The sequence below is a fragment of the Schistocerca cancellata genome, chromosome 4 (assembly GCF_023864275.1).
Source record: "Schistocerca cancellata isolate TAMUIC-IGC-003103 chromosome 4, iqSchCanc2.1, whole genome shotgun sequence".
Lineage (NCBI taxonomy): Eukaryota > Metazoa > Arthropoda > Insecta > Orthoptera > Acrididae > Schistocerca > Schistocerca cancellata.
In genome coordinates, this window is record NC_064629.1 from 142845594 (window position 1) to 143422309 (window position 576716).

Here is a 576716-nt window from a genome sequence, read left to right on the forward strand (position 1 = left end):
ATACCTCATCCAGAAACGCACCCTCTCGAAACCTGGCGAGCAAGCTACACCGCGATGTAGAGCGCCTCTCTTGCAGAGTCTGCCACTTGAGTTTGCTAAACATCTCCGTAACGCTATCACGCTTACCAAATAACCCTGTGACGAAACGCGCCGCTCTTCTTTGGATCTTCTCTATCTCCTCCGTCAACCCGATCTGGTACGGATCCCACACCGATGCGCAATACTCAAGTATAGGTCGAATGAGTGTTTTGTAAGCCATCTCCTTTGTTGATGGACTACATTTTCTAAGGACTTTCCCAATGAATCTCAACCAGGTACCCGCCTTACCAACAATTAATTTTGTATGATCATTCCACTTCAAACCGTTCCGCACGCATACTCCCAGATATTTTACAGAAGTAACTGCTACCAGTGTTTGTTCCGCTATCATATAATCATACAATAAAGGATCCCTCTTTCTATGTTTTCACAGTACATTACATTTGTCTATGTTAAGGGTCAGTTGCCACTCCCTGCACCAAGTGCCTATCCACTGCAGATCTTCCTGCATTTCGCTACAATTTTCTAATGCTGCAACTTCTCTGTATATTACAGCATCATCCGCGAAAAGCCGCATGGAACTTCCGACACTATCTACTAGGTCATTTATATATATTGTGAAAAGCAATGGTCCCATAACACTCCCCTGTGGCACGCCAGAGGTTACTTTAACGTCTGTAGACGTCTCTCCATTGATAACAACTCAGACAGTTTCCATTAGATCCTAAGTGCCCACTCTCATCTCATGTAAAAACGTAAGTTGTGCCGAGTATCCTCTCCGGCAACAGAGCCCTGCAAGGGGAATAACGCAGATGTTGTTGCAAGAGGGCCTTTAATTGTTCACCGGGCGATTCTTGACGTCTAACAGAATCGTTTGTCTTGGTATTTTCTCGCACTAAAAGCAGTTTTGGTGGCCGTGAAACGCAAACAATATTACGATTCTTCTTGCCCACAGAAAGTTGTTGTAACTTCCTTTGCACATTTTGTGGTTCATTAGTGGATACTGGAGCGAGGAACAGACGTGGTTCGTGGACAAAGAATTCAGATATTAATTTATTCTGCATTTGATATCAAATAGTATACGTAATACGTAACTTCGTTTGCTACAGTTGCAGCGTCATTTGCTAACAGGAGATTTGAATGTTGAAATACATGTAGATACGGAGGTTTACAATTCAATCAGTTTTCAACACAATGCCTATTCCGTACATGACGAGCTCTGACCGCTATGTAAGTTTATAAATATTATTAAATGGCAAGCACACAAAATGGGACACTGTGCCTCGATATTTGAACTTAAGCAGACCCGCCGCTGGAGCTCCGGCGAGGAGATGCTTGTATATCATTGGCAGCAACGTGAGCGTTCGTGGCAACGCCCTCGTACCGCGGTGGCGGGTGTAGGAAACGCACGAGCGAATTTTAAAGTGACGACCGGATGGCGGAAAATTCCGCAAAATTCATGGCAATGGGCAGGTATGGACTGAACTGCTAGCTGACGTTGAATCTGTGACTAACTTGCAGAAGAAAAGAATTACGGTATTTATACGAAAACACATAGACAAATGTCAGAATGATTTTTGTTTTGAAAGTCACAATAACTTTTTCCCTGTCACTTTCGAGCTGCGATAATGCTTTATTTCTAATAATCTCTCGGTGACGAACCTGTTGATATAGTATTACCGATATCATTTTGCTATTTGACATAACTATAGCGTAAACTGCATAATATCCTTCGAGTGTGGTTGTCTAATTCTTCTTATTCAAACTGGACGTTAGGGACATGTACTATTACCAACAAGAAGAAACGTAACATGCAAATATATTCACTTTCCAGAATAATAAGAAAAGAGACATCTGTTCTGTCGAAACAACAGAAGTATGAAAGAAAAGAAACATATGAAAACTATATCAAGATGGCTGGATGGGGATTTGAATCTGAGTCCTTTTCCGAAATTGCTTCGCAGTCCCACACCATCAGAGTTTAACGATATAACGATATAAGCAAATACTACATCTTTTGAGGGTAGTAACATGTTAATCTCAGTCCAGTTACTCAGTGATCAAATGTTGTCACATTGCAGGCTCCTTATATTGGACATGGCTTTCCTTTGTCTACCACCTATACAGGGTGAATCACCTAAAACTTGCACCTCAGATATTGCGGAAATGGAAAATGGTATTGCGTTTCTCACAGAATGGACTGGTAGTCAGGGGCTCGTACTGTTAGCCAATCAACAGATTGTAATAATACTTCGAAATTTTTTGGGTGAACTTATACTTTTTAAATGGAACAATGCCTATCGACATTAACAAACTAAAAATGGGGCAAATTAGAATGCCAATTGTGTTTGATACAGGATTCTAGTGCGAGTCGTTTACGAAATATCGTATTTTGAAAAGTTCCCACACCTACACTTGTACAGTACCTGTGGTAACACACACAGAGGCACAACACAATTGCATACACTAGTTATTTGGATTCTGACCAGAAACGAAACAACTGACCATCACAGGTTGTATTCAGAATACATCACCGGCAGTGGCAATACACGCTTCAAGTCTGGTATGGAATGATTGCTGCACACGTGCTATCATTTCAGCGGAAATGTCCGAGCAAGCTGCAGTAGTTCGTCATTTCATATCATCGGATAAAGTTGGTATGTCCTTGTCCTTGTAGACGGCGTCTTTCAGTTTTCCCCACAGAAAAAGTGTACAGGCGTCAAATCCGGAGAATGGGTCGGCCAAGATTCAGGTTCTCTGCGTCCAGTCCAACGATTTGGAAACAATTCGTGACGACATGTTATAGTACCTTCTGCACTTTGGACTGGAGAGCTATCATGTTGGTACCACTTGGTCCTCCTAGTCTGCAGAGGTACGACTTCTAGCATACGCGAAGGTAGTCTGTTAGCAGGCTGCGATACTTGTGCGCGTTCATCGTTCCGTCTACGAAAAACGGGCCTATGAGCTGATGGTTCACTATTTCACACCACACGTTTATACTTCATGGACGCTGACGTTCCACCTGACGAAGCCAAAGGGGATTGTCAACAGACCAACAGCACATGTTTTGGCGGTTTACCTGTTCATGACTGGTAAATGTGGCTTCCATTGCGAAACACGATACATGATAAATCTGGAGTATCCTGTCCTGATGTCCCTGTGCAGAAGTTAACAGCATTCTCATAATTGTTTCCACGCAGCTCTTGATGGACAGAGATGTGATGGGGATGGAACCTATGTGGATGAAAAATGCGTAGGTCACTTGCCTGACTCATGCAACTTCCTCGTGTGATAGTGCAGGAGCTAACGCGCGGGTCAATTGCAACAGCAGCAAGAACATTAATTTCCCGCTCATCTGTTGTCATTTGTTTCTTCTGTTAAGTTGTCTAGGTGTTACACTACCACTTTCACGTAAGTGGTTGAAGAGGTTGGTAAATATTTGGCGAGATGGTTGACATCTACTGGGATATCTTGCCGCATACACCGTTCAAGAACGAACTACATTCTTCCTACACTATCCATACAGCATGAGCATGTCGGCTTTCTCTGCATTGGTAAATCCCATCACACTCACGGCCTACTGCTTGGACTGTCACACACTAGCCGACTAACAAGTCGCAATGCACTCAAGGAAGACACAAGCACACATTAAGCAAACATAACTTTATTGTACCTACCGTCTACATAGGGTGAATGGCACAAAGTGTCGGTGTGGCTACTTTTCAAAATACGATATCTTGTATACGACTCGCACTAGACTCCTGCAACAAACACCACCGACATTCCAATTTGACCTACTTCTCGTTTGATAATGTCAGTAGGCATTGTTCGATTTTAAAAAGTGTATGTTTGCACAAAAAATATACTTCCTAAGTATTATTACAATCTGTGGATTGGTTAACATTACGAGCCCCTGACTACCAATCCATTCCGTAAAAACGCGCTCAATATCACTTTCCATTTTCGCAATACTTGAAATGAAGGTTTTAGACGATTCATCCTATATACAGAATTGTATATAATGCGCCAGAGTTGTAGCAGTATAAAGCAATTACCGTAATGAATACTCGTGGCCTTTGGAATTTAGTTTTTGTGTTGTGGATACTATATCACAACGAAATATGGGGGAGGAGGGGATGGTAATAAACCCTTTATCTCTGCCTTGGTCTTTCTCTCGAACACAGTGGAGATTAAGATAGCTAGAAATACGAGCTAGAAATAGCTAGGTAGCTAGAAATACGAGAGTTTATCCTGGCATATACAGTGTTCAGATAACCTACGGTAATACAGCGGGCTGGCGTCGCCGACAACCACCGTTATTTCGACAGTTGCACACCCTGTCATTTTCAAGGCAAAATTGCAGCGTGTAAGATTTGTGCTAGGAAATTTAAAACCCCGATTTTCAGAGCAATCCCGGAAAGATAACACACACACATACACACACATACACACACACAACACACACACCACACACTCACCACTAGCGCCACCATACAACCAAAGATGAGCGACGACAACAATTATCAATAATTAATATTAATAACGAACGGGTGAGTAGCTTTAACTTTAACACTCTGTTTTTGGACAATGGACAGAGAAAGATTATATTCATAATTTAAACAAAATGCTCCCTCTCTATTATAATGTTATTTGCTAATTTAATTTCAACTGCTTCCTTAGCTGGCCGTGCAATCCCCATCTCCGAATTGCTCTTCAATAGTGGGAAGCAAGAAGGTGCTTAAAACATCAATGCTAGAAGTGCGTGCCAGATATTCAATGTTGTTATATTCCATAGGATGATCGATGGCAGGACAATATTCTACAATAGCAGATCCGCTCCGCTGTTGTAAGCATGTGTGACGCTTTGCTTAATACAACGGTCCTTTCACAATCTGACAGTCTGATGAACATATGACATGCCACAACTGCAACGAATTCGGTAGACACCCGCCTTACACATATCAGGATCATCCTTTACGGAACCTAAAAGAACCTAATCTTAGATAGTGGTCGCAAAACACGTTTCACATCATACACTATGTGATCAAAAGTATCCGGACACATGGCTGAAAATGACTAACAAGTTCGTGGCGCCCTCCATCGGCAATGCTGGAATTCAGTATGGTGCTGGCCCACCCTTAGCCTTGAAGACAGCTTCCACTCTCGAGGCATACGTTCAGTCAGGTGCTGGAAGGTTTCTTCGGGAATGGCAGCCCATTCTTCACGGAGTGCTGCACTGAGAAGAGGTATCGATGTCGGTCGGTAAGGCCTGGCACGAAGTCGGCGTTCCAAATCATCCCAAAGGTGTTCTATAAGATTCAGGTCAGGACACTGTGCAGGCCAGTCCATTACAGGGAGGCGATTGTCGTGTAACCACTCCGCCACAGGCCGTGAATTATGAACAGGTGCTCGATCGTGTTGAAAGATGCAATCGCCATCGCCGAATTGCTCTCCAAAAGTGGGAAGCAAGAAGGTGCTTAAAACATCCATGTAGGCCCATGCTGTGATAGTGCCACGCAAAACAACAAGGGGTGCAAGCCCCCTCCATGAAAAACGTGACCATACCATAACATCACCGCCTCCGAATTTTACTGTTGGCACTACACACGCTGGCAGATGATGTTCACCGGACATTCGCCATACCCACAGCCAGTCATCGGATCGCCACATTGTGTACCTTGATTCGTCACCCCATACAACGTTTTTCCACTGTTCAGTAGCCCAATGTTTACGCTCCTTACGCCAAGCGAGGCGTGGTTTGGCATTTACCGGCGTGATGTGTGGCCTATGAGCAGCCGCTCGATGAAATCCAAGGTTTCTCACCGCCCTCCAAACAGTCGTAATACTTGCAGTGGATCTTGATGTAGTTTGGAATTCTTGTGTGAAGGTCTGGATAGATGCCTGCTTATTACACATTACGACCCTCTTCAACTGTCGGCGGTCTCTGTCAGCTAACAGACGAGGTCGGCCTGTACGCTTTTGTGCTCTACGTGTCCCTTCCCGTTTCCACTTCACTATCACATCGGAAACAATGGACCTACGGATGATTAGGAGTGTGGAAATCTCGCGTACAGACGTATGACAAGTGACACCGAATCACCTGACCACGTTCCAAGTCCGTGAGTTCCAAGGAGCGCCTATTCTGCTCACTCACGATGTCTAATGACTACTGAGGTCGCTAATTTGGAGTGCCATGCAGTAGGTGGCAGCACACTGCACCTAATATGGAAAACGTATTTTTTGTGGGGTGTCCGGATACTTTTGATCACATAGTGTATTTCCACAAAATACGAGCAGTCCTATTGGAAATGCTTCCTATGTATCTCAAAAAGGCCGTAGACTCTGGTGCCACCTACACGGTCTAGTCACATGAATATGACCACCTGTGTTCGATGTCGGCTTGCAGTAACCATTAAAAGATCGTCAGTTGGCAGCACTAGGAGTGGAGGGTACATAACGCGTGTTAGGGAGAGGGGGAGGGGGAACGGAAAGCAGTGCAGTCGTTGTCGTAATACGGAAACGGAGCCTTCTGGCCAAGGGTGGGAGCATTTCCTAAATGCGGTTAATAAATACCGTGCATATACAGGGTGTTACAAAAAGGTACGGCCAAACTTTCAGGAAACATTCCTCAGACACAAATAAAGAAAAGATGTTATGTGGACATGTGTCCGGAAACGCTTAATTTCCATGTTAGAGCTCATTTTAGTTTCGTCAGTTTGTTCTTCCACCTACGCTCAATGGAGCACGTTATCATGATTTCATACGGGATACTCTACCTGAGCTGCTAGAACATGTGGTTCATGCACGATGGAGCTGGCTGGCACTGAGCACTATGGGACTCAACATCTTAGGTCATAAGTCCCCTAGAACTTAGAACTACTTAAACCTAACTAACCTAAGGACATCACACACACCCATGCCCGAGGCAGGATTCGAACCTGCGACCGTAGCAATCCCGCGGTTCCGGACTGCAGCGCCAGAACCGCTAGACCACCGCGGCCGGCACGATGGAGCTCCTGTACATTTCAATCGAAGTGTTCGTACGCTTCTCGACAACAGATTCGGTGACCGATGGATTGGTAGAGGCGGACCAATTCCATGGCCTCCACGCTCCCCTGACCTCAACCCTCTTGACTTTCACTTATGGGGGCATTTGAAAACTCTTGTCTACGCAACCCCGGTACCAAATGTAGAGACTCTTCATGCTCGTATTGTGGACGGCTGTGATACAATACGCCATTCTCGAGGACTGCATCAGCGCATCAGGGATTCCATGCGACGGAGGGTGAATGCATATATCCTCGCTAAATGAGGACATTTTGAACATTTCCTGTAACAAAGTGTTTGAAGTCACGCTGGTACGTTCTGTTGCTTTGTGTTTCCATTCCATGATTAATGTGATTTGAAGAGAAGTAATAGAATGAGCTCCAACATGGAAAGTAAGCGTTTCCGGACACATGTCCACATAACATATTTTCTTTCTTTGTGTGTGAGGAATGTTTCCTGAAAGTTTGGCCGTACCTTTTTGTAACACCCTGTATATATGTGATGGAATAAAACGCAAATTAATTACTCTATTTTTTTGATAGAACCTTTATATTTTGTTAATTTAAGTTTCTGCCTTTGTTAAGTGTGGAAAATGAATCATTAATGTTAAGGTATTGCCATTTTATCATCACTCTGCAATATTTAAAAATTATGGTTTTGATATGCCTTAAATACAGCTTGTAATGCACTCAAACAAACTGAAGTACTAATCGTCTTAGAAATGTTGTGTGTAAATTTCACTCGTATGAAATTTCTGTTTACAGGAGTAATACTAGCTGACTTAGGTATGACACACGTATACCACTACCACGCTTGTTTAACTTCTCCTCCTCCTACTGAACTATATGTTCCGTCACATACTCACCTTCGTTAGGTGTGGAAAAGGAATCATTATTCTTAAAATATTGCCATTTTATCATCACTCTGCAATATTTAAAAGTTATGGTTTTTATGTGCCTTACATACAGCTTGGAATGCACTCAAACAAACTGAAGTACTAATCGTCTTAGAAATTTTGTGCGTAAATTTCACTCGTACGGAATTTCTGTTTATACAGGGTGAAAAGTATTTAAACCGACAAACTCTCGGAGGCTGTAGGGGACATCAAAACAACTGTATACGCCGTGTATCCGGAACCGTCGCCGAGTTAACTGTGGTCACTACGGACCATTGATGAGAGTTGTGAAATACAGCTGTGGAAATGTGCACGGGCGAACAGATGTGCAAATTTTGAGCATCTGACCGCCCCGATGAACCAAGTGGCTATCAACAGTGTCTCCTCAGCGACCGTTGCTGCATATGGGCCTCCCCAGCGCTCGCCTCTCCATATACCCATGATGAGAGCTGTTCATCCGCGACGAGGGCTGGGCTGCAATTAGCACATCAGTACCACAACTGGACGTTTTCTGTGTGGTGGTAGGTGGCCGGTTCAGACGAATCACGTTTTATGCTCCGTTGTACAGATGGCTGTTGACGTGTGTGGCGTGAAACTTCAGAAAGTAAAGGATATATGCCGGAGGAGGGTCATTATGGTCTGGGAAATGTTTTCGTGACATTCCCTGGTTGATGTCGTCATTCACGAAGGCACAGTGGATCAACACAAATGTGCATCAATGCTTGGGGACCATGCCCACCCCTACATGCAGTTTGTTTTTCCTCGGCACGATGGTAACTACCAACAGAACCATGCAACGTGTTACACGGCTGTCAGTGTACGTGCGTGGTTGAGAGAGCACCGGAATGAGTTTATCGTAATCCCTTGGCCACCAGACTCCCTAGATTTAAACCAAGACGAGAATCTGTGGGATCATTTATATCTGGCTGTTCGCTCCATGTACCCTCAGCTGAGGAACGTAGCACAGTTGGCCACAGCACTTGAGTCGGCATGGTACTGAAACAGAGGATGACAGTCTAAAGGCCGAAATACTAAATGTCTTTTTCCAAAGTTGTTTCACAGAGGAAGATTGCACTGTAGTTCCTTCTCTAGATTTTCGCACAGATGACAAAATGGTAGATATCGAAATAGACGACAGAGGGATAGAGAAACAATTAAAATCACTCAAAAGAGGAAAGGCCTCTGGACCTGATGGGATACCAGTTCAATTTTACACAGAGTACGCGAAGGAACTTGCCCCCCTTCTTGCAGCGGTGTACCGTAGGTCTCTAGAAGAGCGTAGCGTTCCAAAGGATTAGAAAAGGGCACAGGTCATCCCCGTTTTCAAGAAGGGACGTCGAACAGATGTGTAGAACTATAGACCTATACCTCTAACGTCGATCAGTTGTAGAATTTTGGAACACGTATTGTGTTCGAGTATAATGACTTTTCTGGAGACTAGAAATCTACTCTGTAGGAATCAGCTTGGGTTTCGAAAAAGACGGTCATGTGAAACCCAGCTCGCGCTATTCGTCCACGAGACTCAGAGGGCCATAGATACGGGTTCACAGGTAGATGCCGTGTTTCTTGACTTCCGCAAGGCGTTCGATACATTTCCCCACAGTCGTTTAATGAACAAAGTAAGAGCATATGGACTATCAGACCAATTGTGTGATTGGATTGAGAAGTTCCTAGATAACAGGACGCAGCATGTCATTCTCAATGGAGAGAAGTCCTCCGAAGTAAGAGTGATTTCAGGTGTGCCGCAGGGGAGTGTCATAGGACCGTTGCTATTCACAATATTCGTAAATGACCTGGTGGATGACATCGGAAGTTCACTGAGGCTTTTTGCAGATGATGCTGTGGTGTATCGAGAGGTTGTAACAATGGAAAATTGTACTGACATGCAGGAGGATCTGCAGCGAATTGACGCATGGTGCAGGGAATGGCAACTGAATCTCAATGTAGACAAGTGTAATGCGCTGCGAATACACAGAAAGATAGATCCTTTATCATTTAGCTACAAAATAGCAGGTCAGCAACTGGAAGCAGTTAATACCATAAATTATCTGGGAGTACGCATTAGGAGTGATTTAAAATGGAATGATCATATAATGTTGATCGTCGGTAAAGCAGATGCCAGACTGAGATTCATTGGAAGAATCCTAAGGAAATGCAATCCGAAAACAAAGGAAGTAGGTTACAGTACGCTTGTTCGCCCACTGCTTGAATACTGCTCAGCAGTGTGGGATCCGTACCAGATAGGGTTGATAGAAGATATAGAGAAGATCCAACGGAGAGCAGCGCGCTTCGTTACAGGATCATTTAGTAATCGCGAAAGCGTTACGGAGATGATAGATAAACTCCAGTGGAAGACTCTGCAGGAGAGACGCTCAGTACGGGCTTTTGTCAAAGTTTCGAGAACATACCTACACCGAAGAGTCAAGCAGTATATTGCTCCCTCCTACGTATATCTCGCGAAGAGACCATGAGGATAAAATCAGAGAGATTAGAGCCCACACAGAGGCATACCGACAATCCTTCTTTCCACAAACAATATGAGACTGGAATAGAAGGAAGAACCGATAGAGGTACTCAAGGTACCCTCCGCCATACACCGTCAGGTGGCTTGCGGAGTATGGATGTAGATGTAGATGTAGAGGTCCACTCTGCAACATGTGGTTATTCAGGTCTTTGACTGATGGTAACATTAATGTGACTAGACAACGTATCGTCACTCACCCGGTGCACGGTTGGTCGTTAGCGCAACGCACATCTTGTCTGTCTTACAGTATAACCATTCTGACAGAAGGTGACCTCAAGATGGGCTAACGCAGTTTACAATCACTCAGGGTTGATACGTCACGGTCCCTGTGAACCAAGGCACAAATTACACCTTCACACAGATGGTGACAACGATCAGTCTGTTGATACAAGTCAGTGTGATTTGCCTCCCTATAAACGACATGTCCCAGGGTACTTTCAACCCTTCTCCTGAAGAGCACATCAGGGAAGGGAAAGCAGCTACTCTTTTCCAAGACCATTATGAAAGAAATATTCTGTTAAATTTAATTCAGGTGTTTTAAGAAGTCGTTCAGATTCTCACTGCCATGAGGCGAAACAACAAAAATATCGTCTACATATCTGAAAAATCACGCAGGTTTCAAAGACTCCAACACCAAGGCAAGTTCCTCGAAGTCTTCCATAAACAAATAATCAATAACAAATGACAACAGACTTCCCATTGTGACTCCATCGATCTGCTCATACTACTGGACATTGAATAAAAAGTAACTGGAAGTTAGCACATTCGAAATTAGGTTTGGTGTTGAATTAACGAAGCTATTACTACATATGTTGCCTTCCGCTTACTTTTTATCCAATGAGCAGCACTATCAGTAGATATATGGAGTAACGACGGGAAATCCGTTGTCACCTACTATTGATAATTTGTTTATGGAAGACTTCGAGGAACATGCCTTGGAGTTGGCGTCCTTGAAACCTGCGTATTTTTTCAGATATGTAGACGACACCTTTGTTGTTTGGCCTCATAGCGGTGAGAATTTGAACCACTGAACTACTTCTTAGAACATCTTAATTCAATCCACCCGGATACTTCTTCCACGCTGTATGTGGGAAAGGATGGCTGCTTTCCCTTCCTTCATATATGCTGGTCAGGATGAAGGTTGATGGTACATTGGGCAAGTTTATAGGGAGCTTACTCTCACCGACTTGTATCAACAGACTGATTGTCGTCACCATCAGAGCGAAAGTATACTTCGCGCCTTGCTTCACAGGGCCGACGACGCCTCGGACAAATGGTTCAAATGGCTCTGAGCACTATGGGTCTTAACATCTGAGGTCATCAGTCCCGTAGAACTTAGAACTACTTAACCCTAACTAACCTAAGGACATCACACACACCCATGCGCGAGGCAGGATTCGAACCTGCGACTGTAGCGGTCGCGCGGTTCCAGACTGAAGCGCCTAGAACCGCTCGGCCACCCCGGCCAGCCGCCTCGGACACTTAGAGTTTATCAACTGAGTTATGCCATCTTGAGGTAACCTTTCGTCAGAATGGTTATGACGAAAGATAGCTCAGACGTGTTTTACGCTATCGACCAACAGTGCGCCGTGTGAGTGATGATAATACCGAGGTAGCACCGAAGTCTACGACCTTTTTGCCTCAGCCAGGGAGCATTTCCTTCAGGACTGGCCGTATTTTTCGGAAATATGATGAAAAATGTGTTTTTCGACCATCATCTGGGGTTAGGATCCTTTTAGATTACGCAAAGGATGACCTTAGTTTGAGTAATGCGGGTGTCTATCGTATTTCTTGCAGTTGTGGCATGTCAGATATCGGTTAGACTATCAGCACTGAGAATAAGCGTTACTCACACTTACAACGGCCGAGCAAATCAACTACTGTAGAATATTGCCTTGCCATCGATCATCCTATGCAATATAACAACACGGAGCTTCTGGTATGCACTTCCAACTATTGGGATTGTGTTATTAAGGAAGCAGTTGAAATCAAATTAGCAAGTAACCTTATAAATAGAGACGCAGAATTTTGTTTAAATTATGCGTGGAATCCTGCTCTCTCCCTTGTCCAAAAACACAGGGACAGAATTAATGCTACTTCACTCTTTCGTTATTAAATTTCACTATCAATAATTTGATAATTTCTAACATCGGCCATGTCTGTTTGTGTGGTGGCGCCGGTGTTCACAGTGTGTGTTGTCTTTCCTGAACTGTTCTGCAAACCGAGATTTTTCAGTAGCGGAGAACTGGCACTCTACTAACAGCTCTAGTGCAAAATTTGATTGTGCTTTCAATCAGATAGCACTTTTTTCGTAATGGACCAGAATACCTTACGAACATCTTGAAACCTGTAACTTAAAACAGCCGATGCAGGAATTAGGTCAAAATTAGAACAAATATGATATAGTGACTGCGCTTACTGGTAGTTGATGGAGAATGTCCTGGAGTTGTTCAAAGCGATTTACATCAAATAACGCGACAATCAAACTGATGTCCAATGTAAGTAGTCGAAGTGTTGCGTTTGTATAAATTCCTTGTGAACGACGAATTAATACAGATTTTCTAAATGCATAGCCATTGTAAGGTAAAATACTTTGTTAGTGATCTTACAATAACATTACCAAATTTAATATTACTATTTGAAATACATATTGAAATTGTTCTTCAAATCACGTGATCATAATCAACTCCTTATGTCAATATTTAACGACTGGCTGAAGTTTTCTGAACAATAAGAGAGAGTTGCAACTCCTCGACACATTTACTGGTTGGAACAGAACAGGAGAGCTGTGAATAATTGCTTCCTGGGGATATATCGGATATCAGATTTTTAGCAGATCTTTAAAGTAATGTTTAGTCATAAAACATACACTCTTATTAAGCTGGTGAAAGTCGCAGCTCGTATGTCTAACCCTTAAAATTACCGTATATTACGTATTCGGTGTTTGTTTTGCGTCACAGACATAAAGAGAGAAGATGCGATAGTGGAAGAATGGTACTTATAGCATTTACGTCACAGCCAGTTGCGAAGCCGGCGACGGACATGCGTCGTCAAGTGGAAAGCAAAGGAGACTGCCACTTGAGGTGAAATTTCCTTGAGAGGCCATCAAGGAAAACTGCTATCACCAGGCGGTCGACCTTCAGCACTCGTCGTGCTCAAACACATGTCGTTTGTGTCAGGGTGCACGGTACGTCTTACAGTGAACATTTTAAGCAGTAGCCCAAAACTATTGGGAGTGGAAATTTGATACGCTCGTTTTATTTGACGATATGTCGAAGAGTTTCGTGGAGCGCACTAAGTGTCCGCTCTGCTAGGATGCTAGTAGTTGGACGGCGAGTCGGCTCGAATGGATCTTATGTGCACTCGTTGAGTATGTAATTACGTAGCACGACTGTTAATATCACGGGAAATAATATCAGGTTCTAAACGACGAGTAATAGTATACACAGAGTGGCAGTTCTCGTTTTAATGAGTGTGGTCGCAAACAGAGATAAACCTGTTTACCCATCACAGCAGCAGACAGAGTCGGACGTTTGGCTAACATAGCGCTCCATCGGCAACGTAAGTGCAATAAAAAATATTCCCAATCATGTCATAGGAAGCCACTGCAGGAATTTAGAGAAACTATACTACTTCGACACCTCCTAAAGAAATGCTACACTATTTCTGTCTGAAATTTGATATACTATTGAAGGGGTGTCGAAGTGTAGCGCGTATTTTAGCAAAAACGGGCCAAATGGTTACTGATTAATATCCTGAACCCGTAACAGAAAGAAATTCGGTTCGGATCTCAGCCTTTCCACTTTGATTTCCTTAAATCATTTAAGGCGAAAATACCAGATCAGTGGTCTAACAAGTGAGGCCCGATTGAATCATCCATGAGTCTAATACCTAGTCTTCAATAACTTCCATATCGGCGAGAACTTTGGCTTTAAACGTCTTACTTATATTATGTCCCACAAAAATATCGTGTTTACTACTATACAGTATTATAGGTCATGTTTGACGTAGAGTAGGCTGTGAAGGTTGTGTCGACTTCCTAAAGGCGCACAAATTACGGGGTGAATAACCTAGCACAAATCGTTTTCATTCTAAATTTTTCTTCTAAAATGTACACTGCTTTTTTCTTATGTTTCGCTTGTAGTGTAGTTACTTAATAAATTCCTAACGGTCACAGAAGATAATAATGTGCAATTTCTCGACATTTTCAACTGTGGTAAGAGTTTTGGGACTTCTTCAACATGCATCAAGAGAAGTATAACTAAATTTGAGTTTATGTTCCCATTTCTCAAGTGTTAAAAATGAAGGTGTAGACTCATTAGAAACCATCATAAACTAAGATTAAAATTTCCGTTCGCAATAAACTACCCAGAAAAATGTATGTTTTGATGGCATGATATTCCAAAAAAAAATGTTTCAAATGGCTCTGAGCACTATGGGACTTAACTTCTAAGGTCATCAGTCCCCTAGAACTTAGAACTACTTAAACCTAACTAACCTAAGGACATCACACACATGCATGCCCGAGGCAGGATTCGAACCTGCGACCGTAGCGGTCACGCGGTTCCAGACTGTAGCGCCTTTAACCGCTTGGCCACACCGGCCGGCCATGATATTCCACTGTATTCATTAGTACAGAACAAAAAAGAGCGCTTACTTCAGAAGCCATACAGTTAAAACTATTCCACGTGTCTTGTTCATATTTAACCTACATTATTGTGCAACACGTATCAATATAAATAATAAAGTTTCACTGTTATTAATCCCATCTTTGTCTGAGGTCGAGAACTTTCCATTTAATCCTCATAAAAGGCGTCAGCGATATATGGTAGGAATAAAATATTTAAGCCACAGAAGGGAACACTGCAGATCGTACAACCGTCATCAGGGCTGATCCTCAGTCAAATTAAAATAGATTTTTGTATTGATCTTGAACGAAAGGCATAGAGATTGGTACTAAGAGTATGAACATATACCTCTAGTTGTGCTGCGTCATATGTGAGATTCAGCTGCTTAAACACAACTCAAGTAGTGGTAACACTGAATGAAAATATAATTAACACATCGTAGATGTTTTTACGTTGACATCGGAGTGTCGTTTCAGCTGACATAGAAATACCGCTCCTCCTCTCGATCACTGCTGGGGATAATCTTCATGCAGTCACAAGCGTGCGACGTCAAACTGGGTATAGTAATAACTTCTTCTTCCACATTTTATACCAAAGATGCAAGGAGTCTTCTAGCTGTATGAAGATCAAGCGGTGCTTGTAAATTGGCATGGGGGCACTTCTCCGACATTTCCATACACCACTAAAGAATATAAGCGCTGGAATCAAGTGCTGCTGTCTCAGTTTACAGTGTTCAAAGGAACCCAGTCGACAGTTGTAGAAGCTGAGGGTTAGAGGGAAATTCATACCGTTATGCTGCTGTTGTTTTTGTCTTCAGTCCGAAGATGGTTTGATGCAGCTCTCCACGCCAGTCTAACCAGTGCAAACCTCTTGATCTCCGCATAACTACTGCCACCTACATCCTGCTTACTGTATTTAAACCTTGAGCTCCCCCTATAATTCTTAACTCTCCCCCTCCCCCCCCCCCAATTCCTTCCATTACCACTGCCAAACTGTCTATGTCATAATGTCTCAGGACGTGTCCTATCAATCGACCCCTGCCTTTAGTCAAGTTAAGCCGTAAGTTTCTTTACAATAAAATGAATACCCCTAGCTGCATACAAGCGTTGATATAAGTCAACGGGTACAGTTGAAAAATGTGTGCCCCGACCGGGACTCGAACCCGGGATCTCCTGCTTACATGGCAGACTCTCTACCCATCCTCTTTTTTTTATTATTGTTCAATGTAGTTCGTTGCGTTTGGTCTGGGCGGCCGTCACAAGACATCCGTTGAAGTTGATCGTTGATTCTTTGACTCAGTTTTTTTTTTTTTTATTATCACAGAGAGCACGCAGCCCTCTGACGGAACACGCTGAGCTACCGTGCCGGCGACGTTCTATCCTTCTGAGCCACCGAGGACACAGAGAATAGTGCGACTGCAGGGACTTATCTCTGGCACTGCTCCCGTGACACCCATATTCGCAACTTATTGTCCCGCACTATATTCACTGTACCCCTGCCCATTATACTCATTACTCGCGGTTTTACTGCCGATTCCCGTAAGAGTTCGGGCACTGTTTATGCATCCGCACAGAAGAAGATGGTCAAATGGCCGGTGAGCCTTAACTATATATGTGTTGTTTCGGGCATGTCTGAAACATCAGACACCATCTTCATAACATTACCGCTGGATATATTTCGTACACCACATCAAATACTGACGAATCGATTCCACAGACCGAACGTGAGGAGAGGGGCTAGTGTAATTGGTTAATACAAACCATAAAAAAATGCACGGAAGTATGTTTTTTAACACAAACCTACGTTTTTTTAAATGGAACCCCGTTAGTTTTGTTAGCACATCTGAACATATAAACAAATACGTAATCAGTGCCGTTTGTTGCATTATAAAATGTTAATTACTTCCGGAGATATTGTAACCTAAAGTTGAAGCTTGAGTACCACTCCTGCGCTGTTCGATCGTGTGTTTCGGAGAGCACCGAATTACGTAGGCATCCAAAGGGAACGGTGATGGACCTTAGGTACAGAAGAGACTGGAACAGCACATTACGTCCACATGCTAACACCGTTTTACTGGCCTTTTTCACTGACGCACATGTACATTACCATGAGGGGTGAGGAAAAGGTACACACGTGGTTTCCGTTTTCAATTACGGAGTGGAATAGAGTGTCCCGACATGTCAAGCCAATAGATGTTAAATGTGGTGGCCATCATTTGCTGCACACAATTGCAATCTCTGGCGTAATGAATGTCGTACACGCCGCAGTACATCTGGTGTAACGTCGCCGCAGGCTGCCACAATACGTTGTTTCATATCCTCTGGGGTTGTAGGCACATCACGGTACACATTCTCCTTTAACGTACCCCACAGAAAGAAGTCCAGAGGTGTAAGATCAGGAGAACGGGCTGGCCAATTTATGCGTCCTCCACGTCCTATGAAACGCCCGTCCTTGACTGAATCACAACGTCAAGTTTTTGAAAATGGAATGAATTAAATGATATGAATGGAGCGATGGAGATTAAATCATTAATAACGCAATTCCACGAAATGATATCAGTGGAAACTGAAACGTAATGAATATATGGGGACTACTGACAATTTGCAGCATTCGGGAGATGAACACAGATTTTCTGCATATTGCGAGAAATCGCCTAAATAATTACTCGTGCCTCAAACAATACTTCGGAAATCATTCGTGGAGACATCAGTAACAATGAAAGTTTGAGTCAGGCCTTCAAGAGTTTTCAGCCAGCCTCATAGCTGAAGCGACTGCTCGTGGTAAGCAGGAAATCGGGGTCTGAGGACGTCTCTTACAAATTTCCAGTTGGTATAACATATTTATCACCTATTACACAATTCTGCTCCCTGTATAAAATCATTTCCGGTATGCATATAGGACCATTCGTCATCCTGCCACGTTGAGCACATGTTCACTCAGTGACAGCCTTGATGACTGAGTTGGAAATGGGCGTTACTGAACATCTTGCAGAGCGCCTTGTGTAACATGAGAAATTATACACGAGCACTGTCTTGCAGGAGGAGCACATCTACCGACGTAAGTGCAGTGTTTCTCCAACAAAACACGGTATTTTTGGATCATAGCTCCTCTCTTCGTGGTACTTGGCGCTGGCGTAGTTTGCGCTTTCCACGTAAACGTTGTTCAAAAATTGGTTCAAATGGCTCTGAGCACTATGGGACTTAACATCTGAGGTCATCAGTCCCCTAGAACTTAGAACTACTTAAACCTAACCAACCTAAGGACATCACACACGTCCATGTCCGAGGCAGGATTCGAACCTGCGACCGTAGCAGTCGCGCGGTTCCGGACTGCAGCGCCTAGAAGCGCGAGGCCACCACGGTCGGCGTCGACGTTGTACTCACATGCTGCCATCACTTGTGTCAGAGCAGAGCCTGCTTTCATTAGTATATACACCTTTCGCCATTCCCTTGCTCAGTTTCATTTTTTACCTCATCTTTAGACGAAGGTTGCGCAGCGATGAGACGTAAGGCTCGATGTGAGTAATAACCGCCCGTGCTCGCAGCGTCACAAACCGTTTTAGTACACACACGGCGATATCACAGTGGTCATCTCGCAACTGTAGCTGTAATACGATAAAGCAGTGATAATGCAGAAATGGCCGAAATAGCTTATTATCTTCCAAGCTGTTACAACTGACAAAAGATTTGTTAATTCGTGTGAAAGGGCTTTCGTCAATCAGCAGAATATTTGCAGGCTAATGGCCACATTCGAGCAAGCACGCCACCACTAGAAAACAAACAAAAAATAGTTCAGCAGTGATACATCCCTATATCATTTCTCTCCAGATCCAGCTTACACACTAAATCCTCACAACACGTTTGATACACTCGAAGCCATGCGGATCTCTTCTTAAACTTATCGTGGTACTACTTGCAATATGTGTCTGATATTTCAGGGTATTTCTTAAACTCTTTAAAAAAAAATTCCACATCCAAACCGACTGCATTCGTGGCAGACTGCCGGCAGCTGTTGCTAGAGTTGCGAAAAGTGCGCACGGCCCTATTCTCCCATAACGACTGCTGCATCGTGGCGATCGGCGAAATCGGTGCTGATCAGCAATGGTTGGCGAACACAGCCCTCTCACCACGTTTTCGCGGCAGGTTCTCAGCTTCGCTGCCGTAATGTGCGTGGCGCCATTATTTCACATGTACTCCCAAAACGCGCGAGGAAATGACGCCGTGAACTCTCGTATATCATTCGAGTGCATCGAGCCCAAGACACAGCCGGACGACCAGTACCTACTGCTCGTCATTCTCCTTCCATCTGCGTACAAAATGGATCATAATTTGTACTTCGGTGGAGGAGGGATCAGTAATGCGGCAGTTCGCGGTTATACCTAAACGACACTGCTGTTCGGAATGAGTCCGTTGCTCGGAGGCCTGCATGCACTCTGATGCACGGCAGGTGCGATGTAGCTGCTGGCAACTTTACAATACGATCTCGGCTAAAATTATTCATGAAATTACAATTAAATTAATACAGCGAAATGAATACACTTGGCTGCATACAGGCGTTGATATACGCCAATGGGGACGGTTGAAAATTTGTGCCCCGATCGGAGACTTGAACCCGGGATCTCTTATTTATATGGCAAGCGCTCTATCCATCTGAGCCACCGAGGACACAGGTGATAGCGTGACTGCAGGGACTTATCTCTGGCACGCCTCCCGTGAGACGCACATTTCCAACTTATTGTTCTGCACTATATCCGTAGTGCCCTTACCCACTACACTCATTATTCGCAGTTTTACCGATTCCCGTAAGACTTCGGGCAATGTTTGTGCATCCGCACAGACGATGGTCAAATGGCCGGTGTGCCTTAACTATATATATAGCTAAGGCTTCGGACATTTCCGAAAGAACAGATACCATCTTCATATATATAGCTAAGGTTCACTGGTCATTTGACCATCTTCCGTGCGGATGAACGAACATTGCCCGAACTCTTACAGAAATCGGTATAGCTGCGAGTAATGTGTGTAATGGGTAGGGACACTTCGAATATAGTGCAGCACAATAAGTTGGGAATGTGGGTCTCACGCGAGGCGTGTCCTCGGTGGCTCAGCTGGATAGCGTGCCTGCCAATTAAATAGGAGATCCCGGGTTCGAGTCCCGATCGCGGCACACATTTTCAACTGTCCGCGTTGGCGTATATCAGCTAAGAGTATTAATTTCATTGTATTAATTTAACTGTAATTTCAGTTAAACGAGCTACACGGTCATCGATGGTATCTGTTCTTTCGGACAGATACCCTCTTCATATATAAAGTTATTAAGTTACACAAACTGAACTCGCCGACGGCATCCTGGTATTTGCTTCTACTTACCAATCTAGTACATTTCTCGGACTAATAGATCACTCTTTCACCACAAGAGGAACAGTTGTTATGGGATAAGTGTTCCCATGTTCAGTTACTGGTTACTATCTTATTCACATCCAGCACAACGCCCTGAATTATTCTTTTAAGTGCCCGATGCTAGAGTAATCCCATCGGAGAAGGATCTGGAGATTTTGCTAGCGACGGGATTACCTCAACATCAGGCAGATACTTCACAGAAGCGCGTGCAACGTGTGGATGTGCATTGTCATGTTGAAAAATGGCTCCACGACACTGTCGCATGGTATTTAACACACGAGGCTGCAGGATGTCCATGGCGTACAGTCATGCCCTCAGAGGCCGCTCAACCACTACCAGCCGCGACTGAAGCCGTACTCGATGGCTCCCGACACAATGACACCAGGAATAACACCGCTGGTTTTCTGGAAGATGGTTCAAATGGCTCTGAACACTATGGGACTTAACTGCTGTGGTCATCAGTCTCCTAGAACTTAGAACTACTTAAACCTAACTAACCTAAGGACATCACACCCAGCCATGCCCGAGGCAGGATTCCAACCTGCGAACGTAGCGGTAGCGCGATTCCAGATTGAAGCGCCTAGAACCGCACGGCCACTTCGGCCGGTCTTCTCGAAGACAATTGAAGAAAGGGGTCTCTCCCCAGGTCGCGCCATATTCGCCGACGATTGTCAGCTGAGGTTGTGCACAACCGTGGTTCATCGCTGAACACAATGCGACGCCATTATCAACATTCCATGCTTCCCGGTTATGGTACCACCCCAAAAGGATCAGTTTATATTGTGGTGTTAAAGACAGCCTACGAAAAGTAGGTAATACCCTAGTCTGGCTGCTACTTGTCTCCGACCAGTGGTGAGGGATGACACAGAATGTTACAGGGAGTTCATTAGATGTTCCCGAATGACAAGCGCGGATGTGAAAGGGTTACCCTGTCGCTGGAGCACAATACAGCGATTCTCCCTTGTTGTGTTGTGACGTGGTCGACTGGAGCCCTGGCGACGAGAATGGCTCCTCTCACGTTCTCATGAAGACCAACTGCAGGCCACTGTCACATCCAAATGCACCACAAATATGGATATGCCCGCATACGATTAGCCAGTCAAATGGAAACGTACAATGAAGCAGCTATCAAAGTCTTCCACGTTCTGATAGCGCTGTCTCACATGAGTATGCAGTATCCCCGAGTCCTTCAGAGTGATCACCCAACAACTGGCACTCTTCACGACATAGTGTAGAGCGCTAACGATATCACATCGCACCAGTCAGTAACCCACGTGACTGCACAGCTAATTTGCGGTGGGGTCCGGGACACATCTCTTCAGCCCGCGCGGCCAGCTACGCCATTGAGTGTAGTCTAGTCTGTCTGTTGGTTCACTTATGTCTGTGTTGTCGAAGCAGTCTCTTTCAGCCTCCGTTATTATTGTGGATATCGAACTGGCCTATTTCAAGGACTGACAGTGGATTTTGCTGTGAACTTGCTGATACTCAATCTAAGTAAAAGAAGTTATTAAACATTACGTGCGTATCTCATTATTTTGCTCTCTGTCTTAGAACCCACCGACTCCTTGGTATCCACCACCGGGACGACCAAACATCTTACACTGATGAGCCAAAACATTATGATTAATAACTTATTTGTCCGTCTTTACTGTGCGGCTGATCCCCGCGGAGGTTCGAGTGCTCCCTCGGGCATGGCATGTTTGATAATTTAGGTTAAGTAGTGTGTTTAGGTTAAGTAGTGTGTAAGCGTAGGGACTGATGACCTTAGCAGTTAAGTTCCATAAGATTTCACACACATTTGAACATTTTTCCGTCTTTGGAAAGAAATAAATCACCAATTCTGCGTATCAGGGATTCGATACATTGTTAGCTGGTTTGTGAAAGTGTGTGGCATCAGATGTCTACGCACAGATAATATAATTCGCGTAAATGACGAACCGCTGATTTGCGTACGCGGTGATGGCACCCGATAGCGACCCAGATGGTGCGTTTAATAAGGTGCGTTTCATTTTAAAATGTTTAAGAGCTTTCTCAGAAAAAACTCTGAGGCGTTACTTTTCATCACGCCCTCGTACTTTACGTTGAAAACACATAGCACTATTTTGCGAAGTAAACCTAAAATCTCTGAAAATCATAGTCAGAATTTTCAATAACTTTTCGCTACTTGACTAAAAGATTCCACTCCCATTAAAACCTAGAAAGAGTGTGTAATTCGTATTTGACAATTAACTGTTCGCATGAATGTGCGTTAGCCTTTCTGATGCTTCACTACTCCCACGTAAAACCTTAAAGCAAAACGTTTGGTGCTCTGTTGTTTCGATTCTTGATTTAGTAGGACATGAGTACTTCGGCATTACAATTTTCGTTTGTTCCTCAGCTTCGGAGAATATCTGCCTAAACGTTGATTTTATTGCCAACAGGAGAAAATGTGGCTCTCCACAGGTCCCATAAAGGAGGGTTTACAGTTGTACCTCGTTTATAAAGACTAGATAATTATGACGAAAGACGACTCCCTGTATCTGCATCACAGTGTTTTAGTAGTGTAATTTGCGTAGTCATCTGTAAATCACTTTCCGAATTCTCTTTTCATAAGTGTGCAGATAGTATGATAAATAGCAGTTGCTGTATTCACCCAAAACGAGACTGATTCCTAACATCCAAGATCACAGAAAGTGGACCCCCTGTTACAGCTGTCGTACAAGGTAGTTGACTCGTACGCTAGCAACAGTTGTGTTCACAGGGCATTATATCTACAACACAGACAATGTGAGAAACACAAAATGAAAAAATTAAAAAACGTTTAAACATTCTATATGCAAAGTGTAAGTAGGCTGTTCAGGTTTTTATATTGGTAACGCCACATAGTGCTCTGTATGAAAATCACTGACTGTGCTGTGTGCAGTCTATGGCTGATTTCCATTGTTGGAATATTTGCTATTGTAGTGTTGGGCAGTTGGATGTGAACAGCGCGTAGCGTTGCGCAGTTGGAGGTGAACCGCCAGCAGTGGTGGATGTGGGAAGAGAGATGGCAGAGTTTTGAGAGCGGACGATCTGGACGTGTGTCAGTCTGAAAAACGAAATTTGTAAGACTGTATGCCATGCACTGATATATATATATATATATATATATATATATATAATGACTTTTGAACACTATTAAGGTAAATACATTGTTTGTTCTCTATCAAAATCTTTCATTTGCTAACTATGCCTATCAGTAGGTAGTGCCTTCAGTAGTTGAATCTTTTATTTAGCTGGCAGTATTGGTGCTCGCTGTATTGCAGTAGTTCGGGAAACGAAGATTTTTGTGAGGTAAGTGATTCTTGAAAGGTATGGGTAATTGTTAGTCACGGCCATTCTTTTGCAGGGATTATTGAAAGTCAGATCGCGTCGCGCTAAAAATATTGTGTATCAGTTTAGTGATGATCAGAATAAGTAAAGAGAGACATGTCTAAGTAAGTTCAGTTTTGCTCAGCTGTTTGAAAATCAAATAACGTACAGGATTTCCAGCACCGTCATTCATAAATTTTTCTAAGGGGATCTTTCAAATGAAGTGCTTAACTTGAAGTGATGATTGATGCGAGTCTCTATAAATGATGTCCTACTTATTAATCTTACTTAACATACTGAAAGAGATCTGTCTAATCCATACAAGCCCACTGCATACAGGTGTATCTAACAGCTGTTTAGTTGAGTCTCGGACTATGAATACCACACAGACACAAGGAAATTACTGTCCGACGATCACTCATTGGTACAGGCTGGCTGTAACGGCGCCAACTGATGATAGGTGCTGGCTGGAAATTTCGACTGGAACTGTCACTGGCGAACTGAGATCTCGTTGGCGAAAACGAGAAGTAATTCATGGTGTCAGCGCACTCTGTGTCTGCTGACGTCACCATAGGCGGATGGAGCGAATTATTTGAAGGTCTTGTCTCGGAAGTGTGTCACCCAAGGTCTCAGACAGCGGCGGTGGCAAGTTCTATCATATGCAGTAGCTACGACTCAAGTGTTTTCACGAGACTTTGTCGGCGGCCCTTTGTTCGCCAGTTTCCGTCCTTCGTCCTTCGTGAGGGCTGATATGAAACTTCCTGGCAGATTAAAACAGTATGCCAGACCGAGACTCTAACTCGGGACCCTTACCTTCCGCTGGCAAGTGCTCTACAGACTCGGCTACCCAAGCGCGACTGACGACCCATTCTCACAGTTTTGCTTCCGCCAGTATCTCATCACCTACCTTCCAGACTTCACACAAGCTCTCCTGCGAGAGTTGGAAGACTAGCACTTCTGGAAGGAAGGATACGGCGGACACATTGCTTAGTTACAGCCTCGGGGATGTTTCCAGAATGAAATTTCCACTCTGGAGCGGAGTGTGAGCTGATATGAAGTGCTAGCCCCAGAAGGTTCGCAGGAGAGCTTCTGTGAAGTTTGGAAGGTAGGAGACGAGATACTGACGGAAGTAAACCTGTGGAGAGGGGTCGTCAGTCGCGCAAACGTCAAAGGCCCCGAGTTCGAATCTCGTTCAGCCACAAAGATTCAATCTACCGCGAAGTTTCATATTTGTGCTAAGCTTGGTAGTCTTTGTCGTACTGAATACAGGTAATGTGACAACTTTGACCAGCAAGAGAGCCAGAGTACGGGCGAGAAATGAATGTTTACGAAACATGGAAAGCTCTCTCTCTGCTCACGTATGTCAAACATAAATGCAACTTGAATTAAAATAGATGCGAATACTGAAATATTACATACGAAGGTAACTTTACAGTGTTACTGTGTCAGCCTCGCATAGCAGGGGTTATTTTAGTGTTGGTCTATATCATCTGTCCTGTAATAATACTGAAAGAATCTCAAAATTTATATCTGTAACGCCCTCGGTTCCACAGTAGGTAAATAAGGCGGCAGGCTGTGATGGGAGAGAAGCTGGACGCAGTCTGGGCTGCGGCTGAGTCGTCTCGCGCCAGCGCCGACCTGGAATGTGCCGGACATTGACGCCGTCTCCTTGGCACCTCCTCTCGCACGTCACTGGGGTCGTCCACCGCGGCTTCCCATCACATCGTCTACTTACCTGGAGGGGAACGCACGATGGGCTGCACTAGCATGGTCCGGTATGCGTGCTAATCCAATTCACTGAATTTTCTCCTCCCCCTTTCTCTGCAACCACCCCTCTCCCAAAAAACACACAACATTCAGTCACTACTTATACGACACAGGTTTGACCTCATATCTGTTGCTAGGGAACTGTCTTGCTGACGACCCTGTAATAATTCGACAATGTAAAAGTTCTCTGTTTTTTTGTTTATGGGGTAGATGTTCATTTTTAAACAAGTAGCCGCGTTATGCAACTGATCTTTGTTTTTTCTAATACGTAGACAAATTTCATCTGGTCAAATTAGGCATTTTCAGTGGATTCCCCACAAGTAACGAAAACGAATTTTTTAATTCTGAATAAATGTTTACACATTTACGTCGTTATTATATTCGTAACTGTCATAAGCAGAAAACAAGTAAGATCTGTTAATTATAGTATTTTCTTATGTACATGAAGAACAAGTTGGCGATTAACGGTTCCCAAGTCTGATTCGATGGTTGACGTGACAGATGAAGAAACATGTATGCCAAGGGAGATGTGATGGTTGACATCACTCGTCTGTGGGTAAGTATTTATTTAGTTACATGCAATGAACAGTTCAGTTTCCTGGTTAAGGATACTTAATATAAAACTTTACAGCTTTTGTCTATTCTTGAAAAACTTCGATATATAGATTTCTAGAAACTGTAATTATGATCGCATACGCTGAACTTGGTAAAAAGAGATTTTTTAGAGGCAGCTGTCTCATGTGGGAACCTGCTCGTATAGAGTAACCTGAACTTCGCACTAGATGAGATTAAAGCTAGTAAAAGAAGAAGTTATCTCATATGAGGGAGAAACGAGGAGCATGCGAGTTTGTTGTTGCAATTAAACAATTAAACTACTACGTGTCTGCTGGAAGCAGGAGTGATGATATCTGTGTATCTTTTTAATAAAAAATTCATTTTCCGTAATTATTCGCATTGAGAGACAGATTATTAACATATGCAGCCCAGCACTCTTCAGCTCTTGAGCTCATCAATGCACAGGTAACGTTTTAGAATTGACAACAAGAATGTACATAAAAATTGTAGCCAATGAACTTCAAGTTCAGTGATTTGATATTTTTGTGGTATCGTGGCTGTTAATACATATAAAAAACTTCAATATCGATTAGTTTAAAAAGTCACTGCGTCTCAGATGATACATTTTCTTCTGTGAAGAAGGGCTCCCCATTCCCAGCTACAAGTGCCCACGCATTGTTCTGCTAAAGTTCGACACAGGGAACTGGCTTGAGATGGGCGGAATAGATAGGGGCGGAGGTCGGCATTACCTCATGCTTTACTTCCTCCATGACTTAGCAGTTGCAGTTCACATTTCCCGAAGTGTAGGAGCTGAGATCGTATGCCGCATCCAAAGATGCCCCACATCATGACACTTGACGTTCTAAGAGCGCAGGGTGCCAGACTGCGGTCACCACACTGTATTACAGATTGAAGCGGATCCGGTTCTAAAAACTACGTCTTGCAACTCCGCACTTCACAGTCGAGGTTAACGTGCCTTCATTTCTGTACAATAAGGGGTCATAAAGTTCTCACCTCCAAAAATTGAAGTTTCGTAATTAATTTTTTGTTTGTTTGTTTGTTGGATCCTGTCTCCAGCCCTTGTACTCGCTGATATCCCCCAAGCCGCAAATCCGTAGGATGTCCCTAGAGGGGCCAGAAACAATAAAAACGAATGACCGAATGACCGCACGACACTCCACTTTATCAGTGGGCTCAGCCATTTTCTTTTTGGGTCCTCTCTGTACGGTGTTGCGGCGCGGAGTTTCGATATGTACAAAGACTGGAGACATTTGCCTACAAATAGACAAAAAATTAATCACGTCACCTTATATTTGTGGATGATAATTAAAACTTAAAAACTGCTGCTCTTCCCATGGAGGCTAATGCATTCGAACAACAATCCCAACAATGCTGGCAGCAATGGCCGGCACTGAATCATCGACGCAGGTACGTGCGCAGTGCGGAAGGAGCTTTCCGGGCAGTCCGTTATGGCCATGCGTCTAGAACGGCGGTCAACACACGTTGTGACAACGTTGCATGGTCAAGTATTTGCCCGTCGTTGCTTATGACCATGTTATCTTCACTTGATCCACTCGCGATTCACCATCGTAAAAGCTAGCCATGTGCAAGATACTTCTACATCTACATCTACATCTATACTCCGCGAGCCACCTTACGGTGTGTGGCGGAGGGTACTTATTGTACCACTATCTGATCCCCGCTTCCCTGTTCCATTCACGAATTGTGCGTGGGAAGAACGACTGCTTGTAAGTCTCCGTATTTGCTCTAATTTCTCGGATCTTTTCGTTGTGATCATTACGCGAGATATATGTGGGCGGTAGTAATATGTTGCCCATCTCTTCCCGGAATGTGCTCTCTCGTAATTTCGATAATAAACCTCTCCGTATTGCGTAACGCCTTTCTTGAAGTGTCCGCCACTGGAGCTTGTTCAGCATCTCCGTAACGCTCTCGCGCTGACTAAATGTCCCCATGACGAATCGCGCTGCTTTTCGCTGGATCATGTCTATCTCTTCTATTAATCCAACCTGGTAAGGGTCCCATACTGATGAGCAATACTCAAGAATCGGACATTCTTGAAGTGTTCACCACTGGAGCTTGTTCAGCATCTCCGTAACGCTCTCGCGCTGACTAAATGTCCCCATGACGAATCGCGCTGCTTTTCGCTGGATCATGTCTATCTCTTCTATTAATCCAACCTGGTAAGGGTCCCATACTGATGAGCAATACTCAAGAATCGGACGAACAAGCGTTTTGTAAGCTACTTCTTTCGTCGATGAGTCACATTTTCTTAGAATTCTTCCTATGAATCTCAACCTGGCGCCTGCTTTTCCCACTATTTGTTTTATGTGATCATTCCACTTCAGATCGCTCCGGATAGTAACTCCTAAGTATTTTACGGTCGTTACCGCTTCCAATGATTTACCACCTATGGCATAATCGTACTGGAATGGATTTCTGCCCCTATGTATGCGCATTATATTACATTTATCTACGTTTAGGGAAAGCTGCCAGCTGTCGCACCATGCATTAATCCTCTGCAGGTCTTCCTGGAGTACGTACGAGTCTTCTGATGTTGCTACTTTCTTGTAGACAACCGTGTCATCTGCAAATAGCCTCACGGAGCTACCGATGTTGTCAACTAAGTCATTTATGTATATTGTAAACAATAAAGGTCCTATCACGCTTCCTTGCGGTACTCCCGAAATTACCTCTACATCTGCAGATTTTGAACCGTTAAGAATGACATGTTGTGTTCTTTCTTCTAGGAAATCCTGAATCCAATCACAAACCTGGTCCGATATTCCGTAAGCTCGTATTTTTTTCACTAAACGTAAGTGCGGAACCGTATCAAATGCCTTCCTGAAGTCCAGGAATACGGCATCAATCTGCTCGCCAGTGTCTACGGCACTGTAGGGCGAGCTGAGTTTCACATGATCTCTGTTTGCGGAATCCATGTTGGTTATGATGAAGGAGATTTGTATTATCTAAGAACGTCATAATACGAGAACACAAAACATGTTCCATTATTCTACAACAGATTGACGTAAGCGAAATAGGCCTATAATTTATGATATTATCAAACTCACATACCAGAGACCGATCATTCCGTTCAATTCGAATTCACTCATATGCAGGTATTGTCTAATGGCGCCTACGAGGCATACTGGGACTATGCTTTCACGATTTCATTTTGTCTGACTGCTCGTCATCGAATAAGCTTCGCATAACACTGAACTTCAATTTATACGTGAGAGAGCGCTGTTTGGACACAAGTGCACGCCATTGGACACAAGTGCACGCCATCTTTCTCCCGTCTTAAACATGTATTCCTGGTATACTGCTTTGCACATATTCCGACTTTCTTTCAGTCAGACCGTTCTCTCAGGGTATGGTCGTTTTAACCGTCGTTAGTTTAGTTTGTTGAAATCGGATCCTGAAGGAAGTGGGCAGTTTTACTTTGAAAAGGTAGCTTTGATGATAATACGATAGTGATGAAGGAGCGCAGTTGGGCCTATAGGTTTCTGCTGGAATTTACCCGGTTTAGATTACAATAAACAAGCAACTACAGTATACATTTTATGGGTGAAAGTAACAGCAGTGAGGTACACACGTGCGGGATACAGTCGTCGCTACCGATAGCTCAGTTACTTTCGTGGTTGCTGTTTCAACCTACGTGATGCTTCTTTGTACAACGAAGGTAGCTGAAGTTTTAATAAGTTAAAATCTCGGAAATAATAGTCAAACGTTCGTTACGTTTAATTTAATTTATAAGGATCAGTCAAATGAAAACGATAGAGAGGGAAAAAAAGCAAGCAAACTATGTCTTATTTCAAAAGTAATCGCTATAACTGTTAATACATTTATTCCACTATGAGGAAAAACAGTCAATGCATTCATGGAGCCGACCGCTGTGGCCGAGCGGTTCTAGGCGCTTTAGTCCGGAACCGCGCTGCTGCTACGGCCGCAGGTTCGAATCCTGCCTCGGGCATTGCTGTGTGTGCTGTCCTTAGGTTAGGTTTAAGTAGTTCTAAGTCTACGGGACTGATGACCTCAGATGTTAAGTCCCATAGTGCTTACAGCCATTTGAACCGTTTTGCATTCATGAAAAAGTGTTTGCGGTCACCCTCGGAACCACGATTTACCCATGCGTGCACCTCTTCGTCCAAAGCAAACCGACGGCCACGAATGTCATTCTAGGCCTCCAAAAATATGGAAATCGCATGGGGGGAAATCGATATCGTACGAAGGATGTGTAAGGGCTTCCCAGTGAAACATCTGCAGCGTACTCGAAACAACCTCCTCTTGAACACTTCGCAAAAACTGAAGAGCACCATCAAGTCCAAACACCCAATAATGTCGACGGACGGTGTCATTCTGCTTCAGGACAATGCCCCCTCTCATGTAGCCAAGGTTGTTTCTTCTACGCTGTAGAACTTCAACTGAGGAGCCCCTACATATCCTCCAGACAGTTACGATCTCTCCCAATACGATTTCCATATATTTAGAGCCGTGAAGACATTCGTGGCCGTCGATTTGCTTCGGATTAAGAGGAGCACGCCTCCGTACAATCATGGTTCAGTACACAAGTGCAAATATTTTTCCACGGTGGTATTGACTGTTTTCTTTCATAGTGGGATAAATTTATTAACAGGTTTTGTGATTCTTCTTGAAATAATGAACGTTTTACTTCCTTTTTCCATCTGTCCCGTTCTCATTTGACTGCCCCTTATATCTAGGGAGAAATTTACGATGAGGAGTGAATTGTGTGTTGATATGAAACTGTATAATGGATGAAAAATGAGTGGCACACTAGGACACAAATGGCGATTTTCGCCATTCATAGGTAAATTGGTTCAATGAAATGTATAATTCCATACTTTATTTAAACCACTGATCACATACATACAGAATTTTACTTTATAAAGACAGAAACAGCCGCCTAATACATAAACTTCTCACGTTTGAGCCGATCTACTACATGAATTGGATATCATAACCTTGCTGAAACACTTTAATTTTTCTAGTAATTATTAACATTACTTTTATTTAAATAATTTGACTGAGGGAAGTATATAATTTGAAATGAACTTGGTGATCCAGCCGCGTTAGAGGAAACTCGAAAAGCTTTCCCAGTAATGCGATAGGACTTCCACAGACATAAATAGAAAACGATACAACATTTTTCTTTATTAAGGGGTAAATGTATGTCTAGAATAATTATTTTTTCATCGATAAATGATCCTTCAGTTGAAGGTACGAAGTTTAAATATTAACATCCCGTGAACTTCGAGGTCATAATAGTAAGAGAATACTCTCGTATCCGACCAAAGTGAGAATTAAATGGGTTGTGGCAATTCCTAAGATACCATCCCGAAATTTACAGAAAATGTTTTAGAGGTACCTCGGAAAGGAACCCCAGGTTGCATAGACCAGGACTTGAGTGCCACTCTTCTCAAATAAGAATCCACAGCTTTAAGCACTGCGCCACTTCGGTCCCTCGCTTCATTGCAGTCGACAAATTGTGTAGTTCAATTCACAGTTGTGTGCGTTCAAGGCAAAATGTTTTTTGTGAGCCTACAGTATGTTTAACAGGTAATACATATAGTTTTCAATTTATATCAGTCACTCAATCACTTTAAATAAGAACAGATACCAGGTCGGGAACCGCTTCATCGCCACATGCCGATAAAACAGTTGAACTATTCGGGAAATAAATTTTCAGTGTTAAATACAATTTCATGTCATTCAGCGCATTTATAAGAAAATTATACCGCTGTACTTGCAACACTTTTCGAATTTTTATTCTTGTCCTATCCTCTTTTAATTACTTCCTGAATAGTTAACAGGCCAAACCTTTCATGAGGTACTTCAGTGACAAATTGCGAACGTTTCTGACCTTGTACCAGAACACGTATTTCCACTTGGCCATCGACATGTGCGTCACGCTCCTATAACTGCCCCTTTCTCCAGTCTCGTGGCTTCTACGGCTTGAAGTATAAAAAGGTGAACGTGTAGTCACGAACTTGCCTGAATTTTACTTGCTGCTAGTAATTTTCTTGCTATTTCGTTATTAAACTTTCCGTCGTTATCAGTACCACGTAAATCAGAGTTCATGCCAGTGGTGTCATTGTCTGAAAACCATTTTATGTTAGCAGTATCCCGTAATAAATCAAATACTCCTTTTCTTTATGTGGTAGCAAGTATTATAAAAAAGCCTTTATTTTATATGTTGTTGATGAACGCGTAGTAGCATTTTGCGCAGTTTAAGAGTGATATTTATGGCTGTTAATATTAAATTCTGCAATACAAATTCCAGAGCTAAGTAACTGGATAATAATCGATTAAGAACTCCGTCTGTACACATGCTACGTTTTCAGATTCTGCATTCACTTTACGGGGTGTTTCAGAAAGATTTATGTTGTTTCACAGGACGGTATCTTCTACATGAAAGGACGGTTACAAGAACCACGTACCTAGATTTTTTGGAGATCTAAATTTTTCAACAATCGAGAGAACGTGCTAGGAATTCCATGTTTCAACAGCACAGGGCACCACCGCACTGACACCTACATGCAAAAGCATTTCTTAACAATAACAGACTCAACGATGGACAGGCAGTAAGGGGCTAAGGTTGCTCGACATTTCGCAAGTTTTGTGTTCATTTTTTGGGGTGGGGGTGATCGTTTGAAAGACTCCGTCTATGTGGCTCCCCTTTTACAACAGCTTTGAATGAATTGTAATGCTGAATAGCGATAGCATGAATGCAGTAACTACAGATATACTCGCAAGATAACGAGACGAGTTTGACTATCATCTGGATGTCAGTCATGCGTTCGGTGAGAGGTACACTGATCGTTTGTGAAATGCGACTGAAGATTTTGCTCCTAAACGTGATCGTAAATAGTATCCAAAATTGCATGTGCATGCATATAACAGATATGACCTTCTAAAACCAAATGGTTACTATAAAAATTATAGCCCGATGCGTAAGTTAAAATTCACCTCTAGTTTCTCCTGCACCTTCATACTAATAGAACAAAATTTTGTGACATCGGATGAATCTTTTTGAAGCAACCTATATATCTCGTTTAGGGGTCATGAGAAACAGATAAATGAACTTAATGCGTATGCGGAAGAACAGTAATTCTTCCTCGTTTCGTGGCTACATGACCGTTGTATTGGAAGCTGGTGGCTGAGAAAAACATCCTATTATCCATATAATCCATATATCTATAAAATCCATATATCCATAAAATATAATATAATATAGTCCATATAATATAGCTTTTGATAAAGACGCAAGGGTGAACGTTTGTGCATGATTGAATAGTCCCGAAGGGGCATGATAATAATAAGAATATCAAGTGGCATTCCTGCTTGTCAGCTGCCACGTAACAATTACTAATATTATGTCAGTTAAATGTTTGCGAGATTATGCCAGTTCTGTTGAATGAACAACAAACAACTATTAATTTTGGTTGTACTTATAAAAAGGGAAGTCTTGGAAAAATTAATATCTATAACACTGATATTGTACCAATATTTTTTCGCGATAATTGTAATTGTTTTATCTCAGAAAGATGCGACATAGACTGTTCCCTTGTTCTTGGTCTGGTATCAGCACAATGCGGATGGAACTGTAGCCGGTGTACCTTTTTACCAATAATAATTGCACCATTACATTCCAAACTTGTTTTCATTTTGAAAAGCTACAAACCTCTCAGTTCTCTTGTTTTAATTATGTAATGCACTTTATTTCTGGCAGTTTAAATTGACAACCGACATCCTTAGTGACACATCGATCGAACGCCATAAGCATTCTATCGTTAGAGATTTTGTTATTAAAAAATCGATCCTGCATCTTAATGTGAAGTTCGACTAACTTCTTACAAAATAATTTCTTTTCTATGAACATTAAGTACATACACAGTCACTTGTCACTAAGAGCACCGTTAACCAATTAGAAAAGTATGCCTTGAAACTCATTTTTTGTCCATTCTATTAAAGTCAATTAATACAATTTCATTTGAGGTAAAAGTAATGAGCATTTACAACAATTTCAGTTACAAATGAGAAGAGCTGCACTTCAGCTCCTTTGGAGTGGATCCTTTTGTTTGAAATTTTACAAATGAGAAGAGCTGCACTTCAGCTCCTTTGGAATGGATCCTTTTGTTTGAAATTTTATGATACTAATATTATGGAAAATTGATCAATTTATACGAAAGGAATCACTTCATCTACCACCACTTCTTTTCCACGTGATATCGCTGTCAGATTCAGTTTGGACTTCGATAGACATAAAGTTTGTGGCTCTTGGTACAAACATAACGTTCCTAGGGAGTTTAACCTCTCTTTGCAATATACGTTCCAAGTGTTAATACATGTTTCCTTGCTTTTTACTAGCCAATCAACCAACTCCCGGTTCGTAGTACTGAGTGTTTTATTTTTCATACTCGATCCGTTTTGATAACTGAATTTAGAGATAGCGAGTTTTCAGCTGAAGAGCTCGCAGTGTGACGCAATTAAAAAAAGAAGTGCACTCTACACTTAGGCCTATGTACCCTTTCCACTCAGCGGGCACTTCTGGTGCATAGCGGGCGTTTGACACATCTAGTATAACTCTACAAGTCTGCACCCGCTACAGTAGGTAGAGCGATCTACAGCTGATCTTGTTACAGAACCATCAAAGCATCAGGATTAGATACCTCCAATGCTCTACAGATGAGACGATGTCTCAAATCCTCAGACTGTTGCTGCATTTCGACTGCTGCGGTGAAAACCCATTCGAGCTAACCCACGGCTACCTATAGGCGGCAGAAACCATTGCTCCCTGACAGTGTCATTCCAGAGACCAGGCGATCTGTTATAGTAGCTGGACTAACTAGACGGATACCCAGTGCGATTAGTCAATAAAAAAACATTCTTCATATGGAGTAACACGTTTAGAACCATAAAAGGTACATTCGCATTTTCAACACTTGATATTAACATTTAATTCTCAGCCTGAAACTTTTTAATCTCTCTCGAACCATACTTCTTGGGTCTCAAAAAATATAGTCATACCTGTTCCATCAAAAAACTTTGATTCACCTGAGAACACTACTTCTATATTGGGCTCTAAATTACAGTTCAAGTGAGGTGACTGTGTAAAATCGATGATTATTTTCTCTTAAACGGACAGATTTTTACGTAGAAAACATTTTCCGTAATCGTCTCGATAATGCATCGAACATCTCAAGAACTGTGCGCCGGAAACCAACAGAGATATCACGTTTCATTAATTTACTTATGTGACGCTGAAATGACGGTTAGTAACAAAGGATTTGACATTTTCGTCTTTATTTACAGATGAGACAGCAGTTGATATACTGATCGATTACCAACAGAAAATTATAAGAAAAGCGAAACAGCAGAGGAATATTCATTTTGACCTCGTCAAGGGTTAGCTTTTTAGGACTTTCCGTGCAATGAATGCCTGAAAGCAATAAAGCGAAATTACTTATTACTTTTGATTGCCTGTTTCCTGAGCCAATGGTTAAACTGTCTGTAGAAGTGCGTCGTCACAACAAGAAAAGCATTCAGAAAGAACTAAGTGACAGGAACGTTCAACAAAATTTCATTCTTAAAACAAATCTCAAAAACAATTGTGTTAGCTGTCGTGATCCCTGGGCAACGTTGTTGCCCGCTAAAGCGGAGGTAACGGTTTCTAGTCCGCTTCCGACATGGTTGATCATTTTACTGTGTGGGTCCTATGCAATGACGAAATTAAAACAGAAACATATGTGTGTTCTCTTCCGGAAGATGAAGAGTACAACTAAATCCCAGCAATTACAACAGAACATCGACTCGTACTATAAAATGTTTTTGGTGCGAGGAAGACACCTAGCCAGCAGAGTCGTTGCTCGAATTAGTTTCATTATACATGAGAAAAACGAGCCGTACGTAGTTTTGGTAACAGTCTCATATCTTCATCGAGAGAAAAAGTATCTTACCTTAAAGCTTTGTTACAGAATAAATCTTGTGGAAAATAGATTATTCCACTGTCAAAAATACACCTCAAACTTTCTCCTAAATCTGTACTTACCGTTGGTACCGCCATAGAGTCGAAGGCTGAGATGTTCAAGGCAGCACTTTCTTAAGCATCTCTCTCCACAGGCTATGATTTACATTTCCTGCGCGTATACCAGTTACTTCCGGCTTAGCGAGGCCTTATTTTCCGAGTTCTTCTTCCTGGTTTTCCCTTGAGACGAACTTGATACTTTCACCATTACGTTTATCGAATGTCCCACAATAATTATAAACCATTCTATCGTGGCACTCCGTATGCACTTCGTTTTACATCCTCTCGCATTCATTACGTAACTGTCTTACTCAGTGCAATCTTTGGAGTTCTTCTCGAACGTATGTCCCTAAATATCTCTGCTATCTTCTTCCACTCTTTTATTTATTGCCTATCACCTCCATGAATATATATTGTTTATTTGACAGTATAAAAAAGAAAAATTAAGTTTGTTGATTGATTCGCGTGAACCTTGGTATGGGACAGTCGACAGTAAAAAAAAATGGCTCTGAGCACTATGGGACTTAACATCTATGGTCATCAGTACCCTAGAACTTAGAACTACTTAAACCTAACTAAACTAAGGACATCACACACATCCATGCCCGAGGCAGGATTCGAACCTGCGACCGTAGCGGTTGCGCGGTTCCAGACTGTAGCGCCTAGAACCGCTCGGCCACTCTGGCCGGCCAAACGGCTTCGTTTGGTTTCGAGCTGTGACCGGGAAACATGGACTACTAATTAACGGCGTTGTATTTTGATCAGCGATGAAACGCGCTTCTGCACTACAATGGATGACCATCATCGGCAACCATGGCGGCAATCTGGGGAGAGGTACCATCTTCCAATGTTTTGGAGAGGCACATAGGTGTTATTCCTGGCGTCATGATGTGGAGAGTCATCGGGCATGACGTACTATCACGGCTCGTAGTGATTGGGTGAACTTTGACGGCTGATCGGCTCGTCACGGTCATCCTGCGTCTTCATGTGTTACCTGTCATGATACGGTATCGTGATGCCGTTTTTCAATAGGACAATGCTCGTTCACACATGGCGAATGTCCCTATGAACTGTCTGCATGATAGCCGCGCGGGATTAGCCGACCGGTCTCGGACGCTGCAGTCATGGACTGTGCGGCTGGTTCCGGCGGAGGTTCGAGTCCTCCCTCGGGCATGGGTGTGTGTGTTCGTCCGTAGGATAATTTAGGTTAAGTAGTGTGTAAGCTTAGGGACTGATGACCTTAGCAGCTAAGTCCCATAAGATTTCATACACATTTGAACATTTGTCTGCATGATATAATTGCATAGACTTCCGCGGCCAGAGTTAGCCAACACAAAAGTTTTCTGGGTTTGGTGCCGCGTCATATTGTATAAAACTAATGCTAGAGAAAACCAACGTTTCGGCCAGAAGAAGGCCGCTGAAACCGTGGCCGAACCGTCGGTTTTTTCCAGCAGTTGTTTTATACAATATGACGCTGTACCATACGCACAAAACGTTTATGTCGACTGTCTGCGTGATGTTCAGCCACTCCTCCACCCTGCTTGATCGCCAGATCTGTCCCTAATTGAACATGTGTGGGACTAACTCGCGCATAAACTCCGTCCCACTGTCAATACGCAGGCTATAGAGGACTAGTTACAACGGTTGTAGGTCAGTTTGCCTCAAGACAGGATATAATTAATTTACGTCACACTTCCAGACCGAATTAGTGCATGCATCCAGGCAACGCCATTCTGGTAAGTGAGCTTATTCTGGTAAGTTATTTGTTTTCTTCTTCCTTTATTGTTATTTCATTTCCCCACAAGGGGGCACGACCCGACAGCGGATAAAAGCCCCTCTTCAGCCAAAGCTTACATGTATTTGAAAGATGGTTAAAATACAAAAAAAAAGATGACAATAACAGATTATTTTCGGAAAGAAACACATTGGTGGATGATATTTAAGATTTTGAAATAAACACAATGACAATAAATGAAGGTTTTTCTTTGTAAAAAAACACATAGATGGAAAATATTGATGGTTTTTACAACCTGTTTGGCAATTTCATACACACATCAAAAAAAAAAGTTTTGCATCACCCCAGTTCCCAGAACTTCTGAAGATAGGCGTTGACTGATGATATCGTATCACAGACACAGTCCCTTTGACTGTTCAGAGATGTCACTAAACCCGCCCAGAGATGTAAACAACCATGCATGAGCAGCGCCTATTAGACAGAGGGGGTCTGACAGCAGATCAATTCCAGTCATTCCACCAGGAAGGAGGTACACGGCTCGTGTTGTACGTAGTTCAACCAGGCCTAGACGGTCAATACCGCTGTTCGATCGCGTCCGCACTGTTACTCTGTGGCAGGAAGGGCTCTCAACAAGGGAAGTGTCCAGGCGTCTCGGAGTGAACTAAAGCGATGTTGTTCTGATATGGAGGAGATACAGAGAGACAGGAACTATCGATGACATGCCTCGCTCAGGCCGCCCAAGGGCTACTACTGTAGTGGATGATAGCTACCTACGGATTATGGCTCGGAGGACCCGTGACAGAAACGCCACCATGTTGAATAATGCTTTTCGTGCAGCCACAGGACGTCGTGTTACGACTCAAACTGTGCGCAGTAGGCAGCATGATGCGCAACTTCACTCCCGACGTCCATGGCGAGGTCCATCTTTGCAACCACGACACCATGCAGTGCGGTACAGATGGGCCCAACAACATGCCTAATGGACCACCCAGGACTGGCATCATGTTCTCTTCACTGATGAGTGTCGCATATGCCTTCCACCAGACAATCGCCGTAGACGTGTTTGGCGACAACCCGGTCAGGCTGAACGTCTCAGATACACTGTCCAGCCGGTGCAGCGAGGTGGAGGTTCCCTGCTGTTTTGGGGTGGCACTATGTGGGGCCGACGTACGCCGCTGGTGCTCATGGAAGGTAACGCCGTAACGGCTGTATGATACATGAATGCGATCATCCGACTGATAGTGCAACCATATGGGCAGCGTATTGGCGAGGCATTCGTCTTCGTGAACGACAATTCGCGCCCCCACCGTGCATATCTTGTGAATAACTTCCTTCAGGATAACGACATCGCTCGACTAGAGTGACCAGCATCTTCTCCAGACATGAACCCTGTCGATCATGCCTGGGATAGATTGAAAAGAGCTGTTTAAGGACGACATGATCCACCAACCAATCTCAGGGATCTACGCCGAATCGGTGTTGATAAGTGGGATAATTTGGACCAACAGTGCCTTGATGAACTTGTGGATAGGCATGTACCCACAGGCATGATACAGGCATGTATCAATGCAAGAGGGCGAGGGCGTGCTACTAGGCATTAGAGGTACTGACGTGTACAGCAATCTGGACCACCACCTCTAAAGGTCTCGTTGTATGGTGGTATAACATGCAATGTGTGATTTTCATGAGCAGTGTAAAGGGCGGAAATTATGTTTATGTTGATCTCTATTCCAATTTTCTGTACGGGTTCCGGAACTCTCGGAACCGAGGTGATGCAAAACTTTTTTTGGTGTTTGTATTACAGTTAAGACGCATCACTGATGGATGTGTACGATATCATTGTGTAGTGATGATGCTGGTGATACATGAAAGCCGGCCGCTGTGGCCGAGCGACTGTAGGCGCTTCAGTCCGGAACCCCGCTGCTGCTATGGTCGCAGGTTCGAACCCTGCCTCGGGCATGGATGTGTGTGATGTCCATAGGTTAGTTAGATTTAAGTAGTTCTAAGTCTAGGGGACTGATGTCCTAAAATGTGAAGTCCCATAGTGCTTAGAGCCATTTGAACTATTTGATACATGGAAATGATAATGGTCATAATGATAGTGGAATGATGGCATGACTCTGGGGAGGTGCAGTACAGCATGTACCGACTAAAGGTCAGCAAGATGAAGGAAGGGTGAAGGAGAAAAAGAAAAGACGATGGAGCGTTGTGGTTAGGTTTGGAAAGGAGGGTATGTCTCGGCACGGATTTCATTGTTAGGGAGTGGGAGTTGGTTGAAATACCGGCGGGAAATTATGAATAAGGCATGAAGGCGCATGGAAGGCGGAATATGGATGTAGTGTCATAGCTGGTTACGTGTATTGGTAGTTAGTGGGTGGGAAACTCAGTGCTTCTACTGGATCTTGCTATTAATGTATCGGATCCGAAGATGCTCAAGGTATGGGAAGTGGGTGAGTTCGTACATGATGCGAGTTGGGGAGGGTAGGTGGATGCTTAATACAAGACGCAGTGGATGTGTTTCAGAGATTTCAAGGGACTTGTGGAATGTAGGGGAGGCAAAGACCTAGGCGATGGAATGGAATGGATGATGGATTTATAGGTGAGGATAATGGAAGAAGGATGTAGACCCCAGCTGCGACTTGTTAGTAGTTTTAGTTATTTTAGTCGTTTTGGAGCCTAATGTTGGATGGTAAGGAGATGCGCATTTACTGTCGAGGGTTAGTTCTAACTGCTAGACTGTCTTAGTCAGAGAGATGGGTTTGCTGTACATGGAGAGATGTAAATCTGAACAATGGAAACGCAGAGCGTTGCGACCAAAGATGGTGGGCTTGACTTTTCTGTGACTTTACTTGAAGCTTCCAGGTATAACACCATTCGACCAGGTGAGAGAGACATGGACTTGAAGAAAGTGGTGAGTGGCAAAGTATGCTGTGTCGTCAGCACATTGCAAGAGATAGATTGGGGGTTGAGGTTTGGGAGCGTCTGCAGTGTAGAGGATGTAAAGGAAAGGGCCTCGAGGAACTCCTGCAGGTAGATGAAATATGCGGGGTAAGTGTGGTGGATTGTGACGTATATAAGAGGGTGATGAAGGGAGGATACTGTGAGGCGGACATTGTTAACTGGGAGGGCATAGGTTTGTGGCTTGAGGAGCAGTCCAGAATGCCATACCTGGTCAAAGGCTTTTTGGATATCAAGGGAGACAAATGTGGCGCACTTCCGTTTATTTAGTTGACAGAAGATTATGTGAGTAAGATAATAAATTAGGTCGTCGATGCAATATTGGAGACGAAAGCTACAGTGGGCGTTGGGAATAGGTAGATTGTTCGTCGAGTGTTGTGTAAGTACTAGAATTTTCGTGTGGGATATGGGATTGTTCAGATGGTGCAAATGGCTCTGAGCACTATGGGACTTAACATCTATGGTCATCAGTCCCCTAGAACTTAGAACTACTTAAACCCAACTAACCTAAGGACATCACACAACACCCAGTCATCACGAGGCAGAGAAAATCCCTGACCCCGCTGGGAATCGAACCCGGGAACCCGGGCGCGGGAAGCGAGAACGATACCGCACGACCACGAACTGCGGACTATGGGATTGTTGTGCTGGCATATTGATACATGTAGGGTTCCATAGAATAATCCAAGTTAAGATCATGTGTGATGGTGAATGTGTCTTCCATGTAGAACGCAAAGTCGTTGGCTTTGGTGAGGTTGTCAGGAAATGGGCTGACAGGCTCACTTTGGATGTCACCAAGATTCTGAAGGTTTTAACGACGGCTTTTTATTAAGTACCGATCTGGGTATGATATTCGTTCCAGTCCCATCCTGAATTTTTGGGGGTAGATGATTAGGGCGGAACAAGTTGGGTTTGGTACATAGTATGAGAGTTGCAGAACAACAGGTAGGTATCACACGCAGCTGGATCTAGGACTTCTACTGTCGTGTGCTTCAGGAGTTTAGGGGAGACAATAATGATATCAGGAGAAGTATCTGTGTCTGGGTAGCTGTGAACAGGGATGTGTGTATTATGGCCATTGGATATGGTGATTAACTTCACTTCGGTTTTCCGGCAAGTGTGCGGGAGTGAAGATTAAGGTCGGCTGTGATTATGTATGTGATAGGGCATCACTGCTGTAAACGTTAAAGGTCGGCATGGGGGATGTATTTGTTTTTGTGAAAGGTTTGCAAGGGTTGTTGTAGATGCGTAACCTCCAAAAGACAAGATAATTCGAAGTAGGGTTGATTGGGAATGTGGAACGTTGGTTTTTATTATGATTGATTATCCTCCGAGAATGTGTTGCAGGATTTGTAACGCTGGTAGGTATCGTTGAATGTGACTGAGGAGTGTCTTGGTAGGGCAAGGAATTTGGGTCACATCTGCTTGTTAAAAAAGAAGAAGAAGAAGACTTTGTGGTTCGAATCCTGCCTCGGGCATGTATGTGTGTGATGTCCTTAGGTTAGCTAGGTTTAAGTAGTTCTAAGTCTAGGGGACTGATGACCTCAGATGTTAAGTCCCATAGTGCTCAGAGCCATTTGAACCATTTTGAACCATCACATTTGGGCGGATGACAGGTACGCTCACCGGCTCCCCAAGCTTGACAACATGTACCTGTGACGCCACTACATCTCCCGCTCAGCCTCCACACACACACTAAAATACTAAACCGAAGGGTTGACTGATACAACTGGCGGTCAGAAATGATCCTAACGCTGACTTGTGCCAGTTGCTGACGTCATCTTCGCTGTCGTCGTCGCCATCACCACCACAGCAGATTCGCTCATCTTGCAGTCCATACTTCAGACAATCCTGATCGATGACTAAGAAACATTTTGTTTACCTTTTAACTGGCCTTTTTCATTACATAATTCATTGGCCATGGTGGATCGTTGGGACGTTCATTTTAATCCGAAGGTAACTTTTGTACAGCCGTACGAACCTCCTAATCTGTCTGAGTTTAGGGGTAATTATCGTGAGTCGTATTTGACACCTGTCAGGAGTGCATTTTGCAATATTTGGGAATTTGTAGACATGCACGAAGGCTCTGCTAACCATATATTTCACTTATCGACGTTGGCGTCGTTCGAATCAGGTTGTAATCAATGTAGATGGCCTATGGCATGCTGCAAGGACTACAGTAACTTCTTACGTATTGTGTACTCTGCAATGTGAACCTGGTGTTTACATCATTTTATATTGCATTTTCCTTTATTGTTTGGGCAGTAGTAGAATACGCAAGATCTCAGTGGAAACATGCACTGCTGATATAGACGATTATTTTGCCACTATGATGGATCAGATCGTTAGATTACAGACAGAACTTGAGCAGAGAACTGGGGAAGCAGAAAATTACAAGGAACAAGCAGAGGTACTATGTGATGAGAAGCATAGGTATTATGGCAACTTGAGGAAGTTCCTGCAGCGGAAAATTTGGTAATGTCTTCTGGCTGGGCAACAGAGGACATAACTGTGTTTCTCAGTGACAGTTAAACTACAGCCACTCTGTACAGTTGGTATAATGAAACGTCCTTTCTTACAGACAATTTGTGGTTGATTGCAGACGCTTACGTACAATGAGACCATATGGGATGTTGAAACATTCGAAAAGTTAGATGAAGGGTTACATTAGCAGTATTTTAAGCGGAATTCTACTTGATTCTTTAGAGAGAAGTTGAATATGTTAGCTGAGAATGATAATATGTCCAACGAATTCTTCTCAGATAGCATCTGGAAGATCAGTGTCCAAATTATGACCTAACATGCAGTGAGGCAGCCAATACGGTGCTGCATGGAAAAGCCAAGAATAGGGCACTTGACATATTTTTGCACGGCATTCTCACTGAAATGCTGCATAGGGAAAGTATGAAGAATCTTTCTGATTTGGCTGCAGCTATTACACTGAAGCCCCAAGGAAACTGAAATAGGCATGCGTATTCAAATACAGGGATATGTAAACAGGCAGAATACGGCGCTGCGGTCGGCAAAGCCTATATAAGACAACGATTGCCTGCCGCAGCTGTTAGATCGGTTACGGCTGCTACAGTGGCAGGTTATCAAGATTTAAGTGAGTTTGAACGTTGTGTTACAGTCGGCGGATGGGTGATGGGACACAGCACCTCCGAGGTAGCGATAAAGTAGGGATTTTCCCGTACAACCATTTCACGAAGGTACCATGAATATCAGGAATCCGGTAAAACATCGTATCTCCGACATCGCTGTGGCCGGAAAAAGATCCTACAAGAACGGGAACAATGACGACTGAACAAAAACGTTCAACGTGACCGAAGTGCAACCCTTCCGAAAATTGCCGCAGATTTCAGTGCTGGACCATCAACAAGTGTCAGTGTGCAAACCATGCAACGAAACATCATCGCTATGGGCTTTCGGAGCCGAAGGCCCACTCGTGTGCCCTTGATGATTGGACGACACAATGCTTTACGCCTTGCCTGGGCCGGTCAACACCGACATTGGACTGTCGATAACTGGAAACATGTTGCCTCTTCCGACGAGTCTCGTTTCAAACTGTATCGACAGGATGGACGTGTACGGGCATGGAGAAAACTTAATGAATCCATGGACCCTGCATGTCAGCAGGGGACTGTTCAAGGTGGTGGAGGCTCTGTAATGGTGTGGGACGTGTACAGTTGGAGGGACATGGGACCCCTGATACGTCTAGATACGACTCTGGCAGGTGACACGTACGTAAGTATCCTGTCTGATCACCTGCATCCAGTCATGTCTATTGTGCATTCCGACGGACTTGGGCAATTCCAGAACGGCAATGCGACACACCACACGTCCAGAATTGCTACAGACTGGCTCCAGGAACATTCTTCTGAGTTTAAAGACTTCCGCTGGCCACCAAACTCTCCAGACGTGAATATTATTGAGCATGTCTGGGATACTTTGCAACGTGCTGTTCAGAAGATATCTCCACTTTCTCGTACTCTTACGGATTAACGGACAGCCCTGCAGGATTCATGGTGTCAGTTCTCTCCAGCTCTACGTCAGACATTAGCCGAGTCCATGCCACGTCGTGTTGCGGCACTTCCACGTGCTCGCGGGGATCCTGCATGATATTAGGCAGTGTACCAGTTTCTTTGGCTCTTCAGTGTAGGATACGATAGCCACACAATGGGATGAAATAGATATAGCAACTAGGGGCTGTAGTGAGCGTCATGTGTTTGCTTCTCTAACAGAATGTCACAGGTGTCCGCTTGAGGACCATCCTCAACAACACTGTTGTCAGCCTGAGTGCTATCAGTGTGGAACGGTAGGTCACAAAGCACATGAGTGCACGAGTAAGAGGCAAATCTGTATTGACAAAGACATTCATTAAACGTCAACAAGAAAGTGTTAGCAATGCATTCCCAATAAAGGTTAGTATTGTAAAATTAGATGCAAAGATGGAATGCTGCTTGTGGAGTTCCGTTGGCCGCAAAGAACATAGGTTTTTAGTAGACACAGTCGCGTACATATTGGTCATCATACTAGATCTCTTGTGTAGGAAGAGACTAGATTGTCCGCGTTACAGGTTATGTGGAGTTGATGATAATGATATAAGTTCATTCGGTCAACACTATTCAAGTTTAACATTGGAGCTAAGACTTTTTTCAAGCATAAGCAGGTGTTGCCACGGGTAGGTGAAGGACATTCTGCAATTCTCCAGTTTGTTTTCCTTACTAAACGTCGTGTTGGTAAGGCGTTACCACAAGAAACGTTATGTGTGGGTTAGCTGCTTGGATGCAATGCACTGTTTCGTATGTAGAAGCGTAACATGAATGGTGAATATATGGTTCCAGTTGGCCTGGATGATTTCGGTATGGATGACGAAAGGCTACCAAAGGGCTTAAAGATTGCCACACTGGATATTTTGGCTGAAGAGAATATAGGGAAGTCATGTACTGACCACAGCCACAACCATACTGGCAGTGAGTCTGCGTTGTGTGACGAAGTGGGTCGTCTGCAGGGCTATGCCTGGCGAGCAGTGGAAGCACTATTATCACATTTCAAAGATTTGTGTAATTCACAGGGTCCAGGCCCGTGACTCCTGTTACCAAATATCACATACCGACAGGAAATAATACTTTGGTTTATAGGAAGCCATATTGCATACCAGAGCATTTGCAATCACTCATGGAAGAGTTCATTGACCAACAGCTGGCAGAAGGCATAACAGAATGCAATGATAGTCCCTGGGACACTCATGGTTCTCGTTCCAAAAAATTGACCGATGACACCAAAAAATGTCGCTTTTGTTGCGACAATATGTACTTGAACACTTGGACCATCACCAATGCCTATCTGAAAACTATTATCATGGAACAACTTCATAAATTAAGCAGATGTAAATACTTCTCCATAATGGATTTGCAGAGCAGTTACAATGAAATAGAGGTAGTACCAGCATACATGTCTAAAACAGGTTTTATAGAACGATGGGTGCAATTTCAATACCACATGATCCCATTCGTGTATAAAAATGCACCAGTCACATTCTAAAGGTTCTTCCGTGGATTAAAGCCTAGAAATTGTATGGTATATCCTGATGATATTATAATTTTTTCGAAAAATATGAAAATGGTTGGACGAAGTATTCAGTAGACTGTCTCTTGCACTAAGTATTGAAAAATGTAATTCTGCACAGACTCAGGCCAAGTACTTATGTCATGTTATTAGTGAAGAGGGTGTGTGAACTGATCTCTGTTTAGTGTTGGCAGTTTCTGCAGCTTCAACCTCTGAAACAAGACAACAGTTACAATCTTTTCTGGGCCTCTGTAACTATTATCAAACAATTTGTAAAAAAACATTTTGCACGTTTCTCAACCATTAAATCATTTGTGGAAGAAATGTGATAAATTTGAAAGGTAAACAGCATGTGAGTGGGCCTTTGAGGTGTTGAAACAAACATTAACTGAAGACCCAGTGCTTGAGTTTCCTGATTTTGTGTGAGGCTAGCAATATTGCACTTGGTTGTATTCTCAGTCAGAAGTGCGCTAGTGAAGAGCATAATGTGGCATGCAGATCTAATAGGTAGCTAAATAGAGCGGAATACAATTATTCTACTACACAGAAGAAAATGTTGACAGTGGTCTATGAGATCACTTTTTCTCAGTGTTACCTGTACCAACTAAAATTCAAAGTTGTAACAGACCACACTTCACTGAAATAGCTATTGGGTGTGAAGGATCCCTCTAGGAGGTTAACAATGCGGACTCTTACATTGAGGGATTTCGACTGCAAAGTCATTGATAAACCTGCTAAGAAGCACATTAACACAAATGTGCAGCTCATAGTTCAGGAGATACGACGTCAAACATTGAGCTGCGTGAGAATGAAACTGCACGGTGAAATTCGCTAAACTCGTAGGTGAAATATGTGTATAACTACGAGTAAAGTATGTTAAATATATTAGACGTGCGTTCGCGGGCAAAGGCATGTGCAAAAAGAGCTCATCCTAAGCCCATGGAACGATTTAAACAAAACTTGATACATTTATTAGTTACGATCTCGAAAGAAATACTGTGGGGGGTAAAACCACCAGTCTCCTTTTGGGGTGAGCGTGATAATGTGGGGAGAGAAGTGGGGAGGAGGAAATGGATCGACAGCGAAGGTGAAGGAGGAAATGAACACAAATAGCTGGGAGTAGGAAATAGGCCAAGAGATGGGGAGGGGGACATGGACAGAGAGAGGGGAGAGGAGAAGATGGACAGAGAAAGGATAGAGGAGGAGATGGACAGAGCCTGGGGAAGGAAGAGATAGGTGGAGAGAGGGGGAGGAGGAGATGGACAGATGTGCAGGAGGAAATGAACAGAGAGTGGGGGGATGAAGGAGACAGACAAAGAGAGGGGAAATGGGAAGTGGACAGAGAGAGGGGCAGGAGGAGATGGATAGTGAGTGGCAGACGAAGAAGGTGAACAAGAGAGGGGGGAAGAGGAAATGAACAGAGGGGGAGGAGAAGATGAACAGAGAGAGGGGGAAGAGGAAATGGACAGAGAAAGAATAGAGGAGGAGATGAATAGGGCCTGGGGAAAGAAGAGATAGATGGAGAGAGGGACAGGAGGAGATGAACCGAGAGTCGAGATGGAGGAGGTGGACAGAGAAAGGGGGTGGAGATGATGGACACAGAGGGGATGATGGACGAGATGAACAGAGAGTGGGGGAAGGAGGAGACAGCTCGTGGTCGTGCGGTAGCGTTCTCGCTTCCCACGCCCGGGTTCCTGGGTTCGATTCCCGGCGGGGTCAGGGATTTTCTCTGCCTCGTGATGACTGAGTGTTGTGTGATGTCCTTAGGTTAGTTAGGTTTAAGTAGTTCTAAGTTCTAGGGGACTGCTGACCATAGATGTTAAGTTCCATAGTGCTCAGAGCCATTTTTTTGAAGAAGGAGACCAACTAATAGAAAAATGCAATCAGTACATACCCAGACAATACTGGGTACCCAAATAGTATTGGAACAAAGTTCTCTTCTGATTTGTACTTGGTCAAGTAAGATTTCTATCGCACCAAGCAAGATGTTGAAGTTATTCCTGAGTGTAACGATTGTCTTTGAACGCTAGCTGGAGATTCTAAGTGACGCATTACTGTATGTGTTAGCAGAAAATATAACGGTGTTGGCTTTTAATTTCCACTGATAGTTATAATTCGTTTGAATCTTGTTTTACTCTACTGGACTGTATTGATGTCCGACATTTTGTTTGGAAAGTGCGCGTAATAAGAGTCAGTCTGGATAGAGAACTGAAATCGTTTCTTTCGCAAATGACCGTTCATTAGGTCTTGTACAAGTGAGTTATTCTTATACGCAGCCAGAGAGGAGGTGTGGTCTGGTCGATGACAGATGGCGACACAGATCGACGGCGGTCGCTGCCTCCACATCCTGGTGGATGTTGGCAGCAGATGATCGGCCTCCGAGGGCAGCTGCTGGCGGAGGGCAGTCAGAGCTAGGCTGCGGGGTCCACGACAGCGGCGTGGGCGAGTCAGAGTCGGTGCCGCGGCGCTGTCTATAGCTGGGTTAGAGCAGCAGTGTTCTCTCGCTAGCTCCGATCGGGCTGCACAGTTCTGTACAGTCTCGTACACAGACCATGGGTGCAAGTGTATCTTACCCCCTAACAGCGCTTGAGAGCTTCGCAGCCGGCGATGGTCAAGAGCTAAGTCGCAGTCTCAAGCGGCTGACGTCGGCGGCGTGCGAGCCACCGTGGCAGTCGGGATGCGCATTTCGACTCTCTGAGGGTCCTCCAGCGGTACGTCACACATCATCAGCTTGCAGAACAAGCAACCACACGTCTCGGCGTGCAGCATAATTTAAGATAAATGAAAAGACCTTAATTTACCATTAACTCGAGCATAGTGGAGAGAGATGACATTGATGAAAGGAACTTCACAAAAACCCATGGTGTAGCTATGTGGTGTTCAGCCAAGTGATGAGACTGTAAGTAATGAAGTAGACATGGATGTATGTGACAATCTACCAACAGAATCCCACGTCGAGGAACGGAGTAAGTATAGTGATGACTCTGAGGTAGAGGGACTACCTGATTGGTTTCGGGATATGACAAAGGTCCTTACAGGACATAGAGATAATATGGAAGCTGATAACCAGTCGCTTAAGAAAAGCCTTGAATCTACATTTGACACTATTGTTAAAGAGTTAAGTATTAGTTTGGTCTCCAGTATTGCAGAGTTGAAGATTGATAACAAAGAGAAGAGAGCTAAGTTAGATTCTAATACGTCAAAATTAGATAACTGATAAACTAGTTATAGTTTCAAAATCTGATATGGAAACCCAGATTCAGGGAAATAGGGGGAAAGTCAAGGGGGTGTGAGCCCTGTGCAACCCCAAATCAGCTGCAAGTATCCAATAATATCAGGACTAGTTTCAATAGCTCAAGGATGAATTGTTAGAGGCCATTTATAATCTGAGTAGTAAGAATAAGGAAAGGAATGATAAGTGGGTCAAGCGCTAAGGTGAAACCATTAATACCAACCAGAATGAAATATTAGCCCTTAATGATTGTTGTGAAATAGTGAGTAAGCAATAATCTGTGTTGATGGGGATATTGACAGATGATCTGAAGAAATTAAATGGAGTCGCGTCGGAAAGAGGGAAGATGGCTGAAGATAATTTTCTGACAGAAACTAAAGGAATTAAAACTAGTTCAGAGACACAAATTCGAGAGATTAGAGAAGAAGGACTGGAATGGAGTTCCAAATGCCAGAACAAATGTAAGAAGCTGTCTCAGTCCAGTGGAGCCTTCAAGAGAGTTTTTAGGTGTCCGAATGAGCTTACTAAAGTGTAAGATGATCGTAAACCTAACAAGAAACAGATTGAGTGCGAGGTCGTAAACTCAATCCGTAGTAAGGCTCATTTGAAAGTGTTGTGTTAACAATTATGACAGGAAAAGTATTAACTGCTGATTCACCAGGAGGGCGACAGAAAATGAGTGTCCGGGAGATGCAGAGATCAACCTTCTACAAGGATACTCCGCAAATCACATTTAAGTGCCTGGCAGAGGGTTTATCGAACCACCTTCACAATTCTCTATTATTCCAATCTCGTAGAGCGTGCAGAAAGAATGAACACCTATATCTTTCCGTCCGAGCTCTGATTTCCCTTATTTTAACGTGGTGATCGTTCCTCCCTATGTAGGTCGGTGTCAACAAAATATTTTCGCATTCGGAGGAGAAAGTTGGTGATTGGAAATTCGTGAGAAGATTCCGTCGCAACGAAAAACGCCTTTCTTTTAATGATTTCCAGTCCAAATCCAGTATCATTTCTGTGACACTCTCTCCCATATTTCGCGATAATACAAAACGTGCTGCCTTTCTTTGAACTTTTTCGATGTACTCCGTCAGTCCTATCTGGTTGTTCAAATGTTCAAATGTGTGTGACATCTTATAGGACTTAACTGCTAAGGTCATAGTCCCTAAGCTTACACACTACTTAACCTAAATTATCCTAAGGACAAACACACACACCCATGCCCGAGGGAGGACTCGAACCTCCGCCGGGACCAGCCGCACAGTCCACGACTGCGGCGCCTTAAACAGCTCGGCTAATCCCGCGCGGCTCCTATCTGGTAAGGATACCACACCGCGCAGCAGTATTCTAAAAGAGGACAGACAAGCGTAGTGTAGGCAGTCTCCTTAGAAGGTCTGTTACATTTTCTAAGTGTCCTGCCAATAAAACGCAGCCTTTGGTTAGCCTTCCCCCAACATTTTGTATGTGTTCTTTCCAATTTAAGTTTTTCGTAATTGTAATACCTAGGTATTTAGTTGAATTTACTGCTTTTAGATTAGACTGATTTATCGTGTAACCGAAGTTTAACGAGTTCCTTTTAGCACTCATGTGGATGACCTCACACTTTTCGTTATTTAGGATCAACTGCCACTTTTCGCATCATTCAGATATTTTTTCTAAATCGTTTTGCAGTTTTTTTTATGTTCTGAAGACTTTATTAGTCGATAAACGACGGAAGACGGCTGCTCAGATTGTCTCCCAAATCGTTTATATTGATAAGGAACAGCAAAGGGCCTATAACACTACCTTGGGGAACGCCTGAAATCACTTCTGGTTTACTCGATGACTTTCCGTCAATTACTACGAACTGTGACCTCTCTGACAGGATATCACGAATCCAGTGACATAACTGCCACGATATTCCATAAGCACTACAACCCGCTTGTGTAGTACAGTGTCAAAAGCCTTCCGGAAATCCAGCAATACCGAATCGATCTGAAATCCCATGTCAATACCACTCAGCACTTCATGTGAATAGAGCGCTAGTTGTGTTTCACAGGAACGATGTTTTCTAAACCCATGTTGACTGTTGTCAATAGACCGTTTCCTTCGAGGTAATTCATAATGTTCGAACACAATGTGTGTTCTATGGGATGTATATATTAAACTTCACAAAAGGACATCGTCGACACTCAAGAAATGTTCAAAACAAACCATTAACTTGCACCATGAACACCGAATGAAAAATAGCGCGCCACAGTGCTCACAGAGCTTTGCGCCGTCAAGATCGAAGGTGAATTACTTGGGAGTTAACAAGCAGTGAAGGATGCTCAGCTACGTATCCACTCTTAGAGAATGCATATAGAAACATATTGATATAACGGGGTGATGAGAACTGATGGCGTGCAACCGAACGGGAAACAGTCTGTCGTGGAGTTTATCGTGAAACTGGCTCTTCTTTAAGGCGTAAATAGTCATAGTGCGATAATGTATTTTATATGAACGGAGAAAACGAACATCCAGAGGCTTAATTTGTCCAGTGGTTCCAGTTGGTATGAACTGCAACGTCACACACTTTTTAGGAGGGATAGTTTGCTCTAAAGGAGTACGATTTTTGCAATTTGCATGCAAATGCTGTGAGACGAAGCGGCCATTTGGAGGCACTTTAACAACTTTTCTTATGGCTTGGTCACACTTTTATTATTTCGAAAAACACCTTCCGCGTTTCAACATTCCCTCATTTTCAAAAGCAGTGTTATGTCAATCATATAAAATTGTTCGTTAGATGCATTGTATCACATCAGCATTCTCAATCACGAGACAAGTGCCAACTAGTCTTGTCTCGTGACTGAGAACATTGACGTGATACAATGTATCTAACGTACAATTTAATATGATTGACGTAACACTGCCTTTGAAAACGACGGAATGTTAAAACGCGTGCGGAGTTTTTGGAAATAATAAAAGTGTGGTCAAGACATAATAAAAGTTATTAAAATATGATTATAATATCCAGACCAGGAATCAAGCAAAAGTAAGTTTTTTTTTTTTGACCAGTTATTGGCCGAAAGCAGTGCTCACACTATAGTTGTAATTCTCTTAAGCCCATTTTCCCACTGTTGCTTCCTGTGATATTTCCTACTGCCACTGCGGAAAAGAATCGTAGGGGGCGGCAGAGCACTTCCACCTTCTCGTAGCACAATAAAAAACTTCCCATAACATTTACCATCCAAATAAACAGTCGGCATAATTGTATACGAATGCGTTAAGGCACTGATCTTAGTTGATCTTGATACAACTCGTATGTTTTCCTCTTCAAATCCCGATTGGCCGGAGCTGAAACAAATTCCTAACTGAACGATGGGATAAGTCTACAAATTTTATGGCTGATTCCGCAGTTTACTGTGCGTCTTTAAGTTGATGCTTTGTTTGAAATTTCGTTATCTTACGTCTTCCAATTCTGTAGCACTCTTAGAAGTTTACAATTGTCCACTGCGTCCCTTGAAATCACTGTAATCTATGTCGCGGGTAATGTGATTGCATAACATAGTAGGTCACTATCATGTACACTATGTTATCAAAAGTATCCGGACACCCCCAAAAACATACTTTTTTATATTAGGTGCACTGTGCTGCCTCCTACTGCCAGGTACTCCATATCAGCGACCTCAGTAGTCATTAGACGTCGTGAGAGAGCAGATTGGGGCGCTCCGCAAAACTCACGGACTTCGAACGTAGTCAGGTGATTGGGTGTCACTTGTGTCATACGTCTGTACGAGAGATTTCCACACTCCTAAACATCCCTAGGTCCACTGTTTCCGATATGACAGTGAAGTGGAAACGTGAAGGGACACGTACAGTACAAAAGCGTACAGGCCGACCTTGTTTGTTGACTGACAGAGACCGTCGACAGTTGAAGACGGTTGTATTGTGTAATAAACAGACGTCTATCCAGACCATCATAGAAATTCCAAACTGCAACAGGATCCACTCCAAGTACTATGATAGTGAGACGGGAGGTGAGAAAACTTAGATTTCATGGTTGAACGGCTGCTGATAAGCCACATATCACGCCGGTAAATGCCAAACGGTGCCTCGCTTCGTGTAAGAAGCGTAAACATTGGACGATTGAATAGTGGAAAAACGTTGTATGGAGTGATGAATCACGGTACACAGTGTGGCTATCCGATGGCAGGGTGTGGGTATGGCGAACGCCCGGTGAACGTCATCTGGCAGCGTGTGTAGTACCAACAGTAGAATTCGGAGGCGGTGTTATGGTGTGGTCGTGTTTTCATGGAGGGTGTTTGCACCCCTTGTTCTTTTGCGTGACACTATCACAGAACAGACGTACACTGATGTTTTAAGCACCTTCTTGCTTCCCACTGTTGGAGAGAAATTCGGGGATGGCGATTGCATCTTTCAACACGATCGAGCACCTGTTCATAACGCACCGCCTCTGGCGGCGTGGTTACACAATAACGTCCCTGTATTGGAGTGGCCTGCCCAGAGTCCTGACCTAAACCCTATAGAACACCTTTGGGATGTTTTGGAATGCGGACTTCGTGCTAGACCTCACCGACCGACATCGATACGTCTCCTGACTGCGACACTTGGTGAAGAATGGGCTGCCATTCCCCAAGAAACCTTCCAACGCCTGATTGAATGAATGTCTGCGAGAGTGGAAGCTGTCATCAAGGCTAAGGGTGGCTAACACCATATTGAATTCCAGCATTACTGATGGAGGGCGCCACGAACTTATAAGTCATTTTCAGCCAGGTGTCCGGATACTTTTGATCACATAGCGTACATTCTGTAAATTGTATCGAGCATCCTTGAAACGCGCAAACGTCAGTTTTTGTAACAACTGCGCCTTGTCCTCCCTCGAATATCCGTAGTTTTTCTTATGTATTACACGGCCATATTGCTGCGGCCTTTTTCGGAATCTTTTCATAAATGTTTTTTACTATGCTGCGGATGTTCTTCCATATACGTAATTATGTTTAGTACCCGCTCCTTGGATAATGATCGTCCTTTACTTAGTTTCATTGGACACGGGATTTGTGGCTCTCTGTCTGACAAAGATGATGAACTACATAGTTCGACACCTGTTTCAAATTAATTTTCACTTATTAAGCACGTATCGTCATCATTCTTCTCCTCATGTACATTGTCCGCACAGACGACCATGTACGACACCACACATTCCATTGACACATCTTGCATAAATGCTAATATTTTATCTGCCACTTCCTTCTCGTTCTGGGAAATTCCTTTTGTTCCTTTCTGACGAAATGTCAACTTCGGTAACTGTTGTTGTAGATATAAAGCAATATTTGCTTTGTTTATCGTTGCCATTGTTCCGCTTTGTATCAACACCACTAGCAGTGTATCACTGTTGTGAGTTGATCGTCGACTAATCAGTTCAAGTACGTTCCGTAGCCTCAAGCTGCAGGCATCACTGAATACCTCCAGTCCCACCCCCTGTTACCATTAGAAGAAAATATTGTGATTGCATGGTAGACAATACGAGGGACGTCGAATGCTGTAAACATCATTGACCTTTTGTGACCTCGTAGTATAAGGGTTCCACGTAAATATGATAAACATTTAAGTTGTAATGAATACACTGATGAAGATTTGAGTTTGTAGTTCACATATAGGCATGGGAGTATGCTTACCAGTAGAGATAGTCATGTACTGGTTTTAAGTTATTTTGTAACAAGAGTGTGAACGTCAATGAGTATTTAAAAGAAGCTTTCAGCAATGGACGCGTATTTATTAAGTTATTATGTGAACTACTATCGGGTGGGAGAATGAAGTTTATTAGTAATAGATGTCTTGTAATGACAAGCATTCTCCGATATGTAGGTGAGACGTGCTGTTTATACATGTAAGAAGTGAATGGTTTAACGGAGAAGCAGGAAGACTTAACGTGTATCTATTCTCCTTACCCTGGAGGAGACGGATGTATATTGTTGCGGAAGGCAACTAAAAATAATTACGGTTGCAACGTGCCTCAAGTTAACTAGTTGTCGAACTGGAGAAAGACCTATGGTTTACATTAAAGCTGTAGGCTGAATTTTCAGGATTTTATTTATTTATATTAATTATCTTAGGCTCTACAGCCTTCTTACGTATTTATATAATGGATGTCTAAAGCTTGAGGATAGGTTTTGAACTACATGGCGAACAAAATGAGGATTTGTCAGGAATTGTTAGGTATCAACTTTTAGACTAAGCTAATTAAAGACAATTGCTGGAGCTGCGACGTTAACGCCTGAAGACCGAACCGCAAACCGCGCACAATAACTCTGGGTTTGGTGTGTCACGGTGGGGGTGGCGGTGGGGTGGGTGGACTGCTGTGGCTTGTTGTGAGGTTGTGAACCACTAAGGGCCACGGCGGGACGAAGCCTCTCCGTCGTTGCTATGTCCCCAGTTCAATACACAATACACACAAAACAGGTAAATGGTAAAGTTGTTGTTTTGTGACATGTAGAATGGCCACCAGACTGCATTGGTGCTGCTCGTGTTTAGTGTTTTTACCAGGCTTGGTAGGGCATGTAAGGGGCGTGACTGTCATTTCTTGGGTGATCTCTGCTAACGACACGGAGATGCCGTGTACTCGTATGACACAGCCTTCTCTCCACCTTACAGAGTTTGAAAAGGGCCTTATTGTGCGTCTCCAGTTGGCTAGCTGGTGAAACCTCGCAAAATCAAGATTTGTGGGGCACTGGGATGTGACAGTGGCCAGACGTTGGACTGCTTGGGAACAGGGAAGGCATACTCGCCAAGGTTGCGGTCTGCCACGTCTGACCACCACAAGGGGAGGATCACCGTATCGTACTCTTCACATCAGCGTCTAACATCATCCAGCACTATTGGTCGGAGACTAGCAGCAGCCGGACTAAAGAATTACTGTCCCATGACTAGGCTGCCGTTAACATAAAAATACGAAATGGACGCGTTTGAAGTGGTGTCGTCACCGGGAAGCATGGATGGTGAATGGCGCCGAATTGTGTTCAGCAACGAATCATAGTTCTGCACTACCCAGATGAGCTTCGTTGGCGAATATGGTGGCCACCCAGTGGAGAGCTCGCTTTCTCCATATGCTTTGGAGCGGCACAGCGGTTTTACTCCTGGTGTCATGCTGTGAGGAGCCACGGGGTATGATTTCAGATCACAGTGAGTAGTGATTGAGGGAATTCTGACACCACAACATTACGTTATCAACATCTTACATCCTCATGTGTTTTCTCTTTCGCGACGGTATCGTTGTGCCATTTTTCAACAGGACAATGCTCAATCACACATGGCACATGAACTGTCTGCGTGATGTTGTGGTACCCTCATGACCAGAAAAATCTCCGGATTTTTCTTGTATAGAATATTGGTGGGACCAGATCGGACGTCAACTCCATTCCAGTGCCAGTATCTACATCTACATCTACATCCATACTCCGCAAGCCACCTGACGGTGTGTGGCGGAGGGTACCTTGAGTACCTCTATCGATTCTCCCTTCTATTCTATTCTATCCACAACAACAAGGACCAGTTACGACGGGTGTGGGCTAGCTTGTCTCAGGCGATGAGACAACGGCCTTATGGCACCCTTCCCAATCGAATGAGTGCATGGAACCAGACCAGCTGGTATACATCCTCATACTGGTAAGTGGACTCATACCACCAAGATCTTTGTATATTTGATGCAATTTTGTAATCACTAAAATAACATCACATACCCTTTCAAACCGCGGAGTTTCAGTTCGGTTCCTCCTTCCCTTCTGGGTGCTTCACTTTTTCTGATAGGGTGTGTACATTCCTATGACATATGTAACCAGGAGTGCGATTGGATCGAAAATTTTCTGAGAAGCAGGATGTAGCAAGTAAACCTCGATGATTGGTCATCCACAGACAAAGAAGTGATATGCAGTTTGCTCCAGAGGAGAGTAATCGGACGTTTGCTTTTTATTGTGTTTCATGGACAGTATTTGGTGCAATTTCAAACTTTTGCCAGATAGTGTTTTTTCTATGAGGAAATACTATTCGTACAGTAATGCACTGTTGGATTGCGACATACATTCACGAAATATAAAAGCGTGGTATCATTCAACCTAAGGATTACTGAGTCAGAACTAGAATCAGTCACGTATTATAAATAATTCAGATGAACACTGTGTCAAGATTTGAAATGGAACAATCATATCGGCTCAGTTGTAGGTACAGCAAATGTCACGTTACATTCATTGGTAGGAGGCTCGGAAACTATACCTGTCGAATACTAAACATTTGTGAGGTGCACGCCTGAATACTACTCAAAATGTGGACTCATATCAGGTTAGGTTAACAGAAAACAAGCAGTTTGTTCCACAAGGTAGAGAGCGAAACATAAGTGTTAGAATATCTTAACTGGCAGCCACCATAGAAAGGTGTCATAAATTTCGTGATAACCCGTTTGAAAACGTCAAGAATCGTTTTCCAAGGCATAAATTAAGGGAACTTTTAAACCTCCTTTTTCTAACCCGTAGAGATTGTGCAGATAAAATTAGGGAAATAACAGATCACACAAAGGCGTATAGGCCGTCATTCTTCCCACGCTCCAACCATGAAAGTGACGGAAAGAAACCCATTTGCGGCTTTCAGTTCGATGGCTGGGGTGATGCATCTCTTCACACTAGTCTATCCAGTGCGAATCTCTTTATCTCTGGATAACTATCGCAACCTGCATCCATTCGAACTTGATGGTTAAAGCCATAGTTCCTCTCTAAGACTTTTACCTCTCACATTTCTCTCTGTTACCAAAATGACTATTTCTGGATAACTTAGGATGCGCCCTGTCAGCCAATTCCTTCTTGTCATCAGGCTAAGCGAGAAATATTTACCCCTCCCTCTCCAGCCGGCCGAAGTGGCCGTGCGGTTAAAGGCGCTGCAGTCTGGAACCGCAAGATCGCTACGGTCGCAGGTTCGAATCCTGCCTCGGGCATGGATGTTTGTGATGTCCTTAGGTTAGTTAGGTTTAACTACTTCTAAGTTCTAGGGGACTAATGACCTCAGCAGTTGAGTCCCATAGTGCTCAGAGCCATTTGAACCATTTGAACCTCCCTCTCCAACTCGATTAACTGCTTCTTCATTCGCCCATGCAACCTACACCATTGTTCTATAATACCATATTTCAAAAACATCTATTCCCTTTTTGTAAGGGGATAGTGAAAAGTACATTCTGCCACACACATGTCAATGATTCGCAAAGTACAGATGTACTCTATATGTCAAAAAGTATCCAGACACCAGTTGGTGAACATTAATGTGACGTGTGTCCATCTCTTGACTTTATTATAACCTTAACTCTGTTACAGACTGTTTCAGTATGGTGTCTGAGAGACTGTCGAGGAATAGCAACCCATCCTTCATCAAGAGCCGAAACAAAAAGGAAGTAATTATGTTGGACACTGGGGTCTGGAGAAAAGTTGGCGTTTAGTAAACCAAACGTGTTCCATTAGGTTCATGTCAGGACTCATGCTGCTTTATGAAAGTGTGTGTGGTTCACGTATCGATACCTCCCACAGGTGTCGCAAAGTTGGCAACATAATTGCAAGTTTCCATTAAATGCCGATAGCAGTCCTGCGGGATCTGGTGGACCCAATGGTGCGCGCCTGCTGAGCCACGCCTCCAGCGACTCTGGATTACGACAGCCATCTGTCGCCATAATATAGGACTGCCGGCGGCAGCCAGTGAGTCCCCTCACACTTTGGTGCCTCTTCACGACGAGACGCAGATGCCGCCTAGTCGCAACTCCACCTCCATCGTGCGTGCTTAGTACAGAAACCCTAACCCTTGTTGACACTGGTAGTTGGACTTATTTCTTGTTCTAATATTTGTAATGAGTCTCCGTTCGCTTGGAGAGAAACAAGTTCAGTAAGTCTTCTGCTTACTGTGATAACTTGTTCGCTAGTCGTTTCTGCTCCTGTCCAGCTTCCTACGACGATTGTTGGCGCACCATTCTGTTCGATGTTGTACACGACAGGGTACATTGCCGAACTGACACAACCGTCATCTCTGACCTGTTCATCTACTGTACACAGTACAAAATGATGCGAAATGTGTTATATAATTCTGTACTTAGCTATTCCTTAAATGCAAGGAGACGACCACATGATAACCGTGTAAAAAAAACTCCGTTCCGTAACACCACTTGCTCACTGCTTCACTGTTGCCACTAAATATAATTGCAGGTGATGTTCTCCAACCATTCGCCAAACACAACTCTTCCATCGGGTTGCCACAGAGTAAAGCGTGATTTATCACTCCAAAGCACTGGTTGCAGGTCATCCACTGCCTCTTTTTATAACAGCTCAAGCAGCGTTTAGTACTGACTTCAGAAATGTGTGGTTTACGAGGAGCTGCTCGACCATTACTCTGGAACACGCGAGTGATTCATTTCGCTTATTTCACACGCTATCTTACAGCCACCCTCCTCAATGCTCGACTGTTCCTATCCAGCAGTACATTAAGCCTGCCTGGTCTTGATTTAGCTGCGTTTGTTCCTTCGCGTTTTCATTTCATACTCACATCAACAAAAGTCGACTTTGACTGTTTTAGAAGGGTTGAAATGTCCCTGATACATTTGCTATTCTGCTGACATCCAATGATTAGTCCACGTTAGAAGTCATTGAGATCTCCTGAAAGAGCCATTCTGCTGTTATCGCTTCTCTACTGACAATAAAATACTTCACACTTATTTTTATACAGAAGGGTCCGTCTCTCGTTGTATCTAGAGGTCAATTCAACGTTACATAGAGCTGCCGGATGCTTTTGATCAGATAGTGTAGACGCAGAAGTTGATGTAACGGTAAATGTATAAGTTGAGCTCGCAGAAGGAGAGGAGGGAAAAAAATGAAGCTTCACAGGTTGAGAGTGTATGTGATGTTGCTTCAGTGATTCGCAGATCTTGGAAGTATGAGCCCAATTGTCGGTATGACTTGTCATCCCTCTGCCCGGATGAGCAAACTGATTCGGTTGGAAAGGGACGCTGTGTCCTCTCTTGTGCCAAGCTTGCCCGCAACAGTAGTTGGATCAAATGGCTCTGAGCACTATGGGACTCAACTGCTGTGGTCATAAGTCCCCTAGTACTTAGAACTACTTAAACCTAACTAACCTAAGGACAGCACACAACACCCAGCCATCACGAGGCAGAGAAAATCCCTGACCCCGCCGGTAATCGATCCCGGGAACCCGGGCGTGGGAAGCGAGAACGCTACCGGCAACAGTAGTAATTGGTCTCTGATATCACGGGCACTGTCACCAAGAGGCAGTTGACGTCCGAGGTAGTCCCACACAGTATCCATCGGCGACAGATACGGTTATCTCGGTGGCCACGGGGCTACTTCAGCATCTCACAGACAGTTGGTACTCACACGCGCCTCGTGTGGAAGAGCTCCTGTTGAAAAAATGGTTACACGATACTGCTGCATGGAAGGTAACACATGAGAACGCAGGATGTCGCGACGTAGCGTCGTACAGTCAGAGTTCCCTCAGTCACTACCAGCTGTGACCGGAAGTCATACCCAATGGCTCAACGCATAATGACGCCAGTAGTATAACCGTATTGCCTGTCCAACACATTGGAAGTATGGTACCTCTCACCAGGTCACCGCCTTACTCGCCGACGGTGGTCATCATAGGCAGTGCAGAACCGCGATTCATCGTTGAGTACAATGCGACGCCATTCATGCATCCCGGCCACGGCACCATTTCAAACGCAGCCATTTTTTGTTGTGATGTCAACGGCAGCCTACGCATGGGGCGGTAATTCCCTGTTCCGGCAGTGGCTAGCCTCCGACCAATGATGCGGGAGAAACAGTATATAGCAGGCGTCCATTAATTGTTGTGGACTCACAGGTGCTGATGTGAAGGGGTTACGATGTACTCGGTGCACGATATGCTGAGCCTCCAACGTACTGGCCAAATGTGGTCGACCTGAACCGCCATAACGAGTGTGCCTGCATTCACGTTCCCTTGCAGTCTAACATCGGGGCGCTGTCACAAATGACTGCACCACAAATCTAGATATTGCAAGATTCGAACACGCCGCCAAATGGAGTACCACAATGAGGCCCCTTTCAGACTCTGTCAGATGCTGATAAAGCTGTTTTACATGATCAGGCGGCATCTCCAGATCCTTCACAGTGATCACTCAACATCTGACTTCGTTGACGCTCCTTGAAAACCCTACCAAGTCTGGTAACAACACTAAAAGTGAACGACACTCATGCACTCTGGTGGGCGTTCTGCCTGCCACAGCGTATTGCATCTCTAATTATTTACGTACCTGCCTTTGGTGTGAACGTGTGCGAAGTTACGTAGACTTCCGACCTTGTCTTACAGATGCTTCAATTTTTTATCAGGCAGTGCAGAGGCAGGAGTACGATACTCCAGATTAAATTTGAGTATTCGTCACATTTATTATAGTAATATCTCTTGAAGGAGAAAAACAGGTCGCAAAACACGTGTTTTTGCCTATATATATCGTGACTTTTACTGTCCTCTACGATATTCAGTCAATCAGTTCACGGGGAGCCTCAGTCGTAGTGTATCCCTTTTGCCAGTACCAAAACAGTTTGTATATTACTATTTACTTGGATATCAAATACTGTATCACATAGCAATGAAAGAAAGGGTCTTCTCTGGGTTGTTAATGTCTTGGCGCCAACTCATAGCACAAGTCAAAATTACTGCGTACTCGTGCCTGTCTTGTTTCTACTTTCTGACTCGAAGACATTCTGCTGCGAAATTTCGCTGAAAATTTGGTAAGGTAAGGTCTTATGGGACCGAACTGCTGAGGTCATCGGTCCCTAAGCGTACACACTACTTAATCTATCTTAAACTAACTTACACTAAGGACAACACACACATCCATGCCTGAGGGAGGACTCGAACCTCCGACGGGGAGAGCCGCGCGGACCGTGACAGACGCCAAAGACCGCTCGGCTACCCCGCGTGGCAATTTCGCTGATTCACTTGAAATATTACGGGAGTACTTTCATAATAATTCATAACGAGGAGAACGCACTTCACTCTGCAGAATGTCTAATGTCCTTTGTCGTTAAATGTCGGTTTTCAGATCAGTTCACGCTCCCACCGTGCGAGGCGGCGCAATGTTCGATTACTACACTCACGTTCGAATGGACAGCGATACAGATCCTTAGGCCGTTTTAATGATTTAGGTTTTCGACCATTTCCGTAAATCGATTCTGGCGAATCCACAATATTTTTCTCGAACAGGTCAAAACGACGTTTTCTTCCGTCATACAAGACCATCTATGCTCTGAGATCCTGCTTCACCGCATATGACCTTGGAGTCCAGGAGGGCTACACCGTAACGTTCCTTCTTCTTAGCAGTACAAACCAGTTACAAGGAAAAATATTCTTATTTCTGCAACTTGTTCTCCAATTCCTATTACATCCTTCTTGACATTGTGGGTGGTACTTAGTATGTAACGTCTTACATAGGAACATAGGTCTGGAAACCGTCCATCCGTATCCTCGCGCTAATACTGACATTTCATATTTAGTTCCGCTGTGAGATAAGGTATCCACATTCATTTCCTATATAATACGATAACTGGAAATTACATGAAACCTTTGTTTAAAAGGTGGGAATCTATCATCGGTAGTGTTTTGATTCATTCGTAAAATCAAACTCCCCGATTATCAGATCAGAGATACTACACTACTGGCCATTAAAATTGCTACACAACGAAGATGACGAGCTACAGACGCGAAATTTAACCGACAGGAAGAAGATGCTGTGATATGCAAGTGACTAGCTTTTCAGAGCATTCACACAAGGTTGACGCCGGTGGCGACACCTACAACGTGCTGACATGAGGGAAGTTTCCAACCGATTCCTCATATACAAACAGCAGTTGACTGGCGCTGCCTGGTGAAACGTTGTTGTGATGCCTGATGTGAGGAGGAGAAATGCGTACCATCACGTTTCGGACTTTGATAAAGGTCGGATTGTAGCCTATCGCGACTGCGGTTTAATGTCTCGCGACATTGCTGCTCCCGTTGGTCGAGATCCAATGACAATTAGTAGAATATGGAATCGGTGGGTTCAGGAGGGTAATACGGAACGCCGTGCTGGATCCCAACGGCCTCGTATCGTTAGCAGTCGAGTTGACAGGCATCTTATCCGCATGGCTGTAACGGATCGTGCAGCCACATCTCGATCCCCGAGTCAACAGATGGGGACGTTTGCAAGACAACAACCATCTGCACGAACAGTTCGACGACGTTTGCAGCAGCATGGACTATCAGCTCGGAGACCATGGCTGCGGTTACCCTTGACGCTGCATCACAGACAGGAGCGCCTGCGATGGTGTACTCAACGACGAACCTGGGTGCACGAGTGGCAAAAGTCGTTTTTTCGGATGAATTCAGGTTCTGTTTACAGCAACATGATGGTCGATTCCGTGTTTGGTGACATCGTGGTGAACTCACATTGGAAGCGTGTATTCGTCATCGCCATACTGGCGTATCACCCGGCGTGATGGTATGGGGTGCCATTGGTTACACGTCTCGGTCACCTCTTGGTCGCGTTGATGGCAGTTTTGCACGATCGCATGTCGCAGGTCCTGTACGGGCCTCTCTGGATACAGAAATTGTTCGACTGCTGCCCTGGCCAGCACATTCTCCAGATCTCTCACCAACTAAAAGCGTCTGGTCAATAGTGGCCGAGCCACTGGCTCGTCACAATACGCCAGTCACTACTCTTGATGAACTGTGGTATCGTGTTGAAGCTGCATGGGCAGCTGTACCTGTATACATCATTCAAACTCTGTTTGATTCAATGCCCAGGCGGATCAAGGCCGTTATTACGGCCAGAGGTGGTTGTTCTGGGTACTGATTTCTCAGGATCTATGCACCCAAATTGCGTGAAAATGTCAGTTCTAGTATAATATATTTGTCCAATGAATAACCGTTTATCATCTGCATTTCTTCTTGGTGCAGCAGTTTTAATGGCCAGTAGTGTACGTCTTACTGCAATGACTACAGGTGGAAGTTTTGGAAAATGAGCATTTCCATGTTTTCACAGTGCAATGACTGATCTATTAAATTTCGGCAGGGTAGCAGCATAAATCCTAATTATTCTCCTAATATTTCAGCCTTGTACGCTTCGACCATCTTCAGAGTGAGCCAACTCCTGTACCACACTGTTGGTGCAGTTCCAGAACGTAGTACTTTGTCTGCAGTCGACGGTCCTCGATAGGTTCTTACATGACTTTTTTGATTGTAATTTGTGCTCTGGGAGTGTAATCCTTCTTCAGAAAGTGTGGAATAGTTGGGTCTGGTGCGGGGTTAGATGACACGTCTCTTAATATTTCACGAGACCTGCTTTGATTGGCCGTAGATTTTAATCACCGCCACAGATCTGGCCGTCGGCTTCCGCGCCGGTAGTGGAGTTGACTTCCTAACGTGTCTCTGTTTTCATTTGTTACAGTCTGGTTTACAGCATAAAAACACGTGCCATGTCCTGAAATCATTCTCGTAGAAGCTGTATTCAGTGAGGATGTACATCTGTTGGCTGGGGTATTCCCACGGTAGATGTAAAGTCATCCGAAGGGCTCTGTTCTGGATCCTCCGCAGCTTTTTCACATGCGTGTTCGCAGCATATCCTCATACAACCGCCACGTGCTCCAGGAGCGGTCGGATGATATTCTTGTAAATGACGAAATGAACAAGTTAGGAAGATTAGGATTTAACGTCACGTCAACAAAAAAAATGGTTCAAATGGCTCTGAGCACTATGGGACTCAACTGCTGAGGTCATTAGTCCCCTAGAACTTAGAACTAGTTAAACCTAACTAACCTAAGGACATCACAAACATCCATGCCCGAGGCAGGATTCGAACCAGCGACCGTAGCGTCACGTCAACATCCAACTCATAAGGGCCGTAGCACAAGCTCGTATTTTTCCTACGATGGGGAGGAAAACCGGCAGTGCCCTTTCAAAGGAACCATCCCGGAGTTTGTCTGAAACATTTACGGAAATCACGTAAACCTAAATCTGGATGATTGTATGTAGATCTGAACCGCAGTCCTCCCGAATGCGAGTCCAATGTGCTATCCACCGCGGCACCGCGCTCGCTATGTAGATGGTTGACAGATCGCTGGTATTAGTGTCCACAACAGACCACCAAAATACAAGCAGTTCAAAACTCGTGCCACGCAACGGAAACAGAGAACGACAACTACGCTACAAGTGGCCTGGCGTGAACTTAGTGTACGAGAAAATACGGCACGAATATCCCTATATTTAATTCGAAATACGCGATTTACACGACAATATTTCTCATTTATTCTTCATGGATGCGCCTCATAGACCAGTGGTAATGCGTGTGCCTGGAAACGCTTTTTCTTTTACCTGCCAGAGCAATATCTTCGAGAAATGGTAGAAGGACAGGTCATATACACAATCAGAAGTGGTCTGGGCGGCGAGCCATAAAATAACGAAGTGGTTTCCTCCGGAGAAACAATATAACGCACAGAATAAAACTTATCATCTGTCATTCCGTTGCTGAAAGCATCAGGAAGTATCACGACGTATGGCATGGAGTGTGCGAACTAATTCAAACGCCAAATGACCGCCTGTTGGCTGTCGAAATAGATTTTTGGAAACGTAGCTGTGGATTTTCCAGGCTTCATCACGTTTTAAATGACATAACCAGAGAGATTATGAACGTCTAAAGCACTGTTCGAGACTGAATAGAAAGGAAGTGCCTATTTCCGTATGGTCACTTACAACATATGCTAGGCTCAAGATGGCCAAAACGAATGCAGAAATGGACTCCACATTAAAGAAGAAAGCGCAGCAGACCTTCAAAATGCTGGAAAGATGACGTGACAGGAGCAATGGTGGCAAGAAACCTTAATGAAGGAGATTGAAACGACCGCAACCTATAATTATTGGTAAGAGAGAGGCGGCGGCAATAATAGAAAACTCGTAGATACGCAGGGCGTCCCAGGAGAAATGCCCAAAATTCATGGATATGACAGGAACGATTATTCGAAGCAAAAGTGTCTCGTAAACATGGGTTCTAAAATGCATACCGTAAGAGTTATGAGAACTACATCATTGATAGTGTGTAACAAATCTCTTCTACTTCAAACACTTTGCTAATTATGTTTTGAGAGATGGTAATATGGAGCAAAATAAGAAACTAAAGTTCAGTCTCGCTACTGTGAAACATTTCTGCAACTGGATAAGTGTTCATAGTTCTTAAGGTTCTTGCTGAGACACCCTGTATATACACTGGAGAGCCAAAGAAACTGGTACACCTGCCTAAGATCGTGTAGGGCCCCGCGAGCACGCAGAAGTGCCGCAGCACGACGTGGCATGGACTCGACTAATGTCTGAAGTTGTGATGGAGGGAACTGACGCCATGAATCCTGCAAGGCTGTTCAAAAATCTATAAAAGAGAACGAGGGGGTGAAGACCTCTTTTGAACAGCACATTGCAAGCCATCACAGATATGCTCAATAATGTTCATGTCTGGGAAGTTTTGTGGCCAGTGGAAGTGTTTAAATTCAGAAGAGTGTTCCTAGAGCCACTCTGTAGCACTTCTGGACGTGTGGGGTTTCGCGTTGTCCTGCCGGAATTACCCAAGTCCGTCGGAATGCACAGTGGACGTGAATGGATGCAGATGATCAGACAGGATGCTTACGTACGTGTCACCTGTCAGAGTCGTATCTAGACGTATCATCGATCCCATATCACTCCACCAGCTTAATAAAACAGTCCTCTGCTGACATGCAGTGTCCATGGATTCATGAGGTTGTCTCCTTACCCGTACCCATCCATCCGCTCGATACAATTTGAAACGAAACTCATCTGACTGGGCAACATGTTTCCAGTTATCAACAGTCCAATGTCGGTGTTGACGGGCCCAAGCGCGGCGTATAGCTTTGTGTCGCGCAGTCATCGAACGTACATGAGTGGGCCTTCGGCTCCGAAAGGCCATATCGATGATATTTCACTGAATGGTTCGCGCGCTGACACTTGTTGATGGCCCAGCATTGAAATCTGCTGCAATTTGCGGAAGGGTTGCACTTCTGTCACGTTGAACGATTCTCTTCAGTTGTCGTTGGTCCCGCTATTGCCGGATCTTTTTCCAGCCGCAGAGATGTCGGAGATTTGATGTTTTACCGGATTCCTGATATTCACGGTACACTCGTGAAATGATCGTACGAGAAAATCCCCACTTCATCGCTACCTCGGAGATACTGTGACCCATCGCTCGTCCGCCGACTATAACACCACGTTCAAACTCACTTACACCTCGATAGCCTGCCATTGTAGCAGCAGTAACCGACCTAACAACTGCACCACACACTTATTTCCTTATATAGGTCTTGCCGACCGCAGCACCATATGATGTCTGTTCAGATATCTCTGTATTTGAATATGAATGCCTATACCAATTTCTTTGGCGCTTCAGTGTATATTTAATAGTACCGCATCTTAACGCACAGGGAGAATGCAACACTTCTGTACTGTCATACAATGATTTCTATCACAAAATATGGCTTGTAATCTGAAATGCTTCTGCTACATAGTAGGCCGAAAAAACCAACATTTATCTATTGCGCTACAGACCTGCATATTATACTACTCACTAGTGTGTGAGTATACTTCCATTGCATTTAGCATTGCTGAAATTGTTCCAGAGCTGATGGGTAATGCAAGTGCATTGAATAGGCCTACTGCTACAGTTGACTTTTTAACACTGCTAATTGTACCATTTAAACACATCTCACTCCATATCATGATAAAGACCAAATCCATCTCTAGAGCATATTATGATAAACAGTAAATGCTTTACATACGTATTACAATGTGCTGAGCATTATAGTGGAAGAAGATTTGTACTGCACTGAATATTCACCATGATTCATCATCATTATCTTGTGCATTTGTCCCACGTGGATACATGGTTGGCATGGTTATTATCTGACATGGCACAGTTGATTGAAGGGGTGGCCGGATGCCCTTCCTGTCGCTCCCCATTTTCACCTGGAAAGGAATATGCGTTCCTTCAACTGCCTGCGTTTAGTATTATCCTTTTGAAAGTGAGCGAAAGTTTTTCAAATGTTTGCGAATCTTATAAATGAGGTGGGACTTGGGTACCAGCCCATTATTCACCTGGTGGGATGTGGAAAACCTCCTAAAGACCACATTCAGGCTTGACGGCTCACCGATACTCGTCGTTAAACTGCCGGGAGGGTAGAATCAGCGGCCGGCGCCTTTCCCCATCGTAGGAGCGGCGCTTTAACCCGCACTGCTATGCAAGTGGTACTGCACTGAATACTGCCACAACAATATCTATGAATGTCATTCCAATTGAAAGACCTCCTTTGTGTGACTTTCAAACAGAGGGTAAGGTGTTGCTGACATCTTACACGAGAATACAACCTTCGTCAGTATACTAGAAACAGACCCTTTTGAACCGGAGAGACTGTTATAGAGGGTGTTACAAAAAGGTACGGCCAAACTTTCAGGAAACATTCCTCACACACAAATGAAGAAAAGATGTTATGTGGACATGAGTCCGGAAACGCTTAATTTCCATGTTAGAGCTCATTTTAGTACTGTACTTCCTCGATTCACCGCCATGATTTGATACGGGATACTCTACCTGTGCTGCTAGAACATGTGCCTTTACAAGTACGACACAACATGTGGTTCATGCGCAATGGAGCTCCTGCACATTTCAGTCGAAGTGTTAGTACGCTTTCTTTGTGTGTCAGGAATGTTTCCTGAAAGTTTGGCCGTAGCTTTTTGTAACACCCTGTATATTGTGCAGAATATTTACTGTTGAGAAATAGAAACACAGAAAAAACACTCAAGACATTACCGTTGTAGGTCAGTTCAGAGATAACATGTAACGATATTCAGTAGAGTCCATTTCATTTCCCATAGTTCAGTGTAATGTCAAATAGAGCATTCTTCCTTGCAGACACTAATATCGCAACACTAGTTACGCTAATGTATTCACATGTTATTAATGGACAGTAGAAACTTTAGCAGAAATCAAGACATAAAAATAATTCTCCCACTCCAATGAAATTTTATGAGTAAATACAACTTCATCATTGAAGGTAATAGTTAATTCTGTATAACCAGCGTTTCCTAAATACAGTAGCATTCAGTACTGTGGAAGTAAGTTCACACTGTACCATACAATACAGTGTATAAATGTGAAATTTTATGTAGAATATTTTTGATACATAATAGTAAATGGCACAATAACTAGTTTTCTCTCACTAATATTACAAAGTATACTCAGTGATAAGAAGCAATATCATTCAAAGCAGAACTTCATATACATTCCGTGACAAGATAAATAAACTTGAAAGCTGCTAACATGGTATTCTCTATTAAGTATGAGAAAATACAAAAACTGTATGTGAACAAAAATTACGTGGAATACAAGTTATATACATGCAGCTTAATTAAGTTGAGCAGTATACACATGTATTCGTAAACAGGGACGAATATACACAAGTCCACAGAATACTGTACGACGATACTAGCTACTTATTTATGTGAAACAAAAGAACAAATAAATATAAAATCATTTACACCACCAATTTATTTAAAGAGCACAATACGTAGACGAAGGAACACAATGATATAAGACCAGCTTCTGTTCTGAACGTAACCAAAACAAATATGAAAGACTTTAAATAGCCCAATAAGAAAATGAAATTATCACTGTTCTAGCTGTCAGAGTGGTCTGGCAGTGAACCAACGTTGTTGCACGGGATATGGGTATGAATCAAGTGTACCATGACGTACTATGCGGTTATTATTTGTGAAGAGATCGTATGCGTCACCATATCAAGCAGTTTTTTGTAACTGACTGTGAAAAAAAAATGAACAACAGTATTAGCGAAGGAGTTTCAAAAAAATGTTTTAACACGGAAATGGTCTGTTTCCATACATACGTTCATGTATAAAGCTTAGTCTCCACTACAAACCCTACAGCAGGAAGCCGGCCGGTATGACCGAGCGGTTCTAGGCGCTACAGTCTGGAACCGCGCGACCGCTACGATCGCAGGTTCGAATCCTGCCTCGGGCACGGGTGTGTCTAATGCCCTTAGGTTATTTAGATTTAAGTAGTTCTAAGTTCTAGGGGACTGATGACCTCAGAAGTTAAGTCCCATAGTGCTCAGAGCCATTTGAACCATTTGAATCCATAGCAGGAGTCATGAAACACGCAGTAAATCGAGTATGTGATACAAGCTATTCCAAAAATTCTTAATGTATTCGACCCCTTGGCATTTGAGGCCTACACAGTTTTCATTCATAAGTCCTCTTTAATAAAAAACGGATACAATTTGCCTACCTTCACGAGGAAGTTTCTTTATAATTCTGCATTTAGCGAACTACAATTACTCGAAGAATTTAGAACGCTTGATAATGACACATGCACAAATGATTTCACCAAACTAAATGACAGTGGTCTCTTAGGTCGTCGTAACGCTAGTCAAATCCCCAACACACCACGTAGATGTACGTCTCTGATGGTCACTCGAAGTTGTTTCATGAGAATACCGTAAAGCTCTCTTGGAATACCCCAAGTCAGATGCTTCCCCATCATTTTTCGTCTGAGTTAGCGCTCTATTTTTAACAATCTCAGAATTAACGGGACGTTAAACTACACTCTTCCTGTAAAGAGTAATTTCTCCGTTTTGTCCATAATCAAGATTGACGTTCGTATAAGCGTGATAAAAACGCAATTATTAGTAGAATACAATTGTTCCCTCTAGCACATGAAAGGAGCAGAAATTGTGTATGCCCTGCTGCGGTACATTGATAGCTGCAGACACTTTCTCTCGTCCGGCCTTAGTACGTGATCTAGTTATTTCCCGCAAGCGCTCAGAAGCACGCACATTCGTATCACAGTCGGTCGCACAACGTGCGCTCAGATGGGGCGAGCGTTTCGGTGAGATGGTCCCAGCAGGAAGCAGTAGGTAGGTTAAGGAACCAGTCGCTGACCAGAGGCCACACGCACGTCTTACTTTCGTTGTGATGAGGAAGGACGGTAGGTCTAGAGAGAGTCGTGACCTTGGGACCACAATCTCTCCGCCTTCGTAATATTTTAACGCACTGGCCAAGTCGCGGCATACAGAAGGTTTCAGGCAGCTATACGTGCACAACCAGACACACACACACACACACACACACACACACACACACACACAGTGCGTGTACAAGGTGTTTAAAATTTCACTGGCCAAGCTGACAGATTTTACAATCGAACCAACAACAACAAATCTATTTCGTTTAACGAACATATGTCGGGAAACGCATACTGAGTGAGCACTAAGCATGCGCAGATACGCCCGTCGTGAAAGACATAAGCAAAAAGTACCTTCATCAAAGATCGCTACAACAAATTTTATTCGACGTACACAGTGTTTTGACGCCCTGACGAACGTATTGAACCAGTAAACTGTATATAGAGCTGCAGTGTCTGCTTGGCGGTTACAGTACATAACATGGAAACGATACACCTGGAGACAACTGCGAGGAATGTACGCATTTTTCCTCTTTCTTTGCAGCTATATGAAAACGGAAGTGTGTTCTACCCCTGTGCACTCAGAGGAGGAGTTAGTTGCAAGAATTCTTGCAGCGGTTGCACACATACGGAATACACCACACATTTTATAACGAACGCGAGACTCCTTGTTACGTCGATACCGACATTGCACAGAAGATGATGGTGTTCATTTTCAACATCTGTTGTAACCCTGATCAGAAAAATAAAGGACTGAAACTCATTTAACATTACTTATGTCTCAGTTACATCCAGCTACCTCCTGGATACTCTGTAGCCACTCAATATACATTTTCAGCACTTGATTACTTAACAAAATATACTCGTATACTCGTATTTGGCGGCTGCTGTGGCCGAACAGTCCTAGGTGCTTCAGTCCGGAACCGCGAGACTGCTACGGTCGCAAGTTCGAATCCTGCCTCGGGCATGGATGTGTGTGTTGTCCTTAGGTTAGTTAAGTTTCAATAGTTCTAAGTCTAGGGGACTGATGTGATGACACACACACACACACACACATACACACACATTCAGCTTCAGATGTTCATAAAGTAACGTGTTCAACAATAATTACATTCTAAAATAGTAATAACCACTTCCTGCTACCAAAAGCTTCACCACTCATTTGGCAAGCGCTGCTGAAAATGTGATACAATACTGATGTTGTATCTAGTTCAAACACAGATTATTTTACATTATTTTGTCATTTACGTTTCACAAATAAGTCAAATTGATCTCCGTTTGTAACACATTCCTACGCAGCGTGGATCTATTGGTTTAGCAAGACCATTTCAAGTTCTAAAGATGTTTTCGAGCTTTCAACGCATTCGTAACAGATGGCATACAGATCCATCATTAGTAAGCAAAACCTTTGATGGGGGGCACTTGCACCACTTTCATACAAATGACACAGTTTCCGAAATTATGATCAGAAGTATTATAATAATTGCCGGCCGGGGTGGCCGAGCGGTTCTAGGCGCTACAGTCTGGAACCGCGCGACCGCTACGGTCGTAGGTTCGGTTCCTGCCTCGGGCATGGATGTGCGTGATGTCCTTAGTTTAGTTAGGTTTAAGTAGTTCTAAGTTCTAGGGGACTGATGGCCTCAGAAGTTAAGTCCCATAGTGCTCAGAGCCATTTGAACAATTAGAATAATCGCGAGGAAGCAAGGAGTTACTACCTTTCGCGCATGTAGCTAACATTTGATTGTAATGCATCTACATAAAGAACTGCGAGACAAGAAACTATATAATCTAAGCTGACAGGCAGTGGAGTAACAAATGTGGTTTACGCACATGGTTACACGATTTCTTAACATCGCCGGCCGCGGTGGCCGTGCGGTTCTAGGCGCTTCAGTCCGGAACCGCGGGACTGCTACGGTCGCAGGTTCGAATCCTGCCTCGGGCATGGATGTATGTGATGTCCTTAGGTTAGTTAGGTTTAAGTAGTTCTAAGTTCTAGGGTACTTATGACCTAAGATGTTGTCCCATAGAGCTTAGAGCCATTTGCACCATCTTAATATCGACGAACTGGCCCGCATCAATCTTTTTGACTATAATTGTGATTTTAATTTCATAACAGAGATACTACTATCTTTGTGTATGAAAGCGTAAACCTTTCTTCATGTGCCCGAAACCGAATATGTGTACAGTATTCAAATGTTCCAATGTATGTGAATTACTAAAGGACCAAACTGCAGAGGTCATCGGCACCGTGGACATACTCACTACTCAAACTAACTTATGCTAAGAACGACACACACACCCATGCCCGAGGGAGGACTCGAACGTCCGGCGGGAGGGGCCGTGCAATCCGTGACATGGCGCCTCAAACCACGCAGCCACTCCGCGGCGCTCTGTACAGTAGTGCTGAGTGATAGTTCCCAGTTGCGCATTTGGAGATGGCTTCGTAACAACTCATTTACAAGCAGAACTCAGGACAGTAAAAGTAGACGTATATCGCACGCTATTGAAGGGCCAGTACACAGTAATATTCACGGAATATATTGCGTATCAACACTGTTGTTGTAGGTGCAGGATTCACATTTTAATTCTGTATGGGAAAGGAGAATATTTCCAGGCCTGACAGTGAAAACCTTTGGTATATAACGCAATAACTAACAGTCTATCGTAGCCCCCATACAGGTCAATGCTCTTCTTGTAACTATTTTCCAGAAATTATATTCCATCCCTGAATCGTGATTCCTAAAGGTCTGTATAACTTCCGTATACGGCTGCTACAATCTTTCATCGGTCTCGAAACCTCTTTATGACATAGGTTTCTTTACACGTGGGAGTAGATAAAAGTAATTCCGTGAAAAACTTGCTGGGCACTTCGTATTTTCAATGGACAAGAATGTTTCTTTGTCCTGATGAATGATGATTCTTTTCTTTTGAATTCAAGGCATTCTCGTGTATATTCACTAGACTTATGTTGTAATCGCCGGGGATTGTTTTGCCCATTGCAAGACAAGTAATAAGAAGAATCTCTGTAGATTATCGGAAAATACCTTCAACCTTATTGTATTGTGAATAAGATATGGTTCAAATGGCTCTGAGCACTATGGGACTTAACTGCTGAGGTCATCAGTCCCCTAGAACTTAGAACTACTTAAACCTAACTAACCTAGGGATATCACACACATCCATGCCCGAGGCAGGATTCGAGCCTGCAACCGTAGCGGTCACGCGGTTCCAGACTGCAGCGCCTAGAACCGCATGGCCACACCGGCCGGCTGTGAATAAGATTTCGCCTTCTATTTGTACAGAATCATCGACTTCTTCCCACCTACCTGACAGCTGTTTCGCTTCAGATGCGAAATGGCCTGCCCACGTGGTACCCTGAAAACAAAGTAGAGCGCAAAATCTGCTCTAAATTAGTCGAAACTTCGCTATGGAATTCCACACCTCATTTGAATTTGGCGAGCGTTCAAAAATTCGTCGACTTATGTTGCACATAGATGTGCCACAATCTTTTATCCAATACACCTAATACGTAAAATATTTGTTGTGCCTTTAATCATCAATCGACCAAGATCAGTTGTTCAATTTTTTCCCTGTTTTTTTCTGTGGTTACAGTTTATGGAGGTCCTTCATGTTGATGATCAAAACTACGGCCAAAGTTAAACTCGAAATCCATTTTTTAAATGGTCAGTATGAAGGGACACTCGTCTTATGAATTTTCACCAACCTTGGACGAAAATGTGTTCTCGATAATCGGTCCATAATAATTAAATGTGTGATGACACAGCATATTAGTGGTGTGTAGTCCAGACATTGTGGCGGGTCATACCACGTCATTATAAAATGTTTCGGGATTGGATTAACAAAAAATATCTACAAGTTAAGTTGATGGTTTCAGTGCTTTATATGCCCTACATGGTCTCCCTTCACTTAAGTACGACGCGTAGAACGCTCATACAAACATGTGAAATTGACAGAAAAGTCCTTCTTTGGAATGTTGTTCAACTCACGCCTCACACTGGTTTCAGTGTCAGTAATGTAGCCAAAGTGTTGACCCTTCATGTGATTTTCTGCACTTCGTCCTTCTGTGGTACGTTAGTATTGATGACACCAAGTTACCTGGTCCGTTATGATATTTTTCAGAAAAGAATTGTCCGTGTTTTGCACTACAATCAAGTCGACGCAGACGTTCACGCGTTGTTGTTTCTGTTTGGGAATCAATGTGTGCAGGACGAACGTTGCACTTTCCTCTTGAGAATGTCTTGAACACTTAATTTGGAGATGTTGCTCCATCGCCACTTGTGACAACAACGTTCACACATCACGGCTGCACATCCACTGTTTAACACGTATGCTCACAACTGACTGTTCGAATGCGCTTCTGTTGATTACAGTTGTTAGTTCAAGCTGCCACTGTAGTTACTGTGCTGACGTCCCGTAGACGCCGGGAATCAAACCAGACTCGGAACTTTTCGGACGGATAATGTCCATTCGATTAATGACGTAACTAACAATCATTGTAACAGTAATAAAATCATTTACAGCTGTAGCATTCTATCACGACTAGCATATATATGTGGTTTAAGAGTGCAATAATGATCTGGAGAACAATGGTTCTATATAAGCTATGCAGTAAATAGAGGCAATATAACGAAAATATAAAAGAGAAGATGGTGTATAGGCACAGGAAAAGTTATGGGTACTGTCCCCAGCGCAACCGTTAGGAGTATTGGCCTTGAATGTATATCGAGTCTACATCTCAGGGCTAGTTATCTACTTTCTGTTACTATACCACTTATATGTGGTCCTGGAGGCGTGACACAGGCTCTGAAATCTAGAGCCTTTGCCCCACTTACAGTGCCACTGCAAGTACTGAGGAACATTACGCTACATGCTAAGGTTACAACTGAATTTTTCTCTGGAGATATCCTGTATTTATTGATACTGTAACTATAAGACTTATCTATACCTATTGAACTGATATATTTTTAACTATGCTAGATATGGGAGCAGAACTTCTTCTTTCTATCGTTTAGATGGCGTTGTAAGTGTAAGTATTGGTGAGGATGTGGACACCTAACGAAGGGGAGTATGTGCTCCACGTACATGATGTCGTCACTAAACACTTCGCTTTCGCAGTCGTAGTAAAAGCAAATGCCAGGCTGAGATTCATAGGAAGAATCTTAAGAAAATGTAATTCATCCACGAAAGGGCTGCCTTACAAAACACTTGTAAGAGCTATTTTTGAGAATTGCTTATTAGTCTGGGACCCTCACTGTGTTGGATTAATAGAAGTGATAGAGAAGATCCAACGAAGGGTGGCTCGTTTCGCGACGAGATCGTTTAGTAAGCGCGAGGGTGCTCACCAAGCTCCAGCGTAGTATCTGCAAGAGAGGCGTTGTGGGTAACGGAGAGGTTCTCTGTTGAAATTCCGAGAGCATACGTTCCAAAAAGAGTTGAGCAAAATGTTGCTTCCTCCTACATATGTCTTGCGAAATGACCACGACGAGAAAATCGTAGAAGTCAAACCTCACGTGGCAGCTATAGACAGTCATTCATCCCACGCGTCTTTAGCGAATGGGACAGAGAAGGGGGAAATGACAGCGGTACCAAAAGTACCCTCTGCCACACACCGTAAGGTGTTTTGTTGAGTATATCTGTAGATGCAGGGAAGTTACAGATTAAGACCCTTCACATACACGGGCGAAATAATGTGGACATCCTAGTACAAAACATATAATATCCGAACCTTCCTTTTTGGTCTACATGTAATGCGTTAACGTTTTCTTTTGATTGTACTTTGCGGTATAATAACAGTGAAAGTGTTCTGACATGCCAGTACGTTCAAAACGGTTCAAATGGCTCTGAGCACTATGGGGCTAAACTTCTGAGGTCTTCAGTCCCCTAGAACATAAAACCACTTAAACCTAACTAACCTAAGGACATCACACACATCCATGCCCGAGGCAGGATTCGAACCTGCGATCGTAGCGTTCGCGTGATTCCAGGCTGTAGCGCCTAGAACCGCTCGGTCACTCCGGCCGGCTATGCCAGTACGTCTGTGAACATTGTGGTATTGTGCTGACGACCGTTATGACAGACATGCAGCGAAGATAAATTGCCCCTGCCCACTTCGTTGGTGCATCCGTGACAGCATTCGAAGACACACTAGAGACATCTATAACTATTGTAAACAGTATCATTACAACAAGCTGAGTTCATGGAAACCTGAACACAACAGTGGAAGGAAAATTACTCTTACTGGCAGCGTCAGGATGGCACTACAGAGGGTAGCTACTTCTAAACAGAAGACCACTACTATTAATGTGATTGCTGAGTTTAATATGCGACGTGAGAACAGAATGTCAACGAAACTGGTGGGGCAGGAACTACATAATCAATTCGTTCAAGGATGAGATTTTGCAGTAAGCCTATCGTAACTATTTGAGTGGAGAAAAGAGGCTTCACGTGTTCAAAGATACAAAATCTGTGTCGTCAGCCAAGAGAAACATGTCATTTATTCGCCAAGCCTAATTTAACATTGCTCCATGCACAAGGAATATTTTATTTATTCATAGCATATAGGGAAGTGTAAAAACCACAAGGTGTTTTTCTAGCATGGGTGAAGTTCTGTGACACTTTAGTCTGTCATACTGAGCGTTTCAAAAATGATCATACTGAAAGAAAATGTGTAGTACCATGTCTACGCCGGCCGAAGTGGCCGTGCGGTTAAAGGCGCTGCAGTCTGGAACCGCTGGACCGCTACGGTCGCAGGTTGGAATCCTGCCTCGGGCATGGATGTTTGTGATGTCCTTAGGTTAGTTAGGTTTAACTAGTTATAAGTTCTAGGGGACTAATGACCTCAGCAGTTGAGTCCCATAGTGCTCAGAGCCATTTGAACCATTTGAACCATGTCTACAAAACTGGTATGGAAACATTTGAAGTTTTCTATTGGAGGAAACCTTTCACTGAATTACTCTGAAACCTTAACCAACGATTTATTTTTTTCCTTCATTGTTATGTCATTTCTCCTTGTCCCAAATGCATAAAATGTTTGTTGTCAACGATACAGTGGTATCTCTGCTTTAATGTAATTAGAAACACATAGTAAAAGTTTGATGAAAATACATGCTTTTGAATTACGATACAGATATCAGATAGTAAATGAATCAACGATATATTTGAATTTCTACTGTATCATGGAGCTGATATAATACCGTACCCCGGCAAAAAAAGTGGCAAGTCAAACAACGGCAATTTTTAGCAGATAACATTGAGAAATACGTGTGAAGTGCCTACACGAAAAATGTCACTACTGTATCTTGCAATTTGTCCACTTCAGGACAGTTGCGTCAGTTTTGTTGTAGGCTAGTTCATGATTCGCCGTGCCAAGAACAGAGTCACTTCAGTGTTGCTACTGCCAAACTTGCATGGGCCATTCAAGTGTAATGGCAAATTATAAGGTAAACAGAATGCAATTTTTAATATCATTGGTTATTACAACGTCGGTGTTTGTACAGTGTCTGTATCTGACATTACAATGTCCTTCAGACGTGCGTGTGTGTCTGAAAGAATTACAACTGTTGTAAACGTGACGAAATTTCGTGGGCTACAGACTAAATAAAAAAAAAAGAAATCTGTGCTATAAAGAAAGTTCATACTGAATTCCTTTTCTCTATTAAAAGTGCTCCTGCACTATATAAGCCGATTTATGATTCTATGTTTTCGTAAACTGTGTTTCTGTTGTTGTTGTTGTTGTGGTCTTCAGTCCTGAGACTGGTTTGATGCAGCTCTCCATGCTACTCTATCCTGTGCAAGCTTCTTCATCTCCCAGTATCTACTGCAACCTACATCCTTCTGAATCTGCTTAGTGTATTCATCTCTTGGTCTCCCTCTACGATTTTTACCCTCCACACTGCCCTCCAATGCTAAATTTGTGATCCCTTGATGCCTCAAAACATGTCCTACCAACCGATCCCTTCTTCTAGTCAAGTTGTGCCACAAACTTCTCTTCTCCCCAATCCTATTCAATACCTCCTCATTAGTTACGTGATCTACCCACCTTATCTTCAGCATTCTTCTGTAGCACCACATTTCGAAAGCTTCTATTCTCTTCTTGTCCAAACTAGTTATCGTCCATGTTTCACTTCCATACATGGCTACACTCCATACAAATACTTTCAGAAACGACTTCCTGACACTTAAATCAATACTCGATGTTAACAAATTCCTCTTCTTGAGAAACGCTTTCCTTGCCATTGCCAGTCTACATTTTATATCCTCTCTACTTCGACCATCATCGGTTATTTTACTGCCTAAATAGCAAAACTCCTTTACAACTTTAAGTGTCTCATTTCCTAATCTAATTCCCTCAGCATCACCCGACTTAATTCGACTACATTCCATTATCCTTGTTTTGCTTTTGTTGATGTTCATCTTATATCCTCCCTTCAAGACACTGTCCATTCCATTCAACTGCTCTTCCAAGTCCTTTGCTGTCTCTGACAGAATTACAATGTCATCAGCGAACCTCAAAGTTTTTACTTCTTCTCCATGAATTTTAATACCTACTCCGAATTTTTCCTTTGTTTCCTTTACTGCTTGCTCAATATACAGATTGAATAACATCGGGGAGAGGCTACAACCCTGTCTTACTCCTTTCCCAACCACTGCTTCCCTTTCGTGTCCCTCGACTCTTATAACTGCCATCTGGTTTCTGTACAAACCGTAAACAGCCTTTCGCTCCCTGTATTTTACCCCTGCCACCTTCAGAATTTGAAAGAGAGTATTCCAGTTAACATTGTCAAAAGCTTTCTCTAAGTCTACAAATGCTAGAAACGTAGGTTTGCCTTTTCTTAATCTTTCTTCTAAGATAAGTCGTAAGGTCAGTATTGCCTCACGTGTTCCAACATTTCTACGGAATCCAAACTGATCTTCCCCGAGGTCGGCTTCTACCAGTTTTTCCATTCGTCTGTAAAGAATTCGCGTTAGTATTTTGCAGCTGTGACTTATTAAACTGATAGTTCGGTAATTTTCACATCTGTCAACACCTGCTTTCTTTGGGATTGGAATTATTATATTCTTCTTGAAGTCTGAGGGTATTTCGCCTGTCTCATACATCGTGCTCACCAGATGGTAGAGTTTTGTCATGACTGGCTCTCCCGAGGCCATCAGTAGTTCTAATGGAATGTTGTCTACTCCCGGGGCCTTGTTTCGACTCAGGTCTTTCAGTGCTCTGTCAAACTCTTCACGCAGTATCTTATCTCCCATTTCGTCTTCATCTACACCCTCTTCCATTTCCATAATATTGTCCTCAAGTACATCGCCCTTGTATAAACCCTCTATATACTCCTTCCACCTTTCTGCCTTCCCTTCTTTGCTTAGAACTGGGTTTCCATCTGAGCTTTTGATATTCATACAAGTAGTTCTCTTCTCTCCAAATGTCTCTTTAATTTTCCTGTAGGCAGTATCTATCTTACTCCTAGTGAGACAAGCCTCTACATCCTTACATTTGTCCTCTAGCCATCCCTGCTTAGCCATTTTGCACTTCCTGTCAATCTCATTTTTGAGACGTCTGTATTCCTTTTTGTCTGCTTCATTTACTGCACTTTTGTATTTTCTCCTTTCATCAATTAAATTCAATATTTCTTCTGTTACCCAAGGATTTCTATTAGCCCTCGTCTTTTTACCTACTTGATCCTCTGCTGCCTTCACCACTTCATCCCTCAGAGCTACCCATTCTTCTTCTACTGTATTTCTTTCCCCCATTCCTGTCAATTGTTCCCTTATGCTCTCCCTGAAACTCTCTACAACCTCTGGTTCTTTCAGTTTATCCAGGTCCCATCTCCTTAAATTCCCACCTTTCTGCAGTTTCTTCAGTTTCAATCTGCAGTTCATAACCAATAGATTGTGGTCAGAATCCACATCTGCCCCTGGAAATGTCTTACAATTTAAAACCTGGTTCCTAAATCTCTGTCTGACCATTATATAATCTATCTGATACCTACTAGTATCTCCAGGATTCTTCCAGGTATACAACCTTCTTTTATGATTCTTGAACCAAGTGTTGGCTATGATTAAGTTATGCTCTGTGCAAAATTCTACAAGGCGGCTTCCTCTTTCATTCCTTCCCCCCAATCCATATTCACCTACTATGTTTCCTTCTCTCCCTTTTCCTACTGACGAATTCCAGTCACCCATGACTATTAAATTTTCGTCTCCTTTCACTACCTGAATAATTTCTTTTATCTCGTCATACATTTCATCTATTTCTTCATCATCTGCAGAGGTAGTTGGCATATAAACTTGTACTACTGTAGTAGGCATGGGCTTTGTGTCTATCTTGGCCACAATAATGCGTTCACTATGCTGTTTGTAGTAGCTAACCCGCACTCCTCTTTTTTTATTCATTATTAAACCTACTCCTGCATTACCCCTATTTGATTTTGTATTTATAACCCTGTAATCACCTGACCAAAAGTCTTGTTCCTCCTGCCACCGAACTTCACTAATTCCCACTATATCTAACTTTAACCTATCCATTTCCCTTTTTAAATTTTCTAACCTACCTGCCCGCCGTACCGTAGGTGCAACCACAACGGAGGGGTATCTGTTGAGAGGCCAGACAAACATGTGGTTCCTGAAGAGGGGCAGCAGCCTTTTCAGTAGTTGCAGGGGCAACAGTCTGGATGATTGACTGATCTGGCCTTGTAACATTAACCAAAACGGCCTTGCTGTGCTGGTACTGCGAACGGCTGAAAGCAAGGGGAAACTACAGCCGTAATTTTTCCCGAGGACATGCAGCTCTACTGTATGATTAAATGATGATGGCGTCCTCTTGGGTAAAATATTCCGGAGGTAAAACAGTCCCCCATTCGGATCTCCGGGCGGGGACTACTCAGGAGGACGTCGTTATCAGGAGAAAGAAAACTGGTGTTCTACGGATCGGAGCGTGGAATGTCAGATCCCTTAATCGGGCAGGTAGGTGTTTCTGTTATTGTACCTAAATGGTGATTGTTACTGAATTGAATTAAATTACAACTTCGCATTTTTTGTTTTCCTAATGCAACGATTTCAACTTGTTTTCCATTTTTTATTTTAATCGAAGTTCTAATGTAGATAGCGTGTATTGAACTGGGGACCTAGAAACGACGGAGATGCTTCGTCCCTGTCGTAGCCCTCAGTGGTACACAACCCCGCAACAGGCTACAGCAGTCCACTCACCCCACTGCCGCCCCACACCGAACCCAAGGTTATTGTGCGGTTCGGCCCCGGTGGACCCCCCAGGAACGTCTCATACCAGACGAGTGTAACCCCAATGTTTGCTTGGTACAGTAATTATGATATACGTGTACGTGGAGACAGTGTATCCGCAGCAATCGCCGACATGGTGTAACTGAGGCGGAATAAGGGGTACCACGGTGATTTTCGTCAAGTATTGCATTTTTGAGTTGTGTCACTGTCCTTTCTGGTGTGCGATATAATCAAATCAACGATAAGGATAATGGTGATTTTATGTTCTAGATAGGCATTGAAAAGTTACTGGAAGAAAATGAGGACGGTGTTCAATGATGAAGAAGATAGCGTGTGGGTCATCAGTGAAATGGGTTTTCTTATACAAAGATATACGTGATACCAATGATTCAGAAGTGAGGGGGCGCAATATTTGAATTACGGAGACAAAAGCCAAAAAGAGACTATCTAGTTAATCTGAAGATGTTCAGAAATGTTCAAATGTGTGTGAAATCTTATAGGACTTAAGTGCTACATTCGTCAGTCCCTAAGCTTACACACTACTTAACCTAAATTATCCTAAGGACGAACACACACACCCATGCCCGAGGGAGGACTCGAACCTCCGCCTGGACCAGCCGCACAGTCCATGAGTGCAGCGCCTCAGACCGCTCGGCTAATCCCGCGCGGCTAATCTGAAGATGTGAGTACCTCTAACATTTTTGGAGTTGTGCAGTATGGGCGAGTACAGAGTAATCAGCTCGTTGAGATGCAGGGGAAGAAGCTGTGACTTTAGCATTTCTATTGTGTAGAGGAAATACAGAAGTGGGGACATCTTATCCATTATAAAATGATAACTGGAAGCCTGTGACTGTAAATTCCATAATTCGCTTCGAAAATCAAATTATTTACTCCTACCAGCTAAAAATTTATTTATTTCGCTTGTCTTACCAACGAAAAGTTTTGGAAAATTGATTCGAATTTCAATTACGTTTCTATTACTATGTTAAGGCATCTAAAATGTGATGACTGCTGAGTTTTAGCTGCTACAATATTCTCGCTACACCATTGTAAAGAAAACATTTGAAAAGTAATCATTAATTAAGTTTCTTGTCCTAAATGTATTGAAAATCTGAAAGCAACTTGCTGAAATTTGACTGCCTTGTTATCCACGAACTCACACATGCTGATCACCACTCAGGCATTGCTCGCCTGTGTATTGCAAAAATAGAAACATCAACAAACTAGACACAAGGTTAAAACGTACACCGCAGAAACAGAAAATTAACAAATGAGTGACAGAGATATTATATATATCGTCAGCAGACAAGACGCGTTACTTTGACAGTACAAGAAACATTTCTGAAAACATGAAAAATGTTATTTGTTAACCTATCAATTACGTGATCTCTTCTTCCTATATACTACAGTTTGAACACACTATCGAAATACATGAAGAAATTTCTTTCTATATGTTATTCTCTTATTTTAATTGGATTTGCTCAATGGCCTACACAAACAAATATAAAATGAAGGAGACGTGTGGCAAGATTCAATTTGAGTTACGTCATATATAAAATTAAGAACTATACACTTTGTTATCAGATACATGAACAAATTTGCATTATATCAGTCGAAGTTAACCATTAAACTATTATGTACTAAAATGACAGAACTGAGCACGTAAAAAGTAAAAATCTAAATGATCACAGTTTCGTTCCACTTGAGACAAGAATTTAAGATCAACGTTAGGTATTTCTTTTTTCTATGACAGTGCATCTCAGTGTCTTCCAAAACATCAATTTCAGTAGGTGTATCTAATTCCTGGAGTTCTTTCAACATTTTTCTTCATGCGGTTGTCATGTGTTGTGTTGTGTGTGTGTGTGTGTGTGTGTGTGTGCGTGTGTGTGTGTGTGTGTGTGTGAGCGCACGCGTATTTATTGCTGGTTATGTGTTTGTTGTGCATCCACAAATGAAATAAAAATAATAAAATCGGTTAGTTGGAAGCGTTAGATACATATATAGACATAGTTAAAAATATGAAGACACGGCAGCAAACGCCAAATATGGAAGTCACTCAGTGGGTCACTTTAGATGTTTCGACAGAAGACTCAAATTCAACAAAACTGCAAAAATGACATAGATAAGTAAGTGAATGCGGTATGATAAATAGCGGTCGTTCTATTGCGAAAAATGTTCCCAGCACTCAAAGGGTACCATCTGTACTCATTGACTGTCTGTAACAGTGTCTGAGACTGGTTTGTTTCTGGTTTGTCAATACCAGGTGGTTATAATGAAAGTGCAGTTACTCATAGAGGTCCAGTGCGGGCTGTAATTATAGTATAACAGCGAATTTATGCGTTAATGTGGGACAGATTTACAATGGAAAAAGTTAAATACCAGATTTAGCCACCATGTGGAAATCTTGCTCTGTGATTGCAAGAAAGAGGTATGGAAATGTTTCCATACGTAATGGCTTAAAACGAGACGTGAGCAGGAAAGGTCAAACAACTGAGAAAGGCTTAATGTTGATTTTCATTGTTAATTGCCGTTTACACAATTTGTTCAATATGAGCACCAGAGACGGCGACCAAAAAAAAAAAAAAAAAAAAAAATGGCTCTGAGCACTATGGGACTTAACATCTCAGATCATCAGTCCCCTAGAACTTAGAACTACTTAAACCTAACTAACCTAAGGACATCACACACATCCATGCCCGAGGCAGGATTCGAACCTGCGACCGTAGCGGTCGCGCGGTTCCAGACTGAAGCGCCTAGAACCGCCCGGCCACCTTCGGCCGGCAGACGTCGACAGACAGCGCCAGATTTGCACCTGGCTACCAAGATTGAAACTATTTTTTCCAGCGTAAATCGGTTCCGATTTAACCCATTAGCATATTTGCCAAGTTTCACTGCATTTTAATTACAGCCAACCGGTGTATCTCGTGTGTTCATTAAACACATGTCTAGGTCTTCTTGTGTACAAATGAACTCTGTATGAGTAATAACATGTATGTGTGAGTTTCTGTGTGAAAGACCACACAAAATTTTATATACAAAAATGCGTTTTGTGGAACCAAAAGTGGATATATGTATATCAACATCTCTGTTCATACTGTACTTCAAAACCATGTATCCACTACTGGTAACACGAAGTTATTTTTCGATTATATTTAGTTTTGTAAACATTTTCAAATGTGCCACTTTGTAATATAACACTGTTGTCTTACCAGGACCAGAATAAACATAAATTTGGAAAACAATGATGTAGCCTGTCAATGCCCCGATGATGCGAAATGCATAGTGCATTGAAATAAGATCACGATTTGTGACTGAAGGTGATTGTTCTTTTTTAAGGAAAAAAATATTTTTACATTCCCAATATCTGTAGGACAATTAACGACCGTGAGAATAAATTGAAACAATTTTTGTCCTGTATTACAATGAATTTACGGGAATGCTGCAGCTGACACTCAAGATGTATCGCATTTGAGATCCCGTATACCAGTAAACAAAAATACACGTATTCGACAACTGGAATTATCTTCTTAACCGTCAGTTGGTAACATCCATCTCTTAGGCGTATATAAAAGTTCTCAATATATTGTTGACAGACGTGCATTGTTACTTGCATCTGATATTTCAGCTATGCTTCATTCGTGAGTTGAACTTGCTACTGTGTGGACGTCATTGTCTCATTTCCACGACAGTATTGTTTTACTCGCACACAAACGTCAGTCACATCGTCTCACAGGTGGATATTACTGTGGAGGTAAGATTTTTACTCCATCTGACACGCGGATATTACTCAAACCGAGTAAGTTTTTTTTGTTATACTCTTTACTTTTCAAATATCTCATTACTTGTAGATGGCTACTAAAGGAGGGATACCATGTGTGTCACAAAGAAGCAAAAGAATGGTGCATATAGCTTTAGAGCAGTTTGAAGAAAGCGATGATGATTATCATTCAGACAATTCTTATGTTCCTGAGGAAGATCAGACTCATACCTGACAGTGATTCTGAAATAGATGTGAATGATATTCTCTGCACGTCCGAGAATGAACAAGATGGTGTTGACTCTCTTCAGAGCAGGGAAAATGATGACACCGAAACTGACACAATTTATCATGGCCATATGAACTATTTCTTTGCATGTATATCAAGATATTTGAGAAAACTCATGTCAAGTTTAGAAACTATTTCATTTGAAACAGAAATATTAAATTTTGTGAATTTTGCAAAAGAATAATATCCTTCATAAAGAATTTTATGTAAAAACTAGTACTTAATTTTATAATTTTTTCGTATTGTACTGCAAAATTTGATTGAAATACAGCAAAAATATTACACTGCTGGCCATTAAAATTGCTACACCTCGAAGATGACGTGCTACAGACGCGAAATTTACCCGATAGGAAGAAGATGCTGTGATATGCAAATGGTTAGTTTTTCAGAGCATTCACACAAGGTTGGCGCCGGTGGTGACACCTACAACGTACTGACATGAGGAAAGTTTCCAACCGATTTCTCATACACAAACAACAGTTGACCGGCGTTGCCTGGTGAAACGTTGTTGTGATGCCTCGTGTAAGGAGGAGAAATGCGTACCATCACGTTTCCGATTTTGATAAAGGTCGGATTGAAGCCTATCGCGACACTGCTGCTCGCGTTGGTCGAGATCCAATGACTGTTAGCAGAATGTGGAATCGGTGGGTTCAGGAGGGTAATACGGAACGCCGTGCTGGATCCCAACGGCCTCGTATCACTAGCAGTCGAGATGACAGGCATCTTTTCCGCATGGCTGTAACGGATCGTGCAGCCACGTCTCGATCCCTGAGTCAACAGATGGGGACGTTTGCAAGAGAACAACCATCTGCACGAACAGTTCGACGACGTTTGCAGCAGCATAGACTATCGGCTCGGAGACAGTGGCTGCAGTTACCCTTGACGCTGCATCACAGACAGGAGCGCCTGCGATGGTGTACTCAACGACGAACCTGGGTGCACGAATGGCAAAACGTCATTTTCTCGGATGAATTCAGGTTCTGTTTGCAGCATCATGACGGTCACATCCGTGTTGGGCGACATCGCGGTGAACACACATTTGAAGCGTGTATTCGTCCTCGCCATACTGGCGTATCACCCGGCGTGATGGTATGGGGTGGCATTGGTTACACGTCTCGGTCACCTCTTGTTCGCACTGGCGGCACTTTGAACAGTAGACGTTACATTTAAGATGTGTTACGACCCGTGGATCTACCCTTAATTCGATGCCTGCGAAACCCTACATTTCAGCAGGATAATGCACGATCGCATGTTGCAGGTCCTGTACGGGCCTTTCTGGATACAGAAAACGTTCTACTGCTGTCCTGGGCAGCACATTCTCCAGATCTCTCACCAATTGAAAAAGTATGATCAATGACGGCGGAGCAACTGGCTCGTCACAATACGCCAGTCACTACTCCTGATAAATTGTGGTATCGTGCTGAAGCTGCATGGGCAGCTGTACCTGTACACGCCATCCAAGCTCTGTTTGACTCAATGCCCAGGCGTATGAAGGCCGTTATTACGGCCAGAGGTGGTATTTCTGGGTACTGATTTCTCAGGATCTGTGCACCCAAAATGCGTGAAAATGTAATCACATATCAGTTCTAGTATAATATATTTGTCAAATGAATACCTGTTTATCATCTGCATTTCTTCTTGGTGTAGCAATTTTAATGGACAGTAGTGTAGTATTAACTTTTCATCAAGGTTTTAAATTGTTATTTATTTTCGGTATTCACTACAGTGGAATTTTTTTGAAAAATTTGGTCATATTAGTTTCCCAGACAGATGTTATCTTAAACGCCATTTTTTCACATGTTACCAAGAGTTAAACACGTCGTATGTAAGTTAAAGAAACAGAAATTAGGACTTGCACCAGCAAGTACTTTGATTTACAAAATGAAAGCAAATCGCGCTTGTTCTGGGGTAAAACAGTGCAAATCGATAACGACAGTAGATTTGGCAACGTTGTAGTGTTTGTTCTAGCGATAATGTCTGTGATTGGTAAGAGTCGTATTGTTGTTGACGTCGAGGGGGCGCGAGAGACGGAGGGAGGGAGAGAGAGAGAGAGAGAGCGAGAGAGAGAGAGAGCAGGCGCTTGACGTGCGTGACCGAGGAGTGGGAGAGGGTGGGTGGGGGTACTGGAGGGGGGGTAGCAGGTGAGCGCAGGACGAGTTTGGTGGCTGCAGGAGGCTCGCGCGCGCCGCAGTGAAATCTGTTAGTCTGTGCTCTGGCCAACTATGCCACGACAGTGCTAGTGCCCTCGCTCCGCTGTCCGCTGCTAGCTGCGCAACCACCGGCGGAACCGAGAGGTAACTTCGCAGCCTGCACTCTCTTTTCTGCCGCCTCCGCTCCTTCTCCTCACTGCACAATCTTTTTATTAACGACTATTAACTTTTTCTTTCGCTAGTTTCGCTATTTCCTTATTCTTGTCGCAGTTAAAAGGCCGCGTTTCTGTTATCTGACATGTCTGTGACAATACAAAACACACAAAGCATTGGAGAGTGAAAGCTACATCGTTTCTGTCAGCCATTACTTCTCTAGAATTTCGTTAATACAAGTTATTGGTAATGTTGTCTTTTCTCTGTCGCCTACTGTTATCTGCAATCGGTCTTATAATTTTCCTGCATAGCTATATACTGGTTTAAAACGATTGCATTAAGACTTTCCAGCGGAAAGGTCTTGCTAAAATCGACATAACGTTGACACTCTTTATGTTTACATATCAATATTAATTATAACGTTACAAGACTAGAGTGTTTAAGGAAGAGGGTGTAGTATTTTCCTGGAGAGGTGCCTGCGCTCTTAGAAGGCGACAGCAGTGTGGAAAATATGTTTGTGCTCGCATCAGGTTGCAAAACGATGTCAAGTAACACTGTCGCCTCCAAACTCTGGTGTTTTTTCGTCTTATTTCATTAAATAGACAGACTACTTCATGGCTCCTATAAACTCTAACAAAAAAACTGATTTTCCTTGTACACTACGTGTCTATTTGTCTTTTTTTCCTTATAAACAGTCGCTCGAGTCTCACTTTATTAATTCCCAAAGAGATCTTCAAGATAAATATAACACTACTAGAATATTTACGTTTAAGTTTTGAAACCAAAACGTCAGATTTATTTCTTACGTCATATTATGACGAGTAACGTTTAAATCTAGTTGTGTTTGCAACAGTTGCATCCGAAGTAAAACGTACATGTGGTATGAAATAGCTTTACTTGACTATTCAGCACAGAGTTTTACTGGCAGACGCGGTGGTAGCTGCGACGTCAGCGCGTTACAGTGCTAACCGAAAGTGCGTGGGTTCTATTCCACTCCGGGCTAGAGATTTTAATCTTCTCGGGACAGGGTGTTGCGTTGTCTTTATGTTTGTATTACTGTAACTGACAAGAAGCTTGTCTCCAATACACTATCGTATCCCCTTTCCATTACTGAGATGGCTTAAAGGTCACGAACCGCAAGTCAATAAATGGAAATAATAATGGAAAGTAGTATGTGTTAGTCCGCTCCGATAGCTGAGTGGTCAGCGCGGCAGTCTGTCACGCCAAGGGGCCCGGGTTCGATTCCCGGCTGGGTTTTAGATCTTCCCGGTCAGGGACTGGGTGTTGTGTTGTCCACATTATCATTTTATCATCCTCAGTGGAAGGCAACGGGAAACCACCACTGGAATCACTTCCCTAGACGCTCATGCGGTGGACCTCTCTGACGAGGATTCCCCCATGACAAGACCTGCCGTAAGGAAGAACGCAAAGTTAAGTATGTGTTACGCACGTACAGGTACAAATTGTTATGCGATGTATAATATAATTTACTTCGAAAAGTTCACAATTTTCCGACCTTCAGCTTATTTGGAAAACTGCTTGTGCTCATTATCGATTTTAACCGTATGTCATTTTACTTTCTAAAGGCCCAATAACGTAAAAAACAATATGAATAAGAACAGAATAAGATCTGTGACTTGTAAGATTCTTGGTCGTGCTTCCTCGGCATTGCTCTGTCGACTGGCTGAACCAGGGCGCTGTTCTTAATAAGCAGCCTTCACTGAGAGGTAAACTAAACTGTCCAGGTACTCTGTTGCGGTACTACATCCATATTCCACTTTCCATGGAACTTCATGCGTTATCCATCCTCTCCCGCCTGAATTTCGACGAACTTCCTCTCCCCAATCCTGAAACCCGAGCCGAGCCTTTCCACACCTAGTCACAATGCTCCACCTCACATCTTCCCTCCATTTTCCTCCTCCCTCTCTCTGCCTTCCTCCACCTCGCTGACTTTTAGTCGCTACCTACGGTTCCACAGGGCCCCACATTCATAGCACCATTAACATTGTCATTATATATATGGAGAGCGGTTTTATCCGCTGCCAGCCCCTCCCTTCGTGGGAACTGAAATGACAATGAAGGGAAAAAGGCGAAACTACGGCTTTGTCTCCATCCTACGAGCAGCGTGCTAAAGGTAGATGAGTTTTAATAGTGTAATTAATGCGAATAAACATATTATTTACTAACTGAAAGTACCAGATCGGTTTTGTCAAGGAAGAGCACGAAGATGGGTTCCTTAAAATCATCTCGAATAACTGGCTTCTTACAATTATGACGGGAGAGAAGTGTTTGCTACTTATTTGTGAAAAAATGAAAATTATTCACCGAATGCGACACTGATGCTAATTCTAAATTACACGAGTTTGAGGTCAGTGCTAATTACAGGTAGGAGGGTCGTGATATATGACTTGTGAGAGGCACAGCGCTCTAGCTGTGAGCAGAAGAAACTGGAGCAATCTCAGTGAGACTGGGCTATCTGTGTCGGCGGCGGTGCTCGTGAGGTATTACTGGACCAAAGGCTCTCACGACTACGGCATAACCTGAATGCACGCCGTTTACCTTGCGCTGACTTTTGCTTTCTAATACCTGCCAGGACGCCTTTTTGTAGCAAGCCTAGCGTATCGAAGTAGGTGTACAGCATGCTGAACGCGGTTCTCTCCAACCAGCAATTGTGATCAACTCCACTGGAAGCCTCGTCATTTAACCATGAAGTCGATTAAATCATAGAGGAGTTAAGTTTATAAGTCTTAAGGAAATAAAGGCATTTCAGTAATATACAAACCTTGTTAAAATGTTTGAGTCCAATATTTACTGCAGGATTTGCACCAAACGAGTCATATCAGCTACTCTTCCTGACTGCTATGCGTTGCTTGTGCCTCGATATTACTCTTGTACTAAACTTCCGTCAAACTCTTGCGGATGTCCACTGTTTACGTGAATTCTTACGTAGTTTCTTTCCTAACCTGCGTCAGACATCTAGTTGAAAGTATATACCTATTAAATGGGATGCCACAATCACGGTGCCTGTACGACATAGATGCCGTAGAGTTCATAAACTTCGATGTTTGGCACGGAACCCGTGATCAGTAGAAACAGTTTCGTATCTGGCTTTAAAATATACTTAAAGCAGAATCTAACATTTAAATTTTACGATCACTCTGCAAATTTGTTTCCTCGCTTTTCTCCGCCAGAAAAAATTACGTTAAAGCACAAGGCTTCATCAAGTTACTCAATTTCTCTTGCGTGGTCAGTTTTTAAGTACAACAGTAGTGGTAGTGAGTAAAAAGAATTTACCATGGTATTGAAAAAAAAAAAAAAAACACACACACAAACAGTGTGTTTAATGGTTTGGCTCGTGGGCTTTAAAGTCGATGCATATAATTTATAAATAAATTAAGCAATTAAAAATAAATATTCAGTTCCACAACGTTTAACATACAATGCTTCGGTGTGATAAACACCTGTACCAAGCAACCCGTCATCATAAAAATTCTCTCCCTCATTTGTCAGGGTTAAAATCCACTGCACGACATTCACTTTCTTCGTGAAGACTCCGACAAGAGAAAACATCGGATTTTCATTAATACAGCCTGAATTATTTTGATAGGAGTGAGTATTCTATTAAATCAGTGCAGAAATTAATACTGCGTAGCATTAAACGTATGAAACTGACATATTGTCTTGTCTGCGGAGGATGACCTTCGTAATCAAGCCAGCTTTTGCGGACTCGGCGGAGTTAACACGTGAATTTAATTATGCAGCATTTCCGCAATACTAGAAATCAAATATATTGCAGTTGAAAGTCATGGCTTGTCGAAGTCTGGTTTCTAGCTCTCGGCGTACACGACTAGCGCACGTAGAGGATATGTCGCAATTACCGATGTCGACGTGACGTTAAAACCTAATCTTACCTTTCTCGCAATTACCAGAAAAATAGTAGAGTGATATCTAAACTACTTTAACTGCTCTATGTAGAGCATAAATACAGACAGGATGCTGCAAAAGGGACACTAGGTGTTTGAGATGGTGTCAATGTGGATTGTTCCTGTAAAAATGTTTCTACAATATTTTGCGTATTCTTCGAGACCTATGGGGGCACAGTTGTTTTCTGTTATGCATGAAATACATCTTACAGAGATTAAAAGTAGACAGCTTATTGCAGAAACTATCGATCCAAAAATAACTTAAATTGTTTGGAAAGTTACAAACATAACTTGGCTGTTTTAAATGTCTTTTTACGTTCTGTTCACCACAGCTTAACGCGTCCGTGTTTCGCGGTTTAGGAATTTTTCCTGTATGTAAGGGTAATCGTAATTCTGGCGACGTAAACTATAATTCTGCAGACTTCGCTTGTCAAGCGTCACTACCTTTAAAGAAACGTGATAGATACTGGAGGAGCTTTTAAGTTTTGTAAGAAAAAAGACGTTCATAGCTAGGCCGGCCTACTGTTCGACATATGGCAGATTTAGCTGGCATATCACCTCACAGCTGAGGTATCTCCGTTATGGAAACAGAAAAGGAAGCTATAACATTAATAAGTAACATTCTCTTCGCAAACAGTCTATATACATCGTCATTTCGAGACAGTGTTGTTAACTCTGTCATTCTTCTCCAGCTAGCGACAGGTTGCAATTTAAGTACAATTCTGATTCGCGTGTGCTTACTCATATTTTCCTAATTTTCCATAAGGTAACGGTACATGCAAAATTCATTCACCTGCAGCTCTATATTTACAGAAAACTTCACACGTACTTATGCAAATTTTTTAATTCGATGTTATGCTTGATACTACTTCCTCAGTATCAACTGTCTGTGCTGAAACCCGTATAAACGAAGAAAAGCATCACCCCGAGGATTGGTTTGGACACCACAATATCTTCTTAGGGATGGCCGTATTAGTGGCTGTATGTCATTGCATTCTAACTACCTAAGCGCTAATTATAGGGCGACCTGAAGTTTAACCTGTTAACGCTGAAGACAGCCAGTGTGGCCTCAGTTATGGTGTCGCCCGCGCGAGTGAGCTCCGGCCTGCACCTAAATAATACACTGAAGAGCCAAAGAAACTAGTACCTGCTTAATATAGTGTAGGACCCCCACGAGCACGCAAAAGTGCCGCAGCACGACGCGGAAAGGACTCGACTAATGTCTGAAGTAGTGCTGAAGGGAACTGACGCCATAAACCGTGCAGGGCTGTCCATAAATCCGTAAGAGTACGAGGGGCTGAGATCTCTTCTGAACAGCACGCTACAAGGCATCCCAGATTGGCTTAATAATGTTCGTGTCTGGGGTGTTTGGTGGCCAGGGAAGTGTTTCAACTCAAAAGAGTGTTGCCGGAGTCACACTGTAACAATTCTGGACGTGTGGGGTGTCCCATTGTCCAGCTGGAATTGCCAAAATCCGTCGGAATGGACAATGGACATGAATGGATGCAGGTGATCAGACAGGATGCTTACGTGTCACCTGTCAGAGGCGGCTCTAGGCGTATCAGGGGTTCCATATCACTCCACCTGCACACACACCACACCCACTGGACTCGCATTCGGGAGGACGACGGTTCAATCCCGCGTCCGGCCATCCTGATTTAGGTTTTCCGTGATTTCCCTAAATCACTCCAGGCAAATGCCGGGATGGTTCCTCTGAAAGGGCACGGCCGACTTCCTTCCCAATCCTTCCCTAATCGGATGGGACCGATGACCAAGCTGTCTGGTCTCCTTCCCCAAACCAACCAACCAACCAACACACCACACCATTATAGAGCTTCCACCAGCCGACATGCAGGGTCACTGGATTCATGAGGTTGTCTCCATACCCGTACACGTCCATTCACTCGATACAATTTGAAACGAGACTCTTCCGACCAGGCAACAGGTTTCCAGACATCAGCAGTCCAATGACGACGTTGACGGGTCCAGGTGAGGCGTAAAGCTTTGTGTCGTGCAGTCATCAACGGTACACGAGTGGGTCTTCGCCTCCGAAAGCCCATATAGATTATGTTTCGTTGAATAATTCGCACTCTGAAACTTGTTGCTGGCCCAGCATTCAAATCTGCAGCAATTTGCGGAAGGGTTGCACTTCTGTCACGATGAACGATTCTCTTCAGTCGTCGTTGGTCCCGTTCTTGCAGGATCTTTTTCCTGCCGCAGTGATGTCTTAGACATAGTGTTTTACCAGATTCCTGATATTCACGCTACACTCTTGAGATGGTCGAACGGGAAAATCCCCACTTCATCGCTGCATCGGAGATACTGTGTCCCATCGCTCGTGCGCCGACTATAACAGCACGTTCAAACTCACTTAAATCTCGATAGCCTGCCATTGTAGCAACAGTAACCGATCTAACAACTACGCCACACACTTGTTGTCTTATAAGGGTGTTGCGTACCGCAGCGCTGTATTCTGCCTGTTTACATATCTCTGTATTTGAAAACGCATTCCTATACCAGTTTCTTTGGCGCTTCAGTGTATTTCTCGTAGTGAGTCCACACTTTCATTGGTCCGCCATATGACGGATCTCGTAGCGAGAGAATGCTGTCATTGGTCTGTCATAGAACAGGATACACGCATAAAAGGGTACAGAAGATTACAGTACTGCAGACTTTTTCTACATCTACATCTACATCCATACTCCGCAAGCCACCTGACGGTGTGTGGCGGAGGGTACTTTGAGTACCTCTATCGGTTCTCCCTTATATTCCAGTCTCGTTTTTTCGTGGAAAGAAAGATTGTCGGTATGCCTCTGTGTGGGCTCTAATCTCTCTGATTTTATCCTCATGGTCTCTTCGCGAGATATACGTAGGAGGGAGCAATATACTGCTTGACTCCTCGGTGAAGGTATGTTCTCGAAACTTCAACAAAAGCCCGTACCGAGCTACTTAGCGTCTCTCCTGCATAGTCTTCCACTGGAGTTTATCTATCATCTCCGTAACGCTTTCGCGATTACTAAATGACCCCGTAAGGAAGCGCGCTGCTCTCCGTTGGATCTTCTCTCTCTCTTCTATCAAACCCTATCTGGTACGGATCCCACAGTGGTGAGCAATATTCAAATGGCTCTGAGCACTATGCGACTCAACTTCTAAGATCATCAGTCGCCTAGAACTCAGAACTAATTAAACCTAACTAACCTAAGGACATCACACACATCCATGCCCGAGGCAGGATTCGAACCTGCGACCGTAGCGGTTGCCCGGTTCCAGACTGTAGCGCCAAGAACCGCACGGCCATTCCGGCCGGCGAGCAATATTCAAGCAGTGGGCGAACAAGTGTACTGTAACCTACTTCCTTTGTTTTCGGACTGTATTTCCCCAGGATTCTTACAAAGAATCTCAGTCTGGCATCTGCTTTACCGACGATTAATTTTATATGGTCATTCCATTTTAAATCACTCCTAATGCCTACTCCCAGATAATTTATGAAATTAACTGCTTCCAGTTGCTGACCTGCTATATTTATTGTATCTAAATGTCAAAGGATCTTTCTTTCTATGTATTCGCAGCACATTACACTTGTGTACATTGAGATTCAATTGCCATTCCCTGCACCATGCGCCAATTCGTTGCAGATCCTCCTGCATTCCAGTACAATTTTCCACTGTTACAACCTCTGGATATACTACAGCATCATCCGCAAAAAGTCTCAGTGAACTTCCGATGTTATCCACAAGGTCATTTATGTATATTGTGAATAGCAACAGTCCTACGACACTCCCCTGCGGCACACCTGAAATCACTTCACTTACTTCGGAAGACTTCTCTCCATTGAGAATGACATGCTGCGTTCTGTTATCTAGGAGCTCTTCAATCCAGTCACACAATTGGTCTGATAGTCCATATGCTCTTACTTTGTTCATTAAACGACTGTGGGGGACTGTATCAAACGCCTTGCGGAAGTCAAGAAACACGGCATCTACCTAGGAACCCGTGTCTGAGTCTCGTGGACGAATAGCGCGAACTGGGTTTCACACGATTGTCTTTTTCGAAACCCATTTTCATATTCACAAAATAAAGCTGAGAGGGAAAATATTTCGTGAACTTTAAGATAGACAACCCTACATACATCATCCGCATCGTGGAAATGCTGTAAGTTGTGCTGCCTATATTGTTGTTGTTGTGGTCTTCAGTCCTGAGACTGGTTTGATGCAGCTCTCCATGCTACTCTATCCTGTGCAAGATTCTTCATCTCCCAGTACCTACTGCAGCCTACACCCTTCTGAATCTGCTTAGTGTATTCATCTCTTGGTCTCCCTCTACGATTTTTACCCTCCACGCTGCCCTCCAATACCAAATTGGTGATCCCTTGATGCCTCAGAACATGTCCTTCCAACCGATCCCTTCTTCTAGTTAAGTTGTGCCACAAACTCCTCTTCCCAATTCTATTCAATACCTCCTCATTAGTTATGTGATATACCCATCTAATCTTCAGCATTCGTCTGTAGCACCACATTTCGAAAGCTTCTATTCTCTTCTTGTCTAAACTATTTATCGTCCATGTTTCACTTCCATACATGGCTACACTACATACAAATACTTTCAGAAACGACTTCCTGACACTTAAATCAATACTCGATGTTAACAAATTTCTCTTCTTCAGAAACGGTTTCCTTGCCATTGCCAGTCTACATTTTATATCCTCTCTACTACGATCATCATCAGTTATTTTGTTCCCCAAATAGCAAAACTCCTTTGCTACTTTAAGTGTCTCATTTCCAAATCTAATTTCCTCAGCATCACCCAATTTAATTCGACTACATTCCATTATCCTCGTTTTGCTTTTGTTGATATTCACCTTATACCCTCCTTTCAAGACACTGTCCATTCCGTTCAACTGCTCTTCTAACTCCTTTTCTGTCTCTGACAGAATTACAATGTCATCGGCAAACCTCAAAGTTTTTATTTCTTCCCCATGGATTTTAGTACCTACTCCGAACTTTTTCTGCCTATATTAAGGTGTAAGAAATATTTAGCGGTTCAGCTTTATTTTGCCTACCTTTTTTTTTTTTTTTTTTTAGCAAAGGCGAGTGTCAGGTCTACAAAATGTCTCGAGCAATTTTCCTTTGCCTTTAGAGGTCGGCTCTGCTATTAAGCAGCAGTGTGCGCTGAGGCTCGCTAGCGGAATGAAGTGGCGGCTGCGCTGCAGACTGTTGGCCGAGGGCGGCAGGCTTAGCCGCAGCCACGCCCGCCACGAAAGGCCAGCCGCCTCAACGCTGGCTGGTCACGTCGGTCTGCGCTCTTACTCGCGCTATGACCACACGCCTGCTGCGCCGCTTGCCGCTTGCCTTCACCGTTGCCACCTGCTTTCGCTGGGGCCCTTCTGAAAGCTGCTGCCACGTTCCTTCCTGGCTACTAACAATGACACTTTGAGTAGGTTCCGATCAGAGTGGCAAAATAACCGTGGGCTGCCGTAGACCATCATAACATATGTAGGTGTAGGAGGATATAAGATGAATATCAACAAAAGCAAAACGAGGATAATGGAATGTAGTCGAATTAAGTCGGGTGATGCTGAGGGAATTAGATTAGGAAATGTGACACTTAAAGTAGTAAAGGAGTTTTGCTATTTGGGGAGCAAAATAACTGACGATGGTCGAAGTAGAGAGGATATAAAATGTAGACTGGCAATGGCAAGGAAAGCGTTTCTGCAGAAGAGAAATTTGTTAACATCGAGTATAGATTTAGGTGTCAGGAAGTCGTTTCTGAAAGTATTTGTATGGAGTGTAGCCATGTATGGAAGTGAAGCATGGACGATAAATAGTTTGGACAAGAAGAGAATAGAAGCTTTCGAAATGTGGTGCTAAAGAAGAATGCTGGAGATTAGATGGTAGATCACATAGCTAATGAGAAGGTATTGAATAGAATTGGGGAGAAGAGGAGTTTGTGGCACAACTTGACAAGAAGAAGGGACCGGTTGGTAGGATATGTTCTGAGGCATCAAGGGATCACAAGTTTAGCATTGGAGGGCAGCGTGGAGGCTAAAAATCGTAGAGGGAGACCAAGAGATGAATACACCAAGCAGATTCAGAAGGATGTAGGTTGCAGTAAGTACTGGGAGATGAAGAAGCTTGCACAGGATAGGGTAGCATGGAGAGCTGCATCAAACCAGTCTCAGGACTGAAGACCACAACAGCAACAGACTACGGTAATTTTCCTGATAACTTTGGTCAGTTTAAGTCGTACCCGCGTTACCTGTACGTTATGGGTGTTGCATATATCTCGGGTTTTACCGTATAACGATCGCTCTCTTTACGTATGCGATCAGTGTCTCACTAGATTCCCCTAAAAACAGGAAGTGGTGAAGCGTCTAGAAACTGAATGAGGCCGGGTAACCTTCGGAACATTCATCCTCTGCGTAATTATCCTTCTGTCTATTACTTAAAAGGAAACAGTATTTATAGCAAAACTGTAATTGTCAATGGTTAATTCAGGTTTTATTCGAAAATTGTTGATTTGTAATGTGAAACAGAAGGATGTTGTAGCAAAAATACGGAAAACAATACAGATTTATTATACAGGTCAATTTCCTCAACAACAAGGTCAAATAAAAAAAAGAACGCAAAACAACAATATATCAAAAATCGCTTCAGTACTTTGCTGAACTAATATAAAACAATTATTGGCGACTCCATGCAGTGTTCTGTGCACCACGACCAGATAATGGATATAATTGGAAGGAGAAACAGCAATGGTCGTATTTTTTTGTTTTATTATCCGCAAAATCGATTTTCGGTCACTTAGTGACCATCCTCAGTGCTGTAATATACAATTAAAATTGGTAAGCACTGGTATCAACAAGCTTAGAGCGATCACATGTGTCGTTTATTAGTTTCGTGCAGGGTCCAGGGCACGATGAATCCGAAACTTTTACATTCACGTTCGTTGTCAGTAGCGAAAGGAAGACACTGATGCTGTGAATGGATCAGTTGTCAGTGGTTAGGTAGCTTAACAGGTAAACGCTGGCCAGGTTCAAATCACGGTTTTAATGCAGTACGAAACATCTTCACACATTGTTATCCAAATAATGAAAAAATTTATACGAAAATTATTGATCACTATGTATTATAACTGAGATACGTCGCAGGAAGGACACGCACAACTCGTTAATTACGTACGTAAGTGCTCTTTTTTCACTATTAGTCATGGTGTACAGACCTTAATCCCATAATGGTTCGTGGAGGGGTAGCCCCAACGGAATCTCTGCTCTACAACCGACCACTGAGGCACACTAATTTCTAGGGTTTCTAACTCAGAGAGCTAGCGAAGTGCTGATGCTGTGTGTTAGTTAAGCTATCTGAACAAAACTAGCAGTGTGAAATCAGGTGTTATTATCCTAGAAGACTGTCCTTCCTATGGAACATTTGTACTGCAGCAAGTACATGGTCAATACAAATGTCCACATTTGCCTTAACCATAATTAGTTATTGGCCAACTGCGTCCCACATCACCATGAACCACGGTCCATGCGTAATAGTAAACAAAAGACTCTTCCACAACGTACTTTCGACTGCTACTATTTAACCTGTTGTTGGAAACAAGGTCAAAGATAAGCCATACTTTAGAATTTCAGTCATCGTTGATAGATGTTGCATGACGATAACAGAATTTTCATTATATTAATACCCTCTTGATGGTAATCAGAGGACTGCTTTCCAGCCACCTGGCAGCGGACATTTAATACTTACCGATATCGTCGGACTGCGATTATAGATACAATATACTGATTAGAATATCGTCTATGCGGTTCTTGGTGATATTTTAATTCAATATTCATCGACTCCATTCATGAAAAAGTAACTACGTAGATTTTCCCTGTGTATTAACTGACGATATTCTTCTCGGGTCTGCAGCCAGATCATACAATTCTCTGAACATATTTCTGTGGATGAATCTCGCCGGAGAGATTAGCATACAGCGTTCTCACCTACAAATGGTGGCCAGGTGGACCACGGAAATATTGTGCTCAGATGACTGCATGAATGGCAACAGACCCGAGAAAATTATCACGGATAAGTAATTTTTGTCAACTACTTCTCTTTTCTGACGAAGTCTTCCCCGAACTGTGAATGCTGTCATCTCCTCGCCTATTGATTGTCTCATTTCAACCACCTAATACACGGGCAGGCTTCGATATCCTTAATGTAATCAACCGTGTGCAGACCATCGAATCTCCATGAAATAAAAACATCTACTCTCTATTACACCAAATTTACCTCATGTCTGTTTCACAGTACAAAACATAGCATATTGTAAATTAAGTTCGTTACGGTATTCACAGCGCACGAATGAATAACATTGTCTCCTCATGAACATTCTGTGTTGTGGAACATAAGAGTTTCCATTGCTTGATTGCTGTCTCTGCATGTTTCACAGAAAAGCAAGGCCAGCCTGCTTCTTAATTCCATAAAGTTTGGTTCGAAACTGATAAAATCTATAGAAATGTTTACTTTCTAGTCTATACGCAAACTAGGTTACACTGATGAAAGAACTCTCTCAGTGTTATCTATCACATTGATTGCAACGGCCACGGATATAATCTTCTGTAATATTAAGTATAACAATGCGTGACGTTTTAGTGTACGTACTAAGGAACAGAGCCTGAAGATGGATGAAGAGTCGCCATGCTAAGAACAGTCGCCATTCTATGCTCCAGTGGTCTATTTTTTAGTAACATTGTAAAGACAAAGTAGCAAATTATTCTTACTAGAAAAGGCAAGAAAATTTTGGTTTGTGTGTTATGGCTTCATATAGACCACACTTTGAAAACCATTTACATTCGATTTTGTGGTAGTTTCCATTTTTAAGTTTTATTATCAACAAATTTAACTATCATTCCACTCAGTTTTGAATTGGAATTTATACTTACAGAGTTCTCTCGGATTTACCTTCAACTATGCATGATTTCAGTGTCGGAAGATGCTGAATTTCCCAAGGATTCATTTTATCAGGGAAACGTCATTATAATGCTTTTAATCTCTGTATCAATTTAGAACGAAAATTCATCATTTCAGACCCTTTTATCGTAGAAATCGATTTAGACATTCCACTATTTTGCTGCATTTCTCAAAATTCTTTCCTTGCCTTTTAGAACAGTTGCTTAGTTTGTCGTAATAACTGTCATTTAAAATGTCATTACGCAACCATATAAGTGGGAAATAATTAAGTACAATGTTTCCTCTGATAATGATTAAAGGACAGAGGCAGACATTGTCATATGTTAGCGATTTTTGTTATGTGGAAGTCTGATAGAAATCTCCCTCTGAAAACCACAGGGAGGCAGAGGAGCACCAGTTAAGAATGATTGTATTTTGAACCGCGTTAATTAATATTCAAATATTTAACTCTAAGAAAACCTACATACATTAAATTCTTAATCGTTTGATTGACTTAGATACAGAGACTTTATGAGCCACTGCAAAAATTGTATTGCCATATGTTTCTATAACTTATGTACCATAGAACTATTGTTTTCGTTAGTCACGAATTTCTCGTTACTAACTCAACACTTGTTTGTAATTTTTTTGTCCTATAATACAGACTAATAGTCTGAAAGCCAAGTCGAACGAAAATAAATGTTCAATGGAACATTTGCTGCAGAAAATTAATCTAGGCCACTGCTAGATGGTTGAATGTATTGTCTCATGATACAGCTTGTTTGTTATCACGATATCTTAACATACGGAAAAAAGATTGATGATTCAGTTTTTTTGGACGATATTGTACAACGTTTTATTCAGTACATGCAGTTATATAAGACATGAGAGGATATACTTCGGCTGAAATGTGACGCACAATTTTAAATCTCCAATTTTATGCTGTTGTTAAATTTTTTCCAGCTTGAATAACTTCATTTTTCTTTTTACTCGACATGCAACTCATACATGATAAACTAGGGCTGTAATAGCTGTAAGAAAGTGCTATAAGTACTCATAGAAGTGCAGTTCCAAGTGCGAGCAACATTGTACGACACGACTGAGTCTTTCAAACTGATCCATATTAAAGTATATGGAATTTAGTGACTGGAGCAGTCCAACCTAAGGCACTTCGAATTTGCGCAATAAAAAGTATCACTTTTTCAAAATCCCTGTAAGTCTCTCACCGTCCGAAGCATAATTTTGAAATATTGCTCAAAGGAGCCAACAGCCTTTCTCGGTAATACTGCAAAACTGGCGCCCTGTGACGTCACCCTCGGGCTCCGCGGCGCTTCAAACAGCAAAGTGTCGACACATGCGAAACGAAGGCTACAATCCAGACGTTCATGTGAGGTGTAAAGTGGGTTAATTGTGTCATGTTGGCGCCAAATTTCAACACAACTTTGGTCAACGGTGTCACCCGATGGGAAGGTCGTCACACTCACACTTACCCCCAACCCATACTTTTGACGCCTCTATGATGGATATAAAAACCAGCGACAACCATCGTTGAAATCACACGGTTTTCTTATGGATGGCCGAGGAAAATTTTTCAGATACACCGCCGCTCAGAGTCGATACGAAAAGCTCTTAGGAAGTGGCATAAAGGGCGTCAATTAAACCACCCCTTCCCTTGGAGGTGTTGATTCCCACACATTTCGCGTCGAAAACGACAGTTCGCTGTGCGTTGAGCAATAGGACGACTTTCTTGACAACGTTCGACACTTCTGGCAGACAACTGAATCCTACTATAAGGACATAGTGAGGCAGCAACCACATTGGACGTGATCTGACCACTTTGGAGTGTAGTGCGACCGCAATTTTTGCTCTTGTATAGAGGGTGGAACGACTAGGGACCGTTTAAAGGAATTCTACGAAATTTGTGGGTGATCTGAGCAGCAAAGAGTGTTTATGCTTTTCAGCCTTCCCATTTCGCGGCTCCTTTTTTTTGTGGTAAGTGCCTTTGGGACCAAATTGCTAAGGTCATCGGTCCGTAGGCTTACACACTACGTAATATAACTTACACTAAGGACAACACACACCCAACACACACACTCATGCCCGAGGGAGGACTCGAACCTCCGATGGGGAAGACGCACGAACCGTGGCAAGGCGTCGGAGACTGCGCTGCTACCGCGCGCGGCTTCGCGTCTTCCTATTGCGTGATCACTGAGGACTGTAACGTTGATACATGCGTGAGTAAATCGGCAAAGGGGCCCTCTAAGGCCTCCCAGTCTAACAACACCCTCCGTGCCACCCACTCACCTTTGTTGCGCACATTAAAAATATACTTGCCACAGACTTCGACGTCCGTTAGCTGAGTGGTGCCTCACAGCTGCTCTAGCGCCTGAGGGCGGGCAACTCCTTCGACATCCCTTAGGTGGAGTTTTGCTGGGAAGCCCTTACAAATTCTCCTTACAGTCCCGATTTCTTCCCATGCGTCTCTTCAGAGTAAGCAGCAATGGCTTAGTTTGGATTGTACCATCCACTACATTCCATGTTCGTTCACATAGGTCAGTTTGAAAAAGTCAGTCGTGATGTATTTTATTACACGAAGTTACACTTGTACTACGAGTGGCTCTATACATAAATGATTTGGCGGACAGACTGGGCAGCGACCTGTGGTTGTTTCCTCATGGTGCTGTGGTATACAGTAAGACGCAGAAGTTGAGTGACTGTAGGACGAAACAAGACGATTTAGGCAAAATTTCTACTTGTTATGATGGATGGCAGCTAGCTCTAAATGCGGATGAGTAGGAATAACAAACTTGTACTGCATTACTAGTGTCCTGCTTGACACAGTCAAGTCGTTTAAATATCTTGGCCTCACGTTCCAACGCGATATGAAATGGAGGGAGAATGTGAGAACTGTGGTAGGAAAGGCGAATGGTCGACTTCGGCTTACTGGAAGAATTTTAGAAGCGGTTCATCTGTAAAGGAAACCGCATATAGGACACTGGTGCGACCTGTTCTTGAGTACTGCTCCAGTGTTTGAGATCCGTACCAGGTCGGATGCACTTAATACATTGCAGCAATTCAGAAGCAGGTTGCTAGATTTGTTACCAGTAGGTTCGAACAACACGTAAGTGTTACGGAGATGCCTCGAGAATTCAAATGGAAATCCCTGAAGGGAAAGCGACGTTCTTTGTGAGAAAGACTATCGAGAAATTTAGGGAACCGGCATTTGAAGGTGACTGCCGAACGATTCTACTGCCGCCAACATGCATTGCACGTAACGGCCACGAAGATAAGATACGAGAAATTAGGGCTCATACGGAGTCATATAGATAGTCGTTTTTCCTTCGCTCTATTCGAGAGTAGAACAGAAATGGAAATGACCAGTAGTGGTACAGGGTACCCTCCGACACGCACCGTACGGTAGCTTGCGGAGTAGAGTAGCTATGTAGATGTAGATCTAAGTTAGGTGTTGTGGTCCAACCTCTTACCACAGCGGCAGTTTGCTCGGTTGCACTTTCCACATTGACCATAGATCATGTAGGATCTAAATGATGTTAAGAAGAAGACCAGTTGAACCTCGATGTTCATCCGCCTGTTTATTGGTAATAGAGGTACACTGTAGAACGTAATCCACGATGTCTTCGGGATTATGCAGTGTTGAAAGGTATGTCTTTCAGTCTTACGACTGCAATACGAAATGGCAGCAGTTATATCAATAGCAGTATAATAACAGGAATCGTAATGAAAGGTAATACTAGTCTGTAACACCCCCTCCCCCCTCTCTTCGCCCACCAGTTTACGTAAAACTGATCCACATCTAAATACATAATACGCAAGCCACCGTATGATGTGTGACGTACGGATCGCCGGACGGAGTGGCCGAGCGGTTCTAGGCGCTACAGTCTGGAACCGCGCGGCCGCTACGGTCGCAGGTTCGAATCCTGCCTCGGGCATGGATGTGTGTGATGTCCTTAGGTTAGTTAGGTTTAAGTAGTTCTAAGTTTTAGGGGACTGATGACCCCAGAAGTTAAGTCCCATAGTGCTCAGAGCCATTTGAACTTTTTTTTTTTTTTTTTTTTTTTTTTTTTTTTTTTTTTTTTTTTTTTTTTTGTGTGTGACGGACGGATCCCTGTAACACTAGTATAGAGCGAGGAGGGAACGACTGTCTATATGCCTCAGGACCAGCCCTAATTTCTCTTATGTGGTCCTTACACAAAATGTACCTTGGCAGAGGTAGAATCGTTCTGCTGTCATCTTCAAATGTCGGCTCTCTAAATTTTATTCAACACTATTCCTTGAAAAGAACGTCGTCTTCCCAGTCTGACCACGAAGGAGCCCTTAATAATCTCGTGTTGATCGAACCTACTGGTAACAAATCTAGCTGCCCGCCTCTGAATTGCTTCCCTGTCTTCCTTTAACCCGACCTGGTGGAAACACTCTGCAGTAGTCAACAATGAGTCGCACTAGTATTCTATGTGAGGCCTCCTTTACAGAGGAACCATACTTTCCTAAAATTCTCCCAATAAACCGAAGTCAACAAATCACCTTTTCTATTATTGTGCTTATATGCTCGTTCCATTTCATATCGCTTTGCGACTTACACCTAAATGTTGTCTAGGGGTACACTAGTGTATTTGAACATTGAAAGCATCGTCAACAAAAAGCCAGTGTTGCCCGTCAGATCGTTTACGTACACAGAGAATCCTATCACACTTCTCTGGGGCACTCCTGGCGATACGCTTGACTTTGATCAACACTCGCCGTCGGGGACGACGTACTGGGTTCTGTTATTTAAGAAGTCTTGGAGTTTCTCACATATATGGACACCTATTCCATATGATCGTACATTCGTTAACATCCTGCAGTGGGCCACCGTGTCAAGCACTAAGGGGCCATTGCCGTAGACTGCTTTCTGTAAAACCGAATTGGGATTCCATCCCTACGTGGCGACGTATTTGTTTTCATCTCTTTCAGTCGCTTCTCTACGCCAGCGATACCTATTACTGCGCTGCCGCGCGGGGTAGCCGCGTGGTTTGAGGCGTCTTGTCACGGTTCGCACGGCTAACCCGTCGGCTGTTCGAGTCCTCCATCGAGCATGTGTGTGTGTGTGTGTGGTGTGTGTGTGTGTGTGTGAGTGTGTGTTGTCCTTAGCGTAAGTTAGTTTAAGTTAGATTAAGTAGTGTGTAAGCTTAGGGACCGATGACCTCAGCAGTTTGGTCCCATTAAGACCTTACCACAAATTTCCAAATTATTACTGCGCTGTCCATACGAGAGTCTGTTCTTTGGTCAAAAGACGGTATGTTTTTACGATTCTCCGGCGGAGAATGATTTCTTAAACGCGAGATTTAAAACTTCGGCTTTCGTTTTGTTGTTTTCTATTGTCACATCAGACTGGTCAACGAGTGATTGGCTGAAAAGCCTTCGACCCACGTACCTTTTTTATATAGGGCCAGATTTTTCTTCAAAACGAGCGTTATTTGAAATAATATAATATTTAAATACACTTTACCTGTGACAAAAATATTGTTCTTTATTTACATGACTATATATATTCGTCATAATTACATTAGGTAACAACAGCACGTTTAATTTGTAATAGCAATTAAACAAATATATATATGTAATTTTAATACTGTTGCATTTGTGGAACTCGATTAGTACACTAAAATGCGCCTTTCTCAATAGTATTATTCGTCAATTCGTGTTTAATACTCTACCTGCAGGGCACTACCCAAGGCGTCCTATGATAGAATCCTCAGTCTTTCCTGCAATTTAATGTATTTACCATAGATATGATTGACTATAGATGTGTACAGGATGTTCCACAATTTCTACAACAGAAATAACGCCTAACCAAGTGAGGTAACGCACTGCTTAAAATAGTACTTGTGAGGAGCAGGTTTCAAGTCACTATGGCGCTACAGTCTGGAACCGCGCGACCGCTACGGTCGCAGGTTCGAATCCTGCTTCGGGCATGTATGTATGTGATGTCCTTAGGTTAGTTAGGTTTAAGTAGTTCTAAGTTCTACGGGACTGATGACCTCAGAAGTTAAGTCCCATAGTGCTCAGAGCCATTTGAACCATTTTCAAATCACTATCTTGAAATGCACGTATAGGTTTTCCATGATTTCCCTAAATTGCTTAGGAAGAAAAGAGAAATGCTTCTTCCGAATAGAGCGCGTTTGGTTTCCATGCCCATCACTGTCCTTCACGTGCTTGAGATCCGTCTCTAGTGACGTCAGAGCGGACGAGATAAAACCTATCTTCCTTCCCCTTTATATTTAGTGGTTGTACAGGGGACTTATTAACTGAAGCTGTGGTCCATCTGTTAAGATGCAGAGAGGCATAATATTTCATGGGCGTTCTGATCTTCATATCTTTCAACCGCATGGAAGTGATCAGGTGGAGGCGCTCTTGGAACGACAGGATATTCGGCGAATGGACTTACCTGCCCATTCTCCCAACTTAAAGCCCATGGAGCACGTGTGGGGTGCGTTGGGGGGACGTACTGCAGCACGTCCACATTCACCCACGAGAATCGAGCAGCTGTCAACTACGCTGGCGGACTCGAATTCGGGTGGACGACGGTTCAATCCCGTCTCCAACCATCCTGATTTAGTTTTCCGTGATTTCCCTAAATCGTTTCAGGCAAATGCCGGGATGGTTCCTTTGAAAGGGCACGGCCGATTTCCTTCCCGATCCTTCCCTAACCCGAGCTTGCGCTCCGTCTCTCATGACCTCGTTGTCGACGGGACGTTAAACACTAACCACCTGGTGGAGGAATCGAACGCCCAATCACGGGAACTCCGTATCATCCTTATTAGAGATGGGCAAACTGAAACACGTAACTGTTTCGAAACAAATGAAACAGTACAATGTAATGTTTCGATACGCTGTTTCGAAACAGTGAAACAGTTTGTGTTTTGTAATCTAATAAACCTACACATTTTATCATCTTGACTGTCTACTGTATAAGTATGTCCACATAAACACAAATGAGTTGCGAGAGCGCTAATCATATCGCATAAAGTATGAAATTATCACTTAGGCGTCTTGGCAGTTTCGTATTTCTGCAGCAAATGCGCTCCTTTCGTGTCGTGTGACTTTCGTACTTGTCAATTGGCTGAGGACAGCCATAGCTGAAGACAGAAAGGCGACCACGAACGGAACTGGAGGTGGGAGCAAACTGCAGAAGCAACGAATATGCTACTGGAATTCCCACATTCCGTTAGTATGGGTAATATACCCATCCTGCTAATTTCTATGCACACAAAGGGAATCATTAAGGATAATAGGCACAGTGACTATGGACTCACAAATAACGCCAAATAATTCGAATAAATAACAAAATATAACAGAAAAAAATTTTGTCTTTCAAGGTATTTCGAACCGTTACTATAAATTCACCATGCTTCCTAGTCCTTCCCGTTCACCATTACACTATCAGTGATATGTCAAACAGATTGCTTGCAATTATACCTACATCAAATTTATGTATACGTCTAATAACTGTCACTCTACGCCTTTTTTTATTCAAAATGTTGTAGGCTTACTTACGTTTCTTAATATGATTACTGTACATGAACAGAGAAGCGTATGTTATCAAAAAGCGTAATTTAACTGAATGATTTTCACATATTTATTATTTTGAATGTGAATAGTATGCGTTGTTTTATTGCTTGGTTAGTGTTTATAAAGCAGATGTTACGCCATTTCGGAATATGACAGTCAGCTAGAAACGAAGCTTTATTTTCGGATATCTTAAGCTTCATGCTATTGCTTGTCAAAAAGATTTTGACACTCTTGAAAGTGTTTCACGAAGTGGTATGTTAAATGTGTTTCAGTACCTGTGCCGAGCCCGAATCTCGTCCGACACAGAGGGGAATGAAACATCACTGTTTCGATACAATTAGTCCGTTGCAAGCACTGGTGCACTGAAACAGCCTTATTTTGAAACAATGATACAGTTTCTGTGTCTGGCTCGAGACCGAATCTGGTCCAGTTATCCAAGACAGGGGTGGAATGAAACACCACTGTTTCGAAACAGTGAACCGTAGCCGTTCCGAAACACTGAAACAGTTCCACGTATCGATACTCTGTATCGAAACATAGAAACAGTGGCCAAGTCTAATCCTTATAGTCAGCGCGGGAACGCATTGCAGAGCATGCATAGCTGTTTCCGATCATTGCACAGCCTGTTAAGAACCGTGTCCTGCCTTTTTTAATGTCCAGGGGATATAATAAATTGCGATGAGTTCAATAGAATTATTGTCTTTGAATGAAAGTGCCTTTTTTGTTGGTTTAATTGCGAATTTTTTTCAGTTACCTTCTGTATTATACTGTAGCACGTCTTTTTGTGTACGGTACAGGTTTCATCGAGCTACCTTACATGGCAATACCACATCATCCAAAGGTTACTTTCGTCCTTAAGTTTTGCACACTAGTGTATTTTGATGAGGACTGGACCCACAGCCTTTATTAGTGAAGATCTTAATCCACACTACACACAGAAATGAATTGCTCGTGCAGCCAACAGCACTAAAATACAACAGCACTAAAATGAGACAAGAGCGTCAATACGAAGTTAGCTACATGAGCGATCGATTTGTCTGTTTTGTGGATGAAGTTTTTGTTTTTCTGGAGGTGGTATGCTATTGTTGTGCTCTGCAAATGGCTCGTGCTAACATGGTGTGCTGATGCGTGGTTGTACTCATACCACCACACGAAGTCGCATTTGCGTTCAGACTGGGTGAAGTTAGTGTCCAGCATGTCGCCAACTAACGTTTTAGAGTGGCCTTTGACATATCACTGTGCTTGAAAATGAAAAAAAATGTCGAAATTGCTATTACAATAAATATTTTCAGCAGCCATTAGCGGAATGACTACTTTCAATCATTAATGTATGTCCATAAAATTTCAGCTGTCTTATCCTTACAGTGGGACAAAATTATTCGGTCAGAAAATGCTGTTCATTTGATCATCCAGATACGGTCTTGGGCTATGGCTCCGAATAGTTTTACGCAATATGTTTGTATAGAATTTTCTTCGCTTCCTGTTCCTTGAAATACTAGTTAGAAGTTTCATACAAACGTTACAGGGTTTTACATAAGAACCCTCAGGGTTTCAGGAGACAACTGTGACAAAAGACAGGCAGAAAAATGACGCATATCTCCTCAAGTTTCGATTCGTAATATTTGTCGTGGTGTGGTTGCACTAAGTGGCAGACATACAGAACATGTGGGCAGATGATCTGTTCAGTACCACCGCATCGAATTATTTCACGCCCGCTGGTAGGCAACCCACTGAACAGAATTCCAAAGCAGGCTGCTGTCACGCATTTCCGTGCAATTCGTGCCCGTGACGTCAATGACGTATTGACCTTTGCCGCGTCACAAACGGTGCCCATATTGAGCGCCTACAACGTGGCTAAAAAATATGGAGAAACTTTATAACCACTGATATGTACCTATTTTCTGTATGTTCTGTAGCTTTTGTGAAGAGGATTATTGAAACCATAGAGGTACTTATGAATGACCTCGTTTAATGGACAACGGCCACCATGTTAAAATTAGAGGGATCAGGGCACAGCAAAATTGCAGTTATTTCTACAGCACAACACCTGTGAATGGAATGGTAAAAAACAAACGATATTTGCGACTTTTTCTCTCCGCTATAAGCTGTACGGCGAATAGCAGTAAATAGCGTGGCTTGCAGAAACCTTCTCTGCAGAGCGTTTAATATCGAAAGCTCCTTTAGGTTACTGAAGGAATACGGTTGAAGTGCGCAGGGCGTGCTGAAGCTTCCAGCTGTTCGCAGCTTCTGTCTGCCATATGTCGCGCTAGCAAGTGGCTGGCAAGCAACAGATGGTCGACCGCTGAAAAGCCTGGCTTCGTTGCGCAGAAACTTTTTCTGCCAATAATGAAATGAATACATCTACATATAACATAGCAGGGTCCTCCGCATATTAAAATTCGGTGTTCTAAAGACAACGATTTTAGCAGGGATACTCGGAAAGTAAATCATCTTCGCTCAGAAAACCTGGGATACTGTTTCGTCTATACGTTCAATAAGGATTTGAAGCTTTCCCAATGAAGTTCGTACAGGATTCCCAGTCACGTGGTGGATATAAGAAAAGGTCTGCTTATGAAAAGCCCAACTGGCACACCCGCTACAACAAGTGAGTAGATGTAGATTTTCCTGATGAAAGCCGCTTCGTAAATTGATGGTGTACTTGGACGTCGACTGGTGCAACCAAACCGTATGACTGTGTTGCGTCTAGTCATCGTGTTCACTTTCCTTTTATCAACCATTTTTTGTACTGTGTGGTCAGCTGCTTCACAATGTGGCGTCTTCTGGTACGTACCATTTGCCGAACTGAGTTCTCCTCACGACTATAAACTTTTTACAGAGTTCCGTAGTTGTACCGTACGTCTGTTGTTTCCTGTGTTGATACTCAAGGTACCTTAAGTTCTTTCGCAGCCATTTAGAAGATCGATATATCGTGTTTCCGGGTCCGCACGATCTCCCGTTTTTGAATCTACTGACTGACTTATCATTTCATCGACCACGACATTATTATAGGTGTAGAAAAAGTTTGGAGAAAAGAATCGTGGGAAAGAAAATCACAGAAAACTTTTCATTTCCAACTTTCCGATATGCCACCAAGTCAATTGAGGGGAAACCAAAGAAAAGCTATAGAGGATGGTACGACAGGAATAATTTAACGTCCAGTAGACACCTGAGTCATTAGATACGGAAAGAAACTTGGTGAGAAAAAGATTGCGGATTGAATGGACTGTGGCTACTCATTTATCTTAAGTGACACAAGCAACGCAGAGATACCAAAACAGAATGCAAATAATTCACCTCGAACGTAATGTCTCTAATCAAATGGATATATATGTGTGACGTAAAAGCCATAATTCAAGTATTAGTCAGTTAACACGGCATTGTGGGAGGAACAGTAAATATATGGACCGTTTCAATTAAAAGATTTCATGTGAGCACGCTTGCATTTTATCAGAAATGTTGAGTAATAGCCGTTTTTTCTTCCACAGATGAAACGTTAAAGATATGACTAATCGAACAAGTGTAACTTAATAATGTGTCTATTCATTCAAAGAGATTCGACTATTTTCAACAGTTAAAATTGAGAATCCCTGACCAGACCATAGATCTCATTGCACCATTTAACTCTTTTCGTAACAACGCGTGTCTTCTAAAGTCATCATGTCGTTGTTTGATAATGTCATTAGTGTTCATAATAACAGCGATTAATTCTTTCCTTATGTTTAGACTTAGTTCGTAGTTGTATATTTTTTTTTGTAGTCTGTTACCTTCCAACTTACTGATGTATTCTTCTGGTTTCTCCTTCCAACTGACGTGTTATTTACATTGTCTTCTTTTGTGAGTGTAGTCCTAACAATAAATAATAACCATAAAAGATCAATAATAAATAAATAGTCAGTAACAAAACTATAAACGTAGGGAGACCCAAAACCAGATGAAGGAATGTAATTTAATACCTGTAAGAAGGCCTGACAGGCAAAGCCTAATACGTGCAGGACATGGTGATGTTTGCTTTTATTATGTGTGTTCACTTCTCATCCATCTCCAGTCACAGTATCAACTGACAACTACCTGTGTACCTTGTCGGCAAAATAACGTGAATATTAGGGCTCATTTGCCGTTAAAGGATTGTGTAGCACTGATAAATTGTATTACTATCAACAGTTATGAGAAATTATGAAATGACCAACGTTATTTGTCCGAAATAAGTATTTAGTGAGATCTTCATGCGTTGCTGTCCGGTCTTTTACCATCCGTGGCACACGCTGTTACAACTTGAGACAGACGATCAGGTCCTTGTAGTAGTCCCTTTTTGCGACATCTGATGAACGTCCCAGAGCTTTCAGAGTCTCTAAGATGAAGAACTCAGTACATCAGGCCCTGATTATCTGGCTGCGATGTAATGCCCTGGCAATGAACAATGTGACCAATATGTGTGGGACGATCTGCGCACACGCCGTGAAAACCACGACGTCATCGCTACGTGCCATTATGTGGGACACCTGCCTGTGTATCATTTAACATTCGTTTTGTGTAACCTGTTTGTTATACCTTCCCTTACTGTAAAAAGCTAAATCTAGAAATCACCAATAACTTGCATTAAGAAACATTGTAAACAGTCAGAAACGTCAAAGGGTGACCGGCAAGTTAAACTGATCGTCATTAAAATAGTTTGCCGAATCTTACAAACCTGAGACTGGGTCATTCACCTAGGTTCTGGATATTTAATGCACTCGGTATGTGGCAGTCGTGTTATAAAGGTTTTCGACTGGACTGGGCTTAAAGAAGACAGACGTATGTGCTGAGAATATAGGCATTACTATCTACTCTTTGCTGTCTGGTTAACAGCGCCTTTATTGATACTTTCTGTTGCTTGTTGTGTTCGTGTGCGTGTGCATATGTGTGAGTGTGTGGGGGGGAGGGGGCGCTTTCCTCCATGTACGAGTGATGAAGTAGTTGCTGACACTTCATAGATTCCTTCGACAATTTCTACCTGGAGATGCAATTTAGCTGCAATTAATATTTTTTTTTTGCCTCACGCTTTCCCACCTTGAAGAGAACGCACCTGATGAATTTTTTCATCGTCTTATATGCAGCACTTCTTCCTGTGATTGAATGTCCTCCACTGTATTACGTCATCTAAAACTAAATGGAGGAACATCGTACAGGCCATCCAGGTCCAAATAATTTGAGCTATATTCTGTGCGTTTTCATGTTTATCTCTTTGTTTCTTTTATTTCATATGCACAGATGAGGAATCCGCAAGAGATTCGGCTAAACAGACCTGAGAAACCGCTTAAAACCTCACCCGTGGAAGCCGAACTGCAGGTGAAACGGTAATTATCTTGGTTCGAGGATTCGACCAAGTTGTGGCTCACCTCCCCGTCTCAGAAGTTAATACTGCGCTTTAAGCCATACCAACAAGTCTTTCATTTTCGATTGTATGAAACATTTAGACGTTCGTTTATTCTGCATGTCCACTTAAACTCGGCATGTTCTCCGTAAGAAGCTTATTTAGCCCTATTTCGCCGGTCTTTGTGGCCGAGCGGTTCTAGGCGCTTCAGTCCGGAACCGCGCTGCTGCTGCGGTCGCAGGTTCGAATCCTGCCTCGGGCATGGACGTGTGTGATGTCCTTAGGTTAGTTAGGTTTAAGCAGTTCTAAGTCTAGGGGACTGATGACCTCAGATGTGAAGTCCCATAGTGCTCAGAGCCATTTGAACCATTTTTTTAGCCCTATTTCCTTTTGCACGATACCCACTCTTCCCATGTCCAGATTTTGCATTTAGTTTCGTACAGTTTTTACGAATTCTTAAAATTCAGCGCAACGATACCACTGTAAATCAGTTTTGATATACGTTGGATGTTGTCTCTGAGAGCCTCCGGCAACACTGAAGTGATACGTTTGCATTACTGTGGCTCAGCAAGAACTTTTAATTTAGTACGATTCGCCTCCTCTTGCACTGCTCCCAAAAGAATAAGGTCACGACTATCAAATTAGTGTTCCGAAAAATGGTTTTCAACCACACACTTACGAAGAATGAGGCAGATTTCCATGTTTCATAAATATTAGGCGGTTGAGATTGGCCTATACCACAAACATTTTAAATAAGAGTTTAGTCTATTTCTTTAGCTCTGGGGTCTTTGGGTCATAGTCGGTAAAAAGCGGAAGTGTATGACCAGTTATGTAAGTACTGAAGGTCTCGACAGCCCTTACGAACGAACAATGCAGAGGTGCAACAGCAACTTAGTGCTGTTGTTGCTGAACGTTGTTACCTGTTTCACTGCAAATTTCAGGAATATTTAAGCATTGGTTTCCACTGCCAACCAATTTTAAGCCAATAGTTGATCTGAAAGAAGAACAAATCACTCTTGGTAGTTCTTAAGATGTAAGCTTTGTGCGACGGCGGTGACGTTTACTTCTCATGTTCCTATCCTCTTTCCACGGTAGTTCGCCGGCCGCGGTGGTCTAGCGGTTCTAGGCGCTCAGTCCGGAACCGTGCGGCTGCTACGGTCGCAGGTTCGAATCCTGCCTCGGGCATGGATGTGTGTGATGTCCTTAGGTTGGTTAGGTTTAAGTAGTTCTAAGTTCTAGGGGACTGATGACCACAGATGTTAAGTCCCATAGTGCTCAGAGCCATTTGAACCAACCATTTTTCCACGGTAGTTCGTAGGCAGGGGACAGCCAAACGTCTCTCGCTCCCCGCACTCGTCTCTGAAGAAAACTCGAACAAATACTCATTGTCAGCCAGTCTGATGTGCGACACAGCTTGCTTTCGACACGTACATCTACATGACTAATCCGCAATTCGGACTTAAGTGCCTGGCAGAGGCTTCATGGAACTATCTTCAGATTATTTTTCTATCGCTCCTCTCTCGAACAGCGCGTGGGAAAAATGAGCACTCAAATCTTTCCTTACGAGCTCTGACTTCTCTTATTTTATTGTGGTGATCGTTTCTTCCTACGTTGCTTAGCGTCTATGAACAATTTTCGCGTTCAGAGGAGGAAGTTGATGACAAAAATTTCGTGAAAAGATCTCGCCGCAATGAAAAACCGCATTGTTTTAATGATGGCCACCCCCACTCGCTTACCATATCTGTGTGACTCCTTTTCCTAACTCGCGACAACACAAAACGAGCTGCTCTTCTTTCGACGTTTTCGATGTTCTCCCGTCAATCCTATCTGGTCAAGATCGCATGCTACACAGCAGTACTTTAGCACAAGGCGGACAAGCGTAGTGTGGGCAGGTTCTTTAGTAGTCTTGTTGCATCTTCTACATATTCTTCCAAAAGAACACAGTCTTTGGTTTGCCTTCCCCACAGCATTGTATTTCCTAAGTATTAATTTGAATGACAGCCATTAGCAATATGTGATTTATCGTGTAACCGAAATTTAACGTCTTCTTTTTAGCACTCCAGTGGACGATCTCACAATTTTCCTTATTTATATTCGAATAATGGTCAAAATAGCTCTGAGCACTATGGGACTCAACTTCTGAGGTCATTAGTCCCCTAGAACTTAGAACTAGTTAAACCTAACTAACCTAAGGACATCACACACATCCATGCCCGAGGCAGGATTCGAACCTGCGACCGTAGTGGTCTCGCGGTTCCAGACTGCAGCGCCTAGAACCGCACGGCCACTTCGGCTGGCATTTATAGTCAATTGCCACTTATCGCACCATACAGATATCGTGTCTAGATCATTTTACACTTGATTTTGATATTATGGTGAGTTTACTAGACGGTACACAATGGTATCATCTGTAAACAATCGAGGAGGCCTGCACAGACTGTCTCCTAAACCGTTTATATAGATTAGGAAGAGCAGAAGGCCTAGACTTCCTTTGGGAACGCCAGATATCACTTCTGTTTTACTGAATTACTTTCTGTCAGTTACTATGTACTGTGATCTTTTTGAGAGGAAGCCACAAATCCAGTCGTGCAACTGAGACGGTACTCCTTAGGCGCGCAATTTGAAGTATCTTGTAAGGAACGGAATCAATTTGAGATCTCCTCTCGATATCACTCATTACTTCGCGCAAATAAATGACTAGTTATGCTTCACAAGAATGAGATTTTCTGAACCCGTGCTATGTGTCGGTGTACCGTTTTCTTCGAGGTAATTCATAATGCTCGAATACAGTATGTGTTCCGAAACACTACTGGAAATTGACTTCATTGATATAGCCCTGTAATTCATCGAATTACTCCTATTTCCTCTCTTGAGTACTGGTGTGACCTGTGCAACTTTCCAGGCTTTAGGTACGGATCTTTCTTCGAGTAAGCAGTTGTATATGATTGCTAAGTATGGAACTATTGTGTTAGAATGTTCTGAAAGAAACGTAATTGGGATACAATCAGGACCGGAATAATTGCCTTTATTAAGTGCTTTAAGTTGTTTCACTACACCAAGAATATCTACTTGTAAGTTATTCATCTAGGCAGCTGTTCTTGATTCGAATTCTGTAATATATACTTGGTTTTCTTTGGTAAAGGAATTTCGGAAAACTGTATTCAGTAACTCTGCATTTGTGAGACTCTTTTCTATACTAGTAATAAAACTGTAAAACCGTTGTGTCCGTCTGTTTGAACAAGCTAAGCTGCAAAACTACTCGACGAATTTTCACTGGGTTTTCGTAGGTAAGTTGAGCGTAGCTTGGGGCAGCATGTAGGTTTCATTTCACCAAAATCGGAACACGAAAAAAAAAAGATACGTAATTTAAAGTTTCCTGTCTGAATTCGGATGCTCTGCTTAGTAGTTTACATGTTTAATCATCACGGTACAGTACATCAAAGAACCAGGAGATGACGCTGTTACTTTCGTAGTGCACCAGAGAACCAGTACATGCCGTTGTTAGTTTTTTTTTAACTAAGTAACAGATGAAATTTTCGGATGTGTACTTTAGCGATAGAATTAGGCACTGTAATCTTAACTTTATGAATACAAATTAACAGTGAGTTTACTTGGCTAGGAGACAAACATTTATTTGTTTTGCATTGTGTATTAATAATTAATGACGTTGCTTTGCTCCTTTTGACAGATTTTATTTATATTCTTCGCCACGAAAAATGAATTTATTAAGTTTGCTTTGTTTGCTTTCATTACATTCTGATTTCGTTTTGTTTACGAATAAAAATGCCTAGAAAACGATCGAGTTTTTCTGAATGCAGCAGAATATCTGAATATCTGAAAGACTGAGGACGATGCAGTGTCAAGAATCCAATCACGATCGTCAGGCGAGATTTTCTCCAGCTTGAGGACATCGGGCTTTAACTCACTCTTTGGAAACTCCTTCCGAAAGCGAGGCGTGACGTAAGTCGGATCGAGAGCGTTATGCATTATCTCGCTTCACTCACAAAGATTTAAAGTTACTTCTCTCCAGTGTAGCATCACACAAGTGGAAATTTTTACAGGGAGTGACGCAGACGAGCGAATTTTTATACCCCAAATCCCACATATTCCTAACAAATTATCATTTCGCTTTAAATGCGTGCAATTCCTGGTAAGATAATGTTATGGGATGACCATAAACAAAGCATAAGGCCAGATGCTGCGTATTGTGGCGATGGACCTTAGCGTCAGTTGCCTTACACATGGCGACCTGTATGTGGCTCTCTCCCATTTTAGCGAAGCAAACAAGCTCGTCCCCAATAATCCTACTTCAAACGTTGTGTACAAAGAAGCTTTATACGTTAAAAACAAATTCGACGCTTGTGAGATCTCAAGAACAGATATAAGTAAATACCTAGGTAACGCTAGGTTTTTCAGCTAGTTGGTAATATTACCATTGGTATCGCACAGTGAAGGTATTGATTGTTGCTTGTTACTGGTATAATTCACATGCGATCAGAATCTCTTTGGATTTTCTGCTAGATTTCGATGTACAGATTCGTTGTGGAAACTATTGAAAGCATACATTTTCTCATTTTGGGAGTACTAATAGCCGATCTGGTTCAAAAATGGCTCAAATGGTTCTGAGCACTATGGGACTTAACTTCTGAGGTCATCAGTCCCCTAGAACGTAGAAGTGCTTAAACATATCTAACCTAAGGACATCACACACATCCATGCCCGAGGCAGGATTCGAACCTGCGACCGCAGCGGTCGCCCGGCTCCACACTGTAGCGCCTAGAACCGCTCGGCTACTCCCGCCGGCTGCGATATTGGTGTTGAATGGTTTTTTTACTATTAAAAGCAAGTCACATGAAGTCCGTGCTAAGTTTCGAGCTTCAGTAAAACATCGTCAAGCTTGGAGATTTTGCGTTCTTCTGAATTTGACATATTTTTCCCGTTGCTTCTGCACCAGTGCACTGATGTGTTTTGTGTTCCATGGGGGATCAGTATCATCTTTAATTAATTCATTTGGTATAAATCTCTCAGTTTCTTTGAATTTAAGCCATATCTAATCTACACTCACACAGTTACTTTGGAAGGAGTGGAGACTGTTTTTCAGGGAAGGGGCAAGCGAATTTTTATCTACTTTCTTAAATGGATGTGACCGGTCGGGATGGCCGAGCGGTTCTAAGCGTTACAGTCTGGAACCACGCGACCGCTACGGTCGCAGGTTCGAATCCTACCTCGAGCATGGATGTGTTGATGTGCTTAGGTTAGTTAGGTTTAAGTAGTTCTAAGTTCTAGGGGACTGATGACCTCAGAAGTTGAGTCCCATAGTGCTCAGAGCCATTTGAACCATTAAATGGATGTGCTTTGTGTTTATTTTGGTGGGTTTGGATGTTATGGTGTTCAGTCTCCCAAAAACGGCCTTGTGGTCACTAATCCTTCTATCTCTATCTCTTCCTCTGGTTCTGAGTCCACCCCTAAGAAAGGTCACAGATACATTTCTCAGTAATTTGATACTTGTGAGAATATTATATGTGATTACAATTTTATTTGCATGCCGTACATGGCTTTCGTTCTGAACTGTGCTGCAGCGAAAAACTGTCTGTCTCGGAGGAGCGGCGCCCCAGCTCGGCGCGGCGCCGTGGCCAGAAAGGCTTTCACGGAGGACACTGCTTTCGTTCTCCGGTTGGCTACACCAAGTGGAGAGAGCGCGCACCAACACCAGCTGCTGCTGGCCCGACTTAACTCTGCATTCCGCGGCATTCATCATCAGCCTATCGCTTACTCACCACATCAATGGTCGAACCTAATCTACGAGATGAAACCCATGAAGGTCCCAAAATTCGAATTTCGCGCGAAAATGATAACGTGCTCTTAGAGATACCGCTGTCTCCCCACACATCGCTCTTGAATCAGCGTGCCAACTGGTTACGAGCTGAGTGGTCGGGCTGGTTGTTGGTGAGCATATTTCCGTTGCAGCGATTCCGTGAGTGTGCGATTTTGCTATAGCTCACCTGGAAAAGTAACATGTCTGTGTAATGTTTTGTTTTGAATTTGGAATAAAAACGCTGTTGAAATGCACCAATTGTTGAAACAAACTTTTAGAGACAGTGCTATAGGGCCAAAGCCAGACTCACGACTTTTATAGGTGTTACACAAACGAGAGAACGTAGACTGACTTTAACCGATGAGATCTGACCAGAAAAAGTTCAGAATGTGACGGCTTAGACTCTGCCAGACCGTAGAAAGACCATCCAAGATCGCAAACGTCTTGAGAATATGTTATGGCTCACGTGAACGTATTGTCAGAAAAAGTAAGACAAGAAGGATTGTGGCGAAAATTGTGCAGCCGCTGCTTCAAGACGATCCAAGCAGGTTGACACTGGAGACGAACGTTGGATTTATGGCTATGACTTAAACTAAGCAGCTGCAGTCCTTTACGTCGTCCTAAAAAAGCTCGGCTAGTTGAGAATAGCATTAAGTCCTTATTGGTATTTTTACAGAAAAAAAGCACCTGACGTGATTATTCATAAGAGTTCGTCCTTCCTAGTGAGACGGTCGATAAAGAGTTTTATCGCGATGTTCTGCGACGTTTGAGGTAGCACATGAGGAGAAAACGCCCACAACAGTGGCGTGCGGGCGAAAACGCACGACTGAATACGGCCTATATTATTTAGAAACGTCCAGAATGAGATTTTCACTCTGCAGCGGAGTGTGCACTGATATGAAACTTCCTGGCACATTAAAACTGTGTGCCCGACCGAGACTCGAACTCGGGACCTTTGCCTTTCGCGGGCAAGTGCTCTACCATCTGAGCTACCGAAGCACGACTCACGCCCGCTACTCACAGCTTTACAGATACTGGTAGAAGTAAAGCTGTGAGTACCGGGCGTGAGTCGTGCTATGATATGCAAATGGCGACACCTACAACGTGCTCATATGAGGAAAGTTTCCAACCGATTTCTCATACACAAACAGCAGTTGACCGGCGTTGCCTGGTGAAACGTTGTTGTGCTGCCTTGTGTACGGAGAAGAAATGAGTACCACCACGTTTCCGACTTTGATAAAGGTCGGATTGTAGCCTATCGCGATTGCGGTGTGTCGTATCGCGACACTGCAGCTCGCGTTGGTCGAGATCCAACGAATGTTAGCAGAATACGGAATCGGTGGGTTCGGGAGGGTAATACGGAACGCCGTGCTGGATCCCAACGGCCTCGTATCACTAGTAGTCGAGATGACAGGCATCTTATCCGCATGGCTGTCACGGATCGTGCAGTCACGTCTCGATCCCTGAGTCAAGAGATGGGGACGTTTGCAAGACAACAACCATCTGCACGAACAGTTCGACGACATTTGCAGCAGCATGGACTATCAGCTCGGAGGCCATGGCTGCGGTTACCCTTGACGCTGCATCACAGACAGGAGCGCCTGCGATGGTGTACTCAACGACGAACCTGGGTGCTCGAATGGCAAAACGTAATTTTTTCGGATGAATCCAGGTTCCGTTTACAGCAGCATGATGGTCGCATCCGTGTTTGGCGACGTCGGGGTGAACGCAGATTGGAAGCGTGTGTTCGTCATCGCCATCCTGGCGTATCACCCGGCGTGATGGTACGGCGTGCCATTGGTTACACGTCTCGGTCACCTCTTGTTCGCATTGACGGCACTTTGGACAGTGGACGTTTTATTTCATATGTGTTACGACCCGTGGCTCTACCCTTCATTCGATGCCTGCGAAACCCTACATTTCAGCAGGATAATGCTCGACCGCATGTTGCAGGTCCTGTACGGGCCTTTCTGGATACAGAAAATGTTCGACTGCTGCCCTGGCCAGTACATTTTCCAGATCCCTCACCAATTGAAAACGTCTGGTCAATGGTGGCCGAGCAACTGGCTCGTCACAATACGCCAGTCACTACTCTAGATGAACTGTGGTATCGTGTTGAAGCTGCATGGGCAGCTGTACCTGTACAAACCATCCAAGCTCTCTTTGACTCAATGCCCAGGAGTATCAAGGCCGATATTACGGCCAGAGGTGGTTGTTCTGGGTACTGATTTCTCAGGATCTATGCACCCAAATTGCGTGAAAATGTCAGTTCTAGTATAATATATTTGTCCAATGAATACCCGTTTATTATCTGCATTTCTTCTTGGTGTAGCGATTTTAATGGCCAGTAGTGTATTTTAAGACAGGCGACCTAACTGAAATCTTGCCTATCTTAAGGTGCTCGAAACATTTTCTTGGCCAGTTTTATTTTGCCCACACGGTATCAAGTTATGTACAAGACGTTGGAGGTTGAGGGGGTCGGAGAGAGGGCGGCGCACCTGTGAGCGCATTCCTCACGCCGTGGGCGACAGCCGCGCTTTGGCCGGCAGGCGGCGACCTTCGCTGGCCACGTTTACTGTTAGCTCCAAAGGTGAGTGGAGGCTGTCCTCGGTGCAGGCGCTACCAGCCGCTAGCGAGGCCAGCCCGCCGTAGCGGTGCACGCGCGCAAACACGCCCGCTGCCGGCTCCTACAGTTGCTGTCATGCAGCACGCAAGTGCAATCATCGGTCGTCGGGCCCCTCCCTGCGGAGAAGCACTTTCGCTTCATGTCCAGTCTCGCATTCCGAGTGCGCCAGCTGCGTCAAGTAACTTCGTAGCATCTTCTTGCTGTCCGTTAAATTTCGCGTCTGTGGCACGTCATCTTCGTGATGTAGCAACTTTAATGGCCAGTAGTGTACATAAAAAATGTTGGGGCTTATTTATTTTGCCCACCCTGTATATTGGACCAGCGATTAAATTAATTCACTCATTCCTTAAGACGAATCAGAAATACTCATATAAAACTTACTGGCAGATTAAAACTGGGTGCCAGACCGAGATTAGAACTCGGGACCTTTGCCTAATGTAAGTAACTGCTGTACTGACAGCTACACACCTGTATCTCCACCAGTAACTCGTCTCCTACCTTTCAAACTTCACAGCAGTTCTGCTGCAAAACTTGCAAGACTAGCTCTACTGGAAGAAGGGATACTGCGGGGACATGGCTTAGCCACAGCCTGGAAGATGTTTCCAGAATGAAATTTTCACTCTGCAATCGTGTGTGCGCTGATATGAAACTTCTCAGGCTGTGGTTAAGCCGTGTCTCCGCGGTATACTTTCTTCCAGAAGTGATGGTCTTGCAAGTTTCGCTGGAGAGCTTCTGTGGAGTTCGGAAGGTAGGAGACGAGGTACTGGCGGAGGTAAAGCTGTGAGGGTCGTGCGTCGTGTTTGGGTAGCTCTGTCGGTAGAGCACTTGACCGCATAAGGCAAAGGTCCTGAGTTCGAATCTCGGTCTGGCAAACAGTTTCAATCTCCCAGCGCACACTACGCTACAGAGAGAAAATATCATTGTGATCAGGTCAAATGGCAAACTGAAGGTCACTGGCAACTTACAGTGTGATAATTACTGAACTATATCAAAGAAACTTAAATTAGTCACAAATTACGGCGTGTACACACTTTATTCAATAATTAAACGTCACTACAGACATTCGGATTTATGTTATGACATGTTCGATATGCCTGCCATCATTGGCGATGATGTAGGGCAGACGAACAGCGGAATTCTGCGTGACCCGCTGATGTGTCGGAAATTCGATGCTGTCGATGACCTCTTGAATGCTGTTTTCAGCTCAGAAATGGTTTTGGGGTTTTTGTTGTACACCTTGGCTTCAATATAGCCCCACAAAAAGGAGTCGTATGTGTTCAGATTCGGAAAATATGGCGGCCAATCGAGACCCATGGTAGCTACCTCTGGATACCCCATAACCGGAATGCGGTCCCCAAAGTGCTCCTCCAGGATATCAAACAGTCTCCTGCTTCGATGGGGTCGAACTCCGTCTTGCAGGAGTCAAATCTTGTCAAAATCAGGGTCACTTTGGATAACGGGCATGCAATCATCTTCCAAAACCCTCACGTACCGTTCGGTAGCCACCATGCCATCAAGGAATATTGCGCCGATAATTCCGTGACTGGACACTGCACACCACACAGTCAACCGTTGAGGGTGAAGAGACTTCTCTATCGCAAAATGCGGATTCTCAGTCCCCAAAATGCGCTAATATTGTTTATTGACGAACTTTGTTGCTAAACCAAACCTTACTGCGCATACTAATTCCAATCATGACCCGCGGCCGACCGTGCACTTTAAACGTCCTAACGCAAAGCGGTCAGAAATTATGACGATTTTATTTCATATAGTTCAATAATTGTCACCCTGTATCAGGAAACTGCAGTCCACCTGCTAAGGATCACTGATAAAACTTCCTTGTCTGTTTCAGTATGTCTATAGAATATATGGCGGATACAATTTTGGGTTAAAGATCGATCATTGTGAACCAGGGAAGTCATGTTGTATTTGTTGCTGTTGTGCTCTTCACGCTAATGTATCCCATGCAAGCCATTTCATTTCTACACAAATACTGCAACTTACATGGCTTGCTACAGTCAGGTTTTGGTCGCTCTCTACATTTATTACCCCCCCCCCCCACCTCCTTCACACACATACATACACAATCATACATCTGTTACCTGACTGACGATTCATCGATGTATCAGGATGTGTCCTATGAACCAATCAGTTCTTCTAGTCAGTTTGTGCCATAAATCTTTTCTCTCCAATTCGATTAGTACCTCTTCACTAGTTTTTGTTGACTACCCACGTTTCACTTCCGTAGAAGGCTACACTTCAGAGAAATACTTTCAGAAAAGGTTTCCTAACACTTACATTTATGTGTAATGGTAATATATTTCTCTTGTTCAGAACTGAGTTTTTGCAGTTGTCAGCTGGCGTTTTATATCCTCTGGCCATCGCTAATGTTCAGTTCAATGAAACTCTTCTGGGTACGAGACCGCGTCATAATGTGGTGAAACTGCTGACATTTTAGCTATTACTGCAGATAGCTTTCATCACGTTAGTCAACGGATCACATACCAAGAAGAATTTTGGTGAAATGCGACGGCTAACTCAAATAGACTTCGTAAGAAGTTCAAAATATTTAAACGAGGTTTTTGGTAAATCGTAATAAGCTAAATGGGTGGTATAGCATATTTGCAGTGTTCACACTGAACATTTTCACCAAAGAGCAGCAAAATATCTTACAGTAAGGGCCACATCTGCCCGAACATTGCAATTCCAGGCCATTCCTTCATAGAAGATAATCTGAATTAGGAATATGGGCGTAGACATTGGCCTTATATTTTCCACGTTTTTCGCTTAAAGTTTCACTACACATTTCATTTCTTTTTTATGAACTATCGAATATTCTAAGTAATTGGCGTGGTGTCACCGCCAGACACCACACTTGCTAGGTGGTAGCCTTTAAATCGGCCGCGGTCCGTTAGTATACGTCGGACCCGCGTGTCGCCACTATCAGTGATTGCAGACCGAGCGCCGCCACACGGCAGGTCTAGTCTAGAGACTCCCTAGTACTCGCCCCAGTTGTACAGCCGACTTTGCTAGCGATGGTTCACTGTCTAGATACGCTCTCATTTGCAGAGACGACAGTTTAGCATAGCCTTCAGCTACGTCATTTGCTACGACCTAGCAAGGCGCCATATTCAGTTACTATAATTGCTATCTTCTAGAATGTATTCTGAACAGATAATATTGTGAATCCTGTACCGTCAAGAGCGACGTTCATCATTAATGGATTAAAGTTAAGTATCAAACTAATTACGTCCGCTTTCTGAATTCTAATTCCTTGTCATGTTCCAGACGTCACGTCAGTATAGTTCTTCCCTTCTCACGCCAGCCTGCGTGAGCTAAAACGCGTGCATTTAGGCCTCCAATCGTAACACGGTGTTGGCTCTTCTGCTAACACAAAAATTGGTACTTCCTTTCCTTTACAAAATGCTTTCTGTACCTCGATGCAGAAAAAAGTTTAAATTTTCAGAGGTAAAAAACCGTAGATGCTTCTAAATATCCAAGGATTGAAATGTTCCAAACAGTAATTATGAAGCAAAATAGTCGTCCGTTTTCTTTGTGCAGCTGGATACGTGGGAATGTGCTGTTCTCGGTCACGTGGTGATGAGCTAAGCTCCTGAGTAGTCATAAATGTTTTTTCTGCGTCTGATGTGGGGAGACAATAAAGTAATGTTACTTACGCTTTTTATGTCAACAGGGAGCGTTATGCTTTGTGGCCGCTTCCGTACTTTTCGAGAAGAGCAGGAAAAAAACCAGCTTCGGATCTCAGTTTGTCCCTTCTAGCAATTTCCATGTTCAGTGGGAAAGTCGGGCCGAAACTAAAATGATTACAAGAGAAATTCCACGACCACTACCGGGATTACTCCAAAATGAACGACGATCAGTGCACGAGTGGTGGTGAAATCAAAGACATAAAAAAGAGGAAAAATAAAAGGGTAAAAGGAAACCACCAAATCTCAGATGAAACAAAGTTAATACTTTTATCCCAGTGTCAGACAAGCCAGTCAATACCTTCACGGAAAAACTTTCGTAGTTCCATACGGAACCATGATTGTACCCAGGTGTGCAACTCTTCGTCAAAAACAAATGAACGACCGCGAAAGTCTTTCTTCATGGCTCCGGAAATACGGAAATCGCGCGGGGAGAGATGGGGACTGCGTGGAGAATGTGTAACGGCTTCCCGCGGAAGTTCTGCAGCGTACTCGAAACAACCTGGGCAACACATGGGCGGCCGTTATCCTGCAACAGAATGATGCCGTGATGAATCACTTCTTTCCCTGGGGCGTTTACTCCATACATTTCGCGGTCAAATACGACAGTTCGCAATGCGATGAGCAACAGGAACACGTTCTTGTCCATCTTCTACACAGTGGTAACAACGGGTTTTTTACTAGTAGGCGCATCGGACTCCTTGACAGGTTCTCTCTATATACGTTGATTTTTAAAGTTGTCAATAAAGGTGGGCGGGCGCCATCCAGGGTTTTGTCTACCTAGGGGGTCTTAGACGGACACTATAACCGAGCGAGGTGGCGCAGTGGTAGCACACTGGACTCGCATTCGGGAGGACGACGGTTCAATCCCGCGTCCGGCCATCCTGATTTCGGTTTTCCGTGATTTCCCTAAATCACTCCAGGCAAATGCTGGCATGGTTTATGTGGTGTCACCGCCAGACACCACACGCGCTAGGTGGTAGCCTTTAAATCGGCCGCGGTCCGTTAGTATACGTCGGACCCGCGTGTCGCCACTATCAGTGATTGCAGACCGAGCGCCGCCACACGGCAGGTCTAGAGAGACTTCCTAGCACTCGCCCCAGTTGTACAGCCGACTTTGCTAGCGATGGTTCACTGACAAAATAAGCTCTCAATTGCCGAGACGATAGTTAGCATAGCCTTCAGCTACGTCATTTGCTACGACCTAGCAAGGCGCCATTACCAGTTACTATTGATGCTGTAAAACATGTACCGTCAAGAGCGATGTTCACCAATTATGGATTAAAGTTAAGTATTCCAACAGCTACGTCCTTTTTTGCTAAAGTCTAACTTCCTTGTCCTGTTCCAGACCTCACGCCAGCCTGCGTGAGCTAAAACGCGTGCCTTTCGGCTTCCTCTCATAGTGGGTTGGCTCTCTTGCCAATCCACAACAGTTTATTTGAAAGGGCACGGCCGACTTCCTTCCCCATCCTTCTCTAATCCGATGAGACCGATGACCTCGATGTTTGGTCTCTTCCCCCAAACAATCCAAAACAATTAGACGGACACTGTCATTTTATTCACGTGTATGTCAACGTTGCTCCTTTCCTTAATTACAACACTGGACGACGTAATACAGGAGAGCTGGAAAAGCAAAAGCACCATTTGCTGCTTCGTATCGCGATCAAATTTCGTCGAATGGGCTGCGGAGGCCCATCGTTAGGAACGTTCGGGGCACTGTGCGTTCAGAAGCTCTTGTATTCTGCCCAGTTAGTCTGATGTTAGTTCCTCCACAGTTCGCTGCCTGTTCTGTTTTACTAGTCTGCCCAGCCTACAACGTCAGACATTTGTAATGAGTGGTGACCAGCCAACCCCACGACGTCCGAACGTGGTTTCACCCTGGTTTCTCCAAGTGTTGAAGACATTCACCAAAAGACTTCTCGAACACTCGGCAATTTGTGCAGTTTCCGAAATGCTCGTGTTGAGCCTCCATCACAATCTGCCCTCAGTTAGACAGATAGATCGCATTCCTTCCCCATTCTACACACGGACAGCACTCTCACTGATACTACATGCACCGGGCGTGTGTGTGACTATCAGTAATTCCTCGCCAGGTGACGCTGCTATCTCCCGGCTGGTTTATATCGATAGTAGGTCGCTGGTCACAGTGTTCTGGCTGATCAGTGAATGTCTCTCGAAATTATCACAACTAAAAAAAAAAAAAAAAAAAAAAAAAAAAAATAGAGCTCATGCCTAGGTTTATCCGTGACCGTTTCTTCCAGGCACCAGTCGTAAGTGCAACAGAGAAGAGAGGAAACGATAGTAATACCAGAGGTACGCCCCTCGTGGTCTCGCGGTAGCGTTCTCGCTTCCCGAGCACGGGGTCCCGGGTTCGATTCCCGGCGGGGTCAGGGATTTTTCCTGCCTCGAGATGACTTGGTGTTGTTGTGTCGTCTTCATCATCATCATTCATCCCTATTACGGTCGCCAGAAGGCAACGGCAAACTACCTCCATTAGGACCTTGCCTAGAAAGGCGGTGCGGGTCTCCCGCATCGTTCCCCTACGCTCTGTAAAGAAGCATGGGACTTCATTTCCATTTTTTTTCACCCTCCGTCAGGGGTCGCTATGTAGATGTATATAGACGTAGGCTGAGTTATGTAGTGGAGCCCGAAAACTATGTGCATGGTAAAAAGTTGTGTCGCTAACACCAGAAGCATACGTTTTCACTAGACATATGTGATTATTATCTTTTCTAAATATTCAGATGGGGAGAACGTGTAGTTGAACAAATGAAGACGTTGCAAACAGAATATGCTGCAGTACATAGCAGGTTCAAATGGCTCTGAGCACTATGGGACTTAACATCTGAGGTCACCAGTCCCCTAGAACTTAGAACTGCTTAAACCTAACTAACCTAAGGACATCACACACATCCATGGCCGAAGCAGGATTCGAACCTACGGCCGTAGCGGTCGCGCGGTTCCAGACTGAAGCGCCTAGAACAGCTAGGCCACAGCGGTCGGCCGCATAGCAGGAAATGCAGACTACATCTACGTACTTTATGTACAAATTCCTCCGGTGGACCAGATCTTGGGTACTTGTTATTGCTCCAGTTTACAAAAAGTGGAATTCAATAATCGCCAGTTAATTGTAAATCAAAACGGAAATCCCCTTCTACTGTCCTTCTAAAAGTCTTGGTGCAGATGATTAGCCGTAGCATTAAACTACGCTGTGCAACATAATGAAAGGATCACTTTTTCGAAACCCCGTATTTGCCTCCCACTGCGGCGCTTAACTTTGAAATTTTACTCAAACGTGCGTACAACCTACCTCTGTAGTGGTGAGACGTCGTCCTTGGGATGGATGGTGTTTCAAACGCAACGAGTCGACACATGCGAAAAATAAGCCTCAGCCAGAAGTTCATGTGATATGTAGGTTGGATCAATAATGTCAATTTGGCATCAAATTTCACTAAAATTTTGTCCAATGCCCCCGTGGACTGTTCATACGATGGGACGGTCGTCACAACCCCTCTTACTCACATTTCATCCCTTCTTTTGACACCTCTGCGATGGAGGTCAGAACCGCGACACGCAGCGTTGAAATCACACGGTTTCCTTGTGATTGACGAGGAAAACATTGCAAACGCACCGCCGACCAGAATCGGCACGAAAAGGCCTCAGAGATTGGCACAAAAGGGCGTTAACGAAATCGCTCCTTCCGTAGGGGCATTGATTCGCATACATTCCGCGGTCCAAAACGACAGGTCCCAGTACGATAGGTAAAAGGAAGACGTTCTTGTCCACCTTTCTTTGGATTCCACGCGACCGCAATTTTTGCTTTTGTGGATGGGTTGGAACCAAGGGGACCGTTGAAAGCCATTCGAAGAAATTTGGACGTGATACCCACGACATCGGCTACTAGGACCGAGACGGGCACTTGACCGTCGGCACTGGCCGCTGGCGCAGTGGCAGAGCTTTGCATGGTCTCATGAATCCCGATACCTTCTTCATCATGCCTGTGTGTGGGAGGGTCCGAATCAGTCGTGTTCCAGGGGAACAGCTCCTTGACACATGTAGTACGACACGGAAACAAGCTGGGGGCGACTGTATTATGATCTGGGAAACATTCACCTGGACATCCGAGGGTCCAGTGGAGCTCGTGAAAGGCATCATGACGGTCAAGGAGTATCGTTCGTTGGTAACAGACACTTACACTCTTCATGACGATCATGTTTCCCGAAAATAATGCGCCATGTCATGATGGAGTGGTTCGACAAACACAGCGGCGAGTTCCAGTTGATGTGTTGCCCCCCCCCCCCCCAACCGCCCTCCAACTCGCCAGATATGAACCCCATCGTATACATCTGGGATGTGAGTGAAGGTGGTGTCAGAGCTCTTCGTCCTCCTCCGCAGAATTTACGGGAATTAGGTAACTTGTGTGTGCAGGTGTGGTGCCAGCTACCTCCAGCGAATACCAAGGGCTTATCGCTTCCATGCCACGACTCATTGCCGCTGTTATCTGTGGCAAAGGTGAACACACGGGCTATTAAGTAGGTGGTCTTAATGTTCTGGTTGATCAGTGTATATGGGAGGAAGTAATGGGTTGCTCATCTCTTCTTCGAACTTAAACCCTTGGAATTTCAACAGTAACCTTCTTCGTTATACACTTGTGGCGACTACCACTGAAGTTTGTTGAGCTTCTCCGTAAATGCCGTCCGGGGTGGCCGAGCGGTTCTAGGCGCTACAGTCTGGAACCGCGCGACCGCTACGGTCGCAGGTTCGAATCCTGCCTCGGACATGGATGTTTGTGATGTCCTTAGGTTAGTTAGGTTTAAGTAGTTCTAAGTTCTAGGGGACTGATGACCTCAGAAGTTAAGTCCCATAGTGCTCAGAGCCATTTTCTCCATAAACTTCTCACGCTTCCTAAACGACCCCATGACGAAACGTGCTTGCCTTCTTTGGATTTCCTTTTATATCTGTAGAGTGGATACTGCTAATGCTTCACATTACACTCACTCAATCCTCCGCCAAAAACTCAAAGGATGGACTGATTGTAAAATGAAGGGTTAACAGTAGGCACTCTACAGGTCTAAAAGAAAATCCAGTGCGGCATGTTTCGTCATAGAATCTGATCTACGCTATTGTTAGCTTCAAAAGAACTAGTACACACTAATATCTTTCTCATGATGTGTTACGGTTGTACTCCCCTTATTTTTCCTCTGGTGCGTCGATAATACGAATCTCTCTGCCCTACTCCTCCAAACTTCCACATTCCTCCCTCTGCCTTCATTTCTCTCGCCCTTTCTATGATTCTGTATCTTCTCCCCGTATCCCTCCCCCTCCTTCTAGTCATAATAATTCCTGTTTTCATCGCCTCTATAGAAGGTCACACAGAACCCTAAAGCAAACATCATATAGTGTGAGCACATTTTGTTATTACAAATTCGCCAAGCTTATATGACCAATTATTTATAATTCGTAGTGCGTTTACTACGCAGTGTACAAGAATAGGTAGATACTGACAATTAATGGAACCATCTTTAGACGTGTGTTGTAAATCCCCGGAAATACGCTATTCACAGTGAGCGTTCCGCAGTGGCTCACAATCTGTGCGGTCATCTTGCAGAGGCATTGTTTCCAGTTGCTGAACGAAGTAGTTTAAAAGTCGGAAGTGCCGTTAAGTACGGGACTGAACTGCCGTATCTCTAGCGGTCGGGCGGAAGGAATGAACAGAAAGGTCAGCCTAGGGAACAAAGACAACGTGATGTCGGATTAACACAGCGTATTGTGCAGCAGACGACGGCTTCAAAAACAGAGCCACGCAAAGCACCAAGAGATTATATCTAGTGCGGAGAACAGCTCTGTAAATGAATTAAATGAGAAATGTCGCTGAGAAGGAACCTGTAACTATCATATGAGTAGTCGTCAAAACAACTGAAAGCTTAGCGAAATCAGTAAACGACTTACCTGTTATCGTTACAGAGGGGCTGTTATAAGACAAAATACTTACACAAGAAGCAAAATGTGCTGTATGCATTAAGAAAGTAAAAAAGCAGAAACACTCGAATGGGACTACACATCTATTTAAAATGAAGACGAGGGTCTCCAGCATACAATAATATGCACATGATAGAATCTGCTGGGTTAAACGACGCTATTGGGAAATGCATTCGTAAATATATGGGAAGATATAATGAAAGTATGCAGAAAAAAAGGGTCAAATGGCTCTGAGCACTGTGGGACTTAACATCTGAAGTCATAAGTCCCCTAGAACTTAGAACTACTTAAACCTAACTAACCTAAGGACATCACACACATCCATGCCCGAGGCAGGATTCGAACCTGCGACCGTAGCGGTCACGCGGTTCCAGACTGAAGCGCCTAAACCGCACGGCCACACCGGCCGGCAGAAAACAAAACAGTAACTTACGTATGGCACACTCCGCATTTCATCGATTAAGAATACATGTCGCATAGCTAATAACAACACAGGTTATACAAGAATTCGAAAATTTGTTTAAATATTTGTTTAGTTCGAAAGAGAAGCCGGAAACAATAATAGTTAGTAATGAGAGTGTTGATCTCCCGGAAGAAATGGCAGACGAGGTGTATAAAGCCATTTCAGGAATGAAGAAAGGAAAGGTATGTCTTACTATTGCACCATGTCTTTCGATAATTTTCATTCCATCAGTCAGAATATTCCGCAGTATTTTAACTTTTATTATCTTACAGTTTCGTATCAATCTGGACACGTACTTCGAAAATTGATCGACGTGGACATTTGTTACGGCTTGTGCCCAAAATAAGCGAACGTAACCTGATATATTCTATTTTTTCTTCTGTTTCACTTCGTTTTCAACAAAATTTTATATAAAATGTCGTTTAATGTATTTAAGTGGGAAACTTTTACATGAGGTTTAGGTTTACGTGATAAATTCGACTGGAGTTCATCTTCTATAAGCGATGGAGGTCCTCAGAGTACAGAATCTTATCGTTTCATCAAAACGTTATGTTGTATACTTGAATAAATAAGGCGTGTTAGAGTAATATGCCACCGAATCTTCACTTAGTTAAAGATAGCGCTAGCTCTTGTTAGAGTTCGCAGCCAGTTCGTTTAGAAAAAAGTTATCTATCTTTGTGGTTTGGTTCACATCTGTGGTGGTTGTCATTTTGCTGGTTCCTGATTATTTTCTAATTATTGTTCATATAAAAGCTGAACAGCCATTTGGGTACTCAGAACATCGGGAAATCCGATATGGCCGCTTCTACTCGTATTTACGTTTCTCGCAATCGAGCGAGTGCTTCTGTTGTATGCAGGACGTTACGTATTATCTCTCGGCAGGTTGAGGTTGAACCAGGAACTGTTTCGCAAATATAATCTTTAGTATCCGACGTGTTACCACATAGCGGAATACGTTTTTAAGGATAATTTCTCATGCAGGGCATGCACCCAGTACCTGATGCCTGATGACAGAGTATTAAATTATTATTTAGTGCGTGACGAGCAAAAGACAAACCTAAAATTTAGAGACTGAAACTTGTTCTGAAGTTCGTGTGGCAACACTTAGTTCGAGCTACTACAGGTTAGCAGTTCAGTGACCATGACATGCATTAATCTCGGTCAGGCAACCAACACACTATCTTGCGTTAGCGTCGTTGTCGAGAATGAACACAGCACCGTTTTAGTTCGTATATGAATTGTATTCGAGATAAATTTAAAGAAAATTATGCCCATTTGCCCCAGCAAGATCACTTAGAGGTTGAATGGATAAAATGGCGAACGTTGAGGCCTTCGTTAACGGAGAAATTTTTAAATAATGGAAATGAGCAGTTAATACATTCTTGAGTCTCATTTGAGTTTACTCCATTACTTCCACTGGTCCGATTATAACTTCTTTCCCTTCTCTCGTACCGTACAGGATGCTATACATTTTACAATGTAGATATACTTTTATGTAACAATTACTAGCAGTACTTGAAAGTACTTTTCTATTATTTGAGTGCATGGTGTCTGTCTTTTCGGACATGTCCAAAGTACAGACACAACATACCCATATAATTCATTCCCCTAGAAGGTGGATCGGCCTTGAGGCGTGTCAGGACAGTTCCGCGCAGTTACGCTATTACTGTATTCCTGATGGCGCAGTGGTTAACGCACGTGCCTCATAAGCAAGAGGTCTCGAGTTTGAACCCCGGTACGGTACACGTTCTCACTTGTCGCTTTTCTGAATTTCACCGTAGTCACAGAACACGTCTCCAGTTAATACTATTTATGCAGACGGCCACTCGAGTCTCTACGCGAAAGAGGTGGACTCCGCATTAGTTTAGGTTCACCAAACTGAAGGCCATTTAAATCTGCAACAGTTTTGGTTTATGTTGCCTTACGGGAATTATCCAGTTTCCACTTACCATTTACACATATTTTTGCATGATGCTATTAATGCTGTCGCTGTTGATCTCCAATTCGTCCCATTACAACCTTATAGACAGCTACCTATTTTGAACGAGCATCTGTCACATTTTACGTATTATAATTGTTCATCATAGAACGGAACGTGGCGCCCCGTCAACGGTTTCCTTTCAGCCACGGAAGAGTTCGAACCGTTGACGGCAACATTTTCTGAAGGGCGATTCTTCTCTATATACTTGCATCAATATTGCAAGCGTCTACGTCGAGGTCATTTCCAATTTTTAAACAAAACTGGTTTATGTGCTGGACTAAGACATTCTCTGCACATTCACTATTATCGATAGGATACAGCAAATAAATTTGCTTCACCTTTGCGTATTAGACGGTAAGTGATGATTCTCTGCATGACTCTCCATGAAGATCTGTGTTCATGGATTTTTACGCACGTTGCCAATTAGAGATAATTCCAACTACCGAATGGTATAGACTCACTTGCAATGTTATTACATCGCAGTATTCATTAAATACTTTGTGTATCATTATAGAGTGTATGCAGACTAATTTTGAATATCTCCTGATAATTCCTAGCCGGCCGAAGTGACCAAGCGATTCTAGGCGCTGCAGTCTGGAACCGCGCGACCACTACGGTCGCAGGTTCGAATCCTGCCTCGGGCATGGATGTGTGTGATGTCCTTAGGTTAGTTAGGTTTAAGTAGTTCTAAGTTCTAGGGGACTGATGACCTCAGCAGTGAAGTCCCATAGTGCTCAGAGCCGTTTTTGATAATTCCTAGATTGATGAAGCTCTTCGCGGTAGTTTATCCTGTATAAGCCTCTTCATCTGTACATAACAGCTGCAACCTACATCCATTCGAGCCTACTTACTGCAGTTAGACTTGGTATTTCTCTACAGTTTTAACACTCCCCCAGCCCCTACTCCCACTCCCAAACACACGCATGCACACACACACACACACACACACACACACACACACACACACCATTTGAAGCTGACTGCCACACGATTCTACTGCCGCCAATATACTTACCACGAAAGATACGGAAAATTAGGGCTCATGTGGAGGCATATACTCCTAAACAGTCGTATTTACCTCGCTCTGTTTCCGAGTAGAACAGGATAGGAAATGAATAGTAGTGATACAGGGTACCATCTGATGCGCACCATACGGTGGCATGCGGAGTATCTGTGTAGATGTAGACACACACACACACACACACACACACACACACACACACACACACACTTCCCTTCATTACCAAAATCAGTATTCCTTAGCGCCGTAGGGTGTTGTCCTATCAACTCTGGTCCATTCTTTTAGTTAAGATGTGCCGTACCGTTTTATTTCCCCAGTTCTATTCAGTTTGTCATCGTTACTTACTCCATGTGTCTATCCAATCTTTAACATACTTCTGTAGCAGCATATTCCAAGTCTTCTTTTCTCTTACTGGCTGTCTATTTTATCACCCGCTTTATACTTCCAAATAAGGTTACATTCCAGACAAATACTTCCAGACAATGCTTCCTAACACTTAAATTTGAATTAGGCGCAAAAATATTTCTATTTTGGAGAAATGCTTTGCTTACAGTTGTCAGTTTGCACTGGGGAATAAAATGATTGCATGGGATTATTGGTCTCTCGACCCCGTCTGGAGTCGTTCGGCCGCTTTGTACAGGTCTTTCTCTTTGATGCCACTTCGTCGACTTGCACGTCGATGAAAATGAGATGACATAATTAGTCTGCATTGGATAGTCTTTCCACTTCGCTCATAGAAAACTATTTTGCTGCCCACAAAACAAAACTCTCCTGTTAATTTTATTGTCTAAGTTTCTAATCTAATTCCCTCGGCATTTACTGATTTGATTCGACTGTATTCCGTTAACCTTGCTTTAATTTGTTTTATGTTCATTTTATAACATCTTTTCAAGACAAGACATTAAATAATCTTCCAATTTCTTTGCAATCTCTGACTTACAATGTCATCAGAAAAATACAAAGCTTAAATTTCTTCTCACCGAACTTTAATTCCCTTACCAAGTGTCTCTTTGGTTTCCTTCCCAACTTGCTCAGTGTACAGACCATATAACATCGGAGATGTCAGCCCCTTCTCAGCTTCTGCTTCTCTTTCATGTCCTCCGACCCTTATTACTGTTGCCTGCTTTCTGCACAAGTTGTACGCGTTTTCCCTCTGGTACCATCAGAAATTGGTTGAGTGTATTCCAGTCAAGGCTGTCAAAACCTTTCTCTAAATCTGCGAATGCGGTAGGTTCGCCGTTCTTCAGTCTATCTTCGAAGACAAGTTGGTGTTATCCCTAGGTCAGCTTCTACCAGAGTTTCCGTTCCCATCTTAATAATTCGTGTTAATATTTTGCTTCCATTAATTATTAAACTGGTGTTTCGGTAACATTCACACCTCTCTGCACAGCCTTCATCGGAAATGAGATTATTACATTCTTCTTGCAGTTTGAGGGCATTTCGGCTCTTTCATGTGTTTTGAGTACCAAGTACAACAGTCTTGTCGTGTCGTGGCCGGTTCTCCAAAAAAACTCAATAATTCCGACTGTGTATCCTCTGCTCCAAGTACTCCATTTTCTCTTAGATCTTTCAGTGCTCTCTTTGTTGCTGAATCACATCTCTTCCCTCATCTTCAACCATTTTTTCTTGCCTTTCCATAATATTGTCTGCAAGTTTTTCCTTCGATTAGTCCCTTCTCTATATTCTTTCTATATTTCAGCAGTCCCTTCCTTATTTAGCACCCGCTGAGCTCTTGATACGAGGGTCGTTCAATAACTAATGGCCCACAACTTTTCCCTCAGATCATATTTATTCTTGGAAGTTAGAATTTGGAGACAATATTAGTCCATATATCTTTTACATGTACTATTTTTCTATTAGTCTCCATAATGTTCTATGGCCTTACGCCAGCGTTGTGTAAGATCGTGTATTCCCGGTTGGTGGAAGCTATTTTTCTGTGCTCACAAGGCTATTGTCGCTGCGTGAATTGCACTTATTCTAAGTATATCTCATGTAGAGAATCCTTAAGTGACTCAAACAGATGGAAATCCGAGGGCGCCAGGCCTGGGCTATAGGGTGGATGAGACAGTGATGTCCAGCACAATTTTACGATGTGATTTCGTGTGCTAAGACTTGTTTATGGGCGTGTATTGTCGTATTGAACCAAAAATTACCTTTTAAGTCTTGTCAGATCGAACTTCTCGGAAACGGAATTAGTATTGACCTATACTTCTGAATCAGTGGTTGACCCTTTTGTTGGCAACACATCCACGAGAATGGCAACATCATTTTCCCTGAAGTCTATGAATATGATTATGCCGCCAGAGGGAGCTGCCTTGAATTTCTTCTTTTTTGGAGAATGCTGGTGGTGCCGCTTCACTGACGGTCTTTTGTTCCCGGCTCAAAGTAATGCACACAGGTTTCGTCAACTGTAATGTTCCGTGACAGTTCAGATGAAATGGCTTTTCTTTGAGGCTTGCGATCTGTTTTGAATCTTCAGCACATCTTTGAATATCAAAGATTCTCAAATGGTTCAAATGGCTCTGAGCACTAAGGGACTTAACATCTGAGGTCATCAGTGCCCTAGACTTAGAACTGCTTACACCTAACTAATCTAAGGACATCACACACATCCATGCCCGAGGCAGGATTTGAAGCTGCGACAGTAGCAGCAGCGCGGTTCCGGACTGAAACGCCTAGAACCGCACGGCCACAGCTGCCGGCCTAAGATTCTCAATCGTCGAACACGTACCTCTAATACTCACCGAACGCTGCTGAACCAATTGTAGAGCTGTGATGTGCTGGTCTGCACGAATAATGGCATCCCCGCGATTCACCGTTTCGGGCATAGTCCGCGGGAACCAGTACGTGGGTGATGTGGAGGTTTATTGATGCAGCAGAGCGTTGGCTCCGACGTCGACTACTAGAGTGGTACCATGCGGGCATACATGCCCTCCCAATAATGTGACGTAAGGACGTAGCACTGAACGAAGGTTATCTTGAAAAATAGGGTTTTCCAGCCATAAGAGTGCGCAATAGTATGGTGTATTGGAATTCTGAATAAAACCAACCAGCTTGCAGAAAAAAATGTGTTGCATTACTTACTGAAAGCCCCTCATATCTTTCCAATAGTTATTCATTGCAGGCCGGCTGCTGTGGCCGAGCGGTTCTAGGCACTTCAGTCCGGAACCGCGCTGCTGCTACGGTCGCAGGTTCGAATCCTGCCTCGGGTATGGGTGTGTGTGTGTGTGTGATGTCCTTAGGTTAGTTAGGTTCTAAGTGTAGGGGACTGATGACCTCAGATGTTAAGTCCCATAGTGCTCAGAGCCATTTGAACCATTAATCATTGCATTTCTCTTTCTAGCAATTCTTGCTCTCTCATGTTTTAGTTTCTATAATCTTGATTTTTAAGGGTCTGTTTATCCTTTTGCATGCTTCGTTTGATGTCTTTTTATAATTTCTTCTTTCGTCAAGATATTTACAGTTTTTACGAGCAGTTGTGCACATTTTCCTCGTCTTACGTCGGAAAATGACTAAACACAGCATTACGTTTCCGAACCAGAAGGGCGTAGATGACGCCAGAACTACAGCCTATTTGAAGACATGAACACGAGTGGTACCTTACCTAACCGTGCCCCTGCCACAAACCGCTACAGTTGGCACAGACCGGAGAGCCCGGCAGCAGCATTCCGGCCGTGTGACTGCTCAGTGAGGCGTTGCCGGGAAGCGGTATTGCACCGAGCCAGCGAGAGCCGCCGCCAATTACGTTCCGGCGCGCCACGGAAAAGTCTCCTTCGAGAGTAAATTAAATTCCGGATCGGTTTGTGGGCCTTTTCGCGTGATGACGGACGTGTTGTCGGGGATAACTGCGTGACGTACAGGGCGACCGCATTTTGTACGCAATCTGGGCAGAAAAAGGCGCACTCTCTCCTCCTCTCTTCCGGTCGTATCCCGCTTCCTGAATCTCTCTCCGCATCGCGGATCACATTTGCCTTCTCTGATATTTATAAGGCTTGACGAACTACTGCTCTTCCGTCTGCCGTAATAGCCCGTCTGCGATCGCGATTCGGCGATTGCACAACGTCCGTTTCATCTGCTACGGAGCAGTTGCTTTGACAGTAAGCGGAGCACCTAAATTGAAACATACATAGAGCTACCAACATTGCAGTACACCCATAAAATGTAATTTTATTATGACATTTCTATCGATGAAGTGTTATTTTATGTTTAATTATAGAGAACTACTACTTCAAAGTAGGCATGGATATAGCAGACCTGTTTTGTTTCTTAACAGGGTCCCGTGACTTACATCCGCTCTTGTGCAATTGGTACATTTACGAGAGTCGTTTTGTAGATCATAAGTCATGTAATATCCTCAGAATGTATGGCACCACATTAAGCCCAGTTGATATCTTTAAAGGCTGTATCAGACTTCACTGCATAACACATGTGTGCTTTTTGGGCGCGTACCTGTATTCGATAAGGAGCTAATGGTGGTCAAATCCTCCTACTCCATTTATGATCTTTAGCAATACCTACTGAGGTAATTTGAATGGTATGAAATACCCCACTTCTTTGGCGCAGTAATGCTGTTTTTGCAAACAAGTCTTGCAACCTCATGTTGTTTTTAACGATGCTCGGCTACAGCGGCCCTGGAGTTACTTTGTGCATTTTAATATACATATGTATTTAAATGTTCGAGGCAAGCTTCTTAACTGATGTTTAAACGACAAAAAAAATCGAGTACCATCTTCTTCATGATCTGTAGGAGACCTTTCCGGAACCCGAAAATCTCCGTTATAGAAATGAACCTGGATTCCACAAACAACAATGTTGTAAAACCCAACCGGCTCTGTCCGTCCGCGACAGCAAGAAAACTATAAATAGTGGCGTAAAAGTACATGTCATTTTTCTTGACTTCCGATACAGTTCCATATACAAATACGAGTGTACGTAATATCAGACCAGATCTGTGATTGGTATGAAGAGTTCCTAACGAATAGAACACAGCATGTCGTTCGTAACTGAGGCAAATGTTCTGACGTAAAATCAGCTTCGGACTTACCCCAAGGCATTGTTAAAGGACCACTGCTATTGTCAATGTGTGTATAAATCACCAAATGGATGACGTCGGAATCTCCATCAGTATTTTCGCAGATGAAGCTGAAAGTCGTAACGCCAGAAATTTTTTGGGAAGACCAGGATGGCCTGCAGGGGATCGGAACTTGACGGAGGAATTGACTGTTTATCCCGACAAAAGAAAATGCGACGTATGTATTGCTCTTAAATTGGCTGGAAACCCATTACGATTTGACTACACGATTGCAGAACGCTCACTGGAAACAGTCACATCTTTGAAATAACTACGAGTACGCATACCGGGCAGTGTAAAGTGAAACGACAACATAGAAATAATCGCAGGAAAGACAAGGCGTAGATAGTAGGAGCAGTCCGCCTACGAAGGAGGCAGTTTACAAAATTCTCGTTCGATTGATGTCCAAAGATGATCAGAACGATTCGTCACGGGTTCGTTAGGATCCCGTAAAATAGTCAAGGACATCCTCACCTGATTACAATGGAAAACCGTGCAAGAGAACTGTAAAAACTGAGAGAGTATACGTTCCTTGACAAGTCAACCAACATATTGCTTCCTCGTACATATACACATCAAAAAAAGTTTTGCATCACTTCGGTTCCGAGAGTTCCGGAACCTGTACAGACAATTGGAATAGAGATCAACATAAACATCATTTCCACCCTTTTTATTGCTCATGAAAACCATACACTGCATGTTGTACCACCATACAGCGAGACCTTCAGTGGTGGTCCAGGTTGCTGTACACATCGGTAAACTCTGATACTAGGAAGCACATCCTCTTGCATTGATGCATGCCTGTATTCGTCGTGCCGGCCGTGGTGGCCGTGCGGTTCTAGGCGCTCCAGTCCGGAGCCACGTTGCTGCTACGGTCGCAGGTTCGAATCCTGCCTCGGGCATGGGTGTGTGTGATGCCCTTAGGTTAGTTAGGTTTAAGTAGTTCTAAGTTCTAGGGGACTGATGACCACAGCAGTTGAGTCCCATAGTGCTCAGAGCCTTTTTTTTTTGTATTCGTCGTGACATACTATCCACAAGTTTATCAAGGCACTGTTGGTCCAGATTGTCCCACTCATCAACGGAGAGTCGCCGTAGATCCCTCAGAGTGGTTGGTGGGTCACGTCGTCCATAAACAACCGTTTTCAATCCATCCTTGGCATGCTCGATAGGGTTCATGTGTGGAGAACACGCTGGCCACTAGTCGAGCGATGTCGTTATCCTGAAGGAAGTCAGTCACAAGATGTGTACGATGGACGCGCGAATTTTCGTCCATGAAGACAAATCCTCGCCAATATGCTGCCAATGTGGTTGCACTATCGGTCGGAGGATGACATTCACGTATCGTACAGCCGTTACAGCGCCTTCCATGACCACCAGCGACATACGTCGGCTCCACATAATGCCACCCCAAAACAGCAAGAGGCGCGGAGTGGCCGCGTGGTTTAAGGCGTCATGTCACGCACTGCGCTGCTCCTTCCGCCGGAAGTTCGAGTCCTCCCTCGGACATTGGTGTGAGTTAGTTTAAGTAGTGTGTAAATTTAGGGATCGATGATCTCAACAGTTTGGCCCCTTAGGAATTCACACACATTTTTCGCAGAACAGCAGGGAAACTCCACCTTGCTGCACTCGCTCTACGGTGTGCCTAAGGCGTTCAGCCTCACCGGGTTGCCTCCAAACACGTCTCTGACGATTGTCTGGTTGAAGGCATATGCGACACTCATCGGTGAAGAGAACGTGGTGCCAATCCTGAGCGGTCCATTCGGTATGTTGTTGGGCCCATCTGTACCGCGCTGCATGGTATCGTGGTTGCAAAGATGGACCTCGCCATGGACGTCTGGAGTGAAGTTGCGCATCATGCAGCCTATTGCACACAGTTTGAGTCGTAACACGACATTCTTTGGCTGCACGAAAAGCATTATTCAACATGGTGGCGTTGCTGTCAGGGTTCCTCCGAGCCATAATCCGTAGGTAGCGGTCATCCACTGCAGTAGTAGCCCTTGGGCGGCCTGAGCAAGGCATGCATCGATAGTTTCTGTCTCTCTGTATCTCCTCCATGTCCGAACAACATCGCTTTGGTTCACTCCGAGACGCTTGGACACTTCCCTGGTTGAAAGCCCTTCCTGGCACAAAGTAAGAACGCGGACGCGATCGAACCGCGGTATTGACGCTCTAGGCATGGCTGAACTATAGGCAACACGAGCCGTGTACCTCCTTCCTGGTGGAATGACTAGAACTGATCTACTGACGGATCCCCTCCGTCTAATAGGCGCTGCTCATGCACGGTTGTTTACATCTTTGGGCGGGTTTAGTGACATCTCTGAACAGTCAAAGGGACTATGTCTGTGATACAATACCCACAGTCAACGTCTAACTTCAGGAGTTCTGGGAACCAGGGTGCTCAAATCTTTTTTTTGATGTGTGTATAGAGACTATGAATGTAAAGTCACCCATCATTTTCCACGACAATGCGCGGGCGCATAAAGCGCTGCCCTGTTCGGTCGATGGGACTGGGAAGTACTCTACCATCCACTATACTCCCCGGAGTTAAGTACGTGTGAGTTTGATTTGATTCCAAAGATGAAGGAACCACTTCGTAGCATTCGCTTCAGAACTGTTCCAGAGATTCGTCAGGCAGTAGACCGCCCCATTCACATCATCAACAGAACAGGCTCTGCTAACGGTATCCTACGCCTTCCACATCGCTGGCAACGGTTTCTACACAACGCTGGTGACTACTTTCAAGTACAGTAACAGGTGCAAACATGTAACTCTTTTGTATCGGTTGTGAAAAAATAGTTGCCACTATTTAAGTTCCAACCCTCTACAACTGTAGGAGCGGCATTAGCAAGCAGTCATTGCATTTGAAGAGAGTCCAAATTAAGTCTAGATTTTTTTTCTAATGAGAAACATATAAATTTACGAAACCGCGACGCACGAGATGTAGTAACTTGGCTGTTTGCATTATAAGCGCACAAAAATTGGCAACTCTAATGGCCGAGATTGGCTTGCAGGAAATTATTCTCTGCGCAAAATACCTGGTGCAGATAGCACTAAAACAAGCGATTTGTAACTTGTTGTTGTGTACAATCGCAATTCATATCACCTGTGCTTAAGCCACATTTTCTCTTGATTTCCGTGGCTCTTCTCACGTCTGGTCCATAGCCTCTTAGAGTTTTCAGTGGAGTCACTGTACTACAGTGTTCGCGACTATATATCTCTAGTGATTTAGGAAGACGCCCTTCTGTTTCTGGTTCTGTAGATGTCGCATGGAATTTATATCCTGAGAGATGTATACTGCTCAAACAAAACGCAAAATTTTGCTTATGAATACTACCATACAAACTTTTGGTCTATTAAACTGGTGTGATTTACTAAATTTTTCTCGTACCTGCAGCGTACTTGCAGCATCTAATTCACTTCGTTTTCGCAGTTGAGGTGAGGACAGAAACCCGTATTGTTATAAAGACTAGGTATGTTTGCATCACTTTTTTCTACTTTTCCTATATATATATATATATATATATATATATATATATATATATATATATATATATATATGTGTGTGTGTGTGTGTGTGTGTGAAGGAGGGAAGGGGGAGGGGAGAAGGGTGGGGTTACTGATTTTTTATGCAGTAAGTTTGTGTGTCTTGCCTCTGGCCACACGTGACTTAGTGAGTCTATCAACTTGTTTTTACACATGTGCTCTTGGGATTTGGTGCGGTTGTAGAAGAGTTGAGTTTCGACCCACATGCCGTGAAATGCTGCCGTGGAATGCTCCGTTCGGCAGCACCTGGAGCAAATCTCGGCGTTCCAGTTGTTCCACTCTGATGCTGGCGATGAGACTGCTTTGTGGAGACGCGTGCACGAACCTACTGCCTGGAGTAATGGGTGGAATAATGGTCGGTTCATGTGTCATCATCACCAAAAGTTGCTGACAAGGGAACCTCCCCATCGCACCCCCCCACAGATTTAGTTATAAGTTTGTAATATCTCTTTATATTCGATGAATTATTCTGATACAATTCTACCCTTGAATGACGTTTACTAATTTTCTATCTTCATACTCGCAGAATCCATGCGAAAAGTAGTTCATACAATGGCTATGCCATGAGCGCATGGTATTCTTTGTAGTACTCTCTCTGGTGGTTGTTAGAAAAAAAAAAAAAAAAAAGCTTCCGAGATTGTCTTCGTGCCGATTAGCCTGACCTTGTTTTGGAAGAACTGTAATCTGATTATTGAAATTTATAACAGAAGATAACTGATACGAACTGTACGATTAAAAAGGAAATATATATATAGATTGCTCCTTCATACAAAGGTGTGTATTTGACAATTGAGAATTAATGATATTTATCGATATATTGCGTAGTTGTTAATCAGAAGGGACTTCCGAAAGACTGGATACGAACCTGCATTTAGTAATCCAAGAGCTCCATTACTTCTTCGGAAGGTTAAACTTCATCAAAGCCAAATATCCGCTTGATCTGAGGTTTCCCGACTGATTATACAACGCTTCCAAAATTACGAGGTATTTTATTTGTACAGATTAGCAGACTGCCGCAAAGCACGAGCCTGCAGAGAAGAAGAATCATCGCCTGATTTCATTCTAACAAGTAAAATTTCAGAATCATTTTGAGTGACTGAGCTATGACTGTGTTTCTTATCATGAATGATTGATTGCTCGAACGAATTGAGAGCTACAGAATTACGTAGATAAAATGGAAAAATTACAAGTTGGCATAGTGGATAGGCCTTGAAAAACTGAACACAAATCAATCGAGAAAACAGGAAGAAGTTGTGTGGAAATATGAAAAAATAAGCAAAATATACAAACTGAGTAGTCCATGGGTGACATAGGCAATATCAAGGAAAGCGTGAGCTCAGGAGCTCCGTGGTCCCGTGGTCAGCTGCGAAACGAGAGGTCCTTGGTTCAAATCTTCCCTCGACTGAAAATTTATTTTCGCAAAGTTATGATCTGTCCATTCGTTCATTGACGTCTCTGTTCACTGTAATAAGTTTAGTGTCTGTGTTTTGCGACCGCACTGCAAAACGATGCGATTAGTAGATGAAAGGACGTGCCTCTCCAATGGGAACCGAAAACATTTGATCGCAAGGTCACAGGTCAACCGATTCCTCCAAAGGAAAACACGTCTGATATATTCTATAAGACACTGGTGACAGATAATAATTGTCTGAAAATAAAAAATTAAACTCTTCACTCAAGGTAAGGCTTGAACCCAGGACCTCTCGTTCCACAGCTGCTCACGCCAACCACAGGACCACGGCGTTCCTGAGCTTGCACTTTCCTCGATGTTGCCTATCTTGCACATGGACTACTCAGTTTGTATATTTTGCTTATTTTTTTCATAGTTCCACACAACTTCTTCCTGTTTTCTCGATAGTTCTGTGTTCAGTTTTTCAAGGCCTATCCACTGTGCCAACTTATAACTAAATCCGAAGGGGGTGCGATGGGGAGGTTCCCTTGTGAGAGTCAGCTGAAACAGCAAATCTTTTCAATTAGGCAAGGTCATAACTGAATGATTGGCTCTACACTGCCTTAAAATTTAACTGTTTTGTTACTGAAGAAATAACTTTAGTTTTCATATCCCATCATATGTAGGTGGCTGTTAGTTTTTTCCTCTCCTGTTGCAACGTGTTAAATGACGTGATTATTTTCAGTTAGTTTGTTTGAATATCTAGAAATTCTTTTACTCCCACGCGAAGAGAAATACATCGTATTTATTACGGCAGTTCGGTTCCGATCGCATTGTACTTCCAGTTCATTATGTCCGATCATTGTTTCCTTTCTGGAAGCGTTTCAGACCCTGCTACGTCACTGGTAACAAAACAAAATCCCGAATTTTGCACACATCCTCACCATTGGTTCAAGATTCAATCGTATCATAGTTCTTACATTTCTACTATATTGCTGACATGCCAAAACCATCTCCTCCCACGTACTTGCTCAAGTATGTGTACGACTACGTATTTACAGCTCCCCATTCAATCCTTCAAACTCCCAAATGATCATTGCAGCATTCTCTCTTCCTTACATTATTTCAGGTACCTTACAATGAGTTGAATCGAAACACAGATAAGAACATAGGATGCACTACCCTTTGATTTCACATTCCCGATTTATACCTTACAATCCACAATCTTCTCATCAAGCATACTAACACAGTAAAATAACTTGGACTAAGTCTTGACCAGAAGCACATCTGTAGACCACATCTAGTAATCATCAAACAAAAAACATCTGTAATAGATATACGTTAAGCTACTTAGACATGAAAACTGAACCTTATCACCGAGCGCAGTGGTCGCGCGGTTTGAGGCGTCATGTCGCGGATTCTGCAGTCCCTCCCGCCGGATGTTCGAGTCTAGGTTGTTCTTAGCATAAGTTAGTTTAAGTAGCGTGTAAGGCTAGGGACCTATGACCTCAGCAGTTTGGTCCCATAGGAATTCGCACACATTTGAACATTTTACACCTTATCAGCACCCACTACACTTACGAAACATGAATTCGACTCACAATCCTTTTTTAATGTTGACTGAATTCTTGTAAATCTTTCATTTCCAATGCATTATACCAAAGGAATGCAGTCACTCCCGATTCTTAAGAAATTTTAAATTGCACCAACATATCCCTTCGTTTCACCTCTGTTCCAAGGTAACTCACTCAGTCTGATCCAGCTATTCATGCTGATATCTAGCCTTCAAAGTAGTTTCAGTTATTTACTACAGTATTTTCATGTCGAGTCAAGGCACCAATATACCATCGTCATTTTGTTCATGGAAAATTTGGAACTTGTGGGAAGTTCTATGGGACCAAACTGCCAAGGCCATCGATTCCTAGGCTTACACACTACTTAATCTAACTTAAACTAACTTACGCTAAGGCCAACACACACAACCATGCCTCAGGGAGGACCCGAACCTCTGACGGGGGAAACCGCGCAAACCTTGGCAAAGCGTCGTAGACCGCACGGCTACCCCGCGCGGCGTTGTTCATGGAACCAGCCGCGATATACTCTGAGCCCAGATTCGTAAATTACTATCTTGTGTCATTATTAACCGTAGTTCGGAGTCTCTATACGTTCTGTATTTAGGAAATTATCACGCTATGACTGGTTGGAAAGTGTAACTGCGAAGTTAAATGACAGCTTTCGTGGTCTGCCTTGTAAATTAGCTAAGTTATTTTTCGTCAATGTAACATGTCAAAAGCAGCCCAAAAGTAACCATGGATAATTCTAAAAGTATCGTTATGCGATTTTATCAGAAATATACACAGCAATTTTTTTTTTTTTGAATAATGAAGAGCTGTATTGTCTGGATAGCTATTTTTAAACTGACAGATGCCACTGAAGCGTTAGAAGACTGCTGCTGGTCGTTATTTGAGGATATTCCTTGTCGTTACAAATCGGAAACAAAGGGAACTGACTGTGTGTGAGATGTGACTTAACTGCTAAGGTCATCAGTCCCTAAGCTTACACACTACATAACCTAAATTATCCTAAGGACAAACACACACAGTTATGCCCGAGGGAGGACTCGCACCTCCACCGGGACCAGCCGCACAGTCCATTACTGCAGCGCCTCAGACCGCTCGGCTAATCCCGCGCGGCGGAACTGGCTGTCAAATGTATTGTGGACGCATATGATGCATTTTCTCTTTCTGAAATCGTAAAAATATACATTTGTGAAGTGTACTACACCACTATAGAAACTTATGAGGCAGTTGACGCGACACATGTTGGTGAAAATTGTAACCACTTCGGTCCTAGGCCTTCTCGCTATAAAGCGTCACCTTATGTCGTTCTTTACACATCTGCACGTAGCACTGGTAATTCAATTGCAAATCTTTATTTCTCTTTCTTTCTGTTACTGTAGAATGGCACTATTGATTGAGAAGTATATCTTCGTCAACAAGACTTCATTTCATAGTGACAGGAAAGCACAGCGATATGAAGCCATATTTGAATCTGTATCTTGTTACTCAAGGGTTGTTAATACAGATTTTGTTGGAACTGAATCGAACGTTTTCTCAAAATCCATGGTTGCTGATAGTTTTAGTGTGTCCTGCATCACCTAAAAAAAAAAAAAATTGAGCAGCACCAACGTCACGTCTGTGCCTGTTACAGTATTGTCGCCTTATTTTCGTCAACTGATAGTAATTATACTGAGAAAAGTTTAATCAGCTCCTTAATGCTTCCTACAGAAGTCGATTTACCAGCGCTACAAATTTTGTGAAAGTAATGTAAAACACATATCCAAATTTTGCCTGTCTAGGTCAATTCCTTATCGCGGTGTTCTACTTTATAGTAATGTAGTCAGCTTTGTTATCACTGTGCCTGTCACAAACTTTCATGTGCTTGTGAGATGAACCTTACAGCCATTCCCTGAGAGAGTGTGGCTCTGGCACTAAATAAGAGAAACTCTCTGGACGATTGTAATTATTCGAATGCAACCATCAAGCTGCCGCGTGGAGGCTAGCAATTACAGAGGGTAATGTCACGTCTGTGACGTCAGCACCAGACGGAAGTAGGAGGACATTCCAATACAAGCGTGGCACCACAAACCTTAGGAGATTATGAACTATTGCCACAGACTTCAGGAAATCCTGGTTTATTTGCCTTTGCGGTTCCCCAAACTTTGTGTCAGCTTATCGACTTTTCACTCAGTTCGAGGCTTGCTGATGTCAGGAGTGTTCGTAAGGGCGGTAATTAGGCTTAAGACAGGAAGCCGGCGGAAGCCAGGGCAGGCGGCGTCTGGTGCGTGCCGCGGGAGAGAGTGTGGGAGCGCTCGCTGGCCTTACACGCGACACTCCGTTCCTCGCTCTTCATTTCTCCCCGCACGAGAAAGCCACGTAAACACTGTGTTCTTCACGAAATTCTCCTTCGTGCAAAGATGGCTAGTGGCGAGGCTGCAGGTTCTTCGTGTCTGGTATTTCGTGTATTTGAGAGGTTCTAGGAAGTTCATGAAATTTACACCACTGGTCAGATAGAGTGTTGTTGTTGTTGTTGTGGTCTTCAGTCCTGAGACTGGTTTGATGCAGCTCTCCATGCTACTCTATCCTGTGCAAGCTTCTTAATCTCCCAGTACCTACTGCAACCTACATCCTTCTGAATCTGCTTGATGTATTCATCTCTTGGTCTCCCTCTACGATTTTTACCCTCCACGCTGCCCTACAATACAAAATTGGTGATCCCTTGATGCCTCAGAACATGTTCCTACCAACAGATCCCTTCTTCTAGTCAAGTTGTGCCACAAGCTTCTCTTCTCCCCAATCCTATTCAACACCTCCTCATTAGTTATGTGATCTACCCATCTAATCTTCAGCATTCTTCTGTAGCACCACATTTCGAAAGCTTCTATTCTCTTCTTGTCTAAACTATTTATCGTCCATGTTTCACTTCCATACATGGCTACACTCCATACAAATACTTTCAGAAACGACTTCCTGACACTTAAGTCAATACTCGATGTTAACAAATTTCTCTTCTTCAGAAACGCTTTCCTTGCCATTGCCAGTCTACATTTTATATCCTCTCTACTTCGACCATCATCAGTTATTTTGCTCCCCAAATAGCAAAACTCCTTTACTACGTTAAGTGTCTCACTACTTTAAGTGTCATGTGGCCAGTCGGTGTGGCCGAGCGGTTCTAGGCGTTACAGTCTGGAACCGCGCGACCGCTACGATCGCAGGTTTCAATCCTGCCCCGGGCATGGATGTGTGTGATGCCCTTAGGTTTAAGTAGTTTTTCTTTTGTTGATGTTCATCTTATATCCTCCTTTCAAGACACTATCCATTCCGTTCAACTGCTCTTCCAAGTCCTTTGCTGTCTGTAAATATCTGAAAGCGCCAACAGGTTGTGGAAGTACGGTGCGATCTACCATTGTTCATACGCTGTCTTATCAAAAGTATCCAGACTCCCTATGTGGCCAGTCGGTGTGGCCGAGCGGTTCTAGGCGCTACAGTTTGGAACCGCGCGACCGCTACGATCGCAGGTTCCAATCCTGCCTCGGACATGGATGTGTGTGATGTCGTAAGGTTTAAGTAGTTCTAAGTTCTAGGGGACTGATGGCCTCAGAAGTTAAGTCCCATAGTGCTCAGAGCTATTTGAAGCACCCCTATGTAATGCGGAATTGATCACTAGACGTCACGAGAGGCAGAGCCGCCATTATACACTGAAGCTCCAAAGAAACTGGTATAGTCATGAGTATTCAAATACAGAGACATGTAAACAGGCAGAATACGGCGCTGTGGTCGGCAACACCCATATAAGACATCAAGTCCCTGGCGCAGTTGATCGGTTACTGCTGCCACAATGGCGGAACACAGCATCTCCGAGGTAGCGATATAGTGTGGATTTTCCCGTGCGACCGTTTTCCGAGTGTACCGTGAATATTAGGAAATCAGTAAAACATCAAGTTTCCGACATCGCTGTGGCCGGACAAAGATCCTGCAAGAACGGGACCAACGATAACTGAAGAGAATCGTTCAACATGACGGAAGTGCAATCCTTCCACAAATTGCTGCAGATTTCAATGTTGGGCCATCAACAAGTGTCAGCGTGCGAACCATTCCACGAAACATCATCGATATGGGAAGGAAATTTGGTGGTTAGTTCCTACGGGACCAAACTGCTAAGGTCATCGGTTCCTAGGCTTACACATTACTTAATCTAACGCTAAGGACAACACACACACACACCCATGCAAGAGGGAGAACTCGAACCTCCGACGTAGGCAGCCGCGCGAACCGTGGCAAGGGACCCTGACCGCGCGCCTACCACACGTGGCGTCGATATGGGCATTCGGTGCTGAAGGCCCATTTGCGTACCTTTGATAACAGCATAGCACAAAGCTTTACGCCTCGTCTGGGCCCGTCAACACCGACATTGGACTGTTGATGAATGGGAACATATGGCTTGGTCGGATGAATATCATTTCAGATTGTATCGAACGGATGGACGTGTACGACTATGGAGAAAACCTCATGAATCCATGGACTTTACATGTCAGCTGAGAATTGTTCAGTCTGCTGGAGGCAGATATGATACGTCTAGATACGACTCTCACAAGTGACACGTACGTAAGCATCCTGTGTGATCACCTGCATCCATTCAAGTCCATTGTGCATTCCGACGGCTTTAGGCAATTGCAGTAGGACAATGCGACACCCTACATGTCCAGAATTTCTTCTCAGATTGTACGATTAAATATTCTTATGGGGTGTCCATTATGAAAGAGCCTTGGAAGAGCTCATTTACATAACGCAGTCCAAGGGAGCATAGATAGAATGAAGTACGATGACGATTTGATTCGTCAGTAAATCAAAGAAAACAGTACGGGCAATGAATCTATATAAACATAGCGTTTTGGACGAGAAGAAAGTAGCTCAGCTAGGCTGAAGAGTGTTTTATGGAATATTGAGGTACTGAGTCCTTACGCTACAAATAAGATTAAATTTAAGATTAATCAACTAATAGTCAATAAGAAAGTTAATATAGATTTTTGAATAAAAGTAGCACACAACATTTCATATTTTATTGCTAGAGCAGCATGACTTATTTCAGGAGTGAATTTCTCTCATCCGGTGAAAAATGAAACTATAAATTCGTGAACAAATGAACTTCGTATTCTGTCTCATTGCTCATTGATACGCGCCATGTCTGCAAATTTTGTGAATGTCTAATTTTCTGTATGCCAATATTATGTTAGTTTGCCTGACTAACGAAAAGATAAACGCAAAAATTTACGGTTAACGACTTTATGAGTATGTAATTATTTCTATCTAATGAAAGGAACTTATTTCTGAAACGTGTCGTCTCTTTTTATTAAAAGAGAATTTTAACTCAACCTGTTACTTCTGTTGTATGTAACATTATAGCCAATGGCAGTGCTGTCGGGAATAGGTTCAGGTTTGGTCATTGCAACTGTAGCAACGTTAAATCCTCGAGAAGAATTGCCAAGGCTCGATGACGGGTTTAATACCCTGCTTAGGTTAAATGAAGAAGCCGCGAATGCAGGACGGAAAAACAATAGAGAAAGTGATGAAGAGTATATTGAAAGTGGAGCTGCATCTTTTTGCTCCCATTGAGATGTGTGCAAATGAGAGAGCAGTATATATTAGAGAGAGAGCTGGTTTTACAGATAGTGAGTGGCTGTCTGCGAGCGGTCACGTGCGCCGAAGATCAAGGGCAGTAAGACAGTTACAGGACAGGGTCGAGACCTCACAGAGAAAGGAACGAATAGCGAAGCGAAAAGATCACATAAACTGTTGGCTACACTTAACCAAGGCCAGTCAGAGCGTAAAGCAGTCAACTATCTAGTCAAGTGAAGTTCTCGGTACGACACTTAATTTTCCGGGCCGTCAGCCAGAGTTTTAAACTAATTACGGTTCCTACACTGGTGTGCAAAAGTTAAGGATGAAAGGAACTTTCGCATGAGGTGTCAGTGCCAAGTAACACACCTCTATGAAGCTTGAACCATACGTTGAAAGAACTGCTACAGTATAGTACAGAAAGTAACAGAAAGAAACACGAATGAGACCTTTATTTAAAAAAAAAATTACACTGACATCGCCGCGATTCATGATGTTCACCTGGACATTACAGAGATCGGGACATGGTTCTTAGTTGGATGTTTGATCACCACGGACGGTAATGCAAGGGTCTGCAAGGTGCTCCCATCTTGGGCAGAAGGTCGGTAAGGATATTTTATGTTAGGGCATCCCATTCTTCCACCAGCGCAGTTGACAACTGCAGTATCGTCTCTGGTGCATATTGGCGTGCTGCACCAACCCATCTCACACGTGCTCGATGGGATGTAAGTGGGGGTAACGGGTAGCCCAGGCTATTCGCTAGAGTCCTGTCATTCTAAGAGCCTCTCCACGTCCGTAGATTGAGGTGGTAACGTATCGTATTCGACAATGCTGGTCGTACCTTCATGTGGGGCCTGCATCTTGTGATATTGTCGAACAATATTGTTTCGGTGGTCCAGGTGTTATGGTGTAGCGAGGCATAATGCTGCATGGGAGTACGGGCTTCCAGATCTATGAACAAGTCACACTCAAATGTCAACGTTATTCTGACGCCGTACTCCTTCTCCATGTGCGTTTCTTCATTTTTATGGATGATAATGCGCGACTGCATCGAACCCCGCAGGTGCAGGAGCTCTTGGAACGAGAGGATATTCAGAGAATCGACTGCCCTAGCCGTTTTCCCGACTTACATTCCATGCACTGGTGGGTAGCCCCAGGGCACGTATTGCAGCGCATCCATATGCACCAAAGACCATCCAGCCAGTTTACAGCCGTAGAGGAATGGAACGCCATACTACAAAACTCCTTACTAACCTTGTAGTCAGCATGGGAGCACGTTGCAGGGCACGAACTGCAGTCCGTGGTGACTAAATACCATTTTAAGAGCCACGTACCGCCGTTTGAAATGTCCAGTTGATCATAATAAATCGCGGAAAGTGTCATTGCTGTTCGTCTCACTGCGTATTTCTTTCATTTAGCGCCTGTACTATGCTGCAGCAGTTGTTTCTATGTATGGTCCAAGTTTCATCGATCTGTGTTCCTTGGCAGCGACACACCATGCGAACGTTGCTTTCGTCATTAAGTTTTGCACACTAGTGTATGAGTTCGAGAAACGCAAAAGAAAATTCCTATTAGTGGTTCGTTATTATGAAATGCTAATACATTGTCGTCTGAAAGGTATCAAGGAGCGACGCTTAGCCAGAAATGACTGAATGCAGCCGGCCTCTGTGACCGAGCGGTTCTAGGCGCTTCAGTCCGGAGCGCGCTGCTGCTACGGACGCAGGTTTAAATCCTGCGTCGGGCAGGGATGTGTGTGATGTCCTTAGGTTAGTTAGGTTTAAGTAGTTATAAGTCTAGGGGACTGATGACCTCATAGTTCTTAGAGCCATTTGAACCATTTGACTCAATGCATTTTGAAGTTTGACGAGAAAAACTTGTGCATCTCGCTGACACCGCCAATTTCCGAGAGGGAGCTGTTTGAGCACCGGATCCCGATGCGCTCACCTGCACCCGAGACTTTACGTCCCTCAAGTTGTTTTACGTACCGAAGAGCGGCGTCTCAAAACCGTACATGATGAATGACCTATGCATCTGTCTGCTGAAACCGTGGGAGCGCATCTCTGAGAAGTGCAGTGGTACCTGTCTGCCTCCACATTCTTCAGCGACGACCATCAGGCGTCAAACAAGTTATGTGCTTGTCGGTGAAAACATGAAGCCGTTGATAAAGATTCCATTGCTGGCCTTCCCTTGCCCATTTTCTTCGCGCAACATGGTGCAAGGGGCTCTACTGCTGTTCATAATTCGTGCCTGGATGCTAAATTAATATTGTGGAGACGGATGGGTTCTGAATGGGTGGACACACCCCTCGGTGACCTCCGAAAAGGAGGCGCGGAGTTCGGTGGGACGGTGATTTGAACCGTCGTTCACCAGAATGCGAGTCCACTGTGCTGACCAATGCACTACTTCGCTCGGTCTAAACCAGGGGTGTTCGACCTTTTAACTTGCCTAGGCCACACTGGGAATAGACCAGGAATTTTATGGGACGATATACATGCTTAACACTGACAATGACCACTGAGGAGGGGGGGGGGGGGGAACCACGAGATGGACAATTGAGAGAATAGCATCGTTTAGCAGGGAGACTCATATTGAAATCATGCAGCTTATAATAACTTTACATAACCAGAATTCTGTGGCTTTTTTTTGCCGATGGGGTGATAGGTGCACACTTCTTGAGCCTCATCGGTTCTTGCTTTGGGCCACATGCGGCCTGCGAGCCGCGGGTTGGACACCCCTGGTCTGAGCAGTATCCTCTTTTCGGATTGTCCCGTTCAGGATTGAAGACACAGCACTCTCTGGTCTTTGTCACCTCCATACTACTCAGGTGATTGTACTTAGCGATTTCCTGTTTTCACAACAATATTGAGGATGAAGTACACTCCTGGAAATGGAAAAAAGAACACATTGACACCGGTGTGCCAGACCCACCATACTTGCTCCGGACACTGCGAGAGGGCTGTACAAGCAATGATCACACGCACGGCACAGCGGACACACCAGGAACCGCGGTGTTGGCCGTCGAATGGCGCTAGCTGCGCAGCATTTGTGCATCGCCGCCGTCAGTGTCAGCCAGTTTGCCGTGGCATACGGAGCTCCATCGCAGTCTTTAACACTGGTAGCATGCCGCGACAGCGTGGACGTGAACCGTATGTGCAGTTGACGGACTTTGAGCGAGGGCGTATAGTGGGCATGCGGGAGGCCGGGTGGACGTACCGCCGAATTGCTCAACACGTGGGGCGTGAGGTCTCCACAGTACATCGATGTTGTCGCCAGTGGTCGGCGGAAGGTGCACGTGCCCGTCGACCTGGGACCGGACCGCAGCGACGCACGGATGCACGCCAAGACCGTAGGATCCTACGCAGTGCCGTAGGGGACCGCACCGCCACTTCCCAGCAAATTAGGGACACTGTTGCTCCTGGGGTATCGGCGAGGACCATTCGCAACCGTCTCCATGAAGCTGGGCTACGGTCCCGCACACCGTTAGGCCGTCATCCGCTCACGCCCAACATCGTGCAGCCCGCCTCCAGTGGTGTCGCGACAGGCGTGAATGGAGGGACGAATGGAGACGTGTCGTCTTCAGCGATGAGAGTCGCTTCTGCCTTGGTGCCAATGATGGTCGTATGCGTGTTTGGCGCCGTGCAGGTGAGCGCCACAATCAGGACTGCATACGACCGAGGCACACAGGGCCAACACCCGGCATCATGGTGTGGGGAGCGATCTCCTACACTGGCCGTACACCACTGGTGATCGTCGAGGGGACACTGAATAGTGCACGGTACATCCAAACCGTCATCGAACCCATCGTTCTACCATTCCTAGACCGGCAAGGGAACTTGCTGTTCCAACAGGACAATGCACGTCCGCATGTATCCCGTGCCACCCAACATGCTCTAGAAGGTGTAAGTCAACTACCCTGGCCAGCAAGATCTCCGGATCTGTCCCCCATTGAGCATGTTTGGGACTGGATGAAGCGTCGTCTCACGCGGTCTGCACGTCCAGCACGAACGCTGGTCCAACTGAGGCGCCAGGTGGAAATGGCATGGCAAGCCGTTCCACAGGACTACATCCAGCATCTCTACGATCGTCTCCATGGGAGAATAGCAGCCTGCATTGCTGCGAAAGGTGGATATACACTGTACTAGTACCGACATTGTGCATGCTCTGTTGCCTGTGTCTATGTGCCTGTGGTTCTGTCAGTGTGATCATGTGATGTATCTGACCCTAGGAATGTGTCAATAAAGTTTCACCTTCCTGGGACAATGAATTCACGGTGTTCTTATTTCAATTTCCAGGAGTGTATTTTAAAAAAAGTGACACAAAAATATAGTTGTGAGAGAGCTTTAAAACGTGTTTTCAGCCTTTCACGTTATAATAATGTTCTGTAGAACGCTTCAATAACCGTACATGTGAAATACGAGGACTATTCATACATCAGCGTTGTCTTGTCTGGTGCACATGTGAATCATGCAGCTATATATTTAACTAGGAATACAACAAATTCGTTCTACTGTTTCACCTACTGTTCAGCAATTATGATTTACATTCCTCGTCCTTCTCATAGACAAATAATCTAAAAACTTTAGCACGAAATATTCCACCAAATAAACATAGTAAAGGTCGAATGTATAGAAGTCCAAAGTTAAAGGGTATCATCTGGCGTAAGCTTTACTAGAAGTATGTGAGTCACCAATCTTGACGCTTAAATGAATTTCCAGCATTGTCGTGTATATACTGCGTTATGCATTTACCTGCTCATGCAGCTTAACACGTAGCACTGTACCTTGTGACACATGGAGTAAACCAGGCCTTGACACAATCCACGCATCGGAGTAACGACGATTCTTTGGCACTCCGGACAGCTTGAGTTGTTATTTTCAGGCCATTTCCTGTATTCCTCTAGGGAAATGCGGGCTGGTTCCACATGATCGTCTCTGATACACGACACTCAAATTGTTAAACGTGACAACACACAGAACAAAAATGATCAGTTTCCTTTCCACTCACCTCACGGTATATGATGTGATGAGAGAAATGGCATCCAGCGACAGAAAATAAACACTAAACCTGCCACGGCCGAGTGCTCGTAATCTGCGGGTTTCATAAATCTCAGTAAAATCAGAAATAGATGCGTACGACAATCATGTGTTGCTGTATTTTGAACATGACCTTCACATTTAAACTTCACGTTGTATTCTCCTTCTCCATTCATTTCGTTCTCTTCCCAGTGACAATTGACGCCCATTTTTGTATTCTGCAGAGGTCGCGGATGTCAATGGGAAAGTAAAGCGAAGCTTCTACGACTTTAGAAGCTGGGATATTCCCAAGGACAGTGAAAGGCTTCTTTCAGCGCTTGACCGAGACCTTCACGACTTCCCTGACGACATCTTTAAACGACATTTGACTTTCAAGCATTTCAAATGCATTGCACTAACTTGATTTAGTAGCTGTGGTGGCATGTCTGTCGTTTACTGAATAAGGCAATTGTTTCTAGCAGCGGAAGCGGTGTTGTTAAGAGTGACGTACTGAAACACATTATAAACCTGTCGTGCAGTGACTGTTGTGTGTAGCCACTCTTAACTTCTTAATTTCCCCTGCATTAGCGCCACATTGTAATAAATAAATAAATGCCACTAATTATCAATTTAAAATAAGTGTTTGACAAACAGTAATAGTAAAGATCTCTCAATGCGATTTTCATGCACGCTGGCGTCTTTATGTAAGTCAGAAGGTTGATGCGTGATAGTGGACTAATAAGCTGAAACCAGTTTCTAATAAATTCACACCTGTGGAATAAAACGAAATTTTAGCCTCATACGTGAAATCGTCCTACCACGTAGTGAGAGAAGAACCCATTAACATGGTATATGAAATCGTCCTACTACGAAGTGAGAGAAGAATCCGTTAATATGAAAAGTGATATCTTTGTCTCATGGAGCTTGGATAAGAAGCAACTGATATGCAGCGAGGCGGATCTATAGTTCCTCTTCTGCTTCCTATACTCATGACCGTAAAGAGGGAAGTGAATAATATTTAGTACTGGAGTTACTTCATGGACTGCGCAGATCGGAGAGATGAATGTAAATTGCTGTTTGTTGTCCAGCGAAGCTACAGTATTTATAGTCACAGTCACTAAAAAATATTACATCGTGGTGACAACGTGGAGACGAATCCGTTGCAGAACGACAAGGGAACAGGTGGCATACATGAAAGCCAACGCAAGACCTCTTAGAATGTCTGCAACTGCCCTTGTAATCAGCGGTCTTGTTTTCAAGTGACTGTATGCTATGTATGTGACACAGCATTTGAATCGTAAAGAAACGAAAGAAAGGCAGACCGATTGGAGTTGAACGTCCTGTCGACGTCGAAGAAGAGATGGAGCAGAAGATCAGATTGGGTATGGAAATCGACTACATCCTTTCAAAAGGAACCATGCCGATATTTACCACAAGAGATTTAGGGAACAACGAAAAACTTAAAATTCGAATGACAAGATGGCACATCTTAACCGTCGTCCCTCAGAATGCGAGTCCAATCACCTCGCTCAGGGTTGGGAAATAGGACAGTACGAGAAACACATTTGGAAGGAAAAATATGGCTGGCAAGCTGAGAGGTCAGAGGCAGGTCACAGTCAGTGGAAAGTCTGCTAGCAGTTGAATGTGAACCGTAAATGACATTTCATTGCTGTGGAAAAAAGCTGGGAGGAAATATTCAGCGGTAGAAGGGACATGATTACTCAGCTGGTAGAAGGAAGTACCAGGATGGTTTATACTTTATATTGTACTAAGTGCCCGAAGACGTCTAGTCAGCACGGCCCCCGCCCAAGACTAGAGACCTCACGACAGCCTGTTACCTGTCATCTGCATACCGCCAGTTTAGACAATTTGCTGTTTACGCTCACCGACGCACTTGATACATTCCATTTACACAATGGCACTACGTGGCTAGGCGTACAATGAACGTCTTCAAAAACAGGGCGGTAGTGTCCTAGTCTCGGGTGATTTGTGACTGAGTTTAGAGAGTGATTCCCGCCGTCTGCTCATCCAACACGCCACTGAGAGATGTTAAAATTCTATCACTATTGTGGTTCAAGACCGATGGGCCGACAGCAGTGTTCTCATCTGGGATGGCACATCTACACTCATGCTCATAAATTAAGGATAATTGCAGAATTTGGTGCCACACAAATAGCACTACACAAAACTGGCGCTAATAGCACAGGCACATAGGGAACGCACACGACACAAATCTGTACGTCCACGGTATTAGTGATAAGTTGAGAAAACCGTCCCGAAACACATGTACTACAAAACGCCACTTTCTCCTGCGCATGTGCCCCGACATGAATGTGGGATATGATCACCGTGCACACGTACACAGGCCACACAACGGGTTGGCATACTCTGGATCAGGTGGTCGAGCAGCTGCTGGGGTATAGCCTCCCATTCTTGCACCAGTACCTGTCAGAGCTCCTCAAGTGTCGTAGGGGTTTGAAGAAGTGCAGAGATACGTCGACCGAGAGCATCCCAGACGTACTCGATGGGGTTTTGGTCTGGAGAACAGGCAAGCCACTCCATTCGCCTGATATATTCTGTTTCTAGGTACTCCTCTACAATGGCAGCTCGGTGGGGCCGTGCATTATCATCCATCAGGAGGAAGGTGGGACCCACTGCACCCCTGAAAAGCCGGACATACTGGTGCAAAATGACGCCCCGATACACCTGACCTGTTACAGTTCCTCTGTCAAAGACATGCAGGGGTGTACGTGCACCAATCATAATCCCACCCCACACCATCAAACCACGACCACCATACAGGTCCCTTTCAAGGACATTAAGGAGTTGGTATCTGGTTCCTGGTTCACGCCAGATGAAAACCAGGCGAGAATCACTGTTCAGACTATACCTGGATTCATCCGTGAACATAACATGTGACCACTGTTCCAATGAGCATGTACTGTGTACTTGACACCAGGCTTTAGGGGCTTTCCTGTGACCAGGGGTCAGTGGAATGCACCTTGCAGGTCTCCGGCGAATAAACCATGTCTGTTCAGTCGTCTGTAGACTGTGTCTCTGGAGACAACTGTTCCAGTGGATGCGGTAAGGTCCCGAGCAAAGCTACCTGCAGTACTCCGTGGCCGTCTGCGGGCACTCATGGTGAGATCTTGGTCTTCTTGCAGTGTTGTACACTGTGGACGTCCCGTAATGTAGCGCCTGAACACGTTTCCTGTCAGCTGGAATCGTTCCCATAATCTTGAGATCACACTTTGTGGCACACTGAGGGCCTGTGCTACGAACTACTATGTTTGACGAGCCTCCAGTCGCCCAAATATTCTATCCCTCATAACGTCATCAATATGTGTTCTTTGAGCCATTTTCAACACACAGTCACCATTAACACGTCTGAAAACGTCGCACACTTACTCGCTGCACCGTACTGTGACATGCACCAACACACATCTCTGCGTACGTGGACTGCTGCCAGCGCCACCGCGCCGCAACCACTGGTCTAATGCACCGCATGGTCATACCCCGATGTGATTTAAACCCGCAAACTGCCCACCAGAGCCTTGTTTCACCATGTAGCAGCATTATCCTTAAATTAGGAGCATGAATGTACATTATCACTCTGCAAGCCACGTTATGGTATGTGGCGGAGGTATTTATGTACCACTGTCACTCCCCCACTTACGCCTCCCACTAGTGAATGGTGTATGGGAAGAATAGTTTTTGCCAAGCCTCCGTTTGAGCTCAAATCTCTGTTTCTGCCTTCATGGGCTTTTCACGTAGTAGACTTAGGAGGCTAACACCTAGGAATGTACAACTCAACGCCTCTCTTATAACGTCTGCCACTGGATTTGAATCAGCATATCCGTGACGCTTACGCGCTGAATAATCGAATCTCTGACGAAACTCACTGCTGTTCTTTGATTTACTCTATTTCTTCTATCAACTCTATTTGGTAAGGATTCCTGACTGACGAAGAAGGTTCAAGCATCGGTCGAACGAGGATTTTGTAAGCTATCTACTTCGTGGATGGACTATACTTTTTGATGATTCTTCGAATGTATATCACTCTGGCCTCTAGAACGACCCGATTTTATGGAACGTTTTAGTTCATGTCGCTCAGAGTCACATATACGTAATGGCTGTGGCTGGTTTCAGCAACAGTTTCTGCATATAGCAAAGGGTCTTGCCGCCTATTACTGTCATAATTATATTTGTTTATGTCGATGGTTAATTTTCAATCTCCACATCACGTAGATACTCTGCAACTCTTCCTGCATTTCACTACCATTATGACGGTTGTGAGCTCTCGGTTTACAACATCATCCACAAACAGCCTTACGGAGCCTCTGATATTGTCTGCTGTGCCATTTATATTTACTGTGAACAGTAACGATCCTCTAACACTTCCTTGGGGTAAGGTGGAAATTGCTTTCATGACTGAAAATGTCTCTTCGTTCAGAATGACATGATGTGTTCTATTAGGAAGGAACTCTTCATTTCAGTTACAAAGGTGATCTGATGTTCCGTGTATTAGGCAGAAATGTGGAGATGTGGACATGTACCCAACGCCGACCGGGAATCAAGGAAAGAGGCAGCAACTTGGGTGCCAGTTGCCATTGCTTTTCGGGTGTCAAGCAGATCGGCTTGGGTCTCATACGATGGTTGTTTGCGGAATACATGTTGATTACTGCAGAGGAGATTTTCTGTCTTCCGAAAGTTCATAATACGAGAGCACAAAACGTGATCCAGAAGTCTACAGCAGACTGGTGACAACGATCTAGTCCTATAGTTGTGTGCCACTGCATCTACACGGTCAACTCACATTAATGTGACCACTGTCTATGCTCTACGTTATCGTGGAATAACCAATCAGAGATGGCAGGTGGAAGCACTAGCAGTGGAAGGCATATAAGGCGTGTCGGGGAACGCGGAAAAACAGTACAATCGCTGGCGTAATGCGGAAACGGAGCGATTTATCTGAAGTCCAAAAGGGCATGATCATTGGCTTTCGGGTCGAGGATGGAAGAAACTTGTAACTTCTTAAAACGTTCGTGTGCCGCCGGGGTTAAAGTATACCATGCATGGAAAAATAGCGCTATTCAATACCGGTGCAGAGGCATTGTTGTGCACCACGAGTCAGAGATTACAAGTGTGAACGCCGGCTGTGGAGATGTATACCTGCGAACAGACGTGCAAAATGGTTCAAATGGTTTAAAATGGTTCAAATGGCTCTGAGCACTATGGGACTTAACGTCTGAGGTCATCAGTCCCCTAGAACTTAGAACTACTTAAACCTAACTAACCTAAGGACACCACACAACACCCAGTCATCACGAGGCAGAGAAAATCCCTATCCCCACCGGGAATCGAACCCGAGAACCCGGGCGCGGGAGGTTCAAATGGCTCTGAGCACTATGGGACTTAACTTCTGAGCTCATCAGTCCCCTAGAACTTAGAACTACTTAAATCTAACTAACCTAAGGACATCACACACATCCATGCCGGAGGCAGGATTCGAACCTGCGACCGTAGCGGTCGCACGGTTCCAGACTGTAGCGCCTAGAACCGCTCGGCCACTCCGGCTGGCGACCAAATTGAGGAGCAAATGTCAGAGGTCATGGAAAATGACAGTACATGAAATTACAAATAAAAATAAATGTTTATCAACCCGAAAAAAGTCACCCATAAGTTTAAGTAAACGCAATCAACAATACAATAAGAACAGCTTAATTTTTCATGGAACTCCTCGACAGAATAGGAGGAGTGACCCATGAGGAAACTTCTCAGTTTCCATTTGAAAGCGCGTGGATTACTGCTAAAATTTTTGAATTCGAGTGGTAGCTTATTAAAAGTGGATGAAGCAGTATACTGCACACCTTTTTGCACAAGAGTTAAGGAAGTCCGATCCAAATGCAGGTTTGATTTCTGCCAAGTGTTAACCGAGTGAAAGCTGCTTATTCTTGGGAACAAGGAAATATTGTTAACAAGAAATGACAGTAAGGAATATATATATTGAGAGGCCAATGTCAAAATACCCAGACTCGTGAACAGGGGTCGACAAGAGGTTCGTGAACTTACACCACTTATTGCCCGAACCGCCCGTTTCTGAGCCAAAAATATAATTTTAGAATGGGAAGAGTTACCCCAAAATATAATACCATACGGCATAAGCGAATGAAAAATGAGCAAATTAGACTAATTTTCGTGTCCAACGATCACTCGCTTCTGATACCGTTCGAATAGTAAAAATGGCAGTATTAAGTCTTTGAACAAGATCCTGAACGTGGGCTTTCCACGACAGCTTACTATCTATCTGAACACTTAGGAATTTGAACTGTTCAGTTTCGCTAATCATATGCCAGTTCTGTGAAATTAAAACTTCAAGTTTCGTTGAAGTGTGTGTTAGAAACTGTAAACACTGAGTCTTACTGTGATTTAGCGTTAGTTTATTTTCTACAAGCCATAAACTTAGGTCATGTACTGCACTATTTGAAACCGAGCCAATGTTGCACATAACATTCTTTACTACCAAGCTAGTGATATCAGCAAACAGAAATATTTTAAAGTTACCCATAATACTAGAGGGCATATCGTTTTTATTAATAAGGAACAGGAGTGGCCCCAACACTGATCCCTGCGGCATCCCCCACTTGACAGTACCCCACTCAGACCCCACATCACAGCCGTTATCAACATTGTGAATAATGACCTTCTGCTGTCTGTTGCTAAAGTAAGAGGTGAACCAGTTGTGAACTACTCCCCGAATTCCGTAATGGTCCAACTTCTGAAGCAATATTTTGTGATCAACACAATCAAATGCCTTAGTTAAATCAAAATATATGCCAAGCGTTCGAAACCTTTTGTTTAGCCCATCCAGTACCTCACAGAGAAAAGAGACTATAGCATTTTCAGTTGTTAAATGACTTCTAAAGCCGAACTGTACATTTGATAGCAAATCGTGTGATATGAAACGATCAATTATCCTTACATACACAGCCTTTTCCATAACTTTAGCAAACACTGATGGCATAGAAATAGGTCTAAAATTATTTACATTATCCCTTTCCCCCTTTTTATAAAGCGGCTTTACTACCGAGTACTTTAATCGCTTAGGAAACTGACCATTCCTAAAGGAAAAATTACAAATATGGCTAAATACTGGGCTAACATGCACAGAACAGTAATTTAATATTCTGCTAGACACTTCATCATAACCATGAGAGTCCTTAGTCTTCAGTGGTTTAATTATTGACTCAATCTCCCTCTTGTCTGTATCACAGAGGAATATTTCAGACATCAATCTCGGAAAGGCATCTGCCAAGAAAGTTATGATTTCCTGGATTTCATGGATGAAAATGCCGGACTACAAACGGCTGATCTAGTGAACCGAGTGTATGCAGTATTAGGACAGCAAACGTCAAGATTGGTGGGGTCGAAGTTCGGATTCATATCCGACTGAACAAGGATGGGACTGTTTTAGTCGATGGACTATACTGGTAGCACCACCAACAGGGGGCAGCCAGACCCTAGATAATGTGGAACTGTTGAGCATTCTACATTACCATGCGAGGGGATAACGTACCCTTATTGACGTTTTGTATTATACCAAGAAAGAAATACGCGGTAAGTGCCAGACATAGCCCGTGACCTGATTTCCGGTACACCTTGCGTCAGTAACACGGCGTCATGTGCCCAGTTTTACGAGACAGCTTGTAGTGCACACGTTATCGCCTTGGCGTGTTGTGGTTGTCGAATATTCGTCAACTTATAAACTTTGGCGTTCTAAAACGAATCTTTAAAACTGCGAGAATGTAGTGACAGTAGAGAACGACAGCGAGGCGGTAGAGTGCGCTGCGGTGAGAGACGGGTGTTGAGCAACCGCCGAGGCTGGTCTTGGGTGTGGCGACAGCAGGTTCTGCGCACGTGCCTTGCCGCTCGTAACAGTTTGGTAACACGCCGCACGCACCCACACCCCACCCGTGCCGTACATTACCACTCATTCCAGCGAGCCACGTCACCATTTGCTGCGCTCTTCCGCTTTGTTCCCCTACCCCCGTACCATCAGGCTGTTAAGTCCGATTTCGGTCTGCCGCATTCCTCTTGTCGTCTGGTACGTGAAAGTTGACGACAGTCCTCAGTGTAGCATTACGAGCAGTGATTACTGAGCAGTAGCCTTTTATTGCTTCGTATGTTGCGTGTGTAAAACAAACTCTGAACGGCGATACAATGTTCAGGTCCTGCACCAGGTAGTTATCATTGACGGTGTGAAAAGTTAATTAGTTAGCTAGTTGTTTACTCATACCTAGATCATTTTCAAATTGATATGAGACATATCATCTTAACTTGGATATAAAACAAATTTTCAAAATTCAGGCCTGCTGGCATACGGACCTGTTCATGACACCACCTGTATGAATTGCATGGAAGTCAGTTTTATTGTTTGTATGCACTTCATCCTGACATTTATTTATATCGAACATATGGCCACGCCCTGTTTCGTGTTAACGTCGCTTTGATTTTTCACTGTACAACTGCGTAAGTACTGTTGGTGATTCTCTCTTCATACATGAAATATTTATATTTTTATTGACTGTGCATAATACGTGCATTTTTCGTTTTAGTTTACTTCTAGTCCTCCAGTGATGATTCTTGTAATAAGTGAAACCAGTTGAGAAATGAAGTTACACATGTACAGCTGAAGGTTCAAGACTCTTTACCTTAAATGTTTGGGGACTGTAAGCTTGTTTATTATTAAAAAATGACAATTTTTCAACATCCTCTGCACTGTGATATCTAAATAATCCTTGGCTTCATAGAATGAATTATTTATAAGGCATGCCTTAACTGATTTTTTTAAATATGTGACGTTCAGTTGTCTCTTTAATTTCCTTGGGCTATTTATTGTGAAAATGTTTTTTGTGTTTATTTATTGTTTAATCTTGGTGCTACTGTTCTTAAGATAAATGAAGGCGTCTTGATATGCGTAACACACTGGTAGCCGTGTTCGCATGGTGCAGTTAGATTACCCAGCTGTTTAAATAGATCTTTACAGGGAACTCGTTTCTATTTTTATTATTATTCTAATAGATGTGATTTAGACACATGTTTACATGCTAACGTTGAACACACTGCTCTTTTTTTATGGGTGTGCCCAAAAGAAAACAATGAAATGAGATTCTACTATTCTGCCTATAGAACTGTCGTTAGTTCTTCTGCAATCACTTTTTAAAAATTTATTTATAACTTTAGAAGTCATTCTTTCTGCTTGTAGTCAGACTTCCCAAGACCAATCTAGTCATTCTCAGAGTGTTTGAAAGGGATACTGACAGAAAGAGTTGATAAATCCTACAAACATTTCGCTTAACTGAAAGGCTCCAGGATTGTAACGAATGGTACAAGTAAGAAATAGTTTTAAACTTGACGAGATATTGTCTTCGTGGCAGTTATGAATGCAAACTGGAATTCCTTTTCAGAATTAGTTTGAGTTCATTAGTAACCAATAAATTTCCGTTTTCCGATCTTATTTAACGTTCGGTTATCGGTTTCGTGACAATCGCCAAGGTAAAGTCAATCTCAGTGAAATACTCTGGCAACGATCGTTCGATAAAATGAGCAAATCTCGCATTCTTTTCCATGGCTAGGCCCTAGGGAAGCCGATTTACCTGTCGAGTTTCATATGAGTATCTGTTGCAAGTGTAACTATGAGGAGTGTTTGTGCAGTACAGTGTTGTAAATTTGTTGTTAATACCAATTTGAATGGTTATGGAGTGTTGAGCGTTTCTTATGGATATTCACAATGCCTGTAAACTATTTTTGCCATCCCCCCTTCCAGATATTTGTTGTTATCGATGAGAATGGAATGACAGGAAAAGAGCGGATGAACCTAGTTCCAGCAAATAGCCCACACGTCTCGAAGAACACCAAGAGGGCAATCGATGTTCTTGGCCCCAATCTGGTGACGGATCACCGTAGTTTTAAATGCCCTCACTCGACGAAACATTCTGAAGACATACGAGCTTTAACGTATGAAACTGACGCAGAGTTTAGAGACCAAGAACTCTGTCTGCACTTCTATCTCCCCTTCTCTCGCGACAAGATGCTAATAAAAATTTCTTCTACCACTGTGATTGGTACGGTTATTTCCGAGTTTAGCGTCACGCCGCTAACGTGTGCTGTGGGCCTTAACAATGGAGAGGTCAGGCCACGGAAATTTATATACAGCGTATTTGTTTACAATTTTAGAAGCTTGTGGCTCCATATTCTATGCCATTTACTCTACGTTTCCTCAGACCTGTGAAAATCGACACCGAATACAGTGACCAATATAAACTTCTCATACTGTGCGAGAAGCTACGTAACATTGGCCACAATATCAGAAATCTTTATCCGAAATCGGATTCCACGTTAAACAGCAGAGGAGTTCCGTAACGGAGTCTGATGGAGCGCGGCTCGTTGAGTGGATATAAATCTGGACCTGGACCCGTTTCTTGTGGCTTAACATCGTAGACTACTCTGTCCAACCTGGGCATATTATTAAGACGACTTAATACAATCATTTGCATAACTGTTGTCTCTTCTGTGTTTCCGATTTTCAAAAATTAAAAAAAGAAACAAATGAAAATATCATGGCAAGAATACAGCTGTTGCTGAGAGATGAAGGAGGTGACTCACTCGACTTGTTGAGGTTAAGTAAATATTAGTTCCAATACAATGGATAGTGAACTTATTAATTCGCGCAGCTCTGGGTCTGCTGCGAGCATCTGTAACAGGGACACCACACGCATTTTTGCAATTTTTTTTTTTTACATTTACGGTAAGTGAATTTCAGAACTGAAATATCAGTTTCCCAATGCAGCTCTAAAAATTTATAACTCTAAAAAATTCTCGAGAGAATTGACTTTGAAATTTGCCGAGTGTCTCTTTAATGCCGTAAAGTACGATCACTGTTTCGGCAGTGTGTGCAACGTGCGGTGGGAGCGAGGACGGGAGGGCGCGAGGAGGGTTCGATTCCCAGCAGATGCGGATTTTTAAACGAAAGTACATGTCCTAGGAGAATTTCTGTGATGTGTAAAATACATGACGATGGGAAACAAATCAGTGGCATTCGAGACTGGGAATCACTGATCGAGCCTTGTGTTGGTCATTATTTTTTCGTTTTTTTCGGTCAGTTCGAATACCTACGTCATTAAAACACATAATTCATGAAGTAAATCCTAATTAATACATATACAATGGTTATTTTTATGAAAAATACACGGCTTCTAATTTTTAAGTACATATGATACTAAAAATAGTTTTCCTTGAAAACATAAATTCTTAATCACCGATGTTTTACAAAAGATTATTAATCAAGAGTGCTTAAATTAAGAAAACAATGCAATTTTTTTAACCTCCATGCGTTTTGCATTTCACGGAAATGCTCGTGGAACACGCAGTTTTGTTTAAAAATTTAGTACAGCCGGGAATCGATCTGTGGCCACCTACACGCCCGGTGTACATTCTACCAGAAAGACGCGCTGGCTCTCGAAAATTCGACCTTGCTCTAAGTTATTAAAGCGCTTTGAAAGCTTCTAAGTCAATTTTGTCGATAATTTTGGAGAGTTCCATCGAACGGCTTTGGTTCGTTGATATTTGAGTGCTGAATTCACATACAAAAATTTAAAAAATTACAAAAATCTAATTGCCATCTGGTGTTCTTGTAAGGCGACATTTATTCATCGGCTGGTAGGTGAGGCGTGTCAAGTATAGCTAACTATGATGAACTAGTGTGTGAAATAGTGTTGGGTATGTGTTTTGAATGGCCATTAGAGAGGATACAGATGATGAAACCCAACTTCTCTCGAATTGCAAAGAAGTGGTTACCGAACTAAACGACCCATCCAATGGACGGAGGCCAACAACAGTAACAATCCAATGCGGCACTACTGGAACATTTGCAATTTGGATCAGGATATTGGCACACAGTCCGGTGACCAAGAAATCTTAGCTGCCACCGTCTAAAATATGCAATAACGACGTTGATATTCGGTGTCAATCAACATTTTTATTCAAAGAGAAACTGGATGCACCTTCCAGTGTGTAAGAAATGTCCCACACGTTCCCTAGTGACGTATTTATCACGTCCCCTCTCCCACATGTGAGACGTTAAAGGGGAACGAGTTTCACTCTTAACGGTAGAAAGCAGTCGAGAATCAATCTTTCTTTATTAAGGAAGTACTCAAGGTTACAACCTCGAGTTTCATGGAAATTATCGAACAGGAAATGTGATGGGAAGATCCATCAGATTGACTTCCTGATCTTCACGTCACAGCTTTATTGTTTTCCAAAAAGCCTATACCGACTTAAATGCGCGGGATTAGCCGAGCGGTCTGAGGTGCTGCAGTCATGGACTGTGCGGCTGGTTCCGACGGAGGTTCGAGTCCTCCCTCGGGAATGGGTGTGTGTGTTTGTCCTTAGGATAATTTAGGTTAAGCAGTGTGTAAGCTTAGGGACTGATGACCTTGGCAGTTAAGTCCCATAAGATTTCACACACACACACACACACACACACACACACACACACACACACACACACACCTATACCCCGACTTAAACTTCTTGTTCAGTAGCACAGCAACTGGGCACAGATTGTCTAGGAATACCACTCTCCTTAAATCTGTTTCACTGTCTTTAGAGTCTTCAGATTCAAAAGGAATAATTTAAGAAACTTACTGGTAGTTGTAAGTTGGATTCTCAGAAATAAGAGCCTATTGATTTATTGATGAGCGTTTTCCTTAGGTGTTCTCCCCAAATATGGAGCACACCTTAGAAATTACAAAAAAAGACTTGGATAGATATTTTAAAAATATTCCACGATCTAACCTTCTTTATTCGTCAGGGTCATTAGAGAGTTTGGATAGTCGAACAACAGCAGCATAATTTTTCCTCTATTGGGTATTGAAACAACTTGTCTGGCATAGTGTATTAAGTTTCCGGGCCACTGTTTACAGTTATGAATGAATTACAGACTACAATGTTAAGTAACTGAATATCATCACTTTCATATGACTTCACGTGATGTAAGCAATATGCGGCAGGAAAGTTGTCTGGAGGCATGAATGTTACATGTTACATACTGAATAGGGTTTGGAGTGACATCTCATGGCAGGGATGAAAGCACGCAGTGACGCAAGTAATATGCTTACAACCAATGAAAATACTTTATGCGAATCATGGCCATACGTGCTTGCGACTGATTCAATGTGTATAGGAGGCTGCCTGAAGTGGCCCAAATAAAAGCAACGCAAAACGCACTCTGATACATTGTTGAGACTCATCGCCGCAGTTCTTTGTCGTGGGCTGTTTATGGCAGATTTCTTCCCCGTACCACGCGAAGAATCATTTTCACATTTAGGTTTGATTCAAGGAAAGCATAAAGCTGAAAGTCTGATCATTTCCTACGCTGCTGAAAGAATGTACTGTATGTAAACGAAGCAAAATTGCCGAAGTAGTTTTTCAGAAAATGTTTTGTTTCTTGCATAAAAATAAACAGGAAATGTTACGAATTTGCATGTTTTCTCACAATGCAATTGTTCTCAAACTATTGCAGGGAAGCTACTGGTCATGTATATTTCATTATTTCAGATTGTAAGTCTCACGTCATAGCCTGACGATGAGGTCGTTATCTTTTCTTTATTGGTTATATTTATTACAATACTTAAAAGTTAAGTAATTCACTGCCCGTTGTTCGGAGAATCTGCAGTGAATTAACAGCGCGAATTGCGATTGCTAATGTGAGGGAAGTAGAAATTGGGAGTTTGAAATCATCGTCAAATATTTTAAGTGTGCGAACAGCGATTGCTAATCTCAGGGAAACAGAAATTGGCAGTATGAAAATGTCGTCATATTTAGAAATGCGTATCTCCACATTACTGAGAGGTGAATGCTGGTTAAAAGGCAGATTGAAAAAAGTAACCCAGCCACGAGTCGATCAATCTTTCGCTTTCCAGCCAAAGCTATACGGATAGATCACTACACGACATGCAAATGAGATAAGCTTGCTGAGTTTTTGAGTCGCTGCTGCTCTAAAACTTAATTTTAATTAATCGTAAATCAGATAATTTCTACGTTATATATATATATATAAATTAAGTACAAAAACCTTCCTCGTGAATCAGTATATCTATTAGCCAAAACCAGATCAAAATATCTATAGAAGTCCCTGAGATTACCCTGTATCTACAGACGACGCGAGCTAACGACTTCAGTTTTTATAGATAGAGAAGAAGAGATATCGCGGTTAATGCAATCTGCTGTTAAACATAATGCAAAAGCTACTGATTTAGACTCAGCATTGGATCCAATTTTCAGCCTGCTCTTCTGTGTAATTCTTCTAATATTGTCTCGTATCATTTAATGTCGTTCTGACTAATAATATGTAAATAAATACACTGTCTCCTCCCATTTTCATAGCGTCGCTTCTCGTATGCTACTGAAACGTAAACTACGTTCACTTCCTCGAAAAAGGGATACAAACTCAATTCAGTCGCGCAAGGAATACAGGTGCGAAAAATTATAGGGTGTTTGGCCGAAGTTCCTCCAGAATTCTTTGTGAAGTACGAATAATTGCATGAGTTATTATATTATTTTCCTTTGCAATGGAGAACAATTTATTCCTCGAGGAAACACAAGTACAAAACACTTTCCCAGCCACTTGTCACTTAAAAATAAATCCACTGTCAGTGTGAACAGTGTGGTGCAACACGCGACACAGTTCCAACGCTTTTCTTCCCTGAAATAGAGCAAAGAACGGCACAAGTCGTTTCAGAACTGAGTACTGTGATCGACTGATGCTTTGTATGAAATGTCTCTCGAGCCAGACAAACAACACACGAATTGCCTCAAATGTGGTCTGCGGCCGGCATTATACAACACCGTACGTACTGCTGCAGTGAAAGTAAATTTGGGCCACTCTCTGATCGTGCCGGGCTCTATATAGACCTACTTTCACTTTCGCTGGCTGTCGTGTTGCATATGCGACAAGGGAAACCCCGGTGGCGCTCGGGCCAACCGTTAGCACTTGGGTCTGTCAGTCGCCTACTTAATAACAGGCACACCGTAATAGTGGGAACCACCATTCTCCCTACTGTTGTAATATTCTGCACTTCCACAGCTAAACGTCGTCGTGACTCTGTCGGAAACAGTTCTGCAGTCTGACGCCTCAAAAATATTTACTGCAAACAGCACAAAATGTGGTCGCTATTTTCCTTTTCTGATATTGGAAATAGTTTCTTCAAAAATACTTTTACAAGCAGTGAATTACAACGGTGTTCAATAAACTGTAAATTTGTTTCTTTCTGTCTCTATGTCCATAGTTCCTTCTTAGAAATAAATCAGTAAGAATCCATGACTGTTTCTTACCTCGCATGTTAAGTACGTTTCTCGTCTATAGTCGGGGCAGCCTTGTTCAAATAATAGTCAAATACAGGTCACAAAAATAGCCTTTGACTGGGAGAACCGTCACAGGCATAAACATAATAGTTCTGGTCTGACCCTACTGATTGATGTTCTTCATTTGTTCCCTAAGTTACTGTAAATGAAATCCTTGCTGGTTTCTTCAATAACACTGTAATTTTTCTTTTATCCCGTCATAGTGAACACTTTTCGAGCACTCGAGTACCTCGCTGTTTCACAGAACCGAAGTGCCAAAACGTGTAACAGTCAGTTAGAAGAGTATCATAAAAAACATGACTATTTTGCGCTTTGAAAGGCAAAACTAAAAAATACTAAAAAATTAAAAAATCAAGATAGAAAGTGTAAATGCGCAATATTTCGTTCTGAAATTTCTTTTGGAATGTAAAAATGTACATTTTGCCCTTTCTCTAGAGGGAACTGATCAGTCTCTTTCTTTAATGATCAACCCTTAGTTTGGTTTCCAGCACTACACGCTTCCTCTCTTTTGTCTGCCTTCCTCTTGATTTCCGTGTGTGTAGTGCATCCCACACCGTACACAATCTGCTTCTCGTATGACATCCTTGGTCGTCTCTGGCCATTCTTTTCCTCAGGCCGGCCGGGGTGGCCGTGCGGTTCTAGGCGCTACAGTTTGGAACTGCGTGACCGCTACGGTCGCAGGTTCGAATCCTGCCTCGGGCATGGATGTGTGTGATGTCCTTAGGTTAGTTAGGTTTAAGTAGTTCTAAGTTCTAGGGGACTGATGACCTTAGAAGTTAAGTCCTATAGTGCTCAGAGCCATTTTTTTCCTCAATAGCTACTTCTGATTTTGTTCCAGTCATGTTGCTTTGTCTTAAAATGTGTCCTATGAATTTGTCTCTTCTTGTTTGGACGTGCCTCCAAAGAGATCTGGTTTCTTGTACTCTTCTCAGCACCTCTTCATTGGTAACTCAGTCTCTTTAGTTGATCTTCATCATCCTTCTGTAGCACAAAATCTCCAGGGCTTCTAGCCGCCTTCTCTCTTGTTTTCCTGCGGTCCTAGTTTCACAGCCGTATAAGACCACATCAAGCTGCTGTTTTCATGTTTCTTTTCCTCAGTTCCAGACTGACGTTCGTGCTGGTGGGTAAGTTCTTCCTCAAACGAAATGCAATTTTGGCCTGCTCTATTCTGCTCACATTTTCTTTCCACCTTCTACCATTTCTTGTGATCCTGCTTCCCAAATAGATACATTTCTCTATCACTTCTCGCTCCTCTCTTCCAATCCCTATTGTTAAAGGTTTATATTTTTCTTCAGTACTACATACCCTCAAATTAGTCTTTCGCTTGATTATTCTCATGCCATATCACAGAAAATCCTTTCCACTGTGCTGAGGAGCTATTCTAGATCTTCTTTCGTCTCCGTGTCCACAGCAGCATCATGTGCGTAACGTAGCATGTCTATCTTCTGCCCATCAATTTTGATCTCCACCTCAGTGCTTTCGAGAACTTAGTTTGTTTCTTCCTAGATCCGAGCACTGAATATAAGGAGAGAGAGAGAGGGAGAGCACATCCTTGTCTAACGCCTTTCCTGATTTTTTGCTTCTTGTTCCTGATGGTAATTTCTGATCACAGTCACTTCGTTCTTATAGAAGCTGAGTATCAGCCGCATGTCTTTGTATTTTAGACTTGCTTTCTTCACCACTCTGAACAACTCTTGCATATAGCATTATCCAATACTTTTCCCAAACATATAAAGGCGAAATAAGATGGTTTATTTTTCTGTTAATAAGAAGCCTAAGTGCTAGAATCGCCTCTCTTGTTCCTAACGCCTCCCCCCCCCCCTTTCCGAAACCAGAATAATCTGCACTCAGCATATCCTCCACCTTCTCCAAAGAATTATCTTCATGAAACAGAATTATCATCGTGCGATATTAGACTTGAGGCTGCCGCCTTCTTTGGTATGGGAACCATGATGCCTTTCTGGAAGTCGGTTGGTATTTCTCCTGTGTTGTAGATGGACCTAACCAATTTCAGCAGCATCATTTTCATGTTGTCACCAACATTCGTGATTAGTTCTGCAGAACTGTCATCAATACTTTGCTCTCCCGTAGATTTTTATATTCACAGGACACGTACGTTAGTATGTCCTGCAGAAATGATTAGTACTTCAGGTACCTCCGTTCATCATGTGTCCTGTTGCCTAATAGGCACAGGGTCCGCCTTGGGCCCTGATAACTTGTTCCATGCGTGATGTCATCGACGCCTATAAGGCGCGAATGACGTCCTGTGGTATAGCCATCCTTACTGCATTCAGCTAGTTCCAAAATTCATGTGTTGTGTTTAGCATTGCGTCAGAGCGCTGCACCTGTCGTTGTACGATATCCCACACATTTTCTATTGGTGATAAGTCTGGTGATCTGGCGGGCCGGAGCAAAAGGCTGACACCCTCTGTCACCAAGAAGGCACGTGTTCATGCAGCAACATTGTTTATGTACTGTCTTGCTGAAAAATGACGTTTGAGGTGTTTTGCCGAAAGGGTACGGCTACGGGTCGCAGGATGTCATTCACGTAGGTCATACTGGTCACAGTGCCCTGAACACACACCAACTGCGATTTGTGGTTGTACCCAATAGCACCCCACGCCATAAGGCCTTGAGTTGGTGCTGTATGTCTTGTGCGAATGCAGTCGCTTTGATGCCGCTCCCCCTATCTGGGGCAAACCAAAATGCTGCCATCATTTTCAAACAAAGACAACCTGGATTCGTCCTGAAACACTATCTGATGCCGTTCTTATCCCAAATGACGTCGTTCCATACACCATTACCGTGTAGCATGTTTCTGCACAGTCGTCGAAGGTAGGCGGAGAAGTGGAAGACGCGCACGTAACCCATGCCACAATAAACGGCGACGGAATGTCACCTCTGATAGTGTACGATGTGTTATGCTGTTCCACTGTTGGGCCAGAGCCGAGGACAATGCAGATCTGTCCTGCAATGCCATTCCGATTATGTGTCGATGTTCTTGGTGGGTGGTCTGGGTGCTGCGACCCGACCCATTTCGTCGTGTTCCATGACCTTCCGTGAACCATATGGCACACACCCGTTGAACTGCCTAAACACTTCGTCCCACACGAGCAGCGATTTCCCGGACGGGTGCATCACATTCTATCATACCAGTAATGGGTCCTCTTTCAAACACAATGATTTGACGGTACACTTCGCGCATACACCTGCGAGGCATCCTGCACGTCTGCTCAAGTTACACTGATCCATTATCTTCGGTTTACAGCGATAACGAGAGCCCCAGGGACATTTTACCGGTAGGTGGTGTTGCGCCGCATTATCGCTGCTGATCTTGAACCCGCTGGCCCACATGGTTCACAAGCAAAGCATTTCTGCAGAATATACTAATGTACGTGTCCTGTGAATATCAACGTCCTATCTCTAGTCGTTCAAGGTGTTCTGTTCCTTTTATGAATATGAGTGTACATACTCGTCGATGGGGCATGGTTGTACCCCAGGATGAATGTTGCAAACACTGTTCACCTCTTATCTCAGCACAGTTACTGCCTGCAGAGTCAGAACACAGGGTGGACAGACTGATCTCCTGAGTGTCGTCTGATCACCGATGACTGTGAAAAATGAATCACTAACACTACAACCTCTCGTTATGCCCATAATATATCCTGGTGCCTATGAACACAGTCCTTGAGGATGTTATGTAAGAAAAAACGAGAGAGTGTTGTAACATTATTGACAAAGATGGCATGGTGACGTTCAGCTACCTAATCGGAGACGATGTCGTACTCTGTTCATATTGGCACTTTTCCTCGTTCACGTGCGAGAGTTACCTCTGAAATGCATCTGTTTGGTGTACATGGCTACGACGAGTGACCGTTGACAGTAGTGTTGGGCTAAATGATATTGATAAGGTAAAGAAGGGGATGAAATTGACGCAACTTAATCCTCTCAAATAGCGCCCAGACGGATACTGAGCTTAATGTTCGTAGTCCGCGAAAGGATAGCCATCAGCTTTGACACATGCTGTCAGTTCATGGGCAACTTCGAAGAGATTAAGCCGGCCGGAGTGGCCGAGCGGTTCTAGGCGCTACAGTCTGGAACCGCACGACCGCTACGGTCGCAGGTTCGAATCCTGCCTCGGGCATGGATGTGTGTGATGTCCTTAGGTTAGTTAGGTTTAAGTAGTTCTAAGTTCTAGGGGACTGATGACCTGAGAAGTTAAGTCGCATAGAGCTCAGAACCAGTTGAACCATTTTTTAAGAGATTAAGAACTAAAGGCAGAACGTTGGTACATGGTATACTGATTAGGAGCTGTACGCCATAACCTGTCGTCCCCGTGCTGGTGAAACAATAACGACGAAAATGTTTTCGATCATCGGAACTCGGGCCGTGATTAGCGAGATCGGCTATGGCAACGGAAATCGTCTCTCCACCACCGAATATGTAAGTCTGTCGTTCCCGCAACGTCATAATAATCAAAATAACGAACGTTTTCTCCTTTTAAGGAAGACTGTGGTATGGTCTCAAAGCTGTTACCGATTGGCAGCGCGGCGATCGGTGTTAATATGACTCCATCCAGCCATTCTCACATTTTTTGTTTGTGTGCTGTCGTGTATGTAGTAACGCAGCATTTGAATTCGGTTTTATTGAAACATATTGACAGAATATACTTCTGGGGTCTTTTTAGGTCGCTCAGTAAATAATACCCCACAATTCTTTTTCTCAGAGCATATTTCTTCTTAAGACTTAGAATTTGATGACAATACCAGTCAAAATTTCTTTTGCACGTACTGTTTTTCCACATAGTCTCCATCACGCTCTATGGACATATGCCAACATTGTGTAAGAAAGTATGTTCGCTGTTGATGAAAGCTCTTGTTCCGTGCTCCTAGCGATGTTTCTCCTGTGTGAATTACACTCCCTTCATATGCCACGTGTGTGCCTCAAAGACAATCCTTCAGTGCCCCAAAGAGATGGAAGTCCCGGGGCGCCAGGTCTGGGCTATAGGGTGGATGAGACAATGGTGACTAGCACAATCTCGTGATACGTTTCCGTGTTTTGAGACTTATGTGTGGGCGTGCATTGTCATGTTGGAGTAAGATTTGTTTTCGATTCTTGTCAGAATGAACTCGTCGGAAACGGTTCCTGCGCTAGTTCAGAGTCTTCACACATCAACGAGAATAACACCATAGTTATCGCAAAAGATTGTCAACATGACTTTGTCACCAAAGGGAGCTGAGTTTAATTTCTTCTTTTTTGGTGATAACAGGAGAAAGTGACTGTCCTTTCGTTTACAGCTTAAAGTGATGCACCCAGGTCTCGTCACCTACAAAGTTCCGGAAAGTAAAGGCATCTTCATTGGCCTGAAACTTCTGGAACAGTTCAGATTAAATGGCTTTTCTTTGAATCTTGTGGTCTGTTTGAGCCTTCAAGGAACCCATCTCGAGCTCTCTTTTTTTTTTTTTTAAATCTCATTTTGTACTCTTTTTGTTCGTGGCATCTGCTCGGGGCGGACGTCGTAATACATCCGTTTAAGTTCGTTGTTGATCCATTAACTCAGTTTTTTGTTACAGAGGGCAGCTAACCCTCTGACCGAACACGCTGAGCCACCGTGCCGGCATTCTGTTGCGCTGACCACTCAGCTACTGGTGGCGGAAAAGTGTAATATTCACCATATAGAATGAGATTTTCACTCTGCAGTGGAGTGTGCGCTGATATTGAAACTTCCTGGCAGATTAAAAATGTATGCCAGACCGAGATTCGAAATCGGGACCTTTACCTTTCGCGGGGCTCAAATGGTTCAAATGGCTCTGAGCACTTTGGGACTTAACATCTGAGGTCATCAGTCCCCAATAACTTAGAACTACTTAAACCTAACTAAGCTAAGGACATCCCATACATCCATGACAGAGGCAGGATTCGAACCTGCGACCGTAGCGGTCGCGCGGTTCCAGACTGAAGCGCCTAGAACCGCTCGGTCACAACGGCCGGCCGTCTCGAGCTCATCTTTCAGTATCCGAGAGTCTGTCACCTAATACGCACTTCCAATGCTCACGCGTAGTTGCAGAGCCAGTTGTGAGATGTGAGGCGCAGGTCTGCTTAAATAATGGCACCCGAGCGGTTCATCATGTCAGGAACTTTGCATGTGACAGTATGTCCAGAAGACGGTCGATCATGAAAGTCAGTTTCTGCACTTCGTGACGCTTTATCTGTCTTTACCCTTTGCACAGTAGCATTTCTATCAACCGTATCGTTAGCATGCACTGTACACAAACGTTTCTGGACATTCAACAAGGTTTCTTTTTACGCACCCAAGAATACAGTTACAGCGCATTGCTTGCAACGAGTGTCTTGTGTAGACGCCACTTCGATGATTCACTACGGCTCTGCCATCTGTTAAAATTGTTCGTCACTTCACGTACGTGCAGAAGAAACATCAAATTTGAAGCATCTAAAAGGACGTTTCCTTGTGTATGTCATTGGCTAGAAAAATGGGACATCGTGAATGACTCTGCTATTAGTCTCGCTCGCAATAGTGCAAGTTTAATTCACTCATTCGCACAAAGAGTACCGTAAATCCCGTGATAAAGAAGCGGCTTTAGGGACGTAGAGCGAGTCAAGTTACACATTAATAGGGCGAAGGAGGCGCTGCAGGAAACTTTTGCAGTGTGCACTGAATAAAAATTATGACAGTGCTAATTTTCACACAGGAAAAACTGGAGTTACTTATAGAAAATTTATACGTTAGCAGGAAAATTCACTGCTCTTTCTGTTACTCTATTCACCACTTACTACTTAGAGGACATTACTTCCTGAAAACCTTGAGGACTTTCGTCATTACATAATGCCATAATGATACTTTTAACCATTGGCTGTTGGAATAAGAAAATTTTAGATTAAAACAGAAAATATAATTGATAAAGAACACACTACAGCCCTGCTGTAGACGCCCACAATATCGTTTTTTTTTTTTTTTTACTTTTATACGTTCACCTAACATTTGATTTCTTTATTTCCATTCCACGAGATTAAAATCCTTTTTTATAGCAAGCAGAAGACTGCATTAATTTTTTTCTGCAAACACAGTATTTTTAGAAATATATTCCCGTATATGTAGACTGAAAGCAGAAACTTTTATGAAAGCTCTTATGCCACACGGAGGACGAATGACTTATGCTGCCGCCTGAAAGGAAAATTTATTCGTGACACGATTTAATTTCACCACGCATCTTCCAACTTAAGGGATAGGAGATTGGATAGGAGTGTTCCTAGGGAAAGTACCGCACCATACGGAGGGGAAGAAATGTTGGGGACAGAAGTGCATAGTACTGTCTTTGAAATCCAATCTTTCGAATTTCACGGGTCTTTTCCGCCTTGGGCGCGTTCAGCTGTCTTCCCCGGCGGTACAGAACTCCGGATGTTGTCTTGTCGCTTTCACTGTTTCATTTCGTCTGAGCGTTGCACTGTAAGCGAATCTTCATCTGAGCTGGTCACGAGCGCCAGTTCATCTCGCAACCCTTTACGTAACTATGACTGTGTTTCGCCGATTTACTTTGCTTTTAGTAGTGTCTCCTGACGTTTGGAAAACTTCGTAATGTTAGCCTTTATCTGATGCACATTGTTAAATAAGGCTTCGACTCGATTTAATTCAGTTTAACTTTTTTTTATTTTATTCGTGCAAATTCCTTTTCTCTATTACTAGCTGCCTTATCACTACTATTAGGTTTATTAATATTTCCGGAGAGCAAACTTCCAGGTTTATCTGCTGTTTCAGGAAGGTTCAGACGTTTTCCAAAATTCCTGATAATAAACAAAATACTTTTAAATACTGAAATAAATGCACAGATATGACTCAAGGGATCTCAGAGCATGTCTGAAGTGGAATCGTCAGTAACAATCAACATTTAAGAAAACGTCTGATTTGTACTGGAAGGCATTATTCGAAAGAACACACACATTTGCCAGTACCCTTCTTACAAATGTATCTTTATTTATACCGGAAAGTAAAGACGAAAATGCAAACATCGGTTTCCTTTATAGGTTTCTACACAATGTTGGATAAATATTTAGATATTTAATTCGTTTCATTGTGGCTATCAGGAATGCAACTATTTTCATATGTGTATCTTGTTTCCCAGTATCTTAGAGCAAAAAATTATAGAGTATAAACAATAAATAGAGAGCAAGTTCCAGAGTACTTGTCAAGAATTTCATCCTTTAGCTTAGCTCGATTTCATTCTCATTATCCTATTACAGAAAGTGCAAAAGTAGCTTATTGAGTTCTACCCGTTTGCTTCGATACATTGGACTAAACGATAGTTAGTGCCAGTGACTTAACGAGATGAATGTTGCTGCTTTTCACTTCCAGCAGATCCCACTAAATGATGAAGCCTCCAGAACGTATTACCAGAAGATTATCATAAAATGATAAACGTATAAGATTTCTGGAATCTGTGTCATAATTGACTAAGATCTCTGGGCTAATGACGTTCGGTGTTAATTTAAATGACAACAGATACTGCATGAAGAACTAGAACAATTCTGGGATGGCTATTGCATCTTTCAACACGATCGAGCACCTGTTCATAATGCACGGCCTGTGGCGGAGTGGTTACACTACAATAACATCCCTGTAATGGACTAGCCTGCACACAGTCCTGAATTGAATCCTATAGAACACCTTTGGGTTGCTTTGGAACGCCGACTTCGTGCCAGGCCTCACCGACCAACAATCGATACCTCTCCTCAGTGCAACATTCCGTGAAGAATGGGCTGCCATTCCCCAACAAACCTTACAGCACCTGATTGAACGTATGCCTGTGAGAGTGGAAGTAATCAAGGCTAAGGATGGGCCAACACCATATTGAATTCCAGCATCACCGATGGAGGGCGCCACGAACTTGTAAGTCATTTTCAGCCAGGTGTCCAAATACTTAGTGTCTGTGACGGTATCAGGTTTCACCATCTCACTCACTTGTCATCATCATCATCGAACACATAGCCTACGTGACACCATAACACACAACCAACCATTACAGCTGCTGACACTTAACAGCTGCACTTAAACAATACACAGCGCTAACACTTCGCGAAGTGAATATGTCTACGGGTACAAGCCGCGCCCAGTGGCCGCGCGGTTTAAGGCGCCATGAAACGGATTTCGCGGCCCATCCTGCCGGAGCTTCGAGTCCTCCATCGGGCATGGGTTTGTGTAGTTCTTAGTATAAGTTAGTTTAAGTAGTGTGTAAGTCTAGGAACCGATGACCTCAGCAGTTTGGTCCCTTAGAAATTCATACACATTTTAACATTTGAACGGGTACAGAAGATATAAAACACCTTTCCAGTTCAGGTGGCTGAACTTGCCTTGTGGGGTCTCGCAGCCAATCATGCAAAACGACTTCAGTTTGCTTTTACTTTACATTACGCTTCTTTTGAACCATTGTTCAACACTGTACAATTAATACAACAACATTTATTAATTTTGTTAATTTACGATAGTGTGTACTCCTTACGGTTATGTAGCTTCTGAACTAATTTAGCAATGGGGTTCAGCGTGTGCTTATCTGTTTCTCCAGAAGAGTTCTTTACATGATATGCCTGACTTTTATATAGCTCTAGTTCTTCATGCAGTATCTGTTGTGAGTTGGTTTTCAAATTTCCGTCCGGAAACCGCCTGCTTTCGCAACAGGCACAAAGGCCCGTGGAATGCAACGAAAGTTTCTGATCAAACTCGGCTACTTCCTGCCCTCACACCTCGACAGATACGTTTGTCAGCAAATCGCTTTGGACAGGCACACGAATACGGTCACCTATAGGCCGAGCAGTGGGCTACCTCCTAGCGTCTGATACCTCATGTCTGGGCTCTTCCCAGCGCGCGCTGAGCGACCACGCCCCCTCCACTCCCAGTTACGCGAGTCCATTTAGCGGAAGTTACAGTATCACGGTCCCAATACATCCCTAAACAAGTCAAACAAAATGAATGAAAAATAAATTGTCAGCCCTGGAAACATCTACTTTCTCAGTCCACTCCGACTGTGTTTCAGCTGAAATTCTGATATGATTTCATTGAATATCGGATTGAGAAATCAGTGATTTTGTTCGTAGGACGATATTAGATACATCGTAAAATAAGCTGTCTTTTTCCCATACCTTCACCTCGACGTTGTACTCCGTATTATACATGGGGAAAGATACGATCATTCTCTATTGCACCACTGAACATTAGTCTACATTAATGATGGGCAGAACTGAGACGTTCAAGCAAACGAGCGCTTTGTTCTCGAGAAGCAATTGAATCGAATACACGTGTGAGAGCCGAGAAATTTATGAATACAGACTAGTTGTTAGGGCCGTTCGCTGCAGTAGGCTGTATTAATAAAGTTCTCGGATGTGTGGGTCTAGCGTGCCTGTTCCCATCATTTGGGATATGCGTCATCTTCTGCATCTCTAAGGAAAATAGTTTTATGTAAATAAAGCAAGGCTACATCCGTTTCTTAAATAAGTTTTCCAGTTAACGTTTACTTCTCTCATAAAAAAATCACCACTCATTAGTAGCGTATTTTATTACTACGCAGACTTTGTGACTTTAAGGGTTCAAAATGGCTCTGAGCACTATGGGACTCAACTTCTGAGGTCATCAGTCCCCTAGAACTTAGAACTACTTAAACCTAACTAACCTAAGGACATCACACACATCCATGCCCGAGGCAGGATTCGAACCTGCGACCGTAGCGGTCACGCGGTTCCAGACTGTAGCGCCTAGAACCGCTCGGCCACTCCGGCCGGCTGACTTTAAGGGAAATGTTCGGTATAAAAACTGTTTATTTCGGTCACTATACTAAATACAACTGACGCAATTGTTTTTCTAAACTGAAGTCATTAGAAAAAATAACAAATTTTTATCGATATTTCATCAAGTCCTGTCACATGGGCGGCTACTTCTCTCTCTCTCTCTCTCTCTCTCTCTCTCTCTCTCTCTCTCTCTCTCCCCCCGATTAAAATGTAATGTAATCTTATATATACTTAACTCTAGTATCAAATTGAAAGCCGGCCGGAGTGGCCGTGCGGTTAAAGGCGCTGCAGTCTGGAACCGCAAGACCGCTACGGTCGCAGGTTCGAATCCTGCCTCGGGCATGGATGTTTGTGATGTCCTTAGGTTAGTTAGGTTTAAGTAGTTCTAAGTTCTAGGGGACTAATGACCTCAGCAGTTGAGTCCCATAGTGCTCAGAGCCAGCCATCAAATTGAAAACCAAACAATTTCAATATTTTCATTAATACCTGCATTCAAAATATTTTACCTTCTTTTTATTTTGCAATAAATATTTTATCCTCTTCTGATTTCATAGTAATTTCTGAAAATTGGTTGAACAATTGTTATCGAAATTCGTTGGATTAATTTTAATGCAAGTAAGAATTAGAAATGATCCAATACTTTTTCTGAATACATATTTGATGAGACGTCATTTTTTGTATAGCAAATGAAATTCGTTGCTCGAGTATCCTTAGTAGGAGGCAACTGGAAGCATTCCTAATAAATACACATCCGAGAAACGACAACAATCGATTGTTTTCATTCTGATTACCAGTGCTGCTAACACGACCGTATTCACAACTTCAAACAGGAGGTTACGTGCCTGTATGTGGTGGTACAAGGGTGTGCTGAAAATCAATGCCTGCGAATGTTTTTATATCAAAGCCCTTAAACAAACTTTATTAACATTATACGTCTTTATTCTTCATTTCTACAAATTTGCAGCCCTCTGCCGCTAGCGGGCGTCGAATTATAGTATGTAACATGTAGGTGTGTAACGTAACAATGTCAGTGCGTGAAAAACAGCATACTGTCTTTCAGTTTCGAATTCTAAGAGATGGTCCACACACGGATCACCGTCTCCTTCAGCATGCCAATGACAGAACACACACGAGTCTGCGACGTCTGTAACAATCCGACGCGAGGGTTCACTGCCATCAATCATCCTCCATACGGTCTCGACTTGGCCCCATCCGATTTTCATGTTTCCAAAACTTAAAGAATACCTTCGAGGACTTCCCGTTGATAGTGATGAATCAGTGCAAACAGAGGTGAGGTTGCGGCTCCGTCAACAAAGTCAAACATTCTACAGTGACTGAATTAAGTATTTTTGTCTCTGATTGGGAGAAATGTGTTCGTCGCCAGAAATAAAGATATAGACATGAAGAATAAAGATGTAGAATGTTAATAACGTTTGTTTTATTTAAAAAACCTTAACAATTTTCACATAAAAATTTCGGAGGTATTATTTTTCAGCACGCCCTCGTAGAATACATAATGTCATTTTTAGTGAATACTGACAATACGCTAGAATCAAGAACTCCTCACTACTCGGTTCTCGAACTGCCTAACGTTAGTCTACATTTACCAGTCAGTGTGACGCTCCACACCTACGGTAGGCACCTGATCATATAATTACTTTAGACGCGATGAAGTACGAAATTTTTCTCGGGTGAGCTTATGTCGTCGATTAGTTCCCGTAGAGACTATGAACCGCAGAAGTGGTGAAACCGTTGACATTAACGGAGGCTCTTGTCGAGGTTATGCATGAGGCAGCTTACGTAAAGGGAGACAGCATTAGCTGCAGGCTGCAACGGCAACGAGTATTGCTGACGCAGAGCGACATATGACCCATTCACGTTAGCTGCCTCTTGACCGACTTGAAGAAGGATACGTCTGTCACTGGGGGGACCATAGTGGAAACCACTGTCAGCAGTATCCTAAAATTTCATAATTTCCCCAAATTAGGGAAATTATTCGCAGCAGTAAAAGATTTTATCGTGTGCTGGCGTTGTTATTTAATTATTTTCATTACCACCCGAATTTGTGGATTTCGACATTATATTGGGGAACCTTGCCGTCGTAAAGTAAACTCATAAAGCATCTGTTAAAAATATTGAATATATTCCCCCTTAATAATTCAGTAATTATTGAATCTGTATGTTCATGCTAGAGTTGGCATAAAATGTAATGTGTTGGAATGCGTTTCTAATAGGGATTCTGTCAAAGTCGGCACTAACACTGAATCTTGCAGATAACTTCGCAGGAATAATATTGCAAGTGGATAAGACGAGTGAACAGTTATTTCTGCTCATCAATCCCATCAAAATTGATCCATTGAGTTTAAAGTGTCGTACTGAAGAAATCACTAACCTCTAGATAGAGATGGATAAGTCTATCGGCCACGAACAGCGGCATGAGTTAATTTTTGTAACATCTTGTAATGCACCTGTTGTATAATGGACTGCCCCGTGAAGAAAATGCGTCCGTAAAATTTTAAACTGTGAGACTGCATGATGCTCCACGCACTACACGCCAGTACAGGTATATCGATGTACCATCAATAGATTAGTCGCTTCATCAAAGAATAGGAGCTGTTTACGTAAATCATCCTCCTCCCACATACTACCCGCAAGGTTGGCCGAGAGCGCTAATACGCTGCTTCGTGGAGTCGGGTAGGCACTCCGGCCCCGGATCGAATCCGCCCGGCGGATTAACAGCGAGGGTCGGTGTGCCGGCATGCCGGCCAGCCTGGATATGGTGTTTAGGTGGTTTTCCACATCCCACTAGGTGACTTCCAGGCTGGTCCCCACGTCCCGCCTCAGTTACACGACTCGCAGACATTTGAAAACGTACGCACTATCTAATGGCTTACATTAGACGCAGACAGCTGGGGTACACTAATTCGATCCCGGGGGGTACAGGGTGGCGACAGGAAGGGATTCGGGCCACTCTTTGACGCTAACATCGCCACATTCCATAGTAACAAGGCCGACCCCATGTTGGAGTGGGACAAAGGCCCAAAGAAAATGATGATGATCCTCTTCCCTCATACTGATGCATTCGTAGAAGCGCACCGAATGAGGTGCCGCAACGCTAAGACACTGGATTCGTATGTGGGAGGCCGGCGGTTCAAAGCCTTGCCTAAACATCCAGATTTAGATTTTCCTAAATCGGTTAAGGCCAATGTCCAAATGGTTCCTCTGAAAGTGCACGGCCGATTTCTTTCACCAACACTCGATTGCTCCGTCTCTAATGACCTCGCTGCCGACAGGATGCTAAACCCTAATCTTTCTTGCTTCTTTTCATACAACCGTCTTAAAATTACTCACTTTCGCCTTGTACTTCAGGGGTTTGTAGCAACTGCAAGCAGTAATATTTCTGTGTCAGTCGTTTCCGTAACATCTATCAAACATACGGTTGGGGAATGTTCGTCCATCTACTTCCTCTGTTGGTCAACTTCTCCGGTGTACTGTACTACTTAACTGTTGGTTGTCCTTAGCCTAACTTAGTTTAAGTTAGGTTAAATAGCGTGTAAGCCTAGGGACCGATGACCTCGGCAGTTTGGTCCCGTAGGAACTTACCACCACTGTATTACTCAACCAGTATATTATTGCTCTTGGCCGAGTCGGAAACACTCAATGACGTTACAGTAAACAAGTGCAATGGTGACTAAGAAAAACGCATCGTACTGTCAATGCTTCCCGGTCAGTTGTGTATGTACTACCAGCCCCGATTAAGCGCCTCCTCTCGATAAACAGACCGAGGCGCCGTCACTCACACGTGCAATAATACTGATGTCGACTAACACTTGCGAAACTCCCTCACATTCGCCCAACCATTTCTTTGGTTACACTCGGTCGACCTTTTGATTTCACCTTACTGCAAAAAATCCGTCATTGTAAGGTGTACATACAATCGCCGAAAGAATTTGGCACTCTATGCATCTCTGTGAAATCTCACTCTGAAGCATCTTTGTACTATTTCAACAGACTAATGCACATGAAATTTAAGCTTACCATCTGTTGTCTCGACAACAGTCTCAATGACTATTAACTGCAAACTACTGCCTTCTGGTTGTAAAGGTTGGAAACTGCTGCACAAATACAAAATTTTTTCGGTGTTTAAACCAGTAACGGCTCTGTTTACCTAAAACAATCAGAAGAGATGAATGTAGCTTTCTTTTGAATAAGAAAATGCTTTTATCTTCAAATATCCTTAACGAAGTAATAGTACTTTTAGACATGGCCAAGCGGCCTAACATTCATAGTCATCCTCATCGACAATGCAGTACTCACTGCTGCTTTTGTTTATCGAAATGCAGAATACGGATGACTGATTAAGATAAGATGGAGTGAAGTATGGAGTTCGCTCTAAATCCTTTATTATCTGTAGTCCTAGTTTCTGAAACATGCGAACATTATTCTCGAGTGAAAGATTTTGGACTGAATTGTAAACGGAATTTGTGGAAAATAATTACATGTGCATGTGAGTATATATATTGTACTTCCGTTACTATAGAAAATGTGGACAGATCTTCGTATTTTCTACCTCCTGTTCTGTTATCAGATAATTTTGCTCTAATTTATCTGTTTATATATACATTTAAACGGTAAAACTATAAACTCTTGTTTTTTGAAACCCCTTGACGGATTTCGGATCCGTGCATTCCAGGTGACCAAGAAAATGGTTCAGATGGCTCTGAGCAGTCTGGGACTTAACATCTGAGGTCATCAGTCCCATAGAACTTAGAACTACTTAAACCTAACTAACCTAAGGACATCACACACATCCATGCACGAGGCAGGATTCGAACCTGCGACCGTAGCGGTCGCGCGGTACCGGACTGTAGCGCCTAGAACCAGGACCAAGAAAATCTAATCATACCTTACTTACATCTTTTAGTACGAACATAGAGTCACTATACAAGACAAACTGTCCTATGACGCTCAAACATACGGTAAGCTACAAGAAAAAGACACTTATTCGTTATTGGGGCTTATTTTACCAAAGTGAATTGGGTTATAACGCCCAAAGATTCTCTGAACGAGCACCTTCTCATGAGATGCCCCAGCAGAAAGCAGTCAAACCAACCTCCAGATGATGTTAAGTCCAAAAGTGCTCAGAGCCATTTGAGGCAACCTCCAGATGTCCCCTGCAAAACTGACATGTTTGCTGTTATATACCTTCGTATACCTCTTTCTAGATAGTTTTAGTGAAAAAGAAACAAAAAAACTTTGCCAACGGTCAGATTCCGAATTGTCATTCATTGATATGGATGTCAATATCCTTTCTTATACTTAGATACACAGCCCCTATGGATTTCTTGAAATAATTCATTTTCCTGTGTTACGTTGCACTGTTTTAAACAAGCACTTTATTTCAGTTCATTTGTTGCTAGCTAATTTCATACCCTTAGACATTACAAAGAAAAGGGACACAGAAAGTTACACCATACGATTACATCACATCATGATTCACATAGCAGCTTGGAAGGAACCACATGCAATTGTCGGCAGTAGATGTTGAAATAAAGGGTTTATTTAAAAAAAAAATAGTATTATGCAGAAAAAACTGCTTCTTTCAAGATATGAATTTCCTGAACATCTGTTACTTTCTCAAACGTAACTCAGTATTCATTTTCCCCACACCTCAGCCTCCACTCATACCTTTCACGTAAGTAGTTTAGTGGCTAAAAGAGCAAAACGAAGGAGATGTGGCATGCAGGAATTAGTGTCAGAGGTTGACTGTAACTCATCTCCATGACGGCGCAAGAATCCTCAAGAGCTACAGCGCTCTTTGTCTGTACAGAATGGGGTATTAGGGCTTAACGTCCCGTCGACAGCGAAGTTATTAGAGACGGAACAAAAACTTTGGCTGATCAAGAATAGACTAGAAATTGGTCGTGACGTTGTCAAAAAATTCCATCGTGGCATTAGTATGAAATGCTTTGCGAAAGGCGAAGCAAATCTAAAACTGAATCTGAGTTTTTTCCTTTAGAGTCTGAGTTCAGCGCTTCAACCACTCCGGATTGCTGTAATAGAATGCTCCCTTTACAGTTCAGGTTTTCAAAACGTTAGCAGAACGCTGAATGACAACAGTAGTAGGTGTACTTGCACAAGACAATTAAGTATTTTTGTGTGAGTCTTGCTGAATTTATGATTGTCCATACTACCAACACTATCGGATCAGAAGTAACCGGACACCCTAACTAATGCGGAATTGACGACTAGATGTTACGAGAGCCAGTATAAAAGGAGGCGGGGAGTATTGTGTTGTCGGTAGAGAACAAAAACAGGGATACGGATCAGGAGAGCTCAGGGAATTCGAACGTGGACTAGCCATTGGGTGTCACCTGACTAACAAATCCATCTTGGAAATTACAACCGTTCTATATTTACCCAAGTCGACTGTTGATGACATTGTTGTGAAGTGGGAACGCGAAGGAACGACAACAGCTAAACCAGGACCAGGAAGACTTCATGTACCGACGGATAGGGACCGTGAAGTACCTCGAGGATGGTTTTAAAAACTCGGATGAAATAAGTGGAAGGAATCACTTGTGAGTTCCAAAGTGCTAGTAGCAGCCGTCCAGCTAGAGCGATGCCTGTGCGTACGAAGTTAAAATGATGAGGTGCAATGGTCGAACGGCTCCACATAGGCCACACACTTCTGCAGGCAGTTCTGAGTTAATAAGTGACATCACTTGACAGTGAATGAGTGGAAACGAGTGATTTGGAGTAATGAATCACGCTACACCGCGTAGCAATCCGATGGAAAGGTTTGGGTTTGGCGAATGCCTGGAAAACGTTACCTGGCATCATGTGTAGTGTCAACAGTGGCTTACGGAGGAAGCGACGTTTCAGTATGGAGATGTTTTTCGTGGTTAGGTCATATCCTCTTGCTTTCACAAAAGAAAACACTAAATGCGAACGGTATGAAAATATTTTACATGATTTTTTATGCATGCAGTAGGGAAAAAGTTCAGAGACGACGATTGTTTGTATTAGCAACGTGTCATTAAGTGGCATCTGTGAGGGTATGGTCAGTGGGCAATAAAAATCCTGAAACGGACTGGCATATTCAGACTCCCGACTGGAACCCAATGGAACGCCTTTGGAGTCAGCACATCGACTTTGCTCCGAACCCCAGCGTGCAACATCACTACCGTCTCTGGTTGGAGGCTGTCGTTCCTGCAGAGACATTCAGCCACCTCACTGAAAGTGTGCCGGCCGCTGTGGCCGAGCGGTTCTAGGCACTTCAGTCCGGAACCGCGCTGCTGCTACGGTCACAGGTTCGAATCCTGCCTCGGGCATGGATGTGTGTGATGTCCATAGGTTAGTTAGGTTTAAGTAGTTCTAAGTCTAGGGGACTGATAACCTCAGATGTTAAGTCCCATAGTGCTCAGAGCCATTTGAACTGAAAGTGTCCCCAGCACAGTTCAAGCTGTCACAAATGCGAAGGGTGCACATGCCCCATATTAATGTCCTCTAATAGGTTTACGCCTCGCCTGGGCCCGTCAACACCGACATTGGATTTTGATGACTGGAAACATGTTGCCTGGTCGGACGAGACTCGTTTCATATTATATCGAGCGGATGGACGTGTACGGGTATGGACTATGGGACTTCAATATCTGAGGTCATCAGTCCCCTAGGCTTAGAACTACTTAAACTTAACTAACCTAAGGACATCACACACATCCATGCCCGTAGTAGCAGCGCGGTTCCGGACTGAAGCGCTTAGAATCGCTCGGCCACCGCAGCCGGCGATTCTACATGTCAACAGGGAAATCTTCAAGCTGGTGGAGCCTCTGTAATGGTGTGGGACGTGTGCAGTTGGAGTGATATGCGACCCCTTGTACATCTAGATACGACACTGATAGTTGACACGTACATAAGCATCTTGTCTGATCACCAGCATCCATTCATGTCCATTGTGCATTCCGACGGATTTGGGCAATTCCAGCAGGACAATGCGACAATTGCTACAGAGTGGCTCCAGGAACACTCTTCTGAGTTGAAACACTGCTGCTGGGCACCAGACTCCCCAGACTTGAAAATTATTGAGCATATCTGAGATGCCTTGCAACGTGCTGTTCAGAAGAGATCTCCACCCACTCGTACTCTTACGGAGTTATGGACAGCCCTGCAGGATTCACGGTGTCAATACCCTCCAGCACTACTTCAGATATTAGTCGAGTCCATGCCACGTCGTGTTGCGGCACTTCTGCGTGTTGGCGGGGCCCTACACGATATTAGACAGCTGTAGCAGTTTCTTTGACTCTTCAGTGTAAATATTTGCGACAGCTTCCTTTCTCCTTGATGCTAGATCGGTATTCCTGTCCCTTCAGCTGCAAAAATTGTGCACTGTCGGCTTCACAACGCATCTTCATTCAATTCTTCACTCTTTAAGAAAATATTTGTTTGCAGCGAAGTTGTATTGTGTTTATTATGAAATTAAATATTCTTGGTTTTGTTGCAGAACACCCAGCAGAATGACAACCAGGCTGTTTCTACCTTGGAGTCTCCTGGCAGGTCAGTGAATAGTGGACTGAACATTTAGATATAATTACCTTACAAAATATACACGTTCTGTTACAGATGAAATTGGCAGTGGAGACGTGTTGTAACTGTTAGCGGTTAGTTCTAGTCTACATTTGTACTTAATAAACGCAATGTGTGCAGTATTTTTGATTAGGAATGGAGAGATTCACGTGATGACTCCTTCTAGGATGTTACACGAATTAAATAGTTCATTATTTTTATCTCCACATTCGGGAGGATGACGGTTCAAACCCGCGTCCGGCCATCCTGATTTAGGTTTTCCGTGATTTCCCTAAATCGTTTCAGGCAAATGGTGGGATGGTTCCTTTGAAAGGGCACGACCGGCTTCCTTCCACATCCTTCCCTAATGAGACCGATGACCTTGCTGTTTGGTCCCCTCCCTCGAGTCAACCAACCAAAAAATTTTATTTCCGCTACGCAGTGACGATTGTGTAAAAACATGTGATTGTAAGCAAGTTATCTTTAGCTAATTGCTACAATCACGCGTTTACTTCTCGTTTGATATGGAAGTAAATGCTCTACCTGTCGGATGTCTGAATCTAATGGTCGAAACGTATCGCAAATATAAAACGGGGCGGGGGGAGATAGGAAGCTCCATAACTCAGCGAAATGAATTCTTATCGTAGGAAACGCTTTACACTTATTTTGGTACAGTAACCTTCATTCTGCAAATTACGCTTACGTTGAGACGTGGCTATAGGCTGGGCAATATTCATGCATAATGTCCTGAAAAAATTATGAAATCTTTGTTAAGGCATAGTACCTGTAGATCAACAAGAAATAGATTTTATAGCTTTTATTTCAACTGAGAGTCAATAATTATCACACAGAGTAAATCTGAAATCCTTAGTACCAATAGAAATAGAGCATAAATTTTTTGTTGGTTGTTCTTAAGCTCCAAGTCGCCGAAAACATGTGGACATGAATGAGAACGTAGGTGACGATAACGAGATAATATCCAAAACTTACACCTGTAATGTATATGTAGTGTAACACCAGAAACATTCCTTGCAATGCTAGCGAATTACGTTCCCGATTGGTTGTACTACTACTTTTGGAAAATTTTCGTATGATTTCTAGCACCATTGTGGTTAATAGCGGATTTCATCGTCATTTGAATGATATAGGTAACATCGTGGGAAGAGTTAGTGTCACGGTTTAAATTAATTTGTGTTTAAACTGGCTGCACGTTAACCACTTGTCGATGAGTTTTCATAACAGTTCATTATTTGGTGCAATAACGGAATTATGTAAGTAATCCCTTTGCATTTATAGGCTACTAGTTTTTAAATAAAAATTGTTGAATGAAATAGGAGTTGTTCAAAATGAACTATTTTAGTTAAATCTTAAATTTAGCTGTGATAGCTGTCTGGAATTTTATGTTATTACACATATAATCAAAGATTTTGGGAGGAGCGTTATTAACCCCTTTCTGAGTTAGTTTTAATGCAGAATAACAAACGTGATTTCTTTTTTTTAAAAAAAATATTGGAATTATGGCTCTCGTTATTCTGTACGAACTCCAGTATTAATCCCCAACAAATTTCATTTCATAATGACGCTGCTAATATGTTAAACTTCTTAAACAGTTTTCTACAGGTCTATCGGGAGTGAGAACTGTGTGCTATTGTCGTTGCCCTCTTGTTCGCAATCGAAACTTTTTTCCTTAAAGATAAGTTACCTGCGAATATAGCTATATATCATATAACTGAATGATTTTAAAAGCATTGCGTTAATTTGAAGTTTTGTTTTTCTCAGAACTTGCAGAGGCACGAAGTTCGGGAACGACTGCACCGAATGGTTGTACGAAGCTCTTACATGGGTGTTACAGCAAAGTACTGGATGAGTCAAAAAGGACTTTAAAACTCTGGAATGATAGAGAAATTTATTGAGATAACTTACAGAATCGGTAGATGTGTCCTTTTGTAGCGAACAACATCAAGTTTCACATAAAAGTGTCTAGCGTCATTTTGGTTAGATGTAACTACCATTTGTGACGCGACAAACATCTCACCGGTAATCAGTTTCTTCCTACACTGTTTGCATAACATCAGGCGTAACTTGCGAAACGGCAGCGCAGATTCGATTTTTCAGATCGTCTAAATTGTTTGGTGGAGGACGAACGTACACATGGCCTTTAATGAAACTCCAGAGAAAGAAATCCAGTGGTATCAAGTCTGGGAAGCGAGGTGGCCGTGCGATTGGCCCTTTACAGCCAGTTCACCGACCTGGGAAGCGATTGTCGAGGGAACCGCGAACATCCCTGAGGAAATGAGATGGTGCACCGTCTTGCTGTTAGCAAACCATCCCATCTCGGTCATCCTCATCGATCTGTGGAATTAGAACGTGTGCACTACGCTGGCGCTCATGATGGCGGAATGGGATACTGATGCACCACGTTAATCAAACTTGATGTTTCTTAGCACAAAATGACACATTTGCCGATTCTGTAACTTATCTCAATAAATTTGTGTATCATTTCAAAGTTGTAAAGTCCTTGTTGACTTATCCTGTAAAGTCCCAACGCTTAACACTTATGAAAATTGCTGCATAACGTATTAGCTCTTATCCACGGTGTAAACTGATTAATGGTTTTGTACACTTGGTGTGATCAACAGAATATGGTATATTTTGGAGAAAAATATTATTTACAATTTCCTCTGTAGTTTCTTTCTGATGGGCCTAACGTAGATGTTCTAGTCCTGTGCAAACATAATTAATCCAGAGTTGTGTATATTGAATGTCTGGACATTTACTTATACGAGGGTCGTTTGAAAAGTTCCTGCAAAAATAAAAACTACTTCATTGTTTGGGGTAAACCTTTTTTTATTTTTCGACATAGTCTCCTTTTAGACTTCTACACTTAGCCAACGCTGTTCCAATTTGTTAATCCCTTCCGAATAATAGGAATTGTCCAAGTCTGCAAAATAGCTATTAGTTGCTCCAATCACCTCCTCGTTTGAATAAAATCTTTGTTCCACCAGCCATTTCTTAGAATTGGGGAACAAATAGTAGTCCATGGGAACCAAGTCTGGAGAATAGGGAGGGGGGGGGGGTGTCTGAAACTGGTTAGAATCCTATTTCCATTAATTTTGCGACCACAACTGCTGAGGTGTGTGCGGGTGCACTGTCGTGATTGAAAAGGACTTTTTTGCGCTCCAATCGCTCGGTTTTCAAACGGTCCAATAACGATGGCTCTCTCTAAGTACTATGGGACTTAACATCTGACATCATCAGTACCCTAGACTTAGAACTACTTGAAACTAACTAATCAAAGGGCATCACACACATCCATGCCCGAGGCAGGATTCGAACCTGCGACCGTAGCAGCAGCGCGGTTCCAAACTGGAGCGCCTGTCACCGCTCGGCCACAGCGACAGGGCCAATAACGATGAATAATATTCACCTTTAATAGTTTTGCCCTTACCCAGATAGTCGATGAGGATTATCCCTTGCGAATCCCAAAAGACAGTCGTCATAACCTTTCCGACCGAAGGAATGGTCTTCGCCTTTTTTGGTGCAGATTCTCCCTTGGTAACCCATTGTTTAGATTGCTGTTTGGTCTCAGGATTATCTTAATGTATCCATATTTTATCCACAGTGACGAAAGGACGCTTTAAGTCCTGCAGATTCTTCCTGAACAGCTGGAGACCATACTTGCAACACTTCACTCGATTCCGTTTTTGGTTAAGCGTGGGCAGTCTCGGAACCCATCTTGCGGATAGCTTTCTAATGTCCAAATATTTATGCAAAATATTATGTACCCGTTCATTCGAGATGCCCACAGCACTAGCAATCTCACACACCTTAACTCTTCTGTCATCCATCACTGATTTTATCACTGATTTCTGGAGTCGTAACCTCCACAGGGCGTCCAGAACGTTCAGCATCACTTGTGCCTGTGTGGCCACTCCGAAAATTTTGAAACCACTTATAAACTGTTCTAATCGAAGGTGCAGAGTCACCGTAATGTTTATAAAGCATCTCTTCAGTCTCCTGAGGCGTTTTGCCTTTCATAAAGTAATGTTTAATCACCACACGAAATTCTTTTTCGTCCATTTTTTGACAATCACGTTACTTCCTTGATTGACACGAATACTAAACACAAATAAATACACCAATACGGCTGAAACTTGGTGTGAGTTCTTTTTCAAAGATGCTACTAACTAAACATGACCTCGATACGCGCCGGTGGTGCCATCTCTCGGACTTTGCACGGACTTTTCAAACGCCCCTCGTATGCAGGCCTGAGAAAGTGAATGATGAATCTCCCCTCTCTATGGTTACTTTATAACATAGCACTACTTTCTATACTATCTTCGTTCAGTATGACGTGAGTCATGTGTCACCTACATCAGTAACTCTGTTTAAGACTGGTTGTCTAAAACTCATACATCTTTTTAAAAAATTGAAATTCTGAGGTTCCGTTTTCTGTGATTTCTTTAAAGTTGCACTCACTACGTAATTCAGACCTTTGAAGCGTTATTGAGGAGAAAGTCATATAACTATCGTTTAGACAGCTTCCTGGTTAGCCGCCGCGAGCACAATGAGCGCAGTTGCAGAAATGGTCTGCTCATTCAAGTGCGCCGTGCGAGCGCCATTGTTCTCCGCGTGACACGGACTCGGACGTGGCCTGGTGCGTGCGCCAGCCGCTGTCTCCTGGACATCACACTCAGCCTAACAGCGCTTCTCATTCAACTACATTCTGAACAAATCGTCTTTCCAGCCACAATAGCACATTATTATGATGTTGTTTCTGCAATTTTTCATGATACGGACGCTCTCTCTGTCTTTGGTGAGCCGGGTACATCAAGATCCACTTATTTCTGGACGCAGCTCGACGCGCAGATATCTTGCCTGTGGACGCCATCCCCAAATTATTTCCCATAGTTACAGCAATCTCATATTTAGTCTCACTTGGTTTAATCGCTGGTGTGTAAAACTAATCGTGTGGGCAAGTACCAGCATTCTGAGCAATAGAACGGTTGCGCTGTAGAGTTCCTTTATAGATCCATTCCATATTATCCTGGTGCAAAAATTAGAAATTATCTCATAGAAGGAGGAGATGTGAAGCTGTGTACTTCACGAAACATAGATATACGGGACCTTAAGCTTACAAGCTTAATTATTTGCTACAGTTTACAATACTTAGGGAGAACAGTGTGTGGAGATAAAGTGGAAAAACTTTACAAGCTCATCTGGAGATAAAAAAAGTGGGTTTTGATTCACTCATAGTATACTGAGAAAACGCAGTTCGTCTATGGAAAGAACTCTTTATGAAAATATTTTTACGGCATACAGCCAAATAATCTCAAGGCTACACACTAGTGGTGAATATGAAACAAGGCAAGTACTGAGGAAATGCGCAATAACAAGTGTCAGCATATTATGTACACACATGTCAATAACTTTATTTTCCCGATTCTGTATCGATCGCTTTATGGTGTGCGTTGAACATTCAACACGAATTTATAGTGAAAGCTATGTATAGTGAAAGCTATTTTCTCACTGTAGTCTATTACGAACGACATAGAGCAGGCAATAAATATTACACCGTAGGTTGTGAATGTACAGTTGTGTAGCTGCGGGAATAAAATGACTGTCAGTGACGAGCACACGGAATTGTGTGCATTTAAACCAACTTGCCCCAGCTAATACCTGTTACGCGAAAGAGCGCAATTATTAATTAAATTAGCTGAGCAGTTTGGTTTCAGCTGAACAGTCAAACTAGGAAAATTTTAAATTCATATCCATGGCTGGTTACGTTGGACGCAAATTTTCTATCATGTGTACCTTGCCTTTTGAAAAAACTACGATAGAAGTTCCGTAATGCGAAAGCAGCAGCAGCAGCAGCAGTCAAACTGCACTGCAACACACAGCCGGCCTGTGTGGCCGAGCGGTTCTAGGCGCTTCAGTCTGAAACCGCGCGACCGCTCCGCTCGCAGCTTCGAATCCTGCCTCGGGCATGGATGTGTGTGATGTCCTTAGGTTAGTTAGGTTTAAGTAGTTCTACGTTCTAGGGGACTGATGACCTCAGATGTTAGGACTTGGTGTACTTGCTGAAAATGTAACTCTAACTGGTGATGTAACTTTGTACTATAATTATTAATAAAGTGTGATCTGTAGCGTAAGCCATTAACCGGACAAGGGTACATCTCGAACGGGGGCTCAAGGATGCAACAGATTGCTCAGAGCCATTTGAACCTTTTTTTGCAACACACACAAACTTGTTCGCTTACTGGGAAAACTTCTGGATGCTCGTCTCGGATTGGCTGTCGTTTAAAGGCCGTACCTCCACAACGGTGCATTTCCGATCTATGGTTATCTTCGAAATTTTGATCAATTCGACATCCCCTACCCTGCTCTGACATAGTAATCATGTAGTTCTTCTGCAACCTGTACTACAGCCCTTCATCGAAGCAATAAAACCTTAGTGTTTGCTCTCATCACATCGAGTGTAAGGCATGGCCAACTAAAAAGGAGACCTTCGCTGTAGAGGCGCTGTGTATCATCCCAGTAGGTGATTGTGTTTACCGTGAGATGGTGTGGTGGCATTCCCAGTTGCACAAGCGGGGAGAGCGACTTCGAAGCAGTCCCCTGATTTCTGGAGAGCTGTTCCATCAGTTCGCTGCATGAAAGATTCTTCCCAATGAGCACAAAGAACGGTTACCCAACTTCTGCGACCAGAATGGGGAGCATACTCCAAAAATTTACCACAATATGAAAGAGGTGTACGGAGAGCTGCGTCTCACATGGTGCATAATATTCCGGTAGTGTCAGCGTTATGAAGTGGGATATGTGGCCAAGCATACCCTAGAACACCTTCAACAATTTCGTGAGAGGAATATCCTACTTAGGGCCTTTATATCTTCCCATGTGACTCGCTTGTGTCAAACTCTAAAAGGTCAGAGGTTCACCTGTGACAATGAAGTGCAGGACACGGTGAAAAACTGGATCCGTCAGCGACCCAGGAGTTTCTAAGCTGAAGCCATCCACTCCGTTCCTACGCGCTGATATCAGTGTATCAGTACCGATGGCAATTATGTACAGTTGTACTGTTCCACATGAACTGCGATTATAACATTACCATTAAAATTTCTGTACTTGTAACTGTAGTCGCCTTTTCATTTGGGCACACCTGATATACTAGTTGAGCATTTTGCTTAATATAACATTGTTATCAATGTGGCCAGCATCAGAGAAGTGATTCACTGAGTTTTTCTGGTTTTAAAAGCAAATTACTTTACTCATACAAATTGAAATAAGTCCTATCGACCCGTTCAGCAGGCCGGTGTGGCCGAGCGGTTCTAGGCGCTTCAGTCTCGAACCGCGCGACCGCTACGGTCGCAGGTTCGAATCCTGTCTCGGGCATTGATGTGTGTGGTGTCCGTAGGTCAGTTAGGTTTAAGTAGTTCTAAGTTCTAGGGGACTGATGACCTCAGATGTTAAGTCCCATAGTGCTCAGAGCCATTTAAACCATTTGACTTTCAGGCTTCGCAAGGATACCATTAAGTATCTACGGCCAGACGAATTGTCTGGCGCACACAAATATTCCTCATGAACCAATAAAAACCCTTCCAAAATCCCTGCAGTAATTCCTGAACTTAGCCTTCACGTACAGATGGAAAAACGCGTTGAGGGACGTAAACGTATAATATGTATAGAAAAGAAAAAGAAGACTATATAGATTCTTTTAGTATTAATTTCGTGTGGCTCAGTGGATTCTATCAAGTCTTCCAACTGGACAATACTTCGGCGATTTACGTGTCCCTAATCTACACCAGTTACCTAACCGTAGAAAGAGGACCTGTACCCTTAGGCGACAAAAGTCATGGGATGCCTTCTAACATCGTGTCGGACCACCTCCTGCCCGTCGTAGTGCAGCAGCGTAGTATGGACTCAACAAGTCGCTGGAAGTATCCTGCGTAAGTAATGAGCCATGTGCCTCTACAGCCGTCCATAATTGCGAACGCTTTGCTGGTGCAGGACCTGGTCCACGAGCTGACCACTCGATTATGGCCCATAAATGTTACATGCGATTCTTGTCGAGCGGTTTGGGTGGCCAAAGTATAAGCTTGGATTGTCCAGAATATTCTTCAAATCAATCGCGAACAGTTGTGGCCCACTGACATGACATCGTTGTTTGGGAACGTGACTTCCATGAATGGCTACAAATGGTCTCCATAGCAGGAAATCAAGACGACACCGCGGCCCACACCGCTTCGGAGCCACCACCATTTGCACAGAGCCTTGTTGACAACTTGGGTCCGTGGCTTCGTTCTGTCTTCTCCTCACACGAACCCAACCATCAACTCTTACGAACTGAAATCGGGACTCACCTAACCAGGCCACGGTTCTACAGTCGTCTATGGCCTATCCGATGTGGTCACGAGCCCAGGAGAAGGCGCCGCAGCCGATATCGTGCTGTTAGCAAAGGCACTCGCGTTGGTCGTCTGCTGCCACAGCCCATTAACTCCATATTTCGCCACACTCTCCTAACCGATACGTTCCACTCACATCCCAAAATGATTTCTGTGGCTGTTTCGCCCACTATTAGCACTGACAGGTCTACACAAACGCCCTTGCTATGGGTCGTTAAGTGAAGGCCGTCGGCCATTGCGTTGTCCGTTGTGAGAGATAATGCCTGGAATTTGTTATTCTCGGTACAATCTTGAGACTGTGCATCTCGGAATACAGAATTCCCTAACGATTTCCGAAATGGAACTTCCCATGGGTCTAGCTCGAACTAACAGTCCGCGTTCAAAATCTGTTAATTCCCATCGTGTGGCCATAATCGCGTCGGACACATTTCCACATGAATCACCTGAGTATAAACGACAGCTCCGCCAATGCACCGCTCTTTTATACTTTGTGTACGCCATACCATCACCATCTGTACACGAGCATCCCACGCCTTTTGTCACATCAGTGTAATTTATCGCGGAGTCCACGCCACGTGTTTTCCCGGTAAACCTCCACATCACTGAGAGGTGAATCCTAGGTTAAAATACAGACTGAAAAATCTGTTGTCCGAGCGGGATTCGATGACACTAGCTTTCGGTTTCCAGGTATGAGCTTTACTGGCCGTTTTGTTTTTAGACCATCGGGTCTGACGTACAATGCTTTACTGTTCTCTGGGATTCAGGCGATTGTTTACTACCACTTTTCCTGCCAGATACCGCGTCCTCTGCAGCTGACCAGCTAGTAACTCCCATTATTATCACTAGATGTCACTCGAAACGCCAATTAATTATGGAAGAAGCAACGATACATATATGACTCACTCATCATTACTTATTTACAACAAACTATACACACAGGCTTTCCTCGTAAATTAATGAAAATTGTATCATGAGGTTAACTGTAACATACAGACAGAAAAACGCAGCAGGGGGCTTAAGTTTATAATATGTATCGATATTAATTCAATCTTTTTTCCCATTGTTGAAATATTTCCAGAAAGTTATAGCTAACTAATATCTCTACAACAAAATAAGGTTAGTCATTTTCAGTTAGTGAAATTGTGTGTGTGCCTTATCCTGTATTTGCATGTAAATAGTTTTGGAGGCGAAGTCCGCCTTACACAGAATGCAGTTTCTACTTGAATATGGCTCAAATGGCTCTGAGCACTATGGGACTTAACATCTGTGGTCATCAGTCCCCTAGAACTTAGAACTACTTAAACCTAACTAACCTAAGGACATCACACATATCCATGCCCGAGGCAGGATTCGAACCTGCAACCGTAGGAGTCGCGCGGTTCCGGACTGAGTGCCTAGAACCGCTAGACCACCGCGGCCGGCCTACTTGAATACATTTTGCGTCTGTTTCTTGCATGGCCAGTAGTTTAATTTTTTCAAAGTATTCTGTTCTGCTGTATCATTCAGTTGTTTGGTAGATACATTAGAGGTAGATGCATTAGAGCCTTTAACTAGAGTTATTATTATATTACACCATCCGCAAAATAAGTATACGTTTTATCGAGCAAGTTAAAAACATTTTCAAGGCTTAGAAACACAGATATGAATAGTAACAGTCATCTCTTATGTTTTCTAAAGCAAAAACCTTGACATATTGTGAATAATTTTTCAGTAAAACACATGTTTTTGATGCATTTGATTGGCTGTAACTGTATTCTTTTAAGTTATAAGTGTATAGTGTAGCTGCCATATCATTGAATGATGTAATAGTTACAAATAACCACGGTAATCAAGTAAATGAAGAAGTAGATAGCCTAATAGTTCTAGCTAATATTAACAGTAACGTCATAAAAGGTAATTACCCAGAGACGATGGTAGAAAAGTGAGGAATCATGTATGAATGAAAATAAACAAAACTGTGTTCAGTAAAATGAACACAAAATCTCCAAAATAATAATAGTTCGTCAGAAAGACACTTAAGCCACAACGCACACGAGACAGAGTCGATTTCCTGTGGTTCCATCAACGATTCCGGTTGGTAGCTCTAACGGTACGTTCATTAAGACCACGACTGTTGACGTCCTTCTCATACTTTCCCTCTTAATCGATTGAAAAGTGAACGGAGAGTCTCCGTCTAAGATGACCTAGATGTCTACGGAACCTGGTATGCCCGGTTATCACTAAATACGTGAAGAAATTGTAAGCTCCGCACTGAATTTTTCAGTACTTAATACTGAATCACCTGCTTGCACATTTAGGTCAGAGACTGATGACACCGTATTTCATCTCCGGCGTTAAGGAGGTCGTCTGATCCTTCACGCCGTAATGTGTAACTCCGGCACAGGAAGGCAAGATTATTCGAGACGAAGGGCCTGACTTATTGATGCCATGGAAAATAACCATGCGCTATTATTTTGATTTTTAGTTTCTTTGCTTTCGGACTGATATTTAAAATATGGATATTATCAGGTCCATAGTTATAGTCTTAGTACTATATACGGGAGACTGAAGTAAAGTAAACTTTTCTGGAAGATAAAATTTAATTCTATTAAAACTGTGTAAGTCGACAAACGTCTGCAACTGAAACAACAATATAAACTCATAAGATTTTACAAATCGGAAAGGTAGAAGTAGCGACAAGAACGTTGAACTTATTAACGAGGATGAATAGGAAACCTAATTTCGGAATTCACTGCAGACATAAAGTGATATGAAAGTGTTGTAGAGACACTGGGACTGAAGAAAAGGTGTAAATGTGGATCGTTTCTATTCATAAACACATTGTGTGTAGTCGATGATAGGTTAATTGTACAAGTTAATAGAAAATAATAGCAAGTGTGTGGAATAATTTGCATATATGTAGTAGTGAACGAGGATTAGAACAAGGACAGGCCATCATAATCCTATAGCAATAAATTTCCCCATTTCGACGACAGACAGAAGAAAAAAACCAACGGAATATGAAAGCAAACCACATACGTAAACGTTGAAAACTACTTACGACTCAGAAAATTGTAAACAGCCAGTAACATTATTAACTGCATTAGCGTAAATCAATGTGTCACATGATATTGTGTCGGCTTACCGCATTACAGGATACCTCCTCGCTTTCCACGATTTTTCTGAAAAACTGCCGTTACTTATGGCGTTTGTACATATGATGTCGACCATGGTAACTGTCGTACGACATACCATTATATCATACATTGCTATGAGTGCCTATACATTTTCTACAGAACGGTAAAACTGTGGTAGCGTCACTGAATTTTCACAAAATTTCAGCGACTTCGTAATGTTCAGTACACATCTCGGATGCTTGTTTGCATCCACTGAAGTCTGAGTAGGTTGAAACTTTTTATCAAATTTATAACGTGTGCTGACACAGGATTAGAAAGCAACTCCGTTACAGAATGAAAGATTTTTTCGACAAACTAGGATGCTTACGTAAAGATTAAATTACAGATATTAAATGGAGACATGACACCTGACGTCAGACGGCTGAGACAGTCCATTCTTTCTTAATCCATGTTTGTACCGGAAATAACGCATTAAACGTAGGTTAAGCAGTGCTAGACAATGGCAGCTACTGTTGCAAGTAAGAATTTTCCGAACCGACCTGAAACGCCCCACTGACTAACATGCTAATGAGATTTAATACAACCACTAAAAGGCATGTGTCCGAAGGAGAGTGGGGCGTTCGTTACCTCTCGTGAGAGCGCGTTTCTGAAATCTACAGCACAAAAGGCGGGCTCTTGGCTGGGCTCACGGTAACGAGTCACAGCACGATTTGTGTCAAGCTGATGTTTGTATTCTGGTGTATCACGGGCTACATGAATCAGTAGATTCTGAGTGTCAACGAGGCATTGATAGATCGTTGGTTGTTCTCTTGAGACATGGACTGGATTCATTGGTTTTTCCACGCGTAGCAGTTGTAGGCCTGGCGAAATGTACCAGAAACAGAACACAACAAAAATCGTTCAGCACGAGATTGCGTCTGCATATCGGTCAACATAGACTTCTTTTAATGAGTTTTTAGAGATTTTCTAACAAAGTTTCTGACAACGTAATGACTTGATGGCAACTCTGTTTAGCTGAGGAGATTACTTCGTACTGAAGACACTTTCCATACAGAAAAAAGAGGAAGTATTAGACGGTGTGAACAAGGATCAGTATTATAAACAAACATATTGTGTGTATTTTCTGACAGGTTAACTTTACAAGTTAACAGAAAATAATCGCAAGTGTTTCAAAGGATATACGTATACACATTGCAGAAAATTTGCGTATACAAGTTTTTTGAGTTGTTACATGAGGCGAAAAGAAACAGTACCGTTATATGATACAAATGCCACAGGTGCACCATTTCCCCGTTACGGGTCTTTGAAGGGTTTGACAATGGACTTCCCTTAGGCTAACATTCACTGTTTTTACTGCTTCGTATGCAGCACGTTGACAATGGAATCAGATTCGGAACACGATTATATCATACTGCAAGGAAGGGTAAGTTTTCATTACTGCTAGCATGTCCATACCTTTGGAAAAACTGCTACAATATTACGGCGATGTAGGGTTGAAACACAAGCATCAATGTGCATTACAGTAGCAGACAGTCAACATAGATATGGACAAGATGAGAAGGTCTTTACTCGTGAAGCTGTTTTTATCAAAACAATAGCAATGCTGCTGCTGCTCTTTGCGAGTATCGACGCACTAAAGGGATACGGAGAGGTCCTCTTTCTGCACCGGCGTTGAGAAACATAATTCGAAAGTTCGAATTAACTGGAGATTTGGGAACTGTTCCTGGGTGAGGCCGACGGCCAGTGACGCCACAAGCTGTTGAAGAAGTTACTGTTTCCATGGCTGAGAGTGCTAGCTGCAATGCTTGATCTTCAAGCAGTGCGCGAGCTGTGCCGCGACAGCTGAACATTCCATGGTCCACCGTTCGTAAAATGCTGCAAGCAGTTGTGAAATGGTATCTCTAGTGCGGTTTCAGGCTGTCGTGGAGGCCGATGGTCGTCACGTTGAGCAACGGTTGCAACCTGGAACGCAAACGTGGTACGCAGTCAATAAATGTTACCCTCTTATGTGGAAATAAAAATGTGTTTCAAGCCGGCCAGTGTGGCCGTGCGGTTCTAAGCGCGTCAGTTTGGAACCGCGTGACCGCTACGGTCGCAGGTTCGAATCCTGCCTCGGGCATGGATGTGTATGATGTCCTTAGGTTAGTTAGGTTTAAGTAGTTCTAAGTTCTAGGGAACTGATGACCTCAGTCGTTAAGTCCCATAGTGCTCAGAGCCATTTGAACCAATGTGTTTCAAACAGCTCTGAGCACTACGGGACTTAACTTCTTAGGTCATCAGTCCGCTAGAACTTAGTACTACTGAAACCTAACTAACCTAAGGACATCACACATCCATGCCCGAGGCAGGATTCGAACCTGCGACCGTAGCGGTCACGCTGTTCCAGACTGCAGCGCTCAGAACCGCTCGGCCACTCCGGCCGGCTGAAAATGTGTTTCTTTCAATGGTTTATTCGTTATTTCTTTTCCGGGTGTCATTAAAAATGTTTCCACAAATTTTAATGTCCTATGATGGGGACCTTCTCAACTAGAGAAAGTTTAATTATAACCACCCTGTAGTATGTTGTTGAAAACTTTGCATTTTTCGATGACATGCTGTGAGGCTTCACAGCCAAACGTTTAGTGAGGTGTGTGTAGCGATCATGTAAACAATGAAACACAAATGTTTTCATGAAAATCTCAAATTACGGACTAAAAGGGAGCGTTTCGGCTCGAAATGTTCAACTCCAAGGAATCCAATAGAGGAGTTCTATTCGACATTAAAGACTTTCGACCTTCATTCTCGACCGTTGAGAAGTGGGTTTCTGAATTAAAGTGTAGCCGGACACCCACTGAATGTGATAAGTGCTTACGTCATACAAAAAACCTGTGGGACCGATAAGATGGTGAAAAGGGATAAATTAAAAGTACCGTACTCAATAATCGTCTACTTAAGGTTCACGAGGTCACTGACATGACAAAGATCGCTACACGCTGTTCTCATCACTTTCTGCAGGAATGTTTCGTTATGAAAATCTTTTCTGCTCGATAGGTCACGACCCAAAATTATTCTAATGAGCACTGCTCAGAGGAGCGTATGCTCGTTAAACGCAATTGCAGTGAGTTTCGTCGATTTTCGTAATATTACATAACACATGTGTTCTCATTTACACGCCAAAGACGGAGGATGAGACGAAAGAGACGGTGACCTCAGGAGTACATGCACAAAAGAAAGTATGAACGGTTATATACGCAAGAAAGGTCGAGACTATCATTTTCAGGAGTTCTTATGAAGCAGTGTACACGGACGATCTTCACAATGGCAGAAGCATCACCGATCAGTTTTATGCCTGACTACTTGACAAAATGACCGATGCTATTCAGGCCGAATGTCCACACCTTGGAAAGAAGTAACTTGTCTCCTACCACCAAAGGAAACACTCGGATCACTGCTACCTAACTGCGTCATCTCACCTCATAGTGCTTCCGCATCCCTTCATTTATTCGTATATGGACCTTAACAATTATTTTTTTTTTCTTAGACGTGCTGAAATTACTTGTTGAAGACCCTAAAGAAATAATGAGGTTGAAGATGAGACGGACGCTTATTGTGAGAAGTCAAAGATCGCGAAAAATTAGCAACTTACAAAAATTTGATTTACAAATACGGGAGTAGTGGATTTATGTTTATGTTTCAAACATGTGGTGTCGTTGTGAGGCTGGCTGATGCTAAGCTAAGCGAAGCACGGAAGCCGAGTCGGAGGCTGGCGGCGGAAGCCAGTTGGCGCCTGGTGGTGCCTTTCTCCAGAGCTTCCTGGCCGCCGGCCGACATGCTTGGCCGCGCGCCTCCCACCGTTTTTACTGGAAAAACATCGCTGCTGCACCCGACAGCTTCTTCTTCCCTTTAACCATTTTTCTCTTAATCACCACACCGTCCAACGTATGATCGACGCACAACGATTACTGTCACTTCAATGACACTGCGGCGCCACATTAGTATTATGGGACTGTGGAAAGTTCCCCACATTGCCAATGGCATCAATATCAAATTAAATGTGATTTTCAGTTTGTTGGCACGATGACGTAAGTCTCGTACTGGTTTCACCTGTGTATTAGTCTCGTTGCAAATCATATTCGTCGGAATGCAAGAGCACATTAAAAAAAATTGAATACAAATGATTTAGATCAGTAGTCGTCAAATTGCAGCCCGCGGGCCGCATGCTGCCCGAATTAAGTATCCGTACGGCCCGCGGTTTTCAGCCGTAGTTCACACAGAGGTGACAAAAAGTTATGGGACAGCGATATCCACAAATACAGATGGCGGTAGTTTCCCGTACACAAGGTATAAAAGGGCAGTGCATTGGCGGAACTGTCATTTCTATTCGGTTGATTCATGTGAAAAGGTTTCCGTCGTGATTATGACCGCACGACGGGAATTGACAGACTCTGAATGTGGAATAGTAATTGGAGCTAGACGCACGGAATATTCCATTTCGGAGATCGTTAGAGAATTCAATATTCTGAGTGTCAAGAATGTGCCAAGAAGCATTACCTCTGACAATGGACAACGCAGTGACCGACGTCCCTCACTTAACGACCGAAAGCGGCGGCGTTCCTGTAGAGTTACCAGTGCTGACAGACAAGCAACACTGTAGGAAATAACCGCAGAAACCAATGTGGGATGTACGACGAGAGCGTCCGTTAGGACAGTGCCGCGAAATCTGGCGTTAATGGGCTATGGCAGCAGACGACCGACACGAGTGCGTTTTCTAGCCGGCCGGAGTGGCCGAGCGGTTAAAGGCGCTACAGTCTGGAACCGCATACCGCTACGGTCGCAGGTTCGAATCCTGCCTCGGGCATGGATGTGTGTGATGTCCTTAGGTTAGTTAGGTTTAAGTAGTTCTAAGTTCTAGGGGACTGATGACCTCAGTAGTTAAGTCCCATAGTGCTCAGAGCCATTTGAACCATTGCGTTTTCTAACAGCACGACATCGCCTGCAGCGCCTCTCATGGGCTCGTGACCATATTGGCTGGATCCTAGACAACTGATCAGAAGAGTTCCAATTTCAGTTGGCAAGAGCTGACAGTAGAGGTCCCGCCATGTAATGGACCCAAGTTGTCAATAAGGCACTGAGCAAGCTGGTGGTGTTTCCATAATGATGTGAGCTGTGTTTACATGGAATGGAATGGGTCTTCCGATCCAACTGAACCCATCATTGACTCGAAATGGTTATGTTCGGTTTCTCGGAGACCATTTGCAGCCATTAATGGACTTCATGTCCCCAAATAATGACGGAATTGTCACCGGATCGCAATTGTTCACGATTGTTTTGAAGATCATTCTGGGCAATTCTGGCGAATTATTTGGCCATCCAGATCGACCGACATGAATCCCATGGCAACAATCAACAGGTCAGTTGTTGCACAAATTCCTGCACCACCACCATGTCCGCAGTTATGGACAGATATCGAGGCTGCGTGTTTCAGTATTTTTGTGCTGGGTATTTGCAACGACTTGTTGAGTCCATGCCACGTCGTGTTGGTGCACTGCAGGACGAAAGAATAACCGACTTGATATTAGGAGGTATCCCATGATTTTTGTCACCGCTGTGTATAACACCAAGCATTTAGCAGCTAACAGACGAAAAACGTCAGCTAACGTTAAGAGCTTCTTAAGTGTGCAGTTTTCCTGCTCAGTAACAAACAAAAATACTTACAGAGACAGTAATATTTTAAGATGTGCTTAATTTTAGTTGACACTGTTGATTCGGCCATGAGCTAAGTAAACTTGGAAGCCTGCCTCAGGGCGGAGGGGTAACTGGTACGGCCACTACGGGGCTACGGGGTATGAGAGAGGGAATTGCTTGTCTTCCGTTACTGGCAACCCACGGACGTCTGCGACTCGTACCGAACGGCTTCTGTCGTGTAAATTTTGATATGGATGTAACACGGACTCATGTATGTGCGTTACAGAGACGGTCAATTTCAAATGCGTTACTTCCTTGTAACTAATAAAATTCGTTTAAGGCCGGCTAATGTAATACAATACAGTGGATAGAAGAAAACTCTTATTTGATTTATCAAACTGTATGAGAACAAATACTACTATTAAGCCAAGTCATTGACACACATGGTGAACCCAACAACACTTCACTATGCTACTATAGTGTGGTGGTGGCAAGGTCTTATGGGACCAAACTGCTAAGATCATCGGCTCCTAAGCTTACACACTACTTAATCTAGCTTAAACTAACTTACGCTAAGGACAACACACACACCCATGCCCGAGGGAGGTCTCGAACCTCCGACGGGGGGAGCCACGCGAACCGTGACAAGACGCCCTTGACCGCGCGGCTACCCCGCGCGGCAGACTATAATGTCACAACTGCTAGACTGCTCAGATCAGTAGCAATCTGAAATAGACCACAATTAGGACGAAGTGTACCGACAGGTAGCGTTGGGGCTGTCAGACAACCTCTCTCCTATCTACTATAGAGTAATTCTATCAACAATAAAAGTAACCAATAATTACAGAAGTGCAGTTTCCGGGCGCTCTTCAAATGATAAAGACCATTAAGGTCAAGGTTTTATTTAAAATTTTCTCGATGTACTTACCACTGCGTCGTAAATGGCTTAGCACCGACAGAGAAGTTTACCCAACGTCCCGTAGATGTTAACTGCAACTACAGTGAAATTAACGTTATATTGCGCTTAACAGATAAGAGCACGTGTTGCCTGTATCTGACTGGGCCAATCATATCTTGCAGTCTAGCATACGAACTCTGTATAGTTGCCATCTGCTCGACTTGAGCTCTGTTAAAACTGTCGGTGTGCCGCTGAAGGTGGCAACGCACTGCGTGTCTTTCGTCGGCTGGCAGGTACAAAGTAATTTTAATTGCACTAAAATGAGCATACTGTCTCACGTGACAAAGATTCCGCATTTAGAAGAAGCAATATAGGCTGTATACATTGAGTGAGCAAATATAAACGAGAAAGCCAAAAAAGTACGTTACAAAACAAATTAATTAAATATTTTTATGCTAAATTTACCAGTAGAGAATAAATAATTAGCATTTCAAATTGTTGGCTGGAATTACAGTAGGCGCTCGGAAAGTTGGCCAGTCACCTCAGGGTCGAAGTTGTGTGCAGGGGCAGATACATTTGTCATTGCAGGGTGAGAAGAAGGTTTTCTTGTTTGCCTTCCAGTGTTGACAACTCTTCGGCATGTGTGCCTCGTAAAAACCAGTCGCTAGGGTATGAATTTCAAACGGAAGTGACGTAGATTCGTGAGCTTCATATTCAAATACGGCAGGTATTTGTAGCAACGAATATGAAGATGATTTAATCTATTGTATAAAACGCACTGAGTAGAAGAAAACTGACATTCAAATGTTTAGTAAATATTTTTGAAATATTTGTGATCGTGTCTCCTGTAGCATAATGGATCTAAATCCTGTTACAGGCACAATGGGGAACCGGTACGTATTGACGATGTTAAACGCGCCAGTACGGTCCAAGATGTATATGTCAAGCAGGGTCTGTACTCTGACTCCAACATCTCCAGACCTCAACACACACAAATTAATAAACCTGCTAACAGACCATACATGGGAATTACGTCCTCCCAGGTTCTTCTACAACTATAAGACTTATCCGATCCATCTTCACCTTTGCCCGGTGCCGGCACATGGTCTTAATCTGCCAAGAAGTTTAAATCAGCGCACACTTCGCTGCAGAGTCGAAGTTCATTCTGGTGCAGTGTGTCGCATGGTTCAGTCTGAAGACGGTTCGACTATTCACAGACGAAATATTGCAAGAGGAGAAGACGTGGATTGGTTGCATTCTCAGAACTTCATGGATCAATAAATAACAATTATATACAGATTAAATTTTCCAATAAACCCCTTTCCATGAGTATCATTACATGCTCAGTGGCTATTTAACTGAATCGAGCATGGAAAGATTGTGTTATATGTGGTGAAACAAATAATTCGCGCAAGCACCTCAGGTCTGGTAGCAACAAGAGAAATGTGAGCGGAAATTGGTCTAACAATGAATAAGGAAATGGGTTTGCGGTTAGGCTACTATGAACAGCATAGTGAACGTATTATCGAGCCAAAATAAACAATCGGCACAGTTTGAAAAAGGTGATGTTTTACTGACAAAAGTTTCTGATAAATATTCTTTACTGAACAACCAGCTTCGGTTCAAAGACCATCATCAGGTTCATAAAACATTTACATCATACTAGGCGATATAAAGTGAATGGCATCAAATAATGAAACCCATGAATTCGTCAATATTACATCGTCGATCATGAAAATGTGCACTGATACATGTTATATACACAGTCAGGATTAACGTGACGGAGGCATTCTACATACTGCAACATTGACCAACTCATGGATTTTATTATTTGACACAATTGATCGTCTAGGTAAACAAACGCCACGGATTTTGTATAGCTTTCAACACGAGATGAATAGAGTACTGAAGATGAGCAGCCGGCCGCGGTGGTCTCGCAGTTCTAGGCGCGCAGTCCGGAACCGCGCGACTGCTACGGTCGCAGGTTCGAATCCCGCCTCGGGCATGGATGTGTGTGATGTCCTTAGGTTAGTTAGGTTTAAGTAGTTCTAAGTTCTAGGGGACTGATGACCTCAGCTGTTAAGTCCCATAGTGCTCAGAGCCATTTGAACCATTTGAAGATGAGCCTGGTGAAGGTAAAAGAAAGTAACCTGATGTTTCAGTTTGAACCGGAATGAATATAATTCATCAAGTAATTGCAAAAAATGGTTCAAATGGCTCTGGACACTATGGGACTTAACAGCTGAGGTCATCAGTCCCCTAGAACTTAGAACTACTTAAACCTAACTAACCTAAGGACATCACACACATCCATGCCCGAGGCAGGATTCGAACCTGCGACCGTAGCAGTCCCGCGGTTCCGGACTGCAGCGCCTAGAACTGCGTGACCACCGCGGCCGGCTAAGTAATTGCAGACACAGTTATTGGTTGTGAATTTCCATCCAAATATCCGTTCATTATCTTCGCCAATTGTTTTGAAAACCTTACACTCACGTAATGAAGTATTGTTATTATTTTAATTTTTTATTTCGATTTATTGGCTTTCGGGTCCTGCCCGTACAGCCATCTCAGCAGTGGGAAGACGGTTTGATAGCGTGTTAGAAATGATTTTCTTCTCAGTTATACGATACGAACATAGGACAACACAGCACCCAGTCTCATAGCGGACAAAATCTCCGACCCTGCCTGCAATCGAACCCGGTCCCCTTTGGTTAGCAATCTGCCTAGCTGACTGCGTAGCTACCGAGACGGACATACGCGCAACGGAGTAGAGACTCATATTGGACTCTTTACTTTGGAAGTGCTGTGAGTCCATTTGTATTTATGCCGCCGCTAACACGATTCTCCGCGAGCGGCAAATGTGATTGAGCGGCAAGTCACTCAGCCTTAATTGCCTCCCAACTGTGCTACTAGCAAAACAATTACGTATAATGTATTACCTATCAGCCAGGCGCAACGAACAGCGGCGAATATAATTATTTTCTGTGACCCTTCAAAGAGAGAGCTTTCTGAATAAATGCAATATCGTACAATATATGGTTGTTTTAGTAAAGGTCGATGTATTAAAATAGTAGCATTCGGAGTCTGAATACGACCGCCACACAATGACGAGAAATACGAAAAGCAGAGCCGTCCGATGAAGTGAAATGTGGATACGCACGCCTCCCCACAGCAAGAGAAACATTTATCAGTGGCGGTGTGAACGTGTTAAATAAAAGTACAATTACTATTATTTGTCAATCATCTTCAACAAGGACCGAAGCTAAGGTTGTCAATTAAATTTTTCCCAGGGGCAGGACTTGGACCCAAGAAGTGTTAGCCACTATACCACCCTGGCTGGCATGGTGGCTAATGTAGCCGCACGGACTACCCTAGTCCAATGCCCTCCATAACACAAACTTCAGTTCACTCCTCAGTCCATTCTGATTTTTCCCTTCTTAAATCGTTAGTATTGTCGAAGTCCTCCGGTACTGGAATAGCTCCCGAGTTTTGAACGTAATGGGAAAATCTTACCTGTACCTGAGGTGTAGATGATCTATTTTATCTGATGGAATAACATTTTTCTGGAGACATACTGAGTCTCAACTTTATCTTCGATAGAGATAGAAGCTGAAGTAATAAATTAAAACTTGTGCCAATCCCGGGACTTGAACTCAGGTCTCCTGCTTATTAGACCACCCTGCCACTAACCAAGTTAGCAAAATAGCTCTGAGCACTATGGGACTTAACATCTATCGTCATCAGTCCCCTATAACTTAGAACTACTTAAACCTAACTAACCTAAGGACATCACAAAACACCCAGTCATCACGAGGCACAGAAAATCCCTGACCCCGCCGGGACCAAGTTAGCAATTATTAATAATAAGATCGAAACACATGCGGTCCATGTTGTCTCCTCATAATGTCAGTATTGGCCCTTGAGCAAAGAAGTTTGACGGCCACTGATTTAGACCAATGTTTGTGAATGAATTATCTCACAACTACATGAAACAGCGAACCGTGACCTGTCGTGTTTTGTTGGCACAATTTCCAATTGCCATATCTCACTCAATACTGTTATTTTCTGACGTATATACTGTATACCGCAGTTAATACAGCAGAAACCTGGTTTTCTGATCTGAGAAAAATCCTCACCACGTCCAAGAGATGGAAAGGAACCCTCTTCAATCTATGATATGTGCCGGGATGATACCGCGATACCCGTCCAGACCCTGTCAAGCCAGACGATGCGTTGTGGCAAATAATAAGCTTCATGTGGCTCAACGTCAGTACGAGAGTAATGAACACTTGCGCAAGAGTGCGGAGGAAACCTTTCGAAGTATAACTCGTAAGATGCTCTGCAATATGTCAAGCAGGACACGGAGAGGTATAGATTACTGTATAGGGTACTCTGGTGTACATACTGACTGCTGGATACACAGTTTTTATATGCAGATACTCCAACAACTGTAGAATGATGCACCATAACATATTTGTTTCTTTTGGACAATTAATCATGAACGAAATGTCATCTAGCGTTGGTGCTGTTTCCAGAAGTAGTTACTCTTTCATTTTTAACAATTAACAATTCTCCAGCTGCATTAAAATGTGTCTACATTACTATATCCGTGTCAAAGGCCGATGTCAATAGCAACTGATAGGTTATACAGATAGTGATTTTGCCTTCGACGATCTTGGCTTTGTTTATTGATTACGCGTTCGTGTCGGGACCGGAAATAAGCTGCACTTCTCATATAAATTAACCTCATAACGGATGTCCAAAACCTGAAGCAAATAAAACAGAGAAATAGCAAAATACGGTCCATCGGCGACCAAACATGTATGAACGAGAAGCCACAGGCACATCAGAAGAAAAACGTACAATAAATTTTACACTATTAATTGAGTGTGAGAAAAAGCATACAATATCAGAACCATGATTGTTGAAATTGTGACTAATATCAAATTTCAAATGGCTACGTTTAGGCCGTTTTAAAATGAATCCAACAGATTTTTGTGAGCTAGTTTTTTGCCGTGGAGGAGATAAGTCATTTATTTATTCCAGAAACTAAACTGCAATGGCTGGAAGCCTAAAGAATTCCACCAAAACAGTCAGTCAGTTTCAGTTTTTTGAAAGGTGATGGCCAGTGTCTTCTAGCACCCGAAAGGGGCCTTTCCTATTAATTACATTGCACTGGATAAAAGAATAACTGATGAACACTATGCAAGTCAACTGCACGTCAGAAAATACGTGGACTGCGAAAGAGAAACATATAATCTGTCGTTAAGAAATGGATCTGTCCATAAAAGGTGACTTAGAAGTGGGAAAACAGCGATTTTAATACAAAATATTTTAATTTCCACACTATCGGCAGATGTACTGTTTTACGTCGACCCATCCTCACATATGAAAAAAGATGTTTGGTGAAAGTTTCGAATCCAATGAAGATTTGTTGAGATCTGTAGACGTCTAATTATATCGCAAAACTTCAAAAATGCTACTTCAGTCTCCAGTGATAAAATATATTCACTGGAGTAACGTTGTAAAATTACATCAACGTAGGAGAAGACAACAAAAAAGCAATGTGTATTAGTATAAAATATAATGAATTTCGTAGCAATATCAAGAATTTCAAAGACGGTTCTTATGAAGCATTCGTGAGCGACTTTCTTCATAAGTAAGGTAGTAATGTTGAGAAGTGTTCGAATCTAGTGTCTGAAATTTGCCTTCTCCAGTGCTATGCTAATCTGATCGTTGCAGTTCATGTTGCGTCGAAGCTTCCCTTCATATGTGACCAATGTAAAGGATATTCGTATATTACCTATCACGCTGTTCTCAAATGATACGAAAGTATGTATTTTCTGTGGTCTTTTTCTCTGTATATTTAAAGCTGTGAAACTACCATTGCCGGTCACCTGTATTGCTGCCCCAGACACAACACATTTTTGTTGATGCATCTCTATATTTCAAAGAGTTGTGTTTAAAGAGCAACAGATTTCATGTCTGAAAGAAGATATCCTAGTATTTACGGTTCTGTCGAAGTGTGAGCTATTAAAGATGGAACTCAGCACGACATGGGAGGTGCGATTCCGAATGTAAAAATTTTTTAGGAACCAAGTTGGCATTCGTCACAAGTTGCTTAAGGAACCGCGACAGACGTCAGTCAGAATGAAACATGAAACAGATTCATCCTGAATACGACTCCACTACTTCATCCAGCGTTCCATCTATGGACAACACGAAACAGTTCCGCCTCATTGCCAGGATCACAATTTGCTCGACTGGGCAATAACATCTATACCCATTCGTAATCGCTAAGTCAACTTACATTTTGCAAAAAATGGTTCAAATGGCTCTGAGCACTATGGGACTTAACATCTGTGGTCATCAGTCCCCTAGAACTTAGAACTAATTAAACCTAACTAACCTAAGGACATCACACACATCCATGCCCGAGGCAGGATTCGAACCTGCGACCGTAGCAGTCGCGCGGCTCCGAACTGAGCGCCTAGAACCGCGAGACCACCGCGGCCGGCTACATTTTGCAGTGGAGAGTAGATAGTGTAGGCCTACTAGGATAGTGTTCCCTGTTTCACGGACAGTACCTGGGAAAGCGTATTACCAGTTCACCTTTGTTTAAGGACAAACGTAAACTTCTTGGTTATAATCGAGTTGTACATTGAGGGAAACACTGTGTATCTCTTCTCGTACTGGAGTGTGGTGTAAGTCTATCCATGATCAGTCTCATTTTTCTTGAAGGTCTCTCATTTGAATTTGTTACAAATTTCAGTGACGTCGCACTGTGAAGAATCGTACCACTGTTCTTGCAATATTTTCTCTCCCTTATTATAACCCAAATTGGTAAGGATAAAAAATGGGCAAGCAATGCTGAATAATTTGGGGCCAACATTCATCTTGTAAGCAACATCCTTCGTCTGTGAATTATATACCATTAGAAAGCTTCTGATAAATGTTCCGGCTCTAGATTCTCCACGGATAGATTTATATGGCATCTCCAGTATACGTCGCTATAGTCAGATACTCCTAGACGACTGGCGGTTATGGTTTATTTTGGTGACTGGCTGCTGACCGAGTAGCCACACAGTTTGAGATATTTTTGTCTACTGCCAAGTATTACATTTAATTTCTTTATGTTTACCATAATCTCCTAGACTGTATTCCAAGTGTTAATCGTCTACACGCCTTCCTCCCGTGCGTAACAATTTTCTAACAACACAACCACCCCTCCCCCTCCCTCCGAAGACAATGACGTCGTCTGTGAAAACGTTCAGAGAGTTTCGAAGCAATCTGTGAGAAACTAAGGTTAGGTACTTATTATTCTCGGAAGGAAAATTTCCAGGGAATGTGGCTCAATGACGGTTGAAATACCACAGCATCAAAACGACTTACGAGAGCTGGAAAGGCAGGAAAACCACATTACTGGATTTGACAGCGGTGATGAAGAAGGCGACAACCACATAATAGGGCGCAGCAATCTGGTAGACAGATTTCAGCGTCCGCTGTAGAGTAGCTGGCAGCGCTACGACTTGTATAACGGGACCCCGTCTGGGACGGTGCTTGGCATTTGCCGCGGAGGAAGTTGCGTAAGGCTTGCGGTACTAACCGTTTGTGCATACTGCAGCGCAGCTCCAGGAACGATCTTTTTCTCTTCTGTGTTTACTAAGAAACTTGCACGAAAATACTGCCCGGCGAGGACAAACTGCGACGCTTGGCACGCAGTTTCATCAGATGCTCCGCCAGCGCATTAGCATCAGCTGGGAGTGTGTCAGGGAACCGGACGCTTTCGACACCCCTGCGGGTGAAGCTGCCTGAGCGGAAATTCTGAAGGTAAAGGAAGCGCCAGATTCACTTGCGAAACCTCGGTTTTCTGTCCTCTTACGCCAGACACTGACCTCTACCACCGTTTTCTTTTAGTACGGCGCAAAATACAAAAGGCCTGGCTTCATTTCCTTCGCACTGCTACTTAACATGTCTCTGGATAGTGTGTAATTGTAGAACTTCCTGCTAGTATCAACAATTATCCCTCCGTTCTTTTCCCAGAGTGATCTGAGCCCTGTTTGAGTTATATCATTGAATTAATTTGAGGTTCCCAATGGAATGAAACTGTTGTCACTATCCTCTTCCTCTTATCCTCCTCCTACTTACCTCCATCCTGTTCTTTTCTGTGTTCTAAGTTCTTAAAAATGATTCCTGAAGTTTTCAGTGCATATAGCTACAGATGTTAACTAATGTGATATTAATTTGTTAAGGGGATATACATCTAGCCGCTATTGGATAGTGTAACATCGTAATCATTTTTTCAGCAGATTTCGCCTAATTCATACGATTTAGATAAAGACGCGGAAACAGGGAAAAGAGAGAGAGAGAGAGAGAGAGAGAGAGAGAGAGAGAGAGAGAGACCGGCTCGAGCGTTGCTCTTTAGGTCGCTCGTACAAGTAGTCAGTACAAACAGACATGTCAAGCCCTGTCACAAACTGCCTTGTATCACATACTCTGGGATGGGGCCGATTGCTTTGTTCTACAATCAACAGGGTGATCCGTTTTAGGTGTCAGAAAAGTAAAATACTATATATCAAGAAACTATGCAAATTTATTGCTTGTTAACGGTAAATACATGTGTAGGAGAGTCTGGAGTTTGTGTCTGAAGTTTGTATCACAGCACATTAGCACTCAACATGTCCGCCATTGCAAATGCGGCACATACACTATGTGATCAAAAGTATCCAGACCCCCAAAAAACACGTTTTCATAGTAGGTGCAATGTGCTGCCACCTACTGCCACGAACTCCATATCAGCGGCCTCAATAGTCATTAGACATCGTGAGAGAACAGAATGGGACGCTCCGCGGACTCACGGACTTTGAACGCGGTCAGGTGATTGGGTGTCACTAGTATCATACGTCTGTACGCGAGATTTTCACACTCCTAAACATCCCTAGGTCCAATGTTTCCGATGTAATAGTGAAGTGGAAACGTGAAGGGACACGTACAGCACAAAAGCGTACAGGCCGACCTCGTCTGTTGACTGACAGAGACCGCCATCAGTTGAGGGGAGTCGTAATGTGTAATAGGCAGACATCTATCCAGACCATCACACAGGAATTCCAAAGTGCATCAGGATCCACTGCAGGTACTATGACAGTTAGGCGAGAGGTAAAAAAACTTGGATTTCATGGTCGAGCTGCTGCTCATAAGCCACACATGACGCCGGTAAACGCCAAACGACGCCTCGCTTGGTGTAAGGAGCGTAAGCATTAGACGATTGACAGTGGAAAAATGTTGTGTGGAGCGACGGATCACGGTACACAATGTGGCGATCCGATGGCTGTATGTGGGTACGGCGAATGCCCAGTGAACATCAAATGGGTGTAAATTCCTAAGGGACCAAACTGCTGAGGTCATCGTTCCTTAGACTTACACACTACTTAAACTGACTTAACGCTAAGGAAAACACACCGAGCGGTTCTAGAAGCTTCAGTCTGGAACCTCGCGACCGCTACGGTCGCAGGTTGGAATCCTGCCTCGGGCATGGATGTGTGTGATGTCTTTCTTTTAGTTAGGTTTAAGTAGATCTACGTTCTAGGGGACTGATGACCTCTGATGTTAAGTCCCATAGTGCTCAGAGCTATTTGAACCATTTGATTTGTTTCTGACATCTGATGTTTGCGCTGTGAACTACGGGCTGTTGGCTTGCCTCCTGGAGCATGGTCACTCATTGTTAACTCTCATCATTTTTACGTGCATTACCTAAAATTCCTCGTGGATATGTACATTGGCTTAATAAGAACAAAGCTATACTTTTCTGACATCTCAAATGGATTACCCTGTATTACTAGGTCTACTAACAATTTGATTCATGGAGAAAATTTGTCATTACCTTCATGCATGGATAACTAGAGAGACAGGCGGAAGCAGAGTGATCAGTGAGATTCAATATATCCTAGTTTGTTATGGAATTTGCCCTCGCGCTAACAACAAGCTCAATTTAGAACAGTGGCTCAGTTTCATTAAGGAAGCTGGTAGCCCTAAATAGACATGCTGTTATTAAAAACACAATTAGGAACTTAAATGAGACTGCTGACCCAGATGTCCGACCGAGATTCTCCATACGACGAACTCGTCCCGTCTCGTTTCTGTTGTCACTATCCTTGGCCGGTTCTCACTCGGATACGTCGCTCGCCATATGTAAACTGTCGTGATTATCAATGCAGGGGTTGTTTGTTTATGGTCTATGACTTCGACACTGATGAGCCTACACGATGTTCATGTATCGCATGCATAATATGTGTATACAAGTTTGTGTAACTATACTCAGAATCACAGAATAAAGCAAGGGCGATTGGTTAGGAAATGTGGCTGGCTACAGCGATCTGCAAGCGCTTGCGCAGTCGCAAGTAGCGCTTCTTCGTCCGTGACGAGCGCTTTCTCTTACCACGCCAGTGAGCTGCACAGGCTGCAAATATAAACAAACACGCTACTTGTTTATTAACAATAGCAGAAGGATATGTTAACGTTAGAACTTTTTACATATATTGCCAAGAGAAGAAAAAGTGTTCCCTCCATCAACGTAAAACCTAAACAATAAATCGTTCTTTCAGGACCAGCCATTACATACTATTAATTAGTATAATTTGTTTTATGGCCTTCACTGAACCACGTCAGTCAATTATACAAAGGTTTATAAAAGGAGTTGTTATTATTCAGTTATACAATTCACTTCGTTAATAATTAAATAATACAATTCAATAATACAAGGGTTATACAAAGAATTATTATAGTTTATTATCATGTAAAGGCTTTGTTTTTATTTTCTGTCTGCCCAATATTTCTTCATTCTCTCCGATTCTTTTGTCTTTCTGCATCACAGATCACCTTCCTTGGAGTCTTTTTACTGGTTTTCGTTTGTAGTCTAGTTTGTTTTATTATTATCCTACTAATTCTATTTTCTGGCGTTTTCATCAGATGTCCAAAGAGTAAGATGCGTTTCTTCCTGATCGTGCTGATTTCTGGTTTTATTTTCCTGTACACTATTTCATTTGGAGCTATACGATCCTCTTTTACATAGTATTATTTATTTGCATGTCCTAATTATTCTTGTTTGTATCTTGAGTAGTCTGTCAATTTCTGTTGTATGAAGGTTTCTGCTGCGTATGTTATTTCTGTTGGTGCAAATGTTTTGTAATTTTTTTAAATTTTGCAGCTTTCGGTAGGCTTTTTGTGTTGTATGTGCTTTTGGTAATGTAATTTGCTTTGTTCAGTCTTTTATTCTGTTTTGCCACATCGGTATCTCACTTAGGTCGTATGTTAAGATTTCGCCAATATATTTAAATTTATCAACAATTTTGGTTTCCTGTTCTTCTATTATAAAGTTTTTTGCAAGTGGTGAATCAGTTGGTATAGTTTTTCTTTTCCAATGGTCTTCTAAGGCCAATTTTCTGTGGTGTTTCTTGTAGTGATTTAAATTGTTGTCTGGTTTCTTGAACGTTGTTGGCTAGAAGGGCAAGATCATCAGCAACCTCCAAGCAGTTTAAGCTTATACCATTTTTCACACTTCCAGTTCTTATGTTCTTTGGGCTATCCTTGAACCATTCTCTCATTATATATTTCAGTGCACAGTTGAATCGTAAGGATGATAGGCAGTCACGTTGTCTTAATCCTAGTTTTATGACGAATGGTTCATAAATTTCTCCTCTAAATTGAACTTTTGATTTGGTATTGGTAAGAGTACTGTTAGTTAAATTAGTTTTGGACGAAGCCCCTGTTCCCTTAGAATTTTTAATCTTAAAGGTCTATGGAGACATCATATGCCTTCTTAAAGTCTACAAATGTTGTTGCCAGAGGTTTGCTTCATTTCCTGTAGTATGCCATAATCAATTTTAAAGTAATGATCTGCTCTGTACAGCTTCTCCATGGTCAGACACCTCTCTGGTATTCCCCTGAGTCGGGTTCTAGTTGTTTCTTGATTCTTCCCTTGACTTCAAGAAGCACTTTCTACATTTGGACATCACTCACACGAACATAAGCAGCGTCTCCCATCGGCAGACAATACAAAGGAGATGGGTGGTCCGCCTAGACGGAAAGATCGTCGAAGAAATAACGGACGGTTGCGGCTGCGAAAGGCCGAAGGAGAAACCTACCTACGCCCAATTAAGCAAAATACCACGACATTTGCCAAAGTCTTCTTATGTATATCAGAGGCGACTTTTACTTTTTGCAAGTTGTTGGTCGTATCCCCTAAAATGAGGTCATTCGTGACTTATTAATTCAGCTCTCTTTTTCTCGTGACAGCTGTTGGTGAGTCGCGCACAGTACAGAAAAAAGTAAATAACACGTTCGTTAGCAGCGGAGGACGAACGCAATATTCGAGACGCTACAACATTAGCGTAATAAAGAATTAATCAAAATTTGTAATCAGACTGATTAGTCGCCACTGAGGAACAGTCTACCTCGAATCTAAAACAAGATTCCCCATCGCCATGGTACCCGATTGCCCGAACTCCGTTAAGCAAGCGGAGCGATTCAGTGTATGCGTGCAGTCTCCAGACTGAGGACATAACCCTAAACCACAGTGAAACAAATCAACCATTGCGTGACTGTCAGGCACATTGCCATTTTTTACAGCTTTTGCCACCACCATACGTCCTTGACACATATCGTGAAATGCATATCATTAATTAATATTATTGATGATATTAATAAAATCGCCGGCCGGGGTGGCCGAGAAGTTCTAGGCCCTACAGTCTGGAACCGCGCGACCGCTACGGTCGCAGGTTCGAATCTTGCCTCGGGCATGGATGTGTGTGATGTCCTTAGGTTAGTTAGGTTTAAGTAGTTCTAAGTTCTAAGGGACTGATGACCTCATAAGTTAAGTCCCATGGTGCTCAGAGCCATTTGAACCGTTAATAAAATCAGATATTTCACGACTGGCACCACAGAGATTGAAAGAAACATGAAAATGTGGCAATACAGCTCGACACACTTTGGCTGACAACAAGATCTACATAGCCAGTATTCGGAGAAAAATTTCTTATTACCCTTAGTAACTATTGCAAGAACATAGCCGGTGTGCCCGTGCGGTTCTAAGCGCTGCAGTCTGGAACCGCGTGACCGCTACGGTCGCAGGTTCGAATCCTGCCTCGGGCATGGATGTGTGTGATGTCCTTAGGTTAGTTAGGTTTAAGTAGTTCGAAGTTCTAGGGGACTGATGACCACAGATGTTAAGTCCCATAGTGCTCAGAGCCATTTGAACCATTTTTTTTTTTGCAAGAACATACAGTGCCTACCAAAGAAGTAATGCATCCACAACACATGATAGGAGATCAATCAAACTTCGCACACGTACACACCAACGGAGGGTATGTTAATGGCTAAAATTGCAATTCTCTGTGACAAGCAGAACGGCCACTGAAGCGCGTTAGTATTATTAGTGTTTAGTGTGGTCACCAGGTCTGGTATGGTACATAAGGGGCGTCAACAGCATCGGATGTTGAGTGATCACTGTGATGGACACGATGATACCGCGAACTCGTTTGAGACATCATTACAAGCACATGACATAGTCTGAAAGGGGCCTCATTGTTGGTCTCCGTTGGACTGGCTGGTCGAATCGTGAAATATCCGAACTTGTGAAGCATTCGGATGTGATAGAGGCCCGATTTTGGACTGCATGGGAACGTGAGGACACATGAACTCATTGTCAAAGTTCCGGACGACCACGACTGACTACCACAACGGTGAAACGCTACACTGCTCATCGTAACCGCTTCGCACCTGCGTCTGCCGTCCGAAAACAAGTAATGGACTTCTTGCAGCAATCTGTGTCATTCTGCATTATTGGTCGGAGGCTAGCATCAACCAGACTAGGGAATTACTGCCCTTACGGAAAATGCCGTCAACACCACTGCACAAATGGGTGCGTTTGGATTGCTGCCTTGATCGAGAAGCGTGGACCGCTGTTGAAGGGCATCAAACTGTGTTCAGCGATGAATCGTGGCTCTGTTCTGTGGCTTAGAGAGACAAAGATGTATTACTCCTGACCTCACGGTGTGGGGAGCCATTGTGTATGATTTTAGGTCACAGCCAGTAATGATTGAGTGAATTCTGACGGCACAATGGTACTTGACGCACTGTTTGCGTACTCATGTGTTATCTCTCATGCAGCGATATTGTGGTGCCATTTTTCAAGAGGACATTGCTCGTCCACGCATGGCACGTATCTCTACGAACCATCTGCGCAGTGTTGAGACACTCCAGTGGCCAGAGAGATCTTCAGATCTTCTCCGACAAAACACGTAGTGGACCAGCTCGGATATCAGCTCCGTCCCTTTGCCAGTGTACAGAATATCAAAGGCCAATTACAAAATTTGTGGACCAGCTTGCCTCACGAGAGGATACAACGGCTTTATGACAACCTTCCCAGCCAAATCAGTGCATGCATCTAGACCAGAGAGTGTGCAATATCATACTGATAAGTGGGACCATATTGTCGAGTTCTTTGTAAATTTGAGTCGATTTTACAATAGACGAAGTAACATTAAATACACTTTCACCCCGTGAAGTTCCATTTCATTTCCTCCTCCCTTCTCGCTGCTTCATTTTTGTTTATGCAGTATATTAAGTGATTCACATCTTTTTCTTCCTTGCATAAATCGAACCTTACGGTTTCTTTTAATATTATTCCAAATGGCTTGGACAGAAATTAGCCATGATCTAATGGCATGTACGTTATTGTTTCAAGTATGGACTGCCTCTACGTTCTACTCCAGTTGAAAAATTATGACGATATACCAAACATAATGCGCTTCATTCATGAATCATTTTGTGTCTTCCAATCGTATGCCTCTTTTCTATTAACTCTTAGCGTTTCACCCAAGGGTATAATATGATCTCTGCAAAGCTTATTACTCATTGGATAAACTGTGCGTTGTTTCCTTATGGAGGATGTCACTTTGATCTAGAAACCACAAAAAGGTCGCTATTTGTATTTGTAGTTGTTTATCCTTTAACTATGTCTCTCATTCCATAGAGAAAAGTGCTGACAATACTGAAGCCGTGAGTCGTACTGGGATAGCTCAGTCGTAAAACAACTGCCAAACCTCCCTAACGTCCTCGTCGTTGAAAGAGCGTTAACAATTAATCTTCCTTCCTTTTGAAACGTCCAAGAAAGCCAAGATTCCGGTTTCGGGTTGATTCGTCTCAGTTTTAATCTGCTAAAACTATAGTTATTCCGAAATAATTTTTCCCACTGTGGTTTTTTTTTCAAGCTTTTTAAGTTCAGTTAGATAATTGGTTAGCATCGCCAGATTCTTGGTGTACCATATTTTACATTTTCCCAAACTGCGATGACTTATAGTAGAGCGGGCAGTTGGTTTCATAGTTCGAGATGGAGAAATACTTACATTCCATCATAGTTTACGTATTTCACTAACAGATGATGTAGTCGCTGCTTTCCTTCAGTTGAGACAAAGTATAACAACTTAATGTGGATTAGCTTAACTCATCTTCAACGAACATCAAGTGAGAGGGTTGATGAATTTCAGAAAAAAACAGTTCTGTATCGAAACCTCCCTACAGTGCTACTTCGATCGCCATGGACAACTAACGTGTCACAGCTTCACTCATCTGGATGTAATAATGTAGTTTGACACGCAGTTGTTATACTGTTTACGTAAAGCAGCTCCCATTTACACGTGGTATCTACCCTTTTCACATATGTTACTTTGTTACTCATGAATGTGTTATAATATACCACTGCTGAGATAAACGCTCCCAGGATTCGTTATAAATTATTCAAAGACGCCCTCCGAGTTCCCTCTGAAAAGGCACCATACAATGAGGTGAGAAAAGTCATGGGATAGCGACAAGCTCATATACAGATGGCGGTAGTATCGCGTACACAAGGTATAAATGGGCAACGCATTAGCGGAATTGTCATTTGTATTCAGTTGATTCATGTGAAAAGCCTTCCGTCGTGATTATGGCCGCAACACGGGAATTAACAAAATGGTTCAAATGGCTCTGAGCACTATGAGCACTACTGAGGTCATCAGTCTCTTAGAACTTAGAACTACTTAAACCTAATTAACCTAAGAACATCACACACATCCATGCCCGAGGCAGGTTACGAATCTGCGACCGTAGCGGTCGCGCGGTTCCAGACTCTAACGCCTAGAACCGCTCGGCCACAGATTTTGAATGCAGAATGGTAGTTGGAGCTAGATGCATCGGACATCCCATTTCGGAAATTGTTATGGAATTAAATATTCCGAGATCCACAATGTCAAGAGTGCGCCGAGAATACCAGAGTTCAGGAATTACCTCTCACTACAGACAACGCTCTGAACCGAGCGAGGTGGCGCAGTGGTTAGACACTGGACTCGCATTCGGGAGGACGACGGTTCAATCCGGCCATCCTGATTTAGGTTTTCCGTGATTTCCCTAAATCACTCCAGGCAAATGCCGGGATGGTTCCTCTGAAAGGGCACGGCCGACTTCCTTCCCCATCCTTCCCTAATCCGATAAGACCGATGACCACGCTGTCTGGTCTCCTTCCCCAAAACAACCAACCAACCATCGCTCTGACCGACAGACTTTATTTAACGACCGAGAGCAGCGGCGTTTGCGTAGAGTTGTCAGTGCTAACAAACAACACTGCGTGAAATAACAACAGAAACCTATGTGGGGCGTACGACTAACGTATCCTTTAGAACAGTGCGGCGAAATTTGGCGTTAATGGGCTATTGCAGCAGACGACCTACACGAATGTCTGTGCCTTTGCTAACAGCACGACGTCTCCTGTAGCGCGTCTACCGGGCGCGTGACCATTTCGGTTGGATCCTAGAGTACTGAAAAACTGTGGCCTGATCAGATGAGCCCAGATTTCAGTTGGTAAGAGTTGATGGTAGGGTTTGAGTGTGGCGCAGACCACACGAAGCCATGGACCCAAGTTGTCGACAAGGCACCGTGCAAGCTGGTGGTGGCTTCATAATGGTGTGGGCTGTGTTTACATGGAATGTACTGGATCCTCTGGTCCAACTGAACCGATAATTGACTGAAAATGGTTATGTTCGGCTACTCGGAGACCATCTGCATCCATTCATGAACTTCATGTTCCAAAATAAGGATGGAACTTTTAGGAATGGCAATGTGCCATGTCACTGGGCCAAAATTGTTCGCGATTCGTCTGAAGAACATTCTGGACAGTTCGAGGGAGTGATTTGACCACACACACCGCCCGATATGAATCCCATCGAACATTTATGGGACATAACCGAGGGGTCAGTTGGTGCATCGAGAACACTTCCGCAGTTATGGACGGCTATAGAGACAGCATGGATCAATCTTACTGCAGGGGGCTTCCATCGAGTTGTTGAGTTCATGCCACATTGAGCTGCCGGACTACGACGGACAAAAGGAAGTCTGACGCGATATAAGGAGATATCCCATGACTTTTGTCACCTCAGTGTATATACCACTGCGCTCTTCCTGGGATACCTACAAGCCGTAATTTGTAGGTAGCGATCACAAGCTGGTGTTGTTGAAAATGATTCAAATGCCTCTGAGCACTATGGACTTCTGAGGTCATCAGTCCCCTAGAACTTAGAACTACTTAAACCTAACTAACCTAAGGACATTACACACATCCATGCCCGAGGCAGGATTCGAACCTGCGACCGTAGCGGTCGCTCGGTTCCAGACTGAAGCGCCTAGAACCGCTCGGCCACACCGGCCGGCGGTGTTGTTGACTGCGGGTGACCACTAAGAAGCGAGCTTGAAGACTCTTTCAAGATATGTTGACAGACTGAACATTGTATACATTTGGTATTTTTCAGTTTACGATTGGAGACACAGTGCGCACTACTGATCTTTTCTTTCACTCACATTACACAGAGGCCTGCTCGTAGCGAGAGTTCTGAGAAAGAGGTTTCCAATTGAAAAAGAAAACCAACTATGGAAGTCATGGAATTAGTGCCTAACCTCTTTGAGCAATTACTTCTGTAAAATGTCCAAACAATATCTTGACAAAATTGGAAACGTAGAAGTCAGAATCATACCAGCAGTAGCAACAGCAGCAGCAGCAGCATAAACATCAGTAAGCACTAATATAAAAAGCATCATCAAAACTGTTCAAAATAGTAACGCTTATGAGGAATGTATTGTTGTGCTGCAAATCATTAACTGAGCACACCTGAGTAAAAGCTCAGACACCTGCTACGGCTATTGTATGGGACAGCATAAGCGGTTCAGACCAGAGATGACCTCACGTTATTGCATCGGGGAGTGCTGCTGATACAAGAACTGCGCTACATCACCAGGTGGTTACTACAGCGCAGGGCAGAGCTGGAGTGAGTGGAGCTATACGATGCAGTAGGAAGTCTGAGCGATTGCAGCGTCGGTTGGCCCGGTTACTTCTCATCCAAGCCACGAACTTGTTGCTGCTTACGTGATAAAAACTGGTGCTGAAGCCAAGACCGTATAAAAAGTCATTTTATGTCGAAGATATCGCATACAGCCGGCTACCAGTCCCGAAGAGGGACCTACGTTAGAATACGAGTCTACATGGCGTAACAAGTTATCCTCCCCGGACTCTGCCGCTGCTAGCTGCTGAACTGCTGGCCCGCCACACTGGAGGTCTCTGGCTCTCATCCAGGGCTGTGCAGCCTGGCTGCTTGTCTCTGCTATGGGCAGACACTGCTGTGGTGTCCAGTCTCTTCTGCATTGTGTCCACGTCGTGATCTCGTGCGCCGTGGCGCGCCTCATCCGGGGTGCTTGGCGACCTCCGGGCAGCGGCTTGCTGGTGTCAGTGGCCTTGCTTTGCCGTTAGCTTCATCGCTTCCTTGCCTGCACGACACTGGCGAGCCGAGTGCTGACCATAGCGCCCTCCCCGTCAGCTGTGTACAGCTCACGCTCCGCGAGCATCGGCCTCTCTCGGAATCGGCACGACTGTTGTAGTAGGTAGCAAATATTTGTTTGTAAACAGGTATTAGCGCCAAGTGTTACGCATAGAAAGCGATATCAAATATTAAGGGATCAGTGTTTTGGTTCAAATGGTTGAAACGGCTCTGAGCACTATGGGACTTAACATCTGAGGTCATCAGTTCCCTAGAACTTAGAACTACTTAAACCTAACTAACCTACGGACAGCACACACATCCATGCCCGAGGCAGGATTCGAACCTGCGACCGTAGCGGTCGCTCGGTTCCCGACGATTAGCGTTTTACCTCTCTTTGGATACATATCCTGCGCTATCTTTCTGTGGTGCTCATATTTATTGTGCGTGTACAGGGTGTCGCAAACTTTAGGATCAAAGTTGTAGAAACAGTAGAGAAACCTGAACTGTTTTGAGACTTGGGACCACTGGTATGAAATGAATGTTTCAGTTGGTATGAGACACGTGTTTGCAAACTCCTTATCTGTCGTAACAAACAACTGCCTACTGCTAAGATTTTGTACCTGTCCGCGGTGGAGTTTATAACCGTTCACAGTTCAACAGTAATTTTGGAATATGGTGCATTGCTAGTTTGAAGAACTTGCCGACATGCATTTAACATATGGTTCAGCATGGTATATTGTAAGGAAAATGAATATGCAACGGGAAGAAAGTTGACATCGTGGGCAGAAACTTAAAACAAGCTCGGCCGTTCTACCAACGGTTGACCTATTTCCTACAAATAATTATTCAAGTAAAAATTAAGCAATGTAACTGACTGATTTAATACTTCGACTTCAGTTCTGTCGATGGTTTATCCAGTGTAGAACTGCAGTACCGAAATTCTTGTAGTTAGTTCAAAAATGGCTCTGAGCACTATGGGACTTAACATCTGAGGTCATCAGTCCCCTAGAACTTAGAACTACTTAAACCTAACCAACCTAAGGACATCACACACATGCATGCCCGAGGCAGGATTCGAACCTGCGACCGTACTGGTCACGCGGTTCCAGACTGAAGCGCCTAGAACCGCACGGCCACACCGACCGGCTCTTGTAGTTAGTACTGTTCCAGCATGAGGCGTCTTTGATTCGCGATGTTGCTTTCCACCGCCGCAATAGCGTTTTCTGGAGTGACTAGTGTCAATACGCTGAGTTCATCTCCGAACAAAAGCAACGACTATCTACCAACTTTTGGGCTGGAGTTATGGAAGATCAAGTAGTAGGACCCTATTTGCTGCCACCCTCGTTTGAATGGTGCCCATTACTTGGTGCACACTCTAGACGTGCTGCTACAGTTTTTTGAAGAATGTTCCTTTTGTTGTCAGTAAGAGTGTGTGGTTTACGCACGACAGTGCACCATCCCGCTTCGATATTAATTTTCGTGAGCACTCCGGCAACAGAAACTCTCATTCTCTGACAGGGAGGCAAGGTTCCGTCCCGTTGCCGGTCCGATCACCACATCTCACATTACGGAGTTTCCTAGAGGTTCACACGAAACCCTTGGTGAATGAAACCCCAGTATTAACGCAGGAACTAGCCCAGCTCTGTTCACAATACACAGTAGGGATACCTCGGAGCCTGTGGAAAACTGTATGCACATTGCAGTTTAAGTTCCGGCCGGAGTGGCCGAGCGGTTCTAGGCGCTACAGTCTGGAACCGCGCGACCGCTACGGTCGCAGGTTCGAATCCTGCCTCGCGCATGGATGTGTGTGATGTCCTTAGGTTAGTTAGGTTTAAGTAGTTCTAAGTTCTAGGGGACTGATGACCCTAGAAGTTAAGTCCCATAGTGCTCAGAGCCATTTGAACCATTTTTTTTGCAGTTTAAGTACTGAGACGGACGGTCCTTACACTGAAAAATTACACTGGGTTTAAGTTGTTTCTATGATCTTTTAGCTGCTTAGGTCATAAAAATCTAAAACAGTAAAACAAAGGAGCATGAAGTGAGCTCACGTTGATGACCAAATTTTCCTGATGTGAAACCGATGGAACCCATCTGGGTCGCTATACAGCGTACACAAATGATCGGCTAGTTATTTACAGGAATTACATGACTTGAGCTTAGACATCCGCTGCCACATACCTCCACAAACCTACCAACGAATTGTAGAACAAATGATACGCAGAATAGGTTGCATTCCAAAGATGGTCCAACAAGCTGTTAAGCAGGTGGTCATAATGTTTTGGCTCGTCATTGTATATAAATCCTTGACTACTTCTGTAACTATTAAACAAGATTTCTCAAACACTCCGCAAATATTTTCGGCGGATTCTGAATGTAAGTTTCAGTGCTAACTATCTTTATAACGATCAGAACCGTGCCCTGTTTTGTGGCGTAAGCTGGGGTAATTATAAGTTAATTCGAATCCCCCGCCGTAGCTGAGGTCGTTAACGACCGTTTGCATCAAAGTTTAGAGGCACAAATACCTTTCAGTTACAGCACTTTAGGGGCTATGGATGGGGAGATGGTGATGTTAGCTTCCAGATAACCAGAATGAATGCTGATGTCCGGAGTTATAAATCAAACTTGTGCGTAGTGGGACTGTGACGGTAATGTTGGCGTGCCCATGGTGCTATTCTAGTCACTATATCCCAGCACCAGGTTTCATCCTGTTCCTTCTTTTGTCATCACCACAAGTAATATTTTTCGTATTTACTGAGGCTACCAATTTACATAACTTGATTTCTGGTTGCCTGCAAGAGGCCCTGTAAACACGTTTCTGCTTATGTAACATGACAGGTGTAGTATATAAATTTATGGTCTGTTTTAGCTTCATACAATACTAATAATATTGATAATAATAGAGAACCCGACTTTAGGAAAAATTATGAAACAATGAAAGGTAAATACAAATTTACAATAAATGAAAAAGGTAAAATCCTGCAATTTTGTCCAAATATGCGATCCAGTCACATTAATGTGTCCACCGCCTATGTTCGACCCGAACCTTGCAATAATCACTCATGGACGGCTGGTGGCAGCACTAGAAGTGGAGGATATATAAAGCGTGTCGCGGGGGACGCGAAAAACAGTGCAGTCCTTGAAACTTCCTGGAAGATTAAAACTGTGCCGGACCGAGACTCGAACTCGGGACCTTTGCCTTTTGCGGGCAAGTGCTCTACCAACTGAGCTACCCAAGCACGACTCACGCCCCGTCCTCACAGCTTTAATTCCGCCAGTACCTCGTCTCCTATCTTCCAAACTTCACAGAAGCTCTCCTGCGAACCTTGCAGAACTAGCACTCCTGAAAGAAAGGATATTGCGGAGACATGGCGTAGCCACGGCCTGGGGGATGTTTCCAGAATGAAATTTTCACTCTACAGCTGTGGCTAAGCCATGTCTCCGCAATATCCTTTCTTCCAGGAGTGCTAGTTCTGCAAGGTTCACAGGAGAGCTTCTGTGAAGTTTGGAAGATAGGAGACGAGGTACTGGCGGGATTAAAGCTGTGAGGACGTGGCGTGAGTCATGCTTGGGTAGCTCTGTGGTGTCACCGCCAGACACCACACTTGCTAGGTGGTAGCCTTTAAATCGCCCTCGGTCCGTTAGTATACGTCGGACCCGCGTGTCGCCACTATCAGTGATTGCAGACCGAGCGCCGCCACACGGCAGGTCTAGTCTAGAGAGACTCCCTAGCACTCGTCCCAGTTGTACAGCCGACTTTGCTAGCGATGGCTCACTGGCTACATACGCTCTCATTTGCAGAGACGACAGTTTAGCATAGCCTTCAGCTACATCATTTGCTACGACCTATCAAAGCGCCATATTCTTCAAGAATGTATTCTGAATAGATAATATTGTGAATCATGTACCGTCAAGAGCGACGTTCATCATTAGTGGATTAAAGTTAAGTATCAAACTAATTACGTCCGCTTTCTGAATTCTAATTCCTTGTCATGTTCCCGACCTCGCGTCAGTATAGTTCTTCCCTCTTCACGCCAGCCTGCGTGAGCTAAAACGCGTGCATTTCGGCCTCCATTCATAACACGGTGTTGGCTCTTCTGCCAACACAAACTCAGCTGGCAGAGCACTTGCCCGCCAAAGGCAAAGGTCCCGAGTTCGAATCTCGGTCCGGCACACAGTTTTAATCTGCCAGGAAGTTTCATATCAGCGCACATTCCGCTGTAGAGTGGAAATTTCATTCTAGTGCAGTCCTTGCCCTAATGCGAAAACGGAGCGATTTATCTATTGTCTAGAATGACATGATCATATGCTTTCGGGCCAACGATGGAAGACTTCCGAAATGGCTATGTTTGTAAACTGTTCGCGTGCCGTCGTGGTTAAAGTATACGCTGCATGGCAAAATGACTCTATCCTGAATTGCCGCCGATGCAGCTATGGTGCAACACGGTGTACAGATAACAGAAGTGGCTGACTTCTGCGAAGATGTGTACGGGCGATCAGAGGTGCAGCCGTTGAGCAAGATGAACCAAGGAGCTACCAACGGTGTCTCCCCAACGACAGTTCAGCGAACGGTGCTGCGTGTGGGACTTGGCTGCAGATGCCTGGTTGATGCGCCCATGCTGACTGCTGTTTGTCACCGAAGAAGGCTGAAATTTGCCCGTCAATACTGCAACTAGACGTCCACTGACCGGTGACAGGTGGCCATTTTACATGAATCACATTTTATGTTCCATCGGCCATATGGTTTTTCGGCGTACAGGCGAGAAACGTCTCAAAGAAAACACCCTGGAACAATCGACGCAAGGGTCAAGGCCGGAGGAGGGATAATTATGGTCTGGGGAATATTTTCGTGCCATTCCGTGGGTGATCTCGTCATTCTGTATGGTACAGTGGGTTACCCCTACATGCAGTTTGTGTTTCCTTGGCACGGTGGTATCTACCAGGAGGACAACGCAACGTGTCACACCACTCGCATTGTACATGCGTTGTTCGAAGAGCACCAGGATGAGTTTACCGCATTTTTTTTTCGTGCCATTCCGTGGGTGATCTCGTCATTCTGTATGGTACAATGGGTTACCCCTACATGCAGTTTGTGTTTCCTTTGCACGGTGGTATTTACCAGGAGGACAACGCAACGTGTCACACCACTCGCATTGTACAGGATGAGTTTACCGCATTTTTTTTTTCGTGCCATTCCGTGGGTGATCTCGTCATTCTGTATGGTACAATGGGTTACCCCTACATGCAGTTTGTGTTTCCTTTGCACGGTGGTATCTACCAGGAGGACAACGCAACGTGTCACAACACTCGCATTGTACATGCGTTGTTCGAAGAGCACCAGGATGAGTTTACCGCATTTTTTTCCGCGCTTCCCTGTCCAGTAAGCTCACCAGATTTAATCCCAATAGAGAATTTGTGCGACCAGTTTGATCAGTTTGTATGTGTCATGGATCCTCAGCCGAGAAAGCTTGTGCAGCTGGCCGTGGCACTGTAGTCAGCATGGTCCGCGTTCCTGTCGGTACCTTCCCAGAACGTCATTGACTCTCTTCCTGCACGCCTCTCAGCGGTCCTCGCTGCGTAAGGTGGTTATTCAGGCTTTTGACAGATGGTCACATTTATGAGACTGGACAGACTTTGAGCTTTTCCTAGTCTTCCTTTATTTCACGATCCTTACGAGAGCGGTATACAAAGCGCTGAAGATTTATTACTGAATTGTCAACATACACTACTGGCCATTAAAATTGCTACATCACGAAGATGACTTGCTACAGACGCGAAATTTAACCTACAGAAAGAAGATGCTGTGATATGCAATTGATTAGCTTTTCAGAGCATTCACACAAGGATGGCGCCGGTGGCGACACCTACAACGTGCTGACATGAGGAAAGTTTCCAACCGATTCCTCATATACAAACAGCAGTTGACTGGCGCTGCCTGGTGAAACGTTGTTGTGATGCCTCATGTAAGGAGGAGAAATGCGTACCATCACGTTTCAGACTTTGATAAAGGTCGGATTGTAGCCTATCGCGACTGCGGTTTAATGTCTCGCGACATTGCTGCTCGCGTTGGTCGAGATACAATGACAATTAGCAGAATATGGAATCGGTGGGTTCAGGAGGGTAATACGGAACGCCGTGCTGGATCCCAACGGCCTCGTATCACTAGCAGTCGAGATGACAGGCATCTTATCCGCATGGCTGTAACGGATCGTGTAGCCACGTCTCGATCCCTCAGTCAACAGATGGGGACGTTTGCAAGACGACAACCATCTGCACGAACAGTTCGACGACGTTTGCAGCAGCATGGGCTATCAGCTCGGAGACCATGGCTGCGGTTACTCTTGACGCTGCATCACAGACAGGAGCGCCTGCGGTGGTGTACTCAACGACGAACCTGGGTGCACGAACGGCAAAACGTCATTTTCTCGGATGAATCCAGGTTTTGTTTACAGCATCGTGATGGTCGCATCCGTGTTTGGCGACATCGCGGTGAACGCACATTGGAAGCGTGTATTCGTCATCGCCATACTGGCGTATCACCCGGCGTGATGGTATGGGGTGCCACTGGTTACACGCCTTGGTCACCTCTTGTTCGCATTGACGGCACTTTGAACAGTGGACGTTACATTTCAGATGTGTTACGACCCGTGGCTCTACTCTTCATTCGATGCCTGCGAAACCCTACGTTTCAGCAGGATAATGCACGACCGCATGTTGCAGGTCCTGTACGGATCTTTCTGGATACAGAAAATGTTCGACTGCTGCCCTGGCCAGTACATTCTCCAGATCTCTCACCAATTGAAAACGTCTGGTCAATGGTGGCTGAGCAACTGGCTCGTCACAATACGCCAGTCACTACTCTTTATGAACTGTGGTATCGTGTTGAAGCTGCATGGGCAGCTGTACCTGTACACGCCATCCAAGCTCTGTTTGACTCAATGCCCAGGCGTATCAAGGCCGTTATTGCGCCCAGAGGTGGTTGGTCTGGGTACTGATTTCTCAGGATCTATGTACCCAAATTGCGTGAAAATGTAATCACATGTCAGTTCTAGTATAATATATTTGTCCAATGAATACCCGTTTATCATCTGCTTTTCTTCTTGGTGTAGAAATTGTAATGGCCAGTAGTGTAGTTTGATGTTACTAAATGCCTACAAACTGCAGGAAACTATCCCTGAAGGGATTAGGAGAAAAATATCATATGAGCATCAGGCTGGAAATACGTTCCAAGGGAGGTACACCCAGTTGCAGATGGAGATATAAGGTATTTGTCAACGTAGGTTTAATTGATTGAAAGCACACATGAGAGCATGCCAAGCAATTGGAAATGTTCCGTCTGCCCTTGTTTTTTTTTAGTAGTATGGTGGCAGCGAATCATCTGTACCTTAGCCTCTACATCTACATATATACTCCGCTAGCCACCAACCTGTGTGTGGCGTAGGGCACAATTCGCGCCAAGGTCATATCCCCCCCCCCCCCCCCCCTCTGTTCCACTCGCGGATCGCGCGAGGGAAAAAGTTGTTGGTAATAATATATGCTCTACAACCTCGGCGAAGATCGGATTTTGGAATTTAGCCCCTTCTATTTAGCGCGTCGTCTATCTGCAAGTATGTCCCACTTCGAATTTTCTGTGAGATGTGTAACGCTCTCGCGATGGCTAAATGTACCAGTCACGAATCTTGCCGCTGTTCTTTGGACCTTCTCAATCTCTCGAATCAGACCCAACTGGTAAAGGTCCCATACAGACGAACAGTATTCTGAGACTGGACGAAGTAAAGTATTGTAAGCAATTTCCTTTGTTGAAGGACTGCATCGGTTCAGGATTCTACCAATAAACCGCAATCTAGAGTTCGCCTTACCCATTACTTGTGTAATCTGATCGTTCCATTTGAGATCATTTCGAATAGTCACACCCAGATACACGACGGATGTTACCGCTTCCAAAGACTGAGCATTTATTTCGTACTCGTACATTAATGCGGATTTTCGCTTTGTTATACGCAGTAGGTTACACTTACTAATATTGAGAGATAACTGCCGGTCATTACACCACGCATTTATTTTCTGCAAGTCCTCATTGATCTGTTCACAACTTTCGTGTGATACTACTTTCCTGTAGACTACAGTATCATCGGCAAACAGTCTAATGTCACTGTTAACACCATCAATCAGATAGTTTATGTAAATCGTAAAAAGCAGAAGACCTATTACGCTGCCCTGGGGCACAGCTGATGTTACGCTTGTTTCTGTTGAAATCTCCCCATTCAGGACGACATACTGCTCTCTGCCTGTTAGAAAACTTTCTAACCAACTGCATATGTCATCGGATAGGCCATAAGGACGCACTTTTTGAAGCAAGCGACAGTGCGGAATATAGTCGAATGCCTTTCGAAAATCGAGGAATATGGCATCAATCTGGGAGCCGGTATCTAGAGCCTATTGTATATCATGTACAAAGAGGTCTAGCTGTGTCTAGCATGACCGCTGTTTTCTAAAACCGTGCTGGTTTCTGCAGCTGAGCTTCTCAGAGTCTAGAACGGTCATTATGTCTGAACACAAAATATGTTCCATGATTCTACAACAAATCGATCTCAGTGAAATTGACCGGTGCATCCGATTTTCTACCCTATTTATAGAGGTGCATCCGATTTTCTACCCTATTTATAGATTGCCTGACCGCCTCTATGTGCGGGCGGAGATTATTGGCGAACGCCTCGTGGGACCAGTCATCTCTCCACATCGCCTCACAGGCGAGGCATATCTGTATTTCACGCGGGTGGCCCTGTTTCCTCGTTGAAAAAAGTGACCTTGGTGATGGGAAGGTTAATGTGGCCACTACGTGATGGTTCTCCACCTCATATCCGCATTTCCGACCAAAGGCATCTCGACAACATCTACCCAGTCAACATATAGAGGCTGAACCTGTGCTGACGTTTCTCTGCCCTCAAACCAATAAAACAACAGTGCATACAGAACATTCCCACTTGCGTCCGCAGCTTGTGGTCGTGCGGTAGCGTTCTCGCTTCCCACGCCCGGGTTCCCGGGTTCGATTCCCGGCGGGGTCAGGGATTTTCTCTGCCTCGTGATGACAGGGTGTTGTGTGATGTCCTTAGGTTAGTTAGGTTTAAGTAGTTCTAAGTTCTAGGGGACTGATGACCATAGATGTTAAGTCCCATAGTGCTCAGAGCCATTCCCACTTGCTTGGTGTGTTCTCACGTGTGGTTTCAACAACTGAAATCTGCATTGTCAAAGATCTTTTGTCTCCACCTCCAAGTGGGTGTACCTTCCTTTAAAAGCATTTCCGGCTAGTTGTCGATACTAACATTTTTGCTGTTTTCCCTGACAGGGGTCATTTTCTGCAGTTAGTGGATCACATTATGCGAAATTCTTGACTCGTTCTTCAGCTAAACGAACAAGCTTTGACGGTTCGGGTGGTTTTTTTTGTTTACCCTCCGTGTCTCGTGTTATTCCATACTCATGGGAATCCCCTACGCTTGAAAGATATTCCAATATACACCATACAAGTGCTTCCTAAGCAATCACTTCTGTAGGCGCAGTGCGGTTTCCTAATATCCTACCAATGAATCTCCATCTACGTTCGTCTCGTTTCGTATCCTCACACTTAATTACAGGAGACTACAGGGTGTTTCAGAATGTTTTGACGATTTCAGATCTGAATAACGAGCGCCAAAAACAAGATACAGCAGTGGTGGCGCCGTCTATTAGGAGTGTGGACTGTCAAGTTTCATCCCATATACAGCTCAATAATCGTGTCGTACTCGTCACAGCAACGTCGTGCGTTCACGGTGGAGTGCTATTTTCGCTAAGGCGAATCTGTCGTGTGCGTGCAACGTGTGTTTCGTGAGCATTTCAAGACTCATCCACGATATCCAGTTCCTGCTAGTGGAACAACATTGAACTGAGTAAGAACCTTCCGTGCAACTGCCAGAGCGTCGTATCCAAAGACGGCTGGTCCTTTGAATACCGTCCATAAGCGCATGTGTCGAACGGCCGCCTCGCTCGCCTGATTTAACCGTGCCAAACTTTTACCTACGGCTTATTTTAAGACGAGACAGTACTCCGACGGGCCGAGAAGCTTGCAACAGTTAAAAGATCGAATTCGTGACGAAATTTTCATAATTTCTCCAGTCGTTACGAAAGATGTGTTCAAAAACTAGATGAAACGCCTCGAATATTGCGTAGCCGCGAATGGTCATCATTTGTCCGATGTACCACTTCATAAGTAATATTAAATAAATGTTTACCTTGTGTAAAATGTTCAGCTTTATTTTGCGGTTAGTTGCTGTGTTATTTGAATTTGAAATTGCCAAACCATTGTGAAACACCCTGTAGTTTAGGTGGGTTGTTGCCACTGAAAGTTAAAAAAATTTGTGTTACTAGTAAAGAATATTATGAGACAACCCGCAACACTTATTATAATTTCGTCATGTTTTTACGCTAAGATAAAGAAGGAAACAATAATAGGGTCGACGACGACAAAGCTGAAGAGGAAGCTGGAACTCAGAATGCATAAAGATGCTACAGGCAATAGTATCCCTCGTCTTCGAAAAACAACGTATTTTTTCCATGATCACTTGAGTTATTAAGCCTTCAGTACTATCGAAAGAAATGTAGAAGACTGTAATTTAAACGCCGGCGGAAGTGGCCGAGCGGTTCTAGGCGCTACAGTCTGGAACCGCGCGACCGATACGGTTGCAGGTTGGAATCCTGCCTCGGGCATGGATGTGTGTGATGTCCTTAGGTTAGTTAGGTTTAAGTAGTTCTAAGTTCTAGGGGACTGATGACCTCAGAAGTTAAGTCCCATAGTGCTCAGACCCATTTGAACAATTTTTTTTGTAATTTAAACATTAAATGTCATCAATCCTCAATTGTATTTATTTTATACATATACTTGGAGTTCAGTCATTGGCCACATTTAAGGACCTTTAATACGCTTCAGAGATGTTCGATGTAGGTTAGCTATTTCCAGTCGCAAAACTTAACGCTCTATAATGAAGCAAAATATTTAATTTTATCAGAAATGTGAATGCTTATGATTATAAAACAATGAGGTTTCAGTAAGAGCATGTACTGATCTGATGCGCAATGTGCATCGAAACAGTGCCAATTCTCTAAAATTTCCCGTTATTTTGTAGCATTACGTGATCAACTCCGAATTTCCCTTCCTTTTCTCCGTTGTTCCCAAGTGAGACTCCACAATATGCAAGAGAGCCCCTTTTTAAAGGCTTAAGCGGTGCGGTTTATTCTGTCAGTAGCACGTACGTACTTGGTCGGTCTCAAAACATAATCTTTCTAAGTGGGTAGAGAAGATCTCGGAGGATATCCTGCGAAAATGGTGGAATTAGGGCGAGGGGCGCAGTAGGTGAGACAAACAAACTGTGATGCGAACCGCGAAGCGTGACCGAAAGTTTCTGCGAGCGAGAAGAGAGCTAAACGCGAGAGATTCTTGTCTCGACACACAGACTTAGGGCACCTATAATAATGCGGTCAGAATAATTGCTTCCCATGTTGTAGTTTTGAAATAGGTGCACGATAACTGCTACTCAATCTCTTTTATCGAGAATTAGCAATAAAAGACGTACTTCTGTAACACATATGGCGTATATAGCCGGCTGTCATAATTAAATTATAGAGGGAAATAGATTTTCATCTACATTAGATACGCTGTGTCAATTCTACATTAAAGAGACGAATTGCGTTCCATATTCTTGTCCTCTCTCTCTCTCTCTCTCTCTCTCTCTCTCTCTCTCTCTGATTCTTCAGGTAACCCACAAGAAGAATGAAAGCAAGCAGACAATTTTTACAGCGCAATCACTTGTAGTGAAAGCACTTAGAGTACTTTGAGCAACTGCAGCAGACACCTTCATCATGTAATATGGTAACAAAATTTATTACACTATGGTAGCCTTATGCGCATTGTTGAGAGGTCCTCCTGAAATGACTATAAATTTAAATATAAAAAAACAGTTGATCTTTGAAAGACCATAAAATTATAAGGCAGTACATTCAAGCGCCATAAAATTTGAAAAATATGTTAACGCAACTAGGATAACACGATTTTAAGAAACAGAGCACTGCATCGTATTTAGCAAGGTCGGAAGAGGGGAATCATCTCTCATAACCACTCAAGTAATTTAGAAAAAGACTTAATACCGGATGGTAGGACATTCGTTTGAGAAACAATGTACACGCATTCGAAGAGCGTGTGCAGCCATACCACTAGATGTGCTGCTCAAACCTGTGGACAACTTTCGCAGATGATTTACTTTATGCATTGAAGCAAATGTGGATAATTTTGAACAATTTCTTCGTGGCTAATTTAATTAATTAAGCACCCCAAATTGTGAGAGGCAAGAAGACTCACACTAATGAAGCACCCCAACATGTAAGAGGCAAGGGGACTGACACTAATGAAGCACCCCATGGGAACATTATTCTGCTACGTCCATGTCGTTGTTCCTGGGTAACGCTAAAAGTAGGAACAGTACATTTTGTACAAAAATAGCTTAATTTGGCGTAACGAAAGAATTGGTGCACATTTTTATTTTTTATCGATTTGATGCGTCTTTCTCGGATAATTCCAAATAAATCGGAGTTCTTCCCCAATTTTACTTTTTTTCTCGATTTCAGCGCCATCTGTCAATGATTTAAATAAATGTTACAGACAAAATTTGATTACTTTTTTATGGAGAATCCGAATCTGCAATAAAAATGGGGGCTTCCATTTAAGATTTAAAAGTTTCCCCTCGCCCCACCCAATGGGGCGGGGGTTGGGGGTCACGTGTAGTATCATTTGATGTCCCCCTTTGAGTTTACGAACTTGTCTTACCCATTATTTTTACCCGATGTATAGTTTTCCAGATAATGTCATCCGAAACTTCAGATGGACCTCCCTGTATTACCTATCACAAACGATGACGGTAAAGAGTGCGCCTATCTAACTAATTCGTTCTATGACATTCAGTCCGAAGACTGATGCAGTTCTCCATACTGGTCTATCCTGTACAAGCCTCTTTACTTTTCATTATTATTGCAACGTAAATCCACTTGAACTTAGATACTGTTGTCAAGCCTTTTCCTCCATCTACAAATTTCCACCCCTATTCCTCAAAAATTCAAATGGCTCTGAGCACTATGGGACTTAACTCCTGAGGTCATCAGTCCCCTAGAACTTAGAACTACTTAAACCTAACTAACCTAAGGACATCACGCACATCCATGCCCAAAGCAGGATTCTAACCTGTTACCGTAGCGGTCGCACGGTTCCAGACTGTAGCGTCTAGAACCGTTCGGCAACCCCGGCCGGCCCTATTCCTCTTTCCGACACTTTGCACAATGAAAAAATTGTCTATTCCTTGGTGATACCTCAATGTTTCTCCTAAAAACTGATCGCTTCTTTCTGTTAAATTGTGCCGTAAATTTCCACTTTCCCGAACTCGTTTCAAATGGTTCAAATGGCTCTGAGCACTATGGGACTTAACATCTGTGGTCATCAGTCCCCTAGAACTTAGAACTACTTAAACCTAACTAACCTAAGGACATCACACACATCCATGCCCGAGGCAGGATTCAATCCTGCGACCGCAGCAGTCCCGCGGTTCCGAACTGAGCGCCTAGAACCGCTAGACCAGAACTCGTTTCAGAACGTCTTCATTACTAATCCGATGCACTCATCTACAGCTTTCTTTCTATAGCACCACATTTCGAAAGTTTCTGTTCTCTACTTGTCTGAACCGTTTCTTGTCCAAGTTTCATACTCGTTCAAGGCTTCACTCTAGGGAAATGCCTTCAGAAAAGATCACCTGTAACTTGCATTTTTGGATGTTGACATATTAATCTTTTTTAGAAATGATTTTCTTGCTTTAACCAGTCTATGTTTTATAGTCTCTCTACTTCAGCCATCACCAGTTATTTTGCTACCAAAACAGCAAACCTCATCTACTTGCCTAAAATGATTTCCTCGGACTCACCTGATTTAATTCGACTATATTCCATTACCTTTGTTTTACTTTTGTTGATGTTCACGTTATAACCACATTTCAAGATCTCATCCATTCAATTTAACTGATTTTTCAAGTCTTTCGCCATCTCTCACAGAATTATAATGTCACTGGTAGACATTAACGTCCTTATTTCTTCTCCCTGAACTTTCATTCCCTTTCCAGATATCTCCTTGGTTTCTTTCACAGTTTGTTCAATGTACAGATTGAATAGCATCGGGAATGGGCAGCAACAGTGTCTCACTCCCTTTTCAGCTACGGCTCCTTTTTCATGTCTTTCGATTCTTATGACTGCAGTCTCATTTCTGTACAAATTGCAAATAAACATTTTTTTTTTTTTTTTTGCTCCTGCCACCTTCAGACTTTCAAAGAGTATGTTACAGTAAAGATCATCAAATACTTTCTCTAAATCTGCGAAAGTTACAAATGTAGGTTGGCCTTTCTTCAGTCTGTCTTCTAAGATAAACCGTGGAGTAAGTATTGGCTCACGTGTTCCTAAATTTCTCTTGAACCCAACTGATCTTCCCGGAGGTCAGCTTCTACAAGTTTTTCCTTTCTTCTGCAAACAATTCGTGTCAATATCTTTCAACAATGGTTTATTAAACCTATTGTTCGGTAATATTCACAACTTGCCAGCACCTGCCTTCGTTGGAATAAACATTACTACGTTTTTATGCCCCACACTACGTTACTTTATTTTCTAGTTTTAGCAACAGTCATCATTTTATCGCAAGAGTGGAAAACTATAACGTTTATATTACTGAAACTGCCGTGACTTCATGCGCTGTTCTCCTTAGGAAAACACTGAGCAAAGTAATTCACGTGAACTGCCCCTCCTGTGCGAAATACCGTTATCGTGAAGGACATCGCAATCTTCTTTTATTACAAACAAGGAAACAAGGCAGAAAGAATGAATAAAAGAAAGAAACCACAGTACAACCTTCAGCCAAGAGCCGCTAGGAAGGTGAAGGCCGCTTTACGACTCCGCAATAGAGTTAAAATAAACGTTAACAAACGCTGTGAAGTCGACAGTGACTTGTCACGTGCTGGTAATTCAGTTTTTTCTTTCTTTTACTAAGGTATGGTACTCGCTGTCCTTGATGTCACAGTCTCGTCCATGTGGAATTATTACTTACGTGATGATTCACGAGAAATTCGACGTCCTTCTAGCATACATTCCATATAGCACGAGAAAGCAGAGGCATTAACGAACTAATAATACAGGGTAACTTGCAGGTTTTATTACTAAAGCTTATCTCAGGCTCTCGTTAAATGTACTGGTGTAAACATTTCGATCTGAAGACCACACACACTGAATCTGATCCACGCGGGAGATACGTTGATAATAAGAGCCGCGTATATTTACTTCTGAAAGTCGCACGCGTATAACAGATGCCCTCGTGGTAGGTACCGTATCACAAATAATGATGTTCTGGCATTGCATCGTCGTATGATGTTGCTATTTCGTTCAGATTGTCTTATCAACTATTCAGTATAGTAACGTGTTGGAGTGCCTGCCAAGATATTTTTCGGAAGCAGTGTATCCTCCGTTCACACATCCTCATCTTTTAGTATGAAACCACACTTATCGTTTAATGCTGCCAATGGACATCGTTCTCTACTATCAACTGTTAATGATAATTCATTCGTTAACGAGCGAGGTGATACAATGGACTAGCATCCGGGAGAACGGCAGTCCTGTTGGGCGTCCGGCCACCCAAATTTACATCTTCCGTGGTTATCTTAAATCGCTTACGGCAAATGCCAAGAAGATATCTTTGAGAAGGAAACGTCCTATCTGCCCCCCCCCCCTCGCAATCTCGAGATGTTTCTCCATCTCTAACAATCCTTCATCGACAGGATGTTAAATTATGATGTTGCTCCCATTCTTCATTTTGTTAGTTTTTATAACGACAGCACATGAAGATTTTTTAAAGAAATTCTCTTGCCTTAGGAGGTAATCATGTATTTCCACTATGCCCATAACGTTTTACATTATTACTAAATGAGCAAAATTGTAGACTTTATTGACCACTCAATTCATACTTTTCTTTCTGGCATGCCCTATTGGTGACCTTCAGTGTAGCACTCCCACATTTGTATATTCGTGGGTTTGTGTATAAAATATGATTTTTTTTTTATGAACAAGCCATCAGCTGCATCTTTGTGCTTCTCTTTATCACATCTGCATCTCTAGAAATGGCAGTAACAAGTACGTATCATGTGAATATGTAACATCTTATTGGTCTTAACAGTTTCTTGATTTCTTCTGTAGACAAAAGAGATCTTACCTGACAAAAATAGAGGGGGAAGGTCATGCTGCCACACTGTGAAGCAAACTTTAGGAAGTTACAACGATCAGTACAATTGGGGTGGTAGACGAAATAATTGCACGTTTAGTTTAAACTTACCCTGATACCAGACATAATACGGTATACCTACAGAAACTGATAATTTCACAGAGGATAGTGATGTTGATCATGGCTGGCCACGGCGTACCAAACTGCAAGCTAGTCGGCTGTGTGGGCCGCGTGTGGGCCGAGGCATGGCCTGTCATTGGTTTGCTCGGTCCTTCTCGGAAAAACCCCATACAGCGCGGCTTTGCATCTAATATGCGTTGCGGCTTCGGTCGGCACAACTCTCTTCAGTTCGGCAGAATCGTGGTTTCAATGCTGCTTACCCTTTGATATTTGTTCGTCGTGTCAAAGACGTCCACAGGTCCATTGGCTGTTTGCACAAGAAGAGGCACTCTAGCGATCTGTCGTCACAAGTCTTTAAAACTGAATGAAAATGAAAGAAGAGAGGGATGAAAGTTCTCACTGTCTATTGTGCAGTCGCATAATCGACAGGCACTGGAAATTTGCTATTAAACGACGTTACCATACTACGCAGAAAAAAATTTAAGTATTTATTTGACAATGAAAGAGCAAAAAATTACAAGGACCTCTAGAGGGGAATCATTGTTCTGTACGTCAAGAAGCACTTTGTTATAAATTTGCAGGCACAGTGCACGTGGATAAATTGTTGATACGAATAGTAAAATATCGTAAGCTGCACACATTATTCCACTGTCAGTTGCAACAGTTTTCGAGGGAATTGAACGAAGGTATGGAGACTTTATATATTATTGCAACGTACATTCGTTAAGTATAGGGGCATGTCTGGAACGATTTGAAACCAGCTGCTGTTGAATTTATGGAGGAACAAGGAGTGCAGGAAGGAAAATTAGAACATCCGGAATGGATTGCAGACCTCGCATTTTATGTGGACTTCACTGTACACTGCAGGACTTTGGAGGGTGTGAAAAACTTGTTTTTGATTTGATTGGGATGCATTTAAAAATAAAGCCGCGTTGTAGAAGGGACAAATTGTGACACAGTCCAGTTCCCTAAGCCCACTGCCGTTAAAGAAAACGCGAGGTTGGAAGAATTCATTATGGCCTTGAAAGAATTAGAAGGATGGTTTGCCAGACGTTATGAGGACATTGCCAATCTTACATCTGTTCTCGAGACCGTTTGCCGTTCCAGTGAAAGCGCCCCTGTGCATGTACAGATGTAATTGATTGACCTGCAAGGTACGGGAGTTCCTGTTTTAATGACAAATTCTTTTACATCTACATTCCTTTCCTCTGGTAGAATTTCCACGCCTCCATTTTGAGCGTGCAGAAGTACTAAGTATTTCGATCAATATATGTGTGTGAAAGACATTTTTTTCAATTTTGAAACTAAATAACTTACGATTACATGACAACCTGGGTGCGAAAATCTGTGAAATTGTCCATGTCTGTTCGTATGCTGACAATCTGTACCAGATAAAAATTATATTATGTCTCCAGCGCACCAAAAATAATTTAATAGTACTGAAAATTTGTTTTGTTTGTAGTCTATTTTGTTGAGGGATGTGAAATATAAAACAGTCATATGCAGTGCGACTGTATTGCCATTTAAATGTTTCACTTTCGCTGTTTCCCCTTCCTCAGATCATGGCTCGTGACCAAAGTCTTGGCCGACCCTGATGTAGATGCTCAACAATCACCGTATAGATGGCTAAAGACATGCGTGCACAATTTCTGCGCTACTGAAATCCTTCTGAAAACAGCTGAGTGCTTTAATTCCTGTTTCTCAATACATGTTTATGGCACTGTGAACGGCGATCAGGGGTTCAATAAAAGTACGGACGACTTCCTGGTGGGGTGATGCTGATATAGCTGTAATGCAAATACTGTATGCTTCAAAACTGTAGCAACCACTCAGTGTCAAGATACAAACAAATTCTGTAACAGCATGATGATCTACCAACGGTCATTGCTTCTGTTTAGCTCATTTCATGAACTTCATTTTCAGAGGAGCGTAAAACTGAAGCTACAGAGAAAACTGTAACAGATACAAAATTGTGTAAGTACAGCGTAAACCCAGTTAACTGACGGTTACATCATTTATTAACTGCTCTATCAGACTAGTATTTCAGTTATGTACTATTTGATAGCGCAGTCAATAAAATTCTTCTGGGTTTGAAGCCGCATTGTCAACCATCAAATTCCGACGTTTCGGTGACTATTGCAAGGCGCCTTGCAACAGTCGCCGAAACGTCAGAATTTTGTAATTGACAATGCGGCCTCAAACCCAGAAGAATTTTGTTGACTGTGACAACGACCGCGGAAGCCTATGTTTACATTTATTCGATAGTGCGATAAATTCAATTTTCTGTGGCTGGGTATAGATTTTGTCCTGTGTGTTATTGTATTTTAACTGTACGTGTATAGTATTTTTCTGAGGCGGAAATTGGTCAGCCTGACATTTTACTAAATGAGCGTGGAAAACAACCTAAAAACTATGGTTAAATTGTTCGGTGTACCAAACTAACGATGGCTGAGCTGTCACGCGGATTCGATCCTAGTCTGCCTCGCTTTCCTGACTCGCAAGCATCCGCACTGCACATTTAGTTGTTCGAGTAGATCTATGTTCGTTCTTATTGCGTGTCGCGAAATGTTGATCTATTTGTTTTCGTGTTTCAATGGTTTGCATATTTTGATTTTGAAGGGTGGATGCGGAATCAGCCCATCATTTGCTTAGACAGGGACGGGAAATACACTATGTGATCAAAAGTATCTGGACACCCACAGAAAAATACGTTTCTCATATTAGGCGCATTGTGCTGCCACCTACTGCCAAGTACTCTATATCTGCGACCTCAGTAGTCATTAAATATCGTGAGAGAGCAGGATGGGGCGCCCCGTGGAACTCACGGACTTCGAACGTGGTCAGATGATGGAGTGCCACTTGTGTCATACGTCTGTACGTTGAATTTCCACACTCATAAACATCTCTGAGTCCACTATTCCCGATGTGATAGTGAAGTGGAAACGTGAAGGAGCACGTACAGCACAAAAGCGTACAGGCCGAGCTTGTCTGTTGACTAACAGAGACCGCCGTCAGTTGAAGAGGGTCGTAATGTGTAATAGGCAAACATCTATCCAGACCATCACACAGGAATTCAAAAAATGGCTCTGAGCACTATGGGACTTAACATCTATGGTCATCAGTCCCCTAGAACTTAGAACTACTTAAACCTAACTAACCTAAGGACAGCACACAACACCCAGCCATCACGAGGCAGAGAATATCCCTGACCTCGCCGGGAATCGAACCCAGGAACCCGGGCGTGGGAAGCGAGAACGCTACCGCACGACCACGAGATGTGGGCCACACAGGTATTCCAAACTGCATCAGGATTCACTGCAAGTACAGGCGGGAGGTGAGAACATTGGATTTCATGGTCGAGCAATTGCTCATAAGCCACACATCACGCCAGTAAATGCCAAACGACGTCTCGCCTGGTGTAAGTAGCGTATACATTGGACGATTGAACAGTGGAAAAAAGTTGTGTGGCGTGACGAATCACGGTACATAATGTGGCGATCCGATGGCAGGGTGTGGGTATTGCGAATGCGCGGTGAACGTCATCTGCCAGCATGTGTAGTGCCAACAGTAAAATTCGGAGGCGGTGGTGTTATGGCGTGGTCATGTTTTTCATGGAGAGGGCTTGCACCCCTTGTTGGTTTGCGTGGCATTATAACAGCACAGACCTACAATGATGTTTTAAGTACCTTCTTGCTTCCCACTGTTGAAGAGCAATTCATGGCTGGCGATTCCATCTTTCAACGCGAACGTGCACGGCCTGTGGCGGGGTGGTTATACGACAATAACATCCCTGTAATGGACTGGCCTGCACAGAGTCCTGACCTGAATCCCATAGAACACCTTTGGGATGTTTTGGAACGCAGACGTCGTGCCAGGGCTCACCGACCGACATCGATACGTCTCCTCAGTGTAGCACTCCGTGAAGAATGAGCTTCCATTCCCCAAGAAACCTTCCAGCAACTGATTGAACGTATGCCTGAGAGAGTGGAAGCAGTCATCAAGGCTAAGGGTAGGCCAACTCCATATTGAATTCCAGCATTACCGATGGAGGGCTCCACGAACTTGTAAGTCATTTCCAGCCAGGTGTTCGGATACTTTTGAACGTATAGTGTAGCTTCAAACCTACAGACAGTCTGACTGCTTTTTTAGGACTTCTAATAACATTCCTACGCTTGAATTCGATTCGGGCCTTACCTCTCTCCTCTCCATTCCTCTCTCTCTCTCTCTCTCTCTCTCTCTCTCGTTCTCTCTGTCTCGGTAACGTACTGTGACATTTCAAATAATGACCAACAGCTCATAAATAACTTGTTCTCGCACTGCTTGCTATTGCTGCGTTATACGCCTTCAGCCCAGCAGTATTAGATGTCTTAACATGAGTCGATGTCGAAAATTTGTCAAGGCACTGGAATCTTTTGTACCCTCTAAGACAAAAAAAACGTCGCACCGTAAGAAATTATTCGAATGGGATGGAAATCGGTAGATGTGATATACATGTACAGAAAAACAAATTATTAAAATTTCAGAAAAACTGGATGGTTTGTTAAAGAGAAGGAGCTTCAGGAATTGAGCAAGCCAATAACGCGTCTGTCCACCTTCGGTCCTTATGCAAGTTGTTATTCGACTTGGCATTGATTAATGGAGATGTTAGATGTCCTTCTGAGGGATATTGTACCAAATTATGTACGATTAGCGCGTTAGATCGTCAAAATCCCGAGCTGGCTGGAGGGCACTGCACATAATGTTCCAAACGTTCTCCATTGGGGAGAGATCCGGCGACCTTGATAGCCAAGGTATGGCTTAGCAAACGGGAAGACAAGCGGTGGAAGCTCTCGTCGTTTGTGGGCGGGCATTATCTTACTGAAATGTAAGCTCAGGATGGCTTCCTATGAAGGGCAACAAAACGGGACATAGAATATCATCGACGTACCGCTGGGCAGTACGGGTCCCTCAGATGATAACTAAATGGGTCCTGCTATCAACCAAATAGCACCCCAGATCATCACTCTTGGTTGTTGGGGCCGTATAGTGGGCGACAGTCTGGCCGGTATCAAACCACCCTCAGGGGTTTCTCCAGGCGCGTCTTGGCTGCTCATCGGGGCTCAGTACGAAGCGGGACTCATCACTGAAGGCAATTCTATGATGGTCAATGAGACTGCAGGCCGGCCGCGGTGGCCGAGCCATTCTAGGCGCTTCAGTCCGGAACCGCACGACTGCTACGGTCGCAGGTTCGAATCGTGCCTCGGTCATGGATGTGTGTCCTTAGGTTAGTTACGTTTAAGTAGTTCTAGGGGACTGATGACCTCAGATGTTAAGTCCCATAGTGCTCAGAGCCATTTGAACCCATTTGAGACTGCAGGCCGAAGATGTGTCTGAAGACTCTGCGGACAGCAGTGGCATATAAACATGACTGTCGCCAGCAATACGGCCCGACAACCAAGAATTATGGTCTGGGTGCCATTTCTTTTCTTAGCATTCCCTTTGGTTGCCATCCGAGGCGCCCTTGCAGCAAATCGGTACGTCGACGATATTCTACGTCCTGTTTTGTTATCCTTCATGGCAAACCATTCTGGGCTTACATTTCAGCAAGATAATGGCGGTCCGCACACGGCGAGAGTTTCTGTTGCTTGTCTTCGTGCTCGCCAAACCATACCTTGGCTAGCAAGGTCCACGGATCTCTACTCAGTTGAGACGTTTGGAGCAATATGGGCAGGATCTTCCATCTATCTCGGGATTCTGACGAGCTGACGCACCAGTTGGACATAATTTGGCTCGCTATCACTCAGGAGGACGTCCAACAACGCTGTCAGTCAATACCAAGCCGAATAACTGCTTGCATAAGGGCCGGTGTTGTAGCAATGCTCAATTTGTGAAGCTCTTTCTTTTGAATTAAATCATCCAATTTTTCTGAAATTGTAATTATTTGTTTGTCTGTACATGGATACTACACCTACCGATTGACGTCCTATTCGGATAATTCCTTCGTGGTGTGTCTTTTTTTTCCTTTTTCTTTATTGTGTGTTAAGAGTGTATTACTGTTTTCTCGTAGGCATCAAATTTAGCAATAAAACTAGATGATTTGAAAATTACTGTCGTAATCGCAGGCATAGTCGTATTATGCAGTTGTTTAGTGCTATAGCTTTCTAAACTTTTGAGATAACTGTTTTTGAACAGATGAATATACGTCACTGACATATGATTTGCCCATCGTTTATCCATTCACGGTGCGAAAGGGTCTGTAAACCATTGGGGACAGTTTGTTCAATCGCTTCGTGCTATTTCTACGTGTCTGCCGCGGCAGTTGATAGGGAGCAATGTGTCACATCTGTAAACAGATGACACCGCGATAATCATTTCTTCGAAGTCTGGGCGAGTCGCCATGATTTAGATATTTCCCTAAAGTCACTTGAGACAAACGGCAGGAAGAGCACAGAATACCTGCGCTTGATCTCCTTCGAGTGAAATATTCTAACAGCGTCCAGATGTACAATCCCGTTGCAAGATTTAACCTATTCAACACACACTACTACAAATTTACATGTAATTTGTTTAATTTAAGCGTCACAGATGCACAAACCATGAGGTGCAAATTGTTCGTACCCTTTGGGTTATACATTAGGAGCTAAATGCGTTCGGTGAATCGAGTCCTAATTATTTCTCGGACACAAGGATACTCACGAGGTAATTTATTTTGCTTGCCGCATGTATAGGGTTCCGAATTACGTCTGACGCACGTTAAACCTTGAAAATTTTCTAAGAATTCATCCATACAAACGGTTTAAGTTTTCAGCAACACAAGTTTTCTCAAGTGGTGAATTTTTTTGGTCATAATACTCTGATGGTTGAACGCATTATTTGTCTAGTTCTTGCTGAACGTCATTAGTTTGTTTGAGTCGGCTACTCGGATAAGTAACGGCACTTACATGCAGGGTGAACAGCTTGTTGCCCTTCCTTTTCTTGCCCTTGTACTTCACGGAATCGACATATTAATCAGGATGTGACAGAGTTAGTGGTAGGAGGTGGCCCTCCCTATCGCCACCTCTCCTACCTTGGGATGTAATTTTTGTACTCCATCTGTCTGCATTTAGTGTTATCTCACGGGAAAGTGCGATAATCATTAATGTTCGTGAATTGTGTAGCTGAGGAGGGGCGTGTGTACCAGCCCAGCATTCACGTAGTCGGATGGGGGAAACAGACTAAAAGCCACCTTTAAACTGGCCAGCACATCGGCCGGGCGGATCGATCTGGGGCCGGAGTACTTCCTCGAAGCCCGGAAGCTGTGTGCTAACGCGCACGGATACCCGTCGAGTTGGTCTACATCTGCATCTACATGGATACTCTGCAAATCGCACTTCAGTTCCTAGCAGAGAGTTCTTCGAACCACCTTCACATTGATTCTCTGTTATTCCAGTCTCGAACAGCGCGCGTATAAAACGAACACCTGTATCTTTCGGTGTGAGCTCTGATTTCCCTTATTTTATTATGATGATCGTTTATCCCTATGTAGCTCAGCGTCAATAAAATATTTTCGCATTCGGAGGAGAAAGTTGATGATTGAAATTTCGTGAGATTTCTCCGCAACGAAAAACGCCTTTGTTTTAATAATGGCCACCTCAAAGCGTATATGATTTCCGTGATGGTCTCTCCCCTGTTTCGGTATAATACAAAACGTACTGCACTTCTTTGAACTTTCTCGATGTATTCCGTTAATCCTGTCTGGTAAGGATCCTACATTGCGCAGCAGTACTCCAAAAGACAGACAAGCGTAGTGTAGGTGGTCTCTTTAGTACATATGTTACATTTCCTAAGTGTTCTGCTAATAAAGCGCATGCTTTGGTTTGCCTACCCCACAAAATTTTCTATGTGTTCTATCCGGTTTAAGTTGTTCGTAATCGTAATTCCTAGGCATTTAGTTGAGTTTACAACCTTTAGATTTGGTTGATTTATCATCTAACCGAAGTTTAAAGGATTCCTTTTAGCACTCATGTGGATGACCTCACACTTTTCATTATTCATCGAACTGATTATTACTGGTCACCGAAAATTCGCAACAGTTGTTTTCGAAACGGGTCTTTGATCTGCAGAGATAGTTCTTGCATTTCAGTGTCGTATTTCTTCTCACCACTAAACGTTGTTTACTGTTCTACTTCTTCCGTTATTTCAATCTATGAAATATACGCTACTGTCAGTGAAAATTGGAACACCAAGAAAAAGACATGTGATTAAAATAAAACTTATTTCATAGATTAGGGGCATGAATGGGCTCAAATGATTAGAAGCCCACATTTGCACATGCATACTGACCGTGAAAGTTCAGTACAGTGTGAATCCACCATGTGCTGCAATCAGAGCCTCTAGAGAGCTCTCTCCATTTGTCACGCTCCTGTTTTCCATGTACAGTGCATTCCACCCTAGGGAACGTGTGAGGTTTGTTACAATGACAGGTGCACATGACAGTCGTCTTGTAAAGATAGTGCCTGAACCATCACTGCCAAGCGTTTGTAAGCACGTCCACAAAGTATCGACAGTGCTGCAGAAGGATGAGAACGAAAAAACTGCTGACCGACCATACCCCAGGCATTTTCGATGGCCGATTGTCAGGCGTATACCAACCGAAATACAGCATGTAGAGCTGCCTGCGTGAGGGCAGCATCTCGGGCTGTAAAACCTCCCTGATGGTGCGGTTGCTGTTCAGATTGCCCTCCTTGCGTAGAAGACGGTATTACATAGTAAAGACAATGACGCCCCCTACTATAACACATAGTGTTTGTCCTCTAAGCCGCTCAATACTGCAGTCTGCCTGACTGCGTTCACAACAGTAGCGTCCAACATGTACGTGGCCATCACTATACGAGGTGCATTAAAGTTCTAAGGCCTCCGATTTTTTTTCTCCGGACTGGAAAGAGATGAAACATGCGCATTGTTTTAAAATGAGGCCGTGTTCATTGTCAATACGTCCCAGAGATGGCAGCACCGTACGGCAGATGGAATTTTACTGCCAGCGGCGCGATTGAGAACTGTTTTAAATACTTAAAATGGCGACGTTTTTCTTACTTGAACAGCGTGCAATCATTCGTTTTCTGAATTTGCGTGGTGTGAAACCAATTGAAATTCATCGACAGTTGAAGGAGACATGTCGTGATGGAGTTGTGGATGTGTCAAAAGTGCGTTCGTGGGTGCGACAGTTTAATGAAGGCAGAACATCGTGTGACAACAAACCGAAACAACCTCGGGCTCGCACAAGCCGGTCTGACGACATGATCGAGAAAGTGGAGAGAATTGTTTTGGGGGATCAAGAGCTGAGAAAGCCTGTCTCGTTCGAAAGAAACGAAAGCAAGAATGTATATAAACGACCTCAAAAATAAAATTTGTGACTATGAGGCCGAATGACTGTTGAACAGATCGCCTCCAGAGTTGGCATTTCTGTGGGTTCTGTGCACACAATCCTGCATGACGACCTGAAAATGCGAAAAGTGTCATCCAGGTGGGTGCCACGAATGCTGACGGATGACCACATGGCTGCCCGTGTGCCAAGCAATGTTGACGGGCAAGGACAGCATGAATGGGACTTTCTGTTTGTCGGTTGTGACAATGGATGAGACGTGGATGCCATTTTTCAATCCAGAAACAAAGCGCCAGTCAGCTCAATGGAAGCACACAGATTCACTGCCACCAAAAAAATTTCGGGTAACCGCCAGTGCTGAAAAAATGATGGTGTCCATGTTCTGGGACAGCGAGGGCGTAATCCTTACCCATTGCGTTCCAAAGGGCACTACGGTAACAGGTGCATCCTACGAAAATGTTTTGAAGAACAAATTCCTTCCTGCACTGCAACAAAAACGTCCGGGAAGGGCTGCGCGTGTGCTGTTTCACCAAGACAACGCACCCGCACATCAAGCTAACGTTACGCAACAGTTTCTTCGTGATAACGACTTTGAAGTGATTCCTCATGCTCCCTACTCACCTGACCTGGCTTCTAGTGACTTTTGGCTTTTTACAAGAATTAAAGACACTCTCCGTATCCGCACATTCACCAGCCGTGCTGCTATTGCCTCAGCGATTTTCCAGTGGTCAAAACAGACTCCTAAAGAAGACTTCGCCGCTGCGATGGAATCATGGCGTCAGCGTTGTGAAAAATGTGTACGTCTGCAGGGCGATTACGTCGAGAAGTAACGCCAGTTTCATAGCTTTCGGGTGAGTAGTTAATTAGAAAAAAAAATCGGAGGCCTTAGAACTTGAATGCACCTCGTAGGACAAATTGAAGCGGTAATGGTTCGTGAACATTACGTTTTGCTACTCAGAGCGCCAGTGACGGCGTTCAAGTGCCCATTGTAGTATGAGGAGCTGGTGGTTTCTGAAAAATGGAAGCCTGTGCCAGGGTATGCGTACCACCAGTGCAGTCGAGCCGTCGAGGCAGACATGTCCATACCCGTTGATGTGCTCCAGGAACGAGTCAAAACTATGGACGAAACTGCTTCTTCGGTTGCGACCATGCGGACAAGACGGTGGTCATCCTGCGCTGTGGTCACTTTGAGTGGTCTAGTACCCGCTCGTCGCTTTGTAAGACCCTCTCCGCTTCACTATTTCCACACACGTATCACTGAGATTAGATTACATTAGATGATATTCAGTTTTCGTTCCATAGACCCAAAAGTAAGACGATTCTCGTGAGTGTGGAACATGCCAGAAAGTTTTTCTTTAAATACGAACATTTTTAGGTTAGGCTTTACCGTGACCGTTATTGGCATTAAATGAAACAACAAGTTTACTGTCAGCAGTCACCGTTTTATTTATTTCCACGGCGCGTTTCAAAGGTTTAAACCTCAATCATTGGGTGGAATTACATTACTTAGTGTGACATTTATGTGTGTGTTGTGTTACGATTTTTGGAGGAACTTGTGGCACTGCCTAGTGGAGAAACATGTTTGCCATTAGATATCAGTTTAATTTTTGTCAGAAGAAATCCAACACCATGTTCTGAAATAGTATCTTGTTTCTCCACTAGGCAGTGCCACAAGTTCCTCCAAAAATCGTAACACAACACACACACAAATGTCTTTCTAACTAATGTAAATCCACCCGATGATGGAGGTTTAAACCTTTGAAACGCGTCGTGGAAATAAATAAAACGGTGACTGGTAACAGTAAACTTGTTGTTTCATTTAATGCCAGAAAGTGTAACATAAAAAACATAGAGCATTTGAATGTAATACTCATTTCCCTGATCATTTGTCAGAAGACTGTCAAAATATGTGAATACGTTACAGTAAATTCGAACTGCCAATATTTACAGAATTAATACACTGTCAGAATGAAAAGTAGTTACGCATTTTTAATAAATTTATCATACACAAAATATCTAATCTTGAATGTTGTGACCAAGTGCTGTCAACACTGAAATCTAATAGACATTTTTGCTTAAGCTGGTATAACACTCCTTCTTAAGACATCATCTATAGAGTAGAAAGAGTTGTCTACCAAAAAGTCTTTCAAACTATGTTTAAACTTTGCTTTGTCTGAAACCAAGCCCTTAATGGTTGCTGGCAATTTATTGAAAATGTCTGTTATTGAATATTGGACCATTTTTTGGACCAAGGTAAGTGACTTCAGGTCTCTATGTAAATTGTTCTTGTCCCTGGTATTGGTACTATGTATTGAGCTAATGGTTGGAAACAGAGACATATTATTTGCAACAAATTTATTAAGGAATAAATATACTGAGAAGCAGTGGTTAGAATACCCAGTTCCTTGAATAGATTTGTACGTGATGTTCTTGAATTTGCACCACAAATGAGTCTTATTACACGCTTTTGCACTCTAAAATCTTTTTCTCGGTTTGACGATCCCATTTGACATCAAAGTATGCAAGTTTTTTATATTTGTATTTCCTACAGCTGACATCATTCGCATTGCAGTTACAGACTTGTTTAGGCGCTTCAGAAATTCTGTCATTGCAGCATGCTTTGAATGAGCCGCATTGTCACGGTACGACAAAGCCGTGTCCCACATGCCGCTCATTATGCCTCGTTCGAACTCACTCATATGCTGATGTAACGTCTTTTGACATAGGCATACCGATCCTTCTTGCACCCAGTTTCTACTTCGGTTGACGGCTCTGCACCGACTGAGCTTGGCGTAGCACTGATCTATCACGTCACACAAAAGAGGACGCTGCTAGGCCTACGTCAACGCAATCTCTGTGCACTCACAATCAATTAGTATTGTTCCGCTGTTCTACCCGTCCTATTATTTTTGAGTAGTTCAGATAATTCCTTCTCCGTGTTGCAATTTTTACAAACAGTGGTTTATTTAAGTTTGTTAATAACACTGAACGAGTTTTTATCGAGTGTTTAGTCGGATTAGACGAAGTGAAGGGTGATGGCAGCTGCTGTTTGGTAACGGAACGCTTCTGCTTGTGTCATCCTTGAATTGGGGATATCCCAGTTTCCATAGCCAGTGCAGCGCGAGTACACTTTGATGCGTTCTGTTGGAATTGCTGTACTCTGTTATAGGGTGCCACTACAAACAGTTGTAACTACAGTGAATACTTTAAAAGGAAGAAGGGAAAGGAGACTGTAGCTTTACATCACACTGGCATCTAGTTCATTGAGCGGATCTCAGGCCCAGGCGGATAGGGATGAAAAAATATCTTTCCAGCACATGCCTGACATTAGCTATGAAGCCCGTGGAACTCGTGAATCAGGATCACTAGACGGTCCTTTCAATACCTCCAATAAAAGCGCCATCTGAACAGCATCCTGTTCCACGATGAGCCTCTAGACAGCTCTCGCCTTTTCTAATGCTCATGGTTTCTCATTACTCCCGACGTCCACTCTACGGAACGTGTGAAGTTTGTTACAATGAAATCTGCACATGATAATCTTTGTGTACGGAGAATGCTTGAAACGCAGAATGGGGACGAGACGTCAGATTTTATGCAGTTTGGAAGACTGCTTACATACAAAACTCAGATTAAAAGTCTTACCGCACCCGTAGCACGGATCTGACCACAGTGGTACCACACCTGGAAAGTACCGAGCATCACGCTGTAACACGTGAGTACGTCCACAGTTCCGTCGAACGTTTTCTGTGTTGGGGCGGAGTCTGGAGAGCTCGTCCTTGGAAACAATACTTTTGCCCATGTTGCGACTCGTCAAGGATTTTCTCATTACTCTAGACGTCCAATCTCCCACTGGTGTGTTGGGAACTGTGAGAAATGAAAGAAAGAAATATGTATATACGTGGCAAATGCCAAGGTTAGCTGTTAGCGCGCCGAGTGTACTTGACTTGAGACTGCATACGAGAGAGCTTCAAGCGGAGTCACCGAGTGAGATTTACATCTACATCCACACACTGCAGGCCACTTTGAACAGATCGGTAGAATGTTCTTCTCACTGCACAAGTTATTAGGGCTCCTTCCCGTAACATTCACGTATGGAGCGCGAGAAGAATGACCGTTTAAACGCCTCTGTGCATGCTGTAATTAATCTTATCCTGTCGTCACCATGAGTACGAGAGCGATCCGCATGGTGTCGTAGTATATTCCTGCAGACATAATTTAAAGACGATTTTTGAAATTTATAACTGCGCTTTCTAGAGTTAGTTTGCGTCTATTTTCAAGTGTCGGCCAGTTCATTTCTTTCAGCACATCTTTGACACTCTCCCACGGGTTATCATGTCTGTGACCATTCGTGCTGCCTTTCTCCGTATACGTTTAATATCCCCTGTTAGTCCTATTTGGTACGAGTCCCACACACTTAAGCATTGTTCCAAGACGGGTTACAGAAATGATTTGTAAGAAATTTCCTTTTTAGACCAATTGCATTTTCCTAGTACTTTACAAATAAACCGAAGACTGCCACCTGCTTTACCTATGACTGAGCATGTAATCGTTCCATTTCATATCATTGCACGCAGGTATTTATATGAGTTGACAGATTCCAACAATGACTCGTTGACACTGTAATCGTAGGATAGTACGTTTTTCCGTTATATGAAGTTCGAAGTTTTACAATTTTGAACATTTAAAGGAAGTTGCCATTCTTTGTATCACTTTTAAATCTTATTCATAACTAACTGAACATTTGTGCAGCTTTTCTGAGGCAACACTTCATTATACACTACTGGCCATTAAAATTTCTACACAAAGAAGAAATGCAGATGATAAATGGGTATTCACTGGACAAATATATTGTACTAGAACTGACATGTGATTACATTTTCACTTAACTTGGGTGCATAGATCCTGAGAAATCAGTACCCAGAACAACCACCTCGGGCCGTAATAACGGCCTTGATACGCCTGGGCATTGAGTCAAACAGAGCTTGGATGGCGGGTACAGTACAGCTGCCCATGCAGCTTCAACACGATACCACAGTTCATCAAGAGTAGTGACTGGCGTATTGTGACGAGCCAGTTGCTCGGCCACCATTGACCAGACGTTTTCAATTGGTGAGATATCTGGAGAATGTGCTGGCCAGGGCAGCAGTAGAACATTTGCTGTATCCAGAAAGGCCCGTACAGGACCTGCAACATGCGATCGTGCATTATCCTGCTGAAATGTAGGGTTTCGCAGGGATCGAATAAAGGGTAGAGCCACGAATCGTAACAAATCTGAAATGTAACGTCCACTGTTCAAAGTGCCGTCAATGCGAACAAGAGGTGACAGAGACGTGTAACCAATGGCACCCCATACCATCACGCCGGGTGCTACGCCAGTATGGCTGTAAACAGAACCTGGATTCATCCGAATACATGACGTTTTGCCATTCGTGCACCCAGGTTCGTCGTTGAGTACACCATCGCAGGCACTCCTGTTTGTGATGCTGCATCAAGGGTAACCGCGGCCATGGTCTCCGAGCTGATAGTCCATGCTGCTGCAAACGTCGTCGAACTGTTCGTGCAGATGGTTTTTGTCTTGCAAACGTCCCCATCTGTTGACTCAGGGATCGAGATGTGGCTGCACGATCCGTTACAGCCATGCGGATAAGATGCCTGTCATCTCGACTGCTAGTTATACGAGGCCGTTGGGATCCAGCACGGTGTTCCGTATTACCCTCCTGAACCCACCGATTCAATATTCCGCTAACAGGTATTGGATCTCGACCAACGCGAGCAGCAATGTCGCGATACGATAAACCGCAATCGTGATAGGCTACATTCCGACCTTTATCAAAGTCGGAAACGTGATGGTACGCATTTCTCCTCCTTACATGAGGCATCACAACAACGTTTCACCAGGCAACGCCGTTCAACTACTGTTTGTGTATGAGAAATCGGTTGGAAACTTTTCTCATGTCCGCACGTTGTAGGTGTCGCCACCGGCGCCAACCTTGTGTGAATGCTCTGAAAAGCTAATCATTTGAATATCACAGCATCTTCTTCATGTCAGTTATGTTTCGCGTCTGTAGCACGTCATCTTCGTGATGTAGCAATTTTAATGGCCAGTAGTGTACATCTATACTCTGCAAGTGACCTTGCGTTGTGTGGGTGTGGCAGAGGGTCACTTGCCCCCTTTCCTGTTCGAGCCGTGACTGGTTCGCGGGAAGAATGATTGCCGGTTAGTCTCCGTGTGGCCCTAATCTCTCTAATTTTATCCTGATGGTCTTTTCACGAGATGTACATGGGAGGTAGCAATTTATTTGTTGACTCTTCTGCAAACATAAGCTCTCGAAACTTTAACAGTAAACGACACGGTGATGCAGAACGTCTCTCTTTCATAGTCTGCCATTGGATTTCGTTGATCATTTCGGTGACTCTTTCGTGCTTACTAAATGAACCTGCAACGAAACTCGATGCTCTTCTTTGGATCCTCCCTATTTCCTCTATCAGTCCTCTCTGATACGGATTCCATGCTGACGGGCAGTATTCAAATACTGGTCGAACGAGAGTTTTGTAAGTTACCTCCTTTGTTGACGGACTACATTTCCTGAAGATCCTTCCAATGAATCTCATGTTCGCATCTGCCTTGCCTGCGATTAGAGTTAGATCGTCGTTCCACTTTAAATCGTTCCATAAACATTTTATGGACGTAACTGGTTTTCCAGTGATTTTCTAAATACGTTATAATAGCTGAGGGTATATTTCCAGTTCCTGCACCAAGCGTTGATCCTCTACAGGTCTCCCTGTATTTCACTGCAATTTTCTAGCTGTGCGACTTCTCTGTATACAACAGCATCATCTGCGAGAAAAACCTCATGGAACTTCCGGTATTGTCTACTACGTCATTTATGTATATCGAGGCAAATAATGGAACTACAACACTTCCTTTCAGTACTCCCCAAATGACTATCACTGAACACTCCTCTCCATTGAGAATGACACACTGTGTTTTGTTTGCTAGAAACTCTTATGTCATGGACTGTGCGGCTGGTCCCGGCGGAGGTTCGAGTCCTCCCTCGGGCATGGGTGTGGTGTGTTTGTCCTTAGGATAATTTAGGTTAAGTAGTGTGTAAGCTTAGGGACTGATGACCTTAGCAGTTAAGTCCCATAAGATTTCGCACACATTTGAACATTTAGAGACTCTTAAACTCTTCAGTCCACTCACACAGCTGGTCTTATGTTCGGTACGTTCATATTTTGTTCGTTAGGCGGAAGTGCAGAGCTGTATCGAATGCCTCACGGAAGTCAAGAAACGTGGCAAGAACCTGGGCGATGGTATCTGGCGCCTTCTAGGTTCCGTGGTCGAACAAAGTGCTGGGTTTCACACGATCATTGTTTTCGGAACTCATGTTGATTTGTGCAGGTGAGATTTTCAGTCTTCAGAAATGACATAGTACACGATCATAAACATGTTCCAAAATTCTAGAACAGACTGACGTCAGAGATATAGCCTTAGTGTTATGTGCGTCTATGAGACTAAAAATTCATAGGATATTCTGTGAAGTAGGTACACAGAATTTTAACTTTAAAATTCGTTGAAGGCTTCACACAGCGTTCACCCTAATGTAATTTTTGCTTCGTTGAATTTTAGCTTCCCGTGCGGCTTTGGTTACGTTTAAATTTGCAGTGAAGTTCTCAACGTCGTTAGAACTGAAGCTTGTTTAGAGGAAAGGTGAAGGAAATGTTCGAAGGTACCGTCCCAGCCTCCATCTGAAATCAGTTTCAAGCGATATGAACGCTACATGAACGCCAAATAGTATTTTGCAACGTGTGGAGAGATGTGCAGCCACGAATCTCTGTCTGTCAACATCAGATAGCTGTAGTCAGCTGGAATGACGTAATTCCTTTGTTGAGAATGCAGGAGGACGGCGTAGGTTATCTTCGATCAGAAAGATTCACAACATTTAGTAATAAAATGATATTTATTGATTATGAAGAAATACTCAAATTATGTTTATTCTTGTGAAATGTTGAATACAATTAGACGTTTTAAATTATAACAAGTCCCGTCACTGTGCCTCTGAGTGATGCCTACGTAGAGTCCAGAGCTGGCCTACGATGCCTACGGAGCTTAAATCTCGGCTACGACGAACGCACACTGTAGTTTGTAGACTTAGGGAACTGGAGATTGTACACGACTCGACGGACTGTAGAGAACTGTCCGCCATAGCTCAGTGCTCCGATATTTAACGACGCATAGACCAATCGCTATCCACACACGTGATGCCCATGCGTTGGCAGCTGCGGCTCCTGGCGGACTTCAGTATAGTTCGTACTACCAACCCATACAGCTGCTGCGCTACAAGTGTTTCGAGCGCGGCTTACCGATTGTGGTGAGGTACTCTTTGGAGTCGGAGTACCGTCACCACGTCTTCCATCCACGTATTGCATCAGAGAGACGTCATGTCACAGCACTTCGTCTGTATTGATGTGCCCTCGTAGTGTTAGATATGTGTCTAATTGAGCCCTTCATAACACTGAAGTACCTGATGCCCGTCTTGAATCGCTGCCACAAGTAAACGCCGTTTATATTCGTTAGTTATTAAAGAAACGCTGAATTAATTGCCTAAGAATAATTTCAGAACGACACTGGACGAAACGCTGCCTCGAATCGCGTGCAAAATTTTACGCCTCAGCACTGAGTCGCTTCTGGTATTCGGGAAAAAAGCTGTTTGCTGAGGTATTCAATACTTATGAATATTCAGATACACTGCAATAAGGAAGCACGACACTGATGTATACAATGTGTCATTAGAGGTTCCGTAACTTTTCCTCTTGCTCGATCTCGCTGCTTCTCTCCTTTCTCCACGCAACTCTTGCCCTCTTACAGATAAGGCAAATAAAATGGTTGTAGAAGTTTGTCGACGTGTTGAAACTTTAAAGTATGTGCCCAGAATGATATTTTCACTCTGCAGCGGAGTGTGCGCTGATATGAAACTTCCTGGCAGATTAAAACTGTGTGCCAGACCGAGACTCGAACTCGGGACCTTTCCAGAAGTGAAACTGTGACGCAGGGGCGTGAGTCGTGCGTGGGTAGCTCAGTTGGTAGAACAGTTGCCTCCGAAAGGCAAAGGTCCCGAGTTCGAGTCTCGGCCCGGCACACAGTTTTAATCAGCCAGGAAGTTTCTTAAAGTATGCTATTTAGCGTCTTGTCACATAAATATAGATTAAAATTGTATTGGTCAGCATTTCCACTCGAAATCCACTCCTAGCTTTCCAAAATGGCAACAGTTTTGAAGGTTCTTGACATTTTAAAAATGCATGTCTGACCGTTACCGAATCTACGTCTTTTGTCTTTCGCGGCCGGTGCTCTTACCCGTTGGACTACCCTTTACTCACTACCTGCCTCGCAGCTACTATCCGCCAGTATGTGTCTCGTGTTACAGTGAACAAAAGTATTTAAAAATATATGTTACTTAAAGGATAACGTCAGTCCATCGGTCAATCGTGTTAATCGTTTCTGTTTTTTTCAAGAATACAATTTAATCGATACCACGTTAATCTCAAATCATATTAATAAGTATCAATTGTTGTTAATTACATGTCACAACATACACAAAAATCACCTCACGTATCTTTACGCTTTTTCTAATACGACGTCATTTCTTTCCGCTGGCATATAAAACATCGGAGTATTATCGCTGAAGTTTGTGCTATAGTGTGAATGCCGTCTCGTTCCATTTAAAAAGATGGCGAACTGCGACGTACTGAATCGCGTCCGACGAAAAGTGAAACTTGGTGCCTGTTTTTGGCTGACACAAAAACAAGGCGCCCTGTTTGCACTGAATATAACGGTTCCGCATTCTTGAGTCCGGCAGCTGCTTGGGCGAGAGTCTGCGCCATCCGAAGACTTAGCTGCAGGGCAAGCATCCGACAATGATCACGTATCTCGGTCTGTTTCTTTGTTGTCGTATCGCCATCTCGATGCACAATGGTAATGGTGTGTATTATTCAATAATATCCCAGCAACAAAGAACTAAATTATGTAAAAGTGATACATTTTGTTTTGTTTATTGTTGTGTATTTACCATCTGTGCAGTATCTTGTGCTGCACAGGAAGGTTAACTTTTCAATTTTAAAATAACTGACAACGTGTCACGTCTTTTATAGTCAGATTTTATCACAGACCCTGTATAGTACGGCATGCCATATCTGAATAACAGATACAGCTGAAAATCTGTCTTATGTCCGCGTGCAGATATCGTACTGCGACTGCATTACACTGTGTTTCGTTTCCCAAAACTAGCATTATTCAAGAAAAGCAATTTTGTGAATATATAATATTTTGAGGATGACCATGGCTACATGATAAGCAGCTTCTCGTTGCCAAATTGATGAAATATTTAAATCACTTTATTCTTTTTTTGCTAAAGTTGACGAAGTTGTTGTATTATTATGGCAGACCAGGTAACTTTTACCGAATGCTGAACTACTCTTCAAAGTAACGCAGATACTTGAGGCTAGTTTCCAACATAAAATGTAATAATACTGTACCAACAGCCTGCCGGCCTAAGTGGCCGTGCGGTTCTAGGCGCTGCAGTCTGGAACCGCGGGACCGCTACGGTCGCAGGTTTGAATCCTGCCTCGGGCATGGATGTGTGTGATGTCCTTAGGTTAGTTAGGTTTAACTAGTTCTAAGTTCTAGGGGACTAATGACCTCAGCGGTTGAGTCCCATAGTGCTCAGAGCCATTTATTTTTGTACCAACGGCCGTTATTTTGATATTTTTTTATTAGGTAACTTCAGGCATGTCACATTAATACTTCTAGTCCATGTATAAGAGAAGGTGCCAATAATCGTATTTGGTTCCGTAGATATCCGAACTTCACGAGCACGTGTGTTGTTCACACATGTGGCAGCAACATAGTCACGAAGTCTCTAACCAACGGTCGTAACGTTCTGCCAATCATTCAACTCTTCGACGATACAAATCCTCTCCTTTGTCACGGAGTCTCTCAAGAACCGTTGTGTGAGCGTCCGCATCGATAGAAAAATCTCTTTTTCCCCAATGTCCTTTCAGCCTGCCGCAAAGATGGAAATCTCGTGGTGCAATATCTGCATGGTACTGCGCATGTTTCTAAAGCTCCCATCTTGAACGTTGAAGTAAAGCATGTGTTGTGCGCCTCGTGTGGGCTGTTGTATTGTTGCACAGAATAACACTAGCTTTGCTTAGTTGTTCACACCTCTTGCTCTTTTTTGGAGCTGCGCAGCGATGTCAGGGTTGCACAGTACGAATCGGAATTAGTTGTTTTGCCATTTTACATGATCACAGTGGAAGAAAACGGTGGTCGTGAACTTTCCTGCTGATAGTGAAACTCTGCATTTCTCACTCTGAAAAGAGGTGGTGTGTCTCCATACCAAAGAAGCTCTCTTTGTAGCAGGCGTGAAATGATGCACCCATCTACGATATTGATGGAATCTGAAGAAATGAATTAAAATTTGTACCACAGCTGGGCTTGAAATCGGGTCTCCTTCCTAAGTAGGCAGCATTACATCAACGCAGCACTATAGCTAACATTGCTGTGTGGACTGCCCAAGTCCAGTGTCCTCTTCAACACAAACTTTTCAGCTTATTTTCCCCTTCTTAGATCGACACTATTGCCGCCGCTCTCCGGCTCTGGAATAGCACCCCAGCATCGGACGCAAAGGGGTAGTCCGTACAGCACCAATATCAGTGCTGCAGTGCTGTAACAGCTATCATTCCTGGCTAGTAAACAAGATGATCTCGGTTCAAGTCTCGAATGTGGCACAGATTTTAATTAATTTCTTCAGCTTGCACCATTATCATAGGTATTTTCTCGAGGAGAAAATTTAATTATACGATGCACCCATGTCTCACCACAGGTAATGATGAGACTTGGGAAATCATTGTCTCCTACAGAGTAACGCTCAAGTCCAGAGACACCTTACACCTTGCGTCTTTGAGTGCAGGTGACAATGACGGCGGAACCCAGCGTCAGCACCATTTCCGATACTGCAGACGATCCCTGACGATGAAATGGTCACAGCCTACAAAAATGCGCATATGCTGAGTAATATCTGCTGTAGTCACTTTGCGAGTGCTTCGAGTCAGTTTCTCAATTTCCTGGACAATGTCGTCTGTAGTCGTTGTCCATGACTTTCCTTCCAGGTCAGCATTACCCATGTCTGTGCAGCCTTGGTGAAATTGGTGGTACCGTTTCACTTCAGCTGGTCGCCACACTGCATTTGGTCCACATACTGCCAGAATTTCACGGTGAATCTGTGTGCAGTTAAGACCTTTTGCTCACAAGAATTGTACTGTACCGATTACTTCAAACTGTGTCTTTAGGCAACCCGGAACATCTACTGTCGTCTCCACTTGAGCAATGGTCTAAGCGTGCGACAACATGTGTAACTTACTTTCTGAAGTCTCTACGTAACACCACACTGAACAAACACTTACCATAGTGATCCACATGGCACAGATGCAAAAACGCTTGTGAAACAATTGCTATGCTGCTTTGCTATTTCACTATGTCCTATAGTTACCCATAAGAATTAATAACCGCGTTTCTGTTAGGATAAATTTTTAATCAGCAACTATTGAAACTATTTAAGGGAAACCGAGAGAGGATCTGGATTAACTATAGTTGTATCCCGTGCAGAGAGGGCTAGCACCAGGAGGTGATGCACAACCTGCCCCATCTTTCCACTGTTTTTCTCTCTTTCATCTAAGCAACCGTGGATCACCTCTTGACTTTTATATCTTAAGTTTTCGTGTTAGGACACTGAGCGAATTTCTGCAAATGTCGGACGATAACTCAATATTTATTCAAATGGTTCAAACGGCTCTGAGCACTATGGGACTTAACATCTGAGGTCATCAGTCCCCTAGAACTTAGAACTACTTAAACCTAACTAACCTAAGGACATCACACACATCCATGCCCGATGCAGGATTCGAACCTGCGACCGTAGCGGTCACGCGGTTCCAAATCGACGCGCTTAGAACCGCACGGCCACACCGGCCGGCGAAACACCACTATCAAGACTGAGTAACATAATATCTTCTCTGCCAGACATCAGAACTACCTGACTTTAATCTCAAAACCCAGACGACCGGCATCGTTTACTTCGCTGTGAGCAATAATCTGCGACTAGTTGCACTCTGTCCCCTTAATTGCTGCAGGGAATGACTCTTCAACAAGCCGAAGAAGTCCTCCAGCAATACACAATGAGATCAGTTGATTATCCTTCTCAACACCTGTTGCCATTTCTTTTATGTTTACCACTATTCGCCGTACCTTTGAACTACGATTAATAAACTCCTCCTCTTCTGTATCTCCTTCGATTTACCACAGGATGTAGGTGGCTTTCCAACAGCAGAGATGTATTACAGTGGGTCAAGTTCACTTTCAGTTTCAGACAGCACCTTACATTTGTTGTATCCTGGGATTAGCCCTTATGTTGTTTCTTCTGTCTTGAGTACAAGGTCCTGCCACTGACCACTCACAGTCACGTGGATCAGCATTTTTCAGATCAGTCATTTCAGGAGAGAAAACAGCTTCTGTTGTAACAGACAATTCTTGAGGTTCTTTGGGAATCTCATGGACAATTTTCTGGTCAGTATTCCCAGCACTCCAACTTACAAGAATTTCCAGTTATTCGATTGAAGTTAAAGCAGCTTACAGCTGTGCATAGATTTCAACGAAGTCATTCCAAGACTGGAAACAGCACTTGATTTCCATACCAACTAAGATAAATGAATATGTATCCCAGCGCTATTCTAATTAAGGAAACACATACTGTCGTGTAAAATCGAAAGTCTGTGACAGTAGCAAACAAAAACGAATATGTACGGAATGTGAACTAAACGTATAGTAATATGCACCAAATTGAAAAAGCACGTGTGTCTTAATGAAGCTTAGTAAAAATCCACAAATTTATTTTCTTCTGTCAGTGTATTGTGCGAGCCATACGCTCAAAAAGTTTTCATTTTTCTGCCTTTCTGGATGTACTTCTGTCCATAGAAATCATTTACCGCCTTTCTTTAATTTACAGATTCCCATATAGATCTTAAAATAGAACCATTGATTCACTGCATTTAGGTTCACATATAATTTGGTACAATATATAATATATAATTCGGTATTAAACCATATTTGTTGCCTGCGTGGTTACAGTGTAAACTTCATAGCCGCTGTTTTACATTTTTATGCAGGAGACCGCGATCCACTTCTAGTTAAATTTAGAAAGTGACTTTTGGTATCTGAAGCTATGAATGCTATAGGGGAACTGCTTGAATAAAAGCTGTGGAAAATCTAGCCCTCTAGGAACACACGAGAATTTTGACAATAATTTGAGGGAAATTACTCCTTGCAGTGCATGATCGAGATGGGCGCTCGAACATCGCAGTATTAAGCAGAAAAGGGACCTCGCGTTTGATCAGAACTCATATTGACCTGATGATATGTGGTATTGGTTCGTCAGTGTGACAAGTGAAAATGACAGAATATGTACGGTAAATAAATTTTTGTAATCTAATAACCCATAATTTTCCTCAAGAAGCTAAATTCTCATCACTGTCGAGTAGTTAAGCCATAAATCTAATGGATTCTTACATTCATTTCTAGCCAAATATCTGGAAAGGTGCTATTTGCAAATTTCGTTTGGCAATTCTACAACTTTGATTTATTAATTATGCAGGAGTTACAATCCTTTATTTCTCACTATCCATGTTTCAGTAGATTACTGTGAATCACTTAAATAGAGCGTGCATGAAGACAGTCACCTGTTACGAAATAGCTTTCATCTAACTCATTACAATCAGCAATGCATCCAACTTTCACACCTGATCTTCATTTTTTACGTCAGTATGTAATAAGAGCTGTTTAAAACTTAAGCTCTTCGACAGAACTACAATCATAGAGATATGTATTACTTGTTATTGCGTTATATCACATTCACTTCTGCCGTGATGCACTCATGCAGATGTAGAACTGTAGTAACAGGCCATTCTTCAAGTTTAGAGAGACGATCAGGTAGCTGGTATGTGATGACAGGATTGCCTTGATGCTGAATAGATGCACGTATCTGACTACATAATACCCCAGGTTACCCGTTATTGTTTGAAGAGAGAGAGAAACTATGACATAGACAGAAAGAGGGCGGGAGGGGGGAGGGGCACATTTGCAACATTAAATAAAACAAAACTTGGCAATTCTTCAGACTGAATACCTGAAGAATAAAATTTCGAAAGAGTGATGACTTTTTCAAAGGAAATTTTAGAAAGCCACTTGCTGTACTGAGTACTTAACGCGGTCCCAAATCCTTTCCATTTACCATCTGATCATCTGTTGGCACTGGAAGCAATTACTAGTATATGTCTCTGTTACTTTTAATACATGTTCCATTCCACTTTCAGCTACGAAGCACTCTCTTGAAATTTAGTAAAAATACCCCCCCCTTCCCCAATCTCTCTCTCTCCCTCTCATTCTTTGTTTCGATTTCTGTCTTTTCCCCTCTGTGCCCTTCCCTCTCTGTACCCTACAACGCACACACACACACACACACACACACAGAGCGTACGTTTAGTTAGATAAAGAACTAGTCCTCTCCTACATTATTGTAGTATGTAGCTCGACCTCTTTGGAATCACGATTCGACCGGTTGGACACAACGAACGTACGCCAACTTTCACCACCCGTTCTTCATGCAGTGAACCATAAAACTTGAGTAGGAGCTCCGAGAAGTGAGTTTCAGAACTCGTTAATAAGATGTAGGGGAAAACTTCAGTTTTGGCGTCGCGAAACTGCTGCTCGTTAATCGTATTGATGGTGGAATTGACCTAAAAAATCAGAATGCGTGTGTGATTTAATTGGTCACGCCAGCGAGGTCGCCGCGACCCGATTTTGTAATGGGACTTTATACATTTCTTTCTTGGCAACGTATAATTTTTTTTTTTTTGCCTACAACGTCGACTTAATTGAGATAACATTTTAACGTTTATATTAATAATTCCGTTTTAAACGGAAATTAAAATAAAATATTTTCATGAATAAGTCACACTCCCTAGACATCGTTAAACGCAGCTTCTAATTGGCAACCCACAGGAACTTGCGTATTGGTGCTGGAAGTCTGCTTTTGTGACTAGAGTCCAAGATCGTTGAATCGGACGCGACCGAATGTTCGAGTCCCACTGGTGGAAAAGATAATCAGTGGTAGTTATTGAGAGGACTGTGTGGGAAATTAGGAATTTGTAATTTATAACAACTGTCCGTCAAAGCTGAGCTATACTAGAACCGTGACTACCATACTAATCCATAACCAAATATTGCTCAAAAGGTACCACACACTCGTCAGTGTACTGTGTACTGTGCTACTGAGTAGTATCCATACGATAATTCAAGGTAAACCATCTGCAGCTGCATGTTTCCCGGGCTATAATCATGAGGAGTTCCCTTATTCATACCTCGCCGATTACGAGACGTTTCAATGAGCTTACAGAGATCCGGCACTGTTCCTGAAATAATATTGAAACACACACATTAATTATTTCACTGATTACTTATGAACGCAGTTTGTCCGATGTGTCTCATATGTTCTGGGTACAGAATATAACAACTAAAATCTGGATTTTGAACAGTGATTCAATTACGCAGAATTCTCACTAAAGTCAAAATTTGTTGCCGATACTTTCACGTCTTGCAATTACATTTTTATGATTCTTTCTTGCCACTACGCAGCGTCGATGGTTTGGCATCGATCCAACTTGCGCTGCTTAAGGAACCGAATACGAACTCTGAGCTATCATTGATGTGCGATGCTATTCTGTAGGTCACGCCTCGTTAACGCCCTTGGTTCTTCGCACTGATGAGGGGTGAGTACAAGTGCGAATTACGTACCACCGCATCAGTACTTTCCATCCGAAGGTGAGCGGGAATTTACTACATTCCATCCACAACCATTACATCCCATTCAACTGACACACGTGTAAATCGTTGTGTAGGAAGTAACAGGCCGAGCGATATGGTGCTTAGGTGCATTCGCATTCGGTAGAATAATCCTCGTCCGATCATTCAGATTTGGAATTTCCATTATCACCGTAAATCAGTTAACGCGGGTACCGGATTATCTATAATTAGTCTAGTAGACAAGTCAGTATCACTGGAGGTATTGATCGGTTTCTGTACTTCGTATAGCCAAGTGGCTGCATAGTTCCCTATCTCTTCCTGTGGAGCGCAACATGCACACAGAATACGTCACTCAGACCAAATGTTACACTTTTCACAAAGAAATGGCCTACGTAACTTTCCTCTGCATCAATGTAAATATAGATGTGGCACCTGGAGTGGCATCTGGCCACAGATCTGTAAAAACTGCTGAAAGATAGACGAATGTCCATTCACTCTATAAACTGGAAAGGGAGCGTACTTGTACAACAAACAGAATAATTGCCGACATCAGCTTCACGCAGGTGTCTGTTATTTAGTCTTGGGACTCGAATACTGCTTTAATCCTTGCGTATATTATGTGTGTAATAAGAAAACTACTCAGCCTACCTGTAAGAGATGTCAATTTTATCTAATTTCTAATTCGAGTTAGACGCCCTTTAGGTCGGTGGACTTCGTCCATCGTTTTTGCAGCAAGCAAATTTAATCTGTTAAGTGTGACTCAGAAAGGTCTGCAAAATACCTGTATAGAGTGTGAAATAACTTCATGTCCGCCCCCGGTAGGTGAATGGTATAGGCGGCACGGTAGCTCAGCGTGTTCGGTGAGGCGGTTAGTGGCCCTCTGTAATAATAAAAAAAAAAAAAAAAAAAAAACGATTATCTGAACAAGCATCATTGGACGTCCGCCCCGAAAAAATTCAACGACCAACAACGAACAAAATTAGATAAAAAAGAAGTGGTCAGCGCGACAGAATGTCAATCCTAAGGCCCGGGTTCGATTCCCGGCTGGGTCGGAGATTTTCTCCGCTCAGGGACTGGGTGTTGTGTTGTCCTAATCATCATCATTTCATCCCCATCGACGCCCAAGTCACCGAAGTGGTGTCAAATCGAAAGACTTGCACAGGGCGAACGGTCTACCCGACGGGAGGCCTTAGTCACATGACATTTATTTAACACCTTCATGTTACTCAATAAATATTCCAGGTAGAAATATCTTTAGATGTAGGAATAGGCGGACCTCGTAGTGCGCAGGATACGGTAAACAGATTGAATGTTTCAATAATTCGTACCACAAATCTCTTATTTTTCCCATTGCCAAAGCACCTTTATGGGCTTTGGCTTCGTCCTGCGAAAGCTTCTGTTTCCTTTCCCAATCTACCCCTCTTTTCATGTATTTTTTCATCCATTGGATCCAAAAACTTCTACGGTATTTATCAATTATAGTTTTACTCTCTGCCAGGTTGGCAGTATAAAGACTCATTTTTACGCCCCAGAAAACACTGACTTTAACGTTGGCGGCAGATGAAATTTTCAGCGTATTTTTTGTTGCATTATCATCGCTTCCACCCATTTCCTCGTGTACTTCTTAGTTTTTGGCGTGCACGTCTCCTATACCATAAATCGTAACAAAATGGAGCAAATAATTTAGTAGATTCTTTCCAAATCGTTTTAAACATTGCTGCGATACAACTTCAGCAATTGCATTGTCATATTGCAGAGATCTTTCCCACAGTTAACTTTTCATATAAATGTAGCGTACGCTTTATTCTGATGTGCGTATGGTGTCAGATATTTTATACACCTTTAATCATCAATCCACTAATAGCAAATTTTGCACTCTCTAGATGATTTCATTTGTGTTTGCAATTTTGGAACGGCTTTTACATTGATAAGTTCATGAGAAAACGAGTACCTCTGAATTCAGTGACCCATTTCTTAAATGTAAATTCTTAAAACTAATTTTTTAATCTAACTGTTTGAGTCGCATACATTATAAAACATTAAAATTTGATGACTAACTTCCATTGAATAAGCGACTATCTTCATATCAAAGAACAAGCAAAGAACAAGAAATTGCCTACAGTTAAATTTTACGAACGAAACCTCGAACATATAACAATCTGGAAGTGAGAAAATAAATAACAATAACAACGTGCTACTCATAATTTTTTAAAAAAAATCAGCATACAGAGCACTGAAAACCCTGCGTGGTCTATACAGCTGGGAACTATTTAAAAGAACGGAAATGACCGTCAGATAAGCTTGGACCTCATATACAAATTAACAATATTAAAAGAGGTAATATGTAAGACATGACATGTCCGTATGAGTAACATTTCCGAAAAAAAACCCTCAATAAACCAGTTAGGTAAAACCAACTAGTTCAGAATCTATAAGAACAAGAGAAACAAAACAAATATGTTACATAGTGGAAATTATTGCAAAGAATAAGATTAGCAATAATATACAAAAAGAAACTTACCACACTTAATGAAAAGCGGTCAGTTGTAAAATGTATATACCATATCATTACATCGAGTAATCTCTCAACGCTGAGAAATGTTTGTGTGTCCATTATGTGTGATTTGACTGTGACCTACAAACAGCTTTCAGTAATAAAGAATTTTTTTAATGTTGCATTACACATACGTATGTACACAACGATTCTGCAGATCAAGGTGACAGGTTATTGCACGTTATGGACCAACGGGAACGAAACTAAAATATCATTGATATCAACGTCATCTCTGTGCCAGCCAGGTACCTTTTAACTTGCTTTCGTAGTTCGCATATTTTCCCTTAGAATCTTATTTCTGTTTTCTTCGCCACTTACTCGTATTTATTACACGAATTAATGTTCTCTGAACTTCGTGTAATAAACACCCTAAAAAAGGCTCATCTAAGTTCACTGTAATTTTGCTAGCATTGCGTTACGAGCGGTATATTATACAAGATCTCAGTCACTTTTCATCCCAGCAAAATGCCTGTTATCTTCTTCCATGAAGGTAGTTCATAACACAGTGTCTGAAGTTTTTTCTTCGATGTCTGTGTTCATAGTTTCACAATTACCGTGATTTATTGCTAAAATAAGTGCCTCTTTCTTGCCCTACTTCTGTAAACGACCTAGTGTGTGAGTCGTAAAGGGCAATTTCGTTAGAAACTTTCCAATCGGGCCACGCGCTAATAAGGTTTTGGATAATCGTCCGAGACGCCACAACTAGCGCATCGTTAATCCTATCAAGGATTTGGAAAGCGATGAGTTGAGGAATAGTAGCTTGCAGACGTATCGGGCAGCTAATGAGAGTCAATGCGTCAATGCCTGTGAAGCAACTGCCGATTTCATATTTCATTCTTGACCACTGCACCACTAAAACAACTTACGCGTAGGTAAATATCCGTTTTCAGAGAGAGTCGTGGTCCCATCACCGTATTGTCTTTGTAGTTTATATATTTGGACGTTTCCGCAACTCCTTAATAATTCTGGAAAGCTGCGATCTGCTAGCTGCCTTTCGGCCAGTTCCTTTGCTTCTAGAGTCTTCAGTTTCCGAAGTAAGACTTGAGGATTGCACAGTAGTAACCTATTATCTGTGTACTCACTCTGTTATCAATCTTTTTATATTTTTAGTAAACGATGCTGTAATTAAACATCGCGAAAACGTAACGGTGAGAAGACAATGACAACTTTATTCAGGCACAACTATTAGAGATCCTATTTTAAGTACTTGGGATCGATCTGAGGCTTGCTGAAAGTTATCGTGAGATTCTGCTCCGTGTGATGGTGCAAACAAATGTTGGTGCAAATATGGAGACAGGATCAGAACAGATAACTGCAAAAGCAAACTACAAACTAAATAATTTAGAATTTTTTATTACACGTATCAGCATGACGTCGCACAACTGATATCATTACCAGTTTCGTCTTACTGTCAAGTAATCATCAGATGATCTGTTTAGAAAGAAAGAAAAGGGAAATAGTAAAATAATAGGTCACTACATTATGAGAAAAATTAACTTTTTATACATACTCATACATACTTGAATATGTTACGCAGTAATTCAACAACCATAGACTCCCAGAGTGTGTTCGTAATGGAAACACATCAGCCTGTGATTGGTATAGTTGAAAGCTACATTTGACTATGTAGTATCATAAAGCTAGTAAATCTTAAATCGCAAATATAAGATTAAGAATATTCAAAATGTAAAACTGAGTGTGAGAGAAAGCTTTATCAAAGTGAAAACTCATAATAAATTACTTAAGTACTGGTGTGGGCAACCTAGACGTGAACTAGAACCAGACACGATCCGCAATTAGCACACTAGTATCTGGCTGTCACAAGTGCGCACTAAAAAACCAGTGCCAAAGAACTGTTAAATCAAGCTAATTAGGCAAATGTGAGCCGAGAAAAAGGAACTCCAACAAAAGAAAAAGGCAGAAAACAGGAACAAGACATCATAACAGGCCAGCAAATACTTCGAAAAAGCCTTTGTTACGGAAATCGCTTTGTTCATTTAACAAATGCTGTCAGTATTTTTTTTAAATTAGCAAAAATTTCAATCTGTTTAGGAATATCCATCTGGCCACCTTTAGGAATAAAATGACGGATATCAAGGTGTAGATCTGTGTGTCCCACTTTATGTCCTAATTTACATAGGTGGTAATTAAACAGCTCTTGATTGTCATTAAAAGTAATTACCCGAGGACACTATAAAATGAGATATTTCTCATTGGGTAAAGACTAAGCTGGCAGGGGCCTTTACGTGATTCAAGGAACCATTTAGAAGATATTCTCTTGCAGTGTTTTAGGGTACCAGTGCTATTCTGAAAGGACGATGTGGCATGTCAAACAACTGTGCAGCGTTGAAGACTAATTTCATAGGCTCTCTATTTTCATTTTGCAGGATTCTCTCCATTTATACGTATCAACTCCCTGTTACCATAATTCACTTCAACAGTTTTCACTAATGCATTATATAGTCAACAAAGTCTGATTCTTCGCATGAAGCCTGTATTTATTATTCTATCCACGGGAAGTAATATCACTGACATCTTTCTGAGTAAAATCTCAACGCAGATATTTTCGGAACTGTCACAAGAAATATCTGCAACCCACCTGCTTGTTACTGTTATTTTCAAAGTTATAAATAAAGTATGTGCTACATACATCGAAGTTCAGAGTAGAAAAACATCGCAGCAGAATAAATGAGACTGCTTAAGGACAGTAGATGGTTTAGAAAACCAATGACCCAGGAAATCTACACTCTATTGTATAACGGATTGAAGTAGCTTCTTCCTTAATTGCTTAAACGTTCTTCCTTCTGACACGCAATGATTCTGGTCATGAAGACGGCAGCGCGAGTGGACGGCCGATTGCGTGCAGTCTCAAGGACAACCGCTTTTTCGTTACAGATCCAGAGCTGTTCTTCCACTCAGAGCGTTAAGATGAATGCTGTATAGGTTGCCGACTTGCATCACTTTATGAAAGGACGTGTCTTATTTGTGGATCGTATAAGAACAGGTGTAGAGCTGAGACTGCACGCCACTTTGGATTGGTTTAAAACATTCATTTCCATTTCATACAGTGAAACATGCATCCATACATCTGTCTCGCAGATACGTAAGTTCAAAATGAACGTGGCGAAGAATGTCCCTTCAAACAGCACTGAACTTCTAGGAACTTTAGATACCGTGCCCCCTAAAGCAGAGCTCACATATAACACATCTGGTATAGTAGATGGTGTTCCTTTTGGTGTATATTCATATGTATCGTTAAACTTGCTGTGTATTGGTACATATTCTTAAACTGAGAGTCTATCTGAAAAAAAAAACTTTGATTTTGTAGCACCATACCTTATGTTTCACGTGGCAAAACGTTTAGTTAATTCTGCAGTCGGCCTTTGGCGAAACTGGGATAATGTCAAATCAGGTGAGGTCAAGTGGAAAAATATTTTTCTAACCTTTATCAAAACCTTACCTCTCATTATTATCCGTCTTTAGTATCCCAAAATTCAGGGCGTTTGTTCCATTAGATGCTTTATATATGATTCTTTCGAATGCTGCCGACATCTATGAGAATACGTAGATGATACTGGGGGTAAAACTGGCCGGGAGGAACTTACGTTGAGAAAACTCATTCAAACACGGTGTATGAAGCTCTTATTTCAATAGTGGTACAAGTCCATTACCTCCACTTTTCTGTCTATAATACTTCTGACAGTAATGGTACAAACAAACAGAAAGAAAGGTTCATCTCTAGCAAGAAGCCATATGCTTGAATATTTCTGGTATCTCAACTGCAGATTTTTCAGCGCTCATTTAACTTTAGGACTCTTATCTCAGAATGAACGAAAGTGGACTTGCACCACTATTGAAATAAGCCCTTCATATATCATGATAAATATCGGGATTTACGCGTACCAGTACGCAACCCAAGCAACATTTATCGCCATCTTCGTCACTGGTCATTGAAGCAACTAATTAGCATCCATAAATAACATTATGTCTGAAGAATTATAGAAAATTTTGTTGGTCATAAAATGAAAGAAGCTCAAACACAGACAAAAAAAACGGAAGGAAAGATAAATTACAATGGGCAGACGCAAAAAAAAGAAAAAACTGGAAGACGTAACCACCATTATCAAGATTATGTTAAGGGAAGTAAAAAGATTATGGGAAGTTTACGAGGTACTTGTCTACGGTGTTAGAGCACGTTTCGAACTTATGTTGTATCGACTGACGCGATTTATCGAAGATAACTGGGATCGAGTAAATACACTGATGTGCAAAACTGAAGGACGAAAGTAACATTCGCATGACGAGTTACTGCCAAGTAACATAGCCCCATGAAACTAGGTCCATGCATAGAAATAACTGCTACGGTGTAGTAAAGAATGTAATTGAAATAAATACGGCCGGCCGAAGTGGCCGAGCGGTTCTAGGCGCTACAGTCTGGAGCCGCGCGACCGCTACGGTCGCAGGTTCGAATCCTGCCTCGGGCATGGATGTTTGTGATGTCCTTAGCTTAGTAGGTTTAAGTAGTTCTAAGTTCTAGGGGACTGGTGACCTCAGAAGTTAAGTCCCATAGTGCTTAGAGTCATTTGAACCATTTTTATTCCTTCACAACACTTGGAGGTGTAGAGCCCCATATGCGACAGCACTGTGCATTCCCAGCACCGTGCAGAGTAAAATGTGCCTCGTACGTCCAAGGAATATACCTCGGCCACATGTCATCCATTTCCATACGTGCAGAAAAGCGAATGGAGAAGTCACAGTGTTGTAGCCTATCTTGGGGCTTCATTTTGTGCACATTCTGAATCTAGTAGGGATACCAGCATAAAACGCGCCGCAAAATTTTTTGAACTGTTGGGCAGGGAAGAAACAACGCCGGTGACACAGCTCGTACACTGGCTACAGGATCTGATGCATGAGCGACACATTCGGCTACAGCTACAGCAACCTCATCAATATTGGTAGCGCATTTATTGACATGGGGCCTCTTCGGAGCTGTTTCTGTCGGCGATATTTCCGTAGTGCAGCGCTACTATGCTGCCGTTCTGATAAAGCAACTTTACCAGCAGTGCACAGTCTTGCTTCTCAATAGCAATTACGTTTCGTACACGAAACTTTAACCTTTTTAACCCTTTACAGCAACAATGACTTCACAAAAGAAATCAATATGCGTCGCCAAGCGACCAACAGCATACTGACATTAAAAAAGGAAAAAATTCGCATTCTCACTGCTTACAGCGCCATATTTTCACCTAGTGGCAGAAAGTGGAATTATTAATTTATTCAGCGTATTTCTCGAGCTCACTGGTTGATGAACATACCCACAATGTTTCAGTGTCCTGCAACGTGAACAGCAGCACTCAGAACACCGTCAGTTTCAATACAACCGTCAGACAGAACTGTGTACCACCAATAACTGATTAAGAATACTGAAATATGACGCACAAATAGGCCCAATGGCTCAACATGTAAGTTCAAAAGCGGCAGAATGATCGGTCTGCATGAAACTGGAGTGTCAGTCCGTGTAGGGGTGTTCTAATATGACAGTGAAACGCGCACGTAACCAGGGGACAGACGAGGACCGTACACATTGACGAATAGGTACTGAACTATGCAGTGTGAGAACAATATGAAATGCCGGCCACTTTGACCACATTGCAGTATCGGAGCACATTGCTTCGTCCACAGTGTTGGCTTATCACATGACCATTGGAACACGAGTGGGCCTGTCTGAGTCCACAGTTGGTCACAGTAAGCTGCAGACTGGACTGGTGGTTGGTGGTTCGCACGTCAGTGCGTCGTCCTCCATTATCTAGAAACCACACATTCTTCTGTCCGGTCTCGTAAATTGACATACGGCCTGGAAAGCGGTGTGCTGACCACATGCCGCTCCATATCCGCATCCAGTGACGCCTGTAGGATGAGGACGACACGGCGGCCGTTGGTACCGTTGGACCTTCATGGCCTGTTCGGGCGGAGTTTAGTTTTTTACATATTCCTCTGACTGCAATAATCACTTGAACGCCTTTGCCGCATAAGTATTATAGACAATTCCGGTGACCAAAATCTGACAGCCTGCCTTGTGGGGCAGCATAGTTAATAAATTCAAAGTGTAATGATGTGGAGTATCCATGGGATAGGTATGCGCCTTCAAGTCTCACGTATTGCGCAAAAACTGAAAGCGGTTAGTTGGTTGATTAGGAGGAGGGGACCAAATAGCGAGGTCATCAGTCCCGTCGGATGGGGACGGAAGTCGACCGCGCCCTTTCAAAGGAACCATCCCAGCATTTGCCTTAAGCGATTTACGGAAATTACAGTAAACCTAAATCAAGGTGGTTGGACCCAGGCTTGAAACATCGTTCTCCCGAATACGATTGCACTGTGCTGTTAGCATCTCGCTCGTCGAAAAACTGAATAGAAATCGCTACAAGCGAGAGGACTTCCCTTCCTTCAGGCATATCCATGTCCCAAATATCAGTACATTATTTCTCGAACATACGTGGCTTTGCTTTCTCATTCGCCTGAGATGGTTCAAATGGCTCTGAGCACTATGGGACTTAACATCTGAGGTCATCAGTCCCCTAGAACTTAGCACTACTTAAACCTAACTAACCTAAAGACATCACACACATCCACGCCCGAGGCAGGATTCGAACCTGCGACCGTAGCGGTCGCGCGGTTCCAGACTGAAGCGCCTAGAAACGCTCGGCCACACCGACCGGCATTCGCCTGAGACATCTCGCATTAAAATTATTTTGGTTATGGCTGATTAGCAACTAATTAGTGAGTTCCATCCAGAGACAATTGGTGATTAGTAATAGACTCACTCACAAGGCAAGAAGAGGGAGATTTTCCAGGAACATATCTGTAGCCTCTTTAATTCCATGCCGTTCCAATCAGACGTTCAGACAGTACACATTTCTGAGATCATATTTAGTTATGTATACCTAATAATTTTTGTAGTATTATGAACCGAATCTGCGATATACAATGCCTTTCAGTCATAGGTAAGGGCCTGGTGTTGTGATGTCCATAAACGCTTATGTACGTAGGGACTGCCACGCTAAAACCACTGCGCAACGTAAGCGGGGCGTTGGCAGACGAGAGGACATATCCTGGTTTCCTGCAGTGACAGTTCTGTTGCTGTGTGGATAACAGGTGCATCACTGTGTGGAAGTGAAATGACGTAGCGACTGGAAACGTACTCCAAACTTGAAGTACGCGGTACAGTACGATTCTTGCGGACAAACCGTCTAATTTGCACACAGATTCATAGCGATACTTCGACGATTTATGGATCAAATACAGTAGCGCCAACAGTTTAAAAAGTTGTTCAAATGGCTCTAAGCATTATGGGACTTAACATCTGACGTCATCAGTCCCCTAGACTTAGAACTAATTAAACCTAACTAACCTAAGGACATCACACACATACATGCCCGAGGCAGGATTCGAACCAGCGACCGTAGCAGCAGTACGGTTCCGGACTAAAACGCCTAGAAACGCTCGACCACAGCGGCCGGCGCCAACAGTTTAACCAAAGGCTCACACACGTGGGTGAAAGTGCAAATCTCGTACCATGTAATTTCGATCTTTACAGTAAGCTGAAAGCACATCTGGGGACGGTGATAGGGGGTGGGGGGCGAGGGGAGGGGAGGGATAATCCAACGTCGAAGCGTTCACACACGGTTTTTGAATGGTTCCGTGACCAAGGAGCGGATTTCTATAGTCTGAGAACTGAATAATGGTAGAACGTACGTACCGTTGTTTACAGAGACTGTGTTGAAAAATAGTACCATGCATCTGTGTCCCTTTGAAGAGTAGTGAAGAATTCAATAAAAGCTACTTGGCCTGCCATAATAATTATTAACTTACTTCTTGAAGTACTCTGGTATTACGTGCTGAAATTTTCAAAAGCTTCTATACGGAAAGGTTCCTCTTCCATTCTCAGTTGCCATGCAACAAATATTGTAAAAGAACAGCTTCTGACGACGTAATCTATCGTTTAATTTTAACGACGGCATAAAACTGTACGGCGTGCGTATTTGTAAACATAGCGGTGCAGGGCGTGTAGATGTGAAGGCAGAGGTATACCCGCTGGCCTCGCTTTAGACGGGCGGCCTTCGGCACGGAGCGACCGCGCCCTACTACGGCGTATCCTAAGCTTCCTACGCTTCGCACCTGCAGCCTCAAATCCTTGCCTAACGCCGCCGGCGCTAAATGGTTGTACCACGCCTGCCGCTTTACTCGTATCCGCCTGTCGTAACGTCGCTCGCTGATATGAGAAAACAGACACCGTTTTCGTGTGAACGGGTAGGGAAAACGAATCTGTGACAATTGATCGTTAATCTTCGAATGGTGCTGCCGCTCGTCACACTGTTGGACTACTCACATCACGCCGCTTTCACGTTTTTAGGGGAATTCTCTTCCACCTGAGACCTAGTGTAACATACATTCCTCTGTCTGGTGGGTACGACACACATTGGTCTTCCTCCACTACTTCCTTTCCCAAACTAAGAGTAGAGCTTCCTCTAAGCAGAAGCTATTTCTAAACTCTGTGGATCATCTGAATACGGTAAAGACTCGTACGCAGTCTCTAACAGCAATAAAGGCATTTGCTCTGAACCGGTGCTCCATTCTCCATCTTTGAAAAACTTCGTTTTGGAAAACAATTTAGCACTGACTTGATATGGAGATAGGAAAGAATGGAGACGAACCAGCGGCAAGCTAAAGTTTTGAGTCCACTAATACAGCCCACGTGTTCTTGAACAATACCTCTATTATACCACGTAACTAAACGAGAAAAAATGTGCTTTGATCTTGAGGATGGTGCCTCGAGTATTAGGAGCAGTAAAATGAAAACCAGATAGATGAAAGAAAAAAAACGTGAACTCTATTATTTTAAAAGTAATAGCCATAACTGTTAATACACTCAACCCACTGTGAGACAAGACTGACCTCGACGCGCTCCCAGATGTTGCCAAGGTTGTTTCGACTACACTGCAGAAGTTTCACTGGGAAGCCCTGACACCTCCTCCATACCGTTCCTACCTCTCCCCATGTTTTTCCCATGTTTTTGGAGGCATAGAGAAAGATAATCATGGTCGTGGATTCGTTTCGGACGTTGAAGTGCACGCCTGGGTACAATCATGGTTCTGTTGGCAACTGCAAGCATTTTTCCATGAAGGCATTGGCTGTCTTGTTTCACAGTGGGATAAATGTGGTAACATTTAAGACCATTACTTTGAAACAATGAACAATTTACATACTTTTTTCCATCTTTTTGTTTTCATTTGACTGCCCCTTATAACTCAAATCACAAATACTCTGCTTCCTCGCTGGAACCTTTTCCCTAACGCAAGACACAATACCTACATTTGCTCTTTGGACAGTTCTCATACCACACTGAGAAAACCAACAATCCTGCAGGCGTTCCTACTTATTCTTCTTCTGCAGCACTAGATATTGAAATAACAAATGGAAGACAATTACAGAAACAAATTCGAGGATTACTTTGACATTGATACACCAGAATAAGGGAACAATAGCTCGTTACATTTCACTATGAACATTACTTTAGAGAAGATTTTCAGTTCACGAGACGAATTTTAGCCTCAAAGAGGGTTCAGAGCTCAGGATTAAATTAAAATTTATAAAAGAAATTTAATATTTAACAAAATGTCAGGTTGGCAAGTGGAGATTTGGCACCAAAAAAGATTATCTCAGCTTTACGAGGAACCAATTTATTTTTCAAGTTCGTTGTTCTTAAATTACAATATCATTCCAAGCAGAAAAGCAGATATCACTGTAAAAAGAAAGGAGACATTGTTTTATGAAGAAAGTTGTAACATTATTTCAGCAACAAGTTTTGGTTAATCAATTTAAATTTCTAAGAACAGAGAAATCCACTTCTTTACGAGGAGGGGATCGAGCTATTTAGACTTTTAAATTCATATTTACTTTCAAAAAATTATATATATCAACAATCGAAAGTCTTACATAGTATAAGAAAATACTCCGTTTATAACTGCAGAAGAATCCGACGCAACTAAAGGATATATTTATTAAAAAAGAAGTATAAGTAAAAAAAATAAGACGCAGAAAAAAGAGTGCGCGATTAGTAGCACACTCTCTGCGAAAGGCTGACACCCCAGTTCGAATCCCGCTTCGACACACAATTTTGATTTCTCAAAAAATATGTAGTTAGCGCTTAGGGTAATCGAACTTGGTTTTGGATTCAGTTCAATGTTCCGCACACTACAGATGTGACAAGAAAATGGTTCAGGCAAAGATTTTTTGTCTCGAAAAGCCCTATCTGCCTAACGAAACTAAACGTACTTGAATGACGTCTCCTAAGGGATATAACGATCACCAGCATTTTTTTAAAGATGAGACTACTGCATTTTTGCGCGAGAATAGCTTATCTGTATAAAAGAAATTACTTTAAATAACTCTTTTGTAAGTCTAAGTAGCCGCGCGGGATTAGCCGAGCAGTCTCAGGCGCTGCAGTCATGGACTGTGCTGCTGGTCCCGGCGGAGGTTCGAGTCCTCCTCGGGCATGGGTGTGTGTGTTTGTCCTTAGGAAAATTTAGATTAAGTAGTGTGCAAGCTTAGGGACTGATGACCTTAGCAGTTATGTCCCATAAGATTTCACACACATTTGAACATTTTTTTAAGTCTAAGTAGAAATTAAGGGGAAGCAAAATTATCATTACTTTTAATACTAACAACTCCGATATGAGGAGTATCACCTACTTTATTTCATACAGTGCGCTCGAATCAAATATGTTACACCGCACACCAAATTTTTGAGATCAATAAAAAGTTTTCCTTCTTAATTTAGGTTGTTAATATCTTCAGAGATAACTTTGATAAACCTTAAAACTACTACTTAAAAAATGGATAACGAAGTTTTTCCGAAGTGAATACAGACGGGTTAATTTCCAGTAACACTAAAAGCCAACGATGACCTCTATGGTTTCGTTACGTTAGGAACATGCCATATTTCATGTCGAACTTCGAGCAAAGGGTCACGATTGCGCGGGGACCGTTATTTTTGTTCCTTGAAAGCGGCAAGGAAGCGGAAGAAACCCGCCGCGGTCGCCAACAAGGAGAACAGACCAAGAGCAACATTCCGCCAAGGCAGCCGCCCGCCACGAGTCACGTTACACCCTGCCCGGAAGGCGCTGCCTTCATCTCCGAAATCTGTCGGATGCCAAGTTATTAGGTTCATTTTATGGTTTTATCTCTTGATTCTTGTCTTGAATCAACCACAGAGAACTGTGATTAGTAGTTTGGACATGGAGAATCTAAACAGTTCGGCGAATACTATGAAAAACGAGGAAAATTGCGCATCACAGGAAATACTTTTATTCATTTCCAAAGTAATCGATATTGATCGCACTATACTTTGGACAACGTTTTTAAAGCTTCTGGATGCTTTGTGACCATGATGATGGTTCCTATTTTACTGCATACCGACCAAGCAGTACGACATCTCATCCTCTGTGACGATGGATAGCAAGAAATATAGATCTCGGTCACTTGTGATCAGTTTTCATCTACACCACTTCCTGTTTTCCTGTCGATTTTTGCTGAATCTCTAATCAGTTTTCTTCTATGGCATTTTCTGCTTCCCGGTCAGTTTGTGCTTCAAAAATCTAGAAAACATCTTCTTCTTACCCAAAACTTTGTAAATAATTGCTTTAATACTTAGGTTACTAAACACAATTATTTCTCCGACCTCAGTCTCAGAGACAGTCTCCGATTTCATGCAAGAATCCGTCGCATTGCTCTGTGTTTGCTGTCGTTATGCTTGTTGGTTTCTCCGCTGTCAACATCTTTTAATCAATCAGACACACATTTTTTGCTCATTGTTTATGTTCTGGCCACTTATTGCACCAACATCGCACTTGTCTTCGTCATTATTATTTTACAGTCTGTTAGAAAACTAAGTTTATGCGTGACTCTATTGAATTTTAATACAGCTACATTCGACCAACCGTAGCACACAATTTTACTGCAGCTTAGTAAGTTAGACACTAGGTGCCACTTCCTCACCTCTGGCCGGCCGCGGTGGTCTAGCGGTTCTAGGCGCGCAGTCCGGAACCGCGCGGCTGCTACGGTCGCAGGTTCGAATCCTGCCTCGGGCATGGATGTGTGTGATATCCTTAGGTTAGTTAGGTTTAAGTAGTTCTAAGTTCTAGGGGACTGATGACCACAGATGTTAAGTCCCATAGTGCTCAGAGCCATTTGAATCCTCACCTCTGTCAGCATGCGCGTGTGCATTCACACATTTTTAATGAGAGTGGCCATTTATTTATAGGTCCATTCACCGATTATTCAAACGTGTTTTGTTAGTGAGGGAGAGGAATTTGTGATATCATCAGACCAATGTTGCCCTTCCGCTACTGAAATGCTGTATATTATTTCCCCCGTCTAGGCCAACTAAGGGAGCCTTGCCACGACTTTCTCATCATCTACGAGTGTACTGCGATAACATAGCGTATAAAGATACGAAGTTCAGAATTTAGCGTCCTGTCTATGTCAAGAGCATTACAGCCTGAGCACTAACTCATTTCGAGACGATTTGGTCATGGAAGCGAGCCTGTCTTTTTTTAAGGGAACAATACCTCTGATGTTCGAAACTAAATTCAGAACACGACATTAGTGTTTCAACCAAACGCGGGTTTGTAGCACTCTATTAACTTTTAGTAACGGTTGATAGCAAACTAAATGTTTGTTCATTGGGAAAGTTTAATTCGCTACAATTACGCAACGTCTCGTCAACAGAGTGATGTCTAGACACTGACCCTGTGGTGTACGGTATGTACTGGGTTATTCATAAGTACTTCTGGTGTTTCAGAAGACAACTGTATGAAAACTAAAAGACATAAAGAAAAATGACACATCAGTGGACAGAGCATCTCTCCAAGTTTCCATTTCTAATACGCGTCAAGTCGTAGCTATACTAGGGAGCAAGAGTGTCAGAACATGTAGACAGATCACCCACACAGTGTAGTAAGGTGACGAAAGTCATGGTATACCTCCTAGTATCGTGTCGGACCTCCTTTTGGCCGGATATGTTCAGCAAATTGAAGTGGCACGGACGCAAGAAGTTGTTGGAAGTCCTATGCTGAAGTAAAGCAGTCTCTTTAGTAGACCTGCTGCACCTCCTAAGTGTTCTGCCAACGAATCGCAGTCTTTGGTTTGCCCTACCTACAACATTAACCATGTGATCGTTGCAATTTACGCCGGCCGCGGTGGTCTCGCGGTTCTAGGCGCGCAGTCCGGAACCGCGCGACTGCTACGGTCGCAGGTTCGAATCCTGCCTCGGGCATGGATGTGTGTGATGTCCTTAGGTTAGTTCGGTTTAAGTAGTTCTAAGTTCTAGGGGACTGATGACCACAGCTGTTAAGTCCCATAGTGCTCAGAGCCGTTTGAACCATTCGTTGCAATTTAGGTTACTTGCAATTGTAATCCCTAAATATTAAGTTGAATTTACAGTCTTCAGATTTGTGTGACTTATCGCATAATTGAAATTTAGCGTATTTCATTTAGTACTCATGTGAATAACTTCGCACTTTTCTTTATTCATGGTCAGTTGCCACTTTTCGCACCATATAGATATCTTATCTAAATCATTTTGCAGTTCGTTTTGGTCACCTGATGACTTTACAAGACGGTAAATGACAGAATCATCTGCAAACAATCTAAGGCGGCTGCTCAGATTGTCTGCTATGTCGTTAATATAGCAATTCCTTAGGGAACGCCGGATGTTACTTCTGTTTTACTCGATGAATTTCCGTCTACCAGATGTACCGGTATGAAATGAGCGTTTTTTTTGTGAAAGTGAAACACTAATTTTGAATTGAAAAGTAAAAAAAAAAATTTATTCAAAGGACTGACCATTGCTTTCTAATCATTTTGACCACCTTTCTGGCAATTTGTGGACACCACCCCAATAGAAATGTTCGTCTTTTGAAGCAAACCAATCAGACACCCAATTTTAGACTTCTTCGTAGGAATCGAAGTGTTCCTCAGCCAGTGCGTGCACCATTGATGAAAACAAATGGTAGTCGGAAGGGGCAAAGTCTGGTGAACACGGCGGGTGGGGTAGCAGCTCCCAGCCAAGTGTTTTGATTGTATCCTGAACCAGTTTTGCTTTGTGTGCAGGTGCATTGTAGTGTAAAAAAATTACTTTGCCATGTCTTCTGGCTCATTCTGGTCTTTTTTCGATCAATGCATAGTTCAAATTGATCTTTTGTTGTCTGTAGCGATTCGTATTCACAGTTTCACCTGGTTTTAGAAGCTCATGATACACCACACCTTTCTGATCCCACCAAACACAGAGCATTGTATTCTTGCCGAATCGATCTGGTTTTGCAGTCGATGTTGATGGTTGTCCAGGATTAATCCATGATTTTTCCCGTTTAGGATTCTTAAAATACATCCATTTTTCATCGCCAGTAACAATTCAATGCAAAATTGATTTTCTTTCATGTCTCTGAAGCAAAATTTGACAAATGGTTTTTCGGTTCTCCATCTGTCTTTCATTCACTTCATGTGGCACCCATTTTCCACACTTTTGGATCTTTCCCATAGCTTTCAAACGTCAGAAATTGTTTGTTGTGCAACATTTAGCATTGCTGCCACTTGCTTCTGACTCAAAGTATCATCTTCATCCAATATTGCTTGCAATTCGGCGTCCGAAATTTTTTGATGGTCTTCCACGTTCTTCGTTTCTTACATCAAAATCATTATTTCTGAACCGTTGAAACCGTCTTATGCATGTTGCTTCTGATAGAGCATGATCACCACATGCCTCGACAAGCATTCTATGCGACTCTGCAGCACTTTTTTTCAAATGAAAACAAAAAATTAATGCTTTCCGCAAATCATGATTTACTGGTACAAAACATATGATGTTGTTTGTTCCATGACTTGATGTATACTAAATATCTTTGACAGATGTCATACCAGCCAAAGAAAAAAATTAAGGCTCGTTCACAACGAATGTTCCTTATCGACACATTTGTATCTTAACGCTCATTTCATACCGGTACACCTGGTATTACTACGAACTGTGACGTTTCTGACAGGAAATCACGAATCCAGTCGCACAACTGAGGCGATATTCCATAGCACGCAGTTTGGTTAGAAGACGTTAGCGAGGAACGTTGTCGAAAGCCTTCTGGAAATCTAAAAATTTGGAATTAATTTGACATCCCCTGCCGATAGCACTCATTACTTCATGAGTATAAAGAGCTAGTTGTGTTTCGCAAGAATGATATTTTCTGAATCATTACTGCTACGAGAATTATTAACATTTGTTAGTGGAATTCTTTCCGCCATTTCAATGTCTTCCTCTGGTCCCGGATATAAAACACCTCCGTCGTATTGTATAGAGCCATGGTTGCCCGTGCTTAAATACTGATTTACCCAAGACATTTTGCTGACTAAAATAAATAAATCATTGCCACCTTTTATATACATTACGTTATCGAACAGCACGTGGCGGGCAACCTTTTGCTGGCGTGGGTGCTTGCCGAGATAGTGTCTGATAGACAACTATCTTGCAGGGACAGCCATGGCCGCCACGGCGACCTTGGGACCCAGTGACCCGGCGGCCTGGTGCCTCATGAAACATGAAACATGGCACTAAGTGCCGTTTCGTTTCGAGGCACCAGGCCGCCGGGTTTTTCTTCGAGGTACGTCATAATGTTTGAACACAGTACATGTTCCAAAACCCTACTGCAAATCGACGTTCGTGATATGGGACTGTAATTCAGTAGATTACTCCTACTTCCCTTTTTTGGGTTGTGGTGTGACTTGAGCAATTTTCCAGTCTTTAGATATGGATCTTTCTGTGAGCAAGCTGTTGTATATAATTGTTAAATATGGAGCTATTGTATCAGCATACTCTGAGAGGAACCTCACCGGTATATAATCTGGACCGGAGGCCTTGACTTTATTAAGTGGTTTAAGCTACTTTGTTACACCGAGGATATCTACTTCTATGTTTCTCATCTTTACAGCTGTTCTTGATCAGAATTCAGGAATATTTACTTCGTCTTCTTTGGTGAAGGAGTTTCGGAAAACCGTGTTTAAGGAGATTACTGTTTAACGTCCCGTCGACAACGAGGTCATTAGAGACGGAGCACAAGCTCGGATTAGGGAAGGATGGGGAAGGAAATCGGCCGTGCCCTTTCTAAGGAACCATCCCGGCGTTTGCCTGAAGACATTTAGGGAAATCACAGAAAACCTGAATCAGGATGGCCGGACGCGGGATTGAACCGTCGGCCTCCCGAATGCGACTCCAGTGTGAACCGTGTTTAATAACTGTGCTTTAGTGGCACTGTCATCAGCGACTTCACCGTTGTTATCGCGCAATGAATGTATTGATTGCGTCTTGCCACTGGTGTGCTTTATGTATGACGAGAATCTCTTTGGGTTTTCTGCCAGATTTCGAGACAGAAATTTGTTGTCGAAATTATTAAAAGCATCTCGCAACTCGGGGACTTCGCGTTCTTTTAAATTTGGCATGCTTTTTTCGCTGCTTCTGCAACAGCCATCTGACCCGTTTTGTGTTCAAAATGGTTCAAATGGCTCTGAGCACCATGGGACTTAACATCTATGGTCATCAGTCCCCTAGAACTTAGAACTACTTAAACCTAACTAACCTAAGGACATCACACAACACCCAGCCATCACGAGGCAGAGAAAATCCCTGGCCCCGCCGGGAATCGAACCCGGGAACCCGGGCGTGGGAAGCGAGAACGCTACCGCACGACCACGAGATGCGGGCCCGTTTTGTGTACCTTGGGGAATTAGTACCATCACTTACTAATTTATGTGGTATATATCTCTCAATTGCTGTCGATACTACCTCTTTGAAATCATTCCACAACTTTTCTACGCTTACATGATCAGCTCGGAGGGACTGAAGACCGTCTCTTAAAAAGGAGTTAAGAGCAATTTTATAAGCTTTTTTAAATGGATATACTTTGCGTTTCTTTTTGATGGTTGTAGGTGTTACGGTATTCAGCCTAGCAGCAACTGCCTTGTGGCCGCTAATCCCTGTATTCGTCACAATACTCCCTATTTGTCCGAGATTATTTGTTGCTAAGAGGTCAAGTATGCTTTCGCAACCATTTACGCTTCGAGTGGGCTCGTGAACTAATTGTTCAAAATAATTTTCTGAGAAAGCATTCAGTACAATTTCGGATGACGTTTTATGCCTGCGCCGGCTTTAAACGTATAATTTTTCCAGCATATCGAGGGTAGACTGAAGTCACCACCGACTATAATTGTATGAGTGTGGTACCTATTTGAAATGAGACTCAAGTTTTCTTTGAATTGTTCAGCAACTATATCTTCTGATTCGGAGGGTCGGTAAAACGATCCAATTAATAGTTCAGTCTGATTGTCAGGTATAACCTCTACGCAAACTATTTCTCAGTAACTATCTACTTCAATTTTACTACAAGTTAAACTATTTCTGACAGCAATAATTACACCACCACCAACTGCATTTAATCTACCCTTTCTGAACACTGTTAGATCGTTTGAAAAAATTTCGGCTGAACTTATTTCCGACTTTAGCCAGCTTTCTGTACCTACAACTATTTGAGCTTCAGTGCTTTCTATTAGGGCTTGGAGCTCTGGTTTTTTCCCAACACAGCTACGACAGTTTACAACTACAATACCGATCGTTTCTACAGCTACCTTACTGTGTTTTACCTGCCCCCTTTTAGACGGACGCCATTTTTGTGGTTCCCTGAAACCCTCTAACCCAGTCCCTTCCACACAGCCCCCGGTACCCGTGTAGCTGCCTCCTGTGTGTAGTTGACTCCTGACCTATTAAGCGGAACCCGGAAACACACCACCCGATGGCGCAAGTCAAGGAATCTGCAGCCTACACGGTCACAGAACCGTCTGAGCCTCTGATTTAGAGCCTCCACTCGGCTCTGCAGCAAAGGACCACAGTAGGTTCTGTCGACGATGCTGCAGATGGTGAGCTCCGCCTTAATCTCGGAAGCAAGATTGGCAGTCTTTACCATTTACGCTAGCCGCCCGAAACCAGAGAGAATATCCTCCGATCCAAAGCGACAAACGTCATTGGTACCGACATGAGTCACCACCTGCAGTTGGCTGCACACTGTACTATTCATGGCATCCGGAAGCATCCGGAATGACTCCTCCCGGTGTGCACACGGAGTACACACTGGCTTCCTTCCCCTCCTTGGTAGCCATATTCCTAAGGGGCCCTATTACGCGCCTAACGTTGGAGCTCCCAACTACCAGCAAACCCACCCTCTGTGAATGCTCATGCCTTGCGGGTCGAGAAGCTTCCTCTGGAACAGGGTGGACGACTGCATCCGGCTTAGAGACATCGGCACAGATAGCGCCCGAAACCTGTTCGTCAAACGAAACGGGGAAGCCCTACGATCGGTCCTTCGCAAAGTTTTTCGCTGCCTGCCAGACTCTGAAATGATCTCCCACTCAACCTCGGGTGAGGGGTCAACCTCAGTGCAGGCAGTACCTGGGGCGTTGTTTGGGAACATGAGGTCCATGAATGGTTCCACGTGGTCTCCAAGTAGCCGAACATAAACATTTCCAGTCAAGGATCGGTTCAGCTGGACAAGACGACCCATCGCATTCCATGTAAAAACAACCCTTACCATTATGGAGCCACCACCATCTTGCCCAATGCCTTGATGACAACCTGGATCCATGGCTTCATGCCGTCTGCGACCCACTCGAACCCTAACATCGGCTCTTACCAACTGAAATCGGGACTCATCGAACAGGTCACGTTTTTCCAGTCGTCTAGGGTCCAACCGAAATGATCATGAGCCCAGAAGAGGCACTGTAAGTGATGCGCTGTTAGCAAAGGCCCTCGCCTCCTGCTGCCATAGACCACTAACGCCACATTTCACCGTACTGTCCTAACGGATATGTTATTCGTACGTTCCACATAGACTTCTAGGGTTATTTCGCGCAGTGTTGTTTTTCTGTTAGCACTGACAATTGTGCGGAAACGCGACTGCTTTTGGTCGTTAAGTGAAGGCCGTCATGGTGAGAGGTAATGCCTGAAATATGCTATTCTCGGCATACTGTTGACACTGTTGTTCAACGTCTGTTAATTCCCGTCGTGCGCTCACAATCACGTCAGAAACCTAAGCCTATCACATGAATCACTGGAGTACAAATCACAGCTTCTCCAACGCACTGCCCTTTTATACCTTGTGTACGTGATGCTACCTCCGTCTGTATATATGCATACCGGTATTCCATGAGTTCTCAGCGTATGTAGGCAACCCAACGAACAGATTCCCAAACCGTGCTACTGTCGCGCCTTCCCGTCAGTTTCTGTCAGCAACTACAATGAAAACCGCACACGTATTGACATTTGTCGCGTCACGGCACAGTCGTCTTCTGCAACCTCAGAGGTACGTATAAATAGCCTTGTCCATTCCAGAAAGTAGGCCACGCAATCACCTATTACACAGGGTGTTACAAAACTTTCAGAAAACATTCCTAACACACAAAGAAAGAAAATGTGTTATGTGGACATGTGTCCGGAAACGCTTACTTTCCATGTTAGAGCTCATTTTATTACTTCTCTTCAAATCACATTAATCATGGAATGGAAACACACAGCATCAGAACGTACCAGCGTGACTTCAAACACTTTGTTACAGAAAATGTTCAAAATGTCCTCCGTTAGCGAGGATACATGCATCCACCCTCCGTCGCATGCAATCACTGATGCGCTGATGCAGCCCTGGAGAATGGCGTATTGTATCACAGCCGTCCACAATACGAGCACGAAGAGTCTCTACATTTGGTACCGGGGTTGCGTAGACAAGAGCTTTCAAATGCCCCCATAAATGAAAATCAAGAGGGTTGAGGTCAGGAGAGCTTGGAGGCCATGGAATTGGTCCGCCTCTACCAATCCATCGGTCACCGAATCTGTTGTTGAGAAGCGTACGAACACTTCGACTGAAATGTGCAGGAGCTCCATCGTGCATGAACCACATGTTGTGTCGTACTTGTAAAGGCACATGTTCTAGCAGCACAGGTAGAGTATCCTGTAGGAAATCATGATAACGTGCTCCATTGAGCGTAGGTGGGCGAAACTAAAATGAGCTCTAACATGGAAATTAAGCGTTTCCGGACACATGTCCACATATTATCTTTTCTTTATTTGTGTGTGAGGAATGTTCCCTGAAAGTTTGGCCGTACCTTTTTGTAACACCCTGTATATGGCGCTCATTCCGAGATCAAATGTTTCGTATCATCATCGATAAGAAATTTTCGTTAGTTTATGAGACTAGGCATGGCGCTAGTTCCAGTTACCTGACAGTTCGAGAAGATCCATTACGCTGTTCCGTGAGTCTCGACAGAGATTTAAGGCGCGACTCGCAACAGCTTCTTTATTTTTGATTAGGTACTCTCTGTGCTGTCAGAGAGTTTAACACTTTCCCTAATTCTCATTTCATTTTCAGTCTCAACAAGCCTAATATTGCAGCAGTTGGAAACGCATACAGTTACACATAGAACAAGGTGGGATTTTCGAAACGACCTGAGTCACTCTAAAAGAGACCACCAATCACAAGACGTGTGAGATCTTTCCACCACAAAGCCGTGAAGTATTTATTCTGTCTCTGCTTCCCTACCAATCCCGCCTCTGAATTTCGTTTCTCAGATCCATAAAGTTGGTGAGTGAAGACACATACGTAGGAGAACTATTATGTGATACTAAAACTGAATACAAGTAATGTAGGAGAACGATGAGCATTTCAATCAGAACTGAAAGTACAAATTTCCGAATGCAGCATAACTGTTTACGGTATTAAAACAGTCTTTTTCTCTTGTACAGGCGCAATCCATGATGAAATTAATACTCATAAAAAGAACTGAATAGTAACGGAGTACAGAATTAGCGGCAAATTGCTGGAACCTGTCACATCGTTTAAGTGTCTAGTGATTACCTTGCGAAGCAACATGAAATACAATGAAAGTGTGCAGTTGCAGATATATATGTTGAGAGCTTTCTGAATAAGAACAATGCAATTATTAACTATATATGACGGTAGTATCTGTTCCCGAAAGAACAGTTACCGGCAATGACCATGCAGCTTTGCTAGAAATGAAATGATAATTAAATAGGCACCCTAGATGCAAGCAGGCGTTGATATACTTCATTGGGGACATGTTGAAAATGTGTGCCCCGACCGGGACTCGAACCCGGGATCTCCTGCTTACATGATAGAGCGTCTGCCATGTAAGCAGGAGATCCCGGGTTCGAGTCCCGGTCGGGGCACACATTTTCAACATGTCCCCAATGAAGTATATCAACGCCTGCTTGCAGCTAGGGTGTCTATTTAATTATCATAACAATGCAATTGTTTCGAAATCGCAAGACCGTAGGTCGGTATAGCCCTTAAGAAAGTGTAACAGAGACGCTCACGAAACTTCTGTCGAGCTTGTAATCGTTAGAAGAATGACAGTACAGTTCTCGCCGAACTCTGGCGGATAAAGTTAGAGAATCAATATAATCAATATTCTAGGAAATCTGTGCTGCTGCTCAACGATTTCCACGTCTCACATATCAAGGCGTGGGTAATAGTGCTATGATGCATTTCCAGCATGGCTTGTAGAGTATATGCCTTGATACGCAAGTTTCAGTTACTTATTCTCTTCAGACGTCGCCGTCAACAGGACTTCGCTATTTGGAAAACCAAGCAATGCTTTTTTCAGTATTTCATTCCCTTATATTGGCTAATAACGTTAAAAAGAGACGTTGCAGAAAAGGAGAGGGAACGTGTTATCCTTCTGCTTTCTGATTCGGAACCTTGTAGCAGTACCAGGAAATTTGTATCTGATAACAATATTTCCAAAATTGTAGCAGGTACAGTATTGCCGAACATTATTTAAGATGGACATGGAGAATACTCTGAAGTAATTTTCACAATGAATTTCATCATAAGTGATGGAAACCAGGTCCCAACGACTGAACTGTTCTCTCAATTTTTCGTTATTTTTTGCCAGTTATGCATTCCATCAAATATAATGATGTCGTTTGAAATACAGCAAGGGCAGCAAATTTGGAGGTAATTTGCTCCATTTGCTTTATTAGAGATATAATTTACTGCAGTACAGAGTTTTTAACGTGAAATTGGTGGTAATCTGAAACGACCAAATTGGAAGCGAAGGACTCTGTGTAATGATACAAAAATGTGGTGGTCTGGTGTTTTTTTCCACATACAGCTGCTTTAATCTTTATTTAAATTCTTAATTTAGGCTGATATGTTTTGCTCGCGAGTGCGGATAACAGGAAATATACTTCAACAATATTGTAGATCGTGGGCCGTAACTGCTTTCATTTCTCCAGATACTTTACATGTAATTCAGGCTAATCGGCATGTAATTGACTTGTTGTCCACTGTCGCTTAAGGTTAAACAGAAGAGAAAAAGCAGCAGTTCGAAGTGGAGAAAGTATGCGGTAGAACGCTTCAGTCGTCTTGAATAAACCATATCGACTTGATTGCCATAATTCGTTTCCTATAAGGAAGACTTTCTCCGAGCAGTCAGTTTCAGCGATTTCACAAATGCCATCAAATAGTTCTTGGCCGACCCGGTCCACTAACTTCTTTTTGTAGAATTCTACGAACCGGGCAATTCATCGAGACATCTTTGAGTGCGGTATAAACATCGTAGGAAGATATATCCTAAATTCTAGAATCAAATGCAAGGGAATTAGAAAAACTTGCAAAACATACTCATTCAACTTTTACGGCCGGAGGGGAGGGAGAAATTGGTTTCTTGTTAGTTTGTTTTATATACTCTCATCATAAAACGTTCGTTGCGCTGATGCTCGTAAAATGTAATTTATAAAGTTACACAACATCCTGACATAATTTCTGTCCAAGTAAACGGTTATTAGTCTCCATAGTTATCGAGATAAAAATTAAGAAATCTGTGCTTGTTGTGAAAACACAGCAAGAAATTATCCCCTGAGATGTGGGACTTAATAGTGAAATATGATCCAGAACAATGGGCGATAATGGTGTCAAAATGTTTATTAACATAAGCTTAACGAAGAGGAAGATGGATATTATCCAGATTGTTCGAAATCTTAAGACCAACTGTAAAATTGTAGCAGTTGAAATGATCGTTGGCATTATTGGCCGGAAGATCCCATCTGGGGAATTTCGGCCGCCTACTGCAAGTCTTTTTATTTGACGCCATTTCGGAGACTTGCTCGTCGATGATGATGAAAATAATGTTGAATTATAGCAGATCAGAACGTTTCAAAACAGTAGAAGATGGTAAAGAATTGGGTAATTATTTGTCATGTAAGGTGGTGTGACACGTTTTAGAGCTGACCATTATGTTTGTAAGCATGTTTACGTGGCATCAAAGAGAAAATTGTGCAAGAGAATGGAAGTTCCACTACAGATCCTCGCCAATTAATGACGCAGACATACCTCTGTACATGAAATTAGGCCTCAAAACGATGAAAACTGATATCATTTGTGGTTAAGCCCCCCCCCCCCCACTGCCCCCCAGTCGATCACACACTATAATTTTGAACTATAAAAATGAGAACTCAATTCCGTAAATAATTCAATATTATACGGATACTTTACGTTATATATTACACTCTAGTGGAGCAAATCGTCTTATAGTACAATCCCAACAGTGATCCGATTACGTGTAGGTTCTAGTATTAATAAAAGAATGAACTCGAAAAGCTGCGAAATAATACACACTTTCCTATGTATGCGATATTTATCCACAAGCGTATGAGGACGTTCATGTAGTGACAAAAAGTCAAATAAAGGTCAATGGTTATCGAGGCATGCAAAGAATACGATACAAAGGCACTGGCTTGCATCTCTGTAGTAGCCCAAAGAGTGTTCTGCCTGCAGCAGCAGAAAAAGTGCACCGCGGGAACATGCCCCATTACACTGGAGGGCACTGTGACGCCAGAACTGGTCTTCCAACATCGACACAAGTTCTGGAAAGGAATCTTGCCGATTCCAGATCAGGTCGCTCCTCTACAGCCGGTCATTACGCCATTACGCATCGACTCTACCTAACCACCAGATTTGGCCATTTGTGCTACCATATCTGCCCTAATCGTCAGAGAATGCAAATTTTCAAACCGTAAGTTCAACATAACGGGAATAATTTGCAACAAAATTGAGATTTATTTTTCTTAGATAAAAACATGAGAATGATATATAGTCCACCATATGGCAAATAGACCAGCTTAGTTGCTGTTGTTGTTGTGGTCTTCAGTCCTGAGACTGGTTTGATGCAGCTCTCCATGCTACTCTATCCTGTGCAAGCTTCTTCATCTCCCAGTACCTACTGCAACCTACATCCTTCTGAATCTGCTTAGTGTTTTCATCTCTTGGTCTCCCCCTACGATTTTTACCCTCCACGCTGCCCTCCAATACTAAATTGGTGATCCCTTGATGCCTCAGAACATGTCCTACCAACCGATCCCTTCTTCTGGTCAAGTTGTGCCACAAACTTCTCTTCTCCCCAATCCTATTCAATACTTCCTCATTAGTTATGTGATCTACCCATCTAATCTTCAGCATTCTTCTGTAGCACCACATTTCGAAAGCTTCTATTCTCTTCTTGTCCAAACTATTTACCGTCCATGTTTCACTTCCATACATGGCTACACTCCATACAAATACTTTCAGAAATGACTTCCTGACACTTAAATCTATACTCGATGTTAACAAATTTCTCTTCTTCAGAAACGCTTTCCTTGTCATTGCTAGTCTACATTTTATATCCTCTCTACTTCGACCATCATCAGTTATTTTGCTCCCCAAATAGCAAAACTCCTTTACTACTTTAAGTGTCTCATTTCCTAATCTAATTCCCTCAACATCACCCGACTTAATTCGATTACATTCCATTATCCTCGTTTTGCTTTTGTTGATGTTCATCTTATATCCTCCCTTCAAGACACCATCCATTCCCTTCAACTGCTCTTCCAAGTCCTTTACTGTCTCTGACAGAATTACAATGTCATCGGCGAACCTCAACGTTTTTATTTCTTCTCCCTGGATTTTAATACCTACTCCGAATTTTTCTTTTGTTCCCCTTACTGCTTGCTCAATATACAGATTGAATAACATCGGGGAGAGGCTACAACCCTGTCTTACTTCCTTCCCAACCACTGCTTTCCTTTCATGTCCCTCGACTCTTATAACTGCCATCTGGTTTCTGTACAAATTGTAAATAGCCTTTCGCTCCCTGTATTTTACCCCTGCCACCTTTAGAATTTGAAAGAGAGTATTCCAGTCAACATTGTCAAAAGCTTTCTCTAAGTCTACAAATGCTAGAAACGTAGGTTTGCCTTTCCTTAATCTTTCTTCTAAGATAAGTCGTAAGGTCAATATTGCTTCACGTGTTCCAGTATTTCTACGGAATCCAAACTGATCTTCCCCGAGATCGGTTTCTACTAGTTTTTCCATTCGTCTGTAAAGAATTCGTGTTAGTATTTTGCAGCTGTGGCTTATTAAACTGATTGTTCGATAATTTTCACATCTGTCAACACCTGCTTTCTTTGGGATTGGAATTATTATATTCTTCTTGAAGTCTGAGGGTATTTCGCCTGTTTCATACATCTTGCTCACCAGATGGTAGAGTTTTGTCAGGACTGGCTCTCCCAAGGCCGTCAGTAGTTCCAATGGAATGTTGTCTACTCCGGGGGCCTTGTTTCGACTCAGGTCTTTCAGTGCTCTGTCAAACTCTTCACGCAGTATCGTATCTCCCATTTCATCTTCATCTACATCCTGTTCCATTTCCATAATATTGTCCTCAAGTGCATCGCCCTTGTATAGACCCTCTATACACTCCTTCCACCTTTCTGCTTTCCCTTCTTTGCTTAGAACTGGGTTTCCGTCTGAGCTCTTGATGTTCATACAAGTGGTTCTCTTATCTCCAAAGGTCTCTTTAATTTTCCTGTAGGCAGTATCTATCTTACCCCTAGTGAGATAAGCCTCTACATCCTTACATTTGTCCTCTAGCCATCCCTGCTTAGCCATTTTGCACTTCCTGTTGATCTCATTTTTGAGACGTTTGTATTCCTTTTTGCCTGCTTCATTTACTGCATTTTTATATTTTCTCCTTTCATCAATTAAATTCAATATTTCTTCTGTTACCCAAGATTTTCTACTAGCCCTCGTCTTTTTACCTACTTGATCCTCTGCTGCCTTCACTACTTCATCCCTCAAAGCTACCCATTCTTCTTCTACTGTATTTCTTTCCCCCATTCCTGTCAATTGATCCCTTATGCTCTCCCTGAAACTCTGTACAACCTCTGGTTCTTTCAGTTTATCCAGGTCCCATCTCTTTAAATTCCCACCTTTTTGCAGTTTCTTCAGTTTTAATCTACAGGTCATAACCAATAGATTGTGGTCAGAGTCCACATCTGCCCCTGGAAATGTCTTACAATTTAAAACCTGGTTCCTAAATCTCTGTCTTACCATTATATAATCTATCTGATACCTTTTAGTATCTCCAGGGTTCTTCCATGTATACAACCTTCTATCATGATTCTTAAACCAAGTGTTAGCTATGATTAAATTGTGCTGTGTGCAAAATTCTACCAGGCGGCTTCCTCTTTCATTTCTTAGCCCCAATCCATATTCACCTACTACGTTTCCTTCTCTCCCTTTTCCTACACTCGAATTCCAGTCATCCATGTCTATTAAATTTTCGTCACCCTTCACTATCTGAATAATTTCTTTTATTTCATCATACATTTCTTCAATTTCTTCGTCATCTGCAGAGTTAGTTGGCATATAAACTTGTACTACTGTAGTAGGCGTGGGCTTCGTATCTATCTTGGCCACAATAATGCGTTCACTATGCTGTTTGTAGTAGCTTACCCGCATTCCTATTTTCCTATAAGTATAGTATTAGTATAATCTGGAAAAAAAATGTGAGCCAATAAGCACGAAACAACTAAATTTTATTCACATATTACACAAGTTGAAATCTTTATCTGGTTGTATTCAAAGGGTGTTACACCTGTGGACAGACATTAGTAGATAACTGTGCACCCCAAACTATGGACACAGGCGATCTCAGAGTTGTTAGATATCATCTTGAGTGAGTTTTCCACGCTTCTTGTATTTATGTTCTTTGTTGGACAAGGCATGGTGCCGTTATTGAAGGCACTCAATAAGGAACTGCCTTGTTGTTGAAACTAGTTAGGGTTGCTGATCAACATGTCTTGGAGAACGTCCTATGTCGCAAGGGCTTTGTCCTGATGAAAGAACATACCCATCTGACGATGTCAGAACAGAAATAAAATAGGCTTAATTAACTACCTACAAAATGCACGAGACTGCTAGCGTAAGTAAGTAGCCATTTGCCCTGCACAACTGTTTTCTACTCTGAAGTGCTTCCTTACACTGTGACGAGCTTCATCACAATGATCAGCTCAGTGGTACTGGACGAACAGTTTACTACATACGTGGTTTTACGCTCCGCCGGAAGACAACAAAAGGCATAGGTACTACTCAGCCTTGTGAGAATGTTTTGAACACTGGAAAGAACAAATGCAGAAGTGTTAAACAGCTGAGTGCTGGACTCACGAACCGCTATCATTGGACTCATTCAAAAATCTGCTCTCTCTGATAAATGCAGCTGTGCACCATTTATGCTTTCTGTTTAGTCTTCAGTTACGCGAACTGCACGGTAATGAGGCATTAGAGGAAGCGTGTAGAATAGTATACTTGACCGTAGGCCAACTTCAAGCAGTTGTTTGCTAATGGTCCCAGATGGCAATGAGTGCAACTTTGGTTCTGATTCATATGATCAGCTGGGGCTCAACTTTTGGGCCGACGATCATGGAGTGATTTTTTATACCGCCGCTTCATTCAATGGCACTGAGACTTATAGTCGGCTGATATCTCCAGTCACTTGCACTTCAATCATAAGTTCTAATAAGGGAAACTTCCTATTGCATCCCCCTCAAATTTAGTGGTAAGAGCATCCAGTGGACAGCCTGTCGAAAACTGAACGCAAATCAAGCGTGAAAACAGGAAGAAGGTTTACTGAACTCAGAAAAAGGAAGCAAAATAGAATCAGTGAAAGGTCCACGAACAAGAAGTGCAATATAGAGCAGACAGAAAGAGAAATGGCGTCGTGGTTAAGTGGTTATGCTGTTGGACTTCCCCGCGGGTGAGCCGTATTCAGATCTCCCTCGTGCCAGATTTTTTTTTTTTTTTCGCTGTTCGCTTTATTAAAATTTGTGTCTGTGTCGTGACGTAACGCCCATTTGCAACAGCGAGGTGTATGGTAGGAACCTAAAATGACAGTTGATTCTGCACAACTACTCTACTAGCAGCCGAAAGGAAGTCGCTTTCAAATGGGAACCGCAAACGTTTGATGACAAGGCGACAAGTCAACCGAATCCTCCACCGGAAAACACGTCTGGTGTGTCATCCACGCCATTTGCGACCGTGCGTGTGTCATATGATAGGAATCTCTTATCGACGCACCTAATTTCTATGACTGGTAGGTAAGTGAGTGAGAGTTGCCTCGTTGCCCGATATAGGTGTTCGTATGAATGTATCTGTGCTCCGTTAAAAGATATGCTTTTTAACGTTTTCGAAGTTGGGTTCCGTTTTGAAAGTCTTGACTCTTTGAATTCCTTTATTGTAACTTAGTTCACACCTGTTGTGAATAAAAAGAAAGAAAGAAAGAACGGCACAAGGTAGTTTGGAACACAGCTCACCCGCTTGGCAGTTCAACACCATGACATTTTTTTCTTTTTTTTTTTCATTTTGTTCGTTGTGTTTGGTCGTAGCGGACGTCGCATGATATCCGTTGATATTCCTTCAGCGAGCAGCCAGCTCTCTGACCGAAAACGCTGAGCTACCGTGCCGGCTATCACTTACGACGCGGCCGCTGTTTGAGCCCACTCTTTATTGCACTTCTTGTTCTTGGACAGTTCACTGTTTCTGTTTTGCTTTTCTCGACAGTTCAGTACACCTTCTTCCTGTTTTAATGCTTGATCTGCCTTCAGCTATCCACTTGACCATTTTACCAGTAAATCTGGGGGGGGGGGGGGGGGGGGGGGGAGCGATGGGGAGTTTCCCTTGTAAGGAACGACTAAAATACCTTCAAATTAATCTACATTGACCATATTACACATTGCGTAAGGTTGACAGACTTAATGGAAATTGTTTGCGAAGGTATCTATGGTAATCAATCCAAGCGTTGCTGTCACGCATCTTTGCACAGCGGTCGAAGAGTGACAACTGTGCTCCTGCGGGCGCTTTGGTTGCTTTCCCTGCCCCTGGGCATACATATAGCACCAGTTCTAAAACCCTTTTATGGCGATTTGCCGAAAATATGGGTCTCACACACACGTGTAAATGAAATATGCACTAGTTTTCTGCGTTTTGTGTGTTAGTTAATTTGTATGCCACAAATCAGGAACAAGCGTTCCATTTATTCAAATTTTAGATGATGTTTAAGTTTACAATGTTAATTCATAATCCTTCAGATTTTAATCTTAGGGACATTTACTGATTTTGTAACAGTTTGTGCCACGCTGCATGCTATCTCTCATTCTTAATGATTGAACTGAACCTGGTGTATCGTCTGTAGTTTCCGCTTTGCTACAAAATCATCTGAATCAGTGGTAAAAGCATTTTACACCTACAGCTTCTATTCCGTGCACTTACAGTAACATCGAATATATCTGTCCATCGCCGTATTTCAGAATTTGAAAGAAAAATGAAAGTTTATGCATTTCTCCATTGCACCACGACATGAGGTTTTTACCCTCATTTCGCTCTTCTGATAGCTGCAGACAAATCTATTGCAGCGTAGTGTATTCTGCTCTTCGAGATGCTTCTAGGCTTGTCTTTCCCCGAGCACGTGCATAAACTTCTTTTTGACGCACGTTACCATTTGTGAATGTTCCATTCACTAAACTTTTCTGTCCGTCTCGTCCATAAATGTTGGTCATTTTGAAGTTAGTTTTTTGCTTATTCTACGAATTCTTCAGAATTTTTTGGGGACGTGCATCATATTCGAGCATAACATGTGTTTCGTAATTCTACTAACGAGGGCAAGAAATAAACCCCTCAGTTAACGTGTTGTTACGTGTTGCAAAACAATGTAAGTCTAGTGTCAGCTTGAACTGCAGAAGAATATTATTTGGGTGGCTGCTTACAGTAGCCACGTGGAATGTCATTCGTTTTATGTTTATTAAATTGTTTCATAAGATGTTTTTGCGACTGAGATCATCACAAGCAAATTTAGAACTTCCAGGAACAAAGTCCAGTCTCAAATTTCAGTGAAAACTACGCCAAAGCGGGGAGTAGGTCTTACTGAACACTGGCACAGAACTATACTCCAAACGTTCTAAAAAAATGGTTCAAATGGCTCTGAGCACTAGGGGACTTAACATCTATGGTCATGAGTCCCCTAGAACTTAGAACTACTTAAACCTAACTAACCTAAGGACATCACACAACACCCAGTCATCACGAGGCAGAGAAAATCCCTGACCCCGCCGGGAATCGAACCCGGGAACCCGGGCGCGGGAAGCGAGAACGCTACCGCACGACCACGAGCTGCGGACAAAACCGTTCTAAGTTTGTAGCTGAAGACAGAAGTAACTGCAACATGTTAAGGAATAAAGTAATGAATAAATAATCATTTAGCGATCTAGATGATCGCGGACTCATTCCATAATTTATTTCCTTCGTTAATAGGAATGCTGTTCCATTAGGCGAACGACGATTAAAGATGCACGAGAGAGCTGAGGACATAAGCGTACCAAAAGTAACAATATAGTAAATTGTACACGGAGAACTAACTGTGACAAAGCTCTGCGCAAGATGTATATCAAATTTCTTTCATACTGACAATATGAAATGGGAAAACGAGTTTTTCAGGAGTGTTTGGACTGTTTACGAAAGAATCCAACTGATTTGGCTCAAATGGCTCTGAGCACTATGGGACTTAACATCTGAGGTCGTCAGTACCCTAGACTTGGAACTACTTAAACCTAACTAACCTCAGGACATCACACACATCCATGCCCGAGGCAGGATTCGAACCTGCGACCGTAGCATTCGAGCGGTTCCGGACTGAAGCGCCTAGAACCGCTCGGCCGCCGAGGCCGGCTTGAGTTATATTTCCGCCATTTGACTGTATAACTCCTTTATTTTGTATCAGTATCATGATTCCGGGCTTAAGTCATTATCAAGTACAAGAATGTTGGATATAATTAGACTTTGTTTAGTGAAGTCATGGTCAAGATCTATTGAACTGGGTGTCCCTGCTAGCAGATAGAGTACGAAACGAACGAAATGTGTGGCAGAAAGGTAGCAAACATGTTTTCCAGCGATAAAGCAGTTGAGCCACAATGAACCTCAACACAGTAGTTACATGTGCAGCGAACATGGTCTGAAAATATATTATGGAAGTTGTCAGTCCACCAGTAACTTCCGTAGTATATTTTCAGACCATGTTCACTGCACATGGAACTGCTGTATTGGTTTTCATTCTGTGGCTCAGTTGTTTTATGACTGGAAAACATGTTTGCTACCTGTCTGCGATACATTTCATTGTTTTTCTACTTACCTACTCGTTGGGACACCCAGTTCAATAGATCTTGACGATGACTTCATTTAACAAGGTCTGATTATACATTGTTGAACTTTATAATTTTTTAAAAACGAAACCGTGATAGTGATTTAAAATAAAGAAGTAGCACAGTCAAATGGCGGAAATATCATTCAAACATTGTCAGTGTTTCTTGAAGTCTGACAAGGATCCTTTTAATTTATTATCTTGAAAAAGATACGAAAATAACTGACTAACGCTACAAAGGACTTCTACTCTGATTAAGTGATCTACAGGGCGAAGTGTTGAAACATGCATCCTTTTCACCACTTTTGGCACGCTCTGGCTTTTGTCTATTCGTACATATAAAAATATTAGTGGCTGCCGATTTTTTTTTTTAATCCAATGAGTAGCTTACGATTGCCACAGATAGGTATTTTGCAAACCTTCCAGAATCTCACATCTAGGACGGAATGAGCTCACTGGCAAAACATTCCGTCAGAGTGTGTTCACTTATAAGAGGAGTGTTTGAAAATGTAAGTCAAATGATGAGTAAAACGACGTAGTCTTTCAAATTTCTCCTTACACTTATATCACCAAGGAGCTGCTTTCCGCTCCACTTACTTTTATTTCCTTTTTTTCCGGCCTGTGCGTGGAAAAGAAGTGCAGTTTCCTTCTCGTAATTATGCTGCCAGGATTTGGTAAGCAGGTTTCAGAGCTAGGCTGTCTTTCGCGCATTTCCGCAAGACTGGCGCCTGCGGGAGCAGCGGCGAAGAGAAATGCAATTAGTCGAGCGGGAGCATTGTATAACCCGGCGTTAAATATTCGCAGGCTCGAGCGGGGAGCCTGGCGTGTGCGGCGCTGTCGCAACGGCTGGAAAGTATGCCGCGCCACTGCAGCGAAAGCTGCGCGCGCCGCTGTCGTCGGCCCATAAGGCCAAGGACGGAACCGAATTTACTGGACGCCTCTCTGAGGACGACACCCCCTCTTCCTCCTAGCGGTATCCCAGATAAGACATCATCGAGGCTGCTCCGGATACTGAGCTGTTGTCGGGCGACGTGCGCGACCTCGGCGGCGAGAAGTGTCCTTAAGCGTCACGTTTCTCAAAGGCCGACACGGAACCTCTGTTACTTCTTTACATCACCATATGGGCACGTATTACATTAGAATATCCTTCACCCGAAATTTATCCTGTTCTGTTCGCTAGTGGTTCGTGGGAAGAGCGTTTGTCAGTATTCGACTATATTTGCCCGAATTTCTTTAACTTTATCATTGAGATCCTCGCAAGACGCGTATGTAACAGGAAGTGCTGTGTTATTAAACTTCTGCTGAAGCATGGCCTCCCACAATTTTCAGAGTAAGGCTCATCGTGATGACCTACATCTTCCTATTCTTTCGACCGGCCTAAGTTGTCATACTCCTCGCAGTGTTTTGCACACGTAGAATAGTTTTTCAGTTTCTCTGCCATCTTTGTTGCTGTGAATTTGGACATTCGAACACATGCCACATGCACTAACGTGAAAAAAGTTATGGGATACCTTCTAGTATCCTTTCGAACCACTTTTTTCCCGGCGTAGTGCAGCATTTCAATGTGGGATGGACTCCCCTGCAGAAATATTGAGCCATGCTGACCCTATAGCCGTCCATAATTACGAAAAGCCGGCCGGAGTGGCCGTGCGGTTCTAGGCGCTGCAGTCTGGAACCGAGCGACCGCTACGGACGCAGGTTCGAATCCTGCCTCGGGCAGGCATCACGTGATGTCCTTAGGTTAGTTAGGTTTAATTAGTTCTAAGTTCTAGGCGACTGATGACCTCAGAAGTTAAGTCGCATATTGCTCAGAGCCATTTGAACCATTTGAACCAATTACGAAAGTGTTGTCGGTGCAGCATTTTGTGCACGAACTGACCTCTCGATTATGTCCCATAAATGTTCAATGGGATCATGTCCGGCGATCAGCGCGACCAAATCAGTCGCTTGTATTATCCAGAATGTTCTTCAAACCAATCTCGAACAGTTGTGACCCGGTGATATTGCGCATTGGTTCAAATGGCTCTGAGCACTATGGGACTTAACAGCTGAGGTCATCAGTCCCCTAGAACTTAGAACTACTTAAACCTAACTAACCTAAGGACATCACACACACCCATGCCCGAGGCAGGATTCGAACCTGCAACCGTAGCGGTCGGGCAGTTCCAGACTGGAGCGCTTAGAACTGCTCGGCCACTCCGGCCGGCTATTGCGCATTGTCATCCATAAAAATTTCATCGTCGTTTGGAAACATGAAGTCCATGTATGGTTGCAGGTGGTCTCCAAGTAGCCGAACATAACCATTTTCAGTCAATGATTGGTTGAGTTGGACCAGATGACCCAGTCCATTCCATGTAATCACAGCCCACACCATTATAGAGCCACCACCAGCTTGCACAGTGCGTTGTTGGCAACCTGTGTAAATGGCTGTGTGGGGTCTGCGCCACACTCGGACCCTACCATCAGCCTTTGCCAACTGAAATAGAGACTCATTTGACAAGGCCGCTGGTTTCCAGTCGTCAAGAGTCCAACCGATATGGTCGCGATCTCAGCTGAGGCGCTGCAGGCGGTGTCGTGCTGTTTGCAAAGCCACTCGTGTGGGTCGTCTGCTGCCATAGTCCATTAACTTCAAATTTCGCTGCAACTGCCCTAACGGATACGTCCATCGTACTTCCCACATTAACTTTTGCAGTTGTTTCACGCCATGCTGATTGTCTGTTAACACTGAATACTCTAAGCAAACGCTGCTGCTTTCGGTCGTTAAGTGAAGGGCGTCGGCTACTGCATCGTCTGTGGTGAGAGGCAAAGCCCAGACTTTGTTATTCTCGGTACATTCTTTAGTCTGTGGATCTCGAAATACTGAATTCCGTAACAATTTCCGGAATGGAATGTCCCATTTGTCTAGCTCCAACTACCATTCCGCGTTCAAAGTCTGTTAATTCCCGTAGTGCGGCCATAATCAGGTAGAAAACCTATTCACATGAATCACCTGAGAACAAATGATAGATCCACCAACGCACTGCTCTTTCTTACCTTGTGAACGCGATACTACCGCCATCTGTATATGTGCATATCGCTATAAGTTTTCTCATCTCAGTGTACATAGCACTTAATGTCAATCATAAATTACTGGGGGATTCACCTACCGAAAGCAGTCAATACGGATTAGTTTCCAGATATAGGCCGCGTACATGTACAACGCATACTATGACGGAAAGACACCGCAAAGATGACATTTCAGTCTTATATTCTTCACAGCGGAACTCATGGCCACGCTAAAAGGACTTCAATATCCTGAAGATGTATAAGACGCCTCACGCATAATGTCAGACTCACGATCAGCCTTCGTGGTATTAACGAACCATGCTATGAACAAAGACTTGGTATCTGCCTGTTTCCTGTCACTGATCGCCAATCGCACATAATGGGGCATCGAATGTGTTCGGTTCCTTACGAGCATCATATTGCTGTTATTTATGTTTAGGGCTGCCTTTGCAACAGGCGCTGAAGATCCCCTAGTTTCTCCGCATTTCGTAACAGTTCTGTAACGGCCACGCATGTGTACACAACTTACATACATTCTTGCTTTCGTTTCTTTCGAACGAGACAGGCTTTCTCAGCTCTTGACAATCTCCTACTAAGAAACAAAAAATACTCTCATAGGATAGTAAAACTTGGTAAACAGTATAAACAGTAAATAAGGAAAACTGCTCAGATTTCTTTAACTAAGTTAAAATGTGTAGTATGGTGTAAGTATTTGTCTAAGGAAGACGAATGTTACTGTTTAATGTCCCGTCAATGAAAGGGTTATTAGAGAACTTGAGAGGTAAACATTGCAGAAAGAAATTTGTCATATCTATGACGAAAGAACGATCTCGGTATTCACCTGAAATTTTCGTTTGCAAAAAGAATGCAATTTTTCCATAACTTTGATAATTATTACCCTATACGCGTTTCACCTTTCATTTAAATGACACATAAATGGGTGTTCTGGAATATTATACGATTTTAATTACCGAAGTATTAACTACTGACTGAAAACAGTTGACATACTGATTTTTACGTAGCATGAAAGAGTAGCTATTGTTAGGTATAATTAGGCTGAAACTGTGACTTCCACTTCACATACGAGCATTTTCAACACATTCTAGCTGAAATTTTTCGTTTTGTTATTTGAACAGTCGTTGCTATAGCAACACAGTGTGAGAAATTTTCTACGGTGCCCTGAGAACTAATGTAGTTTAAAATGCTGTTATTTTATTTTCATGCCGGCTGAAGTAGCCGAGCGGTTCTAGGCGCTACAGTCTGGAACCGCGCGACCGCTACGGTCGCAGGTTCGAATCCTGCCTCGGGCATGGATGTGTGTGATGTCCTTAGGTTAGTTAGGTTTAATTAGTTCTACGTTCTAGGGGACTGATGACCTGAGAAGTTAAGTCCCATAGTGCTCAGAGCCGTTTGAACCATTTTTTTTTATTTTCATGACATCAGCAATCTTATTTTTGTGTACAAATGATAGAAAGTTTCCATCTAACACCTTATGCCTCTCTCTCTCTCTCTCTCTCTCTCTCTCTCTCTCTCTCTCTCTCTCTCTCCCCCTCTCTCCCTCCCCCCCCCCTGTGTGTGTGTGTGTGTGTGTGTGTGTGTGTGTGTGTGTGTGTATTGTGTATGTGTGTGAGTGTTTATTTGCTGTTTTGTTTTATACACTCATATGATGACACATGTTTGGGGTAATAATTATCAACAACGCAGCACAGAAACAGGGTTTACTTCTAACCGAATATTTATATACGGCTTAACTTTCTTCCTTCTTTCCATATACACCATACGATGAAAATCTGATTGTACTATCACCTTACGATGGCATAAAGAAAACAAAATAAAATATTCATCCGGCTGTGCATTCCAATAGGCCTTTTGTATCAGACGTAATTGCTCCCCTTCTCCGTTGCTGAAAATCAGCTTTTTTCAGAAGCAAATTTTTTTTAGTTAGGCTATATGAGTAGGTACTTGAAACTGCAGTCTAAAGCTTTTCTGAATGGTGCCTCATAGAAGTTTTGTGTAACATCTGCTTGTATAACACCTCACCATCTTTACAGTCACGTGATCGAATGAGGAGGGGGGTAGTTCAGGTACTTTACAACCATTCGACAGAATCCAGCTCCGATTCCCGGCCGGTGATCCAGAATCAGAGTTTCCATGTTCACCCTAAATTATTCCATCTAAGTGACGGAATGGTTCTTTCAAACGGATACTTCACATTTCCTTCGTCATTCCTGTATAGATGAAATAGTACAATCAATGAAATTTGTGGTAAAGCATCCGTGAAGAATGATACTATGTAGGTACCATTCATCGCTGTATGGCCGTTAGTAAACCCTAATTAAAAGAAAGTGCAATAGCGGCTACGAAGGCCTGTGTATTACCCAGGCGACTTCATCGCTTCACTGACGCATATTGCAACTCTCTGCCGCTAGAGGGCTCCAAACTGTAGCGTGTAACATGGCGGTGTGTAACGTAACTGTGTGGGGTGGTGAAAAACGGCATGTTGTAATAGAGTTTCTAAGCGCAGAAGCGTTTGTCCACACATGGGGCCCCCTCTCCTTTAGCATGGCAATGCCGGATCAAAATGAGCGCTGCGAAAACTGCAACAAGCGGACGCTTTGGGTTCACTGTCATCGATTATCCTCCATACAGTGACGCATTGGCCCCATTCGATTTTCATCTGTTTCCAGAACTTATAGAACACCTTCGAGGACTTCACTTTGATAGTGACGAACGATGCAAGCAGAGATGAGATTGTGGCTCTTCAACAAAGTCAAACATTCTATAGTGATAACATCAAGAAATTAGTCTCTCCTTGGGAGAAATGTGTTCGTCACCAGGGTGAGCATGTTGAGAAACAAATGTGTAGACATAAAGAATAAATATCTAGAATGTTAGCACAGTTTGTTTTATTTAAAATGTCTTAAGCGTTTTCACATAAAATATTTTGAAGGCATTACTTTGCTGCAAGTGGCTTCATTTCTTGAGAATGATACCAATACTCACTACGAGTTGTTACAGCTTGTTTGCACCCGCATCTCGTGGTCGTGCGGTAGCGTTCTCGCTTCCCACGCCTGGGTTCCCGGGTTCGATTCCCGGCGGGGTCAGGGATTTTCTATGCCTCGTGATGGCTGGGTGTTGTGTACTGTCCAGTTAGGTTTAAGTAGTTCTAAGTTATAGGGGACTGATGACCGTAGCAGTTAAGTCCCATAGTGCTCAGAGCCATTTGAACCATTTTTTTTTTGAACAGCTTGTTTGCAACGTTCGCATTTCTAAAAATTTCATACATTTTCAGTGTTAAATCTCGTTTCTGAGCAACCTAATCAGTAACTGACACTTTTCCCACTTCTCTTCCATATCACGTAGTACAGAGTGCTCTTTCAGTCAGGGACATGCCATTCTCATTCTCGATCGTTTCAAAGGCCATATGCATCAAGTAAATTGTCAGATCATCTATAACAGGGGCGTCCAACCTGTGGTCTACAGCCCGCATGCTGCCAAAGCAAATATCAATGCGGCCCAAGGAGTGAGCACCTGTAACACGATCGGTATTAAAAAAATCCATTTATGTAAAGTTATGATAAATTGAGTATTTTTAAATTGGAGCTCCCGCCACATGATGCTCAGTGGCTATTGTTACTGCTAAGTAAAAATAACCGAAGAACATTCGTCTTCTTCCTATGTGGCTCAGATAAGCTGAAAGGTAGGACGCCCTCCTCCCCTCACCAATCTATGACACTGCCAAATAGAATTCTAGGAGCCCTTGTATAACAAGACCACATTGTAATTACTCCCCTACCTGGTTTCACAACTAGAAACTCGATGGTTTATTGAATTCCGGATTTTTCCGTGGGGACAGAACATCAACCTGCATTCGTTAGTGTAAAAAAAGAAAACAACAACCTCCGCTAGCTATCCTTTAGCTGTGATTCCTACATCACGAGAGGCAGCTATAATTATCTGTCAATATGATACGTCATTTATTTGCAAGCTACCTGACCATGGAGGCCACACACACAACCCCGGTCCGAACAGCCGTGATTTTAGGAAAGCGCACACAGGATGGAATTTATTCGTGAGTACGTCAATGTAAAAGTGTGTGAATTCCTTAAAATGGTATTCTCGACGCTCTACTGCCTCTGGAGACAAAATATGGGATACGTTTGGGAACCTCTGAGCCGCGAATTTTTCATCAGTGTTGCCTTTGAGTATGGAATCGAAAACAGTTGACCCGAGTGTGTTGGGAATTGCTTCAACCTTGCAGCCCTTTGTCGATTTATGACAACCGTAGCACCGAGTGACAAGCTTGCTTGATAAGTCTATAACTTCCATCGAACTATAAACTCAGCACTAGGTATCAATTTTGTGAAGACGTGGGATCCTGACTGAGTGGTTCAGACAAAAGTGTGAATATCTGTGCCTGTCGCCCTCTTCTTAGGTGGTATCCAATTACTTTTCAACAAATAATGTACAAAAGAGAACTTGCTAACTACCGTTGCTTGTTTTTGTCCATACTGTTGAGATATTACTACTAGCGCTGCAGACGATTTATTGAAATGTGGTGTGTCCGATCAACTGAGGTGTCGAATTCGTGAGGACGGCAGTTCAAATTCTCGTCCGACCATCCAGATTGAAGTAGGTTTTGGTTCCCATAACTGGCTGAAAGCAAATGCCAGGCTGAGACCTCTGAAAAGTACACGGTTTATTTTCTTCCCCATCTTTCACTGCTCTGAGCTTGTGATTCGTCTGTAATGACACTATCATCGAACGAAAGTTAGAATCAAATCTTCTTCCTTTTAATGGCACGCCCGTACATGTGGAAAGCGTGCAAACGAACTTACCAAGAGAACATGATTTACAGAGATTTGAGACAGACACATTACACTAAAGCGATATACCATTACCCTCTTTCGTAGCGAAATAAATTTACGATTCTAAAAGTGACGTTGGTGATAACTTCTCAGCATTATTTCGCAAATCATGGATCAAGGTACTGGTATTCAAGATATACACTATGTGAACAAAAGCATCCGGACACACCAAAAACACATACGTTTTTCATATTAGGTGCATTTTTCTGATACCTACAGCCGGGTACTCCATATCAACGACCTCAGTAGGCATTAGACATCGTGAGAGAACAGAATGGGGCGCTCCGAGGAACTCACGGACTTCGAACGTGGTCAGTTAATTGGGTGTCACTTTTGTCATACGCCTGTACGCGAAATTTCCACATTCCTAGACATCCCTAGGTCCACTGATTCCGATGTGATAGTGAAGTGGAGACGTAAAGGGACACGTAAGCGCAAAAGCGTACAGGCCGACCTCGTCTGTTGACTGACAGAGACCGCCGACAGTTGAAGAGAGTCGTAATGTGTAACACGCAGACATCTATCCAGACCATCACGCAAGAATTCCAAACTGCATCAGGATCCACTGCAAATACTATGACAGTTACGCGGCAGGTGAGAAAGCTTGGATTTCATGGTCGAGCGGCCGCTCATAAGCCACACACCACGCCGGTAAATGCCAAACGACGCCTCGCTTGGTGTAAGGAGCGTAAACATTCGACGATTGAACAGTGGAAAAACTTTGTGTGGAGTGACGAATCACGGTACACAATGTGCCGAGCCGATGGCAGGGTGTGGGTATGGCGAATGACCGGTGAACGTCATCTGCCAGCCTGTGTAGTGTCAACGTAAAATTCGGAGGCGGTGGTGTTATGGTGTGGTAGTGCTTTGCATGGAGGGGGCTTGCACCTCTTGTTGTTTTGCGTGGCACTATCACAGAACAGGCCTACATTGATGTTTTGAGCACCTTATTGCTTCCCACTGTTTAAGAGCAATTCGTGGATGGCGATTGCATCTTTCAACACGATCGAGCACCTGTTCATAATGCACGGCCTGTGGCCGAGTTGTTGCACGGCAATAACATCCCTGTAATGGATTGTCCTGCACAGAGTCCTGACCTAAATCCTATAAAACACCTTTGGGATGTTTTGGAACTCCGATTCCGTGCCAGGCCTCACCGACCGACATCGGTACGTCTCCTCAGTGTGGCAATCCGTGAAGAATGGGCTGCCATTTCCCAAGAAACCTTCCAGCACCTGATTGAACGTATGCCTGCGTGAGTGGAAGCAGTCATCAAGGCTAAGGGTGGGTCAACACCATACTGAATTCCAGCATTACCGATGGAGGGCGCCACGAACTTGTAAGTCACTTTCAGTCAAGTGTCCAGATACTTTTGATCACATAGTGTATATATGAACGAAAAAGGTATGGTGAAACAATGATGACTACGCTGCCTGACCAAAAAAAGTGAAACACAAACAAGGCACGGTCTGATGTCAGTGTAACTTTGTACGCGATCGCACCATCGGCGGGTATGTAAATGATTCGTGTTTCAGTTTTCTGTGACAGATAGAACGGCCATCAGAGTGCATCATTGTTGTTCGTGCTTAGTGTTGTTACCAGGACTGGTAGGGAATATAAGGAGCACGAACAGCATCACATTTGAGTGATCTCTGTGAAGGACACGCAGGTTCAGCGTACTCGTGTGAGACGGCGTTATCAGCATCTGACAGTTTGAAAGCGGTCTCCTTGTAGGTCTCCATTTGGTCGGCTGCTCGAATGGTGCGATATCTAGATTTTTGGGGCATTCGGATATTACAGTGACGTCATATTGGATTAGATGGGAAGATGAGGGCAGATGTACTCGTCGTCAAGGTTCTGGTCGACCACGTGTGACCATCACAAGAGAGGATCAGTGCATTGTGCACCAAGAACATTGCAACCCCTTCATATCTGAGCTTACCAGGCGATGACAAGTAATGGACTGCCTGCAACATCCTGTGTCATTCCACACTGTTGGTTGAGACTATCAGCAACCAGACTAGGGAATTACTGTCCCATGAGTAGGCTGCTGATAACACCACAACACAAACGGCTGTGTATGGAGTGGTACCGTCGCCAGTAAGAATACACTGATGATGAATGGCTTCGCACTGTGTTCAGAATGAATCAGTCCTGTGCAGTACCTCGGATGACCGTCATCAACGAGTATGGCGGCGGCCTGGGGAGATGTCACGTTCTTCCACTCTTTTGGAGAGGCATAACGCTGTTACTCTTGGCGTCATGGCGTGGAGACCCATCGGGTATGATTTCAGATCCTCGGAGTGACTGAGTAAACTCTGACGACACAACCATACCTGACGGACATCCTCCGTCCTCAGCTGATACCTCTCATGCTACGATACGGTGGTGCATTTCTCAGCAGGACAGTACTCGTCTACACGTGGCACCTGTCTCTACGAACTGTCTGCGTGATGTTGAGGTACTTTCGTGGCCTGGAACATTTCCAGATCTGTCCCCGATAGAACATGTTTGGGACCAGTTTGGACATCAACTCCGTCCCGGTTCCGGTATCGAGGATATCAAGGATCAGTTACAACAGTTGTGGGCCAGCTAGTTTCAAGAGAGGGTACAACTCTTCCCAACCGAATCAGTGCATGCATTCAGGACAGAGGTTGCCGTTTCGTTACATCATACCTTTCTGGATTCTCCACTTGTTTGTCAGGCTGTGTTTATACACACACAGTTCAGTGCTAGAAAACAAAATACTGTTTCACAACTGGTGGTTTGTAGCAGTTTCAAGGCGAGCGAATGAAGCCAAGCTTTTTACTTCGTTTACAAAAAGTTGCTTTATTATCGATCGATTTTATCAATTGTCAGCACACAGTTAATTACAAGGATATCTACGCGGTTACAGGTTGATGATGTAACTAACTAATCCTGTAACGGAGAACTGCTACATAGTCACCTTAGCGACGACGTGCCGGCCGCGGTGGTCTAGCGGTTCTAGGCGCGCAGTCCGGAACCGCGCGACTGCTGCTGTCGCAGGTTCGAATCCTGCCTCGGGCATGGATGTGTGTGATGTCCTTCGGTTAGTTAGGTTTAAGTAGTTCTAAGTTCTAGGGGACTGATGACCACAGTAGTTAAGTCCCATAGTGCTCAGAGCCATTTGAACCTGAGCGACGAAAGCATTTCTCCCAGCGAGAGACCACTTTCTTGATACCGTCATTGTAGAATGTTTGACTTCGATGATGGAGCCACAATCTCACCTCTGCTTGCACCGCTTCATCACTATCAGAGTGAAGTCCTCGAAGGTGTTCTATAAGTTTTGGAAACAGATTAAAATCGGATGGGACCAAGTCATGACTGTGTCGAGGATGATCGATGACGTTGAACCTAAGGCGTCGGATGGTTGCAGATAACGGCGCCTGTGTGTGGTCTGGCTGTGTTGTACTGAAGGAGAGGGTGCTCCATGTGTGAAGAACTCGATTACAGCACGCTGTTTCTCAAGCACCGACGTACTTACGTCACACTCTGCCATGTTACTCGCTACGGTTCGGATCCCCCTAGCTGCAGAGCAATACAAATATGTAAAAACGAAGAATGAAGATGCAGAATGTTAATAACGTCTGTTTTAAATAAAAAACTTTAAACTTTTTCACATAAAAAATTCGGAGGCGTTAATTTTGAACACGCCCTCGCATGTTTTAAGAAGAGTACAATTACACTACTGGCCATTAAAATTACTACATCACGAAGATCACGTGCTACAGACGCGAAATTTAACCGACAGGAAGAAGATACTGTGATATGCAAATGATTATCTTTTCAGAGCATTCACACAAGGTTGGTGCCGGTGGCGACACCTTCAACGTGCTGACATGAGAAAAGTTTCCAAACGATTTCTCATACACAAACAGCAGTTGACCGACGGTGCCTGATGAAACGTTGTTGTGATGCCTTGTGTATGGAGGAGAAACGCGTACCATCACGTTTCCGACTTTGATAAACGTCGGATTGTAGCGTATCGCGATTGCGATTTATCGTATCGCGACACTGCTGCTCGCGTTGGTCGAGATCCAATGACTGTTAGCAGAATATGGAATCGGTGAGTTCAGGAGGGTAATACGGAACGCCGTGCTGGATCCCAATTGCCTCGTATCACTAGCAGTCGAGATGACAGGCATCTTACCCGCATGACTGCAACCGATCGTGCAGCTACGTCTCGATCCCTGAGTCAACAGATGGGGACGTTTGCAAGACAACAACCATCTGCACGAACAGTTCGACGGAGGCCATGGCTGCGGTTACCCTTGACACTGCATCACAGACGAGCGCCTGCGATGGTGTACTCAACGACGAACCTGAGTGCACGAATGGCAAAACGTCATTTTTTCGGATGAATCCAGGTTCTGTTTACGGCATCATGATGGTCGCATCCGTGTTTGGCGACATCGTGGTGAGCGCACATTGGAAGCGTGTATTCGTCATCGCCATACTGGCCTATCACCCGGCGTGATGGTGTGGGGTGTCATTGGTTACACGTTTCGGTCACCTCTTGTTCGCATTGACGGCACTTTGAACAGTGGACGTTACATTTCAGATGTGTTACGACCCGTGGCTCTACCCTTCATTCGATGCCTGCGAAACCCTACATTTCAGCAGGAAAATCATGTTGCAGGTCGTGTATGGGCCTTTCTGGATACAGAAAATGTTCGACTGCTGCTCTGGCCAGCATATTCTCGAGATCTCTCACCAATTGAAAACGTCTGGTCAATGGTGGCTGAGTAACTGGCTCGTCACAATACGCCAGTCACTACTCTTGATGAACTGTGGTATCGTGTTGAAGCTGCATGGGCAGCTGTACCTGTACACGCCATCCAAGCTCTGTTAATGCCGAGGCGTATCAAGGCCGTCATTACGGCCAGAGGTGGTTGTTCTGGGTGCTGATTTCTCAGGATCTATGCACCTAAACTGCATGAAAATGCAATCACATGTCAGTTCTAGTATAATATATGTGTCCAATGAAAACCCGTTTATCATCTGCATTTGTTCTTGGTGTAGCAATTTTAAAGGTCACTAGTGTATATTATCTTGGGCACATTATGATATTTTTTGGTAAGTAGTATTTTAACAGTTAGAGTGGGAACAGACATACAATGAGGGAATATATGCCAACCACCCATTGCCTAGGTGAGATGAGCGCGTGAGTAGCCAGCGATGTTAACCAGAGTCTACGAAAGCAAGAAAAATGTTGGTAATGCAAATACGGACGCAACAAACTGATTAACGAGAAGTACTAAACGAAGACTCCAGCTGCCAAATCTGTCGTCTCGGTCGACACAAAACGAAAACGATATTAGAGAACCAGTTTAAGTTATTTGCTGATTAGTATTCGAATAGCTATAAAAATTTGTATCTGTGAAAAACCTCTAATGAATCTGTCGTCAATGATATTGAACTTGAATGAGAATCCGTTGCTGCGAGTGGACTGACTATACGGACGTTACTTAAGGCCCTCAATGAACTGACGTTGTAGCGCCGCCACAGAAACTGTGAATCTTCCAAAGTGAATGTGGCGGCGGCCAGCCTTGGCGCTGTGCCACGGAAGACTGGAGCACGGCCATTAGAGAGTACGTGTCGGTCACAACATCCCGGCAAACTTTTCCTCGAATCTCAGAGCACGAACGCTGTCAGCGCTGAACAAAATCGGGAGAATGATACGGACACTTCGCCAGCAATATCTCATCTCGCAGCGCTCGCGGTCTGAACAAACGCTGCTGGAATTATTTCCACATAATAGAGGCGGAAAGTGGGTGGCTATGTTTCACGTTTCTTCGGCGATACGGCTGGCGACCTTGCAGCTAGCTTTCGCCTCTCTCCGACCACTTGTTTCTTCGCGTCTTGCGCTCGGCCACAGCAGTTACTCTGACTTCCTGACGATTGGTTTTGGTTTCGCCAGTTTCTTAGAATGTTACCGCTCTACCTCAGCAAAAGGAGAGTGAAATTTATGTAGGGATAAACACACGTGTAGATTGGATAGGAGGGTGTGGACAGTTACTCCAGTTCCTCTCCAGAAATTATGATAGCGAGTGAGATGCAGTGACTAAGACGATGGACTAGGATTCGGAAGTAAAGAGGTTTACATTCATGTCAAGTATCCCTGATTAAGCAAAAGGTTGTTCCTCCAACGGTTTTTGCTGTTTTTTGTTCTTAGTTGTACAGGTTGTTCCAAAAAGATTCATCCGATTTCACAAGACTATATCTTCTACATGAATGAACTCAGTTGGGGTAAATTTTAACTGACGCGTCTAAACTAAAGTGTACCATGACGTTTTTTGTAAGTTGCATGTTCATGAGGATGACAGGCTAAAGGCCGAAATACTAAATGTCTTTTTCCAAAGCTGTTTCACAGAGGAAGACTGCACTGTAGTTCCTTCTCTAGATTGTCGCACAGATGACAGAATGGTAGATATCGAAATAGATGACAGAGAGATAGAAAAACAATTAAAATCGCTCAAAAGAGGAAAGATCGCTGGACCTGATGGGATACCAGTTCAATTTTACACAGAGTACGCGAAGGAACTTGCCCTCCTTCTTGCAGCGGTGTACCGTAGGTCTCTAGAAGAGCGTAGCGTTCCAAAGGATTGGAAAAGGGCACAGGTCATCCCCGTTTTCGAGAAGCGACGTAGAACAGATGTGCAGAACTATAGACCTATATCTCTAACGTCGATAAGTTGTAGAATTTTGGAACACGTATTATGTTATAGTATAATGACTTTTCTGGAGACTAGAAATCTACTCAGTAAGAATCAGCATGGGTTTCGAAAAAGACGATCGTGTGAAACCCAGCTCGCGCTCTTCGTCCACGAGACTCAGAGGACCATAGACACGGGTTACCAGGTAGATGCCGTGTTTCTTGACTTCCGCAAGGCGTTCGATACAGTTCCCCACAGTCGTTTAATGAACAAAGTAACAGCATATGGACTGTCAGACCAATTGTGTGATTGGATTGAAGAGTTCCTAGATAACAGAACGCAGCATGTCATTCTCAATGGAGGGAAGTCTTCCGAAGTAAGAGTGATTTCAGGTGTGCCACAGAGGAGTGTCTTAGGACCGTTGCTATTCACAATATACATAAATGACCTTGTGGATAATATCGGAAGTTCACTGAGGCTTTTTGCGGATGATGCTGTAGTATATCGAGAGGTTGTAACAATGGAAAATTGTACTGAACTGCAGAGGATCTGCAGCGAATTGACGCATGGTGCAGGGAATGGCAATTGAATCTCAATGTAGACAAGTGTAATTTGCTGCGAATACATAGAAAGAAAGATCCCTTATCATTTAGCTACAGTATAGCAGGTCAGCAACTGGAAGCAGTTAATTCCATAAATTATCTGGGAGTAGGCATTAGGAGTGATTTAAAATGGAATGATCATATAAAGTTCATCGTCGGTAAATCAGATGCCAGACTGAGATTCATTGGAAGAATCCTAAGGAAATGCAATCCGAAAACAAAGGAAGTAGGTTACAGTACACTTGTTCGCCACTGCTTGAATATTGCTCACCCGTGTGGGATCCGTACCGGATAGGGTTGATAGAAGAGATACAGAAGATCCAACGGAGAGCAGCGCGCTTCGTTAAGGATCATTGAGTAACCTCGAAAGCGTTACGGAGATGATAGATAAACTCCAGTGGAAGACCCTGCAGGAGAGACACTCAGTAGCTCGGTACGGGCTTTTGTTGAGTTTCGAGAACATATCTTCACCGAGGAGTCAAGCAGTATATTGCTCCCTCCTACGTACATCTCGCGAGGAGACCATGAGGATAAAATCAGAGAGATTAGAGCCCACACAGAGGCATACCGACAGTCTTTCTTCCCACGAACAATACCGTCGGGTGGCTTGCGGATTGTGGATGTAGATGTAGATGTGTTTGCCGGCAGAGGTCGCCCTGGTGCAACTAGTTGTTTTACTTTCTTCCTCCTTCATTATCCAAAGTCCGGCGAGTAGAGATGGCACTAACGCGCCAACTAAAGACATTTTTCGTTCTTCATTTCACGAGGTGCAATTAACTTACAAATTTTGGGCGTGAGTTTCGCCAAGAGAGCGGCATTGCACCTCTTTCTGTATAAAGGGAAGTACACTGTCCGACCGCAACTATCCAGACCTCAATATCTAATGCCGAAATGACCACTAGAAGTCACGGGAGGTGGACCCGCCGGTACAGATGGAAGAAGGGAGTATTTTGTTGTCAGTGAAGAAGCTGTAATTGCAGAATGGGTCGGTCAGGGGAGCTAAGTGACTTAGAACATAGACGAGTCATAACCCCAAGTCGACTGTTGGTGACGTGACTTTGAAGTGGAAACGCGAAGCGAAGCCACAACCACAGTTAAACCAAGACCAGGCAGACTTTATGTATTGAATGACAGCGACCGTCGAGGGTGTTTGTCAAAAATAGCGTGAAATCGGCGGAAGGAATCACTCGAGAGTTCCAAGTTTCTACCAGAAGTCCAACTAGCACAATGAATGTACGTAGGGAGTTAAAAAGAACGGGTTACAATGGTCGAACAGCTCCTCATAATAAATAAACAAATACCGCCTGCATCACAGATTTTTATTGCCGACTACCGGTTTCAATCTGCGCTGCAGATCTTCTTCAGGTCTGGGTTGGAACATGTAAAGCGTGGGACGTTGACTCCAAGGTTTCATCATGGCGTGTCACAGGAAAAGAATAACTGTTTTCTCTGTCGTGTTTGTAAGATAACGTGTGATGACTGCCAAAAGGAATAAAGTGGAACACGTTGAACATTGAAAACTCGTTTCGATTACGCAAAGTATATGTGCACTAGGCACACATTTATCAATACCTAACCATTAAATCACTATTATTGACGCCGGCCGCTGTGGCCGAGCGGTTCTAGGCGCTTCAGTCTATAACCGCGCGACCGCTGCGGTCGCAGGTTCGAATCCTGCCTCGGGCATGGATGTGTGTGGTGTCCTTAGGTTAGTTAGGTTTAAGTAGTTATAAGGTCTAGGGGACTGATGACCCCAGATGTTAAGTCCCATAGTGCTCAGAGACATTTGAACCATTTAAAATAACATGGAGATTTTCCACAGAGCAAACAAGGGGCGATATCTTGACGTGCTTAAAGAATTTGAAATTTATGTTGCCAAAAGAAAAGAATCTGACAAGAATCTTAACGAACAGAATGAATTTTCTGGTAACGCATGCGTCGATATTCACGATGACGTGCTCTGGTAGGTGTACAGCGTCTGAAGTTCTCCCTCGTTCCGGGAGATGAATGTGTTTATCATGTTAGTTAGTCTTGATGGAAAGCGATCGGCGCAGACTGCAGCGTGTGGCATGCATAAACACATTACAGCATCACTCGCCACTCAGCCTGCTATTATAGGTAGCACTTTCTATCTCAAACTATTATCCCTCAACACACTTGCATATTTTTATTCATTGTTTGCTAAAAGCTAGAGTTACTTTTGTAACTATATTCCTTTTCTCCCCTTTTATGTTTTACAGGAAGAATTCACACTGCATGTATATTTTTATTTATTAAAATTAAGGAAAATTCTTAAAATTCCATTTTAACAGATTTCGGATTCAAGCTACGCAAATCTGATAAGGTTGGTAGTTGTGCACTTTAATAAGTATGTAAACAAGAACGAAAATTTACAATGCACAATGTACTGGGATGTTGTTTATTACATTTGGTTTTTATCTTTCATTGAGTAACACATCATATGTCCTGAAATGTATAACATCAGCACGTGTTTTTAATCTCAATTTGCATTTCTTTTGTGATGGAGGAGTCTCTTTTACACAGTTTTAATGTCATCTACGGCTTATACACATGTCACATTGACTAACTTCACTTTCTGGCGCCAGGTATGCGTGAGTTCATAATGTTTTGCTGTTGTCTGTACAACATTTGAGCGAATTGTTGTAGGCACCTCTCCGTAATTTTTTTATTGTCGTTGCTTTTTTACGTGTTCCAACTCAGGTATGAAAATGATCTGCAGTACATGTTGAAACCGGTAGATGGTAAAAATTTGTGATCCAGGCGGTGTTTGTTTATTTATCATAACAAAAGAAACCTCGGTTCCTAAAACATGGCGTCAATTATAAGCTCCTCTTATTCCACTCATATCTTTAGCCAGTTTACAGCATTGTGTACTGCGTTCAGTAGAGGAACAGTTGTGAGGCGATGCTTGTTTGTATCCGCATGACAATGGACACGGTCATAAAGCAGCATATGTGAGACACTGTTTTGTGGACAATAACATCCCTGAAATAGAATGGTCTGCCCACGATCCCGACACCCAATGGAACACATTTTGGAATAGTTAGTACGTCGGCTTCGCTCCAGACCCCACCGTCCAGCCTTCTCTGGTTTCGTCTTGTGAGGAAGTATGGGCTGCCATTCCTTCATACGCACTCAGGCACCTGACTGAAAGTGTCCCCAGCAGAGTTCAAACCATATAAAAAAAGAGTTCAAACCTTCATAAACGTGTAAGGTTAACACAATGAATACTAATGTCCACTAACAGGTGTCTGGATATCTCTGATAAGGTAGTGTATACACTTCGCAATGCACCACTAGCCTCCAAGATCACGGTATGTGATCTTTTTTGTTTTGATGAGAGTTTGTGAAAGACTATATATATGCCTCCTCTCGTAACAACTTTGGGTGAACTCAGACGCCGCATAGTGACAGAAACATGTGCTGTTGTCCGAAACAAGCTCGCAAAAGTATGACGTTAGTTTGGCTATCGTTTGTGTATTGGTCTTGTTCCTAAACGCAATTGTAAAAAATACGCAACAATTATGTACGCATGCTCGTAAAAGACATATTCGTGTATACTCGGATCGTTCTTTTGAAAATAATAACTTTGTAGTCCTATGAGTAAGTTATAACCCACACAATGTTTCTGCCTTCATTCATGTGGAATGGGATGAATCTTCCTGAGACACCGTCTACGTTGTAAGTTTAGCAAGAGACATTGTGAGTTTTCTCCTCTTTCCTACATCTTAGTGGCTTCACCGTCATCACGAAAGCGAAGATCTGCTTGCACCATTACACAGAAAGTTAACTGCAGAAGCTGAGCAGTCAGAGTGTACGCTGATGTGAAACAGTTGTTTTCTCAGCGTGTAAGGATTCTGTGTCTTGCGTTATATCCCATTATTCGGCTACAATACCACTAGCTGAGTACCCGCCGTTGTATTTCTACCAGTTGTATTGGTCCATCTCCTCCTGCCGCTCTCTCTGTCCATTTCCTCCCCTTCTCTCTGTCCGTCTCCTCCTACGCTCTCTCTTTCTCTGTCCGTCTCCTCTGTCCTTCCTCGGTCCATTTGCCACTCCTCGTCTCTCTGCCCATCTCCTCCTCCCCTTTCTCTGTCCACTTCCTCCTCTTTCCTTTCTCTGTCCATTCCTCTCCCCCCTCCCCCTCCCCACTCGCGGCCCAACTCCTACAACCCAATACTTGTGTCCTTATTCTCCTTCCTCCTTACTATCTGTCTGTCTCTTCCTCTCTTCACACTACCACCTGCACCCCTATAGGAGAGTCCTGGTTCGTCCCCAGAGTATATCTTTCCAGGTAGTAAGTAATATGTGTACCAGGTTTGGGTGAAATCGGTGCAGTGGGTTAGATCTCTCTCTCTCTCTCTCTCTCTCTCTCTCTCTCACTCACTCACTCTCTCTCACACACACACACACACACACACATACTAGAATGGCAGGCTTAGGGAAGATACGCCTCAGTTTTGAAATTCAAAATGTCAGCAGAGCTGAAGTGACTATTGGGTAATGCAAGAATTCTTAGGAAGATATCTGAATTTCGTTAAAGGCACCGGACCACAATATGTGGAATGCAGGTAGAAGAAGGGGAGTAGTTCGTTGTTGAAGGCCAAGTACATCTAAATCGATAGCTACATAGATACTCAGCAAGCCACCGTACGTTGCGTGGCAGAGGGTACCCTGTACCACTACTTTTTATTTCCTTTCCTGTTCCACTGGCAGAAAGAGCGAGGGAAAAATGACTGTCTTTATGCCTACGTATGAGCCCTAATTTCTCGTATCTTATCTTTATGGTCCTTACGCGCAATGTAAGTTGGCAGCAGCAGAATTGTTCGGCAGTCACCTTCAAATGCTGGTCCTCTAAATTTTCTCAATAGTGTTTCTGGGGAAAGAACGTCGCCTTCCCTCTAGGGATTCCCATTTGAGTTCCCGAACCATCTCCATAACACTTACGTGTTGTTCGAATCTACTGGCAACAAATCTAGCAGCCCGCCCCTGAATTGTTTTGATGTCTTCCTTTAATTCGATCTGGTACGGATCCCAAACACTGGAGCAGTACTCTTTCCTAAAAGTCCCCCAGCCAAGCAAGACATTAGTAATACAGTAACCGAACATTACAGATTTGATCTTCCCACTCATCTGCATTAATTTACATGTTCCCACGTGTTGGGCTAACTGCCTTTCATCACACCAACTGGAAATTTTGTCTAAGTTGTCTTGTATCTTCCTACAGTCACTCAACTTCGACACCTTACCGTACACCATGGCGTCACCAGCAAACAAGTGCAGACTGCTGCCCTCCCCCCCCCCTCCCCCCCTGTCAGCCAAATTTACGTGTATAGAGAACAACAGCGGTCCTATCACACTTCCCTGGGGCACTCCTGACGATATCCTTGTCTCTGATGAACACTCGACGTCGAGGACAATATACTGGGTTATGTTCTCTAAGAAGTCTTTGAGCCACTCACATATCTGTGAACTTATTCTATATGCTCGTAACTTCGTTAACAGCCTGTAGTGGAGCACCATGTCAAATGCTTTCCGAAAATCTATTAGCCGGCCGCGGTGGTCTAGCGGTTCTGGCGCTACAGTCCGGAACCGCGGGACTGCTATGGTCGCAGGTTCGAATCCTGCCTCGGGCATGGGTGTGTGTGATGTCCTTAGGTTAGTTAGGTTTAAGTAGTTCTAAGTTCTAGGGGACTTATGACCTAAGATGTTGAGTCCCATAGTGCTCAGAGCCATTTGAACCATTCGAAAATCTAGAAATGTGGAATATGGAATATGGAATATGCCTGTTGCCTTTCATCCATAATTCGCAGTATATCACATGAGGAAAGGGTAAGCTGAGTTTCGCACGAGCGTTGCTTTCTATAACCATGCTGACTCGTACACATAAACTTCTCAGACTCCGAGAAAGTTTATTATATTCGAACTGCGAATATGTTCAAGGATTCTGCAGCTAACAGAAGTTAGGGATATTGGTCTGTAGTTCTGCGGGTCCGTTCTTTTACCTATCTTTTATACTGGAGCCACCTGCCCTTTTTTCCAGTCGCTTGGGACTTTACTGTGGGCGAGAGATTCACGATAAATGCAAGCTAGGTGACGGGCAAATGCCGTAGAGTACTCTTTGTAAATTTAACTAGGGTTTCTTCCGGACGTGGTGATTTGTTTGCTTTAAAATCTACCAGTTGTTTCTCTACGCCAGGTATGCTTATTACTATGTCGTCCTTACGGGAGTCTGTCCGATGGCCAAATGACGATATGTTTGTACGATTCTCCTGTGTGGTCGATTTCTTTAACGTGAAATTTAAAACATTTAGTGCTAACGTTGTCAGCTGTTGTGAGCTCAAAACCGTACCATCTACGTGCAAGTGTTCGTACAGCTACCATTATTGGAACACGACATTAAATTTTTATTTGTTCAATGAAGGAATCGTATGGCAGTAGGTACCTTCGGCGACGACATCTTCCGTATTCACTTTCATAAAGTCGTTTGCATTCTTGTAGACAAATCGCTGTGGTGAGTCACCGTTTCTGCATATAATAACTAAACAACAGCTGCTACAAAAGACGAAATTATTCACTGGCAGAAGAGGACGGCGTCTCTGTCGGCTACATTAAAGGATGCTTGTGACTCTGGAACCAAGAAAAATTATGGGTAAATATGTACGTTTCATAAACATCCGTGTTAACTTGTAATAGATACTTTCATTCGACAACTTCGCTACTTACGGAAATAACTGCGCGCAAAACATAGCTGTATTTGGGAAAGAGACTGCCTAGAAAAAATTGACGATAGACACTGTTGAGTGGTATTGAAGTGTGCTGATTACATTCCAATGCAGGCTGAAGGAAATCAGGAAATGCTCCGGCAGCTTGCGCGAGAAAGTTAGGAGAAAACCTGCGATCACATAGCAACGGCTGAAGGAAAAAAACCTCGAGAATCGATATACATGATACAAAAATTAATTCATGGAACCCTTCCTTCGCGTAACAAAAACTAGTAACCACACTTCGACATGACGATGACTTGTTTTCTGTCACAAGATTTGCGAATAGAACAAGTAAAGATTTTTTACTATGCTTCGAGCAGTGTATTAAGTGAAAAACTTTAAATCTAAAATTTAGTCTTCTCTGATACTATGGCTCATAAGGTTAGACGATGAACTATATTAGATAACCCTAGAATATGACAGAGACGAAAACAAATAGTTCAGATCTTAATTAGTCGGTGAGCCTTGAAGTAAATTTCTCTTCTAACAACGGTCACTGACTTCTATGGAGATGGGTAATATGGGTCAAGTTCCACAAAAAAAAAAAAAAAAAAAATTGCGCACAGAGTCCTATCAGGTGTGCTGTCATCGGTTAGCCTAAGGAGGATGGAAGATATCAATGAGTAACCGGGTGTATTTCCTACTCGCAGAATAAAGAAACAATGGTGGATTTACACAGTCCTCTAAACACTCTGGCGGCACTGATAAGAACTACGTATTGGCGACTGCACAACTTCCGGTACTGAATCGTTGCAAGAAAAGAGAAAGATACATTAGCGAGCACAGCCTTGGACTACAATTGTGCGTCGCCTCCCACCAAACGGCCGCCTTGCAAGAGCCTGTTTACACGTTTTCCTGCAGCCTTGGAGCTTGTGGCGACTGTGCTTTCTATACTGTTTCCACACACTACGATAATGTACCTTTGTATAAAAATAGATTACTGATGCGTTTTTTTTTCTTAGCGTATCGTTTTCAATGGCATTCTCGGGGTACAAAAGTTAAATTCGTGAAGGTTTGTTCGAATAATAGCCTGCTTATTCTCGTGTACATTAGATGTTCAAATGGTTCAAATGGCTCTGAGCACTATGCGACTTAACTTCTGAGGTCAGTCGCCTAGAACTTAGAACTAATTAAACCTAACTAACCTAAGGACATCGCACACATCCATGCCCGAGGCAGGATTCGAACCTGCGACCGTAGCGGTCGCTCGGTTCCAGACTGTAGCGCCTAGAACCGCACGGCCACTCCGGCCGGCTACATTAGATGTAATATTTGCAATGGTAGCACGGGCCAACAGCCTATAGCTGTTAATAAATTGTAATGTGTAAATGATATTCTGTACTACATGCCAGATTAGACATGATTCCAAACCTCACTTGAAGTTAACGACATAGTGGTTCCTTTAAAAATGAACAGGACCGTATTTTTTCGACTGATGCAATGCTCGTTGCTACGCTTGTGATCATCTCGATTCCGGAAGGATACTGGATCATGAAATAATATATAAAATGGTCTTCTACTTTACCAAAGTAAATGAAGTACAAAATCCTTAATTAAATAAACTCATTCTTGTTCTTCTAAGCTCCTATTTAAAAGTTTTATTTCACTAAATGCTACAATGACATCATCCTTCAGGTAGCAAGTGTACATCATAGTATTGTGACGTTACTCGTGGATGTGAAACTGTTACATGTCATTCGCTGTGACTTGATGACAGATTTTCATCGTGCTAGAACATCACCTGCTTTGGAGCCTTGCGACACGCAGAGGAATATATTCTTCAGTAGCACGCCGCACCTAATGGAACTGTAATAAACTGCAGTTAATATAAGATGTTTTAGTTAAGAGCGTAACAGGTAGAACGCGTTTATAAAATGGCCAATAAGCGCTCACTGTCTTTCCCTACCTGCGTATTCAGTGGCTTGTTTGCCTGCGAGGTGCAGTAAGTAACAAAGAAATCTAGTCGCTCGCTCACTCGTTCTTCTTTGTTTAGAACGAGTAATTCACTTGCGTGACTTCTACTGCACACAGGAAAGGGCGCCGCGGTTTGCATACATTCCGTTGGAAGCGGGTACGGACTCGGACGCATGCTGGAATGCTAATTTCAGTCACTTATTCGACCTCATCAAAGGGTATGCTGAACAATAAGGCTGGTCCTCTCTTTGTATTCAGAAACATACGAGAGAGTTAACCTGCTGGAATGGTCAACTGCATCGAGTGCTTATCGTCTATTCCGCAGAAGCGACCTCGTTCGTATGGAATTGCTGAAGCAATGACACACAGCTTGTGCGTAGCTTTAAGGATGTTTTACATACACGTTCATACGAATGCTGTGGCGACGTTAGATTGTTCACCAGCTCACATATACGTACTAATACTGCTTTGGGAAACCTAATTTAAAAAATAACTCGTGATGGGAATGGGAAAACTTGCAAGAGGAATGCTTGGAACTGATGGTTTACCAGCTCTGAAGTTGAATTATCCTCTTGCTTCATTTTTTCTTCTCACATAAACATTTTCTGAAAGAAAATTTTCTTTGATTACCTTCTTTGTCTTTTCTCTGAATTTAAACATTTAAGATTAAATAATTTTCTCCATAATATTAAAATTCTTTCTTTACCCAAAATTTTCATATGATTTTCGAATTTCCTTCATGACATTTAAAAAGAAAATATATCTTCCAAGTTTTAGTAATTTAGTGTACCATCAAAAGGTATTTTCACCGAAAACTCAGTGGGACTGATCTTAGAATTCAATAAATAAGAGTGTTTTCTTTGCTGTCCTCTGCATTTGGAGTCTTGGTTATTAAACTGCGTGCATGATTATCCATCGTTTTGTGATGATCTGTTACTTTTTTACTTCCCCAGCGTCTTCGTCAGAGGTTTCTCTGTGTCTTTCAACTTAGCAGAACTTCCTCTGCCGCCTCACTATACGTCGTTACTGCCATTTAATATCCACGCCAACTCGAGAAATATCAGATGTTAGTTTCTTGGGGTTCCGCACTTATGGACAATTTAAACGTAATGTACTAGTTCCTGTACAACCCGCCAGGTTAGCCGAGGGCGCTAATACATTGCTTCCTGGACTCGGGTAGACGCACCGGCCTCGGATCGAATCCGCCCGGCGTATTAACGACGAAAGCCGGTGTGCCGGCCGGCCTTGATGTGGTTTTTAGGCGGTTTTCCACATCCCACAAGGTGAATATCCGCTGGTCCCATGTCCCGCTTCCCACGCTACCTAAGTGAGCGCTAAAACTCTCATGAGCCACCGATATTCCTTTTATTGTCAACTTGATACCCTTAATGTAGAAACGCCACGGGAAGAGCTGTCCAGTAAAATAACTGTTTTCAAACACACATTCACAAATGTCTTAAAATATGCCAAACTACACGAAATAAAACATGTATTATCATGAAACAATACTGGCAGTAGTAGACGTTAAAGGCTTCGAAGTCATTACAGATCAACTGATTTCATTTTAAATATTGGATAAATATGCTGTTGTTGCCAGCTTAAAAACGCACATACAAATAGAAACGAGAGCCACATGCTAAATACGTGTTATGTACTTAATATACAGTATGATGTAAAATTCCTATTACAGGCTGCTTGGGGTTGTATAGGGGACTCAGTAGATGAAGATTTGATAAGGAACCCATGTCCGGAAATGTTCCGTTTGGATGTAAAATCGGATCACCTTCCTGTATCCGGCTTTACGGTACGCACCCAAGCTGAGAAGAGGGTGCTGTGTTAGCCACATTGCGCCGCTTTCATGTGCGCGTGAAGGATATTTCTCTGATCATACTGTTGATTTGAGCGGATAAATGTGTTACATGGTCGTCCTTCAAGGACACAGTTTTCACAGAAATGTCATTGGATGAAGTTTCCCTGTACTGTAGCGAAACGCCGACAATCCTTAATACAGTCACCGATATTTATGCGAAATAAACAAACTGCCTCCACCAACAAACGTCGCTGCACATCTTGGGAAGCTCCCTACCAACCATATTTTCAAGTCTTCTTTTTTAAGTTTGCGAGACAACATTTAGTGCCTTGACCTCTATGTTGTCGGCATCAAATTACACTACTTTGCGTTGTCGTTTCCGAGAGTCCATCGTAAGTGGCTAGATGTGAACTTTTAGCTGAATTTTCCGTCTCTGTTTAGAAAAATGTGAGATCACACACAAAGAAAAACACATTTACTGAATTTGTAAAACAGAAAAGAAGGATATGTTCTTGTAGTGAGTGTCATTTTTCACACTAAACTTCGCAGGTTCATAATGTGATTGCGTCGAAAATAAAAATCTGTCGCTGGTATAGGATGTTTCAAGAGGAAAAGTAAATATCTTGCAAGACGCTAGTATAGACTAATTCGAATAAAACATTCCGTATAACAGTTTTCATTCCGAGCTTAGGTGGTCCAGTTGCTATGGGTTTATTTATCGTCTGTTATTTTTGTTTTGAAGTTCAAGTTGTGAAGTTGTGCTTCATTTGATATAAATGAATTTTCCACGTGTGATTCTAATTGGTTGGCCAGTTCCACTGTATCGTTCAAGCTTGTTGCACGTATTTGCAAATACTTAGTATGCCTTTATGGTATTTGTATACAGGTTTTGTAATGGAAATACTGCTGCTGCTTGTAGAGAATGCGGCAGACGATTTCCTAACTACTGAGTACCAGATTCAAGAGTGTTTACCCAAGTTTTCACTAAACTGTTTGAGATTTGTGCAGTACCTAGTAGTCATATCTCATCATTATGTGCAAATGAACAGAGTGTGAATGAAGTAAAAGCATTGTTCACTTGGTAGAACATAGACATGTAGTAGGCGCACGCAGAATTTCTACACACATGTGTTTCACATACAAGAATATGATGGACATTATGTATGCACGGCCTGTGCCCATACGACTTTGCAGCAGATTCAACAATTTCTATATGAAGGTAGACGATTGTAATTTTGTCGTTGGCTACTTAGAAATCGCCGAGTAATCTCATTAATAAGGTTTACTGGTGAAGACACATCGTGACGATTTCAATAACATTCGTAACTCACCGACGAAATCTAATATGCCTTTGTGGAGACACATTTATAAGAACCTTTTTCACTGTAAATGTGTGATATCGTTTGATAGACAATCAGAAGCATTGGATCTAGCATTACTGGATGAGGCTCCTTTGGTTACAAGGAAGCGAATGTTCGTCTAGGATGACAGACACCCCCCCCCCCCTGCACATTCTAGTCATCAGGTGACACATCATCTGAATCTAACATTCCTCGGAAAACAGATAAGCAGAAATGGTTTCTTGGGCACCAAGGTCCCCGGACCTTACAATTACAATTCGTGCCTGTGGAGCCGATTGAACAACGAAGTCTACAAACAAAAAGAAATGAATTGATCGTTCGGAGTATGAACAGTCATCATCATCAGTTATCTGCTATATTATCAGGTCCTTTGCCTCTCCATTTTCTGCGATCCATTGCTTCCTTCTTAAGGCTGCTGTATGTTGTACCGTCCATCATGTCATCCAGTATCTGGAATCTCTTCCTTCCTCGCTTCCTTTTCCCTTCTACATAACCTTCTAAAACTGTTTTTATCAGTCCGTCATTCTTTCTTAATATATGCCCAATCCAATTTCTTTTTCTTCTCTTTGTTACATCTAGTAACTGTCTTTTCTCTCCCACTCTTCTCAGTACCTCTTCATTTTTTACTCTGTCCATCCAACTTATTCTTTCCATCTTCCGCCATGTCCAGATCTCAAAAGCCTCCAGCCTTTCTCTGTCTTTTTCCCTCATAGTCCATGTTTCAGTGCCATATAGAAGAACACCCCATACAAGACATTTTATGAGTCTCTTTCTGAGTTCTCTGTCCAGACCGCTGCAGAAGATTCTCCTTTTCTTATAAAACGCCTCTTTTACCATTGCTATCCTAGTTTTAATTTCTGTGGTACACTTCCAGTCGGTGTCTATCCTGCTTCCAAGATACTTAAAATTTTGCACTTGTTCTAGTGTTTCTCCATTCAGCACAATTTTTATTTCCTTATTTCCTCCTATTGCCAATACTTTTGTTTTATTTGTATTAATTTTCATTCCATATTTTTTTCCGTTAGTTGCAGTGGTGTCCACCAAGTCCTGTAATTCTTTTTTACCTGTGGCTAGAAGGACCATGTCATCAGCAAATCTCAAGCACCCTACTCTTCTTCCTCCATTTTCTACTCCTTTGTTATCTAATGAGCATTGGTCAATCATATTTTCCAAGTACAGGCTGAAAAGAGTAGGTGTTAAACAGGATCCTTGTCTTACTCCTGATCCAGTTTGTACTTTCTCCTCTCACTTTAACTGAAACTTTTTGATTAAGGTATAATGAGTTTATAAGTCTTCTGGTTTTCCAGTCTACTCTCTTTTCCCTCATAATAGTCGCCAGCTTGTCCCAAACCACATTGTCAAATGCCTTTTCTAAATCGATGAAGCACATATATAGGTCTCTTCCTTTTTCAATAAACCTTTCTCCCAAGATTCGTAGGAGCCCTATTGCATCTCTGGTGCCTGTATTCCGTCTAAAGCCAAACTGCTACTCGCCGAGACTCTCCCCTATTACCTTTTCAAGTCTTTTATTAATTATTCTTAACATCACTTTGGCTGCATGTGAAATGAGGCTGATTGTCCTGTGCTCGCTGCATTTCTTGGTTCCTTGTTTTTTCGGTAATGGAATCATTACTGTTGTCAAAAAGTACTGTCCTCATAAAAGATCGCCAGGACGACTCCAGAGGACCTACACGTGGTGTTGTCAAGAGAATCAAAAATTACATTGAAATTGGAAGAGATTTATGAAAATCTACTTTGAATTTAATTATTTGCCATTGCAGAAGACCTTCTGTGATTATACACTGATTAACCAGAACATCATGACCACCGACTCACTATCGACATAAACCTTTCCACTCCCGGTCGGAGGTTCGAGTCCTCCCTCGGGCATGGGTGTGTGTGTTGTCCTTAGCGTGAGTTAGTTTAAATGGTTCAAATGGCTCTGAGCACTATGGGACTTAACTGCTGTGGTCATCAGTCCCCTAGAACTTAGAACTACTTAAACCTAACTAACCTAAGGACATCACTCACATTCATGCCCGAGGCAGGATTCGAACCTGCGACCGTAGCGGTCGCGCGGCTCCAGACTGCAGCGCCCAGAACCGCTCGGCCACTCCGGCCGGCGAGTTAGTTTAAGTTACATTAAGTAGTGTGTAAGCCTAGGGACCGATGACCTCAGCGGTTTGGTCCCATAGGAACTTACCACAATTTCCCAAATTCCCAAACCCTTCCAGGCGATATCAGCGTCACATGGCGAGGAATGACTGCTAGTCAGGCACACGTACGATGCAGTGAGCGTGCTGTCCGTGAGTAGAATGGGCTAGGCGCGCGATCTATATGAGTTGGCCGAGGACAGATTGCGATTACTTGGCGCTTGGCACGAGCGTTTCGGAAAGCGCACGACCTGTCGGGTGTTCGAGGAGTGCTGTGATGAGTGTCTTCAACACGTAGCAAAACTAAGGTGAAACCACACCCAGACGTCTTGGGGTTGGGCGGCCACACCTCATTACAGATGTCGAACGTCGCAGGCTGGGCAGATTGGTAAAACAGGACAGGCGGGGAACTGTGGCGGAACATCAGACTTTAATGCTGTGGAGAGTACACGTGTGTCTGAACACACAGTGCACCGAATACGCCTAACGATGGGCCACCGCAGCCGACGATCCATGCATGTGCCACTGTTATCACCATGATGACATCGGCAACTGCAACTGAAATGGACACGTGACCATCGGCACTGAATGATGGCGCAGTGGCCCAGCGTTGCGTGGTCTGATGAATCTCGATACCTTCTTCATCATGTTGATGTCAGGACGCGAATCCGTCGAGGGAAACAGCTCCATAAAACGTGTACTGCACGACGGAGACAAGCTGGCGGCGACTCCATTATTCTCTGGAGAACATTCACACAGTCATCCATGGATCCAAAGGAGCCCATGCAAGGCACCATGACGACCAAGGAGTATTGTACACTGGTTGCAACCCACGTGCACCCATTCCTGACGATCATGTTCCCTGAAGGCAGTGGCATTTTTCAACAAGATAATGCGCCATGTTACAAAGCCAAGAGTGTGATGATGTGGTTCGAGGAACACAGTGGCGAGTTCCAATTAATATGCAGCCGCCCGCCCCCACCCGAACTCGCCAGATCTGAACATGATCGAACATATCTGGGGTGTGATTGAACGTGGCGTCAGAGCTCATCGCCCCCTACCGGGGAATTTATCGGAATTAAGTGACTTGTGTGTGCAGATGTGGTGTCAACTCCTCCCAGCGACATACCAAAACCTCATTGCTTCCATGCCACAAGAAGTCGCAGCTGTTATCCGTGCCAAAGGTGGACATCCAGCTATTAGACAGGTGATCATAATTTTCTGGCTGATCAGGGGTTCCCGTCGTCATGAGAAGAGGTCTTGTAGATGAGGACGGAAAAAGTTGTGTTGAAATATGGTATCTAAACAACAGATTTCTCTCAGTTAGAAGATACATGTTGTGTCTAAAGGCTCTCCGAACCATCGCACTTGAAGTATGCTCGGTTTTCCACTCAACTTTGGAATTTACTTTTACCTGAGAACATTTTGAAGCAGAACTTGTCCGAAAACACCACACCTCCCCTCTCAGTACACCAGGTAGACAATAAATCCCGATGTTACTCCATGCGTTTCACATTTGCAGCCCGCAGCAGACGGTGTCGAAGACTTGACGCAGAGTAGTCTCACGTCTGTTTAGAGTTGCAGCATCGAGCCAACAACGTGGACAAAGCTGTACGATCCATTACGGACTTTAAAATCACACGAACAGGGTGGCCACGTGTACAAGATCGGTCAACCCCTCGCTTTCGTCACACTGGAGTCTAATATCTGCTTTTCACTATGTACAACCCTCTTTAGCTCAGTCATTCCACATATACATCACTATCGTGATGTCGTGCTAGTATAATCTGTATGAGCTATAAGGTAACGGTATGACAATCCCAATCTGCCTCGTTCGAAGTAATTTGATGCTTTTTCTCCAGTTCTTATCGACGAAGCATTCGGGTACTTGTACTCATATTTTCTCTTCGTTTGAGTGTTCTTGAGGGACTGACCCAGACGTAACAGTGGCTCTTCCAGTCATACAAGAAAGGGCGATTCTGGGTACACATGTACACATTTCCCTAAAAACCTGATCACCTATTGTTGGAACACTGTTTTGCCATATCGTCCGAGTTTGGAGCCATTCGCGTCATTTTTCCTATTTATTATAATTTTTACAATTGTTAACTTTTTGGTAAAAATTTGATCTTGTAATTTAAACGCTCGACGATTCAAGCTTTGATTGCTAAGTGATGCAGATATGTCCAGGTCACATGTCACTGTGATGAGGCTAGAGCAGAATATTTGGTGGCTCCGGCTAACAACCATATTCAATTGTTATTCTCGCTTTGTTGTGAATTAATTTATCGCTTAAGGCGGAGCAGTTATAGATCAAACGTTTATTCCGATCGCGGTAGGATATTTAATAGATGTTGGAATTGTTCGATAAATTGTGCAGGCTTCGGTGTATAGAGTTGACAATAAGATAGACGGAGGTGCGTTCGGTAAACAGTTCTTTTGAAGAAACAGTTCGTGTTTTTCTAATTTTTTAAAATGTCTCATTGAGAGGACCATTAGTAAAGCGTATTTCTTTAGTCCGGAAGGGTTGGCGGAGTTTAGTTTAGTTTAGGATGGTATGGCGAAATGTAACGACAGTGTCCTCACTCATCACAACTTTAACTAGAGCATCTTACAGAAGTGTGGAAATCATTGCACCATATCTCTCAGTGCGTGTAATTTTATGATGTCACTGACTCGCTGAATTATATAATTTATATAGTTTTCCCCGTCCTTTTTAATATTTACTTCAGCTACGAGCTACAAATGTGATGATATATTTAATGACTGTCACTAGCGCTAATATCCTAATGGCATGTTTTTACTTTCGTGAGATGTATATATGTATGTACTTCTTTCTGTCTCCTTTCCCACATGAGTTTCGCCGCTCCTGTATAAGTCTGTATTAAATGTGAAATTCTTAAATATTTCCATGAACTGCCCAGAAAAAAAAATATATTTTGGGACCACTGATCAAATTTCCGTGTTCACATTATTGTCTTCGAGGAAGGACATGACGATCATGTTGCCCCTGTGTGCAGACACGAGGTGAAAATTAATTCTCAAGTTCAGTGAGTGAAGTGGATTTACATCGCGTAAACCTGTATGTGCGTGGACGACTGTCCAACTTGAGAAATGTATCCTCAACGAAGGACAGGTCGTGGAGGTCCAACTTGTAGCCTTCAAGGTCGCCAGATTTAAAACAGGCTGGACTTCTTTCTCTTCGCTCTCTGGCGAAGGTCTGGCAGTTCGAACGCTGGTCGTATCTAAATAAATCCAGCACATTGTCGTCGTTTTGACAGAACATACCTTACTCATCCATGCACGAAATGTCTACTACGCAGTTACCGCAAGGCGCTTCAAACATTTGTTCCCTGCGACATGCTGTAACGTTCACCCGTATCAGGAACTGTAGCCATACCATTTACAGAAATTAGCATGTAGTAAAGCGTGACCATTCCACTGCAATGTACGCGCGTCGTGGCACCGACTCTGCGAGACACCATAAGCTTTGAGATGCCATCCTGAACCTTGTGGGCCCAACCACCACACACAGCCCTTGGAGATAGGCTGACATGTGTACTCGACAGCGAGGTCGTTACACGTTCATGGATGTGTGTGATGTCCTTAGGTTAGTTAGGTTTAAGTAGTTCTAAGTTCTAGGAGACTGATAACCTCAGAAGTTAAGTCCCATAGTGCTCAGAGCCATTTGAACCATTTTGAACGAGGTCGTTACAGATGGAGCACAAGGTAGGATTACAAAAGGATGGGGAAGTAAATCGGCCGTACCCTTTCAAAGGAACAATCCTAGCATTTGCCTTGAGAGATTTAGGAAAATCACGGAAAACCTAAATCTGGAAGGCCGAACAGGGATTTGAATCGTCGGCCTCCCGAATGCGAGTCCAGTGTGATACGCATTTCGCCACCTCGCTCGGTACCTTTGTTGTAAGCTCGCAAATTTTGCTCGATGCCGCCCCATATCTGCTCAATAGAACCGAAACCATGTAGACTGACAGCCAAAACTGCTTCCCCATAACCATCTTCCTCAAATCCTTCTGACACTGGTTAAGAGGAGGGAGTCGGTGAACTGTTTTGCTGAAAGTACGGATTACCTTCAGTGTGCTGCAGGCGAACATACGAATGCACGTGGTTAAAAATAGACGCCTCGATCATTCGCCACAAAGACGCTATCGTGAGCCCCACTGCATGAACTGTGCCCCCTTAGCAAGTACCAGAGCACCCCCGATTCCGTAAAGAATCCTATTCCCATGTGTAAACAGTTTCAAATGTCTGATTACTTTGCAAATGAGTAAATGTATTAAATATTTTGCATTGTGCATACACCAAGAAAAAGTTTAAGAAAAGTTTGAAAGTACACGTAAAGATTGTTGGAAGTCCCTAAGTGCTCTCATTATGAAACACTAGATGAGTATGCATGAGTAATTTGTGACCCTTTTTAAGCAAAAGCTACTTTCCAATGCACCAAAATGTTTATGACGTCATAACTCCTTAACTAAGTGTCGTACATTGATATAATTTTGCAAGTACATTCAGTGATATATGTGAATACTGTCTGCAAACTGTGTTGCGAATAGAGTCCATAGGAAAGACGTAATATAGTAAAACGTCATGCGTGATGCTGGCGTTTGACTACATGAATAGCGAAAATGTAGTACGCGATGGACTTCTTTGATTTCGTCACTCTGTGGATAGTGTCAGCAAGAAAAAGTTTCGTAAGGATTTGAAATTAAGTGTAAAAGTAATTGGAAGTCTGTAAGTGCTCCATTCTCAAATGCTGCAGCATTTAAATTTTTCAAATTCGGTCAATAACTACGGGAACTTCTCAAAATCAAAGTTTTGTTGCACTTGGAAGCCTTTAGAAAGGCAAGCTGCAACTGGTACCGGTTCCTTGGATTGCGGTTTAGTAATGTAGATGGCATACATCGCCTCGTACGGCTTCAGACGTAGACTACTCACACTCTACCTAGTGCCAACGTGTTTGCCCGTGTTCCTCCACTCATATTAATTCTATGCTCGGTGACATTCACTAAACAGCGGTGCACACGTGCAACTGATGGTTTGCACACCCCATACGAGATGTTTCTTGATGCTGCTCTCAAGTGTTTTGCTTCTTGTTGTTGAGCTGGGGTTGCTACGCTGATGACCTTCTATCCGTTGTTATAATCTGTGTCAGTCCACAGAGGCTTCTGACACTGCACATTGTTGCCCACGGAAATTGTTACGTTTAGTGGCGGTTTCCCAGAATAGAAGTACACACAGACACAGTGGCACGTCAAATGTCCAGTGCTTGTCTGGACTCGGAGATAGTGCGCCTCATGAGTCAGTCACCGTCCATCTGGAGTCGTCGAATGGACAGAAACCGCAAGACATGCCCTTACCGCACTCGACTGCTGTGCCCGCCCACATGTTGCTAAAGTTGTTCCAAATACGCTGCAGGAGTTTCAATGGGAAACCCTTACACATCTTTCATTCAGTTCCGATCTCTTCCCATGCGGTTTCCATGGTTTTGGAGCCCTGAAGAAAGACGTTCCAAAGATTTGCTTCGGACGAAGAGGGCACGCCTGGGTACAAACATGGTGCCGTAAGCAACTGCAAACATTTTCACATGAAGACATTGCCTATCTTGCCTCATAGCGGGATAAATGGGTTAACAGTTGTGGCGATTACCTCTGAAATAATAAACAGTTTACCTTCCTTTCTCCATCTGCTTCATTTTCATCTGACTGCCCCTTGTTCTAAGTCTTTCATGTCGAGTCTAGTTATGAATTTTTTAATATCTCTGTAATGTTCTAGTGACAACCAAGTAAAAGAATAATAGTGCAATACATTCATTCATTTACACCTAATACATATTCCAATATGACACGCAGTGATAGATGAGAAGTGAGACTTGTTTGATGCTCCTTTCGCACGGGAGTCAGATATGCCCAGAATACCCGAATGGAACACATCGTCCCTCTTCCAAAGATTCCTATTCATGTTGTGTTTCAATTTGTGTCCCTTTGAATCATTGCACCAAGGTATTTATTATACAGTGTCGTGTGCTCTATTAGTGATCTGTCGTCTGAAACTAAAATCAGTGTAGAGAACCATTCGTCAAATATATTACTTGACCGGAAAGTTCTCCACACTGATATATTTGACTGAAAGTTCTCTACACTGATTTTAGTTTCAGCGACAGATCACTAATAGAGCACACGACACCGTATAAATACCTTGGTGCGACGATTCAAAGTGACACAAATTGGAACACAACATAAATGGGAATCTTTGGAAAAGGGACGATGTGCTCTATATGTATATATATTACAGAACATGTCGCTATGCTTGGGTCGGATTCCGATCGGATCTTCTAAAACTCTCCTTGAATGCTCATCATTTCTCACTTTTCACTACTGTTTTATCATAAACAATAAATGAAAGCTTAGTTTATTCAAACACGATGTCTTGTAAGCAGTATTTGCAAGTAAAGAGATAGATATCTTCATCCTAAATTTCCGAAAAGTGTCCACTTACACGGTCCAGCGCTTATGTTCGATGTCAACGTGCAATAATCACTCACAGAATTCATGAGACAGCACTAGCAATGGAGGTTGTACAAAGCGCGTCAGAGGAACGCGGAAAATAGTGCAATCGTTGTCGTAATGAAGAAAGGAGCGATTTTTCTGACGTCCAAAATGGCGTGCTCATTGGCTTTCAGGCCTAGCGTGGAAGAGTTTCCGAAACGACTAAGTCTGTAAACTGTTCGCGAGCTGCTGTGGTTAAAGTATACTATATGTAACAAAATGGCGCTATTCAAAACCGCAGCCGAGTCAAGTGGGATGTACTGCTGCCCATAGATGAGATAGGTGAAAAGCGGTTGTGGAGTTGTTCAAAATGGTTCAAATGGCTCTGAGCACTATGGGCCTTAACATCTGAGGTCATCATTCGCCTAGAACTTAGAACTACTTAAATCTAACTAACCTAAGGAGATCACACACATCCATGCCCGAGGCAGGATTCGAACCTGCGACCGTAGCCGTGGAGTTGTGTATGGGCGAGTAGACTGCAGCTGCTGAGCAACAGATCGCCCAGATGAACAAAGGGGCTGCCAACAGTGTCTAATCAACAGCCGTTCAGCGAACGTTGCTGCGTATGGGCCTCAGCATCAGACACCTTGTTCATTTACCCATCCATGCTGACTGCTTTTCATCGGCGAGGAAGGCTGAAATTTGCACACCAGTACCGTAACTGGACGTCCACTGAACGGCGAAGGTGGCCTTTTCGGATGATTCACGTTTTATGTTCCATACAAAAGACAGAATTTGGTGTGTACGGCGTGAAACATATGAAAGCGAACACCCTGCATGCGTTATTGTTTGTGGAATGTTTTCATGGCATTCCCTGGGTGATCATGTCGTTCTTGAAACCATAGTGACTCAACACAAGTACATCTTTTGCGGGCCGTGTCCAACGCTGCATGCAGTTCATTTTACCTCGGCACAGTGGCATCTGCCAGCAGGACAATGCAACATGTCACATAGCTAGCAGTGTATGTGCTTGTTTCGGTGGGCACAAGGATCAGTGTACCGTAGTCTACTGGCCACCAGAGTTCCAATATCTAAACGCAGTCGAGAATCCGTGAGACCACCTGGATCGGGCTGTTCGCGGAAACCTCACCTGGCACTGGAGTCATGGCTCCACATCCCTGCCAGTACCTTCCAGAATGTCACTGACTCTCTTCCTGCACCTCTAGTAGCGGTTTGCGCTCGAAAGTGTGGTTATTCAGGCTTTTGACAGGTGTTCACATGACTGGACAGTGCGTGATCAAGATAGAATACTATGGAGTATCTTCGCAGATATGCATATGACTATATGAATTTTTCACTAACAGAACTCGGCACGTTGTATTTAACGGCGAATGTCCAACAGAAACGTAACTAGCACCGTGCGTGTCTCGAGGAAGCGTAATAGGGTCTCTGATATGGTCAATACACTTACACTGAGGTGACAAGAGTCATGGGATAGCGATATGCACATATACAGATGGTGGTAGTGTCGCGTGCGCGAGGGATAAAAAGGGCAGTGCATTGGCAGAGCTGTCTTTTGTACTAGGGTGATTCATGTGAGAAGCCGGCCGCTGTGGCCGAGCGGTTCTAGGCCTTCAGTCCGGAACCGCGCTGCTGCTACGGTCGCAGGTTCGAATCCTGCCTCGGGGATGGATGTGTATGATGTTCTTAGGTTAGCTAGGTTTAAGTAGTTCTAAGTCTAGGGGACTGATGACCTCAGATGTTAAGTCCCGTAGTGCTTAGAGCCATTTGAACCATTATTCATGTGAGAAGGTACCGACCGTTTCCGCAGTGTTTATGGCCGCACGACGGGAATTAACAGACTTTGAACGCGGAATGGTAGTTGGACCTAGACACATGGGACATTTCATTTCGGAAATAGTTAGGAAATTCAGTATTCAGAGAACCAAAGTGTCAAGAGCGTGCCGAGAATACCACATTTCCGGCAATGCCTTTCACCACAGCAAGTCAGTGGCTGACGACCTCCATTTAACGGGCTGACCAGGTCTGCAGGTTACGCTGTTGTACTTAACCACAGACAGCATCTGTGCGATGTCCGCAGTACGTTCGAAGCGGCAGTTATCGTCAGAACAGTGTTCCGTGTAGTTGTGGGTGCATTACGTCAGACATAAGTGAATTCTAACGTGTGGAGATTGCTGGTGTTTATGTGGTGTGTGTGCTTCCGTAGCCGAGAGAAGCGAGGCGTTTGGTTTTTCAAGAAGCACCGTCTCGAAGGCTTATACTGCAGCCGGCCGCGGTGGTCTAGCGGTTCTGGCGCTGCAGTCCGGAACCGCGGGACTGCTGCGGTCGCAGGTTCGAATCCTGCCTCGGGCATGGGTGTGTGTGGTGTCCTTAGGTTATTTAGGTTTAAGTAGTTCTAAGTTCTAGGGGACTTATGACCTAAGATGTTGAGTCCCATAGTGCTCAGAGCCATTTGAACCTTATACTGCAACAGGGAAAGCGGAGAAACACCATCCGCTGTGTCAACGCAGACGAAACTGTGTGTTCAGTGATCGTGATAGACGGACATTGAAGAGAATTGTGGCGAAAAATAAGAGGACGGCAGCTGCAGAGATCAATGCAGAAATGGATGTCGCACTCATGAACCCTATCAACACCAAAACAACGCGAAGGAAGCTCCATAAGCAGAGAATTGCAGGGTGACGTGAAATTCAAAGACCACTCATTAGTGATCCAAATGTCCGTAACAGGGAAATGTGCTGCTAAAGCTATAAAGCCTAGATTATGGAACAATAGAAGAAAGTAATTTGGTCAGACGAATCTTGTTTTAGACTGTTTCCAACTTCGGGCCGAGTTTACATCCCAAGACGGAAACATGGCAGGGGTTCAATGATGATTTGGGTAGCCACATCGTGGTATTCCATGGCCTCCATGGTTATCCTGCAGTGTCGCATTACTGCCAAGGCTTATATGACCATTTTGGCTGATCAGGTCCACCACCTAGTACAATGTTTGTTCTCCAATGCTGATTGTGGGGCGGCGGGAAAATAATCAAACTGAGGTTTACTTTTTCTTATGACGGACACTTATTTTGATGTTGTTGACACCTAAATTGTCTGTGTGTGCTTTATACCTACCTTTGCCGTTTACAAGAGTCTGACAAATATTTTTGCGGTCAGTCAGAAAGCGATGTAGAACATACTGGCCGTGATGTCCTGTCTGCAAGTCCACATTATTCATTGTGCTCATTGAAAGAAAATGTTCGTACTTACTATTTAGTCAGCCAGAACAGGAACAATGACTACAATTAAAAGTTTTGAGTTTTAACTGATTTATACATACGGTCAAAGTTCACACGCACAAAATATAATAATAAAAATATAATAATATTCCTAATATTAATAATAATGTCCCTATCGGAAACAGCATTGTTATGAGTTCAGAGGCGACCTCTGCGGAAAGTTCAAGCTACAATGGTCTATCATCCTGACTTATAATCACCAAACGTTAATTGCTCGCTTTATAAGTGGTAAATAATCTCGCCACTTCCCACGCGGTTTTGTCAACATTACGGGAGGCACACAAACAGTTATTTCCGTGGAATCTAAGCGATCCAAGACGGTGTACATTCCTCGCAAATTCACTTTCTACTTTTACCGAAAACGCTTTTGAAAGCTGTCTGGCTGTGACATCATCTGTGTGACATCAACTGTGGCACAGCGCACGCAGGCGTCTGACGCGGTCTGATGGATTTGTTGGTGCGAAGTGTTTCCACCAGCTGCCTCTCTGGCTGCATTTATATTTGGGCACGGAGGACCGCATAAAAGAACATCTGCTTTCAACCCCTCTAGGCACAGACAGCAGCATGACGCATAGTAATAAATATGTCTTTTAACAATTTACGATCCTCTTAATTGTTGTATGAATGGTGTTAAGTTAGCGTTAGTTACTGAAAAAGTTTTAGCTCGTCTGTGTTTAAACTTTGGCTAGCTTTAATTTTTAGAACGGAACTGTCAGTAGGACATGACCTCTGAACTGCCTCCTTAAAATTTCTTGTAATGATTTTTATGTACAATCAAGTCTTGAAACTTGGTAAAGCTGTATTATTTCATCAATCTAATCGAGTGCTGCAATTAGAACCTTCTATAATAAATACAAATGATACTTAATATATCATGTATAAGGATGTTTTCGTTCCAAATATGGCTTTTAGTAAATAACTTGAAAACTAATATAGGTGGTTTTTGGTGTCACAGATATAAAGTTTTTAGATCAAACTGAGGCTGTATACGAATTTTCATCTTTCTGAGTCTAATGTTTAGCACCTTGAATTTTTCGTAAAAACGCCGATTTTGACCAAAATATTGCTCTGATAAAGTTGAGATTCGTAAGTTTTAATTGTGACACACATTTGCCTATTCTGAACAGTTTTTAGCTTACTAGCTTCATTATTTAGAACCACTAATTTTTTTGTTAAAATAACACATTCAGCGAAACATATTCATTTGATCATTCTGAGATTTCACAATGTAAACATTAATGTACTGAAGCATACACTGACAAAGTTTGGAGAAGTTATTTTAATTTTTAATGTCGCCCTTAGATTACGGTGCAATTCTTTGGATGTTAAGCACGGGCGTGTTATGATGACGTGGCGCTAGTAGTATTGAACTGGCGTAAGTCCCGGCACACTCACTCGCCTCTGTACCTCCTACAGTGATACAGTGCTTGTTTCGCCTCGCGATGCATTGTTCCAACACGATGGGGCTTCTCTCACACTGCTCATCGTCCAGGACTGGTTTTGTGAGCACAAGGATGAATTATCGCATCTCCCCTGGACACCACAGTCATCAGATCAAAATATTATTAAGCTTCTCTAGTCGACTTCGGAGATAATGGTGTGTGATCGCTATCCACTTCCATCACCATTACCTGAGCCTGGCCCTATTTTTCAGGAATAATGGCATATCCTTGAACGCCGTACAGGACCTGTATTTATTCAATCCATGCTCTTTTTAAAGCCAAAGGCCATGCTAATGTGTTGTGTTTTTAGTGTTTCCATGGTAATGTGCAGATGTAGACGTATAAGGTGATGGATTCCACCGTGCCGTTTTTATATGTTATAAACAGCAACTGACCAACTAAATATCCTAACGTATACGTTCGTGTCAGGTGATGACTTTCCAGTTGTGAATAAATACTTGCTCCTCATGAGCAAGATCGAAACACGGCCGGTTTCCACTGATTTCAGTCATTTCGTATCCGGCTAGGGGAATCTTCATGTGTTCATTTTGCATCTAAAAATTTACAGCTGTCATACGTAGAAAAAATAAAAATCGTTTCTACAAGTGCTTGAGCTATTATAAACAAAAAGTCTTCCGGTGACATTGTCGTATAAAATGTTCTCGGTGAATTTGCAACAGCAAATCGATATAAAATTGCCAGTTTTCTGCACTGTTCACCCGCTCCATCCAATCCAAAGCCCACAACCGCCTCCGACTCCTCAAACTCCTCTCTGGCGGGATAAGGGGGTTACACCCCTCTACCATCCTCCACACCTACAAATCCTTAATCCGTCCCATCCTCTGTTATGCCAGTCCCGCCTGGACATTTGCCCCCCCCTTCCCCCCCAAATTCTATAAGTCCCTCCAGATCCTCGAGCATCGTGCACTCCGCCTCGCCTTCCGTATATGCCTCCCGTCCCCCACGCGGATCCTCTATGACCTCATTCCTTTCCCCCATCTGCTCCTATTCCTCGAACATATCCGCATACTCTGCACCTCCTGCCGCCTTGATCCCCCTCACCCCCTGGTTGCTCCACTCCTCTCCCACCCCCGCCCCCTGCCACGTCTTCACTGTTGTGTCCCAACTACCCTCCATCTCTACACCCTTCATCTCCTTTCCCAAGGTGGCTTCCATCAACTCCCCCTCCCGGATGATGCCCTCTCTCCCTCCATTTATCACTCCTATCAACTCTGATCCTCACCCCCACTCCTTTCCTCCATCCTTTTCTTGGGCTCCCTCTCCCCCCTTCCATCCTCTTTTCTTCCCACCTACCCTCTCTCTGCCCCCCTTCTCTCCCCTGAGTCCTTTTGCATTTCCCTCCTCTGCCTTTTCCCATTCCCTCTTGCGTCTGCCCTGCCCCTCTCCCCCCTTATGAGTCCTCTCCCTCCTTTGGTTGTCCCCCCCCTTTTCGTTTTTTTCCTCTCCTCCCTCCTTGTTTTCCCCCTCATCTGTCCAGGTCACCCCCCCCCCCCCCCACCCCCAATCTGCCCTTGGCTAGGGAGTGTCATCTTTGTGCCGACATTTTCGTGCAGTGTTTTACAGTGAGTGTTCAGTGTTGTGTGTCTTTTGGAAAGTGTTGCAAACGGCCATCATACTGTCGCTGGGTGTGATTTTTTTATCTCTTGCGAACAGAAACCAGACTGTCGCCATGGTTTTTTTTCTTTTTCCCTTTTTTTTTTAATTGTGTGTCTACTATGTTTCTTGTCTGATTCTTGTGTATTTTATTCGCATTGCCAACCCCTTTGCTTTATGTTTTAACTTTCCACTATTTTCCGCCATTTTACAATTTAAGTCACCGTTTTATCGCCTGCTTTTATTGTTTCTTCACGTTCACGTTCACCGCTCTCTTCGTCGGAAAGCAACTGACTGTCAAAGAGAAAACTGAATTTTCAGAAAAGTAAATGAACTAGCGTTAAGTTTCTGAGAACTGATAAAGATTGCTTATGATATACATTATGATATAACCGTTATTCTCACTTCGGTTTCAGTTGACGATATTATTGTTAGAGTGCAATGGTGTCGGCAAAACAGCTAGTTTTCAGCGCTCTGGATTATGTTCCGAAAGGACGAAAATATATTCCCGGAATGATTCGGCAAATAATTTCTCAAAGGCATTTTTGCGAAGTCATATACTATAGCTTGCACAACCAGAATGTGACTTGTGACAGAGACACCTGTTGCCGGTCTGCGCGACCTTTCGCTGTTGCTGTTCTTTAATGACATAACATCACCGCTGCACTTTCGGCAAGCTGCGTTTCACGTGGAGGCTTTCGTCCGTGCAGCGTCTCATACACTGCCGGTAAATGTCAGGCTGAAAATCTCGTCATGGTGAAGGTATTTATAAATTTGCGTACAAATGGTCGAGTAAAAAGAAAATCTCGAAACGCAGACTTTTTGGATGAATAATCCTGGGATGGAACTCATTCACATGCTGTTACACATCCTTACTCAATGATCGCATTGAAATTCAGACTCTCAGATAAACAATTTTACGTAATAGTGATTTTTTCCGTAACTTATTGTTAAACTAGTATACGTTACTATAGTGGTGATTTCCAGCAACCAGAGACTATTTAAAATTTTATTTCATTTCGCTTGAACCATATCGTATTTTCTTCATATCCATCGTCGGAAAGTGATTACCCATTTATTGTAGTAATTCACACTGCTAGTAGGACCCCTAACGTTTGCAGCTACATCCTCGCAACATAACAGTGCTACTCGTTGTCCGAGCTATAGAATACATATCACAACGCGTACTACATACACTTTGTAATTACGATACGTGACTAACGTACAACATAGCAAACAGCATACGTATACCCATGCGCATTTGAAATGAGAGCTACAATATAGGGTTGTTTTCAACCGTGTTCACAGTTACACATTCAGTCCGTCCTCCTGAGGAGTACAGGTAAGCCCAGCTCAGATTTAACCAAAGCATTTCATTTTTTATGACTCTCCAATCACGTTAATTCCTCTTTTGCCATACTATTCGGAGCAGCTCATAACCTGCTGCAATATTTCAGTGTTACGCTGATTCACAAACATTTTTACCGTGTTACGTGGTAAAAACAACTAATTTAAAAAAAAAAAGATTCTCATAGCTTAACTTAACCATTTAGAGTGGATGTTGGGGCGGTTCCTTAAATAGGGTACCTGCAACATCGTTCCTGTGTTTGAAGATAACTGAGCTCATGGTCCGCCCCTTATGACCGTGGGGTTGAGAACGGGTCAAATTCTCCGAGAAATATTCCATATGGATTGTAGATAGACTCTAGGAGAGAATTCAACTGTTGTAAATTGAAAACAATAATACATGCTTGTGTGAAATCTTGCACCAAGTCGCTTTTACTTGCACCAAGTCTCTTTTACAGAAAAATATCGATTCGGTTCCTGTTTTTTCGTGTAACATGTCTTTCATATAAGGACAACCAGGATCATTTAACATCGGATTTTTTGGGTGATACAAGACTTTTGTCCATATAGGTGGTCCGATACAATTTTAGATTAACCAAAGCGAATCCTCAGACTGCTTCAAGAGAGATAGATGACTTGCGTTCGTAATGATACATCAGTTAGCTGCCAGGTCATTCTATATTAAGGTCATTTCAAATTACGATATAGGCCTAGTGTTCTCCGGCATAAAGGGAAGAACACAAACTTCAGAGGTACCGGTACGTTCACATTCTTTCACCCAATTCTCAGACGTCTCCATGAATGTTATTAGAAGAAGGTTAAATCCGTTGGCAATTCATAGGTTTCTCGAGCTCCATATAAGCAATCGAGAATGTTACTTAGTAATTAAAATGAGGTGATTTGTTTGTCAGATATCTGCTTAACAGTTTTGTATGTGAGGAGAAGGTGAATTAATATCTCTTGGTGATAGCACCTGTAATTCTAAACTGAATGTAAAAACTATTATTACTTATTCGGAGATATGACAAAAACTAAAGTACAACCCTATAAATTACCCGTCGTACAAAGAAGTGAGACTTAAAGTTTTAAGGTAAGTATCTCAATATATTTAAAAGTAAATAATGGCCAATTTATTCGAATACCGTACAAATATTAATATGTGGCAATATTAAAAGCCTCGTATGGTGCTTGCAGCACTTCACCGAAAAGAATGGTTGTAGAGGTTGTATTTTCTGAATTCTGTATTGACAAACCAAATGCAGCGATGCTCTGCAGTCGAAAAACTTTTTCCATATCTGGTGGATAGATTATTGCAATCTCGATGGTTCGTGCTACTTTTTTGTATTGAACCTTGACTGACAATTTCCCTTAACCAATATATTTGGTTTGCTGAAAGACATCAGTTCATGTTTCGTCGTTTGCGACACTAGGGCTCCTAGTTAATGGCATGCCTGTAAACTGACCAGAGTGACCACAGGACCCGTATGTACTTGAACTTTTACGTCATAGTCCTGAATGCGAAAGGAAAGGAACATCTTCAGTGTAAAACGTGATCCGGGAATATAAAGGATAAAACTGAGTCTGCCCTCGTGGGTTTGGATATGGGATATCAAAGCTTTCGCAGTCGCTTGCTTAAACACAGGGCCGATCCGAAAATATTTTTCCACGCAAGCGACTTATTATTTGGCGCCCCCCCCCCCCCTCCCTTTCCCCCTTTTCATTCGTAAATTTTCAGTCGTGTCAGTTCCCGCTGGTAAGTGTGATACACACAAATCGTGCACTTAGGTACCCCTCTCAGCTTGGCACCGCAAGCGACCGCTATTAATTGTGATATGTCCTATATAGACATCTCACAGCTGCGGCACCTCAGACGATTCTTCAGCTTGGCGCTCCAAGCAGTAGTCGCACTACGTCCAACTCTCCGAACTCGAACATCTAGGTTGTAACACATAACACTTTTGACATGAGTGGCCGGCCGGTGTGACCGAGCGGTTCTAGGCGCTTCAGTCTGGAACCGCGCGTCCGCTACGGTCGCAGGTTCGAATCCTGTGGCTGTGTGTGATGTCCTTAGTTTAGTTAGGTTTAAGCAGTTCTAAGTTCTAGGGGACTGATGACCTCACATGTTAAGTCCCATAGTGCTCAAAGCCATTTAAACCTTTTTTTTTTTACGTGAGTGACGTCCAACACGACACTGAGGTCTATGAGCGAAAGAGCTGTTCCAACGCTGAGGTCTTGCACTGCAAGACTGCTTGGTGGGCAGAATGGTTCATGCATAATATCCCTATCAGGGGCGTGGCGTAAGACAATGTCGCGGTTTGGCGAGTCTGTATAAGACGTTTGACACTTTTCACAACGGACTTTACATTTACAGCTGAAGCCACGGATGGCGGTAGTCAACGAACGATACGCTCACTGCTGTCGTTTGCGAATTTGCAAATTAAGGAACTAATAACTGGAATGACTAGAAATCCTGCAGCAGCTACCGAGTATGCGATTCCAGGTCTTCCTCGGACTCGTCGAGCGATATAGCGCTGGGGGCGCGAACCCATACTGAGGCTGCTAACAAGGGGACCGGATGAACTTCCCCTCACCAATCTGATTCATTTTGACAGGGTGTGTAGGTCACGACTAGGACTCCAACATGTTTAAACAGGAAGCTGCAACTTTGAATTGCTTTCGAGAAAATCGATTTCGAAAAATTAGGCATGCTTGTATGTTTTGCATGGCCGCAGACATTTAAGGAGGCAGCAGCAGAGCGAGAAAGCGTGAGGTCTCTGGATCGAATCTCGTTGCTGGCACTTTCTTCATTCTCACGTAATTCTAACAACAGATTTGTTTAGACAGTGGCAAAATTAACAACATGATTCATTTATTATTTACATAATATTTGCCCTGAAATAGGAGAAAAAACGTTATTCGTAAGTAGTTTGAAAACAAAAAGGATAAACGAGAACGTTCACTCTAACCGTTATTATCATTTCATTTGTATTATTGTATCCCAATTTTTACAAGTATAATATGGAAGACTGCTCGAATCAGGATGATAACGATCGTAAAAAATGGAAAACAATTATTATAGCGACCCACAACACTTGTGATGAACGTCGACTTTTTGCATGTGAACAACTTTTCAATTTTACTTGGTTTACGTTCATAAACGGTTCTCGGACATCACACAGTTTAGCGACGTACCACGCATATCAAAGCCTGTCACCGAATATTGATACAGACGACTGACGATGTACTACTGATTAAATTTTTATGCAGTCTGCTTTAAAAGCTACAGGGGCTAGGCAAAATAATGTGAACAGCGGTAGTAATGAGATGGTTGTGTTTGCGGTCAACAACACAGTCGCGCTGGACTGTGCGTGTTCAGTATGGACTAGGCATCAGTGCTGGTTGTTTTTGAGTAGGGCACACTTCGTATTGGCATTCAGAGGCCGAGGTCGACGTGCAATGAAAGATCTAACAGAGCTCCAAAGAGGGCAGATTGTGGGGGCCCAATTAGCTGGAGCATCAGTAACCAAGACAGCCAACTTATTGAATGTTTCAAGAGCAACTGTTTCAACAGTCATGACAGCCTACACAAAACATGAAAGGCATTATAGTGTAAACGTAACAGTGGCCGTAAATCAAAACTAAATGACAGAAATCGCCGTAAGCTAACACGAATTGTGTCAAAACAACACAAAACTACGGCGGCTAAAATGACTGCAGAGTTCAATAGCCATCTTCGAGACCCCGTATCTATCGACACTGTCCGCCGAGAACTCCATAAAGCGAATATTAATGGACGAGTTGCTATACCTAAACCATTAGTGACGACAACCAACGCAAAGAAGCGTAAAACATGGTGTCAGGAACATAAATCCTGGACGGCTGGTCAGTGGAAACACGTCATATGGTCCGACGAGTCAACGTTTTCGTTATTTCCAAGATCGGGCCGGGTTTACGTATGGAGAACACCAAAAGAAGCCTACAATCCCGATTGCTTGATTCCAACGGTTAAGCATGGAGGTGGAAGTGTGATCAGCCATATCATGGTATTCTGCTGATCCCATTATTTCTCTCAAAGGCAGTGTTGCAGCCAACGATTATGTGAACATTTTAAGTGATCAGGTGCACCCCATTATTCAAATGTTGTTCTCCAACAATGATGCCATATTTCAGGACGATAAAGCACCAATTCACAGTCCGCAGCTCGTGGTCGTGCGGTAGCGTTCTCGCTTCCCGCGCCCGGGTTCGATTCCCGGCGGGGTCAGGGATTTTCTCTGACTCGTGATGACTGGGTGTTGTTTGATGTCCTTAGGTTAGTTAGGTTTAAGTAGTTCTAAGTTCGAGGGGACTGATGACCATAGATGTTAAGTCCCATAGTGCTCAGAGCTATTTGAACCATTTTTTGAACCCATTCACACAGCCAGGGCAGTGAAATCGTGGTATGAGGTTCATACAACTGAACTGCAGCGTCTTCCCTGGCCAGCATAGTCCCTGACTTGAACATTATCGAAGCCTTGTGGGCGGTATTGGAGCGCAGACTCCGGAACAGATTTCCGCCACCCTCGTCACTACACAAGTTTCAAGAGATTCTGATCGAAGAGTGGCATAACATTCCACTGGAGACTATACGATCAAAAATAGTTCAAATGGCTCTGAGCACTATGGGACTTAACTTCTGAGGTCATTAGTCCCCTAGAACTTAGAACTACTTAAACCTAACTAACCTAAGGACATCACACACATCCATGCCCGAGGCAGGATTCGAACCTGCGACCGTAGCAGTCACGCGGTTCCAAACTGAAGCGCTTAGAACCGCACGGCCACACCGGCCGGCACTATACAATCGTTATATGCCAGTATTCCAATATTCCAAGAGGAATCCCAGCTGTATTACTGGCAAATGTGGTTCCAACCCCTTATCAGTAAACCATTCCCAGGTAAGTACGAATGATCACATTATTTTGCCTATACCCTGTGTTTCTCTACTCTGTTCGATGATGTACGCGCACTGTTGTAGTCTTTTTGTAAGGTTCTTCGTCTGATTGCAAAAATAAACTTGTGGTAAGATGGTACAGTGGATAGCTTGTCAAAAACTGAACACAGATCTAGCATGGAAACAGGAAGAAGGTTTACTGAACTGTGAAAAAAGAAGCAAAATAGAAACAATCAACAGCCCAACCTCAAGTTGTGCAACATCGAGCAGGCTGCAAGAACCACGGCGTCGCGGTTGTGTGGTCACGGTATTGAACTACAAAGCGGAAGATTCGAGTCCAAATCTCCCTCCTCGCGTCATTTTTTTTTTTCCAAACAATTATGAAGTGTCCGTCCGGTCCTTGATGTGTCTGTTCGGTGTATTCAAATTTGTGTCTGTGTTGTGGTGTAACGTCCGTTTACAAAAACGAGGTTTAAGGGAGCGGCCTCCAGACTTACGTACCTGTTATTTGTTCCACGCAAGTACCACATGTTATGACTCTTGCGCTCCGTTTTGGAAGTTTTGCCTCTTCAATTCCTTCGTTGTAACATATTTCACAGCAAACTGCCTATTGGCTTCTGTCTAGGGTTCTTCGGCCGACGTTCATCTAATGATTTTACTGACGTTTCGCCAGCACGAGTGGCTGGCATTGTCAAAGCTTCACCCTCCATTGCAGGTGGTGAACTGGAAGGGTGAAGCTTTGACAATGGCAGCCACTCGTGCTGGCGAAACATCAGCAAAAGCATTAGATGAACGTTGGCCGAAGAACCCGAGACAGAAGCCAATAGGCAGTTTGTGAACAAGTGGCCACGAAAGCCTTAACAATTTTGTATATTTCACCGCCATTTATTTGTTGTTTTCATTTCTGTGAGAGGTTTATGGAGCATCTCGCTTGCTCTCGCTATTCGTCACATTTACTTGCGACGGTAATATTGTCTTACCACATGACTTATATTCTATAGCCAGTGTATAGTATAACACCTGCCACGACTACAGGAGGAGAAAGGACACGTCAATGACCGGACGGGAAGTTCATAATTTTGAGAAAATAAAAAGAAAAGTGGAGTGCGAGGGAGACTTGAACACGGAACTCCCGCTTTGCAGTCCAACACCGTGACCACACAACCACGACGCCGTGGTTCTTACAGTTCGGTCGACGTTGCATATCTGAAGCTTGAACCGTTCACTGTTTCTATTTTGCTTCTCTCTTCACAATTCAGTGCACCTTCTTCCTGTTTTCATGCTTGAACTGTGTTCAGTTTTTCACGGACTATCCACTGGGCAATTTTGCCGCTAAATCTGAGGGGGGGGGGGGGGGGTGCGATGTGCAATCCCTTGTAAGATGTTCGCTAACACTGAGAGCACGTTGATTTCGAACAGCTTCGTCGTCAGTGTGTTGTCTGCTGCGCGGATTGTTCTACAATCACAGTACACAATACTATCAAGTCGTCAGTATGGCTTCAGTATAGTTGGCGTCACTCTATGTCGATATGCCACACTTCTGCACTTCTATTACTCGTATTTGGTACTGAAAATGGTGCTGACAAGTATCTGGTCGTGAGCGTAGCATAGATTAACTGAAAAAGGATACCAGCGTTCCTTTTGTTGTGCTCGTGACACGGATAGCAGGCTCTGTGGCTAACCACACGCCGTTCGTGTCTTAGGTGACAAGGTTACCACCAGATGAAGACGACTGTGATGTATGCTCCCAACTTGTGCTGATCCTACAATCCACTTGCATTAACCAAGGACACATTGGGGGAAAGTAAGTTAATCACTGTGTTCCACGTATCGCAAAGACGTTAACGAACCCAGTCTGGAAGTTACAAGAGTTAAGAATTAACAATTACCTCCTACGAACAAAGTGTGGCTACCAAGGGTTAGCCACACTTTGGAAGGGGTACTACTACCAATTGTAGTATGAGTAGTGAAACGTACCGCTTACGCATCGCTGGTTCTCTGTTACTTTCGAAGCTGAGCGCGCTTTGTTTTCGACAGGAGCATTGTCTTGCTACTTTTTTCAACAGTGCCCAGGCGCTACCAATCACGCATCAAACTGCGGGCGGAGTGTCGTTTCGCGCGGAATAGTCACGTGTAGATGCATCGCACTAAAATTATTTGAATAGTTTGGTAAAGTGTTGGCAGTGTTGCGTCGGTAATTTGTGTAATAGTGAGCAATAATACGATTTATTAGCGGACGGTGCGCGTAGTTATATAGAAAATCTGTGAACAAAACAATATCGTAGTTTTTGAACAGTTGTAAAAAACTGCTGTGAAAAATTGTAGCCTGAAATATTAACTCAAAAAAAATACAGCAATGGAAAACTTCAGTGCCAATGGTGAATGCATTTAACTGTTAATCTGAGCATTGCAACGAAGCCTGTTATTTTTGTTCGCCAACTCATACCTATGTTCGATCACTGCAAAATCAAACGACAAAAGGGAGGTGGGAGAGTTCAACGTTTCTCACTTCATAACAACGACCTTTCATGGTTTTTTTGTTAGTTAACAAGTTTCGTTTCTGCCTTCTGGAGCATTTTTCATTAATTAAACTATATTACGGTTACATCTCCTTGATACTAAAGAAGAGGTTTCCATTGTTCATATATTGCAAACAAATTGTAGTAGTGATTACAGAGTTGTTTCTGTTTATGACGATTGTAACTAGGCCGCAGGAAATAGGATTTTTAGCTGTCCGATAGGTCCTAATCGGAATGATACCATTGCTTCTGAATCATGATGTACTCCTACCTCGGTATACTTAAATGAAGGATTTGGCAGTTTGAGGAAAAGTTATGTGGCTGAATATTTCATGCTTCCATATCTAAATACAGAACGAAATTACATCAGAAACACATATCATGCCAACTGCTGACAGTCTGCGGTAATGCTCTCCTCACGGGATACTTATGTCGGCGTTTTACCCGCTGTTCCAAATGTTCCACAGATTTTCTATGGGTTTCAATTCAAGTGATTTTACAATCCAGCCGAGTTCAGTAGGGTGGGGGAGTGTTCAGAAAACAAGTCACATATTCTTCTTGCGCGATGAACTTCGCTGTTGCCATCTTTATATGCCTAAGTGAACAATTGCCCCTTGCGAAGTGACCGACTCCAAACGTTCATTGCATGCGGTTCGTGCAGCATTGTTCTCTAGCTAAAATGTTGAGACGGAAGTTCACTGTCTGCAGCTGTTCATGTCGGGTTTCGAAGCGATTTTGATTCACAAGCCGTGGAAAGCATCTCCGGCCTCTCTCGATCAGATCTTCTTCCGACCACAATTTTGACGTGGTGTTTCGTGACCACGTGTATTACACCACTGTTTGTAGACACATTGAGCAGTTCGCTGCCAAACACCAACAAATCCAGCAATTTCACACACCGTATGGCCATGGACACAACCAGACATGATTGCCCCTTATCGCCACTCTGTCACGTCCTTACATTTACCCACGTTAACATTCAATATCCGCTTGATACTAGTGAATCCCTCACCCACGGTACGTAGACTAGGCTCTCACTGACCACTGGTGCCATATGCTGACGTAGAGTGCAGTTGAGCACGTGACACGATCGCTGCGACATCTGCAGACTTAACGATTTATCTGTGTGTGCGCACTGGGGTGACTATTTTTATGTCAGGTGAGCTTGTCTTGAAAGTTTTTGGTTTTCGAGCTGTTCATGGGAAAGCATGGCGATTCCTAGGTACGACGGCAATTTCGGTTTTGTTCTGCAGTCAAGATGGAAGCGAAACGTGCCAGAACCGTATAGAACCAACTTCCTCTGTCTTTTCTATGTTACTTTCTCGTACAGCCCTTATCGAACTGCATATTGGCCAACAGAATCACAACAGTAGTGTACCAATTTCTGTGGGCAATGGAGACCCGTGGTGACGTGCTGAATCTACATACAGTTTCACACAGCACAGCTACTGTAGTGACCTCTGAAGAACGCGGCCATACTATACTGCATGAAGATGGTATCTTCACCAAGCGAGGTGGCGCAGTGGTTAGACACTGGACTCGCATTCGGAAGGACGACGGTTCAATCCCGCGTCCGGTCATCCGTGATTTCCCTAAATCACTCCAGGCAAATGCCGGGATGGTTCCTCTGAAAGGGCACGGCCGACTTCCTTCCCCATCCTTCCCTAATCCGATGAGACCGATGACCACGCTGTCTGGTCTCCTTCCCCAAACCAACCAACCAAGATGGTATCTGTTCTTTCGGACATGTCTGAAAGAACAGATATCATCTTCATATAGTTAAGGCTAACCGACCGTTGACCATCTTCTTCTGTGCTGGATGCACACGCATTGCCCGAATTCTTACGGGACTCGGTAAGATTGTCTGCCGCGAGTAATGAGTGTAATGGGCAGGGGGACTACGAATGTAGTGTGTGAACATTAAGCTGGGAATGTGGGTCTCACGGGGAGCGTGCAAGGGATAAATCCCAGCAGTCACACTATTCTCTGTGCTCTCGGTGCCTCAGATGGATGCTGGCATGGTAGCTCAGCGTGTTCGGCCAGAGGATTTAGCTACTCTCTCTAATAAAACAACTGGGTCAACGGATCAACGAACAACCTGAACCGGTGTCATCAGACGCCCGCCACAAACAAATTCAACGAACAAAAAATGGTTCAAATGGCTCTGAGCACTATGGGACTCAACATCTTAGGTCATAAGTCCCCTAGAACTTAGAACTACTTAAACCTAACTAACCTAAGGACACCACACACACCCATGTCCGAGGCAGGATTCGAACCTGCGACCGTAGCAGTCCCGCGGTTCCGGACTGCAGCGCCAGAACCGCTAGACCACCGCGGCCGGCCTAAATTCAACGAACAATATAGAACAAAATGAGATAAAAAAAAGACGAGGCACGCATTTTCAACTGCCCCCTTTGATGTATATCAACGCCTGTCGACAGCTTACTGTTTTAATTTAATTATCGTTTCATACCATACTGCAGATGTGAGCATCTTCACTTAATCTTGGGAGTTAAATACATAAGTCGAAAATTTCAAGATCGAAAAGATGTCCTCTTCAGAAATTGAGACCTTCTCAAACTCTGTGGAGTTCAACAGAGCTCCAAGTGCAGTAACAGAGCTATGACTTCTGTAGTCCAGCTGGTCTGACAGCACACTAATGTTATATGTTCAAATGATGTCATATATTATGGGACTTAACTGCTAAGGTCATCAGTCCCTAAGCTTACACACTGCTTAACTTAAATTATCCTAAGGACAAACACACACACCCATGCCCGAGGGAGGACACGAACCTCCGCCGGGACCAGCCGCACTGTACATGACTGCAGCGCCCGAGACCGCTCGGCTAATCCCGCGCGGCAATAATGTTATAAGCCAAACAGATTAGGCCTGCTTTGGTTCAGTCTTAGCCTGTTGAAAGTGGATTTTACCGACCAATTTGAGGTCGTTTTTGGGAGATTTTCCACATTCATCCGGTAGAGTGCTGGCCCTGGGTTATGCTTCTTCCAACCAACCTAAAAATATACCTTTCAAAACATATTTTATTCAACTTTAGATATGCCAGTAAAATTTAAAAGGCAAGACGTTAAACCCACAACACGCATCTGTTCCAAACGGAAGCGACGTACTCAGAATTGAGAAGCCAAATATTTGTAACAAGCGAGGAATTACAAATGTCATTGCTTCTCGTTTCACTCGCAGCAATTTAAGCTGTACTCTTAGGTTCCTGCCTAGTCACACACTCAGAAATCGCCACATAATCGGAAATATACAGCCAAATATTTATTTCATTTTTCGTTTTCTCATCAGAGAACATCGAATATTGCAGAACATACTTGTATTAAATTCAGAAGAATGTCCCATAATGTGTTAACAGTTGCTAAGATGAAAAAAAAGTTAATACATAGTGAGACATGTACCTACAATACCAACCCCTCTGACACTGTTACTCAGGAGGTTGCCCATTACGCTACGCGAAAGTGGAATTTTTTCGTTCTTTTGTCTTGGGTATCACCGTTTCTCTACAAGGCTTATGTCTTTGATGCGTCACTAACTGAGATTTAATGATATGGGTGACGTCTTTGTGATAAATCTTCAATGCACCGCTACCTTGGAACGGCATACTGTAAATTATAGTACAAAACAGCTAAACGTACCAAAATAAATATGGCGTCTGCCGCATTGAGTCACTTCCATTTGGAGCAGGTGCATGTTATAGTTTTGTCGTCTTCACATTAAAAATAGAAAACAAAGAAGTAATGGAATAAATCCATCAGTGTGCTTAAATGGGAAGCTTTGTAAGCATACAAAGTGTTGTGTTACATGTCACCAAATGTGAAGAAGTGTTTTTTTAAAGTTTATTCTATTCCCTCTTTCTACACGTCGTGGAACATTAAAGTGGTAATTTTTATTGCTTACGTCTGTTGATTTGCAACAGGATATTCTCAATCGTTCCGAATTTTTGTGTTTCAGATTTTTAATTTCAGTGTCAGTCTAATATTAGTGAAATATAATAAACAGGGTGTTACAAAAAGGTACGGCCAAACTTTCAGGAAACATTCCTCACACACAAATAAAGAAAAGATGTTATGTGGACATGTGTCCGGAAACGCTTAATTTCCATGTTAGAGCTCATTTTAGTATCGTCAGTATGTATTGTACTTCCTCGATTCACCGCCAGTTGGTCCAATTGAAGGAAGGTAATGTTGACTTCGGGGCTTGTGTTGACATGCGACTCATTGCTCTACAGTACTAGCATCAAGCACATCAGTACGTAGCATCAACAGGTTAGTGTTCATCACGAACGTGGTTTTGCAATCAGTGCATTGTTTACAAATGCGGAGTTGGGAGATGCCCATTTGATGTATGGATTAGCACGGGGCAATAGCCGTGGGGCGGTACGTTCGTATCGAGACAGAGTTACAGAACGAAGGTGTCCCGACAGGAAGACGTTCGAAGCAATTGATCGGCGTCTTAGGGAGCACGGAACATTCCAACCTATGACTCGCGACTGGGGAAGACCTAGAACGACGAGGACACCTGCAACGGACGAGGCAATTCTTCGTGCAGTTGACGATAACCCTAATGTAAGTGTCAGAGAAGTTGCTGCTGTACAAGGTAACGTTGACCACGTCACTGTATGGAGAGTGCTACGGGAGAACCAGTTGTTTCTGTACCATGTACAGCGTGTGCAGGCACTATCAGCAGCTGATTGGACTCCACGGGTACACTTCTGCGAATGATGCATCCAACAATGTGTCAATCCTCATTTCAGTGAAAATGTTCTCTTTACGGATGAGGCTTCATTCCAACGTGATCAAATTGTAAATTTTCACAATCAACTTGTTGGGCTGACGAGAATCCGCACGCAATTGTGCAATCACGTCTTCAACACAGAATTTCTGTGAACGATTGGGCAGGCATTGTTGGTGATGTTTTGATTGGGCCCCATGTTCTTCCACCTACGCTCAATGGAGCACGTTATCATGATTTCATACGGGATACTCTACCTGTGCTGCTAGAACGTGTGCCTTTACACTGAGTGAGGTGGCGCAGTGGCTAGCACACTGGACTCGCATTCGGGAGGACGACGGTTCAATCCCGTCTCCGGTCATCCTGATTTAGGTTTTCCGTGATTTCCCTAAATCGCTTGAGGCAAATGCCGAGATGGTTCCTTTGAAAGGGCACGGCCGATTTCCTTCCCCATCCTTCTCTCACCCGAGATTGCGCTCCGTCTCTAATGACCTCGTTGTCGACGGGACGTTAAACACTAATCTCCTCCTCCTCCGTGTGCCTTTACAAGTACGACACAACATGTGGTTCATGCACGATGGGGCTCCTGCACATTTCAGTCGAATTGTTCGTACGCTTCTCAACAACAGATTCGGTGACCGATGGATTGGTAGAGGCGGACCAATTCCATGGCCTCCACGCTCTCCTGACCTCAACCCTCTTGATTTTCATTTATGGGGGCATTTGAAAGCTCTTGTCTACGCAACCCCGGTACCAAATGTAGAGACTCTTCGTGCTCGTATTGTGGACGGCTGTGATACAATACGCCATTCTCCAGGGCTGCATCAGCACATCAGGGATTCCATGCGACGGAGGGTGGATGCATGTATTCTCGCTAACGGAGGACACTTTGAACATTTCATGTAACAACGTGTTTGAAGTCACGCTGGTACGTTCTGATGCTGTGTGTTTCCATTCCATGATTAATGTGATTTGAAGAGAAGTAATAAAATGAGCTCTAACATGGAAAGTAAGCGTTTCCGGACACATGTCCACATAACATATTTTCTTTGTTTGTGTGTGAGGAATGTTTCCTGAAAGTTTGGCCGTACCTTTTTTGTAACACCCTGAATATGTTGTGAAAATATTGTTCTGATATTTTCAAGCCCTTGGTTACCCTGGACGTAAATATAATTTCAGACTTATTCATATTAATAATGTCAAAAGATTTCATACACTATTGGAGTATGCATGCCGTTTTGGTATCAAAGTGCTCCACAATAACAGCTGTCTTACAAAGTTGATAATTATCAGTTATTTCTGATACTGTTAGTTTTGTTTACTTTCGACACGTCCTCAAACTCTCCGAATCAGTTACATGAAAAACTGGCCATTTTAGAGTTTTGATTCCTCTTGGAAAAATTTCTAGTGTCGTCCATGCCTTCAACGTAGATAGTTAGCCTTCTTTTCTGAGGAGTTGTAGGTGGGACTCGTAATGCACTGAGAACTGCGTCATAATTCTATATAAAAAAAAGGGATTCTGAGAGAAAAGTGTTTCCAATTGTTCTCATTTAGTCATTAGTTTGTAGTTTAATAACGCCTATGAAAACTAAATGTCATTTATCGATTTAAAAATAAGCGCACAAAGAAAATTATTTTTTATTCTGAAGTTTAGTTAGATTCTGATATCGGTGTTCTGGGGGGGGGGGGGGGGGGGATAATAGTCCCAGGAAGATTGGTCCAGCCAAGTCGAGGGTGTTGTGGAAATGTTCTACCTACCGCTTCAGCTGAATGCGCTTACAAAAATACGCTGTTAATTGCAGAGAGTCTTACTCCCAAAACTCTTAGCACACAAATTCCAATATGAGTTAAGAAACACATTCCTTGCTCCAACATACACTTCATGTGATGATCACAGTTGTTAAATGATAGAAATTCAGCTATACACAAACGGGTGTCGAGATTGTTACTACCCACAACATGAATCTGATAGACACTGTAACCTCAGTCCCACACCGTATTATACCTTGATAATTATAAATATAGATCTCAACTGTACTTCCCTGACTGAATTCTGTATCTGCAGTTCTCTGTTCCAGTTCGTTAGTGTGCGGACTATTCGTTTGTCTCTCCTAAGAATCGTGTGGTGGGGATTTTCTCTGTTGTTATTGTATAAGTTACATTTGAAATCCCAAACAAATATGGCCCATTGCATGTTTCATGCCAAGCTCAGTGCCAATGGGAAATACCAGTTTTATATGCCAATTGGATAGAACAACCCCCAAGTATTTTAGTGCGATATTTGACTTAACGACATATCACTTGTCATATACCGTATGTAAAGATATCTTCGCTGCTTCTTCTTTATCTGACTTGCCCTGTCTCGTGTGCCAGCCCATGGAGTGGAATATACCTGCTACTGACATACAGCAACAGTTGCGAACCCACTGATGTAAACCAATTACTGTGTTAAAATATATTGTGTGCGCTACAGTTATTATTATTATTATTATTATTATTATTATTATAATCCTCGGTGTGCTATTTTGAATGTAGAGCTGATTGCAAATTATGTTTTGTGGGGGTTTGGGTGAGTGACAGTGGAAAAACTATAACTTGATCCTCAAGAACTGAAGCTGATTTTGCACCTGTGCAGCTATACTAGATCGCTGCTGGAGTTTTGGTTACTCTTAATTTTTTCTACTCCTGTTAATAGATGTCATTGCCCAAATAGCACACCACTAGACTACTTTCAGACTGTTACATTTACTTGTTTTGTGTTGAAAGATTTAACACTACACAGATCATTTCATTTATTACACAATGTTGGCCCTGTAAAAGACACACATTAATAAACAACACAGTTACATTACTTGTTTATCCAAACACACGATAGCAGAAGTGCTGTTGACCTCTTTTGGTACTCAATTAAATACAGACCCATGTAACTGTAACACGTGCCTTTCACCCTACTGAATAAACATATAAAATTCCACTTAATTTTTTCTATGCAGTTTTAAGAAATGTTATAATTTTATAATCATGTTTAATAAAAATGAAGCAGTGTTGAAAATGTTACTTAAATGAATTATATTTCTGAAAAATATTGCACACCGAATTAAATATAGATTCCACTGACCCTCCATGAAAGTGAAAGAACAAAGAGAATTCTGTAAAGAAAAAATGCAATAATACCACTATGACACTATAACACTCGTCCCAAAAGGGAGGCTTCTAGATCTCGGGCAATATATTTTATGTTTAAGATCATCTCATACATACATGCAGAGGACTGCAAACTGATTGTATCATTTACAGGTCTGTTAGCTGTTGTGGTGGCTGTAGACGGACTCAAAGCAACGGCGCTTGTCCTCGGAAAGGTGAAACCAAAGTCTACTGAAGCTCCGCCAACTGACACACCCCTTGATGAAGTAAGTTTGTACTGATTTTGTGGTCACATTACATAGATTACCATGAAGAGATAAAAATTTTATGCCTGTTCATTCACACATGTGTAATTTGATACGGCATTTTTAATTCTATTTATTGGTACTGTTACTGGGACTGATGACCACAGATGTTAAGTCCCATAGTGCTCAGAGCCATTTTTGGTACTGGTAGTGAGAGTAAAAGACAACATTAATGAACCATTTATTGTAGATCACTCAGAAAACCTTTAAGATGTAGTTGTTAAGTTAGTTGCCTACATTCCATGTTTTCAAGAATTGTAAGATACTCACAGCTAAAATATTTTTTTTAAAAGGGCTAAAATGCAGTTACCATTGTTGTCATCAGTTCCATGTATGGTAGTTGCTGAATATATTTTTTGACACAGCCATGAAAAAAAAAAGTAAGCGGAGTATTATTTCATCAAAGGTTACTACTATATCAAACTGAATAATGTTTTGTGTCAAACATGTCTGATGAACTCAGAAAAATTACTACTAAAGATGATAAAATTACATTCTTAATTTTGTGCTCATTTGATAAATGGACTTCCTCATCCACTGACATCCACGCCTACATGATTACTCCACAATTAACACTTAAGTGTTTGGCTGAGGGTTGACGGAATCATTTTTGTCTCGGATAGCATTTGGAAAAAATGAACACCTAAATATTTTATTAAGATGGTCATTTCTCCCTGTGCAGTCAAAAAAATAGTTTGACATTCTGAGGAGAAACTCGTCACTACAATATCTGAAATAACTGCCATATGAAAGACAATGATTTCCTCTTAACTATGTTGAATAAGAAATATGAAAAAAAGGTGTCTGTAAAGGAAATGTGTTTCATTCAGCTGTATTTTGTTATTTAATGTTTTCCAAAATGCCTCTTTAAATGCATGTAGCCCAAAAGAATCTTCTCAGTACCACATGTAGATGGAAGGTATTTTCTAACAATGTAGTTCAGCTCCAGTCATGAAATCAGGAAATGAGATATTTGCAAGCAGTTCATTGGAAAAAAGTTTGGTAGTCAGGTGAGTTTCTCATCAGTCAAATTAAGATTTCACCCCAATGGATAACACACTAATATTTTATGAATCAGTGGAAAGACACACAGTGTACACACTGAAATAGATCAGTGAGAAAAGTTGAAATTTTGTGCCAGACCAGGACTCAAATCCAGATTTACCACTTCTCATGAGTGGTTGCCTTACCACAGTAGCCGTCCAGACATGGTCCCTGACTGATGCAATTTTCCTACTTATAATCACAATACTGACTCATTAATCCTCCATATTCACAGTATTCACTCATTCCTGCTGTAAGAGTTCAAGCACATGTGTGCATCTATACAGAATACAGAAGGGATTACTGGATATATATATATATATATATATATATATATATATATATATATAGTGAAAGTGCTGGCAGGTCGACAGACACACAAACAAACACAAACATACACACAAAATCCAAGCTTTCGCAACCAACGGTTGCCTCGTCAGGAAAGAGGGAAGGAGAAGGAAAGACAAAAGGATACGGGTTTTAAGGGAGAGGGTAAGGAGTCATTCCAATCCCGGGAGCGGAAAGACTTACCTTAGGGGGAAAAAGGACAGGTATACACTCGCGCACACACACACACACATATCCATCCACACATACACAGACACAAGCAGACATTTGTAAAGGCAAAGAGTATTTTTCCTTCGTGGAATGTTTCCTTCTATTATAACTATATATATATATATATATATATATATATATATATATATATATATTTTACACACACATTCACTTTGTTTGCAAGCTGGAACACCATTTAAAACTAAAAAAAAAGGGGAAAGCTAGAAAAGTTAGAAATTTCTAATTTGCCCTATGATCCAGGTTTGTTCTTCAAAAATTGCAGAGACTTTTTTCATTAAACACCTTAATATCTCTAACACAAAAGTACTACAGTACCCAGTCATTATCACCTGTACTAAAGATGATTGGGTTGAATAGGCAAATGGCTTCATAGCAGTCAGTCCCAGGATTTTTATGTCAATTATCACTTCTTTTGGTGCTGGCAATGTTTCTTAATGTGAACAATTATTAGTTGTACTGTGGTTTGGGGTCTATGTTAAAATGGAGGAGGGTAAGGGCATAACATTTCCTATGGGATCATATGTAGTAAAGAACTGTTGTAGTTAGACCAATTTTCATTTTGATGACAACCTTAAGTTATTTTTACCTCCTTATATATTAGATGTAGCATGCATTTTGTCACACACAAAGAACAACTTTTACAAACTTAGACATGTATTCCTCTATTCAATTTTGTATGTATGTATAGATGTTCTAAATGACCTGCTTACTAACTTAAAAGAGCAAGATCTGACTCAGACAAAGACTGAATTTGCACATTGGATTAAAGAAAATTGTTCTGGTACATCATCCAGTTCAAATGTTGTTTTAAGGCAGTTTCCCAAGATCATTTAGACAAATGCCTTGTTGATCTCAGTTCTCCCAGTCAGAAAACAGTATACACAAAAAGTTAAAGTACAAATCTGTACAGAAAAAAAATTACACAGTTCACAGATGGGTAGTGCACACAACTTTATTTCCTTAAGCTATTTGATGACTGGGCTGCAGGAAAGGCATGTGATCATGACATTTGAAAGTAAATTATGGACAAGTCATTAAAATTAACAAAAAGTTAACCTCATGACCATGGGACCATTACTAGTGAGAAGAACACTAAGCATCTAAAAATTCATAAACACAACATGATCAGTGAAACACCAAAGAATTCAGTTTTTTAGCTAAGATCCCTCTATCTTCACATAGTGTGAGAGCTCTGGAGAACAGCATTTAAAGTATGTTTGTCACTTGGCATTAAATATTTTCTTTAAATAGGAACCGTAGTTATTCCTTATCATTGTGTTGTGATCTTGTGCACCTCTTCATAACAACAGTTTCTACCTTTTTCTATTAAAACAAGTTTGTTGTGTATGTATGTAGTGGAAGTATGGTTAGTCAGCTAAGTCGCAGGGTAAACCTTCAGTAACATATATTTTTTGGCACTTCCTGTCAATCATTTCATTTTGTAGATCCTATAAATGGAAACAGAATAGGATACCATATACAGACAACCTTGCATCATTTATGGACAGCAGTTCACTGTAAGAAAGCTTTGGTTAGAATGCTGGTGTAACAAAAAATAACTTTGCAGTTTAGCTTGGATAAAATAATATGGTGTGTACTTCTTCATCAACATACATACAAACATCAAAGTGCATGACAGACAGTGGTTAGTTTATTGTACTGTAAGATACAAACAACAGCAAGGCCACAATGAACTCAAGTTTGTTCTCCTTCCTCAAACAAATGAACAACAGCTGAGAACAACAATCCAGGTACTGATACAAGCAGTTGCTGACAATAAGTATGTGGATGAATGCCTGCTGCACTGTGCTTATAAATAGAGGGGCTCTGGTAGATAACTCGACAGATACTGTGCCATAGACAAATGTAATGTATTGCGAATACATAGAAAGAAGGATCCTTTATTGTATGATTATATGATAACGGAACAAACACTGGTAGCAGTTACTTCTGTAAAATATCTGGGAGTATGCGTGCGGAACGATTTGAAGTGGAATGATCATATAAAATTAATTGTTGGTAAGGCGGGTACCAGGTTGAGATTCATTGGGAGAGTCCTTAGAAAATGTAGTCCATCAACAAAGGAGGTGGCTTACAAAACACTCGTTCGACCTATACTTGAGTATTGCTCATCAGTGTGGGATCCGTACCAGATCGGGTTGACGGAGGAGATAGAGAAGATCCAAAGAAGAGCGGCGCGTTTCGTCACAGGGTTATTTGGTAAGCGTGATAGCGTTACGGAGATGTTTAACAAACTCAAGTGGCAGACTCTGCAAGAGAGGCGCTCTGCATCGCGGTGTAGCTTGCTCGCCAGGTTTCGAGAGGGTGCGTTTCTGGATGAGGTATCGAATATATTGCTTCCCCCTACTTATACCTCCCGAGGAGATCACGAATGTAAAATTAGAGAGATTAGAGCGCGCACAGAAGCTTTCAGACAGTCGTTCTTCCCGCGAACCATACGCGATTGGAACAGGAAAGGGAGATAATGACAGTGGCACGTAAAGTGCCCTCCGCCACACACCGTTGGGTGGCTTGCGGAGTATAAATGTAGATGTAGATGTAGATGTAGATCTGCACAAGTCACGTGTGCTATTGGCAGAATATTAGGAGTGTAGTTTGCCAGTGATCTGGTGCTGCATTGTGTGTCCAAGTATTACATACAGGGTTACAGCACCCCTCCCCCCTTGGGGAAAGGATGCTTCACCAATGCGGGTGTTGAGGTGAATGTTGAAACACCCATGCCCTCTGCAGCAGACACCACAGCTGATGATAGCAGTGGCAGGAGGTTCTGGGCCAGAATCAGTGAGTAGGGGTGGAAGTTGAGTGACCATGGACATGTGCAGTGGCCACTAGCCTGCTAAGTACCATAAGAAAATGCTGATGATGACGGCACTGGTAGCATCTCGACATCCGACCCCTAGACAAGGTGGATTGTGCTGTCGGTGAAGGAGCTGGCCACTCGGTCACCAGGGACACTGGTGTTGTAGGATCAGAAGGTGCTGGTCTAGCTGGCCAGGTTTGCCAGTGGGAGTGAAGAATTGCACAAAGGCATGGCAGTAGGTGCTAGGGGCTAACCCCAGAAAAGAGGCAGGAGGCAGTGACATCCAGAGCGAGGGCAGTTCCACCCTTGCAGCAGAGTTGCTCCATGAAGATGTCACAGGCTCTGAAGAAAAAGGGGTGGCAGTGGTGGTGGACCCACAGCCCTCACCATGGTGGGAAGGTGCAGCTGGTTGTGGTGGTGCACCACCACCCCATCACTGGGGTGTACCATATGGAGGCAGAATCCTCAGCAGCTGTGGACTATGGCTTGCATCCACTTCAGTGAGTGATTGAGCATCCCAAGTCAAGACTGTGAAGACAGTTTCAAACCATGATGATGGAGCAGTGTTGGCAGGGCAGCATGAGCAGATGCAGGAGAGTTCGTAGCTGGTGATCACACAGCATCCAAGGCCAGAGTACATTCTACCACCAGAACAAACCTGTAGGTACTCAAGAAGCATGTCAAAGTGTCATCCATGGAGGGGTCCATGACATACTTCTTCATTTGAATCTTGAATGTGTGGATGAGATGTTCCACCTTGCTGTTAGATTGCAGGTGGAAAGGAGGAGCAGTCATGTAGCAAATGCCTTAACACACACAGAAGTTGTGGAAGGCCTGAGAGCCAAACTGTGGACACTCTTTCATCAAAGGAGTGTAAGGTGATCCTTCAACAGAAAAAAATTGTGGAGAGGGCTTGAATTATAGCTACAGCTGACATTGAAGGACAGTGGACAATATATGGAAATTTGGAGAAAGCATCAACAACTAAAAACCAATAAGAATTTAGGAAGTGTCTTGCAAAAACAACACAGACATGTTCCCTTGGACACTGTGGTGTGGGCCATGGAGAGAGTGTCACTCGTAGCACCACCTGTTGGGTAGCACAGTGAGGACAGGCTGTGACAAGATGTACAATGTCATCATTGATGCCAGACCAAAACACATGCCAATGGACCAATAATTTGGTATGAAAGACCCGCCCCCCTTCCCCCAATATCCTTGATGTAGGAGCTGGAGCATATACAGTCATAGGGTGCCCAGAATCACAACCCTAGGTGGCAGCCTGCCTCCAGCTAAGAGAACAAAATCATAAAATACTGTACAGCAGTGATGGGGCAAAGTAGTTACACAAAGGACCTGAAGACTTATCTGGAGGCCTCTACAGCTTAATGAGGGAAGGCTGAATGAGGTGAATAACTTGACGCAAACCTGGATTAGCAGTGACAGCTTCTGTGAACCAGGAGCTTGTAATAGGAAGCTCTTCCATTGTATATTGTGCCTCAAATCTTAAGTGTAAACAAAGGAGTTCATGCTGATCAAAAGTAGGATCCAGTCCCATTGGAAATGAAGACAGTGCATTGACATTGGCATGCTGTGCAGTAATTTGAAAATGTATTTTATAGCTGTAGCAAGACAGAACCAAGGTCCAAAGCTGGAGGCGATATGCTTTGTTGGGCAATGAAGCAGAAGGATTAAATAATGAAACAAAGAGCTTCTGGTCAGTAATGAGTTGCAACTATGACCCATACAAGAAGACACCAATAATTTATAAAGTAGAGAAGTAACTTTCTAAAGCAAAGGAACAACACATTAAAGCCATTGCCTTCCTCTGACCATAATGGGGATGAATGATGATGATGAAGACAACACAACAACACCCAGTCTTCTCAGTCTTCTCGAGGCAGGAAAAATTCCCGACCCCACCGGGAATACGTTGTCAAAATTTTATGAAATCTCTTAAAAACACATACTGTATGAAAGCTGGAATGCCCACTATTGGGTGGCAGTGACAGGTCAACTACCATTGGCATAGACAATAGCAAGCACTTCCTTTTCAACTTCAGAGTAGCACTGCTGATCAGAGTTGAGCATTTTTAACATGTAAGCTATTGGGCATGAGGAACCATCCTCAAATAAATGTGTGAGAACAGTCCCAAGTCCACACTGAGAGGTGTCTGTAGCCAAAACCAAGTGGTGACCAGGATAGAAAGCAGCCATACAAGAAGTAGAATGTAATTTAGGTTTCAAAAGTGTGAATGTCCACTGTCAGGCTGATAAACACTAAAAAGGAACATTCTTGTGGGTGTGGAGCGGATGAGCCAATGTGGCTGCACCCAGAATAAATTAGTGATAGTAAGCAATTTTTAACTAAAAATATTTGGAGTTATCTGACATTTATAATGTGAGGCAAAGCTGTGACTATGGCAACATGATGACATAAAGGCATAACATCATTCTGAGAAACCTCAAACCCCAAATAAACAATGGATGGCAGAAAAAAGTGTGAATTGGTCAAATTGCATTTCAATTCTGTCATCAGGGTACTAGCCACTCTGAACAAAAGGTGAAATCAAAATACCATGTTAATCATAAGGAGAAGTTTAGAATCTTCATTGAATGGAAACTGTAATTTTTTTTTTTTTTTTGGGGGGGGGGGGGGGGGGGAGAGATGGGCCTCTGGTGCGAGTTTAGCCAATAACTTGTCTGGATGGGGCAAAGGGTAGGTGGCAATGATAGATTGAGTGTTAACTGAAACTTAAAGGTCACCACTGAGACGAAGCTGACCAGTAAGTTTTTCTAACAATCCTGAGGGAAGTAGACCACACACTCAATGTAATAGGTTTGTCCAATTCTGATTTCACTTGATGATGCACAACCACTGGAATAGAGCACACATGGAAAAAGTGCACCTGCGCTGTAGGTTTGAAGGTAATATGGGTTGCAAAATTAGTAGCACGCCCTAACCACTCTGCGAAGAGAGACAAGAACTTGGAACACAGAGAATCTAACTGCTGGTAAGGACCTGGTTGGAAATGAGATGCACCGTATCTAAGATGGAAAAAGCAAACCATTGAAAGCATCAAGACTGAACAAATTTGCCTTGCCAGCATGATCCACTACTAAAAAAGTGAAGGACTGAACCACAGATTTATACATAATGCAAGCCAAAATTGGAATATGCTGCTTGTTGCAACCCACAAAACATCGAGTAACTGGAGATAATGCCAGAGATCCTAAATCCACATAAGTATGTGAGTTCAGTAAAGTCACAGCTGTGTCTGTGCCTGCTTGTAGTCTGAGCACTTTTTTTCCCCCATGACTTGCACTTTGATAAACAGTGTGTTATGATTCATAAGCATTGGAGACATACAGTTAACATCCATGTCCATGTTTGCAGGAGGGGGTTGGGAATGACACACAGGCACTATACGCTCTTTTTTCCTACAATTACTTTAAGTTGCCCAGTGCTTAGGGCAAGCAGCCCTTTCATGTTGCATGAAACAGTACTGGGCAAGATGGAAGTGCAGAGCACTGCCGTTGCTGCTGTTGTTGTTATTTGCCACATCATTGTCCAGTGCAGTGCAGAGGCTGTGTTTGTGCTGCTGCCATGTCATCCCCCCCCCCCCCCCCCCCCCCAGCATCATGCCAACCAATGATGGTATTATCAATGGAAGGACTGTTGAGGCTGTTTATGACAACAATAGAACTCTAAACATGCTGCAATGACATGAATGTGTTTACAGTGGTGATTTAGCAACTATTTACACTTTTAGTCAAACAAGTGACACAAGTTCCTGGAGTGGGATTAACTGGCACAACAATTGGAAGTTCTGAGGAGAAATCCAAGAATAGAGCAAAGCCTTTCTCATGTTTTCATTATTGACACAAAAAGCAATGAAGTGTTCCTGAAGACGCTTCTTGTAAGACACTCAGTATTTGGATGCATCAGCGTAAGAAAGGAGGAGTGGCGGGCATGCCAAGGGATGGAAGCGTGCATAATCAATGTGAGCAACAAGTTCGTGATAGCAGCTGTAAGAGCCTGGTGCTGCTCAAGGAGGGATTGGAGCACATCCTCCATGGACACAAGAACTGAAGGAACAACCAAATAGACTGAGCAAGCAGAAGTGAGCACCACACTTGTCACCAATTGTATCACTCTGTAAGAAACAATCAACAGCATGCTCACAATGAACCACAAAGTTTATTCTTCTCCCACTTACAAGCAAACAACAGTTGAGAACATAGAAACAAATATAGACACTATCAAGGTACTGATACATGCAGTTGCTGGCAATAAGTGTGAACACAGTATACAGACGAGTGTCTACTGCACTTTGCTTGTATAGAGGAGGGCTCTGCTAGATGGTGTGGTAGATGCTGTGTGTGTGCACAAGTTATGGTGTTCACCATATGTGGCCTCTGGGGCTGGCCCATGCAGATACTGTTCGTGGAATATCTGAACTGTCACTGTGAACCAGCATCCTGGTGCTGCAGCAGATATCAGAGTGTCATGTACAGGGCTATAACACTTAGCATTGTACCACATGTTCGGTTTTCTTCCCATTACAATACCATATGGAGAGTGAGTTGAATGACTGCTTAAACAACTCTGTGCATGCTGTGGTTAATTTACTTTAGCCTGCATAGTCCCTTGATCAGTGATATTCATAGGGGCTAAAGAATATCTCTAGTCTCTTCTGTTAATACTGGTCCTTGAAATTATGTAAACAGGCTTTTCACTTAACTCTCGTTCTTGAAATTTTATATCTAGACTTTTGTGAGATAATTTTAATCTGTCTTCATGTAAATGCCACAGTGGATTTTTCAGCATTTCCTTGATGCTTTCCTGTGAGTGAAACAAACCTGTGACCACAGTTTGGCATTGGCCATTCATTCTGATGGAGAGATGGTTGGTTCTCATACTGACATTAAAAGCTGTACAGTGATTGGGTCAGAGATGGTAGATGACATGGCTGTTTTCAAAGGTGGCTGTGCGTCTAATGTCTCGGACAGGACTGGAGTGGACAGTGCTGGATTGGTGGATTATGTAGGTATTGCATCTTTCTCTTCCACAGGGATAGAGCTGCTGTGACAGGGGTTGGAAGTTGGAGTGACATAGGGATGGACCAAGGTGCTGTGTAGATTGGGTGGGTGATGGAATACCACATTAGGAGGGGTGGGAAGGATCTTGTTTAGGATATGCCTTATTTTTGGACATGATGATAATAATCAAAGCCCTGGTCAAGAATATGGTTCAGTTGTTCCAGTGCCAGGTGACACTGGGTGATGAGGATAGCACTCCTTTGTTGTAGTTGATTTTTGAGGGTGGTGGGAGGATTAGAGATTTGTGGGAATATGGAACAGGAAATCTAGGTAGTACCTGTCTGTGGTGGCCCTCGTGAGACCTTCAGCATAGTTGGCAATGTGGTTCCTGTAGTTGCAGGTACACCATCCAGGGGTAGCCATGCTGTAGGGGAGCAATTTTTTGGTGTGGATGGGGTGACAGATGAAATACCTGCCCAATCAACCTACTTCCTATTCCAGTTCTATCGCAGGCTTATCCTATCCCACCAGAGGTGGCACCACCTGTGAAAGCAGCAATATCACCTACCACCTGCAATCACTGTACAGCTTTTTATGTTGGTATTACAATCAGCCAACTGTCCACCACAATGAATGGACACTGCCAAACTATCACCAAGAAAAATGTTGACCACACAGCAGCACAAGATATAATTGAGCACATCATGCTCAAGATCAATGGCTGCTTCACAATGCAGGCCATCTGGAACGTTTCCTCCAGCATCAGCTTTTCTCAACAAAGAACATGGGAGTAATAATTGCAGCACATCCTTTCCTCCTGTAACCCTCTTGCCCTCAGTATCCAATAACCCACTGTCCCCACACCCAACACCAAACAGTTTCATCTTCCCCTGTCTAGCCTCCATTTGCTAATCCACTCCTTCATATTATCTTCATTGTGTGCTACAGCATACCAGATCCAGTACCCATGTCTCACCTGTCCAACCCGTGCCCCTGCCTTCCCACAGTCCTAGCCAGCAAACCTGCTGCATCCCTCCAAACCACTAGCTATCCATCTCCAACCTGTCTTTCTGCCACCCACCTCTCTCTCCCTCTACCCACACAACCTGATACAACCTAAATAGTTTATCTTGTGAGTCCTTATAAAAAATAAGATTAAATATTAAATGAATATTTTAAATATATTATCAATATATATATTTTTTATAATTTTAGTTTACTGCACTTTTTTTAATATAAGCCTGAAACAAATTTATCAGTTTAAGATAGAATTTATTTTTGTTTATGTTATACTTAACATTTTTTCTTTTGGCAGGTGCAGGAAGGGGAATCAACAGAACCACCAGTTAATGGAAGTACACGCTCACCTCTAACAGGCATCCCTCAGATCGACTACATCCATGATCCGAACCTTCCCCGTGAACTCAATGGCTATAATTTAACAGACTACCCATTCTACGACCGTGTGCCAGATGAACTGGACTTCAAATGTGATGGTTTACATGATGGTTTCTATGCTAGTGTTCCTCATAAATGCCAGGTAATTTATCATATTTATTATAAAAGAACACATTTTTCACATTTTCACATGCGGAAACCACGCCAAACGTGTCACTATTCATGTAGTTGGTTGGTTGGTTGGTTTGTGGGATTGAAGGGACCAGACAAAACCTGTAGTAATCAAGTAAAAAACAAACTGATGCAAGTAACACAAATATTACTTTATTCATAACCCTCTGAGCAATAACCCAAATAAGCCTCTTGTGACTCCACACGTAATGAGACAAAAGAATCATACAGAAGGTGCAACATAAGCGATACACAGAACAAGTGATGTGAGTACCTCAAACTAAAAGATCATAGTGACAGTGAGTCAACACTGCTCCACACACACACACACACACACACACACACACACACACACACACACACACACACACACACACACACACACACATATATATATATATATATATATATATATAATAGAGGGAAACATTCCACGTGGGAAAAATATATCTAAAAAGAAAGATGATGAGACTTACCAAACAAAAGCGCTGGCAGGTCGATAGACACACACAAACATACACACAAAATTCTAGCTTTCACAACCAATGGTTGCCTCGTCAGGAAATAGAGAAGGAGAGGGAAAGACGAAAGGATTTGGGTTTTAAGGGAGAGGGTAAGGAGTCATTCCAATCCCGGGAGTGGAAAGACTTACCTTAGGGGGAAAAAAGGACAGGTATACACTCGCGCGCGCACACACACCCATATCCATCCGCATATACAGACACAAGCAGACATTTGTAAATGCCAAATGTGTGTCAGTTTTTACTCTCTATCTACATTATTCCGTGGTTTATCAAGTTTTCAAATTTATACTGACTTTTTGATCACCTGGTACTTACACACTTTATGCAATCAGGCACAGTGGGCCACACATAACTACAAGGCTCTCTTCCACTGGATTTTATTTCCTGCTTTCTGTCACCACTCACCCTCTATGCCAATCTGCAGCAAGTCCGCATGGATTCCATCTCTCCTTCTTTTCTTTCATCTGTCTAATAGTCTTCTTGTGCAGGGAGTAAAATCCATGGATTTCGAAGGTCACTGATTTTATCCACCCGTGCAACATGCCCTGCCCATAAACACTGTTTTGTTGTCATCGTCCTCCAATGTTTTGTCTGTTGTAGATCTCATCCAAGTCATGATTATGCTAGATCCTTGATTCCCCAGTGATCTCATATTGAACCAGACCATAGATCTTCCTTAAGATTTTCTGCTCAAGAAGTTAAGTCTTTTACTGGACACTTTGAGTTTTGATGTCATATAGCTTTATGGGTTGGATCAGTGTTGTTTTGTACAGCTAGTGTGTGAAATTTCTTGAGAGACTGTGTGCCATTTAAAAATGATTCAGACTGAAATAGAATTGGTTTGCAGCTTCAAACCTCTCTTTGGTTTCTGCCTCACACCTTGTGTTTGCTGTAAAGATCAGCCACAGATATTTAGTCTTATGAAAACTATTGTAGGATTGGGTTCCTGCTATCAGAGGCTAAACTGGTCTCTTGAATAGGCACAAGTCCTGCTCTTCACCAGATACTTGGTCTTTAATTCATTCACAATGTAGCCAAATTGCTCACTGCTGCTACCACACAGTCACTCGCCATTATCAGTTCTTCCTTGGATCTGGACAACAGGGCAGCATCATCTACAAATGTGAGATGTTTGATGTTCTCACCCTCTACCTTGTCCTTTTCAAATTCTTATGGAAAGCCTTCCTCTTTAACTCATTGAGCGACAGTTTGAACAACATTAATGATACACCATCTGCTTTGTCTCAATCCTGGGTTTATGTTAAAGCTTTCCATGACCTGGTTCCAAAGCTTCACTTCACCTTTTATATCAGAGAGAGAAACTTGAACTAGGCTGACAAGTTTTTTGAGTATTCCAAACTTTGTGCAATTCATGAGGCTGTCATGGTGTATGCAGAGCACATGAATTCTTCACCATATTCCCACATCTTTCTTGTGAGCTGTCACAGTACATACACTATGATCAAAAGTATCTGGACACCCCCAAAAACATTTGCTTTTCATATTAGGTGCATTGTGCTGCCACCTACTGCCAGGTACTCCACATGAGCGACCTCAGTAGTCATTAGACATTGTGAGAGAGCAGAATGTGGTGCTCCACGGAACTCAGACTTCTAACATGGTCATCACTTGTGTCATACATCTGTACATGAGATTTTCATATGCTTAAACATCCCTTGGTCCACTGTTTCCAATGTGATAGTGAAGTGGAAACTTGAAGGGAAATGTGCAGCACAAAAGAGTACAAGCTGAGCTCATCTATTGACTGACAGAGACTGCCAACAGTTGAAGAGAGTCGTAATGTGTAATAGGCAGACATCTATCAAGACCATCACACAGGAACTCCAAACTGCATCAGGATCCACTGCAAGTACTATGACAGTTAGGCAGGAGGTGAGAAAACTTGGATTTCATGGTTGAGTAGCTGCTCATAAGCCACACATCACACCAGTAAATGCCAAATGACACCTCACTTGGCGTAAGGAGCGTAAACATTGGACGATTGAACAGTGGAAAAATGTTGTGTGGAGTTATGAATCACGGTACACAATGTGGTGATCCAATGGCAGTGTATGGGTATGGCAAATGCCCCGTGAATGTCATCTGCCAGCATGTGTAGTCCCAACAGTAAAATTTGGATGCAGTGGTGTTCTGGAGTGGTCATGTTTTTCATGGAGGGAGCTTGCAACCCTTGTTGTTTTGCATGGCTCTATCACAGCACAGGCCTATATTGATGTTTTAAGCACCTTCTTGCTTCCCACTGTTGAAGAGCAATCAAGGGATGGCGATTGCATCTTTCAACACAATTGGGCACCTGTTCATAATGCATGGCCTGTGGTGTAGTGGTTACTCGACAATAACATCCCTGTAATGGACTGGCCTGCACAGAGCCCTGATCTGAATCCTATAGAACACCTTTGGGATGTTTTGGAATGCTGTCTTTGTGCCAGTCCTTTCTGACCGACATTGATAAGTCTCTTCAGTGCAGCACTCCGTGAAGAACGGGCTGCCATTCCCCAAGAAACAATCCAGCACCTGATTGAACGTATGCCTACAAGTGTGAAAGCTGTCATCAAGGCTAAGGGTGGGCCAACACCATATTGAATTCCAGCATTACCGATGGAGGGCACCACAAACTTGTAAGTCATTTTCAGCCAAGTGTCCAGATACTTTTTATCACATAATGTCGATGCTGTCCACAGTTGAATGGCCCTTTCTGGAACTTCACTCATATTTGCTAATCACTCATTCTGCCAACAGTTGGATTCTATCCAGTATAGAGTTGAACAAAATGTTATAGCAGCTGTTCTGGAGGGTGGTTCCTCTGTAGCTGGTGTAGCCTTTCTGGTGTACAGGGCTGTGTAGTCTTCTGTAATTTCTTCCACAGTCCAGATCTTCTTAAGTGGTTGGTAAATTCTCTTGTGGAGCCTCTCCCCACCTCCTTGAATTCCTTCAGCCAGTACTCCATCTTTTCCTGGATATTGGTCTTCTTTAGCTCCATTATGTGATTCTTTATTTCCTCCAGTGTAGGTGGCATATAATCTAAATCCACCATGTCAGGAGGTTGAAATTCAAACAGATCTTTAGGTTCATCACAGTTGAGGAGCTCCCTGAAGTATTGTTTCCATCTCTCAGCAATGTTGAACTCATTCGTGAGTATGGTTCCATAACTATCCTTGACAAATTTTGATATGTCTGTTTACTTTGTTAATGGGCAAAAGTGTCATCCCCTCAACATCTTTGAGCTGTGGAAAACTTGAACTCACTGCACTACCCTCCCTCCCAGCAACACTACTCCTTTGATAAAATTTGAGTGAGTCTGTGATATGTGAATAGTATGCAGGTAAATTAAAGATTTGCTTTGGCCAATATGATATGCTCAGATGGCTCAATTTATAGATATGTAATTGAACACATACTTTTATTAAATTACATTTTTGTGATATTTAAGGATTTGTCAAGAGGAAGGAAGTTTAATATTCATTTAAAAACATTACTGTGTTGATAAGGTGCTTAATTTCTGTGGTTAGACTATCAAACAGTGTAATAGCCACAATTCCTGAGTGTGGTGTAGTGGTCAGTGTCATGGCTGGCATTCTGCGAGTCCCTGTTTCAAATCAGACCATAAACAAATGTTTGTTATCTCATATTTGGTATTTGTGGGAAGTTCTTGAAATATCTTATGTTTGTAATGTTGGTCTGGAATATTTGAAGGTTGTATAAATACAAGCTTTCCCGACTAATCAGTGTTTATTAAAATAACTGTATTCTCCATCCAGGAGATCAGTTCTGTTCTGACTGTGCACTGGTATTGTTAATCAATGTGCTCTCAGTGGTAAAAATTGTATTTCATTAACAACTGAGCTTTTGGATTAGGACTTTAGTGTGATTATTATATGAATTGCACTTCAAAACATCTGTATCACTGTGGCCCCAATTAGGTAGCACAAAACCTGTTGCCTACATGGACAGGAATCATAAGACAAGGAGTACATCTTTAATGTCATCCGTATATTCATGCAATGGGGTCCTTGCCATCATTAAGTCAACTGAACTTCACACATCCATCATATTTTTTTAGAGATGCTGCTCAAGACCTGACAAAATGGCTGAAAGGATTCAACTGAGTTGTCAGATGCAACAGGAGGGATGAAATAATGTATTTGGTAAATGTGTATTTCTACTTGAATGGCATGGCCTAGCAGCAGCTCAAGAGCAATGAGGACAAGCTGAATAGCTTGGGCAAATTCTAGGCTGAACTGAAGAAAATATTTGGTGGCAAGCAGCAGCAAATCCACTTAACAAAAGCTCTATTTAAGAACAGGGGCCAACATTATGGGGAAGTGACACAATCATTCCTACAAAATGTTTTGATCCTATGCCACATCATGAATCTGAACAGGACAGAAGCCAACAAAATCTCACACTTCTGGTGAAGGTGGTCACAACTGCAGAGGAATTCAAGTAGTGCTTGAAGCACAACACTATAGGTTTCACACCATTTTTTCTGCTACAGTAATGTGAAGCCTAAAATTATGGTAGTTCCTAAAATACACTTTGTCAGTTTAATCATGATATTACAGAACAGTATTTCTGTTAATAATTCAGTGACAGCTTCTTTGAATTAAGGTCTTGCAGCAATCATCATTATCTGTGAATAACTAACAGTGACAAAAAACAGCCCTTCAAACTTGTCATTTTAATAGAATTTGTAATGAAGCAAATTACAGAAAGCAGGACGATGGCCATATAACATCTACTGATTTCCATCCCATTTGGATAATTACTTAGTGGTGTATCGTTTTTTGTCTTAGAGTGTATGATGACCACATTTTCTTATGTACCTCATCTTAATTTTCTTCATGTGGACAAACCTATCAAGTTAACTTGTTGGCTCCATCTTTTTCTGTGAGAAGCTCTCATTTATTGCTACCTTTAATTTTATGTTATTCAACTTTGTGTTAATGCTATTTATGTGCAGCTTCTCATATACTTTTTCTATTATGTTTACATTCTTCTTGTAGGACTTTCTTTGATCTGTGGCTTCTCTGGTGCAGGGGTAATCTACATGCTCAAACAATGCAAAGTGTTACAGTTGTAAGACACTGGACTAATATTTGGGAAGGCAACAGTTGAAATCCCCTTCCATCCCTCCAGATTTCAAATTTTTGTAATTTCTCTGAATGGCTTAAGATAAATGCTGGAATGGTTCCTTTAAATTGGCATGGTCAGTTTTCTTTCCCATCCATTCCAAATACAAGCTTTTATTCCATCTCTAGTGACATCATTGTTGATAGGATAGGTCCTTATCCTTCCTTCCCTTCCCTTTTTACTCCCTTCAAATATATTTCCAAGGGCCTTAAAGAGTATGATCGTTTAGGTTACACACTCCAGGAAAACCTTAAAATTTACATCCCTCAGGTGGTGTCACAGCCACATTGTTGCTGTAGGAAAAAAGTAAATAATGCTCAGCTGTTGTATTTTCCTTCATTGGTCCATTAATGTTTCCTAGGTGTACTCAAGGGCACCCATACTATAGTTAGTAGTGGGCATAGATTTGGAGGTATGGAGTATTTTTAATATGTTGGAAGATGAAAGTCTACTTGTAAGCAGCCATAAAAATGTTCCAGTTCCAACCCTCTTAAAAACCTCATAAACCCAACTTTTATATCATTTTCTTGAAAGAAAGTCACCTGACTACGCTACATTTTTTCCTCCCCTGAGAGCTAGGTGAGGGAGGGGAGGAGAGGAGAGGAGAGGGTCCCCCTTGTTACTGGGTATGGGCACCCATGGATGTATGTCAAGTCAATGGATGAATGGTTAATTTTTTCAACAAAGGCCCATATCAATGCTCTTCCAAATAATGATTCTTGTACTGTAAAATTACTCATTACTGCAGGAACGTTGCTCCAGAATATGATTCTATATTTTAGGTGTGAACAAAAATATGCATAATGTGAACAACTGTTTTCTCATTTGTGGAGCTTTCCTTCTTTCATGTTTGAGTTAACATGTGCCATATGCATGTCCCACTTCATGATACTCTGAATCCACTTTCCCTAGACTTTAGTTTCCTTACTGTTTACTACAGGTTGGTTATTAATGGGGACACTTGGATATTATACATTTACATTTTGTGCACTGTGAAAGTATAGTGTTACTGTTTCATTGTTCCCAGAATGAAATGTTCACTCTTCAGTGTAGTGTGTGCTGATATGAAACTTCTTGTCGAGTAAAACCATGTGCTGAACTGAGACTCGAATTCGGGTCCTTTGCCTTTGACGGCCAAGTGCTCTACCGAGTGAGCTACACAAGCACGAATCATGGCCTATCCTCACTGGCTGAGGCTAAGCCATGTCTCCCCAATGTCATTTCTTCCAGGAGTATTTGCTTTTCATGGACAAGTGCTCTACCAAATATGCTACCAAAGCATGACTTGTGGTTTAAGTACTGGAAAAACAGAACCTTACAATTGAAGTAGTACTTTCAACCTCTGCTATAATGATCTATTGCAAATGTTCCTCTAGCAGCATTGTTTGTCACATCGGATCATTATCGGTTGATGTCAAATTTCAGTGATATTTCTGAAGAATCACATACATGTATTATACTGCTCCTTCATTCTTGACAGTGTATTCATTTCTCACTGCAACAGCCAGTAAAATATATCAGTTTTTCCTGTTGATAATTTGTCATGTGCCATTGTAGGCCTATGCATCTTGCACAGTTCTTTTCTTGTATAGATTGCTTCACAGTGAAGTCACATTGTTATGACAATCAGAAAGTATACAGGGTCATTACAAATGATTGAAGCGATTTCACAGCTCTACAATAACTTTATTATTTGAGATATTTTCACAATGCTTTGCACACACATACAAAAACTCAAAGTTCTTTTAGGCATTCACAAATGTTTGATATGTGCCCCTTTAGTGATTCGGCAGACATCAAGCTGATAATCAAGTTCCTCCCACACTCGGCGCAGCATGTCCCCATCAATGAGTTCGAGAGCATCGTTGATGCGAGCTCGCAGTTCTGGCATGTTTCTTGGTAGAGGAGGTTTAAACACTGAATTTTTCACATAACCCCACAGAAAGAAATCGCAGGGGGTTAAGTAGGGAGAGCGTGGAGGCCATGACATGAATTGCTGATCATGATCTCCACCACGACCGATCCATCGGTTTTCCAATCTCCTGTTTAAGAAATGCCGAACATCATGATGGAAGTGCGGTGGATCACCATCCTGTTGAAACATGAAGTCGGCGCTGTCGGTCTCCAGTTGTGGCATGGGCCAATTTTCCAGCATGTCCAGATACACGTGTCCTGTAACGTTTTTTTCGCAGAAGAAAAAAAGGGCCGTAAACTTTAAACCGTGAGATTGCACAAAACACATTAACTTTTGGTGAATTGCGAATTTGCTGCACGAATGCGTGAGGATTCTCTACCGCCCAGATTCGCACATTGTGTCTGTTCACTTCACCATTAAGAAAAAATGTTGCTTCATCAGTGAAAACAAGTTTCGCACTGAACTCATCCTTTTCCATGAGCTGTTGCAACTGCGCCGAAAATTCAAAGCGTTTGACTTTGTCATTGGGTGTCAGGGCTTGTAGCAATTGTAAACGGTAAGGCTTCTACTTTAGCCTTTTCCGTAAGATTTTCCAAACCGTCGGCTGTGGTACGTTTAGCTCCCTGCTTGCTTTATTCGTCAACTTCCGCGGGCTACGCGTGAAACTTGCCCGCACGTGTTCAACCGTTTCTTCGCTCACTGCAGGCCGACCCGTTGATTTCCCCTTACAGAGGCATCCAGAAGCTTTAAACTGCACATACCATCGCTGAATGGAGTTAGCAGTTGGTGGATCTTTGTTGAACTTTGTCCTGAAGTGTCGTTGCACTGTTATGACTGACTGATGTGAGTGCATTTCAAGCACGACATATGCTTTCTCGGCTCCTGTCGCCATTTTGTCTCACTGCGCTCTCAAGCGCTCTGGCGGCAGAAACCTGAAGTGCGGCTTCAGCCGAACAAAACTTTATGAGTTTTTCTACGTATCTGTAGTGTGTCATGACCATATGTCAATGAATGGAGCTACAGTGAATTTATGAAATCGCTTCAATCATTTGTAATAGCCCTGTATATTTGATTTCTTTTGCTTCTGGTAGTTACATAAAGGCCAAAACCAAGGAATGTAGAGGGGGAGGGGGCAGGGAGAATGAGGACAGAAGTACAAGATTTAATGTCTGTTTCAAGATGGGATCATTTCAAATGAAGATAAAGCTGTACTTGACAAAGATACTTGTGACAAAATTGCCTGTGAACTTTTCAAAGAAAACATTTTACCATTCATGTTGAGCAATTTACAGAAACAAAATAAGAGTTTATTACAATACATAGATGTGTACTTGAACTATACTTCTTCTGTGTGCAGATTGTTTACCCATTTCAGAACCAAGCAATTAGTTTATTTATTAAATATGCTCATCACTCAAAAATCCAGTGATTTGTTCTATTTTAGATATGTGGTGTTATAGTGTTCACAATGTATGGTATATCAATAATTTTCTTAGCTTCTGATAAATTTTGTGAATAAAGCTGCTTAGATGGCTTCGGTATTTCTTATTTTAGAAAATCTTTTAAGCTACTGCCATCATCTGATCCTAACTCAGAACTTACCAATTTAATGATCTAGGCAGCTTTATTCACAAAATGTCTACAGTGATCGCAGACTTAGTCAGGAAATTTATTTACTTTAATAATAATCTGAAAAGTTTGGCGTAAGTGTAAAAACTCATATTGTTCGATTTTTTTCCTATGGTATGAAGAAAAGTAAACTTAATATATTTGCTGAGCCATTTCCAACAATGATGAATTTAAATTGTTCTATGATTGTTTTATAAAGTTATTTGAAAGGTCTTATATCTTAATTTGTGTAACACTTCAATTTTGGTGAAATACACACAACTCTTTTATTTCAGGTTTATCATCACTGTCTCTTTGGCACAAGATATGATTTCCTTTGTGCAAATTATACTGCATTTGACCAAAAAACTTTCATATGTCATTTTGTATCAGAAGTTGACTGTGAAAATTCACCGAAGTACTTTAAAAGGTAAATACTCATTTCAGATACCAGCAGATTAGAATAAAATGTAACTCATGTTTTGAAATTTAAATTGTGTGACTAAAATGATATCCACAGTTTTGAGAGGAGTAGTCACAGTGTCAGGTATTTATTTGCCAACCTTTGCTTCTCTCTTTTATTTATTTTTGCAGAATTTTCAATTTCCTCTCTACAAGGAGAGAGTCCTCCACTAAATATAAATTTATTTAATTTATTACCTTGTAAGCCTTAGTGCTGTAGTCATAAGCATCACTATGCTAACCTGCTTTCTTTTCATTTTTACAAGAAATGGTATCAATTTACACAAATGCATGAAATGTTTTTTTTTAAATTTCAAATTTTACCCATTGCTCAAAAAACTACTTTATCTATACTAATCAATGCAGTGTCCTAATTACACTTCTCTGCAGTACTAAAGTTTTATTCATAGCCCCCAACCATAATTAAAGTATGGGGTATATAGTGTTATACTACACCATTTTTAATGTTTCACCAGTGGAATACTTTCAGAAGCTGGCTGAGAAGAAATGTCATTGCTGAAGTCCCAGATGTAAAGTTAATGTCATTTACCCATCAAAGGCTTTTATCTACATTTACGTCTATACTCCACTAACAACTATGAGGTGCATGGCAGAGGGTAATCCCCCCCGTATCAGTTACTAGTGCTTCTTCCCATTTCATTCAAATATGGAATGCAGGAAGAATTGTTGCTTCAATGCCACTATGCATACCGTAACTAATCCAGTCTTGTTTTTGCATTCCATAAGGGAATGATATGCAGGGTTTGCAGTATATTCTTAGATTCTTCACTTAAAGCTGGTTCACACTTGAGCAATATTCTGAGACTGACTGTGTAGATGTTTTGTAAGCAATCTCCTTTGTAAACTGATTGTGTTTTCCATTCTCTGATGTCTTGTAGGATAATATTATGGAGTAACTCCTCACCTAGGGAAAAAGTAGTCATTGCACAAAAGAAAGTAATTAGAATTATGTGTAAGGTTTGAACATATGCATCTTTCAGGTGTCTCTGTAACCAGTTGGAAATATTAACCACAGTCCCACAGTAAATTTATTCTCTTATGAAATTTATCAGCAATCCATCTGAGTTTGAGAGCAACAGAAATATTCAGAATTACAACACTACAAGGAAAAATGATCTGCATTACTCCTTAATGCATCTAACTTGGGCAAGAAAAGGGATGAATTATGCAACTATAGAACTCAACAGTCTACCCATTGAAATAAATTGTCTGACAGACAGTGTAAATGTTTTCAAATGTAGATTAAAGAAGTTTTCCTTGACAATTCTTTCTACATCAGACAGGAATCCTTGAGTAGAAATAATTAGTCACGTACACAGAAAAGGTACCTATTAACCCTCCACTACTCGCGCGAGTTTTGAGGACACAGATACTCGTACGGTGCACAAATGTACTCCACCACTTTTTATTATTAAAAATATGTTTCTTCTCTATTTAATTATTTTATTTGTTTTTATGTCCTTTGCGATGCATGAGTAAATTCATGACTAATACTTTTGAGGGAATTAAACATTTAATTTTTTAAACGAAAAATGGGTTTTTGTCACTCCACCCATTTATTACTCAAAACATGCTACATTATACAAGAAGTAATTAAACTATTCCAAATAACTTTAATGAAGAATAATACACAAGAAAATAATCACAGTAGATATGTACAATAAGAAATCATGTGCAATTCTTGCGAAGAACGCTAGTTGTCGAATATTCAACACACACCCATTCATTACATTTTGCACACACTCTTCATTTTGATTTATTTCTTGATCTGCCGCATATTTTAAAACGTCCTTCGTCCTTTTTTTTAATTTTTTTTTCAGCTATTTCCACTTTTTCTTCCGAGTCCTCTCCTAACACCACCAGTCCTCGAATTTTTAGTTGTCTGCGTATCAAGCACTGTTTCATGTGTTCATGAATCTGCGCTTTCACCATTTTCCAATTAATTTCATCAAGGAAATCAGCTCATTTAATTTTGATGTAATTTTGTTTGCTGAATAAATGCATAGGGCATTGATAGCGATGATATTTAAAATACTGTAAAAATTTGCTGTTGGCCATCTTTTAGTAGCTCTTGCTGTATCCTAATTTGAACTAAGTTGATCAAGTACGTCAACTCCAACTTTTGTGTGATTGTAGAATGTTACAATCTTTTTTTTTTTTCAAAAACTGTTGCACTCTTCAATCGCTGCATCATTGTGCATACTTGAAAGTAAAATTACTGCTTTCTTTTTCCTTTCGCAGTAGGAGCAGTAGGATACAAGTGTTGCATCATGTCTTTATAGCCGAAAACAGAAGTGTTTATTTCTAGAGATTTTCTACGTAAAAATTCCTGAGGTATTTCTTTTTTGTTCTGTCTGATTGTTCCAACAGAAGTTGCCTTTTTCTCAAATGGTTCTTGAAGCAGAGGACAGCTAGTAAACCAATTATCGTCCATGATGTTACGTCCTGTGCCAAAAATTGGTTTTGCAATTCTCATGATGACCTTTCCTGCATTACTTACATCAAAAAGCCCCACCAGCTGTTTTCCACAATAAATTTCCATATTCACAGGAGACATTATTCTAGAATCCACTAATGCAAACACCTTCAGGTCATAATGAGCAGATTTACTAGGTATAAACTGTCTGGATGGACATCTTCCACGAAACTAACCAGCTGCTCATCAATTGTGAGGTACTCCCCAGGAGTATAGTACTTCTGAAAGTTTTCTAACACCAAATCCATAATTTCTTGTATTGGTGCCAATTTGTTGATATTTTTTTCTCTCATTTCTGGTGCTTAAGTCATCAAATCTGGGGCAATAAAGCAAGAAATGCAATCTATTCCTCAACATTGTCAAATACACCCTTTCAATACCACTGCCTTTCTCATTGTCCCATATTTTGCAAGTATTCGACTTGGAAGTCTTTAGCATACCAGTGAAAATAAGTATACAAAGAGGGGCCACACATTTCACATTGATCTGTAAATTTTGCCTCTCGTTCTCTAGAAAATTAATGCCTGATTGTTTCTATATAAATACTGGTACTTTTCATGATTAACTCTATTATTCTGTCATCAATAATGAAGTTAATGTAATCGATTTCAGATTTTGCATTTTTTACCTCTCCTTTTGGACCAGGAACATGAAGAACAATATTGCTGGACTTTGTTTTAACATTAGGACAAGGTGGCAATTTATTCTATTTTGTTTTATCTTTTCCAAAATAAAAATCAGCTTCTTCACTTGCCTTTTTGAAGTTCTCTTCCTTGTCGACATTATGTCCTGATTTTTCTTCACTTGCCTTGTTGTAGCTCTCTTCCATGTCCACATTGCCTTCTTTTGATTCTTCCATGACATTGTTTGCTCATCTGGTCGATCATCATTCTCGCTTGTATACTCTTTGCACAGATCAGAATCATAATTGGAAGGCTCATCACTCTGCAGTTCTTCCTCTAGCCATTGCATCCAAATCCTTTCTTCAGAAGTACAATCTGCTATTATACCTAAATAATAATGATAAATTAATGCTACAATAGCAAACCAAACATATTTCAAATGTAATGGAAATTAAAATTTTTACTTAGCATATAAAATATGTGCTGGTACTTCGATACTCGCGTGGAGTACCCGTGTGCACCAAACACAACAGGGAACAATCAAGACTTTCCTATGAGAAGGTCCATGCAGGACTGCACATGCCACTTAGTGTAGGTACAAGCTAGAACAAGAATGCCAAACCCTGAGAATTTCAGCCCTGCCACTCTTCCCAACAATAAGAAAATAATGTTTAGAATGACAATGAAGTACATTTGTACTCCACGTGAGTGACAAAGGGTTAATAGCAGTCTAACAAAAATTCCATTGTTTCATCATTACAATACCAAATATTGGGCCTGAATATTATCACAGAAGTAATTCAGTGGGCAATTTTTTTGGCAAGACAACCCCACATACACACATCAAAAAAAGTTTTGCATCTCCTCAGTTCCGAGAGTTCTGGAAAATGTACAGAAAATTGAAATAGAGATCAACATAAACATCATTTCTGCCCTTTTTATTGCTCATGAAAACCACACATCGCATGTTGTACCATCATACAGTGAGACCTTCAGAGGTGGTAGTCCAGATTGCTGTACCCACCGGTACCTCTAATACCCAGTAGCATTTCCTCTTATATTGATGCAGGCCTGTATTCGTCATGGCATACTACCCACAAGTTCATCAAGGCACTGTTGGTCCAGATTGTCCCACTCCTCAATGGCGATTCGGCATCCCTCAGAGTCTTTGGTGGGTCACGTCATCCATAAACAGCCCTTTCCAATCTATCCCAGGTATGTTTGATAGGATTCATGTCTGGAGAACATGCTGACCACTCCAGTCAAGTGATTTCATTTTCCAGAAGGAAGCCATTCACAAGATGTGCACATTGGGGGTGCGAATTGTCATCCATGAAGATGAATGCTTCGCCAATATGCTGCTGATATGGTTGCACTATTGGTCAGAGGATGGCATTCACATATCGTACAGCTGTCACAGTGCCTTCCATGACCACCAGCAGCATACGTCAGTGCCACATAATGCCACCCCAAAAGAGCAGGGAACCTCCCCCTTGCTTCACTCGCTGGACAGTGTGTCTAAGGCTTTCAGCCTGATAAGGTTGCCTCCAAACACGTCTCCGATGATGGTCTGGTTGAAGGCATATGCGACACTCATCGATGAAGAGAACATGATGCCAATCCTGAGCAGTCCATTCAGCATGTTGTTAGGCCCATCTGTACTGTGCTGCATGGTGTCGTGGTTGCAAAGAGGGACCTTGCCATGGACGTTGGGCATGAAGTCGTGTATTATGCAGCCTATTGCACACAGGTTGAATCGTAACATGACGTCCTGTGCCTAGACAAAAACCATTATTCAACATGGCGTTGCTGTCAGGATTCATCTGAGCCATAATCCGAAGGTAGTGGTCATCCACTCCAGTAGTGACCCTTGGGCAGCCTGAGTGAGGCATATCATTTACAGTTCCTGTCTCTCTGTATCTGCTCCATGTCCAAACATCACTTTGGTTCATTCCGAGATGCCTGGACACTTCCCTTGTTGAGAGCCCTTTGTGGCACACAGTAACAATGCAGATGTGATCAAACTGCGGTATTGGCCGTCGAGGCACGGCTGAACATGAGCTGAACATGAGCCGTGTACCTCCTTCCAGGTGGAATGACTGGAACTGATCAGCTGTTGGACCCACACTGTCTAATGGGTGCTGCTCATGCATGGTTGCATACATCTTTGTGCGGGTTTAATGACGTCTCTGAACAGTCAAAGGGACTGTGTCTGTGATACAATATCCACAGTCAATGTCTATTTTCAGGAGTTCTGGAACCTGGGTGATGCAAAACATTTTTAATGTGTGTTTATTGCCGCATGCCAGCAATGAAACTTATAGTTAGAAAAATGATTGAATGTATACTTAACTTGGTCACTGAGTAAACAGGTCCATGGTCATTAATTCAAAGAAATAACTTGACTCCGATTTCCCATAACTTTTCATTTATTCTTTCCAGGTATGAGAGATAATTACACATCTATTCAGTCACCATCTCCAATTCACAGATGAATTTTAGTCCAATCTGGGCTATCTTAACACAGCATAAAACTCAATGAGTATTGCTGACCAAATACTGCCCCAAACTGACTCACACCACTGCAGTCATATTTATGTTTTGACAATGAAAATAAACTTTTTCTTATTCACATATATAATTTTTTGACAGCAAATACCAATTTTCTTCTTGTTCACCTATATAACTTTTTGACAGTCCATATAAATATTCTGTGCTACTATTAAACAACTACTCACACCTCCTAAGATATGCATTTGAGAGCCCATGTTTACTAGACACTTTCTCCTGTTTGTTGTAAGGAAACCATCCCGAAAATCTGTAAAGGAAATTTAGTTACACCCTATATATGTATAATATAGTACGACAGCCTTGTCTTAAGAATGTATGTGTACAGATTGGTTATTTCACTAATAATTAGTTACTTACATATTCACATTTAGTAACAAATTTAATGATATGAATACACTTTTCCTCCAGTCAGTTATGTGCTACTGCAAAATATTGAAACACAGACTAAAAAATGATACACACTGTTGAAGGATATGATGTGGTCTGAATACAAAATGTAACTTGGGTGATAATTTGTGCACATTTTGAAGTTCATTATTTGTTTTCACAGAAATGAGGCTCTGTACAAGGCTACAACATCATCCACAACTACAACAACCACTACCACTCAGGCTCCACCTCCACCCCCACCACCTCCACCTCCACCTGCTCGTAGGCCTCAGGGAGGTGGCAGGAGGCGACCTTACCGTAGGAGGCGCCCTGTTTATGAGTACTACTATGATGATGAAGAGTATGATGATGCTGATTACTATGATGATGAGGTAACTGTTTTATGTAATATCATGGATAAAAATGTAGGATAATGTGGATCTAATGGAAAGTTAAAAATGATGCACAGGAAAGATGTTTTCAGATGTTCTCTTAATGAAAATGTTTCATTTTTCTGATACCAATAGCTTTTATTATGTTTTATGCCAAGTACAACATACTAAATGCAAATAGTTCACATTTCAAGTGTTATGAAGTTATGTTTTAAGGATGAATATGTTTATAGCTCTATGAATGAGGTACTAACTTTATTCATCTATTTTTCTCTGTGTGATGAAGTGGACACAACACCCAGGTAAGGAAAATCCTTCTACTTACGTCGACTGTTAATGTACATTAAAAAGAGAAACTAAGGTATATAAGGTTCAGATGCTGGAAATTCACTTTTATGATCCATCACTTAATATATTTACTAAATCCAAAAGAAAATAGCTGCATCTTCTATCCTGCTTTTGTTTATGTGAAGGAAGTGTCACATTAATAAATAGAAGGGAAGGCAGTATCTCGCACACACAGATGAATACATGAATGTAGGTATTTCCCAAATCACACAAGTGTATGAAACAAAAATGTCTGTTCAGAAACCCATCTTCAGTTCACCATTTGTACTTTCCTCACTTCCTCTTTGATGTTGTACTTCCCTTTGTATGTTCACCTGTGTGTGGATCGTAATTAATAATTTCTGTGTTGATTGTCAGTTTCATTATTTTGTTTTTTTTTCTGTTTGTGATCCTTTGGATAGATTTAATTTCATGATTACCTAAATTTTCTAAACTATTGTATTTGTTGATGTTACTAATATTTAATGTATGTGCTAGTTTTATTTCTCGATCATTGATATTTACTGCAGCTGTAGCTATCAATTCTGAAACAATATTCTAAAGAGAAACTACATTATAGTGCTCTAATAGGTGTAATAAATCTGACTGCCCCCCCCCCTCCCCCAGGGGGTCCACAACTGTTTTGTGAATACGTGCGTAGCGAGCACGGGACCCCGAGCTAATGTGGCCTTCCTTCCTTTCCGGGCTGCATACCTTCCCTTTCCGCATCCTTCCCCATCCCCCATCTTCGCCCCCCCCCCCCCCTCTCACTGCCGCCTCTTTCCTTCCCTTTCTCCCCTTCTGGGAGTATGTTTCGTGCCTACGTCTGGAGACAGACGCTCGAAACTGTAACAAATTCTTTGCATTCTCCACTTGCAAGTCTTCATCCTTCCTTTGCCCTTCTCTTTCCCTTACCTCTTCTCTTTGCCCTTTTCTCCGCTGCGATGTTTGAAACCTCTCTTCTTTCCTTTCCTTTCCCTTTCTCTTTTTTCCTCCCTGTGCGTGTCGGAAGGCTGACCCACGCATCTCCATGTGTAGCCGCTGACGGGGTAACGCGTAATTCCCCGCCCCGGGTAGACAGGTAGGACACGTACGTACCCCCTAGTAACGGCCAGGCCCAGGGAGGGGTGACTACCCGAGCTGATACCTTCCAAAAGTGCTGATTGGTCCCTCCATCTGTTTGTCGGATGGGACGGGACTGCCATCGGAGATGCCGGTAATCGTGGGGGATACTTTCACAGTGGTTTCCTCATCTTCTAGTATGTCAGCTCACAAGCATAAGTTCAATGAGTCTCAGCCACAGACAGTCCTTCCATAGTTGCCACAGTTCCTTGCTGTTTCTCGGTCTGATGAAGGTCACGACTTCTCCACGGTCAACCCTGTCATTATTCAGAAAGGTGTCAACGCAATTGCAGGTCCTGTAAAGTCTTGTTCCAGATTACGAAATGGCACCTTGTTGTTAGAAACAGTCAGTGCCCTCCAGGCACAAAAATTGCTGCGTACTTCACTGCTACACACCTTCCCTGTCCAGGTGGAACCGCACCATACTTTAAATTCATCACGTGGGGTCATTTATACACGCTCCCTCGACGGCTTGTCCGACGAGGAAATTCAACACTACCTGTCTGAGCAGGGTGTAACGGCAGTTCATAGAGTGATGAAAAGGGTTGGCACGAACATCATTCCAACCCGTACTGTCTTCTTGACATTTGACAAAGTTCAACTCCCATCAAAAATCAAAGCAGGCTATGAGATAATTTCCGTTCGCCCTTACATCCCAAACCATACTCGTTGCTATCGGTGTCAGCAGTTCAATCACACCAGCCAGTCCTCTTCCAATCCGGCCAAATGTGTTACGTGTGGCAAGGATGCCCATGAGGGTGCTTGTCCACCTCCATCCCCTCGTTGCATCAACTGTATGGGTGATTATGCTGCTTCCTCTCGAGATTGCCCCATTTTAAAGATGAAAAGCTCATTCAGGAAATCAGAGGGAAGGAAAAGGTGTCGACCTTAGCTGCTCGAAAATTATTCGCCAGTCGACAGCCCACCGTGCCTCAGACAGGAAAATACAGCACTGTCATTGCCTCTCCTCGGCCAACAAAGGAGGCGGCCACGCAGACTTGTGACCTTACCTTTAGTGCCACGGTTGTCAGATCATCCAGCACAAAGATTGCCCATTCAACCTCCCCACTTTCGCCTGCCCACTCTATGGCTCACCCTTCATCGGGTTCTGCTAAATCTCAAGCCCAAAAGTCAGACACCAAGACTTTGAAAAAAGAGCATACTCATGAAGATTTTTTACGTACCCAAACTTCACAACCATCAGTTCCCTCTTCATCTAAACATCATGTTTCCAAGAAGGCTAGTAAAAAACCCAGTTCATCTCCTTCTCCGCCAAGGCGTGTCCCATCTACAGCACCACCTGGCGGTAATCGCCCTCGGCCGTCTTCTATGTCGCCGAGGCGCACTGTTGGCAGCCGATCAACTGGCCGATCGCTGGTGGCAGGAGCTGCTCCTGAACAACCTATGGATCAGGATCTTCTGCCTTCAGCTGAATGCCATTCCGTGCTGTTGGTCACAAGCTCTGAGCAGTCACTGAGTTGACGGCACCCTTGGTCACATTCCTCCATTTTCTGTTCACCCTATGTCCATTATCCACTGGAATATCCACGGCCTTCGAGCCAATCGGGATGAATTGTTGATCCTCTTATGATCTTACTCACCGGTCATCTTCTGTCTTCAGGAAACAAAGCTGCGTCCCCATGACCGCTTTGTTCTCCCCCATTTTCAGTCCGTCCGATTTGATCTCCCCTCTGTTGTAGGCACTCCAGCACATGGAGGACTCATGATTCTTCTCCATGATACTCTCCATTATCACCCAATCCCCTTAAACACTTCCTTCCAAGCTGTCGCTGTCCGTCTTTCCCTTTCTGGATATACCTTCTCTCTTTGTACTGTATACATTCCATCGTCCACACCAATGGCACGAGCTGATCTCCTTCATCTTCTTGGTCAGCTTCCACCCCCCTATTTGCTGGATGGGGACTTCAATGCCCTCCACCCGCTTTGGGGATCTCCAAATCCTTGTCCGCATGGCTCACTATTGCTAGACGTCTTCCACCAAGCGGATCTAGTTTGCCTCAACACTGGGGACCCTACATTTTTGTCTGCCTCCACGACAAATTTCTCTCATTTGGACCTTTCGGTCGGTACTGTTCCGCTAGCTCGGCACTTCGAATGGTTCGCCCTTGATGATACACACTCAAGTGACCATTTTCCATGTGTCCTTAGACTGCAGCCTCAACAGCCATATATGCGCCTGTGACGCTGGAAGTTTTGCCAAGCCGATTGGACACTTTTTTCGTCTCTGGCAACATTCGATGACCGCCACTTTCCTAGCGTCGACGATGAGGTCACACATATTACAGACATTATTCCTACAGCTGCGGAATGTTCAATACCATGTACCTCCGCATTGCCCCGGCGCACCCCCAGTTCCTTGGTGGAACGCGGCATGCTGTGACGCAATACGTGAGCTGCAACATGTTCTTCGCGTTTTCTGCCACCATCCTACTTTGGACAACTGTATCCGCTATAAGCAGTTCCGAGCGCGATGACGTCGCGTCATCCACGATAGCAAGAAGGAAAACTGGAAATTCTTTACTAGCTCATTTAACACCTTCACTCCCTCCTCGGAAGTTTGGAGTCGGATTCGACAGTTCTCAGGTGCACCTAGTTTCTCCCCGGTGTCTGGGCTCACTGTCGCGCATGATACATTAGTGGACCCCATCGCAATTTCTAACTCATTGGGTCAACACTTTGCTGGGATTTTGAGCTCTTCAAATTACCCGCCAGCGTTTCTCCTGAAGAAACGTGCAGCGGAAGTGCGACCTCTTGCTTTCTCCTCTCAAAATCACGAAAGCTACAATACTGTTTTCTCCATGTGGGAACTCCAACATGCACTCTCTTCTTCTCGCTCCTCCACCCCAGGACCGGATGGTATCCACATCCAAATGTTGCTGCATTTATCATACCATAGTCTGCTTTAATTCCTTCACATTTATAATCAAATTTGGACCGACAGTACTTTTCCCAGACGATGGCGGGAAGCTATCGTCATTCCTGTTCCGAAACCTGGAAAGGACAAACATCTCCCCTCTAGCTATCGCCCCATTTCTCTCACGAGTAGTGTATGTAAGGTTTTGGAGCGTATGGTGAATTGCCATTTAGCTTTGTGGCTGGAGTCCTGCAGTCTTTTAACACCTGCCCAATGCGGTTTCCGAAAGCATCGTTCTGCAGTTGACCATCTTGTTGCTCTCTCCGCTTATATCATGAACAATTTTCTCCAGAAGCGCCAAACAGTAGAAATATTTTTTGATCTGGAGAGAGCATACGATACCTGTTGGAGGACAGGCATCCTCCATACACTGTTCTCTTGGGGCTTTCGAGGTCGGCTGCCCCTTTTTCTTCATGAATTTATGGCAGAGCGCACATTTAGAGTGCGGGTGAACACCACTCTCTCCCGTACTTTCTCCCAAGAAAACAGGGTACCCTAGGGCTCCGTGCTGAGTGTTGTACTGTTTGCCATTGCCATAAATCCGATTATGGATTGTCTCCTTCCTGATGTCTCGGGCTCCCTCTTCGTGGACAATTTTGCGATCTACTACAGCTCTCAATGGACCAGCCTTCTTGAACGACATCTTAAAGGATGTCTCGATTGCCTCTGCTCTTGGAGCATAGAAACCGGCTTCCGTTTTTCTCCCAGTAAGACCGTTTGTGTTAATTTTTGGCGACGTAAGGAGTTTCTTCCACCCTCCTTACATCTAGGACCTGTCAACCTTCCGTTTTCAGACGTCGCTAAATTCTTGGGTCTTATGTTTGACAGAAAACTGTGCTGGTCCCTCCACGTTTCCTATCTTTTGGCTCGCTGTCTGTGATCCCTCAACACCCTCCGTGTCCTGAATGGTACTTCCTGGGGAGCGGACCGAGTGGTCCTTCTCCGCCTCTATCGCGCCTTAGTGCACTCGAAATTGGACTATGGAAGCATAGTTTACTCCTCTGCTTGGCCGTCCATTCTTCGGCGTCTCGACTCTATCCACCACCGTGGATTACGTTTAGTGTCTGGAGCTTTTTACACCAGCCCTGTGGAAAGCCTTTATGCTGAGACTGCTGAACCTCTGCTGTCCAATCGGCGAGCTGTCCTTCTGAGTCGTTATGCTAGCCATCTGCCTTCCATGCCTGCTAATCTGGCCCATGACATTTTTTTCGACACCTCCTTGGATGTAGGGTATGCAGGCTGCCCTTCCTCCCTACTACCACCGGGAGTCCGCTTCCGTCAACTGCTCCATTCTCTTTCCTTCCGCTTTCCTAAAACCTTCTTGACAACTTGGGGTACAGCACTGCCTTGGCTCCATCCCCGGATCTGCCTGCTCCGTGACCTTTGTAAATTTCCCAAGGATGGTACCCCTTCACTTGTTTATCGTCGGGCATTTGCTGCTCTGTGCACAAATGAAGGAAGCCACATTTATTTACACTGATGGCTCGAAAACATCATTAGGTGTAGGGAGTGCCTATATTGTTGGCGATACCCCAAATTGATTTCGGCTTCCCGACCAGTGTTCGGTTTATACTGCGGAGCTTTACGCTGTTCTCCAGGCTGTCCAATACATCCGCTGCCATCAGTGGATACAGTATGTTATCTGTTCAGATTCTCTCAGCTCTCTCCTTTGTCTCCAAGCTCTCTACCCTGTCCACCCTCTGGTCCACCGGATTCAGGACTGCCTGCACTTGCTCCATTTGGGGGGCGTCTCTGTGGTGTTCCTCTGGCTCCCAGGACACGTTGGTATCTGTGCCAATGAGGCGGCCGATATAGCGGCCAAGGCTGCATTCTCTCTTCTTCGGCCAGCAATTCGATTGATTCCCTTCGCCGATCTACGGAGCGTTTTATGTCATCGTGTTGTTCTTTTATGGCACGCACATTGGTCGACACTTCCCCATAATAAATTGCGGGACGTGAAAGCTCTTCCCTGTGCTTGGACCTCTTCCTCCCGAACGCGTCATCAGGAGGAGGTAATTTTAACTAGACTGCGGATAGGGCACTGCCTTTTTAGCCATCGACATCTTTTAAGCTGCGATCCTCCCCCACTCTGTCCCCACTGCTCTCAGCTGTGGTCGGTAAGACACCTTTCAATTGAGTGCCCCTATTTTAGCCGTTACGCACCCATCTACAGCTGTCGCCTGATATATCGTCCATTTTAGCAGATGACACACGCTTGGCCAATCGCGTTGTCGAGTTTATTAGTGCCAGTGAGATGATGTCAGTCATTTGAAGCTCTCTTTGGGGACAACCAACCCCTTTCTGTAGTGGATTTTAAGCGTTCCTTCTGCTTTTACTTTCTCCAATTTTTTGAGTTTCGTTCCCATTGCTGCTGCTTTCCATTTTCGTTTTTTTTACCATTTCCTAAGTCACTGACTGGGCGCTAATGACCATAGCAGTTTTGTACCCTAAAAAACCAAAAACAAAAAACTGTTACTATATTAATGTATTGTTCTGACAGATGAATGGATGTTTATGGATGTTTGAGTGGTGGGCTTCTGCAGAAAGGATGAGGAATGACAGTGGCTGGGAGGTAGTGGAGAGGGGGCAGGGAGAAATGAGGGGGAGGGAGGGGGGGGGGGGAGATAGAGAGCCCAATTTTTTTGCCATTGTCAGAGCACAATAACAAGCCAACTAAGACTATTAATTCTCTAGTTTTCTGTCAGAAGTTGTTGTAGTATTTGTTAGTGATGCATACTTTATTTTCCAACAACGTGTAATTTAACAAAGTGAGTTATTCATTGTTTAGAGTGTTTTACTATCATTTTGCATAACTTGCTTTAGAAAATTTTCAGTTATTGATAAAAACTTGTGAGTTCCTTGTGTAGCATAGATGAAGAAGGGATTTTCAGAGTGTTCACAGTACTGCAACTAGAGCAGAAACCACCTTGTTAGCTGTGTGACTGCTTCTGGGCCAGGGAAGTATGATGGGCTGCCATATTGAAACCACTTGGGTGAGGGGTTGGTTTGTCCAGTATGGATATGGTTTTTTGGCAATTTCCCACATCTTACTAGGCGTATACCATGTTGGTGCACATGTTTCACCTCAGACACACAGACTGCATTCTTTGTCACACTTCCATCCAGGATTTACTCTGTACGCAGACTGACTGTGTACACTGCTTCAGTCTTGGAGTGTAAAAATAAGACTGATGATCTTCACTGTTTGGTCTTCTTAAACACTTATTCAGCGTCAGGATAAGGAGCAGAATTTGGATCAAAGGTATTAAATAAGGCTATTTTTCTGTGCATTTCATCAGAATCCCAAGGTTGTTAAGCTGGTGACACCATCAACTAGCAGAGCTTTCACAAAGTCTGGCAACAGTTGATAATAAGCTAAAGAGACTGCCCCTGTTATGAGTTCTGACACCTCTGCAAGTTAAGTTACCACATCAGGTCATGCTGCAATCCAAGATCCAGCTGGATCCGTTGTGTAATGTACATTGGTATAGTAGAATTATTTGCTATGGTCACGCAGAATGTGGTTGGTAGTCACTTCCTGTGTAACTGAGTATGCAGAAATATGCATAGCTCTGACCCAGTGTTGACTAAATATTTTTGTCCGGACTTGCACACACTTATGAACAGGTACTGTGACGTAACCCGGCAATCAGCTGATGTGCCTGTGTCTGATTGCCACTGGCAAACTGACTAAACCAGAGGTTGTAAAGAGTTTCAGGGACAGTATAAGGGAACAATTGACAGGAATGGGGGAAAGATATACAGAAGACAATGAATGGGTTGGTCTGAGGGATAAAGTAGGTAAAAAGACGAGGGCTAGTAGAAATCCTTGGGTAACAGAAGAAATATTGAATTTAATTGATGAAAGGAGAAAATATAAAAATGCAGTAAATGAAGCAGGCAAAAAGGAATACAAACGTCACAAAAATGAGATTGACAGAAAGTGCAAAATGGCTAAGCAGGGATGGCTAGAGGACAAATATAAGGATGTAGAGGCTTATCTCACTAGCGGTAAGATATATACTGCCTACAGGAAAATTAAAGAGACCTTTGGAGAAAAGAGAGCCACTTGTATGAATATCATGAGGCTCAGATGGAAACACAGTTCTAAACAAAGAAGGGAAAGCAGAAAGGTGGAAGGAGTATATAGAGGGTCTATACAAGGGGGACGTACTTGAGGACAATATTCTGGAAACGGAAGAGAATGTACATAAAGACGAAATGGGAGATACAATACTGCGTGAAGAGTGTGACAGAGCACTGAAAGACCTGAGTCGAAACAAGGCTCCGGGAGTAGACAACATTCCATTCGAACTACTGACGGCCTTGGGAGAACCATAAATGACAAAACTCTACCATCTGGTGAGCAAGATGTAAGAGACAGGTAAAATACCCTCAGGCTTCAAGAAGAATATAATAATTCCAATCCCAAAGACATCAGGTGTTGGCAGATGTGAAAATTACTGAACTATCAGTTTAATAAGTCACAGCTGCAAAATACTAGCGCTAATTATTTACAGACGAATGGAAAAACTGGTAGAAGCTGACCTCGGGGAAGATCAATTTGGATTCCGTACAAATGTTGGAACGCGTGAGGCAATACTGACCTTAAGAATTATCTTCGAAGAAAGATTAAGGAAAGGCAAACCTATGTTTCTAGCATTTGTAGACTTAGAGAAAGCTTTTGACAATGTTAACCGGAATACTCTCTTTCAAATTCTAAAGGTGGCAGGGGTAAAATACAGGGAGCGAAAAGCTATATTTACAATTTGTAAAGAAACCAGATTGCAGTTATGAGTCGAGGGACATGAAAGGGAAGCAGCGGTTGGGAAGGGAGTGAGACAGGGTTGTAGCCTCTCTCCAATGTTATTCAACCTGTATATTGAGCAAGCAGTAAAGGAAACAAAAGAAAAATTCGTTGTAGGTATTAAAATCCAGGGAGAAGAAATAAAAACTTTGAGGTTTGCCGATGAAATTGTAATTCTGTCAGAGACAGCAAAGGACTTGGAAGAGCAGTTGAATGGAATGGACAGTGTCTTGAAGGGAGGATATAAGATGAACATCAACAAAAGCAAAACGAGGATTATGGAATGTAGTTGAATAAAATCGGGTGATGCTGAGGGAATTAGATAAGGAAATGAGACACTTAAAGCAGTAAAGGAGTTTTGCTGAAAGTATTTGTATGGAGTGTAGCCATGTATGGAAGTGAAACATGGACGATAAATAGGTCGGACAAGAAGAGAATAGAAGCTATCAAAATGTGGTGCTACAGAAGAATGTTGAAGATTAGATGGGTAGATCACGTAACTAATTAGGAGGTATTGAACAGGATTGGGGAGAAGAGAAGTTTGTGGCACAACTTGACTAGAAGAAGGGATTGGTTGGTAGGATATGTCCTGAGGCATCAAGGGATCACAAATTTAGCATTGGAGGGCAGCATGGAGGGTAAAAATCGTAGAGGGAGGCCAAGAGATGAATACACTAAGCAGATTAAGACGGATGTAGGTTGCAGTAGGTACTGGGAGATGAAGGAGCTTGCACAGGATAGATTAGCATGGAGAGCTGCATCAAACCAGTCTCAGGACTGAAGACCACAACAACAACAAGAAATTTTAGTCCATTTTCAATTTTGCATTTACATCTCTCTCTATCTCTATCTATGTCTTTCAGTATTCATGTAATGATCAAAAGTAAGAACTGTAATACAATATTTTACAGTGAAACAATGTCACTGGTAAGAATAAAGTGTTTTAGTCTTCTCTGACATTGTCAGTATTAATGGAAGTATGATCAAATAGTGACTGGATTGATGACTGATCCATTGGCTGACTTTATGTGACCAAAACTTCTTAGTTTTTTTGTCAATTCAGTAGATAAGGTATAGGTTTTGAATTCTTAGTGCACTTCTGATATTTCTCCACAAACATTTATACCTTCTAAATTTATTTCTTTTTTACATATAAGTCTGTTTCACCACAAATGTCAGACACAGAATTTACCTGCAGGTTCATTAATTGAACTGAAGTGTATATAATTAAATATTGTATATTAACAGATAGCTTAAAGTGGACAGATCACTTACAACTTAAGTACACAGAAGTATAAATTATTAATGGAGTTGCATGAATGAGAGACTAAAAGAATCCAGATACATATGTTCGGCAAAATGGAGCCCTAAATGTCACTATAGGCAGGTATGCCAGTATGAAAGCTACCCATATTGATTGTTGGTGATGATATTATGATGGGAGAATGTGAAAGAGCAACCACAACTAAACCAAGATCAGGTAGACCTCTTGTACTGACAGACAGTGATTGTGAAAAGCTGAATGTAATTAGCACAAGGAATCACTCATGAATTCCAAAGTGCTTCCCAGTAAAATGGTTGTGCAGTCCTACCAAACCACATGCTTCTGTAGTCAGTGCTAAGCAATGCTTGGAGTGGTGTAAAGATTGATGCCACTGGGCAGTATCTGACTGAACAACTGATTTGTGGTGCTGAATCATGCTAGACTCAGTGGCAACCTAACAGAAGGATTTGAGTGTGACAAATTCCTGGAGAACTTTGCTTGCCTTCATGTGCAGTGCCAGCATTGAAGTACAGAGATGATGGTGTTATGATTTGGGGATGTTTCTCATTGTGGTCCCTTTATTGCACTCAAGAGAACACTAAATGTAGAAGTATGTGAACATATTTTGCAGTATTGTGTACTGCATACAGTCAAGGAATAGTTAGGAGATGATGATTATTTGCATCAGCAAGGCAATCAGCCCTGGCATAAAGTAGCATTGTGAGACAGTGCTTTGTGGACAAAAACATTCCAGAAGTGGGATGACCAGAGTCTTGACCTGAACTGAACCTTTGGATTGAGTCAGAACATTAATTTTGCTCCAGACTCCAGTGTTCAACATTACTACCTTGTCTGGTTTTGGATGCTGAGGAAGAATTGCTTGCCATTTCTCGACAGACATTCAGACACCTTATTGAAAGTGTGCTCATCAGAGTTCAAGGTGTCATCAAGGCAGAACACGTACACTTCCCATGTTATTGTTTACTAATAAATGTCTGGGTACTTTTGATCAGATGGTGCACAGCCCTAACTGTTGCAGCACTACCATTGTTACAAAGGCATTTTATTGTATAACTCTTGTTTGACAGTCTATAATTTAAAAATGTGATGCTAGTTACCCATTTTGGATTTTCTTGAATATGAAAGCCATGAAATTTTATTTTAGCTACAGTTCTAATAAACTATTAGCTGTATGCACTAATATTGTTAAATGTAATTCTATTCTCCAAAAATATGTACTATTTGTTGTTTCCTCAAAACCAGTCTGACACATTCAAAGGAGACATTGCTATTATTAATGAATAGAGGCTACGTATAGGAGAAAACAAACATACTAAATATTAATGCACTTTGATAATCACAATAATTACTATTTTTCAGTGATTTGATTATTACAGTACAGTTGGTTGTTTATGCACCTTCATGTTTCATTGCTTTGCTGATGTTATGCTGCTCTTTCTGTTAAGATGATTTCCTCAAATTTTTAGGTGGAATATTTAATTCAGTACAATATGAATCACAGCCAAGAGCCTGACATATTTGTGTAAATGTTTTCATTTGTTTCCTTGTCTAAATATTTTCCAGATTAGTTTCACTTTAATCTCAAACAACTTTTTGTTCATTATGCATATTGTCTTTTTTGAAGAGACAGTGAAAAATCTAAAGTACTGTTTGTCATGTATCTTCATGTTTTCATTTTGTCTACTTCTCTGAATTACATAACATTCTTTCACATATCTCCACAATTGTGAATATGGACAGCCATCACCTGTAGGATGGAATGATCGTGAAAATTAGGGCTGGACTAGGACTCGAACCCAGATTGCCTGGTTATCATGAGGAATTGTGGAATTGTAGTTTATTTGTCTCATAATGTACATAATCTAAATCATTTGATTCAGGTACAGGAGACATGTCAAAATTTTGGTAAAGTTTTACCATATACATACAACACATGATTTTAACAAATGGTATCATAATAATAATACAATTTTGTTACACATACAATAAAAGATAACAATTAACTACCCCTTGCTCAAATTATCATGTCATCCTCTATGAATTATTCTACTGAATAGTGGCATTTCTTGCACAGAATCTGCTGTAGCCTTATTTTTAGACTCTCTGGCTTCATATTAAATATATTTTTGCCCATTAGCTTGTTATATATTGTCATCCCCATATACTGTGGAGTTCATGCCTTACCATTTGGCTATTGATGCATGACTTCTAGCCAGGCCCAAACCTCCCTGTGTTGTCAAGCATGCACCTACAACCTGTACTCGTACATCCATTACATATATTCCCATAAGGTGAGACATTTTACTTGAAAGTTGCTTTGCTGGTTTTGGCAGACAAATTTGATATTGCAGTGCCTGTGTTATTCTGAATATGATGGAAACTTCCTTTGGCTATGCGCACATTTCTAAAGGTAGTCTGCATTGTATTCAGAATAACACAAGTACTTTAACATGGGATTGTCCATGAAAGTAAAGTGCCTAAGTTAATCTGAAGAGAGCTTTCTTTCATTATTGATACCTAGCCATTTAAGACATTTTATTATTTGACCTATTAAGGTTCTGCAACAAAGAAAAACATAAAACATTTTCTATTGGTGGCTTTTACATATTTTAGTAAGGATTTAGATTTCGTATGTTTCTTTAGCCACTGAAAGAGTTATCTTATACAATAACAACAATTTATATCCATGACTTTGGACACGATTCTGCTGTTTTTACAAAGTGCTGCAACTATGCTATGAGAAATCTTGACACACAAATAAATTTGACTCTGATACCAAATATATTTGACATAACAATCATACAAGGTTTGAAGTATCATTTGATAGGAATATTGAATATCTTTCATTGAGGTGAATTAATGTCTCATTGAAAGACTGAAACTGGCTTTTCTGAATAATGATGGAATTTTGCTTGCCCCCCCTCCCCCGCCATACTCTTTTTTACTTCAGTTATACTTTCCATCAGATTCAGCTGTACAGTTTTGAGAATCTTACTTTCAAGAAAGTAACACATGCATTCTAATCTCATGCATTAATACAAAATCTGAACCCATTGTACCACACAAAAGCATAATAAAAGTTCTCAGTAATTAACTTTAATGATAATGAAATATTAATTTTATCCCCCATGAATAGCTAAGAAAAGTTTGCACATGTTCTGAAAATTATATCTATCCATGTCATCAAACTAATGCCTTCCTACTTATCAACAGTTTTCCATGAACTTCAGGAGCCTCTTTCTTCATTAGATGAAATTTTGTCTGAAATAAGAGTACCACTTATTGGTTCAAGTTCATCACCGTGTTCACGGTTTAACTTTTTTTCCTGTTGCTTGGTTATGCATAATCATTGGCATTAAGTTCCCTATTACTGTGATTCTTGATTTGTGTAGAGATCAATGCTCTGTTAGTGGCTTTTGTTGTGACATGTGGGTGCTGCCATTTAAAGATGATTTTCTGTGTTAGGTGCAACAGATTTGGACATCAATATTTCCATAATTGACAGGAAAAAAGGAGAAATAAGCTCTGATTACTTGTGGTACTTATAACACACACTAAAACAAGAGTATCACCTGTAAAGCTACAATCTATTAACCATTTTTAAAATTTTGTTTCAGTTGCCTGTCACTGGTAAAGACTTAGCGCCAAGTGGACCTGGACGTCACAACCGTAACCGTCCAAGAAGACCACTACCATCTGATGAACCAGAGCGGAGACCATCCCGCACTGATGATTTAGAGCCTGCTATAGCAGATGAAAGAAAAGTTGAACCAAAGTCACGACCTTCCTCCTCTGTGTATGATAGACCACGTGTACCTCCAAAGATAAGACGACCTGTTCCCAAAAATGAAAGGGATAAATACGATTACAACACTCAACCTCGTGCACAGTCAAGCACACCTGGATCAGCAGAGGATCAAGATTACTCAAGACCCAGTCAGCAGCCTCCTCCAAAAGCTGCCCCTGCAAGTAAAGAACCAGATGATGCTGATTACTATGACGACGAAGAAGAAGAATATCTTCCACCAGCTCGACCTTCTACAGGAAGCTCCAGGAATAGAAATCCTGATTACTACCCTCCTACTGCAGAAAGGGAATTGAGAAGACCTAGTTCTGGTGGTGGAAGAAATGTCAGGAGGCGAGGTCCTGGAGGTAGACGACGGTATGTTGGGCAAGTGGAAACAGCAACCCCCTACTCTCCTATCAGTGATGAAGACTATGAAGATGAGGAACTGCCTAGAAGGCCAGTACGACCTTCAGGTGCTGGTGGGAGAAGGCGTGTTCAGGCTTCCTATCCAGATGCATATTCACCACAGCAAGCACAGAGACCATATGCAACCCAGCAACGCTCAAGTGGAAGCCAAGCTTCAAGATACAAATATAGTGAGGAAGATCTGATCGATGAAGACCCTGTTCCTGCACCACGGCCTGCATATATTAGCCCTAGTGCAGGAGGTAGGCAGAATTACATGTCGCACAAGAGAAATTCACAATCACAGCAGCAACCAGAGTTTCTGTATGATGAATACAGTGGGACACAAGCTAAGTCAGGTCCATCTGGCCCTGGGGGCTACAGGAGACAGGAAAACAAAAAAAGCTCTTCAACTGCAGCACCCCGTGCACCGTCGGGATATGCTGCAGATCTGCTAGATGAGGACTATTATGATGATGAAGAAGCTGAGGAGGAAGTTATTCCATCATATAACACTCGTTCTAGGCAACCTTCAAGGGATGGAAATCCACCCAACTATAGTTCCTCCTCTAGTGGTGAATACACAGGACGCCAGCCTGCATACAACAAACGACCTCCACCACAGTCAAGCCGTGCACCTGTTAGCTCACTGCCAAGATCTCCACAGGCCCAACCAGGAAGGATTCCTGCCACTGCTTCTCAGAAGCCAGACAATATCTCCCCATCCTTACCAGATCAGTCAGCAAGAAAGAATTATTATGAAGATGAATCAAGTGAACAGACAAGCAGTAGCTATCGTCCAAAACCCAAACTGACATATGTTGAGGACCAACCAGTTTCACCTCCACGAAACATCAGTCCACCATCCGGAAACCCAACAACGGTTAACAAAAATCCATCTACTGGTGAATCGGAAAGGTCAGGTACATTATCCAATAAAACTGATAAAGAAGCTCCAAGTGGAGCAACTTCAAGAGGATCTTCACAAACTTATAGCAATTTTCGTACAAAAGCTCCATTTCTTGGACCCAACTCAAGAAATGCAGAAGCAAAATATCAAGATAATGTAGAAACAACCCCAAAGTCAGCTGGTGGAGCACCATCTTCTAGTCAGTATCCGTCAGCACCTGAAGTGACAGTAGGAGGCAACAAAAATGGTGCAAATAATCCACGTTTAACAGGTATTGAAAATGCTCCATTGCCCTCATCATCCCAACAGGCCAAAGGCAATCCAGGTATTAGAATACCTTCCAAAATAGTTATCAAGCCAATAGACAGAGATGCAAGAATACAAAATGTTTTGGCAGATCTAAATGAGCATGACATTGATGTAACCATCAATGATGCTTTACATCCTACTCTTCATCCAACTAGAAGTATAACCAGTGGCTTTGTACCAACGACGCAAGAGGAAACTCAGAGTGGTCCCAGCACATTAAATAAAAGGGTAGCTGGGCAAAGGTATCAGGCTCAGCTTCCATCTGGACCCCGTGGTTCTGTATCTTATCTGACATCCTCTGCTTCACAGAGGTACATAACAAGAACACCATTCAATATTAATTCCAATGAAAGACTAGAAAGTGGAACAAACATTTATTTGCCTCATGATCAAAGTACTGGTCCTGGTGGAAAGGTAGAGTTCACAGTGCCATCAGAAAGACCAAATAACAGGCATCGACAGAAAGAAATTCCCATACAGCCTGTGCCTTCAGGTCCATTAGATTACAGAAGTACACAAACAAAACAGCAGCAAGGACCTCTGTATAGTCAGCAGAGAGACAGTAGTGCTGAGTACTACTGAACATACTGAAACTTGATTGAAAAACTTCTAGTTTCATCCAGACATTTCTTGTTAAATTTTGTGAAGAAAATTAAGTTATGTTGACTTTTTTATGTGTGTATATTTTCCAGAAAGGAGTGACTGTAAAATCCTGTGAATATTTTCATAAATTACGTATGTGTTAGAGAACCAACAGAGCATGTTAGACCTATTTCATTACTGAATGTCTTTCAACCTAAAGAACCATTGAAGGAATTTTTAGTCATCATTCCCATGGTTTTTAATGAGGCCCAAAATGTGTACTCTGCCATTACCCATTAAAAAAATAAAAAAATCCAGATTGTGTTTATTTCTTTCTTGAGGAAAATTTAAAGTTTTGAGTTGAAATCCCAGAACAGAACATAATTTCATTTTGAAGTGATATGCGAGAGAATGTAGCTGAAACCAAATGAGGTTTGACAAGTATAGTCCTATTACTGCCTGAATGACGAAAGAATTATGGTTATATTATGGGTACTGTTCACACAGAGCAACCTTTTGTACCACAATGATTAAAGGTAAAATATGAATCAATCCTTCTGTATTATGTTACTCATATTGAAACAACAGAAGACAAAGGTAAGTAATCTGTGATAGCAGATCTCTGTGAACTGCAAAAGAAGAAATTCTATGCTACTGTTATGACAGTAGTAAAATAAACTTCCTCAAATATTAAAAAATGGCACTTTAGACATCTGAAAGCAGTATGAAGAGAAAGAAAATTATAACCAATAAATTTTTCTTTATCTATAGCCATATTACTAGTTTCATGCCAGTCTTTGTCATCTAAGAGCTGATTATGCATTCTATTTAAGTTACAGGTTTTTGAGCTACACACTATGCCCCCCTCAAAATTGGAAATAGGATCCATGTATTGGAATGAAATGTGTGAAAGTGTTTGCACATTCTGTATGCAATCAATTTTTATTTAAAAGGACATAGTGTAAATGTAGGAAAATTAAAATACGAGAGTTGTCCAGAGTGTAATGCATCACTTTTTTTTCTCAGCTGAAAACAATGCTACAAATGTGAAATGTTATGTAGGTATGTATTATTTGAAATCTCCTGAGGGAGTACACGAAGTTGCTGTCACTTCTGACAGATAGTGTATCTCCAGGACAGTTTGAAAATGCTGTCTGTTGGTGATGTACATTACAAGCAATGTGCCGGCATTGAATTTCTCACTGCAGAAAAAGAAACTACGGGAAACACTGACAAATGCATGTGCGAAGTGTATGGAGCATCTGCTGTTGACAGAATTACAGTTAGTTGCTGGGCATGGAGGGTGAGGTCATCGGAATGCAATGTGGCAGAGCTCCAGGATTTGCTGCGGTTGGGGAGATCATGTGCGGCTGTCAAACCTGACAGCCCTGACCTAGCTCCCTTGGACTTCCACTTGTTTGGGCAATTACAGGATGCCATTCATGTAAGACATTTTGAGGATGAAGAGGAGGTGATTCACACAGTGAAGCATTGGCTCTGCCACCAGGGCAAGGACTGGTCCTGACAAGGAATACATGCTCTAGTTTTGTCGTGGAGAAAGGTCATAGGACAGGATGGAGATTATGTGGAAAACTTGGGTGTGTAGATAAAACACCATTCTTTCATGTCTGTAATTCTCATTATGTTAAATAGAGAATTTGTTGAAGAAGAAAAAATGGTGCATTACTTTCTGGGCAACTGTCATACTTAGGCAGATGTGAAACCTGAGTTCGCTGAGTGGACCTCACTGCAGTCCTCCCACCAAGTGAAAATCATTGACAGTAACAGAAATTGAGCTGGGTTCTCTGCACTGGATTCACACAAACTGACGTCTCAGCTATAGCAGGGACAAATGTAGAACTTATTTTTATAATTAATTTTAGGCTGCTATCAGAGATACAGTAAATAATTATTCTAAAATTATTATTGTCATTCCTTTGTTTTTCAAAAAATAACATTATATCATAGAGATGATGACTGACAATTTATTGTACACTTAATATTTTCTTTGATGGATTGACATAAACTATTTTATATCATTAATACTGACCACTATTGGCCATCAACATGACAACTGTAGCAGCGTCAGATGATCACCAAGTAATGGTTCATCAAACTTTCATTACTGTTCCTCTGGTAGATTTAATTTTACCAACTACATTAGTAAAAACCTGTAGCTATAGTTAATTAAATAGGGCAGATTCAGAATAACCACATGTATGTTTGCTGTGTGTAGCAGAACTTTCTGCTTTTCATGTGTAACACTAGAGCCTATATCATTTCTCCTAATTAGCTGTAGATGGCAAGTTCATGCTGAGGAGCTTGTATGTGATATTCTTCTCAGGTCTGTAGCCAAATGAAACAATCATCTGAACATAATATCTCCTTGGTCCACCTGGCCACCATCTACAGGTGAGAACACAGTATGCTAATCTTGTTGAAACCAACTGGTACTGTGAACAGTGGCACTTTTATGTAGAGAGGAAATCCAACAATATGTGTGCCACAAATCGTCAGACGCCCTCTAGCACAAGTGAATGTACAGCATCCCAGTAGTTAAAGCTGTCAAAAATGATAAATCGCTATTGAGTTGTTGTTGTGGTCTTCAGTCCTGAGACTGGTTTGATGCAGCTCTCCATGCTAATCTATCCTGTGCAAGCTTCTTCATCTCCCAGTACTTATTACAACCTACGTCCTTCTGAATCTGCTTAGTGTATTCATCTCTTGGTCTCCCTCTATGATTTTTACCCTCCACACTGCCCTCCAATGCAAAATTTATGATCCCTTGATGCCTCAGAACATGTCCCACCAACCGGTCCCTCGTTCTTGTCAAGTTGTGCCACAAACTCCGCATCTCCCCAATTCTATTCAACAAAACTCCTTTACTGCTTTAAGTATCTCATTTCCTAATCTAATTCCCTCAGCATCACCCAACTTTATTTGACTACATTCCATAATCCTCGTTTCGCTTTTGTTGATGTTCATCTTATATCCTCCTTTCAAGGAACTGTCCATTCCATTCAACTGCTCTTCCAAGTCCTTTGCTGTCTCTGACAGAATTACAATGTCATCGGCAAACCTCAAAGTTTTTATTTCTTCTCCCTGGATTTTAATACCTACTCCGAATTTTTCTTTTGTTTCCTTTACTGTTTGCTCAATATACAGATTGAATAACATCGGAGAGAGGCTACAACCCTGTCTCACTCCCTTCCCAACCGCTGCTTCCCTTTCATGTCCCTCGACTCTTACATCTGCCATCTGGTTTCTGTACAAATTGTAAATAGCCTTTTGCTCCCTGTATTTTACCCCTGCCACCTTTAGAATCTGAAAGAGAGTATTCCAGTCAACATTGTCAAAAGCTTTCCCTAAGTATACAAATGCTAGAAACGTAGGTTTGCCTTTCCTTAATCTTTCTCCGAAGATAAGTCGTAAGGTCAGTATTGCGTCACGTGTTCCAACATTTGTACGGAATCCAAACTGATCTTCCCCAAGGTCGGCATCTACCAGTTTTTCCATTCGCCTGTAAAGAATTCGCGTTAGTATTTTGCAGCTGTGGCTTATTAAACTCCTTATTTTCACTTCTGTCATCACCTGCTTTCTTTGGGATTGGAATTATTATATTCTTCTTGAAGCCTGAGGGTATTTCACCTGTCTCATACATCTTGCTCACCAGATGGTAGAGTTTTGTCATTTCTGGTCCTCCCAAGGCCGTCAGTAGTTCGAATGGAATGTTGTCTACTCCCGGAGCCTTGTTTCGACTTAGGTCTTTCAGTGCTCTGCCACCCCCCTGCGGGTCCGGGGATTAGAATAGGCCCGAGGTATTCCTGCCTGTCGTAAGAGGCGACTAAAAGGAGTCCATCCCCCTCACGGGGGTAGTTAGCGCCTGCGTCCGGAGACGGACGATCTTCACGACCTATAATCGTGGTCTTTTTGGTTTTAAACTTCTCGTTTCTTCCTTCCTTTTGTTGGTCCCTTTCTTTGCTCTTCTCCACCTCACTGTCTTCCTTACTCTTTCCCTTGACTTCTCCTTGTCTTCTCATTGCCTTTTTCTCCTTGCCTTCTCATTGCCTTTTTCTCCTTGCCTTCTCATTGCCTTTTTCTCCTTGCCTTCTCATTGCCTTTTTCTCCTTGCCTTCTCATTGCCTTCTTCTCATTGCCTTCTTCTCCTTGCCTTCTCATTGCCTTCTTCTCCTTGCCTTCTCATTGCCTTCTTCTCCTTGCCTTCTTCTCCTTGCCTTCTCATTGCCTTCTTCTCCTTGCCTTCTCTGGTCTCCGCCTCGGCGTTTGAGACAGTCTGTCCTCTTTCTCCCTCTCTCTCTCTTCTTTTTCCTCTTCTTCCTTCCTCCCTGTGCGTGTCTGAAGGCCGACCCACGCGTTCGCACGCGTAGCCGGTGACGGGGTAACGCGTAAGTCCCCGCCCTGGGTAGACATGTAAGGCACGCGCGTACCCCCTGGTAAAGGCCAGGCCCGGGGAGGGGTGATTGCCTGAGCTGATACCTTCTGACCATGCCGATTGGTCCCTCCGTCTGTTTCTCGGGAGGTGTGACCTGAGGTGTAAACATTCACCTAAGGCGGGAGTGCCCTCTGAGAGGGTCCCCACAAGGAAGGAGCGCGCCATCGGAGACGCTGGCAATCATGGGGGATTCCTCCGCAATGGATTCTACTCCATCGCTTTCGACTTCGACCCAAAAACGGAAACGTGACCAGCCAACAGTGACAAAAGTACTACCGCCTGCCCCACAGTTCCTCGTAGTTTCTCGCACTGAGGACGGAAAGGATTTTTCCTCTGTCAACCCTTTTGTTATTCAGAAGGGCGTTGATGCCATAGCCGGATCTGTCAAATCTTGTACCAGGTTGCGTAACGGCACCTTATTACTAGAAACTGAGAATGCCTTTCAGGCACAAAAACTGCTTCGGGCCACACTCCTGTACACGTTCCCTGTCCGGGTGGAGGCCCACCGAACTTTGAATTCGTCTCGTGGTGTAGTGTATACTAGCTCCCTCGACGGATTGACTGACGAGGAGCTTCAATCTTTCCTCGCTGAGCAGGGCGTGACGGCTGTCCATCGGGTCATGAAAAAGGTCAACAATGACCTTGTACCGACCCGGACACTCTTCTTGACCTTCGATAGTGTTAAGCTGCCATCGCGCATCAAGGCGGGCTACGAGGTTATTTCTGTTCGCCCCTATGTCCCGACACCTACGCGCTGCTACCAGTGTCAGCGTTTCAATCACACTCGACAGTCTTGTTCCAATGCGGCTAAATGTGTCACTTGTGGCAGGGATGCCCATGAGGGTGACTGTCCACCTCCGTCTCCTCATTGTGTGAACTGTCAGGGTGACCATGCCGCATCCTCCCGCGACTGTCCTGTCTATAAGGACGAACGTTGCATCCAAGAAATTCGTGTCAAAGAGAAAGTGTCAACCTCGGCTGCTCGCAAGCTATTGGCTAGTAGGAAGCCCACGCTGCTCCCAGCGGGGAAATATAGTACTGTCCTCGCCTCTCCTCGGACTACCCGGGAGGTCGCAACCCAGACATGCGATCTGACCTTCAGCACCACGGTCGTCCGTTCGGCCAGTGCTAAGATCGCGCGGTCGACGTCTCCTCTTCCTCCCATCACACCACAGACACCAGCCACTTCCTCAGCTTCTGCTAAGTCGAAGACACCGAAGTCAGATGCACGGTCCTTCAAGAAGGAACCATCCCGTGCAGACTTCCTCCGTCCCTCGACCTCCCAGCCTTCGACCGATACTTCCACCAAACGTCCTTCCAAAAAGGCGCATAGGAAGCACAGTTCTCCTTCCCCGCCACGGCGCATCTCTTCTCCTGCGCCACCCAGCGGTTGCCGCCCCAGGCCGTCATCCGTTTCGCCTGGCCGCACCGCTGGTAGCCGTACATCTGGCCGTTCACCGGCGGAGGAAGCTCCCCCTCCCGGCCATCCTCCCGAGATGGCCGATGACCCTATAGACCCCATGGACGATGACTGTCCGCCTACTGATAGCGGCGGCAGTGCTCGCTCGAAGCCAGGCCCTAAGCGGCCTTCGAGGTGACCCCTTCTCTCATCTTCCTTTTGTTACGATGGCACTTATTCACTGGAATATTCGCAGCATTCGCTCCAACCGAGAGGACTTGAAGTTGCTGCTCCGCTTGCATCGTCCGCTCGTCGTAGCCCTCCAGGAAACGAAGCTACGCCCATGCGATCACATTGCCTTGGCACACTACACCTCTGTGCGTTTTGACCTACCCCCTATGGTAGGTATCCCAGCTCATGGAGGGGTTATGTTGCTGGTCCGGGATGATATTTACTACGATCCCATCACGTTGCACACCGGCCTGCAGGCAGTTGCCATCCGCATTACTCTCCCCACTTTTACGTTTTCCTTTTGTACCGTTTACACTCCATCGTCATCTGCCGTTACCAGGGCAGACATGATGCAACTTATTGCTCAGCTACCTGCACCGTTTTTGTTAACTGGAGACTTCAATGCCCACCATCCACTTTGGGGTTCTCCAGCCTCCTGCCCGAGGGGCTCCTTGTTAGCAGACCTTTTCAACCAGCTCAATCTTGTCTGCCTTAATACTGGCGCCCCTACTTTTCTTTCGGACACATCTCATACCTATTCCCATTTAGACCTCTCTATCTGTACTCCCCAACTTGCACGCCGGTTTGAGTGGTATGCACTTGCTGATACATATTCGAGCGACCACTTCCCGTGTGTTATCCATCTCCTGCAGCATACTCCCTCTCCGTGCTCCTCTAGTTGGACCATCTCCAAGGCAGACTGGGGGCTCTTTTCTTCCAGGGCGACCTTTCAGGATCAAGCCTTCACAAGCTGCGATCGTCAGGTCGCACACCTCACGGAAGTCATTCTCGCTGCTGCTGAATATTCCATCCCTCACCCTACTTCTTCTCCACGTCGCGTACCGGTCCCCTGGTGGACCGCAGCATGTAGAGACGCTTTACGTGCTCGTCGACGTGCTTTACGCACCTTTAAACGCCACCCTACAGTGGCGAATTGTATTAATTATAAACGATTACGTGCTCAGTGTCGTCGTATTATTAACGAAAGCAAGAAAGCCAGCTGGGCTGCTTTCACAAGCACCTTCAACAGTTTTACTCCTTCTTCTGTTGTCTGGGGTAGCCTGCGCCGGCTATCTGGCACTAAGGTCCACTCCCCAGTTTCTGGCTTGAAGGTCGCGAATGAAGTCCTTGTGGCCCCTGAGGCTGTCTCCAATGCCTTCGGCCGCTTTTTCGCCGAGGTTTCGAGCTCCGCTCATTACCACCCTGCCTTCCTCCCCCGCAAACAGGCAGAGGAGGCTAGGCCACCTGACTTTTGCTCCTCGAATTGTGAAAGTTATAATGCCCCATTCACCATGCGGGAACTCGAAAACGCACTTGGCCGATCACGGTCCTCCGCTCCAGGGCCTGATTCTATTCATATTCAGATGCTGAAGAACCTTTCTCCTGCGGGTAAAGGTTTTCTTCTTCGTACATACAATCGCATCTGGATTGAGGGACATGTTCCCGCATGCTGGCGCGAGTCTATTGTTGTCCCGATTCCTAAGCCGGGGAAGGACAAGCACTTGCCTTCCAGTTATCGACCTATCTCGCTTACCAGCTGTGTCTGTAAAGTGATGGAGCGAATGGTTAACTCTCGATTGGTTTGGCTGCTTGAGTCTCGACGCCTACTTACAAATGTACAATGTGGATTTCGTAGGCGCCGCTCTGCTGTTGACCATCTGGTTACCTTGTCGACCTTCATTATGAATAACTTCTTGCGGAAGCGCCCGACCGCGGCTGTGTTCTTTGATTTGGAGAAGGCTTACGACACCTGTTGGAGGGCGGGCATTCTCCGCACCATGCATACATGGGGCCTTCGCGGTCGCCTCCCTCTTTTTATTCGTTCCTTTTTAATGGATCGACAGTTCAGGGTACGTGTGGGTTCTGTCCTGTCCGACACCTTTCGCCAGGAGAATGGGGTGCCACAGGGCTCAGTTTTGAGCGTCGCTCTGTTCGCCATCGCGATCAATCCAATAATGGATTGCCTCCCAGCTGATGTATCAGGCTCCCTTTTTGTGGACGATTTCACCATCTATTGCAGCGCGCAGCGTACACGTGTCCTGGAGCGCTGTCTTCAGCGTTCTCTTGACCGTCTTTACTCCTGGAGTGTCGCCAATGGCTTCCGTTTTTCTGCCGAGAAGACGGTCTGTATTAACTTCTGGCGCTACAAAGAGTTTCTCCCACCGTCCTTACGACTTGGTCCCGTTGCTCTCCCAATCGTGGAGACAACCAAATTTTTAGGCCTTACCTTTGACAGGAAACTTAGCTGGTCTCCACATGTGTCATATTTGGCCGCCCGTTGTACCCGTTCTTTAAATGTCCTCCGTGTTCTCAGTGGTATGTCGTGGGGAGCGGATCGAACCGTCCTACTTCGTCTATATCGGTCGATCGTCCGCTCCAAGCTGGATTATGGGAGCTTTGTATACTCCTCTGCACGGCCATCCATCTTACGCCGCCTCAACTCCATACAACATCGGGGTTTACGACTTGCGATCGGAGCATTTTATACCAGTCCCGTAGAGAGTCTTCATGCTGACGCTGGCGAATTGCCGCTCACTTACCGGCGCGATATACTGCTTTGTCGGTATGCCTGTCGGCTACTGTCAATGCCCGACCATCCGTCTTATCGTTCCTTTTTTGACGACTCTCTCGACAGTCAATACGGGTTGTATGTCTCTGCCCTGCTACCCCCTGGAGTTCGCTTTCGTCGCCTCCTTCAACACCTTCATTTTTTACTCCCTGCAACCTTTCGAGTGGGCGAGAGCCACACGCCACCTTGGCTCCAGGCTCAGGTCCGCGTTCACCTTGACCTCAGCTCGCTCCCAAAAGAGGTCACCCCCAGTTCGGTCTACCACTCCCGTTTTTTGGAACTTCGTTCGAAGTTCATCACCATGACTTTCATTTATACAGATGGCTCTAAGACCAATGACGGGGTTGGGTGTTCCTTTATAGTCGGGGCACAAAGTTTCCAATACCGGCTCCATGACCATTGTTCGGTCTTCACAGCTGAGCTCTTTGCCCTCTACCAGGCTGTTCTTTACATCTGCCGCCACCGACATTCTGCTTATGTCATCTGCTCAGATTCCCTGAGCGCCATCCAGAGCCTCAGTGATCCGTACCCGGTTCACCCTTTCGTTCACCGGATCCAACGCTCTCTTCAGCGGCTGGTGGACGTCGGTCCGCCGGTTAGCTTTATGTGGGTTCCCGGCCATGTCGGTATCCCTGGGAACGAAGCTGCAGATGCCGCGGCCAAGGCTGCGGTCCTCCAGCCTCGGACAGCTTCTTGTTGTGTCCCTTCGTCCGATCTTAGCAGGGTCATTTGTCGGCGCGTTGTGTCGCTGTGGCATGCCGATTGGGCTGCACTTACCGACAACAAGCTTCGGGCCTTAAAACCTCTTCCCGTGGCTTGGACGTCCTCCTCACGCCCTTCTCGGCGGGAGGAGGTCGTTTTAGCAAGGTTAAGGATTGGACACTGCCGGTTCAGCCATCGCCATCTGCTGACGGCTGCGCCGGCGCCGTTCTGCCCATGTGGGCACTTGCTGACAGTTAGACACATTTTAATGTCCTGTCCCGATCTTAACCAACTGCGCCTCGATCTTAACCTGCCTATTACTTTCGATGCCGTTTTAGCGGATGACCCACGAGCAGCTGCTCGTGTTCTTTGTTTTATCAATTTGACACACCTTGCTAAGGACATTTGATGAAGTTTTTTAATCCTATGCCTGTCAGTCTGTCCTTTATTGTGTTTTTCCTTTTAGTTGTTGTTGTCAACTTGTGGCTCGCGGTGCATTTTTAGAGTAGTCAGGGCGCTAATGACCATTGAAGTTGTGCGCCCTAAAACCACAGAAAAAAAAAAAAAAAAGTGCTCTGCCAAACTCTTCACGCAGTATTGTATCTCCCATTTCATCTTCATCTACATTCTCTTCCATTTCCAGAATATTGTCCTCAAGTATGTCGCCCTTGTATAGACCCTCTATATACTCCTTCCACCTTTCTGCTTTCCCTTCTTTGTTTAGAACTGTGTTTCCATCTGAGCTCTTGATATTCATACAAGTGGCTCTCTTTTCTCCAAAGGTCTCTCTAATTTTCCTGTAGGCAGTATCTATCTTACCCCTAGTGAGGTGAGCCTCTACATCCTTACATTTGTCCTCTAGCCATTCCTGCTTAGCCATTTTGCGCTTTCTGTCAATCTCATTTTTGTGACGTTTGTATACCTTTTTGCCTGCTTCATTTACTGCATTTTTATATTTTCTCCTTTCATCAATTAAATTCAATATTTCTTCTGTTACCCAAGGATTTCTACTAGCCCTCGTCTTTTTACCTACTTGATCCTCTGCCTTCACTACTTCATCCCTCAGAGCTACCCATTCTTCTTCTACTGTATTTCTTTCCCCCATTCGTGAAAATTGTTCTTTTATGCTCTCCCTGAAACTCTGTACAACCTCTGGTTTAATAAGTTTGTCCAGATCCCATCTCCATAAATTTCCACTTTTTTGCAGTTTCTTCATTTTTAATCTAAAGCTCATAACCAATAGATTGTGGTCAGAGTCCACATCTGCCCCTGGAAATGTCTTACAATTTAATACCTGGTTCCTAAATCTCTGTCTTACCATTATATAATATATCTGATACCTTCTAGTATTTCCAGGATTCTTCCATGTGTAGAACCTACTTTTATGATTCTTGAACCAAGTGTTAGCTATGATTAAGTTATGCTCTGTGCAAAATTCTACCAGACGGCTTCTTTCCCCCAATCCATATTCACCTACTATGTTTACTCCTCTCCCTTTTCCTACTCTTGAATTCCAGTCACCCATGACTATTAAATTTTCATCTCCCTTGACGACCTGAATAATTTCTTTTATCTCATCATACATTTCATCAATTTCTTCATCATCTGCAGAGCTAGTTGGCATATAAACGTGTACTACTGTAGTAGGCGTGGGCTTCGTGTCTCTTGGCCACAATAATGCGTTCACTATGCTGTTTGTAGTAGCTTACCCGCACTCCTAATTTTGTATTCATTATTAAACTTGCTCCTGCATTACCCCTATTTGATTTTGTATTTATAACCCTGTATTCACCTGACCAAAAGTCTTGTTCCTCCTGCCACCAAACGTCACTAATTCCCACTATATCTAACTTTGACCTATCCTTTTATCTTTTTAAGTTTTCTAACCTACCTGCCCGATTAAAGGATCTGACATTCCACGCTCCGATCCGCGGACGCTAGTTTTCTTTCTCCTGATAACGACGTCCTCTTGAGTAGTCCCCGCCCAGAGATCGAAATGGGGGGACTATTTTACCTCCGGAATATTTTACCCAACAGGACGCCATCATCATTTAACCATACAGTAAAGCTGAATGCCCTCGGAAAAAATTACGGCTGTAGTTTCCCCTTGCTTTCAGACATTCGCAGTACCAGCACAGCAATGCCGTTTTGCTTAGTGTTACTAGGCCAGATCAGTCAGTCATACAGACTTTAGCCCCTGCAACTACTGAAAAGGCTGCTGCCCCTCTTCAAGACCCACACGTTTGTCTGACCTCTCAACAGATACCACTTCCGTTGTGGTTGCACCTATGGTACGGCCATCTGTATCACTGAGGTACGCAAGTCTCGCCACCAAGTAAGGTCCATGGTTCATGGGGGAGTGGGGGGGGGGGGGGGGGGGGGGCTATTGAGTACTACTATCAATATATTCTGCTGGTTGAATTAACAAACATTTTTCAGTGTCAGATAAAACAGGGTTCCAAATCTTGCTGATACGGAAACCCATGAATCTATTTACAATGTTTTCTGCCAGTCTAATTTTGATAGCTTCATTTTACAACAAAGTTCTGATAGTGAGATGGAAGGGCAACCATGTGATATTCTGTGTCCCTTGGTAAGACAGTCCTCTACCACATTAGATTACTTACGCTGCTTGAAATGTGCGAGACGATAGTGCACCTTTGTTGAATGGTGCAAACTGTCTGGCAAATATACAACTTCCCACCTTAGCAAAGGATTTCCTTCCTTAATGTTAGCTAATCTTTAACTAAGCCATGGAGCACTCTAATCTTAGCTGGTGGGTGAAATTCACTTTTGATATTATATCTTTTGAAAATCCTTCCTATTTTAAAAGATATGCCCCCAGCATACAGTAAAAAGAGCAGCGATCTACATTCATATTCTTGTGGTTCTAGCCTAGATCCAAACTCAAAGGCACTATGGCTCTGTTTGACTGTGTAGCCATTCTGTTTGAACACAAGCTTAAAATGATCCATCTCTTGCAAGCTCTCTGCATCTGAGATGGCATACGCCCTCTTTGTCAACATCTGTACGATCCCAGTGCATTGGTAAAATGGATGGACACATGCAGATACCAGGCCATATGTATCAATCTTTAATAAACACTGTGACCCATCATCCTTTCTGTAGACCAGTGTGTATACAAACAGAAGCTTTCGACCTCTATCATGAACTTGCTGCAGGGATGAAGGCAATTAAACCTACACATAAATGTATTTTTGATGTACCTGCAAAAACATGTAGGTTTTAAAAATGTGCTTCTGAGTCCCCTGTCTCCAAAATCTTCCATAAATAAATTGATGACTAATTGAGGATGTAGGAACATTTCATTTCATAAACTGTATAATTTTGGTGGAACAGCAACACCAGGATGAAGTTTCCCACTGGGCTGCACCCTTGCAGAGTAATGTCTCCCCTGACAAAAGGGCAGAAATCCAGTCCATTAGAGATGATCCTGATTTATTAAGCCCACCAGCAGAGATTGACATCAGCATATGATGATAGAGCTTCATCATTTCCATGTACAGTTTTGCATTAATTAACATAAATGATTCTTTAAGTGTAACAGGGGCACAGAGAGACGCTACATCTAAGCTCACAAGCAAAGCTGAGGGACCAAGACACAAAGTCTTCAACCACTGGTTAAAAATCACTGAATCAGGAAAGTGATATTCACTTCTTAACAAGAGTTTGTCATGTGACAATGTGATTAAAAACCTCCATCCTGATGCTGTTATTCTGCTGAGATAATATGGATTGCCAAAAGTTGATTTTTGGAGCTATGTTGACAATACATTTATGGTATGGCCACATGGGATTGATGCTCTGAACCATTTCCTGTGTCACTGTAATTGCCTTCATCCCAGCATCACATTCATAACAGAACTTGGAAGGGATGGAAGGCTTCAGTTTCTGGATGTACTGGTCTACAGAATTGCCAATGGGTCACAGGGATACAGTATTTGTCAAAAACACAGTATATGCATGCAGTAAGTTGTCATTCATTGTATCATTGCATGGTGGTCATGTGGACTTTGATGAAGAGGTCATACGCATCTGAGATGGAGAGTGCTTAACACAAGCCCTGGATCACCTTAACTTCATGTTCAAGTAGAGTAGCTGCACAGACAAACAGATCCATGAGCCCTTGAGTTTGGTTCTGCACCTGAATCACAAGATGGATGGATGGATGGATGGATGGATGTATGTTGTTGGACTCTGTACTATGTGAGGGGGCATATAGTCAATAAATAGGAAGAATTTTAAAAAGATGTAATATCAAAAGTGTATTTTATCTGTCAACCAATATTACAGTGCTCCTTGGCTTGTTTGAAGTTGACCTAGGATTGAGGAAGGAAATCCCTTGCTATTGTGGGAAATTTTCTATTAACCAGATAGTTCACACTATTCAGCACAGATGTAATGAGCACCGTTGCCATACATGTTTGATGCAGCATGAGAAAATTGTAATGGTGGAGAACTGTCTTACTGAAGGACACAGAATTTTGTGTCATAAGGCACAAAAGGCTGCCCTTGTATGTCATTGTTGGTACTTTGTTTTAAAGGAAGCTATTAAGTAAGACCAGCAGATAACATTATTAATAGAGAAAATGGTTACCCTTTAAGTAAGATGTTTTATCCGACATTAAAAAACAAAAATCATTGATCTGAGCATCAGAATACATTGATAGTAGTATTCCATTAGAATTTAGCATTTTTGATGGCTTTCACCACTGGGCTGCTGTACATTCACTTGTGCTAGGGGACAGCAGGGACAGCAGTGACAGTTTGTGGTGCAATCACTGTTGGCCTTCCGAGACATATAAAAGGGCTACCATTCACAGAATCAATAAGTTTTTGCACAGATTAGCATACAGTGTTCTCACCTGAAGATATTCTAGGTGGAATACAGAAATACTGTGTTAAGATGACTACTTGATCTAGCTGTGAGATACATATCAGTTAATACACTGGGAAAGCCTACACAGTCACATCTAGAGTCTATACAGTTGATCAACAGTAATGAGAGTTAGTGCATGGTAAGTTATATAACTGGTCACATACTTGCGTATTGTCATAACCATAGTGATCACTTTTTGTTATTTTAGAAGAATTTCGATGGGAAAATCTTTCATGTTTTTCTGAGATAAAACCTTACTGTCTGCAGAAGATCTGAAGAGAGTAGTTTTTGTCAGATAAAGTACGTATGGTTGCTTGTAGCTGACAATATACATCATTACATCCAACAAATAATGCATTAAGAGAAACCACAATAAAAATGTGTACCCACCAAGGTAGCCACTTCTGGGATGGTGAGGTATGCTGGGCCCCATTGAATCTGTCCAGTGGATCAATGGTTAGTGGTCAGTGTGCTGGCCAGCCTGGATGTGGTTTCACACACCCCACTAGATGAATACCAGACTGATTCACCTGTTTTGCCTCAGATATGTACTATGCAAAAATTTAGTACACTTTCTCACACTTGCAGACAGAATTTACTCTATACACAGAGTGAGTACACTGTTTTTTCTTGGGAAGTAACAGGAGTCTGATGATCTTAGATATTTGGTCTCCTAAAACACTTAGCCAACATCAGCATCTGTACAAAAATAGGTTTCACTTTCACAAAGGTGATTTGCCATAGAAGTGATAAATCACAAGTTTCTTTTTCCAATCAATCCTATATTTACCCTCACAGATTTTATAAATACTGAATCTGAGTCAACAAATAAAGTTTCATGTTAATGAATGATAGAATTTAGTTAAACAATCTCAAAGAAGATATATGCTTTCTGCCAATGAAATCGTACAAAGTTTTTGATAAACTGAAATGAAGGTACATCATAACAACTCTTTACCCTTGGACAGTTCCATCTGTGGAGTTACAGGAGCAGTGTTGAAGAATTTGTAAGATCTCCTGGATTCATTGCACAGATCAACACTGAATATTATTTACCAATAATTACAACCAACACAAAAGATACAAATGTAATTGAAACAGTAGATGATGTTGATGGTTTAATGGTAATGATGACAATGGGAGTTATGAATAAGATGTGTCATTATTGGGCTATTTATCATTTCAAAATGTCCATAATTGTGTAATAATATAATATTTAATACCAAAGAATTAATCAGTTTGTACTTTATTTAATTTGTCCATTGTACTGCAAAATAATTGTGCAATATAATACTTCAGGCTTAAAATAAATCCTACTTTGCTATGTATATGAATAATCATTCTGCTCCTTAAAAAATGAATTCTCATTATTGTGTGTCTAAATTTTCTGCATTACGAAATGTAAAACATTTCGTGTTTCAGTTTCAGTATGAATGTCTTACATTCCTACTGCTTAAAATCATCCAATTCTAAGAAACAAGAGTGGATCCAGAATTCAACCCTGTGTGATTCTTTTGGTGAATTCTCCCCATCTCTTTATCTTTATTTTTACATTCTGTTTGATAAATATAATTATAATGGATTGCTAATAAATTGGTAATTCTTAAGCTTTTCAAAGAAAATATCAAGATGTACAAAACAACTCTCTAATGTTTTGGATAGACCACAAAAAAGCCCACTGGCGACGTTGTTCTTTAATGTTTTTAATATTTAATGAGTAAATTTTTTAAATGACAGTCTCGTTTGAAGTGTTTCTGTGAGCCCAAACCATTATATACTTAAAGGTGAATCTACTCCTCAGTAGAGATCTGTCTTCAATATTTTGGAAAGAGAAAGTTAATAAATAAATTGGACAGTGTACTAAAAAAGCAATACACAAACCCGATCCAACTCGCACAAATATGTCTTTATTCATAACCTCTGAACAATACAGAAATACCTGCTAGGGACTCCACAAGACAGGGCTGGAACACCCTGGTATGTGTGCACACACAAGGGAAGTCAGCCCATGTGGCACCCAGTGACAGCTCCCTCGGAGGGTGCCATCACCATATCTGCATTATCATCAGCAGCAGGCAGCTCCCAGTATGGAGGAGGTGGAACTGGTCTCACAGGTGATGATGGCTGAGGTGATGGTGATGGGGGACCAGTGGAGGAGGCTCTGGCAATGGACCTGAGGCCAGAAATAGACCGGCACCTGGCACTGGGCAGCTCAAACCCCGGGTGCTTCCTGTGGAGGAGGCAGCTAATATGACAAGGGCACTTCCATGGCAGGTAATGACAGGCTGTAGGCAGATGCTGGAAGGGCAGGCTATGGTAATTGGGGCTTCACCCAGAACCGGTAGCTTCCGATGGTGGGTGGGGGCACAACTAATCAAAGTGGCATGTGTGTCAGCCGTATGGATGTCACAAAGATGGTGTCCCCTGCTGTGGACAACAGTAGCCGGTATCCACTTGGGCCAGAGACCAAACACTCATACCAACACCAGCAATCCTGGTGTGAAGCAGCTGGCTGAACCCATCTGTGGCAGGTGCAGTGCAGGTTGCAGAAGGTGGGGTAGTCTGTGTGGCTGCTTGCGGTGAAACAACTCAGCTGGGTTCTGCTCCCCCACAGGTGTGAAGCGAAAGGTGTTCAGAAAATTGAGAAGGATGTCATCTGGCGAAGAATCCACAACAAATGTTTTCATTTGGGACTTGAACATATGCACTAGCTGTTCTGCCTCACCATTTGATTGAGGGTGGAACGACAGAGCCATAACATCTCAAATGCTGTGACAGGAACAAAAAAATTGAAATGTGTGAGAAATGAAATGGGGCCCATTATCGGAAACAAAGGTACAAGGTAACCCCTCAATAGCAAAAAACCCTAAAAAGGGAATGAATTATGACTTCAGCCAATGTTGACTCACACTGGAGAGTGCAAGGAAATGGGGAAAATGAATTCACAACCAAGATCCAATAGAAATTCAAGAAGGGATCCACGAAGTTTATATGAATGCATTCCCATGGTTGGCAGGACAGGATGCCCTGGAAGCTAACTGTTGTCAGGCACACTATGACAAAACGGACAATTTTGCCATCAATTCCTGGCCAGAAAATATGCCTCTTAGCTAACAGTTTAGTGCATGAAACTTTCCAATGACCCTGGTGGAGAAGGCATAGAACCTTGCACAATAATGCAGTGGGAATAACAACTGTGAGAGGGAAATCTTCCATGGACAACAGCAAAATGCTCTCAGAAACAGAGAGGTGATGTCGTAAGGAAAAATAGTTGCACAGGGAGTCCAAAGCCCAATTCTGCAGTTTATCTGGCCAGCCATATTGAAAACACTGAACTACCTGACAGAGAGCCAGGCTGGTGGCAAAGGCAGCTGCTATGTATGAGTTCGTAATGGGAAAACACTCAAATGCGTCCTGTGTTGTCAGTCAAAGAACTGTGAGAGTTAAACAAGGAAACGAAGGGTTAACCGTCAGCAATAAATTGAAAATTGGAACCATACAAATCAACATGAAATTTCCAGAAAGCATAGACTATGGCAAGAGTCTTTTTTCGAAATGAGAGTAACACAGCTGGGCTGGATGAGAAATTTAGACAGGGAAGCAACCAATCATTCAGAGCTGTTGGCATATCAGCGTGCTAGGATCACACTGAGGCCTTACTGTGAGGTGTCAGTTGCCAGAACTATGTGCTGCTCTGGAGAGAACATAGGTAAACAAGGGCCTGAGAGCTGTTTGGATTTCAACAGTTGAAAAACACATTTCGAATCCAGGCTCCAGCAAAAAGTACATTCTTGTATAACAAGGCATGCAATGGGTGGGCCAATGTAGCTGCCTCCAGCAGAAATTTATGGTAGTAGGCTATCTTCCTTAGGAAGACCTGAAGCTCCTTCTGGGACAAGGTGCAAAGCATAGACATAACAGCAGAGATGTGGTCTGGCAGAGGACGAACCCCATCACACAAGACCCTGAACCCCAAATAAACAATAGAAGGTTGAAGAAATTGAAATCTTGTGAGGTTACACCATAAGCCTGTGGACTGTAAGACAAAAAACAAAATGTGCCAATTTGTCAAGTGATCAGCCATGGAGAAGACTGTGACAGAAATATCTTCCACATAATTAATGCAACCCAGGACAGGCATAGTCAATTTCTGTAAAAATCACTGGAAAATAGCAAAAGCACTAGCCACAACAAAAGGAAGGCACAAATATTGATAGAGATGAAGAGGACTATTCAAAACCAGAACTTGCTGAGACTCTTCATCCACAGAAACATGCAGGTACACTTCAGACAAATCAGTTTTAGTAAAGTATTTGCCACATGATATTTTTGCCAGTTCCTCATGGTGTGGGAGTGGATACATATCCATGATTGATTGTGTGTCGACGGTAGTACTAAAGTTGTCACAGAGGTGAATTTTCCCCAATGGCTTTTGAATTACAACCAGAGGAGACAACAGTTAACTAGCCATAACAGGTTGGACCACCCATAGTGATTGAAGTCTGCCCAGTTCTGCTTTCACTTCTTCTTTTGGGGTGACAGGAATGTAATACTTGCGACAAAAAAGGGGCCAAGCTATGGACTGGAGAGAACTAAGACCAAAAAAATTAGAAGCACACCCTATGCCTTCCAAAAACAAGTCCAACAACTCATCACTCAGTTTCGAATTGAAAATATGATACCTGATTGGACACAAGGTGAACTGCATTGGTGATAGAAAATGCAAATGCCTGAAATGTGTTCATCTGGAACAAGTTCTCAACACTGGCAGCAACAACCACCAAAAGTGTAATGAACCATTGACTTGTTAGAGGCAGATGCCATCAATTGTGCCAAAAGCGCAATGTTCTGTTTGTTATAAATGACCAGCTTCCACGTGACCAGTGTCAATGGTGGTGAGCCTGAAAGCACATATGTTTGAGTATTCAATAGCATCGCTGTAGTACCAGTGTCAACCTGTAGCTGGAGCACTTGGCAAAAAAACACTTAACTTGATAAAGAGCTTGGGAGAAGTCACAAGCATTGGAGTCACAATTTATGCCCTTATCCACATTCTCAGCAACTTTCAGTGAATGACACACAGAGGCAATGTGACCTTTCTTCTGGCAAGCATTACAGGTAGCCCAGCACTCAACATTAATGCTGGACAAAACAAAAAGGACAAGACAGAAACATATAATGCTAGCACTGGCTCTGTGGTATTCATTGCTGCTTGGGCCAGCCTTGGTCTGCTCGGTGCTGAGCTCACATGTTTACCACCACTACTGCTGCTTCCTCATGCAAGCTGTCTGTCATTCTACTGGCCACATCCTGTGACACTACTCCCACATCACCTTGCACTTCAGTTTGGTCACCTGATGCACAAGAAACTTCAAAAGATTGTGCTATTTGCAAAACTTCTAACAGTGGGTGGTTTTCATAAAGTAAAACCTATTGTACTTCCTTGTCTGGAGCTAAACAGATAATTGTGCTGCACCCATAGAGTCTGCGTAAGAGTCATTATAGGCTTCAGTAATGAAATGATACTGAAAGCTAAGGCTGTGAAGTTTGGTTGCCATTGCCCTGTATGACTGATTTGGTTTCTTGCAGCATAGATAGAATTCAGCTTGTGCCAATATGACATGCATTCATTAGTGATAGTAGCTGCATAATAAACTGCACATGGGAACAAAAGTAGGAGCTGCTGGTTCTTGTAAAGGGACAAACTGACACAGTAATTGATACAGTTTAGGTGGTATCCTTGAAAGGAAGAAGGCTTAGTACAAATTCCAGTCTGTCACCCAGAAATCCAAAACATGCTGTCTGAGTCTTTTTTCATAAGCTTCCCAGCTGAATCATTACATGGAGAAAAAGTGGGTGGATGAACTGGTGGAGCGGTACCCTGTCTGTTAATGGAAACTGACAAAAGACTCAGAGCCAAAGTAAGCTGTTCAGTCACAGGGAAAATAGCATGGCACCCATAATGAATAAACCTGATGAAACCGCACTTAAAGACTCCACACATAGAAACTATTCCAAACTCCTTGCCAGTTGTATAGTTACCAAGTAATACACAGACTTGATCCAAGTCACACAAATATGATTTTATTCATAACCTCTGAACAATATGGAAATAACATCTCAGAACTCCACAAGACACAGAACAATGGATATGCATGGTACAAACTAGAATAACAGTGGGTCAGTCAGCACTACTTTGCACACATGTATGAGTGAGTCGCCAGCAGATGGTGCACCGTTGACTGTGCCATGCACATGCCTCCTGTAAGTGGCCTCTAGTTGCCAGCCCAAGCTGATACAGTTGGTGGCCAATTCAAAAGTACATTCACAGTGACCCAAACGTGCCGCACTCACACTCATACAAACTAGTAGCAGGATACAGCAGATAGTAACAATTTACATCTTTCCTATGAAAGAATCTAACTGTTTCTTGTTTTACACCATCTAAAAAATCCTGGTAGAATGGTTCTTGTGTCACTTGTTCAGAAGTAGAAATGATAATGGAGACCTTACAAACAGCATGAGAGAGAATGGTGCAGTGTGCGTAAATTACTCTTCACACTGAGGAGGACAATCAAACAACCCAGCTAGAATCAGTGGGAGACAATAGACGGTCTGCACCCAGTTATGCCTCTCAAATTACCTTAACCAAGTTTGGGAATTTAGAAGTGGTGAATGTAACATTAAGCCATGTTAACACAGTTTCAGCAAATCTCGCAAACTATATCTGTTTCTACATTGAAACAGTTTTGATTGTAACTTCCATGAAATGCAGCATTAGATACAGAACCATATTTTTGTTGGATGGGTAGTATTTGCACTTCAACTTTGTAAGTAATGCAAGAATATTTCCCCCTTTAATTCCTTCTTTTAGTTAGCTACTGACCTAACAAGTTTGCCTAAATATAACAGCCTTTAATGTCTATAAGTAATGCTATCAAAAAGATGTTCCTCTGACACACGAAGATTATTGTATGCTTAAGCTAATGATTAAACTTGAATCATTTTATAAAATCAATATACTTGTTCATATGACACATTTTACCAAAATCTGCTGGCCGCAGTGGTCTAGCGTTTCTACGCACTCGGTCCGGAACCGCGAGACTGCTACGGTTGCAGGTTCGAATCCTGCTTCGGGCATGGCTGTGTGTGATGTCCTTAGGTTAGTTAGGTTTCAGTAGTTCTAAGTTCTAGGGGACTGATGACCACAGATGTTAAGTCCCATAGTGCTCAGAGCCATTTGAACCATTTTTTTACCAAAATCTAGTTGAAACTGGTAATTGCGGTATTAACATGATTCACATTGTCCGTCGCACTTCACATAGTGTAGACCGGGAACTGTCTGCTGGCATGCCCGATGTAAACCTGACTGGGCACAGCCCGTCCTGCCTGAAATGTTGTTGTTCTGCCAGCAAAGGGTGCAGCAGAATTCTCGCGTGCTCTCTGGTGGACGGGACTTTACTTGTGGCAACTACTGTCTGTGACGCGCCGTGCCGATGTGCGCCTCCCGTGATCTTTCTGGTGGCTACTGCACTCCTCCTCCTTAGGGGGGTGAAGCCACTGTGATCCACTGCATTGGAAAATGGAGCGTTGTGCAGTAGTGATGGCCTTTACATTCATTGGAATGCTGGAGTTGGGGGGATCTGCCAACCCTCGAGCCGGAAACTTCGAATATGGTTGGAAGTGACCCACACCAAGAGGCACCAGTCGTCCCACCACCAGAGCCCGGGACAGAATGGGCAACAAGTTGTCTAACTCTGAATCCCATTCCACCTCAGGAGGGGCAAGACCCCATGGCAGGGACGCTGGGGAAGGCACGATCACAGGTGAACCAGCCTCCTGACAAACCAGGTCTGCGAGAGGGGCCGGCTCTCGCTGGGGCATCTCTAACAATGGCGATGCCAGTGTTGGAGCTACTGGAGGCTGCCAGGACTGAGAACCATCGCAGCGTGGTGGAGTCACAGGTAGGAGGGGCGGTAGCATCCCCTGAGAAACTAACATGGGTGCTGGCAATAAGGAAGCCATCACCTGAGGAGCCGTAGGGTGGGTGCCCAAATGTGGACACAGCTGTTTTGGTGATGATGTACCTCCCGGTCCCCCACCTGCAAGGTATTGAGCCGGCGGCCATTGCGGCGCAGGACCACTGCCGGTATCCAACGTGGATTGCAACCAAACCCACTTGCCTAGACCAACACACCGGTGGAAAGCCGGGTACCCCGTTTTGTGAAGATTGGCAAGGACCTGTCCGGAGGAGTTGCAGCAGAGTCCTAGGTTGGCGCTCATGGAGGAGCTCTGTGGGGTTGTGTTCTCTTATCGGCATGGTCCAGTATGCCGTCAGGAAAACGTCAACACCACCTCCACAGGAAATCCGTGCACATACTTTTTCATCTGCGTCTTAATCATGCGCACCATGCGCTCGGCTTCTCCATTCGATTGTGGATGAAAGGGGGGGGAGAGCAAACGTGCCAAATACCGAAGTGCCTACAAAAATCCTGGAAGGTCTGTGAAATAAACTTAGGTCTATTGTCCGATACCAGGGTCAGTGGCAGACCTTCCACAGGAATGATTTTTACGAGTGCCTGGATTGCAACTTCTGAAGTGGTTGAGGAGCAGCGAACCACATATAGGAATCAGGAATAAGCATCAATGACAATGAGCCAAAAGCCATTGAGAAACGGGCCCCGCAAAATCTATGTGAACACGTTCCCATGCCTGGGTTGCAGTCGGCCATGAAGAGAATACTGAACTATGAGACACCTGTTGGCTCACACACTGGGAACAATTGGCCACCAAGTGCTCAATTTCTCTGTCAATACTGGGCCAGTACACATGTCCGCGAGCCAAGGTTTTAGTACGGGAAATACCCCAGTGCCCCTCATGTAATAACGTGAGCACCTCCCTTTGCAAACGTGCAGGAACAACCACGTGAGGAGCTGTATCATTGGTAGCCAGAAGGAGAATTCCTTCCAAGACAGAGGCGGTCTTGTAGAACAAAATAATTATGAAGAGGGTCCGAGGCCCGGCGTGGAGGGCGGGGTGACCACCTCTGCTGAAGAAGCGAACTACTTGCTGGAGAACCAGGTCAGCTGCCGTTTCCCTGGCGACTCTAGAACTAGCGATCGGGAAGCCATCAATCACTTGGCAGGACGCCACATCTAAATGAAACACACAATCTCCTCCTGATCAAACTTAGAATCCAGACCCACCGGAAGACGGAAAAGAGCGTCGGAGTTGGCATGCTGTCTGGTAGGGCGAAAATGAATGTCATAATGGTACTTACAGAGGAACAGTGCCCATTGCTGCAGTCTGTGGGCCACCCTATCCAGAATATGAGAGGCGGGGCCAAATAATGTCTTATGGTCAGTGATTAACTGAAACTTTGTGCCAAACAAGAATGGGTGAAACTTGGTAACAGCGTAGACAATGGACAAAGCCTCTTTTCCCACCTGGGAGTAATGGGCCTGCACGGGACTAAGTTTTAGACACAAACGCCAGTGGCTGCTCAGAGCCATCCGTGTTGCGATGGGCCAGGACCGCCCCCACCCCATACTGTGAAGCATCTGTGGCCAGGACCAATGGCTTAGTGGGGTCAAAAGTAGCCAAACAAGGAACTGATGTGAGAAGGCCCTTCATCGAGGTGAACGCTCGCTTGCATGCAGGGGACCAATCAAAAGTAACACCCTTGCACAGAAGGCAGTACAGGGAGTGGGCTATGGTGGAAGCCCTGGGAATGAACAGTGGTAATAGGCAATCTTGCCTTAAAAAGCTTGTAACTCCTTCAGCGAAGCAGGCTGTGGAAGGCCGACGATACCTTGGACTAAACTTCCTAGTGGCTGGACACCGTGCCGAGAGATGGTGTAGCCCACATACTCATGGACGGTTGGAAGAAGTTCAATTTACGCAGGATGCAGTGCAGGCCGACAGACCTGTATTTGAGAAAGAGGGTTCAAAGTTTGTGAAAGTGTTCCTTCGTACTGTGACCTGTGACCATTATGTCTTCCAGGTAATTAATACAATGAGGAATTGTCAACATGACGTGCTCAAGATAACTCTGAAATATTGCTGGGGCACTGAATATTCCGAAGGACAACCACTGGTATTAGTAAAGGCCAAACGGTGTGTTGACGACCGCCAGCCATTTGGAGTCCTCATCAAGTGGTATCTGATAAACCTCTGAAAGACTGATTTTCGAAAAATATTGGTCTCCCACCACGTTGGAGAACAATTCATCAGAACGAGGCAAGGGATAGGTGTCCACCACCAACTGGGAATTAATGGTGGCCTTGAAATCGCCACAAAGACGTAATTTTCCCGAGGGTTTCCTGATAATAATGAGGGGTGAAGCCCACTCACTAGAAGAAATGGGAAGAACGACCCCAAGGGCTGTCAGCTGGTCTAGCTCTGCTTTTACCTGAGGGCAGAGAGCCAAGGGGATCTGCCTCGCGCGTAGAAAATGCGGGCGAGCCGACGCGTTCAACGTTAAGTGAGCTTCAAAGTCAAACATGCCTCATGCCCTCCTCAAAGATTTCCTTCAAGTCAGAGGTCAAAGATTCCAATGATTGATAGGGAACGTCTTTGGAGGCCAACTGTATGGTATCTGCAATAGAAAAACCGAAAGCTTGAAAGGCATCCAATCCAAAAAGGTTAGCAGAGCTCGCATCACTGACAACAATAAAAGTAAGAGGCCGAGTGACTGATTTGTAAGTAACGTTGGTAGTGAATTGACCCAGTAGGGGAATGAACTGTTTAACATAACCGCAGAGACGTCGGTAAACTGGCGCCAACGGGGCCGACCCAAGGTCAGAGTAAGTTTGTTCATTCAACAAGGAAACTGCCGCGTAAGTATACACTTGCAGTTGTCATCGGCGCGACCGAAACCACACCTCAATAAAGAGTTTGTGTGCCAATGTGTCGGGAGCCTGGTCTGATGAAACTTCATGAATAACAACGTCCATGTCCTCTGTACCTGCTTCCTCTGATTCTTTTGAGGCTGAGCAGCAAACTTTAGCAATATGTCCTTTTTTATTACATTTGCGACAAACGGCCCATTGCTGGGGGCACTCTGACCGATCATGATATATATAGCACAACACACAGGACGGTACTAGGGGCCGGCGGCTGAAACTCTGTTTACGCTCCATGTGGGAGCGGCCGTAACAATGTCGTCTCGCACCATAACGTGGGCATACGACTCTCGAGACTGCTCCGTGAGAAATTGACACTTGCGACTAAGACCGTGCAGGGTAGTGCCCCACGCCCGGTAAGACTGATGGGGCTGTTTCTTGCATTGATAGAATAAGCAAATATATACAAACTGAGTAGTCCATGTGCAAGATAGGCAACATCAAGAATAGTGTAAGCTCAGGAGCGCTGTGGTCCCATGATTAGCGTGAGCAGATGCGGAACGCGAGGTCCTTGGTTCAAGTCCTCCTTTGAGTGAAATGTTTAATTTTTTATTTTCAGACAATTATTATCTGTCCGTCCATCCGTCCGATGTGAGGTAACTGCGCTGTAATATGGGGATGCTACACCTAAACAGACATCGAAACACACGACGTCAGTCGACTACAGCCCACAGAAGAGAGAGTATTCCTGCTAACGAGGCTCCCTGGCTGGCAATTGATTGTTTGCTACTTTGGACAGGAGTGCATTAAATACATGAGATGTATTCTGTGGGCAATATGAATCCAGTAAATATAGCTCGCGACCTCAATAACAAGGTCAATGAATATTTTCCAAACTGTAAGGAATCGCACGGTTTTGCGGTGCGGTCGCAAAACGGACTTTAAACTTATTATATTGAACGGAGACGTCAATGAACGAACGGACAGATCTTAACTTTGCAAAAATAAATAAAGTAAACTTTTCACTCATGGGAGGACTTGAACCAAGGACCTCTCGTTCCACAGCTGTGCACACTATCCGTGGCACTCCTGAACTTACACTATCCTTGATGTTGCCTATCTTGCGCATGGACTACTCAGTTAGTATATTTTGCTTTTTTTCCTCATAGTTGCACAAAACTTCTTCCTGTTTTCTCGATTGATCTGTGTTCAGTTTTTCAAGGCCTATCCACTGTGCCAACTTATAACTAAATTTGAGGGGTGTGCGATGGGGTGGTTCCCTTGTGTGTATCCCACTAATTAAAAAAAAAAAAAAAAAAAACTCACAATAAAGGACTGTAAAGCATTGTACTATCATTAAAAAATAAAAGCTCTACTGGGTGCAGTGACCCACTAAAGTAATTAAAGCAGTATATGACATAATAGCACTCCACTAACTAAAATAATCAACTAAACTTTTGAACAAGAGTGCTTTCCCAATGTGCTTAAATAGCCAAAGTCAGACCTCTGTTCAAGAAAGGGTCAAGAGAAGACATGGGGAACTATTACCTTACTTCTATTCTTTCAAACTCGTTAAAAGTGTTAGAGAAAGTAGCTGCATCCATATCAAATATTGTATTGTGAAAATGATATTATTGTAAGTAACCAGTTTGGATTCCAACCAGGAAAAATACTCTAGATGCAGTGAATAACTGTACTGAAAAGATATGCAAGTCACTGTGTCAGTGGAGTGAAGTTTTAGGTATCTTCTGTCATCTTACAAAAGCATTTGACTCAGTGAATCATGCCTTGCTCATCTACAAACTAGACAAATGTGGGATGAAGGGTAATGGTCTGAAATGGCTCACATGATACTTGCAGAACAGAAAATAAAGGGTAACTATCACTTCAAATGCAGTGAATTATTGTTCTAAATGGAGTACACCTCACTAGGTGTAAATCAAGACTCCATTTGGGGCCACACCTATTCCTACTCTATGTGAATGACTCACCCATAAATATAAATTCTCCATCAGTACTTCTGTTTTAATTGAAAATTACAGTGCAGAAAAAAATGTGTACTCCATTGTGAGCGCACGCACTGGTTCCAGTTACATGTGTTGATACTGAACTTGCAAAAACTCATATGGCACATTTCAAAACCAAGCATTTGAAATGTGTGGAACTTAAAATACTACATAGCAATCATCTTGTGGAAGAATTTGACACAATCAAATTCCAAGGATTACATTTGGATAAGAACTTAAGCTGGAATACCCTTACGGCTTCCTACCAAATATTTGCATTTGCATTTGCATTTGCATTTGAAGATCAAACACAAGCAAATTTTACTGACATGAGTACACAGAAAACAGCATATCATAGTTGTTTTGAATCTTTTATTAAGCATGGTGTAATTTTCTGGAGGAGCTCAGATAGTGTATCACAAATACTAAAATTGCAGAAGGAAATTATCAGATATATGTATACAGCACAGGAACAGAATCTTGCAGCCCATTATTTCAGAAACAGCAAATCCTAACTGTTCTCTCCATGTATGGTTACAAAATTATAGTCTCCCTACACAGCAGATAAAAATTATGATTTGAGGAGAATTACACATATAACATGAGAGATTGTAAAAACAAGGCTACAGCAGATTCTGTGGGAGAAATGCTGCTATTCAGTAGAAGAATTCATAGAGAATGAAATGATAATTGTAGCAAGGTTTAATTAAGTGTTAGAATCTTTTTTTATTGTATGTATATATAACAAAATTGCATTTTCATTATGATACTGTCTGTTAATATTTGTTTATGGTGAAATTTTTTCCACAATTTCGATGTGTCTCCTGTACCTGAATCAAATGATTTAGATTATGTATGTCATGAGACCAATAAACCACAATTCTCAATTCAGTGATGGTGGATTATAGTGTTTAGCATCTCTTCAGTGAAACTTCATGAAAATAGTAGTTATCTGTCATTGTTTCAGCAGCTGATAATACACTAATGCTACAAGGGTAGCAAATTGTTTGGCATAGCATCTTTAAAATTTAACAGTTACTCCATAAGGTGCACAGTGAAACCCCTATTTTATGTTTTTGTGTGGTCCAGACTTAAAAAATGAAAAACTGAGAAAAATGCAGAATCAAGGAAAATGTTAAAATGTACAAAATATGAGCAAAAGCTTATGTAATTGACATATATGATTACAAATCATAATCCTCTACAGTACATTATATATAATCTGTATAAGTGAAGGAAATTAAATGTACAATACAGTATTTATACCATAATTTGTGGTAATGAGTTTTGTCAGTTCTTAAAAAATCACATATGTGTAACAGGAAGTAAAATCTTGTCAAAATATTGAAACTGGTATCTGGGTGTGAGGTAATCTAGCTGTTTTCCTATGTGTTACAACCACAAATTTTACATCAAAACACACATTTTTGAGAGGTCTTTCCTTTGTGCTCACCCAGGAAGAAGAAAAAATTGATGGACATGCTGAGATTAACTGAAAACTGTGCAGCCCTTTGAAAGGAGTCAGAATCTACCATTTCGGGGTCTGCATCTTCCTCCCATAGACAATGGCATTGAAGCTTACTCTGGTGACATAAGTGCAGTCTCCTCAAGTTTAGTGCTTGTAAACTTTCCCTTGTTCATTCTGCTGAGTGATCAAAGTGGAGCGTTCTGCATTACTGCCAATGTGTGCCATTTTCACTTCGAACTCATCGCTTGCTGTTGTGTAAACACAGCAGGTTATGTGAAAACACATGTATACACACAATTTTTCCTTCAGATAAAGAACTTATTTATGCCAATGAATGTGAAATAAGGTTAATGTTGCTGTGGTTTCAGTATTTCTCTGTCTCAACAATCCATTACATTTATAACAATCTGTGTGCCATCACAACACATTAAGCACCACTGAGCACTGCAACAAAATTGAACAAGCCATTGTACAACTATTCACTGAACATGTCCTGTTAATTGTGGTGCCACACGTAGCAAATGGAGTAGCCTATACTGGCAGCAGGCCATAGAGGTTTGACAAGTTCTAGATTCTGTCAACAGCGTCCAAGCAGAACTACTGTAAGTAAAATTAATGCACGGTAGAGAAAGGCATAAGAGCTATAACTATATAAATTACACCTAAGAGGAACCAGCGGTCACTCCATTTGCTATACACCCCTCACACCAGTCATTCTTTGGAACAAGCTGCCAAGAAAGCTTGCTTTTTATCACCCTATACAGGGTGGTCCATTGATCGTAACAAGGCCAAATATCTCATCAAATATGTGTCAAATGAAAAAATTACAAAGAACGAAACTTGTCTAGCTTGAAGGGGGAAACCAGATGGCGCTATGGTTGGCTCACTAGATGGCGCTGCCATAGGTCAAACGGATATCAACTGCGCTTTTTAAAAAGGAACCCCCATTTCTTATTACATATTCATGTAGTATGTAAAGAAATTTGAATGTTTTAGTTGGACCACTTTTTTTGCTTTGTGATAGATGGTGCTGTAATAGTCACAAACATATGGCTCACAATGTTAGACAAACAGCTGGTAACAGGAAGGTTTTTAAAATTAAAATACAGAACATAGGTACGTTTGAACATTTTATGTCGGTTGTTCCAATGTGTTACATGTACCTTTGTTAACTTATCGTTTCTGAGAATGCGTGCTGTTACAGCGTGATTACCTGTAAGTACCACATTAATGCAATAAATGCTCAAAATGATGTCCGTCAACCTTAATGCATTTGGCAATACGTGTAATGACATTCCTCTCAATAGCGAGTAGTTCGCCTTCCGTAATGTTCACACATGCATTGACAATGCGCTGATGCATGTTGTCAGGCATTGTTGATGGATCACAATAGCAAATATCTTTCAACTTTCTGCACAGAATGTAATCTGGGGACATCAGATCCGGTGAACATGCGGCCCATGGTATGGTGCTTCGACAACCAAAACGTCGGTGTTGAGACTGTTACATCAACATCGATTGCACCTGTACCATTATCCTGTCATGAAATATGCTATTCAATACCAGTTCAACTGCACGCTAGCTATGTGCTGGACATCCATCGTGTTGGAAGTGCATTGTCATTCTGTCATGCACTGAAACATCTTGTAGTAACATTGGTAGAAATGTAGGAAATCAGCATACATTGCACCATTTAGATTGCCACCAATAAAATGGAGGCTAATTATCCTTCCTCCCATAATGCAACACCATACATTAAACCACCAAGTTCACTTGTCGCAGCCATCGTGCATTTTCCGTTGCCCTATACTGCATATTATGCCGATTTACGTTACTGCTGTGGTGAATGACGCTTAGTTGCTAAATAGAATGCGTGTAATTGTCCCGTAATTTGTCTTGTGCCCAGTGTCAGAACTGTACACAATGTTCAAAGTAGTCACCATGCAATTCCTGGTGCATAGAAATATGGTACGGGTGCAATCGATGTTGATGTAACAGTCTCAACACCGACGTTTTTAAGATTCCCAATTCTCATTCAATTTGTCTGCTACTGATGTGCGGATTTAGCCGTGACAGCAGCTAAAACACCTACTTGGGCGTCATCATTTGTTGCAGGTCATGGTTGACGTTTCACATGTGGCTGAACACTTCCCGTTTCTTAAATAACGTAACTATCCGGCGAGCTGTCGGGACACTTGGATGATGTCATCCAGGATACCGAACAGCACAAATAGCACACGCCCATTGGGCATTTTGATCACAATAGCCATACATCAAAATGATATCGACCTTTTCCGCAATTGGTAAACGGTCCATTTTAACACAGGTAATGTATCATGAAGCAAATACCATCCGCACTGGCGGAATGTTACGTGATACCACGTACTTATACGTTTGTGACTATTACAGTGTCACCTATCACAAAGCAAAATCAGTGGTCCAACTAAAATATTCATATTTCTTTATGCACTACATGAATATGTAATAAAAATGGGGTTCCTATTATAAAAAAACGCAGTTGATATCCTTTTGACCTATGGCAGTGCCATCTAGCAGGCCAACCATAGCGCCATCTGGTTTCCCCCTACAAGCTGGACAAGTTTTGTTCCGTTTAGTTTTTTTTCCATTTGACGCTTATTTCATGAGATTTGGCCCAGTCTCTATCAGTGGACCACCCTGTAAACTAGAAACGACTGTATTAGCATGACATCACCATGTTATACAACTATTGGCAACAGGTGGAAAACAAACATCCAAGATGTTGTAATCTGGCAGTTTCTGCCATATTTCACAGTTTTCAGTTTATTTCACCATGTGGGCTATAAATCTTTACTATTTTTGTGGCAGTAGTGTGTTGGGAAATGGCTCAACTACCTCATACATCATTAGCAAAAGTGATAGTCTTTACAATTACATATCATGCAGTATTTATAGTGGCCAAACACACTTTTTTCCTGATAGGTCTATTATATGACTTAAAATTTTGAAATTTCTTTCTTGTTTGTTTAAGGAATCTGTGATATGGTTATGTCAGTTAACATCATGAACATTGGTAGAATTGATACCTAGGAACAGAAGTTTTATTTCAAGCTCAGTGATAGGAATGGGGGCATGAAAAAATGAGTGTAGTTCCCCCAATTGATGTTACAAACTTATTATACATCAGGTCAGTGAATTTCTATATGCTGTGTAAAATGTAAATATAAAGGAAAACTCAGGCACCACAATTTCACTTGTGCCTTCTAGTACTACTGCCAGTCTTTATGATCTACAGTCTGTGGTGAAAAGTATGACATGGGTAGTGCTTGTAGTAGTTGTAACTGTATCATGCAAGATTTGAATACAGAAGTGTTTAAAATGTATCACAAAAGAAATCTTTCTGGACACAGAAATTTTCAGCAGCTACAAGCTAAAGTGTCTTCATCAGTTTTGTAAATAAAGTTAGGAGAGGCAGCAATTTTTATTCTATGCACTGTATATGACTGAAAGAAAGTAGGAAGGAAAAGTATAAAATATCACAGCAACTGAGTGGTTATAAACCATAAGCATAAATATGGACATCATCTTAAAGACAAATTTTGTCACTATTACTGTGATTAAACTTTCTGGCAGATTAAAACTGTGTGCCGGCCTGTCACTCGAATTTGGGATTTTTGCCTTTTTTGGGCAAGTGCTCTACCATCTCAGCTACCCAAGCACAACTCGCAATCCATCCTCACTGCTTCAGTTCTGCCAGTACCATGTCTCCTACCTCCCAAATTTCAGAGAACCTCTTCTGCAAACCTCACAGAACTAGCACTATTACTGTCATTGTTTAACGTTCTCATTATGAGCAGCACTTTATATGCTCACCACAATTCATATTCTTGCAGCAGCTTTGATTTATAGCTTCTGTGCCTGTTTGTATGTTATAATCCAGTACTTTAGGAATTACAAATGTTTTGTTGAAGGACCACTCTCCCTCTCCACACATTCAGCAGGCAAGACCAATTTATGTGTGTAAGTGTAGTGTTGCGGCTGCAGTGGCTGTTGGGTGATGTAACAAGTCAGCAGTCAATAAGAGCTCACTAGCTGGACATGGCTGATGTTTCCTCAATTCTGACTGAGCATATTCGTCAAAATTCAGTGTTTGAATTTAAAAGGTTGATGAAGTCAAGTGACATGTCTAGTAAGAATGTAGAATTGATGTAAACATTACTAGGAAGAAACAAAATTGGAGGATTTTTAGCATTGACCTTATGGGATTTTCACAGGAGCTAGGAATTTATGGCATAGTATCAGAAAAAAACAAAATCAGAGGATGTAAAACTGAATTTCCACTGTAGTGACATTTATTGTCTTAAGAAATTTTAGTCCATTTTCAATTTTGCATATACATCTCTGTATCTATATGTCTTTCAGTATTCATGTAATGATCAAAAGTAAGAACCGTAATACAATATTTTACAGTGAAACAATGTCACTGGAAAGAATACAGTGTTTTAGTCTTTTCTGACATTGTCAGTATTAATGTGGAAGTATGATCAAATAGTGACTGGATAGATGACTGATCCATTGGCTGACTGTGACCAAAACTTCTTAGGTTTTTTGTCAATTCAGTAGATAAGGTATAGGTTTTGAATCCATTGTGCACTTCTCATATACTTCTCCAGAAACCTTATACCTTCTCAATTTATTTCTTTTTTCCTTATAAATCGGTATCACTGTACGTGTCAGACAGAATTTACCTACAGGTGCATTAATCGAACTGAAGTGTATATAATTAAATATTGTATACCTAAAAACAAAGATGATGTGACTTACCAAATGAAAGTGCTGGCAGGTCGACAGACACACAAACGAACACAAACATACACACAAAATTCAAGCTTTCACAACAAACTGTTGCCTCATCAGGAAAGAGGGAAGGAGAGGGAAAGACGAAAGAATGTGGGTTTTAAGGGAGAGGGTAAGGAGTCATTCCAGTCCCGGGAGCGGAAGACTTACCTTAAGGGGAAAAAAGGACGGGTATACACTCGCGCACACACACACACACACACACATATCCATCCACACATACAGACACCATTGTATATTAACAGATAGCTTAAAGTGGACAGATCACTTACAACTTAACTACACAGAAGTATAAATGATTAACAGAGCTCCATGTATGAGATACAAGAATCCAGACACTTATGTTCTGCAAAATGGAGTCCTAAGTGTCACTAGAGGCAGGTATGCCAGTATGAAACCTACCCATACTAACTGTTGGTGATGGTATTATGATGGGAGAATGTGAAAGAACAACCACAGCTAAACCAAAATTAGGTAGACCTCTTGTACTGACAGTGTTTGTGAAAAGCTGAATGTAATTAGCAGAAGGAATCACGCATGAATTCCAAAGTGCTGCCCACAGTCCAGCTAACACAGTGGTTGTGTGTAAGTAGTTAAAAGAAGGGAGTAAAATGGTTGAGCAACTCTTAACAAGCCACACGCTTCTGTAGTCAGTGCTAAGCGATACTTGAAGTGGTGTAAAGATTGATACCACTGGACAGTAGCTGACTGGGAACAACTGATTTGTGGTGTTGAATCATGCTATACTCAGTGGCAACCTAACAGAAGGATTTGAGTGACGAATTCCTGGAGAACTTTACTTGCCTTCATGTGCAGTGCCAGCATTGAAGTACAGAGATTATGTTATGATTTGAGGGTGTTTCTCATTGTGGCACCTTTATTGCACTCAAGAGAACACTAAATGAAGTGTATGAACATATTTTTCAGTATTGTGTACTGCATACAGTCAAGGAACAGTTAGGAGATGATTATTTGCATCAGCAAGGCAATCAGCCCTGTCAAAGTAGCATTGGGAGACAATGCTTTGTGGACAAAAACGTTCCAGAAGGGGGATGACCAGAGTCTTGACCTGAACTGAACCTTTGGAATGAGTCACAGCATTAATTTTGCTCCAGACTCCAGTGTTCAACATTACTACCTTGTCTGGTTTTGGATACTGAGGAAGAATTGCTTGCCATTTCTCGACAGACATTCAGACACCTTATTGAAAGTGTGCTCATCAGAGTTCAAGGTGTCAAGGCAGAACATGACCACTCCCCATATTAATGTTTACTAATAGATGACTGGATACTTTTGATCAGATAGTGCACAGCCCTAACTGTTGCAGCATTACCATTGTTACTAAGGCATTTTATTGTATAACTTTTGACTGTCTATAAAAATGTGACACTGGTTATCCTATTTTGGATTTTCTTGAATATCCAAGCTACGAAATTTTGTTTTACCTACAGTTGTAATAAATAATTACCTGTATGCACTAATATTGTTAAATTTAATTCTTTCCAAAAATATGTACCATTTGTTTCCTCAAAACCAGTCTGACACATTCAAAGGAGACGTTTTCTCCTGATATGTAGCCTGTATTCATTAATAATAGCAAACATACTGAATATTAATGCACTTTGATAATCACAATAATTACTATTTTCAGTGATTTGATTATTACAGTACAGTTGGTTGTTTATGCACTTTCATGTTTCATTGCTTTGCTGATGTTATGCTGCTCTTGCTGTTAAGATGATTTCCTCAAATTTTTAGGTGGAATATTTAATTCAGTACAATATGAATCACAGCCAAGAGCCTTTTTTTTTTTTTTTTTTGGTTGGGTTTAAGGGCGCTCAACTGCTGAGGTCATTAGCGCCCAGTCACTGTTGTTAGAGCACATGGAATCTGGTAAAACTCAAGGGGATGGAGGGGACACCAGAAGGACCCGACAAAGATGCAGACAAAATAAGTAAAAAGATTAAATGTCTTTGGACAAGCCAGTTAAAGTTATAAAACGCAGAATACGAGCAGCTGCTCGAGCGTCATCAGCTAAAACATCCGGTAAAGTAGATGGCAGGGACAGGACAACACAAAATTGACTAAAACGGGGACACGACAATAAAACATGGCGCACTGTTAATGCCTGACCACAAGGGCACTGCGGGGCTGGGTCACCGGAGAGCAGGTAGCGGTGGCTAAACCGGCAATGCCCAATCCGCAACCTGGTCAGAAGGACCTCCTTGCGCCGAGATGGTCGGGAGGATGTTGTCCAAGCAGTTGGTAGCGGTTTTACTGCTCGGAGCTTGTTTCCTTGGAGGGATGACCAAGCATCCCACCACAACGACACAAGCCTCTTACAGACATCCCCACGAACGTCGGATGACAGGACACAATGGGAGGCTGGCCGAGGCAGGAGGACTGCAGCCTTGGCTGCAGCATCCGCAGCCTCATTCCCAGGCACTCCCACATGTCCGGGAACCCACAGAAAGCTGACAGAACCACCATTATCAGCGAAAGAATGGAGGGACTGCTGTATCCGTTGAATCAAGGGATGGACCGGATAGGGAGCTCCAAGGCTCTGAAGAGCACTGAGTGAGTCAGAGCAGAGTACATATGATGAATGGTGGTGGCGGCGGGCATACTGAACGGCCTGATGGAGAGCAAAAAGCTCGGCCGTAAAGCTGGAACATTGGTCGAGGAGCCGGTATTTAAATGTGGCGGCCCCGACAACAAAGGCACAGCCGACACCATCGTCAGTTTTGGAGCCATCGGTGTAAATAAAGGTGTGACCGTCAAGTCGAGCACGAAGTTCGGCAAACCGTGAGCAATACATTGCAGCCGGAGTACCATCCTTCGGGAGTGAGCTGAGGACGAGATAAATATGAACCGGAGCCTGGAGCCAAGGTGGTGTCGGGCTCTCACCCTCTCTGAAGGTGGTAGGGAGGGCAAAATCCAATTGTCGAAGCAGGCGACGGAAGTGGACTCCGGGGGGCAGCAGGGCAGACACACACAACCCGTACTGACGGTCGAGAGAATCGGCGAAGAAGGACTTGTAAGAGGGGTGGTCGGGCATAGACGACAGCCGGCAGGCATACCGACACAGCAGTACGTCGCGCCGGTAGGTCAACGGTAACTCGGCAGCTTCAGCATAAAGACTCTCGACAGGACTAGTGTAGAAGGCTCCGGTCGCAAGACGTATCCCCCGATGGTGGATGGAGTTGAGCCGGCGTAAGAGGGACGGCCGAGCGGACGAGTAGACGAAGCTCCCATAATCCAGCTTCGATCGGACTATGGACCGATACAAGCAAAGCAGGACAGTGCGATCCGCTCCCCAAGATGAACCGCTAAGAACTCTGAGGACATTAAGGGAACGTGTACAATGGGCTGCCAAATAAGAGACATGTGGAGACCAACACAGTTTCCTGTCCAACGTGAGCCCTAGAAACTTAGTTGTGTCCACGAATGGGAGAACAACAGGACCGAGATGTAAGGATTTGCGGAAGGAACGCTTTATATCGCCAAAAGTTGATACAAACCGTCTTTTCTTCAGAGAACCGGAAGCCATTTGCCACGCTCCATGAGTAGAGGCTGTCTAGACAACGCTGAAGGCAGCGCTCCAGGAGGCATGTTCTCTGGGCACTGCAGTAGATCGCGAAGTCATCGACAAAGAGAGAGCCTGAGACATTAGGTGGAATGCAATCCATAATTGGATTGATCGCGATGGCAAAAAGGGCTACGCTCAAGACGGAGCCCTGAGGCACTCCGTTCTCCTGGAGGAAGACGTCGGACAATACGGAGCCCACACGGACCCTAAACTTTCGATCCGTTAAAAAGGAATCAATAAAAAGGGGCAGGCGACCGCGTAGGCCCCACCTGTGCATAGTGCGGAGGATACCTCTTCTCCAACAGGTGTCATAAGCCTTCTCCAAGTCGAAGAACACGGCTACCGTTTGGCGCCTTCGCAAAAAGTTGTTCATGATGAATGTCGACAAGGTCACGAGGTGGTCAACAGCGGAGCGGCGGCGACGAAAGCCGCATTGGACATTAGTAAGTAGCCGTCGAGATTCAAGAATCCAGACTAACCGAGCATTAACCATGCGCTCCATCACCTTACAGACACAGCTTGTAAGAGAAATGGGGCGGTAACTAGAAGGAAGGTGTCTATCCTTCCCGGGTTTGGGTATAGGAACAACAACGGCGTCACGCCAACGCATGGGGACTTGACCTTCGGTCCAGACGCGATTGTAGGTACGAAGAAGGAAGATTTTGCCCGCCGGAGAAAGGTGTGCCAGCATCTGAACGTGAATGTCATCCGGCCCCGGAGCAGAGGACCGGGACAGTGCAAGCGCACGTTCGAGTTCCCGCATAGTAAAGGGGGCATTATAGGTTTCCAGATTCAGCGAGTGGAAGGAAGGTCGCCGAGCCTCTTCTGCCTCTTTCCTGGGAAGGAAGGCAGGATGGTAATGGGCGGAGCTTGAAACCTCCTCGAAAAAGCGGCCAAAGGAGTTGGAGACAGCCACCGGATCAACAAGGACCGCATTACCTGAGGTCAGGCCAGGTACCGAGGAGTGGGCCTTAATGCCCGACAGCCAGCGCAGGCTACCCCAAACGACGGAAGAGGGAGTAAAACTGTTAAAGGAGCCTGTGAAAGAGGCCCAACAAGCTATTTTGCTGTCTTTGATTACTCTACGGCATTGTGCTCTGAGTCGTTTGTATTCAATACAATTCGCCAATGTAGGATGGCGGCGAAAGGTGCGTAAAGCACGTCGACGAGCACGTAAAGCGTCTCTACATGCTGCGGTCCACCAGGGGACCGTTACGCGACGTGGAGAAGAAGTAGGGTGAGGGATGGAATATTCAGCAGCAGCGAGAATGACTTCCGTGAGGTGTGCGACCTGACGATCGCAGCTTGTGAAGGTTTGATCCTGAAAGGTCACCCTGGAAGAAAAGAGCCCCCAGTCTGCCTTGGAGATGGTCCAACTAGAGGAGCATGGAGAGGGAGTATGCTGCAGGAGATGGATAACACACGGGAAGTGGTCACTCGAATATGTATCAGCAAGTGCATACCACTCAAACCGGCGTGCAAGTTGGGGAGTACATATGGAGAGGTCTAAATGGGAATAGGTATGAGATGTGTCTGAAAGAAAAGTAGGGGCGCCAGTATTGAGGCAGACAAGATTGAGCTGGTTGAAAAGGTCTGCGAACAAGGAGCCCCTCGGGCAGGAGGCTGGAGAACCCCAAAGGGGATGGTGGGCATTGAAGTCTCCAGTTAACAAAAACGGTACAGGTAGCTGAGCAATAAGTTGCATCATGTCTGCCCTGGTAACGGCAGAGGACGATGGAGTGTAAACGGTACAAAAGGAAAACGTAAAAGTGGGGAGAGTAATGCGGATGGCAACTGCCTGCAGGCCGGTGTGCAACGTGATGGGATCGTAGTAAATATCATCCCGGACCAGCAACATAACCCCTCCATGAGCTGGGATACCTACCACAGGGGGTAGGTCAAAACGTACAGAGGTGTAGTGTGCCAAGGCAATGTGATCGCATGGGCGTAGCTTCGTTTCCTGGAGGGCTACGACGAGCGGATGATGCAAGCGGAGCAGCAACTTCAAGTCCTCTCGGTTGGAGCGAATGCTGCGAATATTCCAGTGAATAAGTGCCATCGTAAGAAAAGGAAGATGAGAGAAGGGGTCACCTCGAAGGCTGCTTAGGGCCTGGCTTCGAGCGAGCACTGCCGCCGCTATCAGTAGGTGGACAGTCATCGTCCATCTCGGGAGGATGGCCGGGAGGGGGAGCTTCCTCCGCCGGTGAACGGCCAGATATACGGCTACCGGCGGTGCGGCCAGGCGAAACGGATGACGGCCTGGGGCGGCAACCGCTGGGTGGCGCAGGAGAAGAAATGCGCCGTGGCGGAGAAGGAGAACTGTGCTTCCTATGCGCCTTTTTGGAAGGACGTTTGGTGGAAGTACCGGTCGAAGGCTGGGAGGTCGAGGGACGGAGGAAGTCTGCACGGGATGGTTCCTTCTTGAAGGACCGTGCATCTGACTTCGGGGTCTTCGACTTAGCAGAAGCTGAGGAAGTGGCTGGTGTCTGTGGTGTGATGGGAGGAAGAGGAGACGTTGACCGCGTGATCTTAGCACTGGCCGAACGGACGACCGTGGTGCTGAAGGTCAGATCGCATGTCTGGGTTGCTACCTCCCGGGTAGTCCGAGGAGAGGCGAGGACAGTACTATATTTCCCCGCTGGGAGCAGCGTGGGCTTCCTACTAGCCAATAGCTTGCGAGCAGCCGAGGTGGACACTTTCTCTTTGACCCGAATTTCTTGGATGCAACGTTCGTCCTTATAGACAGGACAGTCGCGGGAGGATGCGGCATGGTCACCCTGATAGTTCACACAACGAGGAGACGGAGGTGGACAGTCACCCTCATGGGCATCCCTGCCACAAGTGACACATTTAGCCGCATTGGAACAAGACTGTCGAGTGTGATTGAAACGCTGACACTGGTAGCAGCGCGTAGGTGTCGGGACATAGGGGCGAACAGAAATAACCTCGTAGCCTGCCTTGATGCGCGATGGCAGCTTAACACTATCGAAGATCAAGAAAAGTGTCCGGGTCGGTACAAGGTCGTTGTTGACCTTTTTCATGACCCGATGGACAGCCGTCACGCCCTGCTCAGCGAGGAAAGATTGAAGCTCCTCGTCAGTCAATCCGTCGAGGGAGCTAGTATAGACTACACCACGAGACGAATTCAAAGTTCGGTGGGCCTCCACCCGGACAGGGAACGTGTACAGGAGGGTGGCCCGAAGCAGTTTTTGTGCCTGAAAGGCACTCTCAGTTTCTAGTAATAAGGTGCCGTTACGCAACCTGGTACAAGATTTGACAGATCCGGCTATGGCATCAACGCCCTTCTGAATAACAAAAGGGTTAACAGAGAAAAAATCCTTTCCGTCCTCAGTGCGAGAAACTACGAGGAACTGTGGGGCAGGCGGTAGTACTTTTGTCACTGTTGGCTGGTCACGTTTCCGTTTTTGGGTCGAAGTCGAGACAGATGGAGTAGAATCCATTGCGAAGGAATCCCCCATGATTGCCAGCGTCTCCGATGGCGCGCTCCTTCCTTGTGGGGACCCTCTCAGAGGGCACTCCTGCCTTAGGTGAATGTTTACACCTCAGGTCACACCTCCCGAGAAACAGACGGAGGGACCAATCGGCATGGTCAGAAGGTATCAGCTCAGGCAATCACCCCTCCCCGGGCCTGGCCTTTACCAGGGGGTACGCGCGTGCCTTACATGTCTACCCAGGGCGGGGACTTACGCGTTACCCCGTCACCGGCTACGCGTGCGAACGCGTGGGTCGGCCTTCAGACACGCACAGGGAGGAAGGAAGAGGAGGAAAAAGAAGAGAGAGAGGGAGAAAGAGGACAGACTGTCTCAAACGCCAAGGCGGAGACCAGAGAAGGCAAGGAGAAGAAGGCAGTGAGAAGGCAAGGAGAAGAAGGCAATGAGAAGGCAAGGAGAAGTCAAGGGAAAGAGTAAGGAAGACAGTGAGGTGGAGAATAGCAAAGAAAGGAACCAACAAAAGGAAGGAAGAAACGAGAAGTGAAAAACCAAAAAGACCACGATTATAGGTCGTGGAACCGTCCGTCTCCAGACGCAGGCACTAACTACTCCTTTTAGTCGCCTCTTACGACAGGCAGGAATACCTCGGGCCTATTCTAATCCCCGGACCCGCAGGGGGGACATGGGGATGGGGTGTGGTGCAGGAGACGAACGACACAGGGGAAGTGGTCGCTCGAATAGGTGTCAGAAAGGACATACCACTCGAACCGACGGGCAAGAGTGGTAGAACATATCGAGAGGTCCAAGTGGGAGTAGGTATGAGTGGAGTCCGAGAGGAAAGTCGGGGCGCCAGTATTGAGGCAGACAAGATTGAGATGGTTGAAGACATCTGCCAAGAGTGAGCCTCTTGGACAGGATGCAGGAGAGCCCCAAAGGGGATTATGGGCATTGAAGTCGCCAGCTGAACGATCAGGTGCATCATGTCAGCCCGACTAACAGCAGACGACGGTGGAGTGTAGATGGTACAAACTGAAAAAGTAAAAGCAGAAAGAGTAATGTGACAGCTATTGCTTGGAGTGGGGTGGTCAATAGGATGGGATGGTAATAGACGTCGTCCCGAATGAGCAACATGACCCCACCATGAGCTGGGACACCGTCCACAGGGGTGAGGTCATACCGCTCCGAGGTATAGTGGGTAAAGGCAATACGGTCAGTCGGGCGCAACTTGGTTTCCTGGAGTCTAAGGACGAGCGGACAGTGCAGGCGGAGGAGCAGTTGTAATTCCTCCCGATGAGATCGAATACCTCTTATGTTCCAATGAAACAACGCAATCGCTAGTCAAAAAGTTGGGGGAACGAGACAGGGGAAGAGCTGGTCACCTCGACGGCCGCGGAGGGCCAGGTTGCGAGGGAACAACGCTACAACCGACGGGAGGCGGATCCGGTTCCATCGACTGGTCGCCAGCTGCGGCCGCTGTCCCTGGTTGTGTAGGAGGGGCAGCATCATTTGCCGACGAAAGGCCAGCTGAGCGCCTGGCAGCAGAGCGTCCCGGCGAAACTGAGGACGGCCGGGAGCGGCGACTCACGGATGGAGCGTCAGTCGAAACGCGCCGGGGTGGAGAGGGGGATAGAGACTTCTTCTTGGAGGCCTTCTTGGAAGGCTGAGGAGGCACAGGGATGGTGGGCTGGACCCGAAGAAGGTCCTCACACGCGGGGTCCATTTTGGAACGCCGGACCTCGGAAGCCGGGGTCCGGAACGTTTCCCCGATGGACGCCTGAGAAGAGGATCGCTTCTCAGGTGGCGTGTGGGGAGAAGGAGGAGGAAGGGTGGCCCCTGGGGCAGAGGGGGTGGGGGCCACGGGGGAGGAGGATTTGGAAGGGAGGGATTTGGGAGGCGGAGGCAGAGGCGGAGGGGGGACAGGAGAGGGGTGAGGATACCGCGGAAGGAGTGGACACAACTGAGGCAAACGAAGTGGTCAATGGCACGGGATGGAGGCGGTCGTACTTCTTCCTGGCCTCAGAATAAGACAGCCGATCCAAAGTTTTGATTTCTTGTATCTTCTTCTCCTTCTGATATGCGGGGCAGTCTGAGGATCTAGGCGAGTGGACGCCAGGACAATTAACGCACCGAGGTGGTGGGGTGCATGTATGTTCCTCACGAAGAGGACGTCCACAATCGCCACAGAGGGGCTCAGCCTCACACCGTGACGACATGTGCCCAAAGCGCAAACACCTAAAACAGCGCATAGGAGGCGGAACGTAGGGTCGCACGTCACACCGGTAGCACATTACCTTTACCTTCTCCGGGAGAACGTCCCCCTCGAAGGCGAGCATAAAGGCCCCAGTGTCGATGCGACGGTCTTTGTGGCCGCGCTGGACTCGCCGGACGAAATGCACGCCTCGGCGCTCCAGGTTGGCCCTGAGCTCCTCATCAGATTGTAGCAGGAGGTCACGATGAAAAATAACCCCCTGCGTCCTATTGAGTGCCAGATGTGGGACAATGGAGACTGGGATGTCCCCTAGGCGGTCGCACAACTGGAGCGCCGCCGACTGTGTGGCGGACGTGGTCTTGATAAGAACGGACCCTGAACGCATCTTGCTGAGAGCCTCGATTTCCCCGAAGATGTCCTCAATGTGCTGAACAAAGAACATGGGCTTGGAGGTGGCGAATGTCCCCCCATCGGTTCGAGAACAGACCAAATAGCGGGGGAAGTACTTCGCTCCAAGCCGGCGGGCCTGTACCTCCTCCCATGGAGTGGCCAAGGGGGAAGGGGCAGGAGAACCAGAACTAGAAACGGTACCTTTTCTTTTGAAAGACTCGGCCGCAGAGCGACCCGATACATGGTGACGTTTCATCTGCGAAACGTCCGCCCCGATACCACCCACTCCGACCAGGGGCTCTCCCCACGGGCGCCACCCAGCCACAGCAAGGGCCACCTGGCAGGATGACCATTGCCGGGAGTCCTGATGCCCCAAGGAGACGGGCATCTACTCCTTGGCCGACGTGGGGAGGGTGCAGCTCAGGTATCGGAAGTACGATCCCTGTGTTGTCAGGGGGCTACAACCTAGAGGGTACATGACGACCCCACCACAACGGGCTGGCTACCGTGCTGGATTTCTGGTGCCATGGAAAGTCCATCATGATCGCTGGTGCAGATGGAGACGCACTATGGGCGTAACTGGGACAACCCAAAAGGCGTTTAGGCCCAATTTGAGTAATAGTGGGTATGGTTACAACGCCGGTGCAATGCTGAGTGCCAAGGTCTGAGTGCACTTAGGACCAGTGGTACACCACGTAAGGTGTCCTTCCCCAAAAGGCTCGTACTTCTGTAGAAATTTAGAAAAATGGAGGTCAAACCCCAAGGGGGACCATCACACGGAAGGCCGAAACGGTTGAAACTCCTTTCAGTCGCCTCGTACGACAGGCAGGAATACCTCGGGCCTATTCTTACCCCAGACCCGCGGGGGAGGGGGGGGGGGGGGGCGGCCAAGAGCCTGACATATTTGTGTAAATGTTTTCATTTGTTTCCTTGTCTAAATATTTTCCAGATTAGTTTCACTTTAATCTCAAACAACTTTTTGTTCATTATGCATATTGTCTTTTTTGAAGAGACAGTGAAAAATCTAAAGTACTGTTTGTCATGTATCTTCATGTTTTCATTTTGTCTACTTCTCTGAATTACATAACATTCATTCACATTTGCATGTGATTCTTTGCTATCATATCAACCAGCCTCTCTTCTGAGTTTGGATTGAATTTAACCTCATTGTGTTATTGATATGCTAGTTTCAAAGCACTGAATATTTTTCTCGTGGTTCTAAACTCCTTACCCACAGTGCCATTTTGGGAGCCTTTCTTTCAAAGCCCTCCCAGTAATTTAGACTTAAATCTCCTTGAGTCATTGTTTACTATTCTATTGCTGGCACATCCCACATCAAAGTAAAATCTCACTAATTTTATTCACAGTACAGTAAAATAAACTGAATTACCCTCTCAGTCTACACTGAAATAAGATGTTCTGATAAGCGCTGTAGCCCTACTGAGCCAGGATGTGAACACAGAGCCTAGAACTTCTATGTATGCTGCTTATAACAACTAAGCTACTTTAGAAAAATGGAAAGACAGAGTGAATTTGGTGTTTTGAGTCATGTCCTGAGTCTCACTTGACAGATCAGCCAGTAAGAATATTGCCCATGAAATACATTGCACGTATTCATAATTGCAAGACTTGAACCTTCCTGCTTATGAGCAATCTTCTTACATTTGGCTATCTGTGCATGATTCTCAGCCAGATCCAAACTGCCATATGTTGTCTGCCATGCATCTACAATGCATCTACAATGCGTACTCATACACCCATTATGTATTTACCTGTACAGGGGAGTTCCTTTACTGGAAAGTCACTTGCCTGGTGTCGGACAAATATGATGTAGCATTGCCTGTGTTATTCTGAATATGATGCATAGTTCCATTGGACATTCATGCATGTCCAGAGGAAAAGGTGCTGCAGTGATTACAGCCATTATTAAATAAATTACATATCTCCACAATTGTGAATATGGACAGCCATCAGCTGTAGGATGGCATGATCATGAAAATTAGGGCTGGATGAGGACTAACCCAGATTTCCTGGTTATCATGAGGAATTGTGGAAATTTAGTTTATTAGTCTCATAATGTACATAATCTAAATCATTTGATTCAGGTACAGGAGACATGTCAAAACTTTGGTAAAGTCTTACAATATACATACAACACATGATTTTAACAAATGGTATAATACAATTTTGTGACATACAATAAAAGGTAACAAATACCCCTTGCTCAAATTATGTCATCCTCGATGAATTATTCTACTGAATAGTGGCATTTCTTGCACAGAATCTGCTGTAGCCTTATTTTTAGACTCTCTGGCTTCATAATAAATATATTTTTGCCCATTAGCTTGTTATATATTGTCATCCCCATATACTGTGGAGTTCATGCCTTACCATTTGGCTATTAATGCTTGACTTCTAGCCAGGCCCAAACCTCCATGTGTTGTCAAGCATGCACCTACAACCTGTACTCGTACATCCATTACATATATTCCCGTAAGGTGAGACATTTTACTTGAAAGTTGCTTTGCTGGTTTTGGCAGACAAATTTGATATTGCAGTGCCTGTGTTATTCTGAATATGATGGAAACTTCCTTTGGCCATGCACACATTTCTAAAGGTAGTTTGCATTGTATTCAGAATAACACAATTACTTTAACATGGGATTGTCCATGAAAGTCAAGTGCCTAAGTTTTAATCTGAAGAGAGCTTTCTTTCATTATTGATACCTAGCCATTTAAGACATTTTATTATTTGACCTATTAAGGTTCTGCAACAAAGAAAAACATAAAACATTTTCTATTGGTGGCTTTTACATATTTTAGTAAGGATTTAGATTTCGAATGTTTCTTTAGCCACTGAAAGAGTTATCTTATACAATAACAACAATTTATATCCATGACTTTGGACACGATTCTGCTGTTTTTACAAAGTGCTGCAACTATGCTATGAGAAAAATCTTGACACAGAAATAGATTTGACTCTGATACCAAATATATTTGACATAATCATACAGGGTTTGTAGTAATTTGAAGTATCATTTGATAGGAATATTGAATATCTTTCATTGAGGTGAATTAATGTCTCATTTAAAGACAATCTGGCTTTTCTGAATAATGATGGAATTTTGCTTGCCCCCCCCTCCCCCGCCATACTCTTTTTTACTTCAGTTATACTTTCCATCAGATTCAGCTGTACAGTTTTGAGAATCTTACTTTCAAGAAAGTAACACATGCATTGCCATCTCATGCATTAGTGCAAAATCTGTACCCATTGTACCTCACAAAAGCATAATAAAAGTTCTCAGTAATTAACTTCAGTGATAATGAAATATTAATTTTATCCCCCATGAATAGCTAAGAAAAGTTTGCACTTGTTCTGAAAATTATATCTATCCATGTCATCAAACCAATGCCTTCCTACTTAATAGTTTTCCATGAACTTTAATAGCCTCTTTCTTCATTTGATGAAAGTCAGTCTCAAATACAATACGAGTACCACTTATTGGTTCAAGTCAGTCACCGTGTTCATGATTTAACTTTTTTTCCTGTTGCTTGGTTATGCATAATCATTGGCATTAAGTTCCCTATTACTGTGATTCTTGATTTGTGTGGAGATCAATGCTCTGTTAGTGGCTTTTGTTGTGACATGTGGGTGGTGCCATTTAAAGATGATTTTCTGTGTTAGGTGCAACAGTTTTAGACATCAATATTTCCATAATTGACAGGAAAAAGGAGAAATAAGCTCTGATTACTTGTGGTACTTATAACACACACTAAAACAAGAGTATCACCTGTAAAGCTACAATCTATTAACCATTTTTAATATTTTGTTTCAGTTGCCTGTCACTGGTAAAGACTTAGCACCAAGTGGACCTGGACGTCACAACAGTAACCGTCCAAGAAGACCACTATCATCTGATGAACCAGAGTGGAGACCATCCCGCACTGATGATTTAGAGCCTGTTGTAGCAGATGAAAGAAAAGTTGAACCAAAGTCACGACCCTCCTCTGTGTATGATAGACCACATGTACCTCCAAAGATAAGACGACCTGTTCCCAAAAACGAAAGGGATAAATACGATTACAACACTCAACCTCGTGCACAGTCAGGCACACCTGGATCAGCAGAGGATCAAGATTACTCAAGACCCAGTCAGCAGCCTCCTCCAAAAGCTGCCCCTGCAAGTAAAGAACCAGATGATGCCGATTACTATGACGACAAAGAAGATCTTCCACCAGCTCGACCTTTTACAGGAAGCTCCAGGAATAGAAATCCTGATTACTACCCTCCTACTGCAGAAAGGGAATTGAGAAGACCTAGTTCTGGTGGTGGAAGAAATGTCAGGAGGTGAGGTCCTGGAGGTAGACGAGGGTATGTTGGGCAAGTGGAAACAGCAACCCCCTGCTCTCCTATCAGTGATAAAGACTATGAAGATGAGGAACTGCCTAGAAGGCCAGTACAACCTTCAGGTGCTTGTGGGAGAAGGCGTGTTCAGGCTTCCTATCCAGATGCATATTCACCACAGCAAGCACAGACCATATGCAACCCAGCAATGATCAAGTGGAAGCCAAGCTTCAAGATATAAATATAGTGTGGAAGATCTAATTGATGAAGACCCTGTTCCTGCACCACGTCCTGCATATATTAGCCCTAGTGCAGGAGGTAGGCAGAATTACAAATCACACAAGAGAAATTCACAATCACAGCAGCAATCAGAGTTGTATGATGAATACAGTGGGACACAAACTAAGTCACCTCCATCTGGCCTTGGGGGCTACAGCAGACAGGAAAACATAAAAGCTCTTTAACTGCAGCACCCTGTGCACTGTCAGGATACGCTGCAGGTCTGCTAGATGAGGACTATTATGATGAAGCCGAGGATGAAGTTATTCCATCATATAACACTCGTTCTAGGCAACCTTCAAGTGATAGAAATCCACCCAACTATAGTTCCTCCTCTAGTGGTGAAAACACAGGACACTAGGCTGTGTACAACAAATGACCTCCACCACAGTCAAGCCGTGCACCTGTTAGCCAAGATCTCCACAGGCCCAACCAGGAAGGATTCCTGCCACTGCTTCTCAGAAGCCAGACAATATCTCCCCAACCTTACCAGATCAGTCAGCAAGAAAGAATTATTATGAAGATGTATCAAGTTGACAGACAAGCAGTAGCTATTGTCCAAAACACAAACTGACATGTCAAGGACCAACCAGTTTTACCTCCATGAAACATCAGTCCACAATCTCGAAACCCAACAATGGTCAACAAAAATCCATCTACTGGTGAATCGGAAAGGTCAGGTACATTATCCAATAAAACTGATAAAGAAGCTCCAAGTGGAGCAACTTCAAGAGGATCTTCACAAACTTATAGAAATTTTCGAACAAAAGCTCCATTTATAGAACCCAACTCAGGAAATGAAGCAAAATATCAAGATAATGTAGAAACAACCCCAAAGTCAGCTGGTGGAGCACCATCTTCTAGTCAGTATCCGTCAGCACCTGAAGTGACAGTAGGAGGCAACAAAAACAGTGCAAATAATCCACGTTTAACAGGTATTGAAAATGCTCCATTGCCCTCATCATCCCAACAGGCCAAAGGAAATCCAGGTATTAGAATACCTTCCAAAATAGTTATCAAGCCGATAGAGAAGCAAGAATACAAAATGTTTTGGCAGATCTAAATGAGCATGACATTGATGTAACCATCAATGATGCTTTACATCCTACTCTTCATCCAACTAGAAGTATAACCAGTGGCTTTGTACCAACGACGCAAGAGGAAACTCAGAGTGGTCCCAGCACATTAAATAAAAGGGTAGCTGGGCAAAGGTATCAGGCTCAGCTTCCATCTGGACCCCGTGGTTCTGTATCTTATCTGACATCCTCTGCTTCACAGAGGTACATAACAAGAACACCATTCAATATCAATTCCAATGAAAGATTAGAAAGTGGAACAAACATTTATTTGCCTCATGATCAAAGTACTGGTCCTGGTGGAAAGGTAGAGTTCACAGTGCCATCAGAAAGACCAAATAACAGGCATCGACAGAAAGAAATTCCCATACAGCCTGTGCCTTCAGGTCCATTAGATTACAGAAGTACACAAACAAAACAGCAGCAAGGACCTTTGTATAGTCAGAAGAGAGACAGTAGTGCTGAGTACTACTGAACATACTGAAACTTGATTGAAAAACTTCGTTTCATCCAGACATTCTTTGTTACATTTTGTGAAAAAAATTAAGTTATGTTGACTTTATGTGTGTATATTTTCCAGAAAAGAGTGACCATAAAATTCTGTGAATATTTTCATAAATTATGTATGTGTTAGAAAACCAACAGAGCATGTTACACCTATTTCATTACTGAATGTCTTTCAACCTAAGGAACCATTGAAGGCATTTTTAGTCATCATCCCCATGGTTTTTAATGAGGCCCAAAATGTGTACCCTGCCATTACCCATTAAAAAAAATAAAATATCCAGATTGTGTTTATTTCTTTCTTGAGAATAATTTAAAATTTTGAGTTGAAATCCCATAACAGAACATAATTTCATTTTGAAGTGATATGTGAGAGAATGTATCTGAAACCAAATAGGGTTTGACAAGTCTAGTTCTATTACTGCCTGAGTGACGAAAGAATTATGGTTATATTATGGGTACTGTTCACACAGAGAAACCGTAGTGTACCACAATGTTTTAAGGTAAAATATCAATCAATCCTTGTGTATTATGTTCTCATATTGAAACAACAGAAGACAAAGGTAAGTAATATGAGATAGCAGATCTCTGCGAACTGCAAAAAGAAGAAATTCTGTGCTATTGTTATGACAGTAGTAAAATAAACTTCCTCAAATATTAAAAAATGGCACTTGAGACATCTGAAAGCAGTATGAAGAGAAAGAAAATTATAACCAATAAATTTTTCTTTATCTATAGCCATATTACTAGTTTCATGCCAGTCTTTGTCATCTAAGAGATGATTATGCATTCTATTTAAGTTACAGGTTTTTGAGCTACACACTATGGCCCCCTCAAAATTGGAAATAGGATCCATGTATTGGAATGAAATGTGTGAAAGTGTTTGCACATTCTGTATGCAATCAATTTTTATTTAAAAGGACATAGTGTAAATGTAGGAAAATTAAAATATGAGAGTTGTCCAGAATGTAATGCATCACTTTTGTTCTCAGCTGAATACAATGCTACAAATGTGAAATGTTATGTATGTATGTATTATTTGAAATCTCCTGAGAGAGTACACCAAGTTGCTGTCACTTCTGACAGATAGCGTAGCTCCAGGACTGTTTGAAAATTCTGTGTTGGTGATGTACATTACAAGCAATGTGCCGGCATTGAATTTCTCACTGCAGAAAAATAAACTACAGGAAATACTCACAAATGTATGTGCAAAGTATATGGAGCATCTGATGTTGACAGAAGTACAGTTAGTTGCTGGGCTTGGATGGTGAGGTCATCAGAATGCCATGTGGCAGAGCTCCACAATTTGCAGTGGTTGGGGAGATCATGTGTGGCTGTCAAACCTGACAGCCCTACCTAGCTCCCTTGTACTTCCACTTGTTTGGGCGATTACAGGATGCCATTCATGTAAGACATTTTGAGCATGAAGAGGTGGTGATTCTCACAGTGAATCACTGGCTCTGCCACCAGGACAAGGACTGGCCCTGACAAGGCATACATGCTCTAGTTTTGTCCTGGAGAAAGGCCATAGGACAGGATGGAGATTATGTGGCAGTCCTCCCACCAAGTGAAAATCATTGACAGTAACAGAAATTGAGCTGGGTTCTCTGCACTGGATTCACACAAACTGACCTCTCAGCTATAGCAGGGACAAATGTAGAACTTATTTTTAAAATTAATTTTAGGCTGCTAGCAGAGATACAGTAAATAATTATTTTAAAATTATTATTGCCATTCCTTTGTTTTTAAAAAACAAATCAGAGATGGTGACTGACTTTTTATTGTACACTTAATATTTTCTTTGATGGATTCACAGAAACTATTTTATATCATTAATACTGACCACTATTGGCCCTCAACATGACAACTGTAGCAGTGTCAGATGATCAACAAGTAATTGTTTATCAAACTTTCATTACTGCTCCTCTGGTACATTTAATTTTTCCAACTACATTAGTAAAAACCTTTAACTATAGTTATTGAAATAGGGCAGATTCAGAATAACCACATGTATGTTTGCTGTGTGTAGCAGAACTTTCTGCTGTTCATGTGTAACACTAGAGCCTATATCATTTCTCCTAATTAGCTGTAGATGGCAAGTTCATGTCGAGGAGTTTGTATGTGATATTCTTCTCAGGTCTGTAGCCAAATGATACAATCATCTGAACATAATATCTCCTTGGTCCACCTGGCCACCATCTACAGGTGAGAACACAGTATGCTAATCTTGCTGAAACTGACAGGTACTGTGAACAGTGGCACTTTTATGTAGAGAGGAAAACCAACAATATGTGTGCCACAAATCATCAGACGCCCTCTAGCACAAGTGAATGTACAGCACCCCAGTAGTTAAAGCTGTCAAAAATGAAATCACTGTTGTGTACAACTATCAATATATTCCACTGGTTGAATTAACAAACATTTTTCAGTGTCAGATAAAACAGGGTTCCAAATCTTGCTGATACAGAAACCCATGAATCTATTTGCACTGTTTTCTGCCAGTCTAATTTTGATAGCTTCATTTTACAACAAAGTTCTAATAGTGAGATGGAAGGGCAACCATATGATATTCTGTGTCCCTTGGTAAGACAGTCCTCTACGACCTTAGATTACTCATGCTTCTTCAAATGTATGAGACGATGGTGCACAGTGCACCTTTATTGAATGGTGCAAACTGTCTGGCAAATATACAACTTCCCACCTTGGCAAAGGATTTCCTTCCTTAATGTTAGCTCATCTTTAACTAAGCCAAGGAGCACTCTAATCAAAGATGGTGGATGAAATTTACTTTAGGAATTATATCTTTTTTAACTCCTTATATAAGGTTAAAAAACTGAAATCTTGTGAGGTTACACCATAAGCCTGCAGACTGTAAGACATAAAACAATGTGCCAATTTGTCAAGTGATCAGCCATGGAGAAGACTGTGACAAATATCTTCCACATAATTAATGCAAACCCAGGACAGGCAGTCAATTTCTGTAAAAATCACTGGAAAATGGCAAAAGCACTAGCCACAATGAAAAGGAACACACAAATATTGATAGAGATGAATAGGACTATTCAAAACCAGAACTTGCTGAGACACTTCATCCACAGAAACATGCAGGTACACTTCAGATTTTGAATTACAACCGGCAGAGACAACAGTTAACTAGCCATAACAGGTTGGACCACCCGTAGAGACTGAAGTCTGCCCAGTTCTGCTTTCACTTCGATTGGGGTGGCAGGAATATAATACTTGCGACAAAAAAGGGGCCAAGCTATGGACTGGAGAGAACTAAGACCAGAAAAATTAGAAGCACACCCTATGCCTTCCAAAAACAAGTCCAAAAATTCATCACTGTTTCCAATTGAAAACATGATACCTGATTGGACACAAGGTGAACTGCATTGGTGATAGAAAATCCAAATGCCTGAAATGTGCATCTTGAACAAGTACTCAACACTGGCAGCAGCAATCACCAAAAATGTAATGTAATGAACCATTTACTTGTTAGAGGCAGATGCCATCAATTGTACCAAAAGCATAATGTTCTATTTGTTATAAATGACCAGCTTCCACATGACCAGCATCAATGGTGGTGAGCCTGAATGCACATATGTTTGAGTATTCAATAGCATCGCTGTAGTACCAGTGTCAACCTGTACCTGGAGCACTGGGCAAAAAAACCCTTAATGTGATAAAGAGCTAGGGGAGAAGTCACAAGCATTGGAGTCAATTTATGTCCATGTCCACATTCTTAGCAACTTTCAGTGAATGACACACACATGCATTGTGGCCTTTCTTCTGGCAAGCATTACAAGTAGCCCAGCACTTTGAGCATGCTGAACATTTGTGCTGGAGAAAAAGGACAAGCAGAAACAGAATGCTAGCACTGGCTCTGTGGTATTCACAGCTGCTTGGGTCAGCCTAGGTCTGGTCAGTGCTGAGCTCACATGTTTACCAACACTACTGCTGCTTCCTCATGCAAGCTGTGTCATTCTACTGGCCACATCCTGTGACACTACTCCCACATCACCTCGAACTTCAGTTTGGTCACCTGATGCCCAAAAAACTTCAAAAGATTGAGCTATTTGCAAAACTTCTAACATTGGGTGGTTTTCATAAAGTAAAACCTATTGTACTTCCTTGTCTGGAGCTAAACAGATAATTGTGTTGCACCCATAGAGTCTGCATAAGAGTCATAGGCTTCAGTAATGAAATGATACTGAAGGCTAAGGCCGTGAAGTTTGGTTGCCATGGCCCTGTATGACTGATTTGGTTTCTTGCAGAATAGACAGAATTCAGCTTGTGCCACTATGACATGCATTCAGTAGTGATAGTAGCTGCATAATAAACTGCACATGTGAACATACAAATTACAGTCTGTCACCCAGAAATCCAAAACATGCTGTCTGAGTCTTTTCGTAAGCTTCTCAAGCCTCAGCTGAATTATTACAAGGAGTAAAAGTGGGTGGATGAACTGATTGAGCAGTACCCTGTCTGTTAATGGAAACAGACAAAGGAGTCAGAGCCAAAGTAAGCTGTTCAGTCACAGCCAATAGCACGGCACCCATAATGAATAAACCCCATGAACCTGCACTTAAAGACTCCACACATAGAAAGTATTCCAAACTCTTTGCCAGTTGTATAGTTACCAAGTAATACACAGACTTGATCCAAGTCACACAAACACGATTTTATTCATAACCTCTGAACAATATGGAAATAACATCTCAGAACTCCACAAGACAAGAACAATGGATATGCATGGTACAAACTAGAATAACACAGGGTCAGTCAGCACTACTTTGCACACATGTATGAGTCACCAGCAGATGGTGCAGCGTTGACCGTGCCATGAACATGCCTCCCGTAGGTGGCCTCTAGTTGCCAGCCTAAGCTGATACAGTTGGTGGCCGATTCAAACGTACATTCAGTGTGACCCAAACTTGCCACACTCACACTCATACAAACTAGTAGCAGGATACAGCAGATAGTAACAATTTACATATTTCTTATAAAAGAATCAAATTCTTGTTTTACACCATCTAATAAATCCTGGTAGAATGGTTCTTGTGTCACTTGTTCAGAAGTAGAATGATAATGGAAACCTTACAAACAGCATGAGAGAGAATGGTGCAGTGTGTGTAAATTACTCCTCACACTGAGGACAACCAAACAACCCAGCTAGAATCAGTGGGCGACTAGGTGGACTGCACCCACTAATGCCTCTCATATTACCTTAACCAACTTTGGGAATTTAGTAGTGATGAATGTAATATTAAGCCATGTTAACACAGTCTCAGCAAATCTTGCAAACTATGTCTGTTTCAACATCAAAATGAAATGCAGCATTAGATACAGAACCATATTTTCATTGAATGGACAGTATTTGCACTTCAACTTTGTAGGTAATGCAAGAATATTTTCCCCTTTAATTCCTTCTTTTAGTTAGTTACTGACCTAACAAGTTTGCCTAAATATAACAGCCTTTAATGTCTATACATAATGCTATCAAAATAAATGATGTTCCTCTGACACACGAGGATTATTGTATGCTTAAGCTAATGATTAAAGTTCAATCATTTTATAAAATCAATGTAATTGTTCATACGACATTTTACCAAAATCTAGTTGAAACTGGTAATTGCAGTATTAACACGAGTGACTTTGTCCGTCGCACTTCACATAGTGTAGACCGGGAACTGTCTGCTAAGCATGCCCAATGTAAAACTGACTGGGCACAGCCTGTGCTGCTGCTGCTGCTGCTGCTGCTGCACCGGCAGAGAGCACGGCCGAATTCTCGCGTGCCCTCTGGTGGACGGGACTGTACTTGCGGCAACTACTGTCCGTGAAACGCCGTGCCAATGTGTGCCTCCCGCGATCTTTCTGGTGGCTGCTGCACTCCTTCGGGGGTGAAGGATCTGTGATCCACTGCATCGGAAGGTGGACGTCATGCAGTAGCGATGACCTCCACGTCATTCGGAATGCTGGAGTCGGGGCGATCTGCCAATCCTCAAGCCAGAACCTTCGAATACGGTTGGAAGTGACCCACACATAGAGGCACCCGTCATCCCACCACCGGAGCCCGGAACCGAATGGGAGACAAGCTGTAACTCCGAGTCCCGAACCACCTCGGGAGGGGCAAGACCCCGTGGCGGGGACAGTGGGAAAGGCACGACCACAGGTGAACCAGCCTCCTGAGAAACCGGACCTGTGAAGGGGGCTGGCTCTCGCCAGGGCATCTCTAACGATGGCGATGCCAGTGCTGGAGCTACTGGAGGCCAAGGCTGAGAACCATTGCAGCATTGAGGAGTCACAGGTGGGAGGGGCAGTAGCATCCCCTGAGAAAACAACACGGGTGCCGGAAATGGGGAAGCCGGTGCCTGAGGGGTCTGCGGGTGGGTGCCCAAACGTGAACGTAGCTGATTTTGGTGACAACATACCTCCCGGTCCCCCGCCTGCAAAGTATAGACCCGGCTGCCATTGTGACGCAGGACCACCACCGGTATCCAAAGTGGATTGCGACCAAACCCACGGGCCCAGACCGACATACCAGGTGGAAAGCCTGGTACCCCGTTTTGCGAAGACTGGCGAGGACCAGGCCGGAGGAGGTGCAGTAGAGTCCTAGGTTGACACCCGTGGAGGAGCTCTGCAGGGCTGCATTATCCTATCGGCATGGTCCAGTATGCCATCAGGAAAAACGTCAACACCGCCGCCACAGGAAATTCGTGCACATACTATTTCATCTGTGTCTTAAATATGTGCACCATGCGATCGGCTTCTCCATTCGATTGTGGATTAAAAATTGGGAGAGCAAATGTGCCAAATACAGAAGCACCTACAAAAATCCTGGAAGGTTTGAAATAAACTGAGGTCTATTGCCCGATACCAGGGTCAGTGGCAGACCTTCCACAGGAATGATTTTTGAGAGTGCCTGGATTGCAACTTCTGAAGTGGTTGAGGAGCAGCGAACCACATTAGAATCAGGAATAACCATCAATGACAATGAGCCAAAAGCCATTGAGAAATAAGCCCATAAAATGTATGTGAACACGTTCCCATGCCTGGGTTGCAGGCGGCCATGAAGTGAACACTGACCTGGGAGATGCCTGCTGGCTCACACACTGGGAACAGGCGGCCACCAAGTGCTCAATTTCTCTGAATACCGGGCGAGTACATATGTCTGCGAGCCAAGGTTTTAGTACGGGAAATACCCCAGTGCCCCTCATGTAATAACGTGAGGACCTCCCTTCGCAAACGTGCAGGAACAACCACGTGAGGAGCTGTATCATCGGTGGCCAGAAAGAGAATTCCTTCCAAGACAGAGGCGGTCTCGTAGAACAAAATAATTATGAAGAGGGTCTGAGGCCCGGCCTGGAGGGCGGGAAGACCACCCCTGCTGAACGAGGCAAACTACTTGCTGGAGAACCAGGTCAGCTGCCGTTTCCCTGGCGACTCTAGAACTAGCTATCAGGAAGCCATCAACCGCTTGGCAGGACGCCACATCCAAATGAAAACACACAATCTCCTCCTGATCGAACTTAGAATCCAGGCCCACTGGAGGACGGAAAAGAGCGTCGGAGTTGGCATGCTGTCTGGTAGGGCGAAAATTAATGTCATAATGGTACTTACAGAGCAACAATGCCCATTGCTGCAGTCTATGGGCCACCCTATCCAGCATCTGAGAGGCAGGGCCGAATACCGATATTAATGCCTTATTGTCAGTAATTAACTGAAACTTCGTCCCATACAAGAAAGGGTGAAACTTGGTAACAGCGTTGACAATGGCCAAAGCCTCTTTTTCCACCTGGGAGTAATGGGCCGGCGTGGGACTAAGTTTTAGACAAAAACGCCACTGGCTGCTCCGAGCCATCCGCGTTGCGATGGACCAGGACCGCCCCCACCCCATACTGAAGCATATGTAGCCAGGACCAATGGCTTAGTGGGGTCAAAAGTAGCCAAACAAGGAACTGATGTGAGGAGGCCCTTCATCGAGGTGAACGCTCGCTTGCATGCAGGGGACCAATCAAAAGGAACACCCTTGCACAGAAGGCAGTACAGTGGGGCGGGCTATGGTGGAAGCCCTGGGACTGAACCGGTGGTAATAGGCAATCTTGCCTAAAAAAGCTTGTAACTCCTTCAGCGAAGCGGGCCGAGGAAGGTCGACGATACCTTGGACCAAACTTCCAAGCGGCTGGACGCAGTGACGAGAGATGGTGTAGAACACATACTCATTGACGGTTGGATGGAGTTCGACTTACGCAGGTTGCAATGCAGGCCCACGGACCTGAATTTGAGAAAGAGGGTTCGAAAGTTGTGCAAGTGTTCCTTCGTGCTGCGGCCTGTGACAATTATGTCGTCCAGGTAATTAATACAATGAGGGATTGTCGACGTGACGTGCTCAAGACAACGCTGAAATACCGCAGGGGCACTGGATATTCTGAAGGCCAACCGCTTGTTTTGGTAAAGACCAAACGGTGTTGACGACCGCCAGCCGTTTGGAGCCCTCATCAAGTGGTATCTGATAAGCCTCCGGAAAATCAATATTCGAAAATTATTGGCCTCCCGCCACGTCGGAGAACAATTCATCAGAACGAGGCAAGGGATAGATGTCCACAAATTGGGAATTTATGGTGGCCTTGCTATCACCACAGACGTAATTTTCCCGAGGGTTTCCTGACAATAATGAGGGGCGAAGCCCACTCACTAGAAGAAATGGGAAGAACGACTCCGAGGGCTGTCAGCCGGTCTAGCTCTGCTTTTACCTGAGGGCAGGGACCCAAGGGGATCTGCCTCGCGCGTAGAAAACGCGGGCGAGCCGACGCGTTCAACTTAAGTGAGCTTCAAAGTCTAACACGCCTCAGGCCCTCCTCAAAGATTTCCTTCAAGTCAGAGGTCAAAGATTCCAATGATTGATAGGGAACGTCTTCGGAGACCAACTGTATGGTGTCAGCAATAGAAAAACCGAAAGCTTGAAAGGCATCCAATCCAAATAGGTTAGCAAAGCTCGCATCACTGACAGCAATAAAAGTAAGAGGCCGAGTGACTGATTTGTAAGTAACGTCGGTAGTGAATTGACCCAGTAGGGGAATGAATAGTTTACCATAACCGCGGAGACGCCGGTAAACTGGCGCCAATGGGGGCGACCCAAGGCCGGAGTATGTGCATTCAACAAGGAAACTGCCGCGCCCGTATCTACTTGCAGTTGTAATCGGCGCGACCGAACAGACACCTCGGTAAAAAGCATGTGTGCCGATGCGTCGGGAGCTTGGTCCGATGAAACTTCTGAATGTCAACGTCCATGCCCTCTGTACTTGCTTCCTTCGATTCTTTTGAGGCTAAGCGGCAAAGTTTAGCAATGTGTCCTTTATTACATTTGTGACAATCGGGCCAACGCTGGGGGCACTCTGACCGATCATGATGTATATAGCACGACGCACAGGACGGTAACAGGGGCCGGCGGCCGGAACTCTGCTTACGCGCCGTGCGGGAGCGGCCGTAACGGCCGGATTGTACCGCTCGCACGTCGTCCAGCCCGGACGCAGTGGACGCGGCCGCGCCGCCCTGAACCGCCGCGACGTCGCACCACGCTTCCAACTGTTGACCTGCGGCGTGGGACTTCATACGATTGAGCAATGGACAGCACTTCCTCGAGGGTAGGGTCTTCGAACTGCAGGGCCCGTTGCCGGACCTCCCTATCAGGGGCCGAACGAACAATGACGTCGCCCACCATAACGTGGGCATACGACTCTCGCGACTGCTCCGTGACAAATTGGCACTTGCGACTAAGACCGTGCAGGGTAGCGGGCTACGCCCGGTAAGACTGATGAGGCTGTTTCTTGCATTGATAGAACTCGACCATAACCGCCACAGCATGCGTGCGGCGGCGATAATATGGAGACAGCAATGAACACAATGCGTCAAAAGACAAGGACGAGGGTTCCTGCAACGGCACTAGCTGCCGCAAAACTTGATACAGCGAGGGAGGTGTCCAAGACAAGGAAAGAGCACGACATACCTCCGCATCGGTAACATGAAATGCCTGGAAGTGCTGCCGAAGGCGATGTTCATATGCGTCCCAATCCTCCGCCGTCTCGTCATGCGGGTGAAAGGGAGGAGGGAACGGCGCTGGAGCAGACTGCGTGGAGAGCAACGCCGGAAGCGCTTGTTTCATGGTGGCCATGAGCTCCGTCTGCTGCTCAACCAAAACCCGCACTAAATCCTCCATGCCGCGGATAAGCTGCGAAACCGGAACAACGACGCAACACGCGAAAGAACGACACTACTCGTCGCCAATTATGTATTAACACGATTCACGTTGTCCGTCACACTTCACATAAAGTAGACCGCGAACTGTCTGCTAGGCATGTCCGATGTGAACTGACTGGGCACGGCCCGTGCTGCCTGAGTTCTTGTTGTTCCGCCGGCAGAGGGCGTGGCCGAATTCTCGCGTGCCCTCTGGTGGACGGGACTTTACTTGCGGCAACTACTGTCCGTGACGCGCCGTGCCGATGTGCGCCTCCCGCGATCTTTCTGGTGGCTACTGCAATTGCAGTATTGGAATCTATAGAAAAAATCGAAACATATATCAGCAGAACTGGTTATATATTGAAACAAGAGCTGAACTTGTTGTTCCCAATAAGGAACGAAGTGTAGTGAATGTTTATGTTAGTCTGAATGCATGCCGGCCGAGCGGTTCTAGGCACTGCAGTCCGGCACCACGTGGCTGCTACGGTCACAGGTTCGAATCCTGCCTCAGGCATGGATGTGTGTGATGTCCTTAGGTTAGTTAGATTTAAGTAGTTCTAAGTCTAGGGTACTGATGACCTCAAATGTTTAGTCCCATAGTGCTTAGAACCGAGCGGGGTGGTGCAGTGATTAGACACTGGACTCGCATTCGGGAGGACGACGGTTCAATCCCGCGTCCGGCCATCCTGATTTAGGTTTTCCGTGATTTCCCTAAATCACTGCAGGCAAATGCCGGGATGGTTCCTCTGAAAGGGCACGGCCGACTTCCTTCCCAATCCTTCCCTAATCCGATGAGACCGATGACCACACTGTCTGGTCTCCTTCCCCAAACCAACCAACCAACCATAGTGCTTAGAGCCATTTGAACCATATTTTGTATGCCTGGCCTCAATCTCAACTAGCCCTTGCCGCACACCCATCTCTAACTTCACCTGTGCCCCATGTTCATAACTACAGTCACCCTGTACTCACACCATCCTCTCTGCACTCTTCCTCTTTCTCTATCAGTCTTCCCCTCCAAGCACCTGATCTAGATCAATGTGTACCGCACACAGCTCCTTCTGCCTGTAGTCGGAATGAGTTCACTGAAGCCAAATTCTTACACATGCAGCTGCTACCTCTCCCTGCCAGCTGTCAGCCGCCTTCCCCATACCTTGCTCCCACGGCCGGCTGAAGTGGCCGTGCGGTTCTAGGCGCTGCAGTCTGGAACCGTGAGACCGCTACGGTCACAGGTTCAAATCCTGCCTCGGGCATGAATGTGTGTGATGTCCTTAGGTTAGTTAGGTTTAACTAGTTCTAAGTTCTAGGGGACTAATGACCTCAGAAGTTGAGTCCCATAGTGCTCAGAGCCATTTGAACAATACCTTGCTCCCTCATCCTGCCTCTTTTCACCCCTTGTCCAGTCTACCCAGCATAGCCCTTCACCCACTTGAGCAGCAATGCCAGCACATTAAAGTCAGCAGGACGATTGTACCTGTGTAGGTGTATTAGTTCCGAAAAAGTGTTCCTCATAAAACTAGCAACTTTCTCAGCCTAGTTTATGTGGCTGTCAACAACTCAGTGTCTCAACTATATGGTGAGCTGACCTTAATTCCCTTTACCTTTACTTCCACTACACACTACCCATTACCGTATTTATATTTGCCAGTCTCTTATGACTGGCTAACTTACAGTAGCAGGTTGAAGGCTATATTTGGATCATTTTGTTAAGTAATCAGATTCATGTGCTGAAGTAACCTCATGGGAAATGAACACGATACTTTATGTTCAATACTTACTTTAAATTACTCACTCATTAATTTACCAGAAGTATTCCACTTCATGGTAATAATAGTACTTTATTCAACAAAAATGCTTTTTGCATATTTTCAAAAGGATTAAAATTCTACACTTTTAAGAAACTCATGAAACTGTTCCTTGAATGTGTCATTCATATCACAGAGCTCTTGAAATGAATTGCGATTTTAGATGTTTCCTTTTTTTCTTTCTTTTCTTATATTCTATGCTTGAACATTTTCATTATTTTTGTATTAAGTAACAAAAATATTTTATTTAATATTTACTTAGAACTTTTGCACCAAATTGAATTTTATATATAGCTTGAATCTAGCAGAGAAGAAAAACATCAACCAGCCGCATTTAATAATGCTTTTCACTCACATAAATAGCACTGTTCAATTTGATAGGTTCACCATCAGATGGCTGTTCATCTTAAGATATGTATTGTTATTGTTTACATTAATTTTCACTTTTATTCCCCCTTGTGAAAACTCCATAGGGTGGTGGTGCCAACTGAGATTCCATATGATTATGTTGCAATGTTGACTGCTTAGGTTTATGCAGTAGTGAACACTATATGAAACACTTTTTTTATATATTTGTAGACACGCACACACACACACACACACACACACACACACACACACACACACACAGTGTAAAGCACCACACACATACATCAAAAAATTTTGTCATGTGGAAGGTGTCAAAACTTTTTGGTGTATGAAGGGTCCTTCGCAGTATGTGTGTACATATATATTTAAAAAAAAGCTTCATATACCGGGTGATCAAAAAGTCAGTATAAATTTGAAAACTGAATAAATCACGGAATAATGTAGATAGAGAGGTAAAAATTGACAGACATGCTTGGAATGACATGGGGTTTTATTAGAACCAAAAAAATACAAATGTTCAAAAAATGTCCGACAGATGGCGCTTCATCTGATCGGAATAGAAATAATTAGCATAACAAAGTAAGACAAAGCAAAGATGATGATCTTTACAGGAAATGCTCGATATGTCCACCATCATTCCTCAACAACAGCTGTAGTCGAGCAATAATGTTGTGAACAGCACTGTAAAGCATGTCCAGAGTTATGGTGAGGCATTGGCGTCAGATGTTGTCTTTCAGCATCCCTAGAGATGTTGTTCAATCATGATACACTTGCAACTTCAGGTAACCCCAAAGGGAATAATCGCACGGACTGAGGTCTGGGGACCTCGGAGGCCAAGCATGATGAAAGTGGCGGCTGAGCACACGATCATCACCAAACGACGCGCGCAAGTGATCTTTCATGCATCTAGCAATATGGGGTGGTTCTAATAAAACCCCATGTCATTACAAGCATGTGTGTCAGTTTTTACTCTCTATCTACATTATTCCGTGGTTTATCAAGTTTTCAAATTTATACTGACTTTTTGATCACCTGGTACTTACACACTTTATGCAATCAGGCACAGTGGGCCACACATAACTACAAGGCTCTCTTCCACTGGATTTTATTTCCTGCTTTCTGTCACCACTCACCCTCTATGCCAATCTGCAGCAAGTCCGCATGGATTCCATCTCTCCTTCTTTTCTTTCATCTGTCTAATAGTCTTCTTGTGCAGGGAGTAAAATCCATGGATTTCGAAGGTCACTGATTTTATCCACCCGTGCAACATGCCCTGCCCATAAACACTGTTTTGTTGTCATCGTCCTCCAATGTTTTGTCTGTTGTAGATCTCATCCAAGTCATGATTATGCTAGATCCTTGATTCCCCAGTGATCTCATATTGAACCAGACCATAGATCTTCCTTAAGATTTTCTGCTCAAGAAGTTAAGTCTTTTACTGGACACTTTGAGTTTTGATGTCATATAGCTTTATGGGTTGGATCAGTGTTGTTTTGTACAGCTAGTGTGTGAAATTTCTTGAGAGACTGTGTGCCATTTAAAAATGATTCAGACTGAAATAGAATTGGTTTGCAGCTTCAAACCTCTCTTTGGTTTCTGCCTCACACCTTGTGTTTGCTGTAAAGATCAGCCACAGATATTTAGTCTTATGAAAACTATTGTAGGATTGGGTTCCTGCTATCAGAGGCTAAACTGGTCTCTTGAATAGGCACAAGTCCTGCTCTTCACCAGATACTTGGTCTTTAATTCATTCACAATGTAGCCAAATTGCTCACTGCTGCTACCACACAGTCACTCGCCATTATCAGTTCTTCCTTGGATCTGGACAACAGGGCAGCATCATCTACAAATGTGAGATGTGTGACGTTCTCACCCTCTACCTTGTCCTTTTCAAATTCTTATGGAAAGCCTTCCTCTTTAACTCATTGAGCGACAGTTTGAACAACATTAATGATACACCATCTGCTTTGTCTCAATCCTGGGTTTATGTTAAAGCTTTCCATGACCTGGTTCCAAAGCTTCACTTCACCTTTTATATCAGAGAGAGAAACTTGAACTAGGCTGACAAGTTTTTTGAGTATTCCAAACTTTGTGCAATTCATGAGGCTGTCATGGTGTATGCAGAGCACATGAATTCTTCACCATATTCCCACATCTTTCTTGTGAGCTGTCACAGTACATACACTATGATCAAAAGTATCTGGACACCCCCAAAAACATTTGCTTTTCGTATTAGGTGCATTGTGCTGCCACCTACTGCCAGGTACTCCACATGAGCGACCTCAGTAGTCATTAGACATTGTGAGAGAGCAGAATGTGGTGCTCCACGGAACTCAGACTTCTAACATGGTCATCACTTGTGTCATACATCTGTACATGAGATTTTCATATGCTTAAACATCCCTTGGTCCACTGTTTCCAATGTGATAGTGAAGTGGAAACTTGAAGGGAAATGTGCAGCACAAAAGAGTACAAGCTGAGCTCATCTATTGACTGACAGAGACTGCCAACAGTTGAAGAGAGTCGTAATGTGTAATAGGCAGACATCTATCAAGACCATCACACAGGAACTCCAAACTGCATCAGGATCCACTGCAAGTACTATGACAGTTAGGCGGGAGGTGAGAAAACTTGGATTTCATGGTTGAGTAGCTGCTCATAAGCCACACATCACACCAGTAAATGCCAAATGACACCTCACTTGGCGTAAGGAGCGTAAACATTGGACGATTGAACAGTGGAAAAATGTTGTGTGGAGTTATGAATCACGGTACACAATGTGGTGATCCAATGGCAGTGTATGGGTATGGCAAATGCCCCGTGAATGTCATCTGCCAGCATGTGTAGTCCCAACAGTAAAATTTGGATGCAGTGGTGTTCTGGAGTGGTCATGTTTTTCATGGAGGGAGCTTGCAACCCTTGTTGTTTTGCATGGCTCTATCACAGCACAGGCCTATATTGATGTTTTAAGCACCTTCTTGCTTCCCACTGTTGAAGAGCAATCAAGGGATGGCGATTGCATCTTTCAACACAATTGGGCACCTGTTCATAATGCATGGCCTGTGGTGTAGTGGTTACTCGACAATAACATCCCTGTAATGGACTGGCCTGCACAGAGCCCTGATCTGAATCCTATAGAACACCTTTGGGATGTTTTGGAATGCTGTCTTTGTGCCAGTCCTTTCTGACCGACATTGATACGTCTCTTCAGTGCAGCACTCCGTGAAGAACGGGCTGCCATTCCCCAAGAAACCGTCCAGCACCTGATTGAACGTATGCCTACAAGTGTGAAAGCTGTCATCAAGGCTAAGGGTGGGCCAACACCATATTGAATTCCAGCATTACCGATGGAGGGCGCCACAAACTTGTAAGTCATTTTCAGCCAAGTGTCCAGATAATTTTTATCACATAATGTCGATGCTGTCCACAATTGAATGGCCCTTTCCGGAACTTCACTCATATTTGCTAATCACTCATTCTGCCAACAGTTGGATTCTATCCAGTATAGAGTTGAACAAAATGTTATAGCAGCTGTTCTGGAGGGTGGTTCCTCTGTAGCTGGTGTAGCCTTTCTGGTGTACAGGGCTGTGTAGTCTTCTGTAATTTCTTCCACAGTCCAGATCTTCTTGAGTGGTTGGTAAATTCTCTTGTGGAGCCTCTCCCCACCTCCTTGAATTCCTTCAGCCAGTACTCCATCTTTTCCTGGATATTGGTCTTCTTTAGCTCCATTATGTGATTCTTTATTTCCTCCAGTGTAGGTGGCATATAATCTAAATCCACCATGTCAGGAGGTTGAAATTCAAACAGATCTTTAGGTTCATCACAGTTGAGGAGCTCCCTGAAGTATTGTTTCCATCTCTCAGCAATGTTGAACTCATTGGTGAGTATGGTTCCATAACTATCCTTGACAAATTTTGATATGTCTGTTTACTTTGTTAATGGGCAAAAGTGTCATCCCCTCAACATCTTTGAGCTATGGAAAACTTGAACTCACTGCTCTACCCTCCCTCCCAGCAACACTACTCCTTTGATAAAATTTGAGTGAGTCTGTGATATGTGAATAGTATGCAGGTAAATTAAAGATTTGCTTTGGCCAATATGATATGCTCAGATGGCTCAATTTATAGATATGTAATTGAACACATACTTTTATTAAATTACATTTTTGTGATATTTAAGGATTTGTCAAGAGGAAGGAAGTTTAATATTCATTTAAAAACATTACTGTGTTGATAAGGTGCTTAATTTCTGTGGTTAGACAAACAGTGTAATAGCCACAATTCCTGAGTGTGGTGTAGTGGTCAGTGTCATGGCTGGCATTCTGCGAGTCCCTGTTTCAAATCAGACCATAAACAAATGTTTGTTATCTCATATTTGGTATTTGTGGGAAGTTCTTGAAATATCTTATGTTTGTAATGTTGGTCTGGAATATTTGAAGGCTGTATAAATACAAGCTTTCCCAACTAATCAGTGTTTATTAAAATAACTGTATTCTCCATCCAGGAGATCAGTTCTGTTCTGACTGTGCACTGGTATTGTTAATCAATGTGCTCTCAGTGGTAAAAATTGTATTTCATTAACAACTGAGCTTTTGGATTAGGACTTTAGTGTGATTATTATATGAATTGCACTTCAAAACATCTGTATCACTGTGGCCCCAATTAGGTAGCACAAAACCTGTTGCCTACATGGACAGGAATCATAAGACAAGGAGTACATCTTTAATGTCATCCGTATATTCATGCAATGGGGTCCTTGCCATCATTAAGTCAACTGAACTTCACACATCCATCATATTTTTTTAGAGATGCTGCTCAAGACCTGACAAAATGGCTGAAAGGATTCAACTGAGTTGTCAGATGCAACAGGAGGGATGAAATAATGTATTTGGTAAATGTGTATTTCTACTTGAATGGCATGGCCTAGCAGCAGCTCAAGAGCAATGAGGACAAGCTGAATAGCTTGGGCAAATTCTAAGCTGAACTGAAGAAAATATTTGGTGGCAAGCTGCAGCAAATCCACTTAACAAAAGCTCTATTTAAGAACAGGGGCCAACATTATGGGGAAGTGACACAATCATACCTACAAAATGTTTTGATCCTATGCCACATCATGAATCTGAACAGGACAGAAGCCAACAAAATCTCACACTTCTGGTGAAGGTGGTCACAACTGCAGAGGAATTCAAGTAGTGCTTGAAGCACAACACTATAGGTTTCACACCATTTTTTCTGCTACAGTAATGTGAAGCCTAAAATTATGGTAGTTCCTAAAATACACTTTGTCAGTTTAATCATGATATTACAGAACAGTATTTCTGTTAATAATTCAGTGACGGCTTCTTTGAATTAAGGTCTTGCAGCAATCATCATTATCTGTGAATAACTAACAGTGACAAAAAACAGCCCTTCGAACTTGTCATTTTAATAGAATTTGTAATGAAGCAAATTACAGAAAGCAGGACAATGGCCATATAACATCTACTGATTTCCATCCCATTTGGATAATTACTTAGTGGTGTATCATTTTTTGTCTTAGAGTGTATGATGACCACATTTTCTTATGTACCTCATCTTCATTTTCTTCATGTGGACAAACCTATCAAGTTAACTTGTTGGCTCCATCTTTTTCTGTGAGAAGCTCTCATTTATTGCTACCTTTAATTTTATGTTATTCAACTTTGTGTTAATGCTATTTATGTGCAGCTTCTCATATACTTTTTCTATTATGTTTACATTCTTCTTGTAGGACTTTCTTTGATCTGTGGCTTCTCTGGTGCAGGGGTAATCTACATGCTCAAACAATGCAAAGTGTTACAGTTGTAAGACACTGGACTAATATTTGGGAAGGCAACAGTTGAAATCCCCTTCCATCCCTCCAGATTTCAAATTTTTGTAATTTCTCTGAATGGCTTAAGATAAATGCTGGAATGGTTCCTTTAAATTGGCGTGGTCAGTTTTCTTTCCCATCCATTCCAAATACAAGCTTTTAATCCATCTCTAGTGACATAATTGTTGATAGGATAGGTCCTTATCCTTCCTTCCCTTCCCTTTTTACTCCCTTCAAATATATTTCCAGGGGCCTTAAAGAGTATGATCGTTTAGGTTACACACTCCAGGAAAACCTTAAAATTTAGATCCCTCAGGTGGTGTCACAGCCACATTGTTGCTGTAGGAAAAAAGTAAATAATGCTCAGCTGTTGTATTTTCCTTCATTGGTCCATTAATGTTTCCTAGGTGTACTCAAGGGCACCCATACTATAGTTAGTAGTGGGCATAGATCTGGAGGTATGGAGTATTTTTAATATGTTGGAAGATGAAAGTCTACTTGTAAGCAGCCATAAAAATGTTCCAGTTCCAACCCTCTTAAAAACCTCATAAACCCAACTTTTATATCATTTTCTTGAAAGAAAGTCACCTGACTACGCTACATTTTTTCCTCCCCTGAGAGCTAGGTGAGGGAGGGGAGGAGAGGAGAGGGTCCCCCTTGTTACTGGGTATGGGCACCCATGGATGTATGTCAAGTCAATGGATGAATGGTTAATTTTTTCAACAAAGGCCCATATCAATGCTCTTCCAAATAATGATTCTTGTACTGTAAAATTACTCATTACTGCAGGAACGTTGCTCCAGAATATGATTCTATATTTTAGGTGTGAACAAAAATATGCATAATGTGAACAACTGTTTTCTCATTTGTGGAGCTTTCCTTCTTTCATGTTTGAGTTAACATGTGCCATATGCATGTCCCACTTCATGATACTCTGAATCCACTTGTCCTAGACTTTAGTTTCCTTACTGTTTACTACAGGTTGGTTATTAATGGGGACACTTGGATATTATACATTTACATTTTGTGCACTGTGAAAGTATAGTGTTACTGTTTCATTGTTCCCAGAATGAAATGTACACTCTTCAGTGTAGTGTGTGCTGATATGAAACTTCTTGCAGAGTAAAACCATGTGCTGAACTGAGACTCGAATTTGGGTTCTTTGCCTTTGATGACCAAGTGCTCTACCGAGTGAGCTATACAAGCACGAATCATGGCCCATCCTCACTGGCTGAGGCTAAGCCATGTCTCCCCAATGTCATTTCTTCCAGGAGTATTTGGTTTTCATGGACAAGTGCTCTACCAAATATGCTACCAAAGCATGACTTGTGGTTTAAGTACTGGAAAAACAGAACCTTACAATTGAAGTAGTACTTTCAACCTCTGCTATAATGATCTATTGCAAATGTTCCTCTAGCAGCATTGTTTGTCACATCGGATGATAATCAGTTGATGTCAAATTTCAGTGATATTTCTGAAGAATCACATACATGTATTATACTGCTCCTTCATTCTTGACAGTGTATTCATTTCTCACTGCAACAGCCAGTAAAATATATCAGTTTTTCCTGTTGATAATTTGTCATGTACCATTGTATGCCTATGCATCTTGCACAGTTCTTTTCTTGTATAGATTGCTTCACAGTGAAGTCACATTGTTATGACAATCAGAAAGTATACAGGGTCATTACAAATGATTGAAGCGATTTCACAGCTCTACAATAACTTTATTATTTGAGATATTTTCACAATGCTTTGCGCACACATACGACAACTCAAAAAGTTTTTTTAGGCATTCACAAATGTTTGATATGTGCCCCTTTAGTGATTCGGCAGACATCAAGCTGATAATCAAGTTCCTCCCACACTCGGCGCAGCATGTCCGCATCAATGAGTTCGAAAGCATCGTTGATGCCAGCTCGCAGTTCTGGCACGTTTCTTGGTAGAGGAGGTTTAAACACTGAATTTTTCACATAACCCAACAGAAAGAAATCACAGGGGGTTAAGTAGGGAGAGCGTGGAGGCCATGACATGAATTGCTGATCATGATCTCCACCACGACCGATCCATCGGTTTTCCAATCTCCTGTTTAAGAAATGCCGAACATCATGATGGAAGTGCGGTGGAGCACCATCCTGTTGAAACATGAAGTCAGCGCTGCTGGTCTCCAGTTGTGGCATGGGCCAATTTTCCAGCATGTCCAGATACACGTGTCCTGTAACGTTTTTTTCGCAGAAGAAAAAAAGGGCCGTAAACTTTAAACCGTGAGATTGCACAAAACACATTAACTTTTGGTGAATTGCGAATTTGCTGCACAAATGCGTGAGGATTCTCTACCGCCCAGATTCGCACATTGTGTCTGTTCACTTCACCATTAAGAAAAAATGTTGCTTCATCAGTGAAAACAAGTTTTGCACTGAACTCATCCTTTTCCATGAGCTGTTGCAACTGCGCCGAAAATTCAAAGCGTTTGACTTTGTCATTGGGTGTCAGGGCTTGTAGCAATTGTAAACGGTAAGGCTTCTACTTTAGCCTTTTCCGTAAGATTTTCCAAACCGTCGGCTGTGGTACGTTTAGCTCCCTGCTTGCTTTATTCGTCAACTTCCGCAGGCTACGCGTGAAACTTGCCCGCACGCGTTCAACCATTTCTTCGCTCACTGCAGGCCGACCCGTTGATTTCCCCTTACAGAGGCATCCAGAAGCTTTAAACTGCACATACCATCGCTGAATGGAGTTAGCAGTTGGTGGATCTTTGTTGAACTTCGTCCTGAAGTGTCGTTGCACTGTTATGACTGACTGATGTGAGTGCATTTCAAGCACGACATACGCTTTCTCGGCTCCTGTCGCCATTTTGTCTCACTGCGCTCTCAAGCGCTCTGGCGGCAGAAACCTGAAGTGCGGCTTCAGCCGAACAAAACTTTATGAGTTTTTCTACGTATCTGTAGTGTGTCATGACCATATGTCAATGAATGGAGCTACAGTGAATTTATGAAATCGCTTCAATCATTTGTAATAGCCCTGTATATTTGATTTCTTTTGCTTCTGGTAGTTACATAAAGGCCAAAACCAAGGAATGTAGAGGGGGAGGGGGCAGGGAGAATGAGGACAGAAGTACAAGATTTAATGTCTGTTTCAAGATGGGATCATTTCAAATGAAGATAAAGCTGTACTTGACAAAGATACTTGTGACAAAATTGCCTGTGAACTTTTCAAAGAAAACATTTTACCATTCATGTTGAGCAATTTACAGAAACAAAATAAGAGTTTATTACAATACATAGATGTGTACTTGAACTATACTTCTTCTGTGTGCAGATTGTTTACCCATTTCAGAACCAAGCAATTAGTTTATTTATTAAATATGCTCATCACTCAAAAATCCAGTGATTTGTTCTATTTTAGATATGTGGTGTTATAGTGTTCACAATGTATGGTATATCAATAATTTTCTTAGCTTCTGATAAATTTTGTGAATAAAGCTGCTTAGATGGCTTCGGTATTTCTTATTTTAGAAAATCTTTTAAGCTACTGCCATCATCTGATCCTAACTCAGAACTTACCAATTTAATGATCTAGGCAGCTTTATTCACAAAATGTCTACAGTGATCGCAGACTTATTCAGGAAATTTATTTACTTTAATAATAATCTGAAAAGTTTGGCGTAAGTGTAAAAACTCATATTGTTCGATTTTTTTCCTATGGTATGAAGAAAAGTAAACTTAATATATTTGCTGAGCCATTTCCAACAATGATGAATTTAAATTGTTCTATGATTGTTTTATAAAGTTATTTGAAAGGTCTTATATCTTAATTTGTGTAACACTTCAATTTTGGTGAAATACACACAACTCTTTTATTTCAGGTTTATCATCACTGTCTCTTTGGCACAAGATATGATTTCCTTTGTGCAAATTATACTGCATTTGACCAAAAAACTTTCATATGTCATTTTGTATCAGAAGTTGACTGTGAAAATTCACCGAAGTACTTTAAAAGGTAAATACTCATTTCAGATACCAGCAGATTAGAATAAAATGTAACTCATGTTTTGAAATTTAAATTGTGTGACTAAAATGATATCCACAGTTTTGAGAGGAGTAGTCACAGTGTCAGGTATTTATTTGCCAACCTTTGCTTCTCTCTTTTATTTATTTTTGCAGAATTTTCAATTTCCTCTCTACAAGGAGAGAGTCCTCCACTAAATATAAATTTATTTAATTTATTACCTTGTAAGCCTTAGTGCTGTAGTCATAAGCATCACTATGCTAACCTGCTTTCTTTTGATTTTTACAAGAAATGGTATCAATTTACACAAATGCATGAAATGTTTTTTTTAAAATTTCAAATTTTACCCATTGCTCAAAAAACTACTTTATCTATACTAATCAATGCAGTGTCCTAATTACACTTCTCTGCAGTACTAAAGTTTTATTCATAGCCCCCAAACATTATTAAAGTATGGGGTATATAGTGTTATACTACACCATTTTTAATGTTTCACCAGTGGAATACTTTTAGAAGCTGGCTGAGAAGATATGTCATTGCTGAAGTCCCAGATGTAAAGTTAATGTCGTTTACCCATCAAAGGCTTTTATCTACATTTACGTCTATACTCCACTAACAACTATGAGGTGCATGGCAGAGGGTAATCCCCCCCGTATCAGTTACTAGTGCTTCTTCCCATTTCATTCAAATATGGAATGCAGGAAGAATTGTTGCTTCAATGCCACTATGCATACCGTAACTAATCCAGTCTTGTTTTTGCATTCCATAAGGGAATGATATGCAGGGTTTGCAGTATATTCTTAGATTCTTCACTTAAAGCTGGTTCACACTTGAGCAATATTCTGAGACTGACTGTGTAGATGTTTTGTAAGCAATCTCCTTTGTAAACTGATTGTGTTTTCCATTCTCTGATGTCTTGTAGGATAATATTATGGAGTAACTCCTCACCTAGGGAAAAAGTAGTCATTGCACAAAAGAAAGTAATTAGAATTATGTGTAAGGTTTGAACATATGCATCTTTCAGGTGTCTCTGTAACCAGTTGGAAATTTTAACCACAGTCCCACAGTAAATTTATTCTCTTATGAAATTTATCAGCAATCCATCTGAGTTTGAGAGCAACAGAAATATTCAGAATTACAACACTACAAGGAAAAATGATCTGCATTACTCCTTAATGCATCTAACTTGGGCAAGAAAAGGGATGAATTATGCAACTATAAAACTCCACAGTCTACCCATTGAAATAAATTGTCTGACAGACAGTGTAAATGTTTTCAAATGTAGATTAAAGAAGTTTTCCTTGACAATTCTTTCTACATCAGACAGGAATCCTTGAGTAGAAATAATTAGTCACGTACACAGAAAAGGTACCTATTAACCCTCCACTACTCGTGCGAGTTTTGAGGACACAGATACTCGTACGGTGCACAAATGTACTCCACCACTTTTTATTATTAAACGAAAAATGGGTTTTTGTCACTCCACCCATTTATTACTCAAAACATGCTACATTATACAAGAAGTAATTAAACTATTCCAAATAACTTTAATGAAGAATAATACACAAGAAAATAATCACAGTAGATATGTACAGTAAGAAATCATGTGCAATTCTTGCGAAGAACGCTAGTTGTCGAATATTCAACACACACCCATTCATTACATTTTGCACACACTCTTCATTTTGATTTATTTCTTGATCTGCCGCATATTTTAAAACGTCCTTTGTCCTTTTTTTTATTTTTTTATTTTTTTTCAGCTATTTCCACTTTTTCTTCCGAGTCCTCTCCTAACACCACCAGTCCTCGAATTTTTAGTTGTCTGCGTATCAAGCACTGTTTCATGTGTTCATGAATCTGCGCTTTCACCATTTTCCAATTAATTTCATCAAGGAAATCAGCTCATTTAATTTTGATGTAATTTTGTTTGCTGAATAAATGCATAGGGCATTGATAGCGATGATATTTAAAATACTGTAAAAATTTGCTGTTGGCCATCTTTTAGTAGCTCTTGCTGTATCCTAATTTGAACTAAGTTGATCAAGTACGTCAACTCCAACTTTTGTGTGATTGTAGAATGTTACAATCTTTTTTTTTTTTTTTTTTTTTTTTTTTTTTTTTTTTTTTTTTTTTCAAAAACTGTTGCACTCTTCAATCGCTGCATCATTGTGCATACTTGAAAGTAAAATTACTGCTTTCTTTTTCCTTTCGCAGTAGGAGCAGTAGGATACAAGTGTTGCATCATGTCTTTATAGCCGAAAACAGAAGTGTTTATTTCTAGAGATTTTCTACGTAAAAATTCCTGAGGTATTTCTTTTTTGTTCTGTCTGATTGTTCCAACAGAAGTTGCCTTTTTCTCAAATGGTTCTTGAAGCAGAGGACAGCTAGTAAACCAATTATCGTCCATGATGTTACGTCCTGTGCCAAAAATTGGTTTTGCAATTCTCATGATGACCTTTCCTGCATTACTTACATCAAAAAGCCCCACCAGCTGTTTTCCACAATAAATTTCCATATTCACAGGAGACATTATTCTAGAATCCACTAATGCAAACACCTTCAGGTCATAATGAGCAGATTTACTAGGTATAAACTGTCTGGATGGACATCTTCCACGAAACTAACCAGCTGCTCATCAATTGTGAGGTACTCCCCAGGAGTATAGTACTTCTGAAAGTTTTCTAACACCAAATCCATAATTTCTTGTATTGGTGCCAATTTGTTGATATTTTTTTCTCTCATTTCTGGTGCTTAAGTCATCAAATCTGGGGCAATAAAGCAAGAAATGCAATCTATTCCTCAACATTGTCAAATACACCCTTTCAATACCACTGCCTTTCTCATTGTCCCATATTTTGCAAGTATTCGACTTGGAAGTCTTTAGCATACCAGTGAAAATAAGTATACAAAGAGGGGCCACACATTTCACATTGATCTGTAAATTTTGCCTCTCGTTCTCTAGAAAATTAATGCCTGATTGTTTCTATATAAATATTGGTACTTTTCATGATTAACTCTATTATTCTGTCATCAATAATGAAGTTAATGTAATCGATTTCAGATTTTGCATTTTTTACCTCTCCTTTTGGACCAGGAACATGAAGAACAATATTGCTGGACTTTGTTTTAACATTAGGACAAGGTGGCAATTTATTCTATTTTGTTTTATCTTTTCCAAAATAAAAATCAGCTTCTTCACTTGCCTTTTTGAAGTTCTCTTCCTTGTCGACATTATGTCCTGATTTTTCTTCACTTGCCTTGTTGTAGCTCTCTTCCATGTCCACATTGCCTTCTTTTGATTCTTCCATGACATTGTTTGCTCATCTGGTCGATCATCATTCTCGCTTGTATACCCTTTGCACAGATCAGAATCATAATTGGAAGGCTCATCACTCTGCAGTTCTTCCTCTAGCCATTGCATCCAGATCCTTTCTTCAGAAGTACAATCTGCTATTATACCTAAATAATAATGATAAATTAATGCTACAATAGCAAACCAAACATATTTCAAATGTAATGGAAATTAAAATTTTTACTTAGCATATAAAATATGTGCTGGTACTTCGATACTCACGTGGAGTACCCGTGTGCACCAAACACAACAGGGAACAATCAAGACTTTCCTATGAGAAGATCCATGCAGGACTGCACATGCCACTTAGTGTAGGTACAAGCTAGAACAAGAACGCCAAACCCTGAGAATTTCAGCCCTGCCACTCTTCCCAACAATAAGAAAATAATGTTTAGAATGACAATGAAGTACATTTGTACTCCACGTGAGTGACAAAGGGTTAATAGCAGTCTAACAAAAATTCCATTGTTTCATCATTACAATACCAAATATTGGGCCTGAATATTATCACAGAAGTAATTCAGTGGGCAATTTTCTTGGCAAGACAACCCCACATACACACATCAAAAAAAGTTTTGCATCTCCTCAGTTCCGAGAGTTCTGGAAAATGTACAGAAAATTGAAATAGAGATCAACATAAACATCATTTCTGCCCTTTTTATTGCTCATGAAAACCACACATCGCATGTTGTACCATCATACAGTGAGACCTTCAGAGGTGGTAGTCCAGATTGCTGTACCAACCGGTACCTCTAATACCCAGTAGCATTTCCTCTTATATTGATGCAGGCCTGTATTCGTCATGGCATACTACCCACAAGTTCATCAAGGCACTGTTGGTCCAGATTGTCCCACTCCTCAATGGCGATTCGGCATCCCTCAGAGTCTTTGGTGGGTCACGTCATCCATAAACGGCCCTTTCCAATCTATCCCAGGTATGTTTGATAGGATTCATGTCTGGAGAACATGCTGACCACTCCAGTCAAGTGATTTCATTTTCCAGAAGGAAGCCATTCACAAGATGTGCACATTGGGGGTGCGAATTGTCATCCATGAAGATGAATGCTTCGCCAATATGCTGCTGATATGGTTGCACTATTGGTCAGAGGATGGCATTCACATATCGTACAGCTGTCACAGTGCCTTCCATGACCACCAGCAGCATACGTCAGTGCCACATAATGCCACCCCAAAAGAGCAGGGAACCTCCCCCTTGCTTCACTCGCTGGACAGTGTGTCTAAGGCTTTCAGCCTGATAAGGTTGCCTCCAAACACGTCTCCGATGATGGTCTGGTTGAAGGCATATGCGACACTCATCGATGAAGAGAACATGATGCCAATCCTGAGCAGTCCATTCAGCATGTTGTTAGGCCCATCTGTACTGTGCTGCATGGTGTCGTGGTTGCAAAGAGGGACCTTGCCATGGACGTTGGGCATGAAGTCGTGTATTATGCAGCCTATTGCACACAGGTTGAATCGTAACATGACGTCCTGTGCCTGGACAAAAACCATTATTCAACATGGCGTTGCTGTCAGGATTCATCTGAGCCATAATCCGAAGGTAGTGGTCATCCACTCCAGTAGTGACCCTTGGGCAGCCTGAGTGAGGCATATCATTAACAGTTCCTGTCTCTCTGTATCTGCTCCATGTCCAAACATCACTTTGGTTCATTCCGAGATGCCTGGACACTTCCCTTGTTGAGAGCCCTTTGTGGCACACAGTAACAATGCAGATGTGATCAAACTGCGGTATTGGCCGTCGAGGCACGGCTGAACATGAGCCGTGTACCTCCTTGCAGGTGGAATGACTGGAACTGATCAGCTGTTGGACCCACACTGTCTAATGGGTGCTGCTCATGCATGGTTGCATACATCTTTGTGCGGGTTTAATGACGTCTCTGAACAGTCAAAGGGACTGTGTCTGTGATACAATATCCACAGTCAATGTCTATTTTCAGGAGTTCTGGAACCTGGGTGATGCAAAACATTTTTAATGTGTGTTTATTGCCGCATGCCAGCAATGAAACTTATAGTTAGAAAAATGATTGAATGTATACTTAACTTGGTCACTGAGTAAACAGGTCCATGGTCATTAATTCAAAGAAATAACTTGACTCCGATTTCCCATAACTTTTCATTTATTCTTTCCAGGTATGAGAGATAATTACACATCTATTCAGTCACCATCTCCAATTCACAGATGAATTTTAGTCCAATCTGGGCTATCTTAACACAGCATAAAACTCAATGAGTATTGCTGACCAAATACTGCCCCAAACTGACTCACACCACTGCAGTCATATTTATGTTTTGACAATGAAAATAAACTTTTTCTTATTCACATACATAATTTTTTGACAGCAAATACCAATTTTCTTCTTGTTCACCTATATAACTTTTTGACAGTCCATATAAATATTCTGTGCTACTATTAAACAACTACTCACACCTCCTAAGATATGCATTTGAGAGCCCATGTTTACTAGACACTTTCGCCTGTTTGTTGTAAGGAAACCATCCCGAAAATCTGTAAAGGAAATTTAGTTACACCCTATATATGTATATTATAGTACGACAGCCTTGTCTTAAGAATGTATGTGTACAGATTGGTTATTTCACTAATAATTAGTTACTTACATATTCACATTTAGTAACAAATTTAATGATATGAATACACTTTTCCTCCAGTCAGTTATGTGCTACTACAAAATATTGAAACACAGACTAAAAAATGATACACACTGTTGAAGGATATGATGTGGTCGGAATACAGAATGTAACTTGGGTGATAATCTGTGCACATTTTGAAGTTCATTATTTGTTTTCACAGAAATGAGGCTCTGTACAAGGCTACAACATCATCCACAACTACAACAACCACTACCACTCAGGCACCACCTCCACCCCCACCACCTCCACCTCCACCTCCACCTGCTCGTAGGCCTCAGGGAGGTGGCAGGAGGCGACCTTACCGTAAGAGGCGCCCTGTTTATGAGTACTACTATGATGATGAAGAGTATGATGATGCTGATTACTATGATGATGAGGTAACTGTTTTATGTAATATCATGGATAAAAATGTAGGATAATGTGGATCTAATGGAAAGTTAAAAATGATGCACAGGAAAGATGTTTTCAGATGTTCTCTTAATGAAAATGTTTCATTTTTCTGATACCAATAGCTTTTATTATGTTTTATGCCAAGTACAACATACTAAATGCAAATAGTTCACATTTCAAGTGTTATGAAGTTATGTTTTAAGGATGAATATGTTTATAGCTCTATGAATGAGGTACTAACTTTATTCATCTATTTTTCTCTGTGTGATGAAGTGGACACAACACCCAGGTAAGGAAAATCCTTCTACTTACGTCGACTGTTAATGTACATTAAAAAGAGAAACTAAGGTATATAAGGTTCAGATGCTGGAAATTCACTTTTATGATCCATCACTTAATATATTTACTAAATCCAAAAGAAAATAGCTGCATATTCTATCCTGCTTTTGTTTATGTGAAGGAAGTGTCACATTAATAAATAGAAGGGAAGGCAGTATCTCGCACACACAGATGAATACATGAATGTAGGTATTTCCCAAATCACACAAGTGTATGAAACAAAAATGTCTGTTCAGAAACCCATCTTCAGTTCACCATTTGTACTTTCCTCACTTCCTCTTTGATGTTGTACTTCCCTTTGTATGTTCACCTGTGTGCGGATCGTAATTAATAATTTCTGTGTTGATTGTCAGTTCCATTATTTTTTTTTTCTGTTTGTGATCCTTTGAATAGATTTAATTTCATGATTACCTAAATTTTCTAAACTATTGTATTTGTTGATGTTACTAATATTTAATGTATGTGCTAGTTTTATTTCTCGATCATTGATATTTACTGCAGCTGTAGCTATCAATTCTGAAACAGTATTCTAAAGAGAAACTACATTATAGTGCTCTAATAGGTGTAATAAATCTGACTGCCCCCCCCCAGGGGGTCCACAACTGTTTTGTGAATACGTGCGTAGCGAGCACGGGACCCCGAGCTAATGTGGCCTTCCTTCCTTTCCGGGCTGCATACCTTCCCTTTCCGCATCCTTCCCCATCCCCCATCTTCGCACCCCCCTCACTGCCGCCTCTTTCCTTCCCTTTCTCCCCTTCTGGGAGTATGTTTTGTGCCTACGTCTGGAGACAGATGCTCGAAACTGTAACAAATTCTTTGCTTTCTCCACTTGCAAGTCTTCGTCCTTCCTTTGCCCTTCTCTTTCCCTTACCTCTTCTCTTTGCCCTTTTCTCCACTGCAATGTTTGAAACCTCTCTTCTTTCCTTTCCCTTTCTCTTTTTTCCTCCCTGTGCATGTCGGAAGGCCGACCCACACATCTCCATGTGTAGCCGCTGACGGGGTAACGCGTAATTCCCCGCCCCGGGTAGACAGGTAGGACACGTACGTAACCCCTAGTAACGGCCAGGCCCAGGGAGGGGTGACTACCCGAGCTGATACCTTCCGAAAGTGCTGATTGGTCCCTCCATCCGTTTGTCGGATGGGACGGGACTGCCCTCAGAGAGGGCCCCCACAAGGAAGGAACACGCCATCGGAGATGCCGGTAATCGTGGGGGATACTTTCACAGTGGTTTCCTCATCTTCTAGTATGTCAGCTCACAAGCATAAGTTCAATGAGTCTCAGCCACAGACAGTCCTTCCATAGTTGCCACAGTTCCTTGTTGTTTCTCGGTCTGACGAAGGTCACGACTTCTCCACGGTCAACCCTTTCATTATTCAGAAAGGTGTCGACGCAATTGCAGGTCCTGTAAAGTCTTGTTCCAGATTACAAAATGGCACCTTGTTGTTAGAAACAGTCAGTGCCCTCCAGGCACAAAAATTGCTGCGTACTTCACTGCTACACACCTTCCCTGTCCAGGTGGAACCGCACCATACTTTAAATTCATCACGTGGGGTCATTTATACACGCTCCCTCGACGGCTTGTCCGACGAGGAAATTCAACAATACCTGTCTGAGCAGGGCGTAACGGCAGTTCATAGAGTGATGAAAAGGGTTGACACGAACATCATTCCAACCCGTACTGTCTTCTTGACATTTGACAAAGTTCAACTCCCATCAAAAATCAAAGCAGGCTATGAGATAATTTCCGTTCGCCCTTACATCCCAAACCATACTCGTTGCTATCGGTGTCAGCGGTTCAATCACACCAGCCAGTCCTCTTTCAATCCGGCCAAATGTGTTACGTGTGGCAAGGATGCCCATGAGGGTGCTTGTCCACCTCCATCCCCTCGTTGCATCAACTGTATGGGTGATTATGCTGCTTCCTCTCGAGATTGCCCCATTTTAAAGACGAAAAGCTCATTCAGGAAATCAGAGGGAAGGAAAAGGTGTCGACCTTAGCTGCTCGAAAATTATTCGCCAGTCGACAGCCCACCGTGCCTCAGACAGGAAAATACAGCACTGTCATTGCCTCTCCTCGGCCAACAAAGGAGGCGGCCACGCAGACTTGTGACCTTACCTTTAGTGCCACATTTGTCAGATCATCCAGCACAAAGATTGCCCATTCAACCTCCCCACTTTCGCCTGCCCACTCTATGGCTCACCCTTCATCGGGTTCTGCTAAATCTCAAGCCCAAAAGTCAGACACCAAGACTTTGAAAAAAGAGCATACTCATGAAGATTTTTTACGTACCCAAACTTCACAACCATCAGTTCCCTCTTCATCTAAACATCATGTTTCCAAGAAGGCTAGTAAGAAACCCAGTTCATCTCCTTCTCCGCCAAGGCGTGTCCCATCTACAGCACCACCTGGCGGTAATCGCCCTCGGCCGTCTTCTATGTCGCCGAGGCGCACTGTTGGCAGCCGATCAACCGGCCGATCGCTGGTGGCAGGAGCTGCTCCTGAACAACCTATGGATCAGGATCTTCTGCCTTCAGCTGAATGCCATTCCGTGCTGTCGGTCACAAGCTCTGAGCAGTCACTGAGTTGACGGCACCCTTGGTCACATTCCTCCATTTTCTGTTCACCCTATGTCCATTATCCACTGGAATATCTGCGGCCTTCGAGCCAATCGGGATGAATTGTTGATCCTCTTATGATCTTACTCGCCGGTCATCTTCTGTCTTCAGGAAACAAAGCTGCGTCCCCATGACCGCTTTGTTCTCCCCCATTTTCAGTCCGTCCGATTTGATCTCCCCTCTGTTGTAGGCACTCCAGCACATGGAGGACTCATGATTCTTCTCCATGATACTCTCCATTATCACCCAACCCCTTAAACACTTCCTTCCAAGCTGTCGCTGTCCGTCTTTCCCTTTCTGGATATACCTTCTCTCTTTGTACTGTATACATTCCATCATCCACACCAATGGCACGAGCTGATCTCCTTCATCTTCTTGGTCAGCTTCCACCCCCCTATTTGCTGGATGGGGACTTCAATGCCCTCCACCCGCTTTGGGGATCTCCACATCCTTGTCCGCATTGCTAGACGTCTTCCACCAAGCGGATCTAGTTTGCCTCAACACTGGGGACCCTACATTTTTGTCTGCCTCCACGACAAATTTCTCTCATTTGGACCTTTCGGTCGGTACTGTTCCGCTAGCTCGGCACTTTGAATGGTTCGCCCTTGATGATACACACTCAAGTGACCATTTTCCATGTGTCCTTAGACTGCAGCCTCAACAGCCATATATGCGCCTGTGACGCTGGAAGTTTGGCCAAGCCGATTGGACACTTTTTTCGTCTCTGGCAACATTCGATGACCGTCACTTTCCTAGCGTCGACGATGAGGTCACACATATTACAGACATTATTCCTACAGCTGCGGAATGTTCAATACCATGTACCTCCGCATTGCCCCGGCGCCCCCCAGTTCCTTGGTGGAACGCAGCATGCTGTGACGCAATACGTGAGCTGCAACGTGTTCTTCGCGTTTTCTGCCACCATCCTACTTTGGACAACTGTATCCGCTATAAGCAGTTCCGAGCGCGATGACGTCGCATCATCCACGATAGCAAGAAGGAAAACTGGAAATTCTTTACTAGCTCATTTAACACCTTCACTCCCTCCTCGGAAGTTTGGAGTCAGATTCGACAGTTCTCAGGTGCACCTAGTTTCTCCCCGGTGTCTGGGCTCACTGTCGCGCATGATACATTAGTGGACCCCATCGCAATTTCTAACTCATTGGGTCAACACTTTGCTGGGATTTTGAGCTCTTCAAATTACCCGCCAGCGTTTCTCCCGAAGAAACGTGCAGCGGAAGTGCGACCTCTTGCTTTCTCCTCTCAAAATCACGAAAGCTACAATACTGTTTTCTCCATGTGGGAACTCCAACATGCACTCTCTTCTTCTTGCTCCTCCACCCCAGGACCGGATGGTATCCACATCCAAATGTTGCTGCATTTATCATACCATAGTCTGCTTTAACTCCTTCACCTTTATAATCAAATTTGGACCGACAGTACTTTTCCCAGACGATGGCGGGAAGCTATCGTCATTCCTGTTCCGAAACCTGGAAAGGACAAACATCTCCCCTCTAGCTATCGCCCCATTTCTCTCACGAGTAGTGTATGTAAGGTTTTGGAGCGTATGGTGAATTGCCATTTAGCTTTGTGGCTGGAGTCCTGCAGTCTTTTAACACCTGCCCAATGCGGTTTCCGAAAGCATCGTTCTGCAGTTGACCATCTTGTTGCTCTCTCCGCTTATATCATGAACAATTTTCTCCAGAAGCGCCAAACAGTAGAAATATTTTTTGATCTGGAGAGAGCATACGATACCTGTTGGAGGACAGGCATCCTCCGTACACTGTTCTCTTGGGGCTTTCGAGGTCGGCTGCCCCTTTTTCTTCATGAATTTATGGCAGAGCGCACATTTAGAGTGCGGGTGAACACCACTCTCTCCCGTACTTTCTCCCAAGAAAACAGGGTACCCTAGGGCTCCGTGCTGAGTGTTGTACTGTTTGCCATTGCCATAAATCCGATTATGGATTGTCTCCTTCCTGATGTCTCGGGCTCCCTCTTCGTGGACAATTTTGCGATCTACTACAGCTCTCAATGGACCAGCCTTCTTGAACGACATCTTAAAGGATGTCTCGATCACCTCCGCTCTTGGAGCATAGAAACCAGCTTCCGTGTTTCTCCCAGTAAGACCGTTTGTGTTAATTTTTGGCGACGTAAGGAGTTTCTTCCACCCTCCTTACATCTAGGACCTGTCAACCTTCCGTTTTCAGACGTCGCTAAATTCTTGGGTCTTATGTTTGACAGAAAACTGTGCTGGTCCCTCCACATTTCCTATCTTTTGGCTCGCTGTCTGTGATCCCTCAACACCCTCCGTGTCCTGAATGGTACTTCCTGGGGAGCGGACCGAGTGGTCCTTCTCCGCCTCTATCGTGCCTTAGTGCACTCGAAATTGGACTATGGAAGCATAGTTTACTCCTCTGCTCGGCCGTCCATTCTTCGGCGTCTCGACTCTATCCACCACCGTGGATTACGTTTAGTGTCTGGAGCTTTTTACACCAGCCCTGTGGAAAGCCTTTATGCTGAGACTGCTGAACCTCTGCTGTCCAATCGGTGAGCTGTCCTTCTGAGTCGTTATGCTAGCCATCTGTCTTCCATGCCTGCTAATCTGGCCCATGACATTTTTTTCGACGCCTCCTTGGATGTAGGGTATGCAGGCTGCCCTTCCTCCCTACTACCACCGGGAGTCCGCTTCCGTCAACTGCTCCATTCTCTTTCCTTCCGCTTTCCTAAAACCTTCTTGACAACTTGGGGTACAGCACTGCCTTGGCTCCATCCCCGGATCTGCCTGCTCCGTGACCTTTGTAAATTTCCCAAGGATGGTACCCCTTCACTTGTTTATCGTCGGGCATTTGCTGCTCTGTGCACAAATGAATGAAGCCACATTTATTTACACTGATGGCTCGAAAACATCATTAGGTGTAGGGAGTGCCTATATTGTTGGTGATACCCCAAATTGATTTCGGCTTCCCGACCAGTGTTCGGTTTATACTGCGGAGCTTTACGCTGTTCTCCAGGCTGTCCAATACATCCGCTGCCATCAGTGGATACAGTATGTTATCTGTTCAGATTCTCTCAGCTCTCTCCTTTGTCTCCAAACTCTCTACCCTGTCCACCCTCTGGTCCACCGGATTCAGGACTGCCTGCACTTGCTCCATTTGGGGGGCGTCTCTGTGGCGTTCCTCTGGCTCCCAGGACACGTTGGTATCTGTGCCAATGAGGCGGCCGATATAGCGGCCAAGGCTGCATTCTCTCTTCTTCGGCCAGCAATTAGATTGATTCCCTTCGCCGATCTATGGAGCGTTTTATGTCATCGTGTTGTTCTTTTATGGCACGCACATTGGTCGACACTTCCCCATAATAAATTGCGGGACGTGAAAGCTCTTCCCTGTGCTTGGACCTCTTCCTCCCGAACGCGTCATCAGGAGGAGGTAATTTTAACTAGACTGCGGATAGGGCACTGTCTTTTTAGCCATCGAGATCTTTTAAGCTGCGATCCTCCCCCACTCTGTCCCCACTGCTCTCAGCTGTGGTCGGTAAGACACCTTTCAATTGAGTGCCCCTATTTTAGCCGTTACGCACCCATCTACAGCTGTCGCCTGATATATCGTCCATTTTAGCAGATGACACACGCTTGGCCAATCGCGTTGTCGAGTTTATTAGAGCCAGTGAGATGATGTCAGTCATTTGAAGCTCTCTTTGGGGACAACCAACCCCTTTCTGTAGTGGATTTTAAGCGTTCCTTCTGCTTTTACTTTCTCCAATTTTTTGAGTTTCGTTCCCATTGCTGCTGCTTTCCATTTTCGTTTTTTACCATTTCCTAAGTCACTGACTGGGCGCTAATGATCATAGCAGTTTTGTACCCTAAAAAACCAAAAACAAAAAAAACACAAAAAATCTGACTGTTACTATATTAATGTATTGTTCTGACAGATGAATGGATGTTTATGGATGTTTGAGTGGTGGGCTTCTGCAGAAAGGATGAGGAATGACAGTGGCTGGGAGGTAGTGGAGAGGGGGCAGGGAGAAATGAGGGGGAGGGAGGGGGGGGGAGATAGAGAGATAGAGAGCCCAATTTTTTTGCCATTGTCAGAGCGCAATAACAAGCCAACTAAGACTATTAATTCTCTAGTTTTCTGTCAGAAGTTGTTGTAGTATTTGTTAGTGTTGCATACTTTATTTTCCAACAACGTGTAATTTAACAAAGTGAGTTATTCATTGTTTAGAGTGTTTTACTATCATTTTGCATAACTTGCTTTAGAAAATTTTCAGTTATTGATAAAAACTTGTGAGTTCCTTGTGTAGCATAGATGAAGAAGGGATTTTCAGAGTGTTCACAGTACTGCAACTAGAGAGCAGAAACCACCTTGTTAGCTGTGTGACTGCTTCTGCGCCAGGGAAGTATGATGGGCTGCCATATTGAAACCACTTGGGTGAGGGGTTGGTTTGTCCAGTATGGATATGGTTTTTTGGCAATTTCCCACATCTTACTAGGCGTATACCATGTTGGTGCACATGTTTCACCTCAGACACACAGACTGCATTCTTTGTCACACTTCCATCCAGGATTTACTCTGTACGCAGACTGACTGTGTACACTGCTTCAGTCTTGGAGTGTAAAAATAAGACTGATGATCTTCACTGTTTGGTCTTCTTAAACACTTATTCAGCGTCAGGATAAGGAGCAGAATTTGGATCAAAGGTATTAAATAAGGCTATTTTTCTGTGCATTTCATCAGAATCCCAAGGTTGTTAAGCTGGTGACACCATCAACTAGCAGAGCTTTCACAAAGTCTGGCAACAGTTGATAATAAGCTAAAGAGACTGCCCCTGTTATGAGTTCTGACACCTCTGCAAGTTAAGTTGCCACATCAGGTCATGCTGCAATCCAAGATCCAGCTGGATCCGTTGTGTAATGTACATTGGTATAGTAGAATTATTTGCTATGGTCACGCAGAATGTGGTTGGTAGTCACTTCCTGTGTAACTGAGTATGCAGAAATATGCATAGCTCTGACCCAGTGTTGACTAAATATTTTTGTCCGGACTTGCACACACTTATGAACAGGTACTGTGACGTAACCCGGCAATCAGCTGATGTGCCTGTGTCTGATTGCCACTGGCAAACTGACTAAACCAGAGGTTGTAAAGAGTTTCAGGGACAGTATAAGGGAACAATTGACAGGAATGGGGGAAAGATATACAGAAGACAATGAATGGGTTGGTCTGAGGGATAAAGTAGGTAAAAAGACGAGGGCTAGTAGAAATCCTTGGGTAACAGAAGAAATATTGAATTTAATTGATGAAAGGAGAAAATATAAAAATGCAGTAAATGAAGCAGGCAAAAAGGAATACAAACGTCACAAAAATGAGATTGACAGAAAGTGCAAAATGGCTAAGCAGGGATGGCTAGAGGACAAATATAAGGATGTAGAGGCTTATCTCACTAGCGGTAAGATATATACTGCCTACAGGAAAATTAAAGAGACCTTTGGAGAAAAGAGAGCCACTTGTATGAATATCATGAGGTTCAGATGGAAACACAGTTCTTCGCAAAGAAGGGAAAGCAGAAAGATGGAAGGAGTATATAGAGGGTCTATACAAGGGGGACGTACTTGAGGACAATATTCTGGAAACGGAAGAGAATGTACATGAAGACGAAATGGGAGATACAATACTGCGTGAAGAGTGTGACAGAGCACTAAAAGACCTGAGTCGAAACAAGGCTCCGGGAGTAGACAACATTCCATTCGAACTACTGACGGCCTTGGGAGAGCCAGTCCTGACAAAACTCTATCATCTGGTGAGCAAGATGTAAGAGACAGGTAAAATACCCTCAGGCTTCAAGAAGAATATAATAATTCCAATCCCAAAGAAATCAGGTGTTGGCAGATGTGAAAATTACTGAACTATCAGTTTAATAAGTCACAGCTGCAAAATACTAGCGCTAATTATTTACAGACGAATGGAAAAACTGGTAGAAGCCGACCTCGGGGAAGATCAATTTGGATTCCGTACAAATGTTGGAACGCGTGAGGCAATACTGACCTTAAGAATTATCTTCGAAGAAAGATTAAGGAAAGGCAAACCTATGTTTCTAGCATTTGTAGACTTAGAGAAAGCTTTTGACAATGTTAACCGGAATACTCTCTTTCAAATTCTAAAGGTGGCAGGGGTAAAATACAGGGAGCGAAAAGCTATATTTACAATTTGTAAAGAAACCAGATTGCAGTTATGATTCGAGGGACATGAAAGGGAAGCAGTGGTTGGGAAGGGAGTGAGACAGGGTTGTAGCCTTTCTCGGATGTTATTCAACCTGTATATTGAGCAAGCAGTAAAGGAAACAAAAGAAAAATTCGTTGTAGGTATTAAAATCCAGGGAGAAGAAATAAAAACTTTGAGGTTTGCCGATGAAATTGTAATTCTGTCAGAGACAGCAAAGGACTTGGAAGAGCAGTTGAATGGAATGGACAGTGTCTTGAAGGGAGGATATAAGATGAACATCAACAAAAGCAAAACGAGGATTATGGAATGTAGTTGAATAAAATCGGGTGATGCTGAGGGAATTAGATAAGGAAATGAGACACTTAAAGCAGTAAAGGAGTTTTGCTGAAAGTATTTGTATGGAGTGTAGCCATGTATGGAAGTGAAACATGGACGATAAATAGGTCGGACAAGAAGAGAATAGAAGCTATCGAAATGTGGTGCTACAGAAGAATGTTGAAGATTAGATGGGTAGATCACGTAACTAATTAGGAGGTATTGAACAGGATTGGGGAGAAGAGAAGTTTGTGGCACAACTTGACTAGAAGAAGGGATTGGTTGGTAGGATATGTCCTGAGGCATCAAGGGATCACAAATTTAGCATTGGAGGGCAGCATGGAGGGTAAAAATCGTAGAGGGAGGCCAAGAGATGAATACACTAAGCAGATTCAGACGGATGTAGGTTGCAGTAGGTACTGGGAGATGAAGGAGCTTGCACAGGATAGATTAGCATGGAGAGCTGCATCAAACCAGTCTCAGGACTGAAGACCACAACAACAACAAGAAATTTTAGTCCATTTTCAATTTTGCATCTACATCTCTCTCTCTATCTCTATCTATGTCTTTCAGTATTCATGTAATGATCAAAAGTAAGAACTGTAATACAATATTTTACAGTGAAACAATGTCACTGGTAAGAATAAAGTGTTTTAGTCTTCTCTGACATTGTCAGTATTAATGGAAGTATGATCAAATAGTGACTGGATAGATGACTTTGATCCATTGGCTGACTTCATGTGACCAAAACTTCTTAGTTTTTTTGTCAATTCAGTAGATAAGGTATAGGTTTTGAATTCTTAGTGCACTTCTCATATTTCTCCACAAACATGTATACTTTCTAAATTTATTTCTTTTTTACATATAAGTCTGTTTCACCACAAATGTCAGACACAGAATTTACCTGCAGGTTCATTAATTGAACTGAAGTGTATATAATTAAATATTGTATATTAACAGATAGCTTAAAGTGGACAGATCACTTACAACTTAAGTACACAGAAGTATAAATTATTAATGGAGTTGCATGAATGAAAGACTAAAAGAATCCAGATACTTATGTTCGGCAAAATGGAGCCCTAGATGTCACTAGAGGCAGGTATGCCAGTATGAAAGCTACCCATATTGATTGTTGGTGATGATATTATGATGGGAGAATGTGAAAGAGCAACCACAACTAAACCAAGATCAGGTAGACCTCTTGTACTGACAGACAGTGATTGTGAAAAGCTGAATGTAATTAGCACAAGGAATCTCTCATGAATTCCAAAGTGCTTCCCAGTAAAATGGTTGTGCAGCTCCTACCAAACCACATGCTTCTGTAGTCAGTGCTAAGCAATGCTTGGAGTGGTGTAAAGATTGATGCCACTGGGCAGTATCTGACTGAACAACTGATTTGTGGTGCTGAATCATGCTAGACTCAGTGGCAACCTAACAGAAGGATTTGAGTGTGACAAATTCCTGGAGAACTTTGCTTGCCTTCATGTGCAGTGCCAGCATTGAAGTACAGAGATGATGGTGTTATGATTTGGGGATGTTTCTCATTGTGGTCCCTTTATTGCACTCAAGAGAACACTAAATGTAGAAGTATGTGAACATATTTTGCAGTATTGTGTACTGCATACAGTCAAGGAATAGTTAGATGATGATTATTTGCATCAGCAAGGCAATCAGCCCTGGCATAAAGTAGCATTGTGAGACAGTGCTTTGTGGACAAAAACATTCCAGAAGTGGGATGACCAGAGTCTTGACGTGAACTGAACCTTTGGATTGAGTCAGAACATTAATTTTGCTCCAGACTCCAGTGTTCAACATTACTACCTTGTCTGGTTTTGGATGCTGAGGAAGAATTGCTTGCCATTTCTCGACAGACATTCAGACACCTTATTGAAAGTGTGCTCATCAGAGTTCAAGGTGTCATCAAGGCAGAACACGTACACTTCCCATGTTATTGTTTACTAATAAATGTCTGGGTACTTTTGATCAGATGGTGCACAGCCCTAACTGTTGCAGCACTACCATTGTTACAAAGGCATTTTATTGTATAACTCTTGTTTGACAGTCTATAATTTAAAAATGTGATGCTAGTTACCCATTTTGGATTTTCTTGAATATGAAAGCCATGAAATTTTGTTTTAGCTACAGTTCTAATAAACTATTAGCTGTATGCACTAATATTGTTAAATGTAATTCTATTCTCCAAAAATATGTACTATTTATTGTTTCCTCAAAACCAGTCTGACACATTCAAAGGAGACATTGCTATTATTAATGAATAGAGGCTACGTATCAGGAGAAAACAAACATACTAAATATTAATGCATTTCAATAATCACAATAATTACTATTTTTCAGTGATTTGATTATTACAGTACAGTTGGTTGTTTATGCACCTTCATGTTTCATTGCTTTGCTGATGTTATGCTGCTCTTTCTGTTAAGATGATTTCCTCAAATTTTTAGGTGGAATATTTAATTCAGTACAATATGAATCACAGCCAAGAGCCTGACATATTTGTGTAAATGTTTTCATTTGTTTCCTTGTCTAAATATTTTCCAGATTAGTTTCACTTTAATCTCAAACAACTTTTTGTTCATTATGCATATTGTCTTTTTTGAAGAGACAGTGAAAAATCTAAAGTACTGTTTGTCATGTATCTTCATGTTTTCATTTTGTCTACTTCTCTGAATTACATAACATTCTTTCACATTTGCATGTGATTCTTTGCTGTCATATATCAACCAGCCTCTCTTCTGAGTTTGGATTGAATTTAACCTCATTGTATTATTGATATGCTAGTTTCAAAGCACTGTAAGAATATTTTTCTCGTGGTTCTAAACTCCTTACCCACAGTGCCATTTTGGGAGCCTTTCTTTCAAAGCCCTCCCAGTAATTTAGACTTAAATCTCCTTGAGTCATTGTTTACTATTCTACTGCTGGCACATCCCACATCAAAGTAAAATCTCACTAATTTTATTCACAGAACAGTAAAATAACAAACTAAATTACCCTCTCAGTCTACACTGAAATAAGATGTTCTGATAAGCGCTGTAGCCCTACTGAGCCAGGATGTGAACACAGAGCCTAGAACTATGTATGATGCGTATAACAACTAAGCTACTTTAGAAAAATGGAAAGACAGTGTGAATTTGGTGTTTTGAGTCATGTCATGAGTCACTTGACAGATCAGCCAGTAAGAATATTGCCCATGAAATACATTGCACGTATTCATAATTGCAAGACTTGAACCTTCCTGCTTATGAGCAGTCTTCTTACATTTGGCTATCTGTGCATGATTCTCAGCCAGATCCAAACTGCCATATGTTGTCAACCATTCATCTACAATGTATACTCATACATCCATTATGTATATACCTGTACAGGAGAGTTCCTTTACGGGAAAGTCACTTGCCTGGTGTCTGGACAAATACGATGTAGCATTGCCTGTGTTATTCTGAATATGACGCATAGTTCCATTGGACATTCATGCATGTCCAGAGGAAAAGGTGCTGCAGTGATTACAGCCATTATTAAATACATTACATATCTCCACAATTGTGAATATGGACAGCCATCACCTGTAGGATGGAATGATGACCATGAAAATTATGGCTGGACTAGGACTCGAACCCAGATTGCCTGGTTATCATGAGGAATTGTGGAATTGTAATTTATTAGTCTCAAAATGTACATAATCTAAATCATTTGATTCAGGTACAGGAGACATGTCAAAATTTTGGTAAAGTTTTACCATATACATACAACACATGATTTTAACAAGTGGTATCATAATAATAATAATACAATTTTGTTACACATACAATAAAAGATAACAATTAATTACCCCTTGCTCAAATTATCATGTCATCCTCTATGAATTATTCTACTGAATAGTGGCATTTCTTGCACAGAATCTGCTGTAGCCTTATTTTTAGACTCTCTGGCTTCATATTAAATATATTTTTGCCCATTAGCTTGTTATATATTGTCATCCCCATATACTGTGGAGTTCATGCCTTACCATTTGGCTATCGATGCATGACTTCTAGCCAGGCCCAAACCTCCCTGTGTTGCCAAGCATGCACCTACAACCTGTACTCGTACATCCATTACATATATTCCCATAAGGTGAGACATGTTACTTGAAAGTTGCTTTGCTGGTTTTGGCAGACAAATTTGATATTGCAGTGCCTGTGTTATTCTGAATATGATGGAAACTTCCTTTGGCTATGCGCACATTTCTAAAGGTAGTTTGCATTGTATTCAGAATAACACAAGTACTTTAACATGGGATTGTCCATGAAAGTCAAGTGCCTAAGTTAATCTGAAGAGAACTTTCTTTCATTATTGATACCTAGCCATTTAAGACATTTTATTATTTGACCTATTAAGGTTCTGCAACAAATAAAAACATAAAACATTTTCTATTGGTGGCTTTTACATATTTTAGTAAGGATTTAGATTTCGAATGTTTCTTTAGCCACTGAAAGAGTTATCTTATACAATAACAACAATTTATATCCATGACTTTGGACACGATTCTGCTGTTTTTACAAAGTGCTGCAACTATGCTATGAGAAATCTTGACACAGAAATAAATTTGACTCTGATACCAAATATATTTGACATAACAATCATACAAGGTTTGAAGTATCATTTGATAGGAATATTGAATATCTTTCATTGAGGTGAATTAATGTCTCATTGAAAGACTGAAACTGGCTTTTCTGAATAATGATGGAATTTTGCTTGCCCCCCCCCCCCCCTCCCCCTCCATACACTCCTTTTTTACTTCAGTTACATTTTCCATCAGATTCAGCTGTACAGTTTTGAGAATCTTACTTTCAAGAAAGTAACACATGCATTCTAATCTCATGCATTAGTACAAAATCTGAACCCATTGTACCACACAAAAGCATAATAAAAGTCCTCAGTAATTAACTTTAATGATAATGAAATATTAATTTTATCCCCCATGAATAGCTAAGAAAAGTTTGCACATGTTCTGAAAATTATATCTATCCATGTCATCAAACTAATGCCTTCCTACTTACCAACAGTTTTCCATGAACTTCAGGAGCCTCTTTCTTCATTAGATGAAATTTTGTCTGAAATAAGAGTACCACTTATTGGTTCAAGTTCATCACCGTGTTCATGATTTAACTTTTTTTCCTGTTGCTTGGTTATGCATAATCATTGGCATTAAGTTCCCTATTACTGTGATTCTTGATTTGTGTAGAGATCAATGCTCTGTTAGTGGCTTTTGTTGTGACATGTGGGTGCTGCCATTTAAAGATGATTTTCTGTGTTAGGTGCAACAGATTTGGACATCAATATTTCCATAATTGGCAGGAAAAAGGAGAAATAAGCTCTGATTACTTGTGGTACTTATAACACACACTAAAACAAGAGTATCACCTGTAAAGCTACAATCTATTAACCATTTTTAAAATTTTGTTTCAGTTGCCTGTCACTGGTAAAGACTTAGCGCCAAGTGGACCTGGACGTCACAACCGTAACCGTCCAAGAAGACCAATACCATCTGATGAACCAGAGCGGAGACCATCCCGCACTGATGATTTAGAGCCTGCTATAGCAGATGAAAGAAAAGTTGAACCAAAGTCACGACCTTCCTCCTCTGTGTATGATAGACCGCGTGTACCTCCAAAGATAAGACGACCTGTTCCCAAAAATGAAAGGGATAAATACGATTACAACACTCAACCTCGTGCACAGTCAAGCACACCTGGATCAGCAGAGGATCAAGATTACTCAAGACCCAGTCAGCAGCCTCCTCCAAAAGCTGCCCCTGCAAGTAAAGAACCAGATGATGCTGATTACTATGACGACGAAGAAGAAGAATATCTTCCACCAGCTCGACCTTCTACAGGAAGCTCCAGGAATAGAAATCCTGATTACTACCCTCCTACTGCAGAAAGGGAATTGAGAAGACCTAGTTCTGGTGGTGGAAGAAATGTCAGGAGGCGAGGTCCTGGAGGTAGACGACGGTATGTTGGGCAAGTGGAAACAGCAACCCCCTACTCTCCTATCAGTGATGAAGACTATGAAGATGAGGAACTGCCTAGAAGGCCAGTACGACCTTCAGGTGCTGGTGGGAGAAGGCGTGTTCAGGCTTCCTATCCAGATGCATATTCACCACAGCAAGCACAGAGACCATATGCAACCCAGCAACGCTCAAGTGGAAGCCAAGCTTCAAGATACAAATATAGTGAGGAAGATCTGATCGATGAAGACCCTGTTCCTGCACCACGGCCTGCATATATTAGCCCTAGTGCCGGAGGTAGGCAGAATTACATGTCGCACAAGAGAAATTCACAATCACAGCAGCAACCAGAGTTTCTGTATGATGAATACAGTGGGACACAAGCTAAGTCAGCTCCATCTGGCCCTGGGGGCTACAGGAGACAGGAAAACAAAAAAAGCTCTTCAACTGCAGCACCCCGTGCACCGTCGGGATATGCTGCAGATCTGCTAGATGAGGACTATTATGATGATGAAGAAGCTGAGGAGGAAGTTATTCCATCATATAACACTCGTTCTAGGCAACCTTCAAGGGATGGAAATCCACCCAACTATAGTTCCTCCTCTAGTGGTGAATACACAGGACGCCAGCCTGCATACAACAAACGACCTCCACCACAGTCGAGCCGTGCACCTGTTAGCTCACTGCCAAGATCTCCACAGGCCCAACCAGGAAGGATTCCTGCCACTGCTTCTCAGAAGCCAGACAATATCTCCCCATCCTTACCAGATCAGTCAGCAAGAAAGAATTATTATGAAGATGAATCAAGTGAACAGACAAGCAGTAGCTATCGTCCAAAACCCAAACTGACATATGTTGAGGACCAACCAGTTTCACCTCCACGAAACATCAGTCCACCATCCGGAAACCCAACAACGGTCAACAAAAATCCATCTATTGGTGAATCGGAAAGGTCAGGTACATTATCCAATAAAACTGATAAAGAAGCTCCAAGTGGAGCAACTTCAAGAGGATCTTCACAAACTTATAGCAATTTTCGTACAAAAGGTCCATTTCTTGGACCCAACTCAAGAAATGCAGAAGCAAAATATCAAGATAATGTAGAAACAACCCCAAAGTCAGCTGGTGGAGCACCATCTTCTAGTCAGTATCCATCAGCACCTGAAGTGACAGTAGGAGGCAACAAAAATGGTGCAAATAATCCACGTTTAACAGGTATTGAAAATGCTCCATTGCCCTCATCATCCCAACAGGCCAAAGGAAATCCAGGTATTAGAATACCTTCCAAAATAGTTATCAAGCCAATAGACAGAGATGCAAGAATACAAAATGTTTTGGCAGATCTAAATGAGCATGACATTGATGTCACCATCAATGATGCTTTACATCCTACTCTTCATCCAACTAGAAGTATAACCAGTGGCTTTGTACCAACGACGCAAGAGGAAACTCAGAGTGGTCCCAGCACATTAAATAAAAGGGTAGCTGGGCAAAGGTATCAGGCTCAGCTTCCATCTGGACCCCGTGGTTCTGTATCTTATCTGACATCCTCTGCTTCACAGAGGTACATAACAAGAACACCATTCAATATTAATTCCAATGAAAGACTAGAAAGTGGAACAAACATTTATTTGCCTCATGATCAAAGTACTGGTTCTGGTGGAAAGGTAGAGTTCACAGTGCCATCAGAAAGACCAAATAACAGGCATCGACAGAAAGAAATTCCCATACAGCCTGTGCCTTCAGGTCCATTAGATTACAGAAGTACACAAACAAAACAGCAGCAAGGACCTTTGTATAGTCAGCAGAGAGACAGTAGTGCTGAGTACTACTGAACATACTGAAACTTGATTGAAAAACTTCTAGTTTCATCCAGACATTTCTTGTTAAATTTTGTGAAGAAAATTAAGTTATGTTGACTTTTTTATGTGTGTATATTTTCCAGAAAGGAGTGACTGTAAAATCCTGTGAATATTTTCATAAATTACGTATGTGTTAGAGAACCAACAGAGCATGTTAGACCTATTTCATTACTGAATGTCTTTCAACCTAAAGAACCATTGAAGGAATTTTTAGTCATCATTCCCATGGTTTTTAATGAGGCCCAAAATGTGTACTCTGCCATTACCCATTAAAAAAATAAAAAAATCCAGATTGTGTTTATTTCTTTCTTGAGGAAAATTTAAAGTTTTTTGAGTTGAAATCCCAGAACAGAACATAATTTCATTTTGAAGTGATATGCGAGAGAATGTAGCTGAAACCAAATAGGGTTTGACAAGTCTAGTTCTATTACTGCCTGAATGACTAAAGAATTATGGTTATATTATGGGTACTGTTCACACAGAGCAACCGTAGTGTACCACAATGTTTTAAGGTAAAATATCAATCCTTGTGTATTATGTTCTCATATTGAAACAGAAGACAAAGGTAAGTAATATGAGATAGCAGATCTCTGCGAACTGCAAAAGAAGAAATTCTGTGCTATTGTTATGACAGTAGTAAAATAAACTTCCTCAAATATTAAAAAATGGCACTTGAGACTTCTGAAAGCAGTATAAAGAGAGAAAATTATAACCAATAAATTTTTCTTTATATATAGCCATATTACTAGTTTCATGCCAGTCTTTGTCATCTAAGAGATGATTATGCATTCTATTTAAGTTACAGGTTTTTGAGCTACACACTATGGCCCCCTCAAAATTGGAAATAGGATCCATGTATTGGAATGAAATGTGTGAAAGTGTTTGCACATTCTGTATGCAATCAATTTTTATTTAAAAGGACATAGTGTAAATGTAGGAAAATTCAAATACGAGAGTTGTCCAGAGTGTAATGCATCACTTTTTTTTCTCAGCTGAAAACAATGCTACAAATGTGAAATGTTATGTATGTATGTATTATTTGAAATCTCCTGAGGGAGTACACGAAGTTGCTGTCACTTCTGACAGATAGTGTAGCTCCAGGACAGTTTGAAAATGCTGTCTGTTGGTGATGTACATTACAAGCAATGTGCCGGCATTGAATTTCTCACTGCAGAAAAAGAAACTACGGGAAACACTGACAAATGCATGTGCGAAGTGTATGGAGCATCTGCTGTTGACAGAATTACAGTTGGTTGCTGGGCATGGAGGGTGAGGTCATCGGAATGCAATGTGGCAGAGCTCCAGGATTTGCTGCGGTTGGGGAGATCATGTGCGGCTGTCAAACCTGACAGCCCTGACCTAGCTCCCTTGGACTTCCACTTGTTTGGGCGATTACAGGATGCCATTCATGTAAGACATTTTGAGGATGAAGAGGAGGTGATTCACACAGTGAAGCACTGGCTCTGCCACCAGGGCAAGGACTGGTCCTGACAAGGAATACATGCTCTAGTTTTGTCGTGGAGAAAGGTCATAGGACAAGATGGAGATTATGTGGAAAACTTGGGTGTGTAGATAAAACACCATTCTTTCATGTCTGTAATTCTCATTATGTTAAATAGAGAATTTGTTGAAGAAGAAAAAATGGTGCATTACTTTCTGGGCAACTGTCATACTTAGGCAGATGTGAAACCTGAGTTCGCTGAGTGGACCTCACTGCAGTCCTCCCACCAAGTGAAAATCATTGACAGTAACAGAAATTGAGCTGGGTTCTCTGCACTGGATTCACACAAACTGACGTCTCAGCTATAGCAGGGACAAATGTAGAACTTATTTTTTAAAATTAATTTTAGGCTGCTATCAGAGATACAGTAAATAATTATTCTAAAATTATTATTGTCATTCCTTTGTTTTTCAAAAAATAACATTATATCATAGAGATGGTGACTGACAATTTATTGTACACTTAATATTTTCTTTGATGGATTGACAAACTATTTTATATCATTAATACTGACCACTATTGGCCCTCAACATGACAACTGTAGCAGCGTCAGATGATCACCAAGTAATGGTTCATCAAACTTTCATTACTGTTCCTCTGGTAGATTTAATTTTACCAACTACATTAGTAAAAACCTGTAGCTATAGTTAATTAAATAGGGCAGATTCAGAATAACCACATGTATGTTTGCTGTGTGTAGCAGAACTTTCTGCTTTTCATGTGTAACACTAGAGCCTATATCATTTCTCCTTATTAGCTGTAGATGGCAAGTTCATGCTGAGGAGCTTGTATGTGATATTCTTCTCAGGTCTGTAGCCAAATGAAACAATCATCTGAACATAATATCTCCTTGGTCCACCTGGCCACCATCTACAGGTGAGAACACAGTATGCTAATCTTGTTGAAACCAACTGGTACTGTGAACAGTGGCACTTTTATGTAGAGAGGAAATCCAACAATATGTGTGCCACAAATCGTCAGACGCCCTCTAGCACAAGTGAATGTACAGCATCCCAGTAGTTAAAGCTGTCAAAAATGATAAATCGCTATTGAGTTGTTGTTGTGGTCTTCAGTCCTGAGACTGGTTTGATGCAGCTCTCCATGCTAATCTATCCTGTGCAAGCTTCTTCATCTCCCAGTACTTATTGCAACCTATGTCCTTCTGAATCTGCTTAGTGTATTCATCTCTTGGTCTCCCTCTATGATTTTTACCCTCCACACTGCCCTCCAATGCAAAATTTATGATCCCTTGATGCCTCAGAACATGTCCCACCAACCGGTCCCTCGTTCTTGTCAAGTTGTGCCACAAACTCCGCATCTCCCCAATTCTATTCAACAAAACTCCTTTACTGCTTTAAGTATCTCATTTCCTAATCTAATTCCCTCAGCATCACCCAACTTTATTTGACTACATTCCATAATCCTCATTTCGCTTTTGTTGATGTTCATCTTATATCCTCCTTTCAAGGAACTGTCCATTCCATTCAACTGCTCTTCCAAGTCCTTTGCTGTCTCTGACAGAATTACAATGTCATCGGCAAACCTCAAAGTTTTTATTTCTTCTCCCTGGATTTTAATACCTACTCCGAATTTTTCTTTTGTTTCCTTTACTGTTTGCTCAATATACAGATTGAATAACATCGGAGAGAGGCTACAACCCTGTCTCACTCCCTTCCCAACCGCTGCTTCCCTTTCATGTCCCTCGACTCTTACATCTGCCATCTGGTTTCTGTACAAATTGTAAATAGCCTTTTGCTCCCTGTATTTTACCCCTGCCACCTTTAGAATCTGAAAGAGAGTATTCCAGTCAACATTGTCAAAAGCTTTCCCTAAGTATACAAATGCTAGAAACGTAGGTTTGCTTTTCCTTAATCTTTCTTCGAAGATAAGTCGTAAGGTCAGTATTGCGCCACGTGTTCCAACATTTGTACGGAATCCAAACTGATCTTCCCCAAGGTCGGCTTCTACCAGTTTTTCCATTCGCCTGTAAAGAATTCGCGTTAGTATTTTGCAGCTGTGGCTTATTAAACTCATTGTTCGGTTATTTTCACTTCTGTCATCACCTGCTTTCTTTGGGATTGGAATTATTATATTCTTCTTGAAGCCTGAGGGTATTTCACCTGTCTCATACATCTTGCTCACCAGATGGTAGAGTTTTGTCATTTCTGGTCCTCCCAAGGCCGTCAGTAGTTCGAATGGAATGTTGTCTACTCCCGGAGCCTTGTTTCGACTTAGGTCTTTCAGTGCTCTGCCAAACTCTTCACGCAGTATTGTATCTCCCATTTCATCTTCATCTACATTCTCTTCCATTTCCAGAATATTGTCCTCAAGTATGTCGCCCTTGTATAGACCCTCTATATACTCCTTCCACCTTTCTGCTTTCCCTTCTTTGTTTAGAACTGGGTTTCCATCTGAGCTCTTGATATTCATACAAGTGGCTCTCTTTTCTCCAAAGGTCTCTCTAATTTTCCTGTAGGCAGTATCTATCTTACCCCTAGTGAGGTGAGCCTCTACATCCTTACATTTGTCCTCTAGCCATTCCTGCTTAGCCATTTTGCAATTTCTGTCAATCTCATTTTTTATGACGTTTGTATACCTTTTTGCCTGCTTCATTTACTGCATTTTTATATTTTCTCCTTTCATCAATTAAATTCAATATTTCTTCTGTTACCCAAGGATTTCTACTAGCCCTCGTCTTTTTACCTACTTGATCCTCTGCCTTCACTACTTCATCCCTCAGAGCTACCCATTCTTCTTCTACTGTATTTCTTTCCCCCATTCGCGAAAATTGTTCTTTTATGCTCTCCCTGAAACTCTGTACAACCTCTGGTTTAATAAGGTTGTCCAGATCCCATCTCCTTAAATTTCCACTTTTTTGCAGTTTCTTCATTTTTAATCTAAAGCTCATAACCAATAGATTGTGGTCAGAGTCCACATCTGCCCCTGGAAATGTCTTACAATTTAATACCTGGTTCCTAAATCTCTGTCTTACCATTATATAATATATCTGATACCTTCTAGTATTTCCAGGATTCTTCCATGTGTAGAACCTACTTTTATGATTCTTGAACCAAGTGTTAGCTATGATTAAGTTATGCTCTGTGCAAAATTCTACCATATTCACCTACTATGTTTACTCCTCTCCCTTTTCCCACTCTTGAATTCCAGTCACCCATGACTATTAAATTTTCATCTCCCTTGACGACCTGAATAATTTCTTTTATCTCATCATACATTTCATCAATTTCTTCATCATCTGCAGAGCTAGTTGGCATATAAACATGTACTACTGTAGCAGGCGTGGGCTTCGTGTCTCTTGGCCACAATAATGCGTTCACTATGCTGTTTGTAGTAGCTTACCCGCACTCCTAATTTTGTATTCATTATTAAACTTGCTCCTGCATTACCCCTATTTGATTTTGTATTTATAACCCTGTATTCACCTGACCAAAAGTCTTGTTCCTTCTGCCACCAAACGTCACTAATTCCCACTATATCTAACTTTGACCTATCCATTTATCTTTTTAAGTTTTCTAACCTACCTGCCCGATTAAAGGATCTGACATTCCACGTTCCGATCCGCGGAACGCTAGTTTTCTTTCTCCTGATAACGACGTCCTCTTGAGTAGTCCCCGCCCAGAGATCGAAATGGGGGACTATTTTACCTCCAGAATATTTTACCCAACAGGACGCCATCATCATTTAACCATACAGTAAAGCTGAATGCCCTCGGAAAAAATTACGGCTGTAGTTTCCCCCTTGCTTTCAGACATTCGCAGTACCAGCACAGCAATGCCGTTTTGCTTAGTGTTACTAGGCCAGATCAGTCAGTCATACAGACTTTAGCCCCTGCAACTACTGAAAAGGCTGCTGCCCCTCTTCAAGACCCACACGTTTGTCTGACCTCTCAACAGATACCACTTCCGTTGTGGTTGCACCTATGGTACGGCCATCTGTATCACTGAGGTACGCAAGTCTCGCCACCAAGAAAGGTCCATGGTTCATGGGGGAGTGGGGGGGGGGGGGGGGGGCTATTGAGTGCTACTATCAATATATTCTGCTGGTTGAATTAACAAACATTTTTCAGTGTCAGATAAAACAGGGTTCCAAATCTTGCTGATACGGAAACCCATGAATCTATTTACAATATTTTCTGCCAGTCTAATTTTGATAGCTTCATTTTACAACAAAGTTCTGATAGTGAGATGGAAGGGCAACCATGTGATATTCTGTGTCCCTTGGTAAGACAGTCCTCTACCACATTAGATTACTTACGCTGCTTGAAATGTGCGAGACGATAGTGCACCTTTGTTGAATGGTGCAAACTGTCTGGCAAATATACAACTTCCCACCTTAGCAAAGGATTTCCTTCCTTAATGTTAGCTAATCTTTAACTAAGCCATGGAGCACTCTAATCTTAGCTGGTGGGTGAAATTCACTTTTGATATTATATCTTTTGAAAATCCTTCCTATTTTAAAAGATATGCCCCCAGCATACAGTAAAAAGAGCAGCGATCTACATTCATATTCTTGTGGTTCTAGCCTAGATCCAAACTCAAAGGCACTATGGCTCTGTTTGACTGTGTAGCCATTCTGTTTGAACACAAGCTTAAAATGATCCATCTCTTGCAAGCTCTCTGCATCTGAGATGGCATACGCCCTCTTTGTCAACATCTGTACGATCCCAGTGCATTGGTAAAATGGATGGACACATGCAGATACCAGGCCATATGTATCAATCTTTAATAAACACTGTGACCCATCATCCTTTCTGTAGACCAGTGTGTATACAAACAGAAGCTTTCGACCTCTATCATGAACTTGCTGCAGGGATGAAGGCAATTAAACCTACACATAAATGTATTTTTGATGTACCTGCAAAAACATGTAGGTTTTAAAAATGTGCTTCTGAGTCCCCTGTCTCCAAAATCTTCCATAAATAAATTGATGACTAATTGAGGATGTAGGAACATTTCATTTCATAAACTGTATAATTTTGGTGGAACAGCAACACCAGGATGAAGTTTTCCACTGGGCTGCACCCTTGCAGAGTAATGTCTCCCCTGACAAAAGGGCAGAAATCCAGTCCATTAGAGATGATCCTGATTTATTAAGCCCACCAGCAGAGATTGACATCAGCATATGATGATAGAGCTTCATCATTTCCATGTACAGTTTTGCATTAATTAACATAAATGATTCTTTAAGTGTAACAGGGCACAGAGAGATGCTACATCTAAGCTCACAAGCAAAGCTGAGGGACCAAGACACAAAGTCTTCAACCACTGGTTAAAAATCACTGAATCAGGAAAGTGATATTCACTTCTTAACAAGAGTTTGTCATGTGACAATGTGATTAAAAACCTCCATCCTGATGCTGCTATTCTGCTGAGATAATATGGATTGCCAAAAGTTCGTAAAAAAGGGCCCCCCACTAATTCCATTGTGAGTAAGTTGGGTTCACCCACTTACAACTTGACTAAGTATGAAATATCTGTTCCAAGCCCTCATGTCAAAAAATGTGAACATCACATTTCCAGTTCTATGATTTTTGCCCAGTAGTTTGAAGTCTGTAAATCTTGGATTCTCAGATTTGCTTGTGAGATTTGATCTAGTTTTTCCTTTTACCTGGGTTCCTCTTGAAGAATCCTTGATGTTAATTATTGAAAAACTGGACATGGAAATGATGAGGAGCCCATTATCCCTCATAGCTGCCAATTTATTTAGGGAATATTTTGAAGACAGGCCACTCAGGACAGTAGTTTTAAAACCAACTTGTTTTTGGAGGTTGATTTTTGGAGCTATGTTGACAATACATTTATGGTATGGCCACATGGGATTGATGCTCTGAACCATTTCCTGTGTCACTGTAATTGCCTTCATCCCAGCATCACATTCATAACAGAACTTGGAAGGGATGGAAGGCTTCAGTTTCTGGATGTACTGGTCTACAGAATTGCCAATGGGTCACAGGGATACAGTATTTGTCAAAAACACAGTATATGCATGCAGTAAGTTGTCATTCATTGTATCATTGCATGGTGGTCATGTGGACTTTGATGAAGAGGTCATACGCATCTGAGATGGAGAGTGCTTAACACAAGCCCTGGATCACCTTAACTTCATGTTCAAGTAGAGTAGCTGCACAGACAAACAGATCCATGAGCCCTTGAGTTTGGTTCTGCACCTGAATCACAAGATGGATGGATGGATGGATGGATGTATGTTGTTGGACTCTGTACTATGTGAGGGGGCATATAGTCAATAAATAGGAAGAATTTTAAAAAGATGTAATATCAAAAGTGTATTTTATCTGTCAACCAATATTACAGTGCTCCTTGGCTTGTTTGAAGTTGACCTAGGATTGAGGAAGGAAATCCCTTGCTATTGTGGGAAATTTTCTATTAACCAGATAGTTCACACTATTCAGCACAGATGTAATGAGCACCGTTGCCATACATGTTTGATGCAGCATGAGAAAATTGTAATGGTGGAGAACTGTCTTACTGAAGGACACAGAATTTTGTGTCATAAGGCACAAAAGGCTGCCCTTGTATGTCATTGTTGGTACTTTGTTTTAAAGGAAGCTATTAAGTAAGACCAGCAGATAACATTATAAATAGAGAAAATGGTTACCCTTTAAGTAAGATGTTTTATCCGACATTAAAAAACAAAAATCATTGATCTGAGCATCAGAATACATTGATAGTAGTATTCCATTAGAATTTAGCATTTTTGATGGCTTTCACCACTGGGCTGCTGTACATTCACTTGTGCTAGGGGACAGCAGGGACAGCAGTGACAGTTTGTGGTGCAATCACTGTTGGCCTTCCGAGACATATAAAAGGGCTACCATTCACAGAATCAATAAGTTTTTGCACAGATTAGCATACAGTGTTCTCACCTGAAGATATTCTAGGTGGAATACAGAAATACTGTGTTAAGATGACTACTTGATCTAGCTGTGAGATACATATCAGTTAATACACTGGGAAAGCCTACACAGTCACATCTAGAGTCTATACAGTTGATCAACAGTAATGAGAGTTAGTGCATGGTAAGTTATATAACTGGTCACATACTTGCGTATTGTCATAACCATAGTGATCACTTTTTGTTATTTTAGAAGAATTTCGATGGGAAAATCTTTCATGTTTTTCTGAGATAAAACCTTACTGTCTGCAGAAGATCTGAAGAGAGTAGTTTTTGTCATATAAAGTACGTATGGTTGCTTGTAGCTGACAATATACATCATTACATCCAACAAATAATGCATTAAGAGAAACCACAATAAAAATGTGTACCCACCAAGGTAGCCACTTCTGGGATGGTGAGGTATGCTGGGCCCCATTGAATCTGTCCAGTGGATCAATGGTTAGTGGTCAGTGGGCTGGCCAGCCTGGATGTGGTTTCACACACCCCACTAGATGAATACCAGACTGATTCACCTGTTTTGCCTCAGATATGTACTATGCAAAAATTTAGTACACTTTCTCACACTTGCAGACAGAATTTACTCTATACACAGATAGAGTGAGTACACTGTTTTTTCTTGGGAAGTAACAGGAGTCTGATGATCTTAGATATTTGGTCTCCTAAAACACTTAGCCAACATCAGCATCTGTACACAAATAGGTTTCACTTTCACAAAGGTGATTTGCCATAGAAGTGATAAATCACAAGTTTCTTTTTCCAATCAATCCTATATTTACCCTCGCAGATTTTATAAATACTGAATCTGAGTCAACAAATAAAGTTTCATGTTAATGAATGATAGAATTTAGTTAAACAATCTCAAAGAAGATATATGCTTTCTGCCAATGAAATCGTACAAAGTTTTTGGTAAACTGAAATGAAGGTACATCATAACAACTCTTTACCCTTGGACAGTTCCATCTGTGGAGTTACAGGAGCAGTGTTGAAGAATTTGTAAGATCTCCTGGATTCATTGCACAGATCAACACTGAATATTATTTACCAATAATTACAACCAACACAAAAGATACAAATGTAATTGAAACAGTAGATGATGTTGATGGTTTAATGGTAATGATGACAATGGGAGTTATGAATAAGATGTGTCATTATTGGGCTATTTATCATTTCAAAATGCCCATAATTGTGTAATAATATAATATTTAATATCAAAGAATTAATCAGTTTGTACTTTATTTAATTTGTCCATTGTACTGCAAAATAATTGTGCAACATAATACTTCAGGCTTAAAATAAATCCTACTTTGCTATGTATATGAATAATCATTCTGCTCCTTAAAAAATGAATTCTCATTATTGTGTGTCTAAATTTTCTGCATTACGAAATGTAAAACATTTCATGTTTCAGTTTCAGTATGAATGTCTTACATTCCTACTGCTTAAAATCATCCAATTCTAAGAAACAAGAGTGGATCCAGAATTCAACCCTGTGTGATTCTTTTGGAGAATTCTCCCCATCTCTTTATCTTTATTTTTACATTCTGTTTGATAAATATAATTATAATGGATTGTTAATAAATTGGTAATTCTTAAGCTTTTCAAGGAAAATATCAAGATGTACAAAACAACTCTCTAATGTTTTGGATAGACCACAAAAAAGCCCACTGGCGACGTTGTTCTTTAATGTTTTTAATATTTAATGAGTAAATTTTTTAAATGACAGTCTCGTTTGAAGCGTTTCTGTGAGCCCAAACCATTATATACTTAAAGGTGAATCTACTCCTCAGTAGAGATCTGTCTTCAATATTTTGGAAAGAGAAAGTTAATAAATAAATTGGACAGTGTACTAAAAAAGCAATACACAAACCCGATCCAACTCGCACAAATATGTCTTTATTCATAACCTCTGAACAATACAGAAATACCTGCTAGGGACTCCACAAGACAGGGCTGGAACACCCTGGTATGTGTGCACACACAAGGGAAGTCAGCCCATGTGGCACCGAGTGACAGCTCCCTCGGAGGGTGCCATCACCATATCTGCATTATCATCAGCAGCAGGCAGCTCCCAGTATGGAGGAGGTGGAACTGGTCTCACAGGTGATGATGGCTGAGGTGATGGTGATGGGGGGCCAGTGGAGGAGGCTCTGGCAATGGACCTGAGGCCAGAAATAGACCGGCACCTGGCACTGGGTAGCTCAAACCCCGGGTGCTTCCTGTGGAGGAGGCAGCTAATATGACAAGGGCACTTCCATGGCAGGTAATGACAGGCTGTAGGCAGATGCTGGAAGGGCAGGCTATGGTAATTGGGGCTTCACCCAGAACCGGTAGCTTCCGATGGTGGGTGGGGGCACAACTAATCAAAGTGGCATGTGTGTCAGCCGTATGGATGTCACAAAGATGGTGTCCCCTGCTGTGGACAACAGTGGCCGGTATCCACTTGGGCCAGAGACCAAACACTCATACCAACACCAGCAATCCTGGTGTGAAGCAGCTGGCTGAACCCATCTGTGGCAGGTGCAGTGCAGGTTGCAGAAGGTGGGGTAGTCTGTGTGGCTGCTTGCTGTGAAACAACTCAGCTGGGTTCTGCTCCCCCACAGGTGTGAAGCGAAAGGTGTTCAGAAAATTGAGAAGGATGTCATCTGGCGAAGAATCCACCACAAATGTTTTCATTTGGGACTTGAACGTATGCACTAGCTGTTCTGCCTCACCATTTGATTGAGGGTGGAACGACAGAGCCATAACATCTCAAATGCTGTGACAGGAACAAAAAAATTGAAATGTGTGAGAAATGAAATGGGGCCCATTATCGGAAACAAAGGTACAAGGTAACCCCTCAATAGCAAAAAACCCTAAAAAGGGAATGAATTATGACTTCAGCCAATGTTGACTCACACTGGAGAGTGCAAGGAAAGGGGGAAAATGAATTCACAACCAAGATCCAATAGAAATTCAAGAAGGGATCCACGAAGTTTATATGAATGCATTCCCATGGCTGGCAGGAGCAGGTTGGCGGGACAGGATGCCCTGGAAGCTAACTGTTGTCAGGCACACTATGACAAAACGGACAATTTTGCCATCAATTCCTGGCCAGAAAATATGCCTCTTAGCTAACAGTTTAGTGCATGAAACTTTCCAATGACCCTGGTGGAGAAGGCATAGAACCTTGCACAATAATGCAGTGGGAATAACAACTGTGAGAGGGAAATCTTCCATGGACAACAGCAAAATGCTCTCAGAAACAGAGAGGTGATGTCGTAAGGAAAAATAGTTGCACAGGGAGTCCAAAGCCCAATTCTGCAGTTTATCTGGCCAGCCATATTGAAAACACTGAACTACCTGACAGAGAGCCAGGCTGGTGGCAAAGGCAGCTGCTATGTATGAGTTCGTAATGGGAAAACACTCAAATGCGTCCTGTGTTGTCAGTCAAAGAACTGTGAGAGTTAAACAAGGAAACGAAGGGTTAACCGTCAGCAATAAATTGAAAATTGGAACCATACAAATCAACATGAAATTTCCAGAAAGCATAGACTATGGCAAGAGTCTTTTTTCGAAATGAGAGTAACACAGCTGGGCTGGATGAGAAATTTAGACAGGGAAGCAACCAATCATTCAGAGCTGTTGGCATATCAGCGTGCTAGGATCACACTGAGGCCTTACTGTGAGGTGTCAGTTGCCAGAACTATGTGCTGCTCTGGAGAGAACATAGGTAAACAAGGGCCTGAGAGCTGTTTGGATTTCAACAGTTGAAAAACACATTTCGAATCCAGGCTCCAGCAAAAAGTACATTCTTGTATAACAAGGCATGCAATGGGTGGGCCAATGTAGCTGCCTCCAGCAGAAATTTATGGTAGTAGGCTATCTTCCTTAGGAAGACCTGAAGCTCCTTCTGGGACAAGGTGCAAAGCATAGACATAACAGCAGAGATGTGGTCTGGCAGAGGACGAACCCCATCACACAAGACCCTGAACCCCAAATAAACAATAGAAGGTTGAAGAAATTGAAATCTTGTGAGGTTACACCATAAGCCTGTGGACTGTAAGACAAAAAACAAAATGTGCCAATTTGTCAAGTGATCAGCCATGGAGAAGACTGTGACATAAATATCTTCCACATAATTAATGCAACCCAGGACAGGCATAGTCAATTTCTGTAAAAATCACTGGAAAATAGCAAAAGCACTAGCCACAACAAAAGGAAGGCACAAATATTGATAGAGATGACGAGGACTATTCAAAACCAGAACTTGCTGAGACTCTTCATCCACAGAAACATGCAGGTACACTTCAGACAAATCAGTTTTAGTAAAGTATTTGCCACCTGATATTTTTGCCAGTTCCTCATGGTGTGGGAGTGGATACATATCCATGATTGATTGTGTGTTGACGGTAGTACTAAAGTTGTCACAGAGGTGAATTTTCCCCAATGGCTTTTGAATAACAACCAGAGGAGACAACAGTTAACTAGCCATAACAGGTTGGACCACCCGTAGAGATTGAAGTCTGCCCAGTTCTGCTTTCACTTCTTCTTTTGGGGTGACAGGAATATAATACTTGCGACAAAAAAGGGGCCAAGCTATGGACTGGAGAGAACTAAGACCAAAAAAATTAGAAGCACACCCTATGCCTTCCAAAAACAAGTCCAACAACTCATCACTCAGTTTCCAATTGAAAATATGATACCTGATTGGACACAAGGTGAACTGCATTGGTGATAGAAAATGCAAATGCCTGAAATGTGTTCATCTGGAACAAGTTCTCAACACTGGCAGCAACAACCACCAAAAGTGTAATGAACCATTGACTTGTTAGAGGCAGATGCCATCAATTGTGCCAAAAGCGCAATGTTCTGTTTGTTATAAATGACCAGCTTCCACGTGACCAGTGTCAATGGTGGTGAGCCTGAAAGCACATATGTTTGAGTATTCAATAGCATCGCTGTAGTACCAGTGTCAACCTGTAGCTGGAGCACTTGACCAAAAAACACTTAACTTGATAAAGAGCTTGGGAGAAGTCACAAGCATTGGAGTCACAATTTATGCCCTTATCCACATTCTCAGCAACTTTCAGTGAATGACACACAGAGGCAATGTGGCCTTTCTTCTGGCAAGCATTACAGGTAGCCCAGCACTGAACATTAATGCTGGACAAAACAAAAAGGACAAGACAGAAACATATAATGCTAGCACTGGCTCTGTGGTATTCATTGCTGCTTGGGCCAGCCTTGGTCTGCTCGGTGCTGAGCTCACATGTTTACCACCACTACTGCTGCTTCCTCATGCAAGCTGTCTGTCATTCTACTGGCCACATCCTGTGACACTACTCCCACATCACCTTGCACTTCAGTTTGGTCACCTGATGCACAAGAAACTTCAAAAGATTGTGCTATTTGCAAAACTTCTAACAGTGGGTGGTTTTCATAAAGTAAAACCTATTGTACTTCCTTGACTGGAGCTAAACAGATAATTGTGTTGCACCCATAGAGTCTGCGTAAGAGTCATTATAGGCTTCAGTAATGAAATGATACTGAAGGCTAAGGCTGTGAAGTTTGGTTGCCATTGCCCTGTATGACTGATTTGGTTTCTTGCAGCATAGATAGAATTCAGCTTGTGCCACTATGACATGCATTCATTAGTGATAGTAGCTGCATAATAAACTGCGCATGGGAACAAAAGTAGGAGCTGCTGGTTCTTGTAAAGGGACAAACTGACACAGTAATTGATACAGTTTAGGTGGTATCCTTGAAAGGAAGAAGGCTTAGTACAAATTCCAGTCTGTCACCCAGAAATCCAAAACGTGCTGTCTGAGTCTTTTTTCATAAGCTTCCCAGCTGAATCATTACATGGAGAAAAAGTGGGTGGATGAACTGGTGGAGCGGTACCCTGTCTGTTAATGGAAACTGACAAAGGACTCAGAACCAAAGTAAGCTGTTCAGTCACAGGGAAAATAGCATGGCACCCATAATGAATAAACCTGATGAAACCGCACTTAAAGACTCCACACATAGAAACTATTCCAAACTCCTTGCCAGTTGTATAGTTACCAAGTAATACACAGACTTGATCCAAGTCACACAAATATGATTTTATTCATAACCTATGAACAATATGGAAATAACATCTCAGAACTCCACAAGACACAGAACAATGGATATGCATGGTACAAACTAGAATAACAGTGGGTCAGTCAGCACTACTTTGCACACATGTATGAGTGAGTCGCCAGCAGATGGTGCACCGTTGACTGTGCCATGCACATGCCTCCTGTAAGTGGCCTCTAGTTGCCAGCCCAAGCTGATACAGTTGGTGGCCAATTCAAAAGTACATTCACAGTGACCCAAACGTGCCGCACTCACACTCATACAAACTAGTAGCAGGATACAGCAGATAGTAACAATTTACATCTTTCCTATGAAAGAATCTAACTGTTTCTTGTTTTACACCATCTAAAAAATCCTGGTAGAATGGTTCTTGTGTCACTTGTTCAGAAGTAGAAATGATAATGGAGACCTTACAAACAGCATGAGAGAGAATGGTGCAGTGTGCGTAAATTACTCTTCACACTGAGGAGGACAATCAAACAACCCAGCTAGAATCAGTGGGAGACAATAGACGGTCTGCACCCAGTTATGCCTCTCAAATTACCTTAACCAAGTTTGGGAATTTAGAAGTGGTGAATGTAACATTAAGCCATGTTAACACAGTTTCAGCAAATCTCGCAAACTATATCTGTTTCAACATTGAAACAGTTTAGATTGTAACTTCCATGGAATGCAGCATTAGATACAGAACCATATTTTTGTTGGATGGGTAGTATTTGCACTTCAACTTTGTAAGTAATGCAAGAATATTTTCCCCTTTAATTCCTTCTTTTAGTTAGCTACTGACCTAACAAGTTTGCCTAAATATAACAGCCTTTAATGTCTATAAGTAATGCTATCAAAAAGATGTTCCTCTGACACACAAAGACTATTGTATGCTTAAGCTAATGATTAAACTTGAATCATTTTATAAAATCAATATACTTGTTCATATGACACCTTTTACCAAAATCTGCCGGCCGCGGTGGTCTAGCGGTTCTACGCGCTCGGTCCAGAACCGCGAGACTGCTACGGTCGCAGAATCGAATCCTGCCTCGGGTATGGCTGTGTGTGATGTCCTTAGGTTAGTTAGCTTTCAGTAGTTCTAAGTTCTAGGGGACTGATGACCACAGATGTTAAGTCCCATAGTGCTCAGAGCCATTTGAACCATTTTTTTACCAAAATCTAGTTGAAACTGGTAATTGTGGTATTAACACGATTCACGTTGTCCATCGCACTTCACATAGTGTAGACCGGGAACTGTCTGCTGGCATGCCCGATGTAAACCTGACTGGGCACAGCCCGTCCTGCCTGAGTTGTTGTTGTTCCGCCAGCAGAGGGTGCAGCAGAATTCTCGTGTGCCCTCTGGTGGACGGGACTTTACTTGTGGCAACTACTGTCTGTGATGCGCTGTGCCGATGTGCGCCTCCCGTGATCTTTCTGGTGGCTACTGCACTCCTCCTCCTTAGGGGGGTGAAGCCACTGTGATCCACTGTGTTGGAAAATGGAGCATTGTGCAGTAGCGATGGCCTTTACATTCATTGGAATGCTGGAGTCGGGGGGATCTGCCAACCCTCGAGCCGGAACCTTCGAATATGGTTGGAAGTGACCCACACCAAGAGGCACCAGTCGTCCCACCACCAGAGCCTGGGACAGAATGGGCTACAAGCTGTCTAACTCTGAATCCCGTTCCACCTCAGGAGGGGCAAGACCCCGTGGCAGGGACGCTGGGGAAGGCACGATCACAGTTGAACCAGCCTCCTGACAAACCAGGTCTGCGAGAGGGGCCAGCTCTCGCTGGGGCATCTCTAACAATGGCGATGCCAGTGTTGGAGCTACTGGAGGCTGCCAGGGCTGAGAACCATCGCAGCGTGGCGGAGTCACAGGTGGGAGGGGCGGTAGCATCCCCTGAGTAACTAACATGGGTGCTGGCAATAAGGAAGCCAGCACCTGAGGGGCCATAGGGTGGGTGCCCAAATGTGGACGCAGCTGTTTTGGTGATGACGTACCTCCCGGTCCCCCATCTGCAAGGTATTGAGCCGGCGGCTATTGCGGCGCAGAACCACTGCCGGTATCCAACGTGGATTGCAACCAAACCCACTTGCCCAGACCGACATACCCGGTGGAAAGCCGGGTACCCCGTTTTGTGAAGATTGGCAAGGACCCGTCCAGAGGAGTTGCAGCAGAGTCCTAGGTTGGCGCTCATGGAGGAGCTCTGTGGGGTTGCGTTCTCTTATCGGCGTGGTCCAGTATGCCGTCAGGAAAACGTCAACACCACCTCCTCAGGAAATCCATGCACATACTTTTTCATCTGCATCTTAAACATGCGCACCATGCGCTCGGCTTCTCCATTCGATTGTGGATGAAAGGGGGGGGAGAGCAAACGTGCCAAATACCGAAGTGCCTACAAAAATCCTGGAAGGTCTGTGGAATAAACTTAGGTCTATTGTCCGATACCAGGGTGAGTGGCAGACCTTCCACAGGAATGATTTTTGCGAGTGCCTGGATTGCAACTTCTGAAGTGGTTGAGGAGCAGCGAACCACATATAGGAATCAGGAATAAGCATCAATGACAATGAGCCAAAAGCCATTGAGAAACGGGCCCCGCAAAATCTATGTGAACACGTTCCCATGCCTGGGTTGCAGTCGGCCATGAAGAGAATGCTGAACTATGAGAGCCTGTTGGCTCACACACTGGGAACAGGTGGCCATCAAGTGCTCAATTTCTCTGTCAATACTGGGCCAGTACACATGTCCGCGAGCCAAGGTTTTAGTACGGGAAATACCCCAGTGCCCCTCATGTAATAACGTGAGCACCTCCCTTTGCAAACGTGCAGGAACAACCACGTGAGGAGCTGTATCATTGGTAGCCAGAAGAATAATTCCTTCCAAGACAGAGGCGGTCTCGTAGAACAAAATAATTATGAAGAGGGTCCGAGGCCTGGCCTGGAGGGTGGGGTGACCACCACTGCTGTAGAAGCGAACTACTTGCTGGAGAAGCAGGTCAGCTGCCGTTTCCCTGGCGACTCTAGAACTAGCGATCGGGAAGCCATCAACCACTTGGCAGGACACCACATCTAAATGAAAACACACAATCTCCTCCTGATCGAACTTAGAATCCAGACCCACCAGAAGACGGAAAAGAGCGTCGGAGTTGGCATGCTGTCTGGTAGGGCAAAAATGAATGTCATAATGGTACTTACAGAGGAACAGTGCCCATTGCTGCAGTCTGTGGGTCACCCTATCCAGAATCTGAGAGGCGGGGCCAAATAATGTCTTATGGTCAGTGATTAACTGAAACTTCATGCCAAACAAGAATGGGTGAAACTTGGTAACAGCGTAGACAATGGACAAAGCCTCTTTTTCCACCTGGGAGTAATGGGCCTGCACGGGACTAAGTTTTAGACACAAACACCAGTGGCTGCTCAGAGCCATCCGTGTTGCGATGGGCCAGGACCGCCCCCACCCCATACTGTGAAGCATCTGTGGCCAGGACCAATGGCTTAGTGGGGTCAACAGTAGCCAAACAAGGAACTGATGTGAGGAGGCCCTTCATCGAGGTGAACGCTCACTTGAATGCAGGGGACCAATCAAAAGTAACACCCTTGCACAGAAGGCAGTACAGGGAGTTGGCTATGGTGGAAGCCCTGGGAATGAATGGTGGTAATAGGCGATCTTGCCTAAAAAAGCTTGTAACTCCTTCAGCGAAGCAGGCTGTGGAAGGCCGACGATACCTTGGACCAAACTTCCTAGTGGCTGGACGCTGTGCCGAGAGATGGTGTAGCCCACATACTCATGGACGGTTGGAAGAAGTTCGACTTACGCAGGTTGCAATGCAGGCCGACAGACCTGTATTTGAGAAAGAGGGTTTGAAGTTTGTGAAAGTGTTCCTTCGTGCTGTGACCTGTGACCATTATGTCTTCCAGGTAATTAATACAATGAGGGATTGTCAACATGACGTGCTCAAGATAACTCTGAAATATTGCTGGGGCACTGAATATTCCGAAGGCCAACCACTGGTATTAGTAAAGGCCAAACGGTGTGTTGACGACCGCCAGCCATTTGGAGTCCACATCAAGTGGTATCTGATAAACCTCTGAAAGATTGATTTTCGAAAAATATTGGTCTCCCACCACGTTGGAGAACAATTCATCAGAACGAGGCAAGGGATAGGTGTCCACCACCAACTGGGAATTAATGGTGGCCTTGAAATCGCCACAAAGACGTAATTTTCCTGAGGGTTTCCTGACAATAATGAGGGGCGAAGCCCACTCACTAGAAGAAATGGGAAGAACGACCCCAAGGGCTGTCAGCCGGTCTAGCTCTGCTTTTACCTAAGGGCGAAGAGCCAAGGGGATCTGCCTCGGGCATTGAAAATGCGGGCGAGCCGATGCCTTCAACATTAAGTGAGCTTCAAAGTCTGAAACACGCCCCAGGCCCTCCTCAAAGATATCAGTAAAGTCAGAGGTCAAAGATTCCAATGATTGATAGGGAAGGTCTTCGGAGGCCAACTGTATGGTGTCTGCGATAGAAAAACCGAAAGCTTGAAAGGCATCCAATCCAAAAAGGTTAGCAAAGCTCGCATCACTGACAGCAATAAAAGTAAGAGGCCAAGTGACTGATTTGTAAGTAACGTTGGTAGTGAATTGACCCAGTAGGGGAATGAACTGTTTACCATAACCGCGGAGACGCCGGTAAACTGGCGCCAACGGGGCCGACCCAAGGTCAGAGTAAGTTTGTGCATTCAACAAGGAAACTGCCGCGCAAGTATACACTTGCAGTTGTCATCGGCGCGACCGAAACCACACCTCGATAAAGAGTTTGTGTGCCGATGTGTCGGGAGCCTGGTCTGATGAAACTTCATGAATAACAATGTCCATGTCCTCTGTACCTGCTTCCTCTGATTCTTTTGAGGCTGAGCAGCAAACTTTAGCAATATGTCCTTTTTTATTACATTTGCGACAAACGGCCCATTGCTGGGGGCACTCTGACCAATCATGATATATAAAGCACAACACACAGGACGGTACTAGGGGCCGGCGGCCAAAACTCTGTTTACGCTCCATGTGGGAGCGGCTGTAACAATGACGTCTCACACCATAACGTGGGCATACGACTCTCGAGACTGCTCCGTGAGAAATTGACACTTGCGACTAAGACCGTGCAGGGTAGTGCCCCACGCCCGGTAAGACTGATGGGGCTGTTTCTTGCATTGATAGAATAAGCAAAATATACAAACTGAGTAGTCCATGTGCAAGATAGGCAACATCAAGAATAGTGTAAGCTCAGGAGCGCTGTGGTCCCATGATTAGCGTGAGCAGATGCGGAATGCGAGGTCCTTGGTTCAAGTCCTCCTTTGAGTGAAATGTTTAATTTTTTATTTTCAGACAATTATTATCTGTCCGTCCGTCCGTCCGATGTGAGGTAACTGTGCTGTAATATGGGGATGCTACACCTAAACAAACATCGAAACACACGACGTCAGTCGACTACAGCCCACAGAAGAGAGAGTATTCCTGCTAACGAGGCTCCCTGGCTGGCAATTGATTGTTTGCTACTTTGGACGGGAGTGCATTAAATACATGAGATGTATTCTGTGGGCAATATGAATCCAGTAAATATAGCTCGCGACCTCAATAACAAGGTCAATGAATATTTTCCAAACTGTAAGGAATCGCACGGTTTTGCGGTGCGGTCGCAAAACGGACTTTAAACTTATTATATTGAACAGAGACGTCAATGAACGAACGGACAGATCTTAACTTTGCAAAAATAAATAAAGTAAACTTTTCACTCATGGGAGGACTTGAACCAAGGACCTCTCGTTCCACAGCTGCGCACACTATCCGTGGCACTCCTGAACTTACACTATCCTTGATGTTGCCTATCTTGCGCATGGACTACTCAGTTAGTATATTTTGCTTTTTTTCCTCATAGTTGCACAAAACTTCTTCCTGTTTTCTCGATTGATCTGTGTTCAGTTTTTCAAGGCCTATCCACTGTGCCAACTTATAACTAAATCTGAGGGGTGTGCGATGGGGTGGTTCCCTTGTGTGTATCCCACTAATTTAAAAAAAAAACTCACAATAAAGGACTGTAAAGCATTGTACTATCATTAAAAAATAAAAGCTCTGCTGGGTGTAGCGACCCACTAAAGTAATTAAAGCAGTATATGACATAATAGCACTCCACTATCTAAAATAATCAACTAAACTTTTGAACAAGAGTGCTTTCCCAATGTGCTTAAATAGCCAAAGTCAGACCTCTGTTCAAGAAAGGGTCAAGAGAAGACATGGGGAACTATTACCTTACTTCTATTCTTTCAAACTCGTTAAAAGTGTTAGAGAAAGTAGCTGCATCCATATCAAATATTGTATTGTGAAAATGATATTATTGTAAGTAACCAGTTTGGATTCCAACCAGGAAAAATACTCTAGATGCAGTGAATAACTGTACTGAAAAGATATGCAAGTCACTGTGTTAGTGGAGTGAAGTTTTAGGTATCTTCTGTCATCTTACAAAAGCATTTGACTCGGTGAATCATGCCTTGCTTATCTACAAACTAGACAAATGTGGAATGAAGAGTAATGGTCTGAAATGGCTCACATGATACTTGCAGAACAGAAAATAAAGGGTAACTATCACTTCAAATGCAGTGAATTACTGTTCTAAATGGAGTACACCTCACTAGGTGTAAATCAAGACTCCATTTGGGGCCACACCTATTCCTACTCTATGTGAATGACTCACCCATAAATATAAATTCTCCATCAGTACTTCTGTTTTAATTGAAAATTACAGTGCAGAAAAAAATGTGTACTCCATTGTGAGCGCACGCACTGGTTCCAGTTACATGTGTTGATACTGAACTTGCAAAAACTCATATGGCACATTTCAAAACCAAGCATTTGAAATGTGTGGAACTTAAAATACTACATAGCAATCATCTTGTGGAAGAATTTGACACAATCAAATTCCAAGGATTACATTTGGATAAGAACTTAAGCTGGAATACCCTTACGGCTTCCTACCAAATATTTGCATTTGCATTTGAAGATCAAATACAAGCAAATTTTACTGACATGAGTACACAGAAAACAGCATATCATAGTTGTTTTGAATCTTTTATTAAGCATGGTGTAATTTTCTGGAGGAGCTCAAATAGTGTATCACAAATACTAAAATTGCAGAAGGAAATTATCAGATATATGTATACTGCACAGGAACAGAATCTTGCAGCCCATTATTTCAGAAACAGCAAATCCTAACTGTTCTCTCCATGTATGGTTACAAAATTATAGTCTCCCTACACAGCAGATAAAAATTATGATTTGAGGAGAATTACACATATAACATGAGAGATTGTAAAAACAAGGCTACAGCAGATTCTGTGGGAGAAATGCTGCTATTCAGTAGAAGAATTCATAGAGAATGAAATGATAATTGTAGCAAGGTTTAATTAAGTGTTAGAATCTTTTTTTATTGTATGTATATATAACAAAATTGCATTTTCATTATGATACTGTCTGTTAATATTTGTTTATGGTGAAATTTTTTCCGCACTTTCGATGTGTCTCCTGTACCTGAATCAAATGATTTAGATTATGTATGTCATGAGACCAATAAACCACAATTCTCAATTCAGTGATGGTGGATTATAGTGTTTAGCATCTCTTCAGTGAAACTTCATGAAAATAGTAGTTATCTGTCATTGTTTCAGCAGCTGATAATACACTAATGCTACAAGGGTAGCAAATTGTTTGGCATAGCATCTTTAAAATTTAACAGTTACTCCATAAGGTGCACAGTGAAACCCCTATTTTATGTTTTTGTGTGGTCCAGACTTAAAAAATGAAAAACTGAGAAAAATGCAGAATCAAGGAAAATGTTAAAATGTACAAAATATGAGAAAAAGCTTATGTAATTGACATATATGATTACAAATCATAATCCTCTACAGTACATTATATATAATCTGTATAAGTGAAGGAAATTAAATGTACAATACAGTATTTATACCATAATTTGTGGTAATGAGTTTTGTCAGTTCTTAAAAAATCACATATGTGTAACAGGAAGTAAAATCTTGTCAAAATATTGAAACTGGTATCTGGGTGTGAGGTAATCTAGCTGTTTTCCTATGTGTTACAACCACAAATTTTACATCAAAACACACATTTTTGAGAGGTCTTTCCTTTGTGCTCACCCAGAAAGAAGAAAAAATTGATGGACATGCTGAGATTAACTGAAAACTTTGCAGCACTTTGAAAGGAGTCAGAATCTACCATTTCGGGGTCTGCATCTTCCTCCCATAGACAATGGCATTGAAGCTTACTCTGGTGACATAAGTGCAGTCTCCTCAAGTTTAGTGCTTGTAAACTTTCCCTTGTTCATTCTGCTGAGTGATCAAAGTGGAGCGTTCTGCATTACTGCCAATGTGTGCCATTTTCACTTTGAACTCATCGCTTGCTGTTGTGTAAACACAGCAGGTTATGTGAAAACACATGTACACACACAATTTTTCCTTCAGATAAAGAACTTATTTATGCCAATGAATGTGAAATAAGGTTAATGTTGCTGTGGTTTCAGTATTTCTCTGTCTCAACAATCCATTACATTTATAACAATCTGTGTGCCATCACAACACATTAAGCACCACTGAGCACTGCAACAAAATTGAACAAGCCATTGTACAACTATTCACTGAACATGTCCTGTTAATTGTGGTACCACACGTAGCAAATGGAGTAGCCTATACTGGCAGCGGGCCATAGAGGTTTGACAAGTTCTAGATTCTGTCAACAGCGTCCAAGCAGAACTACTGTAAGTAAAATTAATGCACGGTAGAGAAAGGCATAAGAGCTATAATTATATAAATTACACATAAGAGGAACCAGCGGTCACTCCATTTGCTATACACCCCTCACACCAGTCATTCTTTGGAACAAGCTGCCAAGTAAGCTTGCTTTTTATCACCCTATACAGGGTGGTCCATTGATCGTGACAAGGCCAAATATCTCATCAAATATGTGTCAAATGAAAAAATTACAAAGAACGAGCTGCCAAGTAAGCTTGCTTTTTATCACCCTATACAGGGTGGTCCATTGATCGTGACAAGGCCAAATATCTCATCAAATATGTGTCAAATGAAAAAATTACAAAGAACGAAACTTGTCTAGCTTGAAGGGGGAAACCAGATGGCGCTATGGTTGGCTCACTAGATGGCGCTGCCATAGGTCAAACGGATATCAACTGCGCTTTTTAAAAAGGAACCCCTGTTTTTTATTACATATTCATGTAGTACGTAAAGAAATTTGAATGTTTTAGTTGGACCACTTTTTTTGCTTTGTGATAGATGGTGCTGTAATAGTCACAAACGTATGGCTCACAATGTTAGACAAACAGTTGGTAACAGGAAGGTTTTTAAAATTAAAATACAGAACATAGGTACGTTTGAACATTTTATGTCGGTTGTTCCAATGTGTTACATGTACCTTTGTCAACTTATCATTTCTGAGAATGCGTGCTGTTACAGCGAGATTACCTGTAAGTACCACATTAATGCAATAAATGCTCAAAATGATGTCCGTCAACTGTAATGCATTTGGCAATACATGTAACAACATTCCTCTCAATAGCGAGTAGTTCGCCTTCCGTAATGTTCACACATGCATTGACAATGCGCTGATGCATGTTGTCAGGCATTGTTGATGGATCACAATAGCAAATATCCTTCAACTTTCCGCACAGAAAGAAATCCAGGGACATCAGATCCGGTGAAAATGCGGCCCATGGTATGGTGCTTCGACAACCAAAACGTCGGTGTTGAGACTGTTACATCAACATCGATTGCACCCGTACCATTATCCTGTCATGAATTATGCTATTCAATACCGGTTCAACTGCACGCTAGCTATGTGCTGGACATCCATCGTGTTGGAAGTGCATTGTCATTCTGTCTTGCAGTGAAACATCTTGTAGTAACATTGGTAGAACATTATGTAGGAAATCAGCATACATTGCACCATTTAGATTGCCACCAATAAAATGGAGGCTAATTATCCTTCCTCCCATAATGCAACACCATACATTAAACCGCCAAGTTCACTTGTCGCAGCCATCGTGCATTTTCCGTAGCCCTATACTGCATATTATGCCGATTTACGCTACCGCTGTGGTGAATGACACTTAGTTGCTAAATAGAATGCGTGTAATCGTCCCGTAATTTGTCTTGTGCCCAGTGTCAGAACTGTACACAATGTTCAAAGTAGTCACCATGCAATTCCTGGTGCATAGAAATATGGTACGGGTGCAATCGATGTTGATGTAACAGTCTCAACACCGACGTTTTTAAGATTCCCAATTCTCATTCAATTTGTCTGCTACTGATGTGCGGATTTAGCCGTGACAGCAGCTAAAACACCTACTTGGGCGTCTTCATTTGTTGCAGGTCATGGTTGACGTTTCACATGTGGCTGAACACTTCCTGTTTCTTAAATAACGTAACTATCCGGCGAGCTGTCGGGACACTTGGATGATGTCATCCAGGATACCGAACAGCACAAATAGCACACACCCATTGGGCATTTTGATCACAATAGCCATACATCAAAATGATATCGACCTTTTCCGCAATTGGTAAACGGTCCATTTTAACACAGGTAATGTATCACGAAGCAAATACCATCCGCACTGGCGGAATGTTACGTGATACCACGTACTTATACGTTTGTGACTATTACAGTGTCACCTATCACAAAGCAAAATCAGTGTTCCAACTAAAATATTCATATTTCTTTATGCACTACATGAATATGTAATAAAAATGGGGTTCCTATTATAAAAAAACGCAGTTGATATCCTTTTGACCTATGGCAGTGCCATCTAGCAGGCCAACCATAGCGCCATCTGGTTTCCCCCTACAAGCTAGACAAGTTTTGTTCCGTTTAGTTTTTTTTTCATTTGACGCTTATTTCACGAGATTTGGCCCACTCTCTATCAGTGGACCACCCTGTAAACTAGAAACGACTGTATTAGCATGACATCACCATGTTATACAGCTATTGGCAACAGGTGGAAAAACATCCGAGATGTTGTAATATGGCAGTTTCTGCCATATTTCACAGTTTTCAGTTTATTTCACCATGTGGGCTATAAATTTTTACTATTTTTGTGGCAGTAGTGTGTTGGGAAATGGCTCAACTACCTCATACATGATTAGCAAAAGTGATAGTCTTTACAATTACATATCATGCAGTATTTATAGTGGCCAAACACACTTTTTTCCTGATAGGTCTATTATATGACTTAAAATTTTGAAATTTCTTTCTTGTTTGTTTAAGGAACCTGTGATATGGTTATGTCAGTTGACATCATGAGCATTGGTAGAATTGATACCTAGGAATAGAAGTTTTATTTCAAGCTCAGTGATAGGAATGGGGACATGAAAAAATGAGTGTAGTTCCCCCAATTGATGTTACAAGCTTATTATATGTCAGGTCAGTGAATTTCTATATGCTGTGTAAAATGTAAATATAAAGGAAAACTCAGGCACCACAATTTCACTTGTGCCTTCTAGTACTACTGCCAGTCTTTATGATCTACAGTCTGTGGTGAAAAGTATGACATGAGTAGTGCTTGTAGTAGTTGTAACTGTATCATGCAAGATTTGAATACAGATGTGTTTAAAATGTATCACAAAAGAAATCTTTCTGGACACAGAAATTTTCAGCAGCTACAAGCTAAAGTGTCTTCATCAGTTTTGTAAATAAAGTTAGGAGAGGCAGCAATTTTTATTCTATGCACTGTATATGACTGAAACAAAGTAGGAAGGAAAAGTATAAAATATCACAGCAACTGAGTGGTTATAAACCATAAGCATAAATATGGACATCATCTTAAAGACAAATTTTGTCACTATTACTGTTATTAAACTTTCTGGCAGATTAAAACTGTGTGCCGGCCTGTCACTCGAATTTGGGATTTTTGCCTTTTTTGGGCAAGTGCTCTACCATCTCAGCTACCCAAGCACAACTCGCAATCCATCCTCACTGCTTCAGTTCTGCCAGTACCATGTCTCCTACCTCCCAAATTTCAGAGAACCTCTTCTGCAAACCTCACAGAACTAGCACTCTATTACTGTCATTGGTTAACGTTCTCATTATGAGCAGCACTTTATATGCTCACCACAATTCATATTCTTGCAGCAGCTTTGATTTATAGCTTCTGTGCCTGTTTGTATGTTATAATCCAGTACTTTAGGAATTACAAATGTTTTGTTGAAGGACCACTCTCCCTCTCCACACATTCAGCAGGCAAGACCAATTTACGTGTGTAAGTGTAGTGTTGTGGCTGCAGTGGCTGTTGGGTGATGTAACAAGTCAGCAGTCAATAAGAGCTCACTAGCTGGACATGGCTGATGTTTCCTCAATTCTGACTGAGCATATTCGTCAAAATTCAGTGTTTGAATTTAAAAGGTTGATGAAGTCAAGTGACATGTCGTGTAAGAATGTAGAATTGATGTAAACATTACTAGGAAGAAACATAAAATTGGAGGATTTTTAGCATTGACCTTATGGGATTTTCACAGGAGCTAGGAATTTATGGCATAGTATCAGAAAAAACAAAATCAGAGGATGTAAAACTGAATTTCCACTGTAGTGACATTTATTGTCTTAAGAAATTTTAGTCCATTTTCAATTTTGCATATACATCTGTATCTATATGTCTTTCAGTATTCATGTAATGATCAAAAGTAAGAACCATAATACAATATTTTACAGTGAAACAATGTCACTGGAAAGACTACAGTGTTTTAGTCTTTTCTGACATTGTCAGTATTAATGTGGAAGTATGATCAAATAGTGACTGGATAGATGACTGATCCGTTGGCTGACTATGTGACCAAAACTTCTTAGGTTTGTCAATTCAGTAGATAAGGTATAGGTTTTGAATTCATTGTGCACTTCTCATACTTCTCCAGAAACCTTATACCTTCTAAATTTATTTCTTTTTTCCATATAAATCGGTATCACTGTACATGTCAGACACAGAATTTACCTACAGGTTCATTAATCGAACTGAAGTGTATATACTTAAATATTGTATATTAACAGATAGCTTAAAGTGGACAGATCACTTACAACTTAACTACACAGAAGTATAAATGATTAACAGAGCTCCATGTATGAGATACAAGAATCCAGACACTTATGTTCTGCAAAATGGAGTCCTAAGTGTCACTAGAGGCAGGTATGCCAGTATGAAACCTACCCATACTAACTGTTGGTGATGGTATTATGATGGGAGAATGAAAGAACAACCACAGCTAAACCAAGATTAGGTAGACCTCTTGTACTGATAGTGTTTGTGAAAAGCTGAATGTAATTAGCAGAAGGAATCACTCATGAATTCCATAGTGCTGCCCACAGTCCAGCTAACACAGTGGTTGTGTGTAAGTAGTTAAAAGAAGGGAGTAAAATGGTTGAGCAACTCTTAACAAGCCACACGCTTCTGTAGTCAGTGCTAAGCGATACTTGAAGTGGTGTAAAGATTGATACCACTGGACAGTAGCTGACTGGGAACAACTGATTTGTGGTGCTGAATCATGCTATACTCAGTGGCAACCTAACAGAAGGATTTGAGTGTCACGAATTCCTGGAGAACTTTACTTGCCTTCATGTGCAGTGCCAGCATTGAAGTACAGAGATTATGTTATGATTTGGCAGTGTTTCTCATTGTGGTACCTTTATTGCACTCAAGAGAACACTAAATGAAGTGTATGAACATATTTTTCAGTATTGTGTACTGCATACAGTCAAGTAACAGTTAGGAGATGATTATTTGCATCAGCAAGGCAATCAGCCCTGTCAAAGTAGCATTGGGAGACAATGCTTTGTGGACAAAAACCATTCCAGAAGGGGGATGACCAGATTCTTGACCTGAACTGAACCTTTGGAATGAGTCACAGCATTAATTTTGCTCCAGACTTCAGTGTTCAACATTACTACCTTGTCTGGTTTTGGATACTGAGGAAGAATTGCTTGCCATTTCTCAACAGACATTCAGACACCTTATTGAAAGTGTGCTCATCAGAGTTCAAGGTGTCAAGGCAGAACATGACCACTCCCCATATTAATGTTTGCTAATATATGACTGGATACTTTTGATCAGATAGTGCACAGCCCTAACTGTTGCAGCATTACCATTGTTACTAAAGCATTTTATTGTATAACTTGTTGACAGTCTATAAAAATGTGATGCTGGTTACCCTATTTTGGATTTTCTTGAATATCAAAGCTACAAAATTTTGTTTTGGCTACAGTTGTAATAAATAATTACCTGTATGCACTAATATTGTTAAATTTAATTCTTTCCAAAAATATGTACCATTTGTTTCCTGAAAACCAGTCTGACACATTCAAAGGAGACATTTTCTCCTGATACATAGCCTGTATTCATTAATAATAGCAAACATACTGAATATTAATGCACTTTGATAATCACAATAATTACTATTTTCAGTGATTTGATTATTACAGTACAGTTGGTTGTTTATGCACTTTCATGTTTCATGTTTCATTGCTTTGCAAAGGTTATGCTGCTCTTACTGTTAAGATTTCCTGAAATTTTTAGGTAGAATATTTAATTCAGTACAATATGAATCATAGCCAAGAGCCTGACATTTGTGTAAATGTTTTCATTTGTTTCCTTGTCTAAATATTTTCCAGGTTAGTTTCACTTTAATCTCAAACTCTACTTTTTGTGCATTATGCATTTGTCTTTTTTGAGGAGACAGTGAAAACCTAAAGTACTGTTTGTCATGTATCTTCAGTTTTCATTTTGTCTAGTTCTCTGAATTACATAACATTCTTTCACATTTTTATGTTATTCTTTGCTTTCATATATCAACCAGCCTCTCTTCTGAGTTTGGATTGAATTTAACCTCATTGTATTATTGATATGCTAGTTTCAAAGCACTGTAAGAATATTTTTCTTGTGGTTCTAAAATCCTTACCCACAGTGCCATTTTGGGAGCCTTTCTATCAAAGCCCTCCCAGTAATTTAGACTTAAATCTCCTTGAGTCATTGTTTACTATTCTACTGCTGGCACATCCCACATCAAAGTAAAATCTCACTAATTTTATTCACAGAACAGTAAAATAAACTAAATTACCCTCTCAGTCTACACTGAAATAAGATGTTCTGATAAGCGCTGTAGCCCTACTGCGCCAGGATGTGAACACAGAGCCTAGAATTTCTATGTATGCTGCTTATAACAACTAAGCTACTTTAGAAAAATGGAAAGACAGTGTGAATTTGGTGTTTTGAGTCATGTCATGAGTCACTTGACAGATCAGCCAGTAAGAATATTGCCCATGAAATACATTGCACGTATTCATAATTGCAAGACTTGAACCTTCCTGCTTATGAGCAGTCTTCTTACATTTGGCTATCTGTGCATGATTCTCAGCCAGATCCAAACTGCCATATGTTGTCAACCATGCATCTACAATGCATCTACAATACGTACTCATACACCCATTATGTATATACCTGTACAGGGGAGTTCCTTTACTGGAAAGTCACTTGCCTGGTGTCGGACAAATACGATGTAGCATTGCCTGTGTTATTCTGAATATATGCATAGTTCCATTGGACATTCATGCATGTCCAGAGGAAAAGGTGCTGCAGTGATTACAGCCATTATTAAATAAATTACATATCTCCACAATTGTGAATATGGACAGCCATCAGCTGTAGGATGGCATGATCATGAAAATTAGGGCCAGACTAAGACTAACCCAGATTTCCTGGTTATCATGAGGAATTGTGGAAATTTAGTTTATTAGTCTCATAATGTACATAATCTAAATCATTTGATTCAGGTACAGGAGACATGTCAAAACTTTGGTAAAGTCTTACAATATACATACAACACATGATTTTAACAAATGGTATAATAATACAATATAAAAATTCACATACAATAAAAAACTAACAGTTAATTACATAAGCTGATTTTAACAAATGGTATAATAATACAATTTTGTGACATACAATAAAAGGTAACAATTACCACTTGCTCAAATTATGTCATCCTCTATGAATTATTCTACTGAATAGTGGCATTTCTTGCACAGAATCTGCTGTAGCCTTATTTTTAGACTCTCTGGCTTCATATTAAATATATTTTTGCCCATTAGCTTGTTATATATTGTCATCCCCATATACTGTGGAGTTCATGCCTTACCATTTGGCTATCGATGCATGACTTCTAGCCAGGCCCAAACCTCCATGTGTTGTCAAGCATGCACCTACAACCTGTACTCGTACATCCATTACATATATTCCCATAAGGTGAGACATGTTACTTGAAAGTTGCTTTGCTGGTTTTGGCAGACAATTTTGATATTGCAGTGCCTGTGTTATTCTGAATATGATGGAAACTTCCTTTGGCTATGCGCACATTTCTAAAGGTAGTTTGCATTGTATTCAGAATAACACAAGTACTTTAACATGGGATTGTCCATGAAAGTCAAGTGCCTAAGTTAATCTGAAGAGAACTTTCTTTCATTATTGATACCTAGCCATTTAAGACATTTTATTATTTGACCTATTAAGGTTCTGCAACAAAGAAAAACATAAAACATTTTCTGTTGGTGGCTTTTACATATTTTAGTAAGGATTTAGATTTCGTATGTTTCTTTAGCCACTGAAAGAGTTATCTTATACAATAACAACAATTTATATCCATGACTTTGGACACGATTCTGCTGTTTTTACAAAGTGCTGCAACTATGCTATGAGAAATCTTGACACAGAAATAAATTTGACTCTGATACCAAATATATTTGACATAACAATCATACAAGGTTTGAAGTATCATTTGATAGGAATATTGAATATCTTTCATTGAGGTGAATTAATGTCTCATTGAAAGACTGAAACTGGCTTTTCTGAATAATGAAGGAATTTTGCTTGCCCCCCCTCCCCCTCCATACACTCCTTTTTTACTTCAGTTACATTTTCCATCAGATTCAGCTGTACAGTTTTGAGAATCTTACTTTCAAGAAAGTAACACATGCATTGCCATCTCATGCATTAGTACAAAATCTGTACCCATTGTACCTCACAAAAGCATAATAAAAGTTCTCAGTAATTAACTTTAGTGATAATGAAATATTAATTTTATCCCCCATGAATAGCTAAGGAAAGTTTGCACATGTTCTGAAAATTATATCTATCCATGTCATCAAACCAATGCCTTCCTACTTGTCAACAGTTTTCCATGAACTTTAATAGCCTCTTTCTTCATTTGATGAAAGTCAGTCTCAAATACAATACGAGTACCACTTATTGGTTCAAGTCAGTCACCGTGTTCATGATTTAACTTTTTTCCCTGTTGCTTGGTTATGCATAATCATTGGCATTAAGTTCCCTATTACTGTGATTCTTGATTTGTGTAGAGATCAATGCTCTGTCAGTGGCTTTTGTTGTGACATGTGGGTGGTGCCATTTAAAGATGATTTTCTGTGTTAGGTGCAACAGTTTTAGACATCGATATATCCATAATTGACAGGAAAAAAGGAGAAATAAGCTCTGATTACTTTTAGTACTTATAACACACTAAAACAAAAGAGTATCACCTGTAAAGCTACAATCTATTAACCATTTTTAATATTTTGTTTCATTTGCCTGTCACTGGTAAAGACTTAGCACCAAGTGGACCTGGACGTCACAACTGTAACCGTCCAAGAAGACCACTATCATCTGATGAACCAGAGCGGAGACCATCCCGCACTGATGATTTAGAGCCTGCTATAGCAGATGAAAGAAAAGTTGAACCAAATTCACGACCTTCCTCCTCTGTGTATGATAGACCGCGTGTACCTCCAAAGATAAGACGACCTGTTCCCAAAAATGAAAGGGATAAATACGATTACAACACTCAACCTCGTGCACAGTCAAGCACACCTGGATCAGCAGAGGATCAAGATTACTCAAGACCCAGTCAGCAGCCTCCTCCAAAAGCTGCCCCTGCAAGTAAAGAACCAGATGATGCCGATTACTATGACAACTAAGAAGAATATCTTCCACCAGCTCGACCTTCTACAGGAAGCTCCAGGAATAGAAATCCTGATTACTACCCTCCTACTGCAGAAAGGGAATTGCGAAGACCTAATTCTGGTGGTGGAATATATGTCAGGAGGCGAGGTCCTGGAGGTAGACGACTGTATGTTGGGCAAGTGGAAACAGCAACCCCCTGCTCTCCTATCAGTGATAAAGACTATGAAGATGAGGAACTGCCTAGAAGGCCAGTACGACCTTCAGATGCTGGTGGGAGAAGGCGTGTTCAGGCTTCCTATCCAGATGCATATTCACCACAGCAAGCACAGACCATATGCAACCCAGCAATGTTCAAGTGGAAGCCAAGCTTCAAGATACAAGTATAGTGTGGAAGATCTAATTGATGAAGACCCTGTTCCTGCACCACGTCCTGCATATATTAGCCCTAGTGCCGGAGGTAGGCAGAATTACATGTCGCACAAGAGAAATTCACAATCACAGCAGCAACCAGAATTGTATGATGAATACAGTGGGACACAAACTAAGTCACCTCCATCTGGCCTTGGGGGCTACAGCAGACAGGAAAACATAGAAGCTCTTCAACTGCAGCACCCCGTGCACTGTCAGGATATGCTGCAGATCTGCTAGATGAGGACTATTATGATGAAGCCGAGGAGGAAGTTATTCCATCATATAACGCTCGTTCTAGGCAACCTTCAAGTGATAGAAATCCACCCAACTATAGTTCCTCCTCTAGTGGTGAAAACACAGGACACTAGGCTGTGTACAACAAATGACCTCCACCACAGTCAAGCCGTGCACCTGTTAGCCAAGATCTCCACAGGCCCAACCAGGAAGGATTCCTGCCACTGCTTCTCAGAAGCCAGACAATATCTCCCCAACCTTACCAGATCAGTCAGCAAGAAAGAATTATTATGAAGATGAATCAAGTTGACAGACAAGCAGTAGCTATTGTCCAAAACACAAACTGACATGTCGAGGACCAACCAGTTTTACCTCCATGAAACATCAGTCCACAATCTTGAAACCCAACAATGGTCAACAAAAATCCATCTACTGGTGAATCGGAAAGGTCAGGTACATTATCCAATAAAACTGATAAAGAAGCTCCAAGTGGAGCAACTTCAAGAGGATCTTCACAAACTTATAGCAATTTCCGTACAAAAGCTCTATTTCTTGGACCCAACTCAAGATATGCAGAAGCAAAATATCAAGATAATGTAGAAACAACCCCAAAGTCAGCTGGTGGAGCACCATCTTCTAGTCAGTATCCGTCAGCACCTGAAGTGACAGTAGGAGGCAACAAAAACAGTGCAAATAATCCACGTTTAACACGTATTGAAAATGCTCCATTGCCCTCATCATCCCAACAGGCCAAAGGCAATCCAGGTATTAGAATACCTTCCAAAATAGTTATCAAGCCAATAGACAGAGATGCAAGAATACAAAATGTTTTGGCAGATCTAAATGAGCATGACATTGATGTCACCATCAATGATGCTTTACATCCTACTCTTCATCCAACTAGAAGTATAACCAGTGGCTTTGTACCAACGACGCAAGAGGAAACTCAGAGTGGTCCCAGCACATTAAATAAAAGGGTAGCTGGGCAAAGGTATCAGGCTCAGCTTCCATCTGGACCCCGTGGTTCTGTATCTTATCTGACATCCTCTGCTTCACAGAGGTACATAACAAGAACACCATTCAATATCAATTCCAATGAAAGATTAGAAAGTGGAACAAACATTTATTTGCCTCATGATCAAAGTACTGGTCCCAGTGGAAAGGTAGAGTCTGCAGTGCCATCAGAAAGACCAAATAACAGGCATTGACAGAAAGAAATTCCCATACAGCCTGTGCCTTCAGGTCCATTAGATTACAGAAGTACACAAACAAAACAGCAGCAAGGACCTTTGTATAGTCAGCAGAGAGACAGTAGTGCTGAGTACTACTGAACATACTGAAACTTGATTGAAAAACTTCTAGTTTCATCCAGACATTCTTTGTTACATTTTGTGAAAAAAATTAAGTTATGTTGACTTTATGTGTGTATATTTTCCAGAAAAGAGTGACCATAAAATCCTGTGAATATTTTCATAAATTACGTATGTGTTAGAAAACCAACTGAGCATGTTGCACCTATTTCATTACTGAATGTCTTTCAACCTAAGGAACCATTGAAGGCATTTTTAGTCATCATCCCCATGGTTTTTAATGAGGCCCAAAATGTGTACCCTGCCATTACCCATTAAAAAAATAAAAAATCCAGATTGTGTTTATTTCTTTCTTGAGAATAATTTTAAAATTTTGAGTTGAAATCCCATAACAGAACATAATTTCATTTTGAAGTGATATGTGAGAGAATTTAGCTGAAACCAAATAGGGTTTGGCAAGTCTAGTTCTATTACTGCCTGAATGACCAAATAACTATGGTTATATTATGGGTACTGTTCACACAGAGCAACCGTTGTGTACCACAATGTTTTAAGGTAAAATATCAATCAATCCTTGTGTATTATGTTCTCATATTGAAACACAAGACAAAGGTAAGTAATATGAGATAGCAGATCTCTGCGAACTGCAAAAGAAGAAATTCTGTGCTATTGTTATGACAGTAGTAAAATAAACTTCCTCAAATATTAAAAAATGGCACTTGAGACTTCTGAAAGCAGTATAAAGAGAGAAAATTATAACCAATAAATTTTTCTTTATATATAGCCATATTACTAGTTTCATGCCAGTCTTTGTCATCTAAGAGATGATTATGCATTCTATTTAAGTTACAGGTTTTTGAGCTACACACTATTGCCCCCTCAAAATTGGAAATAGGATCCATGTATTGGAATGAGGTGTGAAAGTGTTTGCACATTCTGTATGCAATCAATTTTTATTTAAAAGGACATAGTGTAAATGTAGGAAAATTAAAATATGAGAGTTGTCCAGAATGTAATGCATCACTTTTGTTCTCGGCTGAATACAATGCTACAAATGTGAAATGTTATGTATGTATGTATGTATTATTTGAAATCTCCTGAGAGATTACACCAAGTTGCTGTCACTTCTGACAGATAGCATAGCTCCAGGACTGTTTGAAAATGCTGTGTTGGTGATTTACATTACAAGCAATGTGCCGGCATTGAATTTCTCACTGCAGAAAAAGAAACTACAGGAAATACAAATTTATGTGCAAAGTATATGGAGCATCTGATGTTGACAGAAGTACAGTTAGTTGCTGGGCTTGGAGGGTGAGGTCATCAGAATGCGATGTGGCAGAGCTCCACAATTTGCAGTGGTTGGGGAGATCATGTGTGGCTGTCAAACCTGACAGCCCTACCTAGCTCCCTTGTACTTCCACTTGTTTGGGCAATTACAGGATGCCATTCATGTAAGACATTTGAGCATGAAGAGGTGGTGATTCACACAGTGAAGCACTGGCTCTGCCACCAGGACAAAGACTGGTCCTGACAAGGCATACATGCTCTAGTTTTGTCCTAGAGAAAGGCCATAGGACAGGATGGAGATTGTGGAAAACTAGGGTGTGTAGATAAAACACCATTCTTTCATGTTTGTCATTCTCATTATGTTCAATAGAGAATTGTTGAAGAAAAAATGGTGCATTACTTTCTGGGCAACTGTCATACTTAGATGTGAAACCTGAGTGGACCTCACTGCAGTCCTCCCACCAAGTGAAAATCATTGACAGTAACAGAAATTGAGCTGGGTTCTCTGCACTGGATTCACACAAACTGATCTCTCAGCTATAGCAGGGACAAATGTAGAACTTATTTTTTAAAATTAATTTTAGGCTGCTATCAGAGATACAGTAAATAATTATTCTAAAATTATTATTGTCATTCCTTTGTTTTTCAAAAAATAACATTATATCATAGAGATGGTGACTTGATGGATTGACAAACTATTTTATATCATTAATACTGACCACTATTGGCCCTCAACATGACAACTGTAGCAGTGTCAGATGATCAGCAAGTAATTGTTTATCAAACTTTCATTACTGCTCCTCTGGTACATTTAATTTTACCAACTACATTAGTAAAAACCTTTAACTATAGTTATTGAAATAGGGCAGATTCAGAATAACCACATGTATGTTTGCTGTGTGTAGCAGAACTTTCTGCTGTTCATGTGTAACCCTAGAGCCTATATCATTTCTCCTAATTAGCTGTAGATGGCAAGTTCATGTTGAGGAGTTTGTATGTGATATTCTTCTCAGGTCTGTAGCCAAATGAAACAATCATCTGAACATAATATCTCCTTGGTCCACCTGGCCACCATCTACAGGTGAGAACACAGTATGCTAATCTTGCTGAAACTGACAGGTGCTGTGAACAGTGGCACTTTTATGTAGAGAGGAAAACCAACAATATTTGTGCCACAAATCATCAGATGCCCTCTAACACAAGTGAATGTACAGCACCCCAGTAGTTAAAGCTGTCAAAAATGAAATCACTGTTGTGTACAACTATCAATATATTCCACTGGTTGAATTAACAAACATTTTTCAGTGTAAGATAAAACAGGGTTCCAAATCTTGCTGATACAGAAACCCATGAATCTATTTGCACTGTTTTCTGCCAGTCTAATGTTGATAGCTTCATTTTACAACAAAGTTCTAATAGTGAGATGGAAGGGCAACCATATGATATTCTGTGTCCCTTGGTAAGACAGTCCTCTACGACCTTAGATTACTCATGCTTCAAATGTATGAGACGATGGTGCACAGTGCACCTTGATTGAATGGTGCAAACTGACTGGCAAATATACAACTTCCCACCTTGGCAAAGGATTTCCTTCCTTAATGTTAGCTCATCTTTAACTAAGCCAAGGAGCACTCTAATCAAAGATGGTGGATGAAATTTACTTTTGGAATTATATCTTTTTTAACTCCTTATATAAGGTTAAAAAACTGAAATCTTGTGAGGTTACACCATAAGCTTGCAGACTAAGACATAAAACAATGTGCCAATTTGTCAAGTGATCAGCCATGGAGAAGACTGACAAATATCTTCCACATAATTAATGCAACCCAGGACAGGCATAGTCAATTTCTGTAAAAATCACTGGAAAATGGCAAAAGCACTAGCCACAATGAAAAGGAACACACAAATATTGATAGAGATGAATAGGACTATTCAAAACCAGAACTTGCTGAGACACTTCATCCACAGAAACATGCAGGTACACTTCAGACAAATCAGTTTTAGAAAAGTATTTGCCACCTGATATTTTTGCCAGTTCCTCATGGTGTGGGAATGGATACATATCCATGATTGATTGTGTGTTGACAGTAGTACTAAAGTTGTCACAGAGATGAAGTTTCCCAATGGCTTTTGAATTACAACCGGCAGAGACAACAGTTAACTAGCCGTAACAGGTTGGACCACCCGTAGAGATTGAAGTCTGCCCAGTTCTGATTTCACTTCTATTGGGGTGGCGGGAATATAATACTTGCGACAAAAAAGGGGCCAAGCTATGGACTGGAGAGAACTAAGACCAGAAAAATTAGAAGCACACCCTATGCCTTCCAAAAACAAGTCCAAAAATTCATCACTGTTTCCAATTGAAAACGTGATACCAGATTGGACACAAGGTGAACTGCATTGGTGATAGAAAATCCAAATGCCTGAAATGTGTTCATCTTTAACAAGTTCTCAACACTGGCAGCAGCAACCACCAAAAGTGTAATGAACCATTGACTTGTTAGAGGCAGATGCCATCAATTGTGCCAAAAGCGCAATGTTCTGTTTGTTATAAATGACCAACTTCCACATGACCAGTGTCAATGGTGGTGAGCCTGAAAGCACATATGTTTGAGTATTCAATAGCATCACTGTAGTACCAGTGTCAACCTGTAGCTGTAGCGCTTGACAAAAAACACTTAACTTGATAAAGAGCTTGGGAGATGTCACAAGCATTGGAGTCACAATTTATGCCCTTATCCAAATTCTCAGCAACTTTCAGTGAATGACACACAGAGGCAATGTGGCCTTTCTTCTGGCAAGCATTACAGGTAGCCCAGCACTGAACATTAATGCTGGACAAAACAAAAAGGACAAGACAAACATATAATGCTAGCACTGGCTCTGTGGTATTCATTGCTGCTTGGGCCAGCCTTGGTCTGCTCGGTGCTGAGCTCACATGTTTACCACCACTACTGCTGCTTCCTCATGCAAGCTGTCTGTCATTCTACTGGCCACATCCTGTGACTACTCCCACATCACCTCGCATTTCAGTTTGGTCACCTGATGCCCAAGAAACTTCAAAAGATTGTGCTATTTGCAAAACTTCTAACAGTGGGTGGTTTTCATGAAGTAAAACCTATTGTACTTCCTTGTCTGGAGCTAAACAGATAATTGTGTTGCACCCATAGAGTCTGCGTAAGAGTCATTATAGGCTTCAGTAATGAAATGATACTGAAGGCTAAGGCTGTGAAGTTTGGTTGCCATTGCCCTGTATGACTGATTTGGTTTCTTGCAGCATAGATAGAATTCAGCTTGTGCCACTATGACATGCATTCATTAGTGATAGTAGCTGCATAATAAACTGCACATGTGAAAATAAAAATTACAGTCTGTCACCCAGAAATCCAAAACATGCTGTCAGTCTTTTTCATAAGCTTCTCAAGCCTCAGCTGAATTATTACAAGGAGTAAAAGTGGGTGGATGAACTGGTTGAGCAGTACCCTGTCTGTTAATGGAAACAAAGGAGTCAGATCCAAAGTAAGCTGTTCAGTCACATCAATATCACAGCACCCATAATGAATACACTTCATGAAACTGCACTTAAAGACTCCACACATGGAAACTATTCCAAACTCTTTGCCAGTTGTATAGTTACCAAGTAATACAGACTTGATCCGAGTCACACAAATATAATTTTATTCATAACCTCTGAACAATATGGAAATCTCAGAACTCCACAAGACATAGAATAATGGATGCGCATGGCACAAACTAGAATAACACAGGGTCAGTCAGCACTACTTTGCACACATGTATGAGTGAGTCACCAGCAGATGGTGCAGCGTTGACTGTGCCATGAACATGCCTCCCATAGGTGGCCTCTAGTTGCCAGCCTAAGCTGATACAGTTGGTGGCCGATTCAAACGTACATTCAGTGTGACCCAAACGTGCTGCGCTCACACTCATACAAACTAGTAGCAGGATACAGCAGATAGTAACAATTTACATATTTCTTATGAAAGAATCAAATTCTTGTTTTAAAACATCTAATAAATCCTGGTAGAATGGTTCTTGTGTCACTTGTTCAGAAGTAGAAATGATAATGGAGACCTTACAAATAGCATGAGAGAGAATGGTGCAGTGTGTGTAAATTACTCCTCACACTGAGGACAACCAAACAACCCAGCTAGAATCGGTGGGAGACTAGGTGGACTGCACCCACTTATACCTCTCTTATTACCTTAACCAACTTTGGGAATTTAGTAGTGATGAATGTAATATTAAGCCATGTTAACACAGTCTCAGCAAATCTTGCAAACTGACTGTTTCAACATCAAAATAAAATGCAGCATTAGATACAGAACCATATTTTCGTTGAATGGGCAGTATTTGCACTTCAACTTTGTAGGTAATGCAAGAATATTTTCCCCTTTAATTCCTTCTTTTAGTTAGTTACTGACCTAACAAGTTTGCCTAAATATAACAGCCTTTAATGTCTATACATAATGCTATCAAAATAAATGATGTTCCTCTGACACACAAGGATTATTGTATGCTTAAGCTAATGATTGAACTTTAATCATTTTATAAAATCAATATAATTGTTCATATGACATTTTACCAAAATCTAGTTGAAACTGGTAATTGCAGTATTAACACAATTCACGTTGTCCGTCGCACTTCACATAGTGTAGACCGGGAACTGTCTGCTAGGCATGCCCAATGTAAAACTGACTGGGCACAGCCTGTGCTGTTGCTGCTGCTGCTGCTGCTGCTGCACCGGCAGAGGGCGCGGCCAAATTCTCGCATGCCTCCAGTGGACTGGACTTTACTTGCAGCAACTACAGTCCGTGAAACGCCGTGTCGATATGTGCCTCCCGCGATCTTTCTGGTGGCTACTGCACTCCTTCGGGGGGTGAAGGATCTGTGATCCACTGCATCGGAAGGTGGACGTCGTGCAGTAGCGATGACCTCCACGTCATTCGGAATGCTGGAGTCGGGGCGATCTGCCAACCCTCGAGCCAAAACCTTCGAATACGGTTGGAAGTGACCCACACAAAGAGGCACCCGTCATCCCACCACCGGAGCCCGGAACCGAATGGGAGACAAGCTGTAACTCCGAGTCCCGTACCACCTCGGGAGGGGCAAGACCCCGTGGTGGGGACAGTGGGGAAGGCACGACCACAGGTGAACCAGCCTCCTGAGAAACCGGACCTGCGAGGGAGGGCTGGCCCTCGCCAGGGCATCTCTAACGATGGCGATTCCAGTGCTGGAGCTACTGGAGGCCACCAAGGCTGAGCACCATTGCAGCATTGAGGAGTCACAGGTGGGAGGGGCGGTAGCACCCCCTGAGAAAACAACACTGGTGCTGGAAATGGGGAAGCTGGTGCCTGAGGGGTCTGAGGGTGGGTGCCCAAACGTGGACGTAGCTGATTTTGGTGACAACATACCTCCCAGTCCCCCGCCTGCGAAGTATAGACCCGACTGCCATTGCGGCGCAGGACCACCACTGGTATCCAAAGTGGATTGCGACCAAACCCACAGGCCCAGACCGACATACCAGGTGGAAAGCCGGGTACCCCGTTTTGCGAAGACTGGCGAGGACCAGGCCGGAGGAGATGCAGTAGAGTCCTAGGTTGGCGCCCATGGAGGAGCTCTGCAGGGCTGCATTATCCTATCGGCGTGGTCCAGTATGCCATCAGGAAAAACGTCAACACCGCCGCCACAGGAAATTCGTGCACATACTATTTCATCTGTGTCAAATGTGGGCACCATGCGCTCGGCTTCTCCATTCGATTGTGGATTAAAAATGGGGAGAGCAAATGTGCCAAATACAGAAGCGCCTACAAAAATCCTGGAAGGTTTGAAATAAACTCAGGTCTATTGCCCAATACCAGGGTCAGTGGCAGACCTTCCACAGGAATGATTTTTGCGAGTGCCTGGATTGCAACTTCTGAAGTGGTTGAGGAGCAGCGAACCACATAAGAATCAGGAATAAGCATCAATGACAATGAGCCAAAAGCCATTGACAAATGAGCCCACAAAATGTATGTGAACACGTTCCCATGCCTGGGTTGCAGGCGGCCATGAAGTGAACACTGACCTGGGAGACGCCTGCTGGCTCACACACTGGGAACAGGCGGCCACCAAGTGCTCAATTTCTCTGAATACCGGGCGAGTACACATGTCTGCGAGCCAAGGTTTTAGTACGGGAAATACCCCAGTGCCCCTCATGTAATAACGTGAGGACCTCCCTTTGCAAACGGGCAGGAACAACCACGTGAGGAGCTGTATCATCGGTGGCCAGAAGGAGAATTCCTTCCAAGACAGAGGCGGTCTCTTAGAACAAAATAATTATGAAGAGGGTCCGAGGCCCGGCCTGGAGGGCGGGAAGACCACCCCTGCTGAACGAGGCGAACTACTTGCTGGAGAACCAGGTCAGCTGCCGTTTCCCTGGCGACTCTAGAACTAGCGATCGGTAAGCCATCAACCACTTGGCAGGACGCCACATCCAAATGAAAACACACAATCTCCTCCTGATCGAACTTAGAATCCAAGCCCACTGGAGGACGGAAAAGAGCGTCGGAGTTGGCATGCTGTCTGGTAGGGCGAAAATTAATGTCATAATGGCACTTACAGAGCAACAATGCCCATTGCTGCAGTCTGTGGGCCACCCTATCCAGCATCTGAGAGGCGGGGCCGAATACCGATATTAATGGCTTATTGTCAGTAATTAACTGAAACTTCGTCCCATACAAGGAAGGGTGAAATTTGGTAACAGCGCGGACAATGGCCAAAGCCTCTTTTTCCACCTGGGAGTAATGGGCCTGCGTGGGACGAAGTTTTAGACAAAAACGCCACTGGCTGCTCGGAGCCATCCGCGTTGCGATGGGCCAGGACCGCCCCCACCCCATACTGAAGCATCTGTAGCCAGGACCAACGGCTTAGTGGGGCCAAATTTAGTCAAACAAGGTGCACACGTGAGGAGGCCCTTCAACGAGGTTAACGCTCGCTCGCATGCAGGCGACCAATCAAAAGGAACATCCTTGCACAGAAGGCAGTACGGGGGGGGGGGGGGGGGGGCTATGGTGGAAGCCCTGGGACTGAACCGGTGGTAATAGGCAATCTTGCCTAAAAAAGCTTGTAACTCCTTCAGCGAAGCGGGCCGAGGAAGGTCGACGATACCTTGGACCAAACTTCCTAGCGGCTGGACGCAGTGACGAGAGATGGTGTAGAACACATACTCATTGACGGTTGGATGAAGTTCGACTTACGCAGGTTGCAATGCAGGCCCACGGACCTGAATTTGAGAAAGAGGGTTCGAAAGCTGTGCAAGTGTTCCTTCGTGCTGCGGCTGTGACAATTATGTCGTCCAGGTAATTAATACAATGAGGGATTGTCGACGTAACGTGCTCAAGACAACGCTGAAATACCGCCGGGGCACTGGATATTCTGAAGGCCAACCGCTTGTTTTGGTAAAGACCAAACGGTGTTGACGACCGCCAGCCGTTTGGAGCCCTCATCAAGTGGTATCAGATAAGCCTCCGGAAAATCAATTTTCGAAAATTATTGGCCTCCCGCCACGTCGGAGAACAATTCATCATAACGAGGCAAGGGATAGATGTCCACAAATTGGGAATTTATGGTGGCCTTGCTATCACCACAGACGTAATTTTCCCGAGGGTTTCCTGACAATGAGGGGCGAAGCCCACTCACTAGAAGAAATGGGAAGAACGACCCCGAGGGCTGTCAGCCGGTCTAGCTCTGCTTTTACTTGAGGGCAGAGAGCCCAGGGGATCTGCCTCGCGTAGAAAACGCGGGCGAGCCGACGCGTTCAACGTTAAGTGAGCTTCAAAGTCAAACACGCCTCAGGCCCTCCTCAAAGATTTCCTTCAAGTCAGAGGTCAAAGATTCCAATGATTGATAGGGAACGTCTTCGGAGACCAACTGTATGGTGTCTGCAATAGAAAAACCGAAAGCTTGAAAGGCATCCAATCCAAAAACGTTAGCGGAGCTCGCATCACTGCCAACAATAAAAGTAAGAGGCCGAGTGACTGATTTGTAAGTAACGTCGGTAGTGAATTGACCCAGTAGGGGAATGAACTGTTTACCATAACCGCGGAGACGCCGGTAAACTGGCGCCAACGGGGGCGACCCAAGGCCGGAGTATGTGCATTCAACAAGGAAACTGCCGCGCCCGTATAAACTTGCAGTTGTCATCGGCACGACCGAACCGACACCTCTGTAAAAAGCATGTGTCCCGATGCGTCGGGAGCTTGGTCCGATGAAACTTCCTGATTGTCAACGTCCATGCCCTCTGTACTTGCTTCCTTCGATTCTTTTGAGGCTAAGCGGCAAAGTTTAGCAATGTGTCCTTTATTACATTTGCGACAATCGGGCCAACGCTGGGGGCACTGACCGATCATGATGTATATAGCACGACGCACAGGACGGTAACAGGGGCCGGCGGCCGGAACTCTGCTTACGCGCCGTGCGGGAGCGGCCGTAACGGCCGGATTGTACCGCTCGCACGTCGTCCAGCCCGGACGCAGTGGACGCGGCCGCGCCGCCCTGAACCGCCGCGACGTCGCACCACGCTTCCAACTGTTGACCTGCGGCGTGGGACTTCATACGATTGAGCAATGGACAGCACTTCCTCGAGGGTAGGGTCTTCGAACTGCAGGGCCCGTTGCCGGACCTCCCTATCAGGGGCCGAACGAACAATGACGTCGCCCACCACAACGTGGGCGTACGACTCTCGCGACTGCTCCGTGACAAATTGGCACTTGCGACTAAGACCGTGCAGGGTAGCGGCCCACGCCGGGTAAGACTGATGAGGCTGTTTCTTGCATTGATAGAACTCGACCATAACCGCCACAGCATGCATGCGGCGGCGATAATATGGAGACAGCAATGTACACAATGCGTCAAAAGACAAGGACGAGGGGGTTCCTGCAACGGCGCTAGCTGCCGCAAAACTTGATACAGCGAGGGAGATGTCCAAGACGAGAAAAGAGCACGACATACCTACGCATCGGCAACATGAAATGCCTGGAAGTGCTGCCGAAGGCGATGTTCATATGCGTCCCAATCCTCCGCCGTCTCGTCATACGGGGGAAAGGGAGGAGGGAACGGCGCTGGAGCAGACTGCGTGGAGAGCAACGCCGGAAGCGCTTGTTGCATGGTGGCCATGAGCTCCGTCTGCTGCTCAACCAAAAGCCGCACTAAATCCTCCATGCCGTGGATAAGCTGCGAAACCGGAACAACGACGCAACACGCGAAAGAACGACCCTACTCGTCGCCAATTATGTATTAACACGATGCACGTTGTCAGTCGCACTTCACATAGGGTAGACCGCGAACTGTCTGCTAGGCATGTCCGATGTGAACTGACTGGGCACGGCCCGTGCTGCCTGAGTTCTTGTTGTTCCGCCGGCAGAGGGCGCGGCCGAATTCTCGCGTGCCCTCTGGTGGACGGGACTTTACTTGCGACAACTACGGTCCGTGACGCGCCGTGCCGATGTGCGCCTCCCGCGATCTTTCTGGTGGCTACTGCAATTGCAGTATTGGAATCTATAGAAAAAATCCAAACATATATCAGCAGAACTTGTTATATATTGAAACAAGAGCTGAACTTGTTGTTCCCGATAAGGAACGAAGTGTAGTGAATGTTTATGTTAGTTTGTATGCATGCCGGCCGAGCGGTTCTAGGCACTGCAGTCCGGAACCACGTGGCTGCTAGGTCACAGGTTCGAATCCTGCCTCAGGCATGGATGTGTGTGATGTCCTTAGGTTAGTTAGATTTAAGTAGTTCTAAGTCTAGGGTACTGATGACCTCAAATGTTTAGTCCCATAGTGCTTAGAGCCATTTGAACCATTTTTCGTATGCCTGGCCTCAATCTCAACTAGCCCTTGCTGCACACCCATCTCTAACTTCACCTGTGCCCCATGTTCATAACTACAGTCACCCTGTACTCACACCATCCTCTCTGCACTCTTCCTCTTTCTCTATCAGTCTTCCCCTCCCAAGCACCTGATCTAGATCAATGTGTACCGCACACGGCTCCTCCTGCCTGTAGTCGGAACGAGTTCACTGAAGCCAAATTCTTACACATGCAGCTGCTACCTCTCCCTGCCAGCTGTCAGCCGCCTTCCCCATACCTTGCTCCCTCGGCCGGCCGAAGTGGCCGTGCGGTTCTAGGCGCTGCAGTCTGGAACCGTGAGACCGCTACGGTCGCAGGTTCAAATCCTGCCTCGGGCATGAATGTGTGTGATGTCCTTAGGTTAGTTAGGTTTAACTAGTTCTAAGTTCTAGGGGACTAATGACCTCAGAAGTTGAGTCCCATAGTGCTCAGAGCCATTTGAACAATACCTTGCTCCCTCATCCTGCCTCTTTTCACCCCTTGTCCAGTCTACCCAGCATAGCCCTTCACCCACTTGAGCAGCAATGCCAGCACATTAAAGTCAGCAGGACGATTGTACCTGTGTAGGTCTATTAGTTCCGAAAAAGTGTTCCTCATAAAACTAGCAACTTTCTCTGCCTAGTTTATGTGGCTGTCAACAACTCAGTGTCTCAACTATATGGTGAGATGACCTTAATTCCCTTTACCTTTACTTCCACTACACACTACCCATTACCGTATTTATATTTGCCAGTCTCTTATGACTGGCTAACTTACAGTAGCAGGTTGAAGGCTATATTTGGATCATTTTGTTAAGTAATCAGATTCATGTGCTGAAGTAACCTCATGGGAAATGAACACGATACTTTATGTTCAATACTTACTTTAAATTACTCACTCATTAATTTACCAGAAGTATTCCAGTTCATGGTAATAATAGTACTTTATTCAACAAAAATGCTTTTTGCATATTTTCAAAAGGATTAAAATTCTACACTTTTAAGAAACTCATGAAACTGTTCCTTGAATGTGCCATTCATATCACAGAGCTCTTGAAATGAATTGCTATTTTAGATGTTTCCTTTTTTTCTTTCTGTTCTTGTATTCTATGCTTGAACATTTTCATTATTTTTGTATTATGTAACAAAAATATTTTATTTAATATTTACTTAGAACTTTTGCACCAAATTGAATTTTATATATAGCTTGAATCTAGCAGAGAAGAAAAACATCAACCAGCCGCATTTAATAATGCTTTTCACTCACATAAATAGCACTGTTCAATTTGATAGGTTCACCATCAGATGGCTGTTCATCTTAAAATATGTATTGTTATTGTTTACATTAATTTTCACTTTTATTCCCCCTTGTGAAAACTCCATAGGGTGGTGGTGCCAACTGAGATTCCATATGATTATGTTGCAATGTTGACTGCTTAGGTTTATGCAGTAGTGAACACTATATGAAACACTTTTTTTATATATTTGTAGACACACACACGCACACACACGCACACGCACACACACACACACACACACACACACACACACACACACACACACACACACACATATATATTGTAAAACACCACTCGCACCCACCAAGAAGTTTTGACACCTTTTGATATATGTACACACACACACACACACACACACACACACACACACACACACACACACAGTGTAAAGCACCACACACATACATCAAAAAATTTTGTCATGTGGAAGGTGTCAAAACTTTTTGGTGTATGGAGGGTCCTTTGCAGTATGTGTGTACATATATATTTTAAAAAAAGCTTCATATACCGGGTGATCAAAAAGTCAGTATAAATTTGAAAACTGAATAAATCACGGAATAATGCAGATAGAGAGGTAAAAATTGACAGACATGCTTGGAATGACATGGGGTTTTATTAGAACCAAAAAAATACAAACGTTCAAAAAATGTCCGACAGATGGCGCTTCATCTGATCAGAATAGCAATAATTAGCATAACAAAGTAAGACAAAGCAAAGATGATGTTCTTTACAGGAAATGCTCAATATGTCCACGATCATTCCTCAACAATAGCTGTAGTCGAGGAATAATGTTGTGAACAGCACTGTATAGCATGTCCGGAGTTATGGTGAGGCATTGGCGTCGGATGTTGTCTTTTAGCATCCTAGAAATGTCGGTCGATCACGATACACTTGCGACTTCAGGTAACCCAAAAGCCAATAATCGCACGGACTGAGGTCTGAGGACGTGGGAGGCCAAGCATGACGAAAGTGGCGACTGAGCACACGATCATCACCAAACGACGCGCGCAAGAGATCTTTCACGCGTCTAGCAATACTTCGTTTTTATTTTTTTTTGTTTGGTTCTAATAAAACTATCTGTCATTCCAAGCATTATTACCTCTCTATCTACATTATTCCGTGGTTTATTAAGTTTTCGAATTTATACTGACTTTTCGATCACCCAGTAGTCTTCATTAGTGCCTAAACTCAAGCAGTCAGTATTGCAACATAATGATGTGGAATTTTAGATGGCACCACCAACCCAAGAAATTTTCACCACAAGGAGGAATAAAAAGTGAAAATTAATGTAAACAATAAAAAAAATGTATCTTAATTTTAACAGCTGTCTGATGATGAACCTGTACCTGTCACTTTGAAATTAGTAATGGTGCTATTTATGTTAATAAATAATGTTATTAAATGCAGGTTGCTGTTTTCTTTTCTGCTAGACCTGCTTAAGCAGAGTCAAGAAATAATACAGTATATGAAGCCACAAAACAATGAAGTTTTCTTCAAGTAAAAGGGTAGAGAAGATTCTATTAATTCATAGCTGACATGAAGATGAAGCTTGCAGTTATCTCCACATCTGGTATATCTAATGCTGATCAGTCAGGTTTTGTGAAAGTACTGCAAACAAACTGCACTTCATCATTTTAAGATGGGAAAATACAGTCTTTTGTGCAATCAATTAATGCTATGACATATTCCTATACAACAATGAAAGTGATGAGCAGATTACTGTTTCCCAGCTTTATATCTGTCTTCAGGGACCTTAAGGCATATTAGGACCAAAAATAAAAATAATCAACATATCAAAATCTGGAAAGATATGAAAAAAGTAATTTTTAAAATTTTATTCAAAATGGTTTCCAACCAATTGCAGAAATTAATTCACTGCTTTTGCTGGACTTTTGGCCTGGACATGGCAATACCTCTGTCTTTCAGGAGGATGACAAAAAGACTGTTGATGTAATGCAGATTCCACCCATAACAGCCAATGTGACCCTCAATAAAGAAGTTTTCTGACTATGGAAAATATTTTTAAGGAAGTTTTCAGACAATATAGTTTTCAATAGCTCCATGACATTTAAGATTTACCAGGAGAACAGTATTCTTAAATTCAGTCATTTGTACATTATCAGTTTGCATCGGCACATTTTATGAAATGCTTTCAGTATGCTCAGTATGCAGCACAATAAGCAGAGCAGTGGTCAGTATCATTTCTTATCTCATCACAATTTTGTATTAATAAAACTAGTAATAACTGTGATGTGCTTGAAAGCATTAATTTTTCCTTGGTCAGGTGTGCCTGGTGTAAAGAAAATGTTTATTTTTGTCATTAAAATGATACTTTGCGTCATTGAGCTGACTATGAGGAATAAACAAGAAATTGTTTCATTTTTACTGAAATATACATTATTCAAAAATTATCATAAGAATTGTGTTGCAGGAATTGTCATAAAATGATGTATGTGTAAGAAATAATTCAGTTCAATAAATTAAAGTCATGACTGATAGAAGTCATCTTTAATGTAACATGAACCAAATGCTGCCTTGATTTAGTTTCTTCTGCTGGTCATCTTTGTAAGAATTACATATGCAACAATTTAGGTGTCAATATGAACCATCTATATTCAAAACATTAATGATACATGACATATTTTTATGGTTTAGGTACTTCAGATTAACTCTTGTCACTCAGGATAATAGCACTAACATGGCACTATGCTCCCTTATCATAGCTGATTGTATGCTTTGCACAAAGGGCTGTACAAACTGCTGTCATAAGTGGTTCTTCATGCAACAAAAACAAGTGACTTCAACAGTTTTAAAGAAATACTTGCAGTGCTTCTTAGTAGCAAATACTTTTACAGTGCATCAGTTTCACTGTATTCTTCTTGTATAAAAAATTTCACAGTGGGTTACAACATGTCAGATTGGACCACTGTCTTGTCAGTTCATGTCTCTCCAGCATGCATCAAAATGTGCTGCTTGTTGCTCCTTAATATGGCAGAAAAACAGCTGGCTTGGCCTCTTCTGCCAATTTACGAGGCTTCTTTCATCAGTGGCACCTAAAGCATTTCTTATTTCTCCTTTACTGTAACTACTCTCTCTGAACATGTGTTTCAAATGCTGCAATTCAGATTGTAGGAGGTTGTCGTCAGAAATAAAATCGTAAATGATATGCAATATCCCACCATTAAGTGTAGTGCAGTGCTAATCTGTAAACTCATGTGCTCCCCAAAATATGGTGCTGATGCTGAAGAATAATCTGTTGTGAATATGTGGGGAAAAGTGATATGATATCACAGGGCACCTCAACTGCTGAGTGGGTCAAAAGTTTCACACTGAATGTCAAACCGGCCCAATTCTCGGAAATATAGGAAAAAGTGTCTGCTAAAGCTCCGAGTATAGTACTTCACTTGGGCGTCCACTAACATGTTGGGTGTTCACTAACATGTCTTTGATCTGCTAAGTGGAGGTCTTCCTGTACCCCTCTTCCAGAGGATATAGCTGGGAAACAGGGAATTATCAGTGTCCAAATTTATAAGGACTTTTGCTTTGCATAGTCGCTTCTGACTTCCAAAAGAAATTACAAGACACGTACTCAGTGCATGAGACAATACAAAATGTTAGCTATTCTTGGGCGTTATAACTTTGATGGTATCAATTTTCCCCTGAAACTCAGGGATGTACCTTAACTTGAGATGCCAATACTGATATATCCATTCAATTTTACGGCGTGGAGGAAAGCAAGCAAGGGGAGAATGAAGTTATATATGAAGGTAGTATCTGTTCCCGAAAAAAACAGATACCACTGATGACCGTGCAGCTTCTCTAGAATGAAAACCCTAGCTGCAAACAGGCGTTGATATACATCATTGGGGACATGTTGAGAATGTGTGCCCCGACCAGGACTCGAACCCGGGATCTCCTGCTTACAGGGCAGACGATCTATTCGTCTTAGCAACCGAGGGCACAGAGGATAGTGCACCTGCAGGGACTTATCCCTTGCACGCTCCCCGTGAGACCCACATTCCCAACATGTCCACACAACTACATTCGTAGTGTGCCTAACAGATGTTTTCAACATGTCCCCAGTGATGTATATCAACGCCTGTTTGCAGCTAGGAGAATGAAGTTGTCATGCTGCTTCATTACTCCAATATCACCAACCAGTACTTGAAATATATAGATCTGTTGTTATTCTCTCAGGGGAAAAATCACTACCGCTGTATCAAAAATATGTTCCACCTAATTTCCTCTCAACTGTCGAAACATCATGGTGCATGGCATATTTGCCCTAATGGCCCGAACACGTTTACTATGAGCGAGAGAACACCATGGCATCTAGTGGTTTGCACTACAAAGGAACCGGTACGTGTTGATATGCCCACCAAGGCGAATAAGTTCTTAAAATTTAAGAAATATCAGCAGCAGGAATGTGTTCCCTTCATTGTAAATGCTGACAGTGAGTACCTTCTAGCTTCTGTGGCGCACTGAGAAGGTGACCCAATTGCCTCATGCTACTTTCACAGAACAAAATGTCCATATGTGGCAATATATCAAGTTGTATGCTCATACGACTGGAGTCTTAATCATTTTTAATCATACTTCAGGGAAAATCCTGCGACATGCCTGCTTTCTGAGCTCGAACAACGTGCAAGGGAAGATGTGATTTATCATACCAACGTTCCTATGACGGAACTTCAGGAAAATGATGCATTATACAAGAAAGCAGTTAACTGCTATATTTGTCGCTGCTATTGGAGAGAAAAGCGAGAAATCTGTTTAAGGATCACTGTCAACTAACTGGTAAGTTTAGCGGCGCTGCACGTAACACATGCAACCTGAACTACCGACTACCATGATACATAGGCCTATCCTTTTTCTTTCAAGATTTGAGCAAGTATGACGCTCATTAATTCAATGTTGAGTACTTGACTGACTTGGATTTGTGCAATAATCTGGTAAACTACCTGCTACCAGCTACTGTGACGCTTACCCATTTTCATTCCCAATTTGCGCAGGTATGATGCTCATTTCCTCGTTGGGCACTTGCCTGATTTTGGTTTGTGTAATGATCAGATAAGTGTCCTACCTGAGATCACAGAAAAATAGGTTTAGTTTTGCAAGCGAATCACTGAACTTTCTGGACTCGCTATGCTTTTATCATGTATAACTTCAGAAACTTCCTCAAACCATGTCTCAGGAGGTTACGTATCTCATCTGCACATCCCGATTATACTAAGTTTCAGCTTCATATCCAAGAAAGGGGGTCTCCCCTTCTGAATATCTGGATCCGATGAAGCAACTCAACAAAACCACATTGTCCAACTTACCACGTTTTCCAATAATCTTACAAGCAGATCCATAAAGAATGCAGAATATGGGAATGCACTGCGTGCTTGGTAGCAGTTTAACATCTCTGATTTAGGGTAGTATGCAAACGTTATATGCACACAGATCGACGCTTACTTGCAAATATTTTCGAGAAATTCAAGAGTGAAGAGTGTATGCAGGGGAACGTACACCCTGGACTCTGCATTCTTATAACCCATGTCAGAGTTTTCGTGGGTGCAATGCTCAAAAGCACATAATCAACATTAGACACTTACCTGATATCGACATGTCTTCTTTTTTTTTTTTTTTTTTTTTTTTGACTTTCCCAATGTGTTCAAAGGCACACCAAGACAAATAACCCACGAACAGGTGAAAAGTTCCACAAACAGCACTATGGGACTTAACATCTGAGGTCATCAGTCCCCTAGACTTAGGACTACTTAAGCCTAACTAACATAAGGACATCACACACATCCATGCCCAAAGCAGGATTTGAAACTGCAACCGTAGCAGCAGCGCGGTTCCAGACTGAAGCTCCTAGAACCGCTCGGCCACAAAAAAGTTCCACAAAACATTCCTATATTTGTATATAAACAATTTATACAGACATGAGTTGCAAGAGTCTCTGTCTCTTGTAGGGTATCGATGGCTATCCGGTGATGAAATTGTCAGACGAGATGAATTCTCAAATGTGGCAGTTCGACGACGTTTGCAGCAGCATGGACTATCAGCTCGGAGACCATGACTGCGGTTTCGCTTGACGCTGCATCACAGGCAGGAGCGCCTGCGATAGTGTACTCAACGACGAACCTGGGTGCACGAATGGCAAAACGTCAACTTTTTTCGGATCAATCCAGGTTCTGTTTACAGCATCATGATGGTCGCATCCGTGTTTGGCGATATCGCGGAGAACGCACATTGGAAGCGCGTATTCGTCATCACCATACTGGCGTATCACCCGGCGTGATGGTATGGGGTGCCATTGGTTACACGTCTCGGTCACCTCTTGTTCTCGTTAACGGCACTTTGAACAGTGGACGATACATTTCAGATGTATTACGACCCGTGGCTCTATCCTTCATTCAGTCCCTAGGAAACCCTACATTTCAGCAGGATAATGCACGACCGCATGTTGCAGGTCCTGTACGGGCCTTTCTGGGTACAGAAGATGTTCGACTGCTTACCTGGCCAGCACGTTCTCCACATCTCTCACCAATTGAAAACGTCTGGTCATTGGTGGTCGAGCAACTGGCTCGTCACAATACGCCAGTCACTACTCATGATGAACTGTGGTATCGTGTTGAAGCTGTATGGGCAGCTGTACCTGTACACGCCATCCAAGCTCTGTTTGACACAATGCCTAGGCGTATCAAGGCCGTTATTACGGCCAGAGGTGGTTGTTCTGGGTACTGATTTCTCAGGATCTATGTATCCAAATTGCGTGAAAATGTAATCACATGTCAGTTTTAGTACAATATATTTGTCCAATAAATACCCGTTTATCATCTGAATTACTATTTGGTGTAGCAATTTTAATGTCCAGTAGTGTATATGCCGCGTAAGTGGATTGAGAACGGAAAAGACCCATCGTGGTTAAATAAGAAGTTTCGGAAAATGTTGAGGAAACAGAGACAGCTGCACTCTCGTTCAAAAAAGAACACAAAAATAACGACAGACAGAAGTTGGTAGAAATTCGTGCATCTGTAAAAAGATCGATGCGCGAAGCATACAACGACTACCATCATCACACCTCAGAAAAAGATCTTGCCGAGAACCTGAGAATATTTTGGTCCTACGTAAAAGCTGGGGTGGCCGAGCGGTTGTAATTTTAATGGCTCTGAGCACTATGGGACTTAACTTCTGAGGTCATCAGTCCCCTAGAACTTAGAACTACTTAAACCTAACTAACCTAAGGACATCACACACATCCATGTCCGAGGCAGGATTCGAACCTGCGACCGTAGCGGTCACGCGGTTCCAGACTGTAGCGCCTTTAACCGCTTGGCCACCCCGGCCGGCGAGCGGTTGTAGACGCTACAGTCTGGAACCGCGCGACCGCTACGGTCGCAGGTTCGAATCCTGCCTCGGACATGGATGTGTGTGATATCCTTAGGTTAGTTAGGTTTAAGTAGTTCTGAGTTCTAGGGGACTGATTACCTCAGAAATTAAGTCCCATAGTGCTCAGAGCCATTTGAACCATGTGAACCTACGTAAAATCGCTCAGCGTATCGAAGGCTTTTATTCAGTCTCTCTTTGACTAGTTCAATGTGCCAATGGAAGAGAGCAAAAGGAAATATGAAGTTAAACATTTCACTTTTAAGAAATCATTCGTGCAGAATGATCGTACAAACATCCACATCATTTGATTGTCACAGAGACTCGCGTATGGAGGACAAAGCAATAGGCATCCCTGGCATAGAAAAGCAACTGAAAGAGTTGAAAACAAGTAAGTAATCATATTTAGATGGAATCCCAATTCAGTTTCAAAGAAGATACTCTACGAAACTAACCCCTTACTTAGCTCCAATTTATCGCGAATGTTTTGCCCAGTGCAAAGTCCAAAGTAACTGGAAAAAAGCGCAGGTGACTCCTGTGGATAAGGAGGGTGAAAGGACGCACCCCTCAACATCGGTTTGCTGCATAATTCTTGAACATATTCTCAGTTCGAATGTACACTAGTGGCCATTAAAATTGCTACACCAAGAAGAAATGCTGATGATAAACGGGTGTTCATTGGACAAATATATTATACTAGAACTAACATGTTATTACATTTACATGCAATTTGGGTGCATAGATCCTGAGAAATCAGTACCCAGAACAACCACCTCTGGCCGTAACAAAGGCCTTGATACGCGTGGGCATTGAGTCAAACAGAGCTTGGATGTCGTGTACAGGTACAGCTGCCCATGCAGCTTCAACACGATACCACAGTTCATCAAGGGTAGTGACTGGCGTATTGTGACGAGCCAGTTGCTCGGCCACCAATGACCAGACGTTTTCTGTTGGTGAGAGATTTGGAGAATGCGCTGGCCAGGGCAGCAGTCGAACATTTTCTGTATCCAGAAAGGCCCGTACAGGACCTGCAACATGCGGTCGTGCATTATCCTGCTGGAATGTAGGGTTTCGCAGGGATCGAATGAAGGGTAGAGCCACGGGTCGTAACAAATCTGAAATGCAACGTCCACTGTTCAAAGTGCCGTCAATGCGAACAAGAGGTGATCGGAACGTGTAACCAATGGCACCCCATACCATCACGCCGGGTGATACGCCAGTATGGCGATGACGAACACACTCTTCCAATGTGCGTTCACCGCCTTGTCGCCAAACACGGATGCGACCATCATGATGCTGTAAACAGAACTTGGAGTGATCCGAAAAAAATTTACGTTTTGCCACTCGAGCATCCAGGTTCGTCGTTGAGTACACCATCGCAGGCGCTCCTGTCTGTGATGCAGCGTCAAGGGCCACAGTCTCCGAGCTGATAGTCCATGCTGCTGCAAACGTCGTCGAACTGCTCGTGCAGATGGTTGTTGTCTTGCAAACTTCCCCATATGTTGACTCAGGGATCGAGAAGTGGCTGCACGATCCGTTACAGGCATGAGGATAAGATGCCTGTCATCTCGACTGCTAGTGATACGAGGCCGCTGGGATCCAGCACGGCGTTCCGTATTACCCTCCTGAACCCACCGATTCCATATTCTGCTAGCAGTCATTGGATCTCGACCAACGCGAGCAGCAATGTCGTGATACGATAGACCGCAATCGCGATAGGCTACAATCCGACCTTTATCAAAGTCGGAAACGTGATGGTACGCATTTCTCCTCCTTACACGAGGCATCACAACAACGTTTCACCAGGCAACGCCGGTCAACTGCTGTTTGTGTATAAGAAATCGGTTGGAAACTTTCTTCATGTCAGTCGGCTGAAATGGCCGAGCGGTTCTAGGCGCTACAGTCTGGAAGCGCGCGACCGCTAAGGTCGCAGGTTCGAATCCTGCCTCGGGCATGGGTGTGTGTGATGTCCTTAGGTTAGTTAGGTTTAAGTAGTTCTAAGTTCTAAGGGACTGATGACCACAGCAGTTAAGTCCCATAGTGCTCAGAGCCATTTTTTTTCCTCATGTCAGAACGTTGTAGGTGTCGCCACCGGCGCCAACCTTGTGTGAATGCTCTGAAAAGCTAATCATTTGCATATCACAACATTTTCTTCCTGTCGGTTAAATTTCGCGTCTGTAGCACGTCATCTTCGTGGTGTAGCAATTTTAATGGCCAGTAGCGTAATAGGCATCCACGGCGTAGAAAAGCATCTGAAAGAGTTGAAAACAAATAAATAATCATATTTAGATGGAATCCCAATTCAGTTTCACGGAAGATACTCTACGAAACTAACCCCTTACTTAGCTTGAATTTATCGCGAATCTTTTGCCCAGTGGAAAGTCCAAAGTAATTGGAAAAAAGAGCATGTGACTCCTGTAGCCGGCCGGGGTGGCCGAGCGGTTCTAGACGCTACAGTCTGCAACCGCGCGACCGCTACGGTTGCAGGTTCGAATCCTGCCTCGGGCATGGATGTGTGTGATGTCCTTAGGTTAGTTAGGTTTAAGTAGTTCTAAGTTCTAGGGGTCTGATGACCTCAGACGTTAAGTCCCATAGTGCTCAGAGCCATTTGAACCAATTTTTGACTCCTGTAGATAAGGAGGGTAAAAGGACGGGTGTGAAACTCAGCTTACTCTTTTCCCACATGATACACTGCAAACGAAACAGTGGATGAAGGACAACATTCAGATTTCATATTCCTAGATTTCCAGAAAGCGTTTGATATGGTGCCCCACTGCAGACTTTTAACAAAGGTACGAGCACATGAGAAGATGTCATCGTTGAATGGCTGTAGGCGTATACAGAATGACTTAGGCGAAATTTCTACTTGGTTTGGTGAATGGCAGGTTGCTCTAAATGTAGAGAAACGTAATTTAATGCAGATGGGTATGAAAAACAATTCTGTAATGTTTGAATACAGCATTAGCAGTATGCTGCCTGACACAGTCACATTCGATTAAATATACAGGCATAACGCTCAACAGCGATATGAAATGGAAAGAGTTCGTAAGGATGGTAGTAGGGAAGACAAATGGTCGACTTCGGTTTATTGAGTGAATTTTAGAAAAGCGTGATTCATCCGCAAAGGAGACTGCGTATAGAGCACTGGTGCGACCCATTCTTGAGTATCGCTAGAGTGTTAGAGATCCTCACCAGGCTTGGTTACAGGAAGCCATTAAAACAATGCAGAAGTGGGCTGCTAGATTTGTTATTGGTAGATTCCATCAAAACAGGAGTATGAGTTAGTGTACTGGCAGATGCCGAGCCGCGCGGACGCCCCAGCAATGGTAGCAGCAGCTACAGTTGTCTGATAAGCAGTGATTTAGTTTTGTTTCTGTTTTTTTTTTTCCCACTGGCTTCTGCAAAGAAGCGAACTATACCTGCGCATTTTACTATGTGGACTAGTAGTTAGCAAATTCTCTAAGTTTTTGTTTTTGCGTCAGTCTTGGTGTATATCCTTGTGTAAGGCGGCTTCCTAGTTCAATTTTTCCGCCGTCAGACCGCCACGTCACGCCACTAAGTTTAAATATCGTGCTGGTGCACAGCATATGGTTTAGATCAGTGCGTTCTAGTTTGCATACTTATCTCGTGCAGTAGCTTTTGGGTAATCGGGGTTTCTAGTAACAGTTAACTGTAGATACATCCATTTCAGTTGAGAAATTTACTTCTGTTTAACAGCTTACCGTCTCAGGGTATAACGAGAAATCTGAAAAGCAGCTTTTAGTGTGTCTTTATTTTCCTCGTTATATTTTGCGCACATTCGAAACTCAGTAGCCCATCTGAGATCTTGTAACTATTTTTTACTCACTACGATATGGCTGGGGACTGTGTTTGTTCCGAGCGGACACAAGGACAATTGGCTGCTGTCCGCAAACAGCTGGAAGCTGCGTAGGCTTCCTCTACATGTTTCTGGCTAATGCTTAAAGTTGCGGCGACTTCGTGGCGCTGGTGATGAGACCTGCGACACCTCTAGCTACCGATTTTCCCGAACCAGTCGTGGCTTGTCATTGGAAGTTATAATGGGGTCGACAGAAGTGTCCGATCCCACGCGTCGGCTTTGACCCGTGACGTAAGGGTGTTGTCGTGTGTGACGTCATGACGGCGCGGAGTTTGGTTTGAGTGTGGCTGTCTCCAGTTCTGTTTTATCTTATTTTGTTTACTTTTCTGATCTGTTCGTTCTATCTCGTGAGATTTTTTTAAATTTAAAAACGCTTATTAGTTATTTTAATTATGTTTCCTCCAATTTCTGTTTTAGTTTATTATATTTATCTTTCTGATCTGTTCGTTCTATCCCGTGAGATTTTTTTTTAAAAGACAAAAAACACTAATCAGCTACTGAAGCATCTTCATCTTCTATGGGTTGCAGGGGTTACGACCCCTGGGGAGGTGGGTGGGTATTCATGCATGGCTGTCTTCACTTACACGTTGTAGCTACGCAAGACGTCTAAATTTGTTTATATTTAGTTTGCCCCCCCCCCCACCCAAAACACCCCATTTCCCGCGCTTGTCCCGTTAGTGTCATTAGGCTTCTTGTGGAAAGTGTGTGTGTTTGTTTTTGTTTCCGCCATATTTGTGACGTCATGGGTCAAAGCTGACGGGCGGGATCGGACGCTTCCGTATTTCCGTTATAATGTTATGTTGGTGAGGGAGCCTCTCAGGGAAATAACAGACAAGGGGAGAAAGAAGTCGGTATGGACTCGGTATGTTTGCCGGGAGCCGGCCGGTGTGGCCGTGCGGTTCTAGGCGCTTCAGTCTGGAACCGCGTGACCGCTACGGTCGCAGGTTCGAATCCTGCCTCAGGCATGGATGTGTGTGATGTCCTTAGGTTAGTTAGGTTTAAGTAGTTCTCAGTTCTAGGGGACTGATGACCATAGCTGTTAAGTCCCATAGTGCTCAGAGCCATTTGAACATTTTTTTTTTTTTTTTCCCGGTGGGTCTCGTCCGTGATGTGGAGGCCCTGCCGACGGCTGTCGAGCGCACTGGGTGTAGCCGGCTACTTAAACTGGCACATGTCGGCACGAATGGCGCCTGCGGCCTGGGTTCTGAGGGCATCCTCGGCTCCTTTCGGCGCATGGCTGGTTTGGTGAAGACAACTAGTAACGCAGCCCGGGTGCAGGCTAAGCTGTCTATTTGTAACATCGTGTCCAGGGTTGATCGCTGTTCTCAGGTTTGGAGCAGAGTCGATGGTCTAAACTAGAGGCTCAGACGACTCTGCGACGGTATCGGAGGCGAATTTATCGACTCCGCTTCGGGCGCAGGATTGTAGGGTTCCCATTAATAGGTGAGGCGTGCAATACACGCAGGAAGCGGATACTAGGGTAGTGGAGTACGTGTGGCGCGCGGGATTAGCCGATCGGTCTGAGGCGCTGCAGTCATGGACTGTGCGGCTGGTCCCGGCGGAGGTTCGAGTCCTCCCTCGGGCATGGGTGTGTGTGTTTGTCCTTAGGATAATTTAGGTTAAGTAGTGTGTAAGCTTAGGGACTGATGACCTTAGCAGTTAAGTCCCATAAGATTTCACACACATTTTTTGAAGTACGTGTGGCGCACATGTGAGGCTTTTTTATCTTAGAGGAAGCCTCCCTTGGGATCAAAGACGATTGGACTGGTAAATTAGCTACAATGCCCTCAGAGAATGTTGGCGTCGTAGATCAGAGATAGAAAAGATTAATGTGATTTTAGTAAACTGCAGGAGCATCCAAGGAAAGATTCCAGAATTAGTATCGTTTACTGACGGTCAAATGTACAGATAGTATGAGGAACGGAAAGTTGGTTGAAACATGATGTTAATGGCAAAGTTCAGATTTGAATATTTATCGTAAGGCTAGGGTAGTCGCCAACGGTGGCGGCGTGTTTATCTCAGTAAATAATTAGATAAAATTTAGCAAGGTTATCACGGATTCCGATTGTGAATTATTCTGGGTGATCAAAGATCGGCCAAAAAGGATAATCGGATGCTTTTATAGACCACCTGGATCAGGAGTTCTAGTGATACAGCGTTTCAGACAGAACATGCAGAATACCGTTACTAATATTCCTTATCATGCCATTGTAATAGGGGGTGACTTCAACTTACCAGGTATTGACTGAGAGTGTCATGCTATCAAAACTGGTGCCAGAGACAGCGATTCGTGTGACATTGCGTCTTGTGCTAAAATTACTTCGAGCAGATAGAGAACCAACTCGTAAGGGTAGCGTCTTAGACCTCCTGGCATCAAACAACCCTGATCTTACCGAATCATTAACGTAAAAGAAGGTATCAGCGATCATAAGGCTGTGATAGCATTTTGGACTACGGGTGCTACAAAGAATGTTAAGAAAGGTAGGAAGATATTTTTGCTTAGCAAGAGTGACAGGATACAAATTTCAGACTATCTGAGCAGTCAGCATAAAATATTCGGTGATGATGACGTAGATGTGGAGAACAAATGGAAGAAAATTAAAAGGTATCGTGCAATATGGCCAAGACATGTATGTTCCGAGTAAGGTCTTTAGGGATGGAAAAGACCCACCATGGTTTAATAGCCGGGTTAGAAAACTCCTACGTAAACAAAGAGAACTTCACCTCAGAGTGAAGAGAAGTGAAACCCTAGCTGACAAACAAAAGCTGAACGAAGTGAAAATGACCCTAAGGAGAGCAACGAGAGAAGCGCTCAATGACTCTGAAAGTAAAACTTTGTCAGCCGATCTGAGTAAAAATACTAAGAGGTTTTCGTCTTATGTGAAATCAGTAAGTGCGTCAAAATCATCTATTCATTCACTCATTGACCATACTGGCACCGAAACGGAAGATAACAGAGAGAATGCCGAAATACTGTGCCTCCTTTCCACCGCCGTACGAGCGTCTAAATTGCAGATATTGAGATAACCGAACGTGGAATAGAAAAACAACTACAATCGATTGGTTGTGAAAAGGCATCAAGACCACATGAGATACCTATAAGATTCTACAAAGATTATGCGAAAGCACTTGCTCCCCTTCTAGCAGTAATTTATCTAGATCGCTTGAGCAACTAAGGGTTCCTAGCGACTGCAAGAAAGAGCAGGTCATTCCGGTTTTTAGGAAGGGCCGTAGGACAGATGCACGCAATTATAGAGCTGTATCGTTGACGTCGATCTGTTGTAGAATAATGGAACATGTTTTATGCTCAAGAATTATGAAGTTTTTAGAGAATAAAAATCACCTCTACAAAAATCAATTTGGATTCCGTAAACAGAGATCATGCGAAACTCAGCCCGCTCTGTTCCTCCATGAGATCCACAGCGCCGTAGACAACAGCGCTAAGGTTGATTGATGCTGTGTTGCTTGACTTCAGGAAGGCATTTGACACCACCCCGCACTGCCGTTTAGCGAAAAAATTATGATCTTATCGAATATCGGAGCAGATTTGCGACTGGATTAAAGACTTCCTTGCAGACAGAACTCAACACGTCGCTCTTAATGGAACAAAATCGACAGATGCAGGGGTAATTTCCGGAGTACCCCAAGGAAGTATGATAGGAAAGTTACTGTTTACAATGTATATAAATGATGATAACCTGACATTGTCAGCTGTATTGGAGGCGATCTCACAATCTAAACATGGTTGTTCTTCTTATTATAGAGTTAATGTGAACAGTCGACGAAATGGATTGGCCCTGTAAAAAAAGTACAAATAATGTGAAGATGATGATTTAATTTCGGTGAAACTAGTAACCATTGTGTATTTTTATACGATCTGGGGAAATAAACTTCTATAATAAGAACAAGCGTGTATCTAAATGATCTCGTGAAAAGCGTCGGATGCTGTTTAATTCTGTTCGCAGACGATGCGGTTGTATATACCAAAGTAGCAACGCCAGAAGATTGTAACGATTTGCAGAATGATCTTCAGAGAACTGATGAATGGTGTACGCCCTGGCAGTTGACCCTGAACGTAAATAAATATAACATATTGTGCATACATAGGAAAAGGAAGCTGCTACTGTACAGCTACACTACTGATGAAGAACCGCTGGAAACAGTATCTACTGAAAAATATCTAGGAGTAACTACCAGAGCGACCTTAAGTGGAATGACCACATAAAACAAATAGTGGGAAAATCAGATGCCAGACTCGGAATCATAGGAAAATCTTAAGGAAACGTAACTCATCCACGAAGGAAGCGGCTTATATTTAAGGTGCTTGTTCGATTGTTCGACAGATTCCTGAGAACTGTTCATCCATCTGGGATCCCTACCATGTAGGACTGATAGAAAAGATCAAGAAGATCCAACGAAGAGCGGCGCGTTTTGTCAAAGGGTCGTTTAGCCGGTGCGAGAGCGTTATGGAAATTCTCAACAAATTCCATTGTCAGACCTCACAACAGAGGCGGAGAGATTAACTTTTGAAATTTCGAGAGAGCACTTTCCAGGAAGAGTCGGACAACATTACTATCCCCCAAGTATGTCTCGCGTAATGACTATGAGGAGCTAATTCGAGAAATTAGAGCCAATACAGATGTTTAGCGACATTCATTCTTTCCACGCGCTATTCGCGAGAGGAACGGGGTTGGAAGGTTCAGTCAGTGGTACATAAGTACCCTCCGTCACATACCATTAAATGGATTGCAGCGTATGACGTCAATACAGATGTAGATGTGTTATGGCTATGATTCGGGAACTCAAATGGGATTTCCTGGAGGAAAGATGGCGTTCTTTTTGTGAAACACTGTTGAGAAAATTTAGAGAACCATGACTGCAGACCGATTCTACTGCTGCCAACACACATTTCACATAGATACCGTGAAGGTAAGCTAAGAGAAATTAGGACTCACGTGGAGACATACAGACAGTCACTTTTCCCTCACTCTATTTGTGAATGGAACAGGAAGGAAATGACTAGTATTGATACAATGTATCCTCTGCCATGCACCATACAGTGGTTTGCGGAGTATGATTTTAGATATAAATGTAGAGGCGCATAGGTCACATGCTGAGAACTTCTTAGGTCTTAGATCGAAAATGTACCCATGCTGTGCAGTGATAGAAAGCACCCAGAGGTGGGTAAAGAGTGTGCGATGGATAGAGTCAGTGGCTCTAATGGTTGACGATTTCTTGGAATATTTGTGTGGTGTTTTTTGCGGTGCTTCACCACCTCTTCTGGTACGGTGCGCTAAGTTAATATTCAGTCATGGTCCGATGAGGTACATCCTGCATCAGAGCAGAAAATCAGCCTGACACCTCACGACAATGAGTGGGTCATTTGTGAGGATGGGATCCGACCCTGCCATACTTGCACTATGCACATGGTTGACAGAGAGACGGAAAGGGGGTATTTATTTGTAAATATACGTGTGAGTGTATGGGAAATAGTATGACTCATTTATAATAGTGTAAATAGGTACCGGCCGGGGTGGCCGAGCGGTTCATGGCACTACAGTCTGGAACCGCGCGACCGCTACGGTCGCAGGTTCGAATCCTGCCTCGGGCATGGATGTGTGTGATGTCCTTAGGTTAGTTCTGATGACCTCAGAAGTTAAGTCCCATAGTGCTCAGAGCCATTTGAACCATTTTGTAAATAGATTGGTTCAAATGGTTCAAATGGCTCTGAGCACTATGGGACGTAACATCTATGGTCATTAGTCCCCTAGAACTTAGAACTACTTAAACCTAACTAACCTAAGGACATCACACAACACCCAGTCATCACGAGGCAGAGAAAATCCCTGACCCCGCCGGGAATCGAACCCGGGAACCCGGGCGCGGGAAGCGAGAACGCTACCGCACGACCACGAGCTGTGTATATATGTGTGTGTGTGTGCACATACTATGTACGTGTATGAGTCGATTGCATGCTATGTGTGTGTGGATTGTATAAATTGTTATGTGTGTGAAATGTATATACACAGTTTCAATAGTTTTCTTTCCCCTGCTATTAGTCATCCAGGTCAGTATCGTTAGCTTTTAGTGTCATATATTATATTTCGTTTCCCATTTTAAAAAGTCTCTCTTTCTCTCTCTCTAATATTGCAACAGCTGTATCAAAGACTGACAACTGCAGTATTGCACCAGCTGTATTATAAAAAGAAAAACAACTGTAACATTGCAGCTACTATATCCCAAAAAGAATGGCAACATTAACATAACTAACATACTAACATTTTAAGCTTTTAAAGAAATATTCATGGAAAGCATATAGTACCAAAAGAGTTATATTGAAAAGCATACTGCGTGTGTGTGTGTGTGTGTGTGTGTGTGTGTGTGTGTGTGTGTGTGTGTGTGTGTGTGTGCGTGCTTGTTTGTACAGGTTATTTTAACTATTCATTAATGTATATATTAGTTTTTATTTTTCCATGCTTCTTATTTTATTTCTGTGAAAAAGTATCTCTAGCACTGGAAACAGCTATAATCTTGTTAGCGATCTCATAGAAAGAATAGCATATTGTACATAAACCTGGTAGCTAAAGAAATGTGTGTGTATGTTTAATACTTTCTTTGATTCCCAAGCCCAGTTATACACAATATATATATATATATATATATATATATATATATATATATATATATGTTCCAATTTGAAACCACTCTGTGTAAAGGGGCGGTAGGTGTATAAGCAGATGAGACTTCTGAGTATAAAAAAAGTGTTGAACATGATTACACATTTCTTATTTATTTGGAATATGGTTTATAAGCGCAATATTAAGTATAATATAAACAATAACCCCCCCCATGAACCATGGACCTTGCCGTTGGTGGGGAGGCTTGCGTGCCTCAGCGATACAGATGGCCGTACCGTAGGTGCAACCACAACGGAGGGGTATCTGTTGAGAGGCCAGACAAACATGTGGTTCCTGAAGAGGGGCAGCAGCCTTTTCAGTAGTTGCAGGGGCAAAAGTCTGGATGATTGACTGATCTGGCCTTGTAACATTAACCAAAACGGCATTGCTGTGCTGGTACTGCGAACGGCTGAAAGCAAGGGGAAACTACAGCCGTAATTTTTCCCGGGGACATGCAGCTCTACTGTATGATTAAATGATGATGGCGTTCTCTTGGGTAAAATATTCCGGAGGTAAAATAGTCCCCCATTCGGATCTCCGGGCGGGGACTACTCAAGAGGAAGTCGTTATCAGGAGAAAGAAAACTGGCGTTCTACGGATCGGAGCGTGGAATGTCAGATCACTTAATCGGGCAGGTAGGTTAGAAAATTTAAAAAGGGAGATGGATAGGTTAAAGTTAGATATAGTGGGAATTAGTGAAGTTCGGTGGCAGGAGGAACAAGACTTTTGGTCAGGTGATTACAGGGTTATAAATACAAAATCAAAAGGGGTAATGCAGGAGTAGGTTTAATAATGAATAAAAAAATAGGAGTGCGGGTTATCTACTACAAACAGCATAGTGAACGCATTATAGTGGCCAAGATAGACACAAAGCCCATGCCTACTACAATAGTACAAGTTTATATGCCAACTAGCTCTGCAGATGATGAAGAAATAGATGAAATGTATGACGAGATAAAAGAAATTATTCAGGTAGTGAAGGGAGTCGAAAATGTAATAGTCATGGGTGACTGGAATTCGTCAGTAGGAAAAGGGAGAGAAGGAAACATAGTAGGTGAATATGGATTGGGGGGAAGGAATGAAAGAGGAAGCCGCCTTGTAGAATTTTGCACAGAGCATAACTTAATCATAGCTAACACTTGGTTCAAGAATCATGAAAGGAGGCTGTATACATGGAAGAAGCCTGGAGATACTGACAGGTTTCAGATAGATTATATAATGGTAAGACAGAGATTTAGGAACCAGGTTTTACATTGTAAGACATTTCCTGGGGCAGATGTAGATTCTGACCACAATCTATTGGTTATGAACTGCAGATTGAAACTGAAGAAACTGCAAAAAGGTGGGAATTTAAGGAGATGGAACCTGGATAAACTGAAAGAACCAGAGGTTGTAGAGAGTTTCAGGGAGAGCATTAGGGAACAATTGACAGGAATGGGGGAAAGAAATACAGTAGAAGAAGAATGGGTAGCTCTGAGGGATGAAGTGGTGAAGGCAGCAGACGATCAAATAGGTAAAAAGACGCGGGCTAATAGAAATCCTTGGGTAACAGAAGAAATATTGAATTTAATTGATGAAAGGAGAAAATATAAAAATGCAGTAAATGAAGCAGGCAAAAAGGAATACAAACGTCTCAAAAATGAAATCGACAGGATGTGCAAAATGGCTAAGCAGGGATGGCTAGAGGAGAAATGTAAGGATGTAGAGGCTTGTCTCACTAGGGGTAAGATAGATACTGCCTAGAGGAAAATTAAAGAGACCTTTGGAGAGAAGAGAACCACTTGTATGAATATCAAGAGCTTAGATGGCAACCCAGTTCTAAGCAAAGAAGGGAAAGCAGAAAGGTGGAAGGAGTATATAGAGGGTTTATACAAGGGCGATGCACTTGAGGACAATATTATGGAAATGGAAGAGGATGTGGATGAAGATGAAATGGGAGATAAGATACTGCGTGAAGAGTTTGACAGAGCACTGAAAGACCTGAGTCAAAACAAGGCCCCCGGAGTAGACAACATTCCATTAGAACTACTGATGGCCTCGGGAGAGCCAGTCATGACAAAACTCTACCATCTGGTGAGCACGATGTATGAGACAGGCGAAATACCTAATTCCAATCCCAAAGAAAGCAGGTGTTGACAGGTGTGAAAGTTACCGAACTATCAGTTTAATAAGTCACAGCTGCAAAATACTAACGCGAATTCTTTACAGACGAATGGAAAAACTGGTAGAAGCCGACCTCGGGGAAGATCAGTTTGGATTCCGTAGAAATGTTGGAACACGTGAGGCAATACTGACCTTACGACTTATCTTGGAAGAAAGATTAAGAAAAGGCAAACCTACGTTTCTAGCATTTGTAGACTTAGAGAAAGCTTTTGACAATGTTGACTGGAATACTCTCTTTCAAATTCTGAAGGTGGCAGGGGTAAAATACAGGGAGCGAAAGGCTATTTACAATTTGTACAGAAACCAGATGGCATTTATAAGAGTCGAGGGGCATGAAAGGGAAGCAGTGGTTGGGAAAGGAGTGAGACAGGGTTGTAGCCTCTCCCCGATGTTATTCAATCAGTATATTGAGCAAGCAGCAAAGGAAACAAAAGAAAAATTCGGAGTAGGTATTAAAATTCATGGAGAAGAAGTAAAAACTTTGAGGTTCGCCGATGACATTGTAATTCTGTCAGAGACAGCAAAGGACTTGGAAGAGCAGTTGAACGGAATGGACAGTGTCTTGAAAGGAGGATATAAGATGAACATCAACAAAAGCAAAACGAGGATAATGGAATGTAGTCAAATTAAGTCGGGTGATGCTGAGGGAATTAGATTAGGAAATGAGACACTTAAAGTAGTAAAGGAGTTTTGCTATTTAGGGAGTAAAATAACCGATGATGGTCGAAGTAGAGAGGATATAAAATGTAGACTGGCAATGGCAAGGAAAGCGTTTCTCAAGAAGAGAAATTTGTTAACATCGAATATAGATTTAGGTGTCAGGAAGTCGTTTCTGAAAGTATTTGTATGGAGTGTAGCCATGTATGGAAGTGAGACATGGACGATAACTAGTTTGGACAAGAAGAGAATAGAAGCTTTCGAAATGTGGTGCTACAGAAGAATGCTGAAGATAAGGTGGGTAGATCACGTAACTAATGAGGAGGTATTGAATAGGATTGGGGAGAAGAGAAGTTTGTGGCACAACTTGACTAGAAGAAGGGATCGGTTGGTAGGACATGTTCTGAGGCATCGAGGGATCACAAATTTAGCATTGGAGGGCAGCGTGGAGGGTAAAAATCGTAGAGGGAGACCAAGAGATCAATACACTAAGCAGATTCAGAAGGATGTAGGTTGCAGTAGGTACTGGGAGATGAAGAGGCTTGCACAGGATAGAGTAGCATGGAGAGCTGCATCAAACCAATCTCAGGACTGAAGACCACAACAACAACAACATAAACAATAACACATGCAATTTGCAGACAGACATTTACATTTTAGTATAATCGACTGTGTTGTTCGTTGCCATCAGGAAATCGTCGAAAGTTACACAATATATCCTAACAATGTGACAAACGGTTTGCCTGTCTGTTCCACAATTTCATTTTGAAGATGCAGCCTTACCCCATGTATGAAGAGAGTCCATAGTTCTGCCATGATTGGTGCATATTCCGTTGATCGCTGTCCATGCTCTGCTCGTTTGGTCGAAGATAGGGTGTTTCTTTCTGATGCAGGACAAGTTCTGGGCATGTGGAGGGCAATCAACTGCTCAGACTCGTTCCCATGCGTCTCTTAAGTTGAAATGACACATGTGCAGTTTCATAACTGTTTCCATGGATGAAGTTCTTGAACAAAACCAGTTTGTTTCTAGGATAACGGCCTCTTGATTTATTGGAAGTTACGGGTTGCCTTGTACACGTTTAAACTCAAGGAGAAGAGCTTCTTTTCGTCGGGGTAGAGGTGGCAGAATATGGCTCAATATAGACACCCATTCCATAAGGGTTGATCTTAGTGAACTACCAATAATTCTCATTGTATTGTTGAGCTGTGCTTCGAGCGTTTGTGTATGTGTGCCACTGAGCCATACAGGAGCACCATATGCCACAGTAGAACGGACTATTGCAAATACTGAAGTGCGTAAAGTTTCAGCAGTGGAGCACCAGGTTGTTCTGCACAGCTTTTGTAGGATATCGTTCCCAGTTTGTATCTTCATAGCAGTTTATTCCAGACGTTTTATGTAGTACGGTGTCTGGTCCAGTGCAACCCATAGATATTTTAGGTGCTGATTGTGGTGATACAGTCAGTCACTGAAACACACCTGGAGCTGTCTATTCGTGGCTTTGTTGCACAAATGAAAACAAGTTGTCTCGAGTACACATGCTGCTGGGACGAAGAAGGTAGAGTCTACAAATAAGAAGTGTAGACCAGTTCACAAAATAACTGCTTAGGATTTTACATAAGGTTCTGCATGTATTGGTTCATGGGAGCAGGCAGTACGTAATCATTGCCAGTTCCATATATGAAACTTCCTGGCAGATTAAAACTGTGTGCCCGACCGAGACTCGAACTCGGGACCTTTGCCTTTCGCGGGCAAGCGCTCTACCATCTGTGGCTAAGCCATGTCACCGCAATATCCTTTTTTTCAGGAGTGCTAGTTCTGCAAGGTTCGCAGGAGAGCTTCTGTAAAGTTTGGAAGGTAGGGGACGAGGTACTGGCAGAAGTAAAGCTGTGAGTACCGGGCGTGAGTCGTGCTTCGGTAGCTCAAATGGTAGAGCGCTTTCCCGCGAAAGGCAAAGGTCCCGAGTTCGAGTCTCGGTCGGGCACACAGTTTTAATCTGCCAGGAAGTTTCATATTAGCGCACACTCCGCTGCAGAGTGAAAATCTCATTCTAGTTCCATATATGTATTGGAGCCATGTGTAAAATTCTATCTCCTGCGCTAAATGAGTGCCATATGCAACATATGTGGAGGAAATTTCATGAAAAAATGTATACATACCACGAATAAATTTCTTAACATATAGCCTTGTATAAACTTTACCTGCATATGTACTCATAGGAATGGGGCAACAAACTACGTAAATAAACGCATGTTTCATTACGTCTGAAGCATATCACGATGATGCCTCAAAGTGCAAACACCAGTATAGACACTCAAGGATTCTGCAATGAATGTGGACAGTTTGTATTTAAGCGTACTGCTTTCATCATATTCTGAAATGTTGGATGTGTTATTACAACGTTCTCCACAAACGTTGCATCAGCAGAACTATTCAGAGACGTGAAGTGTGCCAAGGCATGAAAAACTGTATTATTGCTGTTATGTAAATACCATGGAATATACTGGTATGGTCCCAGGATAATTTACAAAGATACACTGACATCGTCTCGAATATTTGATCTTATAGATACAGTCGTGTATGTATAAAGCAGTCAGAAAGCTACATGGTAATGTGATATTGACAGTCACGCTGCACTTCATAACCTTGATTTGTATCCATCCCTCCTGTGGCTTAAACAGAACTATGAAAAAGAGTAAAACATTATTATGGGAGCTTCAGATAACGTAAAATTACTATTAATTTTGTTGAGAAATAGATGATTTATCAAAAAATGTACTATCGCAGTTTTCCCTCCTCCTTTACCAACAGGTTTGAACAATCTCCATGCAGTATATTACTGACGTATTTAAGATATTAATAGCAACCTGAATCTGTTCATAAATGATGCAGTTATCTGCGATGAACTACTATCTCAAGAAATAGATGCACAAATATTTGCTCAGGTCATGATAAGATTTCTAAGTGGTGCTAAGGTTGGTAAGTTACTTTAATTCTTCAGAAATATAAAATTTTGCACCTCACAAAAAGCAAAAGTGAATACTTATACATGGCTGTAAAAAGATATAGGGATATGAAATGGAATTTTTACACAAACATAGTCGTAGGTAAAGCAAGTTGCAGACCTTAGTTCATTGGTAGAATACTGGGAAAATAAACTCAGTCGTCAGAGGAGACTGCTTACAAAACACGCGTGCGATCCATCCTAAAGTATTACTTAGATATGGGACCCTTACCAAATAGGACTACCAAGCCTTTTGAACGCATACAAAGGGAGCACAAATGATGTCTGACTTGTCTGACTCGTGGGGGAGTATTACCTCAACTGTCAGGCGCTTGAAAATGGACCCCAATTACCCTGCAAAAAGCCTGCTTACAAAGTTTAAGAAACCAGTAAAATTTCTTTCAATCTTGAG

General features: G+C 42.9%; 2 protein-coding genes, 1 long non-coding RNA gene and 1 other non-coding gene across 4 annotated transcripts; 2 read left to right on the forward strand and 2 right to left on the reverse strand.

Moving 5' to 3' along the window:
* Window positions 1-89245: 89245 nt before the first annotated feature.
* LOC126184618 (serine/arginine repetitive matrix protein 1-like) lies at window positions 89246-410603 on the forward strand. The gene is made up of 7 exons (XM_049927078.1): window positions 89246-89387; window positions 193675-193727; window positions 366491-366603; window positions 377445-377669; window positions 387193-387326; window positions 393600-393810; window positions 407904-410603. The coding sequence occupies exons 2-7, from the start codon at window positions 193688-193690 to the stop codon at window positions 410277-410279; spliced, it is 3099 nt and encodes a 1032-aa protein (XP_049783035.1). The 5' UTR covers window positions 89246-89387; window positions 193675-193687; the 3' UTR covers window positions 410280-410603.
* Window positions 233815-233889, reverse strand: Trnal-caa (transfer RNA leucine (anticodon CAA)). The gene has a single exon. It is a non-coding gene; the product is annotated as a tRNA-Leu (tRNA).
* A 47984-nt stretch (window positions 410604-458587) lies between the features above and the next one.
* On the forward strand, window positions 458588-539992 carry LOC126183931 (uncharacterized). Its single transcript, XM_049926279.1, has 2 exons — window positions 458588-458939; window positions 539536-539992. Exons 1-2 carry the CDS (start codon window positions 458588-458590, stop codon window positions 539976-539978), a joined length of 795 nt encoding a protein of 264 aa, XP_049782236.1. The 3' UTR covers window positions 539979-539992.
* On the reverse strand, window positions 459613-506001 carry LOC126184619 (uncharacterized). Its single transcript, XR_007536847.1, has 2 exons — window positions 505702-506001; window positions 459613-459683 (listed from the first exon to the last, which is right to left on the reverse strand). It is a non-coding gene; the product is annotated as an uncharacterized LOC126184619 (long non-coding RNA).
* Window positions 539993-576716: the final 36724 nt, after the last annotated feature.

Excerpts from the sequence above, each read along its gene's own strand:
- LOC126184618 (XM_049927078.1), top strand. The coding sequence starts at position 193,688 with ATGACAACCAGGCTGTTTCTACCTTGGAGTCTCCTGGCAG. Across the intron at positions 193,728-366,490 it reads ACCTTGGAGTCTCCTGGCAG|GTCTGTTAGCTGTTGTGGTG; the intron begins GTCAGTGAATAG and ends TATCATTTACAG. Across the intron at positions 387,327-393,599 it reads TCACCGAAGTACTTTAAAAG|AAATGAGGCTCTGTACAAGG; the intron begins GTAAATACTCAT and ends TTGTTTTCACAG.
- LOC126183931 (XM_049926279.1), top strand. The coding sequence starts at position 458,588 with ATGGTCAACAAAAATCCATCTACTGGTGAATCGGAAAGGTCAGGTACA. Across the intron at positions 458,940-539,535 it reads ACAGGCCAAAGGAAATCCAG|GTATTAGAATACCTTCCAAA; the intron begins GTATTAGAATAC and ends AAGGCAATCCAG.